The following is a 576,716-nucleotide window of genomic DNA, read 5'->3' on the forward strand; positions in this document are numbered from 1 at the left end:
CTCCGCATCTTCCTTCCACCGTGAATCACGAGACCTTCGTGAATCTCAGACCTTCCTTCCCTCTGAAAGACTCAAGATGGCTTCTTTAGCTGGGTCTCTGCCTCCACCCCCAGGCCGCTGTCCTCAGAGGACAGCAGAGTGAGGAACATGCCAGACCTGACAGAGAACAGAGTACGGAGGTGCTCACTGGCTCGTGACTCATGATTCAACAGAGATGAGTGAGAGGCTGTGGTGGGTGTGGGAGCAGCAAAGGCAGAAAGACAAGGAGAAGGATTAATTGAACCAAGCCAAGCTCAACCTTAAAGATCCTGGTTTGGTTTGTTCCCCAAATAGGGTTGAGCTTACGGCTGGTTCTTACTTGTTAGTAACCAGTCCACCCATCCCTTAAGTCCTTGTTCATTAATCTTCTTAAAGAAAGCAACTTGACTCTGTTGGGTTTACTGGCTGTGTGTCAAAAACCTGTTCTCCCACTACGAGATTCCAGAGGGGAAGTACACATATAGAAACCGTCCGAAAACTTCCACGTCGTAAGAACATCCTTCTCCTGACCCAGCGTCCTGACCTACATACTGGTGAAGAGCCATATGCCTAAACACCAGGAAGCTGCATTTACTTACTCATTCTCTCATTCATTCATTTATTCACTCATTTAAAAATATGTATTGACTGTGATCCAGACATGAACTAGGTATTGTGAACATGAGGAACAGTGAAGAAATCAGGTGTGGTCTCTGCCCTCACAGAATGATGAGGAAGTTAGGCATACGGGTAACTGCAGCTTATTGTAATCGGTGATGTAACAGAGACCCTAAGAGCATGCTCTGGGAATTACCAAAGGGATTAACGATATTTTCACAGAGAAAGTAATACTTGCGGTCTCTTTGAGATCAAGGACGGTGTCCTACTCATCGCTGTGCCCCCTAGGCATAACAAAGGGTTTCGCTGATCAGAGGGTGCTCAGAGACGTGTGCCAAGTCAATAATCAAGATCTCAAAGAATGAGTAAGAGTCACTAGACAAAAAAAAGAGAGAGGAGGCCCAGCAGGGGGAGCGGGCACCATGATGACAAGGCTCACTGTGCTGGCCTCTGCGGGAAGGACAAGGCTCACAGCACGGTGCGGCATTGCTCACAGCCAAAGAGGGGCTGGAAAAGGAAGCTGGGCTCAAACTGGGAAGTGCTCAGTATGCCACACAAAGAAGCTGGAACTTCCTCCTGGGAACAGAGGGTATATTAGTGTGGGCTTGCCATGGTATATCCATGTGGACATACTTTCTCAATTAAAAACATGTGTCTTGGACTTCAGTAAATCAGAAGCTTTTTCTTTTTTTTTTTCCTTTTTTTTTCTTTTTTTCTCTTTTTGTTCTTTTTTTAAGATTCCATTCATTTATTAGAGAGATCTGAGAGAAAGAATGAGCAGGACGAGGGTGGGCAGAGGGGGAGAGGGAGAAGCGGACTCCCCGCTGAGCAGGGAGCCTGACATGGAGCTCGATCCCAGGACCCTAATATCATGACCTGAGCCGAAGGCAGACACTCAACCGATTTAGCCACCCAAACGCCCCTTTTTTTTCCCCCTTAACAGCAAAGACATTCATTTGGTAGGTGTGGCATAGCCCAGCAAGTGAATGCTTAGGGATGTCAACCCAAGTCTAGCCAAGTCTGCCTGATCTCTCTCACCCAGAGGCCCCCTCCACACTGAGGGTCCCAGTCCTCCACCTAACCCTTCAAGTGTATCAGAAGTGTCCCTGCCCACTGGCCTCTGCTGCTCTGAATCAGAGCAGGCAGCAGAGGTAGAGGGCAAGATCCAGAGGAACACACGGACACCCCCAAGCACCAAAAAGATTATAAATGACAAATCAGCATTTGCAAATGCTTCAGCCATTTAAAAAAAAAAAAAAAAAGAAAGACAAGTTTGCTCCGTTTTCTTTTTCTTTTTTTTGTTTTTAGACAACGTGTGTGTGTGTGTGTGTGTGTGTGTGTGTGTGTGTGTGTGTGATTAGCCACCGGGTACAATCTTAGCTCTCCAGCTCACTGTGAGACATCGGTCAAGTCACTTAAAGCCTGTGACTCTCAGTGACATCATCTATGAAGGAGAATAACACACTGACACGGCTACTGTGGGGACTGACAGACAGGAGGTCTCTAAAGCCCCTGCCAAAGGGTCTGGTGCTCAGCATGCACCCCCCACCCCCAGACACCTGTCACCCCTCCTGGGTCCCCACCCCTCTGGGAGAGCAGCACGACTTGCCGGGTTCACGGTGCTCAGTTTTGCCTCCCTCGGAACTTCAGGCTGCAGGTACCCCAAATGGAAAACCTCACTGCTGTCTGCTTTACCAGATAGTGATAATGATGGGTCGTTTCCTAGTGACTAGGGACCGGTAAATCAATAGCCAGGAAATTGATATGCATCAAGTCTGTGCTGTTTAGCTGGCTTCACAGGGCCACTGTGTGCTTCCTCCCTCTCAACCAGCGTCGGCTGCCCCTCCCCCAGCCCCACACTTAGCACCCGCGGCCTGTAGACACTGCACGCCAGTGCCCCGCTATTCCTTACCCTGAGCCCTCACCCAGGAACATCCTTCCTAAATCGCCTCTGCCGTACTGATTCTTAAATTTTTCTTTTTTAAAATTTTATTTATTTGACAGAGAGATCACAAGTAGGCAGAGAGAGAGGGGGAAGCAGGCTCCCTGCTAAGAGGAGAGCCCGATGTGGGTCTCGATCCCAGGACCCTGAGATCATGACCTGATCCAAGGGCAGCCGCTTAATCCACTGAGCCACCCAGGTGCCCTGCCAGACTGATTCCTCAGCGTTCAAGTCTCAGCTCAGGGGCCAGATCCTCTGGGAAGCCCTGCATGAGCTCCTCTATCAGAACGAGCACTGCTTCCCCATGTTCCTTTCAGACCTCGTGCTCACTATCTCATCATATACCCCATCACACCGAAAATCTCTGCTTTTGAATCTGTCACCCCAAAGAGCCTCCAAGACTCTCAAAAACAGGAGCCAGGACTTAGGCTTCGTTTTATCCAGTGTCCCTCACAGAAATGGAGACAAAGTGAGCATAGAGCAGAGTCACTGAACGGAGCTGATGATAAGCATAAAAGGACTCTTGGAACACTGTTTCCGTGAGTACCTGTCAACAAACCTCTGGTTCCAAAGGTGACTCCCCTGCCTCCCCCCGCCGACATAGAACCAAACCTCCCTATGTCATGCCTGTGTATAGTCCTTTCTGCGTGAATCTGGGCTGGCCTTGGGGCTCTCACTGGACGGGCAGAATGCAGAGACAGTACATCTGCCTCACTTCCAAGGCTGGGCCATAAGAAGCCTGGCAAATTCCACCTGGGTTTCTTGCAATACTAGGGCAGTAGTTCTCAGCCCAAGGTGATTTTGCTTCCCAGATGACAGCTGGCAATGTCTGAAGACATTTTCTGGTTGTCACACGTCGGCAGAGGGAAGAGGGGTTGCTACTAGCATCTGACGGACAAGGGGCAGGAATGTTCCTAAACATCCTACATAATGCAGACAACCCCCCACAACAGAATGGCCCAAAATGTTCCTAGTGCCAAGGCTGAGAAGCCCTGCTCTAAGGGAAACCAGATGCCATGTAGGAAGTCCCACCCCTTCAGACTGCTTCGCCAGAAAGAAGTCCCAGTTAGCCAAGTGGCAACACAGAGAGAGACCTGGACAGCCTCTCACTACTCCAGCCATGCAGCTGGATGTTTTAGACATATGCAAACTCCCTGACAGCTGCTCTGATCCTACCAGTTGGGGCAGCAGGAATCCTGTAACGCCCTGTAAATGGGGAGCTGAGGCCATTTTCACTTTACTGGGAACCTTCTCCCTGGGGAAAGGGGGACAGGAAAAGTCAGGCTGCTGCTGTAGTTCACAGCAGTGCCTCGGGGATAGCACTGACCAGGGTGAGAAGGTTCTGCCAGAGAAACGGGAGTGAGCTCAGTAGAAGGGGGAAACCAGTGTTTGTGTCAGGACGCACTGCGGTATCCTTGGCTTCCAAACCACGCTAATTTACCGCCCAATTCAATTCAACTCAGCAAACATTTGTTGAACACCTGCTGGGTGTAGAAACTGAGCTCACTCCCGTTGGAAGATGCAGAGATGAGATGATCGAGTTCCTGCACAAAGGGGTTGATATTTTAGTCAGGGGGACGAACATAGCAACGCAAGCTATCAAACAAAATGACAAAACGAAATCAACACTCAAGCGAGACGCAAACAGATGAAGAGACTGGGGGTTTGCACTACTGTGTAAATGAAGGGACACTCACCCACCCCACCATTTGCCAAGCACCCATTATATTCCAGGCACAATACTGCAACCAAAATCCAGCAGTTGGAGGTTTATGACCCTATGTAAACTCATCATTCACACCTTCAGGACAGTATGGAGTCCTGGTCATTCAGTAAATAAGTAACTGGGAAAAAGCGGGATACACTCCAAAAATTCCCAATTGACAGGTTGATTTCGGTCTGTATAGTGAGACTCTAAATCTGAGCATGACTCACAAATCCCATACTGTCTGCTGTATTTTAAAGATTTAAAAAATTAAAAAATTAAATTAAGAATAGTCATCTTTCTGGGAAAGTTGGGGGTGGAGGGAGCCAGTATTTGAAATTTTTCATTTCTCATCTGTGTCCCTCATCTTCCAAAATGTGTGATTCTCAACAAGATGCTCAAGGCCAGGGGTGCCTGGGTGGCTCAGTGGGTTAAAGCCTCTGTCTTCAGTTCGGGTCATGGTCTCGGGGTCCTGGGATCAAGCCCCGCATCGGGCTCTCTGCTCAGCAGGGAGACGGCTTCCCCCCTCCCCTCTGCCTGCCTCTCTGCCTACTTGTGATCTGTCAAATAAATAAATAAAATTAAAAAAAAAAAAAAAAGATGCTCAAGGCCACATTTTTGAAGTGGAAGACAGGATCCCCTTCAGAAACTTGGTGGGCAATGAAAGGGAGGAGAAGAATGTCAGCGGGGACAGGCTATGTCATCAACGGTGACCAATTCTCATTGGCTAGTAACCACAGCTCTTATTTCCTATTCACCCAGCCTAGCTGACAGAGGCTTCCTCGGACCCCATGTGCCTACTCTCCACAGCAAAGAGACGTGGCCAACTGCACACGGGTCAGACCTGCACACTGGTCGAACCCCGGTCAGACTAGTTACACAGCCAGTTGTGCCAGACTTCAGGCAGACAGAGACACGCAGTCCTACTACAAGCCTTGAAGCAAGGACCATAAATACTTGACAAGCAGCACTAACAGCTATCAGGAGTCATACATTCAGAGGAGACCCTCCCAGAACATCAGTCCTACTGAAAGATTGATGATTCAAAACACTGACTGAATATTAAAACAAACATAGATATATAATGGGCTGATGTTCAAGACATGTATAGATTTTCAAGTTAAAATACAAAATTTGGAAGGGAATTCAGTCTTCTGGATTCTAAAGACAAAACCTCCAAATTCCCCTCAGTCACTATACTTGGCTGTTTTTAGTGGTTCCATTTAAAAACTCAGAAGTAGGGACACCTGGTAGCTCAGTTGGTTAAGCCACTGCCTTCAGCTCAGGTCATGATCCTGGAATTCCGGGACTGAGTCCCACATCAGGCTCCCAGTTCCACGGGGAGTCTGCTTCTCTCTCTGACCTTCTCCCTTCTCATGCTTTCTCTCTCTCAAATAAATAAATAAAATCTTTAAAGATAAAAATAAAAAAATAAAAACTCAGAAGTACTAGCAGAGGATAAGTATTCCACTTGAAGGAAATGGAAGAAATAGATGTTTGAAGCACTCAAGATAGGCAGTGGGTAACATTCTAGATTGCCTGACAATTCAGGCAGAAAGAAAACATAGTAACATCACTCATTTCTGCCAACAGAAAACAAACATCTCCACAGACAGAGGTAGGTGCCTCTGTGGGAGGGCACTAGCTGGGTAATGAAGCCATCTCCAACTGTCCTTTGTGAAAGAATACAAGTGCTATGTGCATCAGCTGCTAACAGCTAAAGAACTCACATCAAAGATGGGCCCGTGAGAGTCAGTTGCTCTCTGCAGATCAGATCTAATTCAGAGGCAGGCTTAGGCATGGTGGGGGTAGAACTCGAAAGATGGAAAATAGCTACACACATGAGTGCTTACAATGTGCACTGTCCTAAGTCACTGTGTAATAGCTAGTTAAATCCTCAGAAACACTCTACGCAGTAGGTGCTATTATCATCCCCATTTTATAGGTAGGGAAACTGAGGCACAAAGACATTAACATGCCAAAAGTCACAGAGCTTAGAAGTGGTGGAACCAGATTCTAACCCAGGCAGTCTGACCTCAAACCCTCACTCTTTCTTACACATCAGGCGATTCTACCTCAACTGATTGACTTTGGCCCACTGGGCATCTTCTGAGTCAGTGAGCTCTGGACAAGCGCTGGAACTTTGCTCCATATTAGGTCACCTTCACGGGAACGGGGTAGACAGGCTGTGCTCTTAGTCACAGCACAGTCAGTGCGCCTTCCTCCTTAATGATCCCAGGGAAGCCCTGCCTCCTCCAAGGATCCTTCTGGACCTGACTCCGCTCCTGCCCCTACCCCAAGCAGTCCAAGTCAGGCCCAGCATAGACCTCCAAGGCCAATGTAGTTTTCTGGAGGGAGATTGATGTTTTCTCCAGCTCACTTCCCAGTGATTGATGGGGACCCCAAAGCTCCCACACATTAAATGAAAGGGATGACCTCAGCATGGAAACATTTAGAGGATATAATACCAGTTACCCACCCTTTCTGTGACAGAACTACCCAAAGTGGACTGAATCGAGCCCTAGGAATGCTCCTCACTTTGAGAAAAGAAGAAGAAGGGGGGGAAAAAAAAGCCCTCTTTTTTAAATTGGAGCTCTTAGAAGAGACTAGCTTTGGATTATTTTTCTTCTTTGTGGGACACACTGACCAAGCGTCTAGAGTGTGCCAGGTGTGTGCTCTACAACGACCCCACTACCATCACCACCACCACCATCATCCCTGCCCCCCAGGAAACGTCCAGAACTATGCCCGAATCTGTGCCTGCCACAAGGAATTTGGGTCTATTCAATCCCAAGCTGACAGTCAGCCCACGGGGTTGAACCAAACTGTAACAGAGAGTGTGGTGGCCGTGGGCGCTGGGTCGGGAACAACCCGGAAGAGCTGTGTCATGCGAGTGTGGGCCTGGCCAGGAGCAGGCAGCGTACCTGTTGGTGCCCTGGAAGGAGCACTGCGTGTGCAAATGGGGAATGTGAGCCAGGAGGATATGCTCCGCGGAGCATGGGTCAGGCCTTGAGAACAGACTGCGGTGAGCGGGAAGGCACACGTGCTGTCTAAAGACGTCCGTTCCCGTGCCACATGGTCTTTCTCGACAAACAAGAGGCAGCCCAAAGCACCCACGTGTGGAGGCAGAACTGGTCTGTGAGCTGCCCACCGGGGACCTCTGTTCCACATGAGGTGCCAACACTGAAGGCTGGGGAGGGCGGGGGGGGCGGCTGGCCGTGGAGCTTCTCCGAAGATAGACTTCCTTATTGCTCCATGAGGAAAAATAATTCGTCTCAAAGGGGTTATCTGGAGAACTCAATAATGGTCAATAACGTTCCTTGTATCCATTCAAGGTTGAGGTCCTGGAAGCTAGTGACTTTTCCACCACTAGCCTACGACATTACCTCCAGCATGTCGTAGGTGACTGCAGAAACTCTGCATGAATGAAACGCATGCCTGCTGTGTGCGCATACCTACTGTGTGCCAAATGTTGCCCTGAATGCCCTACCACAATCTCAGTAAACAGAAAGGGGCCCAGGGTGCGTGGGCAGCTGAGTGGGTTAAAGCCTCTGCCTTAGGCTCAGGTCATGGTTCTCCGGGTCCTGGGATCGAGCCCTGCATTGGGCTCTCTGCTCAGCAGGGAGCCTGCTTCCTCCTCTCTCTCTGCCTGCCTCTCTGCCTGCTTGTGATCTCTCTGTCCAATAAGTAAAATCTTTAAAAGAAAGGAAGAGAGGCAGGGAGGGAGGGGCAGGCCCCAAGGCAATCCTGCCGATCACATCCCCACATCTGCCAAGGGCATTCCTTGTCTCTTTTCCACCACGCATGCGACCAGTTCTTTTCAGACAGGAACTGCTTAAGCGGGCAGTGGGGCTGGGATCACGGCTTACTTTAATCAGCTCTTCTGCCCTTGTACCAACTGCACCGCCAGCCTCACTCTCGTATCCGTTTATTCGCCTCAAATTCCCTGAGCCCTGACTTTGTGCTGTGGCCTGAGCCGGGGGACAAGGAGGCCGTGCCCTCCACCCTGCCCGCCAGGAGCTCACCTTCTAGATACCGCATTTGCAGGACTCTGGACAAGAACACTGCAGCCGACGCCAGGTCTCTAAATCACAGCAGTGTTCTAAGGAGCAGCTGTGGTCTTATTTTTTATTTCCTCAAGCACACCCGTCTCTCCACATTTAGTTGATATGTTCTAAAGAACAGGCTCTGACACCTGGGGGTATGTTTTGCAGAAATGTGTGGACCATATGTATACCTAACATGCAACAGGGCCATGGAGAAATTGGTACAATGCGGCTTGGCACCGGCCAGTTTTTTGGGGTTTTTTTTGTTGTTGTTTTTTTTTAATTCCTTAACATCTTGCCTACAAATTGCATCCTCAAGCACTTCAGAGAGTTGAATAACCCCCAAATGCTTATAGCTTATTTCATTATGCTTTATTTGGGGCTTTAAAGGAGGGGGGACCAGAGAATGTCAGGAACAGTTTAGCAGCATCAGGGCTGATTAGGTTGAAGAGCATTCAAAGAAATGTATTTCTGTCTTCCTTTTGTTACCAGGATCATGTGTTTCGCTGAAAGCAATCTTGTGATTGCCTCACAAGTATGCTTCCTACTCTCTCACGAGGCCGTTAGCCATTGCTTGGCTGCCTTTTATTAATTTTTTAAAAAGAAAAGGGGGCAGGGGGTGAGGGGCAGGACCAGAGAGCACTCTTAGGGCAGCAGCCAGAGGGAAACCGGCCATGTTCTGGGAATAGAGAGATCCAGCTTCTAGGCCCCTCTATGGTTTCTAATGCTGTGTGGGCTCACACCAACCATTGCACTCCTCTGGGCTTTAGTTACCTGCCTTGTCTGAATGCAACAGAAGTGATGATGTCCATCTCTTTGGGACTTTGCTGCTTACAAAGCACTGCTTTATGCACTGTCTCGGGGGCATCAGGTCAGGCAGGCATGGAATCCCGACTCAAACCTGTGAGCTGGGTGGCCTTAGACAACTTAACTAACCTGTCTGAACCTCAGTTTCCTGGTAGAATAGAGAAAGAAACAGAACAGTAGGTGTGAGGCTCAAGTTAAACAGGGGAGCCAAGATTTCTCTTTATTCTATTTTTGTTTTACCACGGTTTATTTAGAAAGTAGTTAATTGTGCGTGAGTCATAATCACATTGTTGATGTGCCTATATTAAATTTATTATCAGACTTAGTAGCTAAATGTTCAACAAATAATAGAAGTAGCAGCACAAACATCTACAGTAGCATTTGCCAGGGTCTGCACTAGGATGTTGACACACAGTTGCCTTTTAACAAGTTATATAAACATTTAGACTCAGCTCTCCCTTGGCCCACCTCTCTCTCCATTACCTTCACTAATATTTCCCCTGGCTGCCCCAAATGCACAAATGCATATGCATGTAAACACAGTGTTAGGCCATGCTACCTTGCATGTTAGAAGCAGGTCTCTTAGAATCCTCTTCTAGTCCAACTGCTTTCTTCAACTCTTCCCATATAGCAACTGCCACTTTGAGTTATGCAAATGTCATACTCATCCTCTTCCTCCCCCTTCCTCTTCCTCCTCCTCCTCCTCATCACCCACGGTATGTATGGCACCCAGTTATTCTGGATCCTCATGACTTTGCGATCTAAAGATGTCTTTCAATAATAACCATAGGTAGGTTCTAACTCAGGTGGTCTGTAACAGGGCACAGTATTCCAAAAAATAGCTAATACTGACACAGTAATTTACAACAACTTTCATATGCATTCACTATCCCACTCGTAACAGCCGTATGTTTTTACAGATAATGGAACAAAGTCAGAGAGATAAAGTGACTTGCTCAGGTCACACGGGGGTAAGGAACAGACTGCAGGTAGGAGCCTCGGTTTTTAGATTCTGTATCTGGTAACTTCCCCTTCTCCGCTCTCCCTCTGGTCATACAGCAAAGGCGCCTGCCCTCGCTCTTGTTCCAACAGCCACCCTCACTTGAGGTGGGCGATCCCGCATGATTAGCACTTTGCTTCCCTTCCTGGGAAAAGTAAGACATGGAAGGAAATGGGATGGTTCTAGCTAGAAGTTTTCTGCGTACCCTTCCCCCTTAATTTTTTTTTTTTTCTCACGACCACTTAAAACAGCTTTTTGGCCTACACCAGCAGAGTGGTCCTAACATTTATACATATGAAAGCTGTCTGCTTCCTACGTGGGTTGTTTTTTTTTTTTTTAAGAGGTGTGTTTCTTTTTAGACCAACTTCTAAAGCTGGGCCCATGGCCATTTACTCTTCGCGGTCAGACACAGGATCCATCCACGTGTCTCACTTTCCACACTCCATAGCCACAGCCTGGGCAAACACGCAAAACCCTTCTCCGTTTTTTGGTTTTTTTCTTTTTTCAATTAAAGATTTTATTTATTTATTTGACAGACAGAGATCACAAGTAGGCAGAGAGGCAGGCGGAGAGAGAGAGAGGAGGAAGCAGGCTCCCTGCTGAGCAGAGAGCCCGATGCAGGGCTCGATCCCAGGACCCTGGGATCATGAACCCAGTGGAAGGCAGAGGCTTTAACCCACGGAGCCACCCAGGCACCCCCCTCCTCCGTTTTTTATATATCACTATCAGGACCGAAAATTGCTATTCGGATCACTGGAATGGGTGTTTTAAGCAATGTTGTATATAGGGAAAGGAAGGATCCAATTTACTGAGCCCATCCCATGTGCCAGCCCCAATAAGAGGTCATCAGTCCTCACAACGGAAGAGAAAGAGACCATTACCCCATTTTTCAGATGAGGGGATTCGCTCAGAGAAGGCCCAGAGTCCCACGGGAAGATGAGCACAAAAATAGAAGCCAGACTTGGGTGAGTCCAAAACCTAAGCTCTGCAACACATGCATGGGCCTGGCTATATGCTTCCCCAAAGGCATCTCCACTTCTAGCTGGTTATCCCGTCGGGTGGAAGGAAGCATTCTGTTTCCCAGTAAAAGCAGTTTAGGTAAGTTAAGAATTGGGAAGGGGAATGAGTGAGGGAAGTCAAGGAAACCACAGGAATCTCACTAGGACAAGCCACAAATACCATGTGGAAGGTACAGGAGGGGTTAAACTGAAGAAGAGAGTGGAGGTCCCCGAAATGGCTTCTCTCCAGCCCCGCCGAGAAGCCCAGTCATCACTCCTATTGCAACTCCTGCTGCTGGGCAGAAGTTGGGGACCGTGGCCAGCAAGCCCCATCCCTTTAGACTTTCCCAGGCTCAGCTCTCCTTCCCACTACCTTGACTGTAAAAGTCATGGCCGTCCTCCTCCCTGCCCAGCCTTCCAAGGGCATGCATCGCAAGATGTTGATTTAGTTGGCCTTTTATAACGTTTTTATCCACAAAGATGCCCTGGAAAGCATCCCGTCTTCCTGTTCCTTGTACCTCCAAGAGATGACCCGGTGATCTCTAACGAAGCTCATGAAAAGATGCATCTCCTGGTAATTCCTCCTCTCGGTTTGTGAAGAGTGTCACTGTTTTACTATGTCTTGCAAAATACCCACACAGTAGTTTCTAAGCAGCAACTCTGTTCCAGGCATGACGTTTCTAGGCACAATTTCATTTCATCCTGTCATTAATGTGCTATTAGGAGTGTTATCCCCCTTCTACAGATAAGATCAGGATGGCCGAGAGAGTGTGTGAATCACCCAAGGTCATGCAGGGAATACAAAGATTCTCCCTTGGGTCTCCCAGATCTAATGGTCTTTCCAGTCGCCCTGTGCCATTCCTGGACTCGGCAGAGAGAAAAAGACTGTATTCAAAGATAGAGCACTGAATCATGCTGCAGAGTTATGTCAATGACAATGATTGTACTGGTCTGGGCCATCTTCCCAGATGGGATTAAATGTACCTAAAAGGGACCATGAGAAACGGCTGTGAGTAGAAGACAGCAAGGGAGTCGGAAGAGGCAGGAAGAGGCGGCTGACCACATAAGAGGTCCAACCCTGAGTGGGAGAGACAGGGAAGAAAGGCAAGAAAAAAGCCTCGTGCAAGCATCTCAGATGCCACTCAGGCCCAGGGGAAGTCTGGCCACACCACAGGGGGGCGCTCCTCGGATTAGCGGCCCACCAGAGAGCACCCCACTGTACAGGACAGGCCTCCTTCGGTATGTCCACCAGGCTCCTCCCGTGCCAAGAGTCACTGTGGGAAGGTTTGGGCGTGACTGCGGGGACAAACTTCAGAGCAGCCCAGGGGCTTGACCGGCCAGGCTCCCCCCCAACCCCGCCACGGTCAGAGAGGGGCACCCTCCAAGCTGCCATGGTCCTTTTGTGTGGACTCGGGTAAAAACATTTAGAACTCTTTTGAAACACTTGTTTTGTTTGCAACCCGAGTTGAACATTTTGCAACTTTTTTTTTTCCTAAATACAAAAATAGCCAATATAATTTTTAAAAAGCCTTTTTAAAGAGACATGGACTCAGCCTAGAAGAAAGTTCAGACATCCTATTTAAGATGAAACTCATTTCTCCCAAGAATACAGAATATAGAGGATAACAGAGTTCTGTGACAGGTGCCTGCTTTCTCATCCTACCAGGCTCAAGCGGAGTATTCATGTTTCTGGTGCACCTGAATGGCCAGTTCACTGGGCAAAATGACAAAGGGTCATAAATGACAGGCAGACCCTAAAGTGATCCCCAGCTCCTGGTGTTCACACTCATGCCTAATCCCCTCCCTGAGCGTGTGCAGGATCTGTGACTTGCTTCTCCCCAATAGAATACAGCAAAGGTGATGTCACTCCCACAATTACACAGCATTACATAAACTCTGTCTCCCCAGAGTCACTCTTGTCCTCCTGAAGAAAAAAGCGGCTGTGCTGTAAAAACTTCCTATGGAAAGGGCCACACGGTAGGGAACTGTAGGCAGCCCATAGAATTAAGGGCCTTGGCTCCTACAGGCCACAAGGAAATTAATTCTGTCAACAACTTGATCTGTTGTTTTTTTTTTTTTAAGATTTTATTTATTTATTTGTCAGAGAGAGAGACAGCAAGCCCAGGCAGACAGAGAGGCAGGCAGAGTCAGAGGGAGAAGCAGGCTCCCCGCAGAGCAAGGAGCCCGATGTGGGACTCAATCCCAGGACACTGGGATCATGATCTGAGCTGAAGGCAGCCGCTTAACCAACTGAGCCACCCAGGCGTCCCAACAACTTGATCTTGAAAGCAAATTCCTCCACAGTTGGGACTCTGGAGGAGAATTCAGCCCATCAACAACCTTGACGGCAGCTTTATGAAACTCTGAACCAGCTAAGCCAGAGCCGGACAGATGAACTATGTAAATTGTGAGAAATAAATGTATGTTTTTTAAGCACTTAGTTTGTGGTAATTTTTTTCATAGCAATACCTAATTAATACAGCCAAAAGCATGCTCTAAGTTGGGCACTGTTCTAGGCACAACTGTGCTATTAGCTTGATGAGAGCATAGGCACAGTTTTAGGTTGGGAGAGTGGGAGTAAACGACTAAACCAACATGATCGTTTGTACAATATAACTTACAAAATATTATAAAAGACTTAAAAACAGACCTCCGGGTGTGTGCAGCTATAGAAGCAATTACTTCTGCCTTAGGAAGCTAGAGAAAGCCTTCTAAATACAACATGTGAACTTGGAAGTAAGTTTTAAAATCATGAAATCATTTCACATTCACAGGAATTTCAACGCTTTAGGTTAAAATGATAGCATCCTTCTTTTTTTTTCCCCCCCCTTTTCTTTTTAATGCCCATTTAAGTTCTACCAAGAGAAATAGCTTCTCCATCATGGAAAAATGGCGTGATTAGGAGTATTTTCATGTTGGACTTTCTCCTGTATACTTCCCTAGCTTAGCAGAAGACACACCTGTGCTTCCTCCCACATAGGATGTGAAAGAATTGCTCGTGCATAAGACCCGGAGGAATAAAACAGCTGTTGACCACGTCACTGGCAGGATTTCCCTCACCCAATCGTCAGTCTCCATGGCGACTGCCAGCCACAGCCTACAAACAGTTGCCTCGATTGCATTACACAGCCCTGCAGAACTCCCACGGAGGGAATTCTTGTTGATCTCCTGGTCACCATGGTTTCAGTTCTCACCATGCTATTAGGTGTTCTCTAAGCATGTGTGTGCATGCGTGTGTATACATTCATGTGTGTAATGGAGCTTAGTGCATCCTGCCTTTGCTCTCGGTGGAAGCCAAAACATGCCTGTGGAGTGACTAGTGTAATCTTTGTGATGAAAATGACAGGGTGATCCTTGCCCCAGTAAAAGGTTTGTGGTTGCTCAGAGGATCAGCCGAAAAATTCCTTCAGACTGACTGATGGCAATGCACTGTGATTGGGTCTCCCTAGAGGAGAGTACATCTGCAGGCATTAAAACTACTTTTTAATTTTGGACTTGTAGAAAATAAGTCACCGCTGATGGGTCATTTTAACTCAGGCTCCAAAGACAGTCAACTTCAGATTGGACGTTAGTGTGCACATTCATGATGCTTGTTCTAAAGGACTAACACCTACTGTCTCAGCGGGGCCGCCCCTAACCCAGACTATCAGAAGTGTGAAAAAAGAGAGACCTCCTTGGAATGATTTTTAAATGCTACATTTGTATTTCTTTTTTTCTTTTTTCAAAGATTTTATTTATTTATTTGACAGACAAGGATCGCAATTAGGCAGAGAGGCAGGCAGAGAGAGAGAGAGAGGAGGAAGCAGGCTCCCTGCCGAGCAGAGAGCCTGATGCGGGACTTGATCCCAGGACCCCAAGATCATGACCTGAGACAAAGGCAGAGGCTTTAACCCACTGAGCCACCCAGGCACCCCTACATTTGTATTTCTACTCTGAAGCTGAGGAAAGTGCACCGTTGTGATATGGGAACCATCAGCACTGCTCAGACTCTAAGGTGAGTGTCAATCACCCTGAAGGTCTTGTGAAAATGCCTTCTGATTCAACAGGTGAGGCGGGAGATTTGCTAGCTCTGCCATGCCCCCAGACAGTGTCGGCGCTGTGGCTCCACGGCCCAGTGCTGCGAGGCTGTCAGGAGTCCTCACTGTCACTGGAGTCCCTGGGATTGTAGTAAGAATTCTCGGCAATGATCTCATATCTGTGACATGCCACACAGCACCTTACATGGAACAGATACTCAATAAATGTTGTTTCTCTCCCCTGCAAAGTGTTTCCACTCTCATGGGGTGGAATCCCCATTTTAAGGATGAGGAAACTGAAGCTTAGGGAGTTGACATAATTTGCCTAAACGTACAGAGGTAATGAGACAGAGGCAGGAATTAAACCTTGGTCTTTTAAGCCCCAGTCTTGTGTTCTTTCCATCACACCATCTTGAGAGCCTACACGTCCATGTTAGGAATGTCACTTAATTGATTCAAGATGAGGACCATCCTATCATATTTTTGAAAGCTAGAAAAACTCTGAAATCAAAACCTGGCACAGACACTCCTCTCAAAAACTCTATAGACCAAGCTCAAAAACATAGAAGCAAAACTCCTAAATAAAATATTATCAAATCAAATCCAGCCGTGCATTTGAAGAATAATACAGAATGACTAAGTACAGTTTATTCCAGGAATGTAGGATAGTTTAATATGAAGAACTCTATTAACATAATTCATCACATCTATAGGTCAAAGGAGAAAAACCATATGATCACTGTAAAAGACGCCAAAAAGACATTTGATAAATTCAACAGTCATTCAAGGTTTAAAAAACAACAACAACAATAACACCTGGGAATTGAAACTTACTTTTTGAACATGAGAAAGGATAACTGTCTGAAGCACCAGCCAGTAACTATTTAACTGGGAAATACTCAGGATAAGATAGAACTGCCAACCCTCACTCCTATTTTTAAACCTTGTTTGAGAAGTTTTAATCAATGCAATAAGACAGGAAAAATAAATAAGAGGCAGAAATAGTTGGAAGGAGAAAATCAGGTTATAATTATTTTCAGATGGTAAGATTTTCCTCCCAGAAAAATTAAGAGAATTTATTTTAGAACCGCTAAACAGAGTTCAGAGGAATCAGCAATAACTAATTAAAAACAAAAGAATTTTTAAAAAGTCTCAATCAAAATAAGGAACCAGAAAAATTAAAATACCAACTAACAAACTTAAGTAGTATTCATTAAACTTCAGAATTTTATAATGAGACATAGACGAAGATTCAAATATGTGGAGAGAAATTCCATATTCCTAAATGGGAAGTCAATTTTTGTAAAGGTGGTAAGCCTTCACATTAATTTGCAAACTTAACGACTTTTTCAATCAAAATTATAATGGTATTCTTGGAACTTGAGAAAGTGAGTTCTAATTCGGCTAGAAAAATAAACACATGGGAACCATCAAGAAAATATTGAAAAAGAAGAATAATGTGGCTAAACTTGCTTTACCAGATTTTAAAATATACTATAAACCTACAATAAATAAAATATTGCTGTACAGGTGCCAGAAGAAAAAGATAGATCAAAGAAGCAGAGTAAAAAGCTCAGAAATGGTTCCAAGTATAACTATACAAGAATTTACTAAATGACAAAGATAGCATTTATGTTCCACGGGATACTTGGCTGAACTAATGGATTAACTATGTAAAAGTAAATTAAGTCACACTTTTACTTACATCAAAGTCCAAAATAAACTACAGTAAGACTCCAGAGTAAATGTTCTTAACTAAATCATAAAAGAAATAGAACTATATATATATATAGATATTTTTTATATACATATATTCCTCTTAAATATAACAACCAAGTCAGAAAACTTAAAGGGAAATATGGTTATACTGAATAATCTGAAAATAAAGAATTTTCATACTATAGAGGGAAAGAAACCAAATGACACAATGCAAAACTTAAAACATATATGATAGGTAAGGAATTAATATCTTCAATACATTAAAGAGACTTTACAACTCAATGATAAAAAGATTACTACATTATAAAAATGGGGAAACTATATGGAGTCCATTTCCAAAAGAAGAAATATAATTGACAAATATATGAACAAACATTCAACTTTACTATTTAATCAAAACCATTCAAATTAAAAGTTTAAGATGGGTTATGCTTCCCATAAAGTTAGCGAGGACTATAACTCACTGAGGGTGTCTGGATCCTGCCACTCTTCTTTACTGCTCAGAACACAAATTGGTCCACACTTTAAGAAAGGCAAAGAGCAATATGTCTCATAAATCCAAAAATATGCGTACTCTTCAACCAAGCAATTCTACCCGTACAGATTCATTACTCCCTTCCCCCACAAAGAAATATAAAATAGACATGTGCCCAAGACTATGTGTAGGAATATATCTTATAATGTTACTTATCATATAAAATAATCAATGCTTTATAATAGGGAATTAAGTCAATTACAGTAAATCTAGTCAATGGACTGTAATAAAGCCATGGATTCTTTAAACCAGTGTACTTAATGTCCTGAAAAAACGTTCAGAATATATTACTAAGGGACAAAGCTAGGTATGGAACAGTACACATTGTTTGACAGCATTTTTATAAAATAGAGAAGCACAGAAAAAATGGAAATATTTACAGTGATTATCTTAAAGTGATCGGATAATAGATGATCTGGTTTTTTGGATTGGTTTTGTTTTGTTTTGTTTTGTTTTGTTTTCCATCCACTTTTCTGTATCTTACTATTTTGGCACATCAAGCACGAGTTGCTTTTGGAATAACCACAAAAACTGAGTGTGCACGCATGTGCGTACTTCAATGAGGCAACTGGGAGCCAGTGTTTAATTCTGAGGAGTGCAGTGACGCAAGCTAAGTGAGGCTTAGGAAAATCTGTTTTCACTGCTGTGAGTGCTTTAGGTCAAAAGACTGAGACTTGAAGAGAAGGAGATGCACGGCTCACTTTGGCCGTCACAGCTGCAGCATAAGATCTGCTGGTCGCAGCCTGGAGATGGGCACCAGGTTGCAAACAGGTGAGACTCAGGAAGAATCTCGGGCGAATCACTAGGCAAGAGTTATAGCAAAATAAAGATGTGGTCAATACAGAGAGAGAGGGTGGAGTGGGTCCGAGGACAAAGGACTGATGATACACATGCGGCCCCAGCAAAGGCAAGGCCACGGATGTAGACACAGCCGTACAAGGTGGGTCCTGGCACGAGGAGGTTCAGCGAAGAAGCTTTGTAGGAAGGAGGTCCAGGGTTCCTCTAAAACACTCCCTCCCATGTGAATAATGTTTTAGCATTCAAAAAAGCTGCTCTCTCATCTGATGCCCACAGGGTACCTGGTATAACAGGCATGACAGTCAGCATCCCTCCACCTGGACAGATGAGCGAACTGACCACGTCTCAAGCAGTGTACCCAGGCCTCTGGGATGTGGCAGAATCAAGACTGAAACTCTGGCCTCTGTCTTTGGATCCATTATTCTTTTAGGTCATGTTATTTTGCTAAAAAGACAGGGAGTAGTTGAGATCACAGAAGCAGATGCATTTGTTAAAAATTAAAAAAAACTTTCTTTTTAAGTGGGAGGTGGACAAAATAGGGCCTTAGAAGTTAGGCCAAAGACAGTATAATTACACAAGTGAATAAGAACGAAAAAGACTTACTTAGGATTCACAATGTAGTAGGATTTATTCGGACTTACAGTGGTGAGAATAGAAACTAGGAATAGATTTCTCCAATTCTTATTTCTGTCAAGATAGTCTAGGTTATAATATGCTAGAAAAATATCCAAGCTCTCGGTGTCTTTTTTTTTTTAAGACTTTATTTATTTATTTGTCAGAGAGAGAGAGAGAGATCACAAGTAGGCAGAGAGGCAGGCAGAGAGAGAGGAGGAAACAGCCTCCCCACCAAGCAGAAAGCCCGATGCAGGGCTCGATCCCAGGACCCTGAGACCATGACCCGAGCCAAAGGCAGAGGCCCAACACACTGAGCTACCCAGGTGCCCCAAGGCTCTCAGTATCTTAAAATAATTATTATTTTTTTTCTCCTGGCTCATAGTAGAAGTTGATCACAGGACGTCAGAAAAGCTCTCGGCTGGACAAAATTACTCAGAGAACCAAACTCAGCAAGAAGCCAGCACCTTCTAGAACACTGGCAGTCACTGCTTTAGAAAGAAGAAAAAGTACCAACAACTAAATGCTTTAGGGAAGTAAAACACATCACTCCCCATCCCAACCCATGGGCCAGAAGTGGCCACGTACCCATCCAGCCACAGGGCCAGGAATCGGGAGAACCACAAAGATGTGATAAGGGGCATTCATGAACACCAGGCCTACAAAACATCTGTGCCCAGCGACAGAAAAGGTGTCTCTATTTATTGAGCTCAAGGGTATCCCAGTGAGGAACTTGACAGATGGATGTAGCCAGAAATGTGCAAATCCATCCAAGAAAGGAATAAACCATTTCTTGATTTCTAATAACAATACTAGTTGGGAAAATCATTTGAAGGAAGGCTGCTTCTCTCAGCTAAATGGGAAAACTAAATAATAATAATAATAATAAATAGTAATAATAAAGTCCTGATTCTTCATCTCCCAGAACAGAAGTGAGAAAGGATATCAGAAGAGAACTGAGGGTCACAACACAAAATCAGTGACTGAGTTGTAAACAGCCATTCAGTCAACATGCATTTTAAAAGTACCTGCTGTGTACAGAGCGTTATCCTAAAACCCTGCTCCTACCCTCAGCTCAGAGCCCTACCTCAGTCCACTCACACACGACAGACCGTTTACTCCTGGATGTTGAGGGACCAGAATTCCTCCTCTTCCCCAGGTGAAACTATTTGGTGCCCCCTGGTAAACTCTCTGACATAGTGGGCTTGGAGTGGCAGCAAGATGCACTCAGAAAATGATTAAATCCAAATCTTGACTCTGTGCAAGGTATTTAACTATGCAAACCAATGATAATAGTAGCTTCCGCTCACCAGGCTGCTGTGATGAGGTGATGTGTGAAAAAGCCTAACACGCAGTAGGTGTTCAATAAATGCTCTTTCCCTTGCTTTAACACAGCATCTCCAAGTGTAGAATATGTGCCACAGGCAAGATTCCAGATGTGCAAAGCGTGTTTATGACCTCAGATTTCATTTTACAAGACTTCTATCTGGACCTTTATAGCAACTTCGATAGAGAAGGTGTTAGACTTTTTTTTTCTCACATAATTTCTTTTGCATATTGTACCTCCTTCAAAGGCCAAATCGTTAGTTATAAAGCAACCCCTTCTAGAGGCTTGCCTCATATCATGTGACAATTAGACAGCTCAAAAACAGAGCTCAAACATAATTCAGCTAGTGAGGAGTTTGAGGGGTTTATCAGTCGACCAAACACCAACACCAGGAAAACTGACAGCCTGTTACTGATGCACAGGCCTGTCCTTTGAGTCAGGTAAGAACAAAAGCGTTTGCCATAAGGACCTAATTTATCATTGGAAAAGATAGCAAATATGTTATTAATGAACGAATAAATCACTCTCAGGCAAGCAATGACTTCATTTTCTCTCGGGGGTACTCAGCATAATATTTTTCCTGCAAAACGTACCCGTAGGCCAGCTCACGAGAGTCTTGGGGGAGAGGCTAGAAGGCATTTCTCTGCAGGCCTCGAGCCCTGCACTGCAAGCAGAGCCGCAGATACCCAGCGTCCCGCAGTACAAAACCCTGTCTGCAGGCAGGGGAGTCCGTCTGCCATAGACTGAGGCTTGTGCCCTGTCCCCCAGAATTCATACACTAAATCCCATCACCCAGCGTGTTGGTACTTGGAGGTGAGGCCTTTGGGAGGCGCTTAGGTCATGAGGGTGGAGCCCTCACGAATGGGATTAGTGCCCTACAGAGACAATCCTTGCCCCTTTCGCCGTGAGGGGACACAGCAAGAAGACAGCCGTCTATGAATCAGGAAGCAGGCTTTCACCAGACCCTGAATCTGCCGGTGTCTTGGTGTTGACTTCCAGCCTCCAGAACTACGAGAAATAACATTTCTGTGGTTGGTAAGCTACCCAGTCTATGGTGTTCTGTTATGGCGGCCTGAGCGGAGTAAGACGCTGCCCATCCTCGTGGGGTATAGCTGGGAAGTCAGGCTCTTCTCTTGGACCTTCGACCGCCTCTAACTGTGAGAAAAACCGTCAAAATACCAGTGACCCCATACCGGGTGGTACTCGGGCTTCCTAGGAAACATGTACCCTGGGGATTGAGCCACGGGCTGCCCAGAGAGCAGAAGCAAGCAAGGAGAGGGAGGCAAGGGAGTGGAGAGAAGGAGAGGAAGGCAGCTGGGACAGGGAGCAGGGGCGCCCCAGGAAGCTGCTCTGAAAGAACCACGAAACTGACACAGGAGTCACAGTGAAACTGCTCCGAGCGCGTGAGGGCAATGGGGTGAAACAGACCACCCTGTAATTCTAACTTGTCTATGGTACTTTGGAAAAATCACTTCGCCTCTTTGAGCCTCTGCCTCCTCGTATGTTAAAGAGGGATACTGTTCATCCATCTCAGAGAGTTGGAATGAAGATTAAATTAGATGGTATACATGAAACCACAAAGCCCGGATAAATGCCAGGCTTCCATTATGATTATGAAAGTTTCACTTGTCCTTTCACTGAGCATTTACTGGCTGCCTTCTCTATGGCAAGACCTACGCTCCGTGCCCGTGACACAAAGACGAACGTCAAAAACAACAAGATCGAAACGCCAGCATCTAGGCGCTCTAAATCTAGAGGGGCAGAAAGACAGAAAATACTGTGGCAATATTACAATGCTAGGATCAGCAAGGTTTTTTTTTTTTTTTATTTTCTGCTAAGACCAAAATGTAAATATTTTAGGCTCTATAGCAACTACTCTGCAACCACAGACAGTATGCAAATGAATAAATGTGGGCCATGTTCCCAAAAATGATGGTAGGAGGCAGGGTCAGAAATGTAAACAGGACTGGATTTTGCAGAGGCTTGGAGGTCAGGCTAAGGACATGGATTTTCTCCGAGGAGGGAGAGGACAAAATAACCATCCCCCGTGGTGTACGGTGGCATCGTCCAAAGTCCTTTCTTCAGGAACTGGAGACAGTGAGGAGGCCCATCAGAAAGGCTCCCATGCCCTCTGACTCTCTCTCTGGGATAGTCTCAATATGCATGTTAAAGGCTCTCAGAGTTCTCTCTCTCTCACTCTCACACCTATTTAATTTTATTAAACTTTTTACATTTGCCCGATCACAAGGCCCTTTTTCCAAAGAACACCTAACATAATCCCCAGGACCCAGTGTTCTCTGATGGATACACTTTGGGAAGCAGTAGTCAGTGGGTGAGAAACAGCCTCCTTAGCAGCTCGTTCACAGCCACTGGCCTCACCATCAGCTGTACCCAAACGCTCTAGACTCAACCGACACGACATCCCTCATTTTCCCTACGAATCTCATGCTATGTCATGCCTCCTTACATTTACACGTTCTGTTCAACATGCGTGGAATGTTCTTATCTTCGCTGTCTTCCTGCTGAAGTAAGCGATCTTAAAATCCAGCTCAAAAATGTCCTCTTCGGTGAAGTGCAGAAAAACACCTCTCCCTGAGCCCATTCTGCCTTAAACAAGACCACATGCATACACACGTATGCACAGGCATGCACACATATACGGACACACAAACACAGGGCACTATTCCCTTCTCCGTATAACTTCACATCTTGTGTTTAATTCTGTTACTGTCCATCTCATATCATATTGTAAGTCTGCGTCTACCTACTTGTGTCCTCTATTAACAAAGACCACTCCAGCGCCTGCTCAGTACTAAATACTATATGGATATGTTTAAAAGGATAAATTCATTCATTCATTCATTCATTCATTCATTCATTTCATCTGTGAGAAAAGCATACTATGCATTCCACCCCTTTTGAGGTCCTAACTCCCCCATTCTCTTGTGGCAAGGCAAAGGCTATTTAATTGGGGGAAAAACCAAGTTAACATAAGAAGTCATTTCTAGGGGCACCTGGGGAGCTCAGTGGGTTAAGCCTCTGTCTTCAGCTCAGGTCATGATCTCAGGGTCCTGGGATCAAACCCCCCATCGGGCTCTCTGCTCAGCAGGGAGCCTGCTTCCCCCTCTCTCTCTCTGCCTGCCTCTCTGCGTACTTGTGATCTCTCTCTCACCATCAAATAAATAAATAAAATCTTAAAAAAAAAAAAAAGTCCTTTCTAGTCTTTGATCCTATGTTGAAAGACACAGGCTTCGTTAATTCGAGGTACTGCACATGCAGCTGCAACATTTTGGTGAACCGACCTCCTCCCCTTCTTGCTCTCAGCATGAGAGAACATCACTGCAAGGGAGTTGAGGGGCACTTAGGTGGCTCATTCAGTTGAGTGTCTGACTCTTGGTTTCAGCTCAGGTCGCGATGTCAGGATTGTGAGATCAAGCCCTGCGTCAGCTCCATGCTCAGCAGGGAGGGGGTGGGGGGTTGCTGTGGGGAGTCTGCTTGAGGGTCCCTCTCTGCCACCCCCACCCCGGTCCCAATCCCTCTTTTTCTCTCTAAAATAAATAAATAATTTTTTTTAAAATTAAAGAAAAAAATAAAAGGGAGTCAGGTGTGTCTCTGCCTTCCCACCATTCAGTACCAAAGTCAGCGTGCGAGAGGGGCAGCGAGATGTAGACCTCACGATGACCAAAACCAGTGCTTCTCCAGCTGGAGTGGGTATCAGAAGCCCCGGAGGACTTGTTAAAACATGGTTGTTAGGCCCCACCCCAATGTGACAATTCAGGAGGTCTTGGGTGGGGCTGATAATCTGCATTTTAACAGTTCCCAGGGGATGATGGTGCTGCTGGTCCAGGAGCCCCCCTCGGAGAACGACTGATCCACGGTTCGCTGACTGCTTCCCAAAGCCATAACCATACTGGCAATGTAGCTGTGCACGCTGCCTGATTGCTCTTCTCGGAGATGGCAACAAGGACCAGAGCTAGATTTGGATCCCAAAGACCAGCTCCGTGAAAAGTGGCAGGTCACAGAACCTCAGAACAACTTAGCTTCTTCCACCCAAAAATGGCAATGACAAGCCCATCGCTGCCTACCCTCACTGGTTTGCTGTGGCAATATGGTGCAGAAATGACCTACACGTCTTTCTATATCCTAGAAAGCCCTCAAGAATCAGAAACTTGATCAGGAAAAAATAAACATATGTGAACGGTACAAAAAAATTTTTTTAGGTGTGTGGGGAGGGGAGGGTAATTCAGAGGAAGAGTTCAAAGATTAGTTTCTCCACATTAATCAAAAAAGTTTTCATACATGAGCATATAGCCATAGCTTTAGTCGCTGAAGTGTTCATCTGTTCCTTTTTATTACTGAGTAGTATTCCAAAGCATAGATGATAGCTGTGCCATGGAATTTGTTAAATCATTCAGTCATTGAACGAAGCAGCATTTTTCTTTTTAAAGACAAGGCTTTACATCTCACGTTTAGGTGTTTAATCCCTTTTGAGTCTATTTTTGTATATGGTGTAAGAAAGTGGTCCAGTTTCATTCTTCTGCATGTTGCTGTCCAGTTTTCACTCACATGTGGAATTTAAGAAACAAAACAAAGGAAAAAAGAGACAAACAATAAAACAGAATCTTAAATCCTGAGAACAAACTGGTGGTTGCCAGAGGGCAGGCAGGTGGGGGAATGGGTGAAACAGACAAGGAGCAGTAAGCGTGCTCAACGTGATGAGCACGGAGGAATGTATGCAACCATGGGATCACACTGTCTACCCAAAACTACTATAACACTGTATGTTAGTTGTCCTGGAATTTAAAATTTTTTAATTTTTAAAAAAGACATAGAAAGTAAGAAAGTTCAAGTGGTATTCAGGAAACAATGAACATTTTTTAACTTATTCTACCTCGTTCCAAAAATTATTTTGGAGACAGGGACCAAAAGTTGATCCACTTGGTTAGAGGAGTTGGTAAACTTGTCTCCTAAAAGACCATACAGTAACTATTTTAAATTTTGTGTACCAGTCTCTATCACAACTATTCAGCTCTGCTGCACCGAAGTATCCGTAGACAGCATGGGAATGAATGGGAATGACTGTTTCAATAAAACTTTACTTTCAAAAAAAAAGAAAAAAAAAAACGGGTCCAGGACTTAATTTGCTGATCCCTATTTAGAATAATAATGGAAGACAGAGTTGAAAAGGCAGGTTCGGATTGTAAAGAGCCCAAAATGCCGATGAGTTTACAATTTGTTTAGTAACCATTCAGAAGTCCCCAGAGCCTTTCTGAGCAGGTATTGGGTGGAGAAAGGAACATTTTAATCATAATCAGAGTGAAATGCTTGGAAGATTAATCTGGAAATGATGGGTAAAATGAATTCATGGTGTGAGCAAAGGAAAATGGGAGGAGAGAAGCTGAATGACTACTGCAATTGTCCAAGCTAAAAAGAAAAAGGTCCTGAATGGGGCAGTTGTAATTGGACATAAGAGGAAAGAATGGAAATAAAATAAACTTTACAGAGTAGAGTTGACAGGTTTTGGAAACTGACTGGATACCATAGCAAAACAGAGAAAGCAAAAAATATCTCCGAGTTTTAAGTACACACTGTGGAATGAAGCAGACCTGAGCTTGACTTGTTTGTGCTAACATTTAGTTGAGCAAATTATGAAATTTCAGTTTTAGTCTCCTCGTCTGTGAAAGGAGTAAGGGCAGTGTCTTCCTCAGAGTGCCGTTGGGCAGGTGGGATGGAATAATACAGGTAAAGCCCTTAGCACCATAACTGGTATTTAGCAAGCATTCATTAAACATCAGTGATCATAACATTGATTCTGCCAGAAAGATCCCTCTCCAATCCCCGCCCCTGTTCTAGTAACAATTTTACTACCTATTCTTTTCACTTTAAATATCAAGAGAACTGCATGATATCCCATCCCGGGAAGCTTCCACGCTTTAACCAATCCACCATTGTCAGACATCTTGTTTGTTTCCAGTATTTTGCTATTTTGTAAATCACTTAGGGTGTTTTCAACTCCAAGGGAAAGAAACTTTAAATCAAACCAATTTTTTTTTTTTTCAACAAAGGAAATTTGCTGGGAGAGAAAGAAGGCTGCTGTGGAGAAAGGAACAAATCTTATCAATTGTCTCCCGCTAATTCTCCCCCCCTGCCTGGGTTATATTACTCTTGGAACATAACAGTCAGGTTTTTTAACTGCAAAAGCTCCAAATGATGGGACTATATCAAAGGCCAGAGGCAAGAAGAACTTCTCTTAGCAAAGCTGTATTTTCTTCCTCTTCTGCATTCAGATGGATCACCTTCAGTTAAGCCTGTCCCTTTCTAGTAGAAGCCGCTGAAGACAGAATTAGACCACCCAGGTTAACATCCCGAGTTGTTCTATCATCCCCCAGTACTGTATCTCTGAAGGCATACACTTCAGATCCTAAGGTATCAACGGTACAAGGTTAAGAAACAGGTTCATGGTGATAGAACAAGAGTTGCCGGGATGCCTGGGTGGCTCAGTGGATTAAGCAGCTGCCTTCGGCTCAGGTCATGATCCCGGGGTCCTGGAATGGAGCTCCACATCGGGGTCCTCACTTGACAGGGAGCCCGCCTCTCTCTCCACCTCTGCCTGCTTGTGTGCTTTCTCTCTCTCTTTCTGACAAATAAATAGAATTAAAAAAAAAAAAAAAAGAACAAGAGTTGCCAACTTCCCAACCTGAAATAAATGACCCATCTTAGCCCAGGACACCTCCCCACTGCTTAGCCACTTACACATTTTAGGTCAATTACTTGTAGTAACAGCCTACTCTTGATACCAAATTATGGGTCAGGAAGGACTGCAAATAACCTTGAGTTGCAAACAACAACAACAATAAAAATAAAAACAAAAGAACTCCACTCAAAATGACTCATGTGCGCATTATTTGACACAGCTAGAATAGTTGAAGGGGGTAACTTCCACGGGTAAACCAGATATTTGTTACAGGCTCATCCTCTCTATTTCTCAGTTCGTCACTTGCCTGTTTATGTCCTGTGCCCGTTTCCATTGCAATATTTGACTTTTTCTTTTGATTTGTAAAAGTCCTTTATAGAATAAGAATTTCAACTCTTTTACATGTTGTGATGAGCACTGGGTGTTCTATGCAACTAATGAATCATGGAACGTTCCATCAAAAATATGATGTACTTTATGCTGGCTAACTGAATGTAATAATTTTTAAAAAAAGAATTTCAACTATTTTTTCTACCATACATGTTGAAAACATTTTCCCACTTCGATAGCTCCTCTTCAACTCTGATATTTTTGATATATGGAAGTTTATACTTTTATTCATATATTATAAAATTTATCAATCTTTTCCTTTGGAGTTCTATATTTAGCTAATTTGCTTAGCAAGCCCTTTCTTCCCTAAGGCTGAATAATCTATTTTCCTCTAAAATATTTATGGTTTAATAACATAAGAAAATTTAAGTTGATTTATTTGAAATTTATTTTGGTGTTAAGTGGTGTTAAGAGATGGGAATTTAACGTTTTTTCCTAAATGGTAGCTAGGTACATCCCCTCTCTTCTCTGGAAATCAGTGTCACTTGTGCTATACACTAAGCTATTGTGTAAAGCTGATTTAGCCTCTTGAGTTCCCATTCCATTTCATTCATATGTCAGCCTACTTAGGGTCACTTTTACTACTACACATGGGCCACTGTTACTATTTTAACTATCATAGCATGATAGTTTTATTATCAGGCATGGAAATTTCCTGCACATATCCCTTCTTTTTTTTTTTTTTAAGATTTTATTTATTTGACAGAGAGAGATCACAAGTAGAAAGAGAGAGAGAGGAGGAAGCAGTCTCCCTGCCTAGCAGAGAGCCCGATGTGGGACTCGATCCCAGGACCCTGAGATCATGACCTGAGCTGAAGGCACAGGCTTAACCCACTGAGCCACCCAGGCAGCCCCATATCTCTTGTTTCTAAGCCTCTTGGTTATTCTGATTTTTTTCTCTCAGATGATCTTTGCACTTGTTTTTGATAGGTTCCCCCCAAAATCCCATTAAAATTTGGTTGGAATGGAAATAAAAGTTGACATTAATTATGGAGAGAACTCGCAGTTTTATAATTTTTATCCTCTGCAACGGGTATTTCCAATATTATATCTGGTGGTTTTTTTCTCATTATATTGACCAGAATTAAATTACCAGGAAAATGTAATATATATTAGTGATAGCAACCATCTTGATATCTTGTTGTTGACTTTAATGGGAATGCTTCAAATATTAGGATGAACCATATGAAAGTGCCATTTTTTAGGCTTTTCTCCCCCACTCCAAAAAAAAAAAAAAAAAAAAAAAAACAATGTCAGCAATTCCCTATCTTTAAATCTATTATTTGGCCATTTCATAAAATATTGGAATTTTGTTTCAAAAAGAACTCATATGATTAAACAAATATTTTTGAATGCTTACGTGTGACAGACATGGAATTAGGCTGTGGATATGTAACCCTAAGCAAGACAAACGCAGTTTCTGCCCTCTTGGAGTTAATATTACCATGGAAAAGCAGAGAGAATTCAGCTAACCAAAAAAGAAAAAAAAAAATTTTTTTTAAATTAACGAACTAATTAAAACAGTAAAAGAGCTCAGAGGAATTATTACGTGCTAGAAGCTGGAGCAGGGGCACAGTTCAGACAGGGCAATCAGGATCAGTCCTTTTCAGGCAGGACACTGAAGCCGAAAGCCAAAGGCTGAGACACAGCCACCCCCGGGACGGGCTCTGAGGCTCACTCCAGCAGACACAGCTAGGAGCAGGCTCTGTAATGAGACGTGGCGGGTGAGCTCTAGAATTCATCGGGAAGCCATACGGCCGGAATGCCACAAAGTGGGTCCCCAAGCCACAGGCCAAGCCTGAGCTGGTGACAACAGGAAGGAAGAGAGTTTTGAATCAGAGGTGGACTGAGATTTAGGCTTGGATGGGGCTTTCAAGACTGCAGGTGACCAGCAAATGACAGGGTCTGTTCCAAGTTGGGACACTGGGTAGGAGAAGGGGTGATGGAGCCCCTTTAGAGGCACTGGTGAGGGAAAAATAAAACCTGAGCGTACACCACTGCCTTCCGCCGTCCTGTAAACCAGTTCCACAGGCTGCAGAGGCAAGGCAAGGACAGACCTGCGGAGGTGGTGACGTTTATTGTGGAAACCAAAAGGAAGCAGTAATGCTTTTTAAGCAAAGACTTGGTTCTCCAAAATCAGAGAAAGCATCACAGGACTAAGACAGAAGGGGAGGCACGGATTTGCCTCTCGGTGGCGGTCACCCATGGCTGGGTCTGCATTATTTGTACACTCTTTAGAATCCTGCAGAACGTGCCAATGAAACAAAATACATTTTCAGAGCTACCTGCAGGCTGGTAAGTGACTGAACAGCTGTCCCACTGGGTGGCTGTCATATTTCAGAAAAGACGAACAAGTTGCATATAAAGCTGGCTACAAGACCAGGGGCAGAGAAAAGCCAGAGCTGGGTTCCAGCCAAGCCTCTAAAGACTAGGGGGAATTGTGCTGGGGAAAGCCCACATGACAGTGGCCATTCTAGCAGGTAGTTAAGGCCTAAGCATAGGATCCAAGAGAGTAAGGCTCAGGAAATGGTGGGAGTCCCAGATGAACATACATATGGTATGCTAGGAAGAGGGAGAATGTGACAGGGGCAGGGGGCACTAGAAAGCCCGGCTGGAGAGGTTGATACCATATGGTGGAAGCGGCATGGAGAGGTCATCACATCCTCGTCCCCAGGAGGCAACTGGACCCCAGGCCAGAAAAAAGGCTCTAGACCTTGCAAGAGGCTTACAGGACCAGGCAGCTCATTTGAACCAGAGTATGAGACAGAGAAAGAGATCTCCAAGGGGCTGGGGCTGTTTCCTCAGGAGATTCCCAACCGATTCCTTTCCTCAAAGGACTCTAAGGGTGGGCCAGTTGCAAGAAGGCAAGTCCATGAGTCTAGCCTGGGAGAAGGTAAGGAAGCAGAGGCACAGCCGGGGCGGGGTCTACTGGGCCTCGCGGGATTTCTTTAGCCTGATGACAGCAGCCCTAAGACCTCACCCCTTTCCCTTTCCATAAGGAGGCTCTCCTCCCCCAGCCTTTCCCTGCTTCTGCCTGGGCATGTTAAAACTCTGACGTGAGTTACTAGCAACGTAACTTGCTACTCGCATGTAACGATGTAACAGAAGAACAAGGAAACACTGTGAGCGTCACACAAGAGACTCAGGACTAATGGGCCACTTGTTGCCACGGTAACAACAATCAAAACAAAGACTCTAGCTTTCCTGCAGCTCTTGTTTAATGATGCTTGTGTTACACAGAGGGTAATCCCACAGTGCATTATAAACAGAGTTGCTAGTATCCAACATCATCTATGACGGAGAAAATAAACTTCTAACTGGACAAAGTACATTTCTCAGGATGTATGCGCAGCTCAGGCCAAAAAAGCAAACAAACAAAAAAACACGGAATCTCCGCTCAGCTTGAAGTCACTTGATGTCCTTTTTTCCTGTCCACCCCAGTTCTTAGAGAGAGATACCTTTATGAACTCCTGAGACACATGATGAATTTGCTTATAAACCCAAATATGCATATCCCTACCCCTATGGGTAAACAGGACAGAACTGTAATGATTACTATGAAATATTCACATTCAGAGTGGATTTAATAAGTTTCTTTTATGTGAGCAGGGCAATATATAATCCAGGCTTATCTCTTTGAACCAGATTGTTCCTTTCTAAATGCCTGATGCAAATGTGAAACACAACCTTCCCTCCCCTTTTCTAGAGACCCTCTCCCCTAGCTGGGAAGCGGGGCTGAGACTCTAGGCCCATTGCTGCCACCTACTGGCTGGGAAGCCAACACACAGCTCCCTGGCCTTGGGTTTCCTAGTTTTTCCAAGGCCTGCCAGCGGAAAATTCATAGTGACGCTGGGATAGAGCACAAGTTCACCATCTCTCTTCTCTGTTTCAAAAACTGTTCCCCTTTCCATTTCCCATCCAGCTCTCATAACAAGAGAGCAATCTGGATAAGAGAAAATAAGCACACAGGGAAGCCAACTTCAGTTTTCTTTTCCACTCTGACTCATCATTTGGGCCAAAGGCCCAACACCAACTTACCCTAGTTCCCACGTCTCATTCCATATTCACATAGAGAGTCTGATAAGTTGCTGATCAGACGATGACTTGACCACCCCACGATCAGGTGTCCGCCCCTGGACCAATCAGCTCTGGCCCCAGGTGAGGATTATCTTGTACCAATATGGCTAGCCAGTCTGAACCCAGGGGCCGTTCCCAGAGAATGGAAGTGAAGTAGGGTTCTCAGAAAACCATTCTTGGGGCACCTGCGTGGCACAGTTGGTTATGCACCCAACTCTTGGTTTCGGCTCAGATCGTGATCTCAGAGTCATGAGACAGAGCCCTGGGTTGGGCTCTGCTCTGCTCAGCGCAGAGCCTGCTTCAGATTCTCTCCTGCTTCCTCTCCCGCTTGTGCTCTTTCTTTCTTTCATAAACAAGTAAGTCTAAAAGAAGAAGAAGAAGAAAGAGAGAGAGAGAGAAAGAAAGAAAAAACGAGAGAGAGAGAGAGAAAAAACCGCATACTTCTGTGGGCTCGGACACAGCTTAACCCTCAGCTGTCACTTTCTTTCACTATGTGTGCAATTCCCAGGACTTTAGCATGGAAATGGTGTCATACAGAGAGCTGTAATCAAGTGTGTCTCCTTGGTGGCTGCACCTTGTTCTGGCTGTGCAACCACAAGCAACCACCCGCAACCACCCAGCCTCTCTCTGACTTCTCCTTCCCCCACCCTAGAAAATGAATCTGTCTTGTGGGATTTTCACAGGGATTAAAAAACAACAACAACAACAACAACAAAAGAAGTGCACATATATAAGCTATTAGTACGGGGCCTGGTACAAAGTCAATGCAAAATCACTATCAGTTGCTATTATCACCATCCTTATCACTACCATCATCATCACCCTAGAGGCAGGAAAGCCATTTCCGAGCTTCAAGTTGAGCACCAGATTTACTCCCAACCAACTTCTGCCTCCCCGTCCTATTTCTTACATCAAAAATATTTCACGGGTCATGAATTGAAATACTTGCTGTTACTACCCAGGATCGGAGTCCTCCCATCTAGCATGGTGAATGGAACAGATGTCAGTTCTGACCAAATCTCACCAGAACCTGGATAGGCCAGAGATGCAGAAGGACATTATCTGAGATGGGGGGAGGGGCAGGGGGAACATGTTCTCCGGCTTTATAACTCCTGGATGCTGGAACAGGATTCCTCAGAATGACGTGAAAGCTAAATAAATCAGCAAAATGGAATTTTCAAGGTAACTTGATCCCGTGCCAATGAGTCTATTTGGGAGGAAAAGATTCCCAAAGAGCAGGAGTGTCTCTTCAACAAACCTTCAAAAAAAAGAAGCTCCTTATTGTGATTTTGTGGGTTTAGATGACATTGCAAAGCAGTATGGGCTGCTCACATCCTCATGATCTTTCTAAAAACCAAATAATTGGGAAAGGAATCGATGGCCAAGGTTACCGGCGCCTTCTTTCTAGTTGCATTTGTGGAAGGAACTTTGCCAGCAGATGCAACTGAGTAACACTTCAAAGGAGTTTATGATCTAAATTAGAGCAAGAGTAAGGGAGGGAAGGATGGAAGACACAAAGGCAAGGCCACTGCCCTGGATCCTGGAGAACTGACTCGCAATACACCAGCTCAGAAACCCCGGGAAGGTAACCCTACCTCTACGTAACTGGGGAGAACTGAATCAGATCAGTGATTGTCAAGCACCTCCACCTAGCCCTGCGGTCCCTCTATAAATTCAGAGGCCACTGCAGGCTTGGTGGGGAAGATATTAAGAAGCCCAAGTAAGGGTGAGCCTCTGGGTCCCACCACTACCACGATGACTCCTTCAGCTAGATAGTCTCTGCCCTTTTGATGATCCAGATAAGATTCTGTTGAGAAAAATCCTTCACGCTGAAGCAAGAAAAGGAACTAGATGATCTCCAAATCCATTCCAGCTCTCACAGGCTGTGGTTCCGAGGAAACAGGATCACTTCAAGAAGAGGCTGGAAGGGAGGGTTAACATGAGATCATGGAGGGCCCTGCACACAGGGCATTTGTGCTTTACCCAGCAGGGAACCACCACAGGGGAATGATAGGACCAGGTGAGTATGAGTGGAGGCAGCACTGAGCTGGGGGGGGGGGCGGGGGGAGTGTTATTCGAACACCATCCAAACAGGAAGCAGCTATCAGTGTTTTATCAGAAAAATAGGAAAGAAAAATGAATGCAAGAGGGGGTAGCATCCTTCACTCACCAGCATCCCTCATCCTGTTTTGGGTTTGTTTGTCTTCCAACTGCATTCCCATCCTCAAAAAGCTGAGTAAACATGACTCCTTTCACTCACAGAAAATGTCTCAGACAGTCGCCTTATACCACATGAGCACAATGACACCAGGGTAACAGGTGTGCCACCTTCAGCTAATTAATAAAGGCCAGAATACTGCTCCACCATCAGATCAAGTCAATGGTTGGCCACCTGTCCAACTTCCCCATGACCCAGATGCCCCCAAGCTCTGAGCTATGCACCTGCACCTCCCTGACCAGCTTTGAAGAGGGACTTCCAGAAGGTCTCTGTCCCAGCAGCTTTCTGGCTCAGCAGACCTGCTCCTGCCATCACCTCCATCAGGGCAGGGAATCCCCACACACAGCCCAGTGGACTTGTTGAAGATGGAAAAGCCACATCCAGGCCTCTGATTTACGATGTGGCACGAACTCAACACTTTCCTCATGTTCTTGAGTCCAACACAAATGAGCAAAAGCAGATATGTAAAACTGGCACTAAGAGACTATGTTGCACCTTTAAAGACATCTCGGCTGTCTGGCAGCCCGGTATGGGGAGCTCATTGAGAAGCAAGACACCACTTCCTTGACTGTGGCTGTGAACCTAGTTCTGGAAAGAGCTGTCAGCCCACACCCCTGGCGCCAGGCTTCTCCTATCACTCCCTGCAGGTGGCCGAGCCCTTGTCAGGGCATGCGTAGGTGCTAGTCCTCTGCTAGGGACACCCTTCCCCCGGATTCTTTTTAGGTGCATTCAAATCATACATACATTCAAATCATTTTTGAGCTAATTCAACAGAGTAATGAGTAGATAACCATGGCTTCTTGCAACCCAGATTCTGTAAATCAACTCTGTTCCAAATATTAGTGGCAAAGTTTTGGGAACCAGAGAATCAAAAGGCAGGATTTTCGATAGTCCTCAAGTCCCACGCATTTTGAATTTGAAGAAACAGACCCAGCGAGCGGAAATACCCTTTCCAAAGTCATGCAAGAATAACCCTACAACCAATGCTAGCAAGTACTGACGCTCGGGGTCTAGGGGCTGCGTCAAGTGTTTCGTGTGCATGAGCACGGTTGATCTCACGATGACCGTATGAGGTTGATGCTGTTACTAGCCTCATTCTACAGATGGGAAAATGACTAATCCAAGTTATATAAGCATGATGATGTCAGATAAAATTCTAGATGGGAGATCCCTGGAGGGGGGGTGGCCAGGGAGGCAGAGAGAAAAGGTACAGTGGAGGATTGTCTCCAGGAATGAGCCAATCACTTCTCCTCTCTGAGCCTCAGTTACTAAATCTACGAATTGAGAACAATTCCCTTAGCCACAAAGCACTATGCAAGTCAAAGAGAAACAGGTGTTTTTATAAAATAAAAAGATTTCTTGTTATTTTCTATTTAAAAGACTATATTCTTAAGTTTAAAAAAATTATAAAAAAAAATACTGGAGGAAAAAAGCATGAAGAAAGTAAACATCATCCATTCCATTGTCCAGAAATTATTAGCATCTTAATGCTAATACCACAAGAAATCTGTTTGTGTTTCTATGCGTATGCATATAATTCCTAATAAATGGGATCATCCTCTTCATGCTGTTTTGTGATCTATTCCTTTCACTCAAGTTCTACTTGGTGAAAAAATCAAGAAAGTTCTATTTTTAGGAGGCCATTCTTCGGAGCTTGGATCAGCTCTGTGGAAAGAACCAGGTGGTTTACTTATCATCCTCTTAATGGCTTAGGAACCTAGTCCTCCGAGGACCAGGAGTGCCTCCTCACTCACCACCTGCAGCGCCCTGTGCCCTGCACACAGGCCGTGTGCCCTGCAACACGCGACAGCTGCAAGCCAGCCTGCTCTGGTCTCCAGGCGAGCCCCCCCAGCACAGTGACAACGTCCAGGGAAGGGAGCACCTGTGTGATCTGCACGGAGGCAATGTGTGTGCTGGCCTTTGAGAAAGGCTGACGCTAGCCCTGGAGACCGTGGATCCAGAGGGCCTGCTTCGGGCCACACTGGAACCAGCGAGGGCAAGCACAGTTGGCACCATCCATCTGTCGCATCTGTGCCAGATGGATGCCCCGTGCCCCAGGGCACAGGGTCAAACCGCGGCGTGCAAAGAGCATACTCTGACAATGGGTGCTAAGCCAGTTCTGTTCTCATGCACAGAGTGCTCGTGGCGCTTCCATTCGTTTCCTCTAAGCAACTTTTAGGAAAATACCCAAGTGATAGGAAGTTGAGCAAAGCTTCAGCCCAAACGCTTTGCTCATGTGCCGCCTAGGAGAACTGGAGGCTCCCAGCCCAGCTTCCTAGGAGGCGGTCTCTGGTGGTCTCTGTATTTAGCCAAAGTTCACTGAATGCCTCTAAAGCCGTTGCAGAGTGAATTCATTCCCTATTGCTGCACAATAAATTACCCCAAAATTTAGTGGCTAAAAACAAGTGTTTCGTATCTCCCAAGTGTCTGAGGGTCAGGAATCTTGAGTGCAGCTTAGCAGGACACTCTCATTCAAGGTTGCTGACAAAGCCAGGGCTGCCCCTGTCTCAAGGTGTAACTGGGCTGGAGAAGCTGCTCTCAAGCTCGCCCACGTGGCTGCTGGTAAGCTTCAGTTCCTTGCCAACCCGCCCTCTCCATTGGGCCGCCTCGTAACACAGCAGCTCACTTGCCCCCCACACCAGGGAAGCTGGGCAGGGGGGGGGGTGGGGTGAGAGAAGGAGAGGCGAAAAGTCCAAAGGGGAGGGGAGAGGAAAGAAGGGTGGATATATTCTTTTTGTAACCCAATCTCAGGAATGACGTCACATCACTTTTGCTGTATTCTCGTCACCAGAAATGAGTCACTAGGTCTAGCCCACACTCAAGGCAAGGGGATTACAGAAAGGCACCAGCCCCCGACCTCTCGCCTGGAACAAGGACAGGACGGCTAGCATCCTGCCGGCCACCCTGGCTGGTGAGGATGAGGGCCACACCCTAGAGATGGTGGATCGGAAAACAGGAAGAAGCCCGAGTCCCCGTGAGTTCACCACATCATCACTGCCTCTCCACTTAAAAGAATAAAACCCTAAGTGTTGAAGTCACGTTCAACTCGAGTTTCCCTCACATGTGGGTGAGTCTAATCTCACCAGAGATAGGTTGCTAGCTCTAACCTCAATTAAGGGTTCGCATTCAGTCCCGCATCTGTACCTTTTACAGATGGAACATCAAAACCCAGAGGTAAAGTGATTCACCCAGCACTACTCAGCTAGAGACTGGCAGGCATGAGACCCACACTCCTGGTCTCCACATTTACCCGAGCCAGTTCTGAGTGTCCCCAAAATTTGTTGAACACTCAGAGCTCTGTTTGGGATATTCCTGGCAGCTGGGAAAGTTCTGATTCCCTCAGGCTATGTATTTGTACCAGAACATTCTCTGCTCTGTTTCTCTGCTTACCAAGTAAACAAGTGAAATAGAAGAGGAAAAATATTTTGGACGAATGGATGAATCGCAGTTCAAAAACTTTTGTCTTACGCGCACTCAAGCCAGTAGCCACGGAAACCCTCATGTCATTTCTCAGCCTCTCTAAGCACCACTCCTTACTTCTGTAGGCACTGAGGTGGTATGATTTTTTCAAAGGACTTTGGTACACATGTCCATAACCTGGAAACGATCATGTTTTCATTACAGAGCTGTCTCAGATGGCTTGGCTCTTTAGAAAGACCCTTCTACCCCACAACATTTTTATGTTGTAGAAGACAGGCTTAATGTCCTTGCCCAGCCACATCCCTTGCTCCAGGAACGCCTATGCTCAGTGCCACTGCAGGACTGGGCCTAAGCCACCACGTACGACCCGTGTGATTCCCATTTCCTGCTTCCATGGTCTCAAGGCAGCTGAGACTCGGCTTGTCACCTGACCCCAGGGAGGCCAATGTAGCAGTTCAGAATCTTTCTCTTGGGAACTTGAAATAAAAAATGCAGAGACTGCCATTAATTGATCAGAGGTGGCTAAATTAAAAGATCATACAATGGGGCACCCGATTAAGCACGTGCCTTTGGCTCAGGTCATGATCTCATGGTCCTGGGATGAGCCCTGCATCAGGCTCCCTGCTCAGTAAGGAGTCTGCTTCTCCCTCTGCCTCCGCCATTCCCTCTGCTTGTGTTCTCTTGCTCTTGCTCTGTCAAATAAATAAATAAAATCTTTTTTAAAAAAGTCATATAGCTTTAGAGCTGGAGGTACCCTTCTTGGCCTTTTACATAATTAGAAGGAAACAGGGGCGCCTGGGTCTCAGTGGGTAAAAGCCTCTGCCTTCAGCTCAGGTCATGATCCCAGGGTCCTGGGATTGAGCTCCACATCAGGCTCTCTGCTCAGCAGCGAGCCTGCTTCCCCTTCTCTCTCTGCCTGCCTCTCTGCCTACTTGTGATCTCTGTCAAATAAATAAATAAAATCTTTAAAAAAAAAAAAAAAAGAAGAAGAAGAAGAAAAAGGAAACAGTCTACAAAGAAGAGTGAGATTGGCTCAGATAGGAAAAAAAAACGGGGGGGGGGGAGGAAGAAAGAAAAGAACTCATGTAGTCCCAGAGAGAGAAAAAGATAGTAGCCACTTCAATTTCTTCTTTTATTGACTTATAAATGACAGATCATAAATTACTTGCAGGTGCATGATATAGTGAGTTTATGTTTTTATACACTATGAAATGATCTCCTTGGTAAGTCTAGTCACCACCTATCCCTTTACTAAGTTATTACAATATTATTATGTACCCTATACTGTACATAATATCCCTGTGGCTTATTTATAACTGGAATTTTGTACTTCTTAAGCCCCTCCACGTATTCTGCTTGTCACTCCATCCCCCTGCCACTGCCAGCAACAATCAGTTTGTTCTCTGAATCTAGTTGCCTGTTTCTGTGCGTTTTGTTTGTTCATTTTTTGTTTTTTAGATTCCCATATAAGTGAAATCATATGGTACTGGTCTTTCTCTGACTTATTTCACTTAGCATAATAACTTATAGGTCCATCTACATTGTCACAAATGACAAGATTTCATTCTTTTTTATGGCTGAGTAATATTCCTGCTTGTGTGTGTGTGTGTGTGTGTGTGTACACGTGTGTATACCTCTTTTACCCATTCTATTGATGGACACTTAGATTGCTTCCATATCTTGGCTACTATAAATAATGCTGCAATGACATAGGGGAACAAGTACCTTTTCAAATTAGTGTTTTTGTTTTCTTTGGACAAATACCCAGAAATGGAATTGCTCGGTCATCTGGTAGATCTGTTTCTAAAATTTTGAGGCGCCTCTACAGTGTTTTCCATAGTGACTGCACTCATTCACACTCCTACCAACAGGGCACAAGCCACCTTAAATGGCTTCCCAGTTCCCGGCTCCAATTTTCACAGGCAAGGCTGTGCTCCGTTCCCGTGTCCTGCCTCGGGATTCATTCAGGACTGAGAATCTGAATTTCTGCTCTCTGCTTGCCACAAAGATGACCCTCGCTTTAGAAATCTTTTCCACCGACATTATCTTGATTGCCCTTCAAGTCCAGGAAGACCAGGAGACCAGGAATGGCGACCCTCACTCTTCTTTTACAGATAGGGAAACTGAGGCCCAAAGAGCGGAGGGAAATGACCCAAGGTCACTCATCCAGCTAGCAGAATCGGAACTCAGGTCTTCTAACTCAAGGTGTGGTGTTTTCCCCGCTGTTTCATGCGATCAAGACTAACAGAAATTCAGAGTGAGGTTGACTGGAACTCCCATAATTCCCTTGGGCACTCCAGGTTTCCAGAAGAGACCAGTAGCTGTGGATCCTCAATGGTGAGAGGAACAAGCCAGATCATGAAGCCCATTTTATTTATTTATTTTTAAAGATTTTATTTATTTATCGGGGTGGGGGGAGAGCGAGCACAGGCAGACAGAGTGGCAGCAGAGGCAGAGGGAGAAGCAGGCTCCCTGCTGAGCAAGGGGCCCAATGTGGGACTCGATCCCAGGATGCTGGGATCATGACCTGAGCCGAAGGCAGCTGCTTAACCAACCGAGCCACCCAGGCGTCCCATGAAGCCCATTTTATTTTAATAATTCTGTTTGACCTCTTGGACTGCAAATTAACCACCTAGAGGATCCAGGCCACTGAATTAGAGAAAAGAGGAAAACAAGCCAGTGTGTTAGAGGTGGGAACGGAGGAGACCGGAGCAAACTGCCGCGTTCGTGACAAACTGGTAAAGGTGTGTGGCTGTTCGGCTCATCAGCTGGGAAGGCAGATCCTCTAGGACGGGATCTTCCCAAGTGTTACGAAAACGTAGACATCAGACTTTTTTTTTTTTTTTTAAGATTTATTTATTTATTTATTTGACAGAGATCACAGGTAGGCAGAGAGGCAGGCAGGGGGCGGGGGGAGAAGCAGGCTCTCTGCTGAGCAGAGAGCCCGATGTGGGCCTCGATCCCAGGACCCTGAGATCATGACCTGAGCCGAAGGCAGAGGCTTTAACCCACTGAGCCACCCAGGCGCCCCAACATCTGACTTTTTATGTTTAATTTCCTAATTGTGAAAACATGCATTAGCCAAACCAATTACACTCATGCTGGCTAGATACAACCCCTGCACTGCCAACGTGCCACCTCTGCTCTAGATTACAAGCCCCTGAGGATGAGACCGTGCATCATTCGTCTGTACATCTCTAATACCAAGCACAGAGGAGGCACTCAGGGGACCTGAATCATAAAATGGCTTAGAGGAAAAGCATGTCATTCTGGTCTCTACTCAGGTGACGCCTCCTCAGAGAGATCTTTTCTCACAACCTCTGGCTATCCCCCAATGTCTATTCTCTACAAAAAAGACCCCTGATTTTTAGCCAGGTGCAGAATAAAGCCTGGAATAAAGAAGACCCTCCTCAGCCTTTCTTGCAGCTCTGTGTGGCCATCTGAGTCTTATCTGACCAACAGAATGAGAACAAAGGTAATGTGCACTACTTCCAGGAAAAAACTCTGAAACCCCGCTCTTTCTCTTTCCGCCTTCCTACTGGAATGCAGATGTGATGGCTGGAGCTGAAGCAGCCACACACCGCCATCATGTGCAAGCCACATATTGAGGATGATGGACCAAGAAGATAAAAAGAGCTAGACTGTTTGATTTTGCATGAGAAAAAAAAATTGTATACTTCTACCTTCTTCCATCTATTGTTTTAGGGATTTTCTAAAAGGACAAATCCTCCCTTTCTTGCCTCTCCTCCTGTTTACTTTAACACTCAATATACCTACCATAATAACACATATTTGTTTGTTTTATTTATTCCTTTTGTTCTGTACTAGATTATAAGCTCCATGAAGGCAGTGGCTTTGTTTTGCTTACAACTGCTTCTCAGTGTGTAGAATCTGACATATGGTAGGTAGGTGCCTAAAAAAATAGTTCTTGAATGTATAAATTTAGTAGATTAGATTAGGTTAAAAGGGAAACTGCATCAAAGGACAGCCTAAACCCAGTTTAAATACCTAATACCAACCTAAACCCCAGTCGCCATCAGCCAAATGTGTTCAATACATCCAACACATTACCCCAAAGGTTTTGGTAAAATGCAAACAAGGGGAAAAACTTCAACCATCCCAAGGACTTGTCCCAAATTTACAAAGATTATGAAAAAGGAGGAAAAAATTCCCTAAACACATTTCCACCTCTGAAGTCAGCACTTTCCCAACAGCTATGCCATTTTGAGTCTGTGACAGCCAGACCTGGGGTCCAGGTGGGGCTCCCGGGCAGAGGCAGTGCGAAGAGAGCCCACGCATCCAGCCCAGCATGGCTGGAGGGAGCCACTCCGGCTCTGGGTTCGAGGCTGGCCTCCTGGATTCTAAAGAACATACATTCTTAATTGTTCAAGCCACATTTCAGGAGTTGCTGCCTCCCTCACAGGAAGATAAGCCTCTTTTCAAACAATGAAGCCACTGCGCAAGGCCTGGCCCAGGCAAGTGAAAGCCCAGAAGATGTGACCCAGACCACCAAGGAAGGTGGCAAGGCCCAAGGCACTGTGTGGCTCCTTCTCAAATCAGTAGCAGTGACTTTCCTAATTAACAGAGCAAGTCTCCAGGGAACTGAGGAATGCCCTCCCCCCGGGCCCCCTTCCAGAAGAGGTAGGAAGCTCAGTTATAAAGACTCCAGAGTCACAACACTAGCTCAGAGGCCCAAGCCTAGAGCAGGCGCACAGAGCCAGGACCTTTCCTGAAAGAATACTTGGGGTAGAGCAAGGGCGCGGGGGGAAAGCAAGATTGTGTGTGCTAAAATGCCACATTATAGACTCAAAATAAACACCTGGCAGAACACCTCCACATCTGGAGCACGTCACAAGACTCAATTACATTTGGCCAGGCCAAGTGCCCCACAGCTGCTACAGAGTAAAGACGGATAATCAAAAACAGCAGGTTGCCATGGCGCAAGATTGGTCGCTGCTGAACAACGTGTGTGTTTGTCTTTGTAGCTGAAGGACTAGGAGTGAGCTCTGTCTTTGAGGCAACAGGAAGGCGATTTCTCAAGACAACCAAATGAGCGGAAATAAAGGATAAAAGGTACGAGCTGATTGAGCACCTCCCCTGTGCCAGGCGCCACGTGTGCATCTTTTTCTGTTCCTCCCCGCCACCATCCCATGAAAACAGGAGCTATTAACCCCTTTGTCCAGACAGAGTGATGGAGACTCAGTCACAAGCCCAGAGTCCCACAGGAGAGCCAAGTGGCCAGGCCAACATTCAGCCTAGATCTGACTCCAGATCCTGTCCTTTTTTCCTCCTACCACCCGATCCCGGTCTAGACCTGTAAATGCAGATGTTGCCGGAAGATGCCTGGGCACGGGGGCGAAGAGAGCCAACAAGCCCACAGACATGGGGAAGGTGCTGGTCCCCAAATCATTTGCTGCAAAAGGGCAATCTTTGAAAACACACACACACTCACACACACAAGTATGTATTATACATTCATCATCTGGTAAAGAAGGGGTCTCAAGGCTTTGTGAAAATCAGCAAATAGTTCTCTGACCGAATTGTGAAGGCTTTAGAAGGTGGGGTATGATTGCGCATTTGTGGGCGGGGGGGGGGGGGGCGGCAGGGCCGTGAAGGGGCTCTGACCTTCAGGACCAAAGCGGATGTCTGGTTGGAGAGAAATAATGCTCCCTACACAGCAGCATGGGCTGAAAGGAATCGCTCTGACTCTGTTCTCTCCAGCTACACCCCATCAGCTTAGGCCTCTGACTGTGACCCTCTTCCGCAGGTTGGATTGGGTCTCCAAAAAGAAACGTCCACATCAAATCCCTGGAACCTGTAAACGTTGCCTTATTTGAGAAAAGGGTCTTCGCAGATACAATTACACTGAGAATCTCGAGATGAGATCACCCTGAATTATCTGGGTGGGCTGAACTCCAATGTCAAGTATGCTTATAAGAAAAAGGCAGAGGGAGACGGAAACACACAGAGAAGGCAGGGAATGCAGTAAGGCGGCCTCGGGGAATGGCAACAGCCACCAGAAGCTGGAAGAGGCAAAGAAGCGAGTGTCCCCTGGAGCCTCTGGGGGAAATACAGCCTGCCAACAACTTGCCTGCAGACCGCTGGCTACAGAGCTGTAGGGGAGTAAGTTTCTATTGCTGTCAGCCACCCAGATGTTTGGTAAGTTGTTACATCAGCCCCAGGAAATTAACAGAACCCTTTTCAAAGTTTCCGCTCTGCCCCAGCAGGACAGGGTGACCACACACGGGCACACAAGCCAGTTCTGGGCACCACCCTAGAGTGTCCACCAGTTTCCTTTTCTCTTGTTGTGCCCCCCTTTATCCGACTTGGGCCTCTGTTGACTGGCAATCATGTCGCTGTGTCCCCCACCACCGTACTGCCAGCCCCCACCAGCAAGGGCCAGTGAATCCTGGCAGAGGCTTTGTCCCTCGATGCTCCCAAAGCTGCCAGCCCTGCTTCGTGCCGCTGCAAATACTTCTTCAACTGACGCTGCCACCTCAGGGAGCGGCGGCTGCCATCCATGGGAAAGCCTTGGGAAAAATCCCCCAACGGCGCCTGATCACCTAGCATCGGCCTCGACAGGATTCCTCCTCCCAAGGGGCAGAGGGGAAACTAATAAATCCAAGGTTAAGCCCTCTTCTTCTAAGATACCTGCAGGTCTTTACAGAAGGAAAAGGGGTCCCGTCCATTAAACCCACACACAGAGTCATCATCCTCTGGTGTCAGAAGGGTGCTGTTTGCTCTTCTGAAATGTTAGCTTCCATAAATGAAGATTAAAGAGAAACTTGTCCCTATGTCCTAAATGAAGCAAAACAGTCTAATTGAATTTCATCTTGAGTCTACAATTTGCACACCAAAGTGAGTAATAAAAAGGGTCAGTGGAGGCCCCCTGTCTTTGCTGGAAGGCAGTGTTGGCCAAGAAAGACCTGGCAGTGAGGAGAACCCCTCACTCTTGGTCCAACCCCATCAGCTCTGGGGCCCAGGACCCTTCAGGCAATGAAGACCCCTACTGCCAAGCATGATATTGCTGGACCATTGAATCTGATGGTGAATTAAGCCTGGGTGATACTCTGTACCAATCTCTGTCTTCAGTGACCCCAAATCTCCATCCCATCCACATCAAGCAAAACCCAAGAGTCAGGCCCAGAGAAAAGAGGTATCCCCCGTGAAAAGACACCATAGCGCTCTAGCTAAAGACTCGACCTCTACCCACTGATGTCAGCCGCTCAGCCAAGACCCTTACTAAGATAACCAGAGCCCTGTGCTGCCCCCCTGCCAACTGGAAGAAGGCCTCTCTCCTACTCCGTGCACCACGTTCTATTGCACTGATTCTCAAGTTACACGCTCTTGGACTTAGCGTCCCAGAATTGTTTTATTTTATTTTAACTGAATTACTGAAATATAACTGATATGCCAAAAACTGCACACTTACTGTATACAATTTGATAGGTTTAGACACATGCATGCACCTGTGATGCCATCACCGTAATCAGGGTCAGAAACATATTCATCATCACCTCTGAAAGTTTCCTTGCATCCCTTTGTGGGTGTGTAGTAAGAATGCTTAACAGGGGATCTACCCTCTTAACCAGTGTTCAAGTGGTACAGTACTGTTAACGCCAGGCACTATGCTATAGAGCAGACCTCTAGAACTTACTCATCTTGCACGGATGAAACTTTATACCCATTGAGCAACAACTCCCCACTGCCTTCTCCCCTCTGCCCCTGGCACCACTCTACCACCCACTCTCTGCTTCTATGACTCCGACTAATGTAGATTCCTCATATAAGCGGAATCACATGGTATCCGTCCTTCTGGAACTGGCTTATTTCATCTAGTATAATGTCCCCTGGGTTTATCCATGTTGTCACAAATAGGAGGGTTTCCTTCTTTTTTAAGGCTGAATAATACTGTAGGCGTTCCCCACATCATTTTTCTTTAATTCTGACCAAAGCCAACTTTAATTTTTTATCTTCACTCTTAAAAGGTCATCTGACAGCCACCAGTTTTCCATTCCTAGTCCTGGTTACTAGCTTAGAAGTCTTAAGGTAACCTCCTCTCATTTACCTAACGTTCAATTTCCATCAGTTTTAATATACACCAGGGTAAACACCATTAGGGACTGCTTTGTGAAATTCAGTATTCTACAGATCCCGTGGCGTCGTGGGATGGAACCAGAAGCCTCCACATTTTCTGTAAACTTCAGTGGACTATGGAGACCAAGACAATTTCGCTTAGGTTAAGCAGGATTTAGTTTTCACTTGTAAGAGAACCTTCTTGTGGTGAGTTTATTCAATTCTCCTAAAAATGGGGGCATTCTTTTAAATTATTCCATCAGATTCAGTGGTTAACACAAATGGAATACTGGATGCAGCCTAAAAAATGTATAGCACATCTTCTTTATATATCTGTCAATGGACACTTGGATGGTTTCCATACCTTGGCTATGATAAATAATGCTGCAGGGAACATGGGAGTGCAGATACCTCTTCGAGATCCAGCTTTCAACACAATATTATTTTATACCTACGAAAACAGGAGAATTATTTTTACACATAGCACTCTCTCATCTCAGAACCAAGACAGGAATGCGCAAGGGCTGATGTTGAAGAGAAATCTGAATGAGAGCCGGGTAAGGGTCACCCCTGCTCTCAAGGGTGCTTGCTCTGGACCAAGCTATGCACCTGATTCCTTCTCCCCTTGGATGAACCTTCCGCAGAAGGCCCCGTGGTAGATGATGAGAACAGATTATGGGGGCATACCCCCCAACTCTCTATCTGGCTTTGAATCTCACAGGTTACTTGCTACATGTGTTCTCAAAAGTCCCACACAGTCTCTACATGAAAACAGGAAACTCATCCTCAATTCTGAGAGCCCTTTTCTTCTGCCTAAAGGTATGAAGAGGAGGTATTTACTAAGCAGCTATTACATGCCATCCATGGCAAAGACGTCATCTCACTTCATCATTACCAGCTGTGCAGGACAGGTTTCATTACTCCAGCTCTACGTGCTTCCACCGTGACCCATTCTCTAACTGGGGACAAGATTGCAAGAGGCCGGAAACAGATCATGAAAAATATTATGGCCAATAAACATTTAGCTGCTGTAACAAGTCCTGGGCAGGGTGTGTCACAGGCTGGAAGTTTTCGTTCTTTCTCAAAACATGAAGTCCACAAATTAGAGGGCACCCTGTCTGGGCCATCACATCAGCATCCGCTTTTCTGGACTCTTTTCTTTAATAAGCAAGCTATTTCTCCTCAGGAGAGAGCTCTTTGAATCCAACACAAAAGCCGAGTCTGGCATGTTCTCTGAGCATTTAAGACTCAGCAATCCAGTGATTGATGGGGTGGGGAGGGGGGCGTGGAGGATGATAACTGAGAACTCACGGGTGTTGAAAGTTTAGCAAGGCTCTGCAGCCAGAACTCAACCAAAATAATAATACTGCTGGTTCTGCGTGTTTGTTTCAAAGTCTGACACAGATCCAGTTAGACCGCAGGGAGTCCGAAGACGCTATCAAACCCGCCGTAAGAACAAGACCAAACCAGGTATGCTACAAAATCATGGTTTTGTAGAAACACATCAGAGAGGCAGTAACATAAAGAAATCCAAATGAATGAAATTCCAGGAAGTGGGAAACTTATCCTGGGGGAGAAGACGGAGACCCACTATAGACAGGGAGGAGGGACCCCGCTGAACGTTAACCAGCTGTTATCGCCTAGGTGTAGAGGGCAGCAGCAGATCAGAATGTCAGGGGTGCCGGTCACAGAGTAAGCCTGATGCCCCCAACCATCCCCTTGCCACAGGCTTTCACTGAGTACATGGGGATGCTTTCTAAAGGCTTGAAGTGTGGCGGAAGAGCTGAGAAAGATCCCCTAAGAAGCACAGAAGACCTGAGGAAAATTCCTCTGAGCCTCTCGAGGACTTTACAAGTGCTCAGCAGTGGTCTTCCAAAAATACGGGGCAGGCAAAACATCTAGGAGTAAATCTAATGAGAAATGCACAATATGGCCACGCTGAAACCTACAAAGCACTGCTTGGGACAACAGAAGCCTTAATTAAATAAGTGAATATCAGGTTCATGGATTCAAAAAGGCAACAGTGTCAGGTGTCCATACCTCCAAGCTGATGCTAAATAAAAAGATAACAATCAATTTTCTAGCTGACAAGTTGGTTCTAAAATGTATATGGAAGGCAAAGCCCTACAATGGCCAACACAACCTTTAAAAAACAAAAGCAAAGCTGGAAGGTTTATACTATGTGATTACAAGGCTCACCAGAAAGCTATTGCAATCAAAATAGCATAGTACTGGTATAAGATAGACAAGTAGATCAACGGAACAAAATAGAGTATCCAGAAATAGACCCACACGTATAGTATCAATGGACTTTTTACCAAGGTACTAGGTCACTTCGATAAGAAAAGTTTTTTTCAACACATGGTGCTGATACACTGGATATCCATGTAGAAAAAATTAATATATAAAGAGCCCTTACAAAGTAACAAAAAAAAAAAACAATTAAAATGAGCAAAAGACTTGAATAAATATTTTACAAAAGCAAATATACAAATGGTCAATAAGCACCAAAAAAAAATAAAACAAAGGCTTAATATCATTAGTTATCAGACTAATCAGACAAGGAGACTTCTACACCCTTCACAAAAACCAACTCAAAATGGATCACAGACCTAAGTACAAAGTGAAAAACGATAAAACTCCTAGGCGGTAATATGGGAGAAAATCTAGATGACCTTGGGCATGGTGACACCATAGACAGGGACGAAGACCAAATACACATTTTTTATTGTAAATCACAGTATCACAGGGGATCTGGGGGATCCCATGAACTCCCCGAAATTTTATGCAGGATCTTGCGTATGTACATGCTTGGGGCAGGGCAGGGAAGAGGGTGTCCTTAGCTTTCATCAGATTTCCAAAGAGGCTTGTAGCCTTTTTTAGTATTAGGTTACAAGCTCTAGCCTCTATACTCTCCCCCGCCCTTGGCAATTCCCCATGATTTCAACTCCTCCTTCCGTTCCAGTGACCCTCATTCTAGTAATTTTGGACAAGTTACTGAACCTCACTAAAGTCTTCACCTTTAAAATGAGAGAAGATGGGGCGCCTGGCTGGCTCAGTCGGTAGAATATGCGACTCTTGATCTCAGGGTCGTGAGTCCAAGCCTGTGCTGGGCAGAGAGCTTAAAGAACAGAGAGAGATAATAAGCTAATAAAATCTATCACACAGGGTTATTGTGAGCATTGAATGCCATCATTCTATAAGCAAACTACATGCACACCTGCTATGTAATAGACCAGGGGTCAGCTGACTTTTTCTGTACGGAGCCAGATAACCCATATTATTCCCTTGAGAAACATTCTTTCTTGCCACTACCACCTACCTCTTTCTACCTCTGACTCCGAAATCCCTCTTCAAGTCTCACTTCCAGCATCTCTGCCTGCCTGAAGGGAAACTTCACTTGAATGTTCTCAGAAATGCATCAAGAATGGAAATAACCATTTCTCTTATCAGCTGAATCATTCTCACTAAACCTAACACCCAGCCTGTTTGCATGCCCCAGACATGTCAGCACTCCCATGCTTTTTTGCTTCTCTGGCAACTCCCCCGGGTTCCCTTTCACCATCTACCTGTCAACCAGCTGTTGAACTCTTACTTATCCTTCAAGACCCCAGGCAAATGTCACCACTTGTCGACCGCATTTCCCAACATTCAGCCCACTACCAGCAGCAGCAGCCGTGGGAGATGGATTGTGCCTTCATGGAATGTGTTATGGTTATTTGAGCACATCTCTGCTCCTCCAACTAGAATGAGAGCTCCTTGGAGGCAATATTTTTTAAGTCAAAATTAAGGCAGAAATTGGGCCAAATTAATGAAAACTTCATACGACAGGGCCAGTATTACAGAGAGGCAGTTGAAGTAAGTCAGGCAAGTTTGGGATCAGATCCTATTTTATTTAAAATTTTATGGGACACCAGCTAAAGATCTGCCTTCAGCTCAGGTCATGATCCCAGGGTCCTGAGATTGAGCCCCTTGTCTGGCTCCCTGCCCAGTGGGGAGTCTGCTTCTCCCTCTACCTGCCACTTCCCCTGCTTGTGCTCTATCTCTCTGACAAATAAATAAAATCATAAAAAATAAAATAAAATAAATCATAAATTTTTTGCATTAATGTTGCTTTTTTAAAAATATTACATTAAAATATTATTTATCTTGATTACTAAGTTTGTTGGTAGCCTTTTAAATTTAAACCAAAGGTAAGTGCCTCACTCCCCTCATCCTTGTCCTGGCCCTAAATTAGTAACCAGCAGCTCTGAGATTGAAATCCAGATTTTTCTGATCCCAAAGCCATTCTTCCAAAAGTCAAAAAGACAAAACAATGTTCAACCTCTCAAGAAGCATCACAGATAGCAACAAGCACATGGGACAAATGACACCGTCCTCCAGGGGCGTGACTGGAAGGGGCTGTGCGCAAGAGGAGTGAGTGGCTAATCTTGCCTGAATACATCAGCAAAGAATCCATGACAGAGGAAAGGCGTGAACTTCAGGGGTTTCCCTGAAAGGGATTACTTTGCTTCTGTGAGAAAACAGCAGCTTCTACAGTAAATTCTGGACAGTTTTTCATCTCTGTACAAACTACATTATGACAGTCTCCCCACTGATTCTCAGTGACACGTGGCAGATGCCCGGAGAGTGGGGGTGGAACGTCTAAGAGGACAGACCAATGAACAGAAGGCAATGGCTGAACACCGCAGCACCCCCCCCACCATCGCCTCACATATGAAAGGAGCACAAAGGCTCCAAGCACTGGGGTGCTGCAGCCTGGTGACATTTGTGGACAGACGACAGGGACAATCTTCCCAACCTCATTCCTGAGAGGCATACTGACAGACTGTCTGACCCCAGGGGCCTCACCTGGGGACTGAGATGCCTGGGCAAGTGCACACATGTGGGCCCAACAACACCGCCTTTCAGCAGTGCACGGAATGTGCCTCCAGACAGTATCAGCTATGAAGAGCCTCCAGTGTCCACTGGGCAGACAGATGGCACTGGCCTGGGAAAAGTCTAGCTCTGTGCCCACAGCAATAAAAATACCATCCCAGCCACAGTGGGCGGGGCTGGAGACACACCAGCGGAGGAGGCGGCACGTGATGAGGGCTGAACAAGACACTACTGTCAGCTCAGACCACAGCCAAGGACAAATGCAGAAGCCAGTACCTCTTCCCGGAAGAAGACAGCCCAGGCCCTGAGAGAGAGTGTGATGTTCCACAGAGTCAATACATGACCTGGACAACTAGCTCCCTTTCCTCATCTATTAAATGGGGGGTAAAATTTCCTACCTCCTAGTTCTAAGAAGCAAAAGAGTTTAGGGATAGGAAGCCCGGCTGGCTCAGTCAGTCAAGTGTCTGCCTTTGACTCAGATCATGATCCCAGGGTCCGGGGATCAAGCCTGATTCTCCTTCTATCCCTCCCCCTGCTCATGCTCCCTTTCTCTCTCTCTCTTTCTCTCTCTCTCTCTCATGCCTTCTCTCTCTCTCTCTCTCTCTCAGATAAATAAATAAAATCTTAAAAAGAAAAAATAAAAGAGTTTAGGGATAAAAATGCTCCCGCCGGTGCTCGGCCCACAGAAAGTATCTAATTAACATTAGTTCTATTCTCAATCTATCTTTCCCATCCATCTACTTATCCCCAGAGTTTCCTTGGAGCTAAAAGTAATGGCTACATGGTAAAATACAGAAAAGGCCACTCGTGCTGCTTCGCAGGGTTCCAAGGCGAGACCCAGCCCCGTCATTTACTGGCTGCTACTTTCTGCAATTGACCAGATCCCCCCGCTCTGTTTCTCCATCCACATAGCAAGGATAATAACAGCGGTGAGCACTGATGGCTCTTGGAAAAGCAAAAAATGTATTCCGAGTTTGCTCGTCCGCTTAATGGTTGGGTCCGCTTCTTTGAGCCTCCAGTGGGCCAGGTGCTGTGTATCCAGAGTTCGTGTGGTGCTGCAACAATTCTCTGAGGGGGAAACTGGGCTCACAGAGGTGAAGTGATGGTCAAAGTACCAAAGTCAGAGGGGACAGAGCAAGATTTGAACCCCGGATGTGTCTGCCTCCGAAGCCTCGGGTTCTTCCGTGACGAGAAAGTGACGAACATGTTGAACGAGGCAGCAAGTTCTGTATTTGTAACAGTAAAAGGCAATCATTTTGAACGCCCTGCCCAGTGAGTCACAGAGGAGATGATATTTGAGCTCCGTCTTTAGAGGAGACGCTGGTGGGGTCTCCAGCCCAGCAAACGTTGGCCTGATCACCGTGCCCATCCCCCAGCCGCCATGTCAGGGGCTAAGGACTCAAGGGCTCACAGCCTCACACTTCTGAGAAAACCACCTGCGCAGACAGAAGCCACTGGGCCTGACAGAGCCTAAGACAGAGCCTCTCCCCCACCCCACAGAAACCAGCAGGAACCCTCAGTCGGTGCCCGACTGCTTCAGCATAGACAGGGCTGGCCCCCTGCTTCATGGGCACTCTTCACGCTCCAGAGCTGCCCCGTGGGATCAGGCTGGGGCGAGGGTTTAGCTGGAAACTCCTCTTGGATTGGCTCCATCCCTGCCTTATGTTGTTACCCTCACCTCCTCACAGGATCTTCCTCTGAGAGCACTTCCTCAGTAAACCACATGCGAAACTACCCCCATCTCAGGCTCTGCTTCAAGGAACCTGACCCAGGACAGTCTTAGGAATGAGGGGCAATGTGTTTTAATGAAGAAAAAAGGAAAGGACATTTCATTAAGAAAAAATGTCTTGGATTAAAAAAAAAAAAATTATAAAGCTCCTGCTTTGTATCAGGCCCAGCAGTCTGCGCCGAAAGAAAATACACAATCAAAAATGCTCCCAGCTTCAAGGGGGAAGTAGGGCTCACAGAGTTCTGTGACAACAGAGGGGTTGTGTGAGGAGGGATGTACTCAGGATTGCACTTGAGGGAGACGCTCCTTGTCTCAGCAGGTCCACGGGAGATTAATCAAAATCGAAGAGGGAGAGACTAGAGGCAGGAACATGGCACGTGAGAATGTGTTATCATCCAAATGACTTAATTAGAGGGAGGACACATATTGGAAAGGAAAACAGTGTAACATTAAGGAAAAAATCAAGTAACTAAAAATGGGAAACACTTATTAGTAATAGTTTTCAAATTTCAATGTAATCTGTTCCTGATGACACTCTAGGGCTCAGGGATATAAATGATTCCAAACCCAATTCCACTGGGAACCCCCCGGGGGCAAGGCCCTGGGCTACATGCTCATCCCGGTCCTGGAGGAACCCACAGCCTGGGGGGCGGGAGACCATGGCACAGCTGCCTCAAGGATCCAAACCTAAGCCAGCCACCACCTTTTTCTTTTAATGTCAGGTCTCCCCTAGCTCCATCTGTAGTATTTCTCACTTAATGGACTCTAATCCAATGTGTCATTGATAAATAATGTAATTTGGGCAAGACCAGGGAGTCCCGGCAATCCAGGGTTTTTGTAAAAGCCGCTGCAGTTTGAAAAAGGACTCCAAGATCAGAGGGACCTGGAATCCAATCCGGGTTCTGCTTCCTGCTGGAGGCAAATCCTTTAACCTCTTTGAGCATCATTTTCTCATCCGAAAACTGAGGATGTTTCTTCCAAAGTATTTGAGAGAATTCAATAGGACAAGAGAAATAAAGCACGTAGTACAGTGCCTGGCTCAAAGCAGATGCTCAGTAAGTGGTCACAAATTTATTACCAAGATTTCAATCCTGCTTCAGTCATTCCAAAATGTGGACAAGGGGAGATACTGATCTCCAGCCAGCTTCCTCCTCAGACCTTTCCTCTCCTGATTTGCCAATCACCGCATCACTTGAAGAGCTACTGTTAAAAACAGACGTTACCATGTGTCATGAGAGCTGCTATGTGGTTTCGGGACAATTATTGGCTCAGGCAGATCAAGTGGCATCTGAAAAATGCATACGAAATATGTATCCTGGCGCAATACTCTGAGAAGCAAACCTTTGTTCTCCCCACCATCTTACTTTCAAAGCAAAGAGGTGACATCTGTCTGTGCTCCACATGCCTGGGATGCCAGAGAGACACAGCCAATGGGTGTACCCCACAACGGAAGGACCCAGCGTCTCGGCTATACCCAAAGGCCCAGAATGTCGGGATACAGGGCAAACACCTACTCAGTCACCGTGCAAGATCTCCTCTAGGCCTGCTGCATGGAAGGACAGAAACCAAGGAGGCCATTACTGCAGTCCCCTACACCCATCAGGATTCTAAGATCGGAAACCTCAGTATCTCTGCTAGTGTAGCTCAAGGAGTTGTGTCTGAAATCTCAGGGCCATGGACCATTCTCCTAAATTCCAGAAGGTCCTCTGGACTCCATTCACTGTCACCCTGTAAAGTAGTGAGCTCCCCACTGAAGGAGGAATGCAAATAGTTCCTAGGATATTACTAAGAATATATGCAATCCTGATAAAAATTCTAATGATACTTTTTACAGAAATAGAATAAGTAATCCTAAAATTTGTATAGAACTAAAAAGACCCTGGGCACCTGGGTGACTCAGCTGGTTAAGCTACTGCCTTCGGCTCAGATCAAGATCCTGGAGTCCCAGGATCAAGTCCCGCATTGGGCTCTCAGCTCTGCAGGGAGTCTGCTTCTCCCTCTGACCTTCTCCCCTCTCATGCTCTCTCTCACTCTCTCTCAAATAAATAAATAAAATCTTAAAAAAAAAAAAAAAAACTAAAAAGGCTCTGAATAGCCAAAGCAATCTTGAAAAGGAGGAACAAAGCTAGAGGCATCATGCTCTCTGACTTTAAAATATTTTATAAAGCGTAATTAAAACAGTATGACACTGACATGGACACATAGATGAATGGAAGAGAACAGAGAGCCCAGAAATAAATCCAAGCATGTATGGTCAACTAATTTATGATAAAGGAGCTAAGAACATACAATGGAGAAAGGACAGTCTCTCCAATAAATGATGTTGGAAAAACTTCACAGTTACATTTTTTTAAAGATTCAATTATTTATTTTAGAGAGAGTGAGTTAAGGGGGAGGGGTAGAGGGAGATGGAGAGAATCCACAAGTAGACTTTCTGCTGAGCAACGGGGCCCAACACAAGGCTGGAGCCCAGAACCCTGAGATCATGACCTGAGCTGAAATCAAGAGCCAGCCACCCAACCAACTGAGCCACCCAGGGTCCCCTGCACAGCTACATTTAAAAGAATGAAACTCAGGGCACATGGGTGGTTCAGTTGGCTAAGCGCCTCAGTCTTGATTTCTGCTCATGTCATGATCTCAGGGTAGTGAGACTGAGTCCATGTCAGGCCACACTCAGCAAGGAGTCTGCTTGAGGGTTCTCTCTCTCCCTCTCCCTCTGCTCTTCCCCCCACTCACTCACTCACTATCTCTTTTTCTCAAATAAATAACATAAATGAAAGAGAAGAGATCACAACTAGCACCAAAGAAATACCAACAGCTATAAGAACATATTATAAGCAACTCTACGCCAGCAAATTAGACAAATCTGGAAGAAATGGATGCATTCTTATAGACTAAAAACTACCAACACTGAACCAAGAAGAAACAGAAAACCTGAACAGACCCATAACCAGTAAGAAAATCTCCCAACAAACAAGAGCCCAGGGCCAGAAGGCTTCCCAGGGGAATTCTACCAAACCAAATATTTAAAGAATATATACCTATTCTCCTGAAACTGTCCCCAAAAAATAGAAATGGAAGGATAACTTCCAAACTCATTTTATGAGGCCAGCATTATCTTGATCCCAAAACCAGACAAAGACCCCATCAAAAAAGGAGAATTGCAGACCAATATCCCTGGTGAACACAGATGCAAAAACTCTCACCAAAATACTAGCCAATAGAATCCAACAGTACATTAAGAGGATTATTCACCATGACCAAGTGGGATTTATTCCTGGGCTGCAAGTTGGTTCAACACCCACAAATCAAAGTGATACAATACATTAATAAAAGAAGGAGCAAGAACCACATGATACTCTCAACAGACGCTAAAAAAGCATTTGACAAAGTATAGCATCCTTTCTTGATCAAAGTGTAGGGATAGAGGACACATACCTCAATATCATCAAAACCATCAATGAAAAACCCACAGTGAATATCATTCTCAATGAGGAAAAGCAGAGAGCTTTTCCCCTAAAGTCAGGAAAACAGCAGGGATGTCCACTATCACCACTGCTATTCAACATAGTACTAGAAGTCCTAGCCTCAGCAATCAGATAACAAAAAGAAATAAAAGCCATCCTAATCAGCAAACAAGTCAAACTCTCACCCTTTGCAGATGATATGATACTTTATGTGCAAAACCCAAAAGACCCCACTCCAAATCTGCTAGAACTTGTAAAGGAATTCAGTAAAGTATCAGGATATAAAATCAATGCAAAGAAATCAGTTGCATTTCTATATACCAACAGAAGAAAGAGAAATTAAGGAGTCAACCCCATTCACAATTACACCCACAACCATAAGATATGTAGGAATAAATCTAACCAAAGAGGCAAAGAATCTGTACTCAGAAAACTACAGAATATCATGAAAGATATTGAGGAAAATGCAAAGAAATGGAAAAATGTTCCATGCTCATGGATTAGAAGAACAAATGTGAAAATGTTTATGCTACCTAGAGCAATCTACACATTTAATGCAATCCCTATCAAAATACCATCAACTTTTTTCAAAGAAATGGAACAAATAATCCTAAAATTTGTATGGAACCAGAAAAGACCCCGAATAGCCAGAGGAATGTTGAGAAAGAAAACCAAAATTGGTGGCATCACAATGCCAGACTTCAAGCTCTATTACAAAGCTGTCATCATCAAGACAGTATGGTACTGACACGAAAACAGACACATAGATCAGTGGAACAGAACAGAGAGCCCAGAAATAGACCCTCAACTCTATGGTCAACTAATCTTTGATGAAGCAGGAAAAAATGTCCAGTGGAAAAAACACAGTCTCTTCAACAAATGGTGTTGGGAAAATTGGATAGCCACATGCAGAAAAATGAACCTGGACCATTTCCTTAACACCACACACAAAAATAGACTACAAATGGATGAAATACCTCAATGTGAGGCAGAAGCCTATCAAAATCCTTGAGAAAAACACAGGCAACAACCTCTTTGACCTCAGCCACAGCAACTTCTTCCTAGACACATCGCCAAAGGCAATGTGAACTACTGGGACTCATCAAGATAAAAGCCTTTTGCACAGCAAGGGAAACAGTCAACAAACCCAAAAGACAACTGAGGGAATGGGAGATTTGCAAACGATGTATCAGATAAAGGACTAGTATCCAAAATCTATAAAGAACTTACCAAACTCAATACCCAAATAACAAATACTCCAATCAAGAAATGGGCAGAAGACAGGAACAGACATTTCTGCAAAGAACACAACCAAATGGCCAACAGACATATGAAAAAGTGCTCAACATCACCCAGCATCAGGGAAATACAAATCAAAGCCACAGTGAGATACCACCTCATGCCAGTCAGAATGGCTAAAATTAACCAGTCAGAAAATGACAGATATTGGAGAGGATGTGGAGAAAGGGGAATACTCCTACACTGTTGGTGGGAATGCAAGCTGGTGCAACCACTCTGGGAAACAGCATGGAGGTTCCTCAAAAAGTTGAAAATAGAGCTACCCTATGACCCAGCAATTGCACTACTCAGTATTTACCCTAAAGATACAAACGTAGTGATCCGAAGGGACACCTGCACGCCAATATTTATAGCAGCAATGTCCACAACAGCCAAACTATGGAAAGAGCCCAGATATCCATCAAGAGATGAATGGATAAAGAAGATGTGGGGTGTGTGTGTATGTGTGTGTGTGTGTATACAAATGAATATTATGCAGCCATCAAAAAACATACAATCTTGCCATTTGCAACAACATGGATGGAACTAGAGGGTAATATGCTAAGTGAAATAATTCAATCAGAGAAAGACAATTACCCTATGCTTTCAATGATATGAGGAATTCAAAAAACAAGACAGAGGATCATAGGGGGAAGGGAGGGAAAAATAGAATAAGACAAAACCAGAAAGGAAGACTAAACAGAAGAGACTCAATCTCAGGAAACAATCTGAGGGTTGCTGGAGTGGAGTGTGGTGGGAGGGACAGGGAGGTTGGGTGCCGGGCATGGGGGAGGGGATGTGCTGTGGTGAGTGCTGTGAACTGTTTAAGACTGAGGAATCAAAGACCCGTACCCCTGAAACCATAATACATTATATGTTAATATAAATAAATAAATAAGGCCATTGGGTATTAATTTTTCCCAACCTTTTGTCAAGTGAGCCCGTCTTCCTGGTTTCCCGTACCCACAATATTCCACTTTGTGATTTTTGTCATATGTACATCATCTGCACTGTTTATGTATTTGGTTAAAATTGCCTCACTTCCTCACTTTTTTCTTCCTTGAAATTGATTTTAAAAGGAAACTTGATAGAATTACCGTGAATGGAAACCGCTATCACTTGCCAGAACAGGAGGCAGCCATAAAAGTAAATACGACAAAAAGAACAATGCTTTTAATTATGTCTGGGAAGTGCTGTCTCTTGAGGACTGGCTGCCTGAGATTGGCTGTTCCTGAAGCACGGAGATTCATAAGTGTCGTTAACAAGAACATCCCAGCACCCACTTGAGACCTTCCCCTGACTCATCAAAAAAGACTGAAAGAAACCTTAAAAGGGAAGAACTTCTCACTACAGAACCTGATGTTAACGTCCTAACCTTATCACCTAAATGATCTCACTATACCTATGGTTTAGGAAACACTTGATCATTTCTAAGGTCTTCTCCCGCACTGATATTTCATTAGGCCCCACTGTAGCGGAAGGGGAATCATAATGAGTGGAAAATATGAGTTACAGACTATTCGGAGAGAAATTACTTTCAACATCTAAACATCTTCAGAACATTTTCCAATTAGAGACCTTGAATATACATTAATAAACAAATAGAAATCATTTGTAATCATTTATTTTCAAATAAACGCTTCTAAATAATTTGGCAATCCCTAAAAAGTCTTTCAACCCCTTAAGTCATTTAAACACTATTCCCCCCAAATCTTGTTTACATTATCAACGTGCTTAATGAAGCGTTTTGTCAGGCCATACGCAAAGATAAATTTAACCAGAGCCTATGTCATCAAATTAACACAACTTCCAAATCAGTAAAGTTCAGACGAATCATGACATCAGGGACATTATTATGAAAACAACATGCAAATGGATGTTTTGGCTGTTTGTTCATTAGAATGAATCTGTTAGATTCACACTGCAAAAGTTTCTTCATAGGACTCTCCAAGGCACTCAGCTCCTTGAAACCATTTAAATGTGATAATATTATTTGGACAGATAGGAAGTAAGAGAGGGGAAAGCACCTCAAATGTCTCTGAATGACCTCAGAACAACTGACATGTTTAGCCTCTGGACTGCAGTTCTTTTCTAAGTATTTGCCTTTTTGCTTTTGCTAATTCTTTAAGTGATCTTGGGCCATGTCCTTTCTCTTTCTGGAATTAATTTCCAATAGTTAAGAAAAAAGAGAGGGGGATATCGGGCCAGAGCAGAAGTCAGCAAACTCTTTCTGTAAATGACCAGATAGTAAATATTTTCGGCTTTCTACACCACATGGTCTCTGTTGCAACTACTCGCTCAGCCTTTGTAGCAAGAAAGCAGCCGCAGGCAATATGTAAACAAGGGAGTAGGGCTGTGTCCCAATGTGACTTTATTTACAAAAACAGGTGGTGGACCAGATTTGGCTCACAGGCCTAGAGCCTGCCTTTCCTAGACGAGAGGACCCCTAACTTCTAGCACTGATATGGCCTTTTCACCTAAAAGGAAGGAAGCTGCCCAAGGCCTCTCATTGGACAGAATCAGAATTGAAACCCAGGTCTCTGAATTCTAAGTTCAACGATCATTCCTCCACAGCAGACCGTCTCCCTAACCAACAAACCTCTTTTTTTTTTTTTTTTTTTAAGATTTTACTTATTTATCTGATAGAGATCACAAGTAGGCAGAGAGAGAGGAGGAAGAAGGTTCCCCGCTGGGCAGAGAGCCAGATGTGGGGCTCGATCCCAGGACCCTGAGATCATGACCTGAGCTGAAGGCAGAGGCTTTAATCCACTGAACCACCCAGGCACCCAACAAACCTCTTGCTCTAAGACAAAGTATTATAGGCCTTCACAGAGAATGGAAGAACTTACCATTTAGGGCATAATTAGTTTAAAATTACTGTAGCAGGAAGTCCTCGGGTTCTACAACGAAGGTGGCATTAACGTCTCCCCAGTCCCCCCAAAACTGATCAGATTGAAAGAGCAAAATTCAAGAAGGTTGTTGGGGGAACAGATATGGATATCCATCAGAGACCCACAGTGAAAAGGAAATACTTCCTCTCTACCCCATGTGCGCGTGGTATTATATGGCTTATAACAAAGCATTTTCATGTCTGTTATCTGACTTCATGTTCACCAGTATCTCTGTGAGACAGGACTCATTGCTCTCTATTTGTGACAAAAAAAAAACCTGAATCCCCACGCTACAGGCACTTAGTAATTGACAGCAGAGCCAGGAGACAACGGTCTATTTGCCAGCCCATTGATACGGCAGGGGACAGGTAGTTAAAATAAGCCATTTTGTCCCAGCCCTCAGGGAGCTCACGGTCCAGTATGCGGGGTGAGAGGCCACAACCAGAAAAAGAAATGATTGACTAAGTCATTACAGACACTGACAGGTGCTAAGAAAACAAACATGGCACAGTCACGCCGATCATAATAGCAGGATCAGGAGTAAAACTCAAGTCCGGTGATTACACAGCCATACCTGGCCTCTCATTACTACTCCAGTGAAATAGCAGAGACCCAGTTCTGTCCTACTACGGGGAAGGCCTCCTGCCCCGCACTGGTCCCTTGGGAGCTGAGATCCCTATGGAGGGGGTCCCAGCTCTACTCAAGGTGGAGGTAGCTGCTACCTAGGCTAGCCAAGGAGGGCGTTCAGTCCTAAAAGCTGCATGCCCTCTCTACCCATCAGGAGTCTCCATCAGGAGCTCCCAGCCACTCCGGTGAGCTAAGCACCTTCCTTGCCCTCCGTCCCCGGGTTCTTTCCCGACTCTACAAAAAAGAACTCCAAAGCTCAGAGAACTGAAATGACCAGCCAGGAAATCACACAAACGGCAGGTGGCAGAGTCCTAAGTCAAACACGAATCAGCTTGATTCAAAATCCGCAATGTCATCACTTCAGGAGACTGCTTCTCCTTAAGAACAGAAGCATTTGGGGTAGTGCATGGCATTCTAGAGACTTCAAGTCTTAATAATAAGGTAGGATAGAATAGGTTAGGGACGGGCAGGGTGGGGTGGAACAGAACAGACAGAACAGAACAGTGTTTTCCCTCAGATAACACAGAAATCAGGCTCACTGACAAGCCGCAGTTGAACACATTCTATCAGTTTTCCTGCTTTCTGCTTTTCTTCCTAAGCTTTAGCTCCATTCACCCACCCCTCAGAGGTGCTCTGAGAACCTCCCTAGAGATGCTTAAACACCTAACTCAATAGCATTTAGCCTCTCAAAAGGAATTCCACTGAGAGCCACCAGTTACTGAATACCTACTATGGCACTATGCAAGGTATTTTCCTAACACTGTCTTCTTTAATCTTCGCAAAACCTCTACCAGGTGGTCAACATCAGCCCTACGGCAGACAAGGAAACTGAGGTCCAGACAATGAGGTTCCCACAGCCATGGAGAAAAGGCCAGAGCAGGGATTGGACCCTGGACTTCACTTCTAAAGCTGTCAGGCCACTTCTCAAGAAATGGAAGTGGGGAAGGGGTGCCTGGGTGGCTCAACGGGTTAAGCCTCTGCCTTGGGCTGAGGTCACGGTCTCAGAGTCCTGGGATGGAGCCCTGCATCGGGCTCTCTGCTCAGCAGGGAGCCTGCTTTCCCCCTCTCTCTGCCTGCCTCTCTGCCTACTTGTGATCTCTCTGTCAAAAAATAAATAAAATTTTTTTTTAAATTAAAAAAAAAAATCAATGTGGGTTGCTTCGCAAGGAGTGAGTGTAACCTGGTCCTTGCCCAGGAGCCCCTCTGGACCAGCATCTGGTGACCCACCTGGGAGAGGTGCACACCAGCGCTATTCCAGATGTGGTCCCCCAACCAGCAGCAGCAGCGTCCCCTGGGGGCTGGTTAGAATTCACATTCTCTGGCCCCACCCAGACCTACTGAGTCAGAAGAGCTGGGGGCAGAGCCTGCGACTTGACATTGGCAAGCTCTTCCACGCGTCCCCATCAAACACTGAGAACTTCTGCTGGATGTGCCATCTCCGTGCCATCCGTGGCGGCCAGTACCATGAGCCAGCCGCAGACTAAAAACATTAGGCCCAGAAAAGGAATGCATCTTCCTCCAAGGACTCAAGTCCCTTGTGGAATGGAGCACTGAACCCAGAAAGTCTCACTGGAAGTTCCGTTCCCACAGCTAGGCACTCACCCATCCTCTGCAGCGAGAAGGAACAGACGCCGACACTAAAACAGGCAAATCAGATGTCCGGCAAAGACAGTCCTGCCTCAGGAAACGCGGGGCCCGATTTCGCTTGCCCTCACTGCTCCCTCAACTCGCTAAGGGAATTCTGTCTCTGGTCAGTTAGTGAATCCAACCCTCCCAACAAACCAGGGCTTGCTTTTCTCTTTGTGGTTCTTAACTGTTCGCTTGCGTGCTTTCTCACAGCGATACTGAAGACAAAAGTACTCTTGTCGGTTTCCATCTTGGCAGTCCTTCTGCTTTTGAGTTTGGGGATTGCCTTGGGACTGATGCTACAAAGCCTGGATTACAGATGCTTGAAGAATATTTATTGACTCCAAGGGGGAGAAAAAGTTGTGAAATAAAGTAGTTCTTTAAACCCAGTTCTACTACTAATAATGTCTTGCCTTGTTTTTCTTAAATCAACCTTATATGTGTGGTCAGAAAATTTCTGACTTTGCTTTCTTCTGGAAACATCTTAACGATGGAAAGCAATGGCCCATAATCTCAGCACACTAACAGAATTAGTTTCATTTTTGCCCATTCCATTTCAGGCCTTGTTTTCATATTCCTATGCAATTTCTCATGGTGGTAATCACACAGTAGAAGTGATACTTCAGGCTTGTGTTTCTCCTGGTTAAAGTTCCAGCATATGTGAGTTTAGGTATGATCTTCAGGAGGATCATTTTACATTTCTGGACAATGGACTCATGAGTTGGCATGCCACCCTGAGTCAAGAAGTATTTAATGGACTCCTACTGTATGCCAGATGTAGCTCCAGGTCCCCAGGAATCTAACAGGGACCAAGATGAGGTCCTTGCTCTCAAGACTGCAATAGCACACAACTCCAGGGGATACCATTTATGTCTCGGTGTATGCGAATGCACAGCCTGTATGGCCCACAGCGGGGTATTGCTTGCTTGGGGCAGATTCCATTAATTCCTTTAGGGGGTCGGTGAATGGGACTAAGGCCAGAAGCAGGCCTAGGGATACACACAGATTCACTGCTTGGTGCTATAGATTACCAGTCTGTTCTCCTAAGGCATTGTACTGATTTTCACTACTCCTGGTAGACAGCGAACATGCTGTTTTCAACAGAAACTCATCAAACACTGAGTGTCAACATTTTTTTTAAAAGCTTGCCAACTAAGTTAGTTCAGAACAGTCCCTGAAGAGAAGCCACAGACTTAAATAGGCTTGCTCCCTGATGATCGTACACTTCCTCCAAGCACGTCCTTTCGTGGGACATTGATATGTTTCAGTGATCTTCCTAGAGCTAAAGGCAGAAGAAGGCTTTCTCACTGGGATTAAGTTTTCCTTATATGCTCACTTGGTCCCTTGTGGTGGACATAAGAAGGAAGGAGAAAGGGTGAACAGCCTCCTCCAACAATCCTGACCATCTCTTCCTCCTCAAGTCTGAGAGGCAGCACACTGCTCCTCGGGAGCTGGCTCTCTCCACTCCCATCACTGGCTCCTCCACAACCTTCTCCAGGCCCTCAGCAGCCTCCACCCCCAGCCCAGACACTTCCTCCTTGGGCAGGTCTTCCCTGACCCCTGACTGAAAGGCAGGACTGGATGTTCCCCTCACCTCGCTCCTTGCCGGATGAGGCTTCAGCTGAAGCCCTTTGCCCTACGTGTAGTGAACTTGACTTTTCACCTGGGTCTTCCCTATCAGACCATGGAGGCCTGGACCTGTCCTTGGCCTCCATGTATCCCCAGCAGTGACATATGCCTAGATCATGATGGACGCTCAGTAGATGTCTACATGGCCCAATGGAGCAGAGGGTCAGAAAGAGGATAAATATTCTGGCAGATTGACAACAAAAGATAAGAAGCCCTGGTCTCAGGGTGCCTGGGTGGCCTCAGTGGGTTAAGCCTCTGCCTTCAGCTAACGTCATGATCTTAGGGTCCTGGGACTGATCCCCACACTGGGACCTCTGCTCAGCAGGGAGCCTGCTTCCCACTCTCTCTCTCTGCCTGCCTCTCTACCTACTTGTGATCTCTCCCTCTCTGTCAAATAAGTAAATAAAATTTAAAAAAAAAAAAAAAGAAGCAGCAGCAGCAGCAGCCATGGTCACCAGTTTGATACTATCCTTGGCAATCTGGCCCTTCAGGAATCCCCAATGAGGTCTAGATTCTGACCTCCCTTTTCTCAGAAGCTCAGGGACATTAGCAATTAGCTAATTTTGTTTATTTTTCCTACATAATCCCAATCACTCTTTTCTTTTTATGTTCAATTATCCTTAATTCAGACTCTGCTATAGCTCACTGATGTTCTTCAAGTTCTCACATTATTCAGCCTCATTTTTTTAAACCCTACCTAAACCCCCATTTCAGGACAGAGAAGCATGTTTCATTGCCCTTGGGCTTCAAAATGAAAGAAATAAAAATAGTCTCATATTCTATAAACACCTTACAGGAATACTTTCTTCTCAAGCCTGAAACCCACCCTGGGCAGCGGGTGATATTATTATCCCTTTCACAAGAAGGACAGTAGGGCTCAGAGAGGTTCAGCTACCTGCCTAAAGTCACACAGCCAGTAAACAGCAGGCAGGACTTAAACCCACACAGGTGTGGGTTCCATCCTCTGTACTCCTGCTGCACTCAACCCCAAATGCCTCACGTGTATCAGAAAATGGAGCTCTTTTCCTAGGCTGGCCATGTGCTTCCATGCGAATACTCAAAACCATTGCTTTCACACGGCACACTGCCCTGCTTAGCAAATAGAAGTAGATGTTGATGCTGTCCCAATGTCACAGGACCATAAAAAGGAGAACCCTGGGCCCCAAAGCCAGACAGGGGAGCCAGAGTCGTTGATGTATTCTTGTGTTGCTCATCAGAACAGCTTGTTCCAAGGCATAATGTCTACTTTGAGAAGCCCGAACATGGCTCCAAGGGCTACGTTGCTACAATACCCATATATCACAGTGACATTCAAATTTATGACATCTCTGTCTGCTCTCCATCACCAGAATCCACAGACCTCGGGTGAGCTGGAGAATGGGGCTTGTGAGCGTGTCCTCTAGATTCGAAAGTGGAACAATGTCAGCGCTGGGAGGGCGTTAGGAAGTACTCAGCCCCATCCTCTCAGTTCACCCATGAAGAAACTAAGACCCAAGGTCCTAGCCCCACCCTGACCCCCGTCTCCCCATCTGGGGGTAGCTGGGACTCACGCCTCCATGAAGGCTCTTCTTCTTCTTCCTTTTTTTTTTTTTTTTTTTAAGATTTTATTTATTTGAGAGAAGGAAAGAAAGAGGATGAGCAGGGGGAGGGGCAGAAGGAGAGGGAGCAGCACACTCCCCACTGAACAGGGAGCCTGACACCGGGCCCCAGCCCAGGCTCTGAGATCACGAGCTGAGTTGAAGGCAGAAGCTTAACTGACTGAGCCACCCAGGTGCCCCCATGAAGACTCTTCCTAACATAACTATCTCTGAGGCTCAAACCCAGCTCTCTGACCCGAAGTTTACTGCTACAGCTCAAGGAACACAGCCGGAGACAATGAACAAAAATGGAACTGGGAATGCTTCTTCTAAAGGCAGGAAAGAGGAGCCACAGCACATTTGGGGCCACGGATGGACATTCTTAGTTGCATAAAAGATAATGGATCAAAACCAGTTTCACTTCCCTTCCCATAAACTGTCCAAACTGTCAGACCAAGACACAAGGTATTGGCTGAGGGTATTACGTGTACATAAAACAAAACGAAGGCTAAACTCTGGGTAGCCAACTAACAAGGCTCATCCCCCAAATGGAGATCAGCAAAAAAAAAAAAAAAAAAAAAAAAAAAAAAAAAAAAAAAAAAAAAAAGAAGGATTCCACATTTTACAAGACAGCACCACTGTCTTAATTTTATGACAGTAATTTGAATAGGAAAGGAATGCAGGAGCAGGCCATTCATCAACTCTTAAATAATAAACATAAAGTTGCAGAAGGTGAACTGCACATACTGCTGGCTTAGAATAGAAAAGATAAAAAAAAAAAAAAAATCAATCATGGAGCTCGCACGCCTCCTAGTGGCAATACGAGGGATTACTACAGGGGAGGATTCCTCTTCATCCACTCAGGGCCATTAAGCCTGTCCAGGATTTGCTCTGACGCGGCCAAGTGGACATCCGTTGAAAGTCTTCCACATATCATGCTCTGGCATATGTGCCTTCATATACCTAGTCTCACTAATGCTCATATTAGGTGACTCTCATTAGAGCCATTTTATAGACAATGAAGCAGCTCAAAGAGCTTAAATCACTTGTCCAGAGTTACCAAGCCAGTAAGGATTCCAACCAAGACCTGGGGAATTCCCGGTGCAGGGCTCCTTCCTCAACATCACACCGAGTACAAAGTGCTGAGGACACAGAGATGATTACCATCCAGCCCCGTGGGGCTCTTTGATCTTACTGTGTTCCCGAATTTTAACTAGGCAGGCCGACTCCTATTAAATAATCAGACGCAGAGTCCTAAGTGCTGTTTGCAGAGAGGCAGGAACTGAGCGAGCACAGGAGGTTGGCTCAGGGCACCCGTCCCCCCCACCCCCGCCCCGGACCCCAGGGCGCCCTGGACAAGGAGCCCAGTGAGCAGGGAGCTGGTGCGTGAGCCCCTCAGCTTCTTCACGCTCACGGCTTCAGAACGGCTTCCCATCAGCCTGGCAACTGGGTAAGAAACAAGGCCCCGGGTTGAGGAACTGCAAAAACAGACATCATTAACCAGCCGCAACCTTCAAACGCTCCAAGTCAAGGCCGAGTCGAAAGAGAGTTAACGAGGCTTCCAATTTGTCTTTTAAGGGGTTTGACATGTCAGGTTAAGGAAGATAGGAACCCTGTGGGAAGGCAGTGCAGAGAAAGTCAGACTATTATTTTGGCTTGTTGATAGGAGTGACAGGTTAAAGAAATGACCATGGCCAAAAAAGACCCAAGCGTCTATTTTTGCAAGGTACCAGAGGGCCGTTTTCCGCCTGGCACCAGCAGCAAACCATCCCACAAGAGAGAAGACCAGTCACGGATTCCTCCAGGTGCCAGCTAACCTTCCGTCACATATATATAACTTATATGGCGGGGCGGGGGGGGGGGAGAATCTTCTTTTGTTGATGTTTATAAATACTGTTCATAGAAATAACGTACTTTGGACACTATTTTGAAAACTGCTTTTTTTAAAACCTGTATTGCAAATAATTTCTCAAATTACTTAAATATTCCTCTCTCTCATTTTCTGATAATTGCCTAGTGCTCCCGTTTGTAGATATAACTAATTTTAAAAGTTATTTTAAAATAGAAAATAAAATTCATGTGGCTTCAAATTTTTATTATAAAAATATTTTGTAAAAATTCCCTAAATAAGGCTCTGCTACATGTTCATTCTCTACATTTACATCTGTGTGTGACTCGTTTTTCCAAGTCATTTAGCCAGTATCTTTTATTCATGTAAGGCAGAGGTTAAGGGTATGAACTTTGGTGTCAGCTCTGGGTTGAAATCCCAACTCTGCAATGTACAAACCAGGGTACTTCCTTCCCTTGTCTGTAATAAACGGGTAATGATAGTGCCTGCCTTCTGTGGCAAGAAGTAAATAACACACGGAGTAGATAGTGTTCAATAAGTGTTACTCAGTTGTACTTTTCCCTATTAATTCAAAACACTACCTTTATCCCACTCTACATCTGTACACATACTTGTCTTTTTCTGAGGTTTCTATTCTGTTCCATTGCTCTGCCTGATTACTCCTGCACCTTTTAATTACTTTATTCTATAAATGGTTTCAGTAAAACTGGGATATGCCTCTCCTTGTTACTCTTATTTATTTTTTTAAAGACTTTATTTATTTACTTGAAAGAGTGAGAGAGAGAGCATGAAGAGGGGAGAGGGTCAGAGGGAGAAGCAGACTCCCCCACGGAGCTGGGAGCCCGATGCAGGACTCCATCCCCGGACTCCAGGATCACGACCTGAGCCAAAAGCAGTTGCTTAACCAACTGAGCCACCCAGGGGCCCTCCTTGTTACTCCTTTTTACATTTCTGAGCTTTTCTCACATTTATTCTCCGAAAATATTTGAGGACCGTATTTGTCAAGGTCAAAAAAAACTTCTAGTTTTTAATCAAAATTTTATTAAAGGGGCACCTGGGTGTCTCAGTCTGCCCTCAGCTCAGGTCATGATCTCAGGGTCCTGGGACCAAGCCCTGTCTGCCTCAGAATGACAGACAGCTCTTCGGGGAGCCTGCTTCTCTCTCTCCCTCTGCCTGCCACTCCCCCTGCTTGTGCTGTGTTGAACAAATGAATAAAACCTTTTTTAAAAATTTTATTAAAGTTATAGTCCTCTTGTTCATCGAAAATCCTCAAACCAAGTCATCAGAGAATATCTCATTTACTCCAGTCTTTCCTGCTTCTCTGGAACATGTCATAGTTTACTCACATAGGCCCTGCATGTTTCTCAAATGTATCCCTTTTCTGAAATCTTTTTTGTATTGCTCTTGTGTTCAGGACCCATGCCATTATGTTTTCTAGCTCTTCCTGCTGGTATTCATTCACTCATGTATGCACTCAGAAATATCCAGGGAACACTCTGTGCCAGGCACTGGATAAAGGGCTTCGAACACATTTGTGAACTAAAGACACACACACACACACTCTGTCTCTCTCATACACACACACCCGCCTGTGGAGCTTACATTCTAGTGGCAGGAAGACAGAAAACAAAACCAAACATGATCGACACAGGTAATGTAATATTTCAAAAGAGGTTAAGTACTATCGGGGGTCGGGGGGAGGCACAGTAAGCAGAATCAAGAGTTTTGGGTAGAGCGCAATTTTAAATTGGGTGGTTAGAGTAGGCCTCACTGATGTATCTTTGAGAAAGGATGCAAAGCAGGTGAGGTAGAGCTGCCCACGCCAGTGCCCTAAACAGAAGCGGCAGCCAGTGCAAAGGCCCTGAGGGTAAGTATGGCCCGCATGGAAGAGCAAGGAAGCCATGTACCAGGAAAGCCAGTGATTTCTGCATAGTGCTTTAAGGACATGACTCAGTACCCACACTGTTAGTGGAATCTTGGAAACGGCAGCATCTGCAAAGACATCCTTGAACCTCGAGAGTCTCGGTTCCTTCAGAGGCACTGCCTTCCACACCTCAATTGAACCTTGTGACTCTGAACCAGGGACCCCTCTCTTTGCCCTCAAATTCAACATTTCTCAGTGTGTGGATGCCATGGGTCTTTGGGGCAGCACAATTCTCCACTGCACTGCAGTACAATTAGAATCCCTGCCCCCTGCCTGTTAATTATGGGCGACACTCTTTGTCATTGTGACAATCAGAGCAACTCCAAACATTTTCCACATACCTCCCAGCTGAGAACCCCACATGGGACTCTCAGGAACCATTATCTTAGGCAAGTCTCGCTATTGGAGTTTTGCCGGCTTATTCGTGGAAAGGCATACTATGTTGGTGACTCAGTGGGGAGCCCTGTGCTTCACATACCTGCCAGATTGGCAGGAAAACTGACATTCTACCCTGAAAAGAAGAACACGTAAAGAAACATGTTTGTTCAACGTAACACAGCTGGTAAGGTATCAACACAGAAGCTCAGATCTTCTGGCTCCTTTTACACATACATACGAGAACTGAACTACCAGCAATCCTAAAATTCACTCAGCTCATTTCAATCTCAATAAATCCTTTTCACATAAAGAGGGAGACAAAGGAGGGGGGGAGAATGGGCCTGATTCTATGTAATTTAACATTAATAATAATACGGCATTAATAATAGCTAATGGTTGGGGCACCTGGGTGGCTCAGTGGGTTAAGCTTCTACCTTCAGCTCAGGTCATGATCTCAGGGTCCTGGGATCAAGGCCTGTATCGGGCTCTCTGCTTGGCAGGGAGCCTGCTTCCCTCTCTCTCTCGGCCTGCTGCTCTGCCTACTTGTGATCTCTCTATCAGATAAATAAACAAAATCATTTAAAAAAAAATAATAGCTAATGTTTATTAAGTGTAAACTGCATTTCCTACTTACACTTTTACAACAGGTATAGTTATGGCCACTCTTAAAACATCGGGAACTAAGCTTAGAAAAGTCACAGAGAGAGAGAGAAAGGCGGGGGTGGGGTTTGATCTCCATAACTTATCTCTCAGCCATGAAACCATGAGGCTACAGCCCAATTATTCACACTTCCTTAAGCTTCCATAGCAGCAATTAGTAGATCGAACAGAATTAACAAACTGGATTACTTTCTAATGGGCTTTCATACTCCAATCCAAAGTCTCTTTTTAGAAAGTCTTCTGGGGGCACTGGTGTGGTTCAGTCAGTTAAGCCTCCAGCTCTTGGTTTCAGTTCAGGCAATGATCTCAGGGCCCTGAGATCAAGCCCCGCTTTGGGCTCTGTGCTTTGCATAGAGTCTGCTTCTCCCTCTCCCTCTGCTTCTCCCTCTCCCTCTGCTTCTCCCCATGTATTCCCTCTCCCTCTCTCTCTCTCTCTCTCTCTCTCAAATAATTAAAATCTTTAAAAATTTTAATTTAAAAAAAATAATAAATAAATAAAAATTTAAAAGTTTTCTGTACAACAAATCAGCCAGTCTAAATGACAGAATCCCAGAGTGGGGTCTAAAAGCTAAATTATCCCCTAATGACCGTTAGGAAAGTGTTTAGTTGAGAGTCAATGGTTGCCTTTTGGTAACTATTAGCATCTAAGTTCTTTTAAAAGCACATCGAACTTAAAGCTTTTTGCATGTCAAGTCACAGAGGTTTCATAGGTGTCCAGTGGGTTCTGACGAACACTGCGGGGGAGCTGTACTAGGAAACAGCGCCATATGCTTTACACATCCCTGGAAACACGGTACACATCTGGATCTTAGCAACCGGGGACGCATTCTTGCCAATAGCCATCACTTTTTGCCAAACTCGCAATATTTGAAAAGATTTTAAACCACTCTGAAAGAGGTCCAAATGTACCTTTTTCCACTAAGCCGCTGAAGACATTTAATAGCTGGAATAAATCATAAAAATAAAATGTTCAAGTGGAAGAGTCAGAGGAGAAATCGCCCAGGAGTTATTAAGAGCCAAAGGGACTAAGAAGATCACTTAGCCCAATCTTACCTCAGACTTATCTGCCAAAGGGAAATTTTTTTTTTAATAACCATGTGATGATTGTTTTTTAAATGATTACACAACTTGGGGCCACTGGGTGGCTCGGTCAGGTAAGCAGCCAACTCTTGGTTTCGGCTCAGGTCATGACCTCAGAGTCGTGAGATCGAGCTTCCACTGGAGCGCCATACTCGAGTCTCCTTGAGATTCTCTCTCTCTGCCCCTCCCCCCACTTCCGCTCGCTCTCTCAAATAAATTAATAAATCTTTTCTTTTTTTTAAAGATTTTATTTATTTATTTGACAGACAGAGATCACAAGTAGGCAGAGAGGCAGGCAGAGAGAGAGAGAGAAGAGTGGCAGGCTCCTCGCTGAGCAGAGAGCCCGAAGCGGGGCTCAATCCCAGGACCCTGGGATCATGACCTGAGCCGAAGGCAGAGGCTTTAACCCACTGAGCCACCCAGGCGCCCCAATAAATAAATCTTTAAATGATTACACAACTTGTTAGCAGCAAAACAGATAGCTTAATATGTTTATCTGTTTGTTCGTGTATTTGTAATTTTATCCCCAAAACACTTCCATGAAAATTAGGATTAAAACAGAAAGATATCGGCTGGTAAAGAGAAGGGAATAAATATGAAAATCCATAGCTAACTGGGCTAACAGAGTTATTATAATAAAATATTACATTTAACCTTCCTTATTTCTACCATCCAAAGCCAAAAAAGGAAAGGTTATCAACTCTTAATGCCTTATGAAGGAAGACTAATTGATTTCCCTTTTTCAGGCAAGATAAGCATTTTCCTGATACTAATTTCTGGAAGGAATTTATCATTTGGCATGTCATGTGAGGGACACTGAATGTCATTCCCAATGATTCTCCTCTGCATTCCCAGGGAGCATCCTCCACACTGATTCTACTGAAAATACACAGATTTCTTCCAGTGGTCATTTCTCATATTGACCATGAATAAAAGTCAAAGGCATGACATTAAACTGTTACTTGGTGACCCTTTTTCCTTGCAGGTGGCTGAGTTATTGCAGTCCAGGTATGCATGGTGATGCTGACCGGTTTTCACCGCTCTGAGGAGAGAGCTTAGAGTATAGGGATGAACCAAAGAAATGTCATTCAAATTTACTTCCTCCAGGCGCGTGGGTGGCTCAGCTGGTTAAGCATCTGCCTTGGGTTCAGGTTGTGGTCCCAGGATTCTGGGATCCAGCCCTGCATTGGCCTTCCTCCTCAGCAGAAAGCCTATTTCTCCTACTCCCCCTGCCTATCACTCCCCCTGCTTATATGCTCTCTCACTCTCTCTCACTGTCAGATAAATAAATAAAATCTTAAAAAAAAAAAAGAAGGAATTACTTTCTCAAACTGCGATAGCCCTGGCCTAGCTCTGGACAAGGACTAGATCAGTTCTCAGTGAAATACACTCCCTACTGAGACCCAAAAGTGTAGCGACTCCTTTGGTGGCTGTGTTTAACAAAACAGAATGGAAAAAGAAAGTGACAAAAGATTCTGAGAACTTCTGACACAGTGGCACTAATATTCAGTAATGGCCCCTAGTCACTCAGATCTCCCCTTCCATAGTCCCCTCGACTCCAGGGTTGGCCATGTAACTTGCTTTGACCAGTGAGATTTGCCCTCAGCCTATCCTATGCAGAAAGCCAGACTAGCTTCCTGGGGAATGAGAGATCACATGGAGTAGAGGAGAGCTTTCCCCGCCGAACAACCAGTTTGCCAGTCACCAGACATGTGAGTGAGGTCAGCCGGTACCATCCAGCTCCCGCCATCTGGTCAGAACAGCTTACTGCAGTCAACAACCAACTCATGAACAATAATAAAACTGTTGTTGTTTTAAGGCGCTAAGTTTTGGGGTGGTATTTATACAGCAATGTGAACTGAAATGGACACCCATTATAAGCAAATTCTGAAGGGAGGAAGAGATATTGGTCATTTTAATTTCTAGACTGAGTGGTCCTATGGCCTCAGTGTATTAGTGAATAATGTCCCCACAACGTGCGGAAATGCTGTACAGAATACAAATGCATTTTCCCACAGAAACTCTGACCTAGATGATGATGGACTTCCTAAGCTGGTCCATAAAGGTATATTTAGCCACTATGAGATATTGTTTAAGAAATACATCAAGGTATAAAAATGTTAAGTAATTACTATAATTAAAGTAGAAGTGCAATTGAATAAGCAAATTTAAAATCTGAATGATGGTGCTTGACAAAAAGAAGTTCATTTTTAGATTTTTTTTTCTTAATTACCTAAGCCAGTGGTTTCTGTGGTAAATGGGATCTTATGTAGCACCCAGTGATCTCCTCTCCTGGTATTTGTCCCACTGTGTAATCTGCTCTCTCTTTAGTGCTGGCTGGACCTAGTGAGTTGCTTCTAATGAGCAAAGTGATAGAATGTCATTTCCATGATAAGGTTGCAAAAGACTGACTCCCATCTTGCTGGAAGTCTACTGACTTCCTCTCTCTTTTGCCTTCTCTCTATTGCCCGCCCAGCTAACACACTTTGATGCAGCAAGCTGTCCCACTGGAAAGGGTCACATGGCAAGGAAATGATAGTGGCCTTCACTAATAGCCATTAAGAACTAACTGAAGCTCTTAACCCAACAGCCTATGAGAGAGCGAATTATGCCAAAAACCATGTGAGTGACCTTAAAAGCAGAGCCTTTCCCAATAGACCAATGGAATGAGATCACAGCCCCAGAAAACACCTTGAGAGCAGCCTTTTGAGAGATCCAAAAGCAGAGGGCCTAGGTAAGCCATACCTGGATTCCTGGCCCCAAAAAAGTATTATATAACAGATGTGTGTTACATTAAGCTGCTAAATTTTGAGGTAATTTGCTACATAGCAAAAGAGTACATATTTTGATCTCTAAATCTGTATGAACATCAAAATCACATGGGGAGTTTTTATGTTTTTTAGTCATATTTAATTTTAAACTGTTTTTTTTTAATTTTACAAGTAAAAACACCCTAAATTATTTAAAATTTGTTCCCTCAAAAATAACTTTCCTCTCCAAAAAAAAAAGCACTCTACCCATTTGAAGCATATCCTTCTACATCTTTTTTATATAAGTACTTATTATGTAATAGTATCATACCATATGTATTATTCATTAACTTGTGCTTTCACATAACCCTATGTCCTAGAGACCTTTTCATGTTGGCCAACTTTGACCTATTACATTTATTTTTTAACTGCCTCAGAGTATTCCATGAAATGAATGAACCATAATTCATTTAATCATTTTCCTACCAAGAAACATTTGTGTTTTTTTACTATAAATGTTTTAGGGCTACCTGGGTGGCTTAGTCAGTTAAGCATCTGACTCTTGATCCCAGCTCAGGTCTTAATCTCGGGGTCATTAGTTCAAGCCCCACATTGGGCTCCACACTGTGTGTGAAGCTTACTTAAAAATAATAATAATGATGCCTTAGTAAATATTCTTGGACATGCCTCTTTGTATATATATCCAAATAAAGGATAAACACATTTTTTACTTCAACAAATAGAAACAAAATGTTCTCCAAAAGGGCTATATCAAATTAGTTATTGATGCAAGATAATAGTGCATATTATACTTTATATATTAATTACCACTAACATAATAGTATATAATAATATAAACTTATCAACTTTACCCATACAATAGATAATATATCTTTGTTATTCTTGCCAATCTGATGAATGAAAAATTTTATTTCATTTTTAATCATGTTTTATTACAATCTAATAACATTGGGGAAAAAGCATGTGGATTTCATTTCCTGCACACAAGTGAATCATGAACATAAGCACTTTCATACATGCCTTCCAGGATGTAGGGATTTTTTAAATTTATGGATAAAATAAAGAGAGATTTTTCTGAGGCAACAGACATGTGTCAGAAGATACAGAAGAAGGAAAAGGGTTATACTTAAAAATGGGTGCAGAAGTAAAGTAAACCAACCAACAAGACAGAAGAAAGACAAATTAAGGAGTTGATCCCATTTATAATTACACCCAAAACCATAAGATACCTGGGAATAAACCTAACTAAAGAGGCAAAGAATCTGTACTCAGAAAACTATAAAGTACTCTTGAAAGAAATAGAGGAAGACACAAAGAAATGGAACAATGTTCCAAGCTCGTGGATTGGAAGAACAAATATTGGGAAAATATCTGTGCTACCTAAAGCAATCTAAATGTTTAATGCAATCCCTATCAAAATACCATTCATTGTTTTCAAAGAAACGAAACAAATAATCTTAAAATTTATATGAAACCAGAAAAGACCTCAAATAGCCAGAGGAATATTGAAAAAGAAAGCCAAAGTTGAAGGCATCACAATTCCGGACTTCAAGCTCTATTACAAAGTGGTCATCATCAAAATAGTATGGTACTGGCACAAAAATAGACACACAGATCAATGGTACAGAATAGAGAGCCCAGAAATAGACCCTCAACTTTATGGTCAACTAATCTTCAACAAAGCAGGAAAGAATATCCAACGGAAAAAAGACAGTCTCTTCAACAAATGGTTTTGGGGAAATTGGACAGCCACATGCAGAAAAATGAACCTGGACCATTTCCTTATACCACACACTAAAATAGACTACAAATGGATGAAAGACCTCAATGTGAGAAAAGTACCCATCAAAACCCTTGAGGAGAACACAGGCAGCAACCTCTTCAACCTCAACTGCAGCAACTTCGTCCTAGAAACATCACCAAAGGCAAGGAGAGCAAGGGCAAAAATGAACTATTGAGACTTTATCAAGATAAAAAGCTTTTGCACAGCAAAGGAAACAGTCAACAAAACCAAAAGACAACTGACAGAATGGGAGAAGATATTTGCAAACGGCATATCAGATAAAGAGCTAGTATCCAAAATCTATAAAGAACTTATCAAACTCAACACCCAAAAAAACAAATAATCCAATCAAGAAATGGGCAGAGGACATGAACAGACATTTCTGCAAAGAAGACATACAGATGGCCAACAGACACATGAAAAAGTGCTCCACATCACTCGGCATCAGGGAAATACAAATCAAAACTACAATCAGATACCACTTCACACCTGACAGAATGGCTAAAATTTACAAGTCAGGAAATGACAGATGCTGGCGAAGATGCAGAGAAAGGAGAACCCTCCTACACTGTTGGTGGGAATGCAAGCTGGTACAGCCACTCTGGAAAACAGCATGGAGATTCCTCAAAAAGTTGAAAATAGGGCTACCCTATGACCCAGCAATCGCACTTCTGGGTATTTACCCTAAAGATACAAATGTAGTGATCTGAAGGGGCACATGCATCTGAACACTTATAGCAGCAATGTCCATAACAGCCAAACTATGGAAGGAACCTAGATGTCCATCAACAGATGACTCGATAAAGAAGATGTGATATATATATAGAGAGAGAGGAATACTATGCAGCCATCAAAAGAAATGAACTCTTGCCATTTGCGATGACATGGATGGAACTAGAGGGTATTATGCTGAGCAAAATAAGTCAATCAGAGAAAGACAATTATCATATGATCTCCCTGATATGAGGAAGTTGAGGGGCAAAGTAGGGGACTTGGAGGGTAGGGAAGGAAAAAATGAAACACGATGGGATCGGGAGGGAGACAAACCATAAGAGACTCTTAATCTCACAAAACAAACTGAAGGTTGCTGGGGGGAGGGGGGCAGGGAGAGGGTGGTGGGGTTATGGACATTGGGGAAGGTATGTGCTATGGTGAGTGCTGTGAAGTGTGTAAACCTGGCAATTTACAGACCTGTACCCCTGGGACTAATAATACATTATCTGTTAATAAAAAAAATTTTTTTAAAGAAGTAAAGTAAACCAGAGACAGCAGGAGAAGAATGACAGTATTTAGCACGGGGTGCAAATGAGGTGAAGAGGCAATGAGAAGTAAAGTGGCTGGATTGATTGGGAGGAAGGTGCTGTTGGCCTGGAAGAGATATTTGTTAACTCAGGTGTTTAAAACTGTGGACTACACAAATGCCTATACTTGTTTCTTGGGCTTGTATGTGTCTGTATCAGTGATCCTTGAATCGATTCCTCTGAAGAAATTACGTGCTCAAAGAAAACCCAGCAAGAGCCTCTCTGTCTTTTGATCATGTGAAGGGAAATGTATACAGTATTTCTAATACCACAGCCGTTCTTCAAAGAACATGCTATTCTCCTCACTTTACAGATGGGGAAAGTGAGGCTTGGAGAGATTAAGTAACTTTGCCCAACTTCACAGTCAGTAACTGGCAGTGCAAAGGCTTGAGCCCAAGCATGTCTGGTACCAACAGCCTCGCTCTTTCCACCAGGCGCTGCTGTCTCCAGTCAGAAGAACTTGGCCCTGACTCTGGTTGGTCATCATTCATTTTGTGATCTTGGGAATACCACTGGGTTTCCTTCTTTTGGAAGAAAGACATAGAATCAGATCATCTATGGGGTTTCTTCCAAGTCTAACATGATTTGACTCATTTACTATCTCCTGGATTACAACATTGAGTTAGGGCCATACAGAGAGAGAGAGACAGGAAGCTTTCATCTGGAGACTAATTTTACACAGTGTGTGTGCCTTTTAGAGACATGGTTCCAGAAAGATATTTCTTATTCCTGAGAGAGAGAGAAATCATAAGTTTGGGAATGGGAATCAGAGCAGCATGGAGGCAGCTCCAGGAGACTGTTCAGAAAGCGTGAAGTTTTGGAAGACTTTGACCCTCAGTGGGATACAACATGGTTCAGTCACGCTTACGGATGAAGAGAAGGGAGAAATGAAAGGACTAATTTTTTCAAAAATCAGATGAAAACTCGATCTACACTTGTTTTGACAAAGCTAGTTTTTCAATTTTTATTTTTATTTATTTTAATTTTTTATCTTATTTATTTTTTTATTTTATTTATTTTTTATTTTATTTATTTTTATTTTTATTTTTAACAGTTTCCTGGAATGAATATGAAATCTCCCCTTAGACAAAGCTGGAAACTGGAAATTAAGGATGAGAAAATGACACCATGTTTAGTGTGACAAAAAAAGAAAGGCACAGATCATCTCTTTTAGTGTGACCTTATTTCTCATTATGAGAACAGAATATATGCATTACAGAAAATTGGAAATGGATAAAAATTAAAGATATAATCCTACCACTTCCTCCTGTATGTGGGCACCCTTCTAGTGCTTTTCCTATACACATATTTTAAAAGCAGAACTGGGAGTCTATCACGCATGCAATGTTTCACTTAGATTTTTTTAAATTCAATACTGTGAAAAGAGCATTTCCTCAAGTCATTAGAAATTCTTCAAAAAAATGGCATTTTTAATGGCCACATGACATTCTGCATTTTGAGTGTGCCATGATTTACTGAACCATTCTTCTGCCAGGGGACAGAAGACAACGTACCTACATGTCTAACAAAGGACAGAAGCCAGAGAACCCTGGCATCTTATGTTCCAGTTACCTATTGCTATGGAACAAACTACCTCAAAACTTATTGACTTAAAACAATGCAACATTTGTATATTTCATGAATCTTCAGTTTGGGCAGGGCATAGGGTGGGAGGTAGCATCAGCTGAGCAGGGCCAACAGCTCACCTCATCGTATCTGAAGGCTCTCTCATTTAATGTCTGGCAACGGAAGCTGCCTGTTACCTGAGACGTTAGCTGGTCCTGTCAGCTCCAGTCCCCACACAGAGCTTCTCCCTGTGGCCGGGGCTCCCTACAACATGGCGGTCTGGGTTCTAAGAGCTTGTATAGCTTTTTCAAACCCAGCCTCAGAAGTCATGCACCATCCCCTCTGGCACATCCCATTAGTTAGAAGTGGGTCTAAAAGGCAACCCAAATTCAAAAGGAGTTTAGGTTCCACCTTTGGAAGGGTAGTGTCAAGTAAAATGCAAACTTGTTATAAAACCACCATACTGAGCACTACCATAAAAGTCTCACACTGGAGTCCTGTCTTAAAGCCACGTTTCCTAGCCCAGGAAGCATGCATTCCTCCCCTTCTCTGCCCGTGCCAGACTTTAGGCTTGAGAGCTGAGGACATCACAGATGGGCCTATGTTGGAATTAACCATGGATGGTTCTTGAATCCGGAGCCAGAAAACAGGAAGGGTCTAGCCTCAGAGGGGTAAGATTCTCCCTCAATGGCCCCATAATAAGCCTACCACCCCGTGAAGCTCTAGGGTTTTAGTTCCTACTCCTCCAGAAGCCTCTTCCAGTCCTACCAAGTTAGGTTCATGGGCCCAACTTCTGGGGCAGCCATGACAGAACTTAAACCATAAGCTCACGAGCGTATTATGCCAAATGAAATAATGAGAAACAACAAGTACCATGTGATTCACTCACACGTGGAATCTAAAAAATAAAACAAGTAAATAAACAGAAAGCAGAATAAGACTTCTAAATACAGAAAACAAACTGATGCTTGCCAGAGGAAGGAAGATAGAAGGATGGGCAAAAGAGGTGAAAGGGAATGAGAGATACAGGCTTCCAGTCATGGAATGAGTAAGTCAAGAAATAAAAGGCACAGCCTAGGGAATATCATCGCTATTACAACAGCACTGTATGGTGACAGAAAGTCCTTACACTTGTGGTGAGCATATCATGACGTACAGAGATGCTGAATCACGACATACACCCAGCATTAATGCAACATTGTGTATCAGCTATACTCATATAAAAAAAAAATTTTTTTAATCAGAAGACACAATAAATTAAAACAAAAAAGACCAAAACAAAACAACAACAACAAAAACAGAAAAAAACATGATCTCATGCATCACACCTTGCGGACACCTCTCTTCACCCAGGCAATGTTCCTTGCGGTCCCAGGGCTCACCACACTAATGGTCGGATTGGTCCTAGCCAGCACTCCCTCCCAGGGCCTGGTGCAGGGACCGTGTCCTTATTCCGCCCCACAAGCAAGCAGGCGGGTAGACTAAGACCCCCCCGAGTCAGAGTGGTATTGAATGGGGAAATGACCGTCACCTTGGACTAGCTACCACTCCCCGCCCCACACCCTTTCCCCAGACATTTCAGGCTTTGGGAGAGGGTCCTAAAGACAGCAGATTCAAGCAGGGGGTGGGACCAGCAGATCTAGTAGAAGGCCACAAACCTGAGGCAGGAGGCGGCTTGTAGGAGTGAGGAGGAAAATAGGCCTGGGGGAATGGGCAGACACAGGCTGAGGGGAAGAGGAACAGGAACATTTTACAGAGAAGCTAAAATCTGACCTGCATCCTGAAGGAGGAGTAGGAAATATCACATCAGAGAATGACCCTTTATGATCCCAGTTTGTTTATGAACTGCCAATCTGCTTTGAGCCATGCTAATAGACTTTGGCCGCACTCATTTTTAAGGTCTCTCCGCCTTGGGACAGGGTAATTGTGAACTACATCTTTAAAATGTAAGCAATGTAACTGGGATTCAAACTTATAAATCCATTTGCCATAGATGATCGTCCCTAGTCAAAAAAGAAAAACATTTCCTCTTAGCAGGTGACATCACAAAACTCTTGATTGCTCTGGAAAGGAGAACCATTCCCCTACACTATCTTTTTGTATCTCTGTTACAAAGAAAGTTTTACCAATAGGTCTCTGATTCTACTAAAGGAAACCGTCAGAATATTATTTTTGGATGATTATATTTTAGATCAACTCCTTCCTCCAGGATCCTGGTGAAGCTTTTTTCTTTGAACCTGGATATCACTCCCCCCCACCCCTTTTTTATTTTCAGTTTCAAGAGTTTAAGACTTCATGGTTTGGATTTCATTCCAAGTTCAGACTTCTCAGAAGCCCGGTGGGATCACAACTTGGCAAAATATATCTCTGTTCCTGAAATTAAGCAACTGTTCTAAACATCTGAGCTTCCACATTGGTGCTGCTGAAAGGGCATTTTCATATCACAAGTGGAGACTTCCTGCTGGGCCGTGGGTGGAGAGGAGAGATGCTCCGCAGGCCCAGCTGAAATCTTTTCATCCCCGGAACCTTTTTCATCCACGCCCCCACCACCCCTCACCTCCTCAGATTTGCTGGGTCTGTCATTTGAGGCTAAGTCATATAGACGAAGTCAAGGTTCACCCAGGGATGCGGACAAGAAAACAAAACAAAACACACATTATTCTTGACAAAATCTTTTCCCAGGTCCTGGATATTGCCTGGCACATAGTCGGCACCTAACATAGTTTATGGAAGGAAGGAAGGGGGGAGGAAAGTAAGAGAAAAGATCAAAGAGAAGGACAGAGGAAGGGAGAGAAGAGAGAGGAAGGAAGAAATGGAAAGGAAAGAGATCCAGGAGTGATTTTGAATAAATACTTATATAGTTACATGCACAGTGTCTTCTAATTCATTGTAAATAGAGTCGGGGACTTACACAGCAGGTGCTGTGCTAAACTTCATCACACACACGAACACCATGAGGCAAGAACCATTATTAACCTGATTTTACAGAAGAGAAAACTAAGGTTACAGAGACTAAGTAACTTGTCCCACAACTAACGAGTGTGGGGCCAGAATTTGGACTTCGATCTGGTAAGAGTCTGACTGACTGACTCCTTTTTACCTTTTCTTTCCTCTGCTGTGCCTCCGAAGGGCCCCAGACAACTTTGTTTCTCTTCTTCTCACTGTTTTAAAGGGTGGTGACCACCTCTGCTCATGGGCACACACAGGTTAGCCTTACTAGTGGTCAGCAAGCCCATGGCACACCGAGCTCCTGCACCAGAACCCAAGGTCCACCGTCTCGCAGTCCACCCACTGACAAGGAGCCAGGCTGGCTTGGGCACGTCACACTGAAGGAGCAGCCAGCCCTCTGGATAGAAGGGAAGTTCTACAAGCGGGAAGAGATATTCCAGGATCTGAAAGGACCCGGTGTGGCTCTAGTGACATGCACAGTAAGATCAGAGGGAGCCAGAGGCCACCATCGTAAAGATTCTACCCAGACTGCACCCGGAGACCACTGAGGAATTTTAAGCAGATGAGCAATATGACGCCACCTGTTTTTAAAACAATACTCTAGCTACTGGGTGGCAATGGACTGGAGCTCAGTAGGAGGCAGTTTATGCCAGAAGTCCAAAGAAAACCCCATGACAGATCGCTCAGCAAGCCTTCTGACCCCTGCTTGGTGCCAAGGACCCCAAAATGAATCAGGCCTGATCCTCGTCCTCTAAGACCCCTGTCTAGCGAGGGAGAGAGACCATGACCAGAGAACTCTGTGCTATAACAGAGGCGGTGGTGGCAGAAAGACCAGAAGTGGGATTCGTGGACACTCTACTGAGGAAGATGGACTTGTTTGAGCTGGGTCTTAAAGAATGCAGACAAGCTCTGCAGGGGAAAGGCATTCCAGGCAGAGGGCACAGCGTGGAGAAAAGTACGGTTGCCTAAAACCGCATACTCCACTTAGGGAACTTGATAAAGTTCCATATAAAGGGTCAGGGTGGGAGTCAGAGGAGAAGCAGTGGGGAGGAGGGGCTAGGGTCCAACACGGGCCCAGAAGGACCTCTTACGTCATCTTGCAGGAACTGATTGTACTTTTTCCTGGGGGAATGGGGAGCCATGGAAAACTACTGATTGCCCTGATGAGAAGGGAGAAACACTGAGGGCCCACTAGAAGGGAAAAACATAAACTATCAATCTCTAATCAAAGTGATCTGCAATCCGCCAGCAATTACAATCCAGTTTGGAACAGCTGCCCTCAGTCCATGGCTTCTCACAAACGCTCAGCTCAGAGCAGTCCTCTCAGTCCTACTAGACGCCCAAGAACCGGGGGCGAGAGACTCCTGCGGGGAAACCACATAGACGCTCTGGCGCCGAGCTGACTCAGAAGAAATCTCCAAGTCCTGTGTTGCTTCTACTTCCTAAGCTCCACCCAGGGTGGCTCTACTGTGTGCAGAGCCCCTCCAGACTTGTCCCCGGCGACCCTCTTCTATGTCCCTGGAGTCGCTCGTTTCCGGCACTCTCCATGCTGTCTCCTAAGCTCAGTGTGATATGGTAAAAAGAACGCAGTTCTGTCCAGGAGACTGATGACCTAGATTCCAAAGTCCCAGTTCCAAACTTCATAACTACCCTCTGTCCCTGGCCTTCAGTTTCCCTGTTTATATTCCCACCTCCCTCAAAGAAAATGGATGAGAATGAGCTTTAGAGAATTTCGAGTACCATGGAAGTAGAAGAAATCCTCCTCTCATGCCAGAAAGTTTGGGTACTGGGTTTTACATCAACTGCCTGATGCGGAGATGTTTTCTTCAGCCCACAGTACGGGTGCTCACTAAGGAGCTCTGCTGTAGAGACTATGGGCTTTTCCAGAAGAACAGTTCTAAAGCATGGGGCTCACCATCATTGCTTTGATGTTTCTCCTTTATTTTATGGTCAAGACCACTTTAAGCCTCATGAGCAGAAGGAATAGACCCAAGTCACTTCCACCAGATCCCTTGAAACTGAAGTGGCTGTCGCTTCTTCTAGTGCCAAGGACACAGCTTTAGAGAGAGAACCCCGCCTTCCTAAGTCAGAGATGGGCCAAAGGCTATTGTGCAAAGGGAGGTCGGTTTCCTTGCAAGAAGGAGACCAGTGCCTGAGTACAAGCAGGCATTGTTTGCCCCTAGGGTCTGGCAAAGTTGAGCCTGAGTGGGCAGAGGAGTGGCCCGACAGCTCTGGCACCGTGGGGGCAGCCTCTGTGGTGGGGAGGGAAGCACGGAGCTGTGTGGGACAGCTGGGCTTACAATGTAGGCATTGTTCCCTCCCTGCGCTACATCTGCTCCTCTGAGGGTGGAGGGCCGGGAAGAACTGAGTTGGGGAGCCTCTGCCAGAGCCCTGGGAGAGAACTGTGCACGGCCCATCTAGAAGGAAAGAGAAATACTGAGTGGGGCCCACCCATAAGCCAACCTGACAAAGGCTAGAGACGCATCAGAAAAGTACTGACTTCCTCTGCTACCGCCCCTCCCCACCCCCGTCTCTTTGATCCTTCCTCTTATTTCGGTCATTTCACACCATGCTGTGATTTGCCTACTGGTGTCATTTTTTTTTTTTTTTTTACTTTTTAGTATCTAAACATTTCTTTTGAACACTTCGGAATATCCCTAAGTATCTGTTAGTATCATATTGCCTGTTATACTGAACTTTAAAATCATAAAACTCGATTCTGGTAAGTTTGCCCTCAAACCTATGTACACCCTTATACCACTGGTGATTTTGCCTCCTGAAAAAGAATTTGGTGATATGCATCGAGAAGAATGAAAATGTCTATCCCCTCTCAACTAACTCATTTGAATATGCTAGGCGCTAATACTCAAACGATATCTCATCAATGCTCATTAAAGTCCTTTAAGGTATGAAACCACATAAATCAAGTTTACAGGTGAGAGAACTGTAGGTCATGGACGTGACGTAATTTGCCCAAGATCACACAGGTAATGGATCAAAGATCAATCCCAGGTCCCTGACTCTAAATTCCGTGTTCCTTCTGGAGCCAGCCTTCCCTCACCACCCAGTAATCCCACTCCAGAGGATTTCTGCTGAGGAATTTTGCAATTTCATTTTAAAATAAAATGTAAAAAATGTTCACTGGGTGGCTCAGTCAGTTGAGCATACAGGACTCTTAATTTCAGCTCAGGTCATGATCTTAGGGTCCTGGGATGGAGCCCCGTGGGAGGCTCCGTCCTCAGCACTGTCTGCTTGAGATTCTCTCTCCCCCTCTCCTTCTGCCCCTCCCCCCACTTGCTCACTCTCTCTCTAAAATAAACAAAGTCTTTTTTTAAAAGTTCACTGAAGGGCACCTGGGTGGCTCAGTTGGTTAAGCAACTGTCTTTGGCTCAGGTCATGATCCTGGAGTCCCGGGATCAAGTCCCATATCAGGCTCCCTGCTCGGCAGGGAGTCTGCTTCTCCCTCTGACCCTCCTCCTTCTCAAGCTCTCTCTCTCATTCTCTCTCTCTCAAATAAATAAAATCTAAAAAAAAAAAAATTTTTTTTCACTGAATTATCAAAAATGACACCAGAAATGGGAAACAATCTAAATATCTAATTACAGTAGAATAATTAAGCAAACCGTTGTAAACCCACTAGAAACACTATCACTCAACCATTAGAAATGACAATTTCATAGATTATAGAAACATGGAAACTTTTTATAACTGAAAAATGTGTATCTCATTTTGCACACTGTGGAGAAGTTTATCTATGTAAATAAGGACAGTCAGAAAGATAAAATGGACAAATCATTTGCAGGAAATAGAATTCCGGGTGTATTTTTTTCTTTACAATGGTTTTTCTAGCTCCATGATGTCTTAACAATAAGTAGGTTTAGGGCGCCTGGGTGGCTCAGTGGGTTGATGCCTCTGCCTTCAGCTCCGGTCATGATCTCAGGGTCCTGGGATAGAGCCCCACATCGAGCTCTCTGCTCAGCAGGGAGCCTGCCTCCTCCTCTCTCTCTGCCTGCTGCTCTGCCTACTTGTGATTTCTCTCAAATAAATAAAATCTTAAAAAAAAAAAATAAGCAGGTTTATAATACCCCTGCTGACTTTTGTCTTTTTTTCTTTTCTTTAGAGAGAGAGAGTGAAGGTGTGAGTGTGGGTGGGGACAGAGGGAGAGAGAGATTCTCAGGCAGAGATTGAACCGAAGAACCTTGTGGTGTGTGAAACAATGACCCTTGAGGCAGTGGTGTGTGAAAGTCAGCTCTTACTGGACCATGAGACCCAACGGTTAAATTCAGAGGAACTTCTTGACTTGTTGTTAAACACAGCTGTTATAAAAAAATAATTAAGTAAAATACTTTAACAGTTAAATAGTTTATATTAAAATTCAGCAGTGGGGATGCCTGGGTGGCTCAGTGGGTTAAGCCTCTGCCTTCAGCTCAGGTCATGATCTCAGGGTCCTGGGATCGAGCCTGCTTCCCACTCTCTCTCTGCCTGCCTCTCTGCCTACTTGTGATCACTGTCTGTGAAATAAACACATAATCTTCACAAAAATGAAATCCAATAGTGAAAATGTCCCCAATTAGCCACTTCCTAGTTACTTTACTACATTGTACTGTCATGTCTGCCAGGGGTCAGCAAATGTTTTCTGCAAGGGGACAAATATTCAGGCCTTGAGGGTCACAGACAGTCTGTCGTATATTGTTTGTCTTTTGAACCACGCTTTTAAAAGTTGGAAACCCTTTGGTGAGTGCTGTGAAGTGTGTAAACCTGGCGATTCACAGACCTGTACCCCTGGGGATAAAAATATATGTTTATAAAAAATAAAAAATTTTTTTAAAAAAGTTGGAAACCAATCTTGGCTCATGGGCTGCACGATTCAGATGCAGCCTCTAGGCCATAACTGGCCAATCACGGACCTACGAGCCTGAGGTGATATACACCTACGTCACTCAGACGGCGAAGATACTATAGAATTGTGGGCTCCTGCACATCTCTGCCCAACTCCATTTTCAGTGCCATCCCATTAGTAGCTTAAAATCAGCTATGGTGAAAGTATTTACACTACGAAAATGGGCCAACGCTGCAAATCAAGGCTTCTCTTCCTGGAAGCTGGTTGTTGAAAGTTTCCCAGCACACGACTGTCCTGAGGTTACTGCGGAAGAGAATCACAGAGAACTGAAGTGCTTTACCAGCTCACCCAGGAGATCCAGACAGAGAAGCCAAAGGTAAAGGGCAAACGCAGTCCGTGGAGTCCGAGGAGGAGCAAGACAGGAATACCCAGCCGGCCGCGTCTGGTCGTGGCTTAATTAACAGGTGGTCTTTTGTGACCAGGCTCAGGATTCAGGCTTCCTTTTCTGGAACTGAGACGTATCCTATTTTTCCCTTCTCTCACTTTGAAAATGCTATTTCTGGCTCTGCCGCTGCCCTGGGTGGTAACAAAGCCGCTGAGGTCTGCCTGGAAGTAGCCAGGGACAGAGACTGTAGCAAGCGTTCACGGCTGTGAGGGAGACGAGCGAATGCCAAAGGGCAAGGCGGTTTTACGCGGGGCAGCCACCTCTGCTGTTCTGGTGTGGACTTGGGGCTTCTCTTAAAATAGAACGATAAATGTGCAGGTCTAGACTACGCAGCAATTTTGGTTTTAGGGAAAGCTGATACCCAGCAGGATGAGGATAAACCCTGAGAAAGCTTGTTTTCGGCAATTTGGGCTCAATTAACCAGGAAAAGTGCCTGGCCGAACACACACACACACACACACACACAAACACACACACACAGAACCAGGAGTACACCTTCAGGGTATTTATGAGATGACCCTCCTACAAATTCCCAGACTATAAGCTCTGCCTTTGGGGAGATGAGGTGAAATCTTGACAGTTCTGGAAGAAGTCACCTCTGTGCCCTATTCCTCTCTCCACGTCCCAGGATAAAGCCACCCTGGGCATTTATAGTGCCTCTCATCCACCTGCTTTGCCTGCCCTTCATGATCATAAGGAAAACTAATGGAAACCAGAAAAAGCAGTATCTTTGCCCAATTCCCAGTTGCCCGAGTCGGATAGTACAAAATGTGGGGAAATGGAAGGAAGGAGAGAGCAAATTCTGGTAGGGGTGGTGCAAGAGATCTTCGCCCACAGGCAGGCCGACACCAAGACTGCGCACCAGATCAAGTACAACGCACGGCACATGCTGTTTGGGAAATCACAGGGATAACCTCTGTCCACCAAGACGGAGACCGCCAAGATGAAATGCAACTTCAGACAAATTCAGGCTGAGATCTAGCCCTCAAAGGCCAAAGAGCTCTCCAGGAGGCTGCCATCACTGATGGGGACAGTGCAGGCCATCAAGGACACCAACGCCAAGCTGGCTGAGCTGGAGGGTGCCCTCCAGTAAGCCAAGTAGGACATGGCACAGCAGCTGCATGAGGACCAGGAGCTCGTGAACATCAGCTGGGCCTGAACATCAAGATCACCACGCACCACACTGACGGAGGGGGAGGAAAGCTGGCTGGAGTCTGGGATCCAGGACCCGAGTCTCCACACCCAGACCATCAGCAGCTACTCTGGTAGACTGAGCTCAGTCGATGGGCATCTCGTGAGCCCCGGCCTCAACTACACTGAGCTTCTTCCAGTCCAGCTTCACCTCTGTGAGGGGCTCCAGCTCCTTCAGCTGCTCAGCTTCTCCAAGGCCATGGTTGTAAAGAAGATTGAGACCGGCAGTAGGAAGCTCGTGTCTGAGTCGTCTGATGTCTCGTCCAAGTAAACAGCCATTGTGGTCCCTCCCAGTCTCTTCTTACCTGTGGCAGCCAGGGAGCTTTTGAGGGAATGTGCAGGGGAGTGGCTGGGAATAGGAGACCCACCTAAGGCTCATTCTGAGCTCTCAGTCTACCCTTGGGGGTAGCCTACTTCCCTGGGGAGCCTCTCTTGCCCATGCCCCCAACTAAAAGTCAATTTCAGTGTCTTTTCCCAAATAAAACTTGAGCTGGTTCTGCCAAAATAAATAAATAAATAGATAGATAGATAGATAGATAGATAAAGGCAGGCTCAAACTCATTAGTCATGAAAGAAAATCAAATTAAAAACCACAGTGAGAGATAGAAAGCCACAGGAGAACACACCTCCTAACCCAACAATGAGAGAAAACCAGACAACCTATAAAATCTTAAGTTTCAAGTTTCCTTGAGCCCATCAGAGTACTGAGATTACAAAGCAAATCAGGAGATCTGAATTCCTATGAATGATAAGCCCTACCACAGAGAGACATTACACAAGAACTGTTTCAACTTTGTCAGAGCCTCTTTGGATGAACAGGGTAAGAAGAAAAGACCCTGCACTATAACAAATTCTTTTTGTTTTTTTTTAAAGATTTTATTTATTTATTTGACAGAGAGAGATCAGAGGCAGAGAGGCAGGCAGAGAGAGAGAGGAGGAAGCAGGCTCCCTGCTGAGCAGAGAGCCCAATGCGGGACTCGATCCCGGAACCCTGAGATCATGACCTGAGCCAAAGGCAGCGGCTTAACCCACTGAGCCACCCAGGCGCCCCGCACTATAACAAATTCTTAAAAGTAAAGTTGAGTTGGCATGAAGTTAAGAATCCACGGGAACCCCATATAGTAGAGAGGTTCATATTCCCAAGCTCTTTTCCATAATCTCTACTAGGTACTCAGGAGAAAGACTGAGGCAGGCAGGACAGCTGAGAGAGCCCTCTTTGGCCTGCAGGCATGCAACCCCATCCATTTTCCAGAACCTTCTCTCTCTCTCTCTCTTTTTTTTTTTTTCCAGATTTTACTTACTTGAAAGAGAGGGACAGCAACAGAGGCAACACAAGCAGGGGAAGTGGAAGGAGGAGAAGCAGGCTCCCCGCTGAGCAGGGAGCCTGATTCGGGGCTCGATCCCAGGACCCTGGGATCATGACCTGAGCTGAAGTCAGATGCTTAACAAATGAGCCACCCAGGTGACCCAGAACCTTCTCTTATATGAAGTCAAAACCTTAAGCCACAAGGGGAATGATAGGCAACCGCAACTCCACCCCAACTCTGGAGGCCCAAGCTGAGATCGTCTGTTTGCAGAAGGGACAGACATAGCCATCTGCCTCTGGGGAAGAAGTAGGAAATCTTCCTATCCCCATGGTAACCCTTGCATTGAATAACAAGCAAGGACCTTCTTCTCCTGGCGGGGAAGAGCAGAAAACCCTCTTGCAACCAGTTCTCAATAAGGAGCTACCACTACACACCTAACCGGAATAACTACAATTAATTAGACTGATGATGCCAAAAACTGGCAAGTTTGCAGAACAACAAGGACTCCCCTATGCTCCTGGGAAGGGTCTAAACTGATGCAACCACTTTAGAGAAGTATCTGTTAGCACCGACCAAAGCTACACACATGTATATCCTATGACCACTTCTAGGTACTAATCTGAGCGAAATGAGTACAGAGGTGAGCAAAAGACATACAAAAGAGATTAATAAAGACATTCATGGCTGATCTACTTGAAACAACCCAAACCATAAACAAGCCAATAATCACCAACAGTACCATGTATAAACTGTATAACTGTGGTTTTTCCCCACACACCAGAATAAATACTACACAGCAAAGATAATGAGCCACTACTACTGGCAACATGAATCAATCTAATCAACATGATGCACAAAAGAAGCCAATTAAAGTGAACCCAAGAATTCATCTATATGAAGTTTAAAAACAGGAAAACCCAATATATGGGATGGAAATCAGACAGCAAGTATCCTTTGGAGGATAGTAAGTGGACAGGAGGGAGTGGGGGTAGGGGGAGGCACTGGGAGTCCTGGCAATGTTTTACTTCTTATTCTAGTTCTGGGTATATGGGCGAGTGCATGTTGTGAAATTTCATTGAGCTGTACCTTTGTGATTTGACCCCTTTTCCATTTGAACATTACATTTCAACTGAAAAGAAAAGTTTAAGGAAAGGTGACTGGTATGAAATGTTGACCAAGTCAGCCCTGCAGAAGTGGCGAGAAAGGAGCCTGAAGGCAGGAGAGGGAAGAGCCAGAGCACGGAAGGGCCCTGAGTTCCAGACCAAAGGGCTGATCCTTCGTTCCACAGGCAAAGGAGGGCCACCAATTGTTTTTTGCTTTGTTGTTTGAGATAACTGTAGAATCATATGCAGTTGTAAGAAACAGTATAGAGGGGGCGCCTGGGTGGCTCAGTGGGTTAAAGCCTCTGCCTTCGGCTCATGATCTCAGGGTCCTGGGATCGAGCCCCGCATCGGGCTCTCCGCTCAGCAGGAAGCCTGCTTCCTCCTCTCTCTCTCTGCCTACTTGTGATCGCTGTCTGTCAAATAAATAAATAAAATCTTAAAAAAAAAAAAGAAACATTACAGAGAAATTCAATATATCCTCCATCCAGTTTCCCCCACTGTAGACATCTTCTAGACCTATAGCCCAGAATCACAATTAATAAAGGGGCACTGATACAATCCATCCGTGTTACTCAACTTTCAGCACGTATGCACCCACTCGTGTGTATGTGTGTTTTGTTCTCGGCAATTGTATCACGTGTGCTTATTCACGTGGCTGCCACCACAGTCCAGAAACAGAGCAGCTCCATCACGAGGCTCTCCACTCATGGTTGCACGAACAGTAATACATATTGACCATGGGATATTGCTCAGCGACGAGAGGGAAAGAACTCTTGTTACACAGAGGAATTGCGCCCCGTGCAAAAGCCCACCTTCAACCAGTTGCAGATGGCGCGGTTCCATTTATAGGGCATTCTTGAAATGACCAAACGACAGAGATGAACAGATGAGTAGCTGCCAGGCAAGGGAGCTGAGGGGTGGGGGTGGCTATAAAAGGGAAGCACTACCAGTTTTTTGAGCCGAGGAGGGACAGGAACAGCCAGGCCAGTGCATCTCGCTCATTCTAAGTGCTTCAGCTCTGACTTTCCAAGACTTTAATCGCCCCCCCCCGCCATTCCACCTCTACCCCTACCCCACTGCCACCCTCAGTCTCTAGCTCTTGCTGATCCAATACCTACTCACTTAGCAGTGGCTTAGGCTTTGATTAAAGGGTCCTGTTGAACACGGGACCTCCCCACTGGCAGCCCAGTCACGTTTCCTGTCCAGGCAGTGCAGGCACTCACCCCTCCACACGGTGACTCCTTTTTGGTTCTCCTGCAGACCTCCGAGAGGAGCTCCGAGTCCCTGCACACGCTTACCGCATTAGCGGTCTTGTGAATTTGGGAGGGTCCTAGGTTCTTTCCCCCTCTTGTTCCTGCTTCTTCCCTGAATATTATTCTATTAAACTTTCAAAAACAAGTATGTTGTTGGGGGGGGCTGGGAGGAGAGGTTAGTCTGACATCACTCTGTTACTTTGACATGAGACCCACAGGATGCCTACGGGCACACGGTAAAATCTGACCTAATCCCGTTACAAAGGAGGATTAAAAAGGCAGAGGATCTCCTAAGCATGAAGAGGCAACTCCCTTCTGCACTAACGAGAGGCACTCTGGGTCCCCGAAGCCAAGTAAGGAGAGAAAGTGCATTTCACAGCCACAAGCAGGGAGAAAATCCACGTACTACCGAAGAGAGAGGCACGCCAGGCCTCAGCAGCAACCAAGCACTAAGACGAACTTGAACTCTGTGAGCCAGGCCCTGCACGCTGGGCTGGGGACGCCTTCCCTGCAGTAAGGAGACAATGCAAGATAGCAGGAGGGAGGGGCTTCTTGGAGGAAGCCCTGTGAGCTGGGTCTAAAGGATGAGTAGCTTGCCAGGTAGGAAGGGGGAGGGGAGGGCGGTATACCAAGTAAAGGGAACAGCATGAGGAAAGGCACAGGCTCGGAGTAGACAGATGAGACTGGAAAGTATGGTGTGCAGAGGAAGTAGGGAACACAGAGACAGGAGAAGTAAGGGGCCGCTGATCAAGAAGGATCAGGAAAGGCATCAGCTTTTAAGTGATGGGTAAGCAGTACAAGTCGTTTTTGTTTTTTTTTTTAATATTTATTTATTTTGGAGAAAGAGAGCATGTAGGGGGAGGAACAGAGAGGGAGAGAGAGAGAGAATCGGAAGCAGGCTCCATACTGAGCAGGGAGCCCAATGCGGACCAATCCCAGGACCCTGACATCGTGACCTGAGGCAACACTTGAGAGTCGACCCCTTCACAGAGCCACGCAGGGGCCCCAACAGTACAAGTTTTGAAAGCAGAGGAATGACTCCGTAGCTTAGCAAGATTACTCAAATGGCCTCACGCAAGCAGGTAAGTGACAGGGCTGAGACTCCCGTCCCAGAGATCAGTGAGGAACCCACCGCTTTCCCCCATCCTCCTCACTAAGACCGAGCCAAAGAGATGATCCAACTTCCCAGGAGGCTTACACGCTGAGGTGCTTTGAGGGCAAGCACTGCCTTCTCTTGCTGGGACAAGACTTTTCAAAACAAGGATCAGGCTTCTGCTGGTTGAAAAAATAAAAGAGCACTGAACGTGGTTGAAGAGGAGGAGGGGCTCCCAGCACAAGCCTGCAAGGTTCAGGCCTTCTCGAACCCATGTGCAAGCCACCAGTGCGCTGCCGGCCACCGCAAGAAAGATCCAGTACGACGTCGAGGCTGGAGCGTCGGGGTGCCCGCACACACCTGGCCAATGAGGGGAGGCTGGCTGATGTGTGCAGGGCAGTGAGCTAAGGCGCCTCCTGGGAAGGAACATACCCTAAGGGTAAGAAACAGCCTGTTTAGCTGTAGGAAACTTAAGGATGGGAACACTCTGAGCTCAGCCAGGTATCTGCCCTTCTCACTCGTCTCTTGACGCAGCCCCCAGTGGGATCGGGTCAGACGTCTCTGTTGAGCAAAAGACTGGAAACGAACATGAAACACTTGGGAGTTCACGCAGCTCTGCCTGGGGACCCTCGCACAGAGTGTAGTTAAAGGAGAGGAGACTGTCCTCCTCCACAGGCTTCTGGCGTCTGAGGACTGGGGTCAGCAGCCAGGGAAGAACTGCGGGAGAAGTCACAGCCGCCTCCAGACGGGCACAGAACGGGGTCCCTGGCTGTGCCCGCCTCACAGCGGCGATGTCCACCACGGCAGGGGTCACACCCAGCAGAGTGCTCCGCGGTGGCACAGCAGGGACACTGAAAGCACTGGATAGGCTCTGAGCTCATCACAAACACACCCCGAGAGCGGCTGGGGGCCTGGACGGAGCCACTGCACAGGCAGTCAGGGATCCAGTGAGGCTAATTTGTGTCCCAGTGTGACGGCATGACAGCCTCACCAAAGCGCTCGTCTGTCAAGTTCGGAATGAGGGTTGTTCATACAAGAGACTATCAGCACTCGCAGGGCTGCCCAGTGGCAACGCAGCATTTAAACTTAACTAGTGGGGGGGGGCCCTGGGTGGTGCAGTCTGCCGGGCGTCCCACCTCAGGCTCTGCGCTCAGCGTGGAGTCTGCTTGAGACCCTCTGCCTCTCCCTCTGCGCCTCCCACCCACGTGTGTGTGCACTCTCTCACGCTCAAACACACACACACACACATCTTTAACACCCAACTAGGCTGGGAAGAAAACAATCTGACACATCTCCTCTGAGCATAACAGCTTTGAGGAACAGACGTGTGTGTAACAACTCCCACATCATTCCTACTGTTCCCAGTTACGCGAGGTGCCTCCCAGGACCTGTCATTTCCCTCCAGCCCCTTCTCAGGAACCAACCCTACCTACATGCAAATGTCCAGGTAACTGGGGATTTTTCAAGCACACGGTCATGATGAAATTCTGGAAATATGAAATGCCAAGACCAGGGCCCTGGACAAGGTAACAGGAAGAACTCTTGTGTAATGGGTTACTACGGTAAAAGGAGCTTGATGGACTTGAGAAAGAAAAAAAAAAATCTAGGGGAATTATTGTAATGTGAGAGATCATACAATCTTTGTGTGAGTTTCTACATCTGAGTTGGGCATGGACCAGGATAACTGCCCTCCTTGGATGTGGTGGACGCTACGTGATCCACAAAATATCCAAAGATTACCCTGCTAAGACTCTGTGCTCCAAGTTACTTTGGAAATGCAAGGGCCCAACTTACGGAGCTGGGGCAGTCGAGATCAAGGTGGTGCTTCCTTTCCAGTCCTGAGCTGGGAGTCATATTACAAACACAGAGCTCAAATATTGCTGTGCTACATCAACAAACTGGTACAAACTGGCCTTCTTTCTGTCCCTTGAACATGCCATGTTCTTCTTGGCTTCTCAATTGTTCTCGTTTTCGGGAATGCTCTGAGCCTAGAGCTTTGCACAACCACCTAGGTAGCATGCGGGTCTCAGCTCAAATGTCACCTCACCAGGGAGTAGGGGTGCCCCCAGAGTGTTGGTAATGCACTATTTCTTGCTCTGAGTGGTAGGTAACTACACATATTCACTCTGCAGAAATGCATCAAGCTGTACACTTAGGATGTGCATACATTTTTGCATGGATGTTACACTTCAGTGACAGTTTACAAAATAAGTCACCTCCTCAGAGAAGCCTCCCTGACCATCCCATGCCCCCCCACCCTCCGCCTCTCATGTTAGCCTTATTGTCTTCATGACACGATAATCATTTCAAATTAACTTGTCTATGTTTCTGTTTACTTATTGATTTTCTGTCTCCTTTTCTAGAACATAAGCAGCAAGAGACAACAGGGACAATATCTGTCTTGTTCCATGCTGTATCCCTATTGTCCAGAACAGTGCCTGGCAAAGAGTACTCAGGAAAGAGTGATACATGAATAAATGGAGACCAACTCTCCCCCAGCCCTGTTGAGAATGAGCTGCACACTTGGAATGTCTGTGAATGAAGCAGAAAGATGTCTCCATCTGGGAGTCACAGAAACCAAGGATTCCCAAGGCCTTTGACACCATAATACATTCTGGTCAGTGAAGGATCACACATTGCTCCTGGTGGAGAAGCCAAGACCCTGCCCTGAAATCCCCGAGTCCTGGGACCCCTTGCAGGCTGTGTGATCTTGGGCTCCCCATGACCACCACTTTGTTTTCTCATACATTTGCTCTTCCATTCATTCATTCATTCATTCAAGGTCTAGGCTGAAGAACATTCACATGTCAGGCATCATGCCAGGTGCTGGAAGCACAATGACGCACTCACACAGATGTGGCGCGTGTCCCTGTGAGGTCCGCAGCATGGAGTGAAGCAGGGCAGTGTGGGAATATCGTGAGTTCCTTTGCTTCAAGAGGGAGGTTCTTCGTGCAGGAAATGAGAGCAGGAAAGTCTCCCCTCTGGTTTCTCACCTGTCTTTCTCCGTCACAGCATATCGCAACCTGGACTAGCCACATTTCACATGCCCAAGAGCCGCACACGGCTCAGGGTCACCTTACTGGTTACCCTGCAGCTCTAGATCCTTCCTACTCCAAGCGCAGCCTGCTAACCAGCTACATCTGTACCAGCCTGGGGGCTCATGAGAAATGTCAGAACTCATTTACCTTTAGATGGTATTAAGAATAGATGGAAACTAAAAGCGACTGGTGTCTAAGAAAAAGGTGTGCTTGTGTGTCTATCAAACAAACAACCAACTAAACAAACAAACAGAAAACAGTGGCGGTCTGCAAGGGAGCATGACTGAATTTTCCAAGGTACTAGTCACATTCTGTTGTGGGTTTATTTGCCCCTCCCCCTTTTTCTTTTTTGAGAGAGAGACAGAGTGAGAGCATGTGAGCAGGAGGGGCAGAGGGGGAGGGAGGAAGAAATTCAGCCGGGAGCCCGACACAGGGCTTAATCCCCCGAGAGCATAACCTGAGCTGAAATCAAGAATTGGATGTTTAACCGACTGAGCCATCCAGGCACCCCTGGTCATGTTCTCTTTCTTAATCAGAGTACGAATTACATGAATAGATTCGATTTGTAAAATTTTGAGCTCTACACTTAGGATTTTTACGTTTTTCCCAATGTAATTATAGGTTAACCAAGAAGTGTTTCAGATCTGCGGCAAACTTGGCTCTATCTCTGTTAGAGTCCTTCGAGGAACACCTCCACTCCTCCTGAGTGCCTCCTGTACTCCCCCATGACTGTCACACTCACAACACTCCTGCCACCAGGTGTGGTGGCTCTTTCCCCAACACCAGTCAGTTCTGTGATACCAGCCTGATGTCCTGTAATTTAACTCACTTCTGACACGGTCTACCCGGCATCAGATCCCACAGATGGAGGGCTCAGCCCCACAAGACTGCCCCCCAACACCACCACTTCAGACACCAAAAGCCAGTCCAGGCTGTGAACTGTACTTCTGACCAACAGGCTGGACATGGAAGGTTCCCACGACCCCTTCCTCAGGTTCACTTATCTGCCAGACCAGCTCATAGAATTCAGGGAAATACTTACCAGTTTATTATATTTATATATATATGGATCAGAGACCACATATTAGAACAAAAGATGCTCCTAGTGTCTTATCATTTAGGAAATTAAAAAGGTTTAATTAATATAGTTTTTTCACTATCATTTCACAGCTACTAATATAAAATACATGACACAGGCTTCTACAAGATGTCCCTAATTGCTGGTATTTTCAGTTGGATAGCACGAAGAGTCCCCTTTGGCTACAAGACTGACCTAATGGAAATGACCTATTTTGCCAATTAACAAATTCAAATTTCTATTTATACTATCATTGTGGAGAACTGCTTACATCCTTATTTAGGTACAAAGTTCCTGATTACAATTCTCAGGATCAAAATAATTTGCTAACCTTGGGTCCTGCTGTAATATACATAATAACAGACACATAAGCAGAGTGCAGAGAAATCAAATATTCTCACTTATTTATGGACACTGATTCTCTCATTCAGAACAAAAACATCTGCAAAAAGTTCATAAGGAATTAGGACTGAATAAATAATATATGTGAGGCCAGTCAATTAACTTGCAAATTGATTCCCACCCGCCCCCCTTGAAAATGGCCACAAGTTTGTCAGATTCTCATCAAAGTTTTAAGACATGAATCAATTAGGCCCATTAATGAAACTCGTTCTACTGAGCGGTGCCCACTCAATTCTATGCATGTTTCCCAGGCCCCTGATTGTGCTTATCTCTGTGCTGGTTATTAAAATAACCAAGATGAATCCAATGCCATAACCCCGCCCTACAGAGCTGCTTACCAAGCAATCCCACCTGCCAAAAGACAATTGAACTTCAAGTAATTAATGGTACGCATGATTAGTATTAACTGAGTTTTAGTAAAACAGCAGGAAGTGACTTCGTTCCTGATTTTTAAAATTTATTTATTTATTTATTTATTTCTACATTTCTCCCTATTTCCACATTCTATTTTCCTGAAATACTTCCAAATGAACTAAAATTAAATGTGTGCTTTTACATTTCCTGTGGAAAACAACTGGAAAAATATTTGGAAATTGCCTAAAATTTCACAAAATCCCACAAAGACTTCCCAAGATTCAAAGAAACTGCTGGAAATTTTTTTTTAAGATTTTATTTATTTACTTGGCAGACAGAAATCACAAGCAGGCAGAGAGGCAGGCAGAGAGAGAGGAAGGGAAGCAGGCTCCCCGCTGTGCAGAGAGCCCGACATGGGACTTAATCCTAGGAACTTAGGATCATGACCTGAGCCAAAGGCAGAGGCTTTAACCCACTGAACCACCCAGTTGCCCAGAAACAGCTGGACACTTTTAAATAAATAAATAAGCATACTTTTCTTCCCCACTAAACAGGAAATGCTTCTACTCTTACCACTTGCTCTGAGTTCATGAATCTCTTCTCCAAATCGGCTAATCATATCACAAATAGTTTCCAGGAAAATACGATAGCTTTGAAAATAACCTCTACCCCCATCTTTCTCAATGGACCTTTTCCCGCAAATGAGGCGAAAATCTCATTGAATAGTGTTTTGAACATATGAGAAGAACTTGATAAGACAGAAGAGATGCTTGCTTTCAAAGCAAGGATGAGGCAAACACAGACTTGAGAGGACCACTTACCAGGTATTAGAGCTTCATTTCCAGATCTTGAGCAGAGGGTGGGAGCCCCTTCCAGGCACAAAGTGAGTAGAACCCACTCCTGACCTCAGGGAGGAACTGTCAGGAAAAGAAAGCAGGGTGCTCCCTCCACAGAGGTTTCTTCCAGGTTCTAAACCCAAAGCCTAAAAGTAACATATATGTGTATTAGGTCAACTTAAAGAGAAAAAGGAGTAGAAAGGAAGCTAGAAAATGTGCCCTTCCTAAAGGATTTTTTTAAAGGTAGTTTAAAATCTAAAATTTTTTTTAAGATTATATCTACTTGAGAGAGAACATGAACAGGGGAGGGGCAGAGGGAGAAGGAGACTCCTCACTGAGCAGGGAGTCCGATGCAGGGCTTGGTCCCAGGACCCTGAGATCATGACCTGAGCCAAAATCAAGAGCCGGACACTTAACCAACTGAGCCACCGAAGTGCCCCTAAAATATAAATTTTTTTTAAGTACTCTATAGAGAAAAGCTTCGTACTCCATATCCAAACTCCCCTGCTTTCTTACCAATAGAACCCAATTTTTTTTAAAGGTGAGTTACTTATTTTAGAGTGAGGGAGAAGTAGAGAGAATCTCAAACAGACTGCCCTCAGCACAGAGCCCTATATGCAGCTCGATCTCATAACCCCGAGATCATGACCTGAGCCAAAATCAAGATTCAGATGCTTAACTGACGGAGCCACCCAGGTGCTCCAGACCTCAATTTTTATTAAGGGCAGAAATGACCCACTTAAAGACTACATTTCCCAGCCTCCCTTGCAGCTCACTGTAGTCATGTGACTATATTTTGGACAAGAGAGAGGTCCTATTAGCAAAGAGGAAAGGAGAGGCTGATGGGAGGAGAACCAAGAGTATCTGCCTCAGTCCCTAGCCTCAGGGAACCTACATATATATAGTGAGGAAGACAGACAGGTGCATAACACAAGTCATGGTGTGTATTACATTCTGTTGTGTACAAAGGGCTATAGGGATCCTAAATGGAAATTACCCATTCATACATTGAGGTTATTTTCCTAGTGTTATATAAGAAAATGGATTTTAGAGCAATGCCTAGTTACCAGCTGTGTGACTTTCAGCAAATGTTTCAGCAAATGTTCTACCTCTCTAAGCCTGGGTTATCTCATATTTGAATAGAAAAATAATGGACATTAGGGAGGGTATGTGCTATGGTGAGTGCTGTGAAATGTGTAAGCCTGATGATTCACAGACCTGTACCCCTCGGGCAAATAATACAGATAATATAAAAAATAATAAATAAATAAATGAAAAATAATTTAAATTTACTAAATTTAAATAAAAGTTTAAAGCATTCAGCATCGTACAAACCCATATGGTAAATAAATCTAAACCTGACACACCTCCTTCCCACCTTTTTCTCATGTTCTCTGAAAACTAAATGCCACTGTGCAGAGCCAAAGAAGTTGAATGCCGATGGGAAAGAAGGATGGGGTCTGATAACCTGTTGATCTGCCTTCATTCACAGGACAATTTCATAAACCATTCACTTTCACGGGAATCTTAGTTTCCGCCCTCTTCACTGAAACCAGATCATTTGGAAAAGTGGGAACTTCTTCACCATTACTAAAATACTCATTTATTGGGGTGCCTAGGTGGCTCAGTGGGTTAAGCCTCTGCCTTTGGCTCAGGTCATGATCTCAGGGTCCTGGGATTGAGCCCCACATTGGGCTCTCTGCTCGGCAGGGAGCCTGCTTCCTCCTCTCTCTCTCTCTCTCTCTCTCTCTCTCTCTCTGCATGCCTCTCTGCCTACTTGTGATATCTCTCTCTCTCTGTGTCAAATAAATAAATAAAATATTTTTTAAAATTAAAAATAAACTCATTTATTAATATGGTGTCACTCATGCCCCCCTAGGATGCTGGAGCTATCTCCTCCCCATCACCATGCCAAACACACCAAGTGGGACCAGAGAGTAGGGAGCAGGGAAGGAGGGAGCTCAAGAGCTTTGCAGTCCATTTCTATGTGTTTAGCAAGCATCCCATACTTAATTGTCTTGGTTTATGAGGAAAACCTGGCCAGAAAAATCATCCGTGATCTTCAGGGAACTTGACAGTGAGGGAATAAAACCAAGTTGTTGGGCTTGGAGTGAAGGGTTTATCTGTAGTTATCTCCCTCCACCCCCCCAATTATAGGCATATTCTCATAGAAAAAACACATAGAGCCTCTCTCCAGTTCTGCCCAGTACAGGATTCAAGAATACAGCAGAGACCAATTAGGCCAACGCCACCCCCCCACCCCCGCCATGGAATATTTCACTCTGACAATTATTTTTTTTTAAGATTTTTATTTATTTATTGAGATAGAGCATGAGCGAGGAGAAATCAGAGGGAGAAGCAGACTCGCCATGGAGCTGGGAGCCCGATGCGGGACTCAATCCCAGGACTCTGGGATCATGACCTGAGCAGAAGGCAGTCGTCCAACCAACTGAGCCACCCACGCATCCCTCACTCTGACAATTATAAATCAACTTTCAACAAGTAATTTCAGGCTACTGTATAACAACTCAAAAACGTCATGGTGCCCCCACCAGCAAGTCAACAACAGTTTTAGCAGCATCACGTTCCTTGCCCCCAAAAGAAGGGTCTATATCCTGTGTCAAGAGTTTATTTCGGTGACTCGGTGATTTTCTTCCATGTTGAGTTGGCAGCCATCTGTCTGCTCCCGTCAGAGCCCCTGCTCTCCCTTCCTGATTCCACACACAACACATCCACTATTCCAACCACAGCATGTTCCAGTGCTCTGCTTCACTTTCTAGGCTTGCTCCTAAGGTTTTATTTGAAAAAATGCTAAAAATCCAAGGCTAAAACTTTTGAGAAGCATTGTTTCTTTACCCTTAATATTAAAAAACAAACAAACAACAACAAAAACAAAACCTGGGGCATCTGGGTGGCTCCATCGTTAAGTGTCTGCCTTCAACTCAGGTCATGATCCTAGGGTTCTGGGATTGAGCCCCATATTGCGCTCCCCGCATAGCAGGAAGCCTGTTTCTCCCTATCCCACTCCCCCTACTTGTGTTCCCTCTCTTGCTCTTTCAAATAAATAAAAACCTTTAAAATATATATATATATTTTAAAATGGATGGTGGGAAAAATTAAAATATTAATACTATTGGTAAGATCACTATGGGACACACAAACTTAATATATTTGAGAAAAATGAGGGCACTTATCAAGGATACTAAAAGCATCAAATCCTTAGTCACAGTGGTACATTTGATAGTTAATTATGTTTTCAACTATGAAAACAATCCTACAAAATCAAAAAGCATGTATGAAATGTTGTTAAGATAGCATCAAAGATTGTGGCCAAAAGACAAGGTATAGGAAGACAGAGTCAAGACCAGAGGTCAAACTCGGGGTCGGACAAGATGGCCAGGCGGCCCTGGAGGTTTATCAAAGAAACCCAGCGGCTGCTGGGAGAACCTGTTTCTGGCATTAAAGCAGAACCAGATGGGAGAAATGCCCCTATTTTCATGTGGTCATTGATGGCCCCCAGGACCCTTAAGGGCAAGACTTTTTTTTTTTTAAGATTTTATTTATTTATGAGAGAGAGAGACAGAGAGAGCAAGAGAGCACACGCAGGGAGGAAAGGGAGAAACAGGCTCCCGGGCTCAATCCCAGGACCCTGGGATCATGATCTAAGCCAAAGGCAGACGCTTAATGAACTGAGCCACCAAGCACACTGAGGGAAGGACTTTTAAACTTTAACTATTCCTTCCAGAAGAATACCCAATGGCAGCCCCTAAAGCACATTTCATGACCAAAATTTGTCATCCTAAAAAATGTGGACAATTTGAGAAAAGTATGTTTACATTTGTTGAAAGAGAAGTGGTCCCCAGCACTGCAGATCTGCTCAGCTCTGCTACTGATCCAGGCTTTGTGAAGTCCCCCCAGTCCAGATGATGCATTAGCAAATGGTGGAGTGCAGCAGTGGAACACCAACGAAGCCCAAGCCACAGAAACATCTAGAGCATAGACTAGGCTATGAGCCATGAATAATATTCGAAATCGATCTGATCATCAAGTGTGCATCACTTCTCCTCCTCTGCCAAGACGTCTTCCTTTTTTGTTTGCAATAAGTGGACACAGTCTTAGAAACATTACAGAATAAAAGCCCAAACAACTTCAGTCCTTTGGTTACTAAATACACATTGGCAGATCTAGATCTTGTCCTGATTCGCTGTTGTAAAGCATGATCAGAGGCCAGAAGTACCATTGGGATTGCTGCGAAACCTTTAAAAGCAGTGGCCCCTCTCTGCTTTTATTCATACCCCCCACATTATGGTTTAAGTATAAAGAACTATGAATGAAGGTGGTTGTCAGGGTTAGCTGCAGGGTTGTGGGTGTTTTCCTTTTTTTTTTTTTTTTTTTTTTTTTTTTTAGGGGAATAGGTAGTTTTATTTTAATTTTATGGGCTCCTTTCCCCCTTTTAATAGCAATCTAATAGCATTTGGTTAAAAGCAGCTAACAAGTTATTTGTACTATGCTCCCTAGCCAAATCTAACTTTATTTAGACACTGTAGATGGACAAGCTTGATGAACCAAAATGGGAACGTTAAGCAAATATCACAGCCCTCACTAATAACATTGTGACTTTGCTGTCAAGTGTACAATCCTTCCTTTAAGAAAAAGCTTATGACCATTTTGTGTGGCTTATCTGGAAATTTCTGTAAATCTTACATTTTAGTAAAAAGTATTTTTTGTTATTCAAAAAAAGATAAGGTATAATATATAATGGGAAATGGGCACACTCTTCAATAAACAGTATTAGAAAAATGGAAAAAAACGTGGACAGCCACATGCAAAAGAATGAAACTGGACCTTTACACTATACACAAAAGTTAACTCAAAATGGATTAAAGACTTGAACATTAGACCTGAAATCACAAAGTTTGTACAAGAAAACATGGCCAGTAAGCTCCTCAACATTAGTCTTGGCAACAATTTTCTTAATCTGACACCAAAAGCAAAAGCAACAAAAGCGAACCTAAGCAAGAAGGACTACATCAAATTACAAAGTTTCTGCACAGCAAAGAAATATCAACAAAATCAAAAGGCAACTACTGAATGGGAAAAAATATTCACAAATCGTATGTGTAAGTTAATATCCAAAATACATAAAGAATTCCTACAACTCAATGGCAAGAAAAAGAAAGAAAAAAAAGAATTCAATTTTTAAAATAGGCCTAGGAGAGATGTCCATTGACAGATGAATGGATATATTCCACACAATGGAATATTACTCAGCGATCAGGAAGGAGGAATACTTACCATTTACATCGACATGGATAGAACTGGAGGGTATTATACTGAGTGAAATAAGTCAGTCAGAGTAAGACAGCTATCAAATGGTTTTACTCATATGTGGAATAAGAGAAACAGTGCAGAGGATCATAGGGGAAGGAGGAAAAGCTGAATGAGAAGACATCAGAGAGGAAGAAAAACCATGAGAGACTCTTAACTATGGAAACAAACTGAGGGTTGCTGGACGGGAGGTGGGTGGGGGGATGGGGATTAAGGAGGGCATGTGATGTGATGAGCACTGGGTGTTGTACACAACTCATGAATTACTGAACTCTACATCTGAAACTAATGATGTACTCTACGTTGGCTAACTGAATTTAAATTAAAAAATAGTCATCGACTCTAAATAGACATTTTCCAAAAGAAGACATATACTTGGCCAACAGGTACAAGAAAAGATGTTCAGCATCACTCATCATCAGGGAAATGCAAATCAAAACACAATGAGGTATCACCTCGCACCTATTAAAACAGCTATTGTTAAAAAAAAAAAAAGAATGAAAGAAAAAGAAAAACAAGAAATATCAAGCATTAGTGAGAAATGTGGAACAAAGGGAAGCCTGTGCACTACTGGTGGGAATGTAAATCAGTGCAGCCACTGTGGGAAACAATATGGAGCTCCCCAACAAATTAAAAATAGAACTACCGTATGATCCAGCAACTCCACTTCTGGCTATTCAACCAAAGAAAACAAAAACACTAACTCAAAAAGCTACACGCATCCTCATGTTCCCTGAAGCATTACTTCAATAGCCAAGATATGCAAACAACCCAAGTATCCATCAATGCATGAATAAAGAAACTGTGTCATGTGTATAGATAGATAGAGACAGATACATAATGGAATATTACTCAGCCATAAAAAAGAGTGAAACCTTCTCATTTGTGACAACATGAATGGACCTTGAGAGCATTGAGCCATGTGAAGTCAGACAGAGGTACTTTATAATCTCACTTTACATGAAATATATTATTTTTAAAAACATAGATACAGAGAACAGATTGGTGGTTGCCAGAGGCAGGGGTTACAGGGTGGGCAAAATAGGTGAAGGTCAAGAGTTACAAACTTCATGGGGAATGTACAGCACAGCGACTATAGTTAATAACCGTGTATTTGAAAGTTGTTAGAACAGTAAATCTTAAAAGTTATTACAAGAAAAAAATTTGCATGCATGGTGATGGATGTTAACTAGACTTACTGTGGGGAGCATCTGCAATATATATAAATATTGAACCGAAATAAAATAGAAGACAAGGAATTACTTAAGACTTTTATTTAGGCTGTTGGGTTTACAGTCCTCACCTTATATAGTTCTATTTTGCAGGTGTTGAACTCTCACATATGCTTTCAGGAATGTGGATACGTACAAAGGTGCTACCTGCAACCTAACGTCTTCCACAGCTGTGGCCAGTCACGTCCTGCACAGTGGAATGCTCCAAGCAAATAGTCAAGCCCACACAGACCCAGGAGGAGGCTGGCCAGGAAGCACCAAAATCAAGCATGGTAGAATTAGAACTTGCAGCGTGGGGGGGGGGGGGGGGGGGTGTGAGGGGTGGCCACAGGTGAAAGTGGAACCCAAGACACAAACTCAGGAAGCCTTGAGGATGGGAAGGAGAGTTAGAAGGCCATGCATGCCAGACTGGCTGTGGGGACTAAGCACCGGGCGGAAGTAGGAAAGCTCCTCACAGAAACTCTGAACAAACCCCAGTGAGCACCCACAAGAGACTCTACTTGTTTGGAAGGAATAGTAATTAGCCAGTACCTGATAATCAAATTTACATTGCTCCAGAGACGCCTTCTTTGACAGAAAAGTGAAATTTGAGCTATGATCTGCACTGTCTGGTCAGGAAATACATAGTCAAGAAAACACAAATGTTCTTTCTGAGCTAATTCTAGAGTAACGCTGTCCAAGAAATACTATGTAAGCCACATGCATAGTTCTAAAATTTTCTAGTAGCCACATTTAAAAGTAAATAGAAACAGAGGAAATTAATTTTAATGTTATTTTAGCTCAATATATCCACAGTATCATCTTTTCAAAATGTAATCAATATAAATATTATTAGTAAGATGTTTCACATTACATTGACCATACTAAGTCTTCAAAATCTAACATTTTTTTAAAGATTTTATTTATTTATTTGACAGAGAGAGATCACAAGTAGGCAGAGAGACAGGCAGAGAGAGAGAGGAGGAAGCAGGTTCCTTGCCAAGCAGAGAGCCCGATGTGGGGCTCGATCCCAGGACCCTGAGATCATGACCTGAGCCAAAGGCAGAGGTTTAACCCACTGAGCCACCCAGGTGCCCTGACATATTTTTTAATACTTACAGCACATCTCAATATGACTGCTGCATTTTCACTGGAAATACTTATCTGTATTTACATCATAAAATTTACAGCTGGATAAATAGATTCACATACCCAAATTGTTTCAAATATACTTACAAGTTTGCGGGTTAACTAAAATTGGGTTTCGGGTTCTAAACCTCAATGTATTAAACAAACTTTAAAGCTCAGTTCCTCAGTAATAGCAGCCACATGTGGCTAGCGGCTCCCATAACGAACAGCACAATTCTAGACAACCGAACTGCATGTCTGGCTATTTTCATCTCAAAACCACCACTGAATGTCTACACAGGAATAGATCATAACATAACAGAAATCGTAATGCTTTGCTTTTGAAGAAGGCTTTGAGATTTATAAGATCCTATATAAAGCCAATGGAATAGGATGGATGGTCTATGGGCTTTGTCAGAAAAAAAACATGTGTGTTCCAATTCCAGCTGTGACACCTCCTATTACATCCTTCACAAGAGTCTGGCACAGCCTCAGCTCCATGTTTGTAGAAGGGGACAGATACAGTATGTCCCATCCAACTCACGGAGCTGACCTGAAGATCAAGGAGGAAGATGAATGGAAAAATGACTGCAAGTTAGAGAGATATTAGTTGTCATTATTACAGTAACTATATGAGGTAGGTATCCACCTTGTTTTTATAAAAAAGAAACATAGTCTCAGGAATGTAATTAAGTAACCCAAAGTCATAGAGCCGGGATATTGCTGAGGAAGGACCCCAAATTACATCTTCTAGCTCTATATCAAATACTTTTTCCACCATTGAGACCACAGACGGCTTATATACAATCTCAACATTTAGTTCCAATCTGAGAATACTTAGAGGTGAAGTAAAGAAATCTGAATCAAGAAATGAGGATACCATACGGCTAAAGATAGTGAGAAAAGCCTAACATGTTCTAAAAAGAAATATGGACCATGACAGGAATGACCAGTTTCATCCCACCAAGTTTTAAAGACTGGTTTACTGAAGTATTTCTTGAGACTGTCAGAAAAACGCCAGAGATTTCTCAAGCGTTTTCAGATATAGGTCGCTCTCTGTCCCTTAAAGAAACATTAACAGCTCCTCAGAAGACGAGTCATTTCTTGAAAAGATACAGAACCTTTCAGGATAGACCAGAATCAAAAAACACTTCTAAGCCTAGCCACACTTCCAAAGACAACTACTGTTTGAAACCTGAGGTTCAAGTAGTAAAAGGACTGCTTCTTTTAACAATGTGAGAATCTCCTTGCTTTAGTTTACTGCGCTGATTTATTTTAAAGTCAAAGGTGATGCTTTATGGGTAAATCTTTCTGTGAAAGTAGAGAATTGTCCAGTTACCAACAAGGTGACTATCTTCTAGAGGCCAGACATTGTATAGGGTCCTGGCAGGGGAGGAAGCAGCACGTGATAAATAATAAACCCCAGTCCCTCCTCCCACAATCCCCAATCTCAGCTGATGTCTGGATTTTAATTCATGCGTAAAGTGAAACACCAGGAGACAACCACCCAACGCTCCCACCACCAAATCTACCATCTTTCCTACAGCTAAACCCATACACACTGCCTTCCTTCCAGTTGCTGAGGATAAAGTCAGAAATAGCAAAGGCAAGACCTCTACCTTAACTTTGCTTTCCAAATCTCATACAAGTGCATCTGACGGCTGGAAGCTGAATTACATCCAGAATTCGAATGATCAGGGAGCCCGGAATCATTTTCCCTCCTATCCCATAGACAATAGAGCAGCAAATTCTGATGATTCCACCTTCAAAACAGATTCTGAATCCTACTACTGCTCACCTCCTCTACCCACAGATATCCCCCTAGTCCAAACCACCATCATCTCCACCCAGACAGCAAGAGCCTCGTAACCGGATCCTGATTCCAACGACACTCCCCTGGAATCTGTTCTCCAAACAGCAGCCAGCATGATTTTAAAAACTAAATCAGATCATTCCATGCCTCTGCCCTCAAGTCTCCAATGGCTTTCCAGAGCCTCTGACACAGCAGGAGAAAGAAAGAAAGAAAGAAAGAGTCATGCTTTCTAGAGGAAATCCAAGAGCAGGAAAAGCATGACATCTACCCTCACTCTTGCCTTCTAAATCTTAGGTAAGTGCAAGTGATTAGTGGAAACTAAATTACATCTAGAAGCCAAATCAAGGCAAGCTGGGATAAATGTAGCCTCTTACTATAGGAAGGCCCTGGAAAAAGAGGTTGGAATATATATGAAGGCCAATCTACCATGTTCCCACAATGTTCATTGCAGCAGCATTTACATGAGCAATGGATAAACAGAAAGCAGACTAAACGCCCAGAAGTAAAAGGCTGGTAAAATAAAGTGGACTACACCCAGCTAATAAAATAACATGCTCATTTTTTTTTAAAGATTTTATTTATTTATTTGAGAGAGAGAGAGAGAGAACACGAGCACGGGGAGGGGCAGAAGGAGCCTGACATGGGACTTGATCCCAGGATGCTGGGATCATGGCTTGAGCCAAAGGCAGACACTTAACCAACTGAGCGACCCAGGTGCCACAAAATGCTTATTTTTGATGGACATTTTATCAATGAAGTGAAAAATCTTATGTCATTTACCAAGATAAAATCCTGTCGAAAAGTAGCACAATCTGATCTCACTTTTGGGGACAACTGGGTAAATTTAAATATGGCCTATATATTATTTTTAATGGCATAGTAATGGGATTTTGATCATATAGGAAAATTTCCTGTTCTTAAGAGATGAATGCCCAAGTGTCATGAACTTTTTAATTAGTTCAAAATAATTCAGAATAAAAGCATATATAGAGAGAGAATTTTAACCATTGCTGAATCTAGGAAAATGACATACAGCACTCATTGTACTACTCATTCTTTTACTTTTCTGTTGGCTCAAAATTTCTCAAAATAAAAATTCAGGGAGAAAACTGCCAGTTTGTAAGGCTGCTCTGAGTTCAGGCTGTTTTCTTTACTCAGGCCACATCTGAAAAAAAATCTGTGCTCTCAGATTGCATGTATACAATGTTGTCATCTCCAGTAACCCAATATGGGTTTAGCCTGCTCTTTCTTCCTGTTCCCATTCTTGTAACATGTTCTGAGAAATTGCAACTGTTCCAGGAAACAATACACACACACACACACACACACACACACGAAAAATAATTAAATCGGTGATGCTAAATACATGGCACATACACCACCAGAACCACCACCACACCAACGGCAGTCATAACTAATCAATCAGGCAGTCATAACTAATCAATCAAGGTACTCTTTCCTACTGGTGAGATAAAATCTTTGCCGTCCATTGATTAAATAGACTACCTCAGCAAAACCTTGCAATACTATGATTTTCATGAGGGTCTCCAGGGCAGCTGTGCAAAAAAACTCAAAACCTGAAAGGGGCAGTGCGGATGAATTACACAGGTGGGGTGAGGATTAAAGGGGGCACGTGTGGTGATGAGCACTGGGTGAGGTATGGAAGTGTTGAAACACTATATTGTACACCTGAAACTAGTATCATACTGTATGTTAACTAACTGGAATTAAAATAAATATTTTTAAAACTACATTAGGTATATTTAAAAAGAATAAAATAAAAACTGAAACCAAACACCTCCATCCACCCACTGCCTCTGATTTCTCAAACCTTGGCAAAGTCTCTGAAAGTTCTCTGGCCTTCAGTTCTCCTGTCTGTAATGAACTTTCCTCACAGGGTTATCAGTGGTTAAAAGGAGACAATGGGGGGGGCACCTGGGTGGCTCAGTGGGTTAAGCCTCTGCCTTCAGCTCAGGTCATGGTCTCAGGGTCCTAGGATCGAGCCCCGCATTGGGCTCTCTGCTGAGCAAGGAGCCTGTTTCCCCCTCTCTCTCTGCCTGCCTCTCTTTCTACTTGTGATCTCTCTGTCAAATAAATAAATGAATAAAATCTTAAAAAAAAAAAAAAGACAATGGACACTGTGTAAATGCCAAGGCATTTACACATCAAGAGTGGCATCATGGGGTGTCTGGGTGGCTCAGTGGTTAAGCTTAAGCAGCTGCCTTCGGCTCAGGTCATGATCCCAGGGTCCTGGGATCCAGCCCCACATCAGGCTCCCTGCTCAGAGGGGAGCCTGCTTCTCCCTCTCCCACTCCCCCTGTTTGTGTTCCCTCTCTCACTCTCTCTCTGTCAAATAAATAAATAAAATCTTAAAAAAGAAAAAAAAAAAAAAAGACTCTGATTCCCTACCTAAAGAAAACTGTAGAAGATTTACTGATACCTAAGAGTAACCCAAAAAAATCATGGTACTCACCAGAGTTTTCACCCAACACCAGAAAAAACGATACCTCCACCGAAAAAATGTTAAAGGGACATCAGGAGACAAAAACAGAACCATGTTCTCCTTGATTTCCAGAGCTGTGCTTCTTTGCAATACCTATTATTTTGCACACTGTATTATCACAATACCTGCTCACAGGGGTATGATAGCCATCTCATGATTCTCATACCCGAAGACAAATTCTTAGTTTCCAACGCCCAGACCTTATCTTCCCCATCTCACCACACAGGAACCCAGCCTTCCACTCGGTCCGGCCCATATCTTTAAAGTCATCCCTGAATCCTTCTTTTTACATCCTGGTTCCAAACCATCAGCAAATCCTACAAGCTCTACTTTCAAAAGTTATTCTGAATCCAACCACTTTTTACCACCATCTGGAGCCTCAATTGCGTCTCCCCTGGATTATACTAATAGCTTCGTAGCAGGTGTTCCTGTTGCTACTCCTGTCGCTCCACAGCCTGTTCCCAGTGCAGCAGCCCAAGTGACTGTGAATCACTTATAAGTCTACTTCTAGGTCACACAGACCCACTCAAGATCCTTTAGTGTCCCTTTTTTTTGGGGGGGGGGGATAAAAGCTGTGCTATACATACACAACGGAGTGCTATTCAGCCATGAGAAAGGAGGTTATCCTGCCTTCACTTTTAACTTAGAATAAAAGCCAATGTCACCTGCATGATCTCCTACAGGATCTAGCCCCTAACCTTGTCAAACCTCCTCTTTCTACCACTTGCACTTGCTTGTCCTCATCAGGCTACACTGGGCTCCTTGCTGTTCTTCAAACAAGCTAAACACTCCTCCAACTCTACAACTTTACACTTGCTGTTTCTTCTGCCTGGAATTCTCTTCTGCTTTTAGGTTTCTGCTCAAATATCCCTTATCTGAAGAGCTTCCCCTAATTGCCTAATATAAATATCAACTCCACTCCCCCTCCCCCCTTCTATTTCCTGAACCCCCTCACTGCCTCCCTTCACTAGAGCTATACCCATGTCACTCAGAGCCACACATCGATTTGCTGGTTCATTGTCCGCCTTCCCCGTCCAGCACGCCAGCCATCCAAGCCTAGAACTCTGCTTGGTCCACTATTGCAGGCACTCAGTATTTTTTCAGGGAATGAATAATTTCCACTCAAGTACTTATAAGAGCTCCTAACATACAATCATTTTATATTTTTTAGAAAGATCTTCCACAGCCCCTTGTAATATTTGGAAACAAATGCTGAAATGGGGAATTGCTGGGTCCCCGCAGTCACCTCCTGATTCCTTTCAGGCCTACATCCCCTCCACCCCCCCTTCTCATCTCTCAACAGGAACACAAGCCCTTCCCACCCTGGGAGCCTTTCCAGGAAGACAGATGGGGGAGGAGGGAGACGGGTCTCTCCTGGACAACTCGAGCTGCGCATCAGGACTTGACTCTGATCCGTGCGGGCACCAGGGCCAGATTCGGGCCGCTCCAGGCCTCTGTTCTGACCGCCAGACAAGAATGTCTGTCTCTGTTCATTTGATTTAAGCTCTGTTTAATTACTAACTTGGTAGTTTCTGTTCTCTGCTTAGCTGCTTGTCAAGTATGTGGCACTTTTGATAATTTAAGGGTTGGAATTTAGTCTATTTTTGTAATTGAACATCAGCCTGGAGCCAGAGTTTCCCTTTTATTCAGGAAGACGAAACAGACAGCACATCAAAAGCGGGCATTCTGTAATTGGGTCTTTTCTGATACATTAAAAGCAGGCCTTTGCAACACTGGTGGTTGGTATCCTCTGGAAATCTCTACTGGGCCTGTAAACATGGAGTCTAGTGCTTTCATATCATTCATTTTTGTCTGTGTCCAGCTTAGTCCAAAAAATTACTCAGCAGTGTGGGGAAGCCACATGGAGAGGTGGCCTCGGGGGTGCCCAGAGAGTATGAGGACTGGGAGCTAGAGCCTGGGCTCCAAGACTGGCCCCACAGCCTCCAAAGTCAATGACTTGAATGCTTACCTAAGGTAATTCAGCGTTCATTTGGGACCTCACAGATACCAGGCACAAGGCTCACACGAGTGAGAACAGGTCTGATGAGAAGACAGACACGGAAAGGGACCATCTCGGTCTATACACTGTTGTAACCAAGGTGTACAGAGAGCATGTAGGAAGCCTAGGGATCAGGGAGTCCGTCTACTTGGAGGGTGCACAGGTATTTTCCAGGATTCAGGAAGCAGGCTCAGAACAGACAGGACAGCCCCTGCAACGGCCTGAGACAGCCTGCACGGCACCGAAAGGGGAAAGTTCAGGCTAGGCTCTGTGTGAAGGCGGTAGTGAGGCTGAGGAGGATGTGGAGCCACAAGACAGGGAGGACAAGATACAGGAGTAAAAAATTTTAAAAAGTAAGGTCGGGCCTATTAGGTTAAGGAAAAAGGTTAGGTTATGGAGAAAGTTGAAGTCACTGGGTAAAATGGGCATGCTAGAAACACGAGCTAACCGTTACTGAGCTCTTCCCAACCACACTGAAAGTGCTTCCCACTTGAATCTATGGGGTTCGGGGACAATCAGCTGCCCAGGATGGTTTAGCTGGAGAAAGGTGAAGAAGGGAATTGGAAGGCAACGTACAGACTCCACAGCCCATCACATGGGCTGCATATAGTGAAGACTTTGCAAATATTAAATGAGCTAACGGATACGAAAGGATTCTGCAAACTGTGAAGCACTGCCCAAACAGAGCCTCTGGTGTTTATTAGTTCTGTTACAGGGATCCCCAAACGGGAGGCCTTGCTTCTTCATCAATATTTGACAGCGCAACCCTGAGCATTTTCTCCCAGCTCAGCCTAACAGGCAAGAAAGGCTGTGAGAAACCAAAATCACTCTAGATGAAAGGAAAGGAAGTCTGGGCTTGCATGAGTCATACTGAGGGATGGGAGAATGATACAATCAAATGAAGCAGCCCTTCTGAAAGCTTGGCCTGTGCTGGCACCTGCTGGTGCCCACAGTGGATATGCCAGCTTCGACAAGGATTTATCCTGTGGAGGGCGAATGCCCCAGGACAGTTAGATGTATGAACCGGGCCCGGGGGGGGGGGTAGGGGATGGGTTGCAGCTAGGCTAAAAGGCACTGGGAGACGTCTTTTCCTTACCTGAAAGGCATCTGTGGGAAAAAACTTCAGCCTGGAATTCACTAATCATAACCACTACTAAGGACCTCCTATGCGCCCACACAGCTCTGAGCACCTCACACACCTTCCCCAAACACTGCCAATCCCACCAGCTAGGCAAGACATCGTTCTCCTTGTTTTAGAAATGCAGATAGCTCCAGGTTACTTGATTTGACCAGAATCACATAACTAACCAGTAAGCGGCAACCCTAATTCAGGATCAAAGTTTAATTTAATCCATACTCTTTACAGCACCAGGTTGCTTCCCAAAAACTTAAGTCCAGAGCCTAATTCTCCCCAGTTGCTCTGTCTGAGATCCTGGCCGTATCACTTCACACAGGGAGTTTGGTTTTGATTGACTGATGGGTTTGTGCCTGCATTAACCCAGAAGTTTAACTTCTTACATTCTCTCCCACTGTTTTTGTAGAGATCCTGGAAAGGGGATGAGGTCAGAAACATAAGGAACACTGGAATGACCTTTAAAATCTGAGGACCTGGAGTGCCTGGGTGGCTCAGTCATTTAAACCTCCAGCTCTTGATTTCGGCTCAAGTCACGATCTCAGGGTCCTAGAGCCGAGCCTCAGGCTCCCCACTCTGGGGAAGAGTCTGCTTCTCTCTCTGCCCCTCTCCCTATGTCCGTCCCCCAATCTCACACACTCTCTGTCTCTCAAAGAAATCAATCTTAAAAACAACAATGACGATGACAACAACAACAAAAAACCCTGAGGATCTGCTACCTCATAAAAATATATGTTTGGACTTCATCGCTCCAAAAAGAAATGAGAACTCCAAGGTGCCCCCTGTAAAGGTTTCCGAATTTATCAAATATGGAAACCTATGCCCCCGGTCATCAGTTAGTTAATGTTCACACCCTGAAAAATTCTCTTCACCTTGAGTGTATCCAATCAAAAACCTAGAAAATTCATTTTCTAGAACTCAGCTAAAACTTCAAGAAAACAAAAATCCTAGGTTAAACCATAGGTTACCAATATTTGACTGTTTTTTGACTTATAAAAAAATTAAAACAGTAAATTGATTTTGGTTTGACAGAATTGAGACAGGTTTTCAAAAGTTCCTCTATCACTGCAAAATGAATGAACAAGCCCATCCTGGGCCAAACATCAGCAGGCAGGCACAAGAACCACCCGGAGAATTTCTAACATGAGGATTCCTGGACCCAACTCCATATTCGGTACCAGAGTTGGGGTGAGATAGTTCGGCAATTTGCCTTTTTTTTTTTTTAATATTTTATTTATTTATTTGACAGACAGAGGTCACAAGTAGGCAGAGAGGCAGGCAGAGAGAAAGGGGGAAGCAGGCTCCCTGTTGAGCAGAGAGCCCGATGCGGGGCTCGATCCCAGGACTCTGGGATCATGACCTGAGCCGAAGGCAGAGGTTTTAACCCACTGAGCCACTCAGGTGCCCCGGGAATTTGCCTTTTTAAAAGGCATTCTGGATATTCCAAGGCAGAGAGATTGCTCTAAAAAACGCTCCCCTGGAAAACTTCTGAACTGGAAGACTGTTCTGTTCCTAACTACTCAGAAGACAGCACAAAAAATGCCATACTTCTCGAAGGGAATCCTTAATCTGCTGCGAAGCAGACAAGAACCTGGTGACAGTTTCAAACCCTTCTTCCACAACTTTCCAGCTTTGAGAAGACTTTGAGGGCCCAACTTTTTTGTTTTAATGATTCCATGTGTGAGGGCTTTTTTTTTTTTTTTTAAGAACACAGAGATTTTTTTTTAAGATTTTATTTATTTATTTGACAGACAGAGATCACAAGTAGGCAGAGAGGCAGGCAGAGAGAGAAGAGGAAGCAGACTCCTTGCTGAGCAGAGAGCCCGATGTGGGACTCGATCCCAGGACCCTGAGATCATGACCTGAGCCGAAGGCAGCGGCTTAACCCACTGAGCCACCCAGGCGCCCCGAGGGTTTTTTTAAAAATATTGTTTATTTTGTTTTGCTGCCTAAAATTAATAATTATTGCAGAGGGCTCTAGACCACTCTTTAAATAGCAGTGTTTGGGTGATGTGCCCAGCCCCCCTCATCCCAGCGACAATCACCGCGGCCGGCGCTACTTGTTGGTTTAGAGACTATTTACGCCCATCTGCCGCATCGCAGATTCAAACCAAAGCCTCCTTATTTCCACTATGTTTGTTTTGCTGCGTAATGGTAACATTTACATGGAAATGGGTCTTTTTTCTCTATCCTATAATTTGGATTGTTTAGTTTTCCTTTTTGGACGTCTTTGATGCTGCTCAAGAGAGAAGTCCGCAGGAATCTGGAGAGAGGAAGGGAGTGGGCGGCAGGGGGCGGAGTAGGCGGCCAAGTTGTTTGCTTCTCTGTCTCCTTGGTCCCCCATCACCACTTTCTAGCTGGACTAAGCTATCTCCTTCCTGTTTCTGCTTTTCTGCCTTCTACAGCCAGGCCGAAATATGTTAGCATTTAGGGCCGGAGCTCCAGCTTTAATGCTGACTTGATAATGGGACCCTGAGCACGTCTCTTTCCTCGCAAGGCCTCCCTCCCGCTGTGAATAGTGAAGGTGTCCAACCAGAAGACCTCGAAATTCAATCACTTTCAGAAGCCCACTGGGCTGTCACTCCTCTGCACTGAGGTCATCAGAAAATAAGCCCTTGACTAGCCATATGACTTTCGGCAAATTATTTAACCCCTCCGGTAGACCATCAAAATGAGTCACACCATTCTTTTCTACTTTCAAGGAAGAAAAAAGTGGATTGTTTATACCCAAGGCATGAAAATAGCAATCAATCCATGTTCCCTCATTTGTCTGAGTTCCAAAGATTATGCCATTACTGCGTAAGACTTTTCAAAGACTTTCCAAAGCTTTTAAATCCTGTATATCCCAAACACGCCCACCACCACCTTGTCACACCCACTAGCTCCAGTGCAACCCTAAAACCTTCTCATTTTAATTTCTTCTCCCCTCTCCCCTTTATTTCTTGCTAGAGGGTTCTGTGAAAAATGTAATTCCCCTTCTAGGCAGGTTTTCTAGGGAAGCGCTTGCACATGTCCGCAGTAAGGCATACAGAAGGATGTTCACTGGAAGCTTGTTTACCATAATGAATAATAAGAAACAAAGATCCATTACCTTAAATAGCATGGTAGGCAACTCATTTAACAGAGTACTATGTTGCTCTTCAAAAGAATGAAGTGCTAATATGGGTAGATGGACAAGATATACTGTTGAATAAAAGAAGCTGCATTAGACTGGTATGCACAGTATAATATCTTTTATGTAAAAAAATAAACTATACATATTCTAATTGTATACATATCCGTGTGTGTGCACACGCACTCTCTCACACACACACTACAAGCATAGAAAATGTTTAAAACAATGTATAAGAAACAGATAACATTGCTTACTTCCAGGGAAGGAGTGGTCAAAGGGACTTTAGGCTATGTGAAATGTTGTTAATATTTTTACACCAAAAAGTCACAGATTATTTAAGAAATTTAAAATTTACTTGAAATAATACAGCCTCTAAGTATATGATAATAGCACAAAGGATGGGGGGAAAGAAAATATCCTGTTGTAAGGCCCTTACACTATACATGAAGTGGTATAATATTATTTGAAGAGGACTTTTATTTTTTTTGGAAGACTATTTTAAAATATGTAAATGAAAGATGACTATTTTAAATCCTGTGAAATGCACAGAAAAAAATATAAAAAGGTTTCACAAGACAAGAGGGAAGAGAAAAGAGAATCATAAAAAATAATTCAAAAGCAAGTTGGCAAAGGTGGCAAAAGGAACAAAGAACAGATGGAACAAATAAAAAACAGTTGGCAAGATGGGAGATTTAAATATAACCATATCAATAATAGCAATGGAAATGGTCTACCTACCTCAATTAAAAGGCAGAGATTGTCAGATTGGATAAAAAAGCAAGACACCATCATATGCTGTGTACAAGAAACTTACCTAACTAAGAAGTTTCAAAGATATAAGAAGATATACCATGAAAAAAAATAAAAATATATACCATGAAAACACTAATCCAAAGAAAGCTGGGGCCCTTTATGAATGAATACCAGACAAAGTAGACTTCAGGAGTATTACCACGTATAACAAGAGTCAATAATAATAAAGGAGATATTTATCAAGATAATAATAAAGGAGACAATTTGCCCACAAGACATAAGAATCCTAAGTGTACATACATCTAACAGTGGAGCTTGAATAATGCATGAAGCAAAAAGTGACAGCTCAGGAGACACACACAACACCAGGACTAGAGTTGGACAAGTCAACAATCCTCCCTCAGGAATAAAAGCAGAAAGAAAATCAGGAAGGACATGGAAGACAAAAAATACTATAAACTAACTTGACCTACTATTTATAGAGAATTCTATCCAACAGCAGAATACATATTATTTCCAAGTACACATGAAAACAGTCACCAAGAGTCACCTTTTATAAAACAGACTTCAGTGAAGTTTAAAATATTGAAATTGTACAAAGTATGTTCTCTCACCATAATGGAATTAAATTAGAAATCAACACAGAAAGGTATTTGAGGAATTCCCCAATATTTGAAAATTGAAAACATACTTCTAAGTAACCCAAAGAAAAAGTCAAATAAATTTAAAAAATAATTCCAATGGAAAATGAAGATGACGTATCAAAATGTATGGACTACAGATAGATCAGTATTTATAGGAAAATTCATAGCATTAAATTTGTATAGGGAAAGTATCCACACAACCACAGTAAACATTCTTAAAACCCAGGAGACTTTCTCTAAGATGTGTGGCAGATACCAACATAGTAACACAGTATGAGAAGGACAAGGATTTTCATGTGTCCAGGGGAAGTGGTGTTGGGAAAGGAGGCAGAGGGGTTATGGTGAGCAGACGAAGCCAATTTTCCAGAAAAAGGCTGAAACTCCAGAGAAGATTGTGCTGAGGTGAGAATGAGTGGAGCCCAAGTACAGATCAAAGAGAACACCAGCTATCAAGAGTCGGCATTTTGAACAAGGTGGAGATAACAAAAGGCCAAATGATCCAGTTTGAGCTTAACCCTAAAAGCCAGAAAAATAATAAAATCAATAAAACGAAAAGCTGTTTCTTTTGGGGGGGGTGGGAAGACAATTGATAAACCTCTAGTGAGACAGATCACAAAAGACACAAATCACCAGCATCAAGAAGGAAAGAAGGCACAGTACCAGATCCACTAATATTAAAAGAAAAATAAGAAAATATTATGAACTATGGCAATAAAGTCAACAAATTGTACGAAATGGACAAATTACTTGAAAAAAAAATAATAAAGCCCCTGACCAACTGCAGCGGATGGTGAAAATTCTAGTGTTTACCTGCCTGAGGCCTCCATGTAGAAAAATCATAATCAGTAAAGATATGGAAGCACTGAACAAAATGGACATTACTGGAGTAAAAACAAAAACAAAAAAATGAATACTAGGAGTAACAAAAGAAGCTAAAAAAAAAAAAAAAAACAACAACCAGAAAGAGATCAGCAATAGAGGTTAAGAACAGAGATTAGTAAAGAGACTATGACATAGTAGGTGAGAGATGATGGTGAGAGATGATGAGGACCCCAATTACCAGGGTGGGAGTAAGAATTGAGAGGAGATGAAAAGTTGAGAACTGTTTAGCAGACAGGTGCTAAATACAGGTGACTGATTAACCATGGGAAGGATGAAGAGGGCGGAGCAGAGAAAGGCTCGCCTGTTTCTGGACCAGGTGCCACCAACTGATACTGGGGCTAGGAAAGCAAGAGCCCTGGGCTGGCAGAGCTAAATTTACAGATGTTAAGTTTGGGGCACCTTTGGGAAATCAAGGTTGGGAATATTAGCAAGCATCTCCATGTATAAATTTGAAGCAAAAGGGAGAAGTTGGTATTGAAATAAAACACTTAATAGGTAGAAACTTCCCCTAAGGAGACTGTAGAAAAAGAAAAGAAACGACTCAAGAGTAGAACCCTGATTAGAAACTCATCTGAAGTTCGGGAAAAGCATTGTGATTTTTGGAGTAAGACAGTTCAGAAGCAAGTACGATTACCTACAAATATGTTTGTCAACAACTTACAATATCAAAAACTTAGAACAAATCTGAATATCAAAGAAAAAACAGAATGGTTAATTAATATGTAATATTAACTAAAAATTATGTTTAGGAAGAGTATACAATAATGTACAGATTGCATATGATAAAATGTTAAATGTTTTCCGACCTTTCAAATATATAGATGTATATATATTATTTAAACACCAAACATACGCATAGTAAAGTCTGGAAAGAAATACATCAAAGTGTTAGTTTTACACGGTTGAGGTGGAGCCTATGAGCGCCACTACTACAAGGTAATCTGTGTCTTGAAAATTTGCTAGATAATACTCATGCAAGAAAACCTGTCCCAAAAAAAAAAAAAAAATAGAAACAAACCGTAGCGTCGGCTCCCGTCCCTGGTGACGACCGTCAGAGCCAGAGGCCCTGTCTAACACAGGGCCCAACACTGAGAGCCCCTCCACCAAAGCAAGGCTGTGATAGCAGCTTACCTGAGTCGTGAAGGCTGCTCCCCCCGCCGTGCTGGGGGCCTCGGGAGTCTGCATGAGCTTCTGCCTCTGCCCCTCGGGGACCGCCTCGTGCCTCCACCATCACGCTGCGCTGATGGCCTTCACCTGCGGGTTTCAGGAACCATGCCCTGGCCTTGCTGCAGGCGCCGCAGCCTTCCAGGCAGTTCTCCAAAAAACAAAGCCCAGCGCAGCCTGGGCACCCTCCGCCGTGTGGCTCCCGGTCCTGCGGGTGGCATGAGATGTTGGCCTCGCCAAGTCCCCGCAGCAGCCGTGGCAAAGCCTCTGGGCCAGCCCCGAACCCTATGCTGAACATAGGTTCTAGGTCCCCTTCCACTTCTCCTTCCACTCCCGCGACAGCCTCACGACGCAGGTGTGTGTAGTGCTCCAGCCCCTGGGACGATGACACGGGGACCCCGGCCCGGGCACTTGCCTAGAGCTGGGCAGACAGGGTGGGGCAGAGCTCAGCGCACAGAGGTCAGTGCTACAGTGATGATGATGAAGATGGCCTCCGCCGAGCTCCAGCAGAGACGGCGGCTGGTGCTTGGGGTCTCTCTGGGCCCTTGGAGGCCGCCCTTGGCCCCCACTGTGAGGTCCTGCAGGGCTGCGGCGAAGGACAGCTAACGAAGCTCCTTAGGCAGGGGTGAGCGAAGGTCCCACCCTAACCTCGTCTCTGGGGGTAAAGCCCCAACTCCTCTTTCTCGACTTAACATCCATCGGAGAAGCGGGGCGGACCACCACCAGAATGCTGGGTTACCCCAGGGCAGGCCCCGCCCCCACGCCGCGGCCCCGCCCAGGCGTGGCCCCGCCCCTCACGTGGCCCCACCTTCAGGCCACAGCCCCGCCCCCAGGAGTTCCTGGAGTTTGGCTCGTGAATTCTCTTGCACCGTTATTACTGACCGTTACCTGGATGGGACACACCAGGCCAGCCGTGATGGAGATAGGGCCCCTCGGGGAAGCTCAGAGACGCTGGACGGTCGTCCAAAGTGACAACACAGGGTAACAAGAGTTGTGATGGTCAAAGTGAGAGCACCGGTCCCTCCTGGGGAGGGTCACGGGATGCCTTCCAGAAGGACCCCTCCTTCACACAACCCTAAGGAAGGAGGAAAGAAAGGTGGGATGCGACGGTTTTGAAGACTGACGATGCAAAGTTCCTATCCGAAGGTGTGTGAGCCACACAGCACATCTGTCGAGGTGGTGGGCGGGGCAGGAGCTGAGGAGGATGAAGGAGGTTTGAGAGTTTTGTATGGCTGGAGAGGAAGCCGACACAAGGACCAAAGAGGGAAACTCGACAAGGGCAGGCAGTTTGGTTTCTCTCTCTGATGTGTCTCAAATGCTTGGAATGATGACTGCGATAGTTTACCCAAACTCTTCTCTGCTTTCAGCGGGTTGTGGGCAAGGCACAGGTGATGGAGGTTTTTTGCAAGCGATCTTCTTGCCCTGAGGGGGGGCAAAGTCACTGAAGCAAGCATCTCATCCTTTGTTCCCAAGTGACTATTTGTAGAAGTCTCTTCCAGCTGGGGCAAAAACCGAGTCTTGCTCATTAGGGTATCACCTAAGTCCCTGGCTGGGAGGGTGACTCTTTGGCTTGGTATATCCCTAATCCTACCTCCCTTCTTCGATGCATTTATGCTGTGGATCTCCTAAGGTCCTCTCATCCTTTGGGGCTGCATTCTTTTTCTGGCTTTTCCTTGGGGCCTGAAGCTTATGGACACAGGGCTTCTGCTGCCCCAGGCTGCCCCAGAACTGGGAATGCTTTGGCCTTAACTATTTCCCTCCATGATAGAATTCCAATTCATTCCTAAACTCATTTCCATGATCATATTCCTAAAGTGGAAACTCAACTTAGAGAAGATACATACCATCCTTCTTTGGTAAGTTCGTTCTCTCTAGAACTTTTCCCCTAGCTGGGGCTAGGCTTTAAAGTGGGGAATTGGTTTTTCTGGGGAATGGCTATCTGCCTTTTGATTGCAGGAGGAGGGCATTAGAGATTGAATAGGTGGAAGGGAAACTGGTGGGAAACAACTATCAAGGAACAGGAGAGGAGCCAGCAGGGACTCATTGTGCAGAGCAGGGGGCCTCAGAAGAGCTGGCTACATTTCTGCTACAGAGTCTGTGAAGGTTTGGGGATTTGTAAGCTCCTACATGCTATGCAATTTCTCTAGTTCACCTTCATATCTCCAGAAGAGTCTGAGGGCTATGGAGTACGGCACAACATTAAGGGGTGCTTACCAACAATAGAGTTGGTAATGTGTCCTTTATTGCTTTAGAAATGATCCCCTCTTCTTTCTCCTCCCAAATCTGGAAATCCACACTTTTGTGATTTGTATCTCCAGGAGCTTCTGGACAGTAGAGTTGAGAAAGAGTGTCTACCTGCATCCACGTTTCTGGTTATAGGATCTCCCCAGAGGAGGAACCTCATAGAATACAAACAAAACAAACAACTCCGGCTCGAAGTCACAGAATGAGAAGGTAGGGAGAAACAAGTCCTCAGCAGACACCTGCCACCAGAAGGTTGATAGGGGCAAGTGTTTTGAGCAGTCAGTGCTTGAGGTTGTTGTAGCATAAGAGGCCAGACAAAAGGGCTCTGAAGCTGAGCCTTCTGGAACAACATTCAGTAAGACTGAAATTGAGACGCACTGAGTCATTATTGCAAAAGTCTGGCAACAGTGGGGTAGAGACAGTTGGTGGAAGGGGCTGACAGGCACATGAGTCCGTGGGATTCATGGAGTGAATGAGGTTTTGGTGAGAAATGAGAGGCTGAAGAGGGTAGCATCACGTGAAGGGGTGGGATCTAATTGGGGAAGAGGGTCTAGTATCTGAATGTGTTCCAGGGGAGAGGAGAAAGGGTACATGATGGGTGTAGAGGACAGTCTGTTAGGATTATAGCTCCAGCGGCAAAAAGGGATCCAGTGCCCCGTGATGAGAATGAATAAGGAGACCCTGGGGGACAAATGGAGGCCAGGAGACCCTGTGGGGAAAATGAGGAAGCTGGTAGTGGGGGTGAAGGAAGGATCCTGAAAGATTGGGTGAGACCAAGGCAAGGAGGACTTCCAGGCAGAGAAGACAAAGCCGTGACGGGAGTGGAGAAAGAGCTGCGTGAGAACGTGGGAGAGCCTCTGCTGGCAATAATAGGGTGAGGGGCGGGAAGAGGGAGTGAGACCCACTGCGAAAGGCAAGACAGACGCAGAAGAAAACAGGCTCTGTGGGAGCAGAGTCAGACACAAGCCAGGAAAGTTGCAAGGGTTGATGGGACTCTGCAGGGTCCTGGGGAAAAAAAGGCTGATTAATATGGGCTCAGCCTGAAGGACAGGTAATGGGTTTTCTGGAAGGTCAGTAAAAGAGTGGAGGACAGAGTTAGAGAGGGCCCAGGTACAGAAGCTGCAGGAACCAAAGGAGACAGTGACAGAGCAGCATCTTCCAAGGCCCCGCTAAGGTCAGAAGGTCCACCTCCCTGAGCAGGTCTCGACCCCACAGTTACTAAAACCAGGAACAGAATAGGAACAAGAGGGTCTGGAGAGAGTGAGGGCACCTAAGGCAAGCTGCCTATACCCATTCCCCCCACACCCTACCTAATACAGGTACCCTCCCCCCACCTTTTCCTAAGTTCATGTAACACAAGTTTGCTTTTACAAAAGACCTCTATGAGTATCTGTTTTTGCTAGCTGAAAGAAATCCAAAGAGGATTTTCACCTTACAGCAGCAAAGGATGGAAAGCAAAAAGTATAGTGAGCCCTTTTTTGGACACCAACCTGTATCACTATCTTACTATATCCAAACACCCTGGTAAGCACCCCACACGTATTCATTCATTTCAGCTCCCAGAGAACACTTGGGTAGTTCCAGATTTCCCCTGCTTTTGGAAAATCTGTGTTATGCAGCCTCGCTTTTAGGAAAGAACTAGTTACTACCTGGTTTTGCTACCCAAAAGACCTCCAAAGAATTTTTGCTTTTACAAAAAAAGGTCAACAGTGACAATAGCGTTGGGTGTTTGTGTTATGGGAGCCTTTACGGAGGCAGCGCGCCCAACTCCTTCCCCAGAACTACACTCAGCCCCTCAGCATCATGCCGTCCACCCTCTGAGCCGTGTCTCTGAGCATGTGTCTGCTCTTGAATTATTCTGTGCCTCCTTTAGCAAGATGTGCCTAAGGTATCAGAAAAGCCTAAGAAGGTTTTCTTTCCTGCAGGGGGTTATTCTGGGAACATCCAAAAGCTTTTCCATAAAAATTAATGGTAATGCTTCTTTGCTTTATGCCTTATTTGGGGGGCAGGGCTTATGAAAATCTTTATAGGAACAAACTACTTTTGGATAGTGGGGAAACCAGCATACCTTTTGTACTTCACCCCAAGTCTTGCTTTCTCATTCTGTGCCCTATGGGTTCCTCCTTCAGTAACAACCCCAAGCTGCACTGGGCCCCCCAAATTACACAGCCCATCCTAGAAAGCAGGGAAACAGAAAAGAAGGGAAGAGGTTAATCACTTTCAGAAAAGGTCCCACGCCACCAAGGCTTCCTTCTGGCAAGCTTCACAAGCTGGTAAAACAACGGATGGAGTTACATGTTGAGAAAGTGAAAATTAGTTTGGCCTGAGAAACTGAAAATCCACCCTTCCATTCATCAAGCAGGGAAAACAGACACAGAACACAGATAAATCCAGCTGCCACGTTAGCAGAAAATTCTATTTCTCCCAGGGAAACACTGTAGCTGTAAAGTGTTCTAAAGACACTCAGTAGCATGACTATTACTTGGTTACTGAGGAATCTTGATGTCTAAAAATCGTAGTTTATCAGAAACTTTACTTTTGAAATAATTTCATTAAGAATGAAATATCCTGCTTTTGCCTACAGGATCTAATTCACTTTGACACAGAGCAGCTGTCTTGATATCCAACCCAGGAACAGATTCAGGATAAGGGTTTGGGTGTACAACATTCCACATCTATCTCAATTTGTAATTTTGAAGAAAAGGAGACTGTGTGCCCCTTTCATCATCCAGACCTAGTATTGCCCCCTTTTTCACACAGTCCTACTCTGCTTTAACTTATCAAAATACTGTTTCACATAAATTTCACTGACATGCCATGCTTTCTCAAAACTGTATCCTAACTTTTCCCTTTCTTGGTGACACCCCCCATGGTTCCTCTGGTGTGTAACCTCCATCACTGCAATGAGCCAATAAACCTGACTTTGTCCACTACAACTTTGCTCCTGTTGTCCTAAATAGGACATTTGGAGGTTCTCTGGATATTTGGTCAAGACCTTTCCTACTAAGCGCTGGCCCCTTGACTCACAAATAATGTGCATATCTGAGACTCCTTGAATCTCAAGACACTGAAGGTATCTCTGTCTTTGATTGTGTGGCTTTAGACTGAATTTAGATTCTGATATTGAAGAACCAAAGATAACAACCAGTTTAATATTTGCTGGAATTTTTGGTTTCTTGATCTGACCTGAGTGTCTGCTGGTGAAATTGGCTTTTAATACCATCTTCTGTTTGTCTATGAGAACTTTCTCTAGTCTTCTCTGGATACGAGAAATTGGCTTTGGGAAAGATCTCTCCACATAGTTGAGCCAGGTGGCTGCTGATTTTTCAGGTCAGCAAATAGAAGCAGTCTAACCTTAGGACTGAAGACTTAAAACACAAGTGATATTTTACCTCTGATAAACAGTCCAAAAATCTCTTGTGGGCTTGTCTGCTAATGAGCTTGTGCTAGCACCTGGCATAACTTCACCAAGGATAAATTAGAACTAGAGTAGCCGCTTGGAGAACTTTGACATGAATAAGACTGTTCATTTGAGAAATGCTGAGGCAAAAAGGGAATAGAAACTCTCTGGAGGAGATTGTATAACTGGTCTAAAAGAAAGATCACTGTGATTAATGTAGATTTCACCTCTGTTTCCATTCTATAGGGATTAATAAACACTGGCTTTTAATTGTATGGCTTGATAAAATTGTCAAGGGCTTGAGTAACGACTTAAACCTGTAATGACTTTCTCTTTTGTGTCTATATATGAAAAAGTTTTTTCTGCATATAAAAGTACTCCCTTCTCCTTATAGAGAGAAGATAAGCTTTTTACATTGATAAATTCCATATTTGTCTAAAGCTACCTTTCACTCAACTTTGTTGTTCTAGCCCTCTGTTTTACCCCTCACTTGGGAAATTCTAAAGATCCAATTTGACACTCAGGAAAAAAAAATCATTGTCATTATTTTGCATACTAGTCAAAAATATGTAAGAAAAAAGAAAATTAAAATGTCAGTAAACTATTTTGCATTATAAAATATAGACAAATGTATTTAAATAATAACCCTCATTACTATAGCTATGAGAGATCAAGCTTCAATATAAAAGCTTTTAAATATGACTTCAAGATTATTTAAATTTTGTTTCATGAATACAAATTTTATAAAGTATATATATTTTTTAAAGACTTTTTTTTAATTTATTTTCAGCATAATAGTATTCATTATTTTTTCACCACACCCAGTGCTCCACGCAATCCGTGCCCTCTATAATACCCACCACATGGTACCCCAACCTCCCTCCCCCCCGCCACTTCAAACCCCTCAGATTGTTTTTCAGAGTCCATAGTCTCTCATGGTTCCCCTCCCCTTCCAATTTCCCCCAACTCCCTTCTCCTCTCTATCTCCCCATGTCCTCCATGCTATTTGTTATGCTCCACAAGTAAGTGAAACCATATGATAATTGACTCTCTCTGCTTGACTTATTTCACTCAGCATAATCTCTTCCAGTCCTGTCCATGTTGATACAAAAGTTGGGTATTCATCCTTCCTGATGGAGGCATAATACTCCATAGTGTATATGGACCACATCTTCCTTATCCATTCGTCCGTTGAAGGACATCTTGGTTCTTTCCACAGTTTGGCAACTTTGGCCACTGCTGCTATAAACATTTTATTTATTTGACAGACAGAGATCACAAGTAGGCAGAGAGGCAGGCAGAGAGAGAGGAAGGGAAGCAGGCTCCCTGTTGAGCAGAGAGCCTGATGCGGGGCTGGATCCCAGGACCCCAGGATCATGACCTGAGCTGAAGGCAGAGGCTTTAACCCACTGAGCCACCCAAGCACACCTACCTTTGTTGTTATATGCTAAGACAAATTATAATTAACACTAAAATTAACTTTATTATATATACATATATATGTATGCCTACATGTACACATAAAGACACATTAATAACCTTTAATTCTATAAATGACAAAAAGATAGCTTCAAGAATATATTCCATATTAATGGATTTATTCACAGAAAAAGGCTTTTAAGCCTCTAACTGCAAATTGTAACACAGACAGTACACAAAAAGATCAGAATTGGGGTTTTCTTTCCATAAAATGACCCAAGTTAGTTTGTGAATCACCAAAATATTCTGTTAACTCTCTGTCCCGTCATTCTCTTGAATAACACAAGTTTCCTTATTTTTTTTTGTTCTAGAGGAGACAGCAAAGAAAGACTCTGTAAGAAGGACCTTACCAGGTACTGTTAACAACTAAACACAACAGTAAACTCGTGCCTCCCGAGTCAAAAGACGTAAGCCACAGGAAACCACCGGGAGGCTGTCCTGAGACCTCAATCGGTGCCATGTGAGGGATGGTTCCAAAACAGACAAGGGCAGGAAGCTGCACCTTCCCGCCAAGACCACTGGGACCAGGCTGGTAACTGCAGGAAGTGCCACCTTCCCTCAAGACCCACCAGACAAGACCGCCAGAGCTACCCAGGAGGGTGCTTTAATCTGCATGTGCTTTTGCTCTTTTTCTCTCCTCTCTGTCAAGTTAAGGTTTAAACGGTTGATGCTTCTTAGCTATTAACCATGATACCTCCAAGGTCTTTCATACTGTTATTCAGTTGTTCGTATTTTACCTCAGTCCCTCCTCAGTTTGAGAGTCCAGGGCCAGGCTGCAACTTACTCACCATTTGGCTACAACATGCGATTACACAGTATGCTGGCTTTGTACTCACCTGCCTTTCGGGGCCATCCAGCTTTCTTTGCTGTCAGTGTCATGGAATTAATCAAATTACTTCCTAGGTGATAAGACTCAACCGAGAAGTGATCTGGGGATTTAAAATAGTTTAACAGGTCAAACAACCAGAATTCTAGAACCTCCTATCACGTCATACATAGAAGGGAATTTGGGGGTCCTAAACAAAAAACGCTCAGAAACCTTTTGTTTAGCTTTCCCTTTTTGTTAGCTTTTCCACGTAAACTTTCACAAAAGGAAAGCCAGTGGTAAGGGTAAAATGAGGGACAAAGAAGTGTTTTGAGAAAATGGGACCCAATGAGAGGAAAAGAGATGGTAAGAGTTCAGAGGGAAGAGGGCCCCCAAAGGGTACTCAAGCAAGGAAGCAACTGAGGTGAATATGCCTCTGGAGAGTCCGCAGAGAATACAGAAGGCAGCGGTATGGAGTCTGCAGACGGTCTAGAACGTGGACATCTGTAGAATCCAGTGAGAAAGTAGAAACCAAAAGTACAGGGACTGAGTGGTCCATTATAGGTCTTCAGAAGGTCCGTGAGCGGCTGAAGGCAGAGATTGATCTAAGCCCCTCAGAGGAATGGTGGGAGCCATAGGGCGGTGAGGCAACAGCATCTTCCACAGACTCCCAAACAGCAGAATGTCAGCTTCCATGGCCGCTATATCACACAACTCACAGTGGGGATCTTGATAAAAGTGCTGCCACAGACTGCCTGTAATTGGGACCTTGTCCAAGTGGCTGCAGAAGACAAGAGGAGTAAGCTAAGGTCAGTGAGCTGGGATGGGGCCTGGCAGAGCTAGAAACACTCTATGTTCCCCCACATCCCAAACTTCACAGTGTTTCCCTCATTCCTCACACCAAGGCTTTCTTTCACATTCCCTTCCCTCCAGGCTTCCGAGCCGACGTCAACCGCAGGCTGCACTAGGCCCTGCCACTGCATAAGTCATTCTAGGAAGGGGGACCCCAGGAAAGAGGAGAGAGAGAGTCCTCTCCTCTGTTCCCCAGGAAAGCTTGTCCTGTGCTCCATCAGATTCTTCCAGATTCTCCAATCTGAGAATCCAAGAACTTGGTTTACTTGTGGTAAAAAGAGGAACAAAGTGATATTTTAGGAGTCTTTGTGGAATGATATCTTGGGGCAGACTCTTGGAAGACTAAGACTCTGAAAGCAGGAAAACTATTACACAAGGTAAAATTGTCCATGACAAGAATGGGAAGTCTCTTCCCAGACATTCTCTCGTGCGATCCTCACAACAACCCTGTGAGGTATGGAGACCAGGTGACACCTCAGAGGAGGAGCCTGAATCTTGTGGAGGTCAGGACCTGGGAGTTCTGCCCCAACACAAAAAGTGGTTTCAATAAATCTTACATGACTGTCCCCCACCCCCACCCCCCACCAAGAGCTCTGTTTTCTAATAGGGACTTGCTCTTGGAACTGCCATCCTCAGAGACTGTGGACCTGGGTCATCACGGAAACGTGAGATTAAGGTTAAACCTTGGGTATCCCACAGCTGACTGGACAAAACCTTGCCTTTTAGCGCTAGTTTTGTTCCTCTTTTTGACTCTGCACTGATCTTAAAAGACTAGAGTGAGTGACTAGGACCAAATTTTCACCCTCTTCTCTCTAGGCTAGCTGCACAATTCATCATTCATTATTCATGGATAACCTGATTTTCTATATTGAATTAGGAGAGCTCTGGGATCCATCCCTGTTACTCACTTTAAAGTGGGTGAAATAATTGCCACTTCTCAAAAATTTCAAGGAGGGTTTTCTATATGTCATGCTCAATTGATTTTTCAGCCTATCCTCTTCAGACGAGAGACACAAATCTCCCAGAACAGCAAGCTCATGTGTACTCCTTCATATAATACTTGACCTTGATGACAGAACTTGGGCTCTAGCATCTGAGTCGAGGCTTTCAAAGGCTGGCAGCATTGTTCTTCCTATCAGCCCTAACACAAAGGGAAACCTTGGCCCAGAAATAGACCTGAGTTGGGAGCATGACTGATGAATAGAGTTGAGGGACTCCGTCCTGCAGGTATCCGCAATTTTCTTAATGATCCAGTCTATGACTGGTGACTCACTGTTGTCAGGGTTGTATTATGGAGCCCTCTACCACACCCAAAAAGAGGGTCTATGAGCTTCGAATATAAACTCTACTTCCCCCTGTAACCCTTGCCCTGTGCCCTTCAGTGAATTCTAGTCTTTCCTGAAAATTTCCATCTCTGGTGGCTCTCTGTAGCAAAATAATTGACCTAGGAAAGTAGGAAGAGGAAAAGGTTCATTGCTGCTGGGTCTGGCCCTAAGGTTCCTTTGCCAAATTGATGTGTCTGTTTTTCCTAAATGTTGGTAAATTTTGACGCCTCTGTAAATAGCAGAGGAACAGAAAAGGAACCCCATACTCAGAGAAAATATAAAATGGGACTAGTGCCCTGAAGCTCATGAGAAGCATCTAAAAGCAATTACTCTGAAGTGCATAGAAGCCTCACCTAACGCTGAGAATATGCACCGTGGCTAGAGTTCTAAGTCCCCGTCATGGAGTTAGGGGACAGTGACACTGTTTTTGAGGTTGGAGAGGGTTCTTAAAGAGGAAGGTGAACCCACAATCCCTCCCCACAGCATCCAGGCTAGTAGATCCCTTCATCCTTCCTGGGGCCTTCTAGATCCTTCTATCCTTCTCTGGGCCTTAGCATTTTCCCAATTCCACCCTTTCTTCATATCCTAGACACACTCATATCTCCTACAATTCAAATACTAGCTGGGTCATTCCCATCGGTCATCTCAGCTTGGATCCCACCAATTATATAGCCTTTGAAAATCCTCAGTTCTTTCAGGAGTTTCTGCTAATTCCTGAGGATTTGAATTCTCAGGATTTTCTGTTTCCACTTCCAGATTCCCACCCAGCATTAATCCAGACATAGGCTACAGCTCTGCCTTCATGAAAGAGTCCACTTCCACATAAAAGCATTAGTGAGCAATGTAGCCTTCACAAAATGATGCTGATGAAGAGGACTGGGCAGACCTCACCCCTGGCAAACAACTGTAAAATCCCCACCTACTGAATTAAGCACTGACTTCTTTCCTTACCTGAAGTAGTCCTAGCCTGGGACACCCAGTCCTTTCTCACCCAAATGATGAAGCTTTGCCAGAACTGACAGCAAAAAAAAAAAAAAAAAAATGTATGAAGGATAGATCCTCAGTTAACATGGCTACTGGGATATTGTTGCCTTTAGGTTCTTTCAGTGAACAGAGGAAGTAAAAATACCTAAACCTTGAGTTGATATTAATATGTCAAATTTAACACAGGATTTTTATTTTTTATATGTATCTCCTTTCTCTCACAATGAAAAAAGTTTGGATCTTAACATGTTCATTTGTTCTTTTTGAATATATAAAATTATATATTTCAAAATTATACCACAAATATTACTTCTAATAATAAAACTATGAAGCTAAGTTTGAAAGTATTTGCAATTCTTTTTTCCTTAGAATATACCTTACCAAGAATGTATACCAGAAGAACATCTTCCAAAGTTACTAGAAATAATTCTTTTCTCTGTGTGGTTATGTAACCAATTTGATAAAGAGTTAAGGTTATTTCCATTTCTTTTCAAGTTAAGGGTTAGCTCTATTTTTCCCTGATAATTTTAGTCTTCAGGAAAAAAACAAAACATTTACATAGTTCAAAAGTCAAAAGTAAATTATCCTTAAGAGAAGTCTCATTTCTAACCCTTTCCTTTGATTTATCAACAAAAACCGAGATGACAGAACCTGGCTTTTATTTCTTTCCTCACGATGCAGAAGGAATGGGAAGAACAGGAAAGAACAGAAAGACTGTGGTTCAAATCCACTACTGTTTGAAGTTGGACATTTACTAGTCTTTTGAGACTTGATTTCTTCATATGAAAATGGAAATATCTATTTCCTAGAAACAACCTACAGATCAAATAACATGTGAAATGCCTTGTCCATAGTAAGTGCTCAAAATATGAGAGCTATTCAATAGAAAAAGATTAATAGGACTTTGAAATTTTAGACCAACTTGTGGTGGTCTAAAGGACACCTTTAGTGCTTTTAAAGACACCTTTGGTGTCTTTAAAGGACACCAAACCAACATGTGGTTTGGTGTCCTTTAAAGATAATTATAACATGGAAATAATAATGTATGCTAATAGTCTGGGACACAGCTCAGAAGATCTAAACAAAAACCTATATTTGAAGAGATATAAAAGTAAACATTTTACAGGGCACGTGGGTGGCTCAGTGGGTTAAAACCTCTGCCTTTGGCTCAGGTCATGATCCCAGGGTTCTGGGATGGAGCCCCGTATCGGGCTCTCTGCTCAGTGGGGAGCCTGCTTCCCCCTCTCTTTCTGCCTACTTGTGACCTCTGTCTGTCAAATAAATAAATAAAATCATTAAAAAAAAAAAGTAAACATTTTACCTATTCGAACCAAAAAAACCTGGACTTGTCTGGGGGCAGTAGTGAGGCAGACTACCAAGAAAAGGCATAAAAAGGAAACTGAGACTATGTTAGGGACTGAACGTTTGTGTCCACTTCAAAATTTATGTCAAAACTTCCCATCACCACCACCACCACCACCACCACCACGTGATAGTATTAGAAGTAGAGCCTTTAGGAGGTGCATAGGATTGGATGAGGTCACCAGGCTACAGCCCTCACTCTAACCCTAACCCTCTTAAGAGTCACAAGAAAGCTTACTTCCGGCGTCTCTTTTCCCCCTGTGAGGACACAACTAGAAACCACCCTCTAGGAACCAGGAAGTAGGCTCTGGCCAGGCACCCAATCTGCTAGCGCCTTGATCTTGGACTTCCTAGCCTCTGGAACGGAGAGAAATAAATGTTGTTGAAGCCATTCAGCCTATGGCATTTGTGTCACTGTGGCCCAAATAGATGATGACTTTTGGAAATAAGAAGAAGGAGCAGAATAAACATCTGTGACAGCACTACAGGGATGTGGGATAAAATCCTTAGAAAATGAAAAACTCAGTTTTTCATTTTTTAGCGCAAAAATGAAACCACTGTCTATGCTGTCTAAACTTTATGCTTATGGTAGAGATTTAGAAAAATTAGACAAGCCAAGAGAACTGATAAAACAATGAAATAAAAGTAGCTAAGTAAAAAAATAAATTCACAAAATCATGAGTTTTTCAAATTTTACTTAGGGATTTAAAGGAGAAAAAAATTTGTTCTAGGAAAAAAAGATACACGTTATTTTAGGATGGAAAGACACTACATTAGAAAGATGTCAGTTTTCCCTAAATCTATAAATCATTACAATTATAATGAAAACAGCAACATGATTTGTAGTGATTTGGGTCAAATATTACTAAAATTAGTATAACAAGAAAACATTGGAGCATGATCCAGAGATATTCTGAAAAATTATAGTAATGAGGGGGACAAGTGTCCCAAAAGTATATTTTAAAAGTTTAAAATAGTTTAATAAAGGGGCACCTGGGTGGCTCAGTGGGTTAAAGCCTCTGCCTTCAGCTCAGGTCATGATCCCAGAGTCCTGGGATGGAATCCCTGGGATCAAGCCCCGCATCAGGCTCTCTGCTTGGCAGGGAGCCTGCTTCCTCTCTCTCCCTCCGCCTGACTCTCTAGCTGCTTATGATCTCTGTCTGTCAAATAAATAAAATCTTTTAAAAAATAAAATAAAAATAAAAGTTTAATAAAGTTACAATACATACAGCAGTATGGTATGGGCACAGAAATATACAGGAATGTGAGCGTGAAAAGTCTATAAATTAACCTGTGTATTGAAATTTTGTATCTTGTAAATTACAAATAACATGTCAAATCAGGGAGAAAAGATGGGATATTCAATAAAAATTGGGGCAACTGCCTGTGTGTTTGGGAGGAAAAGCTGGCTATAACTTGCTCCTTAAATAAGCATTTTTTTTAAAAGATCTTATTTATTTATTTAGAGAGCAAGCGAGCAGGGGGAAGGGAGAGGGAGAGAAAGAGTCTTAAGCAGACTCTGTGCTCAGCTCAGACCCTGACTCTGGGCTTGATCTCACCACCCTGATATGGTGACTGGAGCTGAAATCTAGAGTCGGACACTTAAACTGACTGAGTCGCCCCATATAAGCATATTTTAAAAAAAAAAAGCTTTAGAAGACTATCATCTTGGAGTGTGAGAAGCATTTCTATGCTTTAAAAATACTTTAAAAGTATAACAGCAGAGCATGCTTTTTAAAATAAATTCAGGGGTGCCTGGGTGGCTCAGGGGTGCCTGGGTGGCTCAGGGTTAAACCCTCTGCCTTTGGCTCAGATCATGATCTCAGGGTCCTGGGATCGGGCCCTGCGTCGGGTTCTCTGCTCAGCGGGGAGCCTGCCTCCCCCCTCTCTCTGGCTTCCTCTCTGCCTACTTGTGATCTCTCTTTGTCTCTCTCTGTCAAATAAATAAAATCTTTTAAAAAAATTAATTAAAAAAATAAATAAATTCAAATAACACATAAATGTATAAATCCCAAAGTGTAAGCGTTCTCATCCCTTTACACTTCCATTCTGAGGAAGTGGGCACAGTTAACAATCTGGTGTGTGTGGAAAGACTTTTTTTTTTTTTTTAAGATTTTGCTTTTTTTTTTAAATTTTTTTTAACATATAATATATTATTAGCCCCAGGTGGGAAGGCATTTTAAAGCATAACCTGAAAACCAGAAATCTTATAAAGACTGATTCATGGGCCAAAATAAACAGGTTTAATTTTTCTGTACTAAAGGTAAAAACAGTCAAAACCAAATGACATACTGGAAAAAATCAGAGCTCAAATGATAAGGAATATCCCTATTTTATGCAATGTTCTTACAAGACAATCAGAAGATGATTAATTCAGAACTATAAATGAAAGCTCTTCAACTCATTCATGAAACATAAATTCCAAGAACAATGAGGGTATCTTCCTCTCTTAAGAATGGCAGAGGTAGGGAGAGGGGGGTGGGGTTATGGACATTGGGGAGGGTGTGTGCTTTGGTGAGTGCTGTGAAGTGTGTAAACCAGGCGATTCACAGACCTGTACCCGTGGGGATAAAAATATATGTTCATAAAAAATAAAAAATTTAAAAAATTTTAAAAAAATAAAAGAATGGCAGAGGTAATGAAAATTTAAACCAAAATAATTTTCTGTACCCGTATATTAAAATAATACTGTGGGGGCACCTGGGTGGCTCAGTGGGTTAAAGCCTCTGCCTTCGGCTCAGGTCATGATCCCAGGGTCCTGGGATCGAGCCCCAAATCGGGCTCTCTGCTCGGCAGGGAGCCTGCTTCCTCCTCTCTCTCTGCCTGCCTCTCTGCCTACTTGTGATCTCTCTCTCTGTGTGTCAAATAAATAAATAGATGTCTTTAAAAAAATAAAAAAAAATAATACTGGGACCCGCATATTTTCTATCACCACGTTGAACAGTACTAAGAACAAGCACAATTAATGTAGCCGTCCTTTCCAGGAAATGCTTTACTCCTAGAATACTACAATACAAAACAACTAAAATTATTTACTCATCAGGACTATTACTGACCCAGGCTTGCTGCAAGATCTTTGCTTCCTTGTCCCCACTGATCCGAGGCTACTATAACATTGAAAACTAAACAATCCCAATCAATTTCACAACTGGCAAGCCTAGCCAAATTTGTTCTTTCCTTGGATACTTTTTTTCACAGCCCTAGTCATACTGGCTGCTCCCTACATTTGCTATTTATTTTTTTCCTAATAGAATTCTTTTTACAATTTAATTTTTTTTTTAACTAACATATAATGTATTATTTGTTTCAGGGGTACAAGTCTGTGAATCATCAGGCTTAGACAATTCACAGCACTCACCATAGCGCATACCCTCCCCAATGTCAATCACCCAGCCACCCTCCCCCGAAATCCTCAGTTTATGTCCTGATATTGAGTCTTTTATGGTTCATCTCCCTCCTCAGTCCCATCTTGTTTCATTTTTCCCTCCCTTCCCTCCCACGTGACCCCCCCCCAATGTCCACATATCAGGGAGATCATATGATAATTGTCTTTCTCTGATTGACATATTTTGCTTAGCATAATACCCTCTAGTTCCATCCACATTGTTGCAAATGGCTACATTTGCCATTTCTATATTCTCCGGAGCTCTCTTTTACTTTTCCTATTTGTTAATTACCTTTTACTAGTTAACAATTCTTTATAAAGTTGTTCACATTACTAGTGTGGCTTATGCTCCTAACTAGATGTTAACTCGTGTGTCTACCAACCGTGTGGGTGAGGGCCAATATTTGTTATGTGACCCTAACAAATTATCACCAGTGTAGGAACTTAAAACAACACAATATATTACCTTATATGGCCTGAAGGTCAGGAGTCCAGGGAGATTTCACTAGACTAATCAGGGTGTGATCAGGCTGCATTTCCTTCGGGAGGCTTTAGCTAACTAAGAATGTGTCTCCTGTTCTTGGGGTTGTTGGCAGAATTCAGCTAGCTCCTTGTGGCTGTAGTACTGAGATCTCCATGTCTTTGCTGGCAATCAACTGAGAATCATTCCCAGCATACAGAAGCTACCACATTCCTAGACTTGTGGTCCCCTTCCTCCATCTTCAAAACCAACAATGCGGCGCTCAACTCTTCTTTCTTCTTCTACCTTCTCTCTTTAACCCAGCCAGGAAAGGTTTTCCATATGGATGACTCTTTGATTAGATTGGGCCCACCCAGGTAACCTAGAATAATCTTTCCATCTTTTAGCTGCATCCCATGTAAACCCCTTTTGTCATATAAGGTGACATTCACAGATTCTTAGAATTAGGGTGTGGACATCTTTGGAGGACAGTATTATGCTGCCTAACACAAGGTCTTTTCCAAAAATCTTCAAAAATAGTTGTTAATCTTTCCAATCATTGATTCATCTCCCTAAAAGAACACGAGAGAAACCTGTTGCTCAAATGAAATTACTAGGCATAATGCAGTGAAGGATCAACATATTAACTGTATTGTTATCACATTCAGAATGAACTCTTCTCCCCATCTCAAAACCGATTTTCTTCTAGTGTTTCCTACCTCAGCACCAATACTCTTCCCCTACTGCCTAAGTCAGAAATCTCTATTTATCTCCATAGCCTGATAGCCTGTACTCTTATCTCCTTCCCTATTGCTACTATCTTTGTGCTCATTCCTCTCCTATGAGTTACTTCCAACAAACTCCCGTTTCTACCAGTCTCCCTGTGCCCAGACTTGTTTTCTTAGAATTCATTCATATTGCAACCAGAGGGCTTGAATTACTTAGCTCTTGCTACTATAACAAAATATCATAGACGAGATGACTTAAACAACAGAAATGTCATTCTCAGAGGTCTAGACATTAGAAGCCTGAGGTGCCAGCCTGGTCGGTTTCTAGTGAGGACTCTCTCCCTGGCTTGTAGGCGGCCACCATCTTGCTGGTGTTCGTATGATGGGAAGAGAGGATGAGGGCAAGGTCTCTGGTATCTCTTCTTATAAGGACTCTAATGCCCACCCACATGACCTCACCTAAAACCTAATTATGTTCCAAAGGCCTTATCTCCAAACTGGGGGTTAGGACTTCAAAATGTGAATTTGGGGAAGGGACACAATGCAGTTGATAGCAGAATTTTTTTTCCCCCAAAGCAAATACCTTGCTTAAAATCTTTCTATGGCCCCCCATGCTCTTAGGATACAGCCCAATTACCTTGACTTTCAAGATCCTGCATCATCTCTCCCTACCTACCGCATCTTATACCACTGACTCACATACCCTGGTTAACTGACCATCTCTGCCTTCTAGAATGCGTTGCATGCTTTCTTGCCTGAGGGCCTCTGCTTCTGATACTCCCCTCTGCCTGTATTGGCTTGATCTAGTTCTTTTGCTTTTCCATGGACCCTTCTCCAATAGCCTGGGCAGCTCCTGGTCTGGGTCTGGTGCCCTCCCTAGGTACTCCCATTGTGCCCTGTGTTTCCACTTACCCCACTGCCTGTTATTCTCTGTCATTCCTATTAAGCTAGAAGCTCTGAGAAAGAGGTATTACCTGTTTTGTTAACATTACACTCCTCGTGTCTAGCTCATTACTTCATATGTGGTAGCATACAACACATGTTTGTGTGTGTTTGGATGGATGGATGGATGGATGGATGGATAGGTGGATGGATAAATGTGCTGCATTTGAGGTAACTGTCAGGCATCCAGATAAAGCCACCCAATAGACAGATCCATGGACATGGAGTTCAGGAGAGAATCGGGACTAGAGAAAAGCCAAGTTCAGCCAAGAACATGTCATCAGCTTTCTCTTAGAACGGCGTACTTTGAAAAGTCCTTGAGTTGTCAGTACTGGGCCAGACCCTAGTTTTGAGTGTATTTATCTTTATCCTCTGGGATAATCTTTCTGCCACATCTTAATCCTAGCCCTTTGGTATTCATGATCCTGAATTTATCACTAACTATGAGCTTTTTTCCTAGCTACTTTATTATAACATGACCCTTTGAGGTAGTTACCCTCATTTTACAGGTGTGGAAATAGAGGCCATGAGGGTTACCCTCCTCAGTGATGATCTCAAGTGTTATAATCAGTGTTCTGGATACTATGAATTGGCTCATTCCATTTCCCATCTTCCTTCCGGAGCTGCACTAATCAATACCCTAGCTACCAGGCACACATGACCCTTCAAAATTAAATTTAAATAACTAAACTTAAATAAAATTTTAAATTTACTTCTGCAGTTGCCACATTTCAAGTATTCAATGGCCACATGTGGGAACGGTAGATCTAGAGTGCCTTCCCTTATGGGAGGTCAGAAAGCAAAAACTATACTTCCCACATTCTTTTGCAGGTTCTGGATGCAAAATTTGTTTACCAATTAAATATGCCTCTAGGAGTTTGCTGAGGCAAAAATAAGATAAACATGGGCTACCTGGCTGGCTCAGTCAGTACAGCAGGTGACTTTTGATCTTGGGGTTGTGAATTCAAGCCCCATGCTGCGCATAGAGCTTACTTTACAAAAACAAAAACAACAAAAATTAAACACATCCATGAGGATGTCAAGCTTTTCTGCAGCAGCACATTAGAGTCTGTTTAGCTTTCTACAGGTCAAAGGCAGTTGTGGTGTTGGCATTGGCCTTGCTGGCATTGCCAGCAGGTTTGTGATTCCCACTGCCTTATCTCAGCTCAAACCTACAGTGATAGGTTCTTCAACTCAATAGTTCTTAAGGCTTAAGAGGTGGTAGCTTTCCAAGTGCGTCATTTCTGTAGTGTTCTAGGTTCCTAGAGGTCCAGAACCAGAACCAGTTTCCCCGACACTCATCACTATTCTGGTAAGCAAAATTGGAGCACCTGGGTGGCTCAGTGGGTTAAAGCCTTTGCCTTTGGCTCAGGTCTTGATCCCAGGGTCCTGGGATGGAGTCCCGCATAAAGCTCTCTGCTCCGCAGGGAGCCTGCTTCCCTTCCCCTTTCTCTCTGCCTGCCTCTCTGCCTACTTGTGATCTCTGTCAAATAAATAAATAAAATCTTTAAAAAAAAAAAAAGATTTAATGTATTAAAATCTCTTCCTGCTTAAAATATTCAGAAAAGCTACCAAATTTTGATTGATGACGGAACAAGGCAGACTGACAATACAGCTCTTGTGTTTCCAGATCATTCCTTTGCTTTCCAAACTCCAATACATGCAATCAGTCTTCTAAGCAATTGAACTGGGTAGCTGTGCACTTGATTGTCTTTTGAAATTATTTCCCCATTTCACTCTCCTTTGATATATGACTTAGGCCTTTCCAGATGAAACCTCATCAGTCTCTAAAAATGAAATGTGGTCAACAAGACAACCTAATTCCTTGACCTGACCCAAGCACACCAGTTGACTATAACTGTACTGTGGTAAAATACAAAGAATAGAAAGCGAATTTTTCTAGGTCCACCATGCTGCATGGCATAGATTTTCTTAGATAACAAGCATGTTAATGTAAATTAGTTCAATCAGCTTGCTTTCTTACTTATTCCTTTGTGAAATGAGCCAGACTGAGGAGTTGGGGAATTCGGCTCAAATGCAGGGGAGGCAGCAATTTGTAGGGAAGGAAGGGCAAAAGCATAGGGGAGAGTGGGCATACGGCCCTGGTCACTGGAGAATCGTCATCTCCATCATGATTCTCTTTCCTTGCTCGCTAGCCCCAGAACTCAGACAATAAATTATAAAGGTGTCTGGGAACCAGCCTGGGTATGTGTCACCATGAATCACATTGATTCTATGCAAAAACATGGTCTCGGTTCCAAACAACAGGAACATAAGTGAATGGTCAGACCACTATTATAAATTGGGTACAGCCTGTACCAGCTTCCTGCCAGCCTCTACCTGCATGAAACCACCAAGCCCATTCTACTTATTAACTTAAGACTTTAAAACCACCAAATCATCATGAGCACTTATTTTCAGAAACACATTCTGGCTTATTGGGAGAGGCAGCATGCCACCGAGCCTAGCTCCTGGGCCCTGGAGTCACCATGACCCAAGTTGAAATCATATTCCTGTCATATAGTAACTACATGATCTTGGGCAAGTGACCTGAGTCTGTTTTCTCACATATAAAAAGGGGGGGGACCCCTATTCACAGGATTTTTATGAGAGATTTATATGAGACAGCTGATTTGCTTACATAGGAAAACTGTCAGAAAAGGAAAAGTGATAGATAATAGCTTCCCAGAGAAACCCCACGCCCAGTCCAGTAGTTTTCCAAAAGGGTGGGACTTCTACCAGCTCTGGCCTAGAGTCCTTCCAGTTTTGTTCAAAATATCTCCCATTTCCTATTGTGCTCTCCCCAATGAAGTTAAAGGATAAACGTACACATCCAAAAGATCCCCAAAATAGAGTAGTTTAGAGGAGATTTCTGTCACTAAGGTCTCTGTGGTCCAGGTTGGTGAGTGGTTTCTTCATGTGGCCATTCAGGAACCCAGGTTCCCTCCATCCTACTGCTCTGCCATCACCCATCAAAGGCATCATCCTGGTCTGCATGGACAAGGCTAGATCACAGGCACGTTCATGTTCCAGCTCAAGGGAAGAGAAGAGGGAGCGCAGCAGCAGGACACCGGTTTGTTAAGTTGAAGATGACCCCGGAAGTTGTATGTGACACCTCCGCTCCCACCTCATGGGCCTGAGCTTAGTCACACAGCCACACTTAGGTGCAAGAGAGGCTGGAACGCAGTCTCCAACTGCAACCCATGTCCCTGGCTACAAATCCTATCGAAGAAGTGGAATGTTTTGCTTGACAACTATTATTCTCTGCCACAGCCTTCCTCCTGCTTCTTCAACAACACTTGGCCTGTTCTTGGTCTAGCTGTGAGCCTTTGCCATTTACTAAATCGGGCCTTGCTTAGGGGAAGCTTCCTCGAGGCCCTCGGACCCTCTGGTGAGCTATAATTGGCCATTTGGGCTCTCTAACTCTGATGAAAAGCTGGGGCCCAGAAAGGGAGCCCTGGGAGCTCGGTTGAGGGCGAGGGCTCTTCCCAAAGCACCATCCAGTTGTTTTCTGAAGATCAGACTTTGATGTGAGGGGCCTTTCCCCCAGCAGGGTGTGAGACACTGGCTTGGCTGTTACTGGAGGTGACTCATTCCTGCTCTTTCTACAGAGAGCAAAATGACATTATTTCTGCCAGGAGTGTGCTCCTGTGGCACCCACAGACCAGTCTGTTCCTCTCTGACTCTCAAAGGATTATAAAGTACACAGTGTGAAGGCTTCGATGTGTCGAGCTGCACGTAGCTCAAGGAGATGCTCTCAGGGTGTGGAGAGAGTGCACGGCCAAACACCAGGATCTCACGATGGCCTCAGCTCCTGTACTCGCCAGCCATGTGTCCTTGGCCAAGCTGCTTCCCACCCCTGGGCCTCTGTTTTCTCATCTAAAAGTATTTGAATGGATAAGGAAGATGTGGTCCATATACACTATGGAGTATTATGCCTCCATCAGAAAGGACGAATACCCAACTTTTGTAGCAACATGGACAGGACTGGAAGAGATTATGCTGAGTGAAATCAGTCAAGCAGAGACAGTCAATTATCATATGGTTTCACTTATTTGTGGAGCATAACAAATAGCATGGAGGACTTGGGGAGATAGAGAGGAGAAGGGAGTTGGGGGAAATTGGAAGGGGAGGTGAATCATGAGAGACTATGGACTCTGAAAAACAATCTGAGGGGTTTGAAGTGGCGGGGGGTGGCAGGTTGGGGTAACAGGTGGTGGGTATTAGAGAGGGCACGGATTGCATGGAGCACTGGGTGTGGTGAAAAAAACAATGAATACTGTTATGCTGAAAATAAATTTTAAGAAATTAAAATTAAAAAATATATATATAAAAAGTATTTGACCAGCTCATTTCTAGAGTCTTTGTTCCAAACCCCCAGTCGTCCATGACCTTTTCTTGTCTGTTTCTTATTTGCAACCCCTCAGCAGTAGTTCCTAAGGGAAAAGATACTTCTTTCCTTCTCATTCATTTATCCTCCATCCACTACCTGAAGTGGGGAAAACCCAAGGTCTCCCAAAAGCCTTGCCCTGTGCACTTCCTGGGCACCAGGACCTACGGCTGGCCTTTTGCTGGGGCCAATCCCAGCCAGATGTCAAAGCGATGTTGATATAGTGTTGACTACTGTCCCTACAATCCAAGTCTGCAGAGAGACTCAGGTAGACAGCAGGTGCTGGGAGAAATGAAAAATGTATGCAGCAGTTGAGCAGTATTTTCTCCTAAAGCTGAGATTCTGTGGACACACCCAAGCACAGAGATGTCCTGGGGCATAAACACTTGTTTCACAAGGTAACGTGACGAAAGCCACAGATCTCTGCAAAACCAAACTCATAACTACAGGAAGAACAAAATGTAAATGGGAGCCCCTTTTGCAGGCTCTCACATGGCTGCCCCAAATTCCTAGTTTTCTTCCTTTCCTTAAAAATAAATTCCATTTGAACAGGTAGCATGTTTGGTTGGAGGAAAACTCAAAGGGGCGGGAAGGGTGTAGAGTAAAAAGCAAGTTTTCTTCCCACCATTTCCAGGGACCTCAGCTTTCACCGGAGCTGTCCTTTCCCAGACAGCTCATGTCCATTCACACCTAAACTAAATCCAACAGGTCTCTGAGCCTCACTTTTCTCATCTAAAAAATGAGAATAATGTTCAACACCCCCCCCACCCCTCTTTCTTCTAGGCTATTTGTGCAGACAGAATGTCACAGGGAAGGTGTTGTGTAGCCGAAAACAGCTGCACAGTTGTTACAGATGTTGCTAGTGTCGGTACTACTACCAACAAATAGCAATTCTAACTTAGTGATAGAGAAATAGACAACCTGTATCTAATTTGATTATTCAATAGTTTTAAACAGTGGAAGCTACTAATTGCTTCCTAAGGAAGAAGAGCATGCGATTTGGCAACCTAAGGACCAGGCTGAGGCGAAAGTTCCGACAAAGAGAAGGAACTGAGAAGGTGAGACACGCCAGGCATTCCCCAATAACCAGGAAGAGGGTACCAAGAAGAGCAGAGGGCAAGTATCCACTGGAGACAGGAATCGATACGACCTAGATACTGCCCTGAAGGATGCCCTTGTGGAAACCCCAATCCGCCAGATCCAAACCAATGCCAGGAAGTTCACCGGACACGGCCAGACGGCAGTTTCTAATACTTTTCTTTTTTTTTTTTTTAACTATTTCGCCAGTTTAGGAAAGTAAGACCCAAGCCAATGCCCAGGGGTAATGCCAATGTCCAACTACCTTATGGCTTACACACCCTCAAGTTAGTGCTGAATCCAACCATTTCCCCAAGGCTTGGGTCAGCAGGAAGGTTTCTCCTTGGTTTCAAAAGGGGAAAAAAGAAAAAAAACAACCCACCAGACTGAAAAAATATTCTCCTATCTCTATGTTCCCCTTCGCCAATCTCTGAAGATTCATCTGGTAAATTGCTTTTAATTTATTGAGCCAGAACTTTCAAAACTTAATTTACTTTGGGAACCAGCACATATAACCAGAGATTACAGTGGCTGGAACAATGTCCTTTGAGGTGGAAAGATGGTGGCTGGTTCACACAAAACTTCAAATTCTTGGAGGAGCATTAGAAAACCTGCCAGATGGCCGACACCGAGACTGGTCCCTTACTCCCAATCCCTCTAGGAGGTAGAAGACCTTGAATCACTTGGTCTCTATTTATACACACACAGTTGGTCAATCAAGAAATTTGTCTTAACCCAAAAAGTACACTAGTGATCAAGACATTTCCAGTTGCATATATGGACTTTTTTTACATAAAATTGCCTCAGTTCTCTGATCTATTTGAAATAATCTAAGACTTCATTTTACAAATGTTCCCCTAGTTTAATTAAATTTCTAGTGAGCACATAAAAAATGGTGGCTTCTTTCTCCTGAACACTGGCATTCTCTTCATTTTGTGCAAGTCTGAGACTTGAGTGTGTTTTTAACTTACCTTTGTAATCAAACACAGGCATTAGGAGGAATTCCATATTCAGGAATGGGATGCCACATGTCCTAGTTTGTTCTTGGCCCCGGTGTCTCTATCTTCTGGCTACTTGCTAAGCAAAACTCATTTCAAACCAAGTGCTTCCTTATTCTCCACTGGTATTTCTCCCTCTCACACTTAGTTTCATCTATATTGGCAAAATGAATTCAAGAATTCAGACTGTTGTTACCGGATAATTCAATCAAAACTGTTCTAGTGAGGGGGTGCCTGGGTGGCTCAGTGGGTTGAAGCCTCTGCCTTCAGCTCAGGTCATGATCCCAGGATCCTGGGATCGAGACCCGCATCGGGCTCTCTGCTCAGCAGGGAGCCTGCTTCCTCCTCTCTCTCTGCCTGCCTCTCTGCCTACTTGTGAGCTCTGTCTGTCATATAAATAAATAAAATCTTTAAAAAAAAAAAAAAAGAGTAGATGGTCATTTGGATCTGCCTGGTTGAATATCTAAAAAAAAAAAAAAAAAAACTGTTCTAGTGGGATTGTATTTGTTTATGTCTCTTGGAAGTATAAGTAGGAGCTGACTTTTCCCCTAAATTACCCGGATGCAGCAAGCCCATGACCAGGCGAGTTTTGCTGCAACAATCTGTTTATACTCCTAATACCAACAGTGTTATTATTTACCTCGTTGAGCCTCAGGCTCCTTCTCTCTGTAAAATCAGAATCACAACTCCTACACGGTCAGCTTGTTGATGAGACTAAAGGAGACTATAAATACAAGGACTACTGCCTCCAGCAGGCATTCTGTACATATTTAAAAACACACCCATTTGCACGTTTGTACAACACACACGGTACGTGGATCGGAACACTTACACTGCTCTTTACAATTTATGAAATACATACCCACAGTTTCTCTTCAATCTTCAGAAAAGCACGGGAAGAACAGGTAGCCACCATTTTATAAATGAAAGAGCCAGAGGTTAACTGATGTTAAACGGCTTTCCCAAAACCACATAGCTGGTCTGAGTTGATCTGTGTAACCCTTACCTTTCCATGGCCTCTACGCCGAGACTCCATGCTCCACACAGCTGACTAAGGTACTGGATCTCAAACTTGGTTGCACACTGGAACCAGCTGGAAAACTTAAAAATTAATGCTAACACCCCATCCCACCCACAGAGATTTTGATTTAAAGTATAGCCTTGATATGAGGATACATTTCTTTTCTCAGTTATCTCTTTGTTTTCGATTAAATTTTTTTTATTGTAAATTCATGTGCAGTTGTGAGAAATAATGTAGATCGATCCCGTGTAGCTTTTAGTCAGTTTCCCCCAATAGTGACACCTCACAAGACTGCAGTGTAATAACCGAACCATAAGACTGGCAATTGTGCATCGTCAAGATGCAGAACAGTTTCACCACCACAAGGATGTCTTGAATTTTCCTTTTATAACACAGCCAACTCCCACTACCCAGCTTAACCTCTGGTAATTGCTCATCTATTCTCCGTTTCTGTCATTTTGTCATTTCAAGAATGTTGGATAAATGGAATCACGCAGTCTGTGGCAATTTAGGATTGGCTTTTTTCACTCAGCAAAACTCCCTGAAGACTCATCATCCAAGTAGTTTCATGTTTTAATAGTTCTTTTTTTTTTAATTGCCAAGTGGTACTCAATGGTAAGGTTGTGCCAGTTTACTCAACTGTTGAGAGACATCTGAGTTGTCTCGAGTTTCTGACAATTATGAATAGAGCCGTCGTGCACACTCAGGTACAGGTTTTTGTCGGAAGACAAGTTTTGATGTCTCTGAGATCAATGCCAAAAACAGTGGCTGGGTGGTATGGAAGCTGCATGTTTAGTTTTATAAGAACCTGCCCAAGTATTTTTAGAGTGACTGAACCATTCTACATTCCCATCAGCAATGCACGAGTGATCAAGTTTTTGACACCATTTTTTCTTGAATGCCAATTTGATAGGACGGTGATAATTTTTGTGGTTTTAAAATTTGCATTTATTTCCCTAATGGCTAGTGACTCACCCTAGTGAATATCTTTTCATGTGCTCATCTACCAACGGCATATCATTTTTAGTGAAATGTCTGTTCATGTCTTATGTCCATTTTTTAATTGGATTGTTTGTTTCTAAATGTTCAGTTTTGATAATTCTTTGTATATGCTAGATACTAGTCCTTTGCTGGATGTATGGTTTGCCAATATTTTCACCTGGCCCATAGATTATCTCTTGTTTTATTTTTTAATTAACAGACTATTTTCGTAATTAAATTATTTCTAAACAGGTTTAGATTTACAGAAAAATGAGCAGATAGCACAGAAAGTTTCCACATACCATACCCCCAATCCGCCCATAAAATTGCCCTATTATTACATTTTGCAGTAGTATGGCACATTTCTCATTATTAATGAGCCAATACTGACACATTATTGTTGAAGTCCATAGTTTTTATCACTGAATAACGTTCCACTGTATAGATGTACCACCATTTATCCATTAACCTATTTAAGGACATCTCTGTTCCCTCCAGTTTTGGGCAATTATGAGTAAAGCTGCTGTAAATATCTTGTGTGTAAGTTTTCTGTGGACCTGAATTTTCAGTTCAATTGGGTAAATATCCAGGAGTGTGATTTTTAGATCATATAAGAATATGTTTATCTTGGTTAAAAATACAAAACAAAACAAAACAAAAAACTTCTCAAATGGCTTTTAAAAGTGGATGCACCATTTTGTATCTTTTAGATAGGATTGAATACACTTTCATATGCTTATTTGCCATCTGTATATCTTCTTTGGTGAAGTGTTCATTCAGATCTGTTGCCCATTTTTTAACTGTGTTTTGTTTTCTTATTGCTGTGTGTTGAGTTCTTCCAATACAAATCCTTTATGGGATATGTTTTGCAAATATTTTCTTCCACTCTGAGTCTTGTCTTTTAATTCTCTAAACAGTTTTTTTTCACAGAGCATAAGTTTTTCATTGTAATACAATCTAAGTGATCAACAGTTTCTCTCATGCATTGTGCTAGTGTTATACCTGAAATTCTATCACCAAGCCAAAGGTCACCTAGTTTCCTCCTACATTGTCTTTTAGAAGTTCTGCACGTTTGTGTTCTACATTTAGGTCTATGATCCACTTTGAGTTAAATTTTATGGAGGGTAAAGTCTGTCTAGATCTTTTTTTTTTTTTTTTGCAAAAGGATTTCCAATTGTTCTACCTCTGTTTATTAAAAAGGTTATCCTTTCTCTATTGAATTGCTCATACTCATTCGCCAGCAACTGACTATATATTTGTATGGATCTGTTCTGGAGCTCTCAGTATGGCTTCCATTGATCTATTCGTCTATCCCTCACCAAGACCTCACGGTCCTCATTATCGTAGCTTTACAGTAAGTGTTTGCATCAGATAATGTCAGTCTTCAAACTGCCTTTCTTCTTCCTCCCTGTTGTGGTGGCTATTTGGGGTCTTTTGCTTTTCCATATAAACTTTAGAATCAGTTTGGCAAAATCCACAAATCACTTGCCTCCAAGGGGAGGTAGAAGATTAGCTCCTCACCAGGCCCCATTAGTAGCAGAGGAGGAACAGGCAGGAGGTAACTGCCAGCTAGCCCCACCTCTCACCTCACTGCCGCCGGGTGGGGATGAGGGTACAGCTTCACACTGGATCGCACACACACACTCCCTGACTTGGGAAATCTGACGATGGCCCTCATTTCCATGCGGCAGGGGGTGGGCTGGGAGACCAACTCCTTATTCTTTCAGCCGCCCTGAAACCCAGTCTGTCCGTCTTCTTCCATTTTGTCTGTTTGGCAAACCTTCATCAGAGGACCAATTATACAAACTACATTTTCTTTAGAGATCCTGCAGAGTACTGGAAAGGAAGCACAACAAAAACTCGAGGCAACAGAAAGTAAGGAGTCTAGGAGCAATAAATGCAGCATACCTTTCCCCGGGCACCTTCTCCATGCCAGACCCAAGCCGCCACCAGGACTCAGAGATGGAAAAGGCACAGCCTGTCCTTTCCACCAAGTTGTACACACACACACACACACACACACACACACACACACACACGCCATGGCAGACCTGCAAACTCACAGCACTGCAAAGGGGTTCAGGGAGGAAGCTCCCCACCCCAGTGTGTCAGGGAACATATTCCAGGGGAGCGGACAGGGGGCTGTGCCTTGGAGGAAGACTGGGTCTTAAACAGGTAACCAGAAACGTTATGACCCAAAGGAGCAGCATCTCGAAACCCAGAACCTTCAGCTCGTCCCACGCTTGGCCACAGCTTCTGACTGACTTCGGAACACTGACGCTGTGCTTACTGCGTGCCCTGCACGCTTCCGAGCAGCTTCCTTACCATGAGTGCCTCCTAGAATCACCTGGGGGAACTTCTCGCTTGCAGACCCCGAAGGGCTTTCCCAGGTCTATTGATTCAATCTAGGAGGATGGTCCATGCCAGTTTTGTTATTTATTTTTTGGAACTAGCTCCCTAGACAGTTCTGCGGCCCACCATCTCTGCCCCACCTTCCTGCTTCCCCCCTTAAATGAACTCTCTGTGGGGGGCCGGGGACCCTGATCTGTAACACCTGCTGATTTCTGTGGTAGCCAATACACCCACCAGGTCCAATTCAAGCCACCAACACAAATCAAGAATTTAGTTTGGCTAGCAAAATTCCTGACTAGTCTAACAATGGGCTCTCACAGCCCATCCTAAGAGCTAACCCCTGCATAACCAAGGGCCCACACTCCCTCTCCCCATGGGTTAAGAAATACTGCATTCCAGGAAAATGTAGGACCAAACAAAAAACCCACCTAATGTCAAGTAGAACACCATTAATAGTTTGTATTGTAATAAAGTTCATTGCTGGAGCACCTGGGTGGCTCAGTCCATTAAGTGACTGCCTTAGCCTCAGGTCACGATCTGGGCTAGGGTCCTATCAGTTTCCGTGCTGCTCCCTTTCCCTCAGCCCCTCCCCCTGCTCATGTTCTCTCTCTATCAAATAAGTAAATAAAATCTTTAAAAAAAAGTTAATTGCTTAATAAGCCCATCTTAGGCAGAAAACTCTTAATGCAAACTTGGTAATAACCACTGGGGGAAGAGAGATCAGGCTGCCCAGACAGGCAGTGAGCATGAGAGACCACCCTCTGTGTCCAAAGAGTAGAATTTTACCACGTGAGGTCACTCTAGTACTTGTTGATTTATGCCTCCGGCTATCTCAGGCAAGAGAATTCGCTCCCTCTCTAAAAGATCAGCATTCTTCACTTTCGTACCTCATCATGAAATTCCATCATATATGCTGTTGATCATTACTTTGTATTTGTTGTTCACAATTTGAAAGCAGTTTTTATGACTTCTTTTTTCCCCTTGGTTAAAGAAACTGGTAATTTACAGGAAGGCAGGAAACAAAGGCAAAGGAGGCATTTCAGAATCACAAAACTTCCATTTAGCACAAGACTGATTAACCAAGCAGGTGAATTTGGACCCCTTGGCTCCCTCTCCAGACTCTAATGTCCTCATCTGTGAAATGGGGGAAATAACTTGTAACTTCTACATCACAGGCTGGGAGTAAGTTATCTTGCTCAGTAGTTGCGTTGAGCACTGGGGTTCCAGAAAGCTAAGCTAAGAAAGTCAAAGTTCCTGCTTTTAAGGGGCTCCACCTTTAACCTCAGGGACAAATATGGACACCAGATAATATAGGACACTGGCCAGTAAACACTCTTAGGTTTCTGCGTTTCAGCATTGTGTGTTACCCGACACTCTCTGAAATCTTAAGAAAAGGTCTTCATGTGTGGTAGCCGATTTGAGGGGAAATAAAGTGTTGGTCCTAAAATTTCCATTGTAAGAGCCCTCTCCAACCCCTCCTCCCGCAAACCAGCCTGGAAGAGCACCACTACCGAGAAGGAAACTGAAGCCGAGCGTTCCACGTCCCACGTGCCAGACAGGGCGAGAGCGTCGGTCATGGAAACAGCCTGCCGGTAGAGGGCGCTCCGGGCCCGGGAGCATTCTGAGCTCATTTTCCCATCAGGGCACCCGCGACTGAGTCCTGCGCTCAGGCTGGCCCAGCTTCAGCTTGCTTCCTGGTGACAAACGTTGCTGCAGCAGTTCCAGTTCACACCAGTGGCATGTCAAGCTTCCCAGCGAATGGCCAGTGACTCGGCTGAAGCACCCTGAGTCCCATGCTCACTCCAGCCAGACAGACAGATGGTGGCTCTGATTGGCTTCACCCCTTGGCTCTGGGGAGGAGGTCCGCCCTGGGCCACACGTGATGCCCAGGCAGAAGATGGATGTTATGGGCAAGGGTTGAGGGGGAATCGGAGGCATCAACTACCTGTTCCACCTGGGGCATCGTAGCTAGACCTGGGTGTGACCGCGCATTGGGGGTTGGAGGCAGAGTTCATGAGCAGGTCCACATGCACTCCTCTTCCCTGTAGGAGCACTGCTTTCACGGAGAGTGAGCTCTTCAGCTCTGAGAAATTCACACTCCGAGGCTGACCATTCTGCTCACCCCTCTACCTGCACGCACAGGAGGGGGGCTGTGCTCCCAGGGGCCATTCATTACCGCCCCCTCCCCATCCTGTTTTATCTCACAAGCTTCAGTGGTATATCCTCCCCTACGTGGCATTTCCAAGTCCCCATTCTCTACCTGTCCCACAGGACAGGAGGTCACCCTCACCCACCAGGAGCACCTTGCAAGCTTCAGGCCGCAACCTTCCTGCCCTGCATCTGCTTTCCTTCTTCCAGAATCAGGAAACCTCCGGCCTCCTGCAGCCCCTCTACCATCCTTGTTTGCAGTGTGGAGACATCAACATCTCCTATCACTATAACGTAATCCTACGAGGGAGAGGAGGTAAGCGCACGTTTGGATGGTCATTTTGAGCGGGAAATCACTGACTCGTAGTATTCCGCCAAAATTAAATCTCCTGTTGTGTCTGTGATGGGCTTGGGTAAATTCCTGCCAAGGAGGAAGTGTTTCTACAGCCTCTGCCACACAGAGAGGAGGAGAGCAGTGGGGCAGGGATCGCGGAGAGGGAAGCTGGAGCGCAAGCAATCTAATTTAGCAAATGATGCAGCAGCAGCACCTACAGGTGAAGAGATCAGGGTGGGAGAAACTGGCACAACCTGCAGCATGCAAGCCCCACTGGAAGAATTTGCATTCCAGAAAACATCCAGACACCGTGCTGGCCAAAGGTAATGTGCCTCCTGGCATCATCAACCTGCAGCCCCCAGTCCACAACCACCCTCCCCACAGGAAAGAGCGGAGGTCCCTGACTATCACCATGGTCCTGCCAGCCCCCTTCCCCCAGGGACTCCCACCCTGGGCTAGAGACCCAGTTCCGGGCGCTGGGGAGAGACTAAATGGCCAGCCACTAGGAAATGAAGAATAGGCAGTGACCTCCAGCACGGGCCCGGGACAGATGCAGTCCTGCAGGGTGTGGCAGATCAGGACTCCTAAGAGGCAGCTCAGCACCATCCGATAGCCCATCAGATTCCACAGCTCACGAGTGTTTGATCCCACAGATGCTTGGTCATGGGCTCCATCAGCAGAGGGGAGCTGGAGAAAGAGGAAGCAGCCACCCTCCTCTCGGCAGACAGTCATCCCTGAGCTGAAATCTCACAGGACGCACCAGCTTCTCCCTTAGCCCTGAAGCCACCAAATGGCCACCATGCCCAGCACTTCTCTACTTAGAGCTTTCCAATACTACCTCCACCTTCCCACCCCCAGAAATACGGAGCTCTGGACTCATCTCCTTACCACATGGGTGACCACCATGTGTGATCCTGAGGGAAGGGCCACATTCTGGTCATATTTGCTATTAAGCAGCACTGCTATAGACTGTTTGTCCAAAACCCGGCCCCTGCCAGTCCCCTTGGTCAATTCATATGTTGAAAATCTAGTGCTCAAGGTAAGGGTATGAGGTGGGGCTTTGGAGAAGTGACTGGGTCATAAGGGCAGCCCTCATAAATGGAGTAGTGCCTTCATACAAAGGCCTCAGAGTTCCCTATCCCTTAGGCCAAGTGAGAACACAGCAAGGTGTAGGTAGTCTACAACCCAGAAGAGGGCTTTCACCAGAACCCAGCCATGCTAGCAACCTCAGCTTGGACTCCCAGCCTCCAGAAATAAATTTCTGTTGTTTAGAAGCCACCTGGTCTGTGGTCTTGTGTTAGAGCAGCCCACCCTAAAGCAACCATGATTACCCTTTTAGAAGTAATCATGGCCTGGGCCGGAAGACTTGGGCTCAACGACTGTCATAGGGCCCTCTCTCCTGGTCCTCAGTTTCCCTGTGTTTGTAGCAAGCAGAGAACCACAGGGTTCCCAAAGGGCATTCTGGTTTCCTTTGGCATCCTCTGGATTCAGGGGCTTGGCTTTGCCAGTGCAAACACATCTGCTGTCTGGGCTGGGGTTGGCAGGGGTAGGGCCCCTGATAGGCAGAAATGGCCACTCCCAATCAGAGCACACACAATCGGGACGCACACCCACAGGCTGCACCTTTGGAAAGGGTGGGTTGTGGGGGTGGGGGTTAGTGAGAGCGTCTGGGGAGCTCCAGCAAGCAGCTGTGGGCAGCAGTGAGAAGATGGGTGACCACCAGAGCTAGAAACAGAAGACTGAAGTCTGACACCTGGCTAAGCCTCCCACCCACCACTGAACTAGGGGCCCCAAGCTAGCCCCTTCACTTGAGCCTTGGTCTGCCTCCTGGCCCATGCTCGAGCAAGCAATACGCCTGTCAAGCAGGGTCTTGAACTCGGGGGAGCTAATGGAACACTCCAGGCTCTGAGACGATGTCGCCCTCATGATGGGGGGTGTGGGCATGGGTCGTGAGCCACTGCGCACCGCCCCCCCCCCCAGCCCACCGGGTCAAATTGACCCCGAAGAGCAAAAGGTGCTGAGATCTTTGAGTCTAAATCCCCACCCCCCACCTGCTGCCAGGCGAGAGCAAGAAACGCAGACTAGACCAGAAGCACTGCACTTGAAGTTTTATGAGAAATTCTGTAAATGCGCAGAGTGGCCGGAGGCCGCTTGCCCACCAGGCCCCGCCCGCCGGGACCCCGGCGCTCAGCACTTGCTGTGGACGGCCGCCCCGCCCCGCTCCTCAAACTCTTCCTTGCTGACCCAGAGCTGCTGGAAGGCCTGCAGGGAGGCCAGGATGGAGCCGCCGGTCCACACGGAGGTCTTCCTCTCGGGCGCGGCAGCCACCACGGGGCTGTCTCCGGGGCAGAGGAGGCTCAGCTCCCTCTGGAAGCGCTCGGGGAAGCCATCCAGCATGGTAGAGCCGCCACACAGCAGCACGTTGGCGGCCATCTCCTCCTTGAAGCCCGCCTCCCGGCAGCGGTCCAGGCAGGCGGCCGTGAGCGCGGGGAGGCCGGGATGGTTGCTGCCCACCAGGCTGGGCTTGAAGAGCATCTCGGCGCACTGGAACCGCTCCTGGCCGATGGTGATGAGCTTGCCATCGGGGAGCTCATAGTCCACGCGCATGTCCTCCAGGCACAGGGTGAGCTCCTGCTCGGGCACGAGTGCTGAGTAGCAGCACTTCTTCTTGATGTGCTCGATGATGTGCAGGTGGTCGTCCGTGAACTTGTGGCCAGCCTCGTTGAGCAGCTGCAGCAGGTAGTTGGTGAGGTCACTCCCAGCGTAGTCGGCGCGGCTGGTCAGGCCCGGCAGCACGTCGCCCTCCGAGATGGGCACCACGTGCGAGACGCCGTGCCCGCTCTCCACCACCAGGCCCGAGGTCTTGCCGTAGGAGTAGATGGACAGGAGTGACTGGGATGTCACGTGCATGGCAGGGATGCCGAAGGTCTCGAACATGAGCTCCGCGTACTTCTCCCGGTTGCTGCTGGGGCTGAGCGGGGGGTCAGAGACCAGCACCGCATGCTCCTCAGGGAGGATCTTCATGGCCGTGTGGAAGACGTACTCCCAGATGCTCTGGACGCAGTCCCAGTCCACCACGATGCCGTATTTGAGCGGGTTCATCAGCTTCAGGGGCGCCTCCGTGTTGAGCAGCTCATGGCCCACGTAGGTCTCCTTGCGGGTGTCGCCAGCATCAGCCGCCTCCGAGTAGCGCTTGCCCACGGTGGAGGAGATGAAGTAGGTGGGCCTGGGCTCGCCGGCATAGCCGCACTTACAGTACTGGGAGCCCAGGTCAATGATGAGGGCCTTGATCTTGCGCACCTTCTTGGGCTTCATCTTCAGCGGGGTGACCAGACCTGTGTCCCGGATGCCAGCATCGGAACCTGGCAGTGTTCCTGCCTCTCCGGGATCACCCTGAGCCGTACCCAGGGGCATGGGGCTAGGGCTGCTCCTCGTCGCCATCTTTCTTCTTGGCTCACCTTTCTCACATCCACATCCTAGAGCTCCGTGGGGAGAAATAAGACGGCCCGCCTCCAGCAGTGCCTTGGCAACTCCTCAGGATTGTGATGTCACTGAGGGCCGGTCCATTCTGACAGCCCGGGGAGGGCTTGGCCTCCGCAGGCCCTTGATCTGCCACCCCCACCGCTGTCCACCTAATTTGACTTTGCTCTAAGACATAGCAGGCGTCCAGCAGTTTTAGAAGCCCAGGCACACTGGGGTGTCCGGTTTCCACCCCCTCCCCTTCCACCCCTGCTTCTAATGCCCTGTGCACTGACTGAACACCTTTCCCTTCTCTGCTTCTTGGCTGAGAGGATAATAAATATTTGAGCCCCTACAGTAAGCCAGGCACTGTACCAAGTACCGCACATATGTTACTCCCTAGAATCCTCAGAGGTATAGGGCTGAGCTGAGGACATGAAGGTTCAGAATTCAAATGACTTGCTCAGGAGCAAACAGCTCTTGAAATGTTTGTATTTTTATTCAAATTCATTCAACTGTGTGCACCAGATCTTAGAGCATGAAGGTTCCAACAGTACCCTCATCCCTTCAGCATCTACTGGGGCTGGTGGCAGGTCCAGCCCAGGACAGCTTGCCAGTGACAGACGCCAGAAGCCTGGCCACAGCAGCGTCCCCTCTAGGTGGGAAGGAGACAGAACGGATGCAGACAAGTTTGTAGGTAGAAGTCTACTGGGAGAACAAAGGGGCACGAAGAAGGAGCGATTACTGGAGGGAACGAGTCAGCAGGTTCTAGAGAGAGGTGATCCCAAGTCAACTACCATGTGGGTATTTGACAAGTAGCTAGGAGGAGGGGACAGCATCCCAAGCAAAGAGCACAGCCTGTGCAAAGGCCAGGGTCGGGGGGAGCGGGAAATGTTGGGAACTTCTAGTAGTTAAATGTTTGGAAAAACAGATGAGGCTAGAGAGTTTATGGAGCCAATTAGGGAGGGCCTCTAACACTTGGAGTAAGAGCTTGGGTTAAATGGAGGACAGGTGGGGAACAAATGAAGATTTTAAGCAGGGGGGTGGTCAGATCTGACCGCTGGAAAATCTGGACAAGATCTGTGTTTAGCTGTGATGTAGAGGGGCACGGCCACGGAAGACATTCCTGTAAGACCTGAAGGAGACCTAAGCCAGGCTGGGACGGTGCGGAAGAGAAGGACAGACAGATTCTCCAGGAGTTTAGAAGGTAGAATCTCATCCACTTGGTTGGCTCCCCAACTATCTCCCATTCAACGCAAGTTCTTACTCTAGCATTTAAGGCCTCTCTCATTGCTCCTGTGACACCTCTCACCTCAAACACTGCATTTACATCAGATGACTAGACCAGCTGTGGGGAGTGAGGGAGAGGGAGGGATGAATCCCTCACCTCCGCCAAAGCGAAGAAAGATGGCCTGTCATCCAGAGCAGGCAAAGTCACTAGGTTTCCATAGGGCCCTCCATCCCAAACCGACCTCCTTCAAAAACAAAACAAAACAAAACATCTCCAGGTGATTCGTAAGAAACCCTGTACTTTGGCATCTTCCTTACTAGATTATCTTTCTGCTCTCCCATAGCTGCTAAGATCACAGGGACCCAGTTCACCTTTCTTTCCATAATCAAGGGTAGGTGGTGTCCCAAAAGCCAGAGCAAGGATACCAGCTCAGGGAGAGATGTGTTTCTGGGTCTAATCTTTCCGGTTTTTTCTTCCACTACAGGAGGGCCTCAAAGTTGCTTTCAGGAAGGATCACCTCACGGTTTTCTAGCCTTGGGCCAGAGGAGCACAAGTAGGTGTGATCCCAGAGAAAATATGACCTGAGATACTTTGGGCAACCGAGGGTGCCTCTAACCAGGAGGGATCTCACCAGAGATCCCTGGGAACCCACGAGTACCTCAGATGGTGAGTAACAAGTACAGGGGCTTCTGCATGCCAGGCACTGAAGGTTTGGAGTGCAGTGTGCCACGGGTCTCCATATTCTCCCATCATCAATACCATTAACTGTCTCCTGACCCCCGAGAAGAGAGAAGGAACACGAAGGGAGGACATAGAAGCTAAGGGCAAGGGGGTTCACTTAAGAGAGAGCGTCCAAGCATGCGAAATCCAGAGAGGTGAACTAAAAGGAGTGAAAAGCATCCAGTGACATTAGCCTGAAGGATCTAGCGTAGACCAAGAGTCCCTGCGCTCTTAGGCCTTACAGACAGGAAGGAGCGGGTGTCTTTAAGCCCGCACAGCACCTTTCCCACCCACACTGACAGAAAGAGCCAAAGAGGGGTAAGCCTGGGTGGGGGGAACACAGGCAAGCCAGCCTGGCAGGCTTTAGTGTCTCAGCGAAGTGGGAAGCACAGGTCAAGGGACAGGGTGAATAAAGGCCCCCAAAAGATGTCCCCATCTTTAATCCCTGGAATCTGTGAATGTTATCTTTCATGGCAAAAGGGACTTCACAGGTAGGAGTTAAAGAGTTTGAGATAGGGAGGTTACCCTGCATTATCGCGGTGGCCCTGAACTAATCATCAAGGTCTTAATAAGAGCCGGACAGGAGGATGAGGTCTGAGATAAAACAAAAGAGGCAGAAGTCAGACACGTCTTTGAAGATGAAGGGGCCCCATGCCAAAGAATGTAGGTGGCCTCTAGGGAGCTGGAAAAGGCCAAAGATGATCACCCAGAGCCTTGGGAAGGAACGCAGTCCCACCAATAGCTTGACTATTGCTGAGAATGCAGACTTCTGACCTCCAGAACTGTAGTTAATAAATCTGTGTTTGAAGCCACTAAGTATGTGGTAATTTTTTTTTTAAAGATTTTATCTATTTATTTGACAGACAAAGATCACAAGTAGGCAGAGAGAGAGAGAGAGAGGAGGAAGCAGGTTCCCCGCTGAGCAGAGAGCCTGATGCGGGGCTTGATCCCAGGACCCTGAGATCATGACCTGAGCCGAAGCAGCGGCTTTAACCCACCAAGCCACCCAGGCGCCCCAGTATGTGGTAATTTGTGACAGCGACCACAGGAAAGGAGCAAAGGCTCTTACAGGAATTTATAGGAATCCAGGGAAGTGACAATGCACTAGGTAGCTGCACATCTGTCCGAATTCAAGATGAGGGTTGAGAAGGAAAAATTGGTCACCCTACATGAAATGTTCCTTTGGTTATCACATAAACATTCTTTTGAAGTCAAACGATCCAAGTTGGCCATGCAAACCCCCACTGAACAATAGGCAAGTACAGTTTTTTAGGCAGCCAGGCATAGAGAAATACTTTCCTCTTCTTTCAAAACTCAGTGCTATCTCATCCTCTACCCATCGACCCAAGTAGACACTCTGAGGTGACAGCATGTCTGCCCCCATTAGGCGGTCACAAGACTGGACTCAGTGCTTTTCTTCTCTTACCCCACACAAGGAGCCAAGAGCATGCCCAGTAACCTCCTCAAAGGGGAAAGCCCCCTCTTTGGAGCAACTGACTCTTTCATGAAAAGCGTGGGACCGCATAACAAAAAGCTGGTTTCTGGATGCCCTGACAGTGACGGGTGTCAGCACCACCGTGCCTACCTGCAGAGATGGCATGTGAGATGATGGCCGTGTGTGCTTAGAGACACATTTTGGGTCTCACTGAGGTGTGTCCACACCACACCCCTGGGTTGAAGTCCCAGTCAGGACAGCTTGACCCCCACAGGCTGGATCCCACAGGTGAGCCATGCCCCTAAGAACCTCAGTGTTCTTATCAGTGCAACTCTGTATGGTCTGATTTCATCGCCGACTCAAGGACCCACATGAAGGAGTATGTGTACACATGTGACTAAACATTCTTCTGCAGGCTGTCATAAGGGACAACTGAGACACAAGTGCTTGGCACGGTCACTACAGCAGCAAGCAGTCCTGCCCAGATCTCCATCAGGTAGTGTCAACTGTGTGCAAGTCTCTAGTGCTTTCTGACCTCATGCAGAGTCAGAGCCAAAGTCATAGCAGTGGCCCCAGAGGATGGATGTGGGCTGCTCCCCCTCCCCACCCCCTTCTCCCACCTCACGTACTTCTCCTTGCGGTCCCCACTCAGCCACACAGGGAGTGGGATCCTCTAACTTAGGGGCCAAAAAACATTTTCTGTAAAGGGCCTGATAACCAGCATTGTCAGGGTGGCGGGCTGTGCACTCTTCGTGGCAATGACGTTATAGCATAGAAGCAGGCACAGATAGTACATAAGGTACTATCTGTACATAAATGAGCATCGACCGAACACAGGGGGCCGGCACTAGTTTGCTGGCCCCTCCTCTCATCGGTCACAGGTGCGCCTCCAACATCTGCATCTGCTGCTCCCAATATACACCCGACACACGTGGCACTGTCCGTCCCCTCCTTCTGGTCTTCACTCAAGTGTCACCCTCTCAGGGATCCTTGCCCAAGCCCAGAACGTGGCCACCGTCCCCAAGACCCTTCCCTGCCTTTTCTCTTTTGCCCTTAACCATTTCCCAACAGCTGTTTGTCTTGGCCATTGCCTCTCTGCCCAGCCCCCACTGACTACAGTGTAAAGTCTACAAGAGCAGAGATTGTTGTCTTTTTTTCCTCTACAGCTGCCTTCTATTTCCAGTGTCCTTTCATGTAGCAAGTGCTCAATAAAGAGCTGATTGGCTAAAATCAGGTTTATTACCAAATCTAGAAAAAGGTTAAGTGACCTCTAAGACACCACCCAAATCCACCCTAACATGGGACACAGGTTTCCACTATCTAGAAAGCCCCCGGTCACCAGATTACGTCACAATCAGTGATGTCATTGTTGGGAAAATTCTCAAGTTGCCCTCTGATATAAGCCTTTCAGGCCTTGAGGCCGGTGGGATCGAGGAACTTTCTGAGAGTAAGATGGCTCTTGATAGCATGTGGGCTCCCCAGGCATCAATCATCGGGGATGGGCCTGCCAAGAAAGTGGGTGAACAGGCACCCCTTCAATCACACTTCCTCCAGACTGCCTCCTTAAAAGATGGCCCAGCGAAGCGGGCAGTGTGGGTCCGCTGTAACCATTCAGAGCCAGAAGAACCTGCTAAATCAACGACAGGCAAGGAGAAATCCAAGCTAGTGGTGACCAAAGCAGTGGTCGTGGACCTTGGCACTGGCTCCTGCAAATGTGGCTTTGCCGGGCTGCCGAAGCCCACCCACATCATCTCATCGACAGTGGGCAAGCCCTACATGGAGACCGCCAAAACCGGGGACAATCGCAAGGAGACATTCGTGGGGCGGGACCTCATCAATCCAGGGGTTCGTCTCAAGCTAGTTAATCCTCTGCGGCATGGCATCATCGTGGACTGGGACACAGTGCAGGATATCTGGGAATATCTCTTCCATCAAGAGATGAAGATTGCCCCAGAGGAGCATGCGGTCTTGGTTTCCGATCCACCCCTGAGCCCACACACCAACAGAGAGAAGTACGCTGAAATGCTGTTTGAAACCTTCAGCACTCCTGCAATGCACATCGCCTACCAGTCCCGCCTGTCCATGTACTCCTACGGAAGGACCTCTGGCCTAGTGGTGGAGGTCGGCCACGGCGTGTCCTACGTGGTCCCCATCTACGAGGGTTATCCTTTGCCCAGCATTACTGGACGTCTGGACTATGCAGGCTCTGACCTGACAACCTATTTGATGGGCCTGATGAATAATGCGGGGAAACACTTCACCGAGGACCAGATAGGGATTGTGGAGGACATCAAGAAGAAATGTTGCTTTGTGGCCCTGGACCCCATCGAAGAGAAGAAAATCCCGGCCACCGAGCATACAATTCAGTACGCTCTGCCTGACGGGCAGGTGATAAACCTGGGCCAGGAAAGGTTCCTCTGCGCCGAGATGTTCTTTAAGCCTTCTCTGATCAAGTCCATGCAGCTGGGGCTCCACACCCAGACTGTGTCCTGCCTTCACAAGTGTGACATTGCCCTCAAGCGGGATCTCATGGGCAGCATCCTGCTGTGCGGGGGGGGCACTATGCTCAGCGGCTTCCCCAACCGCCTGCAGAAGGAGCTGAGCAGCATGTGTCCCAATGACAATCCGCAGGTCAACGTGCTGCCCGAAAGAGACACAGCGGTGTGGACAGGCGGCTCCATCCTGGCCTCGCTTCAGGGCTTCCAACCCCTGTGGGTCCACCGCTCTGAGTACGAGGAACACGGGCCTTTCTTCCTCTACAGAAGGTGCTTCTGAACTCCGACCAAGTGTGGCTGCCATGCGTCCGCTCTGCTGGGTGAGCACCCGTCCGACGCATAGGGAGCTACATTCGCACGTTTTCTTCTGTAGTATTAAACGATCCTCGTGTTCCCTCCATAGCGTGTTGTCTGTATTTCCTGACTCAGTAAGAGCAAGTTCATGAATGCAGCAGGTGCCCAACAAAGTTGGAGATGTGGGTGAAACAACAAAGGCACATATTACGTGCCGCTTGCTTGAACATTCTTGGGAAAAACTAGCTCTAACCTTATTCTGTCCCTTTTTGTATCCCGTTTTAAGAACGATCACACTGTTACATCTCAGAAAGGGAGCGTGATCAAGATATAGAGTCAGTGCTTTAGGGCATTTATGCTTAGGGCATATAAAATATTCCTTTTGATCAACAACAGGAAGTCTGCTACAATGGTTCGGTCTCCCACACAGCTGTAGAGCATACTTCATGCTTCATGAAGGCTTGTGAAGAGTGGACTAGGGTGTGTGGTTCTTGTGGTTCCTGTAGGAACACAGGTTCCTGTGTGGTTCCTGTTGGAACTAAGGGAAAGCAATTCCCTTAGTTCCAAAAGGAACTTATGTCTCAATACAGCTCTTACCAAACCATCATGGTGACTGGCTGCTGAAACCTGCATGTAATGAACAAGGTGTATGTGTGTGTGTGAAGGGGCAACTCTTCAGCTGCTCATCACCCACTAGACTGGATTCCCCATCAACCTGTAGGATACACAGCTGGGATTGGGGATGGGCGTGGGATAGAGGTTGGCAGTTCTGGGGCTAATGATGTAGGTTTGCGGGAACCTGCCCTACACTGGTCATTCTATCCCAACTGAGAAGCCAGTAGGAACATTCAGTCCTTCAAGACCAGAGAAGCCCTTCTGGGGCCCTGCATGTTCTGTGGTGGTCTTACAGGGCCACTTTTTAAAATGGAACAGGGATTTTTCAGAACAGTCCCCAGTACAGTGTCTGTCCTGTCTCTCAACCTCAGCATCTGAACACTGGCAGGGAGCAGCATCAAACAGTGGAAAGAAATGGGTTTGAACTTTGATCTGAAACCCTATTTCACTACCACCTAACTGTATGGCTTGAGTCTACTTACCTATAAAATTGAATTCAAAGGCCTACTTCAGGGGTGCCTGGATGGCTCAGTGGTTAAGCCTCTGCCTTCAGCTCGGGTCATGATCTCAGGGTCCTGGGATCAAGTCCCACGTCGGGCTCTCTGCTCAGCAGAGAACCTGCTTCCTCTCTCTCTCTCTCTCTGCCTACTTGTGATCTGTCAAAGGCCTACTTCACACAGCTGATATAAAAAAAAAAAGAGAGAGAGAGATAAACACTGAAATACTAGTATCTGGCCTCTGGGAGGTGATCCTAAGAGCTAGCTAGAATTATCTTGTAGACTCCTCTTATACAGGAACCCTGAAATCTTACCATAGTTCTTTTCTGTTTTTGTTTTTTAAAGATTCATTTATTTATTTTAGAGAGCTAGCATGGGGCGGGGAGGGCAGAGAGGGAGGGAGGGTCTCAAGCAGACTCCACACTGAGCACAGAGCCTGACACGGGCTCAATCTCATGACCCTGAGATCACAACCCAAGCTGAAACCAAGAATGGGATGCTTAACTGATTATGCCACCGAAGTGTCCCTTACCATGGTTTTCAGTCACATGCACACCCAAAGGCACCTAGGCATTCAAGCACTCACAGAAGAGGTCTGGCATCTCTACCATGCCCAGGGAGAAGCCCTACCAAGCTATCTTCCTAGTATCCAGGTTTGCCTAGACTGCCTCGAAAGACCTAACTGCCCAACCCTGCATCCAGGCCTAGTAAACACGGCTGACAGGCACCAGCAAGCTGGAAGAGAGAAGTACGGCCCGACACAGAAGGGCTTCTCAAGTTCCTAGAGTTAAGCAAGGGGGACTAAACCTTACCCGGCAGGATCAGAGGATCACCTAGCAGCTGGGTACACAGGGTGGTATAAGGTCTTAGTAACCTCAGTTTCTGTCCAACATTTCATGAACATTCACTGTTGAGCAGGTTAAAATTTGATTAATTCTAACGTTTGACCTCACTGGCAGGGTGCTAAAGCCTTTGGACCCTTCCTTAGAATAATATGTTAAAATGCATAAAATAAAACACATAGAATTACAGAGAAAACCAATCCTATAGAAACATACTATCTTTAAATCCCTTAAATATCTATGGATCCCAAGTCACGGATCCCCAAAAAGGTGAGCTTTGATGAAGGGGAAGCATGAAAGGGTAGTTCTGGAGGGAAATCCCCAGGCCACAGTAGGTCTAAATGTTCTGCTGCAGTTTAAAATGAAAACATACCAAAAAGAATAAAAGAGAAAAGTACCAATATAAAGCTGAATAGATATGTACCTTTTTCAAAATACCTTTATGGGAGCACCAGGGTGGCACAGTCAGTCAGGCATCTGTCTCTTGCTCAAATCATGATCTCAAGGTCATAAGATTGGACTCCACATTGTTAGAGGGAGGGCAGGGTTCCACACTCAGCACAGAGTCTGCTGGGGTTTCTCTCTCCTGCTCCCTGTGTTCTCTAAAATAAATAAATCCTAAAATGGGGCGCCTGGGTGACTCAGTGGGTTAAAGCCTCTGCCTTCGGCTCAGGTCATGATCTCAGGGTCCTGGGATCAAGCCCCGCATCATGCTCTCTGCTCAGCAGGGAGCCTACTTCCTCCTCTCTCTCTCTCTGCCTGCCTCTCTGCCTACTTGTGATCTCTGTCTGTCAAATAAATAAATAAAACCTTTAAAAATAAATAAATAATTTTTTTTTTAAAAGACAAAAAAACCCCATAACCCATTTCCATGAATTCTCACTTGATCTTTACACAATTCCCCTTGTAGGAAAAAAAAGTCATCCTCGTGAAAGAGAGAGAGGAGGAGATGAACAGTTTTAGTAAGTACATGAAAGTCAGTTTAGTGATTCTCAACTGGGGGCAATTTTGACCCCCAATGAGAGACGTGGCAATGTCTAAAATTGGTTTTGGTTATCAGAACAGGAACGGGGGATATACAGTGCTGGCAGCTAGTGGGTAGAGGGCAGAAATATTGCTAAACATCCTATAATACACAGGAGAGATCTCTACAACAAAGAATGATAACCCAAAATGTTAATAGTGCTAAGGTACACAGTGGTGCTAATGGGTACACAAGGCAATATTCAGTGAAATTAAATGTGCCTGTCCAGGGGTGCCTCCTCACTCTCTCTCTCTCCTACAAATAAATAAAATCTTTTTTTAAAAAAAGTCTCTGTCCAAGGACACTAAGATGGGTGGACCCACGGCCTTGTTCTTTCCTGTATACCAGGAGAACATCTGTTGATGTTAAAACCCTTGGGACTCCAGAGCCAGTGAGATTAATATAGGCATAAGGCAGAAGGGCTTATCAATTCAGTGTCCCCAAATGTCACCATATTAGCTTTGATTGTCTATAGCTTCAGGGATGTTAATGGGTTACCTAGCTTCTAAGATGTTTATTCTCCTCACCTCGGTTACTACTAAATATGGCAGACAAGCAAGGACAGCCAGAAATTCCTAAGGGCTTGTTCAGGTGGTGCTTCCAGTGACACACACATTTATGGGGAAGCACAGGAGGTGAGGAAAAAGCTGATCTCCCTTCCCAAACTTGTAGTAACCTTAAGTAATAAGAATCATTAGTTTTATTTATTTTTGAATACACCCTCTTCAATTATGGCTATGAACAATCCCTAAAAGGTAAACCTGTGTGTGTGTGTGTGTGTGTGTGTGTATAATACATGGAAAATGAATTTAAAAGATGTGGCAGTGCTAAAAAATTACATCAAACTACTCATAAAGACATAACAAAAACATTACCTCCTGCCTCTGTTCTTTTTTAAATGTATACTTAAAATGGGTTGTCAGACACAGTCCTCTGCAAGTTCCCTCTTGATGTCTGCAGCATCGAGCAAAACTGACACCATGGGACCAACAAAACAACTGGAGTTTTTAGCTTACTGCAGCAGGAACTTGCTTTGGGACAGAGTTCAAATCTAGTAGAAGACTTATATATTCTTTTCCAGGACCTTGACAGAGCCTTTCCCCCAAATTAAGCGTTTATCATTTCCAGACATTTCTCTTCTTCCCATACACTGCACTTTCCCCATGGATTCTTCTGTGACCTTGTTTGGAAGGTCTGCTCTAGGCTGCTGCCTCTCGAACAAAATTCCATCTTGCTCACAGGAAATAGCTAGTAATTGATAGGTATTTGTATTCATACAAATTCTTTCTTGATGCTTCAATACATTATCTCAAGGAAATGGAACATCTCAAGGAATAGAACATCTATGAAAAACCACCCTATTATCAACAACACATTTACTTCTATTCCCAATCTATAAGGCATGGGTGCCCTTACCATTATCCATAGCAAGAGCACTAGAATATATTAAAATGCCATATAAGATACTATGTTTACTTACCCAGGCCAAAGAGTAGTCACAAAGCACTTTCAGCCTTTCAGTGTGAGGCCCTTTAATTATAGCAATTCATTATGGGTATAAATCATAAAGTAGATTTCTATAAGGCAGGATATACCTTCTTTTTCTTTCCATTGTTTTTTAAAAAAATTTTCAGACACAGAGAGAAATTGAGTTGTACAAGCAAACACACCTAGACTCTACCATTTACATTTTGCTATTTAGGGAATGACTTTAATTACAATTCTGGGCATATCTCTACTCCGCAGATCAGAGGCAGCATTTCCATTCACGCACAGTCAGGAAGGTCTGGGTCTGGTATTAAAGGCACGGAAGAAATTTTTAACCTTACCCAAGAATCAGCCACAAAACCATTGTCAAAATGAACTGAGCTTTTTCTAGATTAATCCAAAAGAGAAACATTCTCATATTTTTCCAAAGAAAGCAACTAAAACAGGTCAGTGAAGCACCATAAGGAAAAATAAATGAAATGGCCTTGACACGGACAAAAACCTTTTAGTTAATAGCAGCAATTACTTGGAGAAAAAAGGAATAACTCAACAATCGTGCACACCGTTCACCATACTCAACGTGCATGATACTGTTTCCGACATGCTCATGTGCGCCAGCTCTAATACTGCTAAATCCCTCACAGAAAATTCACAGGCAGTAGAAAGAGTCCCTGTGGACATTGCAGTGCTAGGAGCTCAATACAGTTCTAACTGGAAGCACGTGATGTGGTACGAGATTACAAAGTAAACAGCTGTCAGCATAGGAAAGCTTAGAATTTCAAAGGATATATTTAGCTTTTTATTCTGCTTTAGTTCCAGGTGAAGAAGTCATTTAAGTGATTCAATTTCACCAACTGTTGGTAGCACAAATAGCCATGTTGTTTATACATAATGCTCTCCTCCCAGAACATAAAATATTTAAAAAACATTATTTTCTTTTCCTCACACTTTTGAGGTAGGAGCCATGAAACATTATTCCCAATTAACTGAGGCACGAATCAGTTAATTATGTGACTTGCCGAAGGTCCCAAAATGAATGGGACTGGTAGCTGGGAATAAAAGACAGTCTTCTCGGTGCTATAAATACCGGAAACACTCTTGAACAGCACTAAACAAAAGAGCAGTAATTCTTACAAAATGCTGCAATACTGGTTAAAGCGTAAGGTTTTGCTAATTAAAATTATACGCAAAATAAAGCAGAACTGCTTGGTGTCTGGTTAGGTCTGCTGTATGGAGCAGCTCTCCAGGCTGCTAAGGCAGACCGCTATCTTACTCTTCCCAGCTCCTGACGGCCAGGCCCCGAAGAGAAGGGAAAGGAGAACCACCTCTGCTGGGGTCATTCACTCTAGAAGACTCAGTTTCCACTGGGTTTTTCTGTTGATCTTTGGGGGTATAAAAAGCTCAGCATCTAGAAGAAAGGAAAGGAAAACTGTGATAGACACACTTTCTTGCTAGGGGGAGCTGAGGCAGTAACTCTGTGATAATAAAACTAGTGCCTGGGCTTTGCAGCTACAAGATAACCATCAGACCAGAGAAAGCTAAAGCTCCTGTTAGCCTCCAGCCCCCAGTCAGAGCAAACACAGCCTGAAGGCCCTGCCCCAAGAATAGAGATTTCCACTTCCGGCAGGTGAAGGGTAGAAGAAAAGAACGCCCACTGAGTGATTCAAAGAATGTTCTAGATTTTGAATGGGAGGGGATGGTGGTGGTTACAAAATCATATGTAATTAATAAATCTCATCAAATTTTACATTTCACTATCTACAAAACTTTCCTCAATTATAAGAGAAAAAAAATTGTAAGAGAAAAAATGTTATCTGAAAAAGAGTTAATGAACAGAAAAAACTTTTATGATAAAAAAATTCTACACATGATCAATAAAAATGTCCCTACTTTTGGAAAAAAGCAAATGGAGGAGGAGAAGACGGATGGGGTAAAATTGTCACTGTCAACAAAACTCCCAGGCCCTCTTTCTTTTCTTTTCTTTTTGAAGATTATGTTTTTAAATAATCTTGTCACCCAACACCCCAAGATGAAATGACATGGCTCCACCAGGGCCCTCTTTCAGATCTGTGGGAGCAGACATATATACAGGCAGCGGAGATACGAGAAAATACATGTATAAAAAGATGTTCTTTCTCAGCATTACTTGTAATACATTCCAACAAAGTATATCTATATACATGAGCCACACAGACATTAAAAATTATTTTTAAACATATTTAACCAATGTGAGAAAAATGCTCAAGATAGTTTTTAAAAACATGATTTTCATATTATATATACATGTACTAGAAATGATCAAATTTTAATATTCTTTAACACGCTTTTCTGTACAATCCAGATTTTCACCATTAACCTCATCAGTTTTATAATTTCACACACCATTAGTGCTTTCTGCTCCAACAAACAAAAAGTTAGATAGACAAAAAGACCATAGGAAGTTTTCCTTATATATGGACACTGATACTGAAAATTCATTATTAGCAAGGCCCACCAACTTGCGTGAAATGGTGATTAAACTTTAAATGAGATGATCTTATAGAATACCCAGTGCTCATGACATTACGGGGGTATTTAAAAGACTGATGAACCACTGAGCTCTACCTCTGAAACTAATAATATACTACATATTAATTAATTGAATTTAAATAAAAATAAACGAGATGATCTTTTTTTAAACATCTTTTTTTCTTAAAGATTTTATTTTTTTGACAGACAGAGACCACAAATAGGCAGAGAAGCAGGCAGAGAGAGAGAGGGGGAAGCAGGCTCCCTGCTGAGCAGAGAGCCCGATGTGGGGCTCAATCCCAAGACTCTGGCATCATGACCCAAGCTAAAGGCAGAGGCTTAACCCACAGAGAGGGGGAAGCAGGCTCCCTGCTGAGCAGAGAGCCCGATGTGGGGCTCAATCCCAAGACCCTGGCATCATGACCCAAGCTAAAGGCAGAGGCTTAACCCACAGAGAGGGGGAAGCAGGCTCCCTGCTGAGCAGAGAGTCCGATGTGGGGCTCAATCCCAAGACCCTGGCATCATGACCCAAGCTAAAGGCAGAGGCTTAACCCACTTAAGCCACCCAGGCGCCCGATGATCTTTTTTTAAAAAAAAGAAGTTAAGGGGCACCTAGTCAGGTAAATGTCTGCCTTTGGCTCAGGCCATGATCCCAGAATCCTGGGATCGAACCCTGCATCAGGCTCCCTGCTCAGTGGGTGTCTGCTTCTCCCTCTGCCTCTATCCCCTGGCTTGTGCTCTCTCTCAAATAAATAAATAAATAAGTAAATATTTAAGAAGTTATGGAAATATTCTTATTAAAAATTTAGACATAAGCACAATTTTGATATCTACATTGAACTAAGAATACCAAGCACTGACTTTTTAGCAGGAAAGAGCTGTGCGGACAAACTGTTACGACAACAAAACATGACATCCTTCACCTTTCCATGTCTGAATTTCACAGTGTAAGGGTTATTTTTGCAAAAATACTTTGAAGGTCTTATCAATTATTCCAAGGGCTCTTCTTACTCTTTTGTTAGTCGAAATCATTCCCACTTGAAGCAGTTACTTTGTTATCAATGATAACAAGCCCAACTCAGCTATGATGATTCAAGCACTTCTCTTGAAATACTTAAATCCATTTTATAAAACCCTACATTTTTGCAAGACTTACAACAGATCTGCACAATACTGCAATGTAAACATGGAACATGAAACAGAGAGAATGCCTATCAAACCACGGACCCCACTCGCAGGCCGTGTGAGCATACTTAACTCCTCCTTTGGCTAGGGAGGAGCAGTTGCAGAACAGTGCTTGGGACTTTGTCAGTAGTTCATCTGCCTATTTTTAGATTATGAGAACCTCTCTTTCCCTATGCCATCTTGTAACCACAAGGACATTGATAATACTTATGTACTCAGATAATGAGGAGCCTCAAATAGCATCTCTAAAGCTCAGCTGGAAAATGAAAGTGCTCTTCGATAAAGCCACCAGGATACTTGAAGCAAAGGTGTGACTAGACTCCATGTGAAGGTCAGCATCAGGCCAGTAGTGAGGAAAATGGGGCAGAAATCACAGCTGGATTGTGGAGTACAAACTGAGCAATGACCAAGCTGCCTTGGTCCAAGATGTATTCTTAGCATCTCAGAACTAAGTATACGTTGGGGCTGATAGCAAAAGCAGCTTGTCAGCCTTCAGGAAGAAGGGGAGCTAGGAATACAGCAGCTACTGTTCCAATACGTGACATAAGCTGGATAAGAAATAGCTCATTTGTTCCTGGTAGCAACATTAACTGTTCAACTTCAAATTTAGTGTAAACACCCACGGCTACTTCAAATGTCATCAGAAAGCTAGTATAGCACAGTATTTAAAGGAAAAAAAAATTGTGGAAAATCCAAGTTACAGTAGTAAAGACTCCCAATTATTTCAGAACATACCACTAACTTTTGAAAGCTAAGAGGCTGGTATGCTTGATTGATCCACCTAAAGGGTAAATACTCAAGCACCAAATTGATCTGTCAAAAGTTTCTAACTAGGGGCGCCTGGGTAGCTCAGTGGGTTAAGCCTCTGCCTTTGGCTCAGGTCATGGTCTCAGGGTCCTGGGATCGAGCCCCGCATCGGGCTCTCTGTTCAGCAGGGAGCCTGCTTCCCTTCCTCTCTCTCTGCCTGCCTCTCTGCCTACTTGTGATCTCTCTCCCTCTCTCTGTCAAATAAATAAATAAAATCTTTAAAAAAAAAGTTTCTAACTAAATTTAAAAAGAGCCTTTGGGGCTTTAAAATATAAGGGCTACACAATCTAATCAGGAATCATCTCCCCTGCCAACAAATAAAAAATGAAACATTTTCGGTAAACTTAAATAGGAAATGCAAGTAAAATGCTAACATTCTTTGGATTTGCTTTCAAATTATATTGTCAATCCTGAAGATGGTTATGAAAATGCCCCCAAGATGCAGCGCATAACTGCCAAGAACCAAAAATGATGACTTGGGAGAATCCTTAAAATATATATATAAATTGTATTGTTTGGACTCAAACTTCAACTATGGTGTGCCTGTATGGACAAGTGTATGTCAGATGATCTTTTAAAAATTTATACATTTAATGTCATGTTGGGCTCCCCACCCCTCTGGTTCCCAAAACTAGAAGCACTAAGTCAATTTTATTACAGATATACTCATAAAATTCAGGGAAAATTGTTGTCAATACCTGATCTTTCCTGACTCCAATGACTTTCTCGACACAAAGAGAAAGATATTCCTTCTGCCAAATACTGTGACAATTTGAAGAGAAAACAATACTAACCAAGAACAGGAACTGAAGTCTTCTGTTGTTGATAAGAAGCCATGATACTGTTTGCAGTAGAATCAGGACCTAGAACCTAAGTAGAAAACAGATCAGCAAAGATTATTTTACACTTCTGATGACCGCACATACCAAAGGCCAAGTTTCTACCAGCAGTAAATAGCAAGTCATTTCAAATTATCAAGCACAGTAATTCTCTTCTCCTTTGTGGTTTTTACTTTGCCAGGTGTTCCAGTCTCAATTCAGACCTCCAAATCTCCTTTCTTCCAGAAGACAAGGTAATGATCAGGGGAAAATAAAAAAAGGAAAATCTTAAGGAATATAAGCCATACCCTAAGGGGAGGAGTACAAGAGGTTATAGAACACACAGAGCATCAAAATGCCTTCAAAAGATCTGTGGGAATTTTGATATAAAACAAATACGTGGCTCAGTGGGTTAAGCCTCTGCCTTCGGCTCAGGTCATGATCTCAGGGTCCTGGGATCATGCCCCGCATCTGGCTCTGGCTCTCTGCTCAGCAGGGAGCCTGCTTCCCCCTCCCCCTCTGCCTGCGTCTCTGCCTGCTTGTGATCTCTCTCTCTGTCAAATAAATAAAATCTTAAAAAACAAAACAAAACAAAACAAAAAAAAACCCCCAATACGTGCATGTATCAGGGAGTAGAATGCAAACTGTGCACACGTGTTCAAGGTAAAACCAGACTCCTCACAGGAATTCCGTGTTTGTGTAAGGCTCAGGGGGGCACATGCCAGGCCCTCTGCTTTGTCTTCACTTGGCTCAGCGTGCATACCCTTGGGGACACCTTCTCAGCAGCAATGTCCTCCTCAAAGCACTTTCACATGACTCAGGGGAACCTGCACCTGTGCCATTACCATAATTCACCAACCAAAGCAAACTCATGATTTTCTGGTCATTTTCCCCAGAAGACTGTTAAAGTTGGTGTCTCGGAAATTAATATGATCTTCAGCCATCAAAAAGAATGAAATCTTGCCATCTGCAATAACATGGGTAGAGCTAAAGTGTATTATGCTAAGCGAAATAAGTCAGTTAGAGAAAGACAAATACCATATGATCTCACCCATATATAGAATTTAGGAAAGAAAACAGATAAATATATGGGAAGGGAGAAAAGAAAAAAGGAGCAGGTAATAAGCCATAAGAGACTTATGATAAAGAGCAAACTGAGGGTTGATGGAGAGACGGGGGTGGGGGATGGGCTAGATGGGGGATGGGGATTAAAGGGGACACTTGTTATGAGCACTGGGTAAATTATTTAAGTGATGAATCACAAAGTTCTACTCCAGAAGCCAGTACGGCACTGTAGATTAAGTAAAATTTAAATTAAAAAACATTAAAAATTAAAAAACATATAAAAAGTTTTTTTTTTTTTTAAATTACTATGATCTGACTGGAAGAGGGTAGGGGAGAGCATGAAGCAGTAGTATAAATTGCTAAGCTTCAAAACCACTACAGTTTCGAAGATGATCACATTTCTTCTATGAAATACCTATTTTAGTAAATTCAAGTATTTGTAGGGTGCTGATTCTCAACTTTTACTTTCAAGGTATGCTAAATGTGCCCACATCTACCCTCTTATCTAACCTTCAGAACATTCCAGAGAAGCATATAGGGAAGTAGAGCCCCATTTGTAAATGAGGAAATCAAGGCCCCAGTAAAGCTTATGTGTTTCTAATCAAGGAGTTCAAAACCAGTCTCTCTCCAGGCTCCAAACCCTTCTCTGTGGGTTGTGGTCCCAGCCTGTGATGCTGGGACTGGGAACCTGAGAAAACATTCTGCCCTTTGTCAGCTGCCTCGTTATGCTCTGCCCATAGCAGACACCAGAAGAAGAGGACAAGGCTGCTGTTTGCTTTCACTCAATAGTTCTTAACCCTCATAGTAGCCATTCATTTCAGTTTCCTTATTTCTCTACACTTAGAGCCATCGTGCCCCCTCAGAAGTATCAGCACCAGCTAGCTGGCACCCCTTCTCAGAGGGTCAAGAACCGGCGCAGCAGGGACCCCCCTCCACGCTTCTGAACTACAGTAAACCTGAACTCCTCCTTGTTCCCTCTCAGTCACCAACTCAGCGCTCCTTCTCTGTGTTCTCCTTTTGCTTTCTCAGTTGTCCAATACTTGTTCCACCAGTTCCCTATATTAAATTCTTTCTGTTAAAATAATAGCTGTGGTTCTTTTCCTTAAGCGTACCTGACACACCAGCCCTTCTAAATCAAAACAGGAACTCTTAACAACAGGCCTGAGGTGTGAGAGACTGAGCAAAGTTCACACAATAAATAGATGACAAAACATCAGAATTCTCGACAGGACAAAACTGCCTTAAACATGAGCGGCAAAGCTCCTTGTAACAAGAGTAGAAGCAACAAGTCAGATAATCCATAAAACAATAGGGAAAGCAACTGTCTGGTTTACTTTTTTGTTGTTGTTAAAGATTTTATTTATTTGAGAGAAGAGAGAGAGAGAGAGAAACAGCACGTGTGAGTGAAGAAGGGGCAGAGCAGAGGGAGGGAGAGGGTATCACGCAGACCGTGCTTCCATACCATGACTTCCATACCATGACTTCCATACCATGCCTCTGAGATCATGACCTGAGCCGAAATCAAAAGTCAGACGCTTAACTGACAGAGCCACCCAGAGGCCCATGTCTGGGTTACTTTAAAAAAACACCGATATGATCCAAAGTCTGCGCAGGGAGGTGAGAGGCCAACTCTGGCCCTGTCTCCCTCTTTCCCCTACTCTAATCTCCCTGAAGGCTGGGGCAACAGTTGAACTTGCCCATCTTCTCCACAGCAGCTGTTTCACGTGGAAAGGAGAAACAAAAGCAAACTTAACCCTAGGCAAGGCGTACTCAAGTAGAAAATCTTCTTAGTGACAGCATAAAAATAAGCCTAGGATAATGTAACTATGGTATATCACGTTTTTAAGAACAAGGAAAACTCTGGCTTTGACTTTCAAGAGATCGTGTGAACATTAAGAACCTGTGAAATGGCTTTAAAAAATGCACGTTCTGTCTCTGAGGAAAACTTACAGGTGTAGCTGAATTCTGCTGGTGGGTGAGAGTCCAAATTTCTGGAAGTGACCTTTCCATCATCTGGAGGGTATCTTCAAAGGCCTTCTGTAATCCCCTTCCTTGCTCATCAAACTCAAAGAGAAAGAGCACCTTTAAAATATGGTATACTTCCTCTAGAGAGAAGAAATTCGAGAAAGGGGTTAACTTGGGTCCCCAGCTCCATTGCTAGGATCCGTAACACAATTTCTTGCCCAAGCAAAAAAATATTTAATATTACACTGCAGCTGCCATCTCCCACATTTTCCTCTGTCTCCCCAAATGCTGGAGTAATTCATAATTCAACCTGTTTATTACAAAAAGGAAAAGGAACACGCTGGGGCTCTAGCAGGAAAGGGTGTCTTCATAGTCCTTTTCCCCAGCTTCAGTACCAATGTCTCCCAGTGGGGCTGGGCAGGGCCCAGTGGAGGAAGGCTTAGCTTCCCAACTGAGGGTGGGTCAGGAACGTGCCCTGAAATGATACTTCCTGCCAAAAGTCTGTCTTTCCCCAAGTTGGGAAAACTGTATCGTAATTATCTGCCAAACTCTGTGCTATCCATTTACCTTTTGGGGGGCAAGAATCATCAGTATTGAGAACACACCTTTCAATTTTTCAGTGCTCTGTACAATTTCACTGAGGGCCTCCAAAAGGGCCAGATCCTCCAGCGGACTCCCTTCTTTGAGGCTATGCTTCTTCCGCTCTGCTTTGCGGCGATTCTTAGATGATCGCCTGTTAGAAGAAATTGGAAAGATGTTATAAAAGGGGCTCTCTTTGCACTGAACAGATTAAAATAAATGTACCAGTTGGCCACCAACTTTCTGGGAACCCAGAGAGTCAATAGATGGTATGTGTATTTGGGGGAAAATGGTGATGAGGTGTTGGGAGTGACAGCTAAAATAAATTTGGGAACGGCAAGTCTTACAGACAGGAAATAATAAGGAAAACCCTAAAAAGTAGTGTCTGGCCTTGAACTTTTAATTAAAATACAGAGGTTATATTTTTGATAATAAGAGCTGGAACAACAGAACCACCAGCTTAAATTTTCTAATGAAAAACAAATCTAAAGTAAAATTTAAATGAGACATAGACACGGCACATTGAAATTTGGATATAATAAAATATATATGGCACCCGCATCTCTCCTGCTCAGAGGTCTTTAATTATGCCACCTGTCTGGGACTCTCGCCCTGGCTCTGAAAAGCCCAGCTTCTTTTTTTTTTTTTTTAAGATTTTAATTATTTCTTTGAAAGACAAAGATGACAAGTAGGCAGAGAGGGGGGGCAGGCTCCCTGCTGAGCAGAGAGAGCCCAATGCGGGGCTCGATCCCAGGACCCAGGGATTATGACCTGAGCAGAAGGCAGAGGCTTTAACCCACTGAGCCACCCAGGAGCCCCTGAAAAGCCCAGTTTCTAAATGACTCTCTTGCAGTTTCTGATCACCCCATATAACCTCATAAATCTCTATTCTGAATTCCTAAAGCACAATTCAGTTTGTTTATTTATCTATTTTTATTTTTCAGTTCATCTATTTTTTTTTAAAGACCTTATCTATTTGTCAGAGAGACACAGAGAAAACGCGCGTGCGCGTATCCACACACAGCAGGGGGACCAGCAGGTAGAGGGAGAGGGAGAAGCAGTCTCCTTCTGAACAGGGAATCTGATGCAGGGCTCAATCCCAGAACTCTGAGATCATGACCCAAGCTGAAAGCAGACACTTAACCGACTGAGTCACCCAGGCCTCCCATCATGATTCAGTTTAAATATACTATGTCTTGCATTGTTTTATGATTCCCAAGGATGACTATAAGCTCTTATAACCCACATCTCCTTAAAAATTTTGGTAACATCCACTACAACTAGCATATGGGTTTTCTGACTGAATGCTACACTGCATAAGCATGATGACTTATTTTATATTAATAATCTCTCCTAATTCTGACTTTGAACTAAAGATGCCTGATACCGTTTTCCTTTATAAACTTTTAATTTTTTAAGTGCCCACATAATCTGGTCACCTAATATTTGTTAAATGAATGAAATCAGATGTCATAAAAATTGAGTGCCAGCGTAGGGGCCTTGTGGGTACAGACAAACACACGGTCCACAAAGCTGCAGTAGAAAAACATTTCAACACCAAGTCGAATTCCTTAGGTATGCGGGGAAAGCCCCTGCACACCAACTCCCGGCCCTGAGAACTGTCCGGATGAGAAACTGACCTCCGTCCTTGCACTCTGTCCACACACCCAGGGCCGCATCAATGTGCTACGTAAATGTGATACATACGCGGATATCCTGGAGTTGCTGTGGGAATATCTGCTGCTCGTGTCACCGCCACTCATGACACTGCTAGTTTCAGAGAAGAGGTCTGACTCTTGGCCCTGGGGCAGCTCATTATCTAGAAAAGAAGAACCAGATACAGAATGAAAACTCCCCGCTGATGTAGCTTTACCTTCAATAGGGTAAGTGGACTATAGTTCACCAGGGCATAGCTGAGGATGGGTGAAAATTATTAGAAAGTCGATCTCAAAGTGAAATGAGATAATATTAAATACAGTTACTACTACCATACACCAGCACACCAGTACCAAAGTTATTTTTCCTTTTCTTTTCTTTCTGAAAGCAAAGGAACCTTTGGAGGTGAGGATACTCGTTCTGCTCCGCTTGGTGGGGGTGTAGGGCATGTGTGGCAGAGCTCTTCCCATTCATGCTTGGTCCTGCCCCCAGCCCTCCCCAACACACACAAACACAGCCATACACAGTCCCCAAGGGGTTTCACGAAGGACCTAAACATCCCCCAGCACAGTAATCACCGTGCAGGAGGCACAATAATCCACTAAGACAAAGTATGATATGTCCCCACTATGCCCAACTGTCAGTGTCTTCATGTAGACACTCACCCAGATTCACCTGCTGTGCCCGCTCCTTGAGATCTCGAACCACCAATAAACGGTTTTTATGGCGATTGAATGTGGCTGTCTGAGAGTCCAGAAGTGCCATATAATTCTTCTGGGCTGGGGGTGCGGATGGAAAATATTTTGAACAAGATGTTTAAGTAAAAGAGAAAAACACTCAAGTAAGGCAGTGAGGGAGTAAGAATTTAAAAAAAAGAAACAGATTACTAGGTTTTCCAAGCAAGATTTTTTTTTTCCTTAATGAGAATTAACCTACATTGTTTTAGGAGAATGAACTACACATTAAAATTTCAAATTTCAGAGTTGATCAACATCATCCTAGAACATCCTCTATCACTAAATTAGTAATATCACCTGAACAAAAGACTCGGTACCCAAGAGCAGACTAGCAAAGAAAAGGAGTATACAGGAAGCTATTAACAAAAACAGGACAGTGACTGAGATGTTTCTGAAACATAGGTATTAGGCCTATGCAAAACATAGGTATTAGGCCTATACAAATGAGGAGTCAGCATTTTTCTAGAACTCATTAGGGGAGAAAATCCAAACAAGAGACAGCTAGATGGACGGCTGGAGGGTCAGGATGGATGCTTTCAGTAACGTAACTAAGCGAATGCTATGAAAAGAATTCTCCTACGGTGTTAATGAGGATGGGAGAGGGGGGACGCAGGCTGGGTAAGCGTGTGAGCACATGTACACATCAGAAAGGCCTGATCCTACTCACAGGGTGGACTGTGCTAAAAAAGGCAGAGCTTAAAACCAACCCCAACTGCTGGAAATTTCTGTAAGCCAAACTGATGTCTTTCTTTTCCACTTTGCTTTTAAGGAGTCATAGTGATCACCCCAGTGTTCCAGAACTGGTAAAACTCACCTGGTTCAATATATAAATATGTATTCCACTTAGATTTACCAACTGTAAACATTTTCCTTCCTGTTTCTCTCCATACACACATACACAACTTTTATTTTTGTGGAACCTTTTGAGAGTAGGTTGCAGATATGATCCTTCCTTCTTAAACACTTCAGAACATCTCTCTTAAGAATAAGGGCATTGGGGCACCTGGGTGGCTCAGTGGGTTGGGTTGCGCACTTCCGCTTAGGTCATGATCCCAGAGTCCTGGAATCAAGCCCTGCATCGGGCTCTGCTCAGCAAGGAGCCTGCTTCCCCCCTCCTCTCTCTCTGCCTGCCTCTCTGCCGACTTGTGATCTCTCTCTGACAAATAAATAAAATCTTTAAAAAAAAAAAAAAGAATAAGGACAGTATTATGATCTCATTGGTTGTGGGATCAAGCCGTGTTGGACTTCACACTCAGCATGGAGTCTGCTTAAGATTAGAGAATCTATCTTGCTCCGCTCCTCTGCTCCTTTCCCAACTCTCCAATAAATAAATCATTTAAAAAAAAAAAAGGATATTATCTAACATAAGCACAATATGTAAGAAATTGGCCACTAACAGAATACTGTATTATCTAATATCTAGTTCATATTCAAGTTTACCAATTACTCCCAAATATAGATTTTTTAAAAAAGATTTTATTTGACAGAGAGAGAGAAAGAGAGAGAGTGTGTGTGTGTGTGCATGTACACATAAGCATTGGGGGGAGAGGGAGAAGCAGACTCCTTGCTGAGCAGGGAGCCCAAGGTGGGGCTCAATCCCAGGATCCTGAAATCATGACCTGAGCTGAAGGCAGATGCTTAACTGACTAAGCCGCCTAGGCATCCCTACAATTAAAAAGATTCTTAACCGTATCTTATCACATTTTTAACATTCAAGTATTTTACATACTACCATTTGACAGTTAGCATATTTACAAATTCTAATCAGAATTAAGTGTTACACCCAGTGGAAAACTCTGATCAACTCTATGATTAAAGGATGTAATAACAGGCAGTATCCTTCTCTCGCGCTTCCCCACCTCTACAATTCCAAATGTAGAATTCCGAGATGCAACCCTTACCTTCTAAAATGGAAGGCTTTATGTTGGTTTCTATTATATCTGGTCTGTTATATTTGTAAACCTAAAAGGAAAAAGACAGTAGGTTTAGGCAGGAAAATGCCATGTCACTGTAGAGGTAAGACATCTGGAAGGAAATGGATGACTTTCGGAGGTCACCAGGTTATTTTCAAGCTACAAGGTAGCTAATGAGCATTTAAGTCATTTCGGTAAAAACCAGTAATATTTCACATTTAAAAAAACTAATTCCAAACATTAAGAATCAATTCTTTAAATGGTTTTAAAAATACTGCTTATCCTTAGAGCAGGAACCGAAACTATTTTGACTTAATTTTGCTAGCCTCCGAAGACAAGGGATTCCAGCTGACCTTTCTACCCTGCACTCTCACTCTGCTAAGCACCTAACACAGGGAGGATTTTAAAGGTTTTCCTACCAGTCTCAGAGCTTCTTCCCAGGCAGCTCCTTCTAGTAATAAGAGCACAGCTTCTTCATAATCCTGACCGGAAACAGCAAGGCAGATAACAGGTGAACGGGGCAAGCGTGTCAGATGCCACCATGATAAATGGTGCCACCGCCTACGGAGTGGCCTTCTTTGCCCGCCAGCCCCCCTCTTATGGTCCCAGTTCCTAGAATCAGGTCTGGCCTCCAGTCCCTACTCAGTAAACAGTGATGCAAAAGACAATGGGTGGTGGGTAAAGATAGATTCTGGAAATAACCACAGAACACATGGCATCATCTCCCTATGTCCCTGAGCATTGAAACCACCAGTGAGGTCTTGAGAGAAATGCCCACCGCCCCAGCTATACTACCCTGTTCAATTTGACAGGTTTAAGGCTTTTAAACTTTTCTTTCTGCTTTTCGTTTTCTTTTTCCCCCCTCCAATTTTTATTTTGAAACACTTCAAACCTCCAGGAAACTGAAAGATGAGTGCAATAAACATGAGTGTAATAAACACCTGCATATCCTAAGTCTTCAAACATTTTTGATGCTTGTGGCCTTACCAGTAAAAATTTTTGAGCATGTACTACAGTATGTAATTACTTAATGTACACATAAGGCATATAAAACAAAGCATTTCTATAGGTACCAATCGTGTTTATCTTTTTGCTACTGAAGTACAGTTGACATACAATGTTAGCGGTTTCAGGCTTACGACACAGCAATCTGACAGTTCTACACATTACTCCGCGCTCCCCATGGTGAGTACAGTCCCATCCGTCACCACACACCGTGATTCCAATATTACTGACTATGCTCCCCAAGCTGTACTTCTCATCTCCGTGACTTATTTACTTTATAACTAGAAGTTTGTGAAACTGGAAGTAAGTGAAACAAAACACATTTTATGTTTTTTAAAGGGGATGCAGAGAGCTGAAACCAAGAATCAGACACTTAACCAACTATGCCACCCAGGTGCCCCTGGATTTCACCATTTTAAAATGTGTTTTGTGGGTTGCCTGAGTGGCTCAGTCGGTTAAGTGTCTGACTTTTGGTTTCCACTCAGGTCATGATCTCAGGGTTGTGAGATCGAGCCCAACATCAGGCTCTGCATCCAGCATGGAAACTGCTTAAGATTCACTCTTTTTCAGGGTGCCTGGGTGGCTCAATTGGTTGAGCCTCTGCCTTCGGCTCAGGTCGTGATCTCAGGGTCCTGGGATCGAGCCCTGCATTGGGCTCTCTGCTCAGTGGGGAGCCTGCTTCCCGCCCTCCCTACCTGCCTCTCTGCCTACTTGTGATCTCTGTCAAATAAATAAATAAAATCTTTAAAAAAAAAAAAAAAAAAGATTCTCTCTTTCTCTCCCTCTATACCTCCCTGCTACTTTTTCTCTCTCTCTCCCCACCCTCTCAAATAAATAAATAAATCTTTAAAAAAAAAAGTGAGATACATAAAAAACTGACTGGGTTTCCTCCAGTAGTCATGGTGATTAAAAAAGGTGGGGATGGGTATGCATTAGATTAAAAGAGATTTAAGAGACGAAGATACAAAATGCAATACATGACCCTAAATTGGAACCTACTTTGGATCATCCTACTATAAATTATAAATAATTTGGAACCACTGAGGGAACTAGAATTTTAATTTTTACATAAATTAAAGTGTATGTACCTGGAAAGATGAAGACCATAAACACTTAAAGAAAATTTATAAAGACCACAGTATAACTTCGTTTTGGTTAACCATGCGAGAGAGACAGAGAAAGAGAGAGGGAGAGCGCGCACGCGTGTGTGTGTGTGTGTGTGTTGTGCGCACACGCATACGAAGAGCACTACGGGAAGAATTAGAAAATGGAAGGGATGACTAGGAAAGTCTTGAGTGGTAGGAATGACATGCTTTGTTTTCTTATTACTTCCAGCATTTTAAAGAATCTACAAATATATACATACTACTTTAAATTATTTTTAATTAAAAATATTAAATAGAAGTAAGCATTTTCTTCCCAGGCCCTAGTGCATATGCCCCACTAACAGGCCCATACCATAGGTCCACGAAGGGACATAGCAGGGTATGTGCTATTTGACCCACAGAGAAAGAAAGAGGGTGTGGGGGGGGGGATGGCTGTTCTACCAAAATGACAATCACATGACATACAAGGACTCTGAAGTGTATAATTTGTGGCATTTACTGTGTTCACAATACTGTGTGACCACCAACCTTTTCAAATTCACCTGATTAAAAAAACACCCCCATTTCCCACTCCATTCCTCCCCTGGTAACCTCTGATGTTCCCTTTCTTCGGGTTTGCCTACTCAGGACATATTATACAACAGAAATCATACAACAGGGGCGCCTGGGTGGCTCAGTGGTTTAAGCCTCTGCCTTCGGCTCAGGTCATGATCTCAGGGTCCTGGGATCGAGCCCCACATCAGGCTCTCTGCTCAGCAGGGAGCCTGCTTCCTCCTCTCTCTGTCTGCCTCTCTGACTACTTGTGATCTCTATCAAATAAATAAATAAAAATCTTTAATAAAAAAAAAAAGAAATCATACAACAGGTGACATTCTGTTTGGCTTTTTTCACTTAGCATAATGTCTTCAAGATTTATCCAAATTGTATTATGTATCAGTTCTCTGTTCCATTTTTTAAAATTAATTTTTCTGATTATAGTATAATGCACATAACATAAAATTTATCATTTTAACCATTTTTTTTTATGTCGAGTGGCATTAAGTAAATTCAAATTGTTGAGAAACCATCACCACCATCGTCTCCGGGACATTTTTCACGTTACAAAATTAACTCTCTACCTGTGAAACAGTAACTTCCTATGTTCCTCTCCCTCAATCTCTGCAACCACCTTTCTACTTCCTGTCTCTATGATTCTGACCACTCTAGGTACCTCATAGAAGCAGAATCCTGCCATACTAGTCCTTTTACATCTGGTTTATTTCACTTAGCACAATGTTTTCAAGGTTTATTCAAATTAAAGCATCCATCAGTTTTACATTCCATTTTATGACTTCATTTATTCATTTGAGACAGAGAGAGTAAAAGAAGGGAGAAAGGCAGAGAGAGAGGGAGAAGCAGACTCCCCACTGAGCAGGAAGCCCAATGCAGGGCTCAATCCCAGGACCCCGGGATCATGACCCGAGCCAATGACAGACGCTTAACTGACTGAGCCACCCAGGTGCCCCGTATGTTGAACTTTTTAAGGAACCATCAAACCATTTCCCATAGGGGCTGTGCCATTTTACATTTCCAGCAGCAATGTATGAGTGTTCCTATTTCTCCACATCCTTGCCAAGTTTTCATTTTTTTTTCTTTTTTTTTTTTCTAAATATTTTATTTATTTATTTGACAGACAGAGATCACAAGCAGGCAGAGAGGCAGGCAGAGAGAAAGGAGGAAGCAGTCTCCCTGCCGCAGAGCTGAAGGCAGAGGCTTAAACCCACTGAGCCACACTGGTGCCCCAAGTTTTCTTTTTTTTTTTTTATTAAAGCTATTCTAGGGCACCTGGGTGGCTCAGTTAAGCATCTGCCTTCGGCTCAGGTCACAATCCCAGGGTCCTGGGATCGAGGCCTGCACTGGGCTCTCTTCTCTGAGGGAAGCCTGCTTCTCCCTCACCCACTCCCCCTGCTTGTATTCCCTCTCTTGCTATCTCTTGCTGTGTCAAATAAATCAAACCCATAAATAAATAACTAAATAAATAAAACTATTCTACTGGGTACTGTAGTTTTGATTTGCATTTCCTTAATGAACAATGAAGCTAAACAACTTTTCATGTGCTATTGGTTATTTGTATGTTTTCTTTAGAGAAATAGCTATTTAATTCTTTTGACCATTTTAAAAATGGGTTGTTTTGTCTTGTTGTTAAGTTATAAAATTTCTCGACATTTTCTGGATATAGTCAGTAAGCTATAAACCAGTACCACTCATGGACAAATACAAAAATCCTTTAGAAAATTTTAGCAAACCCATCAATTATGAAAAAGGATAATACATTATGACCAAGATAGGTTTAACCTAAGGACTGCAAGATTGGTTTAATATTCAGAAATCAATGCATTTCATCCTAGCACTGGTCTAAAATGAAATACATTAGTTTGAAAAATGCATTTGACAAAATTCAATATCTCTTCTTGATAAAAAATCTGGGCACCTAGAAGGGAATTTCCTCAACATAAGAGCGCAAGGATTGGTAACTTCTTTTCAGTAACAGGCTAGATAGCAAATATTTTAGGCTTTGTAGTCAGACCATCTTTGTCACAGCTCCTCAACTCTGAGGTTATAGATATAAAAACAGCCACAGAAAATATGTAAACAAGTAAGTGTGGCCATGTTTCAATAAAACTGTATAAAAACAGGTGGCTAGCTAGATTCCTAGACTAGTTTGCCAACCCCAATAGCACTACCAAGTTCTCACATCTATTAAAAAAACAATAGCATGGGGTATCTGGGTGGCTCAGTTGGTTAAGAATCTGCCTTCAGCTCAGGTCATGGTCCCAGGGTCCTGGGATCGAGCCCCACTGAGCAGGGAGCCTGTTCTCTCTCTCTCCTCCCTGCTCAGATCCTTGCTCTCTCTCTGTCTCTCTCAAATAAATATGTAAAATCTTAAAAAATAAAAATAAAATAAAAATAAAAAAGCAAACATCACATTTTTAATGATGAAAGACTGAATTTCCACCCTAATACCAGGAAAAAGGCAAGGATGTCCACCAACCCTTACCACTTCTATTCAACACAATACTGGAAGTCCGAGCTAATACAGTAAGGCTAGAAAAAAATATGAAGGCATACCAATTGAAAAGATATAAAACAGTCTTTAGTCAAAGAAACCATGCTCATTAATATAGAAAATCCTAGAGAATTTACCTCCAACAATCCTAGAACTACTAAGTAAGTTCAGCAAGATTGTAGGATATAAGGCCAATTTAAAAACAAAACAAGGGGCGCCTGGGTGGCTCAGTGGGTTAAGCCGCTGCCTTCGGCTCAGGTCATGATCTCAGGGTCCTGGGATCGAGTCCCACGTCGGGCTCTCTGCTCAGCAGGGAGCCTGCTTCCCCCTCTCTCTCTCTCTCTCTCTCTCTCTCTGCCAGTCTCTCTACCTACCTGTGATCTCTCTCTGTCAAATAAATAAATAAAATATTTTTAAAAAAATAAAATAAAAATAAAAACAAAACAAAATTCATTTCTATTTACTAGCAACAAAAAAATTGGGATGTGGAAAAAAAAATACTAGTCAAATACTAGTCAGAATTACTGTAAAACTCTTCTCCTTTGCCATACCGTATCACCACATCACTAAAGCTTCTTTATCGAATTTCCTTACACTTACTACATCGTGGCAGGCTTCCAACAAAAAATTACACAAAGAACAAAAACCCTTTGAAAAGCTAGAACAAGCACCAGAATAAGACTAACACGTGCAGGAATACTGAAATTACAAGCTCAAGAATTTAAAATAAGTATGATTACACCTGAAACTAATATCCTACCATATGTGAATTATGTTTCAATTAGAAAAAGAAAAAAAAAGAGGTATGATTAATATGCTCAAAGCTCTAATGGAAACAGCAGACAACATGCTAGAACAGATGGGTAATGCAAGCAAAGAGATGGAAACTCTAAGAAAGAATCAAAAAGAAATGTTAGAAAACAAAAGCATTATGTGAGCAAAAGAAGCCAGACTCAGAAACCACATACCAGATGGTTCCATTTATAAAAAATCCTAGAAAAAGCAAAACTGTAGTGACAAAAAGGACGTCAGTGGTTGGTAAGAGCTGAGAGTAGAAGGAGAAGACTCATTGCAAAGGGGATGTGGGGAACATTTTGGGGTGTTACAAATGTTCTATGAGCATGGTTGTAGCAGCATTTGTCAAAACTCATCCAACTGTTCATTTAAAATTGTTAATTGTATTATAAGTAAAGTATACCCAATTAAAAATATACAAATTATGAACATATAAATTAAATATATATATGAATTAATCTTCATTTGTATAGAAAAAAAGGATGGTGGCCTCTTCTCCATTTAATTAACCATCTTAGATGATGTATCGTTCTACCCTAGCCTTGTTACTGTGCATTATTTTATTCACTGATGTTTTTGGTTCAATCACCCAGTGTAATTTCTTGCTTGTAATTTTAGTGATCTTCTTTCACTCACCCTGGTTACATCGAAGACATTCAAGTATTTTAAAAGCACAGTTATGTTATACAAATGTGCCTCCTAGTAACAACTGTGAAAAACACTCTCTAATCAAAGGCTAAAACTCTAGAAGGCAGTAATCCCTGGTGTCAACTGTGTATTTATATCCTATTAGTCTGTGGCAGGTGTCGATGCATAGTTTTTGTTGTTGTTGTTTTTTTGATGATTTATTTATTTTAAAGGGAGAACAAGTGGGGAAGGGGTAGAGGGAGAGAGAAAATCTCAAGCAGACTCCCCACTGAGCATGGAGCCGACGCAGGGCTCAATCGCACAACCCTGAGCCAATGACCTGAGCTGAAATCGAGTCGGACACCCAACCGACTGAGTTACCCAGAAGCCCCATTTCAGTGCATAGCTTTATTTTCATAATAAACTCTACAATTCTGTCCAGAGCTGGTAAAGGTACTCGTCTTTATAATCTGCTGGAAAATTGGAATGTATCAAGCTGCCTGAGTAAAAGGCCCTTCTAACAGGGAGAATGATTCTAAAAGCCAAAAAAAATCTGAAATCTAATCCCTTTAAGAATGGTCCTTTCTCACTGTTTCTACCTCACAAGTTAATACAAAAAGCACAACTCCCTTGAGATTTAATTTAGTACTTTCTACCAAGGTCAAACCACTAGTGCCTATTGTGGTAGAGTTCTTTGGTATTCTACCTTACAGAACTTATTGTTTACAGAACTAATTATTTAGAAATAAGTTAAATTTAGATGTGTAAGTCAGGTCAGCAAGAGAGAAGATCTGCAGAGCTAATACTGTCTCAGGACTTCCGAATTACCCCAAGTTCTTCTTAATTTTCATGATCAGTTACGTACAACTGGGAAGACCTTGTTTGTTGACTGGGTGGCTGAGGGAGGAAATGAGGTTACCTGGGCATACTGTTCCAAGACTGTGGCTGCGTCACTGTGCTTCCTCTGCTCAACCAGCTTTCCTGCAAAGATAATAAACATTTGACCATAGCTGGCTTGCTAACAACAGGATTACCAAAACACTCAAGCTGAAATGGCTTTGGGGGTTTTGTTTTGTTTTGTTTTTTTAAGATTTATTTGTTTATTTGAGAGAGAGAGAGAGAGAGAAAAAGAAAGCGAGCACCCATGTGGCCACACAAGTGGGAGAAGCAGAAGGGGAGAGAGAGAATCTCAAACTAACTCCAGGCCAAGCACAGAGCCTGACACGGGGCTCCATCTCACGACCCTGACACCACAACCTGAGCCCAAACCAAGAGTCGGGTCCCCAAGTGACTATACCACCCAGACACCCCTGGAGGTACTTTTTAAATAAAAACAGACCCCTACAAACTGGAGATTGAGCTCTTGTGTACGTTCAAGCAGAATGGCTTTAAAACAGCATTTTCCAAAGTGTTCCCTAAGACTGTTCTGTAGGATAATAAAAGGCAAAACCAAAAAACCATTCTTGGGTCCATGTAAGTTTGTGAAACAGTGGGCATAACAATGCTCAACAGATTCCTTTGCTGAAATGTTTCATTAATATATCTTCATTACGCATCAAACTATATACTTTGTGAATTTCTATCAGGAAACAGGAATACTACGGAGTTCTCTTAAATGGCAGTTACAATCTAAATTTAGCACGGAATGTGAAAACCATGTACGGTCAAAATTTGCCAAGAGAACAGGCTTATAAAGGCACACACAGGACCTAGCATCTCCAGCTCATCCATTTCTTCCTCAAAATGGAAGAGGCTGCTGTTCTCCGGTTGAGCACTAAGATGAAGGTACTTGGCTTAGGGGTCATGCAGCATCTTTAGATCCTGGAATCACTCAGCAAGCTGAAATAATCCTGCTTCGAGAAACACGGAACCTGAAGCTGACGACAGCCAGCAGACTCCTGTCTCCCATCTTACGCAATCTCCAGCGCATTGTCTCCCTGACAAAAACAGGTAGTATCACCTCCACAATCTCAACAGCTACCTTTCTTTTCCTATATAAACTGCCCAAGTTAAAGTGCACATGAAGTGACTCTGCCTTATACCATTTCTCAACAATCTCTGACCACCACCTTTCCTACCACTTTTGCTAAGCACCGGGGAGAACTGGGTGTGCACCATACGGCATGACAAACAGCAAGCTAAGAGAGATAGAGAGTGTATGACAAGATAATAGGCCCTAAGAACAGAGCTGGAAGATATAACCTACCAGAACATAAGTTGCTAAAGCAGAAGTAACAATGGAGCCAGAATAAATACCTAAAAGGCCTAACACAGGGAATTCTCAGAAACTGAAGAGTTCACCATGGAAATGAAGAGGGCTTACAGAAGAGCATACAGACCTAATAACCAGAAAATACCAGACAAAGAAAAGTGATAACCTCACACATTTTTATGACCCATATAAAAAGGAAGAATGCAAAGGGCTAAGGAGGACACGTACATACATCTCACAGGGTTTAACTGGGAATTTTTTTCAGGACTGCATTTTTGGGGAAACCATAACAATATTTTTAAAACTCTTAAAGAGCAAGGGGAGAATATACCAAGCATACCTGAGAAGGCAGGGCACCTATTCACCTCTTCTCCCAAGCAGTCCTTTAGCTCTCCTCCCTCTTAAGGAATCAGACTCTGACACAGGCCCACCTCTGGTTCAGACAATCCCTCGACCTAACACAACACAGGTAAACTGCCTTTGCTTTCAGAACGCTTATACCTCTGGCCTTTTCTTTCACCTCGTTTCTCATAAATGCTATTACGATTCCCAACTATCTACTGTCTATACCTGAATGGCCCCATCCCAAAACTCATGTTTACCTTCTCACAGGGCACATGGCCGCACAGCGACTCTGTACTATGATGTAAGTTTGGCCAAATGAGATGGAAGACAAGTAACAGTGTAACTTCAAGGTCATTTCTAACTTCAAGTGTTCTCCTAAGCCTCTAGCTTCTTCCCCTTCCTAAGGCCTGGAATATGGGTATGGAGAAAATCCAGCTACAACCATCTGCTTGAGATGACAGAGCCACATAACAGAAGGACTTCTCAGTCCTTATGTGAAAGACAGAAGCTTTCATTACCATGCCACTGTATTTGGGGACTCTCACTGTAGCAGTGTAACCTTTACTTTAAACGACTCTAAATTATCCAGCTAATTTTTATTAGTTAATATGAGACTATCTCAAGGTATGCTATCCTAAATTTACTTGCAAAATTGCCAAAGAAAGGAAAAAACAAAAACACTTTAGGGAGAGCTCTCCTTTGACAGAACCTAAAAAACCACGTTTACCTGCCAGAGTTCTGCCGAGGCCAGCCAGCTGGTCTTTGGTCAAGTTAAGCTGGGCTGCCATGCAGAGAGCTTGTTGCCAGCTGCCACTCGCCAGAAAGGCATCGAGAGCTTTCTCATGAGCACCGCAGCGGGCAAACACAAGCCCTGCCGGCTCATAGAGGCGCTCCTGTGTCAGGTGTTGCCCGTAAGCAATGCTGATATCCTGTAGCGAGAAGAGAAGGGAGGCTTGGTGAGGAAAGGCAACAGTCACTTCTTAGCCTCCAGTGTAGGCTGTCTCAGTCACTACATTTAAAAGTCTCTCGAATTACTTAGAAATACCCTGTGGTTAATCAGTGAATTCCATCAGCCTTCCATTCAAAACCTTACTGAGGATGTGCCCTGTACTCACACAACAAATAATTACTGAGTACTATTCAGGGCACTGGGAATCACAGAGCAACGCAAAAAATAAAAACAAACAGTTAAAACCCAAACAGTAACAAGAACCACCACCAAGTTCCTGCTCTTGTGGCAACACTTATAAACACAACATGACCTGGGGCATAGTGATAAAGGGACAGGGAGCGACGGGAGTGCTACTTCCGAGGGCTGTGAGGAGAAGAGCCATGTGAAGGGGCACAGGAGGGTAATCCAGGCCGAGAGCTGCAGAAAGCACCATGGCCACCTGGCAGAAATGTGTACAGAACACACGACAGAACAACAAGAAGGCTGGTGTGAGTGGAGAAGGGAGTGCGCGGGAGGGAGGAAGAGACAGAGAAAATGAGAGCAAAGAGGCCGCCACTGTCTAAATTCTCTGTCCCCAGGCTCAAGGTCAGGCAGGGCCACAGAGAGGAATACAAGACAAAGCCCCTGCCTTTAAGCAGCCCAGGGCCTGTGGGGAAAACAACTGAGTGCAGCAGCAGTTGGTTACGTGCCGCCTCTGAGCTGAGAAGGTGATCTGGGAGCTCAGTGAGGCATCTTGCCCAGGAAGTTTTCTGGCAGAGGACACCCGAGAGTTCAAAGACAAGTGGGGCTAAAGCAAGGGGCAAGGAGAAGCCTATTAGAGGCAGCTGGTGCTAAGGAAGCAGGCAGGAGCCAGAACACAGACACGGAGAACTGCGGAGGGCGGGGAGGGTGGCAGTGATGAGTCGTGGTTACGGCACAGGCTCCGGGGCCAGAGAGCCTCGGCTCCACATCCCAGGCTTCACACATGAGCTCCCAAGGCAAGCTGTTTCCTCATCTGTTTACCTGATCAGGTTGTCATAAGAATCACAGAATATACTAAGCAAATACCTGGCATATTAAAAAAACTACACAGATGTCTGTTTAAACAAATAACCAAACTGGATCCCTTTCTCCTAAACGACAAGAGAAAGATCTACACACTTCAGGACGATCAGTCACTTGACAGCAAGGCTGGGCTAGAGCAAGGGGTGGGAGGGAAGCAGGGAACCCCAGGCAGAAGCTGCCACGGTATTCATAATGAGGAATGGCGGACAACGCCTAGCTTTCCAGCCTGGACACTTCCTTCAGAACAGGAGCAGGTCAGGGCCATTCTCCCAGATAAGAGCTCAGGACGAGGTGACTTCATCTGACGATAAACCGTGAGGTCAAGAACGGCATTACGGACTCAGGGTCCTTACCCCTAACCAGCACAAAGTCAGAAGAGCCTCATTTTGGCACCACTCACCTTGTACTGTTGAGAGTCTGACGGATAGAACTTCAGAGCTTCCTTATACAAGTTTTTATCTTTTATTAAGTTTAAGCATTCTGGGAAGTACTCGGATCCTGAGGAATAAGATTCATACATACACAAGTTTAAGACTTTGGAAGTGTAATGGATTTCATTTTTACCAGTGTTCCCTACATGAAATCAACAAGGGACTTTTTTAAGACCCACAGAGTCAGAGTGTCAGAATCCAGGAATTGTAATTTTAGCAAAGCACCCCAGCAGACAAGAGGTATGAGAAGCACAGGCTGAGATCAGAGTTCCATGTAAAAGGATGCTTTATACACCATCGCTGATAAATGACTGTCCAACCTTCCATTTGCTCAACCTCCTTCACCATAATCAGTCGGGGAGCTCATCAACCATTCAGACACTGGAGTCCCAGCCCATCCCAGCTCAAGCAGATTCTCCAAAGCAGCTGAATAATACCCAGGCAATTTCTTATCCCCATCTTAGCTCTTGGAGAGAACCACACCTGCTGAAGTCAGAAACTCCGGCATGGGACAAGGATGGGGTGAGGCGGAAAAACAGGCACTATGCTCATCCTATTCTGTCGCTGTGATGTACACCTGCGTCCTTCTGGGAACAGCCAGTGCACATGGCCACTCACTCCAGACAAGCTACGTTTCCCTCGAGTGTTGGCAAATAAGGCAAGAAGCACATTATCACACAATTTTCATTCTGAGATACTGAAATGAACTTAGGAGGTGATCATCCTTAACCCAAAAAGGATCTGCTCTATTTTGTTTTAGTTGGGGAGCTCCTCCAGTTCATTAAAAGCCACTTGCTTTGTCTTTAGCTTTTCAGATCATCTGATAAAAGAAAGTGCACATATCTGCTAAAATTTTTAGGAGTGGAAACTGAAATCAGTCTATGTCTAAACTAACACTTTAATTTATACCCTGCCTAGTTCCAAAGATGAATGCAGAAATAAACATACTAATTCTCACACTTACCACATTTACTGAGGTGGCCAATGGCTTTTTCATAGCGTTTCAGGTATTTATCGATGGTGAACCGCTGATAATTAGTTTCCATTTTCTTAAGTGTATTAAGAAATGGAAGATATTCTTTGGGATCCTAAAACAAATAACAAAAAACAAAAAACACCAATAGGAGATCTTTCTTGCTTATGAATACATGTACTTATAACAATGCAAATAAGTTATAACAATCAATAAACCCAAAGATACATAATTTTTTATATACATACCATATTAGTGTATTAATTACATATTGTATAAATATACAAAATGAAACAACATTTAACAAGTTTTGGCAAAAATGCTTTAACGTCTAGGTGTTGTTTTCATTGAGAATGATGATGACGATCTGTGCAATCTCACGAAACCACTTATTTCAGAGGCTAACAAGGAAGACAAGGTCATTCTAGAAGATACTCAACAAATGTACCCAAGTTTCTCCAGAAGTGCAAGACACTGTGCTTGAAGCTGTTTGCATGACATTGCATGTCCTTCCTCTGCAAGTCTTTTCCAAAAGATTTTACTAATTCTTGAGAGAGAGAGAGAACACACGTGTGCGTGAGCACATGTATGTGCAGGGGGCAAGGCGAGAGGGAGAGAGAGAAACCCAAGCAGACTCTGTGCTGAGGGCGGATCCTGACCCAGAGCTCAATCCCAGGACCCTGAGATCATATCCTGAGCTGGAATCAAGAGTCGGATAATTACCAAAAAAAAAAAAAAAAGAGTCAGATAATTAAACGCTGAGCCACCCAGGTGTCCCTCCCTCCAGCAAGTTTTAAAACAAAGGTAAAATTGTAGTGAGTTGAAGATAAAACTCTAAGGGGGCGCCTGAGTGGCTGAGTGGTAGTTAAAGCCTCTGCCTTCAGCTCAGGTCATGATCTCAGGGTCCTGGGATCAAACCCCTGCATCGGGCTCTCTGCTCAGCAGGGAGCCTGATTCCCCCCTCTCTCTGCCTGCCTCTCGGCCTACTTGTGATCTCTCTGTCAAATAAATTAAAAAAAAAAAAAAATCTTAAAAAAAAAAAAAGATAAAACTCTAAGGCCCTACCAACCAAGATTTTATCAGCACTGATTGTCCGCAGTTCTGTGCCATGCTCCAGAAACCGTTTTCTTTCTAAAGAACAGATGCTCCCTGTTCTTAATGCAATTTCACTGGACAAACAGGATAAGTACTTAAGAACAATCTAGGAAAAAAAAAGAAAACCCAAAAGAAAAAATAATAAAGTACTCAGGCATTTAATATAGAGAACTACAGGCCAAAGTGTCCAAACAATATACATTTAGTAAGAATTCGCTAATAACCAAGCTTGCTTACTCTCAGGAGACCCACCACCTAGCGGAGCTAGAATGATACACAGGGATGGGCGCTGGTGCAGTGGAAGCACAAATGTGGCCCACCTCCTTCAGTCCCTGCATGGCAAGGAGGCAGGGAGGCAAGAACGGAGACAAGGAGAATTAGCCTGGTGAATGGAGAGGGAAAGAGTGGTGAAGGGAAGCGGAAGTAATGCTACCTGCTGCGGTGTGTGGTGTGCGGTGGCAGGGGCGGCAAAAGCACTGCCTCCCCTCTACAGGCTGAGAAAAAGGAACATCAAGAGAAGAGCACAGATGGATACACAGAGACCAGATCCTGGGGGAGAGGGTTAAGCAATATGATGGCTTCTGAACTTTATCCTAGGGCCAATGGAGAGCCCATGAAGGATTTGAAGGAAAAGAATGAAGGATCACCATTTGGCTTTTGGAAAGATCACTCTGGCAAGATCAAGGAGAGGGATGACAGGATGAAGCAGAAGCTGAAGACCCAGACCAGACTAGGGGCACTCAAACTCTCTTAATGCAGCATGCTACAGTGGGACAAGAGGCCCCAAACCTTCCTATCCTCTGTGTTCCCGCTTTCCAGCCACATAACAAGAACCGGATGGGAACACAAATCATCTGCAGTGTTTCTTTTACAAGAGGCAAGTTCGTTCACACATATGTCCATAATCTTAAAAATAACCAAGTAACTTTATTTCACTCGTTCCACCTGGCATTCGAAACACTTTGATCAACCCTGAACTGTGACAGAGAATGGGGCTTGGAAGCAGGTGCCCTGGGAGCCCCCAGCTCCGCCCCCAGGCCTGTACTCGCTGTGTTCGCGTCAGCAAGATCCTGCGCCGCCAGAGGCAGGGCTGCTTTCTGCCACGACCGCAGAACTGAGAACTGAAAGGTGGCTAACGCAGTAACTGCACCTACCTTCTGTGACTTCTCAGCTACCATGAGGACCAAATCAAAGTTGTAGGTCCCAAGAGAATGATCATATAAGTCATTGACGTCTACCAGAAGCAGCAAATACTTCAGGGCTTCCTCGGCACTCACGGCGTCGGGAACAGGTGGAGCGCTGGCTGTCAGCATACAGGAAAACAAAACACAACAAAGCCATTTGGGGAAAAAAGCCCACATTTCTAACAACATAACCAAAAAGACAAAGTAACTGATTTTCTTGACAGAATTGGATATTACAGGACTTCTCCTTCTGTACAGTTTTATAGGCAGGTGCTGTGAAAAACAGACACAGGTCTTCAAATGGCAACCCACAAGCCCCGTACTAAATGTGTGATGCGGTGCTGACCATGGTCCGTGAGCTCCCCAGAAGCCGGGAAGCCTGGTGCCACCCTGTGAATGGGACTCTTACCTTGAAGCTCGTGGACCTTCTGTAGCACAATCTCCAGCTCTGGGGTTGTTTTCTTTACATGAGAGGTGAGTATGGACAGGCAGTACCTGAGGTGGGAAGTGAAGAACCCCAGAATGAGGATGAACGGCGGAGTCAGGACATCAGTACATCTCATGACTCAGCAGATCCCGGCTAGTGGGAGGCACGTACTTGTGGGGGTTTATGCTCTCCATGGCTGCTCTCAGAGCGTCACAGACAATGTCTACTTTTTTCCCATCGGGATCCTTGGACAGCTGGACAGTGCTGGCAACTGGCGGAGGATACATGGTCTTTGTAACATCTTCTTCCCTGAGAACAAGTTCTTAAGAGGTCACTACCTGAACACGTGTCCCAGCTACCAAAGGACGGACATCTACCCAGGCAGGTCAAGGAGGGAATAAAAATGACTTTTGTCGAACAGTTTATCAAATTCACATAAGGTGAAAATGAAGAAACAAACTGAAAAAAGAAACATTTTTATACAAGACTCGTACAGTGATGTTATAGATGTTTTATTCACATTAGCCCCGAACTGTGTACAGACAAGAGGCCCCCTCCAGGAAACAAATAAACAAACTGTAGCATATCTGCACCAGGGCACAGGACTGAGAGCTAAACATAAAGGAACTAGTGATACCAGTCAAAACATGGGTGAATCTCAAAGTGCTATGCTGAGAGAGCAGCCTAAATTACACAGAGTAAGAGTAAATACTATATGCTTCCACTTAAAAGTTCTTCAACAGGCAAAACTGATCTACAGTGAAAAACTCCCAGCAGTGGTTGCCTAGTGGGTGGGGACAGGACGGACTGACACGAGGTTTGGTGAACTTTCTGAGGTGAAGGAAATGTTCTCTATCTTCATGGACATCTATCTACATGGAAGTACACACTGGTCAGAACTCACTGAACACTGCATTTATGATTTATGCATTTTACCACACATGAATCTGACCCACAGAGAATGTACTCTAGTCAGTGTTCTACGAAGTGAAATACTGAGACATAAAACAGACTGAAGGCTACAATTAACTTAAAATTTGCATTAAAAAAGATGAATAATGGATGGATAGATGGTACCTTGTGACAAAGCAAATACAGGAAAATATGAACTAGAGAGTCTAAATGGTGGTACAGGATGCTAACTGGACAACTTTTATGTTTAAAAAAAATTTTTTAAGGGACACCTGGGTGGCTCAGTGGGTTAAGCCTCTGCCTTCAGCTTAGGTCATGATCTCAGGGTCCTGGAATCAAGCCCCACATCGGGCTCTCTGTTCAGTGGGGAGCCTGCTTCCTCCCCTCTCTCTCTCTGCCTGCCTCACTGCCTACTTGTGATCTCTGTTTGTCAAATAAATAAATTTTTAAAAAATCTTAAAAAAAAGTTGTTTTTTTTTTTAAATTGGAAAAAAAGTCATCTCAGAGAAACATACCATTTGATTTCATTTTTTTCTTTTTAAGATTTTAATTATTGGGGCGCCTGGGTGGCCTCTACCTTCTGCTCAGGTCATGGTCTCAGGGTCTTGGGATAGAGCCCCGCATTGGGCTCTCTGCTAAGCAGGGAGCCTACTTCCCCCTTTCTCTCTGCCTGCCTCTCTGCCTACTTGTGATCTCTCTTTCTCTCTCTGTCAAATAAATACATAAAATCTTAAAAAAAAAAAAAAAGATTTTATGTATTTATTTGACAGAGAGACACACAGAAAGAGAGGGAACACAAGCAGCGGCGAGTGGGAGAGGGAGAAGCAGGACTCCTGCCGAGCGGGGAGCCTCATTCAGAGCTTGATCCCAGAACCCTGGGATCATGACCTGAGCCAAAGGCAAATGCTCAGTGACTGAGCCACACGGGTGGCCCTGATTTCAACTTCATAAGACAAACAGTCTTATATGTACACCAAAAAACAGTCAATTATAATTCTAAATGACATATTTTCAAGTCTTAGTTTTAAATAGGCTGATTTAAAAAAGAAGGGAAAAGGGCAAGAATCTATTACAGGTAGCATCTGAGAGGTACAGTGATAAAAAAATTACCAAACACAAAGTTAATTTTTCTCCTCTAGCTATCTGTTTGATTTCCTAAACTAGATAAATTATGGATAGGTTTCATGAGTTATTCAAAATACTTACTTCAATTCTGTGAAAAACAAATTAATATGATTTACAGAGTCAATCTGTCTTATGAAGGTTTCCACATTTTCAAGAAACACCTACCCAACAACAAAAAAAAAGGATAAAAAATTTTAGTTCCAATCACACAGGATCGTCTTAGGTAAGCTAGAGTTAATATCAGACCTAGAAAGTTACCTTAGGGTTGTGGTCATGAATCAGATTGAGATTAATTCTTAGTTTCCTCATACATTCAAATGCTTCTTTAAACATAAGTCTTTGAAGAGACAGAGAGAATGGACAGAAAGGTCATTTTACAAAAACTAAACTCCCTAGATCCAACACCGTTAATATGATATAAACCAGTTGTAATTAGAATATAGTCCAAATGCCAAACAACTACTACTGGATTTCTACTTCCAACTCAAAAACGAAAAATCAGTTACCAGATTTGCTTGCCTTCGTTTAACAGACGGGACTTTTGCACCATGGCAGTCTGAGCACTATATCTCCACATACACACGACAGAAGATCCACCACAGAACTTAGGTTAAAGATCATTCTCATACAAAGTTTCCCCCAAATAAAGTGAAAATGGATCATTTCCTTCACAACAGTGGCTCAGGCATTCTTGGGTCACAGGCTCCTCTGTACATCTGCCAAAAGCCTTAGGCCTTCTGCCCAAATAAATCCACACAGACATAGTCTGGTGCAATTTCCCTAGATTCACAGAACATCTAAAACCCATATGGATCCCCTCAGGCTAGGAAACTGTATCTTATATGATGCATTTCATGATTCTTTCTACTAGGAATATTTATCAGATTATGTAACATACACATCAAGTGTAGGAGGAAAAAAAGCCTCTGAGAATCTGACTGAAGACATACATAATACAAGTCTTCCAGGCTTCTACGTTTTAAAAACTTCAATAGAATACTTACTATCTTCACATATAAGTCATAACAACAAGCAAACTAGTCATATACATGGTTCTTACTTGTCCAGCCACTTCCGAATCTGAGATAAAACCAGAGCTCGATGATGAACAACTTCTAAGTTTCCCCTTGGCATCTTAAATAGATCAGAACAATAATGTTTTTAATTAAATAGAAAAAATTTAAACACCCAGGATACACAACTTCACCTAACTCAACTCTTCATAATGAAGGGAACTACCACAATCCTGTAAGCACATGAGCACACTTTCAGCAGAATCTGGTTATGCACAGTATTTATTTTGACTTCCAGAGAAGCTTCCCTTCTAGCCTCGCTGGGCACAGCCTGTATAAGCACTCCTTTGTATAAAACTAATGGAGAATCTAGTAAGGAATGGCTTATAATAAATTGTTACAGGGGCACCTGGGTGGCTCAGTGGGTTAAAGCCTCTGCCTTCGGCTTAGGTCATGATCCCAGCATTCTGGGATCGAGCCCCGCATCGGGCTTTCTGCTTAGCAGGGAGCCTGCTTCCTCCTCTCTCTCTCCCTGCCTCTCTGCCTACTTGTGATCTGTCAAATAAATAAATAGATAAATAAATAAAATCTCTTAAATAAATACATAAATTGTTACAAATGATAAGAGGACCTAAAATACAATCTGCAAGAATTGTTTCATATTGACAGCCTAATGACGATCAGAAACACAGCCTGAAAAATCAGCTTACCTGTAATATAAGCTTTGTGTCCTGGGGCACAACAGTGACAATACGTGAACCCCTCTCCACCTTCCGCAGAGACTCCCCTTTAGACAGATGGCTGCTGCTCAGACCTGCATGTAATGCTAAAGACAGTACTGGCTAAGCCGTAAGAATCACAGTGATGACAAGCCACTGTCCATTAACTGCGTTTGAAACTTTGAAATTTGAAATACATGGTCCAAAATAGGAGAAAGCAGGAATGCCTTGGTGGTTCAGTCGGTTAAGGGTCTGCTTTCAGCTCAGGTCAGGATCCCAGGGTCCTAGCATCGACCTCTGGAACAGGTTACCTGCTCAGTGGGGAGTCTGCTTCTCCTCCTCCTTCTTCCCCCTCCCCTTTGCTTGTGATCTCTCTCTCTCTCAAATAAAGAGAATCTTTAAAAAAGAAAGAACAAAACTAAAAACTTCAAAACAAACAAACAAACAAAAAAAAACAAGCCCACAAAAACAAAATAGAAGAAAGCAATTAACCACCATACCCCTTTGCTCTCCCACTCAACCTTGAGACCTGTAGCCTTTCTGACAAACAATCTCAATCCTGGAACCTGCCCTCTCTCACAGAGCCCTTATGCATATTCACACATGTAGCGTCTCCACTGATTCAGGCAAGCAGGAGGATGCAGTTTCTCTAGTTCTTAGTACTATCAGTTCACTGTGATCACATCAATGAGAGAATCCCAGTTTCCAAGTTGGAAGCAAAGACAGGAAGTAGAGTTTTCTAGAATAAGAAACACACACACACACACACACACACACACACACACACACAGAGTGGGGAGGGGACACATGGAATTAAAGGTAAAACGGACAGTTTCCTATAAACCACAAGATGGAGTCTTTCAGACCTATAATGGAGGGTGGTCACAGTGAGCAAAGGAAGATCACAAAGTTGTTAGAGCCAGTTTGTATCTGCATGGTAACCCAGGTAAAATACTGCATTAGTTATATAATCCTGAAAAAGTTTTGTTTAATTTCACAATGCCTCAGGAATGCCTCAGGAAGGACCTCCTTCTCTGGAAGTTCTTTGCTGACTCATGCAGAATACTGAACTGATTATGTGTTGAGATTAGGAACTAAGTACATGAATTCTAAAGGTTTTCTTTCTTTTTCTTTTTTTAGAAGATTTTATTCACTTGTGTGACAGAGAAAGAACACTAGCAGGGGGAGCAGGAGAGGGAAAAGCAGGCTCCCCTGAGCTGGGAACTGGATGCGTGTCTCCATCGGAGGACCCCGGGATCATGACCTGAGCTGAAGGCTGACACTTAACTGAGCCATCCAGGTGTCCCTAAAGGTTTTCTCACAGTCTAGAACTCTATGATAAAAAGCCAAAGTAAGTGATGAACTTTAAAGTCATCAAGATTTCAAAGCACAAAAGATAATAGAAGAGGGACTATTTTCTACTATACACACTGAACACTTACCGTTAACTGAAGCATCTCTCAAGCAAAAACACTGGCAGGTATGGGAATGTGTTGTCAACAACAAGAATTCACCATACACTGCAAATGATGTGATATTTGAAGCAACCTACAAGAAGGCAAAGGGAAAAGTTAGCTTTGTTACTTGGAGTCAATACTGAAAAGGATCCTACATCAAACCAAGCCTTGTTACCTCTGTGTCATTGATGAAAAAGCGACACCTATCACTCAGACCAAGGACACATTCCTGCAAAGAAATAAAACCGAAATTACAAACAACTCTAACCAAACTAGTTAAACCTAATTTTTCTATCCCTTAATTCTATTGCCCTGTGGTTTCATACCTAAGTCCATGTCAAGACTGAATAAAAAAGACACCCATCCTCATGGCTACCATCTTCTCAGCAGCCACCAAACCCCTCAACCCTCCTCTACCAGACCCTGTTCCTTTCCTTCATTCTCCTATCAGAGGGCATCGTCATATCTACACTGATAGATTACAAATTCCAGAAGAGCAGGGATTAGTCAGCTGTTTTGTTCTACAACTGCTGTATCCTACCACCCACCACAATTATAGACATTCCAACATCTGATGAATGGCAAACTCCTGAATACTATTTTTGATATTACATTTCTGCTGTCCCCAAATGGTAAATAACACTAACTCTGATGATCTGTACAAGGGGGCTAAAAGTCTGCCAATCACATTCTCCTATCTCTTATAAGTTATTCCTTTTAGGAAAGGAATCAACTGGCCACTACATACATGTCAGACAATCTCTTAATTCCATTTCATAGATGAATAAGCTGAGGTTCAGAAATTTTCCACTGTTGCCCTTAGAGGCAACAGTGCTCCCTTAGGAGCCCCAGATCTACCTCCAAAGCCCATATTCTTTTATAATGCCGGCAGTCCCTGGACCACTGCTCTAAGTGGTCGTTTTCTGCCCTGTGTTCACTTGCCTCTCCTCCAATCATGGCCAATTCAGTCTGTGTGCATGGATAAGGAAACTGAACAGGAAATCCACCGGAGTTCTTCCATGGCTCCACAGCCAGAGAGGGTGACTCTGCAGGATTGGCAGATGAAGTTTACACAAAGCGGCTATGCTCACTATGAAACTGTTACATCAATACTTGCTGAAACACTTAACATGCAATTTGGATCACTTTCCAAATATATTTTGGAAACTCATTAGAACACTCTCGTCCATTACAGAATACACCTCCAATTCTACACTACAGCTTAGGGTTTTCCAGGACAGTTAAAAGACCTAACCATCAACGTAGCCCTGATAAGAAACTCACAAGTACACATTCTCAAGAATTAAACATTTAAGTAAATCATAAACACGCTTTCCTAACATTCTGATACTCACCCCAAAAGTACTTAAGTATCTGGCCACCAGCCAGCTGCAATGCTACTGACTTGGTCTTGGAATTGCAACACAGACTGATGATGATTCCATCCACTGTCACAGATGAACTGATGAAAGCAAAAAAATAAAAAATTTTTTTAAAAAAGCAGGAATCAGAGTGTGAACAGACCACTTTTCTCAAAAGTAGTAGTATCCCACCGATTTTGCAGAAACAGGAAAAGAAATAAACAATTTCCCTTTGGCCTGCACTGCCTATTTCAATACAAGATAGATATAATACATACACACAAATGCACGTATATACACATTGATAGATACACATTACTTTGGCCAGCAGAAAGCCAAAGTAATGACCTGTCACACAATGCCAAGACCTGTTTTCCACAATGCCAAGAAGCTAGATGTCTCTGCTGTGAGGTCATCACTCCCATGCCAGCAGCAACTTAATATAACTTATGACAACCTACTGCCTTCATTAGATATGCATGGTATCATTTCTGTCTCCTTAAAATGTATACTGCGGTAAATAAAGCTGTAAGTCTATAGGAAAACGAGCATACTCAATATCTCTTATTGCTATCATATTCATTCATGGAAACTGGTGGGTCTTCATTAATCAGAAGAGGAGAATCTGTTCCTGTCATATTTTTTCCTGTGTCAATGAACAGAGAGCAGACATGTTTAATAGACGTGGAAGAAGTAGCAATAAAAGCAAATGTTGCCAATCTTAACATTTATTCAAAGAATTTTTAGCCAATATACAAAAAAACTCAAAATGTCTCAAATTTCGTGAGGATAAATGATCTGAAAATAGGTTAAGAGGACAGACTCCAGAGCCAAACGGCTGGGACTGGATCGAGGCTCTACCTACATGATATCAGGCCAGTTACTGAACTGCTCTGTGCCTCAGTGGTTTCAGCTATAAAACAAGGACGCTAATAATACACAATTCCAAGAGGTAGCATGAGAAAGAAGTGAGTTACCACAGCAAAAGCACTGAAGAGTTTCTTTTACAAAACTTAAGCTAGAATAAATATAAGGCATTAAAAGCTATAAGCTCAAACGAGGGACTTTATAGTCCCTAAAGATATTAATATTTTATAAGAACAAAATACTATTTTTGAGATACAAAAGTCAAAGTAGCAGAAATATATATATAAATATATATATACATACATATATATATATTTTAAAGATTTTATTTATTTATCTGACAGACAGAGATCACAAGCAAGCAGAGAGGCAGTCGCAGAGAGTGGGGGAGGGGAAACAGACTCCCTGCTAAGCAGGAAGACTGATGCGGGGCTCGATCCCAGGACCCTGAGACCATGACCTGAGCCGAAGGCAGAGGCCCCAACCCACTGAGCCACCCAGGCACCCCAGCAGAAATATATTTTAAGTAACTTCTCATTTCCTTTACAGCAAATGAAATGATCTAGTTTTTCTTTCTACAAGCTGATGATAAAGAATTTCAAATTTGGAGAAGCAGAAATGTGTTCAACTTAGGTATTTCTATTATAAATTGCTCTACCTTTTATTATTTTTTAATTAAGCTTTTATTTTAATTCTAGTGTAGGTAACAGTGTTGCCTTACTTTCAGGTGTATAACAGAGCGATTCAACACTTCCAGACATCTGCCAGGGCTCATCACAGTAAGTATACTCCTTAATCCCCATCACCTGTGTCACCCATCCCTTCCACCCCATCCGCTCTGTTTTTTAAATTTAAAAAATTTTTATTTTTTCAAGACTTTATTCTTTCGACAGAAAGAGATACAGTGAGAGAGAAAACACAAGCATGGGGAATTGGAGAGGGAGAAGCAGGCTTCCCCCAGAGGAGGGAGCCCAACGTGGGGCTCGATCCCAGGACCGAAGGCAGACGCCCAATGACTGAGGCCCGCCCCCGGCTGCTCGCAATCTGCTTTTTTAAATTAAGCTCCTGGTTATCGGAGTTGTTGCATATAGCTAGAAAAATTTTCTGTACCCGTCCGGATATTCACAAAAAGCTTTGTAAAAACAGGAAGTACTATGTGTCAAAGAACAGGAGTTAACGAATACACTAGAATATGTTTTATGTACACAATGAAGAAACGTTCCTAAATTTTGCAGCAAGGGTTTTCATGGAAAACTGAAATCTAACTAGGAAACCCTTAATTACAAATGAGTGTGAAGATTAATATCAGCTTGTTTCAAGAGCGAAGTTTTGACAGGGGAAGCCTAAGGATTCTTGGAGATGTCCAGGCCGTGCCACCTACCGCTCAATGAGGCTTGAGTTACATGAAACAGCCTCACTCGTTACCTGAAACCTGTGACAAACATGCAGTGTGAAACCGAGGGCCAGGGAGCAATAAATTTTAGCAAAGAGAAAGAGAGATGACTTTCTAGCAGTACATGTAGTCAAGTGCCTGAGAGAACACAGAGAAGCCAGAAGCAGCATTCAGAAGTCACCATACCCACTGCAGTGCATGTACACAGACCTTATCATTGATCTTAGTAACTAACCAGGGTAACCACAGTAGCTAATTCTCTTGGGCTAACAGTTACCTGCTGGAGTGTAGTATATGCTGAATTAAAAATTTTAACACATCTTATAAATGTTTCGACCCATTTACTGGTATCTGTCCTGTGGTCCAGCACCCCTGGGTGCATTTTCAGGTTTGTATTGTGACATGACTCAAAACTACACTTAACCGTCTTGCTAAGTGTGTTTAACAAGGAAGCAGTTGCCCTCAACCTTGTTTGCTAGAAGTCAAAAGAGTCCTCCACCCAGCAAAGACAAAAGCATAACTACACCGAATGCAGGAGCACATGGAATGCAGGAGCACACGGAATGCAGGGAAGTGTCGCCATACCTGATACTGAGTTGTCCGTGGTCGTCATCCATCTCGGAAGGGGCCACAGTCAGATGGTGAATGACAGACTGTACGCCGGACGGACTATGGCTTACAGCCAGGAAAACGTCTTCTTGAATCCAGGTGAGAAGGCTGAGCTTCAGAGGGTTTCCTTCTTGATCTTCACCATTCTCAAACTGAATTCTGTTTTAAATATTGAAGAATATCTAAATGAACTTAGTGATAATATGAATAAAGCTCTAATATCACTGAGATTTTCCTAAACGATTTTTAGATTTAGATTTTCCTAAAATGATTTTCCTAAACGAAGAATGAACCACCGTGTACAGAGTCAATTCCTAATTATTTAGAGGGACAAAACCTGCAGTAATGCCAGAATGTTTTTCTTTTTTTTTTTTAATTTATTTGACAGACAGAGATCACAAGTAGACAGAGAAGCAGGCAGAGAGAGAGGAGAGAAGCAGGCTCCCCGCGGAGCAGAGAGCCCAATGTGGGGCTCGATCCCAGGACCCTGGGATCATGACCTGAGCCGAAGGCAGAGGGTTTAACCTGCTGAGCCACCCAGGTGCCCCCAGAATGTTTTTCTATTTATTTTCGTTTCCTATGTTCTGAGATCTTCAGGTTTGAAGAGAACACCTCAAGAAACTGACTACACAAGAAAATCACTTGCCCCAGGCCTTACGTAACAAACCCCAGAGGTTTTCCACTGTCGCCACTTACCAGCATTCAAACCAGGCTCCAGCAGATGTGTAGGTCTCAGCAGAGTGGGCTATTTTTAAGCATCTCATGTCATAATGACTAATTAGCTTCAGAAACGGATCTCTGGCCTCTAATACCTGCCTCCTGTAGCGTTAATATCTCAGGGGACAGCAGATTTTTGCCAACTCAGGGGAACCCCTAATGTCTACTTCTCCAGCCTTAAAGCCTAAGTGACAAATCCTCAGCATGCACTAAAGAAGCTGGGTCACTACCCTGATCTTCCTACTCAATCAGCTCTCCCTGGTCTCAGTCCCTCCACTGCGTTCCTCCCCACATAGGGGCATTCCCATCTCTGGTTCCCTCCATCATGGCCAGTGCTCCCAGGGCATTTCTGCCAGTCCTAAACTCATCTTTTCTTCAAAGATCAAGATAAGTATTCATGTCCTTCACGAAATCTCCTAAATGACCAGGAACTATCCTCTCAATTTTTTAAAAATCAAATTATATTCTAAATTGCCTTACACTTCCTAGTTTGCCTTAAGTCTGTCCTCCAGTGGGTTCAGTTCTGTGGAATGAAATAACCCACATAAATGTTCTTTGAAAACGACTAAGCATTATACAGACAGCCCCCAAATCACAGGTTGAAAATTTATACACATTCATTACCCATACTGCATATATTTAAGAAACATATTACTTATGAAATTCAGTTAGTTTATTGTCCCTATTAATTTATAAATAAAGTAATTTATTTACAGTGATTACAAACATAGGCTTATCAAGTAGAATTAAGTCTTGGATTCTCACAGAAGTTGTATTATAATTAACAATTAGCTTCAGGGTCATTTTACAATACTTACAGTGCACCGGAGGTACTCATTTATACCTAACCATTTATAATACTGTTTTAATGAGAAAATGCAGTCTGATTTCCAACCTGGGAAACTCAACATGCAGCAACCCAAAGTTCTGGAGTGTGGGAAGACCGAATTCGGTCAACCTTACGTGAACAACGCAGACCCCCTCATGTACATAAGTCAATGCGGCTTGTTACCATCCTCATCTCCGCCTTTCCCACACAGAGAACCAAGGGCTACTGGAAAAAATGGGTTCTAAGCCAGCTACCATCTTGGCTCCATTGCCACCCATCAGCACGTGGCATTCAAATCTATAGATAACTGACTTCCCCAGCGGACTCAAACACCAGGACCCAGGCATTGTATCTACTTCTTGTTCCACTCAGCAACAGGCGTGGAATAGTAACAGCTACTCCCAGAGGTCCAAATTAATTGCAAACAACGTACTTGTATCTCTTTTCCAGATGAGGTGTTCTAAGAGAAACTTTAAATCCATTTCCACCCACAGCTCCCAGCTTCACTGTAGAATCCACACTTGGACTATCACCTAAAACACAAGAACAGTTACTATCACAGTAAACTACACACATTTTCCCTGATGCTAAAAGTATTGAATTCTGCATTTAATAGGTTCTAGAAGGTAATCCACTTTAGATATAGAGAGATCAGAAACAACCACATCACAACCTCTTTCTTAAATCTCTGTCTGCCTTTCAGACTGAAAATTCAGGACCATTTGAAAACAAGGCTGTCAGTATCATGTGCCAGTATAATTTACAACATAATCATAGAACTCAAAATAAAAACACCTTTCCACTTCTCCTGGACATCAGGAAAGCAACTAGCAACTGACAGAAATGGGATGGTGGAAGGACAACTGGATTAAAAGCTACAACACGTAAGCCGAGATCCTTGTCCGTTCTTGTTCGAGCAAAGTGCAAACACCCTGGCATTCTCTTCCCTCCTCTATGTAACAGAAAAACACCAGCTCTGATGCTGCTCCTAGGAAGGCTGTGAGATCAACTAGAAATATGTGCAAAGGCAATGAGAACCGTAAACCATGTTAAAGACACATAAGATACTATGCTACTTCCAGGGTGAAAGTTATTCTTAAATCATTGACTCTTTAAGTTCAACAAACAAAAGGAAGTGCTCTTATAAACCAGAGTGGGGTTAGCCTCCCCCACCCACCAAAAATCCCACAAGTCAATTATATATCAATATCAATTATATATCAATCAATTATATACCTCCATATATATTATCATAATCATGATATTAATTACAAACGTCAAAGTTTTTAGAAACACTGGAGCTAAGGCAACACCACACTGTAATTTGATTTTGTGCAAGAGGGACTTGGCTCAGAACGTCTTAGTAACAATTTTTGAACATACCACATTTATAAACAGAAATCTGGTTACTGGCGTCCAGGATTGCAAGGTCGTTACTCTTCTGGGGGTGTGCAGAGAACACGACCTGATTCACAGGGTGTGGGAGCAGCAGTTGGTATGTGCACATGGGAGGTGGAACCACACTCTGTCGGAAGACTGTCACCAATACCCTGTCTGTGTATGAGAGGAGAGATTAGATACATGGATGTTTAATTTGTAAAATGGAGCATGTGACAGCACAGTACCACTAAGAATGGGGGTAGAAAACATACAGCAATTCCTAAAAATCTTTGCTTTTTTTTTTTAATATAAATAAGCTTAAACACAATATACAGGGAAAATTATGTATCAGGGCTCTGTATCTGACTACTGTCACCTCCAGTCCAGTTGGACTCCTCTGGAGTTGGAGTCCAACTCTTATGAAAAAGGGGAAGAAGGCCAGGGTTCCAGCTTGAAACTGAGGCCAGAAACCAAGCCAGACTGAACCAAGGGTACGATTCTCTTGAAAATCGTTAAACGACTCCCTATGTATGTTTTTAGTAATAAGACATATCTGATTAAACCCTCTGGACAAAACACAGAATTATAAAATCTATATTAGGACTACTACACAGAACAAAATTAGCACACCCAGGCACATTACAATCTTAGAAACAAAGTTTTTCTTTATGTTAGCAGCAGTAAGTAAACTGTCTTTTCAGGTGAAATTGCCCCAATTTCCTCCCCCTCAGCAAACAAAATCCTCACACTAGACAGTTGTCTGTGACTTGAACATACTGTACAGATTATATAGTTAATAAGTATTATGTCAAAAAGCAACCCAAATCGGGGGGTGCAAGGGTCAATGTAAACCTGTGTCAGGGCACAAAGGTAAGGCCAGCACGCCCAATGTCACAGGACCACTGCTGTCTTTCTCCACACCTGGGGTCAAATTTTCAATGTCTTCAAAGAGCAGACAAGTAAATTCGTGAAGACTACAGATGGGGGTGGGCAGCAGCAGGGGTGACGAAGGACTATGGTTCTCAGAAGAGTACATGCCCCCTCTAAGGGCATCCCTATTCAATCAAAACAAAACCCGAAGTAAAAATAAACCAAACCACCAAAGCACCACACACATCAAAATTCCCCAATTTTAGTCAAACCACCACATCTGCAGGCACAGGCTCATGGACACACTTCCCAGCTCCTTACTTCCATCAATGACAGCGACATTTGCCATGTCACTAGAATTGTCTCCCGAGCTCCGGTCAGTCGTCCAGTGCCAGTCGTAGCAGAGGTAACGCCAGCCCTGACACAGAACGTGCAGCCGGGACGGGGTCACCGGGTCCCACATCAGAGACACGAGCTTGCTCTTCCCGCAGGTGCTGAAGGGCAGACTCTGCTTGAGATACCAGTGATAGTTCCCCACAGTCCAGAGCTGCACTGCAACGGGAAACGCAAGGACGGCCATCAAATGTCAGACAACCAGACTTCCCATCACCTCCCGGACAGGGGATGGGGGGATATTGTTTCTTTTTCAAATGACCCCTCCTGCTCAGCATCTTCATCCAAATAATACTGTCAACAATAATAGTCAAGAAGTAGTTTTCCATGGGGATGAACGAAGGCCAGAAGCACATATGTTCAGGTTATCTCTACTTTCAAACTTTAGGATCACGAGGACAGAAAGTTACTAGGATGACAGTGCTTTAGTGAGTTGGTTTTTTTTTTTTTTTTAAAGATTTTATTTATTTATTTGACAGACAGAGATCACAAGTAGGCAGAGAGGCAGGCAGAGAGAGAGAGAGAGAGAGAGAGAGAGAGAGAAGCAGGCTTCCTGAGGAGCAGGGAGCCCGATGCAGGGCTCGATCCCAGGACCCTGAAATGATGACCCGAGCCGAAGGCAGCAGCCCAAACCACTGAGCCACCCAGGCGCCCCGTGAGTTGTTTTTTCATACAGATTTATACAGAAGAAAATCAGGCAAGTAGATTAAAAGTATTAAAACACTCAATCTGAGAGCTCGAGTTTAGTATCTCTCTGCTGTATTAGGCTGATTCTTTTCCCCCAGGTGCTTTCCCTACAGTTATGCCCCAGGTGATCTGTTATTAAGCATGACTCAGCTCTCAGAGAATAATCACTACTTATCCTTTATCAGCAGCTGTGCCTTCCAACATCTTTTAAAAGAGTAAGACCTAATGCTGGGGTAGGGAGGAGATGGGAGAGATACTGGTCAAAGAGCACAAACTCTTGAGTTCAAGTTCCGGGATGCTGATGAACAGCACGCTGACTACAGGTAACAGCCTGTACGGTACACCTGAAAGCTGCTGTGAGACTACGTCTTAAATATTCTCACCATGTTAACCAAACTGGGAATTACGTGAAGTGAAGGATGTTAACCAACTTCACTGTGGTAAACACGTTGCAACATATACATGTATCACATCGTCCCAGTGTGCATCTTAAGCTTACACAGTACTGGGGCTCAATAAAGCTGGGGGGAAAAGACCTAATCATGTCGAAACCAATCTTTAAACACTTCTACCAAGCTGTAAGTTGCTGTTAGACCATATACTCCTGTTCTGTGAGGACAAAGGGGCTGTTCCTATGCCACACTTTTATCCCGAACATACCACACTGCCAGCCCCTGCCACCCGGCCTAATCAGTGGTCCGCAACTCTGGCTGCATGTTATCACTAACTTGGGAGCTTTTTTATTTTTTTAATTAAGCATTGACGAATAGTCCCCATTCTAACACACTGAATCCAACTCTGAGATGAGGCCTGGATGGCATTTTCTTCCTAAAGGTACAGCCAGCATTGAGAAGGGCTGTGCCATGAATGAATAAATCACTTCTAGACAACATCTCAGTTCTAATGACTAAAAAGTTTGAAAGCCACTTAAAGAATAAGCAACTAAAAAGATTTATGAACAAAAATATTCAGTGTGTTGCTGTTGACAGGAAAAATTACAAAACTTCAAGTGCCTAACAGCATGAGATTTAATAAGATGTGGCACAAATGAGTATTACAGCAATTTAAAGTGATGCCCATGGGTACTTGAAATGGAAACGTTTGTGACATTATAAATCTACATGTATCATATACATAACTGAGATCAGAGCTATATTGTTTCATACACATAAAATCTGGAAGACAAGAAAATTTTAATAGTGCTCATTACTGAGCAATAGAATTATGGAGAAACTTGTTTCTTCTCATCCTTACTTTCTGATACTTTCATATACTACACAGACACTGAAAAATACTTATCTACAATCTGATCTACAATAAAAAGGTAGAGAGACGGTTCTTTCTTGTAGCTAATGCCATTTCTCTTTCACTGCTACAGCTTTTCCAGCACTTCACCTTCCTGCAGCAACACCATCCATGCAGAGGAAGCACTGATGGCTTGTGACAGTTGGTTTCATTTGTCGACTTGGCTAGGCTATGATGCCCAGCTATTTAAACAAACACTAGTCAAGATAGTGCTGGAAGGTTATTTGGTAGATGTGATTACCTTTCACAATCAACTTTAAACACAAAAGAGTATCCCTCAGAACGTGGGTCTCATAGAAAGTTTATGGTCTTAAGAGCAAAAACTGAGGTTTCCCAGAAAAGGAATTCCTCAAGACTGTATCACAGAACCTGCCTGAGCTCCAGACCATAGGTCAGTCCTTACAGACTTAAGACTCAAGACGGCAACATCAACTCTTCACTGAATTTCCAACCTGCCAGCCTGCCCTGAGTCTATTTGTCTAGAGAACCCTGACTGATACGTGACTAAGATCGATAAACAATCAAAACTAAACGACTCCCTCATTTCCACCTATCTATCCCCTCAGTTACCTCTGATTCTACTACAGAACAAAGGGCAAGGGAGAAAAGCAACTCCACAGCCTACTACTTTCAACCACATTTTATGCAGTGCAAGGCTCAGATACTAGCGCTGTCTCACCATAGGTTTGTAGCGTGCACTTTTCTTCCCTTTGAAGGTCTTCCAGCCAAACTGCAAGCACAGTGGAATCTGCATTCCAGAGCAGGCCATTTACCTAGTAGGAAAAAAAAAGACGTGTCGCTGGCTTTTAACTATGTATATATTTCAAAATCCTTATCAGAGCTGAATTCCCTGCTCTCACAAGCCAAATAATCCTACTACTTGAGCTGATGCCAGACTATAAATTATGAATTTAATAAAGCAAATCTAGGTAATATGTCATTATGTGTAGGAGATGTTAAAAAAATGCAATATTCTTAAAAATTTAAGACTTAGCCAAATGCAAGTTGACATTTTTAGACAGCAAGTTGGCATTTTTAGACATTTTTAGAAATCTGAACATGAACTAGGAATTAATAGTAAGGAATTATTACTAATACTGTAAGGTGTGATAATGGACCTACCTGCTAGAAATGAATATTAAAGATACAATTTCTAAAATTAAAACCCCAGGAAGTAAAAACGTGTGCGTTTAGGTTAGAAAGCAGTGACTGCGTGAAAATGCTACAAAACGTTGGCATCTTTTGAAAGTGAGTACAAAGGACATGGGCGTTCATTAAATTCTTCTCTCAACTTTAACTTCAATTTTTAATTTACTTGCAACATAATTTTAGATATTTATGTTCATATAATTAAAGCTCACCACTTGGTGTTTCTGTGACCCTAATGGGACACAAGTCATTTAAGGTTTAAATGTTATTAATGAAAAGTACCTACCACTGGAAGCACCATGCTTTTGTTCAAATATGAGATTTTCTATTTCTATCTGTGTTTTACCTAGGGTACAAAAGAATGCCATTTCTTCTTTGTCAAAGGTCCTTAAAAAAAAAACTCTCTTTCAAAAAAGATTCAATTATAAGAAACCACTATTTTTATCGCTGTCTACTCTGGAGCTTCTCTTTACACATCCATTCAGATAAAAGCCTCTATAGCTGTGGGAAGTCCTCTCAATTTGAAACAACTCAGGCACTTACCTTAACCTCATCTTTGAGGAAAGGAAGCGTAAAATGTCCATGAAGAAGGCCATTTTTCTCAAAGAACACAATATCCTGCTGATTGGGTTTCTCTTGGGTAGATGCAATCAAACTACCTGAGGGCCTTAAAGCAAACCCCGAGCGTTAGGACATCTGAAAGCACAGCCCGTGGGCTAAGAGCAAGAGGAAAGTCAGAGAAATGATTTTTCCAACAAAAAATTTCGACCCAAGGAAGGTTTAAACTGCACGTCTCTTGCCAAGCACTTCAGCCTGCCCAGAGGAGAGATGCCTCTTCCGAATCTGCACAAAGGTTCCATTTACCCACAAAGACTTACAAATTTAGACTGCACCAGTGTGACTTCTAAAAAGGAAAACAATAAATTTCTAAAACTACTCCAAATATAATGTCTTATAAAAACATAATGTAGCTCTCCTTCAAGCCTATGACTTCAGCAACCATTCCAGGCTCAGGTGCTTCATAAGAATTCTCAATCGACTTAAAATATCCCAATCACCTCATCTTGTTCATATTTGTCTCTACAGTTTTAATTTAAATCCCTCTCTTTGCTCCATCATTCAATCGTCATTCAAACACTGGTAGGAAACATGACATCTAAAACCCAGAGACCTAGGGGTTTGGCATGTAACAGATGCTACTGAAAAGGAAACATTTCTTCGGACTTTACTCAGGGCAGCTGCAGAGACCGGACAGGAGGTAAACTGAGCCTGAATCCAGCCTGCATTTTCCTTGGCAAGCAGAACCCTCCAGTGAAAGAGCTTGTGGGCTGTGCAGAGAAGAGACCCCTTTTCCCAGTTTTCACCAGAGCTCCACTGCCCCATAGAGCTTTGTAGACTATGACTTCCCTTCTAAGCACCACTCTCTGCGATACACAGTGGCTTCATACAGGCCTGCCCTATAAGTTGTCAAATGTGCGGGCCTTGGAATGACATCTGTGAAGAAGCTCTGAATCCATTACTCAAATTGAATTCAAAATGAAGAAAAATGAAAACGAAAAAGATATGGGCTTATGGACAAATGAGAAGTTAATATCCTTCTGAGTTACTTTAACACCTGTACTCAACAGGTACCACTATCCCTACCAGTAGTTCCAAGATCCTCTCAGAGGAAGAAGTTAACAAAGTTTCTTCTCCAACTCACTTCCAAGCCAGAGCTGGTCCCAGTCCTGCCACAGGCTCACTGGTCGACTGCAAAGCAAATTCTCGGTTCCAAACTCTGACCTTCCGAGCTCCTGGGCAGCAGGCAGGGTCAAAATAAACAAACTTAGAATGTTGTCAAGTCAGAACTATTCAAACATCTCATTAATGAAAACCACCAAGTAGATTAATCTGGTTAAGAATTTATACCCAACAGGTAGGAGGCTGGACCAGATGACTTCAAAGAATTCTTCTAGTTCTTAGCTCTAAATGCATTTAATATCTAAAGCAGCACCTTGTATGTATAATTTTAGAAAGCAAAAGGAAGAGGGGCGCCTGGGTGTCTCAGTGGGTTGGGGCCTCTGCCTTTGGCTTGGGTCGCGCTCCCAAGGTCCTGGGATCAAGCTCCCGTGGGGCTCCCTGCTCAGCGGGGAGCCTGCTTCACCACCCCAACACCTGCCTACTTATAATCTCTGTCAAATAAATAAATAAAATCTTTAAGGAAAAAAAAAAGAAAGTGAAAGGAAAAATCCTCCTTGAACTTCATTAATTTTTTTTTTCTTTAACTGCAATTTATTTCCATACCTGTCTCTGGGCAAACAACACTCACAGCAAAAAACTGGCCGTCACCACGCCACGTCACTTGTGGTCTATGGTCATCCCAGGGCAAAGCCGACTCGTACTAAAGAGGTGAAGGAGCACAAATGTTACTGGAGGACTTAAATGGCCCAGAATCAAACAAGCCCCAGGCTATTAAAGTTACATCTTTTACATGAGGTTTCAGCTATCTAGAAAACCAACTTCACAGAATCCTCAAGAAGCCTTCTAGAAGGTCTCTTAGGCCCAGAAATCATCAAGAAAAGAGAACAAAACAAAATCTGTCTTTAGGCATAAAAAAAAAAAAAAGTGGCCTCCAAGCACAGCAACATAGGAAAAGAGCTGCACATCTGGATATTAAATAAAATGAGCTCAGGAATCTGCCAGGTATCTAGGATAAGGAAATAAAATGTTTCATTTATCTAAATCTAAGAGGGTAGACTTCTGGTTCTTTGATGACTGTGTAAGCTTCACAATAGTACAGAGACGAGTTAAGAAGATGAGAGGAAGGCAGGCAGGGAAAACCTGAGGCAGTAAAACCAGTAGCAATGGGCGAAAACACAGAAGAACTCTATGTTCCACAGTATGGAAAGAAGAATGGTCTCAATCCTGCATCTCAATCCTAAAGGCCGTGAAGAGAGAGACTCCCCATTCCAGTAACAGGGTGCAGCAGAATGGTACCAGTGCCACACTCTACACAGGAGGGAGTACACAGGCCATCGAATAAGACCTAATCTCAATGACATTGCCCTACGGCGGAGAACACAAACTCCTCTAGCGAAGGGTTAAGAGATGACAGATGAGAACTCATTATGGATGGACAATGTAAATGACAGGCAGTGTATTACTGATCCACCTGCCCCACGGAGCTCATGGAAACGTCTACATGTAACATAAATGATATGCTTCCATTTGCTCAGCCCAAATCTTGTGATCATTCTCAATTTTTCTCTCTCACCCCACATTTAACCCATTATCACTAACTCCTATAGTTCTACCTTCAAAAGGTATTCATAAAAAAGGAAAACAAAGAATTTCATCCAAAGGGAAAAAAAGTCATACAAAGTATCTAATATATATATGTAGGAAAAAAGTGTGAAAACACCCATGTAAATGATCAACAGCGAATGAAAGGCAGCAGCTCTTTCTGGAAAGGAAAGAAAGAGTAAGAGGAAAAGATACACAAAATGTTTCATTTCTATCTGTGATGATATATTTTTTAAACTGAGAATTGGTTATAATTAATCTCTATACAGAGAAGAAATTACAAAGCAACTTGGCAAGAAAAAAGGTCTTTCTAGAATGACTCTTTCCCTGAGGGCTCAAAACAGTTTCAGTTTTACTAAAGCACAAGAGCTCTGTCCATTATCAGCCTATAAGAGGACACCCAGAGTTTCTGGTAGATAGCAAAACTTCTCTATTTGTTCCAGTCAAGGCTCTGTATCCATAGAACCAATCTTACCATTTGCACCTGAAAGGCCGCTTGCCGGCCTTCCGATCCGTGGAACTGCGTCTCCTTCCTGCCCCATCCAACAGTGATAAACTTGCCTACGGAACAATGGACAGAGAACAGGCAAGACAACCAATAAGTTAAATGAAAAAAAGCAGTTTCACTGCTATTCTTTATTAAGTTAGGCATTGGAAATTATTTGAGTCCTCTCGGACCTCTCAATACATTGACCAGCACTCAATATTTGAAAAACCAATATTCCATATTATACACAGCAATGATTTTTGAAGAATTTGAAATGGTCTTATTTGGGAAAGCACTTTACTGCCATCTTATATATTCTGAATTCCCTTGATAACAGTCAACAAATATGGGCAACATATTTTTTACTATGCAAGTAAAAAGAATGAAAATGAAGAATTACAAGACACGTCCATAGATAAGAACATTAAACTCAAGACGAGAGTTGGGAATAAAATTCTGATTATAAGCATTCAATCAACTAAATGTATCCCATCTCCCTATCGGTGGTGGAAGGAACTTTAGATTACAGAGTTCACTCCTCACACAGACACAGACTGTGGAAGTGGCCAAAATTAGAACACAGGTTATTTGCCGTCTAGCCTGAGGTTCTCTTTAAATCGTAGTCTTTCTCTCGCATAAAATATGAAATCAGAGATGCTAAAATAATGCAGCCCCCTGCTCCTGGAGGAGGATCAGGCATCTACTGGCAACAGTACTACCAAGATGTCTCTAAAAGCATCAGCCAGATCCAAAACCCAATACTTCCCTCCTGTCACTGCTTCTGATGAAGCAGGGCTATTTTTATAGTTTCTATATATTATGGGTCAGCATGACATTTCCTGTCTGCTTTGCATGGGCACATGTGAGTACTATAATACCTCAAAGTGTACCTTGCAACTGTCTATGAGCAGCAATACCTACCCCAGTGCACACCCTTGTGCTTCTGAAACCTTCCAGAGATCTCTCTTCCAAAGAGATGTAAAGGACCAAGGAATGAAGCAAGACGACTGTCCCAATGGGAGTAGACAGTATGCGATGGGGTTATAGCAGGGATCAGCAAACTACAGCCTATGTCTACATTTACAAATAAAGTTTTAATGGGGACATGTGGGCAGCTCAGTTGGTTAAGCATCTGCTTTTGGCTTAGGTCACGATACTGGGGTCTTGAGATCGAGCCCCACACGGGGCTCCCTGCTCAGCGAGGAGTCTGCTTCTCCCTCTCCCTCTGCCACTCCCCCTGCTCGTGCGCATGCTCTATCAAATAAATAAAACTGCATCTAAAGAAAAACAACAAAGTTTTATTGGAACACAGAGGTGCTCATTCCTTTATGTGTTGTCTACAATTGCTTTCACACTACAATAGTAGAGGTGAGTAACCTCAAGAGAGGCTAAGTGGCCTGCGAAGCTGAAAATAACTCCTATCCAACCCTTCCCAGAACAAGTTTGTCGACCCCTAGGTTAGAGGAAAAATACCTACTCACAACTCCACAGACTGATTTTTTTTGTACTGACATATATATATCTAAGACCTAAGACTCTAACTTGGATACCTTCTCCCTTGACTTACACTCCTCTATTAGGCTTCTTCTGAAAAAGTTAGTGGGATTAGCCAGGCCCAGTGCACTTCCCCATCCAAAGATATGCTGGTTACTTCTATCATCAAAACAGATGCCCAGGAATTCCACCAGGGATCCTGGACTCTTCCAGTACCATACCTGCTCCTACCAATTTCACCTCCTCCCAAGACTGGGAGGTTCCCTCCCTGCCACTGACTCCCAATCCATGGGTCTGGCCTATCCTGAGCTCCAGCTCCTTGTATCTTCGTACTCCACATGGTGATCCCATTGGGCCCTTAAACAAAACCCAGAACAGAACTCACCACCTCTCGCTTAGAGCCCAGCACTTCCCTACATTCCCTCTTAGTTGCTGCCATCTTTATTCCCATCACCTGACTTCTGACTAGAGTCCCACTAACTCTTTCTTCCTCACCTTACACACCCAAGCCCATTTATTTCACTTTTTAAACTGCTATTTCTCAAACTGGCTAGAATGGCAGGGGAACCATGCATACATAGTGCAAAGACATTTCTCAGATAATTCCAAAAATGTATGCCCCTTTCTGAGAACAAAATCTTTCCTGAATTCACTCCTCCTTTTAGCCCCACACCCAACTTATCTGGATTCCTGTACCTCTCCTATCTGATCACCCTTCCTCCAGCCTCTGCCCTCTCCACTAATCAACCAATCTTGCACCATCAAAACCTTTAATGGTTGATCATCTGTATATCCAAATTCCCTACCAAACTTAATCAAAATCTATCCTGTTTACTTCAAGCCACACTCATGTCCTGCCAGCAGCAATACAGAAGTACTCCCAGCTGCCTCAACAAGCCGTGACTCACTGAGGAAGCATATGTGCCTTGAAATGGACTAACCCATTGCTTAGACCATTCCTCTCCACCCTCAACTCTCACCAACCCAAAACGACTTCGGCCCGGCCAAGACTCAGTTCACTCCAGCCTGGTCTGGGAGGTCTTCCCTCCCCACTGCTCCCTCCCTCCCCTCATGCTACCCTAATACCTACACATCACGCTATTATGGGACTCCTCAAAGGAAGACCTGAATTATCCACAGCACCAAACACACTGCTGTGTTCATAGCACCTACTCAAAAATCATTTCTGAGTAAACTGTTTTTGAATGAATAAATGAGTAACAATTTTGTAAATGATTTCTCAGAGTTGGCAGAACAAGAAGGCATGAGGTCAGGAATCAACAAAAGTAAAATCACTTCTCCCCTCATCCCGCCATCTATCCGGTGTCCTCATGTTGGTCAGGGCTTCTTACATACGATAAACCCCTGCCCCCTTCTCCCCTTTCAATAGTACCACAGATTCGGGGCGCCTGGGTGGCTCAGTGGGTTAAGCCGCTGCCTTCGGCTCAGGTCATGATCTCAGGGTCCTGGGATCGAGTCCCGCTTCGGGCTCTCTGCTCAGCAGGGAGCTTGCTTCCCTCTCTCTCTACCTGCCTCTCCATCTACTTGTGATCTCTCTCTGTCAAATAAATAAATAAAATCTTTAAAAAAAAAAAAATAGTACCACAGATTCAAGGCCCAAATCACCCCAGCTACATATAAGCAAGATAACAATCTGCTGGTTCCCAAGAAAATGTAGAGTCAGGTCTAATCAGCAAGAACTAAAAATCAGCCTTCTATCCAACTTCTCTTGTTTTTGCCCCAAAACTGTACCCCAGAAATGCTCTCTTTATTTTAGCTAGCACAGTTCCTTTCATTGAAGTCCCAGCCTAAGCCTGTCCTGAGCACTGGGCAACAACTATGCAGGCACCATGAAGCAGATTTCTGTTCCCCAGGTCACTGGCAAAGTGAACTCTCAGACTCAGAGAGGCACCAGCCTCTTACAGTCTGGAACAGGCTAAAGGAATGGGCTTCTCAGACATTTAACACACAAGGCCTCATGTTTCATAATTTTGGGGATTTACGATGTGGCTATTAATGTACAAGAAAATGGGGGCGGCTGGGTGGCTCAGTAGGTTAAGCCTCTGCCTTCGGCCCAGGTCATGATCCCAGGGTCCTGGGATGGAGCCCTGCATCGGGCTCTCTGCTCAGCAGGGAGCCTGCTTCCTCCTCTCTCTCTCTGCCTGCTTCTCTGCCTACTTGTAATCTCTGTCAAATAAAATAATAAATTAAAAAAATATTTTAAATAAAAAAATGTACAAGAAAATGATCAAACCTGAGAGGAACTTCAGATCACAAAATGTTTCGAACAAAGTTATACTCACTTTCACCAAAATCATCCTGGTGGATCTGCTGTTCCATGATTGGTTCAAAGTCTTTTGTCATCATAATTAGGGTCTGTTGACCTTGGATAGGCACAAACAAGAATGATTTTGTTTTCATGTAACAAATTCGGCATTTTGTAAGTAACTACAACACTGGAAGTTATAGAACTGGAGTGGAGGAGTTTAGAGTCAGAATAGGGAAGATATAATTCGTTCTAAATATTTTGACTCTCACTTGAAAAAAGAAAAAAAAGGGGCACCTGGATGGTTCAGTGGGTTAAAACCTCTGCCTTCGGCTCCAGTCATGATCCCAGGGTCCTGGGATCGAGCCCCGCATTGGGCTCTCTGCTTAGCAGGGAGCCTGCTTACGTTCCTCTCTCTGCCTGCCCCTCTGCCTACTTGTGGTCTCTGTCTGTCAAATAAATAAATAAAATCTTAAAAAAAAAAAAAAAGAAAGAAAAAAGAAAAAAAAAATCTTTGACCAGCTAAGTTAGTTGGTGCTTATTCTCAGACATTTTTGTATGGAGAGCTAAAATAAAAGTCTACCTAGGCTTCCTCTATTAACTTCAACACTTCACCAAGGTATCTCTTCCAACACACACCTCATCAGAGGGGTCCCAGCTTACAGAAACTCATCTGGAATGAAAAGCCTTAAAGGAAAAACAGTAATTTTTAAGAGCTCATGAGAGCTCCTAAAAGAGCTGTAAAAGCAGTCTTTAGAATAGGTTTATAGCGACTCTTCCTCTTGGGCAGGTTAAATATTGTTAACATTTTTAGCTACAACTGTGGAGCTTGTAGATTCTCCAACTTCTACAGCTTTGTTTCCCATTTCCAAAAACTGAAAAAGTAATATGAAATAACTTCTTAAAACAATGTATTAAGAGGTGAAACTTAAGTCAAAAAGAACACATTCTCTCTAGATTACAATGCTGGTATCACTGTTCCAAGTTTTTTTTAATAAACCCTGCAAAACATAAGCCTCTAAGATATTAGGAGTCATGTTTTATAAAAGTCACAGTGAGAGACAGTGACAAGCCTACCTGTAGCAAGAAGCACCAGCTCTTGGTCAGGACTCCAACTCATGACAGAGATACCACTGGCCACACTCCCAACACATTCCAGCTGCATCAGCAGACAAAAGAGAGTTTTTGAAATATAGCCAAAGCCATGCCAACAACTTTTTGTAAAGAAATACATCACGGAAAGGCTCTAATTTGCAAAATGCTTAAATGTAATACTTAAGCATTAGCTCCAGTTTTTTTAAGCTTCTACAGAAAACACACAACTTGTGTGAGGATGCGCAAGAGTTCCTCCTCACTGGACTGCTCCACTTACCTGGCACGTGCTGAGATTGCAGAGTATGACATCTCCGGAGGCTGTGGCCACGCACACAGACTCCTGATCCAGCAAGTCCTGAACACCAACAATGCAGCCACTTCCATCGTCTGGAAGAAAGCCTTCAGCCACTAAAGAAATTTCATTTTTCACCTTTCACCAAAACGAATACATAAGTAAATTAGGCCAGTCTATTTGCAAGAACATTTTCAAAAAAAATTAATGCTTCCTTCCTAATATAAAAGCTTTCAATTTTTTTCTAGATTAAAATCCAAACTTTCATTTCAGAAATAGCGCAACACTACTATCTTTAATAAAAAAAAAAAAAAATAGCTAATCAGACCTTTTTGCTAAGTAAGCACTAAACAAAAGCAAGAAGCATGGTCTCAAAAAAAAAAAAAAAAAAGCCCAATAAAACATGAAGATGGAATTGGGAGGGAGACAAAACATAAGTGACTCTTAATCTCACAAAACAAACTGAGGGTTGCTGGGGAGAGAGGGGTTGGAAGAAGGGGGTGGGATTATGGACACTGGGGAGGGTATGTGCTTTGGTGAGTGCTGTGAAGTGTGTAAACCTGGTGATTCACAGACCTGTACCCCTGGGGATAAAAATATATGTTTATAAAAAATAAAAAATTAAAAAAACAAAAAAAAACATGAAGTTAAAAACTATAGTTTTCTGGGGCACCTGGGTGGCTCAGTGGGTTAAAGTCTCTGCCTTCGGCTCAGGTCATGGTCTCAGGGTCCTGGGATCGAGCCCCAAATCGGGCTCTCTGCTCAGCGGGGAGCCTGCTTCCTCCTCTCTCTCTGCCTGCCTCTCTGACTACTTGTGATCTCTATCAAATAAATTTTAAAAATCTTTTAAAAAAAACCAAAAAACTACGGTTTTCTAAAATTTCTGTAGTATGGGATAAAAGAATTAAGGATGTAATCACCTAAAATACATTAGTAGCAAAATATATAATTAAAGGAAGATCTCAGCATCAACTCAAAGATTTTTTAAGTATGTCTATAGATATATACACACATGTACATATATATGCATACATGTAAATGTAGGTATATACACACACATATGTACATACACTATACACTCAGAATCCAGCAGTGAAGATTCTGATTTAGTTGGCACAGGATGGAGGGTGAAACACAATTTTAAAAATTTCTACAATTTTCATCAATCGGAGAAAGGCAACTATCATATGATCTTCCTGATATGAGAAAGTGGAGATGCAACATGGGGGGTTAAGAGGGTAGGAGAAGAATGAATGAAACAAGATGGGATTGGGAGGGAGACAAACCATAAGTGACTCTTAATCTCACAAAACAAACTGAGGGTTGCTGGGGGGAGGGGGTTTGGGAGAGGGGGGTGGGATTATGGACACTGGGGAGGGTATGTGCTATGGTGAGTGCTGTGAAGTGTGTAAACCTAGCGATTCACAGACGTGTACCCCTGGGGATAAAAATATATTATATGTTTATAAAAAATAAAAAATAAAAATAAATTCAAAAGAAGAGCAGAACCTAAAAGCAAGAACAGAACCTAAAGGCAAGCCAATGTTCAATACAATGTTCAATACAAAAAAAAAAAAAAAGACAAGCCAATGGTCAATACAAAACGAACAAATTTTTAGTACTTATTGTAACCAATTTCATTTACCTAGTGATGCTTTAACTATATACTTGTGCAATATTCTGAAGTCAAGTCAATATTTTTGATAAATAATACTTGGTAAGGTTAAATCAGTCAATATCCTACTATGAACATTTTCTTGATTTTTTCATTTTTGTTTTTGTTTTAGTATATACTGAAAAGAATCCTAAACATAATGGTCAGAGACTGGAATTCAAGAATGTATCAGGCATCTTCCAACTGTGTAAATTTGGCTATCACTTAACATCTCTGAATCTCTCAATGTTGAGCAAGTACAAAACTTTGTTGTTACACATTCACACTTCTTCACAGGATTACTGTGATGGACCGGTATCATTTTGGAACTTTGTGTAAAATTGTATAAAGAGAATTGTATTAGTTTGGTGATCTGGAATCTTTGGTTTTGGCACAGGCACCTGTAATTGCTAATGGCAAACCATAGTAAAAATAAAATTTTTAAAAAGTTTTAAAATAATAAAGGAATAGAAAACAAAACAAAAAAAAAAACCTCTACAATTTTCATTTGCTCTCCCTGTTGAGATTCACTGTTACTTACATGATGGAAAAGTAAAAAGCAGGGCACCCAAACAAAATACAAACTCAGGATCTTGTCAACTTACATTTCAAACAGATGCAGAGTTAAGGGTAGGTTACTATTTAAGTAATATCTAATATGACACCAATATAAAGCAAAGGGAATGTTCGTTTAGGAGAATATGAATTCAGTAAGATTTAAACTAAAGACTATCTAGGGGAAGGTTTGGAAAAAATTAAGTTGAGGGTCCTGCAAGCGTTAGCATTCTCCATCACTAACTTACTTCTCTTGTGACAGGGTCTACTTCTATCAGTCCAATGTCTGAGCCAATGAGCACCGTCCTCTGTTCAGTTCGGAGAGAGAAGCACTGAGGTTTCCCCGGAGCCTGAATATCCCTGAACTCCAGGGTCCGAAATAACTTTAGATTTCTCATGATGAAGCAATTCCTGAAAGAAAAGAACAAATACCTCTTGATGAAGGATTACTGAGAGAAAGGAAAAGCTTACTAGTGATAGATGACACTCAGAGAAGCAAAATGGTTCAGGGGCAGGGATGTGGTAGTGAGAATAGCCAAGGAAAAAAAGAAACAGACCTAATCTGAACCCACAAAGGGATGCGTGCTAGCAACCTCACCAACTCAGGGTGTTCATCTATGCTCTACAAACTGAGGCTCTGAAATCTACTTTACGTTCCTACTTTATGGGAGAGGAAAGATCCTCAACTTCACAATTTTTTCTTCAAAAAGATTTAACATCAGTTATTTCTCAGCAAAGTTGAAAAGATCCAATAAATAGGAAAACATTTCATTTTTGCATGTAAAAATATCTTTATAACCTGATTTATAAATCATAATATATATGTATACATATATATATGTATGTATACTGTCAGTTAAAGAAAATCTAGAATAAAATGGCTTTAATATCACCAAATAAATTCATAAACTGGCTTTATATGTTCATTTAAAATATAATGCTGAGGGGCGCCTGGGTGGCTCAGTGGGTTAAAGCCTCTGCCTTTGGCTCAGGTCATGATCCCAGGGTCCTGGGATCGAGCCCTGCATCGGGCTTGCTCAGCTGGGAGCCTGCTCCCTTCTCTCTCTCTGCCTGCTTTTGATCTCTATCTGTCAAATGAATAAATAAGATCTTTTTAAAAAAGAAAATTAAATAAAAAATAATGCTGAAATTAAAGACAGAAATAAAAGTATTTATTATTCTCAGGGAGAAAATAAAGACACTATGAAATTATAGCAGTTTACTTCAAAATGACGACCAACATCTAAAGAGCCTGATCACTTGATAAAACTACTTCATACTTCACATAATTCTGCTTTCCTGGCCTAGTTTTTGCCAGTATAATAGAAAAGGTGAAAAAGGATGATAAATAGGAAACCTACTTTGGTCTGGCCAAATCAGACTTGCTTTAATGCACAATGTTAGCTAAGAGGAAAAAAAAAAATTAATGTTAACACGCTGGGTATTTGCACTCAGATCCCTTTAAAGTTTATAATTATAAGTCCCTAACTTACGGTAGGCGTGGCAAATATATAGAACAGAATGGCCCTATTATTACCTTCATCCAAGGTGAATTCTCTCATCTTGCATTTCATACATATGACGGTGTAAGAATATAATGAGTTAAGCCTTCTCCTACCACTGCACATAATTTTAAGTGTAATATAAAATAAGTTACATCTAATGTACGTTAAGAGGGAGGCAAGATGATACATGGTGGGAGTAAAGAAGAAAATCAAGACCAACAATGGTTTTGTAAGCTTTGGTGACACTCACATTCAAGAACTTCTGGAAACTGTCTGAACTGTATTACACCATGCAGGTTTTTAATTTAGACCTAATTCTATGTAGAAAACTTGGGTTTTTAAAGAAATTTAAAATCACCTTTCATCTTTAAATATACACATGACCAGTGACACAGATCTGAAAGGATGGGCAGATTCACGATGAGAGACTGACTGCTGGTTAGACATGAATAAGCGAGTAACAAAAGAGCAAGAAAAGAGAACAGACAGGCAACTGGGATCCAATGTGTAGAGTCTCCTGTCTTCATGCTAGTTTCCCATCTAATAATAACCATGCTATTACTGTTCCCATTATCAGATCATCAAAATGTCTTCATACCCCTTGCTGTGAACTTGGATTCCATTTACCAACAATCTGTGGAGCCCTGAGGTCCAAGGGCCCCATGGTAAGAATTTGGAGGATAAAGACAGAAGGAACTGAGGACTTTCTTTTTCCTGTTATCTTGCTGTACGTGTCACTGTCATCCCAGCAATGGGCCTTCATTCTTGAAGGGGTCTGTGGTCCCAGTTCCTAGTACTCCCAGGATGAAGCTCATCAACCTCACCCCCAATAGATACGAGCACTAACCAGGCAGTCTTTCTCTAGACACTGAAATCCAGAACGCGGGACTCCTCCTCTGAATTCCACAGTCATCAACACCAGAAGTCTGAGTCCCAGACTTAATAGTGCCTCTCCTCCCACAGTCATCAACACCAGAAGTCTGAGTCCCAGACTTAATAGTGCCTCTCCTCCAAGATTAAGTCATGATAACTCCATCTTCCCTTGTTTCAAATCCCAAACCTTAAGCTAAGTGCTGTGGCTACTTCCATCAGTTTACCCTTGACACTACTTCACTGCTCCCTTTCTTTTATTTCTCTAAGAGCAACTTAACTAATTCTTCATATAAAATTCTGTTGAAATTTTGTGTGATCCCTACTTTCCTGATTGGACCCTGACTAACCGAAACAGCAAACAACTGGAGTTCTCAAGTCACAGAGCCCCCAAAATCACTAACAAAGGCGAGCTCATCATTCATTCCCCCCATCCCAACCCTTCTAAGTTCAAAAGGAACTTCTCTAACTTTTCACACCTACATCCTTATTCCCTTATCTTTTCAAGTCTAGGGAATTCATATCCTCCACCCTCCCCCAGGACATTATTAGTACCCTTTCTTTTCATTCTGCAGTGCCCAACTCTCTCACCTTCCATTACTCTATTCCCAGCCCTTAATTGTGCCATAGATCTCTTCATAACACAGATCAAGTCTGTATCCTCTCTGAAATTTCTGGCAACTCCTCCACCCTGCTCCTCTGTTCTCTCAGCTCTTGGCCAATTATCATGCCCACGACTACAGGTACAGCTCACAGATATACTGATTAGATCTACATGTCTAGCCCCAACCCTTCCCAAAGTGAACAATAAACCGACATTCTCAACCTCCTATTATTATCTCAAGGGTGTCTCACCAGCACATCAAATACCACTTGGAAAACGAAGTACTGCGATTCTCTATTCATTTGAGTTTCTATTTGAGGACATGGCATTTCTTCTACTCTTCCTGCCCCCCAAGATGCAAACGGTCTTTCCCTTCTTTTTGCTCACATTTCATATTAAACTATTCATTTACTGGTTAGTTCCCTGGTTGTCAATATGCATTTTCAATCCTTTGCAACGTCTCATCGATCCTACGGCCCGGTTTGTAGGCCCCATGAAACATCTACGGAGCACTTGGTGAGTGCTAGGATCTGAAGACAAGTCACTGCCTACATGGAGGTCTCCTACACCCGAGAGAGGGCCATAGAGATGGAGAAGCAAAGCAGGCATCTCCACGAAAAAAAGTCGTAGACGCGAGCAGCAGCGCGGAACTCTCATCCAATCCACTAATAGCAGCCTGTTCCGCGGTACTGGCCACTCCGGCAAAGAATTCAGAGGCTGGGTAAATGTGCAGCCAGGGGAGCAACACGTCGTCCCCTGCATGCAGCGCAGAGCCCCGGCAGAGAGCAGTTGGCATGTCTGCAGAAAGAGAACTTAAGGTTCAAGGGCAGAAGCAGTCACGCCGCACTCCACTCCGGGGCCTCCTCCAGCAGGCAGAGGCTGCACGTTCAAGGGTTCCCTTAGGACATTCCGAGCACACGCCCGATTCCGTGCCCTCCACCCCGAGGGAGTCGTTCGAGCGGTCACCTGCGACGAGCTCCGAGGACCCGCAGACAGCGGTGCGTCCACCCTCGCCTCACCCGCCACGCAGAGCGGGCCTTCCAGAGCCCGCGCGAGGCTGCACACACGCCTCTCTCCGTTCGCGACTCTCCAGCTTTTAGGACACGCACGGGGCCACCCTGTAGCTCGACCACGGGGAGTAGTGGCCGAAGCTGGGCTGAGGGGCAGTCCGCGAGACTGTTCAGATCCCGGGAACCAGGTGGAACACGCTCCCAGCGGCGCGGGAGTGACGTCACGAGGCGCAGGGGGCGTGGCCGGCCTTCTCCAGAGCCCCGGCAAGTAAAAGGTGGGGAGCGGCGTGGCCACTCCGCTCCTGTCCCTCCAGTCTCCCGCCAAGCCTATAGTATTCGATAACCGCAATGACGTCGGACTCCGAAACCCAGTGCTAAAAAGCTCCGGTGGCGGAGTCCACGGGACAAGGAGCAGCGCGCGTGCGCACTCCGCGGGCCGCGCGCCGGAAGTACGCCTTCCTCCCGGGCCTGCTCGGAGGAAGTGCTGGGGTACCATAGGGCGGGGTAGGGGCATCCGCGGTCGCCATGGCCACCGAGCCCGCGGCCGCGGAAGGTACTGTGCCGTCGCTCGTGGATCGTTACTTCACTCGCTGGTACAAAGCCGGTAAGTGGAGAATGATGTCGGCTTCTGCTCGGCCGCGTTGACCTGATGCTGTAGGGACAGCGATGACAGATCATGAGTCACGCGCGTTTTCCCGGCGCTTCCTCCACTTGTCAGAAGGAATTGGCTGCCTCTGTTCCCTTCTAGGCGGAGGCAATGGCAGTTGCAAAGCCGTGGAGGCCTGCCGTACAGCCGGGTGCACTCAGGGGCTGGCGTCGCAGTGCGAGTTCAAGGATGGGTCGCTTGCGGGAAGATAGTCCTAAGACGAGGCACCACCCCCAGGAAGGTGGATTGCAATCGCCCTGAGTGCCTGCAAGGATTTGACGGGTTCAGTCCTCGAAACTGTGCTACAGGCAGAGACGGAGAGGAGAACTGGGTTAGAATGGAGGCATTTAGAAAGCAGAATTTAACAGTATGGATAGAATCGTATACTTGTCACTTGGAAGTAGAAAACCGTGTTGTCCTGCTTTGTGTACCCAGTAAATATCAGTGGTGGGAGCATCGTTGAGGACCCTTCTCTAACCCCTACTTGCCCCCTCTCATTCAGGGGTAATAGGTGTACTTATCTTTTAAAATATTTTGGCACACAATGTTTTAGCCAAATTTAGGGTGACTAGCCGTCCGGGTTTGTTGAAAACTGAGGTATTTCCTAGAATCTGAGACTTTCAGAGCCAACATCAAGACAGTCCTGGGTCAACCGGAAGAGTTGGTCACTCTAAAATTGACCCACAAAACATATGCTGCTGTATTATATAAAGAATGCATTGCGAATGGCACTTTTTCTAATAGAAATAGTGAGTTTACTCATTTTTTTAAAGTGAGGATGAAGAAAGAGCAAAGAATAAATAATCATCTAATATTGAATGACGGATTTCATCTGGGCCAGATCTCTTTAAATACCTTACAAAAAAGGAAGCCTTTATATATTTTTTTATGTATATGTTTTTAAGTAATGAAAGAATACCAATGATTAGCGTGTGTTCAGTCTCCATAATTATCTCTACAAACCAAAGAAAATACCACACAGTCGCAGTAAATATTGACCCAACAACCAACAGACTCGTTCATTCATTCTAGATGTCAAAGGCAAACCCTGTGAGGACCACTGTATACTACAGCACTCCAACCGGTAAGCAAATTGGGAATTTAAAAAATTTTTTTTTTAATTTCTGGTTTCATAGCCTCCTATTGTCTTGGATTAAACAAATACATACTAAATGACTATCTTCCATTGTGTTGAAATGGCATTTATTACAGGAGTTTGGCTGACAAAAGTGAGTCTTTCAGTGCAACAAACTTGATTACCCAAACATCCAAATAGAGAACCACACCGTCAGTCAGCCCCTAGCAGAAGTAACCAGCCTGTGCCTAACCACGGAGAATTGCCAGGGATCACAGAAGGGAGTAGGGTAGAGGCACAGGTAGTATCCCAGACATACAGGGATGCCTTACTTCTCTCTCTTCTACCTCAGTTCTGCGTAAAGACTTCTAGTGCTCTTCCTTTTTCTGGGAAGGATATTCAGTCTCATTTTCTCTTTTATTATTGCATTCCCTTCTGCAGTTAAGCTCCAGCAGTAGCCAGAGGAAAATGCGGCAAAATGATAGTTTAACTAAACATTTAAATGTCAGTTCATGTATTCTCGTACCAGTAGGAGTCCTGTGTGGTATGCGGAAGAATTGTACCAATAACACAGCCTCACGTTTTTGATCCTTATAGAATATGTGTCATCACATTGGCAGAATCTCATCCAGTTCTTCAAAGTGGAAAGACAATTAAAAGCATCTCCTATCAAATCAGTACCAACTGTAGCCGACTTCAGAACAAGGTCTCTGGGAAATTTAAACGGGTATGTTCCCGTCTTTCTCTACTTAAACCTTCAGTGTCTTAGGAATGATAGATCTAGTCAGTCTTACAATCCAGTGACATATGCTCAGCATACTTCTCTGACAGTTTGATGTGCTGATTTTTTTAAAAAGATCTGTTTCTTTTAGAGAGAGACCACAAGCAGGAGGGGCAGAGGGAGAGAGAGAAAAATCTCAGGCAGACTCCGTGCTAAGCGCAGAGCCTGATGGGGCTTGATCTCATCATGACCCTGAGATCACAACCTGAGCTGAAACCAAGAGTTGGACACTTAACTGACTGTGCCACTCAGGCACCTCTGATGTGATTTTAAGAATACTTTAACCCTGAGGGCCCCTGGGTGACTCAGTAGGTTAAGCATCTGCCTTCGGTTCAGGTCCTGATCCTGGGGTGCTAGGATTGAGTCCCATTTCAGGTTCCAAGCTCAGCAGAGAACCTGCTTCTCCCTCTCCCTGCTACTCATGTTCTCTCTCTCTCTCTCTCAAATAAATAAATAAATAAAATCTTAAAAAAAAGAAAAACCTAAAGAAATTCTTAGACCAAAAAATGAGGTATTTCAAGAGGTTCAGGATTTGTCATCTTTTCAGTTTTGTACCACCATTCCTATCATTCCCGGGGTGGAGGAAGAGGAAGGCAAGCTTTTGAAAGGACAACTTTGATACCAATATAACAAGATACTTTGTCTCTTCTATTAAACCAGTATCCTGAGTTCTATAAAATTTAGGTGACCAACTCTTCTTTACCATGTATTTTCAAATGTAAATTAAAAAAAAAATACATCCTCAGGTAGTGAAAAAAAAATCCATCTGAAAAAAATACAATATTTAATCCTTACCATTTTCCATTCTTTAATTGTTTCCAATTTGATACATACCTAGCCACACCCTGTACCTCCACATGGTGCTGCATAGTACAGGATATTATTGCTACGCTCTACAACCTTCAGCAGGATGGACACATTTTATTAGAGGATCACACCAAAGACAGTTCAGTAACATACTGAAGAATCCCCACATACTCACTGGATAAGGTTTCAGTGGATGATGTAGGTCCTTCATTTTCTGACGTGATACTAAGAGTTTCTGCTAATTACCCACACTAATATAGGCGACCCTTGTTTATTCTCCCCTTTGTAGGTTTGAAATTCCCCTAATAATATACCTTGCAATTAATTTTTCCTTGCTCAGGAAACACATGGACTTAGAAAAGCATGAGCCTTTCTTTTATTTATTTATTTGACAGAGAGAGAAATCACAAGTAAGCAGAGAGGCAGGCAGAGAGAGAGGGAGAAGCAGGCTGCCCGCTGAACAGAGAGCCTGATGTGGGGCTCGATCCCAGGACGCTGAGATCATGACCTGAGCCGAAGGCAGAGGCTTAACACACTGAGCCACCCAGGCACCCCAGCATGAGCCTTTCTTAAAAGGTAAAGTCTCTAGGAGTACCTGGGTGCCTCAGTAGGTTGAGCATCCATCCCAGTCTTGCTTTTGGCTCAGGTCATAATCTCAGGGTTGTGAGACCAAGCCCTGCAATGGACTAGTGCTGAGCATGGAGCCTGCTTGAGATCCTCTCTCTCTCTCTCTCTCTCTTTTTGTCCTACCCACACCCTTCCATTCCTCCCCACAAACCCAGCTTCTCTCTCTTAAAAAAAAAAGTCTACAAACTACAAGTATAACAGTGTTTGTGAAGTTCCTGTGATAAATCTTTCTCCAAAATAGTATCACTGTTGTTACTACTGAAAAATAGAGAAGAACCTGCATATGAAACTCACTACAGATAGCTTTTGATTCTCAGCACTGCCAATCATTTATTCTCCCAAAAAAAAAGGGTCAAAACACTTCTGCTCTTTTAACGTAAACCCAGTGATACATACACCCTTTGGGACAAATCCCCAGCCCCTCCTCCCAAAAGTGAGGAGTTACACTGAACTATTTTGAAATGAAGTACCCATATGCAGACGACTTAAGCTACTGTGGTAGCATTTGTATGCTGTGTAATGTTTTGAGTACAGAGGACGCCTGGGTGGCTCAGTCGGTTGAGCATCTGACTCTTGGTTTCGCTCAGGTCATGATCTCACGGTCTTGGGATCAGGCCCCATGTCTGGCTCTGCGAAGAGCTTGGAGTCTGCTTGTCCTTCTCCTTCCTCGCCTTCTGCTACTCTTCCCACCCCCACCCCACTCACAAGTTCTCTCTCAAATGAATAAATAAAAATGAATAAATAAAATCTTTTTTATAAAAGAGAGGAAAAAATAATATTTTGAGTGGTAAAGAGTTCATAGAGAATAGCATCGTGACCTCAAATACCCATGTTAACTATAGGAAAATTTCCGGGGAAAAAAGTGAGCAACAGACATGCATGAATCGGTTTCCCGTGGTATTTGTCAGAACCTCACCAAGTACATGGACATAAGGGAGTACATGAAACAGTCATGCCATAGCGTTCAAACAGAGGAGTGTTAAAATGTAGTATTTGCTTCTGGATTATAAGGATAATGGGTAAACCATTCTTGTTTGCTATTTAAAACTTCCTGTATTTTCCTAATTGTCCTCAAAGTGCCTTCTTTTTAATTAGAAAAATACCACTGCTTCAAAAAGTGTTAGTGATTGAACCTGATAAAGAAGTTCCTTTATCTAGTAAGTTCTAATATAAAAATATTATGAATCGTAATGAAAGTAAATTTGTATACTATTCTTTCATACTGTCATGTTGAATCTCCTATTACTGCTTATTAATAGATTTTCCTACATTTCTGAAATCTTTATATCTGGCCATATGTAGCTTTCTCATTTAACGTTGATAAAATATATTCTTAATCTTTAATTAAACTACCTGTTATACATCTTAGTCTGCTCTTCCCCCCTGAGCCTTTGATGGCACCTGGCCCATAGTAGGCACTTAACGTAAATGTTTGAATAAGTGGTTTTTCTGTACTTAAGTCATTTTTATTGAAAACACCAGTTCCAGGAACTGGTGTTCTCTTACCACACCAAGGCCTGCCTCTCAAAGGAAAGTGAATATATGCATCACTTAATTACTTCTTCCCTTTCATTATTAGGGGGCACAGTTTCTAACAGAGCTTGCACCTCTGTGTAAGATTTACTGCTCTGATGGAGAAGAATACACCGTTTCTAGGTGAGTTACTTCTTAATCACAATTTAGGAGAAAGAAAGAGGTAGTATTTTTCTTAACAACTTTTTTTTTTAATAGCTGTGTTAGAGGACGGTTGATGGAAGTGAATGAAAACATTCTCCATAAGCCATCTATTCTTCAAGAGAAGGTAAAGGAGGCAGAAGAGAGTATGACCCCATGCACGTACTCTTTATCTGACTTGACACTTTTGACAGTACTAAATATTCTACTTCCTCCCCAGCCATCCACCGAAGGCTACATTGCGGTTGTGTTGCCCAAATTTGAAGAAAGTAAAAGCATAACGGAAGGGTTACTGACACAGAAACAGTATGAAGAGGTTCTGGTGAAGCGCACGAATGCCCCGACAGCCACATCATGAGGACTGCCGCGCGGAACGAGTACCACGGCCCGCTTCCCCCGCCCTGCCTCCGCGATCCCTGCGCTAGAGAAGAACCAGCACAAGGGACGCGGGCGTCACGCCCGCCATCCGCAGAGAGCCCGGATGGTCCCGCTTCACCTAGTTTCCCCTCTTCGTCTTGCATAACAAGACTTGGTTCCCATTTTGTACTCGCCCCCCAGATCCTCCCTGCCCACATACCCACTCTGTTCTTTTGCTTTTCTAAAACTGGCAAGCAAAGGATGTTTTTGATTAAAAACAAAGCACTTTGAGGAAATTTGGACAAGACAGAAAAGTTTTAAGTAGCAAAGTAAAAATAATTTACCCATCATCCTGTAATCCATTGGTAAATATTACATTTTGACGTGCTTCGGTTTGAATGTTACGGCACGGTTATCGTTTTTTGCCTCAATTATCCCTTAGTTTGAAGTTAAAAAAAAAAAAAAATCAGGTCTTTTTTTACCCAGTCTGCTTCCGAGTGATGCTACCAAAAAGGCCAGTGCCACTTCTGCTGCCCCAGCTCTTGTCCCCTTAAGTCGCAGGGGAGAGGCAGAGGATACTTGCCCGCTCCTTGTGCGGTTCAGATGGCCTTTCTCTCTGAAATGAAGTCCAGGGTAACACTGTGGCTTCTTAAATCAGGGAAACCGGAAAAGGCTTTGAAAACTACAAAGGGCTTTCCCAGCATGGAAGTATTCTGATGGGGTGTAAGGCTGCTAATTACAGCATATACAGTGTAGCCGCTCAGCCTCAACACTCTTGCTATGGGGCAGCCAGCCCAGAAGTTAAGGACAAATCGCCATCATCCAAAGATATAGATGCCTTTGAATGGAACAAAAACTTTCATGTCATCTAAACTGAAAACGGAACTGATTTATAAGATTGTCTACTCATTTACACTGAATTTCAAATAAAAGGGCTTTTTTAAATTGTTATTTTTTTCCGTAAAGGCTGCAACACGTGTACATTTAAATATCTGTGTAAATAAAGCAGAAGATGTAATTTAATACAGAAGAAATAACTTTACCTGTACATTCCTTTGGTTCTCTATCCTCTTATGCTGTTGAAGTCATAAGGCATTCCTTCCCTTCCCCACTTAAATAAGAGAATATTCTCATTTCAGGTATTTAAAAGTATTTTGTAAATAAAATCCAAAAGTTATTTGTGACTCAAAAAAACTTCTTGTAACTTGAATGCCAGTGTGACAGTCCCTTAAATACACCCACAAGACATAATACAGGCAGTAGCTCCACAGACACCTACACTGATGAGCTGTGAGCTGGAAACAAGCACAAACCAGCACATCCCCATTTTGTGTAGCGTAACGATTCCTGAAGACCTCAGAAAACCAAGATGTTAAAGATACTAAAAGAAATAGAAATACCACATTCTCCCATATTCCTACTGTGTGATTTTAAAGAATATTTTGGTTTCCAGGAATAAAAGTCAGACGATAATTTTTTTTTTTTTTTAAAGACTTTATTTACAAAGACCGAAAGCAAGAGAGATCACAGAGGCAGAGGGAGAAACAGACTCACCACCAAGCAGAGAGCCTGATGTGGGGCGTGATCCCAGGACACTGGGATCATGACCTGAGCCAAAGGCACACACTTAACCAACTGAGCCACCCAGGCGCCCATGCCTGGTAATTTTTATAAAAGAAGTATTTTGTAAAAGTCATTAGGCCAAGTGTATCCCATTTTCTCATGAAGGCTTACAGTAGGTTCAAGTTTCCTTCAATAAAATATTGACTAGTTAATTGGTAGTACTGTGGTTCTTCAGGATCTTGTGAATATTGATTTGATAGCAAATCATACCAATCCTCAGACAACCTTCTGTAACTGCTGCCATTTGGCAACTGACATGTTCTATCAGATTTTAAAACGAATTTCACAGTTTGGGGATACAAGCACTAGCAAGAGCTCAAAACAAAGTTACACTATTTAAGGGCAAAACATACAAACCAGATTCTTCAATAAAACCCCCAGCCCAAAACAAAACAAACAAACAAACAAAAAACACCCAAGAAAACCTTTAAACCCTAAAATTAAAAAGATGAGAAATGTTTGTTTTATAACAAACATTCCCAAGGCACATATACAAAATGCACAATTATTCAGCATTATTTTAAACATCTTAGTTCCATTGTTGTCTCCTATCTTCCATTCTATCAGTCACTATAGAGAAGGTTGGGCTTAGGATTCCAGCTAACAATCAAGGCCAGCCAGCTACAGAAGAAGAAGTGAAAGCCATCTCCCAGTGAGTTCCTGGAGGAACGCCACCTGGAGTGAGCTCCACCACCCTGCTGAGATACTTGCAGCACAACAGAAAACGTGTGCTCTGAAATGCTTGTTAGAGAACAAACGTGTGCTTCTAGCACGGGGGATCTGTGACAGGACAGCAAAGAGGCCAGTCACAGTGGTGGACAGAGGAACTGAAGAAGAGCCCACAGATTTAAGGAAAGCCCTGTGTTCACCCAGACAACTATATATTTTCTGCTGAAAATCAGTCTAGATGATAAGCTTAAATAAGAGGAGAAAAGAGGAAATTAAGGTATTTATGCCAAAGGTGAGCACATATTCAAAATAGCTTCTTTGGATTAAACTGTCATTAAGACAGGATATTTGGTTTTTCAAAAACATCATTAATGGTAATGTCCCACTGAAAATTCACACTGCAATTAGGAATATAGCATCTATCAAGGCATTTATTAGTTGTCAAAAAGCATCACATCAGTTTCATGATCAGAAAATAAAGCAAGATATTTCATAATTGTTTTCCTTATAAAACTGTTGAATTTTTTAAAATATAAAGGATCATTTGCTTTCTAAAAATACCAGCTTTGCCGCATGCTGTTCAAGAGATCTGACCCCAGAAGCTTCTCAAGTTTTACCATCCATGGAGTCCTTATTTGTAACTGAGACCCAGCTGTTATTTTCCATCTGAAGCTGGAAAGAGTTAAGACAATTAGTTTCTACTTTACTTTCAAAATAAGAATTATAATATTAAATAGTAACTATTTCTTTTGCATTTTTCTGGAAACTAGTTTTTAAAATGTGATTTTCAGACAGAAAAACTATCTTACCTTCTTTAGCAGTTTATAGCAGAGTGAGAGAAGTTGGACCAAAATAGCCATCATGGATCTTGTCTTTGTAATACACTTATCAACCTATAATGACAGAAAGCAAGCAAATCAAATTCTACAATGTGTACTTCAAAAGACTGTATCTTTGATTTTATTTTAAGCTGATAAGATTTCTTCATTGTAGAAAGTTAAATGGATCTCAGAAGGCATATGGATTAGGGCACATGAGCTGACTTGAGGCCCCTGAACACAAGTACAGGGCCTGCAGCCCAGGTCTCCTACCCACTTCACAGAACCCCAGGAAGAAGGGATGGAAAATCAGCCTGTTCTATTTTGAGCTGTTTAGGCATTTCTTAAAACACTCCAAATAGTGGTAGCAAACCCCCTACTCTGCAACTTCTGGCACTCTGCTTTGTGGGGACAAGCTAAATTCCCTAAGACAATGGGAGCCCCTACTCTAAGGAATCTGTGCCCTAGTTAGACAGGTGACAACATCAGGATTTAAGGATAGCTGCTCAATGTTGTGGAATAAATCATATCCAAAAAGCTGATTTATTTGGTGAACCTACTGCTCCCTGGGGTCAGTTACAATTACAGATGATAAGTGATCCTTGCAATCAAGGCATGAAAAAATGGAAGTAGACTGCCTATCTGTGGGTAATAAGACTCTGAAGAAAAATGGGCTAGAAGCAAACCTGAGAAGGGTGAAAGTTTAAGTTTCTCAAATGTTTCCCTGAATAACCCACTCTTTCTTTTACCTTTAGAAACACTTGATTTTGCAAAGGTGTCTTAGTTACTGTTTGGAGCTGGTGGCATAAAGGAATTAGCTTGTTTATTTCCAGGAGAAGCATAAGCTTGTCATCGTCTTTCAGCTGAAATATAATTTAGAAGTTACAACTCAAACACCATCTTTTAAACCTCAAATACCCTTATAACTTAATAATATAGCCCGCAAGTAGGTATTCATGACATCACCACCAAGACTAAGTAAGCAGGTAGACTAGCATAATACCTGTTTTGAGAAAACTTGTACACTTGAAGCAAGCTTTAAGCCCTCTTCAGCAAAAACCTAGTGGGAAAGAAAAGTATCACTACTTAGATGTAGGTCTTACAGATAGTTCATAAGAAATATACTCATGGCTAATTGTTATAATGAATTTTAAAAGTAAAACTTAAACATAAAAGGTTTGACATGGAACTCCTGAAGCTTTTCTTCTACCCAGGAAACACAAATGCTTAATTGTATTCAGAAGACTTCTCAGGCCTGATGCAGAATCAGTGCCTAGCGAGGCTCCTCCGACACCTGGAAACCTCCAGTTAAACTCTGGAAGGTCATATAGACCAATGATACTTAACTATACAAATGAACCATACGAATTATGTCTTGGCTTCTGGGAGGATCTGGAGCTCATCTTATAATACTCCAGCTATAAAGGATGATGAATTGTAGAACATGAGGTCCAAAGGGCTAGGACTTTCCTACTTCCACTCAAATTTGTCACCCACACACATCCCTTAACCAGCCATCTGAGAGGACCAATTTAGATCGGTTCTTGAGTATTCACCATGCATTTTACAATTTAGTGAGGAGAACAGGATGATGGCAAAGAACAGTGAAAAATAAGGTTCGACAGATAAGACAGGAATATTTAGGATGATTATTTTTAAATGGTAACAGAATGTTTCAGAGTAAGAGACACCAGGGGAATAAAGGGTAGGAGTCTTAACTTTAGATGGCAGCCATCAAAAAGTAGAGAGTGGCAAGTGTGAGGGTGGTTTGTGGAGAAGACTAAAGCGCCTTGGTAATGAATCAGATAAAGAACATGAAGGAGGAGGCAGTACTTTGAGCGTTAACCTTAACACTCTATCCAACAGCCTTAACACTTTGCTGTCATTGAATGAACTGATCTCCAGGTCAAATAATCCTTTGTTCCCTTCCTTATCCTTTAAAAGGGAGATCAGTGAGTTTTACAGATAGATTCTAACCAAACAGAATGACTCACTTACCCATAAGTTCCTCAGCATCTCACATTACCACTTTCTGTTGACATCTCTCCCATTCTGGCCCACAGACCCTGCGGGGGCAAGATCCTGTCTATCTCCTGGACTCTCCTGGTCTTACAACCATCCGAAAGCTGAGGGCTCCCCAGTCTCCCCATTCGTGAACCATCCTGACACCGGCCTTTTACATACTACTTGAGCAAAACAAACCGCTTGATTTCCACCCACTAAATCTGGTGTTCTCCCTCCGTGTTCCCTAGTGCAGTAAATGGCACAATCATCACCCTGCTGGTCACGCCAAAAACCTTTGAAAACTGTCCTGCCACCACTCCTCCAACCCGTCAATGGGCTCTCCCTCATACCTGAGGGAAAAAGTCAAAGTTGTTCCCATGGCTACAGAGATGTCATACCTTACCACTTTCCTCCTGGCTCTTTCCATTCCAGTAAGAGAATTTGCCTCCTTTTCTTCAGACCCCTCCAGCCTACCCCAACATCTCAGGGCCTCGGCACTTGCTCTGTTTACCTAAAATATTCTACCCCCAGACATCCAACTTACTCTCTCATTCATTAATGTTTCTAGTCAAATTTGACCCCCTTCAAGTGGTCTTTTCTTGCCACCCTTCTATCACCTCTCTCTTTATCTTTCTTGATTTTATCTCTAAATGCTTATATATGGCTATTACCTACTTAACTTTCTCCTGCCTACCTCCTCCCACTAGAATGTAAGCTCCAGGCCAACACTGGCTTTGTTCTGTTCTCTTTTCTCCACGGAGATCTTCCCTCAGGATCTGACACAGGGTGGAAGCTCAATAAATACTTGATGAGCGCTTCATGTTCATCATAGACTATTCAGCAGACACTGGTTTAATGAATAAACTCCCACAGGAGGAAGGTCACTAGTGGATCTTTGCAGTTCAATATCCCCTGTGGTGTGGTATGACTTCAAATGGATATGAGCCAAATGGAACACAGTGAATCCAGAATTTATTCCATCTGTTTCAAAGGGAATTGCTCATTTATAGTTGACTTTATAAAAAAAATATTTTCTATAAGTCTTCTGACTCTGATGATAATCATCCACCTAAGGTAAAATCCCTTTACTGAAGAGGCTCTGGTAGCAGCGCATGGGAATGCCAAAGGAAACTATTAAAGGTAAGAAAGTGACAGAAATGACACATTTCTAATAGGAGAATGCCCATGGTTCTAGAAAAGCAAACAAAATAACATGAGAATTAGAGAAAGTAATCTTGCAACCCACTCGCCAATTGAAAGCCTCTAACTGAGGGAGAAGAATTCAAGATGGGCCTACATGGAGTTCCATTAGATACGCTGGTGCATGGGGTGGGGATGAGTGTGTCTGCCCCTCCCTGAATGCCTTATATCAGCAGGAATATGGAAGGGAAGAAGGAAACTGTGCCAAGTACCCTCCAACTGCCTCAAGCCTATGACAGATCCTTTTCCATGTGCTGTCCTCATTTGCTCAATATCATTCATCCAATCCAATAATGAAGAGGCCAAAAAGCCTTCCTGGAATTCAGGAAAGTATCCAGGATACTGCATCTGCTGACAGGATATTTCCACCTACTTGGAAAACCTGTAACTTACTGCACCTATTGACGGTCAACAAAGTCCATTCTGTTTTATCCTTATAATATTTGAATTTTATACAAGATATTCCAAAAAAACTTCATGAAATGCTACTGCAAGCCCTCTGCTTTTTCACTTTTCTCTAAACATGTGTGTGCAGAGGTAAGCATACAAACATGATATGGTAAATCATTTAGAAAATCTGTTATTACCCACTTTACATCCAGAATTAAATTAATAGCATAGAATGGAAATAAAACATACCTCTAGTTGATGAATTAAATCCTGGGAAGTTTTCAGTGGCCCTTCTCCTCTGAAATAAAATGAATTATTAAGGAGGTCTAAGAAAAAGTTACTGTCTGATAACTGGTTTCATAACATAAAAGTTCAAGAGTATTTTGTGTATTAATAGATCCCAAGTTTTGAAGAGTAATATTGAATAGACTAATAATATTGTGACTTTATTCTTTTTTTTTTTAAAGACTTTATTTATTTATTTGACAGACAGAGACCACAAGTAGGCAGAGAGACAAGCAGAGAAAGAGGGGGAAGCAGACTCCCCACTAAACAGAAAGCCTGATGCGGGGCTCAATCCCAGGACCCTGGATCATGACCGGAGCTGAAGGCAGAGGCTTAAACCACTGAGCCACCCAGGTGCCCCTATGACTTTATTACTTCTTAGGGCACTTTAATTTTTTCAGGGAACATAATATAAGTTGATTTTATAATGTAAATAAATTTAAAATTGGCAATATTTAAGTCTTATTTTTCCTTTTTAACTTTCTCATTTTGCTTCACAAATTAAATACATGAGATCTGACAATATGTCTTAAACAAACGGCCTTTGTTACATAATGTTGAGAGAATCAGACCAAAGCTCAAAAAATTCTCATTTTTAATTCTAAAACTTTGACAAGGCTTATCATTTAAGTTTCAGCACAGAGTCTATAAAATAGTCATAATATTTGTGCTACCACTCTCATCAGAAGATTAGGGAACATCAGATTGAAAACTACCAAGAACCATGACCCCTACAAACAAAAAGCAAACCACAGCAAAAAGAACAGCAGAATGCATTAAGAAGAGCAGTAAACGACGCGTGAATCAGAAGAAATCTGGTAACAACCAATTCTGCCCTCAACATCTGTGACCTGTACAAATTTTCTGTTCTTTGATAAACCCCTGTAATCATCAAATGAAATTATGGAACAGAAGCCACTTAAAGATCTATAAGGCTCTAGTAAGTCTGAAATTGTTTTAAGCTATAAGGCACTAGTCTTAAATATGTAAATTATTAAGAAATTGGGATGCCTGGCAGGCTCAGTTGGTAGAGCACGTAACTCTTGATCTCGGGTCGTAAGTTTGAGCCCCTTACTGGGTGTAGAGAGTACTTAAAAGTAAAACCTTTAAAATTATCAAGAAATATGAATTATCACCTACAAATTACTAAGAAATTATATACATTGTTAAGACAACCTTAAACAACAGCCTGAGGAAAAGCTATAAAATTGCCCAGGAAAACTGTAAAACTGGATATTGTGAAGGCTAACAGGTGGGTCTCAGAAACAAGAGGTGCCCAGGTCATGATCTCACGGGTCATGGGATTAAGCCTCACATTAGGCTCCCCACTGAACAGGGAATCTGCTTGAGATTCTTTCCTTCTGCCCCTCCCCCTGCTCACACACATTCTCTCTCTCTCAAATAAATAAATCCTTAAAAAATATTTTTAAAAAGATGGGGCACCTGGGTGGCTCAGTGGGTTGAGCCACTGCCTTTGGCTCAGGTCATGATCCTGGAGTCCTGGGATGGAGTCCCACATCGGGCTCTCTGCTCAGCGGGGGGCCTGCTTCCCTCTCTCTCTCTGTCTGCCTCTCTGCCTATTTGTGATCTCTCTCTGTCAAATAAATAAATAAAATCTTTAAAAAATATTTTAAAAAAGAAACAAGCAACTAGGCGAGGCTGGCAAATCCCAAGTATTAAGGGAAAACAGAAAAAAATGTAAGGGAAAAACAAAGGCTGACAGTGTGGGTAGAAAACAAAGCCAGCCTGAGATTTTACCACAGATCTACCACCCACATGTGTCAAAACGGCACAAAGTGTTACCCATTCCAGAAAATCCATTCTTTTCCCTGAACTGAGCATTTCTGTCTAATAACTATGTCCGGTAACAAGTCCCATTCCACAGAGCTTTAGTTATTCCTACCCCTCACAATGCAGCCTCTCTTGCTTCCTAGTCTCTACGGGATGCATGTCATCCCTTACCAGAATCCACTATCCTGACCCTCAAACAAAAAATGCTGACCATATCACCCTGGAGTATTCTGAAACAAGAAACAAGAAATAAAAGAAGCAGCTAAAAAGTTAAACAGAAAATTCTACTAATGAATCCTCTGTTCAGGAAGATTTTATATACTGAATTACATTTATTTAGTGATAATGATATTCCTCCAGTTTTCATCAGTCAAAACAAATTTTTGGTTTTAAAGATCTGACTTTTATCACTGGGCGATAACTAGCATGATGGCAGCCAAAGGTCAAGATCTGTTATTTCAGCTAACCTGTGAGCATTTGGTGTAAGTAAACGAAGGAGTTCCATTTCACTTTCTTCTGCAAATGTCACTCATCAGATTTTAAAAAGACAGGAACTAAGAAAAAAGGTGTTATCAAGACTCAATCCCAGGAGAAGCTTGCGGAGAAAAACAATTAAGCACAAAGGAAGGAAACCACCGAAGAGGAAAGGTCACCGATGCTGGAAAGTATGGTCAAGTATTAACAGATGACTGCTGAGCAGAGGCCAAATCATTCAGCTCCTACCACTTCTCCTGCGCTCTCCAGGAGAATTCTGTATCTTGAAAAGGCAGAGTGCCGCGAGAGGGAAATGCATCTCCTCCCTCACTCCTACCCTTCCTTCTGGGCCGAGACATCTTCACCAGCAACTTCCCTCACTTCTCTCAGCTCTCCCTCTTGTTTCTTCCCAGAGAAGAGTGTGGACATTTATTTAGCTTTTCAGTCTTTCTGGTGACTTTGCGAAAATAAATTGGATGTGGTAGGCCTTTCCTTTTTCTTTCTTCTCTTGGAAATAAAGCTGCCTTTAAGGAGGCACCTCCTCTGTCAGGTATTTTAAGAGATGCATTCTGTCCCTGTAGAGGAAGATTTCTGAATTCTGGAGATCACTTTTAAAAACCTACTTGCTGGGCGCCTGGGTGGCTCAGTGGGTTAAGCCGCTGCCTTCGGCTCAGGTCATGATCTCAGGGTCCTGGGATCGAGTCCCGCATCGGGCTCTCTGCTCAGCGGAGAGCCTGCTTCCCTCTCTCTCTCTCTCTCTGCCTGCCTCTCCATCTACTTGTGATTTCTCTCTGTCAAATAAATAAATAAAATCTTAAAAAAAAAAAAAAAAACCTACTTGCTAGTGGATATAAACTACATTATCCAATAATAGCTTTATCACTATAAACATTACAGTGCCTATTCTTTTGCTTATTTTTTCATTTTCTTCAGAACTTGGGTAGGGAAAAGGGTGCTATTTATTGAACCCCAATGCCCACAGAGTTGTGGAGGTCCTATCTGTTGGGTCCCCAATGTTGGGTCCCCCAATGTTGGGTCGCCCAATGTTGGGTCCCCCAATGTTGGGTCGCCCAATAATGGGTCCATGGTCAAAGGAGCAAGACTGATACAAAGCAAAGGTCAAGCAAAGTTTTATTTCCGCCAAGCACCAAGAATCAAACAAACCATTCGGGCCACGCCTCTTACAGAGAGGGCAACCCCTCCCTGCCTCACAGACTAACTTTTATAGAGCAAAGACCATGTGGTTGAGCCTGGCCACACACAGGTGGCCAATGAGATTGCAACACACAGAGAAAGCTGCACAGTCATGCTAGGTCACACACGGGTGGCCAACTGAGTTACAATTCACCCCATAGTAGCTATTTGAACTAGCCTATCACCTTGGTCAGAATTGGCGCCCAAAAGGTGGGGCCCACACTCCTTGGTAGCTAGGGAGACAGTATGCTCGATCTACTGATTGGATGTCTCCACCTGACCCAACTCATCCCTGCATTCGGGCCGTTATCTCCACCTGACCTGACCCACCCTTATATTTGGGTTTTGTTCCCTGGGACTTGTTTCCCCGGACTTGCTTTTAAGTAAGTTCCCCTGGGAGGGGGGGGTAGGGTCAATTTTAAGTTTTACTGCATAAACAACAAAATGGCTGCTCTGGCTAAATAGGCCCTTACACTATCTAGTTCAACTGAGCTTAAGACTCCAGATGAGGGGCGCCTGGATGGTTCGGTTGGTTGGGTGACTGACTCCTGGCTTCAGCTCAGGTCATAAGATCGAGCACCACCGCAGACAGGCTCTGCTCTCAGAGGGGAATTTGCAGCAGACTCGCTCTCACTCTGCCCCTCCCCCTGTTAACAAGGGCATGTTCTCTCTCTCTCTCTCTTTCTCTAAAACTAAAGAAATAAGTCTTTAAAAAACAAATGAGGGGCGCCTGGGTGGCTCAGTGGGTTAAGCCTCTGCCTTTGGCTCGGGTGGTGATTTCAGGGTCCTGGGATCAAGTCCCCAACAGGCTCTTTGCTCAGCGGGGAGCCTGCTTCTTCCTCTCTCTCTCTCTGCCTACTTGTGATCTCTCTCTGTCAAATAAATAAATAAAATCTTTTTTTAAAAATGAAAGAAAAAAAGACTCCACATGAAACAGATTACATTGCAAAATACTGAAATAACTTATAGGTGTGAACCACTGCTGAGAATATTTTCAAAATCAAAAGGTGTAGGAGTAGAGCCATAGCATTAGAGATATCAAGTATTTTTCAGGTTTCCAATAATAAAAAAGACAAATTTCAGAAAATTAGTGAAAAGTCTGAAGTTATTCCTTGAAAAAATTCTAGAACAGATTATTGAGCAGATAACTGATAAATGTTTAGCAACATGGAATTACTATGCCTTAAATATACATTGTAATAGAAGATTGTAGAATGTGATCAACATGGACCTCGATGAGGCATTTGGTAAGAGTCTTATAATGTGGTCAAGACAGAGAACATAGGTTGTATAGTTTACTACTAAGTTACTAAGTTTACTAAGTTAGGAAAATTCTCTGCTATATAATGAATACTGATTCATGGAGATCTGGCACCCTGTTAAAGCTGTAGTCCTCATGGTTCTATTCTTTGATCTGTATTATCTAATCAATTATTATCTAATAATTATCTAATTATCTAATATATATAATATTATCTAATAATGTATTATCTAATCAATCTGTATTATCTAATCAATTATAAATCACTTGCATAAAGGGTTAAAAGGCATGTTATTCTAAACTTACTGATGCTGGCTGGAAGAGAGAATGATACACAGAATGACAAAAATCAGAATGCAAAATTATTTCAAAATTAGGAAAAGAACAGGACACAACCTGGTTATTTTCTAAATCTAAATCCTATTTATATAAATGTCTTCTTGTTGCATTCACTTAATTATCATAAGAACTTAGTTTTTTTTACAGACTATTTGAAATTGACTCTAACCTATTAACGATTAAAATGAGTTTTCCCGGGGCACCTGGGTGGCTCAGTGGATTGAGCCGCTGCCTTTGGCTCGGGTCATGGTCTCAGGGTCCTGGAATCGAGCCCCGCATCGGGCTCTCTGCTCAGCAGGGAGCCTGCTTCCCTCTCTTTCTCTGCCTGCCTCTCTGCCTACTTGTGATCTCTGTCTGTCAAATAAATAAATAAAATCTTAAAAAAATAAAATAAAATAAAATGAGCCTTCCCTTGCATTGACTATTATGAAACTGATTTAAAAGAATCAAAGTGTAACTATATTTACCTGGTAAATAAATACACAGAATAGGCCATACTGGACATGGTTCGCCCATTTTGAACAATCTCATTTTCCTGATCCCCCCATTTCTTGATCTCACAGTTGGCATCAGAGGTAAGCAAACCCAGCTTAAGTCCAAGCTTTGCTATCTTGGCTTGCTCCTGTAAAACACACATTTTAATCACCACAATATTGTCATTATTGATGTAAAAGAAGATTAGAAGTAAGACTGTTAAAGGAAAAAGGTCTTACCTCTGAGTCAGGCTTGTCTGGTTTTAATGATTTCAGGTTTGCGTTATTCTTCTATGACAATGAAAAGATTAAGACATCTTAAAAAGCATTACGGTTAATTGTGAGGAAATACAATAGTGATAGAAAATGAAGCAAATTGCCTGTAATAAAATTTTAATTTAAACATTTTCAGAACATACTTAAACTATGTTAAATTAAGTTGAAACAACCAACTATTTGCAAATACTCTTCTAGCATGTAAGTTGAGCTTTGAACAGGTTAAGTAGTTAGAAACCCAGGACCAGGGAAAGCAGATCATGTACCAGAAGGACTTAAAGACTTCTGCAGTCTTCTCAGAGTCCAGTTATTACACTTCCAAACATTCCTGGTCCCTCTATTGAGTTATTTTTATGAAATGTCATAAAATTAGCCACTACATGTAGTTTTCCACATGTTCCTACTGTTAAGACTCTGGAGCTCAATTCCTTTAACCAATTTCCCCGTTGAGGGCTAAATTTCAGCACTCTAGTGTCACTGACATCCCCGTTCCTGATCCTCTACCCCAGGCTGGATAGGAAATTATACTTAGAATATAGCACTTCATATGTGAGTCAACATATTTGATGGGCCCCTATTTCTGAAAGAGCAAGTTTGTTTGTGTGTAAGCTATATAGAACACAGAATATGGTTCCTCTAGGAGAGGCGAAAACATTGCTGTTTGGTTACAAGGCTAGCCCATAGATGCCTATTTCCATGAACAACAGTGGGGCATCTGCCTTTGGCTCAGGTCATGATCTCGGGGTTCTGGGATCAAGCCCTTCATTGGGCTCCCTGCTCAGCAGGGAGACTGCTTCTCTCTCTCCCTCTGCCTCTCCCCCTTCTTGTGTGCTTTCTCTGTCAAATAAATAAAATCTTAAAAAAAAAATAGACACCACTACCAATAGCAATGTTTCTTTGAGAAATATATGCAAAAGCTCTCAGAAGATGGCAGCCCAGGTTGGCCATTCCCCTCAATATAAAGTCTGGTGGGAGCTCCCCTAATTGGGGCAGGAATTCCAGAATGGTTGGGCTAGTGAACATGAAGGGGCAGGAGGCTAGTAGCATATGTGTATCTCCTTGTTTTTTGTTTCCCTTATTATTACCACAACTTGATACTTCTGACCAGCTGTTCTTTCCCCAGTTCCACTGCAGAACAGAAGAGCCTCAACTCTTCTCAACTCTAAATGAGCAAATATAAACTTATGGTTTATATTTATAAACTTATAAACCATAAGTTTATATTTGTTCATTTAACAAAGCCCTTTTGTGATTTTCTAATGCTGCTTACTAGAGAAGAAATAGGACAGACAATGAATGTGGGGAAACTCTAAAGCCACACACATGTACAAGAACAAGCTGCCCCTTATGTTCACGGGAAAACACAGATGATCCATGATTTCTCTGGCCCCTCCTTGTACAGAGAGTCACATCATCTGTATCTTTTTCCTTTGTCTGGTAGACTAGAAAGCAATTGATAAAGCAATTAAGACATAAGCTTTGAGGTTTTGAGGGTTTACTTCTTTTTAAAAAGATTTTATTTATTTATGTGACAGACAGAGATCACAAGCAGGCGTGGCGGGGCAGGGGAGCAGGCTCCCCGCTGAGCAGAGAGCCCAATGTGGGGCTCGATCCCAGGACCCTGAGATCATGACTTGAGCCAAAAGGCAGAGGCTTTAACCCACTGAGCCACCCAGGCACCCCTTGAGGGTTTATTTTATTATAGAACTTCACACCCACCCTGTCTTATTATTTTTTAATTCAGTTATGTTTTCATTATTTTTACTTTTACAAATGATTATTATTAAAGTATGTAATGAAGACTGAAAGGGAACAGTCTGAAAAAGTACAGAGGCCATCTTCATACATGTCACCAAGCTGGCCATCTAGTGGATACTATTTTAGAATGCAGTCTGATGCATCAGTTTCAGTCTCAAATTTATAATTTGAGTTCAAAACATTCCAGAATGTACAAAACTCTTCTACTTACCATTGGCTTTGGAAGTGACAGGTAGCCATACTTCTCTCCTACAAATAACACATACAACTTAAAACAAATTTTCTATTAGAGTATTTTCTATTATTCACGTTTAATCTTCTTAATATTATTAAATAGGAATGTTAGTATATTAGTTTTGGTAATTTAGTCTATTAATTACGTGTGTTTCAGAAACAAAATTGTAATTTGGTGAACACGAAGGTTGTCAACAGTTGTATCTCTAAGGTACCTGGTTGGAGAATGTCTCCCTCCCCCGGATGTAACGGCAGAAAGGCAAAGTATCTCAGTGCTATTTACTTATATTTACAACAGCTTCATTCCTAGTGAAATCTTTTACAGCAGCTGCCTCTGATGAAACCAGATTCTTCTTTTATCCATACTGGTTATTAGTGCTTGTTTCCTTTTCTGTGACTATCAAACCAAAGCATTTACAGCTAAATTCTTAAAATATTCTTCCTGTCAAAGAGAGCAACTCGAGTATACAAGATAGGAGGATGAAGCAAACCAAACAGCAGTCTCTCAGCTGTGGGTCAGCCCCCGCAGGAAGCACAGGAACTGAGAAAAGAAGGAAGGAGGCATGTGATGTGCAACCCTGTGCGTTCACATTTCAAACTTCTGGATCATGGATGAACTCAGGTTACAATGGACGGTAGATTGTTTTTAAAGCCTAGTTTGTGACTAGAGGAAAGAACTCACAGGAAGATTGAACGGTAATTGCTTGTTGACTTCAAGGAATGGGAGTTTGTTCAGCTGTAATATACCAGGTAGAACCATATGAAATTGCTGATATTCAGCCACTTTTGAAATATAAAAAGAGCAATTTCATACCGTTTCACCTAATGAAAGTAAATACTGTGTAAGAACACTAAGTCATATACTTTCTTACAGAACGACTGTTCCATGAACAGAGTGAGCCTGTTCACAAATATTTAAGTTTTCGCCTACAGCTGTGCTGCTAAATATGGAATCCACCAGCCATGGTGACTGTTGAGCAACTGAAACATGACCAGCCTGAATTGTGATGTGCTGCTGTAAGTATGAAGTACATACTGGATTTTGAAGATTTCATATAAAGGGGAAAAAAATGGAAAAGACCTCATTAATAATTTTTAAGTATTGATTATAAACAGATACATTGGGTTAAGTAAAAAACATTGAAATGAATGTCACCTATTTCTTTTTAAGTTTCTCTTGTGTCTCCTAGGAAACTTTAAACTACATATGTGGCTCACCTTCATTTCTGTGAAACAGCGCTGATCTAGAAAATGAATTGTCATTACAGGTCAGCCATTGGTACTCGGGAATAGCTTTATGGTTCAAATCATTTCTTTGTAATGTCAGAATTGTAAGTTACTTTTATTAATGATTTTCTGTTCTCAGAATTGTGAGAGAGAAAAAAACAATTTAAAGACATTATTTCCGGGGTGCCTGGATGGCTCTGTGGGTGGAAACTTCTGCCTTTGGCTCAGGTCATGATCCTGGGATCCTGGGATTGAGCCCCACATCGGGCTCTCTGCTCAGCGGGGAGCCTGTTTCCTCCTCTCTCTCTGCCTGTCTCTATGCCTACTTGTGATCTCCGTCTGTCAAATAAATAAATAAAATCTTTAAAAAAAATACATTATTTCCATAACTTGTCTCCTAGCCCTGATATAAAAAGTGCCTGATTTAGCAGTGAAAGATTAACAGAAGACTTTAAGTCATTTAAAACCTCAAAATTGATCATATATCTTAAATCAAAGTCCAAATGCTGCCCATCATATCCCTAAAAAGTGGTCTTAATAAGCTGCAAAAAGGAGCATAATCATTACTTAAGCATAATTAGCTTAGGCGTGGGCAATCTTGTATTATCTACCCTTGTGATCCTCCATAGTGCCTATGACCCTGAAATGCTCACGTTTAGTCTCCTAGAGAAAAAACAAAAAACAAAACAAAACAAAACAAAAAAACACCTATCTTAGTACCTCTTACTTCTCTGAGAAACAACACAGTTAAAGAAACCAGAAGGCAGGGAGAAATAAATGCAATGAAAAAAGGGGCCTTTACATAATCTGGTTTGCTAGCATCACCACCACCAGTTAATCAATGGCACTCCAGTCCCCAAGACTGTCTTACACATACTTTGCTGTGTTCCCTATTCCCACAATTTAGTTCAACTCACAATGATTTGCATATTTGAGGATAATGGCAAAACTCACCATTCTTCAGGATAGCTTTTCCCCAAATGCTATGCAGGTAAGGTTATTCCTCTTTCCCCCAATTCCAATTTAAGCTAAGTTTAATAATCATTTTTTAAAAGTTGATAAAAATACCAAAAATCATTAATCTGAATCATTTTATACTTAATTTTATACCTGTTTTTTCCAGACAAGCTTAATTATTATCATTGATTCTAAGAGCAAATACATTAACTCAGTTATGTTTAGCTCTTATATCAAATTCAAGAAGTAGCATTAACAAACAATTCCTACCTCTGATGAAAACACATTATAAACATTAGAAGTAACTGGAAAAACAGGAATTTTAATGGGGAAAACAGAGTCGATATTTGAATTATAAAACCTGTTTTCAAAGCACTATTTTCACTGTTATAATTTTAGTACTCCCCAAATCCTTTGTTTAATACTCCCTAAATCAACACCACAATTGCACCATCTTTACTGCTCACCTTACCCCTCCAGATAAACCAAGTTCAGGGTTAAACTCAAGAGCCCCTCTCATCTGATGAGGGTACCAAAATGATCTCTTATGAAAACCTGAGAAATGCTGCTGTCATTTTCACTATCCAGAGCTCTTCTGCATCTCTATGAACTAAAGCTAATTTCCCAAGGACAAAAAAGTCTCACTATTTCACTAAAGATGTGCCATATAATTCCCTATTAGAAGTTCCCACAATTAGCTTTTTTGATTCTGGAAGGAGCTCCGCATGGCATGATCAGAAAGATCATGTCCTAGACCCACTGAAAATGAATCACTAACTATTGAAGGATAGGTGATTGGGAGCTAACTACAGGAGCAGGCCTGGGGTATTCTAATCCAAACCCAGTTGTCATCCTCAAACTCTCCCTTACCTCTACACTCAATCACCAAATCCTACCAATATGACCTGCAAAATTCTTCTTCAGTCAGTCCTTTTTTCTCCATTTCTACGATCGTCATCTCATCATCTCTTGTCTGGATAGGTCATTCCCTTGTTTTGAACTCCATGTTCATATTTATATGAACTCTTATTTAACTCATATTTATCCACAAGCATGTTCCTCCTTCTATGCCTCCCCTTTCCGCAAACAGCACCTTATACATCCAGTCTGCCAAGTGATAAGTTAGGCACAGAGCTATGGAACACAGCCACTGGGTAATCTCTGTATACTGAAGCCTAGTCATACTAATTCTAAGATGGTTCAAACAGAGCAAGAGAAATTCAGCCTCTTTGAAGTACAATTTCCAAGCTGTTAGAGGAGGCTTCTTTCAACACTTAGTTATCTAAAATAATCTCAAATTCTAAGCTCTATGACTACATATTCACCATTAAGGGAAAGTGGAGTCTTTCTGATCTGGTCCTTTCTAATATAAAGACCGTAGCTTCCCAGGAGGGTTTGGTAAGAAGGCAGAAATAGATGAAGAGAGAAAGCAGAAAGACAAGTAGTGATTTTTGAGTTCTCAAAACAATCCCAGGAGGCCCTATTGTGAAATTTGCATGTCTCAGGGTAAGAGGGACAATGACCTAGCTCTGAGTCCCTTTCTCATTGCTTACCATGTTATTTGCTTTAATTGGTTGGTTAAACTATTCTTGCAAACATATTTGATAATTCTTCTAGTAATGAGAGTCAAGATACTCAGAGCAGAACAAAGGTAGCTAGAATACAGCAAAGGCTTTTCAATAATAGCTGTAACATGAGTTATAACAGTAGCAGAGAGAAATCAGGATCTGAAGAATACACTGTGTCCTTTGTATGGAAAGTAGTGGACAGGTGCAAGGTAATAGGCAGGCTTGTCGTAATAATTGTACAGAACAGGAAAAACAACACTGTGACACTGGACTCAAGCCAATCAATAATTGCTCACCCAGAGCTGAACATCTTTGTCAGAAAAGCTATTCTTATGAGCTTACTGATAAAGGTCAGGACAAAGAAAGGAAGTACAAGAAATCAACCACCTCCATCTCAGTTAACTCCACTTAAGGATCCTTCTGAACAGCAAGATTCTTCTCCAGTTCAACAATGGATGTGTCATTGATGGAGGCAACAGCTCCCCACCTACGAAGCCCTAAAGAAGCCCTGATTTTTTTGAGGATATGTTACCTAAACCCAAAGAGGAGACCATTTTAATAACATCCAGCTTGAGAGTAAAAGAAACCAGAGACCATGTGGCCCAAACATAAGTACAGGGTTTTCCTGTTTCAGTTCTCATCTATCTGTAGTGGGTGCTCGTGCTGAGAAAGATGGGGAAGTCACTTTCTTCATTTCCTAAACACATCCTACAGTCAAATGACCTTCTTCAGACATGAATCAACATTATCACTCTACCTTTTAATATATGAAAACTGCCTCACATGAAAATCCACATGCTTATACTTTATAAAAGCATCAAAAGGATTAGCCATTTAGACTAGCTATCACAGAAAACTTTAAATGTAAAAGCATGGTAAACATTTATTATACTTCACAAATTTGCATATACTTATAAAGTCTATCTAATTTCTTGATTTTAAAAAGCAAATCAGCAATTATCCTAAATAGGTATTTTTTAAAATATGAAATGTTTAGATGTTCAAGTCAACAAAAATAAATGTGTAATTTGATGTTATTGTGGCTTTAAGGACATTTTATTAAAAAAAAAAAGCATGCTTGATGCTAATAGAAGCCATTCAAAGGGGGAAAATACATGAAAACACATAAATATAAATAAGAGGACACACAATACAATGGAAAATAAACAAAAGTCCCTGTTATTAAAATAAAGAATAAAAATGATGTCTTCCTATACATTGTATAGTGCTATTCTACATGTTGTAGAAATACCAATGAACTTACCCATCACAGGAAATTTTCCAAGATTATGTAGTCATCAAGAAAGAGATTCCATCCAAGTGGAAGGAAAGCAATTCAAAAATCAAATAACTACATTCATTTCATTAGTAGAATTAGTAGAAGTTAGTAGAATTAAATCAGAGAATAATTCTATTACAGAAGAGCTTTTGTACTAAAACAAAAGAACAATTAAGATAAAATATAGAATGACTGAATTTCAATAGGAAAACTAGAATATTAATATTAATTCAAAGACATCTACTATACTGTTGTACAATAAATCATACTGCTTACATACTACAATAAAGAAGGACACACAACATTTTCACAATTTCTCTGTGGAAGATATGTTACTATAAAAATAACCCACTGGGTTATTATAATTCATTTTGCAACTGAGGTCTGACATTAAAACTAATAGAGCTAATTAAAATATTACTATATCTAAATATGTGGACCATTTCTCACCTCGTCTTCCTTCAAACACGTCATTAATTTCTCTTAGCAGTGTTGACATGTCACCAATTTGGGATTCCCAAGCTTCACAAAATACGTCTAGATTTTCTTTAGCAATTTTACTAGATGGATGCAATGTCAATGTTTCAGCAGCAGAAATTATCTAATGAAATACAACAAACACAGGTATCCATTTCAAAATCTTAGCTCTCAACATTATATTGGAGACCAAACTTAAATCTGTACTGTCCAACTCAACAAACAACGATGAAGTGCCTTCCACACCTAAGCCCCATGTTGGCCAACATGGAGATACATGGAACAAAACTTTTTTTTTTAATGTGATCCACAAATAAACAGCATGCATCATCATATACAAATCTTTATTCAGGGAGCAGTGGTCTTTATTTCAGGAAAAGTGTTTCAACAGTTATTTCCACAGCAGAATTCAAAGAGTTATAGTCAGGCTGGAAAGAGTATAGTGCGCACTGTCGCACAAGAGACAGGGCCATGGCTGTGGCAGCAGGGGCCACAGTGTAATGGCGCTGGTGGAGGTAGGAGGCGTGGGAGTGGTAGGAGTAGTGACAGTGGTAGGCTGCTAGTAGTACTGGCACTGGCAGGAGTGGTAACATACACACATACCCGCGAGTACACGGCAGATACCTTCTAGAGATAGTGTCTTAGAGGTCTGATGTACATTAGTATTAATCTTCGGAAACACACAAAATATATTATTCCCATTACACAGCTAGAGAAACCAAGGCTCCAGTACACAAGTAACTGATACATGGCTCTTCATTCACCTACTCTGTGTCAGGCACTGTACCCATGTTCCAGGAGCTGGGGACGTGGTTGAATGAAACAGACATTTTCATTCAAGATGCCTGTCTCCGTGAAGCTCACATTAAACTGGGGGGAGACACGGGACGCCTGGGTGGCTCAGTTGGTTAAGCAGCTGCCTTCGGCTCAGGTCATGATCCCAGCGTCCTGGAATCAAGTCCCACCTCGGGCTCCCTGCTCAGCAGGGAGCCTGCTTCTCCCTCTGCCTCTGCCTGCCACTCTGTCTGCCTGTGCTCACTCTCTCTGACAAATAAATAAATAAAATCTTAAAAAAAATAACAAAAACTGGGGGGAGACAGATAAATAACATACAAGTAAATGATCAGATACTGTAAATTATGTATAAAAATCCAGGGTAAGGAGGAGAGAGGATGTTAGGCGGTCACGGAAAAGGTGGCATGTGAAGGCAGAGAACTGAAGGAGGCTGGGGGTGGGGAGACAAAGGAACCCTAAGGTGAGTTGTTTGGGATGAGGCGGGGCACCTCTAGCATGTCAAGGATCAGCCAATAGGCCAGGGAGACTGAACCGACAGGAAAAAAAAAGGAAGGTCATCGGAGGCCATGGGATGCGGAACATACACAGTTAGGACTGGACTGGACTGTGAGAGAGGAAGTCACCGGAGGGCTTTCAGAAGACTGATATGGTCCCCGTCACCCTATTTTTAAGGGAATTAGAACTACATGCTCCAACCGCGTGGGCACAGTCACATGAGCACAGGACTTGACAAGCAGGTGGCAGCTTCATGAGCAAAACAAGGTTCCCCATGTTCAGGGAAGGCGGGCACATGGGCTCACCAGAAAACCATGGGCTACATTTCAGGGTGACTCCCCTCTTGACCAGAAGCCACTGTATGGTGTACAAACTGCTCTGCTGTGTCCTAGATAGGACTGAACATGCTAAAGGAAATATAAGGAGGACACAGCTCAAGTAGAGATGTCCAGAAATAAATACAAATTATCCCAGAGGCACGCTCTATTTCCTTAAATGATCCCTTTGCGAAGCAGATGGGAAGGACTAGGAGTAAAAGCTAAGGCTGTGGGAACAAAAACGCTTCTCAGGTTACGGAAGTTGCCAACAGGCTCTATCACCATCCTGGGGAAGAAAGTGTGGTTATTCCTAATATCCCTGTCACATTAAAAACAGTAAGCAGAGAATCACAGCCACATAGCAAGCACGGCTTCAGAATAGCAAGAGCTGAATGCCTAGGCAGCGGAGTCCAACTCTTTAATTCAGATGAAATATATTGAAAGCCAAGACAAACAGGATGAACCTCAAGTAGAGATGTAAATATTAAAGCCTTGGTTTCTCCTAATAAGCAGAGATCCTCTGGTTATAATAAAATGTTCAGCAGATGATCATTGCTAAGGATCACTAGTATACTTCCTCCTTCCGTGATAAGCCTTTGACACTGTTCTCTACAGGAAAGCACACATCCCTCCAACATTCCACATGCTTCTGCTGGAGGACACAGGCCACCACCACTCTATGGTGTTGCTGTTCTCAACTCTAAATCCAAGGGCTCTACTAGTAATGGAGTTAGGAGTATCATCCTTTGGCACGACAGATAAGAACACCTAGTAAATTGTATTTTGGAGCTTAGACCTAAAAAAGAAAGAAGCCCCTCGCTTTTCTCTTTAGATTAATTTGACAGGGATAGTACTAAATGGGATATCAATTTTTTAAAGGTTCTGGAAAATTATAAGGACAAAGTAGTATTTCAGAAAATTCAGAAAAAAATCTAATTCTTCCAAAGAAGCTCAAGAACTTTCATTTCTACATATTCCCATGTAGTCATTTTCTATTTTTTTTTTTAAGATTTTTTTATTTTTAGAGAGCAAGAGGGAGCATGAGCAGGAGGGGCAGAAGGAGAAGAAGAGAGAGAATCCCCAATATGGGGCTTGATCTCACGAACCTGAGATCATGACCTGAGCCAAAACCAAGAGTTGGATACTCAACTGAATGAGCCACCCAAGCATCCCTCATTTTCTTATCTATGTACATTTTACATAGTATCAATTGTAGTAAGTATACAATCTGTATCCTGCTTTTATCATCTAACATTTTAACAATATATTTTTCAATGTTGCTAATTCTAGTTATCATTATCATGCTAAGGTCATAATGTACTATTTATCTAACTTAAGAGAACTATTTTGGTTCCAACTGAATCTTATTATAAGTAATGAGGGAACAAATATTGCTTTAGTTTCTGTTTGTCTAATTTTCCCTATGTCCTTGGGAATCCTAGGTCAAAACACATAAATATTTTTATGGCTTGGTCCATAACAGTAACTTTTTTTTAATTAAAGATTTTATTTTTGGGGGGACTCCTGCTCAGTCAGTTAAGCGTCTGCCTTTAGCTCGGGTCATGATCCCAGGGCCCTGCGATTGAGGTCTGCATCTGGCTCCCTGCTCAGCAAGAAGCCTGCTTCTCCCTCTGTCTGCTGCTCCTGCTGCTTATGCTCTCTCTCTGACAAATAAATAAATCTTTAAAAAAAAATTTTATTTTTTTGTTTTTATTTATTTATTTGAGAGAGAGAGAGAGCATGAGTCAGGGAGACGGGCAGAAGGAGAGGGAGAAGCAGACTCCCCACTGAATAGGAAGCCCAAAGTGGGGTTCAATCCCAGAACCCTGAGATCATGACCTGAGCCGAAGGCAAACACTTAATTCACTGAGCCAGCCAGGTGCCTCTAAGATTTTATTTAAGTAATCTCTATACCCAATGCAGGGCCGGAAATCACAACCCCAAGACCAAGAGTGCACACTCATACTCCACTGCCTAAGCCAGCCAGACGCCCCGGTAAATTACTTTTCAAATATGTCATTACAACTTTCACTGCCAACAGATTCATTGAAAATAAATATAAACCAGGAGATCAATTAAATGGGTCAATCTCCAGTTTCGCAGATGAGCAGCATCAGTGTGAACGACAGCTATGTTCTGGCACACTATCCATGACAATGCCATTTCCTTCATTACTCTCAGGAGAATTGACCTCGAGTTATGCAGAACCACGTACATCTTCCTTCCACACAATTTGCTATGATACTCAGACAAGACATAATAAAAAGAAATGATCTGCTATTGACCATACATACCTGTTGGCCAGTCACCTGAAATGTTTCCTCTGCATGTATACAGGTTATTTCAAGAGGTTCTGTCCCAGATATATGCCGTAACAATCGACAGACCTATGAGACAACATTTGAACTGAGGGTATAATACTTAAGACTGGAGTTAACAGTACTGTTTGGTATACTTGAGAGTTGCTAAGAGAGTAGGTCTTACAAGTTCCCATCACAAGGAAAAACGATTTTCTGTGACTATATGAGGGCGATGGATGTTAAACCAAATTTACTGTGGTGATCATTTCAAAATATATATATATATGAGATCATTATGTGTATACCTTAAACTTACAGGATGTTATATGTCAATTATACCTTTAAAAAACTATTTTAAAAAACATAATCATCAAATCTGTTTTAAAGATTTTATTTATTTATTTGACAGCCAGAGATCACAAGTAGGCAGAGAGGTAGGCAGAGAGAGAGGAAGAGGAGCAAGCTTCCCGCTGAGTGGAAAGCCTGATGTAGGGCTCGATCCCAGGACCCTGGAATCAAGACCTGAGCTGAAGGCAGAGGCTTTAACACACTGAGCCATCCAGGTGCCCCACCAAATCTATTTTAGAACAGAGATGTATCTACAGTCATTTTAAGAATGCTCCCTAGCAGTTTTCATGTGTAAACAAGTAACGGAGAGGAAGCTAGTCCACTTAGTCTAAGGACTCCTCTAACTGCTAGTCTTTGCGATTTGGTGAGCCAGGCACAGCAGGTAACATGGAGACAGCTCTGTGGTTCCTATCTGTGCATTTACATACATGTTGGCTATATACCTCATACGCACAAGTTATACACAAGTTAAGTATATATTTTTTTACTAAGAGATATCTGGTGTTTTCAGTAAGTGGCAGGCTTAGAATATCAATTAATAACTGAAATTACAGCAAAAGTGACAGGTGAAATCCCAGTAACACCCAGAAAGGTCTGGGCAGAACAGAAGAGGTTCAGAGGAGGAACACTGGGCTGAATGTCTTTTCTCTGTCCATCCACATCCACTTTCCTTCCTTCCCAAACTGCTTTATGCCCTGGGACACTGACATTTGTGGTCTCCAGCTCCGTGGGGGCAATGGGAAGGACCAGCAACAGACCAGCAGGAATGCAGAGCCACGGCCTTTATTCTCATGCTCTTTCCCTGCAGGGTTGCCTTGGGCTGTCTCTGTGTCTAGTCCTGAAATCAGAACCTCTCACGGTGGCTTTCTGAAAGACTCTGTGACCTTCCAGTTTCCAGTAACCACTCCTTCTCCCTATGAATTTGGGCCTATCAGCAGTACCAGCTCTATCACTAACCCCAATTACTGCACTCCCACAGTTCCCCTCACACCCTGGCTATTCAGTTGTAAACAGCTCTTCTATTAAAGGCTCTTTAAATTATTCTAATTCAAGTGTGCCATCTCTTTCATGCTGAGACCCCCACAGATTCAAATAGAAACAAGGTCATACAATGTGTCTGCACTGCTCTACTCCAAAGCCTAACCTCTCTGAGAGAATAAGGACAAGAAGATTAATAAGTGCATCTGCGGGTTCCAGCATTTTCTGTTGTTTTGTTTTAGAGGTCAGACTGGTGTTAAGACAGATAAATATTATATCTTAAGATTCCAAAGGAGACAGAGAAAATGCTCATATAAGTTACCCAAAAAAACATATTTGAGTTACTACCCCTAATACAGCTATCATGAAACCACAATTTCTTTAACAAACGAACCGATTACTCACCTCGACAAGCTGCTCTTTCTGTTCAGAGAGTTTACACGCATATTCAGCCAAGCCTTCTAAATTTCCTTCTACTCCAGTAAGTTTTAATGCTTTTAGTACCACATGATCGGCATGGTATTTTAACAGATCTGCTGCCAGCTGGGTTGCTGTCCTATGGAGCTGCAGATGTGGGGGGTGAAGGGTAATGAAAGAAAGACAACAAACAATCTGGTTTTGTCATCAAGTACCTCACAATCCCTTTAAAAACGAAAAAGGAGCAACCTCAATGCGTCCGCACTTGGTGCACTGAAAGGAAAGTGTGCAGCAGAAGCTGCGCAGCACAGGGGAGCCTGTCAGTTCTCCCAGGGTGGGAGAGACATGGACATCTTTGAGTTTCCTCCTGTGCGTAGAACTGTTGTCTGCAGAAGACGAGCTGCTCGGCTGCTGTGGCGTGGCGGGGCCCTTTTTATCCTGCTATTCACCAACTCTTGGCCACGCAGCTGCTCTCTTACTTAAAAAATGCTCCCTTTGGGGCACCTGGGTGGCTCCGTGGTTAAAGCCTCTGCCTTCGGCTCAGGTCATGATCCCAGGGTCCTGGGATCGAGCCTCACATCGGGCGCTCTGCTCAGCAGGGAGCCTGCCTCCTCTTCCTCTCTCTCTGCCTGCCTCTCTGCCTACTTGTGATCCGTCTGTCAAATAAATAAAAATCTTAAAAAAAAAAAATGCTCCCACTACTCTAGAGGTTAGTAGGCAACACACCAGTATTAAGAGGACGGTATTCAGATACTAGGAGGAAAGGCAAATGGCAGTTCATGATCAGTAAGATTCTTCAATAGACTTTTGAAAAGGTCTTGATGTGAGAGTCAATCTGTTAGGGATTCAACAGAATTTTATGAGATACCCAGATCATGGAAGACACTGTACTAGAGGCTGGACATACAGACAAGTAGGACACACTCCCTTCCCTCAGGGGGTTATAGCCCATCTGTAGTTGCTGTCTAGAACTTTACTCCCCAACTCTTGGGTCACAGGATAAATGACAGACAAACCCCGAGGCTATATTTGACTTGGGATGGATCTTAATCACAGCCTACTCTCCGCAGATATCTTTGGGTACTATTAAGTCCAAAATCTTCGTTTCATCCTGCTTTTTGTTTAAAAAAAAAAAAAATGATAAGGCAGGTTATTCTGGGGTTCTCCAGGAAGAGATCATTTTTAATACCACTGTCCTAATGAAAATCTGACTTGAAGGAAGCCTATTGAATGAAGTGATTTTTTTTTTCCTGGAAATAATCCAATGTCAATTCAAATTACAGGACCTTCTAAAAAATTGACAATAGAGTAGTCTGCGTTCACGCAATCAAGTGAGAATAATTACAGTCAGAGACAAAGACATGAAAATGTACTTTCCTTTGGAAACTAAATGCCACATAAGAATTTTAAGAAAATTTATTTAACCATCAGGGCCTTAGAGAATATCTAATGCCAGCCCTTTATTTTACAGACTATGAAAGAGGTCCTTAGAGACTGAGTGACTTGCCCACAGTCACGTAAATCTGAGTGGTTCTAGAGACAACTTACTACCACGCCTAAGGGAGGAAGGATGAATAAGCTCGAAGTTCCGCTCTGGGCAAAGAACTGACCACCCGGCTTTACAGACACTGTCTGCCTTAATCCTTATACAAATTCATTCTAGGCTGATGTTGTTGCACCCATGTCGGAGGTTAGGAAAATGAAGCTGGTGGAAAGCCGCTCAGTCTATTATCAAAGGATTTTCTCCTCATACTGATAGTCAAATTTTAACAATAATTTAGTTAAAGTTGAATAGGCTGGAAAAAATGGATAGGCTTTTTTTTTTTTTAAACCAAAGAAAACCATAACATCCTTCTATGTTTAATAAGATGTTAAAACGAAGGTTTCAGTAGAGGTCCATACTAAGTAAGATGTGAAACAAATCATCATGTATATAATTTATAAAAGAAAACCAAAACCCAATTCCATTCTCTTGAACCCCTGACTGCAAAAATATAAAAGAATAAAGGAATTAGAGATAAGGAAGCTCTGTCTGGACTGCTGACAGGTGTGTTCTGAGCATTACCTCCAGGCACACCCCAGGGTAGAAGGAGCAGGGTGGCCGGGAGTTGCAGTGAGGGGCTCTGATGAACACACTCAATCACCCAGGAGAGACAAAGTCAGCTTAACCAGACCCCAAAGCATTCTGTAAGGGCACCAATTCCAAAGAACTTTCCACCTCCCCCCCTCTTCTCTTTTGGCCTTGAGCCACACTGGCAAAGATCAAGAACTGAAGCTAAGGGCAAGGGGTGGGGGGGCAGAAAGCTGTGAAAAGAGACCAGAGACCACACCTTTCCCAAAAGCCCTCGGTGCGGCTGGGGGCTGGGGAACAGGGATAAGTCCTTAATTGAAGGACTATCAAAATAGCAATTTATACATTGGAGAACTCATTCTAATTTTGGAACTGAGATTTTGTTTCATCACCTAAAGCATGGACTGGCAAACTTACTCTGTAAGGGGCTGCACAGGAAATATTTTAGGGTTTCCAGGCTGCACAGTGTCTACTGCAACTACCCAACTCTGCTGTTGTGAAAAAACAGCAGACAATATGTAAGCACATGGGCAGGACTATGTCTCCCAAAACTTGACTTAAAACAGACAGCCTGGCTGTAGTTGGCAAACATCTGACTTACAGTGACTTTCAATTGCTTTAGAGTGATCAAATGAGTCAGAGATGGCCCAGTTTGGCAGGAAGCAGGGAAATCTCAACCAAAAAAATATTCTTAAAAATCAATTACATTAAGGTTATACTTTATATGCAGCAAAACGTACCAAAGGTACAGTGTGATGAGTTTTGACATCTGTATCTATGTAACCATCACCACAATCAATATTCCATACATTTGCTTTATCCCCCAAAGTTCTCCCATGCCTCCTAGTAAATATCCCCCAACTTCTGATCCCAGGCAGCCACTGATTTGGTTTCCATCACTATACATTAGTTTTGCCTTTTCTAGAATTTCCTCTAAATGGAATTACATATATACACATCCACTCACACACAAACACACACTCGTTGGTGTCTGACCTCTTTCAGTGTTACGTTTTAGTGATTTATCCACATGATTACCTGTATCCATATTGTTTCTCTTCATTGCTGAATAATACTTGTTATAGTCATACCAAAATTAATTCATCGATTCCTCTGTGGATGGAAACTTAGACTATTTCTAGTTTGGGGCTATCATAAATAAAGGTGTTATGAACATCTACATACAAGCTTTGAGAAGGATGGCACGAAAAAAACAGTGGCTTTAAAATGGAAAACCATCTTCTAGACACACAGACATAGTAATACTAATGCACTTCATACATACTATGTCACATGAAAATTAGCAAAGGTTTAAAAGGGGCTAAATTTCAAACTATACTTACTTCTTTCTTGAGTTCATTGAGACTGTGACTGATTTTCAATACAGCAAGTTCTAGTTCTTCAGCAATACTTTTTGTTTTCTTGTTTTGCTAAAAATTAAAAAATATACATATATATAGTTACCTCATCTTTTTAATCTGGCAATTCCTATTTTATTTAACTACAAATTATAATAAATGTTTAATATCATTCTGTGAATTATAAAAGTAGGTTTTAAAAATTCACCTATTTATGGTTAGAATGGAAAATAGAATTTTAACTCTCTAGTTATATTTTCCCATTCTAACTATAATAAGATAAATTTTTAAAATCTCATTTCTTTAAAAAATTTATCATGTCTAAAATGAATCTATTTTATCTTCTGCCCAGAATGCTCATCTCTTTGCTTTTAATGGAGTTAAAAATTAAAATCCTATTTACCTTTAACTCTCTATATAAATGTCTCCTTCTCAGAAAGGCCTTTTCAGATCACATAAACTAGGCCCTCTTCTTACCCATTCTAATCTTTCTCTAAGTAATCTAGTTTGCAATTACATACTTACTCTTTTAATTTTTTCTGTTTAAACTTGATCTTCCCCACTAGGCTCTGGTAAGCTCCAGGAAGGCTGGGATCACATTTATTTTGGTCACTCATGAATACACAATACCTGACACAGCAAATGGAAGGTAGTAGGTACTCCGTTCTTTGAACAGATAAATCTAAGTCAAATGTCACTATCTTCAAGCAGTCTTCTTGATTCATCTCCCTAAATATAAATTTGCTCTCCTTCAAATCGCCACAACACACAGTCTGTACCTCTGTTAGGACACCTACAAAACTTTCTGTACTTGTCTGACCCCTTCCCACACTTTTCTCCATTGCAAAATTCTTGCAGGCGAAGAATTTATCTTGTTCACCTTTAGATTTCTGGTGCCTGGCATATAAAACGTACTCAGTAACAACAAAAATGAATGAACGAACAATAATACATCTGGCATGCCAACTCAGAGATCTGAGCGCTTGTGAAATATGAGAAAGGTGCTAACTGCAAATTTAAGTTTTGACAGACTCGGACAGAGAGCATTTCCTCTTTATGTTGACTTCTTCTGTTGATGCTTGGGGTTAAAATTTAACACTGAAACAATCCATGCTTCAGGTTAGATATCACATAGATATTTCGAAGTAATCACAAAATGTTGTTTTTAGCCCTGACAACTCTCTACTCTAGGTTAATTTCCCATTGGTATGACCATTTGCTCTGTTGCAGTTCCAAGGAATAGGAGAAAAATCTTGATTTATATCTACTCTACCTTCATAAACCAATCTCTTTACACAAAAGTCAACTGCTCCTTCATTTGCTGTTCTCAGCCACATTCACCCCTCGGTCTTTACTGCCAAAGCTTTTATTCATAGGTGCCAGATTTGTTCCATCTATGCTTATGTTGTAAATCACATTAAATACTCTTTTTTACATAACCTAGGTCAAAGAAATAAATAAACCCTGTGGGAGCGAGAGTCTCAAGCCTCTATCTCTCCATTATGTAACCATTCTCTACAAGAGTCTGGATACAAGCTCTCTGTGCTATCCCACTCTGTCCGTCCTTTTTTTTTTTTTAAGGATTTTTTTTTTAATTTATTTGACAGAGAGAGATCACAAGTAGACAGAGAGAGACAAGCAGGCAGAGAGAGAGAGAGAAGCAGGCTCCCTACTGAGCAGAGAGCCTGATGCGGGACTCGATCCCAGGACCCTGAGATCATGACCTGAGCCGAAGGCAGAGGCTTAACCCACTGAGCCACCCAGGTGCCCTTTTTTATTTTTTAAGTAAATTCTATGCCACATATGGGGTTCGAACTCATGACACCAAGATCAAGAGTCGCATGCTCTCCCATAAGCCAGTCAGGTGCCCCCAGCTCTGCCCATCTTTACCATTCCTGCCCACATAACCTCCCAGGCTGTATACATGCCAGTCTATTTTGAATGGCTGCTCAAAATCTTACACCAGGAATCAGTACAAGTGTGGAACATCTTCTACCTGCTTGCTGGATCTATCCTTGTCTTCACTGCGTCTAGACTTCAAAAGGTTGTCTAAACTGTTGTGTCCGTAGGGGCGCCTGGGCGGCTCAGTTGGTTAAGTGTTTGACTCTTGATTCGCGCTCAGGTCATGATCTCAGGGTTGTGAGATCGAGCCCCACCTCAAGCTCCCTACTGGGTTTGGAGCCAACTTAAGATTCTCTCTCTCCCTATCTCTACCCACCCACCCTTCTCTCCTTCTCTAAAAATAAATAAATAATATAATAAATTGTGTGTGTAAATGCAGTGTCCTCAGAGTTAAGCACTGTACACGTGTAAATGGCTCTGCCAATAAGACTCAGGGGACAAGAACCTCTAGGTCAGAAGCATTTGGGGGAGGAATTTTCCAGAGGTGAGTTTGCTGGACAAGTGGAGATGACGGGATGAACTCGTGGTAGTGACGGTGGTACAGAATCCAGGATAGCAAGCCAGGTGAGAAACTGAGAAACGACAGGTCTAGAAATGTCAAGTACCATGAGCGCAGGACAGGAAAGATGCTCTGGGCCAAGAGGGAGGGAGAAAAGGGATAAGACATCCTGCCCCACTCCAGACCTCCTTCATACTCCTGGTGATTATGCTAGCTTCCACGGTTCTCAGAGATTTAGGGAAGAGCTACCCTGTAGGGTTTACTCTGACAAAAAGGGCTCTTACACTCTGAATCCACATGGACAGTAACTGCTGCAGGTCCAGTCTCGCCTGAGTTGACAGTTCCAAGATGCGTTCCCTGCGCTCGTGGCTGGTGTAGGCAGAATCAGTGAAGTCCTCGGTGCGCTCCAAGATGACTTCCAGAGTCGCAAAAAGACTCTCTTTCGACTGAAAATAAAGATTCTCCCGAAGAGCTTCAATATTCATCTGAGAATGAAAAGGATATCCATCTCCATGAGTCAATATTCCCACCTAACCAAACACGCTGTAACTTCTAGCAGTGCCCAGAGAGACGCTAGCAATTTCCTTCCCTGTCTGAGGGCTTGGGGGAAATACAGCCTCCAGCGATGACTCTGTTCTCCAGGACACATTGCTCAGGAGCCACCACCGGCCACGCAGAGATTCACTGCAACAGCTGCCAACACAACACTCCTATGAAATCAGTAAATACTGAGGCAGAAAAGCATGATCATGTAGCAACCGGCAGGAAAAATGAACCCGCCCGCAGGTAGAGAATCTGCATCTGTGAAATGCTGAGGCAAAGTCCTGAAAGACTTGTTACACCCAAATCTGAACTTGTGCTGAGCCCAGGGGCCAGGGTGTGGAGGATGTGGGTATGGGAAGGGCTGGGAAAGGCACCAGTTTTCCCTTCCTTAATTCAGCAAAACTCTCCAAGTCCCGAATTGATCTCCCAACATTTTGTTGTACACCGGACAGCACCTCTCTACCAGCATCATCTTTCTGAAATGCAAAGCTTCTGCTAGTGCTACCTCCCTTTAAGTAACTCCTCACCACCTATACAATTAAGCTCAAATTTCTACCGCATAACACCAAATCGTCTAGGGTCTTGATTTTATAGATCTTCCTGACAGTATGTCTCACCACCTCCCAAGTTCCCAAACAACCTGTCACTTCAGCCATCCTGTGCTCAGAGTTGCCCACACATGTGACAGACATGTGTTCTCTGGCACGTCTCTCTCTCAGGGGTCTAACTGACACTATGACACTACAGCTATATCTAACCTCCAGCCTGTGAGGTGTTGTAAAAATACCTTGGGCCAAGAGGCAATCAGTGGTGATGACCAGGACTGGCTCACACTGAATGTGAGGATAAGAATAGTTTACAGCACAGATTGCATGGAGCACTGGGTGTGGTGAAAAAATAATGATACTGTTATGCTGAAAATAAATAAATGAAAAAAAAAAAAGAAAATTCAAAAAAAAAAAAATAGCTTACAGCAACTGCCTTTGGTTTAGGTCAGGATCCTGGGATCCCAGGATAGAGTCCTGCATCAGGCTCCCTGTTCGGCAGGGAGTCTACTTCTCCCTCTGACCTTATCCCTTCTCATGCTCTCTCTCAAATTAAGGGGAAAAAAAAGGTAAGGGGTGCCTGGGTGGCTCAGTTATCAAGCACCTGCCTTTGGCTCAGATCATGGTCCGAGAGTCCTGAGATCGAGCCCCACACTGGGCTCCATGCTCAACAGGGGACCTGCTTCTCCCCCTCACACTCCCCCCATTCCTGTTCTCTCTCTTGTTGCGTCTCTATCAAATAAATAAACAAAATCTTTTTTTAAAAAAGTTAAAAAAGAAAAAAGAATAGCTTACATTTGTTTAGCACTTTAAAGTCCTTTCACAAACATAGACTCAAGTTAATCCTCGCATCTGACCCATTTTCACAGGACCCATGAAAATACCAAGATTTGGGAGGGTCAAGAGGCCACAGCGGGGCCTGCTTCCCCTTCTTCTCTTGGCCCAAGGTGTAACAGTAACCACCCCATTCAAGGTAGACAGCAATTTTTTTTTTTAAGATTTATTTATTTATTTATTTGACAGAGAGAGAGATCACAAGTAGGCATAGAGGCAGGCAGAGAGAGAGAGAGGAGGAAGCAGGCTCCCTGCTGAGCAGAGTGCATGATGTGGAACTCAATCCCAGGACCCTGAGATCATGACCTGAGCCGCAGGTAGCGGCCCAACCCACTGAGCCACCTAGGTTCCCAGACAGCATTTTTTTTAAAGATAGGAAAGAACATGGATAAAAGTCAGGTATGGAACTGACAAGGAACATCTGAGAATTTAGAATTGAAACAATTACAATATAAAAATCAGTCATGTTGACCACACACCATTTATGTTAAGGTTTTTGGTTCTCCCCTTTGAAAGAGCATACACATGCTTTTAAACAGCAACTGAGTAATTTTTTCAAAAGCCATTCATTTATACGGTTTCCTAAAATTTGTCCATACATTCCCAGTACAGATATCCAGTTTCCATCTACAGATCATACTCTCCACCAGTAATAATGGTTAAGATGCCAACAAGATGCCCAGTGACAGGGAGACAGAGTCTCTATTCCTCATAGCTCTGTCCTCCAGAACACCCGATGCTGAAGGATCAGCAGCCAGAGCGTCCAGAGCAGCTGGCAGCAGCTACAGGCGCAGCACTGCCCGAGTTAACCTGGAACCCAACTTGGCACCAGAAAGCAACAGACTTGGCTCTAGGCCTATTCGTTTCCCTAATTGTCCTTTAACCCTTGAGAAAACATCTCCCCCCTCAGCCTTTATTAAAAAAAACAGATTAGAAAAATAATCTCTAAAATCCCTTAGGTAATAAAAACTCTCAAAACAATGACTGGTCTTTGTAGCTTCTTTCCCCTCAGGAAGAGATGTAGGGCAGGGCCGGCTGCGACAAGCAAACCCACAGGCACAAACTGCAAGGTCATGGACTTTGGGATTAGCGAGTCCGGGTTCTAAAGAAGGGTTTCACCGGGGACTACACCTTTCCTCCTCAGAAACACAGTGATAAGAGTACCCACCTAACAGGGAAGTTAATGATTAAATTAGATACTATTCATGAAGACAATGACCCCTAAAAATAACTGGCCTTTCCATGACTTTGTTTCACCCCATATTCCAACCTAAGGAGGAGTTAAAAAGATGGAAGGGATGTTATCCTCGCTGCAGCCCTGGCCTATTAGATGACTTCCAAGGGCCCTATTTTTCCCAGTTGTTAAATGAGAGGTTGTACAAAATGACTCCCTACGGTCCTCCTCAGTCAGACCCTGCTCTGACCCAGAGAGCACCTTCCCCAGCTCTCTGACTTCCCATGAGAAGCTCTGCCCAAAAATGGTGGGGATTCTGTGTCAGACTGCCTGGGTTCAAATCCTGGCTCTGGCACTTCCTTGCTGGCAAATTACTTAATCTCTATTTCTCAGTCTCCTCAACAGAAGAGCAGCAATAAAATTTTATAGGTACACACATGTAAAGCATTCAGAACAGGGTTGGCACAGAGTAAATGCTCAACAGTACACATTAGCATGAATTAGTGTTCATTCTAGGTTTGTTTGTGTTTTTCTAAGATTTTATTTATTTATTTGACAGACAGAGATCACAAGTGGGCAGAGAGGCAGGCAGAGAGAGAGGGGGAAGCAGGCTCCCCACTGAGCAGAGAGCCCGATGCAGGGCTCAATCCCAGAACCCTGGGATCATGACCTGAGCCGAAGGCAGAGGCTTAACCCACTGAGCCATCCAGGCATCCCCATTCTAGGTTTTAATTAACATTAACACTATTACTATTACAAGAGTCTCCAAGTCTCCACCGTGGAGCTCAGGGAAGAGCAGGGATTCCAAAAGAAATGATTTGCTGTCTGTCATCAGCCTCGGAAAGCTCAGCACTGCTGATTGGGCAGGGAACACCTTTCTGTACAGAGGACAGGAGGCTCCCGAAGCATGCAGTGACACAGGGCCGGGGGAGCTACTATAACCCCAGCCCAACGATCTCCATACAGACGACGCTAAACCAAATGCTACCGAATACTAAGTTTACACAGAGTGGCACTGTCTTGAAGAAAAGTATCTGCTTTTGTGAAGCATCTGTTCTAAAAGATTACACCAACACATGCATACTACATCTAGAGCTGTTCCTCTGATACGGAAAGAAAAAAATATATCTTCTCCCCATTCTTACCTTGAATTCTTTAATTCCAGTAAAAATACTGACAGATGAAATGTCAGTCTCTCCACCTGGTTTGCAGTCAGTCACGATTTCTATCACCTTATCTAACGCCACTTTCATTCGGTTAAATACTCCTTCTTTGTTTTTGTGGGCTGATTCGCAGTTGGGATGCCTGAGACATGTCTTCAAAACAATTGAGAATGTTTATTTTCAGACTGGGCCCATACCATAATACACAAAATCTGACAGAGAACTTGTCATGCTAATAAAAATGATTCTTTACCAAAATCTCCCGGGTCCCTGGCTCACCCAGCTGCTTCTCCTCACTAAAAGTGGAAGCAGGATGAGTAAAAAGCGATAGCAAGGTTAAGTGAAAAAGGCAGAGTGCAAAACTGTATCTTTATGCTTCAATAAGATTACTTAAAATGGGGGGGGGGGGGACTATCTTCATCATGATTAAAACTATTTTTAAATGTTGCCTTCCAGGTGTGAAAACTAAAAAAGAGCGGGAACACATGACCACATGTTCTATGGCAGCGGACATATCTTTGACTTTGGAAAATGGTGTGAATGAAAGCTGCTCAGGGGCCTGGACGTGATCAGAGCCTTGCCAGCCCAGGGTAAACACCATGAGCCGAAACCACGACTCTAAACAAGCGGCTCCTGAGCGGCGGACGACTCTCCTCTCGGACTGCACCGCGTCGCTGGCCAGATGCGGTGCGGAGTCACCAGCACTTGACTGACGACTTCGCTAAAAGTAGCAAAAGCAATCAGAGGTGCGGATTTACACACTATACAAATTAAAGGCTGGATTACTACTCCACTGTTACTTAACAGATTCTAAGTCTCCTCGCTGTGTCGGGAGTACACGTGCGGGCTCCCCGATGACACCGGCACCCCTGCAGGCAGGGACCCTGCGTCACACGCCCTGACTTGGCACCTCCATGCCACCCTCCGCAGTGGGGGCGCTCAGGCAGCAGGGACTCGCGGACTGACTGCTGTCTGCAGGGCGGGCAGGAGTTGGCCCTCTTGCTGAAAGGTAACTGGGATTTGACTGCAGTAGCCTATGTTCCAATGTGTAACTGTAATCTCTTTAAAAAATGTAAAACATAAATTGGAGGCGTATAAGCGGGTAAAACAAAAGCGCCCCTACCTTTGAGGCTGTGAGAAGCATCATTGTACACTTTTCAAGAACTGCCCTGGCTGCTGCCATTTTTGCCTTTTTCTTCTCGTCTTTCAGATCCTAAAAATGAAATAAAGCCACTGAGCCGTCTAGGATCCTGTAAATAACTTCTTGAAAATTCATTTATGCAACAAGAATCAATTGAGTAACATTGTTTAAAAAGTGACAAAGTAAAAAAAAAAAAAAACAGGATAAAGTTTTATAAAATGCCAGCGCTTTGATCTAAATCCATCAACACAGTGTATGGAAAGAAACAGGTGCCCTTACTGAGGGCGGAGAGCCAGGACCTGAGACGGAGCAGGGGGGTGATGCCTGGCACCCCGCACTCTGGTGGCCTACACACTGACGATCTCGTGCCCACACCAAAATCCTTCCCTCCTGACCGGAAACAACCTTCTTATTCTTTACTCCATTAAGAGCGACCTATTTATCAAGCATTTGTACGCTATTATTTCCTTTAATTAGATATTTAGATGTCAACACTTTCAGAGACCATGTCTGGTTAAACTTAACCAATATGCTGTTCTAAAATTTTTTTTTTAAGATTTTATTTATTTATTTTATTTATTTATTTGAGAGAGAGAGCACAAGCAGGGGGAGTGGGAGAGAAAGACGGAGGCTTCCCCAAGAGCTGGGAGCCTGATGTGGGGCTTGATCCCAGAACCCTAGGATCATGACCTGAGTCGAAGGCAGGGCCTTAATGACTGAGCCACCCAGGCGCCCTGCTCTGAAATAGTCTTAAGATGTTTTCGGGTCTCTCATTTTCTCCAACTGGATTATGAAGTCTGAAGCAGGCGCCGTGCTTTGAATTTTTTCTTTTAGTTTCTCTTCATAGAGCCCTTGATAGGATGTATGCTATTACAGAAAGTACCTAAGTGCTGTGATCAAATCTAGAACTAAACACTCTTATAATAATTTGGTCACAGCCATCTAAATCAGAGGTCAGCAGCCATTTTCAACAAAAGGCCAGATAACAAAGTTTTCAGGTTTTCTGGGACAGAGAGTCTGCAACAACTAGTTCAGCCACTGCAGTGTGAAAGCCACACTGAGACAGTCCGTAAACAAGCTAACATGCCTGTGTCCCAATAAAACCTAACTACAGACACTGAAATTTGAATTACACAAGATTTTCACCAGTCGCATTAGTCAGTCTTCCCATTTGTGGGTTGTAGGCCATGCATAACACCATCTATTATACAGTAATAACAAATGAACGAAAAAAATCTGTTAGAGGGCTAGTCAACAGGACAAAAAGAGGTGTTCATAAAACCAGGCGAATACCCATCTTCCAATTCCAGCCACAACCAGGAAAGTTCATGGCCAACATGATAGTCTATAGGACTGTTCCAAAAATCTGAAGAGGTCCCTTATTACATATCTAACTTGCTGACAAGATCAACTCATGCATGAATACCACAACAAAGAAAAGTCAATGCTAGATACAATACGGTCTTCTGCCTCCCTAAATTTAGGAGCTTATAGTCTAAATTGAGGAAAAGACCTATGAAGAACTAATATCACACTGTAGGTTAAAAACTATAGGCTCCAAGATCAGACACAACGAAGTTCAATCTGTTAGGTGAGTGACCTTGGGAAAGTTTATTATCCTCACAGGTTCTATCTCCTTAGCTGTGAAACAGTAATAACAACACCTGCCTTATAGGAATGTTTTCAAAATTAATGAGATGTTGTGTATTAAGTACCTAACGCATAGCTAATGCAAATAAATAAGAGCTTGACTTATTATTATTGATTCTAATGGAGAAAACTGATGGAAATAGATAAAAGCAGAATATGTAACAAATTACAAAAACAGATATACAATAAAATACTAACAGAATATATAATTATGATGACTCAACTTATTTGTTTGAGCCCTCATAGAAGAGTCAAATATATTTTCCTAAAATAGGAAGTATTAGATCTGAGCTCTGAAGGCAAACATGACCTCTCCTAGTGTGTGTGGTGAGAACATATTTAACTGGTAAATGTATGTAAAAAAAAAAAAAAAGTCATGTAAAGTTACTTACATCATCCTAGCTCCTTTATGAAAGGTTTTTAACACCAAGATTATAAATTTAATAAGCAAATAAACCAACCCAGAAGATCACAAAGACCACACCTCCATCTAAATGACAAAGTATATGTGTATTTGAAAATGTTTAAATGTGGTAAACACATACGTTTTGTCTATCTCCAGTTAGATGTGCAAACTCCACCATTTCATTTCCAAATTGACTGAATATTTGGACAAACTCTTGAAAGCTATTCACTTTCTCTAGTCTTTCCATAGTTGCAAGAACCTGCAAAACAGAGAGTAATTGATTGTCAGGTGTAGATATGAAAGAGACTGAGATGTCAAGGAAAAAGGAGACACTGAATTCTAGGAGAGAGCTGAGAAGGAGTCGTCAGAGGGGAAGACAGGGAAGGAGGAGCCCAGAGAAGTAGAAGCACATCCGAAGGTTAGAATCATCTAGGGAACAATTTGTTTTTACGGTGGGGAGAATTGAGCTTACTTGAAAATTAAAAGGAGAAAGAGTACAAGAAACTACTCGAGATACAAGAGAAGAGATCATTTATGTAGCAAAGTCTGGAGAAGGTGGACATGTGCAGGACAGAGGTAATCCAATCTTCAGAGAACTAGGAAGACAGGGGGCATAAAGGTATTACAGGGAAGCCATAAGGTTCAGTGAACCAGAACTGGGGGAACCTTATTCTTCCCAAGAAAGTAGACGGAAGGTCACCTGCACAGGGAGGAGTGGAAAGGAAGGTGTGTCGCTTCGAGAGCAGGAAAACAGTTCGGATCAGTCAGGAATTGTCTGTGTTGAATAAATTAATTGCCAAGAGGCTCTGGGCAGCCAGGGGTAAAACAAACAAACAAACAAACAACTTCAGAAACCTATAGTAGAGCCAAGAGACAATGTTAGGTGTTTTCTTGATACTAAAAGTAAAGTGAACAGATGTGAAACATATTTTCAAATATTTTTCTCTAAAATAATAATACTGGATTAGCTCTTGTCAGACCAAGATAGGTAAAGAAAACACAGATATCCTGTGTTTACTTTTGAAAATGAGGATATGATGGCTGGTAAGCCACCCTGGCAGCTCAGGAAATCCAGGCGACCAGCACAGATAAGGCAGATTGCTACCACTGAGCAGAAATTCTGTCTTTTAAAGAGAGAGGGCTTTTTCCTATAACTCCAGCACTGCCCGATCCACTTCTCCAATTTCTTTTTCACTTGAAAATCACTCTCTTTAGTTGACTCAGTGCTCATCAGGTAGTGCTGTCCTCAAACTCCAATGAGACAATCCCTTCCCTGGCAAACTGTTTTCCTCCTTGCCTAGGGAATTATCCAGGGCAAGAAGTGACTCTCCATGCCCTGGCCTCCCCGGATGATGGGGGAGCACGACCATTAGCTCAGTGACTGGAAGACTTCTTCTAGACTGGGAGAGTTTAAATTTATTCAGCAAGCTTTATGATTATTCATAATCTCTAGGGATGCTGCAACAGAAATTCCGTAGATTTCCGTGGAAAACTGTGGTTTCAGATGATTGAATTTTTTTCTTAAGCTTACAAATTATTATCCTCTGAGTCTGAAAAAAAAAAGGTACTGAGGAATTTGGTATTTTTATCAACCAGGTTTTTACTACATACATTGTCATAGTTCTTGGCTTTTCTTCCCAAATCTGTGCACATGAAAAGCTTTCACGAATAAGCTTCAACAAGTAGATAACGATTTTCTGGGAAGAAATACTATTTACATCTAAATGTACAGACCCAGTGCATATATTGTTTAGGAATTACAGGTGCAAAAGAAACACCACTTTTAAACTACACTTTTAAACTGGAGGCATAAATAATTGAAACTGACAAGTATTGCCAAATTCCCTGTAATTAACCTAATAAACACTTTTGAACAACCCCAAAAGACATAACACAGAAACACAGAAAGACGAGTACCTTATTTCGTGATGTTATTATCTGCTTAATGACTACTCGGTCTGCCAGCAACAGCACTTTTGTCACTGAAGAAAGAAGTAATCTTGCAGCCTTTATAACTCCTGTCTTATCTGTAAAAATCATGATCTGGCCGTCAGATTCTGGATGATTCAAGCTGCTTATATCTGTAAGCGCCGCAATTGTTTCTCCTAACAAGAAAGGAAAGGGTAAAAAGTTAAACTGGGAATAAGATGCACTTAAATTAAAATGCAGGGTTTTCTCTATTTTTTGTTTTTGTTTTTGTTTTGTTTCTATATTGTATGTATTATTCTGCAAAGGGGGTTTTCTCTATTCTTGAACGGAATGTGCTCCAGTGGAATGTGCTCCATAGACACTTGACTTTAGGGTCTCATTTCAGGAAGAAGAAACAGCTTCTCCTTAATGAGCACAGGATTATCGTAGGAGGTTCTCTAATGACAAAACAATGGCACATTCTTAAGAACTTGGAGAAATGTGTTGCCTTCACCAAGTCTGCAAAATATTTTAACTTTTCTTCTAGCGATACAGCAAACTATATGATCTAAACTAAAAAAGCCTTCTCTGTAAGACCAAATAAGAGAAATCCTAAGACCCAATAACCAAAGAAGAACCAAAAGCAGGGCAGTAAGCAGTTGCCAAGACTTTGGCCAGGGGTGAAGGGATAGAAATGTACCGGACGGGGGTGGCAGTCACTGCCCATCTCCATAGCCTGAAGAGGCTCAGGCTTTTATGAACACCCATGGAAAGAAGACCAAGCGTTGGGTCCTTGGGAGGCATTCTTAGTAATAAGGGGGCATAGAAAAACCATCCATAGGCAAAGGGATATGCAAGTTTATCTGTTGAGCAGCCCGGGCTCTGAGTGGGAAAACAACAAATGTATCTTTCCTGAGAACTCAAGACACTTGCTAACCCTGAGGCTTACTCTTTGAACTTATACTTCTTATGATGCCCAGCATAAATTGTTCTACCAAATGAACGTCCAACCCCTCTAGAAAAAGTCTCTTCTTCACTATCAAAATGCTTTGATTTCTGGAATAGCAATTATCCATCAATAAAATAATATAATACAAATATTTGTTCTCCTTAAAAATGAAGCCTGTCTGTAGTTTCTTCCAAACTATACTGTTTAATTTAACAAGATTAAAAAAAATAAATTTCCATCATCTTGCAATGTTCAAGGTAATTGTTTATATCTTATATAAACCTCAATGCACAAAGGATTCATTTTCTCACAAAACCCCCCTTGTCAATATTATTATATCAATATATAATATTGTATATATACATATATATGTATATATGTATATGTGTGTGTGTACCCGATAACGTATCAGCCCATAAACTAAGGATCTTGAGTACAAGTACCTGAATTTTAATGGACAGGTCACAGGGTATGACATAAAGAAGTCAAGATTTAGGATCAATCTGGAAAAGGGAAAGACTCAAAGTCAGGGTACTACTCGGGCAGAATTTCAATTGTGGGTATGAAGCAGTGAGGATCTTACAAGAAGGCAGCTATAGGAATACAAAAAAGATGATTTGGGAGATACCAGGTAAAGAAAATATAAAATTGGCACCTGAGCAATGATAGGAAAAAGAGATGAAAAAAATGACTTCAAGTTTGTGAACTTGAATCACTTTAAAAATCAGAAGAGCATAGAAAGGGTGATGATAAATTTACTTCCAGGTGACAAGAATTTGAACAACACAGGAAAACTCAAAAACAAGCCTGTAAATATGGACTGGTTACATATCGTGACCATAACTGAAACTCTACTAATAGAGGAAGTCTGTGGCAGCCAGCATCCAAGATCACTCCCCGTGATGCCCACCTTCTGGAATTTACTACATCCTTGTGTTGTCTCTTCCCATATCATACAAGGATTGGTATGGCAGAAGTGATAGTATGTTACCTCCAAGACAGGTTTCTAAAGACACTAAGGTAGCCATCTTGGTTGCTCCCTCTGTCTCTCAGGGAAGCCAGCTACCACCTTGTAAGCAGCCATCCCTACAAAGAGGCATAGATAGGGAGAAACTCGGGCCTCTGCCCAAAAGCCAACAAAGAAGTGAAGCTGGCCAAAAACCAACAGAGGGAACTGGAAAGCAGATCCTGCAGTCCAGTCAACCTTCAGATAACCACAGGCCAAACAGACACCTTGAGTGTAACCTTGTGAGATACTGACCCAGACCCCACTAGCTAAGCCACTCCCTTATTTCTGATCCTCAGAAACTAGGTGTGGTAATAAATGTTTGTGGTTTTAAGTTGCTAGGTTTGGGTTAATTTGTTACACAGCAATAGATTACTAATACAGTTTATATCACAAAATATACAGAGGAAAAAAGGGTTAGAGTTAAACCTTCTTGAACACAGAAATGGGCAGGAGAAAAAGTATCAGTGTGCAATAGCTTTGAGGATAAAAATATTTCCTCTCGACCTCTGGAAAATATTACTTTTCCTACAGCTTTCAATCCTTAAAGATGCTACATAAGAGCCTGAACATATGGCATTATGTAACTTCTCTTTTTTCTGACTAAACCCAGGCATTAAATTCCTAACTACGTGGGATGATAACATTTGGTTAGTTCTACTAACATGGTCAAATTCTTCCGTAACATAAAATTGTTCAAAGTGTAGACTGCTCAGAAATTAGCTCCCTAAAAAAGTCACAAAGCTGTCCTTTTAGCTTCGTGGTTGCCATTTTTAACTTGTGTATGTAATTAGATTGTTGTGCCTTAATGTGAAAACCTGAAGTCAGTCAATATATTGCAAATATTTATTGCACTCCCATAAAAAATATGGGACTAAGTAGACAAGTAAAAATGCTGAAGGGAGACACAAATTGGGTGGAGTCAAACATTACAAACTTCTAGTTACCAAATAAGTCATGGGAATGTAATATATAGCTTGGCAACCATAGTTTAATACTCTATTACATGTTTTTTTAAAAAATTGCATTTTTAAAAAAGAAAATCTTAAAAATTCTTACTAAACACACAAAATTTTTAACTGTGTATGATGACAGATGTTAACTAGACTTACTATGGTGATCATTTCACAATATAGTTGACCATTCAACAATGTGAGGTTGAAAGCTGTGGGTCCACTTATATGCAGATTTTTTTCAATAAACAAGGCTACTACTACAAATGTATTTCCTCTTCCTTATAATTTTCTTTTTTTTTTAAGATTTTATTTATTTATTTGACAGACAGAGATCACAAGTAGGCAGAGAGGCAGGCAGAGAGAGAGGAGGAAGCAGGCTCCCTGCTGAGCAGAGAGCCCGATGCGGGGGTCGATCCCAGGACCCTGAGACCATGACCTGAGCCAAAGGCAGAGGCTTTAACCCACTGAGCCACCCAGGTGCCCCCCTTATAATTTTCTTAATAACATTTTCTTTTCTCTAGCTTACTTGGTTATAAGAATATATTATGTAATATGTACAACATACAAATTATCGGATAATCAACTGTTTGTAATTGTAAGACTTCTGGTTCAACAGTAAGCTATGAGGAGTTAAGTTTTGGGGGAGCCAAAAGTTATACATGGATTTTCAAGTATACAGGGGTTGGTGTCCCTAACTTCTTTGTAGTTCAAGGGTCAACTGTATATCCAAATAGAAAAATCACTGTTTGTTGTACACTTGAAACTAACATAACATTATAAGTCAATTACACCTCTATTTAACAAAATGTAAAAACACAATGAAAGAACTCAACAGAGGAGGAGCCCCTGGCTGGCTCAATCAATGGAGAGTGTGAGTCTTGATCTCAGAGTTGTAAGTTCGAACCCCATGTTGTGTATAGAGATTACTTAAAAATAAAATCTTTAAGAAAAAAAGAAAAACCTCACCAGAGGAAAGAAAAGTAAAACACAAAAACAAAAACAAAACTATAATGATAACTAATACTTATTGAATACTTTCTATGTGCCAAATGCATACATGCATTGTATCAAAACACTTCTATAAACACTAACAGGACCCCCATCTTATTGATGAGAAAACTGAAGTTTAAAACCCTTTAATAGCTTGCCCAATATCACACTGCTATCAAGAGAAGAGTTGAGACTGAAATCTGGGCAGTCTAACTCCGAAGTCCTAGTTCTTTATTACTACTTTATATTATTTCCCTCAAATAAATATTAAATTGTCCAAAGGAGACAGTAATAAACTATGGGCTGAGCGGGCTAGAAACATTATTCAAGTTAAGCCTGAGATTTGTACATGTTAAGAGAAAATAAGGTTTCCATACTACACAACTCCAGGAGGCGCCGTTCTCATTCTCTTACCAGAGTGACAAAAGAGGTAGCTCTCAAGAGGGGGAAGGGCACTTCAAAAAGAGACAACAGGTGGAGTCCATGACAACAGATGGCTTCCAAGTACCACAGTCTACAGGAGTGTGGGTCGGTGGACCACATCCTCTTTTCTCACCCTATACTGAGCACAGTGACAGCCTACAAAGCCCATAAGGTGAGTAGGACTCAGCTTGCCCTTTCATTCAAAAACCCCTACTCTTGCCTTAATTAAGGGCTGCTATAAAAAAAAAAAAACAACAGTAATATGTAGAACATCTCTACATTTTCTGTTGAATTGTCCATTGCATTATGTAATGTCTGTTGTATAAGCGCCCACACGATAATTTAGTGCCAGGAAAGAAGCTGCTCTCCACTTGACAAGCTGGTTTGTTTCCTTTCAACAAATGATGAGAATTATATAACCCTTTCTTTCCCACATTTGTGTCTTGCCTTCCAGGAAGTACAAAGATAAATTTCTTGCTTAATTAGAGTAACAATGTTGGTCGAAGTTTCCGACTTTGATATTTATTTTCATCACCCACTGTAATGGATTTAGTAAACATGTATCTTTTATTGTAAGCTACTTTAAATCCTCTTTACAACGAAGGCAAAATATAAATTATGAATAGAATAAAACCATCCTTCCTTCCCCACTTGAAATCTATTCACTAGCACAGTGAATGGCTACAGACTCAAGAGTCAACTCAGAATTCTCCCTGCTTTTAACCAATAATGAAGTCTATCTATTTAACCACCTTAATGAATATTTCATGTACTCTCCCTGTTCTTTATTATCCCTAAGGCATTGCCTTGACTTAGCCTGGTTTATTAAACAAAACTCCATATTCATCTCCCTGCCTTTATCCTCAACTCTCTCTACTTGACCCTTGTTTGTTCATTCCTTCTATCCTACCAAGAAAGATTTCTAACACAAAACTATGTCTCTTATCTGGCTGAAAATTCCTCAATCTGTCATCTATAGCGTAATACCTGAAGTCACTCATATAACATATAGGACCACGTATGATCTGGTTGGCCCCTCCATATTTCCTTGGCCTTATTTCACTTAGGATGATCCTCCAAACACACCTGCTCCTCCCTCAGGGTTGCCCATCTCAGTAAATGGCCACCATTTCCCTAGCTGTTCATACTTCAAACCTTGGAGTTATCCATGACTCTTCTTTCTATTGCATCCCACATCCAAACTACCAGCAAATTGTACTAGCTCTACCTTGATTTAAAAAAAAAAACAAAAAACAAAGCCAAATGCAATCTGACTTTTTACCACCTCAAACGCAATGACCTTATCTAAGTGGCCACCATTCATCACCTGAACCCCTGCAACAGCCTTCTAATTGGTCTCTGATTTCAACCTCATGCCTCCTAATATCTACTCCTCATATAGGAACCACCAGTGACTTTTTTAAAATATGAGATTATGTCACCAACCTGCATAAAGCCTTCCATTAGGCTTTGATACTTAGAACACAGCCCTGTCTTTGCCCTTCTAGAAGGCCATACCTGTTCTCACTCTTCTCCTTGCCAGAAATGCCATTCTTCCAGATAGTCTTTCATGTAGCTGGGACCCTCAATGGAGCAGACTCTGCTCCCATGCTACTTCCTTAGAGCGGCTTCCTGACCCCCTACCTCAATGATTCTCAACTGGGGGCCATTTTGACCCCATGAAGGACATTTGGCAATGTCTGGAAACATTTTTGATGTCACAGTGGGGAAAGCGGGGAATCTAATAGCGTCTAACAGGCAGAAGCCAGGGATTCTGATAAACACTTTATAAAGCACAGGCCATCCCCACCCCCAACAAACTATTAGCAACAAGTAACTATCTGGTCCCAAATGTCAACAGCATAAAAACTGGGACAATTTGACCTCTCTAAAATATACCTCCATTGATCTCTTAACCCATACTTGCTTGAGTTTTTCATGAATAACTATTATATATCTATTCATTTGTTTCTGGTCTCCCTTACTAGAATGCAAGCTCTATGAGGGCAGACATTTGACTGATACGTACACAGCTATATCCCTATGGCCTAGAAGAAAGCCTGGCATACAGCCAGTACTCACCAAATCTTTACTGAAAGAACAAATGGATAAATTATACGTCAACAAAGGTGAACTGTTTGTATCCATCAAAACACCCCAGGTTGTCTCAGGCTTTTGTGCCACCAGCTATAGAAAACTGTGGGCCATTACAAAATTTGAAGACGCTATGATTTGTCTGCTATGAATACAGGAATATGCTAATTTTTTAAAAGATTTTATGTAGTGTCTATACCTAATGTGGGGCTCAAACATACAATCCCGAACATGCTAATTTTTATTTCCATTTTCTACACAATGGCAATTAACTAATATGCTCCTCGAGGCCAAAGTCCATGCCTCACATTCTCTTATATCTCTGGCATTTCAATGGTTAATGGCAAGAATGGAAGATACTACCCTACCCAATGAAAGAATTCAATGTGTCAGATTTAGGATTTGAGCCAAGAGAAGTTCAATATTCCTGGAAGCTAATCCAGGCCTTTAATGTTGTAAGAATCTGTAATCACAGGCCTAAGACAGGTACCCACCTTTACTCAAAATAAGACAGTAATTTGTCATCATATCCAAAGCAATAAAACTGGTATAAATAGGCATTAACATCAATATCACATACCTGCTTGTTTAGCTTCAATGCAGGCAATATTTATTTCTTCTTTCAAATCCCAGTTTTCATTGGCTATAGCTTCCCCGACTTTCACAAATCTTCCGACTGCCAAGTTGACCGCTTGTCCTACACGCTGAATTGCTTGCAGAGTTTTATCAGACTTTTTGGTATTATCTTTATGATTAATAAGGGTGGTAATCTAAAAATAAAAGATGAAAGCAACCTGATTAAAATTTACCTCAGCATCTTTTAAAGCTGTATCACAAAGGCTAAGAAAATTAAGCCCAGTATACTAGACTAGGCCCAGCATATAGCAACAGTCTTTGGTCTAACAGACTAAATTCACAACTTTAATGCTTCAACAGAGACAACCAGCAAAGCATCATCCTGCATCCCTCCTCAGGACAATGTTTTTTGTTTGTTTGTTTGTTTGTTTGTTTTAGATTTTATTTATTTATTTAACAGACAGAGATCACAAGTATGCAGAGAGGCAGACAGAGAGAGAGGAAAGGAAGCAGGCTCTCTGCTGGGCAGAGAGCCCGATGTGGGGCTCGATCCCAGGACCCTGGGATCATGACCTGAGCCGAAGGCAGAGGCCTTAACCCACTGAGCCACCCAGGTGCCCCTGTTTGTTTGTTTTTAGGACAATGTTTCTATTAACATCAATTCCAAGTTTACCCAATGACAGTTCCCTAGAACACATAGTTTCAGAAGCCCTCTAGATATTTCAACAAATTTAAAGACCAGGAGAAAAGTAGGAAAGGAGGGATCATTACATTAAAACAAAACAACAAAAAGCCTACAGAAAACCAAAGCATTTCTTAGTTCTTACTGTGTACTACAGATCTAGTTTCCTCTAACATGGCTTGAGCTGCTGTAAGAGTAGAGACAGCACCGTATTCCCTTTGCATTCCACTCCATGGCCTAGCACAGTGTATAGGTTGTACAAAACGGTATGTGTGCCATACATGCTTACTGAATTAGCCAGGCATTTTAAAATGACCATTGTAATCTATGTGTTATACTTCTCTAAGTGTTGTTGTAGACCCAAAGTAAATTAAATGCCAAGATTTTTAACACTTGATTCCAGGCCTTGAAACAGAACATAAAAGGTGACAAGTTAAGATTGTTGAAACAAGGGACGCCTGGGTGGCTCAGTTGATTAAGCAGCTGCCTTCGGCTCAGGTCATGATCCCAGTGTCCTGGGATCGAGTCCCGCATCGGGCTCCTTGCTCGGCAGGGAGCCTGCTTCTCCCTCTGCCTCTGCCTGCCATTCTGTCTGCCTGTGCTCGTTCTCTCCCCCTCTCTCTCTGATAAATAAATTTTAAAAATCCTAAAAAAAAAAAAAAAAGATTGTTGAAACAAGGGGTGCCTGGGTGGCTCAGCTGGTTAAGCGACTACCTTTGGCTTGGGTCAGGATCCTGGAGTCCTGGGATCGAGTCCCGCATCGGACTCCCTACATAGCGGGGAGTCTGCTTCTCCCACTGATCTCTCTCTCTCTCTCAAATAAATAAATAAAATCATTAAGAAAAAAAAAAGATTGTTGAAACAAATACAGATCTTCAAAATGTCCCAGAGAATTAGTACATGAACAATACTGACATAGAAAAATATTTAAAGACTGTTACATGAAAAACACAGATCCTAAATAGTACATGTCCACTGAATATAACTATGAAATGATTTATGTACATGCATTAACAAAGACCAGAACAGAGAATTAAGATAAGAAGAAAGGAATGGTTCTTTGAGCAACTACCATGTGCCAGGCACTTTATATGTTACAGTATTACTAATTTAGAATCAGGAAGGCCTGGGTTTGAGCCTGGCTCTGCCACTACTAGCTAAATGCCCTTAGGGAAATTTAATGATCTCTCCAAATGTCCTCATCTGTAATATTATTATTAATTTTTAAAATATTTCCTAGATGCCAGGTCCTGAAGATGTACCAGTGAACAAGACTAACACAATCCTGTCCTACTCAGTTTACAGTCTATCAGGATAACAATAATGCAGTCATATAAAATATATTTGTTACCCACCTATCATATGCCAAGTAAAACTTTAGGCAATGAAGAGAAAGCAAGCAAGAAAGGCCCAAACTCTCATTCAAGTGGGAGACAGGGGAGGAATGACAGTCAAGCAAATAGGTAAACAGGAAAATTAATGTAAATGCTATGCAAAATATTAAAATAGGAGGATATGATAGAAAGTATTTGTGTAGGTATGTCAGATGAGTTGATCTTCCTTCTATGAGGAAATGCTATTTTTTTTTAAAGATTTTATTTATTTATTTGACAGCGAGAGATCACAAGTAGGCAGAGAGGCAGGCAGAGAGAGAGGAAGGGAAGGAAGCAGGCTCCCTGCCGAGCAGAGAGCCCGATGCGGGACTCGATCCCAGGACCCTGAGACTCACTTCTAATGAGTGAAGTGGAAGCAATGGTGTACTTCTGAGAACAGGTCATTCTGAGAATAGGTCATAAAACACATTGTAACTTCCATCTCTGCCCCCTCCTCAATCTCAGATCAATCACTCTGGGAGAAAACCAGCTATCATATCTTGGAGGACACTCAAGCAACTCTATGGAGAGACCCACAAGGGAATAAACTGAGGCTTCCGGCCAAAAGATAGTAAAGAACTGAAGACTCCTGCCTACAGCAATTAGAGTGAATATGGGAACAAACTCTCCAGCCTCAGTCGAACCTTCAGATTACTGTGCATCCAGTCAACATCTTGATTTTAATCTCAAAAAGGCCTGAATCCAGAACTACAAGATAAGCCATCCCAGAATTCTTGACCCACAGAAACTATGAGATGATAAATGTTTACTGCTTTAAGGCACTAAATCTGGGGTGATTTATTATGTATCAATAGATAACTGATCAATGTTTTGGCATCTCGGAACTGGGGCAATGCTGTAACAAAAACCAAAATGTGGAAGTGGCTTTGACATCAGGCCTTGGAAGCTGAATGGACTTTGAGGAGTTAGTAAAAGCTAGAGAGTGCTGAATAAACTTTGTAGAAGTATGGTGACCACTGAGAAGCTATGGGTGAAGGCTTTAAAGGGAAGTGAGAAAAATCTTATTGGGAACTCAAGAAAAGACGATCTTTGGTATGTAGTGACAGAAACTCACCCCCAGGAATGTGTAAATTAGAGAATACACCTAATGAACTGGGTGATCCAGCTAAGGAGATTTCTAGACATATTTTGAAGATGCTACTTGGTTTCTTGCTTAAAATGTAAAATATAAGATGTGAGACAGAAGCTAAAGGAAACACTGTGAAATAAAAAAGAAGCCAGGCCTTCTGGATTTAAAAATTCCCAGCTTCACCAGGAGGCCAATGATGCTAAATTAAGAATGGCTTCCAAGCAAAAACAAAATCTAGGGCACTGTCGGGAAAGCAAGGTCTAAAGCTGAAGCTAAGAGTGTGACTATAAAGTTGTACGTTAGGATCTCAGGAAGATTCAAGGTGGTGCTCCAGAGATCCATTCACTTAAACAACAGGTCTCCTGAGACGTTTTAGAGGTACTGTCCTGAGGAGCCCCAGCAGAAGCCCGGGTTAGAGCAGGGCTTATCATAAAGAGACTTGCGGGTATGGTTTGCCTAATTGAGCGAGCCCAATAAGATCCACAGGAGACCCACAAAACTTTAAAGATAATTATGTCAGGAGGAATGCTACCATCTTGGACTGAAGGAGATCGATCAGTATGAAATGAAGAGAGGCTTCCACAGGCAGTGTGCAGGCCAGGAAACTGTGCAGCTACAAACATGGGCTACCTCTCATGAGCGAGGATGGCTCCAAGGGCCGTGCTAAGAGCCATGAAGAACATCCCCACACCTCAGGTCTTCGTCGTACTACTAACCTGTGTCTGGGTGGGTTTCAGAACCTGTGAACCAGTGACTCCTATTCCTCTGTTTCCCATTTTCAAACAGAAGTATATGACAGTTATGCCATGCCAATTTTCCTGTTTGCTTTGTTTTGTTTTGTTTTGTTTGGGGTGGAGGGGTTGTTTTAACAAAAATGTCCGTAATGATTATTCTCTGCCTGTCCTACCACTAGAAGTTGTGTGTTTGGGAACAAATTATTTGTCGCTTTAGTTCACAAGTTTTCAGATCAAATGAAACTATACTCAAGGAACTAGACCTAAGGAACTACACATACAAAAAGCCTCACCGAATCAGAATTAGATGGCAAAATCTTGAATTTCCAGCGGATACTGTAGAGGGATGAGATGTTTAGGAGGACTGGGGTGGAGGCTGTTTGCAAACGGGAAGAGGTAAACGATTTGTGACCATAGTGTGAAGTGTGGTGATATTAAAATATGTCCACAAATTCTTTGCTATTCCTCCTTCAAGAGGTGGAGCCTAACTCCCCTGTCCTTGAGTGTGGGCTGAACTGAGTGAATCACTTCTAACTCATAAAGCAGAAGTGACAGTGCGTTCCTTTGGAGGGCAGGTCACAAACACACACTGGTTTCCATCCTTCCCTCTAGGAGATTATTCCCCCTACGGGGAAGCCAGTTACCATGTCACGAAGACACTTGACCAGCCTGATGCAGTCTGACATGACAAAGAACTGAGTGAGGCCTCTGGCCGACAGCTAGCCAGTCGTGCCTTCTGCTTACAGACATGTGAGCAGTCTAAAACCAGGCAGGTGCATCACTCACAAATTCCTGACACAAAGAATCTAAGATAATAGATGTTTGTTGTTTTTAAACCATTAAGTAGCAGTAAATAACTAATAATAACTAATACAATCTCAATTTTTTTTTTTTTTTAAAGAATACTCTCTTCTGGGGGAAGAGTGGATTGAAAAAGTGGCAAAAGTAGGAGGGAGACCAGTTAGGAAAGCATCGCAGTAGTCCAGGTAAAAGATGATGGCAGCTTGGGGCACGTGGATGGCTCAATGAGTTAAATGTCTGACTCTTGGTTTTGGCTGAATTCATGATTTCAGAGTCAGAAGATCAGGCCCTGCGTTGGACTTCATGCTCAGTGTGCAGTTGGCTTGAGATCCTCTTCCTACTGCTCACACTGTCACTCTCTCTCTCTCTCAGATCAGTAAATCAATAAAATCTTTTCTAAAAAATGCCAGCTTAGGGTGCCTGGGTGGCTCAGTTGGTTAAGCAGTCTGCCTTTGGCTCAGGTCACAATCCTGGAGTCCTGGGATCAAGTCCCGCATTGGGCTCACTGCTCTTCTCCCTCTCCCACTCCCGCTGCTTGTGCTCTCTCTCTCTCTCAATCTCTCTCTCTCTCTCTGTCAAATAAATAAAATCTTAAAAAAATTTTTTTTAATGCTGGCTTGAAATAAGGCAGCAATAGTCAAGAGAATGGAAAACAGATAAACTGGATTGCCTGATGGATTAGATTGGTATCGTCTAAGATGAACCTTCAATGCATGGTAGAAGAAACAGGGTGCATCGGCATAACACTAACATCTCTGCGTGGCAGGCACAAAAAAAGTGTTTTTGAACAAACAATGTAATTTAATCCTCACAGTAAGCTTAGCATGTAGGTACTACTTTATTCCCTTTTTACAAAGAAAGCAATAGACATTAAAAGATGCTTATTTAAGGTCTCATAGCTATTACAAGGTGAAGCCAAGATTCACAGTCAGACAATTTGACTCTGAGACCATACTTTATTTTTACTGATATATAACTTACATATGACACTGTGCAAGATTAAGGTGTACAGCGTGATGATCTGCTGCACACATACACTGCAAATGATTCCACAATCAACTACAAATGATGACCAAAAATAGGTAACACTTCTATCACCTCACATAATCTTTCTTTTTGGTGGTCATAAGAACATTTAAGATCTAGTCTTTTTTTTTTTTAAGATTTTATTTTTATTTATTTGACAAAGAGAGATATCACAAGTAGGCAGAGAGGCAGGCGGCGGGTGTGGGGGGCAGACTCCCCGCAGAGCAGGAAGCCCAATGCGGGGCTCGATCCCAGCACCCTGAGATAATGCCCTGAGAGGCAGAGGCTTTACCCACTGAGCCACTCAGGCGCTCCTAAGATCTATTCTTTCAGCAACTTTTAAGTATATAATATGGAGTTGTTAACATACAGTCACCATGCTGTACATCAGATCCCTAGAACTTAGTCATCTTAAAACTGGAAATTTGCACCCTTTGACCAACATCTCCTCTTTTCCCCTCACAACCTGGTAGCCCCTCACAACCACCACTGGACTGTTTCTATGGGTTTGTCTTTTGAAGATCCACATATAAGTGAGATTTGGTATTCGCCTTCTCTGATTTATTTTACTTAGCATAATGCCTTCAAGGTCCATCTGTGTTGTAGCAAATGGCAAAATTTCCTTCTTTCTCATGACTAATATTCCATTGTATATTTATACCACATCTTCTCCATCTATTTATCAATAGAAGGCCACTGAGGTTGTTTCCATATCTTGGCTATTGTGAATAATACTGCAATGAATATGAGAGTGCAAATATCTCTTCAAGATCCTGATTTCATTTCCTTAGGATATATACCCAAAAGTGGGATTACTGAGTCATATGACAGTCCTATTTTTTTCTGTGGAGCCTTCATGCTGTTTTCCATAGTGGCTGAGCCTATTTACATTCCCATCAACAATGACAAGGCTTCCCTTCTCCAAATCCTCAACAACACTTGTTTTCATTTCTTTTTAATAACATCCAATTCTAAGAAGGTTGTGTGGCATCTCATTGTGGTTTTGGCCTAATTTCCTTGATGATTAGTGATGCTGAGCATATTTTCGTAAATGTAGTAACCATTTGTATGTCTTCTTTCAAAAAAAGTCTGTTCAGGGGCACCTGGGTGGCACAGTTGGTTAAACATCTGACTCCTGCTTTTGGCTCAGGTCGTGATCTCAGGGTATGAGTTCAAGCCCTGTGTGAGGCAGTGCAGAGTCTGCTTAAGACTTTCTCTCCCTCTCTCTCTGCCCCCCACCCTGTTCCCACTCTAACAAAATGTTCAGATTTTATTAGTTTTTAGATTTTTAAATGTACAGATAAAATTGGACTACCTTTCATTCCCTTCACACCCTTCCCTGAGGCAGGGTTTGAAGTGAATCCAATAACTATCAGATAAATAGTATACTGTATCTTTCTGGATTTGGTTTCTTTGTTGTTAAATTTTATCAATTTGAGATCTACATTGATATATATAGATCTGATCTACATTGATATATGTAGATCTAATGTATTTATTTCATATCAATCAGTCACAATTTATTTATTCATTGCCCTACTAACAGGCATTTTGGTTGCTTTGAGTTTTTGTTCTTAAAAGCAGTTCTGCAATAAACAAGCAAAAAAATGTTCAGTTCCTCTGCCCATTTTTAAGTGAGATTTTCTTCACTTATGGTATAAGCCATATATATATATATATATATATTTTAAAAGCTAACCTCTTATCAGATAGATGGTTTGCAAATATTTTATTCCATTCCGTAGGCTGTCTTTTCACTTTGTGGATTTCTCCTTTTGGCGTGCAGAAGCTTTTTGGTTTGATGTAGTCCCACGTGCTTATTTTTCCTTCTGTTACTTGTATTCTTGTTGTCATATCCAAAAATCACTGCCAAGACCAATGTCAAGATTTTTCTCTTGTCTTCCAGGAGTTTTACAGTTTCAAGTCTTACATTTAAGTCATTGATCCATTTCCAGTTAATTTTGTGAGTGGTGTAAGATACGGGTCCACTTTCATTCTTTTGCATGCAATGATCCAGTTTTTCCACCACTTATTGAAGAAACTATCCTTTCCCCATTAGTTATTCTTGGCTTCCTTCTCAAATACTATTTTACCATATACGTATGGGTTTATCTCCGGCCTTTCAATTCTGTTTCATTGGACTACATGTCTGTTTTTATGTTGGTGCCATACTGTTTCATTACTACAGCTCTGTAATATAATTTGAAATCAGGAAGTGTGTTGCCTCTAGATTTGTTCTCCTTTCCCAGGGCTGTTTTAGTTAGTTGGGAATCTTTTGCACTTCTGTACAAATTTTAGGATTGTTTTTCTATTTCTGTAGGGGAAAAAAATGCTTTTGGAATTATGATAGAGATTGCACGAAATCTACAGATGGCTGTAGGTGTTATGGACATTTAAAAAATGTTAGTTCTTGGGGCACCTGGGTGGCTCAGTGGGTTAAAGCCTCCACCTTCCACGCAGGTCATGATCCCAGGGTCCTGGGATTAAGCCCCACATAGGGCTCTCTGCTCAGCAGGGAGCCTGCTTCCCCTAAACCACTCCCTGACTCTCTGCCTACTTGTGATCTCTGTCAAATAAATAAATAAAATCTTTATAAAAAACATATTAGTTATTCAGATCCATGAACATGGGCTATCATTCCATTTATTTGTGTCTTCAATTTCTTTTACCAAAGTCTTAACAGTTTTCAGTGTACAGATCTTTCATCTCCTTGATCAAATATATTTTTAAGTATTGTTTCTGATGCTGTGGTAAAAGGGATTATTTTATTTCTTTTTCAAGTATTTTGTTGTTAGCTTATGGAAACACAACTGATTTCTGCATGTTTACTTTTTTTTTTCTGGCAACTTTACTGAATTTTTTTATTGTGTGTGTGTGTGTCAAGTCCTTAGGAGTCTTTGATCCTTCCTCACACCAGAGAGACCCTAAGGAACCTTTTGTATGTACCACCTGAAGAACAGAGCACTTAATCACCATTGACTATTGCAAACAACTAAGACACTCTGGAGTGAAAAGGAGTTTAAGTTGTGTTTATTACCAAAAGCTTTAAATTTTCAATTGTATAGAGAAGATCAGCAATTAGACTAAGATGCCAACTATAGTTAGTTCTGAATCACACGTTTTGTTTCATTACAAGCATCCTCCCCAGCGTTTAATTACATGTAGCCGTCTTCCTTTTACTAGAAGCATCCTGAAAAATGTTTAATCCAATACAGGTACACATTTGAAACTGACATATACAGGAGCCAAATCAATTTACAAAATTCCGTATTAAAAGGTCAGTTTATATCCTTACATTATTCTCAAACTTTTTAAAAGGAAAGTTCAAAAAGTTATACATGTTGATTACTTTTAAAAAATGGGAAATGGGGTCTCTGGGTGGCTCAGTCAGTTATGTTTCTACCTTTGGCTCAGGTAAAGATCCCAGGGTCCTAGGATCGAGCCCCACATTGGGCTCCCTGCTCAGTGGGGAGCCAGCTTCTCCCTCTCCCTCTGCTGCTTCCCCTGCTTGTGCTCTCTCACTCTGTCAGATAAATAAATAAAATCTTTTAAAAAGGGAGGGGGATATAGAAAGACTAAAGAAATAAAAATTACTTATCATCACACTATCCCAGGAGCATTTTGCCATAATTTTTGCTCAGTCCTGTTTTATACAAACCTAAACACACAGTTTTACAAAACTGAGATCAAACTTGAATTTTTTTGTCATGTGAAAAATAAGACTAGATAGCATTTAACACTCAACAAATATTAATGAATTTAATGCCTATATCTCTAAGAGGCATATACTATTATTACCCTCATCTTACAGATAAAGACCTGAACTTTAAAAAGGTAAAGAATTTGCCCAATGTCACAAAGGCAGTAAGCTGCCAACGCTGTTAGTAACCACACTGCTTCTTTCCTCCCGGGATTATGCTAAAGATCAGGGAAAAGACAGTTGGTGAGAGTGTCTTGTAAATTATAAGTGCCACATAAAATTTTAGCATTATTCTACAAAAATAGGAGGCATATAGGATGCCTGGGTGGCTCAGTTGGTTAAGCAGCTGCCTTCGGCTCAGGTCATGATCCCAGCGTCCTGCGATCGAGTCCCACATCGGGCTCCTTGCGCCGCAGAGAGCCTGCTTCTCCCTCTGCCTCTGCCTGCCACTCTGCCTGTGCTCGCTCTCGCTCGCTCTCTCTCTCTGACAAATAAATAAATAAAATCTTTTAAAAAAAAAATAGGAGGCATATTAAATTGGGAGTCACGACCCAAAGATGCCCTGACCCCAGAGTCTAGAATATGCCTGAAAGAACTGGGAAAAAAGAGGGCAGAAAGGCATCCCATGGGGAAGAAAGAGCATCTGATACACTGAAGAATTCGGCTGTGGAATACAAGAATAAGAACTAGGGCTTATCTGATACCTTCTAACAAAGGGTATCAAGAAGTACCAATCTCCAGCAAAGTATATCCTAGCGGTTAAGAGCATGAACTCTGGCTTATTTTGCCTGGGTTTGAATTCTGGCTCTGTCATGTGACAATGTGGCAAGTCATCTAATCTTTCTGTAACTCCATATTCTCAAATATGTAAAAACAGGAATAATAATAGTACCCATTTCACAAGTTCATTGTGGAGAGTACATCAGTAAATTAAATAAAGTATTTAGAATAGTGTCTGGCATATAGTAAACATTACATAATTGCTAGATATTACAGTTTACATTTCTAGAATCTCTCTTCTCTCCTCATGTTTGTGATGTTATTCTTATTTTCTAGAATAACTCATAGTAATCTCTTCGTTGAAATAGATTTTCTTAGTTTACTTATTTTGTGGGGAAGCAAGACAACTAGTAAAGACCAGGAAGAAAAAAAATGGTAGTAGCCCAGATAAAAGAACAATGGCTTAATAATAATTTAAAAAAAAAAAAAAAAGGGGGAGTCAGCCTACAGAGAAATTTGTCTCTGGACTTAACTCATTAGCGAGTTCTCAAAATAATTACATATAAAAATTTGAGGTGCCTGGCTGACTCAGTCAGTAAAGCAAGTGGCTCTTGATCTCAGGGTTGTGAGTTCAAGGCCCACGCTGGGCAAGGAGCCTTTAAAAAAAAAAAAAAGGCTAATCAGCTATAGAAACCATCCATGGTTTGAATGGAAGTGTGGAAGTATGGATAAAAACACCAAATTATGGCAGTTGCTTTAAAAGAATCAGAAAAAAAGGGGCTCTTTCACTTACTTTATGTGTTTTATGTTTGCAGGTAAAAAAACCACATAAATTCTCATAAACAAATCAGCAAAGAGGGCCCCATACATTCTCTATTCATCTTCAATTAATGAGACAAGGATCCTGAAAAGCCTACAGGACAGGACAGAGAGAAACGGAAAGACAAGGTGAGCTACCTTAGAAACGTGAAGGGTCTGTACAACGGTGAATGCAGTAAATCTATCACAGACAGGAAAAGACTAGTGGGTGGTAGAATAACATTCCACACCAGGGTGGAGTATGTGGCAGACATCCCTTTTCCCTTCCTTGGATAAAACCGTTTTAAGACTGGGAGTGGGGATTTTGACAGGAAGAATAAAATGATTATTACTTTTTCTTTTTTTTTTTTTTAAGCTGGGCTTTAAAAAGAGCCCAGCTTTAAAAAATTTTTTTTTTCTTTCTTTATTTATTTGAGAGCAAGTGAGCATAAAGAGGTGTGTGTGGGGTGGGGGACAGAGAGAGAAGCAGACTCTCCACTGAGCAGGGAGCCCAAGACAGGACTCAGTCCCAGGTCCCTGGCAGACACTTAACTGACTGAGCCACCCCGGCGCCCCAAGAACAATATGATTATTAAAGAACGTACAGGATTTGTGCTTGGGACCTAACCCAGGGCTTTTTTTTTTTTTTTTTTTTAAAGATTTTATTTATTTATTTGACAGAGAGAGATCACAAATAGGCAGAGAGGCAGGCAGAGAGAGAAAGAGGAGGAAGCAGGCTCCCTGCTGAGCAGAGAGCCTGATGCGGGACTCGATCCCAGGACCCTGAGATCATGACCTGAGCTGAAGGCAGCGGCGTAACCCACTGAGCCACCCAGGCGCCCTAACCCAGGGCTTTTAAACAACTCTCTGAGTTAGAAAATATGTAACAAATGAGTATACATAATATACATATGCAAGCATAAAGAAATGGAAGCCATATGCAGCCAGCACCAAGCTTAAGAGAACATTACCATTACCTCTGATAATCCAAATGCCTTTTGGGCCCCTTTCCACATCACCCACCTCACTCTCCCCAGAAGAAACCACTGTCCTGATTTTCTGCTCATCACTTCTTTATTACTGTACAAATGTTATAACCCTAAATAATGGTTTCATTTTGCCTGCTTTTGAGCCTTTGATTTTGTTTCACTCAACATTATATTTTTGAGATTCAACCATACTGATAATTATAGCTGTGGTTCATTCATTTCACTGCTGCCCAGTATCTCACGGTACGAACATAACACAATTTATTTAAACATCCTACTGTTAAAAGACATTTAGGTAGATTTAGGTAGTTTCCAGTTTGGGGCCATTAGAAGCAAAAAAATAAATAAATAAAATAAAATCAACATTTCAATTTATGTCCCTAACACACATGCAGGACTTTCTCTAGAGGGTATGGATTTTGGAGTAGACTTGCTGGGCCATGGGTAATACCACATTCAAGTTTAGATGACATCCAACTGTTTTCCAAAGTGGTTTACTGTTGCCATTCCCACAGGCTCCACATTTTTCACCATTACTTGTTCTCATTGTGGTTTTAATTTGTGCTCCCCTGATTTCTGATAAAATTGAACATCTTTTACATTTCTTTTTGTCATCTGTTTCCTCTTCCATGAGATGACTATTTGTACCAATCTTTAATAGGTAATTTTAAAATTTTTGATTCACTGCCATCCTTTATTTATTCTGGATACTACCAATCATCTATTGGTGATCTGTGTTGCACTCATATTCTCCCATTTCATGGCTTATCCTTTCAATTTTGGTAAACAGATGTTCTTCATTCTGACGGAGTCAGATTTATACAATCTTTGTTCAGAATTTTTACTTCTGGTATATTAAAAAATCACTTCCCACCATGAGGTGATGAAAATATTGTCCAGTTGTGGGGTTTTTTTTTCCTAAAAGTGTTATACGTTTTTCATTTTCATACTGATGTCCTTAATCTCTCTGGAATTGATTTTTACATATCGTGTGGGACAGGCTTCCAATTTCATGTGTTACTATTAGATAACAATTGTTTTAGCCCCATTTTTAAAAGTTTTTCCTTTCCCCACTAACCAGCAGTGCCAATTCTGTGATTTATCAAGTTTCCATATATGGGTGGATCTGTTTCTAGGTTCTCTGTTCCCATTCACTGGTCTATTACCTTAATTATGATTGTTTTATAAGGCCTTGAACTCTTCCCACTTTGTTTCTCTTCTGGCTATTCTTGGCTCCTTGCTCCTTCATATAATTATATGAAATTATAACCACTTTTTATCAAATTCTATTAAAAAATCCTGTTGAAGTTCTCACTGGAAGTGTATTAAATTTATAGACTAATAGGAAAAATTGATAAGTCAATCTAGTCATAAACACAGTACTTCACTCCATTTTTCTAGATCTACTGTGGCTTTCAATAAATTTTTTAAATTCTTGGGCTGCCTGGCTGGCTCAGTGTGTGGAGCATGTGACTCGTGATCTCGGGGGATTTGAGTCTGAGCCCCAAGTAGGGTATAGAGATTACTTAAAAATAAAAATCTTTAAAAAACATAAAAATTAAAAAAAAAATTGGGGCACCTGGGTGGCTCAGTTGGTTGAATGACTGCCTTCAGGTGAGGTCATGATCCTGGAGTCGCAGGACTGAGTCCTACGTCAGGCTCCCTGCTCAGCAAGAGGTCTGCTTCTCCCTCTGACCTTCCCCCGTCATGCTCACTCTCTCTCATTTTCTCTCTCTCTCTCTCTCTAAAATAAATAAATAAATAAAATCTTTTAAAATTAAAAAAAATTCTTTTCACAAAGTTTGGCATCTCTTTTGCTATGTATATACTCCTAAGAACCTCATTTTTGCTGTCATTTTTATTCTAAATGGTGGGGGTTTTTTTAGAATCACCTTTTTTTTTTTTTTAAGATTTTATTTATTTATTTGTCAGAGAGAGAGGGAGAAAGAGCGAGTACAGGCAGACAGAATGGCAGGCAGAGGCAGAGGGAGAAGCAGGCTCCCTGCCGAGCAAGGAGCCCAATGCGGGACTCCATCCCAGGACGCTGGGATCATGACCTGAGCCGAAGGCAGCTGCCTAACCAACTGAGCCACCCAGGCGTCCCAAGAATCACCTTTTTTTTTTAACTAATGTAGAAAAATGCAGTTGACTTTAGTATCCTCCATTCAGTGAATTTACTAAACCTCCTAGTTTTTATGATTTATCTGTAGGCTCTTGAAAGTTTTTATTTTCCTTCTCTCTTTACACCTTTCACTTCTCATCTCATCACGCTGGTTAGGATTTCCAGTACAGTGTTGAGTAAAAGCTGCAACAGCACACATCCCTCCTATTTCTGGTTTTAAAGGAAATGTTTTGTATTGTTTTGTTTAAGCTTTATTTATTGGAGAGAGAGCAGGAGCACAAGAGAGCATGGGGCAGAGGGAAAGAGAGAGTGAAGTTCAAGCCGACTCCCTGCTGAATATGGCCCAACTTGGGGCTTGATCCCAAGACCCCCAAGACCTCGACCTGAGCCAAAATCAAGAGTCAGACGCCTAACACACTGAGCTACCCAGGCACCTGGTTTTCTGCAGATATTCTTTATCAGGTTAGGAAGTTTTCTTCTATTACTACTTCGCTAGGTGTTTTTATCATGGTTATAATTTGGACTTAATTGAGCATCTACTGATAAGAACATGTATCTTTTGCAATATGTGAATGCAGAAAATAATACACATTTGTCTCATACTAACTCAATCATGCATTCCTAGAATAAGGCCAGTAACCCAGAACTTTTTACCTGTAAAGTCAGAAGAGGTTAGATGATATCTGCTTAAAACTCACTAAATTTTATGATGTTAGTCTTACTTGCTCACCTCAAGGCCCGGTCTCCTCTACAGCATCGTTCCTGACTCATCCATGCATTCTCTGAGCTCTTAGAGCATTTACTATTGATATTATTCATTTGATACTTGGCATGTGTTAATTTTTATATGTCCTGTCTCCCAACTGGACTACAAGTTCCTCAAGGAGCACTATTAAGTACACAATAAATGCTTACTTAAAATATTCTTGTGGATAAAATAATGAAACATGAATTGGATAATAATGCAGCATCCTTAAAAAATGAGACTTCTAGACATGAAATTTCTAGAACGCTGAAGTTTTAATCAGCTAACAGTCACTGAAACATAACAATTACTCTGAATTATACTCCACACTGTCCTGCTTTGTTAACAGTATTCCGGCCATGCTTTACTCATTTCTTGATTTTAAGCAAAGTCAACTGTTATTTGTTGAGTACAGTCAATCATTAGGAATGTCAGTTATGGTGCTGTGCTAAAGATACAGCTGTGGATACATAACATGTGGGATGCAGAACCTCAGCTATGACCTTGAATGATTCTTTAATAAGAAAGAAAAAAGAAAAACCAAAACTGGCATTTTTTTCCCCTTTAGCACTGACCTCTAGTTAACTCTCAGCAGCAATTTACACAATTCACAGATTCACACATTTCCTCCTCCACTCCACCCTCTTTTATCCCGGCATTACACAATGCAGAGCTGTAGGACTGATCCATTTTTAGCAGTGATACTGTGAAAAGTTACCATTTCTCCAGATTACAAGTACTTTCCACCTTGTTTTTCCATTGTGGACTCCCTTCTCTGTACCTACCACCAGCTGACCTCATCACTGCTTCTAATCTCTAGAGAGAACACAGCATATGGTGTAACTAGGGGCACAGAATCTGGAACCAGGATGCCTGGGTTCAAACGCCAATTTGACATTTACAGTTCCAAGTCCCGGGATAAGTTACTTAAACTTACTATTCCTCAGTTTCCTCTTCCATATAATGAGAATAGACACATACCTACCTCATAAGATTGTTACGAAAATTAAAGGAGTTAATATTTATAAAGTGCTTAAACCATGGCCTAACATATAGTAAGCAACACACGTATTGTTAAATACATGGATAAAAATACTGTCAAGTATTTCTCATTTTTGGTTGTGGTTGTATTGTTGGTAGTGGTGGCATTCTTTTGCGGAGAGGAGGACAGTGCGGACGTTACTAACTGATCCTGGCGCTCCTTCTCTCTGGTCAGTGCCTCCATCAGACATGGAAGGGAAGAGGGGGGAGGTGTGTCAGGTGTACTCATTCACTGTTCTGTTAGCCAAGCTAAAGTGAGCACAGGTGTTTGTTTTTTTTTTTTAAAGGGGGGGCGTTTTATTTAATCAGCATAACAGGAATCTAGGGACATGTGTGACTGCTATTTTCAAATATTTGCAGGGCTGGGAAGGAGAAGAGACAGCATTTAACATTCTATGGAACAGCTACAGGCTCCCCATCACTGAACATGTTTAAGCAGGAGACTGGTGACCAGGTGTAAAGATGCTGTAAGAAAGAATTTTTTAATTTAGAGTCAGATAACCTTTAAGATTCCTTCTACCTCTAAAGTCTTGGCAATACCCGCGTTGAGTCATCAAGACATTACAATCTAGTTGTGAGTCACACATCGCCAACGCTCTCCTAAAGGCACAGAATTCTCCCTTCCTCACAGCGCTTGGCACACTACAACAGATCGAGGTGAGGAATGCTAGCCCGCAGGCTGCGTATAACTCGACTTACAGCAACAAAAACTTCTCTGAAACTCAGCGCGTCAATTAGCTGATTCCAGACTTCTGTTACGACCAACAAATACAATAAAGCATACATCCCAGACGGGATTTGGCAGAAAGATGCGTGTCCGGATTAACGATCAGACAGTGCTTCGCTGCACTCTTCCCAAGCCAGACAAAAGCGGCCCGAAGGGAGCCGCAGGTTAAGGGGCAGGGGCAGGCAGGGGGTGAACTGGCGCCCAGCGAGCCGACGCGCGCAGAGGACAGGGACAAAGGCCTCGGGGAGAGCACGCTGGACCTGGAGGCCGGCAGGAATGCCCCAGCCGGAGCGGCCAGCAGTCGGGGTGTGGACTGGGGCTGCAAACGTGTGGGCCACCGCAGGGTCCTCTCTGCCTCGGGGAAGCCCGTGCGGGGCCCGCCGCCGGAGCCACAGCCCAAGGCGGGTCGCGCGGGTCAGGCCGGGCGGCGCACCTGCCTGCCGGGCTCTCGGGTCCGCACCGGGGCTCCCCGCCCCTCCGCCTCCCCTGCCGCGCAGCCCCCTCGGCCTCGCCGCCGGATTTCGGATGGACCAGACCAAACGCCGAAGCCGCAGCCGCAGCCAAGGCCGGTCCCCGAGCTTCAGACCCGCGGCCCGACCCGACGCCGCAGTCCTGCCGCGGAATGGGGGGCAGCGGCGGCCTCCCGCCGGGCCGACACGACCCGACCCCGGGCCGTGCGAGCGGCCGCCGCCATCGCGGGCCGCGGCCGGGGGAGACGAGGGGCCGCGCCGGGAGCCACTTTACCTGAGAGACCAGCGGGAGCAGCGTCTGCTCCACAGAACGAGTTTTGATCTCCAGTCCCGAGTCGAAGGCGAAGCCGGACGGGCCGGCGCCGCTGACGCCGGCCGGGCCAGAAGAGGCGGCCATGGCCCTCGGCCCGTCGCGCAACCGGGACGCCGCGCCACTGCGGGCCTGCCGCCCGCCAGCCAGCACGCCCGCGGCGGCGGCAATGCACCCGCGCCGCCCGAGGCCCCGCCCCCGACCGGGCCACGCCCCCGGGGCAGCCACGCCCCCACGCGCTCGGGTCTAGGGTCGGTCCTGCAGCCCCGCTAGGTCTGTATCGCTCCAACTCCCCCGCCCGGAGGGATCAAACCAGGCACCTGCGGGCATCCCGCGGCTATGTGGCCTCCTACTGGAGCAAGGACAACTATCCCTAGCAGCCCTTTTCGTCCTCCTGGTAGGTGACTCGTCTTAACTCTGAATTCCCACGATGATTTCTAGAAGCTGAGCTAACTGGTGGAGCAGAACCAGTCAAGCCTGTAGGGAAGGGTCTTTTATCGAGGCAGGAATTTTACCGGTAAAGCTTCTTTCTGGAGCTTTCCAGAAGGTCCCACATCCTCCAGGCTCCCCTTCTGACCCTCTTTCTCACAATTCGGGCTGGGTTGAAAATGAAACATTTCATAATGCAGCCGTAAGGAGTACCTGTGTATTTGGCAAGGGGGCAGTGATTTGGGTATCTTTCAGGCTACTGTTCAAAATTACTCTTCAAAAGGAAATTAACTAGGGCATAGGGAAAAGCTTCACCTACTGTTCAACACTCTTACATTTAAAAACTTTTTTTGGCGCCTGGGTGGCTCAGTGGGTTAAGCTTCTGCCTTTGGCTAAGGTCATGATCCAGAGCCCTGGAATCGAGCCCGGCGTCGGGCTCTCTGCTCAGCAGGGAGCCTACTTCCCTCACTCTCTGCCTGCCTCTCTGCCTACTTGTGATCTCTCTCTCTCTGTCAAATTAATAAATTTTTAAAAAACTTTTTTTTCCTTAAGTAGGCTCCACACCCCGCGTGGAGCCCAAGGGGTGGCTTGAACTCATGACCCTAAGATCAAGAATTGAGCTGAAATCAAGAGTCAGTTTCCTGAAACTACTTTTCAGAATTACCACTGAGCAGGGCCTAACACAGAGCAGTTTCCTGAAGGCGGTTTATTGAATGAAAAGATCATTAGTACTTCTGCCTAAACTCACTTAAAGGAATCAGGGAGCCCGAACATGATCAGATGGGAGGGAGAGCTGAACACCCCTTTGCCCCTGGAGTCCCAGAAGCAAAGCCAAAAGGAGGTTGTCAGAAACCCCTGTGAGGGGGTCCTCAGCTTAGGCAATAGACTGAGAAGCATGGAGAAATAGTCGTGAACTAACACATCTGCCAGGAGGCAACCCACAGAATACAAAAGAATCTGAGGCTGGTGAGTCCACCCTTTGATTTTTACCAGGATTATTTTTCCACCCACGTCAGATTGAAGAGCGGAGTATCATGAACTCCAGGGTTCAGAGGCTCTTTCCCAAGCACTGCTGAAATGTGCTTCACGGTCCTCCCACTTAGGGGTTCAGCTCCGTCTGCCAGGGCTGCACAGATATCTTTGCTTTGAAGATAGCCATAATGTGGACCTGTTTTCCTCATTCAAAATGTGCAGTTCCTTTAACCAACTTTCTCTTCCTTGGTTTCTTATTCCCCAGCCACTTACCTTACCACTTTCTTGTCTACCACAAGGCCACCTTCCCCAATGAACCGAAGGCTCCCGCCTCAGCTTTGGACCTTTTCACCTTTTTCAGGAGCCCATATCCATTCTCCAGACATATATTCTCTTATGTAAGCAGCCCACATTACATAAAAACTCAGTGTGGGCACTGGTGCCAAAGGAAAAGAGATAAGGCCTAGGAGACAGATGGATGTATTCGTGAAAGTCTCACCCCAAGGAAGATCAAATTTCTCCACAGAAACGAGACTAAGTTTTCCACCTGATTGATTCAACACTAGTAATTTTATTTCAAAATATAAATATTTCACATTTTCAAAGAGGTTACATTAGAAGTTCATCAAAGCAAGTTAAAGCTAAGAAGTAGCATCTGTGTGAGAATAAAGAATATGAGCTGTCATATATGAACCAACTTTTTTGCTTTCAAACCATCTCTATTTTGCCTGAGAATGCAGAGGATATCTTTTCCAAAAGTTACATCAGCATTTACAACTATATATCCAAGCTTGGTTTCCGAATCAAATGGTATTTGAAATATACTCCAGTCACCCAAACAAATGGCACTGCGAAAGACCGGAGAAGGGTTTTCTTTGGGACAGCTATAATGAGTTAGACCTTCTAGGTCACTGCAATAAAAAAGAAATAGGCTTTGGGAATAAGCCAAAATGATGTTACTTTAAGATTTATTTCCACACCTTTCATTGTTAAGATATAAAGCCAGAAGAAAAATAAGAAACCAGGTATGGAGTGAAGAACTCTGGACTTGGAGTCAGAAGTTCTGCCACTGAATTCTGGCTCCTTCATTTTGTGGTATGAACTTAAGGGAAAAATCACAAAAAAGCCTTTCTGAGCCTCCAGTGCCTCATTCAATAATACTTAACGCCTGCCTGTCTCACAGGGTTGTTACGAAAGCAGTCTGAAAACTATAAAGTGACATACAAAAGCATTATTAAAATGTAATATCAACATATCACCACTGTATTTGCACATTACTAGATCCTTGAAAAACTTGCAAAACTAAGCACAAATACTGATTTTACACACCATAGGTGGAAAAGAATCTCTATACTTTACGTATAGCTCTGAATGGCAAATAGGTTTTCTTTGAGATTTGTTATAGTTTATGTGGTAATATGGTTACCATTCAGAATTTCCATTAATGATGTCTCCCAAAAGAGCTGTAAACTTACTGGAGAGCCATATTTCCCAAAGGACCAGTAGTCCTTGGTGAAGCTCTGCTAAAAGGATTGGGGTGGGGGGGAGGGCGGGGTGGTTTCAGGTCAAATAAGTGTAGTAAACAATTTGTCCCCTCATAAATTCACAATATATAACAGCACACTAAAAACTCTTAGAAGTCCTACAGAAAGGAAACAAACACAGCATTCCTCAATTTTAGCTGACTATGGCACACTTCTGTCTCTTACAACATCTAATAACATCTCTTGGAACTACCGCTATAAGGAACATATCTTTCCAAAAGTTGCTCAACTATTAGGGAAAGGGAAGAGATGCAGAACAGTGGGCTAAGGGGGGGGGGGGCAAAACTGTATTCTATTCAGAATCCTGTTACTGACTCTGTGTGTTAGAAAAGCCACTTCAACCTATGGATTTGTTTTCTCCCCTAGAAAACAATAGGATTGCCTAATTATACACGGCCCATTCTGGCGCAGAGTTTCTATGACTAGTAGACAGATTGTCTTGATTTATAATTCTCTTTATTATTTATAAACTATCAAAAAAATATAACTGCCCAGTGCTTTCAGTTAGCACATTTTTTTGCAGGTCCTTAATAAATCAGTGAAATGAATATATTTTGATGGCAAATGTGTAAGGACAAAAACTAATAAAAAAAAAAATTTACTCTCAGCTAGAACTAACATTTGGAAGTATATTACCAGAAGCTATCTCCAGTATGAAATGCCTAGTATAATACTCTGATAAGGGTCTTAGAAGACCCCTACAGGAAACTGCCAATCAGGACTAGAGTATGGGAAGTTCTGAAAGGGTTTTTCCTATAAACCCTGAGGTTGAGAGCCCTGGATAGCTCACCTACAATTTTTTTTTTTTCCTCTCTCTAATCGTTCATGGCCTGAATTTCTGAGTATTTCTTGCCCAGTAGTGACATATCCTGAAGTACTAGATACAATCAGTATGGGAAGTAAGTCACAATGGGGATTTAAGACCAAGGTTAGCCAGAGGACCTCACCTGCAAGCCTTTTAGCAGCCCTTTAACTGTAATAAACAGCTGCCGTTTCCAAAGACTCTCAGTTTGTTTGAATACAGCGTGTCTTCAGAACACTTCTTGGGTAATCCTCTCCTTGTCAAGAGTCAATCTACACCAGTCTCACAGGTCACAAGAAAATTCTACCAGCTAACTACCTCTAATGGAAGAGAGTGTTAGGAATCCTCACAAGTTTAAACACAAATAAAGACTTGTATCTCAGGCAGTGTGACAGATCACTTCCAGGAGCAGACAATGTGAAAGAAATTTTGGAACTGAAGAAGGATTTACAGGACATGGAGTTTATACTAAAAATGGTACACCGTATTCTCAGAAGAGAGAGGAGCACATCTGTGTGGAGACTAATCTTTTCCCATTCCCCCATTCGGTTTACAACTGAAATAATGAATATGAACTTAAAACTAACCTTTAATAAAGCTATAAAAATATAAGACCTTGGGATAGGCTTTCTGTATCCATTTTTACTGAAGCTACTTCATCCATTCACTGTCTTTTCCTAGGGGAACATTCTTTCTGGGACAAATCCTGAGAATCTGGGGGCAAGCCACTGTGAGACCTGAGTTTGAAACTCCTCACTTTTCATACTACGTGAGCTCTGTGACCTGTGAAAATTCCATAAAGCCTCTTCACTGTCTGAGGGCATAGGTTTCTCTGGTCGAGGGCTCCTCCCCTAGCTGGCTGGCCTTCAGAGTCCTTCTGAAGTTGCTGGAACATCAGGGCAGTTCCAGTCTCCTGATGAGGACCGTGTACAGGACTGATTTTTTAGGTGATATTATATCACTGCCCATTCTGGGAGCTGCAAACTATTCTCTTAGGGCTCCTAAGTTCTTAAGAACATGGTATTTATACTAATAATTATGACCAAAAACAGCCATACATTAGCTGGAGTTTAGTTTTTTGCAGTATCACTTTATACAGCTAAAAACACTTTGGAGGAACATAATTTGTATATGCACACTAAACTCACTGTGTTTAATACTTGCCTCTTATGAATATGTACCAATTATAGTTATAAACTTACCAGTATACAATTAACAAAAACAAACCTGATTCCTTTTTTAACCCTTTCACTACAAAATTCATAGTTTTAGCAAGCACATGATCTGGCTAAGATTTATGGTGGGAGAAGGCATTCCCAGGAGCTGTCCTCTGTACAGCAGTTGGCATGGAAACCAGAGAGGCCAACTCTCAGTGAATGTGTTTCTGAACGAATGACTCAACAACTGTCTAAAGAAAAAAAGGAGTTGGTTAGTGGCCAAATGAACACTTGGTGTAATATTAGGTTATAATTGTAGAGGGATGGTAAAAACAAGAGATCTGCATGTAGTCTACTGTATAAACAGTCAAAACCCTCATGGTAGCCTCTTTCCTATAGGGAGTTAATTTCTTGAGTGATACCAGGATGAATTTAAGCTAATTACCACTAACAGTGCTTCTCAGGGAGAAGATGATTTAGGAAAAAAATGATTTCTACTCTTAAATGCTTTCCAAAGGGAAGTCTTTGACATTCAGTAACACTTTCTCCTCTATATTCCCCTGGGGATGGAGAAAGAGCCCGATGATCGTTTCCTACAGTGGTAAGGGCACCACGCGAAGAGCTGGGTTCCCGTCCCAGCCTGTCATTAACTGTAGGACAAGCACTGGGAAGACTGCAGAAGGTATGGGAAGAAATGCGACAACAGGGCAGAGTTTGCAGATTACAAAGTCAGAAAGATTTGAGGTAAAAGACTTACTGAACATTTCTGAACCTTAAGCTTCCCACCTGTATGAAAGTGTTATAAAAAACATAACACTGTGTGAAAGCTGCCGGGAAGTGACTGGGAAAGAATGTGTGCAACCTGACTTTGTAACGCGCAAAGCACTGTGCTGGTCATTGTGATGTGTGGGAGACTTAACAAGTCCTCCTTCAACAGGCCTTCATCTGGAGTCTCATGTGCAAGGCACTGTGCTAAGTGATGGAAAAATACTACCTAAATGTAACATTCTACTGCTAATAAGTAACTAACTGGCAGAATTCCAAATAAGTACACACGGATATATTTAACAACTCCGAGAACTGCTACTCCTGAGATTTTTCGCTTAAAGCATTTGGAAAAACTGAACCCCAACATGAATTGTCATATTGTTACCATTAACAGCAGCTTAGTAAGTATTCTACTTCAAAGTGGTCAACCAAGTTTTAAGAATCTGGCAATAGTATAATGGCAGATGGAGGGAGGCGAAAGGGAGGAAGAGCTTGTTTTTCTCTGTCTCCTGGGGTTGCAACACACACCTCGCTGACTTTCAAATAAGCCACCCGGCCTTACACTTTACAGAGGGAAGTAGGTAGAAGGGTAGAAGACTCCCTTTTCCTGCTCAAGCAACTACATATTCAAAAGTGAAAAACCCTCTTCATTAAAAAGTGACGGTCATAAAAATGTTTAAGAACAGATTTCTTAAACCAGGAGAAAATTACACTGTGAATATTTTTAACAGCAGGTAGTTCAGGACTCTTAAAATACCTTTATAAATACATATTATAATAATATAGATAACCAAAGTGGGAAATTTCGAGCCAAGTTACCAGTGTATAAACTGAAATTTTTTCAAGCCATCTTAGCAACAGGTAAGTGAGCAAACCACAATTCTGAGTTCTAAAGCTGTGCTTTAAAAGGCAAAGCAACCCACAGCAAGTTCTCTCTTGTCCAGGCATTCTGTATGGAAGGCCAGGAGGGTTCTGCTGCTTTCCTGGGCTCTGCTTGCTAGGCACAGATGAAAGGACAGAAGGCCACAGCTGAGCTGTGAGAAACTGAACCTCCTACAGAAATCGCTGTGGTGCAAACCATGTCAGTCTACTGAAGATTTCGCATCATCAGAAATATCATGGAAAGTCCTGTAAGAAGAAAAGAAAGAAGGATTAGTTCTGCTTTTGGAATAGGGTGGGGGGGGGTGGATAAAGCCAAAGAAACACTTTAAAAAAAGAAAAGCAAAACAGTGTCCAACCAATAATGAATTGCCAAGTAACAACATTTTATTTTGATAACCTGAGAGCTATGACAAGGTTATATAGTCACTATAGATTGCTAATACTTTCACCAAGTATTGTTTCAAAGTCTGCTATGTGTTTCTCAGTCTTCAGTAATAAGAACTCCATTTTTTTTTTTTTTTTTTTTTGGCTGAGTCCACTGTCTCCCATCCAAGATGATCTCCCCAGATTCCCCTGAAACCATGTATGACCGACCATGTGACTAAGTAGTATCTGGTCTGGGTGGAGGGGGTCCGCTGCATATCTGAGGGTCCTACCTTAGCACTGTAACAGCTCGTCTTTGCTACATCACTCACATGCCCGAGCTATGACGATGTGACCCAGTCTGGTCTGTATCCTTGGTGGCCAGGTCAGAGTTTACTGAGGATGAGTTCAAGATCCCATCTTACACGAAAAGACCTCAGAACAAGCTGGATGAGCAGAATGTAGGGAGCTGTGCATGAATGTTTGTGGAACAGTCACATGAGCCCTAGACTTCCTACTTCTGGCTTCTTTTGCCCGAGAAATAAACCTCTAGCTTTGGAGGTTATTTTGAGTTCTATTTTTATTTTGAGTTCTGTTGTTATTTTGAGTTCTGTTGAGGGTGGTATTTTTTTAGTTTGGGGGTGCTTTTTTCTGTTTATATACAGTCAAATGTCTCTTAAATGATAAAAAAAGACAAAGCACACATATATTACCCTTTCCGACAGAAGTTACTTTGCTCCTTTACAGCAATATCCCCAACTAGGAACTCGGAAAAATAGTTAAGCTTAAAATGTTGGCATTTTTCAAAACAAGTCTAAGGTCTTCAAGTTATATTAACTTGTAGCCACATCACTACACTATGTGGTATCTTCTTAAATTTTTTTTTAATCAGTCAATGAAAGCCTATTTTATTTTCATACCTATAACCAAGTGTTGATTACTGTACACAATGACTCAACTTTTTCATTAGAAACAGACCTAAAGTGGAATATAAGGAATATACTCCAGAAATTCAGAAAATAACTCAGCTGTAGATACAAAAGGGGACAAAAAGTTGTCATTAACTACAAATCACCTAAAACTTCATAAAGCAAATAATCTGCCAGGTGCAATTCCACACTCACACCACCTGTCTTCCCCCCCTTCTGCCTTATTCCTTTGTCTTCTCAATTTCCGCATCACACTATGAGGTGGGCTAGCTGGGTGGAACCGAGGTAAATGAAAGACTAACCCTTTAGCCCAATGTCAGGAGTACTTCAGAATCAAGAGGGCACAGGTAGAAAGTTACAGAAAAGAGATTACATTCAAGAACACTGTGTTATCTCAAGGCTGCCTCCCTGGTGGGGGTCCTCTAGCCTCTGGACCAATAAAGCCCACCTCCAACCAGCACAGCTCTACCTCCAAAGGATTAGCTCTGAAGAATGGATGAGCTTCCTGGCTATGGCTGTGAAAGGGCATATGTGTGGTATGGCCAAACCCACCATGTTGAACATACGCTGATAGGAGAAAGAATTGGAATGAATTTTGTTTCTTTAAATAATTTTACATTCTGAAAGAAATCCCCCAAAATGAAGACATATTATATACTCCCAGGTTTTATCTGTGTTACTACCTATCTGTATATCAAATCAGGGTTTCTCAAGGGCAGTACCCTCGACATTTTTGTGCATGGTAAGATGTTTAGCAGTACCTCTAGCTCTAACTGGTGGAGTTGTGACAACCAGAATGTCTCTAGACGTTGCCAAATATATTCTGAAGGGAGCAAAACTCCTACCCACCCCCACCCAGAACCATTGCCCTAGGTGTCTATTTATTTATGTATCTATTTTTCACACTCTCACCTAAATTTATGTTCTTCAATTTGTGTACAGGAAAAGTTGGCTAACAGCTGTGGGAGCCCTGGAAAATCTTTAAAACCAATAACCCAAAACTGACCTATACTAAAAAGCATTTCCCAATATACAATAGGTTTCAAATCCATCCTCTGACATCTTTTCACATTTCTAGGATACCTGAAAGTTTGAATCTCTATTCAGTTCTTCTAAATTATGAATGAAAATTTCTGCCTCGGGGCAAAGATGCATGAAATGAGATTAAGACTGCGGTTGGCCTGGTGACTGCTTTCTGTTGACAAGTAAACTTAGCCGTCACCTTGAAATTCATACCTACTATTCAATTCTGCCCCCAGGCCAAGAAAGTCTCTAAAAGCACCCAAGAAAAAGGAAAACAAAGTGAAGCACACTGAGAAAATAGTTACTAACGATTTTCCAACTCAACATTCTACCTTCTCTAGATGTTTACAGCGGCAATGGCTGGATGCAGGAGTGCGCGCGTGTGTGCATGTGTAGAAGCCTACAGAGGTTAACACTGACCTTTTTTTTGGTTTTTTAAGATTTTCACTTATTTATTTTAGAGAAAGTGACTGTATACGCCAGGGGTGGTATGAGGGAGATGGAGAGAATGCTGAAGCAGACTCCCCGCCGGGGAGTTGAGCCCACACGGGGCTCAACCCCAGCACCCTGAGATCATGACCCAAGCTGAGTCAAAATAAGAGTCAGCTGTTCAACCAACTGAGCCACCCTGGCGCCCCAGAAGTAACCTGATCTTAAACAAATGTCTATCTCCTGGAAAACAAACTCCCTAACCTAGTGATACAGAGATAATTGATTTCTGTCCTCATGGAGAAGCACTGAGCTCAGTAATCAGCAGGGCTCATAAATTCTGACCTCTCTAGAACAGGAAGAAACAAAGGGATAATACTGCATTGATAATGTTTCTAGAAACAGTGAATGTCCTACCTTAGTCATCTAAATACAGTGTTCTTTTCCAAACCATAAGGATTATTAGATGCTAAGAATGACAGTGGTAGGATTTCCTTTTTTTTTTTCTTTTTAAGATTTTATTTATTTATTTGTCAGAGACGGAGAGAGAGCGAACGAGCACAGGCAGACAGAAAGGCAGGGAGAGGCAGAAGCAGGCTCCCTGTCAAGCAAGGAGCCTGATGTGGGACTCGATCCCAGGACGCTGGAATCATGACCTGAGCCGAAGGCAGCCGCTTAACCAGCTGAGCCACCCAAGCATGCCAGTGGTAGGATTTCTGATTTAAGAGCAAGGAAAGCAGAACAGGGCCACATGCGGTTCGAGGGACAGAGATTGCTATTAACATTTTACAGTTCCTCTAATGGCAATGGGGAATGTGCAGTGTGATTTCTCATTTATAATCAATCCCAACTCCTTGAATTCTGAATCTTCCTCCCCAAAAGTTTTTGGTAAGATTTTTAAAAATTCGTTTATGCAAACGTTTACACTTTTTCTGATTTAACAGCTCAAGAGCTATTGATTCCTTGCCTCCTAGAGATACAGAATAAACTTTGGACATTTAAAAATAAAAAGCTTTATCTGAGTAATTTAACACAGCTGGCTTGGCATAAGCTGAGTGTGTATTTCCGAACCCTCACCTCGCACACAGGTGCACAATCTTGTGACAGAGCACATGTCATCACCATTAGGCACATCGCTTCCTTTCTGACAAACCTGGAATACAGCTCTAAGGCTGGGGCTTACTATGTCCCATCCTCTTTTGTTAGCCTCAAGGTGATATTGCAAAAATCTTTTTATCTGAACTGTTCTTGGTTTCACTTGTCTATTAATTCCTCAAATATTTACTGAGCATTTTGTATGTGCCAGATACCATGCTAGTAATGGTAAAAGAGTAGTAAACAGATGAGACCTAGTTCCTACTTCCAGAAAGCTTACCAACTACTGGGAAGGATGATTAATTAAAACTACACAGTTATAATGGATATTAAGCTCCAATAAGGTAAGTGTGGCGCAGGAGTCCACAGGGTAGGCACATCTCATCTAGCCCTGAGAGTTCCGGCAATGCTTCTCAGAAGAAGAGACCTTTGAGGACAGGCCACAGTATCAGCCTTCCCTGGAAACGGGTGTGGTATTCTTTATAAAAAGGGAAAACATGTGCAAAGATGACAATGACTTCAGGGAACTAAAACAAGTTCAATATGGCTAGAAAATAAAACACAAGGCAGGCAGGCAGCAGAGAGAGAGAAAAAGAGAGGTAGTCTGCAGATGTAGACAGAAAGCAGGCTTGAAGTCTGATGGGCAACTTAAACTTCTACCGCCAGCTCCCACTCCTCCCTCATCAGTCCACTGGCATGGTGCAGAGTGTACTCCAGCTGAAATTCTGAAGGTTAATGTTAAGGCCTGCAGCAGTGGTGAGGTGTGTTGGAGAACACCTTCCTATCTCATTTTGCAAAAACAAAGAAGAAAAACAACTTCTTGCTCTATAAAGCTGAATGCCAAAACCTTAAGTTAATTACTAAACAATTTCTTTTGTAACAAAACACTCACTTTTGGTTTAACTTTGGGTATTAAGTTACAAAAGATATTCAAAGTCTGGTTAAAAGAGTGCTTCTTAAAAACAGAAGTGAGCTCCTGATAACTCCTCCGAGTGAAAGATCAAGCAGAGTTTCTAAAGGACCACATTCCAGTTGTCACTCTCGGCACTGTCAAGATGTGACAGAGGGCAGGGGAGAACCTTAATGCACAGAACATTCCTGGAGGAGTTCCTAGGATATGCTGCTACTTGCTTCTTGCAGGTTTTGCTGACTTTTAATATTCAGAGACTGCTGCTCAATTTTTGGGAGGAGTAAAATTAAGTACATCAAATCAAGTCTGAATATCCTGTCCAAAAGTCAAGAAAGATACATGACTGGAAGAGAGTCTCTGCCCTTCCTCAACCTCCCAGACAACCCCAGCATTGAAAGAGAACAGAGGAAGTGATACACTTGGGTTACTGAATCAAGGCCAAAATAGTTGGGAGCCTTATGCTGTGCTGTGTCCATGACAATCACCCCCCATCAAATACTGCACATAACACCATCAACAGTGGTAATCAGAGAAGGGGGTCCTTCATTTTTTCCTGAAGACAGTAGTTCATAGCAACAGTCTTGCAAATGTGCACTTGTAGCTACCAGTGCCTGCACCTGCAGACACAAGGTACGGGTGCCTCCTGAAATGCAACCACGCACCTTCGGCTATCACACTGCAACAAGCCCGGTGTGTCTGAGGCCAAGCAAAAGCCCATATGGGAGCAGCTCAGACAGCAAGAGGAAATGTTTCAGGATTAGATCATGTAGAGTCTTGCCAACCACGTCAAATATTTTGATCTTCCTCCTAAAGCCAAGGGGAAGCCGTTTTTGGTAAGCCGGCATCACGATCAGATATGCTTGCATTTTGAAGAGAACATGTCAGCGGCAGTGCAGAGAAGGGACAAGAGAACTGTATAAGCGGAGGGTGGGAGACTAGTTAGAAGACTAAGATGACCACAGCAGCCCAGGTGAGAAATGTGGCAGCTAGACCCAGCTCAGACTGGGGGCGGGACACTGTGGAGATTCAGAGGAAGAGAGCTGAGGCAAAATGGACAGCACTTGGTGAGGACAGGGAACAAGGTGGGGAGAGTAGTAAGGATGACCACGGACTGGCCCATGGAAGCGGAGCCGAACAGTCCCTGAGTGTTACAGCAGAACGGCTGCCCTTGTGGAAGGGAAGGGGATAGCTCAAAAAGGGAAAGAAAGATCGTTAGTTGAATCGTACCGGCTCTCCTGCTTTTTAGCTGTGTGGCTATACAGGGGCAAGGGAGCCTCTCTAAGCTTTGGTTCCCTCATCTATAAAACATGGAAACCTCCAGGTCCTAACCTGCATGCAAACACTGGACAGATCAAATAAAATAACACAAGTGAAGTGCTATCACAGAAATTCATCCTATAAATGTCACCGAGGTTGTCTTTGTTTAGACTTTTCACTGAAGGATGAGCTACTGAACACGTGCTTCCTTCAGGCCCTCTCAAAACCCCACTGAAACGCCAGTGAAAGTATTTTTTTGAAGGCATTAACTTACTTGAAAAGGAGGGCAGGGAGAATGTGAGAGGTAAGAGCCATAAAATTCTAGAAGGTGGAAGGCAGATGGGACAATTGCTCTGACCCAGCATACCCTAAAAAAGCTGATCCTAGGCCAGTGTGGAAAATGCCAGGAAACCATTTGATTCCTTCAGCGAAATCGCCATGAGGGCTCAGGAACTGGCGACAGCGAACTCTGGAAGTGGGTAAGGCTGGGGCTCAATGCAGAAGGGCTGCTTTGAAGTCTACTTAAAAAGCAGTCCAACATCCTTGCCTGCCTCCCCCGGGCCAGAAGTCAGAAATCGGCTCTCTAGCTGGCCTTGCAGAAGCCGACATCCATGGTACTAAACTGCCTATGGAGGGGACCACCTCCAGGAGCTGCCAGCCTCAATTCCACTACTGTAGGCCAGAATCCTGCCAATCAAAGGCAGGCTTAGAACCCAACCCTCAGAGGAAACCCCAGCTCCAGCTGACACCCTGGCTGCAGTCTTGTCAGACCCTAAGCAGAAGTTCCAACTAAACTATGCCCGGACTCCCGGCCCACAGAAACTTGGATAGAATAAATGCATGTTTGTTTTTTTAAGATTTTATTTATTTATTTGACAGACAGAGACCACAAGTAGACAGAGAGGCAGGCAGAGAGAGGGGGGAAGCAGGCTCCCTGCTGAGCAGAAAACCTGATGCAGAGCTCGATGCCAGGACCCTGGGATCACGACCTGAGCCAAAGGCAGAGAGGCTTTAACCCACTGAGCCACCCAGGTGCCCCAAATGCATGTTGCTTTAAAGCCATTAAGTCAGTGGTAATTTGTTATACATCACTGAAAACTAGTAACTACCTAAATGCTAAAAGGTAGATTTTATTTTTTTTTTAAAGGTAGATTTTATTTATATAAATAACACCTTGATCAACCAGACTGGGGGAAAAAAAAGTGATAAAAAGGGAAATCTGTGTGGAGGATTTGGAAAATAAAGTTGAAGAAGTTACCCAGAAAATGGAGGCAAAAAGTCAGGAATGGAAAAACTTTAGAGATAAGAAAACGAGATTACCCATGTATGAAACTCAACATCAAGCTAAGTTTCTAAAAGGATGAGAAGGAAATCATAAATGAAATAATACAAGAAAAATTTTAGAACTGCAGAACATAAGCTTCCAGTTTTAAAGGTCTTTTCAAATACCCTTTGGGACAACAAGAAAACAAAGAAGATCCTATAGGTTTTCAAACAATTAAATTACAAAGAATTGGGAATCAGAACGGCTTCAGACATTTAACAAGCACAGAAGACAGAAGACAATAAAGAAATAAAGAAAGTCTAAAGGCAAAAATTTTTGAACATAAAATTCTCCACCTGGGGAGCACCTGAGTGGCTCAGTGGGTTAAAGCCTCTGCCTTCAGCTCGGGTGTGGTCCCAGAGTCCTGGGATGGAGCCCCGCATCGGGCTCTCTGCTCAGGGGAGAGCCCACTTCCCTTCCTCTCTCTCTGCCTGCCTCTCTGCCTATTTGTGATCTCTGTCCGTCTAATAAATAAATAAAAATCTTAAAAAAAAAAAAAATCCTCCACCCGGGGCACCTGAGTGGCTCAGTCAATAAGCATCTGCCTTCGGCTCAGGTAATGATCCCGGGGTTCTGGGATGAAGACCTTGCTCAGGAGGGAGTCTGCCTCTCCCTCTGTCCCTTCTCCTGCTCATGTGCTCGTGCAATCTCTCTAATAAATAAATAAAATCTTAAAAAAAATTTATCTACCCAGGAAAGCTAATGATTAAGTATGACTTTAGGAAAAGCCTCTTCAGATATGCATCATCCCCCCAAAATTTACTCCCCATGCATTCTTTCCCAAAAATCTATAGGAGGTTGTGCCCCAACAAAAAGGAAGTAAATCGAGAAAGAAAATGATTTGGGGAATGATAAAGGAAGTGAGAATTCCAACACAGGGGAGAGCTGAGGAAATGACAGCTGAACAGCAGGCAAAAGGGCAGCCAGTGTCCACTGAAGCAGATCAGAAGACTCCAGAAGAGACTTCAGCAGGAAGACAGACCATGTAGTACACCTGATACAGCCCGGCATACTGAGCAGGAGGAGATGTGAACACCTGGTACACAGCTTAAGGCTAATTACAGGGACTCGCAAAACAAAACCAACATATCACAGCATCTTTATAACTCAAAGGAAAGTAAAAAAGTTGTATAAAGTAAGGAAATACAGATAGAATATACAAGAAGGCTCAAATAGGAATATAATTTACAGAGTCATAATAATTTAAGTGCCAGTAATCTAACCAATATCACAGTTTAACACTGGCAGGTGGAGGGACGCATGGGTGGCTCAGTTGGTTAAGTGTCTGCCTTCGGCTCAGGTCATGATCCCGGGGTCCTAGGATGGAGTCCCGCATCGGGCTCCTGCTCCATGGAGAGCCTGTTTCTCCCTCTCCCTCTGCCTGCAGCTCCCCTTGCTTGTATGCTTTCTCTCTCTCTCTATGTGTCAAATAAATAAAAATCTTCAAAAAATTTTAAGAAAATAAAAAACAGTGGGAGGTGGGTAGTAAAAGAGCTAATTTCTCACCTTCCAACTGGGAAGTAAATAGATAATGCCTATACATTAAAAAAATCAAGAAATAAACATGTTATTTCAAGAAATGGAGGTAAAAATGAAATTAGAATCAAAAAGTGGTTCCTTTCAGGGGCACCTGGGTGGCTCCATTGGTTAAGCATCTGCCCTTGGCTCAGGTCATGATCCCAGGATCTTGGGATCAATGCCGTGTCAGGCTCCACACTAAGCAGGGAGTCTGCTTCTCCCTCTGTTCCTCGCCCCCCTCATGCCCTCTCTCTCAAAAAAAAAAAAAAAACTTAAAAACTTTTAAAAAGTGGTTCCTCTCAGAGCAGAAAAGGAGAGACAAGGGGAAAACAAAGGATAGCTTTCACAGTAAGTTTTGTAGAAATTTTTGACTTTTAGAACTACATGCTTACATAACTTTTAAGGAAAAAAAAAGATGAAGTCTATAAAAGCCAATTTTCTTTTGCTTTCTTGTATGGATCCCCAAAGAATAGGGTACCCAGTTAGCAAGTGCTCTTTACTGCTTTCAAGTAACTGTTCACTGGTTTCTCAGGTACCCGCATACTTGCCTCTAAGAGGCAAAGGCAGGGACGCCTGGGTGGCTCAGTTGGTTGGACGACTGCCTTCGGCTCAGGTCATGATCCTGGAGGTCCCGGATCGAGTCCCGCATCGGACTCCCAGCTCCATGGGGAGTCTGCTTCTCTCTCTGACCTTCTCCTCATTCATGCTCTCTCTCACTGTCTCTCTCTCAAGTAAATAAATAAAATCTTTAAAAAAAAAAAAAAATAAGAGGCAAAGGCAGAAATCATAGGGTCACCACCTTCAAAATGGTGAAGCTTTTGTTAAAACTACCTAAGTGCTTCTCCTTTTATTCCTTTTAAGGAAATAGATTTTTCCCTGCCATCAAGTTAAGTGCCTTTCATTAGCTAAAATGGCCCTTGAACCAACTGAGTCTAAGAATCAACTGAGTCTAACTCGGAAACTATATTTGACCTTTCAGAGTTAAAGGGCCATGTCTTTCTTCACAAAGCACAACACTTACACAAAATAAGCGGAACCATGTTTCTAAAGAATTTTAAAGAAAAACATAAAATAGTCTCAGTAAATATATTTTCAGAATCAACTCATTAATGACTTCTTGGTCACACTAGAAGACCCAACGGGAGGAAAAAGTTCTCCAGTGGAGACTAATAAGGACAATGTAGAATAGTCTCTGAAAAGTTGAAATTCTTTATTCTCAGACTTCTTACTTTTTCATTCTTAACAGTCCATATTACCTTTCTGTTGTTAACATAAATTTTGTTTAACAAGTAGTTTCCACTGAAGTTAAACCTGATGTATACCCAGCCATTCCACTTCTTGGCATACACTCTTTTAAGTACTCCTGTCCACCAGAAGACATGTACTACAAGAAACTGGCCAGTAGGGGGCGCCCAGGTGGCTCAGTCTGTTAAGCATTGGCCTCTGGCGTGGGTCATGATCCCACTGGGATCAAGTCCTGCATCAGACCCCCTGCTCAGTGGTAAGTCTGCTTCCCTCTCTGCCCTGGCCTCTGCTTAGGCGCGCCCTCTCTCGCACGCGCACAAATAATAAAATTTTAAAAAACAAAAACAAAAACTGGCAAGTACACAAATGTCCATCATCACTGTGGTTATCCTCATGCGCTGGAATACTAGGCAGCACAAAAAAAGGATGACTGGTACATGCAACAGTGTGGCTGGAGGCCACAGACACAATGTTGAGCAGAAGAGACCTGACTCAGGAGTAGTTAATATACAAGATTCCTATTAAGCAAAGTTCAAAGATAGGCAGATTATTAGCAGAGAAGGGTCTGACTGAGAAGGTGTATGGGGAAGCCTTCTAGAGAAATGGAAACACTCTATACCTTAATAAGGTGATGCTTGCATGGGTATATGCATTGAAAAAACCCATCCAGTTGCATATTTAAGATGTGCATCTCAGCCCCATGGAAGATAAACCTCAATAAAATAGCTCTATAAAAATATGTTTATAAAAAATAAAAAGTTATATAAAAAAATAGCTCTATAAAATTTTGACACAATCAGAAAAATTTTTACTTATAATTCATATTACACTGTAATTTATTTTATGAACTGTTGGTGACCAACAGCTGACAGCAATTATGAACTATATGTCTGTACTTGCAAAATAACAAGTTATAACTCAATACTGGTATACTCAAAAATTTTTCCCCAACTTCTTATTTTGAAAAAGTATAAACTTACCAAAAAACCGAAAGACTTGTACAATTAACAACCATATGTCATTTATCTAGATTCACCAATTGTTAGTATGTTGCTATTAGTCACGCTTCTCTATCAGTTTTGGCTCAACTATTTGAAAATACGTTGCAGACATCTTGACACATTACCTCTAAAGAATATTCTGCTATACAACCAAGGTTTTCAGTATCATGCTAGGAAACTTAACACTGATATAAAAATACTATTTAATACATAACCATATTCAGATTTCTCCAACTGTTCCATAAATTCTCCCCACACTTAATCCAGGACCGCCCACTCATTCCTGCATTGCATTTGATTGTCCTACTTCCAGACTCCACCTTTAATCTGGTACACCATGTCCCCAAGTGTGTTTTTTTTTTTTAATGTTTTACTTATTTTTGGTCTTTCATGACATGAACAATTCTGTCCCAATTTAGTTTTTAAATGTTCCTGGTATCTGAAACCCAAATGTCTACAAACGAATGGTTTCTGTTTACTTGGAGTCTTCTATAGTCTTCAAAGGAGACCGTGCACTGAAATACCTATATCCTGACACACCGTTCACGTAAAAAAATAAACCATGGGACAGTTCAATTTCACACACACAATTCATGGTGTTCTGCTTTAACTCACCGCTGAGTCTGGGCAGGCCACGGGGTCTGGTTTGGCGTGGGCACTGAATTCGTGGGACTCACTAGCATGGCACTATAGATATTGGAAGCAACCACGAGTATGCAGAGAAGTATGGGCCCAATGATTGCTCCTTCCAGGCCTAAGTAGTACGCCCCGCCAGCCACTGCCAAGCCTGTCAAGTAAGGATGCCCACCTCTGGAAGAAAGAGCATACAGATTAGCTCATGGCTTTTCATAAACGTAAGCCTTGGAGTAAATCTGAAACACATCTCTAGCACAGTGTTCATTCCTAACACACCAGGCCTTTGACTGCATGACCAGTTTTCTTTAGATTATCTCTGTGCAGATAACTGAACATTGGTTGTACTAACATTGAGATGTGACACATCTATGTACCTATGTAACACATACAACATCTGCCTTTTTATTAGGTCCAGCAACGGAGGGACTGAAGTCCAACTGTAAACAGATATCCTACACCCGTTTCATGCCTGCCTGACCTAAGTTAGTCTTGGCTGAGGACTGGTTACGTAAGTCACATGTTCAGTTTACTTCCACTGAGAATAATTAAAGGGGCACAATTTAGTGTGTAATTCAAATAATTATGCTTTTTATAAGGCACTACAATAATATTCAAGTTATTGATAGGTTAGACTTGTGGCAATATCCTTAAATAGTTTTTAAACAAGGGTAATGATAAAGGGCATCCTGAGGAAACTATCCCTCACAAAGCCCGAGATTTCTATCTCAGAGGAGAGTCGTAATTGCCCTCCAGCTTATCACAGGATCATTGACGTAACCGAATACAGTAAGAGGTTACAGCCGCTGGGCACAGTGATAACAGTAACAAATGACCACTAAGAGGGACTGGGAAAGAAGGTATGTTCTAGTTCTAGTTTTCAAACACAGGTGATTGGAACAATTTACTGAGGGGTAAATAACTCTGGAATAATGTTCTGTACTATGTTAAAGTTCAATAAGTAGATTTAAGGTGAGGCAGCCTTTAGGAAACCAATACCTTATATTCATAATCCATCTTCATTCCCCTCAAAAAAAAATCAATTTAGGGCAGTATTCCACATATGTATTATGCTATGTAAGTAAGCTTTTTCCCTAAATAATACACTTTAAAAAATTTCTACCAAAAATGCTTAAAGCTTAAAAAAAGAAAGTATGGAAGCTTTTAAATAAAGTCTTCATTTATTAAAAAAATCTAACAATTGACACGAAATCTTTCGTTTCCTAATGCTGGTTAAACAAGGTAGTATTTTATTATTAAGATAAAATCACATAAATCTTAAATTCTAGCTAGAAACATTAATAAAAAATTTAAAGTTTAGACAAATGAGAACATTTAATGATAAAGTCATATAACTACTCTATGTAAATTTCAACTGTTAAGCACGAATTAACCATGTCCTGATGTGTTCCTTTTGTCTTTAAATTTCTCTCTCAAGTTTTAGAGGTAACAATTTCCCTAAGGCTTGTGCATGGAGTTGCTTATTTCTTATTGCTCTGGAAATTTGGGGCTTCAGAGTAGTTTATATCATTCATTTTCTACTTCAACTTACTAGAGAGAAAACAAGGTGGGATATCATTTGTCCCTGTAAATTTTCAGTTAACTTAAGGGGACACTTTCTATGAACTGAGCTCTTGTCTAAACTTATTGTGATGGTGAGTTTTACTTAAAAAAATTTAATATATTAACTATTATGACAGTTTCAGTAGGCATATTCTGAATTTGAGTAAACTGATGAAAACTCAGCATCTGGTTTATATCCTAGATTCTAATAAGTAATGTGAATCTGGATATGTGACCAAGTAAGAATTGGCTTGATTTACTCAATGCAATTTCTAAGAGATACCAAAATCTATAAAAACAGGTATTTATTTATTGTATTACATGGCCAAAGCTTGGATTCTGTCTTAAATTTAACCTGTACCCATCCTAGAACCATACTAAATATCTTAAGTAACAAGAGCTTTGCTTATTGGACATTATTAACTTTATGAGATTTGGTTTCACATGGAAAATCTCAGACCTACAACTTAGTGTTTCTCTCCAAAAGCAAAGAAGTTCTAAAAATAACCACTTACTCATTACTGTACTTAAAACGTTTTATGTACATCTAATAATATTTCTTTCCTAACTTAAAATATCATTAAAACAGAATATTATCCACAATTTTGTGTTAACAGGGTCTCAATATATGTCTAAGTATTGTAAATACTTAGACAACAAAATCGCAAACAGTATTAACTATATTACATTAAAATCTGATTGTATCAGTGGGATCATAGGGACTACCTCACTGAAAAATCCTACCGTCTGTCCCTTTTCCCGTCCCCAAAAGGGAAAACAAAACAAAACAACCCTTCTTTAACAAGGCCACATAAATCCCTGGATATGACTCACCAGCAACTTGAGAAGTTCTGTGGATACTTACCCTGATATATCCGAATAGATGGCAGTATCTACAAAGTATGTTGGCAAGAGATGAAAAACCAACAGTAAGATGGCTTTGCACCCTAAGCCTTGTGTAAGCCACAGGTCTAGAACTGCAGGTACTGCTGCCCAGTATGTCCCCAGAAATGGCACTGCTCCTAGGATTGCTGCTAATGCTAAGATTAAAAGAAAAGCAACTTGACATCACCATTAAAATGATAACAAAACAGCAGAACCTAAGTACTAGCTCCTCCTACTTAAACAATTACACCAAAACAAGTTAAACAAATACAAACTCAAATTTCAAGTGCATGATAATGCCCCATTTAACTGAATTTGCTAGTTAAATTAAGGTTTGATATCTATCTCAAAAGCTGATGCTGAAAAATATGTGTCTACTTCATCAATCTCGTAAGCAACAAAACTCTATAATGTCCCACAGTTGTTATTTTGAATCGATGGTTAGTTAATATACAGTCCTACAATACTACAGTAAAGCACTGGTCAAAATTTGTACTGAGTCCAAAGCCAAATTAGAAATTAGTTTCTCAACCGCAGAGATGAATGTATATTCTTCATCTTGTTTCTTTCTAACAAAAATAAAATGTAATTTAAACAAAAATAAAAACAAAACCCTGGATGAAAGACCTTATATCAGGCAGCTGTGGATTCTAGCTCTGGTCCTACCACTAGCCAGATATGTGATCTTGGCAAACGTCTGGTTTCTCATCTCTACAGCAGGAATCCCCCTGATGTGCCTGCCTCACAAGGTCGTTATGAAACAACCACCATGTGCTCTCAGGCTGCTTGCACGTCACAGAGGGGCTTAGAGGACAGTGAAGTAGGAAAGATTAAGAATGAATTTGGAAATGTAAAAGAAGAAAGGGAGTGTGGACAAAAGGGGAAGAAATGGTGGTAGAGGGTAAATGTGGAAGGCAGATATATTTGGGAAGACAAGCAGCCACAGTACTAACAGAAGGCAAAGTGGAAGGAGAGGAGCAGAGATAATGTAGGGGAAAAAAGTAAAGGGTGGCTCTGAACCACCCTGGTGCTGACAGAATGAGGGTATTATCAGAACAGATCCTAAGGGGTATGGAGACAGCTTATGTGCCGTTGGATACATTCGTCTTGCCTGAGGGACAGTATCCTTCATGGTACAAAGCTATTTGGCCAACTCATTGCTCCCTGCCAATCAGTTCAATTCACACATTCACTGAGTGCCAAGTATGTACTAGGTGTTGTGCTAAGTGCTAGCACATTCACTCATTTAATAAAGACTTCTCACTGCTTTCTAAGTGCTGGGATCACTCCAGCTCCTGGGAATAACAGCATCAATACACATTACAAGTCATACTTCTGCTCCTATTCTAGACTAGATTAGATCTCAAAATTTAGTATTTTAAGCTTGAGGAAGATGGCATTTCCCCATGTACAGAAAATGGCTTTTCCTTAAACAGAGGACAATGGAAGTTTTGATTCTATTGTTACCTGATGGTATGAAGACAATATTGATGCCAAATATGGTATGAGTCAGCCATGTGTACAGTCCATAGAAGCCAGCCATTTTGAGGGAAGCATCAAACACCCCTCTAGAATGCCCAAAGATAAAAGGGAAAGTAAATAAACACAGCACCATATTGTGATTAGAAAAATCAGTATGTTCTGGCCTCTGACTTCATGTTTACTAAATTTCTCTGGTGAAAAAAATATCTGAAATATAACGCCTTAAAACAGCCTATTCACTGAGGTAATTCATCAACTTTCCCCTTACAAAGCACATATTTCACCGCCAAAATAAATGGAAAAAAAATTAGGCATGACTATCTTATTTCTGAGAACACAAATTAAATTTTGAGAAATATAGGCTGTGGCCAGCCCTCCCCTTTGGGAAGAACAAGTGCAGGATAATGTAACTTGTACTTCGTGGGTCTTCTCTTATTAACAAAATTTTCCCACGTTCTTTCAACTCTACACCCAAGCCTGCCAAGAAACTTTTACAAATGCTATCAGAAAATGCAGGTCATTGGATGAGAATTTATGGGGGTAAAAAAAAAGTCTTCACTACCTCCCAAGTAAAATCAGAGAGGAAAATAACAAAAGGGATAAAAACAGATGCATGTAGTTGGTAATTAACAGGAATGAAGTACATGAAAATATGCAATGTCAGCTGCTTCAGCTTTGGTTTTCAGTTGGAATATTAAGGCACTCTTGGTCAGGAGGAGAAATTAGGAACTGCTTAGAGAGAGCACAAAAGCAGCAAAGTTATCCCAAAGGAAATGCAGGATTCTGTGGGGCACAGGGGAAGCATGGGCATATACTCAAGAGAGAAGGAAAAGCTGTCATTAAAAAATTACAGGCTGTGGCAGCAAAGGGGACACTGGACACATAAAAGGAAATATTGAGCTTTTCCAAAGCATCCCAAGAGATAGACCGTAAGAGCAAAGTCAAGCTCCAGAACCTAGAGATTGGGTCATTTACTAGAATCCTGACACATGGCCTTAGTGACAAAGGGCTCCCCAAACTGTCAAACCTCTTTTGTCATGCTGACCAGCAGCTTGCACTCAAGAATGGAGAGCTGCCACGTGACCTCGGACAATAAAGACACAGATTAAAGTGGTATCAAAAAGGCTGAAAGGAAGGGAGAGAACCCGGAGGAAACAGAAAATACCCGAAGAGCGAATGAACGGAGGAGATAAGGGAGAAGGAAAAGTAGCCCAGCTCCAGGTTTTCAACGTGAGGGGGAAAGAAGAGCAGTGTTTCAAGGGCACGGAAAAGCCCTGAATGAGAGGACGTGGAAGAAAAAGGAGTATGTTTAGTTTGGGCAATGGTAAGAAATAAGGACAGTGAAAATACCCTGGAGGTAGCTGGAAGCAAAAGACAAAGTTGATGGAGAACTTGGGACAAGAGCTTTGAGATGTGACAGAAGAGATTAATCACAGGAAAGGATAAGATACCCTCAGGGACAAGCCCACAGAAAATGGGGCAATGGGCTGTGTTCCCACGGGGAACCTAAGGACAGAGATACATGAGCCAAAGAGATAATGAAATCATACCTGCAGTTGGGAGACAATCACTAGAGTGTAGTATTCTCAGAGACCAAAAGAGAAAGAAGCTTTTGAGAAAGAGGAGATGATATTAAGGTCAAATACCCCAGGGAGATTAATAGGAATAAGGTCTTAAAAAAAAAAAAAAAGAAGAAGAAGTAGTACAGGGGGCCCTGGGTGGCTCAGTGGGTTAACCATCTGCCTTCGGCTCAGGTCATGATCTCAGGGTCCTGATGTCCCACATCGGGCTTCCTGCTCTCAGGGATCCTGCTTCTCCCTCTTCTCCCCGCTCATGCTCTCTCGCTGTCCCTTCTCTCTCTCTCTCAAATAAACAAAATCCTTAAAAAAATTAAAAATTTTAAGAAGCTACAGAATTTGACCAGAAGTGGGGACCTCAATGAGAAAAGATATAGATGTTTTCACCAACCTGATGTTATTCAAAAGGTTTTACCAACCTGTTATTTAAAAATTTTTATACCAAAACGAAGTTAGTATCAAAGATGCAACGAAATATCTCAACTGAATCACTCCTTTGGGTGGCAAGTAGGCAAAACTCAACCCAGAAAGGACCTCTGGTAGAAACAGCACATAGTCTTCCTTCCTCTGCCTCTGGGAATACTGACTGTTGATAACGTTCTCATTAAGGCAACTTTCAAGTAATTCTCTGAACCCTAAATGTATTAGATACTGTTCGCAGTTACTGAACATGTTCATGTAACCCAATGAGGGATGCAAAGGTGATGTACTCCCCTCAGTCGTACTGTTTATGACCTGATACACAAGCTTTCTATAAAACAGAAAGACAAATCCCCTAATAATTAACCAGGAGACAGAACGTTTTTTTAACTCCATCAGATTCCTAGCCATTTTTTCCTCCTTTTTATTGGCTTTACTGAACTATAATTTATAAACAGTCTAAAACTCACCTTTAGGTGTATTGATTCAATAGGTTTTGGCAAACATATACAGCTGCAGAACCACCGTGATAGCCAAGATGTAGAACATCTCTGTCACCTGAAAATGTTCCCTCATGCCCTGGAATAGTCTACCCCTCCCTGAACCCTGATCTCTGACACCTACTAGGTATGCTCTCTGTCACTAAGGTTTTGCCTTTTCCAGAATTTCATATGAACAGAAGAACCATACATTATGTAGTTTAAAAAAAAAAAAAGTGGTAAAACATACATACTAAGAAATTTGCCATTTAACCATTTTTAACTGGACAGTTCGGTAGTGTCGAGGACATTCACATCATCATACAGCTTCTGTATTTGTTTCTTCGACCTACGCCCGTATTTTGAGACTCGCTCACATTACCATCAGCAGCCTGTTTCTCATTAATTGCTGAGTAGTATTCCATTATTTGGATATGCCACAACTGGTTTATCCAATCACCAGCTGATGGCCATTTGGGCTATTTCCGGTTGGGGGCTACTGTGAATAATGTTGCTCTGAACATTCGAGCACAGGTCTTTGCATGGACATACGCTTTCACTGCTTTCCAGTTTATGTACCTAGAAATGGAAATGCTGGGTCATGTGATATGTTTTAATTCTGTAAGAAACACTCGCAATTTCTCTGATCTCTTCAATTCAAAGAAAGTGTAGAGTCCGTGGATGATCAGTCAGAAGTCATTGCCTGCTCTATTATACCACATCTCTTCAAGGGGAAAGGCTAAATTTCATACTTCTGGTCTTATAAGGGTGAGTACTGGCAGAAATAGCAACTCAACCTCAAGAAAAACTAAATGGCAATGCATCCAAAAGTCCTCCTAACTGACCCAGTGCATGCTGGGTACCCAATAAACAGTAGTTATTACCAGAGCTATTGTACTTACATTTCCTAAGAACAGTATATTTCATTGATGCTCAGAGGATTCTGATGAAGACTCTAGAAAGTTGTAGCACAAAAGCTTAGTGTCCAAATTGAGAAGGTCAGTTCAAGAGACACTATCATTTGCTAAGGACCTCTATGGCAGGCTGAATAACAGCCCCACAAAAGTATCCACATCCTAATGCCCAGGCCCTGGGAATGTGTTACCCTATATGGCAAATGGGACTTTGCAGATGGGATTAAGCTAAGCACTGTGAGATTAGGAGGATTATCCTAGATTACTGGTGAGGCCCCATGTAATCACAGAAGTCCTTATAAGAAGAAGGTGACTCTGATATAAGACAGTGGTGATGGAGGTACAAATTGTGAATATATTAAAACCACTGAACTGTACACTTTAAAATGATTAAAATGGTGAATTTCATCTCAATAAAAACAATTTATAAAAAGAGGGAAGCAGGAGAGTCAGAGCTAGAGGAGACATGAGGACAAAAGCAGAGGCCAGAGAGAAAGAGACATTTGAAAATGCTACACTGCTGGCTTTGAACATGGAGAGAGGACCATGAGCCAAGGAATGCAGGCAGCCTCCAGAAACTGGAAAGGGCAAGGAAACAGATTCTCCCTTAAAGCTTCCAGAAAGAACACAGCCCTGTTGACACCCTGTATTCTAGGACTTCTGACCTCCAGAACTGTCAGATAAAAAAAGCTCTGTGTGGTTTAAGCCACGAAGCTTATGGCCATGTTCTAGCTACAATCAAAAATGAACACAACCCACTACCTGCCAAGCACTGAGCTACATGCTTTGCCTATGTGGTTCCACTGACTGCTTGTGGGATCCTCTCATTCATCTAGAGAAGAGAGTCTTGGTCAAAGATCAGATAAATCTGTTAAACTGAAAGTGCATATCCACTTTTCTTTAAAAAAGGGGAAAAAAAGAAAAAAGAAGAGAAGAAAGCTCAAAATGAGTGCAGGGGCCTAGGGGAATGGAGCTGAGCTATTTTCAGTTAAAAGGCAAGAAAACTCTTCTGGATATTGTTGGATGTGGGTACTAGATCGCTCTGGTATTTTAACTCCCAATCAAGGCACCCAACTCACTAAAGGTCAAGATGTTGGATAAAGATTTTTGGTATTCTTTTGGTATTTTTGGTATTCAGATTCCTATTAAGTATTACTAAGATATTCACCTGCAGGCCAAACATATACCCGATGGTCCTCAAAGTCAAGACATCACCAAGAGAAGCCTGAGGAGCTGTATGACATCTGGTTCTGGTCACAGCCATCATTCTATAGTGACTATTCTAGCTGACCACTTCCAAGAGGAATGGGGCTCAGTACACCCATGCTGAGACAAACTGGGGCCCTATTCACCCTATTAGAGTGAAATGTTCTGGAAGACTTACATGAAGATGGGGGAAAGGAACAACAAGAGGTGTGACAAGGCACACACAGTGCCTACAGTGTGTGCACCCACATCCTACTAGCACAACTCTATGGCAAGCTCTGTGACCCACTGCGGCACCAGGGGGCTGGGCTTTTACTGAACTGGGTGCCTAGGCGGGGAGCTAGTAGAACAGACTGAAGCAGTACAGATCCAGTAATTTCAAGAGGGGTTCGTACTGCCTTTTTACTTAGAAGAATTCAGGCCTTCATTTTGAGCCTTTTTTTTTTTTTTTTTTTGCCTTTGTTTAAAAAAAAACAAAAAAAAAAACCTGAACACTCTCAGTTTAAAACATTCTCTTGCTATCTGACCCGAGGTCTCTTTTCTGGATGAATGAGGGGACCCAAGAGGAAATCAATGAAATAAACTATGCAAAGCATATAACTAACTCAGTGTTCGGTGCCCAGCGGGTGCTCAGAAATGTCAGGTAGAGGATGGATGAAAGAAGGGACAGGACTGGAGCCATGGGCCCAGAAGTTAGGAGACTCCGAGAGCTAATAAATGAGACGAAAGGAGTGGTAGTGAGAAAGGCAACAGTCAAGAATGCAGTAATACATGAGGAATGTTAATGAAGGCAAACAGGATGTGGATTCTGCAGCAAGAATACAGAAATCAGAGTCACACAAGACCTGAAAGAGCTCTGGTTCTGTCACCAGCTGCTCTGGAATCCCAGTTCTGTCACTGGTTAGTGGCCTGATCTCCAAAACTGTAACGCTTCCCTGAGGTTCACTTTGCTTCACCGTAAAACAGAGGTAACAGAGACAAGCATTCACTTCCTAATGTTACTATGAAGATTAATGATGCGACTAAAGTGATAAGCTTAGTGACTGGTGCACAGGAGGCAGGCACTTAAGTTTGTGCTATTAGAGAATTGTGTCATTATTACCAATTAGCATTTTAGTAAGGTTAAAAACAATGCACATAGTAACTTTCTTTTTTTTCCTTGCAGTTTTTGGAGGTATTCCAATTTTTGCTGTGTGCCAAAGAGATATGGGATATGGCAAAGCTGGGAGTAGAAGAAGCATACAACAAAGTCTTAGATTAATTATTTTAAATTGTAAGGTGCTGGTGAAGCTGCATGAACAAAACCCCAAAATACAGTGTATATAATGACTGATCTCTCAGGTTCTTTGGAACCTAAAATTCAGGGACTGCTAGGAATTGTTCATTCCTATAACCAAATACAACTTTATCTGGCACATAACTAATGGCATGCTCAATACAGTTTGAATGGGTTGCCAGAAATCACTAGTTTAATCAAAGAGTATTTGTTCTTATAATCACACCAATGATAGATCATTTTCCCATTTCATTCACTCATTGATATCAACCCATTCATCAACACTTTTTTGGATACTCAAAATTCAGTGAGCATTTTCCTATCTTGTCATCAAAGAAACTAAGATACACTTCATCCAATCTCTTGCAAAAATCACAAAAGTAGACTTGAGGCATTTTTTAAGGGTGGTTACATTTGATTTGTGCTGCACGAACGCATGGTGCCATTGCAAGTTACTCCTCCCTTTATAACTGTTCACAACCTAATGATCAAGGAGAGGGAGAAGCAGGACTCGATCCCACGACCAGGGGAACATGACCCAAGCCGAAAGTGTCCCTCAAATTAATAAATAAATCTTAAAAAAAAAAAAAAATGCCTGGGGTACCTGGGTGGCTCAGTCAGCTAACTATCTGCCTTCAGCCCAGGTCATCACGATCCCAGAGTCCTGAGATCTAGCCCCACATAGGACTCCCTGCTCAGCAGGGAGTCTGCTTCTCTCTCTGCCCCTCCCCCTGCTTGTGCTCTCTTTAATAAATAAATACTTTTTTAAAATCTTTTTTAAAAAATGCCTGGCTAGGTTAGGATTTAATGCTTAACCAGCTTTTTCCTTACCCTTTACAAACTGAACTCTAAGATGACACTTAACTCTTTTATAAGCTAGCTAATATCTCAGCTCTCTCATTTCTGACCAAAAGGGTGTTCTTGTGGGGAGAGATGGCAAAGAAGCTTGAAAAAGCGGGGGCGGGGGGGGGGGTGTTGTTACTTTTCTAAATAAGTGAAAACTGGCCAGACAACCCATGATTTGATCAGATGACCTGGATTAATGGAATGAGATTGAAGCAAGGAGGGGTTTGGGGAGAATGATAAGCCACAGTCAAGAAGCTCTACGCCCTGTGAGAACACCAGGCTCCAGACCATAGACAGGCAGACTGCACGTGTCTAAGGAAAAAGAAAAGAGCCCCAAATCAAATTTCATCTATTCCCAATACTTTCTTACACTGGTTCTCCCTTCTTTTCTTTCTAAAGATCAGACAGAAAGACTATCAGATTATTATTCCCTCAGGAAACAGCCATGAGCATGACCTTACCAGTGTTCTACACTCACTGCAATATACTGTCCCTCCGAGAAGGCTAGGTAGTAGACAGGGCAGGCCAGCTTCCAGAAACACAGCAGATAAAATTACCAATTGGGTAAAGGTATCTTCACTACTACCTAACCTCTCTTGAAAAGTTACATCTCCTTCCATTTCCTGGTTCATCTTCCCCAAAGACCCAGCTCTATGGTGAAATGTACAGAAACCCAGATGACACTGGATTTCCCCATTGCAGAGGGGAATGGTCACGCAGCACGAGCAGACCTAGCACGCTGCTGAGGAGCACAGAGAGGCTGCTTCTGTGGAAGCCTTCCGTCCCCACTGGAAAAACAGTGAGTCATTCTCACACACTGAAGCATAAAACAGTGACATCACATTCAATCAACTGGAGTCTTTGGCAGTAGAAATATTAATTCAATATTTTTATACATTAAGACATGATTTTGTGTCTTTGACAGTGCCCAATGATCATGGATGCTCACTCTAGTGCTAACTAAAAAACTAACAAGGGGCTGTTTCAATCATATAGACAAATAGCAAACATTTGTACCTTAATACTAATTATAAGGCTATTAAAATTAATTTAACAACTTTTAGAGCAGCACAATGGGAAACTAAATACAAGCCAAATAAAGGTTTAAGATTATTAAACTGATCTATAATTGAGTAGTTTAAAAAGGCATTATTTTTATTGAGTGGGTTATTATTTAAGAACCTCAGTTAATCTGACTTTCCCAAGTATGCTTTTTCTCTATTCCACTGTTCGGAGAGTTATCTCTTCAAATAAATGAAAATATATTTTCTTACAGCTTTAAACTCTTCCTTATACATTTTTAATTTAAACAGATGCTTATAACCTTAAATTCATGAGAATTTCTTTCCAATGAATATTTAATTCGTTCAAAGTCAAAAATGGAAATACTGATTTACTGAATGAGCGACAGTGATTTTTTTTAATCCAAATACTTTTAATTCTCCAGAGTTGGGGGGCAAAGGTGAGAAGCACATTCACGTTCCAGAAAAAAAAAAAAAAGGAAAAGAAAAAAGAGATCTCACAGCACATACATTCTCCCATCCAATTCATAAGTAGGACTCCCACCCACTGGCACTGAAAAGCTGTATTCCCACAAGCAAGAGCCATACCCGTGTGCATGCACTCATGTGAAAATATCACACACACTAAATTGCACGGAGGCCGTGACAACATGCAACTTAGTAATGTGCAATATCTCCACCAGAGCAGGCAGAATGGGAGCATCAGGGGAGAAGGGTGTGATGCAAACATTCAGGATACAACATGCTCTCCAGGGACGAGAATGGTTTGGGGATAAGGGATACATGCCACTAACATAAAAATTCATGAAATGAAAACCCAAATGAATACACAAACATATCCAATTTAGAAAAAACATTTACTTATTCAGAACTGAAAATCGTAACTGAGATTCAAAAATTGAACAGGACGGTGATCATAAAATAGCCACATATTTCAGAAGGCAAAGCTTCAGGAGCCAAGACACTTTGGCTGCCTGGCCATGCAGTTAACCCCCAATTTTAATTCCACTTTCAACTTATTGATGGGTCATATAAAACGAGTTGAATGATTTTCACTTGACCGCAACAGTAACGATGACTAATGGCTCATGTTTATGGAGGCTGATCACAGGTTAAATTGCACTCTCAGGACTTTATAATAACATTTTCATAATCATGTGTATAATATTTTTCCTCTTAAAATCTTTGTCCATGAAGAAACATTCCATCTTGAACACAATCCTTCAGAATGAAAAATCTGACAAGTGCTTGAGAACTAGAGCTCATTGTTATCTTACATACATGAGAAGGTTTTTCAGAGATATCTGTGTAAAACCTGTCCGTTTTAGGTCTTGAATTTGACCCAGTAAAGAAAGAGACAAAAAGCACTTGGACCGCTAAAAATTATCTTGAGTTAAAATCTTTAATTTACATAACTGTGGTTACACATTTTGATCCAGACAAGTCATCTGGTCTGTACTGTATTTCTCAGTTTTGACAACTGTTAAGATTATAGTTCTGGTACTAAGGGTTTAGACATCTTCTTATATCAAAAATATGACAAAAATGAATGGTTTTGATACCAGTATCCTTTGGAACCAAGACATAGCCTATGCTATAGTGCATAATTAGTGTGTACAATCCCAAGAAGATAAGGCAAATCTAATTTGTGAAAAGGCACATATGTATTTCCTCTCCCTATAGATGACCATACTGGTTCTAACCTCAAATTTCCTTGATGAGCCAAAGACCTGAATTTCTAGCTGCCAGCCTCATGTGTCCATTTGAATACTCCCAACACTGCCACAAATTAAACTGTAATCTTCTGCCCCAACCAGGTCCTCCTGGAAGAAGGCACCATGGTATACCAGACGGATATGTGCTTACTTGCTTGCTGGCTTTTTAAAAAAAAATGTATTTTTAAGTAAACTCTATATTCAACGGTGGGGCGCAAACTCACAATACCAAAATCAAGAGTCACATGTTCCACCAACCGAGCCAGCCAGGTGCCTAGAATATGTCCTTTCAATCAGCTGGACCTAGGTACAAATCACAGCTCTGCTTACCAATTCCAAGCAATCATGACATTAAATAACTAAGTTTGAAACAAAGGAGCTGGCATATTTGCTATAAAAACAAAATGGTTCACTCTAAGAAAGCAGAACAAGAGAAAATCCAAGAACCATGATTTGAAAACAGAAAAGCTTTTGTGAGAGTAAGAGTCAGTATTAATAAAGGTTATTTCAGGAAAAGGAAGTAACTCTCTTGAGGTTCTTAATGGGACAAGATAGATATTTTTCTGTAAGGCTTAGCTTTAGTCACATTGAATAAAGGATTCTGCCAACCTTTGACATGGTTGATTCAATAGTTTCAGCCTATTGGGAAATAGGTTATTTTTCTTTTTGGTTGAGTTATTTACATAAACTTCTCTGAGTCAGATAAGGTCATTTAGGTAAACTGACATGAATTTATTACTAGGGTTTTCAACATTTGATTTACTCAATAAAGATGATACCCAATGACCATATACGCTAGAGCCAACAGGTGTCCTCCCTGAAGACAGCTTCACCCTGAAAACTGTTATATTAGATAATAAACTCCAAAACTTGGAATTTTTACATAGAGGGCCCCACATGGATATCCAAGAGCACCACAGAGGATAAGGGCATTTTTAAAAATTCTATCTGATGGCCAATAAAGGAAGCAAGACATTGATGAAGACTTTACCCAGGCCTTGCTAGTAGGAAAAAGAAAGATAACCCAGCAAATTTTCTAGAGAGAATGTACTTTAGCAACATGCATGCTATTTGAATGTAACTGAGGGTTTTCCAGAGACAAAGTGGTATCCTCAACCAGTTGTTAAATGAACACAATGAAGAAATAAGCCAAGATCAGTCAGACAGAATTATCAGGTCAAATCAAGATTTCTATAAAAGACTAGTTGCAAGCAATGCTATTTCTTAAAAGTAAGTGGAAAAATAAATGCCAGCCAAAGATTCACTATTCAAGATAAGTTTAAGACCATTTAGCAAGCAACTTACTAGAAAAAGAAGCTTTGATGGATAACATGGGGATTTAATTTAGACAACTATTCGTAAGCAGTAAAAATACAGTAGAATACGGGCGCCTGGGTGGCTCAGTGGGTTAAGCCGCTGCCTTCGGCTCAGGTCACGATCTCAGGGTCCTGGGATTGAGTCCCATATCGGGCTCTCTGCTCAGCAGGGAGCCTGCTTCCCTCTCTCTCTCTCTGCCTGCCTCTCTCTCCATCTACTTGTGATCTCTCTCTGTCAAATAAATAAATAAAATCTTAAAAAAAAAAAAATACAGTAGAATCCTAATGAGCTAAAAGCAATGAGAGACAAGGGTGGGGAAGGAGCTGAGATAGGCCTGGGCTGCAAGGGCCTTTCCCTATCCAAAATGACAAAGATGAAAGGCAGGGTTGTGGGGGGTGGGGGTGGGGATAGCCAATGACTTGGGAAGAGCATATGAAGAAAAAAAGGTAAAGAATATCTCATTCAGAAGCCAAGCTTGCACAACAGGACAGAAGTTTCTGGCCAGAACTTGTGAGATACACACATAGCCTGTGACTTGAAAATAACCAGAAACTTTGATTTTCCAGTATCCGATCTACCCTCATGCAAAGGGACAGCCTGGCTACAGAGGAAGAGAGGAAGAAACAGAAAGACCGTCTGCTGCCCTTGCCTGGGCACAGCTGCAGGGCCTGAGAACAGGAAGGTGCCCGGAGAAGGGGAGGTGTATGTGTGTGACAGAGGGGCTCTCCCCAGCAAGTGACATGAAGACAGGAGCTGCAGCTAGAGCAGAAGCCTACAGCGGGGGAAAGCCGTAACTCACAGCACTGACAGCAGGAAACTGAAATTGAATTTTTTTCCTATCAACACTGGCATTGCTCACATTACTCTCTCAAAAGAAAAATATCTGAAAATACCAGGTCCGCCAACCGATTTAATAACACCGAATGTTATCTGAAAGGCTCGCGACAGAAAATAGGCTTCTCACAGACAGCAGTTTCTGATGGAAAGAAGAAGAGCATACATCTTCTCCCTACCTGATAGCTTCTTCCACAGACTGGCCAATAATATTAGAAGAAGGACCTGGCTGAGAGAGTGGTGTCAGGCTTATCACCCACTTCACTGGCTTGTAGTACTCATCGCTGGAACTTAATAGATAAAATAGTGTGGTCAGGAAAATTATCTGCAAAACAAAGGATAGTATCTCCTAAAAAATCACATTTGGAACTTACAGGAAGGAAGCGTAAATGGAACCACAATGTGCTTTACTGTGGAAGGAGAGGTATCACGCGCTTATCTACCTGTACATACCAGAGACAGCACGAAATTGAGAAGGGCGGTCCCACTGTAGAAGAGGATGGTCAGCAGCGTCGTGACAGTGGTGAAAAGCAGGCTCACGTTCCGGCTCATGACCATCCACAGAGACTCTAAGATCTGATGGAGACGGAAAGCCAAACATCAGGACGAATCCTCCAGAAAGAAGGTTCTACAGCTCTGGGCTGTGCTTTTTACTACAAGCATGTGAGTATCAGAAACTGAAAATAACTGAAAAGAAAAAATCATCTGAAAGCATGTGAACATTGAATAGTAAGGAAAATGGTTGGGAAATATGATATGGTGAACCTATCTCCAAATCATATTAGGTAGCCATTAAAGATAGCTCTATTATAACACAGAAAAACATTTTCCAATATACTGCAAGGTTATTTAAAAAGCAGAAAATAAAAACTTTATATGTATCATGATACATATAACTCTGTAAAAATGATATTTATAGGAAAAATACCTACAGGAAAATATTCCAGAATGCAACCTGTATAGGATCACAAGTGCAGACCATGAAAATTCTAGTATTTGTCTTATTAGCTGCCTCCCCCTGCCTTGCCACCTCCAACTTAGATTCACCTACAAACACAAAAGCATCACATGGATGATTTCCCTAAAATCATAATAAAAGAAATGATCAGATAGGTCAAGGACAGAACTCTGCAGCTGAAAATCTTTCTTCAGATAGATGATGACCCTTATATCAAGACTTAATAGTGTTCATTTAATCCATCACCTGCAAATTCACTAGAACCAGTTATTAAAAGTTATTAATACCTACTAAATATTACTAAAAGAAGATGTACAATATTAATGGCACGCCTGTATGTTTTCATTTCCTATCGCCTCATAAACTTAAATTCCCTCATGATAACATCTGTTCCCTGTGACAGAAGCAAAACAGATGATATGATCTTTATTGTAAAGAGAGACAAACCAAAGCTCAGAGATTTTTTAAAACTTGCCCAAGGGCCTTGGAGCTAGTAAGTGGAACTAGAGCTGGGACCAGAAATCTAATGTCTGATTTTATTTTGGTGTGCCCTTTCCAAAACAGCAGTTCTGCTTTTTGTCATATGTGCAAATTATACCATCTGTTCTATGAAAGGCCTACCCATTCCTTTCCTATCTCAAATGTACCATTTATAAAGGCATATTTTATTGTCTCTGGTGGTTCTTGCAAAGCTCAGCTCAGTCTTCATGGAAGAGCTTTTGCAGGCTGATTTCATTTACAATAACTCCTTACAGAAAATCTTGAAAATTCTTTGCAGTGCTTACAAAAATATGCATGACTGACCATTTGACCTTGTGGGATAAAGAATGAATGAATAACACCACTGATTACAAGAAACAAATCAACAATGCCCTTACTTGTGATTTTTACATGCATTCTTTTGGGGGCTTCTGTCATTTTGGAATTTTTATCAAAAAAATTTTAAATACTTTCTGGGTCACACTGATAGGAAATACTCTGTGGTGATTCTTAAAAAATTAGCTGAATACATTAATTGTAGACTGCCAGTTCTCCAACAACAATCAAGTAACCTTTCTGTGTACCCAAGGGGATTAAGCAGAAAGGCTCAGAATGTGAAAGCTGTTGTCTATTACAAGTATGAAGGCAGGAATAAAAAATTTGATCAAGGGTTGACCTCGACACCTTAAGATTTTTTTCTGATGAAATAGGTAGTAATATTAAGAATGTGATTGTTTGGGATGCCTGGGTGGCTCAGTTGGTTGAGCAGCTGCCTTCGGCTCAGGTCATGATCCCAACGTCCTGGGATAGAGTCCCACATCGGGCTCCTTGCTCGGCGAGGAGCCTGCTTCTCCCTCTGCCTCTGCCTGCCATTCTGTCTGCCTGTGCTTGCTCTCTCTCCCTCTCTCTCTCTGACAAATAAATAAAAAAAATCTTTAAAAAAAAAAAAGAATGTTATTGTTTTATACTCTGTAAGAATGTGTGCTGATAATTTGGATGATGTACAAAAATCAGTGAACCAGTATTCTAAATGACCAGTGCATATCACAAAAACATGCAAGAGTAAAACGCTGATTTCTAACAAGACAGATCAATAGGCTTTAATATAATACAGTGCAAAAAATTTACTGATATGGTTTCAAATTCCACACTGCAACTAACCTTTAAGAAATACCATTTGTTGAGTTTTGGTGTAGTATGAAAGAAGAACCACAATTATCTGAAAAGGCTATTAAAAGACTCTCCTCTTTTCCAACTACATATCCGTATGAGGCTAGATTTTGTTCATATATTTCAATCAAAACAATATATTCCGACTGACTGAATATAGAAGCAAGTGTGAGAATCCAGACATTAAACAGATTTGCAAAAATATAAAAGAAAGCCACCCTTCTCACTAAATTATTTTTTGTTTTAGAGATGCCCGGTGTCTCAATCAGGTAAGTATCTGCCTTCGGCTCAGGTCGTGATTCTAGGGTCCCAGGATTGAGGCCTGTATCAGGCTCCTTGCTTAGTGGGGAGCCTGATTCTCCCTCTGCCTGATGCTCCCTGCTTGTGCTCTCTCTCTCTATGACAAATAAATAAATAAAATCTTTAAAAAAAACTATTTTGGGGGGCACCTGGGTGGCTCAGTGGGTTGGGTCCTCTGCCTTTCGCTTAAGTCGTGATCCCAGGTCCTGGGATCGAGCCCCGCATTGGGCTCTCTGCTCAGCGGGGAGCCTGCTTCCTCCTCTCTCTCTGCCTGCTTCTCTGCCTACTTGTGATCTCCATCTGTCACATAAATAAATAAAATCTTTTTAAAAAATAAATAATAAATATCTGAGAGAATACATATATTAAAAAATTATTTTTTGTTTTGGAAAAAGGTTGCTTTCCAGATGTAAGAAATGTGTTACATTAATATGTAATGTTATTTTTAGTGAATTAATATATATTTTTAAAGTTCTCAGTTTTAACTGCTGATACAATAATAATCAACAGAACCCACAAAAACAAATACTCTGGAATCTTCAGACCAAAAAGTTTCATGGCCATCGGACTAGAGGAAACAGGGAGGGGACTATCAAAACCATAAAGTCTTAGAACTGAAGGACATGAATTTCTAGATTTAATTCCAAACTGCGACAGCTATATTAAGTGCATGGGAGGAAGGGCAAGTGTGAGCGCAGGGACGGGGGCAGGCGGGGGGCAGAACCAAAGGAGTTATAAGAAAACCCCAAAAGTGGTATAAGAAAGCATGGGAGCATGGGGAGATTTCAAAATCACATCTTCATCTTCATCTTCCATATCAGGAAGCCAAAATATAATACCAAAATTGTAAAACCAAGAAAGATCAACAGGTTATTTTGGAAATTTAGAGGTAAATATCCAAAGAAAGCTAAAAGAATTGACAGCTGTTTCTAGAAAATGAGACTGAAATGGGGAAGCACAAAGCAGGTTAATGTTATTTTTTGCTAAAAAAAAAATATTTTTGACTCTCCACTATCATTATCTATTAGTTTAATAAAAATTAAATTAAAAAAAATCTAGCATTGCAGGGCACTGGCTAGCTTGGGTGGTACTGTCTGACTCCCGACCTCAGGGTTTTGAGTCTGAGCCCTGCTTTGGTGGTAGAGCTTACTTAAAAATTAAAAAAAAAAAAAAAAAAAAAAAAAAAAAAAATCTAGCATTGCAAACTTCAACTTTTGTTAGGCTGATGAAAGTCATGAGTCTATTCACAAGAAAACTCCTCTCAGTGAAAAGCCACATGCCAAGACATGTTTACAAAACACGCTGTGGGACCAAGAGTGGTCCCTTGCTGCCTTTGACCCCTTGGCACACAAGGCAGAGGCGGGTGGTACGTAGCAGGTGGTACTGGCTGAAGAACATCCAGTCTCTCTAATGTAAAGGGAACCATATCACCATCTACCAAAGACCCTGCCCACCAAAAGGCCGTTTTCTCTCCAGCGTTCCATCCTGGGGACTTTCTAGTCAGCCTAAGAGGACGGGGTACTTGTATCTCAGAATGAGAGTCTACAACACTGCACACTCGCTTCCTGACTCAGCACTGCCCAGTGACTCTTCAGCCACCAGGGAACTACTTACCCTGAGGCCTATGGCCTGTGGACATCCTTCTAGTGCATTTAGAACTCTCAAAATTGTAAATGTCATGGCATTAAAAACAGGGTAACCAGGGACGCCTGGGTGGCTCAGTTGGTTGGACGACTGCCTTCGGCTCAGGTCATGATCCTGGATTCCCGGGATCGAGTCCCGCATCAGGCTCCCAGCTCCATGGGGATTCTGCTTCTCTCTCTGACCTTCTCCTCACTCATGCTCTCTCTCACTGTCTCTCTCTCAAATAAATAAATAAAATATTAAAAAAAAAAAAACAAAAAAAAAAAACAGGGTAACCAAAGGCTTCTGAGGGTGTGGGGAAAACTGGAAGTTAGAATTTCTATTTTTATTTCTAAGTCCAGTTAAACTAAAAATACTACTTCTTACCGAAAGAAATGTCTCAATGTTCTCGTGAACAAAGGAAGCGATATCCTGCCAGTCCAGGATGTCTCCCAGCCAGCTATTCTGACGACTTATATGCATCTTCTGTCCTTTGTGCCTTCCAGAGTGCGTTACGTTCTACGGAACAAAATGGTTCAGATGTGACATCTCCATCTTCGGCCAAAACAGGAAAAGTATAAATACCCCATTTCGGTTTAGATCCACTTGGGCACTTTAATAGTTACTAAAGGGTGAAAAATTTTGCATTATTTAAGAAATCAACTAAGAACTCCACCTAAAGACCTGAACTGTATTTTTCTGTTTACCTTCTCAGTACTATGTGTTAGCCTAGCTCAAATGGTCTCTTCCTAAATACAGCTGTGAACACACTTTATCCCTCAATTTGTACCACTGTACACCAACACGGCATTTACTCTCTTTTTTCTTTTCAACCCTCTACCTTTTTGGGGGGTCTACCACTTTGCTTTTTTCCTCCTTTCCTCATCTCCCTTATCAGTCTTCCACACAAGATAAAAACAGCAAGAGGAGAGAACATACAGGACACCTAAAACTAATACAATGTTATATGTCAATTATATCTCAACAAAGCAGGGAAAGATGAAGAAGAAACAAGAACAGGGAGCAAACCAAACTCTATATGGAAGACAATTACAATGACAAGAACGCAGGAATAATTAAATTTGGAAGAGATATGAATAAACAAAGGGACTAGTGAGGTTAACATTTAGAAACCGAAGTAGTTTCTTAATATTTTGTTTGCATTCTGACACTTTTGCTAACAGTACGTGATACTACTCTTCATTATGCAATGAAGACTTCAGGTCCTAGTAAAAGACATAAAGAAAGGAATATATCTGCCTGCTTATAAATCTATGCTTTTAAAACACTGACCTTCCTGGACTATAAAATGAAGCTTTTTAAAGGAGGTGAGGGATAGAAAATGCTGTTTGTAACCAGAAGCCCCAGAATTAGCAGAGGAAAAAGACACCTTTCCAATCGACCGGTTCTTCAGCAAATAACTGTATAATAGTTACAAATTCTACAACCAGTTTTAACCTCCACTCTGAAACTCAGAAAAACAAACACTGTTCCCTCAATTCGTCCCAGGGGAAGAGTAAAAACTGGTCACTGAGCAACAAATTCAAATTTGAAATTGAGCTTTCCTCCCTTCCACCCCAAGTGAAGAAGTCGATCTATACATGCTCCTCTCCTTACTGCCAACCCTGTGAAAACTGACCACCAACTTGTCTGGTTCTCTACCTCCTTCCCCACTGGACAGTCATCTCCCACAGCCCTGCTCCTGGAGGCCCACAGGCCCTGCCAACCCCGTGTACGGCATGACCCCACACAACCAGCTGCTCTCAAAACCAGCATTTTTATGTTTAGTGGAAAATGGTATTATTTTCCATCATAATTTCTGAAGTAAGGGTATATCAGCACAAGTAACAGGTAAAGGTGATTAAAAATCGAGTTCTCCAAACTTTCAGATCTATTCTATGTACCTCCTTTAAGGAAAAAAAAAGTCTAGACCTGTACTATCTCAACCAGTAGCCACTAATCACATGTGGCTATTAGCACTTAAAATGGAACTAGTCCAAAAACTGGAGAGTCCAAAAACGGCATTAGTATAAAACATACACCAAGTTTCCAAGGCTTGTAAGAAAAAAAAAAGGATATAAAATATCTCATTAAGATTTTTTTCTACTTGTTTGCATAGTGAAATGATAATATATTGGGGGTATGCTGGGGTAAGTGAAATACTAAAATTAATTTCACCTGTTTACTTTTCATGTTTTAAGTGGCCATTAGAAAAATTAACATTATATACATGGTTTACACGTTGCAGTTCTACACAATGAGATAAGATGCTGTTGATGATAATGAACACAGGATGAAAAACACGATGTCACAGGGACTGCTGGGCTCTGCATGCCAATAAACCATCAATTCAAGGGGACTTTCAGTGACCTGAAGTTTGGGAACTTTAACTTAAGAATTTCAATAAATAACATCCTAATGTTAATATCTACCTAATTAACATCTATCTAGTCAATGAGTCTGTAAAATAAAAGGACTTTATAGTTTGCGACTGAAATCCTCTAATAAAATAACTTACCTTTACAAACCAAGAATGATACAATCTGTCCCAAAGTTCTAGTACTTGCTTTTCAATTACAGCAGTATTGTTCACCTTATCTCCCAGAATTTTATGAAGCTGGAAGAGATACAGATATGATCTGATTTAATATTTCAGACAAAAATCCAGTAAAATTAATTCATGCTAGGTCTTTACATTTGTTCCAAATCAAACTAAAATGTTCCAGAGTATTTAATGGCCTCTAGTCACCTTATGATCTTTTCTTAAACTCTACTCTTCAATATTCCTAGCGAATTTCCTTGCCTTTCTTGCCTTTTTGCTTCTCTCTATTTTTGGGTATCTGAGGGGGTTACTTCAGGTTGTTAGAGAACGGTACATATGAAGCCATGATCACTGACTTAGCAAGTCTTATCTGCTCAGAGAAAAGTCTGTTGGATGTGGCTCAAATGTTCATCTATTACACAGAAAGCTCATGTTACATTTAGCACCAGTGTAAGAATTACCACAGAACTAGGAGTGCCTGGGTGGCTCAGTGGGTTAAGTCTCTGCCTTCGTCTCAAGTCATGATCTCAGGGTCCTGGGATCGAGCCCCACATCGGGCTCTCTGCTCAGCAGGGAGCCTGCTTTCTGCCCCTGCCCCCTGACTCCCTCTCTGCCTACTTGTAATCTCTCTCTGTCAAATAAATAAACAAAATCTTTAAAAAAAAAAAATTACCACAGAACTTTAAGTAAAATTTTAGGACCATAGCTATAAACACAAATATTTCCTATAGTTTGCTGAGAGACATCAGGTCTCAGAGTTATGACTAATTAGACTGGTGGTATTTCTGGGAATCAAGTACAGTGAGACAAGATAACTTTGAGGACAATTATTCATTATAAAACCCCATGTTTTGTTATTAAAACCACAACATAACAGTAAAAAATTTATTTATTTATTTAAGAGAGAGAGAGTGAGAAAGAAAGGGAGAGAGAATTTTAAGCAGGTTCCATGCCCCATGCAGTGACTCACAGGGGCTCAGTCCCATGACCCTGAGATCACGACTGGAGCCAACCAGGTGCCTCAAAGGCATTTTTTAAAAGATAAATACTAATTTGTAGTCTCACTTTCTTAGCATAACTGTTTCTACTTTTCCATATCTTCTGCAACTTTCTGCCCATTTATAGATATAATTTAGAATTCTTCATCACTAACCTTCATCTTCATTTTTAATGGTTCCATTTTAGTTCATAAGTTTTTCTTTTTTTTAAGATTTTTTATTTTTAAGTAATCTCTACACCCAACTTGGGGGTTTCAACTCCCAATCCCAAGATCAAGAGTCGCACGCTCTACCAAATAAGCGAGCCAGGCACCCTAGTTCATTAAGTTTGGGTATTATTTTACCCGATAAAGGAATACAGAAATGATTTCCAATTTTTAATGTCACAAGTATCACTGCATTGAACATCCTTGCACACAATTTTTTTCTTATTACTAATAGTAAGATAAATGTTCAAGAATCAGAGGAAAGAGGCACTTTACTAAAGGCTCCTACTATGCATTGCTGAACGGTCTTCTATAGGGATTGTACCAGTTAATATTTTCCAATATCGTATGAATAAACCAATTCTTCCAAAGCCTTATGGACAGATAAGCTATTAGGTAATTTAATTGGTGTAAAACTAGAGCCAATTATTTTTACTTTTCTTCTTCAGCTACAAGAGTGACCATTCCTCCATGTTGGTTTTCAATGTGTATTTTCTTTTGTGTGTCCTATCCACACCTTTTGCTCTCTTGACACTGTCCTTACAGATATCTGAACCAGTTTTTAGACATATTGGATGCAAAAATATCTGCCCAAGGTTTTCCTTTATATTTTACTTATTCAAAAACCAAACACAAATGAGTGAATATAATAAAAACCATTTACCTTTGCATAGCATTTTACAATTTACAAATGACTTTCCCTTACACTATGTGATCTTTACAAAACCCCCAAGAGTTAGGAAGAAAAAAGTTTTTATCACCTTTGTTCTTTCAAGATGAGTTAGCAAATTTAGAAAGGACCCATGACAGGCCCAAGGTTAGGCAGCTAACTGGCAGAGGCAGGATTTAAAACTCTAATACTCTTGCAACTACAGTATCTAAAACCTATGAACAAAGAACGCCTAACACAGCAAACCGCCCAAAATATAAGTCACAATTACCCCAGTCTAATTTCCTTTAATTACTTGAAAGTTGTCTTTTAAGTAGCATGACAGTCAGATACTCACAGACCTCCTACTACCAACTCTTTCTGCCATTGTCTGCTCAGTTTCTGAGATCCTTCTTTTTTTTTTTTTTTTTTTTAAGATTTTATTTATTTATCAGAGAGAGAGAAGGGGAGAGAGCAAGCACAGGCAGACAGAATGGCAGGCAGAGGCAGAGGGAGAAGCAGGCTCCCTGCCGAGCAAGGAGCCCGATGTGGGACTCGATCCCAGGACGCCAGGATCATGACCTGAGCCGAAGGCAGCTGCTTAACCAACTGAGCCACCCAGGCGTCCCCTGAGATCCTTCTTGAACCAGAAAAGCCCCTAGTCTAGGCGCTGGCACAGTGGCCTTCGCTGAAATAAAGCACTAGCTCAAACTCAGATCCCCTTTATCACAGCACGACAGTGAGTAACTCTACAACTCCACGACTTTGAAGGCAGGATTCAGCATCATTTGAAACTTGTGATGCTGCCAACCACAGCAGAACATCACAGACCTAGAACACCATCTTGTTTTAATGTTACAGTATATAGCACAAGCCATAAGGAAGACAAGGCGAGAGAGCATGGGGCCTGATGGCAACAGCACTGCTATCAGAGGACTCACCAGAGCACAGATATTATTAGTGGTGTAGGAGATGCTCTTTGCATATGGAAGACGATGAAGCACTAACTAGGAGTAGGCAGGATGCCATCTGAGAGCTGTGCTCACTTATGGCGAATAACCTCCTCTATAACATGGGGATGGGGAATCAATGGGCAATTCTCTGTTCTCATCTTGCTTGGAACCTTGACAGCATTTGCCACACCTGACCAAGTCTTTCTTGAAGTATCTTCTCTCAGCCTCTACGACAGACACGGGTGGTTCCTCCCACAGGCTACTCCTCCTCAATCTTCTCTGTTGGCTTGCTTCTGGGACCTTCAAAAGCGTAAGTGCTCCAGAAATCTATCTTTGGTCCTCTTCTGTCTGTCTCCTTTGGCCATGTTATAGTATCAACTGTGTCCCTCCTAAATTCTTACATTGAGATCCTGACCCCCCAGTGCCTCAGAATGTAACTGTACTTGGAGACAAGGTCTTTAAAGAAGTAACTAAGTTAAAAGGAGGCCATCAGGGTGGGCCATAATCCAGTATGACTGGTGTCCTTATAAAAAGAGATTAGGAGACAGACACACACAGACAGAAGACCATGTGAAAAAGACACAGTCATTAGCTGAGGAGAGATGCCTCAAAAGAAATCAATCCCACAACACCTTGCTTGATCTTGGACTTCCAGACTGTAGAACCATAAGACAGTAAATTTCTGTTGTCTGAGCACCCAGCCTGTGGTACTTTGTTATGGCAGCCCTACCAAACGAACACAGCTCATCTCTCCTGCTGGGTAGAGTGACAGATACTATCTGACAACATTCGAACTTCCACCTACAGCCCAGACCATCTCCCCGGAGCCCCATCTATGTACATTCAGTGGCCTTTTCTGATGCTTTGACTTAGATATCTGCTAGGGTTCTCTAACGTAACACACCCCAAACAGAACTACAGCTCCATTTCTCTGTAATCCTGCCTCTCCCCGGTCCCACCCCCACCACCTCGGGAAGTGGCAGAGTGGCACAGTGGTTACCCTTCCAGGTGGGCTAACCAAAAACTTCCTTCCTTTTCACTCCGTATCCAATCCATGAATAATTTCTGTCAGATCCACCTCAAAAGTATATACCAATGTGACCACTTCTCTCATTTCCCACCTCTACCATCCTAGTCCAAGTCATCAACATCTCCCCTGGACTACTGGAATAATATTCTTTTAGCCAGACCCCTGCCTTCTCCATTCCTGCCCATCACTCCCAATAAAGAGGCCAGAATGAGCTTTCAATATCCTAAATCAGGTCATGTCCCTTTCTGCTTTAAATCCATATATATCTTTGTAGCTAAAATAAAATCCCAACTTCTTTTCATCCCCCTATGGCTCATCCTGTCACTACAACCCCCATTCCAGCCACGTTGGCCTTCTTTCTTTCCTTCAACCAAGACTGATGCTACCTCAGAGCCTTGGAATTTTCTATGCCCTCAACTTGAAACATTCCTTTCCCAGTCTTGGTGAAAGCATTACCTTCTCAGAGACATTCTCTGGCATTCTAGCTAAGGCATTGCTCTGAGTCACTTTACATTACCTGGTCACAACACTTCTAGAACAAATATGGTTACTTCTTGACATGTTTCATGTCTGTCTCCTCCTCCTCTCAGAATAAGTTCCAGGAGGGTGGCAACTCTTTCTGGTCTACTGCTTTTCCCCAGAACTTAGAACAGTGCCTGGCACATTTGTGGATTGGCTGTCACTTCCTTCATTCTAGGCATGGGAGAAGGGACAGTGAAAACCCATTCAGGACTAATTTTCCTACTGTCTCAGGGCAGCACCTCTAGGTATAAATTTTGGAAAGAACATTATTAAGCAGAAAGGTTAGCTCAAGCAAGGATGTCCAATGAAGAAAGTAAACTAGATTTGAGTAAGAGCAAAGTAGCAAATCTGGGTACTATAAGGCATGGAGGATATAAGAGATAAGGCTGAAAAGGCAGACTGGGGCAGGTAGACAGAAACTTCTCTGTTCATACCTACACATACCCTAAAAAACTCTACCTTTTCTGAGTATGACCTCTTATTCTAGCTTTATCCCTTTTTATACTTTAGCTCTTGGGACCCAATTCTCTCATGATTGTTTTTTAAAGATTTTTATTTATTTATTTATTTGACAGAGAGAGATCACAGTAGGCAGAGAGGCAGGCAGAGAGAGAAGGAAGGGAAGCAGGGCCCCTGCTGAGCAGAGAGCCCGACGCGGGACTCGATCCCAGGACCCCGGGATCATGACCCGAGCCGAAGGCAGAGGCTTTAAGCCACTAAGCCACCCAGGCGTCCCAAGCATCCAATTCTTGATCTTGGCTCCAGTAATGATCTCAGGGTTGTGGGCTCAAGCCCCACACTGGGCTCCCCACTCCAGCAAGAAGCCTGGGTGGGATTCTCTCTCTCCCCCTCGCCTTTTCCCTCTGTCACTCTCCGTCCCTTTTCCCTTCCCCCTCCCCACTCTGAGCTTGCTCTCTCTAAAATTCTAAAATAAATAAAGGAATCTTAGTATAACATTTCAACTTCTACAATTTCAATGGTTTTTAGGGTTTTTTCTTTTTTAAGATTTTATTTATTTATTTGACAGAGAGGGAGAAGGAGAGGGTGCGAGCACAAGCAGGAGGAGTGGCATGTAGAGGGAGAAGCAGGCTCCAGCTGAGCAGGGAGCCCATTGTGGGACTTGATCCTAGGACCCTGGGATCATGACCTGAGCCGAAGGCAGACCCTTAACCAACTGAGCCACCCAGGAGCCTCAATGGTTCTTTTTAAAAAACAACTTTATTGAGATCATTCACACACCTTATAATTCACCCACTTCTGTGTACAATTCAATAGTTTCTTGTAGTATATTCAGAGCTATGTGACCATCACCAATACCTATTTTGGAACATTTTCATTACCCCAAAAAGAACCTCCATACTCCTTAGCAATCACTCCCTAATTTCACTAAATCTCCCCTACCCTTGGAAACCATTACTCTATTCTCTTTTTCTGTAGATATACCTCTTCTGGACATTTCATATAAATGGAATCATACGTATCTACTTTGACTGCTTCTTTTGCTCAGCATAACGTTTTCAAGGTTCATCCACATGGTAGAATGTATCAGTGCTTCCTTCCCTTTTATGGCCAAATAATACTCCACCATTTAGATATACCTCATTTTGCTTATCCATTCATCAGTCAATGGATAGTCAATGATTGGTTTTAGATATTATCCCCCTGCCTTCCAAATCAGGATGATGAATATGTTACAACCTTTGTTAGCAAGACCCATCTCTCTTCAACTGTCTTTCCTTTCAAGGCTTGGGTAAAAGGTTTCAAACATAACTTCTAAGTAATCTGAAAGTTATTTCTATAAAATCTTAGACACATTTCTCCAGCTCTTCCCAAATAGGTTAAGAATTCCAGAACTCAAATAGAAAAACCAAAAAAACTAAATGTTCTGCTTTCAGCAGAGTAAGTCAGCCAATACGGTTCTAGAAGTCTAAAATGCTTTTGCAATGGCTGACTGGATCTTCTATGATAGTTAGGAGAGCTATACCCATAAACTTATCTTTTAAAGACTTCCATGTGGCATTCGATTAGGTCACCTGCCATGGACTCAAGAAAATCAGTTACACAGATCTTTCTTTTAACTTTTTACTCAACCACAATTCCATTCTTAGGTTAGATTACTATACACATGTATACACTGTAATTTTTAAGATAACTTTCTTTTTGAGACTTTTGTTATTAAATTTTATTTGACACAGAGAGGGAGATCACAAGTAGGCAGAGAGAGGGAGGGAAGCAGCCTCCTCTCTGAGCAGAGAGCCCAATGCGGGTCTTGATCCCAGGACCCTGAGATGACGACCTGAGCCGAAGGCAGAAGCTTAACCCACTGAGCCACCCAGGCACCCCTGTTATTGAATTTTAAACAAGGAATCATATACCAATACTTTTTTCCTGAACATACATCTCACTGCAACAAATGTTGTTAATCCGTAGATGTTCCTAACTACTTCAATATACTAAAATTCCAAATTACCTTCTTTCCCATAGGTAATATTGTGGGGGGAGGGTAATCCCACATTTGTATCACAGAAACGGACCCTTACCTGCAGTAATTGTGCCTTATCCTCTATCCTTCATTTCCTTCCACAAAGCTTCAGACAAGCTAATCTCCTCAAGCACACTTCCACCTCCATATCTTGGCTCACATGAACACTCCTATTGAAAACCTATCATTCAGTCCTTCATGGTTTATCTCAAGTGCCACAGCAAAACACCTAGCCCAGTTCCAGTGGTGCTCTTCCAGCGGCTACAGCAGAAACAACCAAGGGATTTACAAGCAGTCTTCAGTTTGAAATCAAGCTCTGCCATTCACTACATGACCACTGGAAATTTACTTAGCCTTGCTAAGCCTGTTTCTTCCTCTGCAAAATGGGCCAAACAATTTAGACTACTGCAAATTTCTTAGAAAGATTAAATGAAACAAACTGGAAACTGCCAACGACAGTCACCAGCAGATAGTAATATTTAATATTTGCTAACAACCATTTCTTTCTCCACAAAGTCTTATTTGACCACCCAATCTTAATGATCATTCTGTCCTAGAGCACAAATAATGAGTATCTACCTTGAGCAAGAAGCAAAGGACCAACCTCTCTGTTCAGGCTACTAGCACCGTTAAATACAATCTTCCAGAAAGTTTACTTTCATTGTATGTTTCTTGTTGACCTGTAGATTTAAGCATATTTCAAAAACAGAAATTGTTCTAAAGAGAATTTCCATTTACACTTCATCAAAGGGAGGCCCCTACCAATGAAGACCTTGCAGAGAGAGGCTCTTCTCTTACCTTGTGTGTTATCCATTCTCTTCCATACTGGTACACATTGTTAGCTGCAGAATTGAGGGCTCTTTGGACTACTTGCGCCTCAGGAAGCCAACTAATTTAAAATAAAAGAAAGAAAAAATTAAAACTAATACATTTTTAGTGGACTATGTCAATAGTCCATGTATTTAAACAATCAGTAACTGACAAATTACTAATCAGTCATCACACAAGGATACAAATGAATCCCATTCAGGAATCCTTGACTAACACTTAATTCTACCAATTGAGAGACTGTTCAAGCTCTCCTTAGCTTTTAGACCCACTTTCCCCACAACCTCCCTTTCATTCTGCTCTGCCTGGTTTCTCTGCCCATACACATCCTGGATCATCTGCCTTATTCAGCACCAGCCTTATTCCAGCATCAGAACCGCTCGGAAATGTGTTAGACATGCAAACTCTTGGGCCCAGGTCCAGACCTACTGAAAAAGAAACAGGGCTGGGGCCCAGCAACCAGGACTCTAATGAGCTCTGAAAGTGATTCTCATACACGTTGATCTAAGAACTGAGTAAAAAACTGAGAAAGAAAAAACTTCTCTTCATGCCATGAGAGACGGCCTTCCCACTATCCTGTTAAGCAGGCTGTATCATCTGCCTTAATCAATAACACGTTTCATTATGCCTAGTGCTTTCCGAAGGAGAAATATCTTCATGTATTCTTTATTAAGATCTTATTTATTTATTTGAGATAAAGAGAGAAAGCACTCACACAAGAAGGGGGAAGGGCAGAGGGAGAGGGAGAAGCAGACTCCATGCTGAGTAGGGAGTCCTGACACAGGACTTGATCCCAGGATCCCGAGATCATGACCTGAGCCAAAGGCAGACCCTTAGCCAACTGAGCCATCCAAGCACCCCTCATACATTCTTTAAATTGTACCTCAGAGGGTTGTACACTACAGATGTTGACATTCACAAACTGAATAGTCCTGATTTCAACTATCCACGAGTGATACCCAAAGGCCAAGGCAAGCAGTAACTAAAAACTTTCCTGAGGCCTAACTATGACACACACTACAAAGCTGGCTTATGGGAAAGAGTCAAGTCAAATACACAACGTTCTCGACTTACAGCGGTTTTATATCCTTGTAGTACTTTATATAGTAAATTGGAAGTGATAGCTAGCTTGCGTGTGTATTTGTGTAAGAGAGAGAGAAAGATGGTCCTAAAGAGAAAGCCAACTGCCACTAACAAAATGTAATGATACCTTTGGTCTTTTCAACCAAAGAAAAAGACATTTTTTAAAGAATTTTAAAGCACATCTGTTTAATTATAACCATTAATGCAATATCTACCTCAATAATTTCATTTCAATAATAAAAAATGATGGTATTATGATGGTTTAAAGCTGGTTCAATCGTAGTTTTAGAGGCTTACTTATCAAGAGTGAAAATAGAAGACTATTTAAAAATAGCTAAAAAGGTAACGTGTCATAGTGCTTAATGTTTCTGTAACTGTTGGTAAGGCTTACATCTAAGTTTGATGCAGAATTCTTAATGGCACTGAAATAGCTCTGATTTCAAGCTTAACAACTTGGTATATACTGATTCTAGGAGTCTGGAAGAGACTGATTATGGGTACCACTCCTTGTCTTCAGTTGTGACTGCGCAATATCAGCAAGTGCGCTTTGTATCTTTTCCAGAAGCATGTCCCCTAGATAAACAACATCCTCCAGACATTCTGGATACATTAGAAAGTGCAACTTCAAATTGGTAAGGTTTCAATCTTTAATATTAACCAGTTCTTCCTATACTCCAAATAAAGTATTTCTGAAACATATGGCAAATTCTCAAATATTTCTCAGCAAGTTAAGACAAAACTTTAGAGATGATTACAAATGTAATAATCTAAGTATGAAGATATGAACAGGAAATTGAGATCTTTAAATAGAGGTGGGATTTGGGAAAAATTAAGTAGCTTTTAAATTATTCTAGTTCATCAGTGCTTTGAAGGAACTGCTGAATATTTTCAATTATCTGGTATGACATTTTATGGGGAAAATTATAACCTCGAGTGTTAAAGTATGAGAATTCACATTAGTATTTGAATAGATCTTTAATGACTAACAAGTGCCTACTAGGCCTGATAAATTACAGAGACGCCTGGGTGGCTCAGCCAGTTAAGTGTCTGTCTTCAGCTCAGGTCATGATCCTGGGGTCCTGGGATGGAGTCCTGTATTGGTTCCTTGCTCAGTGGGAAGCCTGCTTCTCCCTCTGCCTGCCATTACCCCTGCTTGTGCTCTCCCTCTCTCTAACCAATAAATAAGTAAAATCTTTAAAAAACAACAACAACAACAACAAAAATAAAACAAAACAACAAAAAAAAAACTTTACAGAAACAGGTGGCTGGATTTCACCCTGAGCCATAGATTGCCAACCTTGCCTCCAAAATGATACAATGTGAGAGCCCTCGGATGACTCAGTCCGTTAAGCATTTGACTCGGTTTCAGCTCAGGTCATGATTTCAGGGTAGTGAAATCAAGCCCCGCATTGGGCTCCACACTCAGCTGCTAATCTGCTTGGGATTCTCTCCCTATCTCCCTCTACCCCTCTTCTAGCGCAGCTCTTTCTCTAAAATAAATAAATCTTAAAAAAAAAAAAAAAAAAAAAAAGATACAAGGTGGAAGCACTGTTAACTCTGCCACTGGGGGATTATCTCAATTTGCTTAACTTTTGATCCTGATTTCCTATGTATGAAATGGGGACAGTCTCTCCAATTACCTCAGTCACTGTGAGGAACACAGGACACACGGTAGGTGAAAGTGCTTTGCAAATCATAAACATATTATAAACTGTAAATCTCATTTCAAATATAAAGGCATTGACCATAAACTGTTCCCAAAATCTTATGTACATCTCTCTCCCACCATCCCCCAAAACATGACATTGTTATGCAAAAATGTCAACATTCATCAAATCTCTCTTCCCAATTAGCTGCATCAATGAAGATCATTTTGTGAAAACAGATACTAAACCTAGGGCATCCATTTCTATTTTTGCCAAAATAACATTCTTACTTTGCCCACTCAGGGTGATTTGCTAGAGTCTCATTAATTAAATTGCTTGTGACTTCAATCATGTGTACACTCTCTTGATGCACCTGTGTTACGGATAGGAGAGAAAAGAATCTCAATAAAAAATAAGCCCAATTTAACATTTATTTTTCTACACTGTTATTGGAACAATGATTTTGAGTCAAATAATTATACACTTAGTTCCAATTAATTTAGAAACTTGTACGGAACAGCTGTTATACATAATGTCCTATGACCCTCATTATGGAAAATAAAAAGTACACACTAGCTCTCTGATTTCAAGCTTAACAACTTCAGGAAAAATTGCATAAAAAGATACATTCAAATATTTATACCCATACACAAGACAAATAGGTAAATATATTCAGTTCACACACATTATGTGTCTACAGTATACATAAGCTTTATCAACACTGCATGAGCTTATACAATTATGACGCAGTGTGAGACATCAAACAAAGAATTTAGTAAAGTTTCAGAGTAAAACAAAACAAAACAAAACAAAAAACCAGCTGAAACTGCATCTCAGAATTTACCTTGCTAAATAACAAACAAAATGAGGAGGACAGAGGTACCTGGGTGGCTCAGTCAGTTAAGTGACAGACTCTTGATTTTGGCTCAGGTCATGATCTTAGGGTTGGGAGGTCAAGCCCTGTGTCGGGATCCCCACTCAGCGTGGAGTCTGCTTGAGATTCTTTCTCACCCTCTGCCCTTCCTACTCTCCCCCTTTCTAAATTAAAAACAGAGACAGAGAGAAGGATAAAAAGAAACAAGCTAGTGCCAGAGAACATGCTCTATATTTTACTATTTTTTAAAAGATTTATTGGAGGGGCACCTGGGTGACTCAGTGGGTTAAAACCTCTGCTTTTGGCTTGGGTCATGATCTCAGGGTCCTGGGAACAAGCCCCGCATCAGACTCTCTCCTCGGCAGGAAGCCTGCTTCCTCCTCTCTCTGCCTGCCTCTCTGCCTACTCTGTCTGTCAAATAAATAAATAAAATCTTTAAAAAAAAAAAAGTTTATTGGAGAAAGAGAGAATGAGCAGGGGAAGGGACAGACGGAGCAGGCAACTTCCCACAGAGCAGGGAGCCGATTTGGGCCTTACTTCCCGAGATCATGACCTGGGCTGAAGGCAGCCACTTAATGGACTGAGCCACCCAGGTGGCCCTATATTTACTATTTTTAAATGAGGCATATTGAGCATATGGTTTGTCTAGCTATTCCATGTTTACTCGAAAGAACATGATTCTGCTGTTGTTACTTCACATTGGCTGATATTTCAAGATTTTTATATTCTTACTAATTTGCATCTACTTATTCTCTCAATTACTGCAAGAGGAGTATTACTGAATCCCTAACTAAAATCACTGATTTGTCTATTTCTCCTTTTAATTCTGAATATTTTGCTTCATGTATTTTAGAGCTCTATTGTTAAGAACATACACACTTAAAATCGGTATATCCTACTGCAGTATTACCCCATCATTATGGAAAGACCTCATTTCTTATTGGTCTTCAGTAATATTTAAGTACATTATCTGATATTAATATAATATATAACTCTTATGTTTACAGTTTGCGTGGTATATCTTTTTTTTCATCCTTTCATTATCAGTCTTTTTATGGATTGAATTTCAAGGGTAAACCACTTATAGATACCATAGAACTTGCTACTTTATATCCAGACTGAAAATCTCTGCCATTTGATTATTTAATTACTTCATATTTAATATATCCACTGACATGACTGGATTTAGGTCTGCCATTTTCCTATCTGCTTTCTGTTTCATCCCTATTCTTATTCTTTCACTGCCTTCTGTGTAAAGCAATTCTATTTTTAGTATAGCATTTTAGTTTCTCTAAAATTTAATGGTTGCTATTCATCTCAAGCCAACCACATCTTTATCATAAACCACCTCAAGTTATACTGACTTACTTCCAATTAAATATAAGAACTTCATACCAGTATAATTCTGTTTCCAAGTCATCTTTTTGTGCTATGGTTACACATATAGTTCATGTATGTGTATTATGAACTCTGCAATACAGTGTTTTTTACTCTTCTTTAAATAGTCCTGTTGTTTAAATAAACTGACAAGGGGGGAGGAATGTAATTTTTATATATATCCACATGTTTACCAAGTGCTTTTCATTCTTCCCTTTGGATATAAGTTATTTCTGGAGTCATTTCTGTTCAGTCTGAAGGAATTCCTTTAGCATTCCTTATACTCTGGGTCTGCTATTAACTAATTCTCAGTTTTGGTTATCTAGAAATACTTTTATTTTGCTTTTACTTTCAAAAAATAGTTTCAGAGGAACGCCTGGATGGCTCAGTCAGTTAAGTGTCTGCCTTCCGCTCAGGTCATGAACCCAGCGTCTTGGGATCAAGTCCCACCTCAGGCTCCCTGTTCTCTCACTCTCATGTGTGCATGCTCTAATAAATAAATAAAATCTTTAAAAAAAATAGTTTCAGTAAATATAAAATTCTTGGCTGACTAGTTGTTTTCTTCCTAAGGCTAAATATGTCATTCCAATGTCATGTGGTGTTCACTGTTTATTATGAGAAGTCAGTTATTACTTGTTTTATTATTCTCCTGCATATGATGTGTAATTTTTCTCTTGCTTCCTTCAAGATTTTTTTTTTATCTTTTTGGCCTCCAGTAGTTGAACTATGATGGGTGTCTAGGTTTTGTTTTATATGTATTTATTCCACTCAGCATTTGTTGAGCTTCTTGGCTATTTTATTGCTCTTCACAAAACTTGACAAGTTTTTGACCATTATTTCTTCAAATATTTTTTTTCCACTCTTCTCTTTCTCCTTTCACTTTCTGGAAGGCCAATTATATATCTGTTAGAATCTTTGCTATCATCTTACAAATCTTTGAGTCTCTCCTCATCCACTATCTTAAAAATATTTTGTTCGTAAGATTGGAAACCTTCTATTGATCTTTCTTCAAATTCATTCTTTTCCCCTCCCCAGATACCAAATCTGCTGTTGAGCCTATCTAGTAAATTTTTCCTGTTATTGCTCTTTTCAGCTCTAGGATTTCTAGTTAGTTCCGTTTTATAGTCTCCATTTCTCTGTTGAGCATCTGCATTTATTTATACATTATTAGCATACTTTCCTTTAGTTTTTTAACATATTTATGATAGCTGCTAAATCCAACATCAGCACTACTTAAGTATCCATTTCTTTGACTGCTTTTTCTCCCCTCCAAGTCACACTTACCTGTTTCTTTTATGTCTAGTAATTTCTGGTTAAAAAAATTTTTTAAAAAAATGTGTTGTAGCAACTCTGGATTTTGTTTTGTTCTTCTGAGAACTGCTGCTTGTTTCAGTAAGCGATTAACTTTCTGTAGTGAAGCTGCAAATCTGCCTTCCCTGTCACTGATGTTTCTGCTCAGTGTTGTTTTTTTTTTTTTTTTTTTAAGATTTTATTTATTTACTTGAGAGAGAGACAGTGAGAGAGAGCATGAGCGAGGAGAAGGTCAGAGAGCGAAGCAGACTCCCCATGAGCTGGGAGCCCGATGTGGGACTCGATCCCGGGACTCCGGGATCATGACCTGAGCTGAAGGCAGTCGTCCAACCAACTGAGCCACCCAGGCGTCCCTCTGCTCAGTGTTTTTTATTTTATTATTATTTTTTAAAGCCTAAAGCCTTCCCCTGAGCCTGCATAGTTTAGCAGTCAGCAAATGATTTTGGCAAAAATCATGCTCACAATAGGAATCTTCATGATCTGTAGCCTAAGATGTGTGAGTTGAGAAATGCAATCAAAGGCACAACCAATCTGCAAATTCTCCAAGCTTTCAAAGTGCACAGAGCTCCATGGAGTCTCCCAGATACCAGTTTAGGATGTATGGTTTATTAATCTTCTTATAATTAAGCCTTTCATGGTTCTCTTGCTTCCAGAATCTCTCCCTTTAATTTATAGCTGCTCTCTTGCCAGCCCCAAACCAAGTCTCCTACCTCCCACAGGAAAAGCTGCAGGTTTCTGTTGCCCAAGCTAGGCAGAATGAGTAAAACTCCAAACACGAAAGTCACAAACTACCTGTTTAACCAGCTTCAGTAACAGGTTTTCCTGAGGAAATACTCCTCAGACTGTTGCCTAACCAGCTTCAGTAACAGTTTTTCCTGTTGATGGTTTTCCAACAGTTTCCTGCTGATGGTTTTCCAATGCCCTCATACAGTGCTTTTAATAATTTTTTAAGATTGTATTTATTTGAGAGAAAGACAGAAAGCGCATGAGCAGGGGGAGGGGCAGGGAGAAAGGAAGAAGCAGACCCCCTGCTCAGCAGGGAGCCCAACACAGGGCTCAATCCCAGAACTCTAGGATCATGAACTGAGTTGTCAGACATTTAACTGACTGAGCCACCCAGGCTTCCCAGTATTTTTAATAATTTTATGCTGTTTTGCTCTTGCTTTCTGTGGGAAGGAATTATCTGACATCCTTGCCCTGTTATTACCCAAAGATGAAGCCTAAAAGGAATTCTGACAGACTGGATGTGGATAACAAAAAGGAAAGAACGTAGTCAAGGATGACTCAGAAGCTTTTCATCTAAGCAAGTAGAATGGAGTGGTCATTTACGCCAAAATACTTACTTTCAGGAGGAGAACACACAAGCAAGGGAAGAGCTGAAATTCAGTTTTTGATATGTTATATTTGAGATGGCTATTAGACATTCAAGTGGAGATACTTTCATGGTGTTAGAGAATCCCATTATTGGCTGGGAGAATAAACTAGATAACCAATAAGTTTCCTTCAAAAGCTCAGTTTGTGTAAGTCCTAGACCACAAAAAAGTAGTTCAGTAATACATGTTATCCAAGTTCAGGAAAGCAAAAGCTCATTGAAGCATGGGTTGAGAAAAAAAAAAAAAAAGGATATGAAAAATGAATAGAATTGACATGAGCAGGGGAGCCTGGGTGGCTCAGTCAGTTAAGTGTCTGCTTTGGGCTCAGGTTATGATCCTGGGGTCCTGGGATCGAGCCGCATGTTGGGCTCCCTACTCTTCAGGGAGTCTGCTTCTTCCTCCCCCTGTTCTTGTGTTCTTGCTTGCTCTTTCTCTCTCTCCTTCTCAAATAAATAAATAAAATCTTAAAAAAAAAAAAAAAAGAATTGACAAGAGCAGTCAAGAAGACCCTCTGCCAAGAAGCACAGAAAGGAAAGTGAAATGGAAGAGCAGGAGAGAAGAAAAAGAAAAATGGAAGCTCATAGTGTTATAAGGTTTCTCTAAGAACTACAATAGAAGGTAAGAATGTATAATGGCAGGTTTAGGCAAAATATAGCAAAAACAAAACAAGGTCTCTAAACAAGTCTATACAGTTTATATAAGTGACTATACATGATCAGTATCCAGAGAACAGATAAGAATTACATAGAAACTGAAACAGAGATATGGAGAGAGCAAGTTATTACGAGCTGAGACTGAGGACATAGTGAGCCTAAAAATAACTAAGAACAGGACTTCCAAGTGGAGATTCATATAGCAAGAAACAATGCAATCCCTCAGTAAATTCTGCATATCAGATTATCTACTGATAACATATCTCTACAGCACTATATGAAAATTTTTCATATCCATGATTTCACATAAACTTCACATTTCCTGGAAAGTAACATATCAAAACCTAGGATGACAAATTCAGGGGACTTCAGATAAAGATTAAGATAAATAAGAATTTATTTTAAAAGTCAAGAAGATACATCACTATAGAGAAAATTCTAGCTGCACTTTAGAGAAATTTTTTTTTTAAACAAAGAAGGGTGTTAAAACCTGAATGTTTGTATCCTCCCAAAATTCTTATGTTCAAATCCAAATCTCCAATATGATGGTTAAGAGACAGGGCCTTAGGAAGTAATTAGTTCACTAGGATGGAAGCCCTCATTACGGTATCAGTGTTGTTATAAGAAGAGACACAAGAGAGGTGACCTTTCTCTCCCCCATGTGAGGGTACAAGAAGAAAACGGTCACTTCTAAACCAGACAGAGTACCTTTTACCAAGAACTTGACTGTGATGGCACCTTGATCTGAGACTCCCCAACTTCAGAACTGTGACAGATAAATGTTTTTTGTTTAAGCTTCCCAGTGTATACTATTCTATTACAGCAGTCCAAACTAAGAAGAGAAAAAACTGGAAGTGTATGCTAGAAGGACCTAGAAATTGAGATATAAAGGTTCTATGGTATATTAGAGAAAGACCAATGGGACAAGAAGGGAAGGAGCTAATCAAGAAATTCTGAGCTAGTAAACAAGGAACTAACTAGATTAGGACTCATGAGACCAGATCACAGTTCTCCCATTTAAAAGAAGCCATTTATTCTTCTCTATCTGTGATCATTTCTTCTGTGATCACTTTTGAGGAGTTTGCTAAAAACAAAATAAAAATGCACATAAAAAAAAAGTAGACAAATTCATGGATAACTAATAATGCAAAAATCTAAATAATTTGTTATACATATTTATAAGCAAAGAAAGCTTTCCAGCTTCTGCCAGCTTCTTGTACATACTACAGTTTTTTAAGTAGGCTCCACTCCCAGTATGGAGCCCAGTTTTGGGCTTGAACTCATAACCCTGAGATCAAGACCTGAGGTTATACCAAGAGTCAGATTTCTAACCAACTAAGCCACCCATGCACCCCTGAATATTAAAATTCCAACAAGAGTTTATTAATGGCAATAGTAACTGTCATACTCTACCTTTGCAGTCAGGAGTAGAGCTAATAGAAGAGTTCCTATCACTAACAAAAATATGATGAAAATGCTTATTATTTTGTCTAACATCTTCTCCAACCAGATGATCATCTGCATAGAAAGGAAAAAGAGAATTACTCATCTTCTGAGCATAACTTAATAAAAATGCATATATATCCAAATATTATTAAGACAAAATAGAATATTCAGCATTGCAAATCAAACTACGGCATAATGATTAAAGCAGCGAAAGCTGTAAGCAAGTTCAGAAAATTAACTAATAGCATTAATTACTATTGTTATATAAAAAGTTTATTATTGTCCTATCTAAGAAAGGCAGTCAATTTGAACATATTTATGTTTGAATTCTCACACAATGGCATATTTACATTTCAAGTTGTAATTTATAATCTGGTAAATATTCAAAACGAAATAAAATATTTAAACGAAGTAATGATAGTACATTAGCTGACCTCAATCTCCTGGAATTTTACTATCAATTAGCAAATACATAGCTTTAGAAAAAGTATGCCTTACAAAATAGGTATTCCCTAAATTATACAAATAAAATAGGAGCAAATTAAAATAGGAATTACATTCAAAATATTTTTTCCCTTTGATGCCACTAAGGTTACAAAAACAGTAATAATAAGAATCTAAGGTTAAGGTAACGATAATATCAATTTCAGAATACAACCCTGCGGGGGCAGGGGGGAGGTCAGCAGGTAGATGCACAATTAGAAGGGATACAAAATGGGCTTTAATTATACAGGGAATGTTTTATCAAGCTGGAGGACAAACTCACTGATGTTCTTTAAATCTTTTTATATATGAAATATTTCATAACAAAATACTTTTTAAAATCTGACATTCTACTTGAAATATCCATTCTTTTTAAAACATAAGCTCTAGGACAAATTGACTGTAAATAAAAAATAATCACTACTATAATGGTTATTCCTTAATCAATAAATTCCTTAATCAATTCCTTAATCAATAAAATTACAGCTCTCCCTAAATGCTATATTTTGAGTATAACTTCTCTCATCTTTCACAATCACACATAACCTTACATTTTAAAAAAATTTTGTTTTCAGAATATATAATAATTATGACAGATTTCTACAATTCCTCCCATGCAAAGCTACCATGTAACATTTCAAAAATAAAATCAATTAGACTGATGACTACTGAAACACCACATTGCACTCCTCAACCCCTGCATAAGCTACAGCATTGCTGAATAAGTTAGTCTTAATTTAAATCTGAATTATGCCTCCAGTGAGTTAAGCACACAAGAGCAAAGAATGGTGGTTAAAAACAAAACAGGACTTCTAAAATATTTTCCATTCCGTGCTGTAAGCTTGCATCCCCTTATCTTTCATGAAAGATACTATCACTAAGAGATCAACGCTGCAGTGAACTCAAAGATAAAAAGTTCATCTTTTATCTGGACAATTATAGCTTCAAACAGAAGAGTTAATTTTCAGTGCATGCCACCAAAGCATCAAAGACAATACAGAGATTAAAAAAAATAGTATCAAGTTTCTAAGATATGGAAGGTCAGATGTCATATTTTGAATGTACGTTCTAAAATCAATTGAAACTTTCCAGTTGCACAATCAGAAACCAACTCTTAAATAGTTCTTAAGACAGTTTCCTGAGTAAAGAGCTACTATTCTTCTTCTTTGTAGTTCCCAAGCCTGACAGTGCGTGGCACATGGTAAAAGCTCAAATATATATTTGAACAGGCAAACATAAATAACTTCAGAATTAAGACCAGATTTGTATTCACAAATTATAATTTCTAAAAATAACTTGGGAGCGCCAATTTTCTAAAAAATGTCTATTCTGAAATATGTTTTTAAAATGTAAATAATGATTTAGAAAATGTATCTAAATTTAAGTGGGGGTATTTCTAACATATAAAACATGGAATTCACAAACACATTATGTATATCAATATTACAAAATCAAACTTTATGTTTCAAAACCAGGGTAGAATTTTCCTATCAGAAGCCATATACCTAAGGGTTAGAAAAAATCCACACTAAGCGATAAGGAGATAAGATAAAAACCTGTATTCAGGGCTAACAGTAAGGGTTAAAGGTTTCATTCAAAATTTAAAACAAATTGAACTATTTAAGATGCTCAATATATAAACTAAAAAGATGGGGAGGGGGATCCAGTGCCATTATCTCTGGTTAAGTTACAGTGAAAAAACAGGACAAAAATGGAGACAGATAAAGAGAGAAGAGTGGGAAAGAGAGATGGAGGAGGAGTTACCAAAGAATAAAGGGAGGTTTTCTTGTTGCTGTTGTTGTTTTAAAGATCAAAACAAGAGAAAAAAGTGTGTGGCTGGGGAAACTGGTACACAGAACAGAGGACAAATCAATAAAGAGGAAATAACAAAAGTGGACAGAAAACTTAGATGGAGGAAAAGAACCCCCAGAAAAAGGTGAACGGAAGAAGACTCTCGAGGAAACAGAAACTCAGACATAGAAAGAGAAACACAGGGGCACCTGGGTGGCTCAGTCAGTGAAGCATCTGCCTTTAGCTCGGGTCATGATCCCGGGGTGTTAGGATTGAGCTCCACATCAGGCTCCTTGCTCAGCAGGAGAGAGTCCGCTTCTCCCTCTGCCCCTGCTCGTGCTCTCTCTGTCGCTCACTCTCTCTCTAATGAATGAAATCTTTAAGAAAAAAAAAGGAAAGAGAGAGAGAGACGTGGACAGAAGAAGCAATAGAGACGCAGAAGGGAATGGAGGAGAGAATTCCTAAAGATATGCCAAAGGCACTGTCCCAGGATACAAAGCTGTGTTCAGCTTTGGGCAGCAGAATCCACACCACCTACCATCACTGCCATCAGCTGTCATTACCACCTGCCCAGAGAAGTCACACTGTCCCTGGGGATCTCCCCAGCCTTCCTTGCTCTGAGAAATTATTTTAGTTATTAAACTCTATTTTCTTAAAGGGGAAGGGGAGTAATTTTAAAATGACATTCTGAATGTTTCCAGCGTGAAGGAAGGGCATGCATTTATTTTTTTTCAAAATTTAGAGAGGTCAGTAAATGTATGGTTATACTGCAAGACGTTGAAACTTCTAAATTGGCTTTGTGTATAGGAAGCTACTAAGAAAGTTATCATTCCACTACTGAGTTTTCTATTCATTATTCTGGGTCTGTGGGCTTTCTTTTGTTTTATTTCTTTTAAGGCAAATTCTAGTTGAGTCTTAGTGCAAATAAACAACACTTAAAAATAAAACAAGCCTTGAGAAATAGGTTGTCTCAATTAACCACAAATATGTTTTCTCTCACCCTCCCTTCCCTTGAATTAGTTTCCTAGTTCACTCCACTTGAAGCTGAAACACCAAATACCCAATGCTGCAAATTTTCTAACCTTGGATGTAATGTAATAAAATAGACCTCAACTTATTTATGTGCTTTCCTGGAATGTACAGTCCCAGAACTTACAGCAGTCACTCCCGCTCTCCACCGATGCTTTACCTATACTATACGGAATCATCAAAAAAAGGAAACCTTCACTTGATCTCTTAGGAATCTTTTAAACCTGAGTCACAACTGGTTAGCTAAGAAATAGCTCTTAAATTAGGTGTTCTAACTCAGGCAGTCACCGAAGGTTAAATCAAATTGCACCTAATGACTTTAGCTCTCCTTTCTCTCATCCCTTGAGGACAATTTCATGTCAACATACACAAGTTGGAGAAGTGTATAAAACCACCTACTTTGATCAAAATAAGAAAATGTGACTTTTGTTTGCAGCACTATTATTTGCCAAGGATTGAACTCATTTACTCGTGTTAGTTTTGCAGGGAATGGAAGTATAGACAACAGCATGTACGTTGGTAGGAGCAGGGCAGTGGCCAATAAGTGTATGTATATATGTATTTTACACACTGTTTATTTTCAATCCAAAGTTCAGAGTTTAAGGCAAGTCAAGTCACCCCTTTCTACTTCTTCAAAAGAAAGAAGAAAACCTTAATCTCTATACTAAAAGTCACCTTGGTCAATTTCTATGAAGTACCACATTCATTTTAAGGTCTTCTATGATATCTCCACTGAAAATTTAAGGTTTTGTTGTATCTAAACATGATACACATAAATGTCATCTCTTGCTATCTGTCTCAGGGATTTGATGAATCTACATCTACAGTTACTATATATAGGCTACATGTCACAAGTACAATACCCCTAATTTATCTGGATTAGCCTTTATTGAAGTTATTAAAAATGTACCTATTTCATGCAAATCATGCGAAGCATTCACTATACATACAACATCATACCTTGGGAAATACATGAAATTAAAGGTCACAGGACATGACCACAATCTTTTTTAAGTTAAAAATGAAATTCTAGAAGAGTAGCTATTTAAAAAAAAAGACACTATATAAAATTACCAGCCAAGTGAATCCAGTATTTCACAGATCTTTTTCAAAAATTCCTGTGTCATTTATAAAATAAGTAGCAATAAAAAGTTATATTTCCGGGGTGCCTGGGTGGTTCAGTTGGTTAAGCATCTGCCTTTGGCTCAGGTCTTGTTCTCTGGGTCCTGGGATCCAGCCCTGCATCTGGTTTCCTGCTCAAAAGGGAGACTGCTTCTCCCTCTCTCTCTCTCTCTCTGCCCTTTCCCCCCACTCATTCTCTCTCTCTTTCTCTCAAATGAATAAATAAATAAAATCTATTACAAAAAAGTTCTTGTTCCTTTTCGATAAGTATGTGCTCTCACACATCAAAGAAGACTAGAGTAGGGCCACATTACAGAGCTGAAAAAAAATGGCAATCTCTCACTGTAGACAAAAGGACTGTAAGACAGAACTTCTGACACACACCTGGGCAAGGACATAGTAACCATTTATCCTAAATAAATAGATTTGGGTGTTTAGAAAATTGTACTGTGATAGTACCAATGATTCACGACCTTCCATAGCTTATTAATTTGAACTTTAAAAGCCAAAACTAATTTTGACATATGGACAGAAACAGAAAGAAAATGGAGAGACAGGGGGAAGTTACAGAATTCAGTAATAAAACCCAACATCCATGTGTTCATTTACCTTCTTATTTAGCCAGTGCCAGAGCTTGAGGGTAGGGGGTAAGGTAAGAAAGAGAAGATAAGAACAGTGGAATATCATTAGAGAATGCAATAATAGTATGGAAAGAAAAGAAAGTCACTGAGAGTATGAGGAGGAGATAATCCCAGACCAAAAATCAAAACAAAACAAAAACTGGGAAAATAACTGTAATGCATTAACAAAGTTTTAAAATCAACTGTATATAGTATTCATTTAAGATATACAATAACTAAAATAACCACAAACTTTTTTGGCAATTCTACAATTAAAAATACATGCTTGTCTGCTTAAGTAGTCACACCAAATTCCAAAGATCAGAATAATAATTAAAATTCTTTCTCATTTCAGGTACCAAAAGGATTTTGTGTCCCTTTATAAATTAATTCATGTTCAAATACTATGTGTTCATTGAACTTTGTGGCTGTAGCTTTATAGTACAGGTCATTTCACATTTTTTAAACAGTAAAACACTTCCATGCTCATCTGGAACAGTGAACACTTGGCCAAAGAGCAGACGGAAGCAAAATTCTGTTAATATTTGGTGTATCTCCTTCCATCTCAATTTTTGAAGCACTTATCTTTCTACTTTATGTAACATCCTTTCTTTCATACAAACGTTACCTCATCAAAACACCTCACAATATTTAACACTATATAACACTAGTTAGTGGACACATGATGTAAAAATCGCTAAACACAGGATTGAAGGCATTATTAGTGATATAAAAAATATAAAAACTAAAAAGCTTAATTTTATCTTTGCAGAGTTTTTACTAAAAGTATACCCAGTGCACGTTTAAAACTATACTTCAATCAATCTCCTGTAGAGGTATAGTTTCAAAAACACTAGTCTCATCAATTGAAATTTAAAAGAAACATGAAAAATAGATTTACTGCCCAAAGCAGCAACCCATATGTATTATTATACTAGATAAAACATAATTATGGCATCGATTATTACTAGACAAATATTCAGTTTGCAGTAGTCACTTATTCTGATATGTTTTATTATTATAGCCAAAAATGATAGTTTTATTTATTTTACTGTCCCTCTTAAGAACAAGTTGGCATACAAATTTGAATAAAAAATGACAATTTTACAAGGCTACTCCATCACAAACACTTTTGATACCTGCAGAACTTCAACTGACACAATTCTAGAGTTGTCCTAAGTGAAGGGTTCCAAATACAAATATGTGGGACTCTGAAAACAAGAGTTAGTGTCCATCCCTTCTGATAGTGGTAAGGCTGTCAGAAGTTAACTGAAATGAGTCATCCTCTTTAAACAATCTGCAGGATTAATCTGCTCTAGTAAAACAAAACTTCACCCCAATACCAGGAAGATATGATAAATATGTTAAAATCTGTGGGAAATCTTAGACTTTTTCATATTTAAAAAAATTGAAAAAAGAATACAAATAGGCAAATCACAAAATAAAAATATAAATACCCAATAAGCAAACTCATTTTTTTAATTTCAAACTAAAACACCACTCATACTTCTTTTTATGAAACTGAAAAATACTTTTTTGTTATAATATCTAGTATTGGCAAGAGCTCAGAAAATGGGCACTGCCTTATGTTATACTGATGGAAACTAAAACTGGCAAACTTTCTGGAGACAGAAAGGCAATACGTAAGAAAACATATCCCCGTGGGGAGCCTGGGTGGCTCAGTCAGTTAAACTTGCGACTCTTGGGGCACCTGGGTGGCTCAGTGGCTCAGTCATTAAGCGTCTGCCTTTGGCTCAGGTCATGATCTCAGAGTCCTGGGATAGAGCTCCACAACAGGCTCCCTGCTCAGAGGGGAATCTGCTTCTCCTTCTGTCCCTGGCCCTCCCCGCTCTCCTCTGCTCATGCTCGCACACACACACACACTCTCTCTCTCTCCCTCTCTCAAAATCAAACAAACAAACTTCTGACTCCCGGTTTCGGCTCAGGTTAAGATCTTATGTTTATGGAATCAAAACTCACATTGGGCTCTGTGCTCAGTGTGGAGTTTGCTTCAAATTCTCTCTCCCTCTCCATTTCCCTCTCCCTCTCTCTCTCTCTCAAATAAATAAAATCCTAAAAAAAAAAAAAAAAACAATGTATCCCCCTGCATCTCTGCTCCCCAAGGAGATATTACCATGGCTTTAAAAGATTTCTTTCCTGGGGCACCTGGGTGGCTCAGTGGGTTAAGCTGCTGCCTTCAGCTCAAGTCATGATCCCTGATCGAGCCCCACACTGGGCTCTCTGCTCAGCAGGGAGCCTGCTTTCCTTCCTCTCTCTGCCTGCCTCTCTGCCTACTTGTGATCTTTGTCTGTCAAATAAATAAATAAAATCTTTTAAAAAATAAATAAATAAATAAAAATAAAAGATTTCTTTCCTTCCATCTTACGTGAACTCCAGTTCTTCATCCCACTCCTATCTATGCTGGTTTCACCTGACAGTATTTCTCAACCTGAAGTCATGGATGGACCTGCTCAGGGAAACAGTCCGTAGGCTCCGTGAGGAAGTCCGGCTCACACAGCACAGTACCCACAAAGACCTCGATTCAGTCTCGCCTGTCTCTCCTGCCTCGAGTCTGCATATATCCCACTGTGACTGCTTCCTTGGTGCTCCCTAAGAAGTCACGCTGTGGCAGTCGTTCCCTTTGCACTGCTCCATCCGCCTATTCCTCCTGCCCTGTCACCTAAGAAACTCCTACTTGTGCCTTGAAATTTCCTCTGGCATCACCTCTTCTGCAAAACCTCCCCTCTCCCACTGCCTTGCCAACAGCCAGTCCCCTCTTGCTCAGTATTGCCACTGTATTCTGTACATCCTGTCCTCCACAAATTAAAACCACTGCTAACACACAGAGCCACTATGAATCGGGCTCTGATCTAGGAACTGTATGTCTATTAACTCATTTAACCCCCACAGCCGTTCTCCGAGGTGCATGCTATTATGTTTATTGTATTGATAAGGAAAACAAGGCATAGAAAAGTTAAGAAATTCATCCAAGATCACAGAGCTAGTAGGTAGCAGAAGTGGGATTTCAACCAGTTTGAAATTGGGGTTCATGTTCTTAACCACTGTGTCTAAATTTTAATGGACTGCTGTCTCTCCATTAAACAGAGCTCCTGCATCTACTTTTCTGTGAGTCAGTGGATTTTCCTGAGGACTTAGCCCATTATCTGACATGTGAGAATTACTCCAAAAATACTGCACTGAGGTGGCATTACCTGACAATGTAATTTTAGGCAAGTCACTTAGCCCCTTTAGATTTCAATGAGGGAGCTGAGCACGTGTTCCATGACATCCTTATCTACCATTTTTAAGAGGGAAAACTACTTATACAATACTGATTTAAACTAAGTCTATCCTATCCTTACAGAAGCCATAGTTCTAAACTTTAAGTATCATCACAGATACAGACATTAAATGTGTTATTGACAATCATAGTATGAACACCAAATACCATGACATGGAATGAATATATATATATATTCCATTAAAACAGACCAAGTGCTTATAATATAATACCTTGCTATCAACTTTTAACAAGAATTTTCCAAGCCCAACAACTGGCCACGGGGCGAGAGCCTCTTGCCTCTCCCTGAGGAAGCGCTCCACAGCCTGCCACCACACCAGGCAGCGTTTCTCCAGGAAGTCCACAACTCCAAAGTGAATAACGAGCTTTTTGAGGATCCAGACTAGAAGGAAGGAAGACATAGAAAACCAAAACATAGATTACAAAGTCAGAACTTGAAAGGGCCCTTTAATTTCATGTGACCTTTCTAAAACAGCAAAGCTAATATTAAAAAAAAATCAATTAAGGGGGCACCTGGGTGGCTCAGTCAGTTAAGCATCTCCCTTCAGTTCAGGTCATGATCTTGGGGTCCTGGGATCAAGCCCCCGCATTGGGTTCCCTGCTCAGCAGGGAGTCTGCTTCTCCCTCTCACTCTCCCTCTTGTGCTCTCTCTCTCAAATCAATAAATAAAATATTTTTTAAAAATCCATTTAAAAAAAAAGGCAAGGGGAAAGATGAAAAGTTCATGGCATTCCAGACTGTCAGAATTAGGACAAATAACTTTCCACACAACCCCACCTGCCCATATATTGCCTCTGCTGTCAAGTCCAGAATCCCCGCAGGAGCCAGGGATTATTTCACAGCATGTATAAACGTAAGACACTCTGATCATAAAGATATCAGGGACTACAATCCTGGCCCCTCACACCTTACCCTTCCAGGCTGAAGAATCTTAACCCCTGACATGTCCCAATTTCCCTGGCTATTATAGATGCTATTGCCAAATGCTATTCTTCTCCTTGGATGTTTAACAACGTTAGTGCCCAGAAAAATATCAGGAATTCCATCTGTATCATGATTTTATACCTCTGGTATTCCTATTTCTCTACTTGATGCTACTCTGTACGTATGAATCTGCTAGCAGGCTTCAGTAGAGAAGCAGAGTAGAGACAAGCAGGGTTGTTACAAATAGTCCCTGAGGCTACGCAGGGTATAGCTTCCGCAGAGACCACTCATGGAGAACATGTTGTACCCTCCGCACTGGGTAGCAAGGTCGTCCTGCAAGCAGGGGGTGAGCTTCCTATTAAAAGCCAACTATGAAGGCAGTGGGGCCAGATGGAAGTGCTACTTAACTGTGGGGCTGCCTTGAAGTCTGGACTCTGGATAACTGATCCCAACTACTATAATTTACCAAATTCCAGGAATTTCTGTGTCCTTAGCCCTAGCCATGCAATCTAAGGGTTCACAGTTTACTCTTTTGAACCATGAGTTCAGTATTACATACCAGTTCAACAATTCCATCATTAACTTTTCTAAATCTCTGGGGAGGTCCCAGGAAAGCTCTTATGGTCTCTAGAACAACCCCAGGGAAATTACAGGCTGTAGAAAATGTTCTCGGGGCCACCTGTTCAAAGCCCGCTCTCCCAAAGCCATGTCAAATTGTTATGATGGCCTGAAAGTTAAGAAATGACTAGGATGAATGTTAACTCCTGCTAACAATTTTTTTTTAATTTAAAGATTTTTATTTATTTATTCAACAGACAGAGATCACAAGTAGGCAGAGAGAGCCAAAGGCAGAGGCTTAACCCACTGAGCCACCCAGGTGTCCCAACTCCTGCTAACAAATTTTAAGGGGGTTCCAATAGTACCCGACACAATTTGGCAGCATAAAATAAATCATTTGGCAAAATCAAAAACATATGGAACAATCCAGAAAGAGCAATTTAAACTATTTCACTAAGCAGTTCTATGAATTCCTTAACAGAAAGCATGGATCTGGTATATACTCTGGTATATACTTCATTACAATTGTATCTTGCTCCAACTGCCAAAGAGAAGTTCTGTTTGAGGATGCAAGATGCAGATACAAACTTGGACCTCATATTCTATGCTCCCTAACGACAGGCACTATACAGTGTTCTGGGCCTAACAAATCTATTTAAAAAAAATTTTTTTTTTACAAAGGTTAACTATTTCATTAACTGTCCAAATTAATACAAATAATAAGTTTTAAAATTAAGGATCTAGAAGGTAAATGGTCCAATGAATTAAGATTTTTAAACAGGCTTCCAAAAAGGAACTTACGTCTATTTTTTTATATTTATTTATTTGTCAGAGATAGCGTGCAAGCAGGGGGAGTGCAAGCAGAGGAAGAGGTTGAAATAGACTCCTTGCTGAGCAGAGTCCAACATGGGACTCGATCCCAGAACCCTGGGATCATGACCTGAGTCGAAGGCAGACATTTAACAAACTGAGCCACCCAGGCACCCAAAAGGAAATTATGTTTAAATCAACAGTGAAAAGCTTTGATAAACAGTGAAAAGCTTTAAATCAACAGCTAAAAGCTTTGACTGGGGCACCTGGGTGGCTCAGTGAGTTAAGCCTCTGCCTTTGGCTTGGGTCATGATCTCAGGGTTCTGGGATCGAGCCCCGCATCGGGCTCTCTGCTCAGCAGGGAGCCTGCTTCCCTTCCTCTCTCTCTCTCTCCGCCTACTTGTGATCTCTGTCTGTCAAATAAATAAATAAATAAAATTTTTTTAAAAAAAGGACTAATCAAATTTAGAAGGTATCTGGATGGCAGGTCTGGAGCATCAACTGGGGACTTAATAAACTTGGCAAAGAGGGGGAACCCGGGTGGCTCAAGTCCTGACCTCAAGGTCCTGGAATGAAGCCCCACATCAGGGTCCCTGCTCAGCAGGGAGTCTGCTTCTCCCTGTCCCTCCCCTCTGCTCCTGCTCGCACGCATGTGTGCTCTCTCTCAAATAAATAAAATCTTTTTTTAAAAGTACATAAATAAATAAATTTCGCAAAGGTTCTGACTGCAGTAAGAGGTTAAGCCCAAACAATCAGGAAAGTATGACATAAAAAACTCTTCTAAATTCACCTGAATTACTTACTTTTCCAGGCTTAGAAGACAGCTTTAAATATACAATTTAAATATACATTGTTTTATCTTAAAAGAGAGTAATATTACCTCAAATATAAAAATCCAAAATCGAAAGAAAAAGAAGTCTTCCAAGACCAGACCGTAAGGGGCCAATTACCTGCAATCGGCACCGGCAGCAGCTGTACGATCCACAGGTTCAGCCAGAGCTGGACTCCAATAATGGCCCACAAGAGGGACACGAAGTAGATGTCGCTGGTTTTCTTCTTCCTGACAAATGTTCCCATTTCAGGCCTCTGTCTGCCCAGAGTGGGTGAAGGGGTGGAAGGTGCAGGAGAGGAAGATAATGCTGGAGGGGGCTCTCCTCCGTCCATGGTTTCTGAAAGGGGGTTGGGAGAGCACCACCATATTAGCCCACAAGAGTCAGGAGTTCTACGAAGCAATTCGCTAGGCTGCTCTACTGTGAGCCTTCAAAATGGACTCTGATGGTATGATCACAAAAAGAGACAAAGGTCTGATGTATGTTTGCAGAGGCACTGAAAAATGTATGGAGAATTATACAACTGTATTTAAATCTGCAGAAATAAAGTTTGTTGGTGGGTAGGGTTGGGTATGGTGATTTTTTTACTTTTTACCATATACATTTCACACTGTTCAAAGTTTTATGACAAATAAAAATCTATGACAAAATAGCTGAGAATTATAATTTGCCCATGAAAACTCCTCAAACTGTACAAAGCAACCAATATTAAGTTACAGAATTCCTAGACCTAAAAATGTCTCCTCTTTTAATATGATTTTATATGTGTATATATATATATATATATATATATGATAAAGCCAAGACAAAACACGGCTTTTCAATGTCATTGCACCTAAAATGGAGCCAACTGTTCTTAAAAAAAAAAAAAAAAAGAATCTAATTTGAAAACTTCATGCTGGTAGGAGTGGCAGATTCCTAGAAGAATAATCATCCCCTCTTCGTTCTGAAAACATGATTCAATGTGAAATAAAAACGTGTTTTCCTACCACCCTAAATGACTTTTTCTTAGCTGATCCCTCCTTTCAAGTCTTTTCTCAAGTAAGTTCTTTAGGAAGAGCTCACCAAAAATATTCCTTAACTGCAAATCCCCTGGAACTAAGAGACCGCTTGGCACAGAGATGGCCATTCCGTTCTTGAACTCTGTGTGAGTACAGTGTGACTTTAAAGCTGATGTAAATCTGCCAGCTGGATCTTGTAGAAGCACGGTATCCAGAACAACCAAACAGGCCCATTTTAGGGCAAACAGTTAATATATTAACAGCATGAGGCATGCAAAGCAAACTTTGAGAAGAAAACCAAGAAATGCCAGAGAAATGGAGGACTGTAAGAGAGAAAAGGAAGACCAAAAGAAAAAGTTGGGTCAACAACAAAAGCAATGTAAAGAGAGCAAAACAGAGCAGTGGAGAAGAACTGACAGCTATAGAAGTAGAAAACAAGGAAAGGAGGAAGTGCAAAAAAATATGGAAAAGGTATATGGGGCACCAAGAAAAAGAAAATAAAATGAAAGGAAAGTGAGAATAACAGAAGAAAAATGAGAAAAGCATTTTTTTTTAAGAAAGGGAAAAGATAAAGATTCAAGGTAAGAAACATAAAAAGGTAAATAATTAAAAGTATGAAAAAAGTGATTATGGGAGAACAAAGATGAGAGGAGGAAAAGTGTAAAAGTAGAAATCAGAGGAAACTGAAGGACCAGTAAATCACATTCTGTGATGCTCATGTCCTTTAAGCTTATCCTTTATAAAGCGTATTTCATTTTCCCAAATGATTCTGAAAATATTCCTTCAAAAGGTCAGTCACCTGCAGGCTGGGCGGAGGGCGGGTCATCAGGGCTGGATTCGTACCCTGTAATGGAGATGGCCAAGGTCGCTAGAGTAGAAGCAGCCATGGAAATAACCTGCCCTGGTAACTCTGCTCCTGGAAAACAAGCAAGTATTCTTACAACTTTTTAAAGCAAAGTGGGAAACAACTTTTGCAAACTGAAACACAGTACCAAGATTTCAAAAGCAATGAAACAGAACAGTTATTAACTGATCCAGGGACAGGGGTTCCTCACCAAGGGAGAATGCTTAACAATCAACAGGGAAGTCTACTAAAAATCTGGTCCCCGGACACTGCATGTCAGTCTCCCTTGGGAACTCACACTGGTACACGCAGCTGAGGGTGGACACCTAAATGTGGAGTCCTCCTTTTTTACTTTTTAACTTCACGAGTTAATGTGAACGCATGTCTCTGTTAAAACACATTGCCACACCAAGTCTGGGAGCTTCCCGAATGCAGACTGTCTTACTTTCTTTTGCGTTACTAGCTCTCAGTACCGTATGGAACAGCTAACGCTCGGTGCCCTCAATAAGAACATTCCATGAATAAATAGGCAAACATATGGGTACTATGCAAAACCATAAAGCTCGATAAAGTAATTATTCAGCACAGGCAAAATCCACCACTGAGAGTCTAAAATATATTACTCTGTTTCATGTTATATGTCCCCATGTTAAGTTCCTAAAAGGTAGTACACCAAGCTTAATCATTTGCACTAAACTCAAAAAAAACCATTTACTGGGGCGCCTGGGTGGCTTAGCCATTAAAAGCCTGTCTTCAGCTCAGGTCATGATCCCGTGGTCCTGGAATCAAGGCCCACATCAGGTCCCCTGCTCAGTGGGGAGCCTGCTTCTCCCTCTCCCTCCAGTGCTCCCCCTGCTTGTGCTCTCTTGCTTTCTCTATCAAATAAATAAATAAAATCCTTAAAAAAAACATTTAGTGGCCAGTGAGGTCTGTCTGTAATGGTCTAATCTGCTATGGCAGACAACACAGACTAGCACACACAATACCAGGTTCTAGCATGCTTTCCTCCTCCAAGAGACTGGAAAGCTAGACTATATTCCTTAAACTCCGTTGCAGCTAAGGTCCCACGTATAAGGCAGTTTCTACACACCAGTCCAAGACATAGAAGACCATAGTGGGACTCACAGTAATTTGGATACTCGGGTGTCAAACAGTCATGGAGATATATGGTATTTCTGCAGGAAGTTACTTAGCAGAAGTTCTAAAAGTTCTGCTGGCTGATCTCTAACTTTGTGGCAGCTGTGGCTTCTCTGCTCAAATAGTCCTTTGGTGTCATGGAGTAGTTTTCCCAGTTGCACTGCTTCTGCCTGTGTCAGACCTAAGCTTAATTGTCTGGACTTCCCAAAAAGTCTATATGCTAACCAATATCTCTTTCTACACAGACTAGCTAGTGTGGATTCTACTGTCCATAACTAAGAACATTAACACTCATAGAGATGGGACCTCACTTTTGGTAGACCAATATACAATGCAACAACATAGAATGCTGCCAATGAAAATAGCCCTGACCACTCAGAAAGCCAATGAATTTCAGCTCCAATGAATTCCACCTACTCAGCAAATCCAAGGCTGGCCATCTCCCAGAGACAAGCAGGCCGGGTCCTGAAATGGCTCACCAGTAGACTGAAACATCAGGATCAAGGGCATTTATCTTGCTCAACCATATCCTATTCTTCTTCTACTAAATACCTAACAGAGGTTTACTTTTAGGCAATCCAAGAGAACGTCAAACTCATGATCTGGGAAGAGAAGAGTTGGGACCTATTCTTCTAGCCTAAGTATGAAAGGTGTTTCTTTCACGCCACTAAGGAAACAGGATGAGAGGAAAAGACATTGCCTCTCATGTCTCACATGTTATTACTCACTGTATTGAATGCTATGGATAAAGACATAGACCATGCCCCCATGGAGTCTAGTGGAAGAGATGGATACAAATTAAAGAACCACATGGGAAAAAAATTCTTACCATACTTAGGGAATAATTTGTTAATTCACCTTTAAAAGGGGGGGGCACCTGGCTGGCTCACTTGATAGAGCATGTGTGCTACTCTTGGTCTCAGGGTTTTAAGTTTGAGCCCCACACTGGGTGCACAGATTACTTAAAAATAAAAAACTTAAAAAAAAAAAAAAAGAACCACACAAATGTGAATGTGTATACAAACTATGGTGACTGCTGTAAAGGAAACATACTAGCTATTTCATGAACTCCTAACACAAAAAAATCTGACTTAGTCTGAAGAATCAGGAACAGCTTCTCTTTAAGAAATGAAAAAGAAGCTGAGAATCAGACAACAAAAAGAAATAAAAGGCAACCAAATTGGCAAAGAAGAAGTCAACTCTTCGCAGATGACATGATTCTCTATGTAGAAAACCCAAAAGACTCCACCAAAAAACTGCTAGAACTGATACAGGAATTTAGCAAAGTCGCAGGATATAAAATCAATGCACAGAAGTTAGTCGCATTTCTATACACTAACAATGAGGCAGAAGAAAGAGAATTCAAGGAACTGATCCCATTTACAATCGCACCAAAAACCATTAGATACTTGGGAATACACCTAACTAAAGATGAAAAGGATCTGAACTCTGTATAGAATACTCATGAAAGAAACTGAGGAAGATACAAGAATGGAAAAATATTCCATGCCCATGGATTGGAAGAACAAATACTGTTAAAATGTCTATGCTACCCAGAGCAATCTACACATTCAATGCAATCCCTATCAAAATACCATAAACTTTTTCACAGAGCTAGAATGAATAATCCTAAAATTTGTATGGAACCGGAAAAGACCCTGGATAGCCAAAGGAATGTTGAAAAAGAAAACCAAGGGGTGCCTGGGTGGCTCAGTGGGTTAAAGCCTCTGCCTTCGGCTCAGGTCATGATCCCAAGGTCCTGGGATCGAGCCCCACATCGGGCTCTCTGCTTGCCAGGGAGCCTGTTTCCTCCTCTCTCTCTCTCTGCCTGCCTCTCTGCCTACTTGTGATCTCTGTCTGTCAGATAAATAAATAAAAATCTTAAAAAAAAAAAGAAAAAGAAAACCAAAGCTGGTGGCATCACAATTCCAGACTTCAAGCTATATTACAAAGCTGTAATCATCAAGAAGGTATTGTACTGGCAAAAAACAGACACAGAGATCAACAGAACAGAATATAGAACCCAGAAATGGACCCTCAACTCTGTGGTCAACTGATCTTTGACAAAGCAAGAAAGAATATTCAATGGAAAAAAGTCTCTTCAACAAATGGTGTGGGAGAACTGGACAGCCACATGCAGAAAAATGTAAATGGACCATTCTCTTGTACCATATGCAAAAATATACTCAAAATGGATGAAAGACCTCAATGTGAGATAGGAATCCATCAAAATCCTAGAGGAGAACATGAGCAGCAACCTCTCTAACATCTGCTATAGCAACTTCTTACTAGATTCATCTCCAGAAGCAAGGGGAACAAAAGCAAAAATGAACTATTGGGACTTGACATCAAGACAAAAAGCTTTTGCACAGCAAAGGAAAGAGTCCACAAGACTTAAAGGCAACCTATGGAATGGGAGAAGATGTTTGCAAATGTCTTATCAGATAAAGAGCTAGTATCCAAAATCTATGAAGAACTTACACCCCAAAGAAAATAATCCAGTCAAGAAATGGGCAGAAGACATGGACATTTCTCCAAAGAAGACATAAAAATAGCCAACAGACACATGAAAAAATGCTCCATATCACTCGGCATCAGAAAAATACAAATCAAAACCACAAAACCACCTGTCAGAATGGCTAAAATTAACAACTCAGGAAAGGACAGATATTGGAGAGGATGCAGAGAAAGGGGAACCCTCCTACACTTTTGGTGGGAATGCAAACTGATGCAGTCACTCTGGAAGGCATTATGGAGATTCCTCAAAAGTTAAAAATCAAACTACCCCACGAAGCCGCAACTGCACTATTAGGTATTTACCCAAAGGATACAAACATAGTGATCCAAAGGGGCACATGCACCCCAATGTTTACAGCAGCAATGTCCACAATAGCCAAACTATGGAAAGAACCTAGATGTCCATCGACAGATGAATGGATAAAGAGGCGGTACACACACACACACACTCAGCCATCAAAAAGAATGAAATCTTACCATCTGCAATGACGTGGATAGAACTAGAGGGTATTATGCTAAGCAAAATGAGTCAGAAAAAGACAAATATATGATTTCACTTATATATGGAATTTAAGAAACAAAACAGATGAACATAGGGGGAAGGGAAGGAAAAATAAGATGAAAACAGCAAGGGAGACAAACCATAAGAGACTCTTCACTATAGGAAACACACTGAGGCTTGCTGGAGGGAGATGGGTGGGTGGGGAGGTATACGGGTGATGGGCATTAAGGAGAGCACTCAATGGAATGAGCATTGGATGTTAGAAACAAATGATGAATCACTAAAACCTATCCCTGAAACTATAATACCCTATGTTAATTAAATTGAATTTAAATTAAAATAACATAAAATGCCAAAAAGAGAAAAGAAAATGAAGCTGCTATACCAAGGAAGAGAAGGCATTCATCAAAAGAATGTCAAGAGTAACATTTGGGACAGCAGGAAGTGAGTAGGAAGGCTGTTAAGTGAAGACACTAGCATGATAAAGATAGTGTAAGAAGGTCAGTGTGTCTGGAACACAGCTAGCAGGAATCTGGTATCGAATAAACCAGGCTGGACATCGAGAGCTAGATGATGCAAGTCACGGAAGACCATGGTAAGTACTTCAGGCTTTATTCTAAAAGGAGCAGGGAAGGAGTGAAGAATTTTAAACAGGATAGTATTTCTACTGAAACGTCACTGAGATCATTGTAGCTTTACTTGCAATTGTAAGAAATGACACAGAGAGATCTATCTATGCTTTTCACAGTTTCCCCCAGTGTTCCCCTGCAACACTGAGGCACAGTTCTGTGCTCGGGATTATCAGCATGGACACAAGATAAGCACGGCAAGGATCTCTCATGTTGCCCTTCAGAAGCACACCCAGCCTCCCAGTTTGCAAATAAATGAACAGTTTTGAGATACAGAAAGATCGTGCTTGCTGTCTGGTCAAGAGCAGATTGGAGGGGACCAAGAATGGGTACAGGGAGAGAAGTGACGGCAGTACTGCAGGCAAGACAAGACGACAGCACGGTCTGCAGCAGCTGGCAGGGGAGATGTCAGCAAAGTGGCTGCATTTATGCGGCACCTGGGTGGCTCAGTGGATTAAGGCTTCTGCCTTCAGCTCGGGTCCTGGTCCCAGGGTCCTGGGATGGAGCCCCACATGGGGCTCTCTGCTCAGTGGGGAACCTGCTTTCCCCTTTGTCTCTCTCTGCCTGCCTCTCTGCCTACTTGTGATCTCAAATAAATAAAAATCTTAAAAGAAAAAAAAAAAAGTGGCTGCATTTAAGAGGCAGGGAGTAGTCAAAGTGGACCAGACCCGATGATGAACCCATAAATGAAATGAAAGATGAAGGATCAAAGGTGAGCCCCAAGTTTCCAGATTAAGGTTGTAAAGAGAACCACGAGGGAATACCATGACAACAATGACAGAGGGGAAACAGAGGAAGATTTGGACAGATTAACGTGCTTCTTTAGACTTCCAGACAGAATTTTCAAAAACAAACTGATTACACCAGAGATAAGACAGGACTTGGCTTTCTGCGCACCCAAGAGAGGTTTCTCGGGCTCCACTAGAGAGCAGAGGATGGAAATGCCTGATGACTGATGGCCTGGGACAGCAGAGCAGAAGCAGAAAAAGACTTCCGGTCAGAATTCAAACGAAGCGTTCTCCCTGATGTAAGATTAAAGACTAGTCGAGTGTCCTAAATTACTAAGCCCACCTCTTCACAAGCAATTTAATCAAGTAGTGACTCATCTTTGAGAGATTCTGAAAAATGAGTCCCTTGTAGTAAGTCGTTCAATGTTACAGCTCCTCAACAATGGATTTTCGGTTTGGCTGCAGTTTGACGTATTTCTCAACTCCCACTAAGTCCTCATTCACCAAACAGGTGACTACGCTGCACGCTGACATAAGAGCCTGAGACCCAAGTCCCAAACTCGGTTTGATATTTAGATTATTAGTTATGAGTCAGTAAGTGAGGAGCTAATGTAAAAACAGGCATAGCATATTTGAGGAGCACAGAAGATGGAAACCTAATCCATGCTTGGGAGGTCAGGGAGGGGCCTCCAAGTGCCTGACATGAATGGTAAAAGATACCACCCTTATAACCCATTTCAATATGTTATCCAGATTTTAAAAAGACACAGGAAGTCAATCTTGGAGGGGATGAGAGAGGCTGGTGTCTCAGAGGTAGGTGGAGAAAAGATTTTCTAAGACTAATAAAAAAGCAGATGTAGCAGAATGTCCTTTTCAAAGGACTCTAAGAAGCCCAAGAAGGCCAGGACAAAGGCTGCAATGAGAAGAGGGAAGCGACACAAGGACGCAGAGGGAGATCGGAGCATCTCACATTTACTAGGCCCCCAGGCAGTACCACCTGTGCAACCTAGTGGCTGCAGAGCACAGGTGAGGAAACCAGACTGTCCAGGTTCAAATCCCTGGTCTATTCCTTACTAGCTTGATGACCATGGGTAAGTCACTCAAAATCCTCATGTATGAAATGGGGCTTATATAAATTCCTATTTCATGTGACAGTTAAGTGAAACAATACATATGAAGTAATCAGAACAATGCCTGGTGTGAAGGGCTTGCTCAAAAAATGTTGGCTATTGCAAAACTACTGGTTTTGGTAGTATTGTAAGGGCCTACTTAGCCAGAGGGAGCCATTTTGTGTTTATGCAGTGAACTTAGATTGACCCTGATCCTCCCAGAGGAACTTAATTGCAAAGCCCAGATACTAGGGTGGGTCAAGCCAGCTAGAGACATCCAATCAGTGGGGCGCACATATATCTAATAGGGTAAATTGAAATTCAATTGGCCACCCGTGTGTGACCTAGCATGACTGTGCAGTTTTCTCTGTGTGTTGCAATCTCATTGACCACCTGTGTAGAGCCAGGCTCAACCACCTTTATAAAAGTTAGTCTGTGCGGCTGGGAGGGGTCGCCTCTTTGTAAGAGAAGGCCCTGACTGGTCAGTGTGATTCTCGATGCTTGGTGCGAAATAAAGCTTTGCTTAACCTTTACTTTGTATCAGTCTCGTTCCTTTGATCACAGACCCAACAGTATAAACTATGAGAAAAGCCACTAGTACCCCTACAGTATTTGTCGTGCCTATCATCCCCTTTCTATTTCGTTTTTCAGCCATTTTCCTAGATCTTAGGCCCTTAGCATACATTTCAAGATCTCCCCACAGAGTTATGTGAAATATCTTGCATCCAGTAGGCACTGACAGACTTGAGGAAAAGTTAAGACCAATTAATTAAACCTTCACAATTATCACTTAAAGACTCTCCAATTTGCTGACGTCACTAAAATAATGCAGTCAATACTCAATGAATCATAGCTATATCAATGAAAACTATGCAATATCATCCTCGCTGATGCACAAGTAATTAGATAAATTTTTAGAGTGCCTGAAACTTCGCAAAGGAATGAAGAGTAGCACACGGGGGAAATGCAGAGTGTCTGAAGATTATGGATGTAAGATTGGACAACTGTTCTTATTCATCAAACTGGCACTTCAATCATTTCTGCCTTAGTGATATCCTCCCACACTTCAAAAACCCCAAAGGTTCTGGCATAAACGATGAGTAAACACACAAGAATGCCAGGACAGAGAACCTAGGCAAAGTCATGGTACTAGAAAAGAAGCCCCAGCTAAAAACAGACACACAGACAAGGGCACATAATCTTGGGACCTAAGAACCATAAACAAAAAAAGGAAGAGCATCCAAGGGTTCAAGTATCCGTCTACCCAGGACAGGGCCAGGATCAGGCAGAGGCCCAAATAACAGCGATCTACACAAGGCCAAACAAGCAGGCCACTAACATTAGCAGCCTAGCACTAGGGGACAGAAACACATGGTCTGGACGTAAGACACTGATCACATGTTCACACAGTATCTGTTAATACGGCCAGCGCAACAATGGGCACAATAATGTTTCTAATACCCGGAGGATGATGTATTTCGAGAACAGTCTAAATGAGGAGATACTCGATCTCCTTAGTGATAGTGGCAGATAGTGATAGTGGCAGATACCAGAAATACATCCAAGGATACTTACTGGAAGGGGCTCTACCACATACCAAGTAAAATCTCCCCAGCATGCAAAGCTCCCTTTGAAGAAGGCTTCTGTTTCCATCACTAATGTGGAAAATATGCCTCTTCAAGGACTTCTAGTATCACTTCATCTACTACGGTCAGTAGCGAAGGCTTGGATATGGACCAGTAGCAGTTTCTCTAGGCCTATTTAACTGACTGGTGTCAGACGGGACAGTAACAGATGAGCAATAAGAAACTCAGATTGTTCCTTTTCTTTTTCCAGTTTGGGTTCAACTGGACCAAACCTGTTCACTCATGTTACATGTTATCCCAAATGATTAAGGCAACTACTAAGCCTTCCCTGCCAAGGAATTTCTGATCACTTATAAACAATCCCCAGCATCTGGAGGAACGGACCCAGTCGTACTTGCCCATACTTGTCAGACTGGGTGACCAGGTAGTACAAGTACATAGGGTGCTTGTTTGCCTAGCTTTTGAAAAAGCACTTCTAAGTGTAAATTAACTCAGAGTAAATGGCTTTCTGAGTCTCCATTTCTTCATCTGTAAAATAAGTACCAATCCCATGGGATTATTAAGAAAATTATGTAAGATAACGTGTAAAGAGCCCAGCGGGGCTTCACTTATGGTGCAATTATTAACAATGCGAGTGTTCTTTCCTCACAAGCCAAAGGCATACCCTGAAGTTGGACTCCAGGTTTCTACCAATTGAGAAATGATCCAGGAGGCAGAGAAGCTAGTTTCTGAACTTGTGGTAGGCTAACAGGGCCCTCAGGTAAGACTGAGGAGCTCATGACTATAACTGAGTACAAGAGAGATCAGCAGTCACTCCCTTTTCAGAATGACTGACACTTGTTCAAAGAGCCTGGTGAAGGGGAAGAACACCAGGCTTAGGGTCAAGGACCCTCAGTTTTAAATATTAGTTCTAGGAGAGCCGAGGTGGCTCAGTCGTTAAGTGTCTGCCTTCGGCTCAGGTCATGATCTCAGGGTCCTGGGATAGAGTCCCGTGTTGGGCTCTCTGCTCAGCAGGAAGCCTGCTTCCCTCTATCTCTCTCTCTCTCTGCCTGCCTTTCCATCTACTTGTGATCTCTGTCAAATAAATAAATAAAATCCTAAAAAGATAAGAAAAGAAAAGAAATCTGTAAAAGGACTCTAGATCAAGAATAATTGGGGCAGGGGTGCCTGGGTGGCTCAGTAGGTTGAGCCTCTGCCTTCGGCTCGGGTCATGCTCTCAGTGTCCTGGGATCGAGCCCCACATCGGGCTCTCTGCTCAGCAGGGAGCCTGCTTCCCTCTCTCTTTCTCTCTCTGCCTGCCTCTCTACCTACTTGTGATCTCTGTCAAATAAATAAATAAAATCTTTAAAAAAAGAATAATTGGGGCAGCTGGACAACTCAGTCGTTAAGCATCTGCCTTTGGCTCAGGTCATGATCTCAGGGTCCTGGGATCGAGACCTGGATTGGTCTCCCTGCTCGGCGGGGAGCCTGCTTCTCCTTCTCCCAATCCCCCTGCTTGTGTTCCCTCCCTTGCTGTCTCTCTCTCTCTATCAAATCAATCAATCAATCAATCTAAAAAAAAAAAAAAGAATAATCTATTCTGGGGGCACCTGGTGGCTCAGTCAGTTCAGCGCCCAAGTCTTGGTTTCGGCTCAGGGGATTTGATCTCATGGTTTTGGGATCTGGCCCCAGGTTGGGCTCCAAAGCTCAGTGAGGAGTCTGCTTGAGAGTCTCTCTCCCTCTCCCTCTGCCCCTCCCTGCACTCACTCTATCTCTCACGCTAATAAATAAATCTTGAAAAAAAATTCTGAAATAGACTGGAATCAGAGTAAACAAAACAAAACAAAACAAAACCAACATTTTCAAATCTGTTCTCAACATGTGTTCTGTGTCTCTGTGATTTCCTTCCCTGTAATAGTCTAGAATACAAATACCAGAAATCTGGCTGGCGTGCCAGCACAGCACTATGCTGGGTTTATCACTGAAAATAATAATCAAACATGAAAAATAATAATGGTAAGAATCAAACATGGCCTTTTTTCTCCCACAGCTCAAAAACTTGGTCTTAGAATCCCGCTGCACAGCTCCCTAAGCTGCCATCACCAGCTGACTAGAATTTTTTCTTAAGACTTATTTGAGAGAGAGAGAGAAAGAGAAAACAAGCAAGGCAGGGAGGGGCACAGGGAAAGGGTGAGAAAAACTATCAGACTCTGCGCTCAGCAAAAAGCCAACACAGAATTCAATCTCACAACCATGAGATCATGACCTGAGCCAAACCAAGAGTCAGAGGCTTAACCGACTGTGCCATCCAGGAGCCCCATAGCAGACTATAATTTACACCCAAGAAATCCATTTTAACCTACACCATTCATATTCTTGTAGCAACATATTCACTAAGTTCTGGACAAAAGTAGTCAAGATGAGAACACTGTCCTTTAGAAATTAAACACTGAACTACCATAAGATCCAGCAATTCCACTTCAGTGTATTTATACAAAGAAAACAAAAACAGTAACTGGAAAAGATTTCTATAGCCCCATGTACATTATAGCATTATTTAACAATCGCCAAGATATGGAGACAACCTAAGTGTCCATCAATGGATGAATGGATAAAGAAAATGTGGTATGTGTACACAATGGAATAAGAAGAAGAAGAAGAAATCTTGCCATTTGTAACAGGATGGATGGACCTGGCATTATGCTAAGTGAAATAACTCAGAGAAAGACAAATACCATATGCTCTCACTTGTATGTGGAAACTTACACACACACACACACAAATGCACACCAAGCTCACAGATACGGAGAACAGATGGGTGACTGCCAGTGCTGGTGGTAAGAGACAGAAAAAAATGGGTGAAGGGGATTAAAAGGTACAAACTCATTATAAAATAAGTCATAGAGATGTCACGTACAGCATGGTGTCTAGAGCAAGCAAATAATACTGTATTGCATATTTGACAGTTGCCAAGAGAGTAGATCTTAAAAGTTCTCATCGCAAGAAAAAAAATACTTTTTTGTAACTACATAAGGTGAGGGATGTTAACTAGGTTTCTTACAATCACTTTTCAATGTGCTGTTCAAACATCAAACCCTTGTTGACACCTGAAACCGATTTAGTAATATATGTCAAATATATCTCCGAAGTAAGGAAGGAAGGGACTTTCCAGATAAAGAAAAAAAGAAAACCATCCTGGGATGAAGGGTGAGGGATACGCTGAGTTATCTGAATCATCACTATTAGCAGAAAAGGGGTGGCAGGGAGAGGAGATAAAGGTACCAAGAGGAACCAGTGGTGACCACTAAGCTTTCGACAACAGCTGTGAAAACAGGAAGTTCACATCTACTGGTCTGATACAGAACCACAGAGTCTAACAGATTGTGACCCGGAAGATAGGCCAAGCGAAGAAAACCGAGAGAGAGAGCAAAATAAAATCTTCCCTATTTTCCATTGTCAGAGAGATAAGGTTTCCAAACAAAATAAAAACCAAAGAGCAACTTAATTAAAAAACAAAAACAAAAACTATGAGGTAGCTGTACCAAACACCTTGCGACTAACACACAATGAATAGGCTAAGAGTACTGCTGTAGAAGAATGCTGGTCACAGAAAGATGGTCGTGACACAGAGTTTAATGAACCGTCGTTCACAGTGGGATGCCTGGGTGGCTCAGTTGGTTAAGCGGCTGCCGTCGGCTCAGGTCATGATCCCAGCGTCCTGGGATCCAGTCCCACATCGGGCTCCTTGCTCCGCAGGGAATCTGCTTCTCTCTCTGTCTCTGCCTGCCATTCTGTCTGTGTGTGCTTGCTCTTCGCTCTCTCTCTGACAAATAAATAAGTTATAAATAAATAAATAAATAATAAAATGTCAATCACAAAGGAGAACCTTCACCATAAGCCAGTTTTCCTGGGTTTTAAAGTCTGAAGGCATAGGAGTTAAGGCATTAGTTAACATTGAGGAGGAGAGTGAGATTTTGAATGATTTTTATTTTCTTTTTGCTTGTTTCTCCAAGTTAATGACAACAAAATACCAGGGAAATTAATTTTTTTGAAAAATGTGCTGCAAGTAGTAATTTGCTTTTATTTTATGTATAACCCTCAGAAAGAAGGAACATATGTCGGTTGCTGTGGAAACCATGTGCTGGTCAGATCGACCCTCCAGTCACAGCTACTTCCACAGGGATGGATAAGGAGAGGTCCAGTCTGATGATCTGAGGACCATTAATATCTGGCCACCCCATACCCCACCTTACAACTCATTAGAAACCTGTATTTTTAATAAACTGTTTCTGGATATAAATCACTTGCAACCAGGATATTTAAAAATACTCCTTAAGAGAAAATAGTGTATTCAGCTTTTACTGAAAGTTCCAGCCAGAGCAGCCAGGCCAAAAAAGAAAACATCTGAATAAGAAAGAAGTAAAACTATCTTTTTTCACAGATGACATGATCTTATATATGCATGATCCTACAGAAGCCATAAAAAAATATTAAAGCTTATGAATAAATTCAGCAAAGCTGCAGGACCCAAGATCTACCTTGAATTTGGCAATGGTGTTTTTAGATAGGACACCAAAAGCACAAGCAACAAAAAAACTGGAAAACTCATAAAGATGTGGAAATTAAACAATGCAATTCTTATTAACCAATGTGTCAAAGAAGAAATCAAAAAGGAAATCAAAGAGTATCTTGACCCCAAGAAAATGGAAACACAACAAATGAAATTTATGGGATGGAAAAGCAGTTCTAAGAGGACAATTTAGAGTGGTAAGTGCCTACATTAAGAAAAAAGATCTTGGGTACCTGGGTGGCTCAGTAGGTTAAGCACCTGCCTTTAGCTCAGGTCATGGTCCTAGGGTTGTGGGATCAAGTCCTGAATCAGGTTCCTTGATCAGCGGGGAGACTGCTTCTCCCTCTCTTCCTGCCCCTCCCCCTGCTCGTGTTCTCTCTGTCTCTGTCTGTCTCTCTCTCTCAAATAAATAAAATCTTTAAAAATAAAGAAAGAGAAAACATTTCAAATAGATAACCTAATTTCATGGCGAGCTGCTTAATGGATACAGGTTTTCCTATTAAAATGTCCTAAAACTAGACAGAAGTAGTGGTTGCACAACAATGTAAATGTACTAAATCCACATTTAGAAAGCTAATCGTTAATTTTATATGAATTAACCTTTTTTTTTTTTTTAAAGATTTTATGTATTTGACAGAGAGAGAGAAATCACAAGTAGGTTGAGAGGCAGGTGGGGCAGGGGGAGCAGGCTCCCTGCTGAGCAGAGAGCCCGATGTGGGGCTCGATCCCAGGACCCTGAGATCATGACCTGAGCTGAAGACAGAGGCTTAACCCACTGAACCATCCAGGCGCCCCTGAATTATACCTTTCAAAAATGAAAGAAAGGGGGGAGGAGTCAGATACAGTCTTAAAACCTAAAATATTTTATATGTTTATTTTCTCTTCAGAAAATACCACAAATTTTAAAACAGATTTAAAGCACTTTCATCACTTCATGTTTTTTTCAATAAAGCTACTTTTTCAAATACTTCTTAAAGTAATATTAATAGAATGCCCCATTTCTTACCAGAAGACTCTTTTCCATTCTGTCTCTCATAGAGGGTGCCCACAGACATCAGGAAAACAATAACCAGGAACACTGGAATTCTCCATGAGCCAGCCAGGGATGCTGAAAATTTATTAAGAGTTAACATTTTTAGTTAAATAAAAATCTAGCACTTGTCTTTAGAAGACTCAATCTATTCTAAGCAATAGTATCTGAAGGTAGAAGTTAGACTAGGGAAAAAAAAATAAAGACCAGTAGACTGACAGAACAATTTGGCATAGATGTCATTAACAAAATTATTTCACAGGGAATAAAATTTTTTTGAAGGTCATAAGACAGATTAAACCTCCGTTCAGGACTCCTCTCAGTTAAATCCAGCCCTGCTCTGAGGCCCCTGGTCTAAAGGATTGGGTATGTGCCAGCCTACCCTGAATGGGCTTCTATTGCCTGAGGAATCAGGTCTGTTCTAAGGCACACCAGTGTTGAGGACAAACCTGAACTCAAGCTTTTTGTTTAACTCCAAAATGACCTGCATCAGGCACAGAACCTAAAGTCATGGGGCCTGACTTCATTTCCTAAAAATACCACTGGGGGTGAACTCCCATCTCTCAAGAAAGGATGAAATGGCCCAGAAGACCACTACAAAAAGCTTCAGTGTATCCTCAATGTAGAGGGCAAAAATGCTAACCTTTTTGGACCCTACGTATAGGCATTTGTGTTTCCCTGAGTTGATCTAGAACCTCCTGGACTGCTGGTCTCCCTCCGTTGCCTTCCCCAAATTCAAAATGAATCACGCTGGACTCATCAGGGGATCTTGCTAAAATACAACATCCTCCTTTAGGGTTCCAAATCAGCAAAGCTTCTCAGAAAGTAATGTTTTGTTCCACATCAGACTCTAAACAAAGAACTACCTTCAATCAACCCCGATTTTTAACCAGCAGCTCTAAAAACTACTTTAGATAGGCTAATTACTGCTCTAGATAACTGAATTTTGTTTTTATTTATGAGAACCTAATGCTTCCATAAGCTTAAGACCTGGAGACAAAAGAGTCCCTGAAAAAACATCACTCTACAATATCCTAGCAGGTACCCTGCTAACAATAAAGAGTCCCAAGTAACAGGGAACTCATCATTTTGAGCAGCTAACACTGATCATCGTGACACTGAACAGATTTGTCTCCCTGAAGCTACTCATTGCTCTGACACCTCCCCCTCCTGGTTACAGAGCTCTGTTTAAACCGCTCTTTCACAGGACAGTCCTTCAAATACCTGCAACAGGCTTCCATATTTTATCTCCTCCTTCCCTCCACCCATAGAGCCCAGTCCCCTTCTCTCATCCTGAGTAAATACCTCTGGTTCCCATAACTGCTGCTCACACACTTGACTGCTTAGCCATATCCTCCTCAAGTTTGACTCTCAGAAGTGGCCATCATGGTGCAAGGGTGCCCTATTTTTTAAGATACATTTATTTTTAAAGGACCTTTTGAAAACGAAGATTCTATATAATTAAAAGACAGACATGTTAAAGCATAACATTCGTATTAAAGATGAAAGAAGGATTAAAGCACATTTTCTAAAGATCATTTTAAAGAATGTTAAATGCAACAAGTAACACTACACAAAAAATTCACGTCAGTTCACAGGATCAGCCTCTGCTGATCTTACGCTAGACTTTCTTAGAAAAAGGGACCCACCTAAATGAAAAAGCAATATAATCCAGACAGGAATTGAAACTGCTCTCAAGTAGCGTTCAGTGCTTGCATTCCACTTGAATGAAACAGTCAACACATAGCCAACTACCAACGTCCAGATCTTAAATGAAATATAGACACAGTTGTAAATATATATACATGAAAATAAACATATAATCATACAAAAATCTGCAAACATCTATACATCTATGAGAGCTGTGGATACAGCACAGATAAGATGAAGGTGGTCGTGCTAAATACATATATAGACTTTCTTCTTTGTGTAGATAAATCAAGATTTGAAATAAACAAGCATTTGAAATCCAGCATATGTAGCAATGTTGTTGTTGTTGTTGTTGTTGTTGTTGTTATTATTTGACAGAGAGAGACACAGAGAGAGGGGGAACACAAGCAGGGGGAGAGGGAGAAAAAGGCTTCCGGCCAAGCAGGAAGCCTGATGTGGGCCTCGATCCCAGGACTCTGGGATCATGACCTGAGCCGAAGGCAGATGCTTAATGACTGAGCTACCTAGGTATCCATGTAGCAATATTATTTAAAGAGTCTCACAGTGCCTGGTTGGCTCAGTCAGTGGAGTGTGTGACTCTTGATCCCAGGGTTGTGAGTTTGAGCCCCACATTGGGTGCACAGATGACTTAAAAATAAAAATCTTAAAAAGAGGGGCGCCTGGGTGGCTCAGTGGGTTAAAGCCTCTGCCTTCGGTTCAGGTCATGATCAAGCCCCACATCCGGCTCTCTGCTCAGCAGGAAGCCTGCTTCCCTTCCTCTCTCTCTGCCTGCCTCTCTGCCTACTTGTGATCTCTGTCAAATAAATAAACAAAACTCTTAAAAAAAATAAAAAGACAGTCTTAACAACAAAAAAATACGATATAGTTTTAAGATATGTTGAAGTTCAAAAGCTATCGTATACATAAAGATGCTTAAGATAAAAATATTCGTTTTTAAGCTATGGACTAAAAGCGAGAGCTTAACATGATGGAATTCCTCAAGTTTCTCTATACATTAACATTTAAAAAGAACAACAAAAAAGAAAGCTTCCCTAGGGCGCCTGGATGGGGCAATCTGTCAAAGACTCTTGGTTTTGGCTCAGGTCAAGATCTCAGGGTCCGGGGATGGCGCTCCACGCTCAGCATTCAGTCTGCTTGACATTCTCTCTCTCCTACTCCCCCTCCCACTCATGCTCACTCTGTTTTTCTCTCAAATAAATAAATTAATCTTAAAAAAAGGGAGAAAGAAAGAAAGTTTCCCAAAAGAATCAGGTTAAAAGATTCCATCACATCCTATGAACTATGCTTATTAACTGTGAAAATAATTTTCTTAAAAAGCTAGGAAGAAGGGAGCCTGGGTGGCTCAGTGGGTTAAGCCGCTGCCTTCGGCTCAGGTCATGATCTCAGGGTGCTGAGATCAAGTCCCACATTGGGTTCTCTGCTCAGCGGGGAGCCTGCTTCCCTCTCTCTCTCTCTGTCTGCCTCTCTGCCTACTTGTGATCTCTACCTGTCAAATAAATAAATAAATAAAATCTTAAAAAAAAAAAAAAAAGGCTAGGAAGAAGACAGCCATGTGAAGTGTGACCCCTGAAATAATCTAGGTAACAGATGGCTAACCGTAGTTGAGCTGCATGCACAGCTCAAGAAGTGTAGCTAAAAGAAAAAAATTACCAGAGGAAGAAACTGCAAGAGCTGAGGACAAAGGAACCACCAGGGTCCATTCCTCAGTTTTCCCTCCACTAAACCAAGGGATCTAGCTCTAAAGAAATACCTACAAGAGCCTACACAGAAACTCTCTACTAACATTTACGAAAGATGGAAGGAATACATAACCCACAACGATGTGAGCACCAAGAACCTACTAAAAGAACCTGAGGGTACCTGGGTGGTGCAGTTCATTAAACGTTTAATTCTTGGCTTCCGATCAGGACCTAATCTCAGGGTCTGAAGATCAAGCCCCACGTCTGGCACCACACTCAGTGTGGAATCTACTTGAGATTCTCTCTCCCTTTCCCTCTGCCCCTCCCGCTCATGCACACACTTTCTCTCAAAATAATTAAGTCTTTAAAAAAAAATAAGATAAAATGACCTGAATCTTGGGGGGGGGGGCAAATTAAAAACAAACAAACAAAAAACACCCCACAACTTTAAATCAGAGAATGAAGAAAAAGAACTAATTACTACAAAAGAGGGGGAAAACCAAAACTATCTCCTACTTTATTTGGGTCATATCAATCAATAAAATAGTCTTTTGGTCTTAAAACGTTCACAGCTTCTGACCTGAGACTTCAGTTTTGGAACTTTACTAAATAAGAATAAATTCTGCAAAAGCCTTTATAACATAAAGAAGTCCATCACAGTGTCGTTTAGAATAGTGAAAAGTGGATAATCTAGTAAGTTCCACAGCTGGGAAGTGAGTAAGGAGGATTTACTCAATGAAATGTATGCAGCCACTAAAATTGGGTTTTGTAAACAAAACTATATAGTTAGAAACACTCCTAAGATATTCTTAAAGAAAAAGCAAAATACAAAAATCGCATACATCTGACGTGATTGCATCTACTGTGTGGTGGGAAGTAAAGGAAATGTACTAAGAAGTTCGTAGTTATATTTTCTTTTCTTTTTTTAAAATATTTTATTTATTTATTTGACAGACAGAGATCACAAGTAGGCAGAGAGGCAGGCAGAGAGAGAGGGAAGCAGGCACCGCGCTGAGCAGAGAGCCAGACGCAGGGCTCCATCCCAGGACCCTGGGATCATGACCTGAGCCGAAGGCAGAGGCTTTAACCCACTGAGCCACCCAGGCACCCCAGTAGTTATATTTTCATGGTGGTTTTACTTTTTTGTGTATTTTCCTAAGAGCCTTTAATGAGCACTAATTATCTTATCATGGAAAGGATATTAAAATATTCTTCAAGCAACTCCAGTAGATGAAATATCAAGAGATCTTAAGCCCCAGTTAATATGAGCACCTGGGAAATGAGACCACAGCTGCTTCAAAATAGTTCAAGCCTGCAGAACCACACAAATTTAATCTGGTAATTCAGAGAATCTGAGGTAGGGCTGTAGAGCTCAGACCAAAATCTGAGTATAATAATAATACATTTATATAATACTTACTAGGGACCAGACTCTGTTCTAATGCTTTATATATATATATCAACTCATTAAATCCTCATAACCCCTCAAAATCAGTTTTATTACCATCCTCATTTTACAGAGGAAAGAAACTGAGACTTTGGGGGCATGACATCCTCAAGGTAACACAGCTAAAAAGTGACAGAGCCAGGATTAGAACCCAGGAATCTGGATCCAGAGTCTGATTTCTTAACAGTGAGTCTGATTTCTTAACAGAAGGGTATGTGCTAAAAAATTAAAGATGAACAGCTGCTCCAGTATTCACAAGCAAAAATAAAAAATAAAAAAGTCTGTTTTGGTGACTACAAATTGCTGAAATAAAAAATGATCCTCAGTAAACTTTTTCGTTTTCAATGGTTATATCACACACTGGTTATCAGCCCACCCCATGAAACATTTAGTCAGTAATTCAGGTTAGAGACTAGAAGGCTTATTAAGTGAACTGCCAGGTTACACAAAACTGGGAACACTCAATAAAAACTGAGATAACTGCAATGATTCAAAATGATATTTTGAAGCTAGAAAAGGGCTAATTAAAATAAGATTAAATTTAATAGAAAGATCCAAAAGTTTGCTCTTAGGTTCAAAACTCAACTGCACAAGTATTGAACAGAAAAAGGACAGCTAAGCTACTTTCCAGTTCAGTGAGTCAGCAGTATAAATGGTGCGAGTGCCTCTTAATAACTCTCATATCAGGAGAAATGACTGTTTCAATGACTTTTGCACTACTGAACCACAGCAATAAAATTCAGAATGGGAAAGGAAAGAGAAATCACAACATAGGAGATACACATATACATGGGGGAGAAAAAATTGCTTAGCTTAGAAAAGAGAAGGAAATATCAAGATTTGATAACTATCTTCAAATAGCTAGGAGACTGTCTTCTGGGAGACACATTCACCTTAATCGCCCATGGTCCTGAGCAGGAGAAATATGTGGGAATTAGGAAGCAGCACATTTCAGCTCAATATGAGGATAAATTTTTCTAACAAACTATAGCTGTCTAAAAATGGAGTATTTTATTTGAGCAAAAGCTGTCAGGGATGACAAAGCAGGAGAGTCTGCTCTCCGTGCGACGCTGACCTAAAGGATCACAAAAGGCTTATCTTTTCAAACTTTAAGCCTATGATGTTTTAAAACTGATCTCCAATAAGTTTCTGATTCTTACCTTGACTCATAAGGAATCAGTATCACCTACAGGGAGAGAAAAGACTTCATATTTCAGATTTTTTAAGGAAAAAGCATGGTCTAAAGAGAAGCACATATTTTCCCCTAGTAAACCTAAAACTCATGGATAACCTCATTTCAGTTTAAAATAACCACTTACTAAGGGCGCCTGGGTGGCTCAGTCGGTTACAGGCCCGACTCTTGATTTCGACTCAGTTGTGATCTCAGGGTCATCGGGCTCTGCAGTAGGTGTACAGACTGCTTAAGATTTCCTCCCTCTGCCCCTCCCCCACTGCTGCTCACATTCTTTCAAAAAAATAAATAAAAATAAAAAATAAAATAACAACTTATTAAATACACTCCCCAATTCCACTTCCAAACTTGGTTTACAGAAGCACTACAGACTGTGCACAGAGATATGAAAATGTTCACTATGGCAGCATAAAATATTAAAAAATTAGTAACAACCTAAATGTCATTTTATAAGGGACTCTTTAAATAATGGTACCTCAAAAAACTGGAATAATTATTCAGACTTTCAGAGGCGTGATGAATATCTACACTCAATGACACAGCATAAATGCATACATGTGTAAATTTACAATAGTGAAAATACACTTGCCAAAATATTTAAAAATATTATCTCTGGATGGTTGGATTTCTGTAGATAATTTGCTTATTTCTGTTTTTCCTCAAGTGCTGAATTTTCTAAGATTATTATCTTCATAAATAGCAAATTTTTTTAACTTAAAAAAAACTCTCTTGGCCTATGGATTTTTTCTTTCAATATTCTAAAGTGTCTCCTCAGAAAAGATGCACAGAATATTATTAATTCAAAAAGCATGACCATTTGTAAGCACCAGAGATTTTTCACTAAGCCATATTAAACAAATTATCAATGTTTAAAATTTTTTTATCAGATTATCCTAATACAAATTCTGAGCTATAATAATCTGATAGGGACAATTCCTAAAACACCTGGAAAAAATTTTTTTATACTATAGTACTATTAAAAAGAAAGAATTTTATCTAGAAGTGCTAACAAGGAAAGAGGTTCTCTAATACAATGATAAAGAGCAAGATGCAAACATATAAATATGTTACCAATTTTTGTTTGGTAAAACAAAACCCTACACTTTGTATGTTCACATAAGCATACAAATAAATTTAGAAGGCTATTCATCAAACAGTAACAGTAACATCTACACAGTGGGAATGGTGGCAAAGAAAAGAAATTATTCACTTTACCATATAGACTTCTATGCTGCTTAAATTGATTCTTATGTAACAAACATGTTTTACTTGAACCAATTTTTGAAACTGCTAAATATTCTTTAAAACAACTTTACCAAAAATAAAGATTTGTACTTTCAAATTTCATACATAATTTCTAGGATGGATTCCTACAAGTGTGTCTTTAAGAGTTTTTTTAGCCTCTGAGCAAACCTGTTCAAGTATAAATTTATGTTTAGCCTCTGAGCAAACCTGTTCAAGTATAAATTTTCCTCCAGCCATAGATCAATGAACCACAAATTATAAATAAGAGGTCATACTTCCTCAAATTTGTTCTTTAAAACAATGTATCCTTCTCAAATACACATTCAATACTCATTTTAAAGCACCCATGTGCGCTAGATACCATATAAGATGCCCCCTAAAAACTGGAGGCATTTATTTAGCACTACAAGCAAGCTAATAAACAATCCAATTTCCTTTCATCTGGCTAATTAACACGCTTTACTGATTAATTAAAATATTAAATGCATTAGTAGACTTTGCCTTTGAGATTGCTGTATTTATCATCATGTGGGAATTAACCAAAAAAGCAACTTGGCTTGTTGCTGTTGCAGGTTTTTGTGAAACAGCTTCCCAAGTCTTACCGAGAGAAGAAAAGCACAGAGAACGATCCAAACTGCACAAACGTACAAGTCTCAAACCCTGGTAGCTTCAGGTACTTCGGCCTCCTTTAAATCAGCTTTATTCTAATTTGAAAACTGTACTCTTTTATGGTGTGGCAACTTAGAGTCAAGAACCTTTTCTAATCAGGGGCGCCTGGGTGGCTCAGTTGGTTGAGCTTCTGCCTTCAGCTCCGGTCACGATCCCAGGGTCCTGGGATAGAGACCTGCATCGGGCTCCCTGCTCAGCGGGAAGCCTGCTTCTCCCTCTCCCACTCCCCCTGCTTGTGTTCCTCTCTCGCTATGTCTATCTCTGTCAAATAAATAAATAAAATCTTAAAAAAAAAAAAAAAAAAGAGGAAGAACCTTTTATAATCAAAGTCTTTGAAAAAGAACCTAAGCACTGGAAACTTTCCTCCTCACGGATACCAGGCGAGCGAAAACACACCTAGAAGAGGTTCAGAAGTGGGATGGAGGGGGCCTGGCTGGCTGACAGATGTGCACTTGCTAAGAGCCTTTTGAGCAACAATGACAAACACTTCGGAACCACACGAGGAACCTTAGAAATCATCCGAGCCAAACCCACACTTCACCAACTAGAGTTTAGTAGCTCAGAGAAGAGCCCTAGTCAATCCAAGGTCACAAAACAAGTTACAGACAGAGCTCGGTTTAGAATTTATAGTCTCAGGGCGCCTGGCTGGCTTAGTCAGAAGGGCAAGCGACTCTTTGATCTCAGTTCAAGCCCTATGTTGAGCAGAGAGATTACTTACAAAATAAATTAAATAAATAGAATTTACAGTCTTCTCGCCTTTCTTCATACTTCTATATAAAGTAACATGGAAACAGTGGCATCGGGAACCATGGAGAAATCAAATCCATCACTACTGCAAAAACTGTACATGGTCTCCAAATATTCTAACATGTCTGCACTAAGGAGAGGAACATCAAAACACTCCCAGCAAAGGGGTGGGGGAGGGGTGGGTATTAGCTTTTTTTCAGTTTTATCTTGACAACTCCACATCATGGGAAGGTGCCAAGGGCCCCAAGGGCTGTGTCACATGTCAGCATGGTGCAACAGGTGATTTTTTTTTTTTAAGTGTTTAGAAACCACTTACTAAGTCCATGCAAAATTCTAACATCTGAAACCGTTTAAAAGAGCTACTCATACCATAAATGACTAGTCTGTACTCGTAAGCAGGACAGAGTGTTAGGAGACTGAAGAAACCACAAGAGTGAGGTGAAAAGGAACTGAATTAGAAGAATAAGCAAAAAAGGAAAATACAGCTACTGAAGCCACTACAAAGGAAAACTATTTCCAAACCACTTGGAAATAGCTGAACAGATACAAGGATAAAAGAATAGATGACCAAGGTCACTAGATGACTAGAATCCAAGGGCCTTTGGGGAAACATCCGTGGTTAGTCCGGTCCTGATATTCTTTTATGTTTCTTTCCCCAAATAATTAAAATCAATTTTTATTTTAGAAAGTTAAATTAAAACATTTAAACACAATGTAGCAGGGGAAACCTTTTAAAAATTCTTACCAAAGGTTACTCAGAGAATTCCGATCACAAAAGGACTTACTAATAGGTCTGCTGAAGAGCTTTTACTGACAGAATAAACAGATCAATCTCTAAGTCAATTGCTGAACCAACAAAATTCCTCCCTCCTCCATAGGACAATTGTGAGAATAAAGCAACACCCATGAAAGCACCTAATCCGGCACCTGGCATATGATAGATTCTCAAAAGTTGGACCTTAAACGTATGAACTGTGGCTCTACAAAACGTAGATTTGCTTATATGTGACTTTTCTCCCTGCCCTTCTCATCTACGTCCCTCTTCGGCAGCAGGCTCAAATTTACAAGTTGTCTAGAAAACATGGACTCTTTTTCAATGCCAGCCCGCTCTGCTTGGGCTCAGAGAACCACAGCGACGGTGAACTATGAGATAGAAAAGTTACAGAGTGGGCCCCCTGCCCAGTCACCCGACATTCCTCCACTTTGTGTCAAGCTTTAATCAGCCTTTTTGGCTAAGAGCTGAGGACTTCCTGTCTCTGTTTCCCAAGTACACCTCACCCCATCCAACCACTCATGCCTAAGTGCTGGTTCAAGAAACCACAACTGCGGGGCACCTGCGTGGCTCAGTGGGTTAAAGCCTCTGCCTTTGGCTCAGGTCATGATCCCAGGGTCCTGGGATTGAGCCCCACATCGGGCTCTCTGCTCAGCGAGGAGCCTGCTTCCTCCTCTCTCTCTGCTCTCTGCCTGCCTCTCAGCCTACCTGTAATCTCTGCCTGTCAAATAAATAAATAAAATCTTAAAAAAAAAAAAAGAAGAAGAAACCACAACTGCAAGCCTCATTTCTCTCAAACTCAGATCAACCTAAGGGACCTTCTCATTCAATTTAACCCCCTCTACCACTCCCACTCACTCCTAGTTAACCCATACAGTTTCTGTTATAATGGTTCTGTTTTCCCCACCCCACTTCTCCCATGCCCCATCACTGCAGTCAAACTGCTGTTTCAAGCCTTTTAAAAATCTTAATTAACTTGACTACCCTAACCCCCATTCCCTGCCACAAAATCAATATTGGCCCTTACTTCTCTTCCACTCATCCTCAACCCAGATTAGAGTAGTTAAGTAAAATACAAAAATGAGGGTTTCTCCTCTGTAAAGAGATACACAAAATGACATACACGCAGCTACAGGCACTTCCCCACTGGTACTTAACTTCCTCATCTCTTTTCACTGAGGGTAACTAGAAGAAATGCCCCCACTTTCCATTGATCCTGAAGTATGAAATTACACTATTCACACATTAGACCTTTTATTTTCCAATTTGCTACAGTTTGGTGGATACCCTGTTTGGCCTCGCCTAAAATAATTTCACTAAATTGCAGTATCAACAGTAAAAATGTCAGCAGAGACCTTACATGTGTCTGCCTCTGACAAGACTGAATTTCTTGGATAGAAATCAAGTCACTGTATTTATATTTCTTTCTTTTTTTTTTTTAAAGATCGTACTTATTTGACAGAGAGAGATCAGAAGTAGGCAGAGAAGCAGGCAGAGAGAGAGAGAGGCAAGCAGAGAGACAGAGAGAGAGGGAAGCAGGCTCCCTGTTGAGCAGAGAGCCCAATGCAGGGCTCAATCCCAGGACCTTGAGATCATGACCTGAGCCGAGGGCAGAGGCTTAACCCACTGAGCCACCCAGGTGCCCCTGTATTTATATTTCTTAACAGCATTCAGTATTCTGCTTTATATGAGCCATTCAATCAACTGAACTGTGCAACAAGGTAAAGGAGAAATAGCACTGAAGGTACAACAGGGCAAAGGAGACATGGCGTACTCCACAAAAGCAAAGCATGACTTTCTTCACACTGTGTGACCTCGGGAACAACCACATTCTCTGTGCCTTAGAAGCCTCTCCTGAAGAGTGGCAGGCATCTGGCAGTAAAAAGTGTATAAACTCCGGGATCTCTCCCATCGGACAATCCAGCAAGCCCTGTGAGTTCAAGTTCATTCCACATCCCTCCTTCCTACTACAATTGAAAAAGCCCAGGCCACTTAGAGGCCAAATCTTGTCTATCTGAGGACAGGCTGCATCCCAAAAGTATGGACGAGGGGTTCCCCACTACCTTGCTGGCCCATGACATGTGTGTGTGTGTGTGTGTGTGTGTGTGTGTGTGTCTTCTCCAGGAGAACATGTTCACATACAATTATATGCACCTTGACGACAAAGCCTGCATCTTATTCCTTTAAAACCTCTACACAGGAGTGCCTGAGTGGCTTAGTCCTTAAGTGTCTGCCTTTGGCTCAGGTCATAGTCCCAGGGTCCTGGGATCGAGCCCTGCATCAGGCTCCCTGCTCAACGGGAAGCCTGCTTCTCCCTCTCCCACTCGCTCTGCTTATGTTCCCTCTCTCACTGTGTCTGTCTGTCAAATAAATAAAATCTTAAAAAAAAAAAAAAACAGCCTACACAAAGCCTAGTATCCATCAACATGTTCAATCACCTTTTGATGGAAACTGAGAGGTGGCCCTGATAGAACAAGGGAATACAGGAGTTCTGGGATCAAGCATCATTCTACAAATAACCTTGGTAAGTCAAAACCCTGTTAGACAAAGGGGAATTATTTTGCAACTCGATGTCAAGGCACACTGAACACTGACAAAAGCGAATAAAATTATTCTTAAAGGGTATTGTTTATTGACAAATTAGCCTTATTGACAAAATAGCCAAATTAGTTTGACAAATGTGCATTAAACAGCCACCTGTTTTTAACAGGCCTCAGTTAAACAGCTGGGTATTAATTGGTCTACAATCTAGTCTGAGTTAGGAAGTATGCCCCTAGATTATCTTCAAAATCCCTTCCAATTCTAAAGCTCCCTAGTTTTCTAAGAAAATAAGCTCAGAGTGATCCAAGAATCACAAATGTGCCACTCCTTCACCCAGCCTGCGTAAGTAATCCAGGCGGGAGGCGAGGTACTGTGGTACAGCTTTCCCTCCGCAGGTGGTTCCCAAGAAGTAGACTGTGGCGTGAAGTAGGCCTGGGGCCTCTCATCTGAACTCAGAAACTGCACAGGCCTTTGAAGAATGCTTTGTTTTAGGACTTGAGCAACTGGAGTCACGCCCTCTTCCTTGTCCCTAACTAGCCCTGGCCTGCCTGGGGAAAAAAAAAAAAAAAAAAAAAAAAGGTCACCTGTCCCATCTGCAGAATGTCAAGCTGGACTAGGATCCGTTAGGTCCCTTCCCGCTGCCATCCAGAAAAGTCCCCTGTGAGAACTGAAGATGACCGGGGCCACCACCACCCTGCCCCTTCTCTGGCCAGGGGTAAATTCAAGTCCACCTGCCCATGCTCAAAACTCAAACCTGCAAAGCCGCACTGCGATTCCCCCCACCTGGGGACACGTCCCCAGGAGAGGGTCTATTAAGATGGGGCCGGGGGGACAGGGAGGCTGCTGCGAGCCACACCCGCTCTCTCTTTGGAAGGAAGCGGGCCGAGGTCTTCAGCAGCACGGGAAGGAGGGCGGAGGCTCTGCAGGGTCCCCGCGCTGGTGAGGAGGTGCTGCAGGACCGCACCGCCGGGACTCAGGGGTGTGTAGCGCGGGCCGCCGCGCGCCCGCCGGGCCCACGGACGGAGGCCGGGCCGCCGCTCACTCACCCACAGGCTGCTGAAGTAGTCCAGCCCGCGGCAGATGAGCGCGCCGACGTGCGCCAGCAGCACCTGCACGCCCAGGTAGCTGCCGAGGCTGTAGAGGCCGTAGAGCAGCGGGCCGCCCGCGCCCAGCAGCAGCAGCAGGCGGCGGCGGCGCAGCGCCTGCTCGCCCAGGGCCTCGACGCCGTAGTCGGCGAAGCAGAGCGGCAGCAGCAGCGCGGCCAGCACGATGGGCGTGTGCGCGCGGTGCAGGCGCTGCAGCCAGTGGCGGCCCAGGCGCGTCAGCGAGCTCTTGAAGGGGTGCAAGAAGGTGCCGCACAGCACGGCCCACAGCAGCGGCCGCAGGAAGGCCTCCAGGATGAAGTAGACGAGCACGGCGGCGCCGCAACACAGGCACACGAACAGCACGGCCCCCGTGTTGTAGAAGGCCTGCTTGATGGGCTTGTCGAAGCGCAGCGCCAGCGCCGGCGTCCTCGGCGTCTCCCCGCAGCAGCCGCCGCCGCCTCCCGGGCCCACCGCGCGCGGGACCCGCAGCACCCGGCCCGGGGAGCCCCGGGGACTGGGCGCTTCGGCAGGGCCGCTGCCGTCAGCCATGGTGGCTCCGCTGCCGCCGCCAAGAGGCGGTACTGGGAAGCCGAGCGGGAGGCACCGGGGAGAGGCAAGGCGCGCCGCGCGCAGCATTATGGACGTTGTAGTTTCTAGCTGGGCACTCAGCGCCTACAAGACCCTTAAAGAACTACAACTCCCAGAAAGTCTGGAAAGAGTTCTTTCGCCCCCGGGTGCCTTCGCCTATTGGTCCCTGCAGATGCAGGTAACAGGTTTCTAGGCTCAACATCTTCCAGGAATGTGGTGCAAAAATGTCGCTTCACCCATTGGTTAAAGTCAACTTTTCAGGAGGCGGAATTTCCAAAGAGGCACTATATTCGCAGATCGAAATTCTAGGCTGTACTTTAGAATCCCCGGGGTGGCGAGGATGGGCCGGGGGCTGGGGGGTAGTACTTAAGAAAGACGGATCCCCACATTCAGTTCTCTTGATTTATTTAAGCAAAGTGTTTGCTCCCGTGCAGTACTTAAATAACGATTACCATACCGCAGACTCTGTTCCAACGTCCTCATTCACTGAATCCTTTGAACAACCCTCCAGTTATTATCCCCACTTTACAAAAAAGAAAACTGAGGCACAGAGAAGTTAAGTACTTTGCCAAGGGCACACAGCTACTGAGTAGCAAAGGCATAATTCAAGCGCGGAATCTGACTCCTAAGTCTGTTGTCTTACCTGTTGTACTAATTGGTCTGACTAGTGATCTCTGGCATGTTATTTAAAGCTCCCCAGTGCACTATGAAGTACAGCTACTGTTGACATTGGGGGCAGATGTCATGTGAGCGAATCTAAACTCCTAAAAGAGCTCGAGATCAGATTCTCAAACTGCTGTTTCTTTTTGAGACCCGGGGTCAGATTAGTTAAGCCCCCAATCCTGATTTCCCATCTGTCACGTGAATACGATAATAATAGAAGCTCTTGTCTCAGGAGAGAAAAAGAGAAATCTCTAGGGCAATGCAAGGTTCTTTTTTATGTTAGAAAGATCCTGGGATCCAGCCCTACTACTCACACCCCAACCAACATTTTTATTAAAAGAGAAAGAAAGAAAGAGCGGGAGGGAGGGAGGGAGGAAGAGGAAGAAGGGAAGGGAGGAAGGAAGGAAAGAAGGAAGGAGAGAGAGAAACAAAAAAAGAAAAGAAAGAAAAGAAAATGAAAGGAAAAGAAAGGAGTGGAGTAAGTCTGAGATTCTCTCCCTCTCTGTCTGCCCCTCCCCCGGCTCGTGCAATGCTCTCTCAACCTCTTTCACTCTCTCTCTCTCAAACAAATAAATCTTTAAAAAGAGAAGAAAAAAGCAAGCAGGCAAGCTTTACTGAGTACTCAATATGTGACTGATTTGAAACCCTGCAGTTTGCACATTTTCTGTTTTCAGTAAGTTTTCCTATAAATTTAAACATAATTTGTTTCTTTTCAAGTAGACAGACAATACCATTATTCACCGTTTTCAGATGAAGAAACTGTTGCTTACTAAGACTTGGAGACAAGGGGAGTCAGGAGATAAAGTAAAAGAAAAAATAATTCCTTTCTATCTCATTTTTTTTAGGTTTCAGGTCCCAGCTCTTGTTCTTCTAGTGATCTTTGCACTTTGACTCTGTAAATATATTGCTTCAGTTGTCTTACATTTTTGCTTTGCTTCTTTACTTTGTCCAGGGCTGCTGAGATTATATTACAATCGTGGTCATGTTTGTTTTTAGTGCCCATTTTAGTGCCCATTTTAGTGCCCCAAGCTCCTATTTATATCACAACAAGGTCTCAGCCTCTTCCCCAAAAAGTCCTCAGTAATGAGTAGAGAATCCCAAAGAGGGTGCCTGACATATATCCAGCGACAGGAGTCAACCACCAACCACCCTGTGTCCTTCCTGCTGCCCAAGCAGCTCACTGCTTCCTGTATCTGTCACAGGATTGCCAGTGTGTGTGTCACTATTCCCAGATCCTGGATACTCCCGAACTTCTAATCCTCAGCGTGCCAAAGAGCTGGGCTCCACTCAGAGAGGAGGAAGAATTCCTCCTCCCTGACTTGCCTACCCTGTGTCCCTTTGTGACCCAAGCCCTTCACCAGGCCACTTGTGTTCAATTTATTATGACTCTCCTCATGAGAGTTCCTTCCGTGTCTGGTCTTCTGTCCGCTAGTCACAGGGTCTCAGAACCTATCAAGACCCAGTATCCCAGGTCTTCCTCCAACCAAAGACTCAACTCTCTCCCTCTAGTTACAAATAAAGAAAAACAAAATGAAACCAAAAGAAAAAGTCCCAACAGCTCCATTTTACATAACAAAAGGCTTTACAAACAGAAACTGACTTAGGTATGCATTGGGCACTGGGGGTGAGGGGGAAGTTAGGGGTGGTTGGCACAGCAGTGAGGTTGCCTAAACTCTGTTAGGGTCCCAGCTCAGCAAACCAAAAACTCCCTGTCATGGTGTTCTGCTTCCAAGCCTCAGCAAAAGGCAAAATTGCGGGGCGCCTGGGTGGCTCAGTGGGTTGAGCCGCTGCCTTCGGCTCGGGTCGTGATCTCAGAGTCCTGGGATCGAGTCCCGCATCCGGCTCTCTGCTCAGCAGGGAGCCTGCTTCTCTCTCTCTGTCTGCCTCTCCATCTACTTGTGATTTCTCTGTCAAATAAATAAATAAAATCTTTAAAAAAAAAAAAAGGCAAAATTGCTGAACATTTCAAAACTGTTCTAATGGCCAAAGCAATCGAATTGACAGGTCTCCAATAGAATTTCTAGTCAAGAATGGAATTCTACAGAAATGATGACAGATGCACTGGAAACAAACTAGACTAATGTTGATATGGCCTATCTTAAGGTTCCCACAGAATTTTGTTCCCCACGCTATGATTGTACTTACCACACTGTGGCCAAGGTCAGTGGTTTACATGGGTTTGCTTCATCTCTGTTTCCCCAGCACCAGACATAGCATATGAGTTTTGTAGTATAGAGTAGAAGCTCAGTGTTTGCTGAGCAAGTGGATGAATGAGTGGTAGCCTTTCAAAAAGCCTGTTTGTGCTTCCTGCACGAAATGTTACTGAAACACTGAATGCCTGGTAGAGGCATTCTTGAGGTTGAGAGCAGAGCAAATTAAAATACTAGCTGTAGGTCCCACAAACTACATTTGAGAAGAGTACACACAGTCCATTCAATTCTCTAGCTGACAGGACATGGGCCTCTAGGCTTCTCCTCCAAAACGTGAGACTACTTGAGCTTTCTTTGTTTACCTCACATAGCAGCTCACTCCAGCCACCTCAGGCAAGAAGGGCCTCCATGGACAGCCAGGACACAGTACAGGTGAAATGGGCTCAGGAGGGGACCAAGCTGACCCTGGGACCACAGTGCCATTGGCCTTCCTGGTGTGTGAACCCATCAATTCTCTAATCATTGAAGCCAGTTTCACTCGGGTTTTACATTTCTGGCAACAGAAAGCTTTCTGGCAGATAAAATGATAACACCTACATCATTGGTTGCTGTGAGGATTTTCTAAGAGTATCTAAAGCAGCAGCATGTGCCTGGGATATGGTGAGAACCTGATAGGGGCTCTCGGGGTGACACAGTGACTGTCCTGAAGCCACAGAGGCAGTTCTAAACAACAGTTAACGTTCACAGACCACCTCCCCCACCCACCCCGGCCCACTTCCTGAAGGTATGAAGATAAAGCCCCAGGGATAAAGCAAATACAGGCAGAAGAGGATTCTCCCAGGCATTGTATCTTGGAGTTCTCCAAGTGTCTTTACACACAGTTATTGAGCTGTGCTAAGCCCCTGCTTTGTACAAAATCTGGTGCTGACAATAGAGTGTATATAAACCAACAAAGGAAAGAAAAGAGAAAAACCAAAAAGCAGGCTTTTATCTATAGGGAACAGATGGTTACCAAGTGGGGGAATGAGGAAAGTGGTAAAAGAGATTAAGAGGAGACTCCTTGATGAGCACTGAGTAATGTACAGAATTGTTGACTCACTGTATTGTACACCTGAAAGTAATTTTTTTTAAAGATTTTATTTATTTGTCAGAGAGAGCGAGTGAGAGCACAGGCAGACAGAGTGGCAGGCAGGGTCAGAGGGAGAAGCAGGCTCCCTGCGGAGCAAGGAGCCCGATGTGGGACTCGATCCCAGGGCGCTGGGATCATGACCTGAGCTGAAGACAGCTGCTTAACCAACTGAGCCACCAAGGCGTCCCACACCTGAAAGTAATTTAACACTGTATGGTAACTATGGTGGAATTAAAATAAAAAAAAATAAAACAAAACAAAAACCATGGAGTGTGTATGCCAGGTATAAAGTGATACATATGTACAGTGAAGGAGGAGAGATCATGGGAAAAGTAATCAAACAGGTATTGCAATTCCAAAGAGGAGTTACCTTTTTGCTAAGTTCAAGGCAGACATTGCTAATCAACCACTGATCTCTTTCTCCCTCTGCCTAGACATAGCCTCAAAATCCTCAGCAGAACTTTCTAGGGAACCACTATCAACTGAACAAAGTAGGCACACAAGATGAAACTTATTTGCCTTTCCTACTATAACTAATCATGGGTGTCTGATACTAGATAAAAATGGCAGACTAAAAAGGTAGATGCCTGGTGTAGAAGAAGAGTTTAGGAAGTTAATTAGTGTATGTGTCAGAAAATAGAAATTAAAAAAAAAAAATCTCAATGGCTAAAGGACAAATATTGCAAATAAGTCTGCTACCATCAGGCCTTGCCTGACTCCCTAACTTCTCCCCTTCCCTCTTCTTTTCCCATGCTGGGACACAGGACATCACTGACAGTGTGGGTCCTGCCAGTTCACTGAGTGGAGTGTAGCCTTTCCTGCCTCTAGGTTCCTTACCTTCTGGTCTGTGACATCCAGCTTCCGCGAACCTACATGCCATGTCAACAGATAATTTTACTAGTTAATGAAATGATTAGTGAAAAGATTATCAAATTTGGTTCAGTCGACTTAACTGAGACCCATGTACCCAGGAGAGAGCCAGTGAATAAGCAGCAGCTTGGGTAGTCCTTTTGGGAAAACACACACACACACACACACACTTTTTTTTTTTTTTTTTTAAAGTCTGCAACCAGTGGGTCACCTGGGTGGCTCAAGTTGGCTAAGCATCTGCATTCAGCTCAGGTCATGATCTCGAGGTCCTGGGATTGAGCTGAGCCCTGCATCAGGCTCTCTGCTCAGTGGGGAGTCTGTTTCTCCCTCTCCCTCTGCTCTTCCCCCACCCCTGCTTGTGCTTACTCTCTCAAATAAAAAAAAATAAATAAATAAAATATCTATTTATTTATTTATTTGACAGACAGAGATCACAAGTAGGCAGAGAGGCAGGCAGAGAGGGGGAAGCAGGCTCCCCGCAGAACAGAGAGCCTGATGCGGGGCTCTATTCCAGGACCCTGGGATCATGACCTGAGCCGAAGACAGAGGCTTTAACCCACTGAGCCACCCGGGTGCCCCAAAAAATAAATAAAATCTTAAAAAAAAAAAAAAGTCTGGGACACCTGGGTGGCTCAGTCAGTTTGGTGTTTGCCTTCTGCTCAGGTTGTGATCTCAGGGTTCTGGGATCGATCCCACACCAGGCTCCCTGGCCGGTGGAGAGTCTGCTCATGCTCTCTCTCTCAAATAAATAAATATAATCTTAAAAAAAAAAAAAGTCTGTAACCAAGATAGCTCCATTCAGGAAAATGGGTGAATTTTGTGATTAACAAATCTGTGCTGAAAGCCAGAGTGCCTATCCAGAAAGTAGGTGGTCTTCAGTGTCCTTTGTTGATAGCTGTTGATAGCTATCTTCCCAGGAGATATTTACATTTTATCTGGAATGGCTGAGTTTGAGAATTACAGATCAGAATTTAGAATTCTTTCCTTGGCTCTACTCCCAACAATATACTCGAACAAAGACTGAGGCCACCCAATGTATAAACACCCACACTTCTGGGTAAGTCAGAGTAAACCACGCTTCTGAAAACCAGAAGATGCTGAATGCATTTCAGATTGGCCGGACTAATCCTTCTTTATTTAGAAATAAACTATTTGTGTTTGAGAATCAAGTCTTGCTGGGTTTGAATCCCAAGTATCACCTGTTTGTATGTTCTTGGTCACACGGTGAGGTCACTGGCACCTCTGTGTGGTCTCTGCTACCATCTCTGCCCTCCTGCTCCATTCAGTTCTCTCTCTTGCAGGCAGTGTGACCTTTCTCAAATACAATGGAATCCCTTCAAAACCTCTTTACCCCATGGAGGAGTCCAAGCTCTTTACTCTGGCTTCCTGTGTGATGGGCCCACACTCACCCCCAGCTCTCCGCATCCCTGCCTTGTCCTTTATCCTCCGATACTGTGGTGGAAAGAAAACTGGTCCTGTCCCAACCTATCAGGTGTGTTACCTTAGGCAGTAAAAGGCACTCGGCACTTGAAAGATTTTGAGATAAGATATTATTCTGGGTCAAAGGGGTGGGGCCTAAATGTAATCTTAAATATTTTCATCAGAGGGAGGGGGAGAGATTAGGCTACAGAAAAGCAGCAGCAATCTGACCAAGGATGCAGAGAAATTGGAGTGGTGGGGCCAGAGGCCAAGGAATGCCCAGAAGTACCAGGCAAGAAAGGGTCCTCTCCCCTGGAATTCCCAGAAGAAATCAGCCCCGCCATCATCTTGATTTTAGCGCCCTAAAATTCAGTTCGAACTTCTGGCCTCCATAATAGAAACAGAATCCAGTTCTGTCGTTTTAAGCCACTACATGTATGATAATTTGTAATATTTGGTATATTTGGTAATAAAACCTTGTCAAATGGCGGTGGTCCCGGACACATCCTACTGGCTTTTCTTCTGGGGCTGCTCTCCTCTTTCGTGGAGATGCATCTCCTTGCCTTTTGCCTGATTTACTCCTACCCCTTCTTTAAGATTCAGCTTCAGGACCACTGTCTGCTCTCCTGGCTGCCCCAGGTGGGTGGGAAGGTCCCTCCTCCACGCTGGCACCACCCCTGGGGTAATTCCTTACCACCGCAGTCACCAAAACGTCTAATCATGGTGTTTATGTGTCTGCTTCCACAGCAGGCTGTGAGCCCCTGAAGGGCGGAAGTCAAAAGCTGTTCTCCCTTGAGTCCCCTTTGTGTGGGGTCTAGCACAGAAACTGGCTCATAAGAATCTGCAGGAAACGCTGAATGAAAAGAACAGTCCCTTGCACTTGGGACTGAGCCCTAAGAAAATTCCAACTCAACCATCAGCCGGATTCAGGTCTGACAGCTGAGCTATCCACTGAGAATCCTGCAAAATAAATGCCACAGGGAACACTTAGAATACCAAGAAATAACCAAATATTTGTTTTCTTGTGGGCAGGGGTGGGGTGAGGATTAGGGCCTATAATGTAGAATGTGGTAATGCCTGATTCTTTCCTGACATTCCTTGAGCTTCTCAATCTGGGCCCCGGTGGCACTGACAGCTCACCTGCCCTATTCAGCAAGTCTCATACTTCCCTCATGATTCGTGAGGCTGTACTACTAAACTCTAACTATTCTTAATATATAATAATTTAGCTCCCGGTAATGCTCATAACTGAAATTATGCTACTATCTCATTAATACAGTATACTTTAAATGGGATTACAGACCTTTAAATGGGATTACAGACCTTTACTATTTGATAAAGGTATTAAGCTGAAGCTATAGGTACAATTTCATTTTACAAACTGTTTCTCTACAAGGACTTTTATCTGACTACTGCAACATGACTTTCCTCTTTATCAGACAAGACAGGCTATCATCTTCTCCAAGCTCTATAAATTCAGGGAGACTTTGCTAATGAAAGCATGTAAAACAACAACAACAAAAAAAACAAACAAAAATGGACCAGAGCAAAGCAGTAAGGAATTATAAACTAACTTTAATTGTACCAACAGGAAGAAGAATTTCAAACCATGTTGAGAATTTATACTTTAAAGTTTATATCTAGTTAACATATTCTAATTGTAACATAATTCTCTAAACATAAAAGGATTTGTGATGGCAAATGGACAGAACAATCATTTAGGTAGCATCTAGGAATATTGCTACAATTATTTTACATAAATAGAAATCCATGTCTTTATTAGTAAGGTATCATATCTTAGAGTAAAAATTCACAGAGGACAGGCTTATAAATATACATAAGTCTCAAAATCAATTGCAGTTGAACATTAGGTACACAATTATTATAAAACAAATATAACCCATCAGTGTCTATGTAAAGGCATCGTTTTTACAAAATAGTATTTTGTAGACAGTCTCAAAAAAGTATATTAATACTCCTGGAGCCAGATTGTTCCAGCATATCAACGTGTCTGTGGGAATAAGGCATGTGGAGAAGCTGCATTTGCTCATCCAGGTGGCCGGGACATTGCACGTGATGAAGTGGAACCAGACTCTTGTGACCCAGGTGGACGCAGCAGCCACCGCTGAGAGTCCACCCTAGAGCATCACTTACCCTCCAGAAGGATGGAACTCAACAGCTATTTGCCTAACAGCAAGCATCAGTCCATTTTAAGAGAAAAATCTCAAAGAGCTTGATGATTCACTTCAATGTTCAGTCTGCAGACATACTTAAAATCGCACTAGCATAGCCACTATTTTTGCGAAAACAGCAGGTTGTTTTACAATCAGGTTGTTGATTAAATATGAAAACAGGGAAGTCCAACTTGAAATAACTAAATATCCAGATAAGGAATCTAAATACAAAATATGTATAGCTTCTATCAACATGCCATTTAGTTAACGTCAGCCTTAGTTTCTTAACTAAAAATATAGCCAAGTCAAACTCAACAATGATACTTTGTACATTCTTAACAACTCATTATCTGGTTGAGTGGAGGAGGGAAGGCTTCCTAAAGGAATCCTTTCTACAAACGAAATTCCTATAAACTCAAAGGTAGTTTTGCCTGTAATAGGCACAAAGATGTATCTCTTACGGTTTAGAGGATTCAAGAGATCAGGAACAGGAACAATCCTGACAAAGACCTTCACGTGGGTATGGCATGTGTCTACAGGCATTTATGTACAAACACACGCAGACCTCGTCATGTATGTACAAACATATATATATACACACACACACACTGAGAATAATCAACTGTCCGCGAAACATAACCAGTTGTTTAGAGAACAAAGATATACACTACAATTATATACAACCAACTATACACATCTCAGCATCTAGCCTAGGGAAGGGATTCTCAAACATTTTCCCACTAGGATACACAAGCAAGGTGCCATAATCACGTGTGTAAAACTCTCCCTTGGGCATAACAGATTTAGATAATGCTTAAAAAGGAATCTACAGGGAAGTGAATTACTAGGAAACACTGAAATCCCCACCATGAAGAGAAGTTCAGCAGTGAAAGTCCTTCATGATTGCCACAGCTTAAAGAAATTAAAAGTGCTGCTTACCCAGTTTTGGATTTACTGCAGCAGAACCGAGCAGCTGAAACAGAGACCGCAGAGCCTAAAACTCTCTCCCATCTGGCCCTTTACCGAAAAGGTTTGCAGACCTCAGCCTAGGCCTGAGAATGACACACAACCTCTGTGGTAACATCTTGGAAGCACAAAATCCAGAATATAGACAGGAAACTTAATTACAGCAGTTGTAGTAAGAACCATCTGGGATGAAAAATCCATCCCTGAGCTGTCAAATCTTTCTGGTGTCCTTAATGACAAAAGCCAGCTTAAGATCATTAAATACGGCTCCTGCATTTTGTCTGAAATCATGGTTATAAATTCAGCTTTGTGACCACAGCGGAGCAATGAGAGGACATTGGGTTCCAAATGAGAAGACCTGGGGCTTTCGGCAAATCACTTCTAAAAAGTAACTAAGACAAATACATTCTTCCATTATTATCCAATCTGTGTATTTAAAAAAAAAAAACTATTAAAAGTACTAAAATGGCTGATAAAGAGTCTAGATGTTTTTTATAAGAAAGAAAAATGTACCTCTTTCCCTAAACAGAACTCTAAAAGTCCTCTTATTTTATTGTAAATCAGTAAAGGGGAGAAAAGCATCTAATTTGAGTGTGCTTAGTGGGTTCCATTTAATAAACAACTTAATGAGTGTGCGTAAGGACATGAATGTGCAGGAATTCCTCTCACCTATGTGGGCATCAGCTGCCCCTTTGTAAAAGAAGTGCGTAGATTCAACGGCCAGCATTGGTCATCTGTGCCAAATGACTAGCCTCAGTTTCTTCATCTGTAAAATTGGTTTAATAACAGAATCTACTTCCTGTGGGGATTATGAGGATTAAATGGATAAATCCACATAAAGGGCTTAGAACAGCACTCAATACATTTAGCTGTTATTATGGTTCTACTTGGGCATTTTATTAAATGTGTGTATATATATATATATATATATATATATATATATATACACACACACACATATGTACGTATGTATGTGTGTGTGTGTGTGTATGGGTTAGGCATCTCCCCTGTTACAAGTACTATGTTGGAAAATGGGAATACAGAGATAGAACAGAAATTTATTCTCATATTAGGTAAGAATAAATGAAGTTGAAATCTGCAGAATTCTAATTTCAGTGTGCCTGCAAACTAATGATCTTCCGAAATGACAGTCAAATGCTGTTGTGCAGACCTGGCTTGTCAATTCTTATTTGCGAACAATAATTATTGTTCAAAATACCAATTAAGGTTCACTGCAGGGCACAATGGCACCAACTTTCTATCTGTGTTTTGAAAGTTCAGGGTTTGCTCAAGAAATGGCTTATGGTTGGATCACAGGAGGAAGAAAATAAAAATGTTGGCCCTTCTGGCTTCGTGGATGAAATACAAGCTTCTGAACCAAAGCGACTTGCCATGGAAGTACAGTTTTATTTGCTTTTTCTGTCCAACAAGTGTTTGCCGAGTGCCAACAGCGTAGCGGTGTCTGTTACAACTCACGGTTGTCGTGGTCCCTGCATCGGGGAACTGGCAAGGCAGGGCAAGCAAGCGACTGCAGTAAAGTGTGATGGACAGCAGGATGGGGAAGCCCAGTGTGATGTGGGAGCACGTGGTGGGGAACTACACCTGTCGAGTCCAGGGGACTGGAGGAAGAAATACTAAAGCTGTGACCTGAAAGATAGGCAGGAATTCAGCAAGCACAGGAAGTAGGAGACTTCTGGGCACAGGCGACACCATGAGAGGGGAACTGAGAGCAGCTGTGTTGCATGGATGAAGCAAGTGAGGAGTGGTGGCAAGAGATGACTTTGGGGGTAATCAAAATGGACTGCGTGTTACCCTAATGGCAATGAGAAGTCAGAGAAAGTTCTAAGCATGCATATGCAAGACTGGTTATCAAAGTGGAAGCAATTCATGAAATATTAGCTTGACCTGAAATGCAAAAGAGGGAAAGTCAGTTAGGGTAGTCCTTCCCTGCCTGCTCCAGAGGTTGGCCCATCTCTCTTTCGTCTTAACCTGTGTGTAGCTAAAATACTATATACATCAGAGAGTAAAGTAGAAAAATATTTGCCTTCTTATTTACAAAGTGGGTGCCTGCACATGCTCTATCCTCACTACTGAACAAGCACAATAGCTTAGAAGGTGTGCAATGGCCACTCTCAGTGTGGACCCGAGGGCTCCATTCCAAGGCGATGGCAGTGAGGTGGAGCCACAGACTTGAACTAGATGACCTGAGTTTGAATCCTACCCAGCTCTTCTGCTCACCGAATGTCATTTAACCTCTCCCCATCTGCAATGAGGATTCTTTCTCTGACATCACTTGGTAGACTGTATGTCACAAAATCTCAATATTTTCCTTATTTTTATACAGTTCCACAATTTGAAAGGTACCCCTCTCTCCAAGCGGACTTTCACCCTGATGGTGAATTCCAAGGACTGCATTAGAAATCAGTCTCCAGTCTTGTTTAATCACAAAATCCACAAATCCAGCTGTAAAGCAACAAGCAGGGGGACAAGCCAGAGGACTGCAAAACTCGTCAGTAGAAATCCATCAGCTACTCAACGATACCATAGACTCTTCTCCTCTGAACAGACATTTGCAACAAAGGAACATTTGAGTTCCTTTGAAAAAAGGGAATGCATTAAGTCAAGGCATTAGGATAACTTCTGCTGACTGCTGGTCCAGTCTATACGTCTGAACACGCTGAACAGAAACTCTAGGTGAATTCACTCTAGGAGTCATCTCCCATTTTCTGATTTAAAAAAGAAATGTCATCTTTAAAAAGTTTCTATTCCAAATCTCCACAATCTCCAAAAATGTTAATTTATTTTCAAAATGCCTTAAACTTTTATTAGGATGATTTGTATATTATAATACATATTTAACCATACTCAGTAGATGTTGACTCTGACAACAGAATTAGCTGTAACCATACATGAACTGTTTAATTTATAAAATACAGTGATAGAAGAGTCTAAATTCTAACCACTAAGAATGCCCTTATTTTTTTTTTAATCATTAATAGAGTTTTACATCTCCAGGAACACTCACAGTTCTGTTTCTAACCTTTCCAAACAGCAATAAAAAAATATTTTCTCATAACTACTCACTGACGGAGAAGACATTTCCAGTAAGTACAGACCATTTTCTTATCATTGTAAAATTTTCCCATTCTCCCCATCAGCTGTGTAAATATCCAAACGTATTATGGAAATTTGAAACTTCTCCCGACTAAGGGCCACCCAGTAAAGTTCTCTTTAGTAATGCTCCAAGTAACTCTCCTGAGCTGTAGTTGGAAGAATAAAGGTCGTTTAGAATCCGTGTGCTGAGCTCTTTCTCTACCTTATTATGTGTTATCTGACCAAGTAGCCAAGGCCACATGGCACACAGGTCACCAAAAAAGGCAGCTTCCTCAACTTCAAAGCCGATTCAGTAAGATGGCCCTAACAATTTTCATCAAGCCAACTCAGAGATGTTATGAAGCTCAAATAAAAAAACACATGTGAAAGTGCTTAGAAAAAATTGTAAGTACTTTCCAAAAGTATGGGATCAATATTAAACAATCCTCTTTGATTAGAAAAGCAGCTTGCTCTTTCTTCCAAAAAACTGAAATCATAGGAGTCTTTTTTTTTTAAATAAGAAAAGCTAAAATGATACTGCATATTCTTTAAAAATATATTTATACTAAAGACTTTCTAATCTATTTAATATGTTGGCTTTGCAGCTGTAGTTAAGGGGTTCCCATCAATAAGTAGAAGGTCAGGGCAACAATGAGAAGCAAACAAAACGGAGAGGAGAAGGTTTGATAGGCAGCTGATGGCATAAAAATGTCTTCATACTTGTAAATACTGACAACACGTTCTGAAGTCGGTGGTGAGTCTATGTCGTGTCGGGTGATAGAGCCTTTAAGGAAGAAAGAGGAAGGGGTCAGTAAAAAAAGAAAAGAAAGAAAGAAAAGAGATTTAAAATGACATATGCAAACAACAGAAAGACCAGACAAGTCTTTAGCATTGAATCCATAAGCCAGGATTATAAAGATCTGGAATCAGGTATTAGAGCTATCAAAGAATTCTTTGCAACTGTACCTAAATAGGAATAGAAGGAACATCGAAATTACCTAAATTTGCCCCCTAAAGACTGGTTCTCATGGATGCAGACACCCACTACCAGAAGAACATTACGGATCTCTCCACTTCACCCCACATTGTTGGTTCTTCATATCATATGAACGCCCACTTTCAAGGTCTCTAATGAGTTTCATCTCACTAATTCCAAACGGAAAACTATGTTGATTTCAGAAAGCAAGAGCTACAATTTCTCCCCCTCAAATGTACCTTTCCTCTATGGGTCATCAACCACTCCTGATCACGCTCTCCTTCTAGATGGAGGTCTCTGTCCCTGTCTGTGGGTAATGAAGTGGTGGTCGGCCCAGGCTGAACCAGAGAGTGTGCAGGTGTGCGGTGCACACATCTGTATGGCTGAGAGGCAGAGGGAGGTAGCAGGAGAATTAAGACACCAAACAAGTGTTTGGACAATAGACTTTTTTTTTTTAACCTGATGAGACATGTAAAGAGGGAAAGGCTGTGTACATGGGATGCTTAAAAAGCTGAAGTTGATTCAAAGTGCCTGACCTCCTGAATAAGCCACATGGAAATTGGGTTAGGGGGACTATAGGAGTGTGAGTTCAGTGCAAAGGTCTCCTTGGAAAGAGGGCTCAGAGTGAGTGTTCTTTAAAGTCCTATCTGCTAAGGAAGCCCTACCAAACTGGACATGTTAATTCCCTGCTCCAACCTCTGTGCTGGCTCCTGTTAGCACAAGTCAAACTCAGGTTGGTAGAGATTTTTCTTTCAACAGACACAAACACATGCCCCTCTCCTATCTAACCTAACCTCCCTCACTGGTCATGTACATGGACTCCTAGTCTTATCCATAGAGCTCCACTTCCCTTAAGGGAAACCTAATCCCACATCCCCTTTAAGCTTAAACTATAGTCCCTTTAAGAAACTTTAAGAGAACAGATAGGGGGCGCCTGGGTGGCTCAGCGGGTTAAAGCCTCGGCCTTTGGCTCAGGTCCTGATCCAGGGTCCCAGAATCAAGCCCCACATCAGGCTCTCTGATCAGCAGGGAGCCTGCTTCCCTTCCTCTCTCTGTCTCTGCCTGCCTCTATGCCTACTTTTGATCTCTATCTGTCAAATAAATAAATAAAATCTTAAAAAAAAAAAAAAGATTCAACAGAACACCCTGCACTTTAAAAAAAAAAACAAAAACGAGATCGGTTAGGATTTGATCAATAGAGAGGGATTGAATCAGTAACGGGTGCACGAGCCTGTATATGGGGTAGGAATAGGCTGCTCTGTTTGGGGACAATGAGAACACCTAGAGTCCTGGAGGGCTGATTAGGCAAAGTGGGACAGACTTGAGGAGGGTCTGGAATGTTAGGCTTGTTATTCCATTTATGTCAGACGATGACTTTCCCAAGTACGGCATTCCCCAATTTGTAAAGGAACTTCAAATACTCGTTTTCATTTCATGCTTACAACGATCCTTTGAAGTTGGTATTCTCATCATCTCCATTTTAAACACCAAGAAATTGGGAATTAAGAATTTAGATGAGAGCTGGGTATAGCAACCAATGGGGAAAACACACACTCAATTCTAAAAGTTTTAGGCTCCAAATCTCATGATTTTAAATAGGTTCATTTCTCCAGCCTGAGATATAATTTATTTCTGTGAGTACTGAAAAGTACTCAGAGATTTAACTGCAGATCCATTGTTGGGATCCTGGGAAATAAGCAAAATGGAAAGATGTCAGAAATCTGGAGGCCAACAAATGTTTTCCAATTAGAAATGGGCAAAAAAAAAAAAAAAAAAAAAATGGGGGCGCCTGGATGGCTTAGTCCATTCAGCATCTGCCGTCAGCTCAGGTCATGATCTCGGGGTCCTGGGATGGAGTCCCAGATAGGACTCCCTGCTCAGCAGAGAGTCTGCTTCTCTCTCTCCCTCTGAGCCTTCCCCTTGCTTGGGTTCTCACCCGCTCATGCGCTCTCTCTCTCTCTCTCTCCAAATGAAAAAAAAAGAAAAAGAAATAGGCAAAGAAGGTATAAAATCTCCAGACCAATCAATGGAAACTCCTACAAGGACCATGAACAACTCACTTCCATTCTTAGGCCGTTAGGCTTGATCAGCCAAGAGGAATGCTGTGTAACTTGATTTTGGCAACCTCCCAAAGGTCTCATGATATCCTTGGGTCTTTGTGGGGGATCTGCTGAAGAGCCTTGCCACTCAAAGTGAGGTCCCAATGATGCAGCATTCACTGGGAAGCTGGTTAGAAATGCAGTGTCTCAGGTTCCGCCCCAGACCTACTGAAACTGCATTTGAATATTGCCAGGTAATTCCTGTACATGTTAAAATTTGAGGAGATGGGCTAAATTATACGATAATTTGGTAGATTTGTGACTACCAGAATAGTCATAAAGTGAACACTAATGGGATGGTTGGTGTCAGTCTCTACAGAAGTCTCCAGATGTCCTTTCCTGTTCAATATTTTTTATATTTATTTTTATTTTTTTTTAAGATTTTATTTATTTATTTGAGAGAGAGAGAGAGAAAGCACAAGCAGGGGGAGCAGCAGGCAGAGGGAGAGGGAGAAGCAGGCTTCAGCTGAGCAAGGAGCCCAGTGCGGAGCTCAATCCCAGGAACCTGGGAACATGACCAGAACCGAAGGCAGATGTTTCACCAACTGAACCACCCAAGCGCCCCTTATTTATTTATTTTCAATATTTTTTATTCTTAGCGTATAAGCGCTAAGAATACTCACTGACTTTGGAGTCAGACCTAGGACTGAATTTTAGTTCTTCCATTCATTGGTTGTATAGCCTTGAGCAAGTTCCTGAAACTCTCTAAAATGAGGAAGGTAATACCTATACCGCTTAAGGATGTGGTGAGGAGTAAATGAGAATGTTGTGAGAATTTAATACAACGCGCACCCCCACATTAACAGACCCGTGATCCATTCCATTAAGCACAGCGCTCGTCATAGACTGTCTTGTACTGTGCCAGCTGTGTACACGTAATTACTTGTCCATTTGTATGTCCATGTGTGTAACAAGTCCATTACAACTTCCTAAAAGCAGGATCCTTTCTCCTTTTTCTTTTACTCTCTCCAAAGGGCTTCTCACTCTCTTGTCCAATAAATAATGAATGCCAGCAAGGCAGTGTCTGGAGTTTAATCCAGATGCCAAAATGTAAGCTTACCCTGAATGGCTGGACCCCAGGCAAACAGATAATACCAACTCAAATGCAGATCGACAATTGTCTCGTCTCTGGGAACGTTCACGGGGCGTTTAAATCTGCAGGTGACCCGATTGTTCTCAAAGACTCCTTCTTCATCTCTGGCAGGATTTCTCTGGATCTCCTTGGCCCACTGGCCAACATTATAGAAATGCTGTATGCGGACCCTGCCATTGTCATCGTGGACACAGGCCATGACGTCATCACCACCCTGCATGGAAACGATAAAGGAAGGAGTCAAAGGTGCGTCTTTTACAAACTTCTCTGCTAGAAAGAAATTTCACTCAGATATCTCTGCCTCATTATCTCTGTAATTTGAAATCTCACCTCCCCAAATTATTTTTATTAAAAAAGCTTTAACCAGGGTGCCTGGGTGGCACAGTGGGTTAAGCCGCTGCCTTTGGCTCAGGGTCCCGCATTGGGCTCTCTGCTCAGTGGGGAGCCTGCTTCCTCCTCTTTCTCTGCCTGCCTCTCCACCTACTTGTGATCTCTCTGTCAAATAAATAAATACAGCGATTTAGTCCTCCTGCTGAAGATGCACACCGAACCTAATCATGAAGAAACAAACCCAACTGAGAGTCATTCTACAAAAAATCATTACAAAAAGTATTCCAAGACATACTTGTGATCTTCAAAGGAGCCAATGTCATGAAAGACCACACACACACATGCACACAAACGCGCACACACACACACACACACACACACACGGTAAAGAAACAATTTCAATAAAAAAGACAAAGCATTCATGACAACTAGTAATATTCCTAGACAGAATCCCAAATCATAAAATAAGAATGTCTATAAAAGGTAGTTTTATATGGGCAACACCAGAAAATGGGCACGATGTTTGATCATCCTATCATGTTAATGTTAAACTTCCTGACTTTAACGAATAGATTGACTCTCCAAAGCTTCCAGGAAATAATAAAAATAATAGCAAGTAACAGGAGCAGCATCAGGGGAGAGAAATAAAGCACATGTGGCAAAACGTCATCATTTGTGGAAAAAAAAAGTTCTGGACGTGGACAGCGGTGATGGTTGCACATGTGAACATAGTTAATGTCACTGAGGTGTACATTTTTAAATGGTTAAAATGATAGATTTTACATTTATGTACATTTACTCCGTAGGGGGTCCTGATAATGAGAAAAGCTAGGAATGTGTGAGGGCAGGGGTATATGGGGTATATGGGGTATGAGGGGCAGAAAATTTTCTGTGCCTTTCTTCAATTTTGCTGTGAACCCAAAACTGCTCTAAAAATAGTCTCATTAAAAAAAAAAAAACCTATAATGTACCATTTCAAAAAAAGTTTAAGGTTATTAAAAAGAGGTTCCATTTTGCTTTTCCCTTACATCAGGTTTTGAAAAAAAATTTCATCTGTGCTTGGAATAAAAGGAGAAGAAAAGAGAGACTTACCTGTTAAAGGCCTTCAGATAGCAAAATGTCAAACATAGGGGCACCTGGGTGGCACAGTCGGTTAAGCCACCAACTCTTGGTTTTGGCTCAGGTCATGACCTCAGGGGCCTGGGATCAAGCCCTGAGTCAGGGTCTGTGCGCAGCAGGGAGTCTGCCTGAGGATTCTCACTCTCTCTCACCCCTCCCCACTCATGCTCTCTCAAATAAATATATCTTTTTCAAAAAATGTCAAACATAAAATTCGAATGCCCCTTACTCAACCTCCCTCCTAGGAGTAACCTAATCTGTTTTTTTGTTTTTTTTTTTAAGATTTTATTTATTTATTTTACAGACAGAGATCACAAGTAGGCAGAGAGGCAGGCAGAGAGAGGAGAAAACAGGCTCCCCGCTGAGCAGAGAGCCCGATGCGGGGCTCGATCCCAGGACCCTGAGATCATGACTCGAGCAGAAGGCAGAGGCTTAACCCACTGAACCACCCAGGGGCCCCTGAGCACCTTAATCTTAACAGCTGCACCATGAACACAAATGCATCTAGGACAGGAAATAGTCATTTGCATTGCAAGCCAGCTTCTGGGATGGCACACACCTGCTGTTTCTCTCACTGACCCTAAAGTAGGAGACGAGACATGCAGATTCATATCCATGCAGTCTTACCAGGTAGGCCCACTGTCTTACTGCCAGTACTGGCTTTGGTAGAAGCTCATTGTTCTGGTGACCTTTCCAAGAGCAAATCCCCCAGAGCTCTAACTGCTTAGCCTGATCCCCCAGTCTCTACTTAATACCCACTTACAACCTCTCCCAGATCCACCAGTGAACACTGTCAGCACTACCTTCAAAGCATATCCCAAATCTGAGCACTTCTCGCCACGCCCACTGCTGTAAGCTGATCTGAGCCGGCCTCCTCTCCTTATGGGAACCTCAGGGCAGGCCAGAGGAAGAGAGGGAGGCTCCTCATGGTGGAGCAGCAGCCTGTGCAAGTGTACAGGGGCCCGCATCAGGCTCTCTGCTCAGCGGGGAGCCTGCTTCCCCCCCAGCCCCTCTCTCTCTGCCTGCCACTCTGCCTACTTGTGATCTCTGTCTGTCAAATAAATAAATAAAATCTTAAAAAAAGGAAAAAAGTGCAGGGGCCCAAGAAAGTCTGGCTGTCTGGGAAGCACCCTGGCACAGTGAGATGGCAAATGATGGTATCACACAGGGAAGAGGGAAGAAGACAGCTGAGACACAGAGAGAAGCAGAGGTAAGAGATGGACAGCTGCCTGGGGTCCACATGCTCCGCCTGGTCCTGCTCTGGGTTCCTGGTCTCTCTGAGGTCCAGAGGTGTACTGTGGAAGACTGAATTGTTGCGTTCGAGTCTTCATTCCCCAGTAGTACTATTACATACCTGCCCCTTCACAGGGCCTCTTGGGCAGGACAGTGAACTTCCCAATCCTTTCATTCTGGGCTTGGCTGTATTACTCACTTTGGGCAATGAAATGTTAGCAGATGTGACATGAACAAGGGTTTGAAATAGGCTTGGAGGTCTCTTGCCCTTCTGTCTCTGCCATGAGAATGACATGCCTTGGTAGTTCCAGAATGATGACAGAAAACCCAAATCCAACTCAGGTGCTGGGGTCAAGCCCAGCTGAACCCTAACCAAGGGCCACACACGTAAACAAGAAATAAATGCTTCTAAACCACGTGGTTTGGAGGCTCTTCTTGCAGCATTACTGCCCAAATAACTAACAAATGCAGGTACCACACGATAACTCATATTTCTGTAACCAGCCCTTCCTTTTCTTTTTAAGCTAGCTTGAATTTTTTTTTTTCACTTGCAATCAGAGAGCCATAACCAATATAATTGGTATACTGCTTTTATCAATTTATTTCCCTTGCTTTGAAAAAGAAAATCAAATGTTGGAGATGCACATATTTCACCATGGCACGGTGGCTGAGAGAAACCATGCCTGTTCTCCAAAATCTAAAGTAGCACAGAGAACTAAGGGGGAAAAAATCATCTTTAATCTTGATTTGCGTCTTACCATTTTCTTGTCTGAAGAGAATCCAACTGCCACCCAACCATCTGTGTCAGCACTCAGCTCAAATTCCACATCGGCCCCTATCATCCGGTAGCTGAGGAAGTAGTCACAGGTCTCTGCGTTACAGCCCGGCTTGCCGTATCTATAGGATAGAACAAAACAGAGCACCGCTGCTTCATCTTCTTACTTGCAAAACATTAAGAAGGCAACAATGTATCAGGCAGAGTGAAGCAAGATTACCAAATGAATGAGATCCTTTCTACTAGGAATCTGAAAACCAGTTTCACTTGGGAGAGATCTTGGAAAATATCTGCTCCTTTTTACCTACATAGAAGCTGAGGACCAGAGATGGGAAGGGGCTGGCTTGCATAGTGAGTCAGTAGCTGCAAGAGAACTTGAACCTGGGCATCCACTCCCAGCCAGAGTTCTCAACATTATATTAGAGTTTCTCAGATATTCGTTAGGACTGAGTTCTTTCTGAATCCCTTTCAGGGGAAGAAATTCTCAGAGTTAATAAACTGTCTTTGTGAATTAAATATATACCAGTTCTTTTTCACTTACAAGTTTTCATAAACTAAATTAACAAAAACTTACAGATTAAATATAAATCAAACTACAGACCCAGGAACGTGTAAATTCTGAGCATTCAGGTAATGGATGGTGTAGTCTTACTGAAGGTAGATTTTGCTTACCTACACAGGCCATATCTCACTATACCGCGCAGGGTCTCTTGGTTAAACACGTTCTTTACTACTATACATGATTCTACTTTCCTCCGCTTTTATCTGTTTGAATGGCTGCAAAACACTCATACATAGGGGCACCTGGGTGGCTCAGTGGTTTAGGCCTCTGCCTTTGGCTCGGGTCATGATCCCAGGGTCCTGGGATCGAGCCCCACATCGGGCTCTCTGCTCAGCGGGGAGCCTGCTTCCTCCTCTCTCTCTCTGCCTGCCTCTCTGCCTATTTGTGACCTCTGTCTTTCAAATAAATAAATAAAATCTTAAAAAAAAAAAAACCACTCATACATACCTCAAATGAATACCTCATTTGGTATTCCCTGAGCATGAATGCCTCATTTATTTATAAAATCTGCCTTGGCTCTATCGGGCTATCGTACAATTACAAATCAGGACACCAGAGTACTGAGCAGTATAAACTGGTTATCCACATAATCCGATTATGCATACATTCATCATTTTAAGGGGCATGATTGCAATGGAAACACAAATTTAAATTTTCATCCAGGGGACTTGTGGATCCTTTAAGAATCAGAAAGCCCCAGTGAGAGGGACATTGCTTCATGCCATTTTCAGAAGAACAGAAAACTGTAGCAATGGGTGGGACAAGGGAAACTCGGGCGGAAGGTACCTGAAGGAACAGGGCACAAGGCTGCCAAGTACTGACTGAGAAGGGAGGCAAGGAACATGCCAGCAGGCTGGCAGGGACCCTGAATGTCTGGGAAGAGATGTGAGCTGAGGACATTGTAGAAGAGGGTGAAAATGTTGAATGGTTGTAAAGAAAGTTAGAGGATTGAATGGGCCAGAAAACGAACCACCCCAAAGACAGCAGGTACCAAAATTCCTTCCCTTCTAGAAAACGTCCCCCAGTCACCAGAGTTAACATTGCTGGCCCGTTTCCTCAATAATAGTATTATACGGATTCTTAAAAATTCCTTAGAGGGGTGTCTGGGTGGCTCAGTCAGTCAAGCATATGATTTTGGCTCAGGTTATGATCTCAGAGTCCTGGGATCGAGCCCCACGGCAGACTCCTTGACCAGCGGTGAATCTGCTTCTCCCTCTTCCTCTGCCCCTCCACCTGCTTGTGCCCTCTCTCTCTCTGTCTCTCAAAAATAAATAAATAAAATCTTTAAAGAAAATTCCTTAGAAATACCCTTGTAATCCAAAGAGAAATCAAAACCCCTTTATTTAATTTTTTTCTCCTTAGACCTTGAGCACTGAGCAAAAGAAAAAAAATTCAGAACTTTCAGTGCAATGGGCATCACAACCTTTACTCAAGGACAATTTAGTTTAGGAAATAACAGTTTCAAAGAGGAGGTGGCTTTTCCAACAAAGTGGGGCTGTCTGGACGGGAGGCTCACCATCTATATCAGTGTTTGCTAGTTCTGGGCCATCATGTCTTGATAGAGCATGACTAGTAATCACGTGGGGACTCCCTAAACCTGACAAACCAAACTCACTACAATCATCAGTGCTCATGATGAGAGAGTATCATCCAGATACCCCTAAGTCATGACTATTTGAAAAGAAATTTGGTCTCAGACGTATCTATCATGGTCTGTCCCACTCACAGCCCTGCTACTAAGACACAGCCCACATCACGTGATTCTTTTTCATACAGCCAACTGATCAGGAGTAGACACCTGGGCCAACGGCAGTATGGTCATATATGAAAAACCAGAGAAGGACATTCCAGTGCCAAAGAGCCTTTGAGAGCTTGTGGCCTCTAAGATTGGAGACTGGGGTGGCCATTGGAAGCAGGCCACACCCCTTCAGACACTCTGAGGGGGCTGTAGGCCCTTGATTAGAGCAAGTTGTACACATCGGAAATACTACCTCGAGAAGTAAATCAGTGCCTTAGCCTTAAAGTTATCCAACTTGCAGATCTACCAACCTAAAGCATCCCTTAGTTTTTCCACAGTCATCCACTTTGATTTTGGCAAATGGATCCACAGGAGGAGCAGTAGGGAAAGGGTAACCTAGACGGTGAGAATAAACAATGGTTAGAAAATCCAGTGACAGCTTTTCCAAGGAGAAATTTTTCTTTTCAGTATTTGACTATTTTCTATCACGTGTGTCTAGAAACGTTTAGGTCCTCAGAAAAGGGCTTCATGTAAGCCTAATCACCCTCTTGAGGAGGGGAGGGTGTAGGGCACATGTCTTTGAGCCAGTCTTACATGTGAACTGAGCATTATGTGGCCTTTCCCTCATTATACAGGCAGGGAACATGAGGCAGAGAGGTGGCCTAATTTCATAAAACCATGGGCTCGCCACCATCCCTGGGAGTGTGAACATCACAGTGTTCATACAATAGCCATGCTCTAAAAGGAAAAAAAGTCAACAATGAAATATTTGTATATTTGATAGTAGAGGTTTTCCATTTATACCTATACAGGATAATAGGATTTCCCCCTTTCTCTGAACTCCCATCTCTCACGAAGTTTATAGGACATTTTCCTGGCTCACTAAATTCTTCAAACACATTGTTTCTAACAACTGAGTCTCTTTCTCGTAAGATCGTTTAACGTCCTAATGCATTCAACCACACACTGAAGGGTAGGCCTGCACTATGCTTTCGGTCTGTGACAGCAAGATTTCTTCTCCTCAGCTATTAACTCCATGCATATGGGAACCACATGGGGTCATCTTGGGCTCTCTGTCCAGCATAGTGCTTGGCACTGGATTACATGATTGTCAAATGAATAAATAAAATCACCCACAGCTACTAGGCAATGTAAATAAATATAAGGGATCCTGCCCAGGAGCTGTGAGCAGAAGGAGCTGTACTGGGGTCCTGAGGAGAGGCCCATTATAGCCTTTCAAGTTGGGAGAGAGTTAGGGAAAGTACAAGCCTCCCAGGTATTTTGGAAACAAGGTTTCCAGGGCCTTGAGGACCTTTCCAGCTTTGTTAGGAAAAGGTCATTTATTACTGTTCAGTAAAAACTCAGTCATAAGACCCTTCAGATGTATTATCAGTGGGTCATATGCTTAGGGGATGATTGCCAATATATACATTTGTGGGCAGAGATAAAGGAAGTTTCCAAAGGAATTTTTATATGTCAAAGTAGACTACAGGATCCTAGGGGTTGGGCTAAGAGTACCTTTGCCCTTAGTAAGGTACTAAAGAAACTTAAGTAAAGAAACAAGTAACTGGGGCACCTGGGTAGCTCAGTGGGTTAAGCCACTGCCTTTGGCTCAGGTCATGATCTCAGGGTCCTGGGATCGAGTCCCACATTGGGCTCTCTGCTCGGCAGGGAGCCCGCTTCCTCCTCTTTCTCTGCCTGCCTCTCTGCCTGCCTCTCTGCCTACTTGTGATCTCTCTCTGTCAAATAAATAAATAAAATCTTTAAAAAAAAAGAAAAGAAAAGAAACAAGTAACTTAAGGAAACTTTAATTTTTCTTTTGCCTTTGCTTCCCATATCACACTAGATTGTACTTTTAAAAAGAGCCGCTAAGCCACACTTTCCTGGCACACATCTGTACACTTTGGACAGTTCATTTCTACTACCCTAGATCTTGATCACACGCTAAAATACAGCACTAGTAGCTTTTTGCCATCTTTAAGTAGGGAGCCCGACATGGCAGTGGATCCCAGGACGCTGGGATCATGACCCGAGCTGAAGACAAATGCTTAACCCACTGAGCCACCCAGGGCACCATAAATAAATTTTTAAAAAATTCTGTAGGTAACTGAAACAGACAGTCTCTTACAATGCTGCTTCTCAGTTTCCCCATCTTCTTCTGATATCTTTACCACTTCCTAGCACCTAGAACACATACACTGGCATACAGCAGATTTCCATCTCAATAAATGCCAGTTATTATTACTATTGGGTTACTATTACTATTAACTTTTGTAAACTGGACTGAGAACTAATAACTGTTGGGTAAGATAATCTCTAGAAGAACGGGTTTCTAAGCTCTAAATACAAGCAAGCTTTGGAACAAAACTCATTTATTAACAAACCAAACTACCTTTTAGTGTTAGCAAATGGCTTCTTAGGGGTTTTCTAGTGCTAATTTCCTATTCTCTTTTACAATTCTAAAACTTGGAGTGAGAACTTGTTTTGCCAAATGCTTTTGGGGCATATCTTTTTCTCTGGTTTTGTAAGATGTTGTATAATCAAGAATTTGACTGGTTTTTGTCCATGGTCCCTGGGTGAGAGGCTTGGAATTTACCAGCGCGACTGTCTTTGTTACTCATGAGCCCCTTGGGCTCACACTGGATTTTATGCTAAGAGATGAGAGGGCTCGGGAAGGGGATGGCCCCCAGAAAAACCAACCATGACTAGAGGTTTGGGACTGTCAGCCAGCCCCTGGGGACTATATTTAATTATGTAGTCAGTGATTAAATCAGTAATGCCTATATAATGAGACCCCAATAACAACTCCGGACACAAGCTCAATCCCGCTTCCTGGTTGGTGAACAAACTAATACTAGGGAGGGTGACAAGGTCTGATTCCATGAGGAGAGGATATAGGAACTCTCATTTGGGGGATCCCCAGACTTCCCTCATGTGTGTCTTCACCAGCTGTTCCTGAATTATATCCTTTATAGGAAGTACAGGGCCTTCCTGAACTCTGTGAAATAATCAAGTGAATATTACAGAACCTGAGGGGGGCTGAGGGTAGCCCCAGGATTCACAGCCAGTTCATCTACAGTGAGAGCGGTCGTGTTATGGACCACCCCCCTTTGGTGTGTGGGGTCCGCGCTAGCTCTGGGTTATTAGCACCAGAAATTAATTTCACTCTACTAATTGGGGTTGGCAGAATAATATTAAATGCAGCAACATTACCATTTCCCCCCTGAATTTAAATGATCTATTTGGCACAAATTTAGTTTGGCCCATGTGCCAGTATTTAAGCTGTCGTCCGTGAGCTACAACCCAGCCTTCTATCGCCAACTCTATGATGGGCTGAGCACTCCACAAACCACATTTCTCCTTTGCCAACTGGCTAGGCTCTGCCAAAAGGAAACATTGGACAAAGGTTAGGAGGCAGGAAGAAGGGAAGACCATTCCTTCCTGATGGGGTTTTAGAATACAGGTGAGGTTCTGTGGGGTGGAGTCCAGATCCAGTGACCAAGGAAGAATTCCTGAGACATCTTAGGTGCAAAATAGTGGTTTATTAAAGTGCGGGGACAGGACCTGTGGGCAGGAAGAGCTGCTGCCCCGGGGTCGTGAAGGGCGGCTGATTATACACTATGGGATTGGGGGTAGTAAGGCAAAAGGGGTTTCAAAAGGATTTTCGTATGTTAAAGACAACTCACAGGATACCAGGAGCCTTGCCGTTTTTCACGTTAAGGTTGTTTTTCCCTCTATGAAGGTTGTTTCTCCCAACTATGTTCATAGTTGGGAAGTTCCTGGAGGAACATTACACTCTCCCCACTTCAAGTATCTGTCAAGATTATAAACATTTAACTGTGTCTACATTTCCTTCTGGAAGCGAGGTTATTCAGAGAAATGCTTTGTTCTTCTAGATTCCTAAGACATTTGTAAACTGAGGGAGACTCATGTCTTACAGGATTGTGATCTCTACAGATGAACTGTTTTCCCTATAGGGCAGCCAGGAGTGCCTGAGTGCCAGGAATGTCCATGTATGCCATGGCGGGGGGGGGGGCAGCTTCTGCTTTGTCCTCAGCTTGCCTTTTGTTCCCTCATCATTTCCAACTGGATTGCTGCCCACCACTCCACTCCTCAGTGATCCTGCTTCATCCTTGCTGTGGCAAGTTGGTTCCAGCTTCCAGCTTGCTTTCTAGACTCTCCTAACCAGCCTGTCATGCCCTCAAAGGAACCGGCAGCAGCTGGGCAGAGAGCACCATTCTCAGAGGATGGGCTGCAGTTTGGGGGGCTTTGAGGGGGTCTCTTGGCTGAGCTTCTAGATTCTCACTGCCTCAAGCCCTTCTCTGTGCCCTGACACATCCCACCACCCAGTCCCAGGGGCACTAGCTGCTTCCAACCATTCCTATCTCTGTGCCCCGTTTTGCTTCTCCAGTCCCCCAGCACCTACTTAGCTCCTGGGGCTGGTCATCCTCTTTAGGAACAACAACAAAAAAGCTTAGAACTGGTTTCTGTCTTTCTGATCAGATCTTGATGGATAGAGACTGAATGGATTAATCCTTAAATACCAACACAATGGATTTGCAGGCTGTACCTTATCATCCATTCTCTTGGTAACGAGCGAGAGAGTGTCGTTCAACAGGGTTTTTGACAGGCTTTGTACAACTGGACTGGCACATTATCTTGATGGCACAATTTTGATTTTTAAGTCTGTAGGTGCAGCAAATGAAACCGATGACATTTGTTGGCTTGGCCTGGGACAGTCCTAACAGTCTATGCAAAGCCCATCTTCTATTTCCCCCTAATCCGTTCCTAAGCCCACTTTCCTCCTGGTCTAGAGTATTTCCTATGTAACCTTCTGCAAAGCCTGCACGTTTTAACAGAATGAGCACTCTGACGCATACATCTTAGAAAAGCAGTATTTTACTGTGCTATACTGAAAGGGGGGTTGGGAGGTAAACGTCTCATCTGTTCCTGCTCCTCAGAGATCAGGGAACTCTGCCTGCCGAGGGTGAGGTCCCGCCTTACTGCAAAAACCCTTTCATGTTCCCAAAAACAACATCCTGAAAGTCTTGCATGATTCCCTTATAAAATAATCACCAAAGTGCCTTTAGCAGAACCTGGATCTACCGTGGAGGCTCCACGCCCAATTTTTTACCGAGCTACCAACACCACCGTGCCACACTGCCCACAGAAGGCGAGGCCCTGACCATTCCAGGCCATGTAGGAGATATCCAGAAGCACCCAAGCAGAGCAGACTAGCAAGGGCCCACCCTGACTCACCAGTCACCATCCCTATGTTGATTTTTATAAGCGTGTGCTCTTGAAAAGTGGGAGCCTTATGCATGCTTTCAATCTGCATAAGCGATACTGTGTGGTACAGCTTCTCCTACTTATTACTTTCCTTTGGAAATCTATCCCTATATATAAACGTGAGACCTGTTATTATTCCTGACTGAAGAGCATTTTCAGATATGCATATAACCAGATTTTTTTGAAATAACCTCTCAGGGTGCCTGGGTGGCTCAGCAGGTTAAAGCCTCTGCCTTCGGCTCAGGTCATGATCCCAGGGTCCTGGGATCAAGCCCCGCATAGGGCTCTCTGCTCAGCAAGGAGCCTGCCACTCTGCCTACTTGTGATCTCTGCCTGTCAAATAAATAAATAAAATATTTAAAAAAGAAAAAAAAGAAAAGGAAATAACCTCTCAATTGCCTTAATGTTTGAAGTACCTTCAATGTTTGATTCATCAAAAAAATTTTTTTAATAATGATGAGAAGAACTGCCTTACATAGGCTTCTTATGGACATATTATGCAAGAGGTTTTTGTTTTGTTTCAGTAAACCCCAGAGAGCTAGAGCTAGGTCACACCATTCATTCCAGGAGGCTCGGTGAGGTCAGAGGGGAAGGGTCTATCATCCCACCCCCAGAGCCCGAGGTTCCAATTTTCCCTCCAGTCTTGCCTGTACCTGATAGTATCCCACATTCTCAGTATTTTAATTTGTATTTCCCCAAATACTAGTGCAGCTAAATATCTCGTATCTGTATTAGGCACTTGGGTTTCCTTTTCTATGGTGTGTATACAAACAATCGTTGAACTTTTTTTTTAAACTTGGTTTTTGGTCTTTCTCACGGGAGTTTATGCACATTTCTGATACTAATTCACTGTTGGTTCACTGTTGGTTTCACACGCTACATTTCTCCCCCCTTCTGGTCTACTCCTCATCTTGCCTTTTTTCTCGGATATCCTTCCTTGGAAAACAAAATCTTTAAATGTGATGATGTTGGGGAGATCATTTTTCTTCCTTTGTTTTGTGTTTTTAGAGTCTGGTCCCAGAGATAAATCTGCATTCCAAGGACCTGAAGATCTTTCCCTGCACGTTTATTTATTAACGTTTCACATCTAGACTGGACCCATTTGGAATTTATTTTTTTTAATACAATGTGAAGAAAACAGCTCTATTTTTCTCACTACATTGACTCAATTTTTCTCACTGCCATTTACTCAAATAACTTATCTTTTCCCTAGCAATTTATGAGAACAACTCAATAATTTACTGGTTCTCAGAGGAACATAGGTCTATTTCTGGACTCTCTGCTTTGTTCTCTGGTTTATTTAGTGGTTCCTGAGCCAGGATCAGTGTATGAATTGCCAGGCTTTGTAACATATCTCAGCAATTCACAGAACTTGGTTCTTCCATGCAAAGGATGGATACTAATTTGTCAAGTTCTCTCCCCAAATACTGCTGGGCTCCTGTATGGAACTGTGGTAAATGAACAGATGAATGGGGAGGGGGGAGAGCTGACATCTTTGTAATGCCAAGTCACCCCTTCCAAGATCGTGATATATTTCCCATTTATTCATAGTTTTCATATCACTTAATAGTTAAAAAATGGTTTCTCCACACAGGACCAGGGCATTCTTTAGTAGGCAAAATTTGGAAATATATACAGATTTTTGTTGCTATTTTAGATATCTTGTTTTGACATCATCTAGCTTATTTTTCACTAAAAAAGAAGAGAGCTTTTGGTTTACTTATGTCGATCTTGTCTATGGTAACTATAAGGCATTCACCTGATTATGGATCTATTGATTCTTTCCAATTTGCTATGTAAATATTCCTCTCAAGAGGGCTAGAAAAACATATATTCATACAAAGACTTGTACAGAGATGTTCATGGCAGCATTATTCATAATAGCCAAAAATGGGAAATAACCCAAATATCCATCAATTGCTGACTATCTGTGGTTTCCTTTCTTGTCTAATTCCCAGATACTCTCTGTTCCTTTTCTGAAATCCCTTGAGCCTGCTTTGCCATCCTCCGCTGGGTGGTTAATGGCTTCTGGTTTGCTATTTATTGCTTCTAATTGACTGCTTGGCTCACAGCCCTCAGGTATTAATTTAGTCTTGATTCCTTGAAGTTTTAACCAGCAGCTGTCTGTTCAAATCTGAGAACAACTGCACCAGCCTCTTTCTCTTTCTAAACTACCTGAATCGTTGCTTCTGCTTATCAGGGTCATAGAATGAAGTACACAGGTCGAGGAGATTTAGAGAATGTAAAATATAGAAAGCTCCACACAAGCTTTTGCCTTGGCACTCCACCAGGTAGAAAACAGCAGTTCCCCACTAACTGCCTACGCCATTGATTCCAAGCCCCTTTCCTCAAGTCTGCCCACAAATACAGCCCATTCAGCCCATGCCACTGTATTTCAGAGTACAGATCAACAGGGACCCTCTATTCCAAAGAGCTGGACACCCTGTACCATCTTATCCATAAAGGGAATGAACAAATCTACGTAGTTCCCTGCTACTTTCTAGCTGTGTGGCTTTCGCTAAGATTTTTCCGTGGGACAGTTTTCTGCACTGACTTAGTGGCAGGGGATGGGGAGAAAGAGACAATCAGGAAGGTTCCCTGAAAGAGGTGTTAGGAATGTACGGATGAGTTGTATAGGCTTAAAGAGTGGGAATCCCTAAGAATTCTGAAATCTAGCATAGTTAAGTGGTGCCTGGGTGGGTTAGTCAGTCGGGTGTTCATCTCTTGATTTGGGCTCAGGTCATGATCTCAGGGTCACGAGATGGAGCCCTGCAATGGGCTCCTTGCTGGGCGTGGAAACTGCTTACTGAATCTCTCTCTCTCCCTCCGCCCCTCCCCCCCACCCTGCACATTCTCTCCAAATAGCATAATTAAACCAAAACATAAAATAAATTTTTAAAAATGAACGTGTTTAGGGGGTACTTAAAGATACCAAATTAGCCAGGTTTCAGCTCTGGTTTTAGAGGTCTTGGGCTATCAGGACACTGGAGAAATGGTTTCTAGACAGGGTGGGTGATGGTCAGTGGGCTTTCCAGTGAATTTTCCAGTGGGCTTTTCAGTGAATTCTCCATCTCCATTAGTCTAATTCCCTTTTTTGGATTTACATACTACCAGGCCATCTTTTCATTGGAAATTCAGTTAGTTGGCTACTTTGAATCTGAAAAGAGGGTCCCCTGCATAGAAGAAACATTTATTCTAATCACTAGGAAAAGACAACCTCATTTGTACTGGTAGAAAGAGTAATTCTTTCTACCTGGGTGGCTCAGTCAGTCAAGGGTCTGCCTTCAGCTCAGGTCATGATCCCAGGGTCCTAGGATGGAGCCCTACATTGGGCTCCCTGCTCAGCAAGGAGGCTGTTTCTCTCTCTGCCTGCCATACCCCCTGCTTGTACTCCCTTTCTCCATCAAATAAATAAAAATACAGTCTTAAAAAGAAGAAGAAAGAGTAGTTTAAAGGCACTATTTCTACCTCTTCGCTTGCCACTTCCTTCAAAATTAATCTGGGTCCCTCCTTCTCCATTGAATTTATCTCAAGAAAATTCACCTCTCATCTCCTGAATCCATCAACTATTTCAAGCCGTCACACTATTGGGCCTCACCAAGGCTTTGGACACTACACCCTGACGTCCCCTTTCCCTTCACTTTCTGGGTTAGAACATCCACCTGGGACATTTGCCTGGTCCGCTTCTCTCGCTCTGCCAGTACCCTTTAAGGCATTGTCATTGACTATTTCTAAGGATCTGGAGAAAATCTCTATTGAAGATCCATAGGGCTAAAACCCAGGCCCAGGGTTATCTAGTGGAGGTGCTGCCCCTGAGAAGCTCAAACCTCCCCACTAGCACCCACCAGCTGGATGTAGGATCTGCACTTGAAGATAGTGAAAGTGCTGGAGAGAAGAGATTTGCGAAGGGGAGGAGTAAGAGAGGACTGTAAAAGGAAGTTGGTCCAAAGAGAACATTCCAGATAAACGAGCTGAGGCTTCCTCCACTGAGCAGGCTGGAACTATCATGGATTTCTGGGGGTCAGAGTTGAGCCTCAGGCTGCCTGTGCAGGACCGGTGAGAAGGGTAAGCAGACAAACCAGGGATTTGTACACACCTTGCCTGCCCTTTTGCCCTGTGGGGTCACCTCACCTAAATGTCCTCCCTCTTCTGGCTCATCAAAGGCTTTCATACTTCCTAGCTCAACTCTATAAAGCCTTCCTTATGGCTGCAGCCACCAGACGTCCATGTTCATAAAACCATCTGGACTCTACAACTAACTTCATTCTCTCTGTATATACCAAGGGACATAGAGCATCTGACCTTGATCTCCTCTGTTAGGGACATGTGCCCAATGAGAATATGAGCTCTCAGGTGCCGTGTGGGAGTCACCTGGCAGCATGCTGGGCTGACTACGAACAGAATAAATATGTATTAGATACTTTCAGAAACAGATGGGCTTTGAAATGTTTGATCATTTCCAGAGTGATACCGCTGCTTCTGCTTCTCCCTCTCCTCCCCCTCCCCCGTCCCTCCTCCTACCCAACCACATGGCTGCCTGGCTAGAAGACTACATTCCCCAGCCTCTCTTGCAGCTAGGTCATGTCACTATGTTCTTGCCAAAGGAATACGAAGAGCAGTGACCTGTGCAACCAGCCTAAAAGGTAATGGTCTGTCTTACATTTCCTCTTTCCTCAAGCTTGAACAAGGACATTCAAGCAACCTATCTTCCACCACACCGATGAGGATGACACTTTACTGGATGGTGGAACAGAGCTGTCCCGACCTCGTGGAACAGAGCTGTGCCAACTGCCCAGACCGGTCAGATTCATGTGAGAAAAAAATAAAGTGCTTTATTTAAGCCACTATAGGTAGGGGTGTCTGTTTCAGCACTTGAACCTCTACCCAATTAATATATTCCCCCAAATCCAACCTTTCCATTTCAATACAATAATTCCAATTCTTTAAAAAACTGGACATATTGCCTCTCAGCTAAAAGGCTACCTTTCCCAGTCTCCTTTGCATTTACATGTGGCCACGTTGTGGCCAATGAAGTATAATTGTTCTATGGGACTTCTGAGTAATCTCCTTATAAAATAGTTAGTGACCTACTTCCCACTTTCTCTTTCCCACTGTCTGGACTGTGAGTGTAGTGGCTGGAGATCAAGCAGCCATTTTGGACTATGAGGTTTCAGGCTAAGATTTGTGAAGAAGCAGAAGGCCAGGATCCAAGGTCTCTGATGAGGATGGAACCTCCAATACCAGCCCAGACTGCCTACTTTTAGATTTCTTTACATGACAGAGAAACTTCTATCTTATTTAAGCTATTAATGTGTGCTTGTTGTATGTAGCTAAAACGAATCCTTCATAACAAATATACACAGCCTCCTATCAGTTGCAAGAATAGTTCAACCCCAATTTAATTCTTGCATATTCCTCTTAGCATAAAAATAGGAAAATCATTACTTTCCAAACTGGAGAAGAGGCCAGTTTCTATTCCTTCTACACAGAATCAGCTTGGCTTTTGTGCTCACTAAAGCAACTCCACAGGGAGGTCTGGAGCTGAAAAACCCCTAGTCTCTGGCCCAGCAGCCCCCAACAATGGTGGCTCACAGCGGGGAACCCTAACACGTGTGCTAACAGAAAAGAACTGGGATGGAAGTCGGGACAGAAATAGGCCCGAGCTAGAATGGCACGGCAGTCAGCAGGAACAGAACGCTGAGAGGTTGGGGCGCTAGTCTCTGCAAATTTAGGTCAATACAGTCAGGGAGAAAATAAGACAACATCACTTTAAATTGTGATTTCTAATTCCCACCAGCTCCCCTGATCTCACACACCCCAGGCCAGATGGAGGCCTCCTCCCCTACCACCCGTTACCCCAACCCCGGACAGGGAGAGTGGAGGCCCGAGCCAAGAACTGGGGGAGCCCAGGCTCAGCCCCACCTGTCCTCAGCCTCTCAGGGCTCGGCTGACCACCTCATTCTCCTGGCCTCAGTCTCCCTACCTGTAAAGCGGGCGGCGGGTGGAAGGCGCTGACAACTCTCCGGGTGCCTCCTGCAGGCCGGCGGGGGTCTGAGCAGGGCGCTCCCGATTCCAGTCCCGCAGTGCCAGGGCTACATCCATCGGTCTCCTTACCAAACCGCCCCTCCGGCCGCCTCGGTCCCCCACCCCCACCCCCACCCCGCGTCTCCCTCCCGCAGCCCCTCGCCCTCTCGCAGTCTCACCCTCCTCGGACAGGTAGCGCAGGTCGTAGAACTCCCCGGCGAAGGTGCCATAGGAGGAGTCGTGGCGCGGCACCGACTCGTCGGCGCCCGTGTCCCCCCGCCCGCGGCCCCGGGGTCCCCGGCCCCCGGGGCCCGCGCCGTCGTCTGCGGGGCTGGCGGCGCAAGTGGTGGGCCCCGCCAGCAGCAGCAAGAGCAGCGGCACCCAGGCCCCCGGGCGCTGCCGGGGCGGTCGTGCCATCGCTGCGCACCGATCCCGCAGCCAGGCCGTTCGGGGCCGTAGCGGGGGCGCCGCGGGCGCCGGACGAGCACTGCGCCGCTACGGCTACCGCCGCCGTCAGCACGCGCCCGCCCCCGCCCGCAGCCCGCGCGGCCGCGCAGCCGCCGGTGCCCGCCGCCGCGCGCCTCGCTCTGCGCATCCTCCAGCCGGCGCGATGCGTCCCCTTCCTCCTAGCATCCTCTCCTCGCGGCTCGGACTCTCTGCTAGCGGTTTCCCTTCCTCCGTCCTTAATTCCAGTCTCCCCATCCGCTCCCTCCCTCCCTCCACTAGTCCCTCCCCTACCACAAACAGACGTGGCCCTTCTAGACCCTTGCTTCCGTGTGGTCCGCGGACCTGCTGCATGGCATCCCCAGGAAGCTCGCTGGCATCACCAATCCCAGGCCTCACTGCAGACCCACGAATCGGGATATGCATATCACCAACATCCCCAGGAGACCTCAGTGCACATCCAGTTTAAGAAATGCTCCCTGGAGGGCGTACCTTGGACACACCTTGCCAGAATTGCTGCCTCCCCCATTATTTTGTTCCAGCACTTTTTGTTTTATATAAAGCGCTCATTGTACCCATAACTTATTGGGATGATCACAGAGGTGAATTGAAAGAGCAGGTTCCCGCACCCTAGATAGGTAAACTGAGATGCTTAGAGCCAGAGCGGAAAATAGAACCCAACTCTTGGGCTGGATTCAGTCCTTCCCAGACTTGAACTGTGTAATCAGCAGACACTGCTGGTGACCTTGCATAACCTAACCCCTTCAAAACGAGGCAGCTGGTTTACCCCGTTTCCGTGCAGCAGGCAGCACAGACCTTGGCAGACCACACCATGCCTGATGACCCCCCGGAATGCTCCACTTTCTCAAATCCATTCCTGCAGCTTGCAATTCACTTGTTGCTTGTTTACTCAGCCATTTATCCGCACCACGCACTTAGGAGAGGCTGGGTCCTGGAGTTCTTTTGGTGGTTTTGGAGTGATAACTGCTAAACTGTTTTCTGTTAGAAAACAGGGACATAATTTCTTTCACGCATTGCAGACCCAGCATTTTAACGTTTTTCTATTTATTTTTATTTCACTGCATAAAAAAGGAAATACTTAGGGAGGCAAAAAAGCACAGAGGTTCCAAATGCAGGCCTAGAAGTCAGACTGGGTGGAGTGGTTATATGAGTAACCTCTGTCAAGGCAAGGAAGGCTCTGTAAGATGCAGACATGAGGCTCGAAAGGGTTTGACACTACAGATGGCATGAATGAATATGCGTAAGATTACGAAATACAAATATTCAAAAAGAAACTCGCGACCACAACCTTTTTTGACGGTGGGAGATGGAAGATGGAATTGAAGTTGTAAAAAGTGCTATGTGACCCAGAGGTCAGGGGTTTGCCTTTGTGTATCAGCTGACGCCAATGGTGAATTGTCCAAATGAAGTTTAACCATATTTAGTTTGACGGGTAAATCAGGTGTAATTCGTGAAAAGCTTGGGCTTTACTAGGTTTCCTATTACGCCAGTAGTTATGAGAAGTGGATCTGATTTATTGTTTGAAAACAGGTAAGATGAACTATAATTGCTTAAGAAAATCAAAACGGAGACTTCTTCCCCCAAAAAACAGAACTTTGCAATGCATTACATTTTAAAATATAAAAAAGTCAATCAAAATTCTGCTAACATGTAATTCTTTGGAAAAAAAAAGAAAAACTCATTCTTAAAAATTGCAAAGATATGGTGAGCTATAAATGGACCAACATTTAGCAAAAATCAATGAATCAAAAAAGCAAGCATTGGACTTCTGGTTTCAATACTGAGGGTTTGGTTTTAGAATACAAGCTGTTATCTTTTATTTTCTTTTTTATTCCCTTCATTTTAATTACTATAATTAATGGTGATGGTGCCAGATAGAAGGCGAATGAAAACCAGGTCATTCTTTCAGTAAATTGGTCTGATAAAACCATGTGGGCTTTTTTTTTGGTAGGGGATGTTGGTGGTGGTGGTGTTGGAGGTGGGTTTACAACCACAGCCTACAAGGAGGCTTGCAGGTAATCTACGGATTTCCACTATTCAGAACCTGGGGTCCATGGACTCAAAGGGGACCAGAAATGGGCTTCAAGGGTGGTGTGAGGACTCTTGTGAAAGTGCTGAAACAAGTGATGAATGGATATTTTTTCTAGGGAGAATCCCCATAGCTGTCATCAATCATCATTCAATCTGTGTGCCTCCTGAGGGCCTGAAACTATTCTGGTTCTCAATTCCCTACTGACCGTGGCTCTTCCTTTCATGAGGTTCTCTCCCATTCACTTAAATTACCCTTTGGGATTTTATTCTTTGTGTTTTCTTTTTAGATTTTATCTTTAAACAATCTCTACATCCAATATGGGGCTTGAACTCACAATCCCAAGATCTAGAGTCGAATGCTCCACCAACAGAGCCTGCCAGGCCCCCCCCCCCTCTGTGTTTTCTTATAAGATTTGAGCCCTGGAGGGAGACATGTTCCCACTCTCAGCACATATTCCTCTCTGTTACATCCCGGGTTTTGCAGAGACCCTCTGCTCCCCAGTAATGTTAATTCACTGAGCAACCAATCAATACTGTGGTTTTCTGTATAGTGCACATTTTCTGGGGGAGCATTTTTCCTGAACATTCAGAGACTGCTGGCTGAACAAGAGCCATCTATTCAAACAAGAACTTGGAGATGCACTTGAGTTTAATTTCATTTTCATTTTTAAAAGAAAGACAGCACCTTTATTTTCTCTTCTCATCAAAACCATTTCTCTAACTTGTTTTTCTGTTACAAAAACTCCCCTTAAGGGCGCCTGGGTGGCTCAGTGGGTTAAAGCCTCTGCCTTCAGCTCAGATCAGGATCTCAGGGTGCTGGGATCAAGCCCCACATCGGGCTCTCTGCTTGGCGCGGAGCCTGCTTCCTCCTCTCTCTCTGCCTGCCTGACTACTTGTGATCTTTGTCCAATAAATAAATAAAATCTTAAAAAAGAAAAAAACCTCCCATAAATCACTGCTACATTACAGTATCTGACCTGTAACAGGTATACCCATTCTTCTGTCTAGTATATGTGATTTTTTTTAAACTTTTGGTTGCCATATGACCTCACTACATTCCAACTCCGTTATATACCCAAGAGAGTTGAAAACATGTTCATACAGAAACTTGTACATGAATGTTTATATTATTCATAATAGCCAAAAAGTGAAAGCAACCCAAATGTCAATCAATTGATGAACAGATAAAGAACATGTGGTAATAGCCATACAATGGTGTGTATTATTCACTCATTAAAGGAATGAAGTGTTGATACATGCTACAGCATGGACGAGGCTTGGAAACATTGTGGTAAGTGAAATAAGCCCGCCCCCAATGACCACATACTATATGATCCCATTTATATGAAATATCCAGAATAGGCAAATCCATAGACAGAAATCCAGAGACAGAAAGTAAATTAGTGGTTGCTAGGAGGTAGGGAGAGGGGAGAATTGGTAGTGGCTGTAGATAGGGAGTTTCTTTTTGTAACGATGGAGATGTTCTGGAATTAGAGAGTGGTGATGTTTGCATACCATTGGAAACATTAAAAAAAAAAACTGCACACTATAACATGGTTGAAATGGTGAATTTCAAGTTTTTAAAAAACTGAGGTGGTGAAAGAAAGATAAAGATCTCAAAATATTCCTGCATTCTTCCGAGAATACAACATTTAGGGTACGTTCAGAGGGGGTCTTCTGAATGCTTTAGGATCTAGTTTCTAAACTCTTCAAACATAAGAATCTTCTCTGCAGGGCGCCTGGGTGGCTCAGTCAGTTAAATGTCTGCCTTCAGCTCAGGTCATGATCCCAGAGTCCTGAGATCGAGCCCCGCATCGGGCTCCATGCTCATCGGGAAGCCTGCTTCTCCCTCTCCCTCTCCCACTGCTTGTGTTCCTTCTCTCATTGTGTCTCTCTCTGTCAAATAAATAAAATCTTAAAGAAAAAAGAATCTTCTCTGCATCTGCGATCCACAAACTCTGTGAACTGCAGGACTCCCAGGCCCCCTGTGTACCCTCCCTCCGTGCCCACCAGGAGTCTATGGTCCAGGATTCAGCTCTTGTTCTGGCAGGATTATGTCACTAAGGGGAGCCCCCCCGCCCACCCCAGTCATAAAGTATGTGTTGTGTGACCGTACGGTGCTGTTGTTTTGTATTAAGTATGTAAAAAAGGTTAAGCAATTCTGTCAGTTTATTTTTTGTCCCTATGAACCACGCAACATGATGTCATCGCCTCAGCTCACCATGCCGAGCACCCGTCGTACATTTAAGTAGGCAAATAACCAGGACAACTGCTGAAACAATGGAATCCTCTTGATTTTACTGGTTAGAGCTGAGCTGCCAAAGGTACTGGGTTTTCATACACAGTAACAGCCAACTTGTTGGGATCAGACTTCCAGTGACATTAACTTCTGAACATCGGTGAACCCAGGGGGATGTGGGGGAAAAAAGCAGGAGGCTCGGAGCCTCCTGGCAACAGCGTCCCAAGAGCCCATGCACCCCTCCTCGGAAGCAAAGCACATCCGACACGTGTCACACTTGGTTCCCCGGCTTCTCCAGGAAAACTTCCGCCCTGGAGGTTTCTGTCCGAGAGAGGGAGGTGACGAGCAGAGGACTCAGAAAGCAGGTTAGGAGGAGGGTGCCGCATTGGCAAGGCGTTACAACCCCAGACACAGATAGCTCCCCCGTCTTGTACAGGAACACATTTTGGATCGTGTGCACGAGATAAAGAACAGATAAAGCTGTTTTAAAAGTAGAGCCCGGGGTCATACAGTATGGGAGTAAAAAGTCCCAGACACCACAAATGTCCCAGATGGCTTCACCAATAGAGCAGAAAGCAGTAAAATTCATCAGTGAGAAGAGCACAATAGTCTGTGAAAGGCAAAGCCAAGCCCTATGTATTCTGATAGCTCCTGATGACATCACCGCACCACACCAAGGTACAAAAGGGACTGATGTTGATAATGATGACCGTGACTCATCAAGAAAAGGTTAAATACTCTCCAGGATACTCTTTACTAAGGCAGGGAAGTGCGTAACGCATTTTAGAAAGATTTCCCTCAAAAAATATTAAAATTTTAAAGATCCAGCACTTAAAGGGTTAATCCTCTGTTATCTGAATATTTGCGTACATACCTCATTTTACAACAATGCTAGTAAATGAGGCATTACATTTTTTTTTAATAATCATTAGTATCAAATTATTGGCACCATTCAGTTTTAAGGATAGGGACAGGAGAGCAAACTATACAATACAACATAAAAATACAGTTCTGGTACAAATATACGAGAGCAAATCCACTTAACAAGTGGTCATAAGAAGTGGATGGACATTCTACACACAAGGAAATACAGCTAGGAAATCATCACATGGAAAAGTGCTCAGCCTTGCTAGCAATTAACAAAATAAAACAACCTTTCAAGAACAACTATACACACCTATTAAACTAGCAAAAATAAATTAAAATGGCAAAACCCAATACTGGCAGAACTATCGGTAAGTAGAAATGCTTATACATTGCTGGTGGCATCATAAATCGTAGAGGGATTCAAGCATTCAGAGGGAACAGGGGAGTTGAACTAATGACCTGTAAGGTCCTTCCAACCCAGAGATTGGATCTTTCTAGAAAGCAATCTGGCAATATGAAATAAGAGCTATAAAATATTTCATGCTCTTTGACCTTGTAATCCCTCTTTGGACATATTCCCAAGGGAAGAATCCAAAAGAAGGAGCATTTTTTTTTTTTACAAAGACATTCATAGCAGCACTATTTATAAGAGTGAAAAATTGGATAGAACTCAAATATCTAGTAATAGGGAGGAGTGAGGTTAACCATGTTACATGGATATACAGACATTTAAATTGGTGAGAGCAGGATCTGTGTTGAAAAGGGAAGATATGTGTGAGGTGGAAAAGTCCAACCAAAGAGTATGTACACACTGTTCACAGCTATGAAAAAAATGTGTGCATGTTCATTGAGAGCTCGGGAGACAACTTAGAGGGCTAGTCTGTGGGGAGGGGATGCCTTTATTCCTGCAAAGTTGTTCAAGTGCATAATAAAAATTTAAAAACACATTTCTTGAAACTATATAAAAAGAGAACAAAGTGTCATCTGGTCAAGTTTCTATCAACAGGACAAGAATTAATCAACTTTAGAAATGAATTTCTTTTATGGAACGCCCAAATGAATCTTGATATTGAATCATCTTACCCTTGTTAGGATTTTTAGACAATTTTAAGCTATAATTTCCTACTTTGGGTTCAATGAAAAATTCTGTCTATCCCAAATAATATCATATCCAACAAATCCACAATTTAAATTGTATTTCAGATTTCACCGAAGTACTTCAATCCTGGTGATTGCAGCTTTCTTGTTTTAGTTCATCGGTTCGTGTCGGAATAAAAATGAACATTAAGGACTTTATAAGATCTGTATAATTACCAGTGTAAATGAAAAAACCAGCAGTAAAGAATTATTCTCTCATTAAAAATGACTCTTTAACAAACAGTCAAAGCTTGGTGCAAGTTTCAATCATACAAAATCATGGTTGAGACTGATAGCAAAGGATTCTATGCCACATTGACTCCTGTGCTTATTAATATAGACACACAGGTAGTCCTCAGAGGGAATCCCATCTCCCCATCTTTCTTCTCCTAGGCTTCCCAAATCCTGTCCCAACTATATTGAGTAGCAGAAAAACTCTAATACTCAGGAGAAAGAAAATAACTTCTCCCATAAAAGTCAAGCCAGAAGTTGGCTTCAACCAACCACAGTCTGAGACCTGGGCGAACAGAGCACACATCTGTGTGCTGTGCTGAAGTGAGCACACAAAGCCCGAAGAAAGAAAACGGACAGAAGGCACCATGCCATCCTCCAGGCCACAAGGGGAGAATTTCACAGTTCGGTCATCAACAGTCTTTTCATCATTTTCTCTCTCTCCAGTTCCTGCCGGAGCGTCTCTGCACTGAAGAAGAGTAGGTGACAAAATAATGAGATTCCACTAAACAGTGACAAGAACAGTGTCATCTCCCCCATCTTCTTTCTTGACCTTGGCTTTTGACTTTCCCTCTCAGGCTCCTTAAGGACCCCCGATATTTGCAAGCATATTAATGACCTGAAATTGTCTGACTTCCTACTGGGTTCCCCCACCAGATTGAGAGTTCCTCAGGGCACTGCTCTCCAGTGGACTGACCGTATATGTCATTCATCTCTGAACCCCAGAGCCAAGCCTAGGACCTGGTACACAGCAGCCTCAGTAAAGGTCTTCTGAATGAGCGGGAAGATGTCCAAAGGTTAGATGTCTTTCAATCATACTTCAAATCGGATTCAAATGCACTTTCTCCCAGAGTCCTCTCTCCCCCATATTTTAATAAGCAAATTGCATGAAATAAAATTGGCTGCTTTGAGGGGTTGCCTCTGATTTCTTGACCCTCAGGCCCCATTGCTTGACTACGGGATCCGTCTCCACTGTTTACATGCACACACACACATACACACATGCGGGCGCACACACACGCAAAGTATACATCTACAGGACAAACAAAGTTTTTAAATAATCTCATACAGGGTAGACATCATTCTCTACGGTGACCAACAAGTACAATCTGGCCCCAAGCTCCAACTTCATGGGGCTCTTGTCCTGTCTCATCCTGCTCTGGCTACGCTGGCCAGAGCCTTAACCATTAACCATTCCTGGCACGCTCCGTCTCAGAGGTCTTAGCACTGGCCGTTCCCCTGATGAATATCCTCTTCCTGCAAACACCTGCAGCTTGCTCTCTCCCTGCCTGCAGGTCTCTGCTTACAAGCCACCTGAATGAGGTCATCCCAGCATGCCCAGTGCCCTTCTCAGTTTCATTTTCCTCTTTAGCTTGTTACCCCCTACCCTCCTTCTCTCTCTCTCTCCTCTCTCTCACACACACACATACACAAACACACACACACACACACATTCACATGCATTTATTTAATGTCTGTCTCCTCTCCCCCAACACTAAATTATAGACTGCATAAAGGTAGGATTTCTGTTTTATTTACTGTACATCCCGAGGGCCTAGAATATTCTCTAGCCTTTGTAGACACTTCTGTAAATATGTACAGAATAAATGAATGAAAGAATAAATAAACAGATGTCACAGACCCAGCGAAACTAGAGCTTGTGCGTGCTTTCCCTATCACCGGAGCTCCCTGCGGGTACCTGCTGACCTCACTCACCTGGCTGCCAGAGAAACGGGCTTCCGGGTGGTATAGATGGTCTGCACTGTGGAGATGGTCTCTGTCAAAGGCCTCAGGGTCACTGCCGGAATCAGTGGGGAAGACTGGCCAGGACAGCACGGTAATTTACTGTCTCTAAAGTCCGCCTGGAGAGGAAACAGAAAAGAAGAAATCAATCTCAATTTGGGTTCCATTTTCACACTGTCAGTGACTCCCTATGCCTTACCATACAGTTCCTGTTTTTTTTTTTTTAACATAGCTAAATTACCACTTATTAAATGATTTTATTTTGTGCCAGACACTGTGCTAAGCACTTTACATATATTACCTCTTGACAATCCTTAAGGCAGAGGTCATATTTCATCACATTTGACACCATCCATTGTAAGATCCACCGCTTTTGCATGAGCCACAGAGAAAGAAAAATGTGGCCATTCAAACTTTGTCACACCTACTCATGTAATGAATGTTCTGATTTCAGAGATTTATTTGCTTTTTTAAATTTATTTGACAGAGAGAGTGCCCAAGTAGGCAGAGTGGTAGGCAGAGGGAGAGAGAGAAACAGGCTCCCCGCTGAGCAGGAAGCCCAGTGCAGGGCTGGATCCCAGGATCCTGGGATCATGACCTGAGCCGAAGGCAGATGCTTAACCGGTTTCAGAGATTTAAAAAGTGGAAAAAAAAATGGGTATCGTAGAGCTGATTTTATGAAAAAGAAAAGTAAGGCCCAGAGAGGTTAATTAATTTTGTCAAGGTCACACAGTAAGTATTAAGAAGCAGCACTGAGGACCAGGATCAGCTGACCCCATAACTGGTGTTTTTCACTACTATCCCAGTGCTTCCCAAAGTATGGTCCCCAGCCTGCCAGCAACCGTATTATCTCGAAACTTGGTAAAACTGCTGCCCTCAAGCCACTCTTGCCCACTTCTTAAAAGTCTTAGTGTGGTTTCTGACATTGGCTTCCTGCTCCATCTTGGCCCCCAGCTTTTCAGGAAGGGCTTCCCTGGGTGTCTCACAGCACTGCCAGAGCTGGGCAGGAGGCCAGAGTGCCCGCAGTGGGCCAGCTGAGGGAAGCGGAGCAGGCGCTTCTGGCGGGGGGAGCTGTGCCCAGGGAAACCACAGGGGCAGGATGAGCGCAGTGGAATAGCACTTAACAGCCCCGCCCAGCGCCTGTGTCTCTGCCGTCTGGTTGTCCCAAGACAGGTGTTGGAAGCTGCTCATGACCTTAGAAATATATCATTCGAGGAACCTGCTTTTTGCCTCTGCTTAGACTGCTAGACTCCTTCCTAGCTCTGCTCAACCTCTGAAAACTACACCAGCCACTGCTCCCTCCTTCTCTGTCCAAGCCACTAAAACCGCCTCAGGCAGTGACCACCACCCAGCTCAGAGACTGCACTGTTGGTTACCCAGAGGAGCCCCCTCCCCAGCCCACCTCACACATCCTCCAGACCGGCCAGGAAGCCTCCGGAAGGAACCCTGGGGATCACTCGGTTCTAGGAATTACAAACTCTGACCCCCAAGAGGAGGAGGGTGATCCCAGACTCCCCACTTCTGCTCCCTGCAGCCGCTTGGACAGGGAGTTCTGCGGAAGCTTTCATTGAAAGGAAAGACTTGCCGCTGGAAAGAAGCCATCGGACTCGCTCATTTTGCAGATGAGGAAACTATAGCATTTAAAAGTTTAATATTCTGACATTCTGCAGAGCTTAAAGCAGCTGCCCCATACACAAAGGGAGGTGGGGACATGAAGTAGGTTGCCATGACTCCCTGCTGTCATTAATGACACCCCCCTGTCTCTCTGGCCCTTGAGAAACAGCCACCATCCTTGACCCTTCTGGGACATTCTGTGGTTGGCCAAGTTCTGCCAACTTCTTGTTCCCTTTTGATCCCTGCCTTCACCGGATACCAGGCAGTCCCTATTCCTATTTCCATTCAGATAAAAGGGGACTGGGGCCAGGAGCGGCGAAGCGACAGCTAAGATTACATCATCACCAAGATGGAGACCCGCCCCAAAAGGACTGCCGACAGGAACCTCAACAAAGACATGTACACACACTCTCATGACAGTGTGACTCACGACAGCCAGGACGTAGAGACAACGCCAATACCCACCAGTGAATGAACGGACCAACGGACTGGACTAGTAGCCCCCATAAAAAGAATGAAGCTCTGATCCCTCCTACCATGTACAAGAGCCTCAAACACATGATGTTCGGTGAGAGAAGCCAGGCACAAACGGACATAAAGTCTACGACCCCATTTATCCGAAATATCGACACTAGGGAAATCCACAGAGACAGAAGGCAGATTGGTGGGTGCCCAGGGCTGGAGGGGTGGGGAAGGGGAGTGATTACTGATGGGAACAAGGTTTCCTTTTGGGGTGATAAAAGTGTTTTGGAACCAGAGACCGTAGCTGGATAGCACCAAATGTACCAAAAGTCACTTTAGAATGATGCGTTTTATCTTACGTGATGCTCTCCTCCGTAAAATAAAGTCACAAAAAGGTAGAGACCCCCAAACCCCAAGTCCTTCCCAACCTCACAGAGTTCCTTCATAGGATTAAAAGAAGCTATCAGGGTGCCGGAGTGGCTCAGTCAGTTGAGTGTCTGACCTCTTGATGTCGACTTAGGTCATGATCTTAGGGTTCTGGGACGAGCCCTGTGTCAGGCTCCAGGCTCAGTGTGGAAGTGGGGAGTCTGCTTGAGATTCTCCCCCTCCCTCTGCCCCTCCCCCACCTCTCACTCTCTCAAAATAAATAAATCTTTTTTTAAAAGATCTTATTTATTTATTTGACAGAGACACAGTGAGAGAGGGAAAACCAGTAGGGGGAGTGGGAGAGGGAGAAGCAGGTTTCCCGCTGAGCAGGGAGCCTGATGTGGGGCTCGATCCCAGGACCCTGGGATCATGACCTGAGCTGAAGGCAGATGCTCAATGACTGAGCCACCCAGGCACCCAAACTTTTCTTTCTTTCCTTTTTTTTTTTTAGATTTTGTTTATTTGATAGAACACAAGCAGGGAGAGTGGGAAAGGGAGAAACAGACACCCTGCTGAGCAGGGAGCCCGACACAGGGCTCCATCCCAGGATGCTGGGATCGTGACTTGTGCCAAAGGCAGACACCCAACCAACTGAGCCACCCAGGCGCCCCGAAAATAAATGAATCTTTAAAAAAAAAAAAAAAAAAGAAAGAAGAAGCAGCTGCTGACATTGTCGTCTGGCATGCCACAGAAAAGCATGTCACATGGGAGCAACATCTTAAAACACAGACCTGTTTTCTGAATCTACTTACAGTGAACTGTGGCCCTGAATTGAAAACATCGGGAAATGGGGTCACTGGATCAGCCGGGAATGTTTTTATCTTCAAAAAAGAGAAAGATAAGAGGGTTACTTTCAGATTAGAAAACAGAGGTTTGAAATCTTTGGCACTTTTAACACCGAAGTGATAGGTTCAGGGGAAACACATGCAGAGCCCTCATTGTTTGCAGGGAAACGTATAGACAGTCCCTGCGGCCCCTTGGCCAGTGGTCGTGTCTGCGCCCAGGGACCCAGCAGTGAGGACAGGCTGCAGTCTCATGTTTGTAGGGCACGCCATGCTCACCCGGCCCGGAACTCCTTTTCCTGGAGGCTGTGTGGGCCTCCTAGGCATGCTGGGCCCTATGCATGGCCTGATCCATACAAGGCCACGATCAGGGTGTGTAGTGAGACAGGCCAGAGCTGCCTCGGTGGCTGCTGTTGGCTTCCCCATGGCTGGGGGGGGGCATGCCCTAGAGGCTGCTGACAGGTCACATCCTGGGACACGGTCTACGACGGTGGACGGAGTACCAGGAGGCGGCTTGCACTAATTAGGCCACAAACTGCTTCCTGTCTCTTCCCCTCAGTTGTTGGACTCCCTGTAAATCGTCGGCCACAGAGGAGAACCTTGGGCCAGGCTCTGTAAGCATGTAAGCATCCCGCCACCATGGCCTTGGGGACACAGGGCACTGTGATCAGACGGGCCCAGTGCTAGGGCGGCTGCTGCCCAGGGCTGGTCTGAAGGAGTGTGAGCGAATGACCTGATCAGCTAGTGGTGGAGGGCCGAAAGGAGACTTTGCTTCTGTTTCTTTCTCTTTGGTCAATTTGTCTTTGTCCCCATAGAGGCCTTGGGGAATGTGGAGTGTGCTTTTGTCTTTATAGCAGCCTAGAGGACTGCCAGCAGGCCCAGGAGCATAAGGACTCTGCTACTAGCTTTGCCTGCAGCCCCCAGGGCGCAGAAACGGCCCTCCCACCCGCTGGGGAATGCACTCTCGCCACCTGCCACCAGAGGGCGGCAGCCCGGACACTGAGGCCACAGCAGACCCTGGGTAGGGGGCAGTCTCTCCCAGGGACTTGTCTATGGACCCTGGAGTAGTTATCTGATGCTCTGGACTCACTCTAAACGGGGGTGGGGGGTGGGGGGGGGTGGTTGCGCTAAGGTAGGGGTGAGCGAGAGCATATCAGAACAGACCCAAATCTGGCTTTTCGGAATGGGTGGAGTAGTTCTCAACCAATCTGAGAAGGACAGTGTCTCTACAATGTGCACGGAGATTCCCAGCCCACGCCTGCTCCCCTTCCCCAAACTCTCTTTAAACATCTCTGAATCCCCAGAATGGGCCCCTGAATGCCGTGTGGCAGCTCAGACTGCTGCTGGCGGCTGCCTGCCACACAGTGGGAGGACCCAGGGGAAGCCTGTGGTGCCTTCTCCTCGCGGGGCCTAACAGTTCAGCGTGTGTGCCGAGACCAAGAGCAAAGTGAAAAGTCACAGTCAGACCACCATGAAGTAAAAGGGAAAAGCGGTTTATTACTGCTATTAAAGAAAGGTGAACATTGGCAGCTTCCATGAATTATCCTGTATTTTCTCTAAATAAGACAAAAATCTATCCCCAAAATTACACTCTGCGTTGCTCGGCGGTGGCAAAGCATGGTCAGTCTTCTGCTGCTGCCCCTGGGTGTAACCGCTTTTGAAAGGGAGCAAAGCTGAAGTCACAATCTTGTACCCAGCAGGGTCTAGCCTAAGAAAATAAAATACCCGCCACAAAAGCCATGTGTCCCCTTGAATAGTGACACGCGGGAAACCAAGCACGCATCCTGCTGGAAGAATGTGTCCATCAATGGGAGACCACGCACTGGATGGAAGGCAAACAGTCATATACAATGTGGTGATGAGAACAAGATAGAAACAATCCAACACTCAGCGAAGAGAGGAAAAACGAGAGACGATACGGACACTGTGATTTCGCTCTGTAAAGTTATAAATGAATACAAATAAGTATTAGAAGGAAACATGTAAAAATGAAAAAAAAAACATCGTGCTAGGTTGGGATTATGGGTGACGCCTTTCAGGCTGTTATGTAACACTCATCCTGTTATCTGGAAACGTAGCAGGAAGAGACAAGGGGAAAAAGTTTTTATTTTCCATAGAAACGCAACTAAGCTTTTTTTTTTTTTTTCTTTCTGGGAAAAGCATCTATGCTCATCAAAGCTTTAGGAAAACAAAACAAAACAAAACAAAGCAAAAACTCTTCCTGGTTCTTGAGAGCTGGAGACACAGGGCAGGACAGCAGCCGGTGTGTCCTCATTTGGCCAAACTGTGTATCCATCCTGGGGTCAGAGCACCTGTCAGTCAGGCCCTTCCAGAAGGTCGAGCGCTCACGCACACCAGCGGGGTGGCCGCCTGGTGGCTCCTGCCCGCCTCGCCTCGCCTCTCCTGGCCAGGCCCCTCTCCCTGCCAGGGTACCTACCAGCCTCGTTTTGATTGGAGGGTGCATGCAAACTCCAGTGGTCTCTTCCTTCATGGGGGGAGAGAGTGGAGGAGAACAGCGAGAGTGGGCACAGTGGGGGGCGCTGGCGGGCTCTGCCTGCTCACGAGGAGAGGAGAGAAGGGGAGGAGGCAGAGGAGAGAGGGGGAGGAGGCAGAGGAGAGAAGGGAGGGGGAGGAGAGAAAGATAGCACAGTGCAAGAAGGATCTGTCAACTCCAGACTGCGCTGGAGCCAGCCTCGCCCGCGCCTGCTTCCAGCCTCTGGCCAGCTGGCTTCGAGGCCCCCCTCCCCCCTCCTCTCCCACCTTCTCTCCTCCTCTCTGGCTCTCATCTGTCTTCTCCACTATCTGAGCAGAATAACCCATCGGAACCCCATTCCGGGGTTGGCAGGGCAGGGAGACTCCTGACCGACTGCGAGGGCCTGGCCGGGGGCTTCCTGAAGCATCGGCCAGGCCCCGCCAGAAAGACAGCCGTGATGAGTGAGTGACGCCGGCCGTGGGGGCCTTAGGAAGCCTTGAGCGTGCTGGCCTTGCACACCTGGTGGCCTCCTGCACTCTGCTAAATAAGGGACCGTCGGGGTGTACGGGCGAGCAGGTGTCCCACAGATCCAGGAAAGACGGATCTCAGCAGGCAGGAACACGGACTTGTGGATTTCATCTGCTGCGGCTTTTTGTTATCTGTGTTAGAGAACATACCGGCCCTGCCCCCCCCGTCCCCCCATCCCCCTGGCCCAGGCCATGACAACACGGGTTGTCGCCGAGGGACCCTGTTGCTTTAGCTGGAAGATATCAAGCATTGTGAGAAAATGGCTTGGGGTACTGGGTTCCCCACCCCAGTCTTACAGAGCGCCATGCACCAGAGGAGGGCCGGCAGCTCCGACTGCTGATGCTGAGCGGGAAGAGGGAAGGCTCTGGGGCTAGGGGAGGGGCCGCCGACAGGGTTGGTGTGGGTTGCCAGGAGGGACCATTCACTCCAGAGAGTAAATACATGCCTCTTTTTGAGTTCAAGAGAGCTTCCTTAGGTAGTTGGTAACATCCTGCCATAATGAAGGAAGCAGAGCCCCTGGGGAAGTTTCACGACAACATGATCCAGAACACTGCGGGCACTTTCCTGTCTCGCGACCGATCTGACGCCGATCTCCTTACAATTGCGCGGTCCTGGACCAGTCCCAAAGGGGTTTTACAACCGGAATCTCCAACATTCTTGGTGACCGCCTTGCTTTACTACTCAGATTTGGAGATGCTGAGAAATGGCATCTGCAAAGCCTAAATCTGCAGCCATCCTTCAGAAACAGGGGCGTCCGCATCAACCACCCGCCGTCAAGTTTCAGCACACGGCTGAGGCTCCCTCCACTGCTCTCTCCTGTCCTCAGGCTGAACCCTGCCCTCTGGGAGGTGGCACTGGACACCTGACTGAAGCGGGCTCCAGCCTGTCCCCCCGGCCCTTGCTTTTCAACACTCCCCCGGCCAGAACCAATCGCACCAGGGACCCCAGGCCACGGGGCCTTAGCCTCTGCAGATAAGCGGGCACTCCCGTGGGCTTTTTGAAGAAAATAAAAGCTGGCATAGATGACCAGCAAACACGGACATACAGCCTAGATACCAGATTGTGTACCAGCCGCTAGTGTCTTAGCTGAAGGTTATGATGAATGACTTCAGGCTTTGTCTAGCATTGGACTTTTATGGTAAAGAAATGTCGATCCATCCCACAAGCATGTACGACTCTTCTAAATATGCATCTGTTAGTAAATGAACAGGAAATAAGAGAACACGTGTAATAGGATACTATTTTGAAATACCGTTTTTTTTTTTTTTTCTCCCGGCATTTCCTCTCCTCCTTGGCTTTTTTCCACATTCAGGCAGCTAGGTTCTTCTAAACTACTTGGCTTTTGAGGTTTAAAATCTGACTCCTTGGGGAACAGAAAGATTTTTGGCATAGACAAATGAAGATGGAAATGTGAAAGGCTTCTTCATCATCCAGACAAGAAAAGAGGTTGCCAGTGTGAGGGCTGGAGAGAAAAGTCAGAGGGAAAGTGAGGAGGGGTAGACATTAGGAAGTGCTGAGCAGAGAGGCGCCAGCGGATCGACATTCTCCTTCCAGCCGGTCAGGCTTCCACCCGCCCAAAAGGGGCATGAGGGAAGCAGGCAGTGCCCCAGATGTATCAGCAAAGAGATGACATCACAGACTAAAGAGACTGCCTTCCATCTTCCTGTGCCCTGGGGAAGACGGATGAATCCCCAGGAAAGTGGAAGAGGCACCCCGATTTCACTGGGGATCAAGCTTCAGCCCTCCTGAGAGAATGAGGTTCAAAAATAAAAACCAAGTTATTGAGCTAGACAGAAAACCAGTTCTTCTGACACTCGAGCCAGAGACTGTTTTTTTGTCCTACACAACCTTCGACTGGCCAGGCCAGTCTCCTTCCTGGCACATGAACTCTAGACTAACAGTCCCCAGCCCAGAACAGACATGGGGTCCTACGTGCCTCTGCTCTGCTGCTGGCTGAGTGGTTCATGCAGTCTGGGGATTGGGGAAGGACACGCCCTAAAGACAAGGCATCAGGAACACAGAAGGCATAGGTGTTTGTGGTGCATGTCACCTGGGGAGGGAAGCTGGCAGGACAGACCTGGAGGACAGACTTGATTGATGTGTCAATGTCCCCTCCTTCCATTCTGTTAACACCAACACCCCATGCATGAGCGCAGACTCACCTTCCAAAAGAGAATACCAAAAGGACAGTGGGTGCTCTTGTCCCTCCCTCACTTGCCCTATCGCTTCCCCTTATCCCCTCTTTCTGTCCCGCCTCTTCCATCTTGGCAAGAATCTCCAGTCTGGTGGGCAGGTCCTCGATGTGGCTCCTGGGACGGGCAAGCCACAAGTTGCACAGGTTGTAGAGCTCCTACAGCTAGGCTGAGCTACATAGTAAAAGAGCTGGGGATGGGAGAAGAAAAGATATGGAAAAAGGAGGAAAAAGTGGTGTAAGAGTGACCCTGGAAAGAATGTTTTTTTTTGGAGAGTTTGAGGATGAAAATCCTTGGAGTCATGCAGGGTGCAAGAAAATTAAGAAGGAAGCAAAATAGGACCTGAGAAGTGTTACCAAGGAGGTGCTAATTTAATCTTGAATGCTTTTTGAGAGCTGTCAGTTAAAGACGGAAATGTTATTATTCTCATTTGTTTGGACTGCGCTTCTTCAAAAACCACCCTATGCAGAGAAGGGATCATCTGAGTGGGAGTCATAAGGGTTAAACTAGTGTTACTGCTTTGGCGGGACATTGTTGAATGAAGGTAGGAGAATCTGGTCCCAACCCTCTCTCTGCTGTCCTTCTAGCTCTGGCCCAAGGAACCAGTGGTCCTGTGGCTGTAGGAGTCTCATTGAGCCCCAGACCCTAAATCCAGTCTCTCTTCCACTGTCCTCTGGGGCAGAGACACCGCCCCCCTCCCCAACAAGAAGAGAGAGGACTGTTGCCTGTATTTCCAGGATGCTGGGCAGAGCAGATGGAGGAGACGGAGGGAAGAGGACCAAATAAGAGAAGCAGACTGCTGGAGCCCCCCTTCCTCTTGAGGACACTTCAGCTTCAGTGAAGACGGGATTCTGGAGTGAAGGAGGGTCAAAGCCAGTGATGTCAAGGAAAGTCCCAAATGGAGCAGGCTCTCATCAAAGTATGAGCCCTCCAGCATACCTTCTGTATGAACGTGTGCCGTGAACATGCACTCACACCTCAAATCCACACAAGCAAGACTAAGGATGTTCCATCCTGAAAACACGTGTTCGCTGCAGACTTGAGCTGTGAAGTAGACAGCTGTGTCCCGGTGCGGTATAAGGACCTCAGCTGGCCCATGCCCGGGCAGTGCAGCAGCCTGGGCCCTGTTTCAGAGCTCAGTGAGAGCAGCCCAGAGATGAAAGGGCGGTATCCTCAGAGAGGGAATGAGCTCCCTGTGGCCAGAGGTGTACAAGCGGAGGCCAGACCGTCATTTGGTAGGCACTGGGGACCTCTGGGTCCCTGGCAGATGTGGCTTCCTTTCTAATCTCAGACACTTACTTTCAAAGAAAAGATAAAGATAGGACCATTAAATCTACCAGCTGAGCCGGCAACATGGTGGTTTTTAAGGGAATCCCATCATTCTTGTCAGAGCCATGAAATATTTTTTGGCAAACTAACCCAAGTTTTTCAGATCTGCCAGAATCTTTAATAAACACTCAGTATTTTGCTCATGCTGTACCCTCTGCATCAAATGCTTTAGTCCACTTCCTCCATCTGGCAAACTCTTACTCATACTTCAAAACCCTAGTGCTATGAAGCCTTCTCTTTCTCAGGGGCCCCAGACAGGTTTAGGCACTGGGTCCCACAACAGTAGCAGTTTCTATAGACTCTCAAATGGCATTAATTTCGGTATGCTTCAGCAGTCTGGAAGTTTCTCAAGAGCCTAACTCAGGAGAGATCTTCCCCCACTGTCTTCTATTCCTGCCCAGCAGGTTTTCTTCATGTGAGCCTTACAACTTAGCTTTCTCCCCCTTCTGCCTTCATGGGCCCTCAGGTTGGTTCTCAGGTCCCTTTGGGGTTTGCTGCCCTCCAGCTAGACTGATGTCCTCTGATTGGGGCCCTAGCTTCCAGCCCCCACATGTGGCCCTCCTAGGGAATAAGGCCCCAGCTGGGATACTTAGTTGGGATACCGATGTAGCAACAGGCCCAGGCTGCTTAACTTGCTATCCTGTCCTCCACACCCCTTGTTCTGCTTTCTCAGTCTGAGTGCTTTAAACACAGCCCTCTTTCTAGACCTTGCTTTTCTTCAAAGCAGCAAATTTCTGAAATCCAGATGCCAGATTCAACCCAATTTGATGATGGAAAGGACACCAGAGAAGGAACTAGAACACATGGGCTTGGAACAGCTCTGTCCCTATGTGATTACCCCACTCTGGGACTCAGTTTCCTCATCTGTGCAAAAGGATGGCGAGGGGATAAAGAAAGGCCCTGCTTCTGGCTTGCCCTCTCTTGGCAGCCTGTCTAACAAGAAGGCCATCAAGAACTTGGCTGCATTTTCTCCAGCAGGGGAGGGAACAGCCCCGCAGGTTCCCGGAGCAGGCTGTCTCACCCACTGTCAGGTCTCAGCTGTTTATCCAAACGTGCTGACCTAAAGCTCTCAGACCGTACCACGTCTCCAGATGAGAAATACAAATCACAAATGATCGCCATGTACCAGCTGAAGCAGGGACAATGACCAGTCCTAAAGGCTAGATAGAGTTTTATCTCATTCGTGTCCCCACGCCCTGCCCCTTGAAAGCCTTCCAGAGACCCTTCTTATCCACTTCCTGCTCCTCCGGTGAGCCCGTCCTGAATGACTCCCACTTGGGGCTTCTCCCCAGCACCTTCTATGCGACTGTCCTGCCAAGCCTGTCCTTTATCAACCCGGCTCCCCTCCAGCCTCTAGCTGCCCTGCCCGCTCCCGGAGCCTCACTCGAGGCCAGGCGTGCACTAAGCTCTCAGGAGGGAGTTTTTGACCTGGTGCACATTTTGACTCACACTCTACACTCATGGGCCATGGTTTACGCTCAAGTACACTTGGGTATCTGGCCGAGCCCAGCCAAAGGCACATGCAAGTCTGCCTGCGTCATCTACTACTGTTCATAATATCTCACACACGTTTAGGGTGCTTCTACATTCTTCAAGGGCTCTGTCTCATGGGATCATTAGAATACTCTGAGGCAGACATGGCAAATGATGCATCTTTGATCCCACGACAAGGTTCCTGAGAAGGGTGTGCAGAGAGTGGAGCCAGGTCTGGCTTGCACAATTCCCGGGGCAGTGCTCTCTCCCCTAAAAGGGTTTCCCACCTGCAGGAGTCCCGCGAGGACCACCACCATCCCTAAGGGGAGACCTAGAGGCAGGGGATGGAGAATGGCAGGGAGGCATGAGGGGCCTGGAAAGCTGGGCTGAGGCCTTGAGCCAGTGCTTCAGACCAGAGCACTTTGCTGGAAGCGGCAGCAGAAGATGCCCCATGGGTGGGTGGGTGGGGGCATGCGGGGAGCAGCCCAGGAAGCCGAGAAGCCAAGACCAAGGAGCCCTACACGCTTGGGAAGCAGCAGACAGGCGGGGTGGGACCCCTGCAACCGCCCTCAGGGGGGAAGGGGGCACTGCCTCCCTGGAGGGCTCTGGGAGGTAAAGGGACCCATGTGCCTGAACCCCCAAAGAAGGCTGATCCCTGAGCCTCCAGGCCGTGAGCAGGACAAGAGGAAGAGCCTTCCCAACAGCGATGCCCACCTCTGTCCATCCGTCCCACCGCCAAGATGTTTCTAGGGTCTGTGGCTTTTCTGGTTTTAGCAAAATGGGAAGTTTACCAGAGGAGTAGCTTCCGTGAAGTCCATCAGGAGATCGCCTGGCTCCAAGGTAAAGGCACCTCCTCGGTCAGAGGGACTCTGGGAAGGCAGACGGAAATACTCCTGGTTAGTGCCAGCTCCGGGCGGACCAGGGACTGTCACTGGAAGTCACAGACTTTCCTCCCTCCCCTCGCCCTCCCTTCTATCATGGAGCCCATGACTGTGCCAGTCCCCCACATGAGTCACTAGCCCCACAGTGGGCATATTCGAGAAGTCAAACCCCAAATGTCTTCTGAAACTTTAATGGGCAGAAAGAGTGTGTAGGTTAGAGAACTACCTTTTGAAAAGGTGCAAACAACTTCTTTTAAGTGCTTTGAGTGCTCTCTGGTCTTTTGGGGGGCGGGAGGAATTGCTTCAAAGAGTCCTTTGACTATACTGAGAGCAAAGCCCCCTTCGTGGATCAAGAGGATCAAGGCCTCAAGGGGCTAAACTCAGGAGCGGAGGGGGCGCCTGGCTCTCTCAGCCGGTCGAGCATGCGGTCCTTGATCTCCAGGTCAGGAGTTCAAGCCCTATGTGTGGCACAGAGTTTACTTTAAAAACATTTTTTTTTTTTTTTGGTCATCTGCGTAATAATGAGGAAGCTCTTCATGGTGGGAGGGAGGTATCTCTGAAACCATGTTCAGCTTTGGGGAAAACATTTTTTTTCCCACTTGCTCTGGGTTCTCAGCGGCATGGAAGGCCTAGAGGTCCTTTATGGGGGAAAAAAAAAATAAGCTCCATCATCAGCTTGTCACCAGCAGGGCCCCAAGGAGAGAGATGGCCAGGAGAGGGAGCCCTGTGGCCTCTGGTAGGATGCCACCCACATCCCCACTGAATTCTCCTCTGTTTCATACATTTTGGCGGGGGCGGAGGGGGGTGGTTTTAACCGTGGCAAAGAACAGGTGATAGGAACCTGTGTCCACACTTGTAACAAAGCAGTATGAGGGACTCTGCACAGGACAGGGGAACCTGGCTCAAGTCACCAGATGGTGATTGACAGGAAAGCACGGAGCCTTAGTCTGGGCCAGTCAGTGGCTGAGGGGTCTCTGGCTTGAGCAGGATCTCCTGTTGAGAACCACAAAGGGGTTCCCAAAGATCCTGGGAAGGCAGCTGGCATATGCCTGGCTACGGTCAAGCAGGATGTGGCCTGGCCCACCGTCACCTAGAGGCTCCCAAGAATCATGACCTTATTGCTCCACCGGACAGGGTGCTGGCCCACAGGCTGGGCAGGGAAGCGGACTTTATTCCCATTTGCAGGTGAAGGAAGCAGGCTTGGAGAAACAAAGCCTGTGGAGTAACTGTTCAAGCGGCCGTAAGACATGTAGAAGGAGCAGCTGGGAACAGAGTCTGGGGTCTGGGCTTGCCTTCGGGACCCCCACCCCCACACACACCCTTTCCTCAGTGGTGTCCACACACCAGGGAGCCTTTGACTTGACATCTACTAGTAGAGCAATAGGTCTGACTGCATCTGGACCACTCACTGTATAGAATGACCACAGCTTAGTGTCACTCAGAAAAAAACCAAGAGAAATGTCTTGAGTAAGGCCCTTATCCTAGCCCATTCACATAGCTAGCAACATCCGGAAATTGTAAACTGACAAAATAATATTTTCCACTTTCAAGCTATACCTGTGGGCCATCCAACATAAGGAATGGGATGGGGACACATCTACGTTTTTACTCTTCCAAGATTTCCATTACTGGGTGGGGGAGGAACAACGTGTCTTGTTTTCTGTATTTATGTGCACTATAGATTAAGTAGGGATGATATTCTAAAACCGAATTGCCCTCAAACATCTCTTCCATTTCTCTTAAAGTACACTGCACTGCACAAGATCTTTATTATACCAATTGCATCTCATAAACAGGTCATCTTTCAGGAAGAGTTACATAAAAACCCAGCCCCGGGGGCTGTTTCCCCTGCTTTACAAGTGCACAGATGATTGAGCCAAGTTTAAATGCACGCGGGATGCCATGTGCTCAATTTATACTGAATTCCTAGCAAGCGCAGCTACTCCTCGGGGCCCTCGCCCATACCTTGGCCCCTGGGGACAGCTGGCCCTTGCTTTCTGAATTCTGAGGTGAGCTGAGTTTGTGGCCCTTGGGGGACACCAGTGGCACGGAGACTTGTGTGGTGGCCGCGGTGGTGTTTGTGGCTGTGGCGGTGGGCGCTCCTACTGCCTCGGCCAGGTCAGGAGGGAGGTCGTCTTCATCACTGTGGTTACTAAAAGCACATGAAGCTCTGCTCATTACAACAATAAACAGGCTGTGGGGAGTGGAGGGAGGGCCGGGAGGGGGATGGGGGAGCTCCCCAAACAGATGTCTGCCAGATGTCCAGCTTCCAGGATCCAAAACTGTGACATTTTTGCCAAAGCCAATTTGAGCTGGATGTTCTGTCATTTATTTGCCAAGGGATTTAAATTTTTTTTTCTTTATTATGGAAAGATATACATATATACATATACATGTATCGTTTTATCCATTGGTCAGTGTATAATTCAGTGACATTAAAGATGCATTCAGGACACCCAAAACATTTTCATCACCCCTGACAGCAACTTTGTATCCACTGAACAGTAACTCCCAATGCCCTCTCCCTGCAGCTCCTGGTAACAGCTGTGTTGCTTTCTGTCTGGATGAATCTGACTATTCTAAGTATCTCACAGAAGTGGAATCATACTATATATGTCCTGTATCTGGTTTATCTCACTTACCATAATGTTTCCAAGGTCCGTCCCCGTGGTAGCATATGTCAAAATTTCATTTCTTTTTAATGCTGGATAATATTCCTTGCATTGATAGACCATATTTTCTTTATCTATGTACCCCCTGATGTACTAATGTGTTTGAGACCCTGCTTTCAACGCTTTTGGATTGGGATTCCACTGGAAGTGGGATTGCTGGGTCATATGGTAGTCCCGTGCTTAATTTTATGAGGAGCCACCAAACCAAGGGAGTGGGGCCTCTCTTACGAGGGTGAATACAAGCCATTTGAGAACCGAATGCCTTGGGTAAAAAGCACAATGGCACCTTCCGTGGCCTAACAGCTACTGTCCCATTGGTGTGATAAACTAGTTAGAGGGGAGGAGCTGAGCACATGTGTTTGGGGTCTCATAGCTCTGGTCTTAGAACCTCTCTGGCAGAACAGGATGATGCAGGCAGAAAAGTACATGAGACAGGAAGTCGCCATGATGGAGGAGGAGTCCAGGCTGACATTCTGGGTTTGTTTCCAGGGCTTGCATGTATGGGAAAGGTTTGGCCTCCCACAAAGTATGTCAAGGCAGGAAGACCTTTTAATCTGGTCCCAAGTGGTCCAGGACAGAACAACGCCATCAATTACCCGCTCTGAGTATGAATACTATCTTCTCAAACTTGCAGAAATTAAGACAAGTCCCCGACCCCCTGACGCCAACCGGACTGCTGCCTGTGCAGCACGGGGCTAACTAACCCTGCAGGCCTGGGGGCTATAACTCGGCACGTGCCACAGGAACCGCAGGCCACTGATGAGCTTCTGGGAGAACCTCGGGGCCCTGGGGATAACCTGCCTAATAAGGGTGTCCCTGCATACCTGACCTTGGGCCATGCCACACAGTGGGTGCTAGCAATATGACTTACAGTGAAGACCTACTCTTGTATCCTAGAGCTTAGGGCCACACTATAACAGTTTGACCTTGGGCTCAGGGATGGTTATTGGAGACCCCCAGTAATAACCCTGGGCGCCAAGGCTCGGGTGAGTTCCCCTGCTTGGGAGTGAGACACTGCCCACGTGACTCCTCTAGGACAAGAGAAGCAGAAGCTCATGCCCAGTCTTCTTCAACTCCACTCTATGTGCCTTTTCCTTTGCTGATTTTAGTCTGGATCCTTCCACTGGAATATGCTATAACCATGAAGATGACAGCTTTTCTGAGTTTTTCAAGTCCTTCTAGTGGCTGACCAAACTTGAGGGTGATCTTAGGGACCCTGATACAGTTTTCCTAAGGGGGTTGCAAGTGGAACTCCCAGAAGTAATGTTACTTTCAACATAACTGTTAGAAGTAATGGCTGAGCGAGGGTGTAGATGAAAGGTCCACAGCCAGTGGGCACCAGGGTGGCCTGAGCAGGGTCCCTCCCAGGGCCGTGGCTTCGTGGGAAACGTGGCCATGGTACACAAAATGAGGTGAGGGTGAAACTCAGAGAGGAGGGTCCTGAGAGATTCTGGAAACTTCTGTATACGGAGAAGCCTCAAAAGGAAGATTTAGGACTTATTCTTAGTTAGGGGACAGGTGAGGCTGGAATGAGTAGGTGGGAAGACCAGTAAGACGCCACATAGGTGGATCCATGCTGAGGGAGTTAATCCACTCAGTAACACACACATTAGCCCATTTAATCTGTACAACAGCCCTGCCTTATGCTCTCCACTCTTCAGAGAAGCAGACGTTATTGGGTGGCGGGTTGTGACAGGACTTTCTCAAGGTCACATAGCTAGTTAAGTGGAAGAGTGGGGTTAAAATTCTTTTCTGCCTCATTAAAAAAGAAAATTATAACCTTAAAAGCACAGTTATTTAGTTTAACATTATAGGCCATTAAAAAACACACACACACACATAGTTCATCTTTCACAGCAGGAAGTCAACTGACCGCTGCCTAGAATTGAAAAAGACTCCAAATTCTTGATGGTTTTTATAACCTTTTGTCCTAACTTAGATCTTGTGGCAAAAAGATATTGTGCTTAACTACATTACATCTTTCAGTTCAACCTCCGTTTCTGAGGTAAATTCATGTTAAATTCATGAAACATCATTTAGCAAGTACAATTTTATGTGTAGCAGGATTCTTTTCTTTGAGATGATTTCTTTTCATTTTAACACTACATGAAAAATGTCTACAGCAAGAGTCGTTCGATGTGAACTTAGGTTATTTTTGATGGCACGATTCTAGGAAATTGGTTATCTTTTCTCTTCAGACTGAGGATATTTTTCTCTCCAGAATATTTTTAGGTTTTTATACAATGTTTAAATAAATAGTAAAGTTACATTTCTAGAAGAAAATACAGCAGCTCATCATTTTCTAAACACATTGGCTGGTATCAGTAGAGGACACTCTTTCCTGCCTGAACTCTACACGGCGTCTGCTTCTTTCTCTTCTCTGCATACAACAGCCATACATTTCTTCCCTACGTCATTACTTCCAGGACACAACATGGCGGATGTTTTTGTGCATATCCTTAAAAGCATCAGCTTGAAAACTCGTTCAGAGCATTTGAACATCATGATGCTCTTGGTGGGGAACCCTAAAATCCAATTCTACATCATGCTGACCTAGGAACCCGGAATACCCTAACAGCCAAAAGGGCTGTGTGTGTGTGTTTCAAAAACAGTAATGCAGAAATATTTTTTAAAAGGGAAATCTGAGTTTTTTCCATCTGTATTCCTTGACACCGTGTTTATTAACTTACCAATATCTATGACTGGAAGTGAGTCGTGACTGGTGTCAACAATTGAGGAACTATTTTTATGAGGCAAAAACGTAAAGCCAGGAAAAATCTCATCTCTTAATTTTGCTATGATTACTAATGGGGAAAATGCCTCTATTCTTTGATTTTTGAAGCAAAATACTTCGGGGCCGCTTAAGAAATACATAGGTGACGTTGGAGGTTTGAAAAGGGCTTGCTTGAAAGAGCCACTGCAGTGAGTTAAATTTTCTTTCCTTCCTGGCCACATATTAGTCATTGTTTCCAACATGATTACATATCCCAAATAGGTGATAATAACATTCGGAGTTTCAAAATGGAAAAAGAAAGTCTAATCCTGACAGCTTTATCCTCCGGGGAGCAGATTTTTTCATGGTTTAATTTGTCCCCCAGAAACCATTAGGACTATTAATTATTTGAATCACTCATTTTGGCTTTCCTAGGAAATACAGCTGCTCTAACCGTCCAGCGTTTCTATTAAGGCTAATGAAGTGGGAGGTGGTTGCCTTTTCCTTTTTCCCAGGTGCAGGCTCGAGATGGCTGTTTGAAAAGTGCATCCACAGTCACCCTCTCTAGCCCGCACTTTGCATTTAGGGTATCCTCTAAACTTGACCTTTTCTCAAAGGCCTTCAGGTCGTCAAGAAGAAAGGAAAGGGAGCTTCATCCACTGGCCAAGTCCCTTGCTATGGGCTGGGAAGGCATTTTGGCACATCGACCCTCACCAAATTCCTCAGGGCTAGGTATGATCTCACCCATTTCATAAACAAGGAAAGAGAAGCTGAAAAAGTAAAGTAATTTTCCCAAGAGTTTAGAGCAGTAAACTATTAGCCAGGACTCTGACAGAAGCCTTTCTGACTTGAGAGCTGCATGCTTTCCTCAGCATCCAAAGATCCCCCTGCAGCCCTCTGGCCAATTACACACTCAGGCATGGTGCCACCGCCAAGGTCAAGAAATGGGAACTACCACTGTGATTAGCACTAAATGTGATTACTAAAATACTACTACTCTTAAGATACCAGTCTTTGGATTATAATTATTTGCAATCTGTCTCTCCCCCCAATAAACCGTGACTCCTCAGATGAGAACTGGCAAATTCATTTTGTTCTTCCTAGAATTGCTTAAGACAACTCTGTGTATATGGTAGGCAAGAACATTTTTATTAAGCTGAACCAAACTGGACAGGCCCTGGTGGTTCTGGGATACTTTGGGATAGGACTCCTCCCACAGGTCTCACCCAGCTCAGACCATGCTACCATTTCACAATTACGCCATGGAGGCAGCTTTTGCTATGGCTCCTGGGGATTCCCCATCCTGGTATCTATGCCCCTGTGTAATCCCTGACTTCTGAGTGTGGGCTGGCCCTCCTGACTTGTTTCTAAAGAACGGAATATGGCAAAAGTGATGGGATGTTACTTGTGATTAGGTCACAAAAGGCTGTGATTTTTGCCTTGTGAGAGTTCTCCCTGGCTGCTCTTGTGTGCCTTCTCTGATGGAGAAAGCTAGAGAGGTCTACGTGACTAGAAATGAGGGCAACCTCCAGACAACAGCCAACAAGAATCAAATCCTGTTTCTGACCTGCAAGAATGAGCCTTCAGATGAGACCACAGCCCTCGCCCACACCTTGAATGCAAACTTGTCAGAGAGCCTGACACAGATGATCCAACTGAGCCTATGCCTGGACTTCTGACCCACACAAACCACGAGGAAATAAATGCGAACTGTTTAAAGCCATGAATTTTAGACTAACTTGTTACGCAGCAATCGATAATCAATACATATGCCAACTATGTAATGCTTTCAGGGAGAGAAGTCAAGTCCCATTATGACCTAAATTGGAAACAAACTGTATTTTGGGGGATGGCTCTTTGGAAATGGTGTGAGAGGCTAAAAGCATTTACAACTGAACATTTAGCATCAACTTTGTGATTATCATTTTAAAAACTCGCAGTACAGAACTCACAAACTGTATTGTCTTGTTAACTTCCTCACTCGGGGAGGCTTGATTTCCGGCTTTTCTAATACTGGCTGGGTAGTTTCCACACGTATAGGAATAGGACTTCTAGAGACAGAGCAAAAAAAACAGAATATCACCAACAGGAAAGTTTATGGTCTAGTTTTGGCTGTAAGAATTGCTTTCTCAGTTAATTTAAACCCTTAATAACATTGATAGTAAACATATCCATTTTTCCTCCTGTCCACTCTACTTATTAAATATGATTTTTAAATATATCATAGAAAGTCCAAAAAAGAAACCCAAAATCATAGGGAAGAAAATATAGCAAGTACGAACTGAATATAATTGGGGTACCACATAAAGCTTTCTGCCCAAAACACCTACCTCCAGGGTTTGGTTCATTACTAGGTTTTGCCAATAAAATGAGCAGAGAGAAACCCGTGGATAACCCATTTTTACTTCCAAGTAATCTGGTAGTTATGCTATTTTAAATATAGCACAGGATATATTTTTAACAGATAAACAGAGTATTTAATGTGAAAAATGCATAATCGGAAGGCCTTTAAGACTTGTTCTAAAATATTTTAATTTTGTGTATATGTGAAATGTTAAAAATTGTTTCACTTCTATATTTCCTCAAGAAAATATGCCAGATAACCAATGGGCCCTACTCAAAACAGAGATTTTAAGAAAAAGCTTTCACACATTTTTGTAGTGGTTATGACTAATTTCATTTTACAAAATTCAGAAATTACCTTCTGGGACATAAGGGCATCAAAAGAAGTTGGGGTCCTCAGCAAGGAACCTCTACCAAACCAATGAACCATTCCGAGCCCCCATTTTCTCCTCTATTTAGTGTCTAATACGGTGCCAGGCATGTGGCCAGTGCCTAATCAATGTTTGTTGAATAAACATGTGAATGAATGAGCAAATAAAGAAACTGGAGTCAGCACAGTCTAGATTCATGATTTCTTCAAGCTGGGACCCTGGTGTCAACTGAACACAGTCCCTGGAAGGACTCATACTCAACCAGGAAGCACACAACTTCACTTTGGGCGGAATGGTTGGCATCTGGAAAGCTTCGTGGAGGAGTTTACACTTAACCAGATGGAGGGAAGACTTCCAAGGTGAAGACAGAGTAGAGAGCTACAGAAAGCAAGGCACTGGAACCGCCAACCAGTGAGGTCCCAGCAGACGAGGAGGAGATGGCCACTAGAGCAGAAAGCAGGGGCCAGGTCACGAGGGGCCTCAGACTCAGGAATTTACACTGAAGGCCACGTTGTCATTAAAGGTTTGAGGCAAGGGAATGGCACAGTCAGATTTGCTTGTTGGAAAAACCCTTAGAGGAAGAAGTTACTAGTGAAGACAGGCTGGCCGGGAGCACTTCAAAGACCGTAGCAGAAAGTAACCAAGCAGACAGACGGTGCGGGCTTGCAGTAGACTAGGATTCAGGTCAGGAAGAAAGAGGATAGATGTGGGGGAAGATATGAATTAGCAGGGTATGGTGATCAGTTTTATGAGGAGACGAAGAGGAGAAAGTCGAGGACTCCCAGACATCAGATCTGGATGATGGGTAGGTAATAATGCCATTAACCAAGACAGAAAAATAGGTGAATGTTAGTGGGATAGGATGGGAAGAGATGAATTAAGGTTTTGCAGAGTCCAGGAGATAGCTGGGTCTGTGCTCTGCACTAAGACAACGTTATACCAAGAACATGGATTGGGATTCGAAGGTGACATCCAAAAATATGAGTTTTCTTTTTTAACATCAAGTATTCCCCAGAGCAATATTTCCTGGATCATCTGGAGTACTTGTTGAAATTCTGGTTCCTGTCCAGCCCTCCCCACCTCCAAGGATTGAGAGGTCTGGAGAAGGACCTGGGTGGCCTGTGTGCATGTTTTTTGTTTGTTTTGTTTTGTTTTGTTTTAAAGATTGATTTATTTATTTGTGTGCATGGTAGGGAGGGGCAAGGGGAGAGGGAGAGAGAGAATCTTAAGCTAACTCCCCACTAAGCGCGGAACCCGACAGGGCTCGATCTCACAACCCAAGCCAAAACCAGGAGTCTGACACATAACCAACATAGCCACCCAGGCACCCCTAAAAGTCTGTGTTTTTAATGAGAGACTGATGCAATGACGCTTGGACCCATTTTAGGAAAGTCTACCCTGGGGATACCCACCAGTATTAGACCACCAAGGAGGCTATGGGACTGCCATGATTTATAGGTTGTTACTTACTTGGGCTGAGAGAGGAAGGGTGTCTGCTCTCTGGGAGGTGAGAGGAGGAGGGTTTCCCTCTGGGTTTAAAGTGGTAATGGCCCAGAAGCTTTAAAGAGCATGCATGGGTCTAGCCCTATAAGGAACTCCGTATAAAGAGTACATCAACGGCCAAAGGAAGAGTGATAAACTGAGCTGGGGCAGAGAGCCAGAGCCCAGTCCTACAGGGTCTCTCCCAGGCTCTGCTGAGAAGTCTGGGCTCCACCGGGAGAGCAAAGGCGTCTTTACAGGACATCAAGCAGGGGAACGACAAGGTCTTATCTATACACTTGTGAAGCACCTCAGAGCGATTTCTTTGTTAGTGCAGCAGTTAGAAATAATAAAACCGAGACTAAGCAGCATTTCTGAGATTTAAACGGAGTTGTTTTCAGCCAGTCTCTTTCTATCTCTTCATACTGACATTCTTTCCAATTTTCTTTTCTCCGCTCTGATTTTATTAACAAATGAGTGATGTTAATCATCACTGGTGAGTGATGTTTCGAGGATAACGTTGATGATACAGAGCATTGTTTCCCCATTCAAACAAGAAGCAACAGACCTTACATTAGCATCCTGAAGACTGGATTTCTTATTGATATTTACGAACGTTGATTCCTCTTTTCCAACCTGTTGAACAAAACAGGCCGGTTAGTCAAACCTGAATTATCTCGGTGAGCAAAAAATGTTTTCAAGTCTCCAGCATTCAAAGGATTACAGAAATGCGAAGGTAGCTCAGAGAGGTGGTTCACGAAGTACTCAGTCAATAACAAATTTTCTCCGGTGTTTATAGAAGAAAAAAAATGTTTTCATGAGTCATTCCCCATCAGGGGGATTTAACACTTAATCATTCAAATGTAATCAATGCCTGCATTCATACTTTTATTGAGCACCTGCTGTGTGCCAGCTCATACTTGAAAAAGAAAGAGAGAGTGTGGGAAAAGTCAAACCCACAGTTTAACCCCCCAGCTGCCATTGCTGATCAGGAATCATAATAAGCTCTCGGCTCACCTATCACTTATGGCTTACAATGGAATTTAGAATCTGTCTTTTCATATCAGTGTAACAAGCCGAGGAGGAATTACATCATATGATTTTGCTAGAAGCCTTGTCCTCCTCCCTCTGGTGAATCCCACAAAGAACGGCGGGGGAGGGAGACACACACACTCAGCCAGGGAGGCCAGCCGAATGGACACCAGAGGTCAGGGCAGCAGCCTGTGGCTTTCAACCCCTCGACAACCTACAGAGCTGGCGCTTGCACTTCCCCAGGGAATAACCGGACACCAGTTCGTAACTCTTGGGGTTAAAATCCCTGTTCACGTGACAGGTGTGGTTCCTGTCTCCTGGCTGGACCCTGCCGGACACGGTATCTCAGGCCTAGAGTGTCTCTTCTCCTGTATGGAGGGAAGGAAATCCTGTGATGCGTCATCAAAGGAATGTCCCAGCTGCACCGACCTGGGCACTCACTCGGGATGCGTTCTCCAGCTGGGCTTTCAAAATGTTACACTTCACGTGGTCGGCGACGGGGGAAGGCAGAAGCGGGGTCTGAAGGGTCTTCTCGGATACTTTTTTCTCTTCAGCCTGTGACAAACCCAAAACACATGCAACTGACTGTCAACAAAGAGGAAAGGAAACAGCGACGTGAACCTTCCCCATCAATCGGAACACAGTCGAAAACACACACGCCAGTGCAACCCCCAGCTTCTTGTCCGCGGGCTCCTGCATTTAGTGTTTGCAAAGGATTCACAAGCACAGCCTCGCCTCCTCAGCCTCCTCGCGTGAAGCAGGGAGAGGAAGTACTCTCCCTGTACAGGGGTGAGGGGTCGTACGAGAAGATGGGCTGAAGGGTCAGAAAGAAGCGGCTCTTCCAGCTAGGGGCACGTCTGGGACCGAAGCTTCGAGTTTCCCATCCCCTAGTGCAGTGCTGTTTCCCCCCATAACGGCCTCCTCTTATACAGATTCAATCCTGTGACTTGCTGGGGAAAGAGTGAAAAATGGGCTTTGGGATTTTTTACAACAAATCTTGCTGAAATTTCTGACTCTCCAGAAACTTGTATCTATTTCACCTCATTGCGGAGGGTCTCAGATGTCAGTATTTGGTACCCTTTCTTCACTGTTTTGTCATCTTCTAGGTACTCACTAAACATGTACCTAAAATTTATTTTTAAAGATTTTATTTTTAAGTAATCTCTACACCAGCGTGGGGCTCGAACCCCAAACCCTGAGATCAAGAATCCCACGCTCCAAGAACTGAGCCAGCCAGGCACCCTAACAGATACCTATCATTTCTGTGATCCAGTTAGAGTGGATAGCCCGGGGACGGCCCATTTTCAGTTGTGTCCTACACAACAGTATCTTTGAAATCATAGGCTTCGTGGCTATTTTTTGTAATAGACATTACGATAATTACATAACTATGAAGAAATACTCATTGATCTGTACAACCAGAAATCATCTCTGATGATACACACACCACTCTTCGAATAAAGTCTTAATGTGAGCCCTGCCTAGGGCAGTCACTGCATATCCCAGTGTAAACGTGGTACTGGGCCCACAGCAGGTGCTCCATAAACACATACTAAAGAAGATGGTAATGATAAATGGCTATTATTAAAAGAGATGTGTTTAATAAGAAAGGTATAAGACCCTACGATTGCTAAAAGTCAATTTAGTGATCGTAGGCCTTGCAGCGGCGTGTCAGGTACAACGCACAGGGTGAAAACAAAATGTTCTCAAGTCCCCAAATGAACCCCATTTGTTAATTCAAAAGTCCAATTGAGCACCTTGGTATGTGTAGCAGGAGTGTTATGAAAGTGCTAGAGGAAGCAGAGGGTAATTGGCGGGTTGACATCATTTAATAAAGGAAAGAGAGCACAGAATGCAGTTTCCCAGCGGGACTTCCAAATGCATCAAGGAGCCCTTGGTGGAATGAGTAGAAGGAGGCAATTTCATGGAACAGCAAGATAAGCAGGGCCAGAAGACCTGGGTTTTAATCTCCGCTCTTTCCCTGGCCAGCACCATAGAACAGAAATGATGACGATGGTGACGATGGAAAGAGAGACAGTCCCAGTCGCTCACATTTACTGAGAGCTTGTTGTGGGCCAGCTGCTGACAAAGCACTTATCACTGGCTCCTCTCGTGGAGCCGGCCCCTCTGAAGGGAGAGACTACCACCATCCCCATTTTATAGGTGAGAAAAACAAAGCAGAGATATGGCAAGTCTCTCTCTCTCTATATATAATATATTATAATGTTTATATTATATAATATATAATAATATAATATATTGAATATGTAATATGTAATAGATAATGACTGGAATCATTACCAATCAGAATGGAGTGCTGGCATGGAAGGCATGGAATGCCCCCCCCCAAAACAGGTAAGTAACTCATATATTTTGAAAGATGAGCTTGATAGTAGGGCTCTCGGATAATTTATCTTGGGTTTGTAAAGCCTGCCACGCGAAGATAATTGTTTTACACCAGCATGGGTGTTTTCACTGGTGTGTGGAGAGTTAATTTTGTAATTAGATTTCATTTTCTGCAATGATATGCTGGAATGTAAGAATTAAATTTGTTCCAAAGCCCACTTGAGGTTTTTGACAATTGCTTAAGGGGATATAGTTATACTGACAGTAATGACCGAAGATTAAAAAAAAAAAAAAGAAAAAAATGCTGCTAAAATAAGAAAAGAATGAGAATTCAGCATTAATTTTTTTCCCCCTTCAAATTTGGTTCCTTTATCTGCCTCTTTTGGATATAAAATCAAAGCTGGCTTGTTCTTATTCTACCAGATGAAGCAGGAGCTGCCAGCCAGCTCTCTGAATGGACTCAGGTGAAGACCAATATAAATTTTGGAAAATCCAACTATCGTTCTATGAATAGGTTTGCATCAAAGGCATCTCTAGGAGATAAACGTCCAGATTACACCAAGTCCACCATTCCAGCCTGAAGGATGGTTACAAGAACACCGTGTTTCTCTCTTTTGCATGACCACACTTCGTGTTTTGCATCCAGTTTGAATGGTGAAAAGATGCCTGATCATTCAATATTGAAATACAGATTTTACAACATACAAATGACAGTCATGCCTTGAGAGGATTACAGTTGGAAACAGTCCATCTGTTTGGGGGAAGTCATTTGGGGATAAAGAATGGATTGGATGCATTTTTTAATTGTTTATAACATTGTTTACACATTTGAAATCTAGTGAGATTTAAATCCCTGTGATCATTTCGGGTGCAACTTTGGACCTGAGCCATGAAACTGTCTTCTCACCACCAAATCGAGAATAGGAAGTTATCCAAATCTTCGAAGACTCAGAGGATTCTCGAACCTTGAGACTGGAAAAATCCCTGAAAGCAGGGAAGCCACTGGTTGCCAAGTGTAGGGTCACGACACGTTGTGGGGTCCATGGCACGGAATGTGTGATTAAGGATAAAGAAGTAACACACTTTGCTTCTATGTTTGGACAAACCCAAGGTTATCTGATATCACTTTAGCCCACTTGCTCCCTGATGCATTTCTTCAAGGGGAAGGGAAAAAAAGGGGCTCCAGGGAAATGCTCAGTAACACACCGTTGTCTCAGATATACCTTAACCTGGAGCAAGCCAGTCCTGCTGTCGGTTCACCAACAACTACGGGTTTCACAGAGCTTGTGAGCCTTCTGAGGCTTGCTATCTACTGTAGCTCCTTGCAAAATACGTTTGGATTCTGCCAAACTCTAGGTAAGCTTCTTTAAACCATATATTGTGTGGATTGCAGAAAATAAGTTGGAAAACGAAGAGACTAAGAGAAAGAAGACCACGCAGGGGGCATGTGATATACTGGGTATCTATAGGCCTGCCTGCTAAGCACTTGTTGATTGAGTCGATGTCGGTGCTCTCCTGCAGGAGGGATTCTCTCCAGCTGGCCATCAGGGAGGGTGGTATGGGAGAAAAAGCAGGCGAGCGGGCCCTTGATGTTGTCAAAGGGACTTGAGGCTGAGGGGTATAAGGGGTATGCAAGGTATGCAAGGAAATGAGAAATCCTGGAAGTCTAGTGTAGGCTGGAGGGCTGGCTCTATTATAGTGGAGGAATAATAGCCCAGTGCGGGTAAGGAGGAAGCTTCCTAGGCCAGATCTTCCAAATTCTTCCCATTCCCTTCTATAAAGGGGGCGAGGCTAAGCATCGGAATGGAAGAAATGATTCGTGAGGGAAAAAGACTATTGCTTTGGGGATTTTAAAAATTAAAATAGGTATAAAATGCTGGTTCCCAACTAGGGGGTGACTGTGCCCCTTAGGGGATACTTGTAGCCATGTCTAGAGATGAAGTTGGTTGTTGCACCTGGATGGGGGTGCTCCTGGGACTAGCGGGTGAAACCCAGGGATGTTGTCACGCATCCAACAACACACACAACCGACAGCTCCTCCACGACACTCACAGCCCAGAATGTCTGTCGTGCTGAAGTCGAGAAACTCTGGTGTGCAAAACAGAGCGGCACGCTGGAGCGCAGAGGGCACTGGGCCCAAAGTCAGGGGCCCTGGGACTCAGCCCCTGCTGTGCAACCGCGAGAAAGTCATTTCCCTTCCTCTGGGCTCAGATGGTAAGAAAGTCTGAGCTAAATGGTAGTTTGAATCCAGCTGGGACATTCTATAGTTCTAAGATAAAATTTGGCTTCCATAAGGCTGCTCATTTGGGTAGAAGAACGGATCTAACTAACCAAAGGAGAGTTTTGCTGTGGCCCTTTCCCTCTCTCTCTCCTGCCTTCAGTCCCTCCCTTTTTTCCATCAGAAAACAAGTACTGAACTTCTACTATGTGCTAGGACCTGTCAGATGCTCTGGACTGAATTGTGTTCCCGGCCACCACCCTAGAATTCATAGGTTGGAGCCCTACTCCACAGGATGGCATTTGGAGACGGGGTCCTTGGGAAGTGAAGAGATTTAGACGAGGTCATGGGATGAGGCCCTCATGATCAAATTAATGGCTTCAAAGGAAGAGAGGGGCTCAGTTGGTAGAGTATTCGAGTCTTGATCTCAGGGTTGCAAGTTTGAGCCCTATATCCGGTATAGAGATTACTTACAAATAAAATCTTAAAAAGTAGAAGAAGAAAAGGAGGAGGAGAAAGAGAGAGACTGAGCTCTCTCGGCAGGTGCAGATACAATGAGAAGGCAATCATCTGCAAGTCAGGAAGAGAGCCCTTACCAGGGAACCAAACTGGCTGACACTTTGATCTTGGCCTTCCCAGCTTCCAGAACAGGGACAAATAAATATCTATTGTTTAAGCCACTCTGTCTACAGTATTTTGTTACAGCAGCCGGAATAGACCCATGTGGATGGGTAAACATGGCAAGAGGCAAATTTGGACACCTCCTCATTGAGCTTTAGATCTAGAAGGAGGGAGAGATTCCTAACAGAGCCTGCCTGTTCGCCTCGGCACCGAGAGAAACTCCCCGTGCTGTCATTCAGCCGAAAAGAACGCAAGTACATTTCTGCTCTGAAGAGACTTCAGCAGAAATGCCAGGAACAAATGAATAGAAATCCCTCCAAGACCAAGGCATATAATCTAGGAGGCAGGCCAGGGGAATAACCAGAGGTTTGCCGCCAGCCGGCGGTCCGGGCCCATCACCCAGCCCTGGTCCTCGGCACCTTGTTTATGTTGATGTGCAGAGCAGGCCAGGGTCCGGGGGCCTTCACGGTCTCCAGTTCCAGCTTCTTTAGATGGGCGGCAGCTTCGCTGAACAGGGCAGGCGGTCCTGGACTCAGTTCTACAAGTGGTGGGGGTGGGGCAGGGGGAGGAAGAATAAGGAAAGGTGGAATGGACAGAGAGAGAGAGCTGTGATAAAAGATGCTTACCAGAGCCTGATCTGCAGCACCCTTCTGTTTGCCTCCACTGCCCAACCCCCCCACCTCGCCTTAAATCCCTGGACTATGCTCCAGCTGGTGGGCTGTGAGAATACTTAAGATCAAGGCTTCTAACTCCCCTAGGTAGGAGCTGGAAGGCCTTGGGCAAGTCACTCTATCTCTCTGAGCTTCTGAGCCATTTTAAAATGAAAATAAAACTACTTACCCTGCAGGGTTGCTGTAGAGATTAGGGGAGGTCATTTACATACAAATGCATTATTAACGGCAGAACACTATGCAAATTAGAAAGTTGACTACTTGGGCTCACAGGCACACGAAGGTGCCCTTGAAAACCAAATGCATTGATTTTAATTTCTGTACTATTTTGGATTAGTTGGCCATCACCCCTTCCACTGGCTTGTGTTTATCCATTAATACAGTGAAATATTCATTAATTATTAAGTATTCATCACATATGAAAGCTTAAACCAAGTTATCGTTTGCAATTGAGATCGGGCAGCTGGAATAAAAACATAAATGAGGCACAATTCTAGGCTAGTGGAGGAGACAGAGACACGTGTAGATACGAACGACAGAAACTTGTGCAGATGGTAAAAGTTAATTGCTAAAGAGGCAAAAGGGAAGGCACTCCAAAGCCAGGAATCAGAAAGGTGTGTTAGAGAAAAGTTCCGCCAACAACATCTGAGCAGGCTCCTGAAGAAATGAGTTCTGCATTCCAGGCAGAGGGAACAGCAGGTGCGAAGGATAGCACTAGGAACGCAGCTCAGCCATTGGTGAAAGAAGTTTCATGTGGGGCGCCTGGGTGGCTCAGTGGGTTAAGCCGCTGCCTTCGGCTCAGGTCATGATCTCAGGGTCCTGGGATCGAGTCCCGCATCGGGCTTTCTGCTCAGCAGGGAGCCTGCTTCCCTTCCTCTCTCTCTGCCTGCTTGCAATCTCTCTGTCAAGTAAATAGATAAAATCTTAAAAAAAAAAAAAAAGAAGAAGAAGTTTCATGTGGCCAGAGTGTAGTGAAGAATCGGGGGAGACTGAAGACCTCGGCAGTGGCTAGGCTGGGAAGGTCTGCGTGTGGCCATGCTTAGAAGTGTGGGCTTTATCTCAGGTCAGTGAAACGCCACTGAAAGTCTCAAGGCATTTGTTCAGAGCTGTGGGGAGACGTCTCACTTCAGCAGCTATAAGATGAAGACTGTATGAGAGCAGGTATCCCTTAGGGGGCTGTTAGAGTTATCTGGATACAAAAGGATGAGACACGGTTCTACAAGGGCAGTGTGGATAGTGACAAGGGGATAGAGTTCAGATTCATCAATGCCCCGTGAATGATGAATTTCCATTGCCGACTCAGCCAACCCAGAATTGTTCCCTGTGGTCTACGGCGAAAGGCTCATCAGCTCATCCTTTCACTGCTGCACAGACTCATGAAATGTCAGGGCTGGAAGATTCCTTGGCCATGCACTAGACACCTTCTACCCCTTTTCATAGACGAGAAAGCTGAAGGTCCAAGAGGGAACACGGGTCAAGAGCAAAGACCAGAATCAAAGTGTCTTGACTCCTTCCTCCAGCTCAGGGCTTTCCCACCTCATATGTGAGAGAACCGGCTCCCCCCTCTGGTCTGTCACAGATTAATTATTTGGTAAAGCGTAATAAAAGGGAGTTTCTTAAAAAAAAAAAAAAAACAAATAATAGACCTACAAAATCCAAACCTATTTCTTACTGGTTTTAATGGATGTAAAATCACTCTGGTCTATTGCTAAAAATGTTTCTAAGTGCCTGTTCTCCCTTTCCATCGCTTCTTATGCCAGAATCTGAAACAGGGGACACTGGTCCTCCCTAACATCACTTTGCTCTCAGACGAGGGATGCCAGAAATGGGACAGAATAGGTTTTCCTGTAATTCGGAAACGCAGAGATTCTAGCCTCCTGGCTCCCCTCCTCTTTCTATTACTTGAGCCAGTAGAAGTAGGAACTGCTGGGAATGAGGCAGAGAGAGAACAGCTACGTTGACATCCAGCCGGAGTTTCCTGATAAACTGTAATCTCTCAGCGGCTCCTGATGAAATGAACGAGGCGCTTGTCCTCTCCTGCCCCGACCTGGCAACCCCGCACTGCCTTTCCTGTCTTTCCGTGCTACCCAGAAAGAGTCTGTTTTGAGGATCTGGGGAAGCCATCCATACCCTGCAGCATCCCTCCCTCTCACCCTGCCCTTTGCAACCCTACTTACTTGTTAGGGATTTACTGCTGGAGTTTGGAGACCTGGAAGGCCCCTCCTTGTTCTCCAGAGTCAGCGAGAGGCCATAGTTCGGGTGGTGCTGGTGCTGGTGCTGGTGGTGATGGTGATGGTGCCTGGCTGAGGCTCGGCTGGGTCCCCCGTTCTCCTCGACGCCGAAAGGCAGCCGGTCCGAGCTGCTGAGCCCTGGGGAAGGGAGCGGGTAGCTGTGGAGGGTGTCAAAGTCAGGATTTAGAAAAGTCAAGGGTCTTGATATTCCTGTGTGTACTTTTAAAAGATGTTCTGACCATTAAAAACCAAGAGACATTGGTTCAACAAGCATCTGTGGGGTCACTGCAAAACAGGACACAGAGGCTTCACGGCGTTCAGAGAAAAAGCGGAGAGGGGAAATCTGTATTTATCAGAGACCCGAAACCGGAAGGAATTCTTACTCTGAAGTTAAACAACTTTCGTTCAAGAAAAGACATCCCTTAAATGCGAGGAGGAAATCAAAAGCGATACTAGCAAATAATTTGCTCGCCATGCCACGACAAGATTGTGACCAGAGGGATGCTTGGAGTCCCTTTCTCTTCTTCTCAATCACCGCACCACACAGGAGACACTTGCTAAGGTGACTGCTGTGACACCTGTAATTTCAATTGTTCTCTCTGTCTTTATTAAAACTGCCCTTCTGGAAGCCCATGCCATCTCCTGTTTAGAATCCGAACTGCAGTTCTTGCCTATACTGTCTCCTCCAGCCCACTGTCCCCAGAGCAGCAGCGGGGGGGAAGCTCCTGTCCCCTCTGGCCGCCTCCGGCAGACTCCGCTTCCCTGGGGTCGGTCTTGCATCATGTACGTGTGTGTAAGGATGTGGAATAAGGTGTGACTTTGGCTAACTTTGGGTCACAGCCCAGCCTCACCTCTCCCAACAGGAAATATAACCCAGGGTATCCCGCTCCCCCAGGCAGCCAGTAATGGGGCAACAAAAAGTGTTGCTGAAGTTGAAGGTGAAACGCCCGGGTTCCAGCCTTAGTTCTTCCCCAGCCCGTGCGGGAAGCTTGGACCGTTGCTCTGGGCTTTGGTTTCCTCCTCTGCAACACCAGCGGGGTCAGGTGATCCTGGGCGCATTTCTAGGTCTGAAAATCGCCCTTTCTCCCAGCTACTTATCTAGCACTTGCTTTCTCCCAGGTTGTGTGCTAGCTATTTTACATAAAACATTCCATTTTGTAGATACATAGAACTTTGCTTCTTTGCTCGGTCCACAGTAGGTACTCCATACATATTTGATGATAGGAAGGAAGCGCGGGCGGGAGGGAAGTCAGAAGGACTGACGAAGCTGTGGATCTGGGATTTGAGAACAGCTACGTGGACTCCAAAGCCCGCTGGCATTATTTTCCTGTCTCTCATAGATGCTGAAAACAACATCTGTCCTAAGGAGGCACAGAGACTCGGGGCTCAGAAGAGAGAAAATTCCTAGGAGGACTGGAGGGGCTGCCCAATTGGGGGCTCACCTTGAATTACCTTGAATGCGAGAATGAACACCCAAGGGGAAAGATGCCTTATAGCAGAGATCTGGTGTATGTTTAGGGCTGGAGGTGGAGTTGGAAAGCTTTGAGTAAGACCTTCTGACGAATGGCAAATAGTCACCATCTCCTATGCCAGCTCCAAGTGATTCTCACCCTTCGCTTGGAAAGCAAGATTGAGAAGAATTCTGAGGTTGTGCCCAGCTCAGGAGGAAAGAGTGTTGTGATTGATTAGTGATGTCTGCCATGGACTTGGACTAGAGCACTGGTGTCATGTACTCGTCTTTCCAAGTTTAAAAGTGTGTGATTTTTTATTTCAAGGAAACCCAGACTGAGAAGTTAAACAGGGAAATAAATATATATGCAGGGAGTGATAAATTGCATTTAATAACATGTCGAATAAAATATGCATGTGTGATTTTCCTTTCACAGCTACTTGTGGGGAAGACGGAGCAAGACAAACCGGAAGAGAAACAGACGAGGGTCAGAGAAGCTGCTCGAATCTTGTCAGGTGAGGGTCTCTAGAAGAGCAAAGGTTTCTAAGCAGGAGTGGGAGGGCCTGGGGACTCTCTCAGCTCATGCACATGAAGGGATCACCATCCCAGAGATCGTAATTCATGGAGTTTTATAGGGTTGTGGGTCTGTTAAGGAAACCACCGCTCATGGCCTCACGGACCCTTCCCCGCAGAAGTCTAGGAGGGGCTGTTCGTATCGACTATGATGTAAATGGCATCCATGAGAATTGTGAATCTGCCCTCTTCCCAGGCACCTCAGAGAAGGTCAAGTCGACCAGAGGGTCCAGCAGCACCCAGCAGCCCCAAAGCCTTGGGACCATTAGTTAAAGTCCAGGAAATGAGACCAGCTCTGTGTTCATGGTCAACAGAGACGGACGTTCATGAGCTTCTGGCGTTCTGGAAACAAGGTCACAAGTCCTGGTTTGCAGAGGGTGATGGAGAAGGGCTATGTAGGCTTCCGCCTCTGCTTCCACAGGCTGGCAGCTGAGAAGGACTCTGGTGTAGAAGGAGAGGGTTGCCAGTGTGCCCAGCACTGTGCTAAGCATTTCAGGTTCAACTTTTGCAGTTATCCTGCAAGAAAGCTGCCGATGCCTTGGATTACACTGGGGCTTAGAGGAGGGGAGAAAGTGCCCTGTTAGTAAACATCAGTGAAAAATCGAACCTGATCTAATTTCTTCTCTTCGTTTTTTTCAGGGGAAGCCCCCACTCCCATTCTACTTCCGACTCTAGAGAAGTGAGTGCTCTATTAGCAAGGGCTATGTCATACAGGACTTTTTTGTCTATATTAGGGGTGGGCATAGCTCTGCAGACATGGGGAGGGTGGGGGACTCTTAGGGCCCTGCCTAATCCTACCAGAGCCTCTCTCCTCTGTGACCCTGGGTCCCCAGCCTGCTCAATCAAACTGTATTGCATACTGAATAATGGGATATTTAAAATATTATAATAATATCAATAACATCTGTTATTATGGTATTATAGTAATTAGGATTATAGTTATGTATTTCTTTTTTTTTTTTAAGATTTTATTTATTTGACAGAGATACAGTGAGAGAGGGAACACCAGCAGGGGGCGTGGGAGAGGGAGAAGCGGGCCTCCTGGTGAGCAGGGAGCCCGATGAGGGTCCCCATCTCAGAACCCTGGGATCATGACCTGAGCCAAAGGCAGATGTGCAACAACTGGGCCACCCAGGCACCCCAGTAATTAGTATCATATTAATAATGTTACTATGTCATTCTTCATTAAATATTATAACTGGTATAAAATGGAATAATTATTCTGAATAATCCTGCCAGAACTGTGACCAGGGCAGGGCAGGAACTGGGGAGGGTCTTGAGCTGGAACAGAGAACTCAACAGGGCTTTCTCTCAAGAATGAGGCCAGGAATGGTGAGGGTGCTCTCAGAAGCCAACTGTCCTGTACAGTCTACAGCTCAGCCAAGTTCTGGGTGACAAGGGCTTCTGGGGACAGTTCTGGGGAGCTAATCCTAGATAAGAAATCACAGAAAATGGAGACCCTCTATTTGGTGGTTTTAAACTCCCAGACAAATATTAAAATCATCAGGGGAACTCCCACATACCACTGGTGGGAATGCAGAATGGTACAGCTGCTTTGGGAAAACACCTGGCAGTTCCACAAAAAAGTTAAACACAGAGTTACCGCACAACCCAGCAATTCCACGCCTGGGGATATATATGCCCAAGAAAAATGAAAATATGTCCACACAAAAACCTGTCCATGAATATTCGTAGCGGCATTAATCGTAATGGCCAAAAATGTAGAAACAACCCAAATGTCCATCAACTGATGAATGGATAAATAAAAGTGGTGTAGCCATAGAGTGAAATAATATTCAGCCATGAATTGGAACGAAATATTAATCCATGCTAGGACATAAAAGAACCTTGAAAAACGTCACTGTGAATGAAAAAGCCAGACACAAAACGCCTCGTGTTGCATGATTCCGTCTATGTGAAATGTTCAGAATAGGCAAGACCACAGAGACAGAAAGTAGATTCGTGGTTTCCTAGGACTGGGGAGGATCAGAGGAGACAGCAAGACAAAAGACCCTGCTAATGATACAGGGTCTCTTCAGGGGCGTTGGAACGGTTCTAAAGTTAGATTGTAGCAATGGCTGTACAACTTTGTGAAAATGCTAAAAATCATGGAACTGTACAGTTTAAATTGGTGAATTGTACGATACTAACTTGTATCTTTATAAAATTGTTTTTTAAAAAAATCACCAGGGAAGATTTTGAAAAATATCCATGCCTAGCCCCTACCCCAGGCCAATGACATCATCATCGAGCTCGAAGTCCAGTGGGCAGCCAGCACTGAGCCCCACTGCCCTAGTCCGACCTCTTCACTTTGCACGTGGGGAAGTGGGGCTCGCTGGGGGAATGAGGTGACCGGGTCACACCGTGGGTAACTGGCTGAGCCTGGGACACAATCCAGGACTACTGCCTCTCTGCTTGCTGCCCATCTGCTTCATCTTCCCATCTGTCTTGGCTTCTATTTCAGGCAGCAAATGCACTCATCGGGAAAATCCTAAGACCTCCTCAGAACCGCACTGCCTGAGACATCCTTGTGTACACATCTTGCCTTCCCAGCGACACAGTGAGCTCTGTAGGAACAGAGACGGTCATGTCACATGTGTTCATACTCTCCCCTGTGCTAAGGACACAGCAGGTATTCAACTAATACTGGTCAGATTGAAAAGAAAATTAGATATCAATGCACTCAATAAATATTTAAGTGCCAACTCCTGTGCCCGGCCTGGTGGTAGGCAGGGGAGTGCAAAGACAAGTGAGAGGTTGTCCTTGCCCTCCAGGAGCCCACTGCTGAGTAACAAGTCCAAGGCCGTGTGACAGGTGCTTTCATGAGGCTTAAGCGAGGAGGGGCAGAGCCTGGGGAAGAGCCAACAGGGAAGAAGAGCTTATGTGCATATTGTAAGGGGAAGTTCTCATTTTTCTTTTCTGAAAAGGGGAGGCAGTTGTCCCAACATCACCAAGGGAGTAATGCATCCTTGTCCCACTAACTTGAAATGCCACCTTCTGCATGTGCCAGTCACTTTCCCGAAAGCTCTCAGATCCCTGCTCTGCTCTGCCCTGACCTGCTGTGTTTCCAAGGAAATACATTTCTCAGGCTCCCAGCCCTCTGGCTTTTATGTAGGCTTGGCTGGTGGGAGGCACTGGCAGAGCCTGGAAGGTGGGAAAAGGAGAGAAGTCAAGGTGTTTCTTCCCCATCTCTTTCTGCCTCAGGTGATGTTTCCAGCAGAAGCTGTGAGTTCTCTGTGGCCCCAGGCCCTGGGTGTTGAACTGTCGCCTCCCTCAGTCCCTCCAGCTCTAGTTCTCGTGTTGCTATCTCTGGCTTGTCTCCCTGTCCAGCTTAGCTTCCTAGTTCTTCATCTCTTGTGTAACCAATTCCCCACATGAAATTCCCTCTGTAAGATATGCCTCGTGCACTCTCCATGCTCCTGACTGTCCGGGATTGATGTACAACATCCACCATGGGTGCTGCTAGGTAGTTTCCCCGTAAACACCTTTGCCATGTGCATCTCCACTGCAAGAAGTCCAGCCCTGTTATCACCACGTATCTAATCGACTGTAAGAGAATTCTTCTGTAAAATATAAAACAACTGGCTTACAGTTCGGTTTCATTTCTCCATTGGCAAAGTTCCCATTTTTCTATCATATTAATCTCAGCTGGCGCTCATCATGGTCTGTACGGTGATGAGTAGATGGTGTGGATGATAACTACGTATATCAGCTATATCAGCTTGATAGAAAACGTGGTGATAAAACTTACTGGGAGTGTGAAAGAAGACCCTGTAAGAGCCAGACGGCACACTCTACTAGGCCAGAAAACAATGCACCAGTTGCAATTGTCATTAAGAAAGCTCAGTTACAAACACACTTATAGCCTTAGCATTCCTTCCACTCTTCCCATGGAACTTGGGAACATCTAGCGACAGTCAAGGGACAACGTGCCAAGAACAAACAACAGTGTAGAAAGCTTTTAGGAAACAATACAAAGCTCAGCTGCAAATTCGGGTCCTAGCACTTGGAAACGGATACCTCTGTTAGCCAAGGCAGAAATCGTGGGGACAAAAGTAAAAGCGCAATGCTAAGATCGATCAGTGCCCCCCAGATACATGTATGTAATACTATGAACAGTAGACCTTGAAAAAGAGCACATAGGTACAACGTACAAAATAAAATCAGTTATTTGTGCAGTGTTGCTATGACTCTAGGCTATACATTTTTGATGAATTCAAATATTTTTTTATTTTGCAATAAAGTGTTTAGAATTTTGTCATTCCACTTTTTTGTTATTCAATTTTTCATGTTCCACAATGTCTTTTTAAGTGAATGTCCCCCTTTTATTTATCAGGATTTTCTTTTAGGGCAAAATTACTTTACAGCCAAGTCGTTATGCAAAGAAAATGTTTGCAGCAAAAATGCTTGTCAGAGATGCTTATGGTGAAAATACGGGACGTGTATTTATGTGTGTTTCTGGATTTTTCCTATTTTTATTGACCTTCTTCTCTGTTACTCAACCAGCACCAGATTGTCTTAATTTGTGTATGTGTGTGTGTATTTTTTTTTTTTTTAAATATCTGACAGGACAAATCCTGTTCCCTTTCCCACACCGTTGTTTTTTTATTTTTTCCTTGACTATTGTTTTGTTATGTACTTACTCTTTCAGATTATTTTACAACTCCAGTTACTACCAAAAAAAAAAAAAATCCCATTGGAATTCTGATTTGGAGCATTAAATATTATGGATTTAAGAGAGTTTATTCTTAAGGAATAGGGAATAGGGTACTTTTCATCCTTTATTCAGATCTTTTAAATGTCCATCAGTTAGAATATTTTACTTTTCCACAAAGGTAAGCAACATATATTATTAATTTAATTCCTAGGTGAATTCCAATTTTGTCACAATTGAAAATAGGATTTCATGTATTATTATATTTCCTCTAATTTTATGCTACTAGATACACAAAATTATGGACTTTACAATATTTCTGACTCTGGCCACTTTGCTTACTTCTCTGATGAACTGTAATTCATTTGTATTTTTCATAATCACATAAATTTTGTTTCTTCTTTTCTGGTATTTATTGCTTATTCTGTTTTCTTGGCTTATTGCTTTGGTAAGGCTTGCAAAATGGTGTTGAATATTAACAGTTATTCTTATTCCTGAAGTGTGTACATTTCCCAGTGTTTCAACATTAAAGTCTGGTGTCTGACAAATTCTACTTAACCAGGGTAGACACGGTCCTTTTACCCAGTTTACTAAGTCTTGGAACATTAGCACTCCTTATTCTGAGTGAATCCATGCTATTCCTAAGTGAACATTACTTCCTAAATGAAGTGCTTAAAAAAGATTCTTTTTTGATACCACGATCAAACTTATCAGTCCGGTTTTTAAAAACACAATTTTCAAGAACCTGTATGACATCTCCCTGTCCATTCTGGCATTTCCCCAAGACTCCGTAGTTCTTCAAAGCATAGTGATGCTGACTCAGCAATGACATAACAAATTCTCTCCTTATTCCCTGTGGCCATTTTTCTACGCCTGAAGGCTTGAACTAATTTCCTGACTGTTCTCTCATCTCGGACTTCAGTTTCCTTCTCTTCATTCTTTTCACCCTCAGCAGTTAGCAGTTTGCCTGGTTTCCTTATCAAAAAGGAGAAAAGCAAAACAGAAGTTGAGGAGTGTTTCTTCTGTCCTGTTAATCTCATATACCATCTTCAGGAATGACTATTGGAGATTACTTAAAAATAAAATCTTGGGGCGCCTGGGTGGCTCAGTGGGTTAAGCCGCTGCCTTCGGCTCAGGCCATGATCCCAGGGTCCTGGGATCGAGTCCCGCATCGGGCTCTCTGCTCAGCAGGGAGCCTGCTTCCTCCTCTCTCTCTCTCTCTGCCTGCCTGTCTGCCTGCTTGTGATCTCTCTCTATCAAATAAATAAATAAAATCTTTTAAAAAAAAATAAAATCTTAAAAAAAAAGAATGGCTGTCCTTAAACTGTTCATCTTTGTTCTAACTAAACCATCCATCTATGAAACTTTAAAAGTCCTTTTAGAAAAAGGTCTATACCCCTTCATTCTTTTATATGTTCCACCTTCCTTCTATTTAAAATACTGTTATAGGGGTGACTGGATGGCTCGTGGGTTAAAGCCTCTGCCTTCTGCTTGGGTCATGATCCCAGGATCCTAGGATCGAGTCCTGCATCAGGCTCTCTGTTTGGTGGGGAGCCTGCTTCCCTGTCTCTCTCTGTCTACTTGTTATCTCCGTCTATCAAATAAATAAAATCTTGAAAAAAATAAGATAAAATACTGTTTTAAATTGTGGCTCCCTAAAAACCTTTCTCTTTCAGATGATCGATGATATATATTCACAGTCAATATGAAAAATATTCCCCTTTTAGACCCATCTTCTCTTTGGCATGAAGGATGAAACCGTGAGCTCCTCTCATTTTGTATTAACAATTGCAAGACAGGGACACCTGGATGGCTCAGTGGTTAAGCCTCTGCCTTCGGCTCAGGTCATGATCCCAGGGTCCTGGGATCCAGCCCCGCATCGGGCTCTCTGCTTAGCTGGGAGCCTGCTCCCCTGTCCTCTCTCTCTGCCTGCCTCTCTGCCTGCTTGTGATAAATAAAATAAATAAATAAACAAATAAAAATAAATAAATAAATAAAATAAATAAAATTTAAAAAAATAATAAATAAATAAATAAATAAGATCTTAAAAAAAAAAACAACCAAAACCAATTTCAAGACATGAGTCATTTTTTTCCCTAGGGTCTCCCCACTCACACATCTCAACCTAGTTTTCCTTGCTGACCAGAATTAATAACAGTAACATGGGCAGTGTTTCTTCTACCTTCCAAACAACTAAGTAATCAGGCAGGAAGGCCAAGAAATCAACAGATGTTCTGCTTTTAATGAAATGCCAATATCTGGATGGCCAAGAAATCCCCCATCCACACTGTGCTAGCTGAAAGTCTCTCCTAGGAAAACAGAGCAAGTATTCTCTATCTGAAGTTCTCCAGCACCACGTCTCGATCGCTCACCGCACGTATGCACACTGCCTGGACTCAAAGTTACTCTGTTATCTGTTCATGACACCTGGCTTAACTCCACAGCAGGGCTCCTGAGGCAGGACCAGCTTCTAGGTAGCCCGCACAGCACACAAGCTCTCTAAACACTCTAGACGAGCCTGGTCGGGGCCAACTGGCTCCTGTTTTGCTTTTAGCCTGGGTGGGGACAAGTCCATGTTCCTAATCAAAGCGAAAGCATCAGGGAGATATCGACGAATATCCCGGCAGAGCTTCCCAGCAAATGGACTTTGGATGGGTTACGGCTCAAATGGTTTTATCTGCTTACCCCAGTGTGCTATACAAATATGTCATTTTCTACTTGTGCCAAGGACAAGAAGAAGTTTCCACTAGTCCATATCCTGTCCATCAGCCTGAACTGTGGCTCTCCAATTAGGGCTCTTAGCAGAATCTCCTCAATTACCATGTTTTTACAGCAGATGGTGTCAGCCAGAATCAGACTTCCTGGCTGAACACTGGTGCATTAATCACGCTCTCTAAATACTCACAGAGGAAAAAACTCAAAAGCTAACATTTTTGGTTGCCCAGCCCTGTGCTGTCTATTAACATATTCAATCTTCTAACAAACGTTTGAAGAAGGGACAGTTATTATTATCCGTATTTTGCAGGTAAGGAAATGGTAACAGAGAGGATACTTAACTTTCTCAAAGTCACACAGCTAGTAAATGGCAGAGCTAGGATTTGAACTCAGGCAACCTGACTCGAGAGCCCAGTGCTCTCTTTAGCGCTGAGAGACTGCCTTGCCAGTGGATAAAAGGAGCATAACAATGACATTAAAAGAACACTGGCAGGCACTTAGCTTTGATTTTGTTAGGGCTTAGCTATGTGACCTCAGGTAACCTATTTCACTTATCTGGGCCCCAGACACTGCATTTTTGGCCAAACAGTCATTATGTATTTATATGCCAGGAACTACGGCTCAATGAAATAATTTGATTTGTGCCATGTCCGACCGAGAGATGAGAGAAGGTGCATTTACTCATCATGGTTTCCAGGATATTTGTCACTTACATCAATTTTAATTTAGTAGAGACTGAACAGAGTGGGTCATTAGACAAACATATTGCTACAAGTTCTTATTACATTCAGTGCAAGCAAGCGCACCATTTGGCCGTAAGAAGAGAGTATATTTGAAAGACTGCATCTTTTTCATAATGGGTTTGAGAAGAAAATTGTTATCAACATCTCAGAAATGGGACACATTAGGAATGTTAGGTCTGTTTAAATAGGGATCATTTCTTATAGTAACTTAGTGGTTTTATTTATTTTTTTTTAAGTGACTAGAGAGAAAAGATGAACCGACCTCATTTTCCTCTTGTCCAAAAAGGTCAAATTATACATATACATATATATATATGGCATGGTTTAGATTCCTTTATACAAACTAATGGACAGATGGGAATTTTCTCAATTTGTATTTCTTTCAAGCCATCTTCTAAGCAATCAACCTGGAACTAATTCTAGTGTTAGCTCAGGTGCTGTCTGAGTCTGTAAGATTGGTAGCTGTTGTTTTGACTAGTTTATTAACTGCCTACAGCCAAAGGCAGCATCGTCTTCAACATCAATTCCCGGTGCCTATGATGGTACTTGGCACAGCGTAGAAACACAGTAAATATTTGCTGAATAAATGTTGTAGTGCATTAAAGTTTAATTCTCCTTAGGTAATTTATCAAGTGTCTATTCATAAAAGCTTCACGTTGGTCAGGAGCTCCTCGGTGTCCCTAACACTAAACAGCCTCTGTAAAACTGTAGAACATTCCACATCTTAAGGAGCGATGAGAGGCTCTTCATGTCTCCTGGTGGCTGCATCTGTCCTGTGAGAGAGAGAGTAGTGGGGTATGTGTCCCCATCTTTGAATCTGGAACTTTCCTTCGGTGAAAGTGGTATCAAATGGTTTTACCAAAATGCTATAGTGGGTAGGCAGACCTTGATAGATTTTTTGCTAAAAATCCATTTTAATCTAACGTGATTCCTACTAAGTTTATAATGTCTTTCTGATTATTTGAGGCATGGAGAAGCTGTGAGAAGGGCTTTAGAAAAACTTTGTGGAGAAATCTAGGATTTTAACAATTCCGGATCAATTTCAGGATCTGAGCCCAAGGAATAAATATTTCATGAGTGCATTTTTGCACAGAGGCTCATGACTAAGAGTTTATTCAATCTCTTTCCTGCCTTAAAAAAAAATACTGACACAAATATAGTTGTTTTCTCTTAAAGCATTCACTTGTAATAAATCTAACAGTGCCTTCCCTTCTCGGTTTCCTAGGGACTATTTTTGGGGGGGGCTCTCATTTTTGCATTCTGGGGTCCACTTTTTGCTTTCAATGAAGATTTTCTTTGATCAGGTGGGTAGTGACATTAACAGACTTAACAGACTTACCCCTCACCACTTCTTTAAGTGTATCCCCAAACAGTATCATCTGGGAGGCCTCATGGAGCAGCAAGACAAAAAAAAAAAAAAAAAAAAAATCATTGCCACAAACACGCAGCTACGAGCTGTGCAGGATAACGTCTAAGGAGCCCGTCTTTGCACCATGAAAGAGCCATGGCCGGCTTGGGCATGAGCTGAGTGTTATTTTTTCCACTTGGCAGACAGCATCCAACTCATCAGAATGAATGAAATTAAACTATTATTCATTCCAGAATGAAGTTCACGCTAGATGAAGAAAATGCACGCTCTGTTAAGGGCAGGTTTTTAGACGTTCTAATTGCACAAGACAGCAGCGGGAGCGGGAGCGGAACACTGGGTATGTGTTCCTGAGGTGATACAGAGGAGGATTCATCTATTTCGGTTTTTGTGTTTTAAAATCTCCCCAAGTGATCCCTTCTCCGTTCCACAATTCTTGTAGGTTTTCAGAAGCTTCTCCTGTAAACATCCTTGGTTAGTCTCTGAAGCTATACACTGGACCTAATATTAAGGGCCCGTTTAATTGCCTTGTATATAGATACAGCCTCCATTATTCAGCTGCGGGATGAAGCTGGCTTAGCCGTTAGCATAGCAACAGCTCTTGCTTTTCAGGTTTCTGCTGCAGAAAGTGGCTGTTGAAGCCATTCACAATTCAGGAGGGGATGATTAGGTAGGTTCTGTGGTCTTCTTACAACACGAGCCTACAGGGATGTTCCTCTAATTATTCTCACCCTGCTTAGCGGACTGCCCGCACTACAGCAGTTGGGGTGTTTTAAATTCTGCAGCCTTTCCAGCAATAAAACCGCTGGCAAGTCTTGGGATACAGTGGGATTTTAGACCTGCTCAATTAGGACTTTAATTGTGACTGCAAGTAATCCCTTGCTTCCGCAGCCAATGCATCAGGGAAATTCACAAAGTCTGAGTGAGTATTTAAGAAGTTGGAGTGGAGGGGCGCCCGGGTGGCTCAGTGGGTTAAAGCCTCTGCCTTTGGCTCAGGTCATGATCCCAGGGTCCTGGGATAGAGCCCCGCATCAGGCTCTCTGCTCAGCAGGGAGCCTGTTTCTTCCCCTCCCCTCTCTGCCTGCCTGTCTGCCTACTTGTGAACTCTGTCTGTCAAATAAATAAAAATAAAAATATTAAAAAAAAAAAAAGAAGTTGGAGTGGAAAGTTCTCCACAAACTCCTCAACAAGAACGGAAAGATGGGTGTTAGAAATCAAGTCCTTTACCCTGGCTATTTTCATGCTGTCCGGATTCTTTCTTCTGATCTCCAGGGCACTGTATCATGCTGATTGTTATCTGAGTTTCTGGAAATCTGCTTTCAAAAAATGTCTGGTAAATATCAACTCTTTCCATCCTTCCCTTGCTCTGCTATTAAAAAGGCTATGATGACACGATTAATTTTACTTCATTAGTCTGGTCTTTAATAAAGAGCATGGCGTAAGAGCAGAGCTTCCAGATGGTTCAGGGGAAACATTTAACAAATGGCATTCAACAAGATGAAAAGGTAGGCAACCTTGCTTCTAGAGAAATACAATTAAAATGGACATACTGATTTTTACTCATCAACGGTTTAAAAGAACTAGTTAAGGCTATGCGCTTGCTCCCTGTGGAATGGGAGGCCTGTCAAATCGCTGGTGAGCCGGGAGGCCTGGGGGAGATACATGTAATCAAGTAGAATATCTTTAGAGTGAAACTTCCTTAGGCAATGTCCAAATTAAATATGCACGTACCTCTTTAGCCAGCGCCCCTGTTCCCAGGGAGCTTCTCTACAGATGGATTTACTCAGGTGCATAAACGGAACGTACAATGACAGCAGAAAAACTGTAATTTTAGAGATTTGGGGCAGCCTAAAGGACCGTCATGTATGACTGGTTAAATACGCATACTTGTTTATACGTGGAATAGCTCCTGGATTGGCACAACGAAACACTAACAATGTTTGCCTCTGGGGAGAACTGCGGACCTAGGGAATAAGGTGGAGAGGAAAAATAACTTTTAGGAATTTTCTTCTGAAAAAAAAATTTTTTTTTAAAGATTTATTTATTTGTCAGAGAGAGAGCGAGCGAGAGCGAGCACAGGCAGACAGAGTGGAAGGCAGAGTCAGAGGGAGAAGCAGGCTCCCTGCGGAGCAAGGAGCCCGACGTGGGACTCGATCCCAGGACGCCGGGATCATGACCTGAGCCGAAGGCAGCTGCTCAACCAACTGAGCCACCCAGGCGTCCCTCTTCTGAATTTGTAACCACCATATTACCTACTAAAATAAGTGAAAAAGCACAGCAGCTCCCTTTATTACTGACTTTCTACTTAGCCTCCTAATTGTTAAACGTCTCCTCTGCTTTGTGGAAGATGAAGTCCTAAGCTAGACAAGTTGGGAAGAGAGCGGATGCTGTTTCAATTCTCCCAACTTCTCGATCTCCACTGTACCCGCAGAATGAATTCTCAGTGGTCTCACCAGTTCCTTCTTTCGCCAGTTTTGCCGTCAGCAGATGGGAAAGGACTGTCCACATGCCGCCTGGATAGTTACTTCCTAGTATTCTCAGACAGAAATATCATCTTTCTTTCTTTTTATTCTGTCTCAAAAGATCCCCACGGTGTTTCTGCTCTTGGCTTGTTCGAGTTTCAGAGATGTGTCTTATGTATTGTGCTAACCCTCCTCTAACTGATCTTCCTCCTGGAGCCAAGCACCTCTTTCCATTGCTAAACTTAGACCATACCTCCCAAGCCAGCAGCCTTTAACACAGATCATTCCTTGGGGGAGACTGAATTTCTTTGACCCGTCTCTCACCACATGGACTGCTAAGGCCTTAAATCTCAAAACCACCAAAAACTGCTGCCAGCCACCACCAAACATGGTGCAAAACACCTTCCATGGATAATATCCCAATTCTGTTTGGGGACACCAAAAAGGAGGCACAGAGAAGAAACCCGACAAAGGTCCCATGGCTGGGAAGTGGCAAAGCTGGGATTCAGAGCGTGGAGGACACCAGAGCATTCACACATCACCTCGCGGGAAAACTGCAGGGCTCCTGCCCCCAACGAAATCACCACTCCACACCGGGCCTGCAGTCTGTCTCTCATCAGTGGGCAGCATCCTGCCATTTTGCTTCTGCTTCTTCCCCATGATGGGTTCGAATCTCAGCATGGGTCCCTACGCTGGTGTGTCCAGGCCACCTTCTTCACCAGTGGATCTAGTTCTCTAGACCCTTGCTTCCAGTGGGAGAGCAGAACAATGACAGATTCAGTTTGACAGACTTGGGAGAAGGAACTCAGGGCGAAATTAAAGCCATATAAAGAAACCCTAGAATTTTCACGTTCTTCTACCTCACTGTGAACCTAAGCAAGTGCAAAACTATGCTGAGTAGCCATCTCTAGCTCCTTCTTATGATGTATCTGTTTACTTTTTGATAGCATGGCTACTTAAAAAAAAAAAGGAACTGGCATCTAAATGAGTTCAAATTGAACCATAAGATGAAAGCAAACCAGATAGGAAGCTGTGCTCTTCTAAGGGGAGGTCCTACACTTGTCCATCACGGACTCACATGGAGACTTCAGATGAAGTTTCCTTAGGTCTCACCATCCACCACTTAAATAGAGCCTAGCACTTTCTATTTTTAGTAAGCTGTCCAAGCAATTCTTTGGCTCCCTAATTCTGGGGAAGTTGGCCAATTTGCAGAATTATTTAAGATTTCTTTTGCAGAGGCTCAGCTGAATGTCAATTTCACATTAGTTTCACCTTTTAGATACTCCTGGGGCCTCTTAAAAATGTGCTACTTTTCATGTGCAAAGGGACGCTTAATAGCAGTTTGTGTTTCCCTCTCTTTGCCCCATTATGCCTTGCCTGGCATTTGCTGGTTGCCTCCTGGAGGGAAACAGCAGAGGCAAATCATCCTTAAGCCTATTTAAGGTATTTACCTGGTCCTTTTGGAAGATTCAGTCTAGTCAGGGAATTGACTTAGAGCTGAGTTTGGGAAATATTGATCCAAAGGATCAATATGGCTGCTCAGGGAGTTTTTTGATGAGCTCAGATCTTAAAGGACTAGTTAAAAGCTGGAAAGTCAAGGGCAACAAAAAGGATCTATTATTAGTTGTGTTCAGACCAGGACCCAGGAGGCTAGAGTCACTGATCTGGAAGGATGGTGCCATATTAACAGGCAAGGAGAAAAAAAAAAGCAGTACTCCCATACTGTCCTTATTCCTTCATCTCTGCTGTTAAGGAGAACCCTTTCCAGTGGAAATGGTAGACCAAGAAATGAAACAGGCAAGTGGGTTTTGAAGGCCAAGATAATCACCGGGCACGATTTCAAGTCTTTCAGTCCACATGAATTACATCAATCTGACCATCCTGTCAGCTCACTGTTCAATATTCTGAGTGAGTCACGGAAAAATAAAAGAGATGATCCAAGACTGGTAAATACCCGAATTTCAAAAATGCAAAAAGTTAATTCCGTTAATTATGGAGTCTCAAGCTTGACGGTGCAGGCAGTTAATAACTCCAGAAGAAATGACTGGTTCAGGAGCTCTGGGGACAGACGCAGTGGATTGCCTCCAGCAGAGTGGTTCACTAAGAAGAAAATAATGTTCAATCTCTGCTCCTTTGGAAAGGGGTTATTGAGCAAATGCAGGTTCTAGATTGCAGGAGGAGTCATGGTAAGGTGTTAGGGGTTAAGAGACCCCTGGGAAGGGAACAGGGTCACTAGACCACTGGTGTGTAGAGACATGGATGTTGATGGTGGGGAGTGGCTTTCTAGTTAGTAACCAGATCTCAGGGTAGTGAACTCCTCAACATAATCTAGTACTAGTCTCATGGATACAGAGAAATCAACAGGGTCCCAGATGGTGAGATGGTCATTGGTGAGAAGCGTCAAACCCAGGGGCCGAGAACATGGGCTGGGAGTCAGACCTGCACGTGTGACAATGGGCAAGCTTCTCGCTCAACCCGAAGCCCGAGCTTCCAAATGAGAGCAAAGAGGACACTGTGCATCACACAGAGTGGCCCGGAAGATCAAGTGAAGTGACCGGCACAGTGCTGGGCGCATACATCTAGCTGACAGTCCCTGCATGTTCCTGAGGATCCCTGTCAACCTACCAGGGTTTCCAGTGCATCTCCAGCATCATCTGCCCCGTAGCAACCACACGTGTCATGATGCCAGTGCTTCGGAAGAGAACACCGCAGACACACTGGGTCATATTCCAATGACGAAGCTGAAGCCAGAGCACAGCTGATGGTCAGCATCCTACCCAAATGCGACGCCCTGGGCTAGGTACAGCTGTTCAGATACCTTTGGACCAGCTCAGAGATGACATGCTGACTGTTATCTAGCTAGACAGTTTTTTTTTCTTTTAAGATTTTATTTATTCGTTGGACACAGAGAGAGAGCACAAGCAGGGGGAGCTGCAGAGGGAGACGGAGAAGCAGATTCCCCACTGTGCAGGGAGCCTGATGCAGGGCTCGATCTCAGGACCCTGAGAGCATGACCCAAGCCAAAGGCTGATGCTTAACCAACTGAGACACCCAAGCGCCCCTGGTTAGACATTTCTGTTAGAATGAATGTGGAATAATTCATTTGCTGAACAGACATTCATTGAGCACCTGCCATCTATCAGGCACCGGGGAACAGGCAAACATGGGACAAAAGCTCACACTTAAAGAATGTACAGTCTCCAGGATGATGAACAAAAGAGGCATTTTTAATGTAAAGTAGTGAATGCAACAATGATATAGCAGGGCTGAGGGGCAGGCATAGAGCAGAACACAGAAACTAATCCACTCTGCAGAGGTGGGGTGGTAGGAGTCCTGGGGAGAAGACGTGTCTGAGCAGAGGCATCTAAGGGGTGAGCAGGAGTTGGGCAAGGGAGATGGGAGTGAGAGTGTTCTCAGCAGAAGGGACAGTATTTGCAAAGCACAGATGGGAGCAACAGCATGCCAGGGACGACCAGAAGCTTGGTGGTGTAGAAATTTAAACAGGAGGGTAAGAAATGGGGCAAAATGAGCTAGAGCAATAGAATGGAAGCAGATAGCAAAGGAATTCCATACAGAAGGCCTCGAGCCTCACCCTACGGTGCTGGAGAACTCTGGCAGAGGCCCATCATTGGAATGACTGTGAGGACAAGAAGCTTGGCAGGATCCTGGAGTCAAGGAGACCAGGAAGAGCAGCTCTGATGCACAGAGAAGATGCTGCTGCAAAGTCAGAGTGGGACATATCAGAAGCTGAGCTGCCCTGGGGACTGCCTGGATATGGGTGGCAAAGGGGCAAGAAAAGAGCCATGGATGGAGGACGTATACGTTCTTCTTGCAGGTAGAGGAGAATCAGTTAGTATCTTCTTCTTTCTCCAGTAAAAGATGATGAATTTGACTCTGACATGAGTTTGACGTGTATACGGGTTGAAATGTCAGTGTTAAAAAACTCATAGATAGGAGTAATCTGGGTTAGCAATAATGACTCCGGAGTCCACAGCCATACAATGGTGCCAGCAGGAGACGCAGGATCGACTGCGATGGCGAGAAAGGCAGTGGGCAGAGGAAGGACCCCTGGAAAACACCAACACTTAACAGGAAGACAGAACAATGAGGCCGTTACAAAGACCGAGGAAAAAGCCAAAGAGCTAGAAAACCAGAGAGCGCAGCAACCAAGGGCGTAGAGTCTCAAGAAGCCACGAGTGACTGATCACTACTGCCAAATGTAGTAGGGAAAGGCCCGCTAAGCTGAGGGATGAAAAGTGTACATGCCATTTAGCTAGGAGGTCATCAGTAAGCATCCCGGTTCAACTTCTTGGTTGTAGACAACTGAATCCACTCAAGTTGTTTTAAGCAGAAAGGCATTTATTAGAGGGTCTCCGTGTATACACAATTTCCGGGGGGCCATAGACACACGTTTGGGTGTCTTTCCACCAGGAGTAGCAGCGGCAGCCAGGACAAACACGCACCGTCATCACAGGACGGTAATAGGGGAAACCCACTCCGCCACCACTTTGCTCAGCTCAGCGCCTGTGACCGGCGTCTAGAACCTTCACCACAGATGCACCACATGAAGAAATGCTTCAACCACTGTGCCTACCAGAGCCACCCCTTCCGAGAGCAGCTTCACTCTGAGATGAACTCGCTCCACGTCACCTAACTGAACGCTCACATTCAAGCTTCCAAAAGCTCCCTGTCCCGTCATCTACAACGTCCGCAAAGGATACTTCCGTGCAACATAAAATGAAGATGGAGTCCAAAAAAGCAAGAATAATCTTTATTCCTTGGAAACACATTTGTAAAAATGTATCAGTAAGATTAAAGGATTCGGAACACATTTATTTGTAGGCAGCACAAACACTGAGGATCAAAACATCTGCTAAGACAGAACAGACCTGTGAACAGGTATCTTTGGGAGAGTTTGTAGGTGACTGGCTGTACTGTGCAGGGCACGTAGCTGAGTCCCTCCCTCTGTACACATTTTTTGTGGTAACCGAGAATAGACCCAGATTTTAGCAATAAGGTATCTCAGAGATGTCAATACATTTTTTAAAAAGGCTTAAAACGGGCCAAATTACAATTACACATAAGGAAATGTCGTTTAAGAATTGTTTTCACAAATATGCTGGTGGGAAAGATCTCAGGTCTATTCAGAGAAAAAAAAAATGTTTGACTTTGTGGCTTAAAAAGAGGGGCAATAAATATTTTGGTACAAGTTCTTCCCGCAAAGAAAACACATTGATCAGCTGGATCTACAAAGTGACAGCGCAACATCCCCATCCTTTGAGAGGACGTTTTGGCACAACGCCATTAGAATCCTATACACTCAAATTTGAGCCATAAATAGATCTTGGATTGCGTGTTGCTTTTTAAAAGACTGAAGTCCAGGGTAAAAACTGAGCCTCAAGTTCTATAAATTCTGACAGTGTGTATTCATAATTATGTCTTCTGAAATCACACAAGCTAGCAGCACCAATCAATAATTTAAAAAATTATTCTCGTACTAGAGCAGCAAGTTCTATCAAAACGGACGCTACGCAATTTGTGATTCGTAAAACTGCTAGGATTCAAAGTGGCGAACCTGCTTTAAATAGGAAATTCAGAGCCTCCCCATATGCACGTCCCACCTAACCCAGTAACACGCTTCATTCAGCTTCTGAAAGGGTAAAGCCTCTGTTAGAGAAGGGAATTCTGCAGTTTTCCTCTGAGAAATTCCATTGGAATGTCAGATCCTCAGACCGAAAATACTAACTTTGCATAGATCACAGAATTGTAGAGGAGCTTGGTGATCATTGAGTCCAACCCACTCTTTCCGGAGGGGGCAAAAGAGGCCAACAGAAGAGCAGGGCTTGTCTGCCCTCTCACAGTGGCCGGGGCTGGGCCCCAGCGGCCTCCTGGTCACCTCAGGACTGTGCGGTGCTCTCCACAGAGCTATCTTCCCATATTCTTCTGGTGTTATTCGGTCCCGTTCATTAAATAACAAAGAAATATCAAGTACAGAGCAATACGATACACACAGACCTTTAATCCAATTTTAAAATCAGAATATTAAAGTGATTCCTGAGCCTTTAACTACCTTCATTTTATTGAGAATGCAGTCAACAGTTGGGACTAGTTGTTAGGACAGTTAGGACTAGTGATTGTGGCTGTTTGCAAATATTTACACGGACGCCGGGAATATCTCTCAGAACATTTCCACAAGGACACTTGTGCAAACACATCTATGTGATGCCAAGACACTTTTCATGGGGTGTAAGGACACTATGATGGTGAAGGGAGGGGAGATGCTTCAGTCTCTCAAAGTGCAGTCATGAGTTTATCTCGATACACCATACTTTGCATTCCTCCTAAGTTCTTCTGGTTCTGGTCGTGGACATAATCGAAATGGCTGCCACCTCCACTGGCCGATGTTTCCCAGTGCGGCGGCCTGTCATCCTGAAAGCATGGCCTGTTTTGTTGGCAGGGTGAATGACTTGCGGGAGGGATGGAAGAAAATGCAGAAATGTGAGTGAAATAACACACGCATGAGGGAGGTGGGCAGGAGAAACCATGAGCCGTGTTAATGGGGATGGCTTACGAATGGACACGAATGGATTTTCTAAGGTATTTTTAAAATTCAGAAAACACAGGATGTTACCTATCAACATCCAAGTCAAGAGAAGTCCGTTCCACGGCCATACCATCATTTCTCAAAAGGCACCCTGGTGAGCAAGTCAGTCTGGGGAAAGTTAGGTGACAAGGTGTCCTTGACCAGGCACCTCTCAGGGCTGTGAGCACATTGCTAAGGGGAGCTGTGGGCCCAGGAACTCTTTTCCTGGGGTAAGTATGTCAGGCTTCTCGAACTCCAGAGAGCCTGATAAGACACGGAGTGCTGGGCACTACCCCCAGACACTGATCCAGCAGGGCCGGGGTGGGGCAAAGAGTGAGCATCAGCAAGCTCGCAGGAGAGGCCAGTACCGCCTGGAGAGGACCTGGTCATGGCCTCCCACAGAATCCCCACTGCCAACTGCTGGGCAAGGTCATGCCTCAGAAGGAAACGAATGTGGTAAAATAGGTACTAAAAAGTCTAAAATTCTCTAAAAATAAGGTTAATAAAAATAGCATTTCTAGAAATCTCTTCTGTTTTCTTATGTCTGGGAAAAGAAACTGTCTTTAGCAATACAGAAACATTGAGAGTTATTACTCCACCGGGCTGACTAGCTTTAAAAAGTTACCCGAGTATCGAGTGTTGTCGATAAAATTGCACTGTGGTCCTCCTCCAAGGTCTCCCAAAGTGGCAAGAACCATCAAGAACTAATTGCTCTCCTTTGCCATGCTCCACATGGATTTATTTTCATCCCTCCATTCTCTTCATACCTTCTCAAGCAGTGAGGCTAGCAACCTCACCCAGCAGTAACTTTATGCAAACTGAATTCACCAACGGAAAGAGCTTCACACATAAACACCAATTAAGACTGATCTAAAATTCAAATCTGAAAAGGAACGTTTGCCTTTACAAAGCTGGCATCAAAACACTCTCCAGCCTAATGAAAAACCCAGCAAGGCAGGTGCCAGTTTCCTTGGAAAGGATTGTGATGTAGGTTAGGGCAGAGGTAAGCAAACAGCCCGCAGGCTAGATCCCACTGGCCGCCTGTTTTTGTAAATAAGTTTTATCGGAATGCAGCCATGCCCATTCACTTTTGGGTTGTCTCTGGCTGCTTTCGAGCTACAAGGCAGAGGTGAGTGGTTGTGACAGAGACAACAAAACTGAAAATACGGGTTATCTGGCTCAGAACTAAGTTTGCGGACCCTTGGGTTTAGAAAAAAGATCTGTCACGAAACAAAAACAAAAACAAAACAAAAACACTCAAACAACCCCTCCACCTACTCCACCCCTGAAAAATATTCTCTTCAAAAAACCCTCAACAAAAATCCCCAAGCTTGACTCATATTTTTAGTAATGGAATTCTTGGGACAGCAAAATGTTACTTAGAAATTTTAAATAACATTTCTAACACAAAACCAAACCAAAAATATCTGAGGTTAGAATGCCTTAAAAAAAAAAACAACAAAAAAAACCACAAACAAACAAACAAAAAAAAGAAAAACAAAAAACCACCAAAAAAACAAAACCCGATTCGTTTTTATTTCAAAAAGCGTAACTGGTAAATCCACACTCATTACTGGCTTCCTTTGCTTGGCAAATTATTAATCTCTGTCTTGACACAGCAACTCTTAACAGCTGTTTCTGATGCAGACTTTCGATTCATAAGTAGGGAGGATGCGAGTTTTTTGAGACAAAGGGAGAACTTTCGAGAAAGCACAGCTCTGTGAGCACTTACCTTACATTTGGAGAGTGAGGGTGCCACCGAGGCTGGCTGGGGTGGATAGTGGGATGGTACTGAGGCTAGAAATGAAATACCAAACTCGATTATTCGATGACCTTTTGATTTCAATGGCCTTCATTTACTTTCTCTTTTACTGGCATCCAGCTGAGGGGGCCCAGGGCTGTGAATGGAAAGGCTCAGGAAACCCTGGCTAGGAGGTGGCTTCCCAGGATGATCACATTTCCCCCGAAACAAAGGATGGGGGGCTGGGGAAGGCATCTGCCCGGAAAGGGTCCCTTAGAGCGTCCAGGACAGGCACTATCCATGTCCCTCAAGGGAACAGATGGAAGACACCCAAGATGTGGGGAGAATGGTAAGTGCAGAGACAATTTCTCTCATTGCCGAGAATGACAACAACCATGCGTAACAGTGACATCTGCAAACGCAAGAGAACTGGACGGGGACACCAAGGCAACAGGACTACGGCCGGTCACTTTCTGCCTTGTGTAAGCAGCAAGAATAACTTTTTATTTATTTATTTTTAAAAGACTTTTATCTATTTACCTGACAGAGAGAGATCACAAGAAGGCAGAGAGGCAGGCAGAGAGAGAGAGAGAGAGGGAAGCAGGCTCCCCGGCGAGCAGAGAGCCCGATGCAGGGCTCGATCCCAGGACCCCGGGACCATGACCCGAGCCAAAGGCAGAGGCTTAACCCACCAAGCCACCCAGGTGCCCAAGAATAACTTTTTAAAATACAATCCAAAACCCAGTACCAACCCTCACCCCTCACCCGGTCGCCACAGCAAACTCCAAACCACCCAAAGCACTTATTATCCTGAAAAAATGGAAGGGAGGGAGGGAAGGAATTCGTCCACTCTAAGATGGGAAAATAGATCCAGACTGGTGACTCACAAAGGGACAGAGGTGAAGACAAGGCGGCCTGGCTGGGCAGCGGGGCGGTCTGTCCACCTCCGGCCTGTAGAAGGCGGCGGCCCCACGCACGGCCGGAAGCCACGGGGACTTTTCAAGGCTAGACTTTCCGTGGGCCACATTAGACCCTCCTGACTTTTAAGTTACTGTTGTCTTGCCACTATTATTCTTCAAATTATTTCTTCCCTTCTTCTCCTTCCCGTGCTGTTTTGGTTAGTAAGCACAAACCTGTTCTGTACTGTGGAAAGTTCTCAGTAATTCTGTTCATTTTGTTTTCAGAAACCAAACCACTTATTATCCCTGCCTAATTCTGCCTTCTAGTGGCCTTTCTCCTTCAAAGGCACTGGTCAATGAGTGAAGGGGGCAGACAGCCCCCCAAAAAAGACATGCTAGAGGATAAAGGACGTGGGGAAAAGATCTCAGGAGCCGAATCTGAAAGCAGCCCTCTCTCGGGAAACAGAGACTTAAGGAGTTCAGATGGTCTGCCCAAAGCTGGAAGGCTTTGAGTGTTTTGATCACACAGCCAGGCTCCAAAGGAGGTTCCACCAGTTGGATCTTCAACAGAAGGGATAATCTCGAAAAGAAACGGACCTCGCATTCTAGTGCTTGTCTTCAAACACAGTCAAATCAGACTCATCAGAGCCAGGTGGGTACTTCAGCCATAAAGACGTGGAAGGATATTCCAAAACCTTCCTTTGTCTCCTTTGGTAATTTATTCACACTCTAAAGCTGTCAAGGAGCATTTTTTAATGTTAACCCAGATGGCTCCCACCAGGGCAGTTCTGTCCCCCTGGGGACAATTGGAAATATATATGTGCACTTCTGCTTGTCACGATGATGACAGGATTACCTTCAGCTAACCGGGAGAAAGAGGGAAGCTAAACACCCTGTAAGTCTCAGGACAGTCCCACAATGAAGAACGGTCCCTCCTGAAACGCCAACAGTGTCTTTATCAAAACCACAGCAATCCAATCTTCATGGCAGCTGGCTGAGCTCACAGGAAGAGGGCCGCTGCAAGCCCACTGTCCTGAAAACCCTTCTCAGCACTCAGACGCTGACCCACCAGCCTGCTTCTCAGGACGTTCTCTTCCTGGTCATTTCACTCCCAAATCGTGACAGAGCAATACAGAACCTCTGAGACTGGCAAGGGGGTAGAAGACCAGGGGTTGCCACAGATGTTATGAGAACGTCTAGGTAACAGTTTTTGTGCCTGGAATTCAATGAACAACTGTTTCCAAGTTTACTCTGGGCAGGCAAGGCTTTGCTTTGTTTTCATTTTTTTTTGGTGCCTTCAAGCCGGGACCACCCATCCACAGCTCTTCCCTTCCCCCACAGCCAGCCCCTTGCACCTGAAAATCCCTCCGGACCAAAAAGCCAACCTGTGACTGAGAAGATTCAAGGGCCTAAAGAAGGCAATGAGATCGGGAAGTCTGGCTGTTCCCCTACCAGGTTCAAACCACTTTCTACATGCTATTCCCCAAAGTCAGAAGTCATGTCCAAGTTCTGCAGGTCGGGAAGACGATTTCACAGAAGATCACAGCAGAAGATGATATCACAAAATTCTTCTGAAATGTACTTTGAAGACCTTGTCCAGATCACATACATTGGGATCCCACCCCCTTTTAAGGAATTAATATCTACAGTAACAAAAGATCAAGAAAGATGCTAACTAGATAATGTTCCCAGGTGAGCCCCTGATGGGAGTAGCTTCTCACTCAGGACGTTCAAAACCAGACTGGTGTCAGAAGAGTAAGTGCCCTTGGACAGAAACCACCCAACACAAGAAAAATGGCCCCAAACGAGGAGGTCATAGGACACAGATGCTGCCCCTAGCACGAACCTAGTGAGGGAGGAGTGGGGAGGAAGCAAATGTAGAAGAGCAGGTTGGAGCCAGGTTTAGAAAGCCATGTATAGCCAGCAAGAGCCACCCCCAGGCATGGGTGGGTGGGCAGGCAGGGGTGTGGGGGCCCTGCTTGGCTACCCGGTAGAAGAGCAGAACCACTAGCCAGGGAAACCTCTCTGTACTCCTTCTGCAGGCTCAACAGGCCTGCCACACTGTTCTACAAAGAAGGTTCTAGAAACCAATGCTCAATACTGTTCAAAAAACAGGTAGGGAGGGAAGTGCGAGGCAGTTTTTTTTTTAATGGGGGAGGGGTTGTTCAATAGTCAAATGATTTACGGAAACAATAGCTTAAAAAAAAGTCTTTTTTTGCAGAATTTCTCTGTACCTTTGACACCCAAATGGGCCCTGTAAGATCCAAGAAGGGGAATGAAGGACATACCATCTCCCAAACATGTGACTAAGACATCCTTTCCCGGATGCACATCTCAAGAGACTCATGTTCCTGAGGCCGAGAACACACTGACAAAACACGGCCTCGCTTGAGTGCCCCTAAGAGGTTGTATCTGACCACCCAGAAACTTGAACATATGTCCCTGCTGTTCGCTAGCTGAAAATGTTAAGAAAAAAGAGGGCCAGCTGAAATGACCAAGAGGGACCAGGGTTCATGGAAGAAAGGTCTCTTCTTACTGTTTTCTCGAAAAACAAAACCAACCCCCCTCCCACCCGCCAACCAAAAAAATGTTTTCTTATTGTTTCTTCAAAATTTGGCTATAAGCATAATGACTGCTTGAATGCAGAAGATTTTGAAACTTCAAGTATTAATGAAAATCTTCAAAAGCGGTGTCTTACCTGATAATTATGGACTTCGGGATTTGTTTTAGAGCTAAAGAAAAGAAGGGAAAACTGTAATGTAACAGGTTGTAAAGCGGCATTATCTGTGATTTATTTAACGGTCATTCACAAATCTAACACTGTTAGGAACTTTCCTGAACACCATTCCTTCTTCGGTTTATAATAGCTGTTTAAATGAGGCAACCAAACAGCAATTTCTTCTTGTCACTTTTTTTTTTTTTTTAATGATTTCATTTATTCATCCGACAGAGAGAGATCACAAGTAGGTGGAGAGGCAGGCAGAGAGAGAGAGAGAGAGGAGAAAGCAGGCTCCCTGCTGAGCAGAGAGCCCGATGTGGGGCTCGATCCCAGGACCCTGAGATCATGACCTGAGCCGAAGGCAGAGGCTCAACCCACTGGGCCACCCAGGCGCCCCCTTTTTGTCACTTTTGAGCTCACAGAAACACAAAGGCAATATTCCAGAATGCTGCTCGTGATGTCCTGTTTCGGTGACATCACCAAATTTTAGCTCCCAGCCCAGGTCTGCACTGGCATTGCTGGTTGGCCATCCGAAGCGTTTTCCAACCGCAGGAAGAGCTCCGCCGCCCATAAGCTCCGACCACAGTGGGTCCCACTATCAACGGGGCTGTGATAGGGCCACCGCTCTGGAACACTCGTTCCATAAAAGGCTCTGCACTGGGACCTTCCCATCTGTTACTATTTAACCCACACGACAAGGCTATGAGGTCAACAACCGGTACCACCTCTTCTTACAGATAAAGGGAAGGTTGCCTAACAGAGGAGTGAGGAAACCTGCTCAGGGCCAGCCAGCTAGTCCGTGGCAGGGCCAGGGCTGGAAGGGACAGCTGCTCCAGCCCAAAGCCCATGTGCTTTCCACAAAGCCAAGTGGGCTCCCTGAGGGTCTGAGAAAAGGTTCTGGGCTCCTGATGCATGAGTCTAGTTTGATGGACTCTGACATATAACTATTTTGGTTAAAAAAAACCCCAAAACCAAAAAAACACGTATATCTGTATCTCTCTCTGTATGTCATATACTGGCGGAGAAGGCTGGCTTCACATAAAACACAGCCAACATGTTTTGTCCGCAAGGTTGGCTGCTGCCAGGAAAACCACGAGTGGCACCATCGCTGGGCCACAGTGCCAGGGTGGTGTACCTGAAATCAAGTGTTTATTGCTTCTCCAACAATGAGAGAAACAGTTCATTGTTATGAGTCTAGCTTGGGGTCTAAATGGCTCTGTGTTCCAGTTTTGCGAGAGGACGGGTGCATAGAGCCAGGCTACGGGCCAGGTTCACCTCCAGCCAGATCTCACCAGGAAGGGTAAGTGTTCGGCAAGGTGCTATTTTTCTGGTATCACCTCTGCAGCCCGGAGCACAATTTCATCCCTGGCTCCCACAGCAATCTTACTCACCCCGGGATCCCACAGGCTCTGAGGAGCAATTGAACAGCTGCAAACAGTGGTCATTAGCTCATTTGTTCCTAAAGGGTATATTTACTGTGTGTGTGTGTGTGTGTTTTCTTTTCTAGTGGACATTTTTTTTTAGTTTGTTTTGGTTCCCAATATATACATAATTTCCACTAGATGCTAAAAGGAAAAACATAATTTTATTAGGGAAAAACAAAACAATCACTTCCCTAGGAAGCAAAGAAAAGACATGTCATAACTTGGAAGCCCTTGAGAATTCAAAGACACGCTGACAGGTGCAGAAAGGTATAGCGACTCTGGGCAGGCTGTCTGCCTCGGGGATTCTAGTGACGGGGGTGCTGGCGGGCCTGTAAGGAAGCCATGAAGAGACCCTGCAACCTCCTCCTTCCCTCAGGGGGGTGGGCAGGGTGTGATGCCCAGCGGTTCAACAGGAACCTGGAGATCCTTCTCTAGGTGCTGAGACATGAACCCAGACCCAAGAGTCAGCTGCTTGTCCCCCACCTGCGGGCAGAGCTTCAAATCAGAGACAGAAGGCCAAGTTCCCAGCTGTGTGATACGGGGCTGGTCGTGTTCTCTAGCACCCTGGGGCCCTGCCAGATGTCTTGGGGCTGCTTGGTGGGGAGGGGGCAGATGAACAGGCAGACACCGGCCCCCTCCTCCCTGCCTGGCTTCACCCAGAGCAGCTCTACTTTTGTTTGCACTTGACGCTGGGCTCCCAGGTCAGCATTCTTTCAGGGGGCGGACAGCAGAGGCTAAGAAAGTGCAGACCAACACTGATCTAGCTCAACCTCCTTGTTTTCCATGGAAAAAAAAAAAAAAAAAGGTGGCCCAGGAGGAAGGCCGAAGGTCCCAGAGCTGGATGAAAGCAAGGCTGCGGGACGAGGCGGGAGACCTCCTGGTCCCATGGCCTGCATCCTCATCACCCACCAGGGCCTGGGTTCCCACTTCCCTCCCCAACCAGGCCATGCCAGGCCCAGCCCCCTCTCCGGAACACCTGCCATAGTCAAGCTGTGCTCATCTCCAAAATCTCCCCAGCAGCCTGAGCCCTGTGCCTGGCAACACCCAGGAGCTAATGAAACTGGGCTCCCAGTGGCTGGAGCTTGGACACCAGGCCCAAACAATTACAGCCTGTGACTCTCAGTCAGAGCCCACATGTGCAAACAGCTGTTTCTGAGATCGAACAAGAGGTCCATGCAAGGTGGGATGGGGCTTCTCACCTGGGCCACACACCAGAATCACCTAGGAGCTTAAAAAACCAGATGCCTCGGTCCCCCTCTCCCTGATGGATGCCATTAGCCTGGGGAGTGGCCGGGCAGAGGGGAGCTTTCAAGGCTCACCGGGAGATCCCATGTACAGCAAGGATCAAGAGCCTCCATGCTGGGGAAGGGGTCGGCAAATCCCACCCCAAGGGCCAAGCCTGGCCCACCTGCATTTATGAGGAAAGTTTTATTGGAACACAGCTGTGCTCTTTCATTTACACGCCATCTACGGCGGCTTGTGTGTGCCAGCGACAGAGCTGAGCCATCGTGAAAGAGACAGCATGGCCTCCAAGGTCCGCGGTGTTTACTCTCTGGCTCTTTACAGGAAAAGCTGCTCACACCTGGGCTGGGGTTTCCGCCTTGTATTCTTCGGTCCCCATGACATTCGATAAAGGTGTTTAGTAAAGGGCTTCTGTGTTGTACGTCTGTAAAGCCTGTGCGTCACTGAGCAGATCCCACCTGCGCTCTCGTGAAGCTTTTGCTTAAGGGCGCGGCCTTTCTTCCCGTCCCTGCGTGCAGTGCCCTCCGCACAGGTGCGCTGCACACCTTCCTCTCACCTTTATCGCCCACCGCTGTCATAAGCCAAGCCCAGAGCTATGCAAACAAAGCAGCTGTGTTTAAAAAATCAAAACAAAACAAAACCCTGTCTTGGAACATTCTATTGTGTACTTACTGAAAACCAGGAGGATGGTATAGCCGGGCAGAAAAAAATAGGGGAAAGATCATCAGGTGACTCACTCTGGGGTTTAACCGTGCTAAGGAAAACGTCAACATTGCAAATAAAGACAATGATTAGAAGAGCCGGACCCCAGAGTCTGGGGGGAACTTACCAGAACTGAGCTGCTATCACCGGGTTGGTTGCTTTAAAGGAAAAACAAAAAGGTGTGTCATCTCAGAGAGCGGGGTCACCGTTTACCAAGCAAGGACAAGGACCAGGGGGGACAGTTCTGGGATTTCAGAGGGGTCCTGATCCCAGGAGGCAAAATCTTCACCTTGGCGACTTCTCCTTTCTGGAGGAAAAGTCTCCTTTCCCCTGGGCCAAGCCCTCCAATTCACCCAGGGCTTGCTGAGCACGTTCCCAGGGCCCGGTGCTCTCAGATGCAGAGATCAGAGACGGTTCTCACTGTCAAGGAGCTCACAGTCTTGACACAGAGACAGAGGTGCACAGAGTCAAAGACAGCAAAAGGGGATGAGGAAGGTTGGACTACGAGCCTGACTGCACTGGGAAGCTCAGGACAGACTGGCTGGAGCAGGCATGCGCATCTGCGGAAGGGACCGCGGACAGAGTTAGCGCCTTTATCTGGACTCCACTTGCTTTTGAAAGGATGCAGCGTGGAAAATCATTGAAAGCTTCACAGAGATGCCAGAACTCCGGCTGGAGAGAACACCAGTAAAACAAGAGGGAAAAGAGGGCAGAGACTGGGAAGGAAAGTAGAGGAGAATCAGAGAACCTGTGGTCTGGAAGAGCCCCAAAGCCACCCACGGGGTCAAAGGTCAAGTCAAAGGCAACTTCCTCCCTCTGCAGTGGCTATGCCAGGGGTTTTTCCCTTTCTGTCTGCACATGCCTCCAGGGCCTGGGAGCTCAGCACAGTCTTGAGATGGCTCTATCTTTGGATAACACCATAAGGAAGTTCATTCTTTTTTTGGAGTAGTTTTGGACAACGTTGACCCAGTGGACTGAAGCAGGCATAAGCCTTGACAGGGAGGCAACACACCCCTTCTCCTCTCTTCAATGCATCACTTGTCACTCCCAATTCCTGCAGTCAGTCACCTTCAACCATTGTCACCCTTCTCCGGGGACACCCCCCTATCCTCTCACTCTCTGGTCCTTCTTGAAGGTGAGGTCCCATTTCCTGGGCTCTGGACATTCTGTCTTTACTAAAGCAGCCAAGAATGACTTTAGAGAGCTTCTGGCTACCATGGTATTGCACCATTGGTTCAAAAAGGCAGGAAACAGTGGGGAACACAAGGTTAGATTCCAGAACAGGGGTTAAGTATAGATGCGGGTCCCACAAAGGCTCGCTAAGTCCTGAGTTATATGAGAAAAACCTACGGAATGGCCACTAGGAGTAAGTGATATATATATGCAGGAGAGGGCCTGGGGGGTTGGAGTACAGAGGCCATGCCATGGAAGAGCCCACAATTCAATGCTAAACTAAGTGTCCTGAAGGGAGGAATAATTAAGCACAGAAGGAGAGCTAGGAGGTGGGATGTGGAGGCCCGATTTAAACAAGCTGCTTGCTCACTCACTGACTGGTCCCGTATCAGTCTCCCATCCAAGTACTAACCAGGCCCGACCCGACCCTGCTTAGCTTCCGAGATCAGACGAGATTGGGCGCGTTCAGGGTGCTATGGCCGTAGACTGGTCCCGTATCGGGCATCCGTCCTGAGACAGTCGTGAGGCCACAGTAGTAATGGACAGCTAAGGCTCAGGGAGTTCTGGCGAGAGGGGGAGGGGCAGGCTAAATTCAAGGGCAGGATGTGTTCGGATGCACTATGAGACCTGAGTCGGAGATTTAAAGTTCTGGATCTGCTCTTACATGTGGACAGAATTCTGGTTAGCGTGAGACTAACGTCCCCATTTGAAATTGTGAGATGGAGGAGAGAAGGGACTGTTTTCCCTCCAAGACCGAGGATCATCTTTCATGGGCAAGAAACGTGGTAACCTATGATATTCCTAAGGTCCCGGGCTCAGCAGAAGCAAAGAGGTACAAGGAAAGAAGTAAGAAAAAGAGGGACAAGAAAATGAACACATCTAATGGGAAAAACTAAAGACAGTGGACAGGAAAAGTGACCTGATGCCCCTCCAGAGAATCCTTCCCATTGGGATTTTGTCAAAAGCTTCAGAATGACAGAGCAGAACGGCAGATAGTTCCTTTAAGAATGGCTTTACCAAGCTCTTTGGGGCTTAACCCACTCAACTTTAAGGTAAAATTCCAGGCAGAATGAACAACACCCCACCTTTGAACGTTGAATGTCTCCGGGATGGATAGCGTTTACTAGGCTTCCGCTCGAAGGTGCTGGTTCTTCGTAACCTGGAGCCATGTGTGGCTTGATACTCTGTCCGCCCGCTGGAAGGTAAATATTTCATTGCATATATCAGAATATCAGTACATTATGCATATTTGGAAGCACACTTCTATTTTCAAGAGCTCCAATGTAAATTTCAACTTATCGTGAACTCCTTTGGTGAAGACACGTACTAAATTTAGCCTTGCATTTGGAAATAAAATCTCTGCCAAACGCAGGCTGTATTATAGGGGCAGATATTTCCACCGAAAGACAAAAGCCTGCAATTTAGGTACCAGCCCCTTGACTCCATAGACAGAGCAGGTCCAAGTACTCGGAACATCCGACTGAGAGAGAACAATGATCCACAAATAACCTTTCACAACACATTACGCAGACATTTACCTCCTCTAAAACGCCGTAATCAATGACCACTTAAGTCAACCTTGGCCCTCCTTACTCTGCCAAGGGAAACAGGACTTCTTTCACCAAGGCCTTCTGGGTTTCAAGCACCGTGTGGCCTCGCTGCTGTTTCCAGGACGTGCGCTGTTTCTATCTGAGCGGCTGTATCCCAGTCACGCTCGGCTGAGGATTTCTCACACAGAAGGGGTCACTTGTCTCCTACTCAGAGTGCCTCCAAGGGCCATCCTTGTCTCCGACCTTCCCTTCCTTTCTCAGTTCTCTTCAAGGAGCAGAAGGAGCCTGGTCTGGCCAAATCCTGGGGGAGTTTCCTCCCAGGATGGAAAAACCCACCTTGGCAGCCAGCCCAACAGCCACTTCCTTGCACAGTACATAAATCTGAGATGAGCACATTTTTTGGCATATTCAAGAGTTCAAGGACATGCCTTGTGTGGGTAGAGGTTATGAAACCAGGTGAAGTTTTAGAGTGTATAACAGTGGTTCTCAGATCTGTAAACGAGCCTTGGAAACCAACCTTGGGGAGGTCATTTAAAATGCACATTCCCAGGCCTTACTCATGAACGCGTATGTGCGCACACCCCATCAATTCTGATTACAAGGGTCTCGGATGAGTTCATAAATCCTCATTTTTAATAAGTCCCCAAGGAATGTTTATGTTATTTGAAAGACACGGTCTTACATTCATAAGTAAAAATACGGGGAAAATGAAATTCTTCATGTTTTTGGGGTCTTTTCAGATTCAGATATTTACTGAGCCCATCCTGGGTCACTTGCACACATGTGGACATCTGCTCTCATTCTAATCATCACCAAATTTCTTAATTTATTTAATTTAAATAATAATTTAATTCAAATATTTATTTAATATTAGTCTTGGGGTGCTGGAGTGGCTTGGTCAGTTGAGCATCCAACTCTTGATTTCGGCTCAGGCCATGATCCCATTGGTCATGAGATGGAGCTGCTCTTGGGGGTGCCCTCTCTCTATCCCTCCCTAGTTAGCACCACAAGTGCTCTCCCACCCAAATTACTTTTTAAAAAAATTCATTTAATAATACTCTTAATGGCCACATGTGGCTAGTGTCTACTGCACATTTCCAGCTACATGTCAGCAAATAACAATTTTGGTATTTGCCCCATTTTATCCATGAGAACATGGAGGCTTAAAGAACTTCACGGAGGCAACTGTCTGTGGCTCAGGTCATGATGCTGGGGTCCTGGGATGGATCAAGTCCTGCACTGGGCTGCCTGCTCAGCCGGGAGTTAGCTTCGCCCTCTGCCCACCCCCCACCCCCAACCCCATGCTCTCTGTCTCATTCTCTCTCTTTCAAATAAATACATAAAAACTTAAAAAGAGTTCAGGGACGGAAGGTCAGATCTCAAGAAAGAAGCAGGGATGTCCGACTCAAGCCTTCGGACACACACCCACACTTGGCTCCATTCAGGAGACACGCCCCAGGCCCCTCCTTCGGAAGGGTGTGTCCAGGCGGCGGAGGCCGGTGCCCACCTGAATCTGAAGCGGGACCCCAGCCGGATGAAGTCTGATCTGTTGGATTTGCTGTTCCCGGGCGTGCGCAGGCGGAAGAAGGAGTGATGCTCCACGGCGCATTTCCAGAGGTGCTTGCAGGTCCGGGCGCTGTCCAGCCGGAACACGAACGTGTGCTCCTGCTCCCGGCCCTGCGAGGCGAAGCACACGGTGCCGCGATCGGTGCGCGCCCGTGACCTCAGCCGGGCAGGGTCTGCGGCGAGGGCGGAGGACCACGGGCAAGCCTTACCTGGTCATCGTCCTCCACCACCACCAGCGTCAATTTGCTCTTTTTAAAATCCATTTTGGTAATTTTAGGCCTGGTCAGAGAGAAAACATTTTAAAAGCACAATCGGCAGGAAGGCGATCTACACAAACAGCAGTTTCCTTTCTACGTTTTTTAAGCTTTGATTTGCTCAAGAAATCATTCATTCATTCAAGTGATTTATTTACCCAGAACTCTCACGGCCACTGCCAAACACCCGCGTAGGCGAGAGTACGGTGTGTTTTTAAAGCACGTCTGGGTGTTGCCAATATCCCTCAATGATCATCCACAGAGAATTCCACCACAAAATAGGAAAAGACATTTTTAAGATTAGACAAAACTAAATTACCAAAAGAATAAGCCTATTTTGTTAGCTCCTTCAAAGATTAATATGCCTGTCGGGGTCAGTCCAAGAGAATATTCACAGCCATCTCTTCCCTACAAATAAACGAAGTGACAATCGGTACAGGGTTCTAACAGGTCGTCACAGAGCAGAATGCAAAACAGTTTCCTCGCCACATTACTTTGCCGGCACACTGTTCACACGTGGCCCAGTCGCAGCGCACCCCAAGAGACCCCCAGACTTAACCCACACAGTTCTTACCCTGACAACGTGCATGTCTACCCCATACATTTCCAGCCACTTCGCTTTATTCAGATAGGACAGCTCCGCCTGGGCAGGGCTCTTTCCCCTTAGAAAAACCAACGGAAACACATGTAAACTGTGGCTCGTAACCCCCCCGACGGGATTCTGAGGGGCACAGCCACACTGGGATGCTTGGCAGCAATTAGAAGAACAAGGGACACCAATCCGGGTGAACAGGAAAAGGCCTCCATGGACAGACTGCTCTCTGACTAGAAAGAGGGCAGATAGCAGCGCTTATAATGTGAGCACGGAAGGCGACGATTTTTGTGCATGGACGTGGCTGTGTCCACGCCAGGTAAAAAGGCCAGAGAGCTGCACCACTGGCTACAGAGAGGACAGTGGGGGGGCGGGGGGGGACGCGCACATGTGGGGCGTGACACCGCGATGCCACAGCCACACCTTCCTCTGCCGTTCTGACCTGGTATGAGAGTGGGCTAGCATCACCTTCCAGTTTCAAAAAAAAGGTCATGAGGCCCCTTTGAAGGACGGAAGGATAGGAGGAAACTAGGCTCCATTTCTAAGTCCACGACTGACTCAGAGGAGGCGGAGTCTGGGAAGGTGGGCTGGGAGGGCAGAAAGGCATGAAACTGTCTGCTAGGGAGACCCCAGGGAGAAGGAGGGAAGAGAAGGCTGGATCTAGCTGTGGCATCGCATGTCCTGAAATATAACGCTCTACAACACGTGGTCTCAAATACAGGCCACAGACAGAGACCCAGGTGTGGAGGAAGACTCGGAGACCGAGCCTCCTTGCTCCCTCTAGGAGGCCAGGTGAGCAGCGGGGTCCCCCGCTGGAACAAGCCAGTCGGGACCAGGCTCTATAATTCAGAGAGCAGCGGGAGTGTGGTTCTGTCCTGCCTGTGTATCTCACTATCTCAGGAAAGACAGGTGTCGTGGTGGGGGAGGGGGCTTTGGAAACATGGGACTGAGAGCCACGGGCGAGAAGTGGAAAGCTGGAGCTACAGTTTTATAGTCTTCAACCAGAGCAACTGTGCTGCCACATCCGAGTCCGACGCACACTTATAGATCACGAAAGAAACGCACGAGAATGCGAGATGGTACCTGCACTCTTTCCATCTCTGGAAGATATCAAATTCCATCGCTTCTGTCTGATTTGGAATGAACCGAAACTCAGACACAAGCTCTGGTGTGTGTTCTGGAAGCTCGCACTCCCCCAGCTCCGCTGCGAGGTTCATAAAAGGGGAAAAAAAAAAACAAAACAGGAGACAGTGAATGCTTTCGGTGATTGCTGCAACCAGGTCCAGAGGCAGTTTGCACAATTGTAATAAAGCATAGGTACCCCCATGTGGAGGACCCCCCTTCTTTCAGGAGGGCTGAACTCCCACCTGGTGCCCAAACGTACATCCAGAATCCCCAAGAATCATCCTCGTGCCTCCCCCACTGGTCAAAACACCATTATCTCAGTTATGACTGTGTGTGTGTCTCTCTCTCTCTCTCGCCTGCTTCTCCTACCCAAGGAGGCCCAGATTATGTTTCCCCCGTGAGGTGGTAGAGCCCAAATCTGCAATAAAAGGCAACTGCAGGGAACGAGGACCTGCTCGGAAACATCCATTTCGGCAGGCTCTCGCGAAGGGTGGGTCCGAGCAGCACTCCCGAGCCTGCAGTGCTGGAGAGGACCAATCAAGCATTCAGTACATGTAGAATCTGGGGGAAAATAAGCCGGGAGAGAGAGGGGAGGAGGGCGGAGGGGAGGAGGAAGGGAGGGGGTGACAAGGCTGCAGGAGCAACTGCGGCAAGTCAGCCAGAACCAGCGCAGACGGGGAACAGCCACGTGAGCAGTCCCAACAGAGAGCCCGGGGCGCCCTGCACACTAGTTGCTCTCGCCAAGTACCCCACAGGATGGAGGGCCTGAGGACACAGGGGGCCCCAGGCCTCCAAGACAGGAATGAGAAGATCCACTCTCCCCAGCCTGGACCCCACCCCTGCAGCTCAGGGGGCGGACCCCAGGATGGAAAGGAATCTTCCAGAGGTTTCTCTAACATCCCGCTACTATGCACAGGGTCCGTATCACCCGGGAGTTTGCTTCTAATGCCCAGTCTCAGGCTCCAGTCCAGAACTACTGATGTCAAAGCTGCCTTTTCACCAGAAGCCCAGGTGATGGGCTCACAGGTTACTTTGGAAAGCACGGATCTGCACCCCTGGCCTTTGAACTTGCATGTGCGTCAGGATCACGCAGAGGGCTCGCTTAAACAAACATTGTTTTTTAAAAGATTTTTATTTATTTATTTGACAGACAGAGATCCCAAGCAGGCAGAGAGAGAGAGGGAGAAGCAGGCTCCCTGCTGAGCAGAGAGCCCGAAGCGGGGCTCGATCTCAGGACCCTGAGATCATGACCTGAGCCAAAGGCAGAGGCTTTAACCCACTGAGCCACCCAGGTACCCCTAAAACACACATTGTTGAAACCCATCTGCCAAGATTCTGATACCATAGGGCTGGATGAAGCCTGAGAATGTGCATTTCTAGCAAGTTCCCAGGTTATGCCGATGCAGCTGACCAGGGCACACACCTTGAGAAGCCCGGCTCAACACAACAGATCCCACCAACTGAGGAGTCAGCACACAGCCAGACCGTCTGAACCCCTCCAGTCACAGCCCTCACTAAGTCCCCAGCAGCCTTTCCATCCCGAGAGCCCACTTTTCCGGAGGGACCCAATGGGCTTGCACAAGGGCTGAGCCTTTTCTGTCCACACAGACGCAGGAATACCACGCTCAGAGGGGACGTGGGAGGGCTGGATGGGACGCTGCCTGACACGGGGAGGGGACCTGGTGAACGTCTCCTCACCCTCATTTGCGGCTCTGGGCGGAGAGCCCCCTAAAATCACCAGGGTGGGCTGGGGCAGGGTGTGCAGCTACTCGGTACCTCAAGCAAAGTCACAAATGAGGATTCTGCTCTGGAAATAACGCACCCAGCGAAGGGGAGGGCTGGGCTCCCCAGGCCAACACTGACCTCTGACCAAGTGCTCACCCTGAAACTAGGGGGCTGGTGAGGCTAGCGGGGCAGTGTGGGCAGAGCTCCCCTTCCTATGAACCACGCTTTCCCTGCACCCACGGGCCGAAGGGGGGCAACAGAACCCTGGGTTGAGTGACGTCTCAGCGACACCACTGACATCATCAAGCACAGCAGGAAGAAGCCAGACAATGGTAAGGTTTTCCTGAGACCGGGCAAGGGGGCCCGGGTCCCTCCTCACTGTTGCTGGGCGAGAACCAGGAGGAGTGACGCCTAGTACACGTACGCTGAGACAGCACGCCCGCCTTCTGAGAATCTGCCGGCCAAATGACACTCACTGTCTGTGAGCTCTGCAGCCAGGGTCCTGGTGGGGTGGGGGTGAGTGGGGTAGGGTGGAAACAGCTCAGACACAGAAGGGCCCGAATCCGTCCTTTACCGTCCACTATATCTGTGCCACCCGGGCAAGCCACTTAACTGCTCGCCACTTCTGATGCCCCGCCTGTAAAATTGGGAACTGCTGCAAGGGCAAAAGAAGATCAGGGGACGCACAGCCGACGACGGCCCAATGCCCCCACTCTTTCTTTCTGCCTGAATTCACTTTCTTTCTTTTTTTTTTTTTTTTAAGCTTTTATTTATTTATTTGTCAGAGAGAGAGAAAGGGAGAACACAAGCAGGGAGAGTGGCTGAGAGAGAGAGAGAGAGAGAGAGAGAGAGAGAGAAGTAGGCTCCCTGCTGAGCAAGGAGCCCGATGCGGGACTTGATCCCAGGACCCTGAGATCATGACCTGAGCTGAACGCAGATGCTTAACTGACTGAGCCATTCAGATGTCCCAGTAACTTTCAAATCTACCGTCAACTTGGTCCCCAAAAGAGCGTAGCCTTCACTCAGGGCCACTGCGTCTGCCCCTCCAGAACACCATCCATTCGAGGACAACCACAGCAAGACATGTCTGCAAGGCTCAAGCAAGGGAGGAAAACACACCCTCCATTTTATGCAAAGCCAGACAAGCTCCAGTAACCTTGATGACCTGAGGCAGACTGGCTCCACAGGGTCGAACTGGAAAGCAGGCTGTGGCACCTCCCAATGGGATGTGGGGAAAAGAGGCCTCAGAGGGACAACGTAACAAGACCTCCCCGACTTGTGTGTCTAAGCCTTCAGCCTTCTTCATTCATATGGGAAACAATGACTGTATCTTAAATGACACTCGGTTGTGGTTCCAACTCAAATGGGTCATCTCCCCGAGAAAGGCTCACAGACAGCGACCTCATTCACGCCTGCCCCAGCTCTGAAGTGCAGCAAGTGGTCCTACCAAAGCTGGACTTTGGGAGTGTGACGATGACTTCATCCCACGGCAGGAAGTGAGGGAGAGTGGAGGGGAGGGGAAGATGAGAATGTATGTGCCTGGCACGCTCATGGTTCTGGACCCATGAATGATGGCCCCGGGTCGGACAGGGATGTGACTTCGTCCCGTTAACCACACTCTGACATCTACTGCTGAGCCACCAACTCTGACGGCAGAAACTCCTGAAGATTCAGAAACTCTAGCGTGGATACTACTTGGCCAACTGGTGATATTATACCTGGCCAGAATGGAGAGCAGATTGCCATGTCCCCCAAGCACTCACCATAATGACTGCTATATCAGGAAACGTGGACATGAAGCACGCAGCATTGTATTTAGCACAGACATTCACAGAGGATAATATTGTCATCTCTACCATCCGTGCTTTCAGACCTCAGGGGCAAGCTCCCCCTTCAGCCACAGTCTTTGAAGGGCCTCTCCCACTCCATTTGATTCCTTCTATATTTATTGAGCACCTGCTATATGCGAGCCCCCATTAGAAAATAAGAATTAAAGTGACTAAGGAATAGTATTATCAGGTAAGGAGAGTATCCTGCAGTCATTAAACACCATCTTTACGGCAAAAAATGTACACTAAAAATACCAAGTAGAAAGTCATACAAAAAATTATATATGACTTATCAGAATTACACTGTAAAAACTGCACCCGGCTTATAGACACTCTTGATTATCTGTGGATGGCAGGATGATAGGTTCCTTCCTTCCTTCTATATGTCTATTGTGCTGCTGTCCTGATATTCTATCATAGATGTGTACTGATTTTATAATTTGAAGATGTAGATCAATTCTAAAAATTGGCAAATACAAAAGCTGGAAGCCAAATCTTATGATGGTATTCAAAATTAATTAGTAATACGCATAAATACATCATAATTAATTATCCCATAGAAGCCGATAAACACACTGGTAAATGAATCCACAACATATGTCTATCTGATATACTGATAAAACTCCTTATGTGCAGTTACATGTTCGTATCCTCTTAATTAATGTTGGAGACCTTAGCAAGGGTTTTTTATGCATTTTAAACTAAAATCCACCAGTGCCTAATATGGAACAGCCAACGTTGACAACCATGCAGGCAAACCTACCATCTAATGGCCCACCTCTAAGCAAATGACACCTTGTCAATGCTTCTGGCCTGACCTCTCTGCTGCAGCCAGATGTGAACACTCAAGAAGCTACTGGGGATCCCCCTGGCACCTCTCAGCCAAGAGGCCCTTCACAGGAGCCAACTGTTCTAACCATTCACTGTTCCCCATCACCTGCCACAGATTTCATGACCAGGTCCTTCTCCTGCACCAATAATGTTTTTTGGGGGGTGTGTGTGCGCATGCGTGCGTGTGTCCCCTACCCTGGTCAGTTTCCTTTTATTACAGCAACACCTTCTTACGGCAGCCGCAGCCCTGGCCTTGCTCCAGTCCTTCCTCCCCATCACAGACGGTGTGCTCTTTTAAACGCACACCCGACCAGGCCTGCCTCCCTCTTAAGAGCCTTCAGGGCCCTGCTGCTGACAGCATGAAAGTCATGCTGTCTAAACAGGGTTCAAGTCTGTCCACTTCTCCGGGTTCTTAAACTTCGACCCTCTGACACCACGCGACCGCTGATGCCTCTCTGCACTTCCCTACTCTGTGTCTTGATTCCTTTGTGCACCCTCATCCACTCATCCCCAGGAAGGGCCTTCACCTCCTAAGCCCCCTGCAGCAACTATGCTACCTCTCTGTGGTTCTGCCATGTCCTCACGGGACCGCAAGCTACTTGGAGATGGAGGCCGTACTGTATCCAATTATACCCCAAAGCAGAGAACTGAGCCTGGTACACGGGATCATCAATCGCTGAAACAAGAGCGTAACATTAAAATGCTAATTACCACCAAAGAAGAATGTACCTTGTAGACAGAGAGCAGCTAATTCCACAGCCGTTTCATAGGGGCATTTCAATCTTGGTGGGAAAAAGAGAGAGAGAGAGGGGAAATTAATTCTGTATATGAACTTTAATACTCGTAAACCATACAAAATATCATTAAAGTCATTTTTCAAAAGGTAGTGATATTTAGATAATGATTTTTCCCAGCGGCTTCTATTTTTGCTGCCCACATTAAACAATGCAAACAAGCTGACTTCCGCTATTTCCAAAGTTGGTCTCACCATCTAGCAAAAGCACCCAACCCTGGTATAGTCTCTATCCACCCTGCGGGCAATTTTACTGGATTTGGCAAGGATGGGGGACGTATGGGAAATGAAATGAACAGCCTTCCCTTGCCTTGTGATTCTGAAACTTACTTGATCTAGTACATGCGCCTTTTCAAGCTGTCTTACGTCTTTCTTGAAACCAGGTCATAATGTTAAAAATAAGCAGACAGACACACTATCTAACATTGCCAGGACAGCTGGGCACACTCAAGCGTTCTCGTAAGTAGAAGGGAGGCAGACCCACGGAGGGGAATTACTACACCTCCAATCACTGATCTCATTCACACTTCAAATTACAAACTGAGTCAGAAAAATAATAATGACATCCATTGGTACAGCACTTCATAGTTCTCAAAGCCTTTCACATGTATGGCCAAATGCGGTCAATGCACAGAGTTTATAAGCCCCAAAGACGGGTGCTCCCAGGGCTCCCCCACCCCCCACTTTAGAGATGAGGAACTGAGTGTTCACGTGTCTTGCTCAAGGCCACCCAACTGGAAGGAGGCAGTGCTAGGGACCAAGGCACCACTGTGTAAATCAGGTAAATCAGGCCAAAGTACACGGAAACTACAAAGTACCATAAAAATGCAAGATGTCGCCATTAATATTTTTCCAAGTGGAAGACAATTACTAAAGATAAGAGGCCTTTCTTAGGAGGAGCACAGTATGCAGAGAGGGAGAGAGATAGAAATACACACACACTCGTAATACACACACCAAAGATTTGTAGTGCATGACTGAAAAAGGCAAATGTATACACTGTACAATCTACTTGTTCCATGGTATATATCGCCATCAAGGTTTCTATAGCGTATGTTCGATGCAGAGCCTGCAAATTCGGACATCACTTTTCCAATTTCCTTCTGAGTGTATTCAAAATCAAGACAGGCTCTTTTGAGCATCAGGGATCCCTTTTAGAGATTCAGTACGGCCTTCATTTTCCGTGGAATAGAATATGGTCAGTATGTATGTAGAGAAGGGACACAACTGTAAGGGCTAGGACATTGGAATTTCCCATCCTTAAAATGAATGCTGCAGGCGAGACCAACCACATGGGTACCAAACCCCCTTGCGCTCACCAATCATTGTCGCCAGAGGCCTGGTATTGAAAAACCATTTTTAAGAGGGGAACAGGAAATGAGGCGAGATGTCGAGACCTCCCATCAGAGTCAGAACATAACCCGCTTCGTTGCTTAAATGCAGATGGTGATGAATGAGACTTCTGACTGCCCAAACGCTTGTAAGTGTATACATACTAATAACGTATCTTGCTTGCAAATACGACCAAAGCCATTATGAATGGGACAGGGATGTGATCAGGGAGAGAATTATTCCCAAATGCACATCACTTAAGATAGTAAATGCTCTTGGAAATGCTTCAAGCCATAGAGTAATCATTTAAAACAAGATGACAATGACAGTGATACAAGTATTAGACTCACTTTACAATGCCTGGTGTACTTTTTTTGAATTTTGAAAAGGGAACAAGGGTAGAAGAGTTAAAACAACAACAACATCAACAGTGATTTAGAAATATACTACGATCTATCCTGCATGAAGAGGGAGAACAAAAACATACTTACTTTCCTGAAAGAATGTCATGCCTGAGTTGTAAAACAAACAGGTACCTGATAAACATACACAAAAGTCAACAGAGGGTCCCTCTTTCCCAGCCGTTTCCAATCCCCAACTGCCCATCACAGATACCACCCCCGGCACAGCCCACAATTCCGCATTGTAAAAAGGAGTCCAAATCAAATGAGAACTTTTGGTGGAAGCATCTCCTCTTGAGTCTCCAGGTAAGGCCTCCCAGAACCTAGCTAGGCAGGTGAGCGCATGTATAGGATTTGCAAGATACTCAGAGGATGGAACATGGAACACAGCACAGTCCAGTGACGGCCTGGGCAGCCCCGGCGGTGCTCGAGAAGAGGAGAGCTCACACACAGGCATGCGGCGTGTCCAATCAGACAGACAGGGCGGAGTTGCCGGCCGTGGCCCTCAGCCAGTCCCACCAGCACATTCTGGAAAGGGTGCAGCTCCTTGTATCAGAAAGTTTACAGCTGCCAGTAGTTAGCAACTGCTTGAGGCTTTTTTCCTGATGCAGGTTAACTGCAGACTCTGTCTTTCAAAAATAATCTCGTGTACACACACACCCACACACACACACACACACCCCAAAAATCCCGGATCTGGGCTGCAGGGGGTTATGGGGTAATGAGAAATGCGGAGAGGAAAGCAGCAAATAACACAAGTGGAGTTCACCTAAGTAAAAAAAAAAAAAAAATTAAGTGTCTTGGCTTAACTAAGTGGTTTTTTTTTTAAACCAGCAGGATGTGGGCATCAGAACCACTTATAGTGCTTTGTAAAAGCCAAAGCTACCCACGCTCCGCCCCATACCTATGGAATCAGTCTTACATGCAAGAGTGGTCCCCAGGAATCTGATTTGTTCAAAAGCATCCTAGGTGTTTCTGATTCACACAACCCTGGTTAAGAATCACCGGCTTTGATGATGGCTAGAAGCAGCATGTTTCGTAAAGGACTCTGAAGAGGAACTCGAGAATAATTTGTTTGAACTTGGAAAACAATGCAGACGGTCACTCTCTGTTGGAATGGATCTAGGAGCATGTGGGTGACCCAGAAATCAAAGGATGGGGGAGCTGAAGGTTCTAGTACATTCCAGAATGTTCCTGCTTCCGACAGCTGCTTTGCCACCACTGAGCTGAGTACTTACATCAAAGAGAACACAGGGCTGACATGGCCAGAACTTCCAATTTCTACAGGAAAACCTAGCTACGGAAGGCCAGTAGGCCTCTCCAGGGTGGAGAATGAGGACAAGCAGTCTTTAAAAGTATTCCTTGGGGGGGGGTCATCTTCAGGCTAATGGCCACCACCATGAGCTGACATGTCACCGCTACGTCAATCACACAAATGACAAAGAGGGATATCTAAAGCAGCGGAAGGCTGGGTAGAGAGTCTCGCTGCCAGAAGGGTAAGTGGAGGGAAATTCTGTACTTAAAATGTTTTTAAAGTCTCTTTTGCTTCAACACTGTTTCTGAAGTCTAAGAGACAGGCATAGGCGGGCACAGCTCAAAAGAAATCCAGCGGGGCTGAAAGATAACATGAAGGGGTTCCAACAACTTTGATATTGGAGCAATCGAGGGAACACTGTGCAGCCCCTTAAAAAAATAAGATGGCAATCTGGGACTAAGAAATGCTCTTCCAACACCTGGTTTTCCCTTGGTAAGGCTACCAAAAGGGAAGCCTTTTTGTACCTAGACGAAAAAAAAGTGCCCTTGAACGACTCACCAGTTTACGCACAGCCCAACAAAACAGAAACATGGTAAGAAAATAAAATCTTTAAATTCTGATTTGTTAAGAAAAAGTTCAAATTAAGCAAAGGGCAGATTTTCCACAGATGACAGAGACAAGCACAGGAAGAGTACAAACAACTCTTACTCAGAACTGAAAGCCAGCAGACAGAAGAGGAGGCAGATCCACAACATAGGGAGCCCGTAAGTTGCAAGGCAAGCGCTACGGGAAAGAGGGAAACCTTGTCCTACATGTTGTCCTACCTTGTAAACTCTTCACGAAGGTTGTTTGGTTCCGAAGAGTAATATTTAACTCGAAAGTGCAAAGCATAAGAAGGTCCAACTGAACACACGGAGATGGAAGGTTGAAGATGTTGTCCCCCAGTTTTGAAGATCAGAGAATGGACAAAAGGAAAAACACGTTAAATCTAGTCATACACTCACACTTACACCGGGGAGGACGCAATAGGGCACGGAATGCTAGTGAGTTCTTTTCAATCCTCTAGTCTGGAAAACTAAAATGTGCTTTCGCGTTGACAAGGACGGCGCAGCTAGTAACTCCTTCTGGAATAAAACCCTAACCGTCTAGATGAATTTCTAAGTGCTGACATTTTACTTTCCCCCAATTGCCAAGATATTCCAAACGGATACTAGCTTCTTACAAAGTACGAAGTGGGCTAAAGGAAAGGGACACATACACATCAAGGGTTGTGTAACCTAAAAATACAGTGAGGACACCGGAAAGTACTACATGTTTTAAAATGACCCACGCATACACAACCCTGAAGACAAGGGCTTGCCACACCTGTTAAATCGGAGAGCTGGTCCGGACTGTCGGAATGCCAGCATTCCCATCCTCTGAGTCCACTTTTATCACTCGTTAGCGAATGAATGTAATAGGCATAAAGTCATGCTTCTGAAGAGCATATTAATCAGTTCTCATTGGCAAGGGTGCCCGATTTCAAAGGAGAGTGTAGTCTGTTTTTTAATATCTACCAAAAACCCTTATCCAAATTTTAAACTCTAACATTTGGCCAGCCTTAAGAAATGAGAAATCGTCCACTTAAAACAGAATCTATTTTAAAACGTTCCCAAGTCCTGAGGAAAACACAATACCTCAAAACATTGGCAAAGAAGTTTTACTCTAAATTCTGCTTACTTACTTTTCATCTGCTTTTTTATGGGTTTGGAATGATCCAGCCAGTGCTGAAAGAGAGAAAAGGTTTCTTTAGGAACAGTTCATCAGCTGGACAACACAGCCCGCATTTACCCTCCTCTACCAACTTCAGTCATTCTACCCATGAAACCAGGGATCAGACCAGATCAGGGTTCTCAGCCTGGGGATCAGCAAGCTGTGTGGGATGGTATTAAAAGAAAAGAAAAAAAAAATCCATGCTTAGGTACAATACATTTTTTCAAGCGAGCGCTAACTTTTCAAAGAGGCGCCTAAAAGAACTTTTAACTAATTGATCCGTGGAGGCCCTTTCTGGTCAGTGGAGTGTCGACCGGCTTTTCCTTCTAAATTTCTCAAGATATACTCCATTTTCTCCCAAGTCACCATCAGCCTAGGAAAGACTACCAGCCACACTGCCGGGAGCCTCTGACCACACACGGGTCTTGAAGCTCTGTCAGTGCAAATGTTAAAATTAGAAAACCCAAATTCATGACCCCTTTATTCTTTTGCCTGGAAAAGGACCCCCAAGGAAGCTGGGAAGACAGGCGGAGATTTATTTGCTGGAGATAATTTTGCTCTGGTCAACGAGGACATTTCAACTTCCCGTCATTTTCACCAGAAAGAACACTTGCGTCCCAGCCACCCCTGCAAGTCCTAAAACCATTTCCCTCGTATGCAAATTCCTCTATCATGTCTAAGTGGTTGATACTACACTGTCCTGAGGAGCCTCAGCAGCTTAACTCCCAGGGAAAACAGTACTTAGTTAGGACCCTTACTCTGGAAGCCCCTCCAAGCGATCCCAAGCCCTGGAGGGCAGGGACGGTGCGCTTTTAATCCTTCTTCTCCTGTCTCCTGCCAGGCACAGGCCCCTATTAGATTCTTGAGAAATAAATACAAGATTAATTTTTTTTTTTTTTTTTTTTTTTGGTAAAGGAGGCAAAGAGGAATTGGCCACGCACTGAAACGTGCCCGTGAGGGTAATCTGGAATGACCCAGCCAGAGGCGGGGGGTCTCTCCCCGGCTGCTGGGAACCAGAGGCAGGTTAGGGGCTGTAGACCGGTGTCAGGAACAATCTCAGCTCCGCACATTCTAACCACGAGGAAGGATGGGACTGAGGGAGTGCGGCGTACTCTACCCCTCACCATGGAGCTCATTAAGACTGTGTGGGAGGAGGGGAACGAGGAAACACTAGAGCAAATAACAGATGACTTAGAACACAATCAGCTGTGAGCAGTGCGAGGGGAGGGCGTGGGCTTCTGCCATCTCCACCCTCCGGCTCAGCAACCATGTGATGAGGGAAGATCCGCGCGGCAGGACGCGGCAAGCGCAGGCTGCTTGCTCTCCTGTTAATAGCCATGAGTTGGAAATGACCTAAATGTCTATCGACAAAGGATCCAAAAAAAATGGCTCGTCCTTGTGGTGAAACACTATTCAGTCTTTCAAACGGATGTGGGCCTCTTTATCCACGTGGCAAGAGACCCACAGCTCAACACCTGATGAAAAGGAAAAAAAAAAACCCAGGATCCCGTTGATATAAAATTATTATTTTCTATCAAGATATGTCCAGAAGGATTTATAGACGTGGATGTGGGGCTGTGGGTGCGGTTTACTTTTTTTCTTTTCTGCACAATTTTTTACTTTTTATGAGAATACGATCTTCAAGGCGTGAGCCAGACTGTCACTCTCATTGTTCATTCCATGGTTTGCTTAGCAGGCAGGTTTTGAAGATCAGTTTGCCCCGTCAGAATGCCGTGTCACTGCTGTCCTCAACCAAGCAGAAAACCTCGGACCTTAGCCTCTGGGAGGAGGACAAATCCAGACCTGATAAACGTCTATTTACTTTCCTGCCAAAGTGTCACACCAATGGCGATGACTAAACTCCTTCCCCTCACTTTGAAATGAATGTACTATTACCATGCAAAGGAAGTTCTCCCCACAACCAGCCTTCTAATCTTAGACCCAGAGGCTCAGAGCTTCAAGGGGTTTGTCCCATTTCTTCCCTTTGAGTCCCCTTCTATCTGGAATAGAACCCGTTTAGCCCCCTGTTCCCTCCCTCTGCGGTCAAACTATGATCTCGATCCAAGTCGGACCTGTGTTGTTCCCGTGGCGATGGATTTCAACCCTGGTTGTGCATTGCAGTCCCGACTACCCAAGTCCCACCCAAGATCCATTAAACAGAGTCTCAGAGCATTACTATTTTTTAAAGGCTCCCATGTGCCCATTAAATATTTAGTGCTGAAGTCTTCCCACATCCTCCTCTGACCCAGGAACATAGCCTACCGATCTTGGGGATCTTGACACATCCACAACCTCTTCTGAAAATCGTGGTCTATGCTTTGTGAAATCTCAAGCAATTTCGGGGTTTGTTGGCCAGATGTCTGTGGTTGGTGTTAACTGACAGTTCACGGCTAGTGCTCCTCCTGGACAGCAGCCTACTTCTTCCTCTGGCCATGGTGGGTAAGGAGCTCCCTGATCCGTGTGGGGCGGCTGGCCTCCATCCTTCCTGCCCAGCCACGGGGCCCTGCCCGAAGCAGGACATACCAGAATGGAGACCTGTGAGAAGTCTTTGGCCCACTAAATTGGGAAAGTCATCAGAAACAGTTTCATTTTAAAAGCTCCTTGGCCCTATCGGGAGGATTCAGATCAGGTTTGCTTGCCTGCATCAGAAGCAATAAGAAATCCAGCCATAATCCTAGAATAAGAGATGATAAAACCTATCTTGTATCCAACCAGTTCAAAATGACCTGAATTTCTACTTAGCTACAAGGAGGTGACCAGACTCTGATTACTTGTGTTCTATCCCAGAAGACCACCTCATGATGAACACCCGGGCACTACGGCCCATCGTGGCCTTTGGTAAATCATATCCTTGCACTGTCCTTGCACAGAGGCCTGCATTGAGCCGCAGTGGGACCAGTCTCAGATGTTCAGCTAAAGATAGCCACACCGCCTGTCGGCAAAGGCCAAGGCGAATGGCTCCAGCCCTCTTAAGAGACCATGAAACCAGTCACTGGGGATAGAAGAGGGCATTTCTAAGTTCATAGGGCATGACATTTAACTCAAACCCTCTAACAGGTGTTAGAAAGGTGGTTTCTGATCTGAACATCTCATCCAAGTCAATCTGGCAAAACCCTTTCCGTAAATCAAGATGGCAAAGCCCATCTGTCCTGACAGTACATCAATTCTAGAACCATGATGTGGAGAAGGCTGGTTGTAGAACTGAGCTGTCCGAAATCTGGGGGCCGAAAAGGTCTAAAACCCGCCTGAACACCCCCTGAGGCCTCGCCATCACGTGTGAGTGCCGCGGCTCATCGCTGGCTGCCCAGGACCTGTAGAGTTTCTTCGCTTACAGAGGGTGTCTAGTTCGCGTTTAAATCGGAGCTGGAAGGAATGTGGAGAGATAATCACATCCAAGGGATGAAAAGAGAAAGAAGGGAAAGGACACTTTTGGCGCTTACTGTGTGTGATGGGATTTATAATAAGAAATATATATTTGGTCTTGGTTTCTGGCACAGAGCTCTTAAAACCCTTGGAATTTTCTACACTGTAAGAGCAATAAAGGTGTCCTGACAGTCGTAACAAAGCCCTTTCAACCCCACCTGAGTTTATGTCAATTGAGGCGACTTTCAGAAAGCACCTGAGGATAGGGGCTCGTAGCCAGGGGAACTAACCTGTGACTAAGCTTACTTCTGACCCCTGGGGACCGGGAGGAGGAAGAGTGGGGGCCGGGAGATTGAATCACTCACCAATGCCAATGAGTTAATCAATCCCGCCCTTGTAGCAAAGCCTCCGCAAAAACTTAAAAGGCGATGTGGTGAGCTTCCGGTCTGGTGAACACACAGAGATCTGGAGAGAGTGCCTTCCCCACCCACGGAGGGATCGCTCCTTCTCATCCACAGGAAGCCCCATAACCTCACATCTACCAGCTATGCGAGATTTCCTTAGGGACTCATCTAAATCAACTTTAGAGACCCCTCTATCAATAGCTTTCCAGCTAGCATCAATATTTGCACGTGGGCAGGAAAACCCTCGCTCTGCCAGCCTTCAGACTCAGGCTGCCGGGAGGCCGGTGGCATTTCTTGAGCTGTTTCCCACTCCTCTGGACTAAAATAGAAGGAGGCAGAAGATGAGAGTTCGAGTCCCAGCTCTGCCGCCCACTCAGTGTGTGGCCATGGGCAGGCCCCGTGGGACTGTTTCCTCACCTGGGCACTGAGCTGTGCTCGAACACGAGGTCTGAAGAATTGGCTCAGTGGCCATGGAAACTGTGACGAGCCACCGAAGCGGAAGGCTTGCCTGTCCCTCACAGCAATAGCATCCCGACAACACCTCCTTCCAGGCGCACCTGAGACAGCTGGAAGGCTCAGCAGTGTCCGCATAAGGGGCACGTGTGACGGCCCTCCAAGCGATCGTTAGAGCAAAGCTGCAAACATCCCTTCAACGCTGACCCTCTCGGCAGCCACCAAATCTGTGTCAACCTCACCTCGCAGCCCTGGGCCTCTTATTACCCATCCGCCCAATTCTAGGCTGCAAAAACCAGAGGAAAACATCCCACGAGTCTAGAGACAAAGGTCCAAATCACCTGTTCTGGGTCCCTTGCTGCAAAGCATGCCACCAATAAAATGTCCCTTTTTCGCGTTGGGAGGGGCTTACAATGGCCACACTGGCCATCTAGAGTGCTCTACCTGCATGACCCGAAGGAGGCTCCTGCTTGGTGGGGCTATTATTACCAGTGCCACAAATCCCTGTACCCCTCTTCCCTCTGATGTCTCGCTCAGCTCATCACGGATATTCAGGCGGTCTTCCTCCGGGCTCCCAGAGTGAAAACACACACCCCTGTATTCCACTGGTGGGTAGTGCATCTCCCCCACCAGAATGCGGCAGGCCTGAACAGGGTCCTGATTACTTCTGTGCCACAAAGACAGACAGCGAAGAAGCTCCAAGGCAAAGTCTGCTGAATGGCCACTGCCTAACCGTTTCCTTCGTGCGGGCGCACGCACATGGATGTGTGTGGCTGAGATGCTACCATGTATAATGGAACCAGTAGAGCCCACTGGAAAGGGCTGGCCTTTGGAATGAAACCAGGTTTTGCATCCTGCCTCTGTCCCTCACTTTGACCTTTACAAGGTTCCTAGTGAGCCTCAGCTTCATCGTCTATAAAATGGGTCTGCTCTATAGCTAGTTTTCCAGATGATGAAGTTTAAAGAATTATTTGCAATGCCTTTAGGTTGATGCCTGGCTCAGAGCTCACCAGAGTGGGAACTCAGGAAACAGCAGCTATCTGATCAGTCTGTAAGAAAGCTGGGTGGGTGGAGGCCAGAGCCTCCTCCCGTAGAAGAAAGCTCTCCTCTATAAAAATAGAGCCCTTACCCCTGCTTTGAGCTGTGCAAAGGTGAGATCTACAGAATGGGCTGCTGCCTGCCTTGATACGGAAAAGGAAAACAGGAGGCCCCAGCCTCAACTGCTAAAAATAGGCAATGCCAACAGACTTTGACCTTGCTTCAGGGCTGGGCAGCACACTCTGGTAACCAGGCTTGGCTCTTTGCAGGGAGCTGGGGACAGACGCTGGGTATGCAGTGAGCTGTGCCAAATCCCGCCACTGCCAGCCCTCTGGGATCTGCATGCAGGGGTGGGGTGGGGATGCCATTTCTCATGGGAGCCCCTCAAGGCCATAAGCTAAATGGCCAAGCAGACTGTTCCCTGCCTGGCCCCCATCTATTACACCGGCCATCAATTGCTTCATATGTCCCAGGCGCCCGCAAAATAAATGACTTCGGAACAGTCCCAGAGGGATCACCTAAATCGCTAATGTTTCTCCCATAGGCAAGGTGGCCTTGCAGGTCCTAGCTAGCCTAAGTGCGTCACCTCCGGTGGTGACTTCCGGTCCTCCTTCAGCTTGCCTCGTTAGAACGGAGACCCACAGCTATGTTAGACTTCAAAAGCCTTCCTCCTAACTCATGAGCCCCTCAACGTCCCTGCCCCTACGACACACTCATTACTGCCTCTACTTGACGGTTAGGAAAACAGGCTCGCAAGTCTAATGTACTGAGAAGAGCACTTAGCCATGAGATCGTAAAACCTGGGTTTGAGTCTGAGCTGTGCTACTCAACCGAGGGCCCTGCCGGAGCCTGAGGCTTTCATTTCACCATCAAGAAGACAGAAACAATCGACAAATGGCTGTGAAGGTCCCTTCTGGGGCTGAAGACTGAGGCTATGGGTGGTATGCCTGGTCAACAAGAGTCACGAGGGAGAAACAGTCTTAAGTGTCAGGACTGAAGCAGAAAGGTTTGTTTATATACACAGATAACGAGCCCCAGGCCAGAGGAGCCAACTGCTACAGAAGGCAAAACAGCTCAAAGGTTTCCAGAGAGCAGGAGAAGCCCGGGACGTCCGGACATGCTGCGCAAAGGAAGAGCTGTCGTTTGAGACGGTCTTGAAGGACAGCCAGAAGGTTACACGGGGTGAGAAAGGGCACGCGAGGAGGGGAACCCACGAGCGCAGGGATACAGAGGAGTGCAGGCCTCACCAGAACCCAGCCAGTCAGGAGCCCAGCCTAGAAGTCAGACTAATGAGAAGGGATCTACTGCACATCCTTGGACCCTCAAAGTCAGGGAGATGAGGACCCTGCGCTTGCTTTGTGGGGGAAGAAAAGCACGTCGCGCTCAGAGCTGGAAGCTGGAAAGACATGAGAGCCTGTAGAGTCTGAGCGTCTGCAGGTATCTGGCCTTGGAAGGACGCCTGGATCCTGCCGAGCCTGAGCCAGGGCGCTGGCCGACGGGAACGCCTGGCAGCCCAGTGAGCAGAGGCACAGGGCTCGATCTTTCGTAACAGAGTCCCATCCTTGGCTTTCTGGGAATCCGAGTGGCTGAAGAGGGGCCACCTAGAGAGGAGGACACGGCACCAGGACAGCAGGAACATGGCTCTAATGGCAGAAACGAGGACACGAGACGCCATGTTGGGCAGACACACCTGCCACCCCTTTAGAACACGAGAACTGGAGGAGCTCTCAGGAACAGGTCTGGGAACCCCATTTACGGATGAAAAAAAACTGAGGACAAGGGAGAAAATGTGGCTCATCGAAAGCCCCCAGTTGAGTCACAGCAGAGCCAGGAACAAGGTCTAGGTCAGACTCACAGTCCAATCTTCTGAAGCCCAAAATACCACATGCATGAAGACACACAGAAGGCAGAACACAGAAGCGTTTCCGGGAAGTGGAGAGCTGACGGGTGTCAGACGATGGGAGAGCTGGAGGCACCGGAGACATTGAGAAGCACTCGAAGTGTGGCACTCGGGAAGCAACTGGAAATGGAACTGCGATGCCGGTCTAGGGGGTAACGACTAGAGGAACACGCACGTTTCCGTAAAACCAAACAGTAAAAAGGAGAGGCAGAGAGAAAGAGAAACTCTGAGGTGCAGGGTAAGAAAACGCAGAGGGTTTTACCTAAATGACTTCAGTCTTCTCAGCAAGAAGCGAGCCCAAGTGCACGAACAGAGTCGCTGCAGGAAGAACTGGACTGCAGGGCTGTGCTCAGGATTCCGAAGGGGAACCAGGGAAACCGAGTCCAAGAGGGGCTAACAAGGCTCCAGGAGTAGCTCAGAGGCTTTGACTTTGCTGCATCTGTGATCTGTGACCTGTGCTGGTGCCAGAAGGCACAGCCCGTGACTCTCCAGCAACGCCTGCCAGCCTGGGAGAGGTAGCAGAGGAGACAGATGGGCCTGTGTGTGGAGAGGAGGCTAACGGGACAGTGACGGGGGCAGAAGCATCAAAAGGCAAGTGAGGACATAGGAGGCGAGACGGCTGAGGCTCCACCAGGCCAAGAGAGGAGAACGAGGCAGGAGGTGATCGTTAAGGTCCAAGGCCAGGTGCAGAGGAACTGGAAAGATGGAACCAAGGAAGTTACCATGGAATGGGATAGAATGCCAACTCTTGGAGCGATCGGGTGGTGATGGACCCAAGTGAATGTGGGCGAGGTTTGCCCAAGTGAAGTTTCAGTGCGAGGAAACACTGTCCAGGGTATTTAGAAGGATGGGCAACTTGAATTCCCAGGTTGCCCAGTGAAAAAGAAAGGCTGAGACCACCTGGGAGGTCAGAAGGCAGGGCACGCATGGCCCAACCTGGAAGATAGCAGAACTGGGCAGGAGGCAGAAAGAGGAAGGCTGGTGTGCCCCTGAGCAGGGTCCCACTGGGCGGGGATGAATCTCCAGTTGGGACATGGAGAAGGAATCCGGACCACTAACTCAAGGTGGCAGCTGGAATGCTTGAGGCAACAGTCACGGAGGTAAGGGGATGGGCTGTCAGCAGACAAGAAGTCCTGAGAGGTGTCTGGTGGGAAGAGAGCGGGCGTCTGCCCAGAAGGTATGCAGCCCGGAGGATGAACAAAGTCTGGCCTCCGTGGCATCGTCTTGGGACTCCGCATCACACAGACATTCTCAGGTGGACCCAACTTCTAGGCAGCAATTTTGAGAATCTCAGCCTTAACTGTCCCATATGACCCACCAGGGAGTATCTGAGGAAGTGTCTTTAGGGAGAAAGGCTTAGCCACAGATGCTCAGACATCTCCTATCAGGGAACCCACCCTTTCCTACAGTCTAAAACAGCACCACCCCTTACTCAGTCTGTCTCTCCCCTTACTCTGCTTTATTTTTCTGAACACTTACCACCATCTGTCATATACATGCTCACTGCTTTATCTACGGTACTTAAAATAGGGCTCAGTGCATAACTGATACTCAGTAAATTTTCTTATTAACGTATAATGTATTATTTGCTTCAGGGGTACAGGTCTGTGATTCATCAGTCTCGCACACTTCACAGCACTCACCGTAGCACATACCCTCCCCAATGTCCATCACGCAGCCACCCCATCCCTCCCCCCGCTCCCCTCCAGCAACCCCCAGTTTGTTTCCTGAGATTAAGAATCTCTTGTGGTTTGTCTCCCTTCCGATCCCACCTTGTTTCATTTTTTCCCTCCCTACCCCCCCGACAACCTCCTGCCCTGCCTCTCAAATACTCCTCATAATATTTTTTTTTTTTTACTCAATTAACATACAGGGTGGTAATACTTTCGGGCAGACAGTATAACGATTCAACAATTCCATACGTTTCTCAGTGCTAACCAAGATACATACAGTCTTAATCCCTTTTATTTTACCCATCCCCCCACCCACCTCAAAAAACACGTTTTGATTGTGAAATAAATTGCCTTTGAAACCCAATGTTAGATTTCATGGGGGCAGGAGACTCTGAAGTCATTCATGCTTTTGAAAAGAGCAGAGCTGAGCCCCATCAGGTTCACTCCCTCTGGCACCCCCGCCGTGGACGGTTCTGTCTCAGGCAAAGCAAGGGAAGTCCTTCTGACCTAACACAACCTCCTGGAGCCTGCAAGCTCGTTCTCAGGCAGTGCCAAGACCTGCCCCGAGCGGGCGTCTGCACCCACTACGCCCAGCTGGGATCACATTCAGTGTGTCCACGGCACCCGCGCCCGGCACCTGCGCCCTCCACCCGGCAAGAGGCCACAGATGACGCTGCCATCTCTGTGCTGGTTAAAAATAAAACATCACTAATAGAATTCCTAGGTATGTCATCCACTTTCTACCAACTCCAGAGATTTGCCCAAGTCGCATCCCTATGCTTGGAAATGTTTCCCGAATGCATTCCCTGCACAACAGGAATGCTTCTTTCTCTCTTCCTCTCCTGGTTATTGGCCATCCCAAGGCAGCACGTGGAGGAGTGGCATGGGGTGCCATCACCGCCACCCCAATGCTCGCTACGGCAGCAAGGTCATGGTTTAACTCCTATGTTTCCCTCTACCAGTCTCCAGCAACTTTGGATCTGCAATTAGCATGGAAAGTCAACCTGTTCTGAAATGGATCAAAAGAGTACTTACAGTAACCTGGGAAGAGTCGAGGAACTGGAGGCCGAAGTAATCTGTTTCCACGAGGTCCAAGTGGTACACGATCTGATCGAACAGATCCTGGCCTTTGGCATGTTTCTGGAAGACAATCGGGTAGATGAAAATTGGGGATGTGACTGCTGGATAAGAACAAAACGTTTTAAAAAGAAACAAACCCCCAAACCACTTTTGTCTCTACACTGCATACATGTATACGTCCCAGTATACATACTTTTTAAAAAATTTAATTATTTTGGGGGGCACCCGGGTGGCTCAGTCAGTTAAGCATCCACCTTCAGCTCAGGTCACAATCCCAGAGTCCTGGGTTCGAGGTCCTGAATCGGGCTCCCTGCTCAGCGGGAGAGTCTGTTTCTCCCTCTGCTTCTGCTTGTTCTCTCTCTCACTGTCTCTCTCTCTGTCTCACTTTCTCGCTGACTCAAATAAAATCTTTTAAGGAAATTTAATTATTTTTATTATAATAAAGACTCATCATTAAATCTAATCACTCATTATGAAAACGAAACAAAACACCAAAAAACAACTTCACAGGATGAATAGCGAACCAACATCTTATTATAAAAACTTGTAAACAGAGGGAAGAGATGAGGCCCTGATCTGGCCGTTAGCTGCAGCACTGGGTCATCAAAGAGCAATTGATGGGACATTCAAACATCAAATCCAAACGGATCAAAGACCTAAACGCAAGAGCTAAAAATATAAAATTCTCAAAACAGAGGCACACATCTTCATGACCTTGGATTAAGCAATGACTTCTTAGATACAACATCAAAAGCACAAGCAACAAAAAATCCCAACAAAAACAGAGGTGCCTGGCTGGCCAAGTCACCAGAGCATGCGACTCTTGATCTCGGGGTCATGAATCCGAGCCCCATGCTGGGTGTGGGACAGAGACACACAACTCTATGAATATATATAAGCCACCGAATTATACACCTCAGATAGGTGAGTTATGGTATGCCCACCTCAATAAAGGTATTAAAAATAGCAGAGAGGCAGAATTTCTCTTACAGTAGGACGCCAACAACGAAATGAAGAAGGAATAACAACTGCACTTTCACAGTTTTGTGACTTCTAACGAATGGTAGGTGCTAAGCCTCAGCGGCTACTGACATCACAACAGAAGACAACTCCATCGCGTACCCCCGATGAAGAACACCCTCCCCCAAAATGGTTGCTCCTCACCTTTGTCTCTCTGCAGGCAAACAACAACAACAACAAACCAAGCCTGGGCTGATTCAACCACTAGATCCAACAGCCAACTGCAGGAAATGCAGAGGAATGTTCTGAACTCCATGGGGCTGCAACCAGCAAGATCCAACCTGTGGGAAATTCTAGAAACTCCTCGGGACAAACCACGCAGCTTCTTCAACCAACAGAAGAGATGGAGGGGCACCGTGAGGTTAAAAAAGATTTAAAAGACACCTTTAAAAAAAATGCAAAACGGAACTGCAATGTGTAGGGACACACACTTGGGTGTTAAGACTTGAAGACAGAATCAAGAAGTGGTTACAATGGAGTCAGGGGAGTTGTTGCTTTCGGGGGCCCAGAGGGGATGTGCTGGGGAAAGAGCCCACGGCAGACTTCCCGCTGGCTGACAGGGTCCCAGCTCCTGACGTGGGTATTGGTACAACGGTGTCCGCCTTCCCGTAGCTTGTGAAACTATACCTTTGTTTTATTTGTACGTCTGCATTTCTGCATTTCTGTTATATAAAACAGCACTCAAAAAAAGCCAAAAAAACCCCAAAAAAACAAAAAAACAACCCAACTCAAAATTATAGCACTGGATTACAACTTTCGGACTCCTTCCTTCCTGGAAACACTCATTATGGGCAACAATTCAACAAGAGCAGAAGGATCCACGCCCAGGGATGTTCTCTGTACCATTATCTACTGGAGCAGGAAGGGTGGGGGTGGGGCAGGAAGAAGAAACAACCGGAACTCCAACCACAGGGACACAGAGCTGGGCCCTTCAACACTTGGGAATACTCCTGGGCTGTCAGGATAAATCTAAAGATGAGACAGGAATCAGGAAAATTCTTATGTTGATATTAAGTAAACAGGCCACAAAGGAACAAGAAGTTCTGTGTGATTCCAACTACGTAAAAATCTGCCTATGCTATAAGGACAGCTTGATAAAAATGGCCTGCGAAACCTCAAAGAGCTATGTTGGGATGGAGAAACTACAGATGATTTTCTTCCCAAATGTTCTTTAACACTGATCTTTTGGTAGTTCTTAGACAACAAATAACATTTAAAAAAAAAAAAAACTACCACTCTGGCACTCTTCCTCCAGATGTATTCTCCCCTTATTATCCGGTACTACTGGTCTACCCAACAACACCTATTACCATGGCACCAGTGCCTCATTAGTGGGTTTCCTAGTGGGACAGAACTAGTCAGCACCAGCTTTAGCAGCAGGATGTGGCAGACAGAACTGGGCTGGCAGGAAGCAAGAGATCTATGCTCTAGTCCCAGATGCATTAACTGTGACCTTAAGCGATTCACAATTTCCCCAAATCCATATGTCCATCCTGGACGTCTCCCTCAGCGACAAATCAGGCACAGCGCCCTGAATGGACAGGGTTGCTCGAACTCAGCTGACCCCAAATCCCGCCCACCCCCACCTGGGTCTCCCTATTTTGGTTCCGGGCTTACCATCCAGGTACATCATTCTAACGTGCACAGAGGAGGAACTGAAAGCACACAGATCCACACATGGAAAACAAGGGCAGCTGGCCCAAGCTTCTCTCTAGGTCATTCCAAATCTTAGGTTTCTGATATCTTTCTAAAATGGCTCTGATCTAGAAGGAGCTCAAGGGGGAGGTCGAGGAAAGGACCCTTCCAGAGTCCACTGGTCCCGCTGCCATACCAGCCCGGCTGCAGTCCCGGCAGATCCTGGCTCAGCTGGACCCGGAGGTGCCAGACACAGCAGGGCCTGGTGGACGGGAAGCACCATGTTTACTGACTCACCTCTAAACACCTTCCCCCACTCACCCCCCCCTGCCCCTTACGCTCTTCGGTCTCCTCCTCTGGAAGAGAGAATTCCCAGTGGCCCTTTCCAGCTCTAAAAAGAATCTGGTGAGATTATGAAGGCTGGGAGAGAGGGGGCCTCAAAACAGAGGTCCCAGGGAGTGAAAGGTCAGACAAAGCCAGGAGGGTCCAGGGCACACCCCCTGAACGCACCGCCACCTCTCGCTCCTCCCAGCCCACAGCGTGTCTACTCAAAAACCGAGAAGGGTCCAGGTACCTCCCCTGTCCTGCCAGCCCGGACACGCCCCCTGGGGCAGCCCCCAGAAGCCCACAGACTGTCATCTCAGGCTTCGCCCAAACAGCCCCTCTTCACTACCCACCCCTCCCCCTACCCAGCGTGGCAAGTGCCCCTCCTGTGTTCCCATAAGCAAGCGCGTGTCCCTATTACACAGGCACTTATCACCCTACACCGCAGTCACCTTTGTTCCTGTCTTACTCCGACCTGAGGCTAAGGGCAGGGACCAACTGTGTTCATCTCCCCTTCCCTCCAACCCCAAAGCATGCCCCAAAGCACGTCCCTGGCCGGCACACGGCAGGTGCCCCATAGACATGTTTGCTGCCTGGCTGGCGCGCTGGCTCTGCTGGTTGGGGGGCGGGGGGCATGGGGTCTGGCACCGAGAGCACATCTTCTGGATGGACCATGCTAAAGTGCGGACAGCAGACGGATACTTCACCAGTGGCAGGCCTAAATGAGGATGCACTCGTTAAAATCTTTTCACATTAAGTCTTCCAGGAACAAGTGCCTAGGGAACCGTGCTGCACTTCCAAGGCCATTTACCTAAACACGATTTTGTGGCTGCTACGTGAAGTGCTGTCTAGTGGTTACAGTGAGAGACCCATTAACGTGACAAGACTGGAGGCCGCTCCTTGTTGCCTCCCTGCCTTGACGTCTCCTCAGCTGTGATGAATCCACTCATTCATTCAACAGATATTGTCCTCATGGGATACCAGCCACTATTCCGGGGCTTGGGGTACACTGGGGTCACCGAGTCTGGAAGACTCAAGAGCTACGGGAAGCCGTCAATGAATAAGTCATCCTTGGGGAGCAACGGCACCCAAAATGGCATGACCCCTGAGCCACAGTAGCAGGACCTCTCATCCCCCGGCCTTCTGAAGCTGACTGTACTGAGCGTAAAACCCTAACTCAGTCCGGATCACTCTTCTGGAATTCAGCGACGCTTCTACCTCAAGACGCATATGGCAGGCTGTCCCCGAACAGGGCAGGGCAGAAGCTCTGCCCTTGGGTTCTGGCTTCCCTCCTCCCGCCTCAACACATCACTTCGCACAAGGACCCGCAACAGTGGTTCTGAGTCAGTATGTCTCTCTGAGCAACAACTTCGGATCAGAAAGGAGCTTTAAAAAAAAAAAAAATCACCAAGTTCATTAACACCCTGTGCAAATCAAGAGTACAAAGGTACCAGCTGAAGGCCGGGCAGGGCAGCCAGCCAGCAGGGAACGGTACGGACACCCTGCTCTCTCTATCAGCTGGTCAGGGCTTCCAGGGCCGTGTATTTATGGGTTCCCGGCCATCCTCCTGGTAAGGAGGACTCCTGGACAGCTGATGTCTTAACTGTCTCCCCCAGTAAAGGAACCATCCTGACCCTCTTAGATAAGAGGCAACTAGCAGTGTCTCACCGCAGACTGACCTGCGCAGTGTAACAGGCCAACTGTGGTCCTGAACAAGGACAGAAGCCAATGCATCTGAACCCCACGCCGGGCACCCCCAGGTCAGAAAGGAGGAGAGACGCTGTGGGCCGGGTAACTGGATATGCTCTGGCTGGGAACTAACATGGATAAGCAGGATATCCGGGCAGTGCAAGAGTTAGGAGCCGTGTCCTTGCAGGCACACGAGGCTCTCTGTCTATCCGCTCCACCTCCGCCAGACGGCACGGCCCTCTGCACCCACCCTCAGAAAGGCTCTCTCTCCCCTTCCCCCATCACGGCTCAGTGACATCTACTTGTACCCGCACCACAGCGAGCGCCCCTGCTAAAACCCATCTTCCCCGTGTTCACCAGAATGGAGTTCACACAACACAGCCCTCACCTCAGTCCCTCTTCTGCACAAAATCCGTGCATCCGAGGATGGATGGCAGGCTCCCCCGCCCAACACTTATCTCCCCAGGCCCCACATGTACCCTGGGCTCCAGTCAAATATACCCTCCGACGACAACACCCACCCAACATACGCAGCAGGTCCCCCCGAAAGGCGTTGCCTGTGTCATCCCTTTGCCCAGGTGCCCACCTCCTACGTCCGTCCCTAGTCCCAACCCCGCTGGCAGCAAGCCAAGCCCCACAGCCACGATGAAGCGACAGTGGTCATTATGAAATGTCTCCCTGGCTCACCCCCGCTTCTCGACCATCTGATATTCTGAAGCTCAGCAAACACACGCTGATGAGGACAGATGAAGGGGACCCTCAGTCCCCACAACAGTCTCCAAACCCCTGGCTTTTTGGAAGCCCGATCTTCCCAGCCCATCGCCACTGGGAGTTCTCTACAACCAACTGGGATCGGGGTCTGCAGAACCCTGGACCTACCATCTTGCCTTCCAGACGCCCTGTCTGCTCCAACGCACTGGTGTTCTGGAAGCCATACCACCCTGGGCTATGCCTTATACATACACAAATCAATCTCAAGTTTGGGATTTTTACATATGGGCTAAAAAATAACCCAAATAATTGTGGTGATCATTTCTAAACCTAAATGCAAGCTTTTACATCCATTCAGACACATGTTATCTTATTTAAATTGACCCATGACATAGCCTGTTAAGGACATTATGAGTCCTGGGCTATTACCCCACGTATCAGATACTGATCTCTGTTTTACGACATGCGGGAACTGTAATGCAGGCAGGGGTGGGGAGTGAGGGCGGAGGGGTGGAGGTGGCAAGTGGGGATGCCTTCTTGAGCTGTACAGTACCAAAGGTGCCATCTGATGGTGGCCTCAACCCAGTTATTAACATACACAGTGTGACCCTGGTGGGGTCATGCCCTGAGACTCTTAGAAGCCAAACATGTTGGGTTAGAATCCAGTTGTACTACTTTTCTAGTAATTTGACCGTCATCTTAGGTAACCGCATGAGTCTCAGCTTCATCTGAAAAATGGGATGCTCCCACCTATAAACCTTGCTGAGTCATTATATTAATAAGCAAAAGCAAGAGGGGCACCTGGCTGGCTCGGTTGGTAGAGTGTGCAACTCTTCATCTCAGGGTTGTGGGTTCAAGCCCCACATCGGGTGTGGAACTTATTGAAAAATAAATAAAGTAAAACGAAATAAAAAATAAGAAAACAAGAAAGCATATGAGCACGTCCAGTAAACTGCTGTGCCCTATCCACACAAAGGAATTATTATTACCTTCCTTCAAACTTCGTTTCTCTCACTTGTCCACAGGAATGACATGATGTGCTTTTTGCCAAATACTTAACAAAACTCAAAGTTCAGGGAGTCCATGATAACAGTTTAGTAATTCCCTTTGAAGAAAAGCAGAGACTAGTCCCAGTTTTGGGGATTTCTATAAACCCATGTTGGTCCCTGGAAATCAATACCTTCCTTTCCAGGTTCGTAAAGGCCCCGAGTTTATGCAGCTCTCCGAAGTCCGTCTGGTCTCCGGTCGCTTGTAGCCAGCAGTTCCCAGAAGGCGCCTGCCTCAGGGCCTGTTTCAACTGTTTCTCCGAAGTGCTAATCTCATAATTAGTTACCAGCTCTGGGCCCCCCATCCAGACAACTTTATAATTTGATAATTTTCTATATTCTTAGTAGAACTAGCTATTTTACACAGACACACGGAGACACACACACACAGCCCAGGCATCTCTGTCCCCATTGTCATCAATATACTAAGTCATTAAGAACAAATAGAAACTGTTTACTCCAGGATATGTGAAATTACCAACTATCTGAATTTACCAAATAAATACCTGAAATTACAAAAAAAATTTATTACCTTGAATTTCCTTGTGAGAAATACCATCTCAGCCCTCAGCAAAACTTGGGGACTCGTAACATATCCACCATCTGTAGGATTTAAAGCCAGACTGTCCAGCTTATAAATTCCAACCTCTAATTGAAGACGGCTTCAGGTTTACCAGCGTTCCAAGACCCCATTTTTGCAGAGAGGAAAACTGAGCCTCAGAGAGGTTACATGACCAAGTTCATATTGCCTATAAGTGGTAGAACTAAAATCAGGATCCAGCCTTTCTGATTTTTTTTAGGATAGAGTTCTTTCTACCTCACTCCATTGCTTCTCTATTCAACTCATGTGCCTCTGTGGCTCTGAGCACACAGAACGTGTCCTGCAAACAGGAAATATTTCTTAAGGGGCACCTGGGTGGGTCCGTGGGTTACACGGCTGCCTTCAGCGCAAGTCATGTGTCAGCGTCCTGGGATCGAGCCCCATGTCAGACTCCGTACTCAGGAGTAGGGAGGTTCTCCCTTTCCCTCTGCTTCTCTCACTCACTCTCTTCTTTCAAATGAATAAAATCTTAAAAAAAAAAAAAATTTTTTTTTTCTTAAGCCCAATTCAACACACAAATACCGAGAGCCTACTTCAAGCATGGTCTGGGCTAAAAGGCCACGCAGTCCAACACAAACAGATCTCGTGGTGGGGAGGTAATTACTAATTTGTTTGGAGGGCAGGCAAGTTGTGGCAGAAGGGACAGCAGATGATTTGCTCACAAACTAACACAGAAGCCAAGACACTGTGCTGAGGGGGACATCAACAGTCTGGGCAGCTCCTGGAAATTCGATTCTGGTAAAACAGAGCACAATGATATTAATTTCCTGACATGCCTGGCTAACAATCTCCTAGAAATCAGAGGAAGCAACAAAAACAACTGCTCTTAATTTCTAATCAACAGGGAAGTGAGAACGATCTCGGAAGAAAGTGACTGCTATTTTGGTGCATGACTCAGTGAACAGAGACCCTACCGACCACCTGCACTGAGAACCAGGGTCCTTTCCAGGGTGGGAAAGGGGCTCTTAAATATGCTGCACGAGGACGGCGTGGGCAGATTTTAGGTCTCACCATTCCACTGCAGAATACCGCCATATTGGCTTCAAGTAATGGAGAGATCAATTTACAACACAGACTGTGTGGTGCATTATTGATTAACTATTGCTCAGCCACTGTTCCTGGTGGATAAATCCCGTCTTTGGGTCAAGCAACAGAAATTCAATGCACTCATTTGTTCCCTTAATGCCACAGCCCTCAGAGGGCTGCTGCTGGAATTAAATGATCCCCCTGGCCATGATCCTATGAACCTTCTTTCAATCAGTGTGGAATAGCCAACATCTAATGACCTCTGTCTCCCTATAGCTCCTTCCAAACATGCACAAGAGATTCAACAGTTAGTTTAAGGGATGGTTTTCCTTTTATTCCTTACAATGCTGAATGAAGTCCAAGACACCTAAAACTACTTGATGCTGGCTGTCTGAAAACTGGTTTCGACCCACACTTCCAATGTTACGCCCAGGTGGCTCAGTTGGTTGGGCGTCCAACTCTTGGTTTCGACCCAGATCCTGATCACGTGGGTTTGAGCCTTCTGTTGGGCTCTGCACTCAGTAAGGAGTCTGCTTAAAGATTCTCTCCCTCTGGGGCACCTGGGTGGTTCAGTGGGTAAAGCCTCTGCTTTCGACTCAGATCATGATCCCAGGGTCCTGGGATTAAGCCCCACACTGGGCTCTCTGCTCAGCAGGGAGCTTGCTTCCCCCTCTCTGTCTCTGCTCTCTACCTATTTGTGGTTTCTGTCTGTCAAATAAGTAAATAAAATCTTAAAAAAGAAAAAAAAAAAGATTCTCTCCTTCTGCCCCTCCCTCTCACTCTCTTTCTCTCTCACACTCTCTCTTTCAAGTAAATAAAATAAATCTTCAAATGTTATGCTTGAAACTATAGTAAGAAACATCAGAGAAAGCATGTGTTGAATACTCTTCAGTTTGGGGTGACATATCTAACAGGCCAATTGCAATATGCTATTCCTACCAACAGGGACATTAACAGAGCATCAGAGAGCCTCCCTAACACAAAGATTCACTGGACAAATTGCTCTTAAAAGTTCTAGGTTGGGGAGGCCTCTCCTTATCACCTTCCTTATTAGGCCAGGTGAGTCATGTAATCTGTCACTGTGCTCTCTGCCCAAATGAGTCCACTGAAATCTCTAGTGAATGGAAACAGTGGACAGGAGACTGCTTTGAATGACCTGAATGGGCAGGGGCTTTCCACCCCAGGGGCCTTTTTCTTTCATCAGAAGACAATCAAGTACACGGGGGACTCAAAATTTCGCAGGTGGCAAGTACCTAAGGTGTTAAGTTTGTGTGTGTGTGTGTGTGTCTGTGTGTGTGTGCATGTGCATGCCCATGTGTTATAAAATTTTTGTTTATTTATTTAAAAGAGAGACGCACAGAGCTGGCGGGAGAGGCAGAGAGAGAGGGAGAGGGAGAATCTCAAGTAGACTCTGAGCTGACCATGGAGCTCCATTTCATGACTCTGAGCCAAAACCAAGAGTCGGATCCTCAACTGACGGAGCCACCCAGGCGCCCCAGTGTGTTTTATTTTTTAACTGTGGTGCTTACAAACATGGCAACAAGATCTTTTCTCTCTCTCTCTCTCTTTTTTAAGATCTTTGTTCTTTTCCCTTGCATCTGGAAGAATCTGGCATTGCCTCAGCCAAATAGAATATGGTGTGAGTAATGTTTTGTCATTTCCAAGGTGAGGTGCCCATTCTCTTGGGATGCTTCTCTACGGGTAAAGCCAGCCATCATGTAAAAAGCCCAACTGCCCTAAGACTGCCAGGCTGAAGAGGCCACAGGCAGGTATTGCCATTAACTGTCCCAGCGGGGTCCAACCACTGCAGACCTCCCTGCCAAAGCACCAAGGGAGCACAGTCATCTCTGGCCCTCCACACCAGCCCATCTTCCAAAGGAATACTCCTGGTGACCCTGGTCAATGCCAGGAGCAGCAGAACAATCTCCCAGCTGAGCCCCACTCACATCCTTGACCGAGAGGATCCTGGTTGTAGTTTTAAGTCACTGAGCCTAAGTGGAGGAGTTTGTTATCCAACAACAGATAACCAGAATGAAAACCATACACATACACAGATACAGCAGGTGTTCGTGGCATATGTATGTGTACATAAATCTTTGTGTAACTTTAAAAAACGTTTCTTTGGAAATCCCTACACTGTAATGCTAGCTTAGGGTATCACCTGCTTGGAGATAAGGAAGTAGAATAAACATACTCATTCTAGGAGGGGGGGAAAAGGAATAAACAAACCAAAATACTATTCTTGAAAGGCCACTAATTCTCCTAAGGAGAAATATTAAAATCAAGAGTTGGAATATTACTCTACGCTCACCGACTACTTATTAAGAACTCAATAAATTGCACCAGAAAGGGGTATCTGGGTGGCTCAGTTGGTTAAGTGATTGCCTGCAGTTCAGGTCACGATCCCAGGGTCCTGGGATCGAGCCCCGCATCAGGTTCCCTGCTCAGTAGGGAGCCTGCTTCTCCCTCTCCCTCTGCTGCTCTGCCTGCTTGTGCTCCCTCGCTCTCTCTGTCAAATAAATAAATAAATAAAATCTTTAAACAAAAACAAAAATAAAATAAAACAAAATGAATAAAATACTCCAGGTAAACAGTTACTAAACGGGTACTGTGCACCTGAGAGTTGCATCATACTATTCTCTGTACTTCATGTGCTCGAGAAGTCCCATAATAAACACTTCAAGCTCACAAACGGCAAAGGAGTTAGGGTTTGGAGTTTGTCAACACAGTCTGGCCTGAACCCTGCCTTTGGGAATCCAAGCCAGTGGTTGGGACCAGTCTATGTCCTTTACGGGATGCAAAAAGGGGAAACAGATCCAAGCAGTGAACAACTGATTTTCTTCCACGACCCTAGAGCAAAATCCAAGAAATCCAAGACTTCTGTCGGGATGCAGCTCAGACCTACCTGTGGCTCTTAAGTCCCATTTCATCCCTGCCCCTGGTCCTTGGTGGAGCCCATAAAGGGGGTGTGCTACTGTACTCCGTGCCCAACTTCACCGACACCAATAACATTCTTTTACAGTGAGAAAATACGTGCAGCAACAAAAGCTAAATCTTTTAAGCGTGGGACAACAAAGTTAAACATTCTACCCTATCTTATTTCATGGCATCAGTGATTTTTATTCCTTAGAATGTTTCTGAGGGATACAGGATTGATTTTTATCCTTGAACTTAAAAAAAACCGCCATCAACTGTGACCAAGCAGATTAAAAACATTTGATAGGGAACAGAACACGCTCCCTGGTGGGCATCCTTAGATAGCCACGGTGAGCAGGCCTTGGTAAGGAGCCCTACTCAACAGCCAAGTTCCCAAGGAGGAACACAGGAATGTTCTAGGAATCAGCACGTTCAAGTCCCTCATTTTACAGGTGGGTGAAATGAGGCAGGTCACGCTGCCAGCCAGCCAGCGCAACATCAGGAGGAGAACGTGAACCTTCTGACCCGGGGACCGACAGAACTGTCAACTGTCTTTCCTTGGTCCATCTTGAGACAACTGTATTATGGATGTTATCGCAACAGGAAAAAGAACAGGCGAGCCTTGCGTCTCTGAAAGGTTAAGAACCAAATATGCAACACTGAAAAACCAGAAGCCTCAGTGTTAAAAACTCCTTAACTATAAAAAGTGCCTGGTTTAGGGAAATATTTTTGGCTTTTTTAAATGGTGGTTCAGGAAAAAAAAAAAAAAAACCCATAGGAGAAAGGAAAAAGAAAATGAAACGAATTTGTGCCTGACTAAACAGTAACACGCAATTAAAATGATGGATGTCTTTGTGCCAGAGGTTGAGTTTGAAACAAGCTGCTGGAAGAAGGGCAGCCCTGAAAATGAATTGCCAAATTACTTTCTGCAGCCAGATTGCAGATTCCCCCGCCATGCAATTCGGAAAGCAAATAACCCCACATAAATAAATATGCCATGAATTCCCAGGGAAACCAGCCAAGAAACATGAAGAGAACAAACTTTGGGTGGAGGACTGCTCCCATCCAACCAGCGGTTTAGGAGCGCGACTCGATTTCCAAAAGAAGGCCACCTCACCCACAAAGCTTCCCTGAACACCCCAGTCCTGTCACCACTGTTTCCCTTCTCTCTGCGGAACCCTCCAGGGGCTTCCAGATGTCACAGCCCACCCCGTGATGCAGTGGCTGAAGGCCCCAGCTCTAGGGTCCGCATGCAGGGCGGCGGGGGGAGGAGGAGGGAAGAGGGAACCGCTCAGTCCCAGCTCTATTTCTCCACTCGGGCTGAGTTTAGGGCCAGGGAATTTCTTACCTGGTAAAAATGTTTAAGTTCCAAATGAAATGAAATGAAATGAAGAATTTAACAGGCCTTAGCCCCAGAGTGAGCCCGTCAGACAGCCCCCTTGATGGAGGTGGCCTCTTTCTCCCTAGCATGCCCGTTCACAGGACGCGAGCTCTATGGAGATCAAGTAAAAGGGGGGTGGGTCATGGGCTGAACTGTGTCCCTCCAAATTTCATACATTGAAGCCCTAGCCCCCCGGTGCCTCAGAATGGGGCTGTATTTGAGGACAAAGTCTTTTAAAGAGGTTCAAATGAGTTCATTAGGGTAGGCCCTACTCTGATCTGACTGGTATTCTTAGAGAAAGATGAGGTCACATACAAGGACAATGGGAATGGCCATGCGAGGGGGGAGACGGCAAGGAGCCAGCCAGCCACCAGCCCAGAAGAGACAGAGGCCTCCAGGGAGGCCAACTCTGCCAGCACCTTGATCTCGAACTTGCAGAACCAGAGAAAAGAAACATCTGTGCTTTAGGCCACTCCGTCTAAGGCATTTTGTTACCACAGCCTGAGCTGACAGGGGGAGGCCCACGGTTTCAGGTTGGAACCAGGTGTGAACCTGGGCTCCACCATTCGCAAGCAGCATAAGCCCAGCTAAGCCCTCTAGCCTTTTGGGGTCTTTTTCCTACTTGTACGATGGAGACGACACAAGCACCCGGGGATATGTGGAGAAGATGGAAACATGCAGTGGGCCCGGGCAGAGCCGGAGCTGTGCTCAGGACCGCAGACTCTCAGCCCCAGGAACCTCCCCCCACACACAGCCTTCTGGGGACCCAGAGCCTTCGCTGGGGGGCCCCTGCTTGAGTCACAGCAGCCATGGAGCCCAACTTCCTCGGGTGCCACCCAGACCTGGTATTCTAAAATCACGGGCGGTGAACCCAACTAGGAAATTTGCCTACAGTTGAAAACTTTTAGTGATCACACCAACTGCTAAGGCACAGAATTTTCAGGCTTTTTACTTGGCTCTGTGTGCGTGAACAAGTTTCAAAAAAAAGTTCATGAGTGGAAAAGCGCATAAGACTTTTAACCCTGTCTATGGTGAGCTTGGCAGTTAGAGACACAGAACTGTAACTGAGGCACAGCAACCACCCATGTGAGGCAAGGGCACACAAATCACATTTTTTTCTAGCTGGCCTTCGATTTTTCCTCTCTCTCCCTCTCTTTTTGGTGACTCAGTATTCTTACAAAAAAAAAAAAAAATCCTGCAAGAAGAAAGCAGAGAATGACACATTCAGATGGAGGAAAGGAGGTGTGATGCTTACAGCCTGTAGGTTTGGATTTGTAAGGATGGCATTAACACGATTATTTCCCTGAGGTATGTGGTTTGTGGTTAGTGTGAACTATTGTAAGAATCTTGACTGTGGTGGTTCACCACCCAGAAAGTTAGCCTTTCATATCCATTAACTAAGAAAAAAATTTTCCAATCATCTATGGGCTTTTTTTTTAAAGATTTTATTTATATATTTGACAGACAGAGCTCACAAGAAGGCAGAGAGAGAGGAGGAAGCAGGCTCCCCGAGAAGTGGAGAGCCCGATGCGGGGCTCGATCCCAGGACCCCGGGATCATGACCTGAGCTGAAGGCAGAGACTTTAACCCACTGAGCCACCCAGGCGCCCCTGGTTTGTTTTTTTTTTTTAAGAGAGAGCAGGAGCACGTGTGTGCACACACACTCGAGCAGGGGGAGGGGCAGAGGCAGAGGGAAGGGGAGAGAGAGAAGCTCAAGCAGATTCCCCACTGAGCGCGGACCTGAAGTGGGCTCGATCTCAGGACCCTGAGATAATGACCTGAGCTGAAATCAGGAGTCAGATGCTTAACCAACGGCACTATCCAGGTGCCCCACCAATCATATATGTATTTTTAAAAGCAACAACAGAATGCCAAGAAAGGTACAAGCACTAACTAGTATTATTGTGCAATGTTACTTTAAAATAGAATACACAGGGTGCCTGGTTGGCTCAGTGGGTTAAGCCTCTGCCTTCGGCTCAGGTCATGATCTCAGGGTCCTGGGATTGAGTTCTGCATTGGGCTCTCTGCTCAGCAGGGAGTCCGCTTCCTTCTCTCTCTTCCTGCCTCTCTGCCTACTTGTGATCTCTCTCTCTGTCAAAATAAATAAATAAAATCTTTTAAAAATTTAAAATAAAATAGAATACACAAATAGGAAATGATTGACAGACCTCGATACCTGGGTACAAACAAGTACCTTCTTTAACTGCTGTGCATTGGTCATAAGCCTATCCCAACTATCCCCAGTTCAAGCAGAACTAATTCACCTGCAATGTCTTAACACACAAGATCCCAGCACCTCAGGACTTCAAATCCATGCCCAAAGGTATTTCTATAAGACTGACACTGAAGCAGGCATTGACACGCCCCTCCCCCACCACCACAACACTCATACCTTCTAGGAGACCAACAGAATGTGAATGGAGGAGGAAACTCTGTGTGGGTTTACTCAGGTACCACCCCCACACCAGCCGCCTTGACGGATTCCTGCTGGAGGTACGCAGAACCAGGAATGGGAGTGGTGCACCCACGGGGCCAGGCCGGCCCACGACTGAAGCAGGCCATGATGAATGGTGGGGGGGCTGGGAGCACAGGCAGTCACCACACAGATCTGGCCAACTGCCACTCTGGGAATCCAGATCTTCATCTTTTTTTTTTTTTTTTTTTTTTTTTAATCTACAAATTTGAATTTTATCATGTGAGAAGTGGTGATTTTGTAAAGCCTTGCCTTAACCTCTAGGTTTTTTTTTTAAAAAAGATTTGATTTATTTATTTGACAGAAAGAGAGAGAGAGAGAGAGATCACAAGTAGGCAGAGAGGCAGGCGGCGGGGGGGGGGGGGTGGTGGGCGGGGAGCAGGCTCCCTGCTGAGCAGAGAGGCTGGATCTCGGGGACCCTGGGATCATGACCTGAGCCAAAGACAGAGGCTTAACCCACGGAGCCACCCAGACGCCCTCCTCTAGTTTACTTTTTAATGAAAGGGTGACATACACAAACAAAGTAGGAAATTACTGGACTCCCAGAAGCCCCCGCATGCCTCTTTCCCATTTTTACCCCTTTCTTCCATCCTACAGGTACCACAGAGTTGTTCTGCCTGCTTCGAAGTTCATATAAACGGAATCACACAGCATGTACTAGCTTACAGCTGCCTAGGAATGTGGGGACACCTCCAATTCACAGACCTTGTATCTCTGAACAAAGGCACGCAGGTGGCACTTTACCACCCTAAGCTAAAGAGAAATGAAACTCAAGTCAATTAACAGCAGAGAATGACTTGGAATCACGGTGGCCCCAAGGAGCCAGAGAGTCCAAGATAAGAGGAAACCGTCCTGGGTGGAGTGGGTGGAGTGCGATGGTCAAAGTCCCACAAAAGGGGAGGGTCAGTTCCCGGATCAAAGGAATAACAAAAGGACAGGGACAAAAAAAAAAAATAGGGGTGGTGGCAGGTGCCAGTGGGAGAAAGCCAGAGTTCAAGATTCATGGCCACCAGCAAGACAGAAAGCAAGGAAACTGGAGAGAGCAGCATAGCCAGGCCTGGCTGGGACCAACCCCAGTGCCCAGAGAGCATGCATGTCCCTCAGGAGACCAGACTTCTCTGGAAGGAGGATTCACTGGATTCCTGAAAGGAGGAATCAACAAAGAAAACCTGGTCCCCTCTTTCTTTAGAAAACCTGTTAATACGGACAATTTCAAACAAACGCAAAACAGGACAGCATATTAAACACCTGCCACTCAGCTTTAACAATTACCAACATTCTGCATCCTCATTACTCCACTAATTTTTTTTAATCTTTTAAATTTTTTATCTTTTTTGGCTGGTGGTAATAAATTTCCTTAACATATCTGCACAGTTTCACTTTGACGGGTGGAAACATCTGTATAACCCCCGACCCTGGTACCATTCAGCCCGTTCCTGTCACCCCATAAAGTTCCCGGGCAAACCCAGCGGCCCCCAGAAGCAACGGCTCTTCTGATTTAGTTTCTCCACAGACTAGCTTTGCGAGCTCTAGAACAGCATATATGTGGAATCATATGGGGGGAGGGGGAGTACTCTTTTGTGGAAGGTTTATTTCACTTAGCATAATGCATGGGAATACAAAAAGAGGAGGCTTAAAATTCAGTTCGGGCCAAACCATATAGACACGTCTTCATCGCCTTCTCACGCCATCTTATGTGGATAGCTAGAAGATAAACAACTGAGACTAAAAATAACCCACACTGGGATTCAGAGCCATGATTTTTCAATGGAATACTCAAGTCCTGCTTTTCCCCTGGGTCCAATGTGCCAGATATGAGTTTCTGCACATTTTAGTGCCAACTATCTCAGAGCTCTGACCGATGAGGGCTGACTTGCAACATGTTCTACACAAAGCAAGGTGTATCACTATTTTTCTGCCGGTTTCCTGCCCTGGTTCTTCAGCAAGAAAAATGGGAGGAAAGCATGGAAAAGCTGTAGAATTCTCAGTGAATGCAAAAGACCGATCTTCTCACTAAACAGGCAGCTGCTTAAAAAAAAGATGTATCTTTGACTCTGTCTTGTATCCACCTAGCCCCCTGGCCTGGCTGTGGCACTCAATAAATGCCCATCTCTTCATTATTTGCTCTTCCTTGAAAATATGCACCCTGCCCAGATGTGGACAGCAACAGAGCAGAATGGCCAAGAATTTAGGGTGCCTTCCTTTTGTCATTTGTAAAACAGTGATAGGAACATCAGCCCCTATGCTCAGGGACTGTCTGAGCTGAAAACCCCACGTAAAATCAGCGCCTGGCAGAGAACAAGCATCCAGAGATCTACAGACATCAGCACCTGCCCCTCTGTCCCAGCCTCCTAGCTGGCCCTGTCAGACATGGACTGCATTCCAAGCCCCAACCAGACTCTTCCCCAGGAGTCTGACCTGCTGGCCCCTCACACTTGCCTCAACTAAAACACAGCCAGTAGTGAATCTGGGCTTTGTGGCACCTTAAAACTTACACCATCTGGAGGACCTTTTAAAGAAAGAAAACAAACAAAAAATCTTACTTTTGCAAACTGTATGAAAGCAAAGACCAAGCCGACATGGTACTAGGGTCCCTCTCTACTGCTTTTCTCCCCTCAGGATTCTCTACCTCCCCAAACTGCCAAGCACAAAACATGGGGGTCCCATCTCAGCTTCTCCCTCAATCCCACTCCTAAATCCAGCCACCAAATCCACTGCATTCCAGGTCCTCCAACTCCACCGCACCTGCCTCTCCTGCCCATGTCCAGCATCACCCTGATTCAGACCCACAATGCCAGTGACAGCCTCTAAGTCTGTCCATCCACCTCCAACCACCCTGCAGAGACAAAGTCCACGTGTCCAGGGGTGCTAGTCTCTCTTCCCGTCTCCTCTGCTTCTCCTCTTCAGACACATCCCCCTCCCGCCCTCCTGCGTGGGGTCGTCTGTCCACCCGGACTGCCAATCTTCTGTCACTCAATGTCACAATCAGTGCAATGGTCACCTCCCCTGAAGCTTCGCATCCCCAGGGGAAATCCATCTCTACTTCCAAGGAATCCCTCCCTACACGATTTCACCTGTCCAGCTGTGATGGTGCCCGGTCATTCTGCCTGGTAGTATGGTTATCTGAGAAGCACAATGAGGTGGCAGGGAGTTCCAAAGAGTCAAAAGAACAAATGTACCTTTCTGGGTTGGTCTACCCCCTCGGCCAAATGGGACTGAGAACACCTGCTCTGCTGGCCTACAAGTTTTTTGTTTTTTTTTAAAGATTTTATTTATTTGATAGAGAGAGATCAAAAGTAGGCAGAGAGGCAGGCAGAGACAGAGCGGAAGGCGGCTCCCTGCTGAGCAGAGAGCCTGATGCGGGGCTCGATCCTAGGACCCTGAGATCATGACCTGAGCGGAAGGCAGAGGCTTAACCCACTGAGCCACCCAGACACCCCTGGCCTACAAGTTTTAAATGAGATGAAGACCGGGAACACACATGAAGATCCAACATGCTCAGCTGGGCTCAGAACCTGCGGCCAACCTCAGCCCTATCATGAGCCGAAAGTCCCCTATAACATGCCTTCTCATAGCACAGCCATTGTGGATCCTTCTACACAAGGGCTCAGGGGCTCTCTTGGCTGCAAAGATAAGATTTCTCCCGCCCGTGACAAGGACCATCTCTCTCCAAGCCTTTCTTCACATATAAGCCGTAGTACAGTGTAAAGACTGAGAACATGTTTTACCAGAATTCTTTTTTAAGTATACACAGTATGATCACATTTTTGTTGAAAAAAACTTTTTTTTTTTTTTTGCCAACGCTTAGAGAAAAAGGGACAGGGTTATACACAAAATGTCAAAGCGGTACTCTTGGTAGAGGTATTTTATGATTTGTACTCTGTACTTTCTTTAATCGGTAATCCCTAAACTAATTCTAATTCTAAACTAATTCTAAATTAAACAAGTATTGCTTTTATTTTTAAAAAGTGCAGAACTGGGGTGCCTGGGTGGCTCAGTTGGTTAAACCTCTGCCTTCAGCTCAGGTCATGATCCCAGGGTCCTGGGACTGAGCTCCGCATTGGGCTCCCTGCTCAGCAGGGAGTCTGCATCTCCCTCTCACCTTCCCCCCACTCATTCTCTCTTTCTCTCAAATAAATAAAACCTTTAAAAAAAAAAAGAATAAAAAAGTAAAAAGTGAAGAACTGGTATAACAAGGTAGCATTACTTTTTAATAAAAACATTTCCTCATTATTTTTTCCCTTATCTTCTTCCTATTCAAGCAACTAGGCTGTTCTGATCTCACTGCCTTCAGGAAAGGTATAGTCTAAAACTGAAAATGAGGATTTAAAAAAAACGATGAAGAGCCTGGATCCTGGAGCCGGACTTCTTGGGTGTACCACATTCTAGTGGCAAGAACCTGGAGTTGGTATTCGTCTGTATTGCACCTGGTTCCTTGTCTATATAATAGGGCAATAGTCACCCTGTAAATTTTTTGTGAGAATTAACTGAGTAAGTATACAGGAAGCATTCAGAACTATGTCTAGCATACAGTAGACACTACAGGGAGTTTTATAAAAATCTTTTAGGTGGGATCCTTTTCACTTTTTAGCTCTTGAGACTCATCCTGCAACATTTCAGTGATCCTGGAATGCCAGTTGGATTCTGATGCTAGATACACAATCCTCAGACTCAACCTCTGACATCTAAAAAAAATCTCTAACAAAACTGATCCACTCCAATTAAACCAAGAACTTTTAACTGTAGAATCCAACTTGGAAGTTCTGTTCTGCAGTCTCCTGAGAGGTACCTCTCCTGGTTTCTGCTCCTGGAGCTGCATCATGTATGTTATCCTGATGCCATAGATTAATCCTCTCCTGATGTTGCAATTTTGCCCTTCAATTTCTACTTCACACACAGAGTTTACACTTCTAATTTCTCAAGGTCAAGGTCAACAGCAGGCAGAGCAGAGACCAGTAGGACAATGAGGAAGCCAAGAGCACTTATGTGCTGTGTGTGCTCTTGCATGTTGCTTAACCCCTCTGAGCCTCAATCTCTTCATCTGCATAATGAGGATGCTCATAGGAAGCACCTAGCTAATATAGTTGTGAGGAGCCAATGAATTAAGCCATGTAAAGTGCTTCCATTAATGTTAATGGTCAATGTTCTCTGGAAACATTATGCCAAGGGAAAGACACCAGACACAAGAGGCCAAATATTCTGTATGATTCTGTTTATATGAAATATCCACAGCTGGCAAATCCACAGAGACAGAAAACAGATCAGTGGTTGCCAGGGGCAGGGAGAATGGCGAATGACTGCTTAGCGGGTACAGGGTTTCCTTGTGAGGTCACGACAATGTTCTGGAGCTAGGCAGTGATGATGGGAACCTGACGCCTTGAGTGTACTAAATGTCACTAATGATCGAATTTTTAATGTATACTCTACCAAAAGAAAATCATTTGCCAAAAAAAAAAAAAAAGTCAATAATGTTTCCTATTATTCTAATTACTACATGGACAACTACTCCAGTAGGAAACCTACTGGTTCCCCTGCAAGGCAGAAGTGGCCCTCGAGCTCTCTCAGGCAGGAGAGGGAAGACTCTGTAGGAGGGAAGAAGGTGTTCGGCACAAGCCTCACAGACCTGAGAGCCTCTGAGATGCACCCTGAGAGATGGCCGGACTCTTCTGGGGCCAGAACTGATCAGCGAGAAGGGGAAGAGCCCATCAGAGGCGTGCAGGTAAGAAGTCAAGCAAGCATGGGGAACGGAGGTGGGGGGACCCAGAGGACCGGCGGGGTGCAGCCCAGGGGCAGACCTGCGGTAAAGTGGACGTGGGGCCTGAGAAGGATTTCAGGTCTGGTTTGGACGTTTACTAGCTGTGGGATTGGGCAAAAATGCTCCTGCTGAGCTTTCTGTAAAGGGAGAATGCGCGTCATTGTCTCAGAAAGGTGCTATTGGGATTAAATATGGCACCAAATGTAAAACACTACATGATCGTAAGGGGTGTGATGCCGTGGAATGCTGGTTCTCAAACTTGGCGTACCGCGGAATCCCCAAGAATCTTAAAAAACCCTGAAATGACCGGGTCTCTGGTGGCGGTAGGCCGGCTGTAGACCGGTACCCCGGGAAAGCCAGGGGGCAAAGCAATGATGTGCTGAAGGCTGGAACACAAGGCAAAACGGCCCCCCAGGGTACAGATGATGAAGGAGCCTGAAACCCCAAGCTGGGGCCATGAGGAGGGGGGAGGGGCCGTCCTGAATCCTGGAGTTGGGCTACCACGGCAAGGCTGAAGGTGTTCGTCCTCCTTTTTATGAGGGACAGCAGGTGTGCAGGGCGCCCCGCAGAGCTTCTAAGGAGGGTCCACAGTTTTAACCACTTCATCCTCCCCGCACTGGGCCTTGAACACACTAGATGATCCCGAATTTTTGTTGCTGTTTTTCACAAAGAAATGAGATAACACAGGTCTTGTCAGTTAAGGCACTGCGGCTCTCTGGACAAGTCACATGCGTGGAAGAGCTCTTCCCCTGAAGTGAGTTGATAAAATACATGGCGGGTTCCAATCAGGTACACACAATCCTCTTTCTTTTAGAAGACAGCATGTAATTTTTTCATTTTTTTCTTTACGGGTCTCAGAGGAACGATCCACCTCAGCTTCGAGGGCAAAGCAACAGACTTTTGGACTTCCAAGCAAAATAAATCCTACAGAGAACCCTGATGATGTATCCTGAACAAATACTTTCGACCTTGGCCTCCCTGCTCTCTCATTACAATATCCTGGCATCCGGACCTCCCTGTCTCAGCTTTCACCCTGGAGAACCCCGTGGGACCTGCCGCCGCCAGCTTGCGGGAATGAATGGGGGCCAGTTCCAAGCCAGTCTGAGCCCTTCCCTGGACTCTGACCGGCCACCCTCGTGGCCATCCTCACAGCTCGCTGTCACTCAGTACACACGGCAACCGACTGAGTAGGCGGCTTAGACCTCGGGGCCTCGGGTCCGGCAAGCAGGAGCAATAAAAGGACTACGGCCAGTGAAATGCTGTGTATCAGGCTGCCAGCGTGCTCTGCAGGTTAATAACTAACCCTCATAAGCCTTTTACAGTTTCCTGGGTCTTTCCTGGATGAAGCCCACGTCCATTTCATGGCCAGGCCAGAGGGCAGGCAGTGTTTCTGCAGGGCCCGGGGAGAACAGGGGCTGGCGTGCAGGAGAAGTAGAGGAATCTCAGAGAAGCCGAGAGGCCTGCTGACTGTCAGTCGGCCACGGAGAGGGGAAGCAGCCGGGAGGGCTGCGTGCAGGCAACCGCTCTTATTACACACTAATTACTGCTCATTTGCCACAGGTGAGCAGCAGCGGGCTACAAGGAGCAGCAGTGAATGTTCCAACGCACACAGGGAAGACCTGCCATCCCAGAACGCAGCTCTGGGCCATGTGGCTTCCAAGGGCTCCATTAGGGGCATAACCCAGTGGTTCCCGCTGCCCCACCATCTGCCCTGTCTCCCTTCTTGGAAGAGTTCGTTGATTCTGCTCCCTAAGATGTCCGCTGCTACCTCCGGCCAGGAGATGGGAAGGGCTCACTGGGGGCCTCCCAGAAAATGGAAGGGTTCCCAAATAGGAGTGACCTAGAGAAAGGAAGAATCCAAGGTCAAGGGAGACATTCAAAACCAGTGTCAAGAGAAGTACCGGGTGGCTCAGTCGGTTAAGCATCCAACGCAATTCTGGCTTAGGACGTGATCTCAGGGTCATGAAATTGAGCCCTATATCGGGGCTGCATGCCCTACTTAGGATTCTCTCTCCCTCTTTTGCCTCTCCCTCCCCCGCACTCTCAAAAAAAAAAAAAAAGTAAAGGAGCTAATGACGAAAGAGGGTGTTAAACACAGAAAAAAAAGAAAAAGACATTCTTTCATCAAATATACTGGAAACTTTCCAGAGATGAGGAATCTGGACCTTTTCGAAGAAGAAACATAGAAACATCTTATGAAAAATAGAGGATGCGTGGGGTCACTGGCAGGGCTTGAGCAAGGAGTAGGAATCTTGAATAGATAATTTCAAGCCTCCGTGCTTTTGCATATGCTGATCTGGCCACCAGGAAGGCTGTTCTCCCATTTGTCTTCAGAGCCCAACTCTCTGGGATTTTCTGGTTGCCCATTTGTCCCACTCAGTCCCCTTACCTTAGACCTTTTTTTGAGCTTAAAGTTCTCTATGGCACTCTTTACACCAGGTGTAATAACTTGTCTCCACCCAAGCTTCTTCAGGACAAAGAGCCTTCTTACTGTTCTGTATGCCCAGAGTCAGATGCGTCAAATAATGCCAGTTCCCTGTACCAAGAGCACTTGAGAGTAACCAGATATTGAGGATGCCATCGACAAAATCCAGAAAGTGAGAAATTATTATAGGACAAACTGGCAAATAAATGACCCCCAAAAAGGCGGGGGGAGGTGAAAACGCTAGATTGAGACCTTTAAATTGTTGGGTAGGGAAAATGGAGAGATGTCAGTCAAAAAAACACAAACTTTCAGTTAGAAGACGAACAAGTTCTGGGAATCTCACATACAGCAATGGTGACTATAGTTAATTATAATGTACAATATGCTCGAAATTTGCTAAAAGTGGATTTCAGAAACTCACTAAGATACACATGACTATAACTGGTGAAACAACAGTCACGTCCATTAGCTCGATGCACAGTAACAGCTTTTACTATTTATACCTCTATCAAATCACCAAGCTTTACACTCCAAACGTATATGATTTTTATTTGCCAATTATACCTCAACAAGCTAGGGAAAAAATATTTTGAAAACAATTTTTAAAAAGCTCTAGATAAAATATCAACCAAACGCAATGAAAGAACCTTGCTGACAGCCAAACAGGACAATCTGAACACTGACTAAATATCTTCCGATAACCATTTTCTAGGTGTTTTGTTGGTATAGTGAATCTATTTATAAACATAACCTTCATCTTTTAGAGTTGTACACTGAAGTGCAAGTTTGAAATAACATGTTTGGAGTTTGTCTTAAAATCATCGGGAAAGGGGGCGCCTGGGTAGCTCAGTCGAGTAAGTGTCTGCCTTTGGCTCTGGTCATGATCCCAGGGTCCTGGGATCAAGTCCCATGTTGGGCTCCCTGCTGAGCTGGGAGCCTGCTTCTCCCTCTCCCTCTGCTGCTCCCCCTGCTGTGCTATCTCTCTGTTAAATAAAATCTTTTAAAAAAAAATCACTGGGAAGGGACGAGGTGAAGATACCGATGGCCATTAGTGTGGCCATCTTGATAGATGAAGCCTGATGATGGGTACTTGGGGTTCATTATGTGGTTCATACATGGGGTTCTCTCTACTTCTGCATATGCTTAGAAATTTCGATAATAAAAACTGAAAAAAATAGGCAGCACTGAAGTGCAATCTAGATACCTACAATTCCTCACCAAAACCCACCAGCGGCAACTGACTCTAAAATTCACGCATAGCAAAACTGAAGTCGAAACATTAATTCCCCATTTAGGAAGGAAAGGCCTGTGTGGGAACTCAGAGAGAAGTGTTCTCGCTTCCATGAAGGTTACCTCAGAAGAAGGCAACACATGGGAGACAATCTCATAAAGACTAGGAGGGAAAAAGCTGAACACAACAGGAGAAACAGGACGACTAAAAAAAACAGGCAAAAATCAAGAACAGAGTCTTCGAAGAGGAAATATGGTTATGGTTCACAAACACAAGCAGATACACTCAATCTCATTACTGACTGAACAGTGAAGACCACGGTGACTTTCCTCGAACTCCCACTAGACTAATAAAATAAAACAAAAAAAGCTGCACAGTGCCAAGTGTGGAAGAATGGATTCACAGACGCTTTTATATGCTGCTGGGACTCTGGGAAAACGATTTCGCGTGATCTTACAAGGCCCTGTGCACCGCCCTCCCAGCCAGTCCACTCCTGACTGGATACCCAGGAGAGACGTTTGCTTGCATATTCGCACCAGGAGACTCATTCCAGGAGGTTCAAAGCAGCATTTTTTCCCAACAGCCCCAAACTGGAAACATCCCAAATGTCCACCAGCAAAGGACAGATTTCAGGAGATTCATGCAATGGAATTCTAGAGGAATAACAACTAGGGTGAGCTCATCAATATGGACAAATCTCACGAACATGGTATTGAAAAAAAATCAATTTTTATAAAGTTTACAAGGACACAAAACAATATATCATGTGGATAAACATACAGATGCAGTAAACCTATAACATAGAAAAGGAAAGGACGAGAGACATTGTATCAGAGGAGTGGAAGGGCGGAAAGTGTGGTCAAGAGGAGCATCGGGGCTTTAACCGTATTAGTCATGTTTTTTTATTATTTGGTTTGTTTGTTTTTAAAGATTTTATTTACTTATTTGAGAGAGAGCAAAAGAGAGCACGAGCAGGGGGAGGCACAGAGGGAGAGGGAGAAGCAAACTCACCACTAGGCAAGGTGGGAGTTGGGGGTTGAGGCTCAATCCCAAGACCCTGGGATCATGACCCGAGCCAGAGGCAGATGCTTAATCCTGATGTCTTTGTTTTTAAGTTCAGTGGTGGGTACACAGGCGTTCATGGTATTATTTTTCTTTAAACTATTCATGGTGCACTCTCTTGTATTTATATTTGCAGCTCCAAAAATTGGAAGACCGACAACCTGCCCACATGGAGTAATTCAGACAAGCGTGTCGGGGGGAGACAAAGAGCAGATAGCCCGGGACGATGACCAGCACAGAGCAGAAGAGTCTCAGGGGAGAGAACGCCAGAATAGAACCATGAGCGGAGGGCTGGGGACATTTGAGTCTCTGATAGCAGTACCACTCGTGAACAGGCAGGACTGAGCTAGGAAGGCCTAGACCTGCACAGAAGTCCATAACCTGGATGATGGGTAAACGAGATGCAGGGCCCGCCTGCACTGGACTACTACTCAGCCTGAAAAAGGAAGGGCACTCTGACACATGCTACGGCACGGATGCCCCTTGTCATCCCAGATGCTATGCTGGGAGAGCAGTCAGGCGCAAAGGGATAAATCCTGCATAACTCCATTTATAGAAGATAACTGGAGTAGTCAGATTCGTAGAGACAGGAAGTAGGGGGGTGGCTGCCAGGGGCTGCAGGGAGGGGACGGACCATTATCCTTTAACGGGCACAGAGTTCCAGCGTGGAAAGATGACTGGAGATGAACGGTGGTGACAGCCGCACAGCTATGTCAATGCGTTCTGTGCCACCGAACTGGATGTTTAAAAATGGCTAAAACGGTAAATTTTATGTTACTTACACTTTATCACAATTAAAAAAAAAAAAAAAAACGTAATTCAAAGAGGTTGTTGCTGACCAAGCACGGAGGTGGGCGAAAGGAAAAGCACTATCACGCCGACCTCAACCTGACTGAGCTGAGGTCAGGTACGACAGGGACGACAACAAATGGAAAAGAAACGGGCATGGAGGAGACACGACAGGGCTGAGGGAGGCCGGCGCCGCAGGCCCCCATGGAACCAGGCGGTCCAACCCAGCTGCGAGCTGGGCTGGCAGCCGGGACAGTCCTGCATTCGAGACCGAGCTCCGTGCTGGGAAACAAGGAAGCTCCAGATAATCTCACAGGGGGCAGAGCACCTTGGGGACTGTGCCTTCTAGTCCTTAGCTTCCACAAGGAAACGCTGGGCACTCGGCCAGCTATGACTTTAGGGGAAAGACCCGGAGAAATGACAGACGGGACCTGGGGCCAAAGATGCTGAAAGGCGAAGACAGCAGGTTTTCCTGCATGAAATTCTGACCTGTCAAATCACAAAGGCGCTCCCAGGAACACACGTTTCAAGCAGGGAGGCCGAGTGTGCCCAGCATGGCTGGCGGAAGAGCACTAGAAAACGAGTCAGAAATCCTAGATGCAATTGAGACTCTACCACACTCATTACCTGAGTGGCCCAAGGCGACATGCTAGCTGAGACCACGTGTAAACAGGATAATAACACCTTCCCGCACAGCAGCAATTAGGCGAGTGACACAGATTCTGCAAGCCTAAGGGGTAGGGTTGCCTATCAGAGAAGATACCAGGTGCTTTGCATATCAGCCGTCAACCCCAAGACAGGGAGAGACAAGGATTAATCACGTCACATCACACACACACAGACTGCAGGGAGAATGCAGTCTGGAGTCGTCACAGAAGAGGGCACCAAATGATGAGGGGTTTGTCACGAAGGCTGGGATGCGAGAAAAAAAAATCGACACCGGGTTTATGCGCACGTATATGAAAGCACAGGGACGGAAGCTGGGCAGGATCGGAATATGCAGAATGCTTTTCTGTGTGAGAAGTTCAGTGTTGTTCTATGAAGCACTTTTTCAAGATGTAGGCTACTTCTGACCTCAGTGTTGAAAATTTACGGCCATCAAACCAGACTGTCCTCTGGGCGGAAGTGTATTCAATGAGCGTGCCTGAAAGCTGCAACTCCGGGGCCGGGAGGTGGGGGGGCACCTGGCTGGCTTGGGCGGAGAGTGTATGACTCTTGGTCTTGAGGTCGTGAGTTCAAGCTCCACACCTGGGGTAGAAGTTACTTAAATAAATAAATAAATGTTTTTTTAACGATTAAAAAAGCATTTAATCTGATTTCTGGAAACCCCAATTGGCCTGTAAAGGAGGCTCAGAGGTCCCCATCCACCTCAGGAGCCCTGGGACAGTCTCAGAACCCACCCCCAGCAAGGCCTGCTCCTGCTGTCAGAGAGACTTTCCAGACCTTGAATCTCTCCTGACAGTCTGAGCTTCCAGCTGGAGTCTACCTTCACTAGCTATGTGACGTGGCCAAGTGTTAGAACCTGTCTCCTGAGCCCTGATTCCCCCCTCTACAAATCAGGGATAACAGCCATTACACCATCCAAGTTTTTGTGAGAATTTAACAAGCCAATCCCTTAAACACTTAGCACAGACCAAGCACACAGCAAATGCTCAGTAAGCCTCAGCTCTGATTAGCTAAAGACACACATCTGTGCTTTCAAGGTTCCTCACTCGCTCCTTTAAGATTTAGGGACTCAGCCAGAGCTCTACAATCCTCCTCTACTCCAAGGAGCCCAGAGCCCAGGAAATGGAGTTTTCTGGTTCCAACGTCCACGCATTTACACTTGCTGTTTCCTCTGCCTTGACACCTTCTGACCAAATCTGCATGAACTCCCTCCTGTGCATCCTCTGGGACAACCTGATGTCACTTTGGGCATCAAACCATCGCCAGCCCCACTCCACAGATCGGCTGCTCACCCTCCGCCCTCCTTCAGGTGGAGCTACCAGTTACGTATTCACCCGGTTTCCCCTTTGAGATCAGAATGATCTCATCCCTCGCGGATCCCTCCCAAGGCTCCGTGCAGTGTAAGTGCTCAAGGAGCCCTTGCTGACTGTTTACTACGGGTACACAGAAACATTCTGGGAAACGATGAAAAATAAACCAGAAATAAAAATCGAGCAGGACTAGTGAGATCAAACCCTACTCTAGAGAGAAGCCAGAGGCTGCAGAAGGCGACTGGGGGCATCAGGGCAGAGGGGGCACACCTGGGACGCTGCAGGCTTCCCGCCCATCTCTGCCAGATCGGCTCCTGCTGGTAGCTAAGCACCGGCATCCCTAGCCGGTGAGAGGACAGTGACCACCCAAAGCAGGTGTTCAGAACACAAGCCCCCAGATGTGAGAGAATTCTGCGGCTCCATCAGCAGGGCCTCAAACCTGGCAGAAAGCAGAGCTGATGGTGGAGCGAGGCTCTCCAAGGATGGGGAGGCTGCTTCTCACTCAGGCAGGGGCAGTAGAGAGGTGGAGAGCTCAGAGGGCAACCAGCCCTGGGGGCTCCCACCCCGGCTGAGGGTCCCTGGGAACATAAAGGGGGGCCAAGAGCCTCTACCCTCAAGGGACACAAACTCAGGGCCCGTGATCCCTATTCAATAGTGCCGAAGAGGTGGACTTTCAATCAACCCACGCAAATTCATCATTTTGAGTACATATTTATACCTAAATATAAAAAGAAAAAAAAAAACCACACATGGATATACACCACAGTTTTAACTGGTTATCTCTGATGAAATTTTAGATGTTTCCACTTCTCTGCATTTATTTTCTAGTCTTTCTGCTTTAAGCATGTTCTAATGTGAAATGAAAGTAGGGGGCGAAGACACACACCAATATGAAAAAAAAGGAAAAATTTAAAAATCCAGCAAGATGAATCTGCCTGCCCCCAGCTGCACAGGCCAGAGAAGGACACCCGAGTGCCCACAGAATCAGGTGCCCGCTGAAGGGAGCGCTCCAGGCAGAGTGGAGGAGGCCGGGCACAGGGACCCAGGCAGTGGACAAGGAGGAACACCTATTTTGAGGACAAATTGTGGGTGGAGGATTTCTGTGATTACTGAGTGGATTTTTTTTAAGTCCCTAGGCAAGAATTTAAGGGAAAGTACCCCCCCAACCCCCACTGAGACACATATATACACACACACACATACACACGCTTTTGCTATTTCAGAATTAAACAGACCTGTGCCTTCATCCCTGAGGTGCACTAGGGACAGAATTCAGTGAGATTATGCACGTGAAAGTGCTTAGCAAGTTAATATTTGTTCGGTCCTGGACCAGCGTAGGGTCACATTACTGGCATGGGAAACGCTGAGATCAGAATGATCTCAGACGCCCCCCTCCTCCATATTAACACTGACAGTCCAGCAAGTGTGAAACCACAGTGTGACAGAGGTCACGTCTGTATCCCACTTGGGAAGGATGTTCACCTCTCCTCTTCTCTGACTGCCCCCGCTCCCACTAGCCCTCCTTTAACAAAGTTATTTTTGCAAATACATAAACTGAGACCCAGGTAGGGGTCTGAGGTACCCCATGGCCTCATTCACAGGCTGACACTGGGGGTCAGCACGGGAGGACCACCTTGAGCCAACACCTTCCCGCAGGGGCAGGAAAAAGTAAGCCACCCAGAGGCCCAGGATGAGGCAAAGTGTCACAGAAGTCAGAACCCTGGGAGAGGGTGGAAATGAGGAGCTGCCTTCCTCCATTTTCTGGGGTGTCCTCAAGGGTCCCCCATTTCGCCTACACCTGAGGGTGAACACCTCCCCGCCTCCACACCAGACCCCATGAGGCCTCTGCCCTCCCCTCCACCCACACTCAACGGACTCCCCCTGCCCACCACTCTGCCCGGTCCTGCAGGCCAGGCCCTTGTCAGCCCTCACCTGGGCCACTGCAACAGCACAACTGCCCCAGCCTCACTCCACCGGGACAAAAATGGGCTCCCTAAAGCTCAGGGCTGACACGGCCAACCCCCCGGGCTCAGAGATGACCATGGCGCTAGCGTGCCTACAGTAGTTTTTTGGTTTTGTTTTTGTTTTTTTTAAAGATTTTATTTATTTATTTGACAGAGAGAGACACAGTGAGAGAGGGAACATAAGAAGGGGGAGCAGGAGAGGGAGAAGCAGGCTCCCTGCTCAGCAGGGAGGCTGATGTGGGGCTCGACCCCAGGACCCTGGGATCATGACCTGAGCTAAAGGTAGATGCTTAACGACTGAGCCACCCAGGTGTCCCCCACAGTAGTTCTTAATGCACAGCACGGCTGCCCTCTGCTCCCCGTTCTACCGCCGGTGCTTTTCACAGGGTGTGAAGGGACCCTGGCCACCAGAATCGCCTGGGATAGTTGTGAGAAGTCCAGCTTCCTGAACCACTCAGTCAGAAATGCTGGGGGTGAACCCTGGGAATTTTAACTGGAGAGAAAAAGAAAGTACACTGCAGTTAGGGAACCATTTTGCTGGGGTTTCCCATTGTTGGGGAAAATGGGTCCTCCTCCCAATAGCCAGGAACATATCCCACCCCCTTTCCACAGTCCTGGGTCAGGACTAGGGGGGCGGTCTTTCTACCACTGATCCTACACTCACCTCCAAAGCTAGGCACTCGGGGTTCGCATAGTAACCCATTCCGACTCTTCATTGAGTGACTGAAGGGAAGTCGAAGTCAGTCTCCATGCACAGGCCTCGGTTTCCCATACGCGCAAAGGATGGGGTGTGTGTTCTCTAGGGTCCCTTTCAACTCCGAAATAAGGCATACGATCTTGATGTTCTATCACGTGGACTCCGCTGAATCAGAGATTCTAGCTCTAAAACTGTAATAATTTTGCATCTAAGGTGGGGGGTGGGGGTGAGGATATCCTTTCTGCATCTGAAGTGAAACAGGTCTGCTAAGCCTCTGCCTTCCACTAAGGTCTTGATGTCAGGTCCTGGGACTGGCCCCACACCTCACTCCCTGCTCAGCCAAGAGTCTGCATCTCCCTCCGCCCGCCTCCCCCCCCCCACCCCTGTGCTCTCTCTCTCCTCCTCTCACATAAATAAATAAAGTCTTAGAAAAAAAAAAAAAATAGAGTGAAACTTTCATAAAAGCATCTCTCACATCCCATACAACTTCTGATTTCCACAAAGAGATATTTAGCCTTCCTGCCGCAGCTTTTTGGGGTTTTTCAGGTCCATCACTAGACATGCTTCCAAACCCTTTCCATAGGCCAGAGAGGAGGGGTGGGAGGTGTGTGAGGTCAAAAGCGACCAGGGGCCTGCTGTGTGCTGAAGCTTTGTACGCTGTTCACATAATCCTGCCAACATCCTCATTTGAAAGACCAGGAAATCGATGCTCAGAGGGCCTGAGCAGCCCAAGGTTGCACAGCTGGCCCAGCAAGACTTCAGCTGGGCTCTTCCAAAGCTCTCCCTGCTTGCACCCACCACAGCGAATGGATGCTGAGTTCCAGATTCGGTGAAAGCGACCACGCCAATCGCACCACTCCAGACCCAAGAGCCGTGCCCTCTAAGGCATGGCGGGAGTGCTAACCAGCCAGTCGCACACACATCCTCACAGCTTTCCACCCAGAGCTGCTGGAAGACTGTGCACGCAGGGAAGGGGGGAGACGGGGCTGAGCAACAGCCGCACGAGCAAAAGCAGCAAAAGCGATGCCAGGGATTTAGTCAACAGAGAACTAATATGAGTCAACAGCGGGTGCCGCTGCCAAGCACACTAATGGGATCTTCAGCTGCATTAATAGAAGGCAAGTGTCTGGGGCAGGCCGAGGGAGTCCTGCCCCGCGCGGACCAGACCACACCTGAGGGCCGAGCAGGGCCAGGCAGCTCTTAGGAGAGGGAGGCAGCGCCTTCCCAAGCAGGGCCAGGTTTTCTGACAAAGAAGAGTGGCTCAGGGGTTTTCTGACAAAGAAGAGTGGCTCAGGGTGCCTCTCTGGGCTGCAGGGCGAGCCAGGGACTCCCCTGGAAGTGAGGTTTGCACAGCAAGCCCATTTCAGGTATAGAGGAATTTTTTTTGGGGCGCCTGGGTGGCTCAGTTGGTTGGACGACTGCCTTCGGCTCGGGTCATGATCCCGGAGTCCCGGGATCGAGTCCCGCATCGGGCTCCCAGCTCCATGGGGAGTCTGCTTCTCCCTCTGACCTTCTCCTCTCTCATGTTCTCTCTCACTCATTCTCTCTCAAATAAATAAATAAAATCTTTAAAAAAAAAAAAAAAACAAAAAAAAACAAGCAGGCATGCTAGGGGCTGCAGCCCAGACAAGGGGGTTTGGAGGCCCTGTTGGGGGACTGCTGAAGAGGATCACAGGTGCTTCTTCCTTTATTACAAATATATAACCACAGGCCACGGATTAGCCCAGGAGTGGACTTGACATAAGCAGTATTCTAAAAATGCACAAGGGACGCGGATTTGAGGTCCTACCACAGCAAGAGTCAAAGTCTCTGGGAAGGCCCCGTAACCCGCCCATCCCCCAGCACCCTATCTGGGTGAGCCGGTCCCCATCCCGTCACATCACAGAGCACCACTTAGAATAAAACGTCGTGTTTCCACCTGTGCTTCCCGGGAGCCTCTGGGCCCCCCTTGGTTCGCCTTTGCACACAGCACCGTTGGTTCGCCTTTGCACACAGCACCGTGCGTGGCCCAGCGTGGTCACACCAAAGGTGCTTCTGGGGTCAAATCAACTGCAGAACCTGTGTCCAGATCAGGACGAATCAAACGGCTGATGACAATGCATCACCCCTGTTCCAGTACAGAGCAAAGGAATCCTTGAAGCTAACACCACCACAAGGTCTCAATGACAAAGGAGCCATAGTCAGCCTGGCAAGTGCACGGGGTGCCCATGGAAGTGACAGGGGGACAGAAAATCCAGCTTAGGGTATGGCAGCCAACGGTGAATCCTATCTGTGTGACAGGGAGCAGGGCAACACCAGGGCCCAGGAATCGGTGAAAACCAGGAAAGCAGAACAGGGGGACCATGGCAAGTGGGGCTACATGCCCAACAGGACAGCACAAAACGTGAGCCCTGGGAAATGCGTCTTAGGAAGGAGCACGCGGGCGATGGATCCATCCACAAATTCACTGGGAGCCTGGCGCTAACCTTGTACTGGGGGAATTAATTACAACAGCTAAAACTCTGATCTGGGAAGACTAGTGCAGGAGATTGTGTGATGCAGTTCTAATATCTAATAAATCTTTAAATTGATGAGCCGTGCCCACTGGTGGTTTTTCTTGATCATTCCTCCCTGAGGGCTCACATGACAAAAGCCTGCATTTTGTCTTTGGACAGGTGGCTATACATAGGCGTGCGTCTGTATAAATAATATTTGGGGTTCGCTCTGTCACGTCTTAAAAGCATCAAGAAATCTGCCACCATTAAGAAAACCCAGGGAAACCTTTTGTCAAGCAACCTCTCGTAAGGCGGAGAAACCTTTCCGGATGTAAAATATCCCCCCTCCCCCACACTCAGTGTGGGCCCCATCCCAACCTGTTCGCTGGGGTACCTGTCTGGGTTGACCCACCACGTATGCATTTGGTTCAGTCTGCATTTTTCATCTGAGAAACCCCAATTAAGCCTGTCGCACAAACCTGACAGAAGCAATACATTTTATAAACGAATCATCCCTGGAGAATAGACAAGAAAATCCTCTAGGAGCTCCGTCAAAGTTCTCAGGGAAAGCATTCCTCTCCCCGATCCGAGATGCAAAATACGCCACATCCTCTCCCCACACCAGCTGCCGGGCTCTCCAATCCTCCAGGCTCCCGGGGCCTCCCCTCCCAGCTGAAGACGAGCTGGAGAGCTGGAGAGCCTCAGTCGTGGGGAGGAGTAACATTTTAATGCTATTTTAAAGACAACAGCTCTAAGCACAGGAACATTGGCTCCTTTTCCCTGAATAAAAAGGCCCCACAAGGGTATTATCATAACAAAACGATATTCTATGGAGAGCACTAGGAGGCACAAAAATAAAATTGCCATAAATTGAAACTGTCTCAAAATTACACCTAAGGCTGCATTAAAGTCCAGGCCAAGCAGCATCGGATTTTCCCATCTAAAAGCCACACAGGTTCCTAGTTCCCTCCTACTTTCCTTGGGAAGCCTAAAGAATTTCCCACACCCGGGAAGGCCTACATGTTTCCTTTGGAAGTCTGGGTATGTTCTTTTTTCCGCGTGAACCCCTCGGAATGATCGGTGACATTCATCTAAAAGCTCCACCGGCGCTGTGTCCTCAGTCACACCCAAAGATTCCCAAAGGCACCGTCTGCCGCAGCGCCGGGTGCCCAGTAGGCGCCCATTAATGTGCGGATTTGATTTGATCACATCTGGCCCCTTCGGGCTAGAAAGCTGGACGCCCTGGCGGGGACAACAGCGCCAGCCTAGCTCACTGCTGGAGGGGGGCGGGGTGCAACCACCTGTGGGCGGGTGGCCCCGCACCGCGCCACCGCCCGGGGCGGGGGGGGGGGAGGTGTTCCTCGGCCGCCCCACGCACTTTGCCCGGGGTGCTGGTGGGGGGCAGTCCCGCACACCAGGCCCAGTGGACGTCCTAGAGCCGACTCCCAGCGCCCCAGCAAAGGGCTCCGCCGGTGCAAAGTTGGCCGGATCCAAGAGTCGACTATAGAGTTAGCTCCCAAGTCCCCCAAATCCCTGAGAAGCGGAAGGCTGTTAAGGGCTCTGCGATTAGGATGGGGCAGGGGTGGGGGACATCGAGGGGCTCGGGAGAGAATTGGCCCCCTAGATTCCCTCCCAAACTTGGGGCACCTGCTGGGCAGCAGGAGAAGGGGCTTCTCCTCCCTGCCGTCTCGACAAGGCCTGGTGGCGACTTTGTGGGGGCAAGCAGGCCACCGCGGGGCAGTCTTGCATTGCTTTGAGATTTTTCTAACCAATAACCCAGCACCAAGAAGGCCCCCCTGGAACCTGGGGGACGGAAGGGGAACACTGGTCACCCGCGCCAGGGGGCGGGGACTCGGGAAGAGGGGACGGGGCGAGCGGGGGAGGGAGTGAGGCCCTAGGGACGAGGTGGGAGCCAGAGAAGGCGCGACCCAGCAGCGCAATGTCCCAAGACGGGGACACGGGGCCACCGAAAGGGCTCCAGAAGAGACCGGGACGGAGTGGCTCGAGAGGGAAGCAGGGAGAGGGAGTGCTCGCAGGAGAAGGGGGAAGGGATCCCCGGAGAGGTGCAAGAGGGGCACCCGGAGAGGTGCAAGAGGGGCACCCAGAGAGGAACACTGGGGGAGGGGAGCTGTCCGAAGGGGTGCCAGTGCCCCGGACCCGGCCCGTCACTTACCGGCAGGTCCACGCTCACTTCGGTCCCGTCGAGCAGGAAGACGCGGCAGTACAGGGTGGCCTTGGCAGCGCCGGCGGCGGAGATGTGCACGGCCGCGCCGCCGGTGAGCAGGGGCCCGCCGCCGGCCGGGAACACGCTGCCCCCCGGCGCGGCGGGCAGCGTCGAGGAGGCGGCGGCAGCGGCCGGGCCCCCCCGCGGCCCCCCGTCGCGCTCGTCCCCCAGCCCCGCGGCCCCGCGCCCCGCCGCGCCCCGCGCGTAGCGCTGCATGGAGCGGCGGCCAAAGGTCCGGCGCAGGAACCGCAGCATCCTGGCTGGGGGCGCCCCCTGCCTCCGCCCCCTGCGCCGCCGCCGCTGCGCCGCCGCCTGGGAGCGCCCCGCGACGCCGTCAGTGCCCGCGGCCGCCTGCGCCGCCTCCCAACGCCTGCGGCTCGGGGCTCGCTCCCGCCGAGGCCGAGGCCGCGCTCCGGCTGCCTGCGGGGCGCGCCGGCCCGGCCAGCGCCGGCCGCGAGTGGCCGCGGGCGGGAGGGCGCGCTCGGGGCGGCCCCGGGGCCGTCCCGCCGCCGCCGCCGCCGCCGCCGCCGCGCGCTCTCCCGGGCCGGCGGCCCGAGCTTGCTGCTGAGGGGCCGCTCCCGACGGCCGGGCGCGGGCGGCCCCGGAGCTGCGGGGGGCGCGGGGCGCGGGCTGCGGGCTGCTCCCGCGCCGCGCGCCGGCCGAGGGCCAGCCGAGCAGGGCGCCTGCGTGCTCCCGGCGCGCTCGCTCCCACTCGCCGCGCCGCGCCCGGGGCCGGAGGAGGCCCCGCCGAGCGCTGGCTCCTGAGGCGCCTTTTCCTGCGCCCGCAGCCCCCGCCTCCCACCTGGGAGGCTGCACCTCCAGCCGCCGCCGCCGCCGCCGCCGGGACTGCAGCACGCCCTCCTCCCTCGGGGCTGCGCCGGGTAATTGCAAACCGGGGCTATGCTGCCCCCTGCCGGCCCGAGCGCCCCCTGCTGCTGTAGGTGTGCTCACGTGTGTACACGTAGGTGAGCACACACGTGTTTCCGGCGCCCTGAGCCCCGCAGCCCCGCAGCCGCCCGAGGGTCCCCCCTTGCCTAGTGAGGAAACCGGGGCTGCCTGCCCTGCGGGAAGCCTTGTCCCGGAGGCCCGAGAGGGAGGGAGAGATTAGCGTTCAGGGAAGGCCCGACTGAGCCCTCAGTTTCCCCTTTTGGAAAAGGCGAGGGGAACACTAGGTGATCTACAGTGTCCCTGATAAATTAAGTTCTGTCCATTTAAGATCTCAGAGCTGGAAGGGCTCTTTAGGCCCTTCCAGTCCAATGGACTCCTTCCAAGTAAGGAAACTGAGGCTGGGCATGGAGTGGGGAGTACTTTTCCAACCGAGTCCACAAGAAAAGTAAATACCTTCTCTCAAGAAGCTTGTGTCCAGTATTGATGCAGAGGTCTGCACAAATAACTAGCCATAACTGGAAAGGCCGGTTTAGGTCAGAGGCAGAGAGAAGTGTTTATAAACAATGCCCCTCAGGTATAGGAGCTCAAGCTCTGCTTGGGGGAGAAGTGGATCGTCTGGTGTTGCTGGAAAGAATGTTGGGGAAGACCAGGTTGAAAGGAGGGCAGGCCTCTCCAGAACAATAACACTGCCTTTTTTTAAAAAAAAAGTATTTATTTATTTATTTTTGTGTGCCTGACACTGTGCTAAGTAAGCCCTTTGCATTCATCATCCCACTTAATCCTGGGAATAACTTGGTTCTACAGCCGGTCTTAGCCCCATTGTACAGAGGAGGGAATTGAAGCTTAGGGTGCTTAAGAGACTTGCTCCAGATTTCATGGTTTACAGGGGCTCATTTGCAGGACTTCAGAGCTCCTAACCACTGCCAGGCTGAGGCATGCGGCAGGACTGGCAAACAGTGAAGGTTCCTGAGAGGTCTGGAAGGAGGCAGTGGCCACAGCAAAAGGGACAGAAAAAGAGGGAGGGTTGAATTCAGGCAGCATTCTGAAAATGGACATTGATTGAGGATCAGATGATGTCTTAGGTCATTTCATGGGTGATATTTTCATTAATCCTGGCTCTAGCCCTTCCGGGCAGTTCTGTTTATCCCTGTGTCTTGGATGGAGTTTGGGGCTTAGAGGAGTAAGATCCTTGCCTGAGGTCTCAGAGCTCCCGGCCAGCAACCGCCAGTGCCTTGACTTGTTCAGTAGTGTTCTCTGTACGTTCTCTAGGGCTCTACCACATGACACTGTCCTGTGAGGGGGCATCTGCAAACAGCCTTCAGGTACATACTCTGCTCCCCTTCCCCCAAGACTCCACTTAATAGAATACCATCAGCAAGCTGGTGTTCAGAAGTAGCCCGTGTGCTTACTGGTTTCTAAGGACAGCTCATTTCCCGCTGGGTAGCCCAGAAGTACTATAGTAGACTGAGTAATGGCTCCCCAAAGATGTCCACATCCTGATCCACTTTACAGATATAATTAAATTAAGGAGTTTGAGGTGGGGAGATGATCTTGGATGAGCCAGGTAGGCCCAATCTAATCGCAAGGGTCCTTACAAAAGGGAGGCAGGAGGGTCAGCCTTACAGTGATGTGATGTTGGCAGCAGAAGTCAAAGTGATGGGTCCAGGGGCCTGGGAATGCAGGAAAAGGAAGGACCAGATAATCTAGATATTCCAAAAGAAATGCAGTCTTTGATTTTAGCTTGTAAAAATCCATCTCAAACTCTGGCTTCCTGAATTTTACAAGAGTACATCTGTACTATTTCAAGGCACTAGGTTCACGGTAATTTATTTCAGCAGCAATAGGCAACAAATACAAGGGCAATATCACGTCCTAGCAGATCCAGTGCATTTACAGTTTTCAAAGCCACGCCTCCATAGGGAGCGTCCTTCAAGTTGTGATTATTAGTTCTCCTCATCTCACCAGACACCAACTTCTGGAAGGACACGGCTTTTTCTTACTCATTGTCTCCCCACCTAGCACCTAAATTGCTGTCTGGTAAGTAGTGGCTGCTCAAACAAACAAACAAACAAACAAAACCATTTGTTGAATGAATTTGGGATCTCATTTCATTGTTCTATCACCCTATGGCGGCGTAGGAATTGCTCTTGCCTTTTAGAGACGGGGAGAATGAACACCAGAGTACAGCCTGAACTCACATTCCCGCCTCCCGACTGCAGATCCCACGTGCCACCTGCTACCGACAGCACTGCGTCATTGAGAATTCTGTGGGGCTGCCACGTGGCTTTAGGGTTACCCCCATCTCCTTTGTATCAGCGCCGTCACCCACTGGATCTCATTCAGTCCTTGTCAGTAGAGTGATTCAAGCACTCTTTTCTCTACCACACTGAGCAGAAACAGAGGCTCAGGCCTTCCTTTGATTAAATTCCATGTCACTCAAGTTTCAACCTGAGAATGTCAACATTTGATGAGGCAGTTTGCATTTTGTCTGCTCACGGTGCTACGGATCTCAAAACAGCGATAGCTCTTGCTTCATCTTTGCCTTTTGGACCTAGAAGTCTCTGTCCCTGTTAGCTGAGGTCTATAACCAGCCCTTCCAAAATGTTCATTGCCATTTCTCAGCCCTCCTCTGTGTTCAGCACGAACAGGCTGGAAATGCACACGTATCCTGTTTGCCAACCTATCAGTCTTGGAGGAGCCCTTCTGTCCTCAGACCATTATGCAGAAGCCCCCGTGTTTTCCCTTGCATTTCTGTCTAGAACCATATCGGGCTGAAGTTCCCCAGAAACGGTGGACACTCAATGCCAGGTCCTTTCCTTGGTTATCACTAGTAGCTTGACTTCCTCAGTTTCCTGGGCAGTATTGGGAGTCTGGTCTCTAGAGTTACCTCCTTGCCTTGTCCTCATTAAAAGTCAGCTCCCACTTCTTCACCCACCTCCTCAGGTCCACGAGAACTCCCCACAGTCCTTGCCATCTCTACTCCACACACCCCGAGTCATCCGCAAACCTTGGAGAGTTCCTCATGCACTCCCTCCCTCCAGAGTAGTTTTACATGTTAATTAAACAGCCCTTAGCCCTGTCTCTAAGGAACTCCTTTCACAAATGTGCCATTTATCCCTATCCTTTGTTTCCTGGCTCCTTTCCTAGACTCAATAAAATTGTGCCCTCATTCCATCAGACTCTTTTCTTCATAGAACAAGATTACACTCCAGTATATGTTCCCATTGACTCCCCTGTAAAGTTTTCCCTCCATAGGCATTCACTGAGACCTTCCTACGTACCACAAAGCCTTCCCTACCCTTTCTAGTGTTTGATAAATGCTTCATCTTTCTGGTATTGTTCCATACTAATGATGGCTAGCATTAATTACAGACTGTGTAGTGGGCAGCTGCTGTGGTTTCTGCCAGCCTACACCTGACTGGTTTGGGTTACTCTGCAAATTACTCTACCTGCACTCAGAGTCCTAATGGTCTAGGTGAAGCTGACCCCATCCCCTGCCTCAGGTTCGGCACCTGATCAGGCTTGGCTAATCAGAGCACTGCATTTCCCAGACGCCTGTTACTGGCTCAGAAATGGGCAGTGACCTAAGTCAGGCCAATGGAGGTCAGTCCGGGACCTCTTGTTGAGATTGTTGGGAACCAGCAGTTTTATGTCTAGACAAGCTTGCTGCTTGCCGTGGGCCCACCTTGACACCACATGGGGAAACCCTGAGGATGATAACCATGCAAAAAAAAAAGCAGAGCCAAGAGATGGAGAGACATCAATTTCTAGTGTCTATTTGATTTTTGACAACCTGGATCCAGCCATGCCTGAAGCTACCCCTGGAATTTATAATTTAAGTAGTGACTCAGATTAGAATGATGATTTTCCAGATCCCAGATCTTTCCTTTTCTTTATTTGCTCTCTTTCCAATGTATAAGCATTGTTTTGTTGGTTTTGTCTTGTTTTGTTTTTATTCATTTGAGAGAGATACAGAGACAGAGAAGGCACAAGCAGGGGGAGAGGCAGAGGGAGAGGGAGAAGCAGACACCCCGCTGAGCTGGGAGTCTGACATGGAGCTCCATCCCAGGACCTGGAGATCATGACTTGAACCAAAGGCAGACGCTTAACCATCTGAGCCACCCAGGCCCCCCATAAGCATTGTTTTGAATAGACATTCACTTTGTTCATACTTTAAAAGATGACTTCAAGCAAATAATTAGCAAGGCAATGCTTATCACTGAATTGTTAAGAAATTCATGGCAAGGTGCGCCTGGGTGGCTCAGTGGGTTAAGCTTCTGCCTTTGGCTTAGGTCATGATCTCAGGGTCGTGGAATCGAGCCCAGCATGGGGCTCTCTGCTTGGCGGGAAGCCTGCTTCCACCCCCCCTCTGCCTACTTGTGATCTCTCTCTCTGTCAAATACATAAATAAAAACCTTTTTTTTTTTTTTAAATAAATGGTGAGTTAACAAATCATCTAAATTTTTAGATATAGGAATGGCAATGACCAAAGGACTCGGTGACTCCAACTGAGTCTCTAACTCATATTTTTAGCCAATCCTTTCCCTGCTCCGGATCATATTCCCAACTTCCTCCTCAACATTGAATCCCTAGATCTCCATTCCAAATATCTACTATCCAGCCCTCTGTCTAGACTCAAAAGATAACATCTGGAGAGAAATCAGAGTGTCCCCCACTTGCTTGATACCAACCCTAGCATGGGTTTCTTGTTCCTAGAGGCTATGCATCCCGCTTTGGGGAAACCCTGTGGCTCTGATGTGACAGTCCTAATATTCCGACCACAGATGCGTATAGCAGGAAGCGGACATTTTTATAGAGTTTGTCCACTCTGCTGCTTTTTGGTCCCCCCCCCCAATAGTACCCCTCTTCCTGGACATTCCTAAAAAGTTTGCCTTTCCCTCACTGAGGAGCAGACATCACCCCTACCCCATCACCAGCAGCTGGGTTCCTCTGCCTAGACCCTGCTCCACTCCTGCTGGGAGAGTGTACTTTGAAATAATGACCCCTTTGGCTAGGTCCCAGACTGCTGGCATTAACCTTTCCATGCCCAGCCAAGGCACAAGATGATAGCTCTGATCCTCTTTGCCATCAGGTTAAAAAGAAAGAAAGAAAAAGAAAACCCATCTTTTGTCAAGTCAGTTCAAACCAAGCTAAGTTGTTTGTGGAAAGCCCTTTAGCGGCTGGGTTGCTGGTAGAGGCAGCTGTTTTTGAAATCCTGCTACAGCTTGGAACACAATGTGGAAGCAGTATTCCAGTAAGCGAGGCTTCTGTGACTCACCTGGGTTAACATCGTCCAACCAAGGAACCACAGACACAAAAGGAACCCTCCCCACTCCCTCCTTCGCCGTGGTCAACTTCAAGCCCTCGTTCAAGGCAAGGAAAGAGAGAATATGCAGAAAGAGGAGCGAGTGGGTAGAGTAAGATGTCTAGCAGTGAAGGTTTAAGAGGAATGAGGTCTGTGAGGGCCCTCTGAAATGGGCTAGCTGGGGACAAGCTGTGACCTTGGTGACCTTGTAACCAGCTCTGTGGTGGAAGCCGTGAATGGACTGTATGGTTTAAGAGAAAATGACAGTAGGGACACGGAGATGGTAGATCCAGACCACTCGTTTTTGAAAGCTTAGCATCCAAAGAGGCAGCGAGTATCAAAGAAAGAACAGGGCACTTCTGCTGGAGTCTTGTCCGAGACTCACTTTTTGCATCTGTAAAATGGGCAAGTAGGACCAATACTACAGCCTGAAAGAGGGTCTTGGGGGAAGGAATAAATGGCATTTTGTGAAGCTGAACGGAGGGAGGCGCTGAGCGGAGCTGCAAAGTGACAAACGCTTATCAGAGGCCCCCTGCTTTTCATTCCCAAGGGAATCACAAAAAGGATACTATTTCTCTGTGCTGTGCAGAGGTTTTATGGTTTATTAAGGGCTGTCACAGACATGACCGCATTTAATGACTCTAAGACATTCCTGGCTGTGAGGTGTTCTTATGCCGGGTTGACAGCTGAGGAAACAGGAGCGCAGAGAAGAGGTGGGACCTGCCCGAGGCCACCGAGCTGGTGAGCCGGGGGCCCGCCAGGACTGGAAGCCCAGGATCCCACAGCTTTCTGGCTGGGCTTCCTGCCCTCCCTCCCGGGGCCCTCTCCAAAAGGCAACCCACCCCTGCCCGCAGCCATGCCAGCTCCCGCCCTCACTGACTCACTGGGAGGGGGCCCTGCGCTTCTGTGCTCCCCAGAGCCAGCTTCTGACCTCCGAGACGCCACCCTCTTTATCATGCCTTCATCCCCCCCCCCCCCCCCGCTCCCTTTTGATGAAGCTATGAGAACTAAAGGCAGGGATTTTGATGACATTAAGATGGAAGCCACCTCGGGCCTGCCCTGCCCTGCCACTCCCCCGAGCCGGGGAGATTCCCAGGGGAAACAGGCAGCAAGGGCATTGGTGGTGGAGACAAGCCGGGCTTTGTTTGGGTTTTGCTGGGTTTGCCCAGCACCCAGGAGCCCTCTGATAAAGCGGAGATGGAGCCCAGGGCCTAGCCTGAAGGACTAAGACATACACACACACACACACACACACACACACACACACGCACACAGTCTCTCTCTTTCTCTCTCTCTCCCTCTAACCGCCCCATCCCCACCCCACCCCATGTTCGTGGGATGTTTTCTCCCAGCCAGTAACCAACTCCAGATGCACAGGCAGCACAGTAAGTGTGGGCGGAAGGAAGAGAGGAGACATTCCTGCGTCTTTTTTTTATGCCCCGTGACCCCACACACAAGTCAGCTTGACCTAACCGTCGCCCTGGAGCTTGACCAGTCAGATTAGGATTCCCTCTTCTTCAGGCGGGGAGCAAAGCGGGGGGCCAAGGAGACCTTCCTGGTGTGGGGAACAGCGCTGGGCCTTTCTCAGCCAATGAGAGCCGTCCAAGCTAGAAAGGTCCAGCCCTCCTCCTCCCTCATCCCGTGACCTTCATACCCTGCCAGACCACTTTCCACAGCTACTACCTGATCTCCTGGACCACTACATCTCTCCCCTGCGATCTCTCCCTCTCCAACCCACCCTTTACCCAGCGCTCGAGCCGTGGACCATGGACGATTCTGGAAAGGAAATGGGCCACGCCCTTCCCCTATTTATAATCTCTCAGCAAGGCTGATGACAAGGGACGCTGGTAAAAATGACAGTCCCAGGAGTGTGGAAGGGGGCCTGGGGCCATCTATGTTTGATATCTGGACAAACTCCGCATACTTATTTTTAGCTGGACTCTATTTGCTGGGGAGATGGAACAGGTTTTACACCAGACTCTCCCTCACGTTTGCAGGCCTGTCTTTCAGTAGCTCCCCATTACCTACCGGGGAGCGGGGGGGGGGGGGGGGGGAGGCCTTCTTAGTCTGGCCCTGCCTGCTGCCACAGCCCACCGTCACTTCACTCCCCTCCCCCATTCTGAATTCTAAATGATTATCTTTCTTCAGGTACCCAAAGCACCTTTTAACCCTTTATATGCAAATCCATCCCTCTCCGGATACATTCTCCCACCTTCGCACCTGCAAACTCTTATTCACCCTTCAGAACCTAGATGGGGCCCTGAGGTAAGGTCTCTCTGACCCTCTCTAGACAGGCCTGGTTGTCTCCCTCTCTGTCATCTTAGGGCACCATCTACATGGATATCTCCCTCTGCCACACAAATGGGGCCGCTTCTCTGTGCTGAGAGACCAGTTACAGATGATGGCGGCGTGGGTGAGCGTGCAGAAAGAAAGAATTGAGAGATGAAAAAGGCATTTACCCAATATAATAGGGCAAGGGATGGAGGCTACTGGGGCAAGGGAGGCAGGTGCCAGGCGGCTCCTAGGTTTGGGGCTGCCGCGTCCTCTTCCCTCCCAGATTAAGATCTCCTTGAAGGGGAAGCATGTCTTGTTTACCTGTTCATCCTCTGCCCCCGTGAGCACCCCGCTGTGGGAATTCCAACAGAACAGGGTAGGCTTGAGCCTGCTGGGAAACCAGGATCCATGAGACCAGCCAGGATCCAGGCATGAGGAAGAGGCGGGGTACCTGGTGAGTGGTCCTGGACATGTGTTCAAGAACATTCACAGCAAGTTACTTCGGTGGTTGGATCCCTGCCCCAAATCTGCTTTCCAGCTGCTCTAGGGGGACCAGTGCCAACTACCATGGTTGTGGTTCGAGAAACGAACTTTGAGACCCAATCTTACCCCTGCCCACCGTCCTGACTTAAGTGACTTCTTCTCCCCAGGCCTTTTTGTCCTGATGGTGTGCTCACTCCTGCTCTTTCTCTATTTCTCTGCATCTCTCTCTCTCTCTGTGTGTCTTTCTCTCTGTCTCTCTCCCTGTCTGTCTGTCTGTCTCTCTCTCTCTCTCTCTCTCTCACACACACACACACACACACACAGAGGCTGGCACACAATGACCAGGTCCCCAAGCCGCACAATCCAGGAGTATGGGTCAGAGGTTCTTTCAAATCCTTGCTGTGTGACCTTGGGCACAGAGTCGGAGCCCTCACTCCATGGTCTCTCCTCTGTTTACAGGGCATAATAGTAGTGTTGGCCTCACAGGTCTGGGGTGAGGAATAAAGGGAATAAAGGGCAGGAAGGGCCAACTATGCCTGGTTAAGGACCCAGTACATGTGACTTGTTCTTGTTAGCATTTCTGTTCCTGTAATTATTGATCATTTTATATCCATTAAAAAAAAATAGAAACCTTCTGGGCCAGAGCCCGGCTGTCCAGGCAGGCGGCCCAGGGGAGGATGGGGCCCTCCCAGCCTTGGACATTGGAGTGGGAGTGAAGTCTGTGGCCTGGGGGTTGGCAAGGCTGTGCAAGGACTGGAGAGACGAGAGAGGCGCGAGGAAGAGAGAGAATCTGAGGAGAAATGGAGCCAGAAAGAGAGAGAGGGAGAGGGAGAGGGAGAAAGCTGCCGCGGTGGCCAGGGAAGCAGCTCCCGGGGAACAGAAACCCTGCAAACCGGTCTGGGCAGTCCCTGAGCCAGGCTCGGTCTGCTGGTGTGGCTGCATCCAGAAGGAGCAGCCTGTGGTAGGGCTGCCCTAGGGCCATGCCTGAGGCCTACTCGCCACCCCCTGGGAGGCAGGTCAGGGGCTCTCCCAGCCTGGCTGATGACAGCCTTTCTGGGTCCGGGAGAGAAAGACTGCTTTAAAGAAAACTGGGGCACACACTGTACTACAGAACAGCCATACCGCTTGAAATCTGACAGCTGGATTTCAGACTCTGCGCCAGCCAGGGCGCCAAGACCATTCAAGTAGGGAAGCCAGTGATTTCAGTAAATCGGGCTGCGACGAAAACTGGATATCTACGTGCAAAAGAATGAAAGTGGACCCTTATGTTACACCATATGCAAAAATTAACTCAAAGTGGACCAAAGACCTAAACCTAAAAACCCAAACAATGAATGTCTGACAAAGGTAGTTTTCAGGGCGCCTGGGTGGCTCAGTCGGTTCAGTGTGTGACTCTTGATTTTGGCTCAGGTCATGATCTCAGGGTCATAAGATCGAGCCCCGAGAGGGGGTTCTCCTTTTAGCGGGGAGTCGGCTTGAGGATTCTCTCCATCTCCTTCTGCCCCATCACCGTTTGTGAAGGGGCAGAAGAAGATGGAGAGAATCCTACACACACACACACTCTCTCTCTCTCTCAAAATAAACAAATCTTTAAAAAGAAACATATTGTCTGTGTTCCATCACTGTGTATTGGTGGCTGAAGTGGAGTGACTAAGGGATGCCATGTTTTTGCCCCACTGCGTCAGCCTGCTGACTTTCATGTGGGTATAACCTCTAGGCCAGGGCAGGGCTTCTCAAAATACCTCCTCCAGGACACCATTCCTTCAGCATACTTCAGCACACTAGGATCATTATGGCAGGCAAAATAGGTGTGGAAAAGGTGCCTCATACATTCTTCTCTTGGAATTTCACCAAACATTTGTTAAAGGAGTGATAAAAGCCCTGAGAAGTCCTGCAGTTAAGAAACTGGTTTAGGATGCCTGGGTGGCTCAGTGGGTTGAGCCGCTGCGTTCGGCTCAGGTCATGATCTCAGGGTCCTGGGATCGAGTCCTGCGTCAGGCTCCCTGCTGAGCAGAGAGCCTGCTTCCCTCTCTCTCTCCCTCTCTGCCTGCCTCTCTGCCTACTTGTGATCTCTGTCTGTCAAATCAATAAATAAAATCTTTAAAAAAAAAAAAAAAAGAAAAGAAACTGGTTTAATTTTCTTTAATCCAGTTGTCTTATCTTTATAAAGACATGGTTCCTCAATGAGTCTGTGTGCCAGTTGTCGAGCGCAAAACACCCCTGGAAAGCGCAATAGGGATTTCACGACAATGGAAAGAGATTGCTTTTCTGATGGAGGCTGGGGTGGGGGTGGGGAGGTGGACTTTAGGATGCTGCCACTGGAAATATTCAAAGCTGTGTTGTACTTTGGAAAATAGAAAAGGGAGCAAAGGAGAAAAAGGACAAAAATAGTAGGAGCAGGGGGTGTCTAAATGACGTTACTTTTGGAAACTCAGAAGAGAAAACACAGTAAACATACCAATGGGAAACATTATCTTAATGATTATCTTAATTGTAATCAAAGATAATGCAAATTAAAGCAGACTTCAGGCACTTTCAGACATTTCCTAAAGAAATACAGGGGATTAGGAGGAAAATGCAAAATAATAGTCCCAGTGCTGGCAAGGTTGTGGTGAAACTGACATGCTCAGTTAATCAATGACACCGCGAAGTTACACAACCGGTTGGGGAGGCAATCTGTAGCGAGAACCACAAAGATCTGTATCTCTTTGACTATTAACCCCACTACTAGCAATCTATCCTAAGGAAATATTAAACTGAAAGCTTTCCACTGAATTGCTCCCAACAATAGCAAAATACTGGCTGTGTCTTATGTTAAAGTTTCAAATGGGAAGTGTGAGGTTGGGTAGAAGCGTCCTATCGGAGGAGACTGAGTACCTATGGAATTAAAGCAAACTGGGTATCAGTGCATTCGAGTCTCCTGAGGAATTTTTAAAAACACAGATTCTGAACACTTTATGCGAAATCAGTCTCTGGCCGAGAGCTTGCTCCCTGAGCCACTACATTTGGCTTCTCCCCTCTCAACCCCCACCTGCCATTTCTGTTTCCAGTTTAGAGTGCAGAGAGAGGGAATCTACATGGAGGACATCCTTCTGTGCCAGGTCCCTGGCCGGCCAATGCAGTTGGCTCCTCTGGGGTCAATGCCCAGCCCTGATCCAACCAGCTGTAGGTGGTTGACCAGACTAGTACAAAACACAGTCCCCTATATCTACCTGCCTCTCTTTTCTCAGCAGGGCTTATGCATGGGACAATTTGCCTGGATTGCAAAGGCTATCATGAAAACATCTGTGGCTCTTGGAGGCGGGGGAGGGGTGCAAGGAGCTGATTACATAACTCCAAATTTCCAGTTGATAAGAAATCTTCAGATTGGGTCACAATAGAAAATCTCAGCAAGCGAGCCTGCCTTTCTGGACCAAGTGCTTTGACAGCAAGAAATAAACATTCTATAGCCATTTAGTAAACAACCACTGAGACAATTAGCAAACATAACCTCCAGTAGCATGGACTTTTGCCTCCTACAAATTTCGGAAAGGTTGCTTTCACTCATGTCAGGGTTTCAAAGTAGCACTTTCCCAAATTATTTTAGCAAATTAGCAGTTTGGAATATCACGCTCAGCTTCAGCAATCCTTGCCAACTGCATCCCGCTCCGAGAAAGCCATGCTCAGTCTTTTCCAAGCAGATAGTGTAATGTTGCCTCTTGCTGAAGTTTGGCCAGTGGGATAGGGTTAACTGAGGAGAGGCCTTGGCAATGGAGCTGCCAGAGAGTGATGATCAAGGAGACGCTGGCGGGCAGAGAAGCAAAGAAAAAGAGAAGTCCAAGAGGACTGAAGCTGCCCTCCCTCCCTTGGCTTCTTGAGGTCAGAGAACTTCATGCTGTTCTGTCTAATATGACAGCCACCAGGCACTTGTGGCTCTTTACATTCAGTGAAACAAAAGGAAAAATTCAGTTCCTTAAGGGTCCTGGTCCCATTCGAGGGCTCAAGTGCTTCCTCAGTCCTGTGGCTGCCATGTTAGTGCAGACATACACCATTTCCATTACTGCAGAAAGTTCTATTGGGTATGGGTGTAGAGTGAGCTGTGTTCTCTTCCCGCTACCCCACTGCCGAATGTTGGTCACTCTGTGCCCACTCTGTGGGTACAGATATCACAAAGCCGGTTTGGAAATCTCTTAATGGTGTAACATTTGTGTCTGGAGAGCCAATGAGCTAAAACCACGTGATCAAGTCCCCCGCCCCCCAACCGCCCCAGGAGGGATGCCCAGCCCGGTGAAGTCAGGGGTCCCAGGCTTCTTGGATGGAGAGCTCCGGAGGTTTTCTCTCACTTTGTAGGGAAGGAAGGTCAATGGGTTCCTCCTTATCCTTCTTTCCTAGCAACACAGTCTAGCTGTCATTTCAATGAGGTAGTGATTCGTTTTTGTGTCCCTATGAGGGACAGGAGCCTTAAATGGGGAGATCAGTCCAGGATTCAAATGTTATGAAGGTATGGAGAAGACTTAGAACATTGTCACTTAAAAATAAACCAAATCAGGGGCGCCTGGGTGGCTCAGTGTGTTAAAGCCTCTGTCTTCGGCTCAGGTCATGATCTCCGCGTCCTGGGATCAAGCCCTGCATCAGGTTCTCTGCTCAGCAGGGAGCCTGCTTCCCTCTCTCTCTCTCTCTGCCTGCCTCTCTGCCTACTTGTGATCTCTGTCTGTCAAATAAATAAATAAAATCTTTATTTAAAAAAAAAAGTGCACTTAAAAAAATAATAATAAAAAAAATAAACCAAACCAAACTTTCCGTTGCCACCTGGTCAACTACCAGTAAGTACCAGGCTGTCCTGGGAGGTCTTATGGGGGGATCATGTTAACGAGTGGCCTCATCCATCAGGGGAAGCCTCAGGAGAGAGTTCCACTCAGCGGAGCTAAGCCCCCACTCTCAAGTTCACTGCTGGGAAGATTACAGGCCTGTGCCATAGACATGCCTGAGGCCTCCCTTCTAGCCAGGTTTCCTCTTATTCTGCTCCCACTTCTGCAGACACAGCCCAGCGGTTCCCCTGCAGAGGCGCCAGGCCTGGGACATTGGCTTGCTAGATGCTGCAGCCAACCCCTGCCTCTCCCTCACCCCCCAACCACCGCCTTTTAAAAAATTTTGTTTATTTATCTGAAAGAGAGAAAGCACAAGCAGTGGAGGGGAGGGCCAGAGGGAGAGGCAGAGGGAGGATCCTCAAGCAGTCTCTCTGCTGAGCCAGGAGCCCCATGGAGGGCTGGATCCCAGGACCCCAAGTTTACAACCTGAGCCAAAGCCAGACGCTTAACTGACTGAGCCGTCCAGGTGCCCCACTGCAGGCCCCTTCTGCTTAACAGCCCTAAGCTGTTAAGAGGGACCGCTCCCTCTTTTCTGCATTCCCAGCCTGCACGAACCTCAGAACGGGCTGAGCGGAGGCCGTCTGATTTGTCTGGAGCAATCCAGCCAGCCCCATTGCAAAACACACTGATGATATCCACCCAGGTTTCTCATCTGAAAGGTTTGAATTTTTTCCAAGAGAAGACTTAATAGATTAATTAGACCTTTGCCCCTCAGGGATTTGGCAAACAAACAATGATGCGTTTATACCAATAATAGATATAAAGAACTGGTGTTTTATCATCAAAATTAGCCAACCCGGGTTTAATAGGAGGGGGCAACAGGGAGTTAAAGTATGCATGGGGTTGGCGGGGTGGGGTTGGAGGGTACAACGATAGGCATGTAGGTGAATTTACTGCATTCTAACCCCCAAGCCCTTCAGGTAAACTGTGGCAGAGTATCATCTAAAGGCTTTGTATACTGTGCCTCGAAGTGAGCCCCTATTTCTTAATCTCAGGGAAGCATACTCCTTCCCTGGATGGCCAAACAGATCTTGTTTCTGAGAGTTGCAGCCCTCTCTAGCATTTGAATACATTAATCATTTTTATAAAATTCATTTGTTTTTGACATCTTAAGTCTCCAGTAATTTTTTTTTAATTTTTTAAGATTCTATTTATTCATTTATTTGAGAGAGAGAGAGCTCAAGCAAGCAGAGAGAGAGGAGGAAGCAGGCTCCCCGCCGAGCAGAGAGCCTGATGCAAGGCTCGATCCCAGGACCCTGAGATCACGACGTGAGTCCAAGGCAGAAGCTCTAACCCACTGAGCCACCCCGGCGCCCCTCCAGTAATTTTTTAAAAGATTTTATTTATTTATTTGAGAGGCAGAGTGAGCAGTGGGGCAGGGGAGGGAGGGGAGTAGCAGACTCTGTGCTGAGCATGAGTCCGTTGTGGGACTGGGTCTCAGGACCCTGAAATCATGATGTGAGCCCAAGTCGAGACCAATACTCAACTGACTGAGCCACCCGGGCATGTTTTTTTAATAATAATTTTCAGGTAGGTGTTTCCTGGAACTAAGTGGAACATCAAAATTATCAGATGAACTTTCCTGCAATTGAAAAATAACTTGTTGGGGCACCTGGGTGGCTCAGTGGGTTAAAGCCTCTGCGTTCAGCCCAGGTCAGGATCTCAGGGTCCTGGAATGGAGCCCCACATCAGGCTCTCTGCTCAGCAGGGATCCTGCTTCCTCCTCTCTCTCTGCCTGCCTCTATGTCTACTTGTATTCTCTGTCTGTCAAATAAATAAATAAAATCTTTAAAAATAAAAAAAAAGTAAAATAACTTGTTAAATGTTTTTGTCTGGTTATTTAAATAATAGAAAGAAGGAAAGAAAGAAAGGTGAGAAAGGGGGGAAGAAGGGAGGGAGGAAGGAAACAGAAGAAAAGAAAAGAAAGCATTTAAGAAAGGAAGGGAGGGAGGGAAAGAAAATTCAAGCAGCAAGAGGTCCAGCCTATATATGGGTTCAACATTCCTTACCATGTGGTAACCAATATGAAAAAATCTCCTAAAGTTTATAGGAAATGAGAGTTTTCTTTTCTTTTTTTTTTTTTTTGTAAAGATTTTTATTTATTATTTGACAGAGACAGAGATCACAAGCAGGCAGAGAGGCAGGCAGAGAGAGAGAGGAGGAAGCAGGCTCCCCGCCGAGCAGAGATGATGCGCGGGGCTCGATCCTAGGACCCTGAGATCATGACCCGAGCCCAAGGGAAGGCAGAGGCTTTAACCCACGGAGCCACCCAGGCGCCCCGGAAATGAGAGTTTTCTAATGAGAAGAAAATCGTATTATAGTCTTTGGCGCATTTTCCTCGGGGATCCACGAAGCAGCAGCAGAAGGCTTCAAGGCCGTTCCAGTATGGCCCGATTACCTGGACAGCCTCCTCTGCATCCATTCCCCCCCCAACCCCCCACCACTCCTTCAGGGTCTCCTGCACTGCCTCCAGCTCTTTGCCCACACTGTTCCCTGTGTGTGTGGCGTCCTCCTGCACCCAGCCCTGTTTTCTGACAGCTTTGCATACTCTCTCTTACTGTTTAACATGCAGGCAGTAAGTGGGCACTGTCAAAGTACAAACCAGATACACTAGCAAAATAGGAGACACACAGCAGAGTGAACCTGTTCTGCGGGTTCCAATTTCTCCAGGAAGCCCGGCTTCCCTGAGTCCTCAACTGCTGGATCCTGGATCAACCAGCTCCCCTCCCCCACCCCCCCTTCCTTGCTCCCTCCCCCCACACACAAGGGGGGGGAGGGGGCGGCAGGGTGGAGTGGGGTGGGGGGGAAGCCCTGCTGGGTTTGTGGGCACCATTCCTGAGCTTAGGCCAAAGCACTTCTGCAGACAGCTCTCAGAGTCTCTGAAGTGGCTGCTTTACCCTCCCTGCGGATTCGCACCCCAGACACCTCCTTCCACAGGTCTTGCCTGATCCCTGGAAACACACAGCAGAAGTTCTGGGTTCCTGGAGCCCTGCCTGCCCCAAGGCTACCTCCCCCCAGAGCCACTTCAGAAGGAGGCCACAGACTT

The 576,716-nt window shown here is 44.0% G+C and overlaps 8 protein-coding genes, 1 long non-coding RNA gene and 1 pseudogene across 21 annotated transcripts; 4 read left to right on the plus strand and 6 right to left on the minus strand.

The window, feature by feature from the left end:
• Nucleotides 1-101,311: 101,311 nt before the first annotated feature.
• Nucleotides 101,312-107,455, plus strand: LOC101676387 (annotated as a pseudogene).
• A 13,029-nt stretch (nucleotides 107,456-120,484) lies between these two features.
• LOC101686624 lies at nucleotides 120,485-130,984 on the plus strand. The gene is made up of 3 exons (XR_199106.3): nucleotides 120,485-120,737; nucleotides 121,910-122,045; nucleotides 127,026-130,984. It is a non-coding gene; the product is annotated as an uncharacterized LOC101686624 (long non-coding RNA).
• A 21,970-nt stretch (nucleotides 130,985-152,954) lies between these two features.
• On the minus strand, nucleotides 152,955-157,074 carry ACTL7B (actin like 7B). The gene has a single exon (XM_004747760.3). It carries the CDS (start codon nucleotides 154,297-154,299, stop codon nucleotides 153,046-153,048), a length of 1,254 nt encoding a protein of 417 aa, XP_004747817.1. The 5' UTR covers nucleotides 154,300-157,074; the 3' UTR covers nucleotides 152,955-153,045.
• Nucleotides 157,075-158,937: 1,863 nt separating this feature from the next.
• ACTL7A (actin like 7A) lies at nucleotides 158,938-160,592 on the plus strand. Its single transcript, XM_004747761.3, has one exon. The coding sequence runs from the start codon at nucleotides 159,156-159,158 to the stop codon at nucleotides 160,476-160,478; it is 1,323 nt and encodes a 440-aa protein (XP_004747818.1). The 5' UTR covers nucleotides 158,938-159,155; the 3' UTR covers nucleotides 160,479-160,592.
• A 5,136-nt stretch (nucleotides 160,593-165,728) lies between these two features.
• ELP1 (elongator acetyltransferase complex subunit 1) lies at nucleotides 165,729-225,603 on the minus strand. Of its 3 annotated transcripts, none has more exons than XM_004747763.3 (37): nucleotides 225,290-225,603; nucleotides 221,593-221,755; nucleotides 219,121-219,273; nucleotides 218,826-218,907; nucleotides 217,786-217,866; nucleotides 213,977-214,062; nucleotides 212,503-212,599; nucleotides 211,922-212,012; nucleotides 210,763-210,886; nucleotides 209,750-209,843; nucleotides 207,007-207,237; nucleotides 205,819-205,989; nucleotides 204,869-204,968; nucleotides 202,866-203,048; nucleotides 200,015-200,121; nucleotides 199,602-199,705; nucleotides 198,835-198,888; nucleotides 198,645-198,750; nucleotides 197,194-197,309; nucleotides 196,531-196,604; nucleotides 195,729-195,807; nucleotides 195,552-195,631; nucleotides 193,605-193,742; nucleotides 193,416-193,501; nucleotides 192,977-193,125; nucleotides 190,719-190,842; nucleotides 189,724-189,821; nucleotides 188,055-188,256; nucleotides 185,690-185,751; nucleotides 178,611-178,673; nucleotides 178,180-178,240; nucleotides 176,207-176,320; nucleotides 175,593-175,704; nucleotides 173,912-174,039; nucleotides 173,292-173,446; nucleotides 170,253-170,328; nucleotides 165,729-166,366 (listed from the first exon to the last, which is right to left on the minus strand). In XM_004747763.3, exons 2-37 carry the CDS (start codon nucleotides 221,740-221,742, stop codon nucleotides 166,299-166,301), a joined length of 3,999 nt encoding a protein of 1,332 aa, XP_004747820.1. In that variant the 5' UTR covers nucleotides 221,743-221,755; nucleotides 225,290-225,603; the 3' UTR covers nucleotides 165,729-166,298. The 3 variants fall into 3 exon arrangements, with proteins under 3 accessions (XP_004747820.1, XP_044937599.1, XP_044937600.1); XM_045081664.1 differs by lacking the exon at nucleotides 225,290-225,603 and adding an exon at nucleotides 222,706-222,726; XM_045081665.1 differs by lacking the exons at nucleotides 178,611-178,673; nucleotides 225,290-225,603 and adding an exon at nucleotides 222,706-222,727.
• A 184-nt stretch (nucleotides 225,604-225,787) lies between these two features.
• Nucleotides 225,788-233,075, plus strand: ABITRAM (actin binding transcription modulator). The gene is made up of 6 exons (XM_004747764.3): nucleotides 225,788-225,937; nucleotides 227,012-227,063; nucleotides 227,652-227,781; nucleotides 230,849-230,925; nucleotides 231,001-231,070; nucleotides 231,164-233,075. The coding sequence occupies exons 1-6, from the start codon at nucleotides 225,859-225,861 to the stop codon at nucleotides 231,299-231,301; spliced, it is 546 nt and encodes a 181-aa protein (XP_004747821.1). The 5' UTR covers nucleotides 225,788-225,858; the 3' UTR covers nucleotides 231,302-233,075.
• Nucleotides 233,076-234,005: 930 nt separating this feature from the next.
• Nucleotides 234,006-296,952, minus strand: CTNNAL1 (catenin alpha like 1). 2 transcript variants are annotated; one of them, XM_045081667.1, is made up of 19 exons: nucleotides 296,728-296,952; nucleotides 279,440-279,629; nucleotides 272,451-272,638; nucleotides 270,673-270,792; nucleotides 268,460-268,549; nucleotides 267,319-267,489; nucleotides 263,362-263,562; nucleotides 260,662-260,748; nucleotides 257,236-257,394; nucleotides 255,499-255,591; nucleotides 251,571-251,721; nucleotides 246,067-246,104; nucleotides 244,062-244,109; nucleotides 243,816-243,970; nucleotides 238,254-238,302; nucleotides 235,414-235,470; nucleotides 235,160-235,273; nucleotides 234,402-234,485; nucleotides 234,006-234,264 (listed from the first exon to the last, which is right to left on the minus strand). In XM_045081667.1, exons 1-19 carry the CDS (start codon nucleotides 296,848-296,850, stop codon nucleotides 234,199-234,201), a joined length of 2,184 nt encoding a protein of 727 aa, XP_044937602.1. In that variant the 5' UTR covers nucleotides 296,851-296,952; the 3' UTR covers nucleotides 234,006-234,198. The 2 variants fall into 2 exon arrangements, with proteins under 2 accessions (XP_044937602.1, XP_044937601.1); XM_045081666.1 differs by having other exon boundaries at nucleotides 244,062-244,112; nucleotides 296,728-296,951.
• A 1,763-nt stretch (nucleotides 296,953-298,715) lies between these two features.
• Nucleotides 298,716-395,833, minus strand: TMEM245 (transmembrane protein 245). Of its 3 annotated transcripts, XM_004747765.3 has the most exons (18): nucleotides 395,194-395,833; nucleotides 383,834-383,951; nucleotides 382,161-382,262; nucleotides 368,353-368,469; nucleotides 366,673-366,891; nucleotides 363,643-363,812; nucleotides 360,119-360,142; nucleotides 355,052-355,156; nucleotides 348,341-348,423; nucleotides 345,292-345,382; nucleotides 337,630-337,728; nucleotides 335,499-335,630; nucleotides 331,034-331,156; nucleotides 330,760-330,905; nucleotides 318,960-319,060; nucleotides 317,473-317,647; nucleotides 315,027-315,221; nucleotides 298,716-303,563 (listed from the first exon to the last, which is right to left on the minus strand). In XM_004747765.3, the coding sequence occupies exons 1-18, from the start codon at nucleotides 395,779-395,781 to the stop codon at nucleotides 303,518-303,520; spliced, it is 2,634 nt and encodes an 877-aa protein (XP_004747822.1). In that variant the 5' UTR covers nucleotides 395,782-395,833; the 3' UTR covers nucleotides 298,716-303,517. The 3 variants fall into 3 exon arrangements, with proteins under 3 accessions (XP_004747822.1, XP_004747823.1, XP_012909293.1); XM_004747766.3 differs by lacking the exon at nucleotides 360,119-360,142; XM_013053839.2 differs by lacking the exons at nucleotides 315,027-315,221; nucleotides 317,473-317,647; nucleotides 318,960-319,060.
• Nucleotides 395,834-403,606: 7,773 nt separating this feature from the next.
• On the minus strand, nucleotides 403,607-430,132 carry FRRS1L (ferric chelate reductase 1 like). 2 transcript variants are annotated; one of them, XM_045081670.1, is made up of 5 exons: nucleotides 429,702-430,055; nucleotides 418,521-418,605; nucleotides 415,893-416,031; nucleotides 412,420-412,666; nucleotides 403,607-409,068 (listed from the first exon to the last, which is right to left on the minus strand). In XM_045081670.1, the coding sequence occupies exons 1-5, from the start codon at nucleotides 429,937-429,939 to the stop codon at nucleotides 408,896-408,898; spliced, it is 882 nt and encodes a 293-aa protein (XP_044937605.1). In that variant the 5' UTR covers nucleotides 429,940-430,055; the 3' UTR covers nucleotides 403,607-408,895. The 2 variants fall into 2 exon arrangements, with proteins under 2 accessions (XP_044937605.1, XP_044937604.1); XM_045081669.1 differs by lacking the exon at nucleotides 418,521-418,605 and having other exon boundaries at nucleotides 429,702-430,132.
• Nucleotides 430,133-436,767: 6,635 nt separating this feature from the next.
• Nucleotides 436,768-560,739, minus strand: EPB41L4B (erythrocyte membrane protein band 4.1 like 4B). 7 transcript variants are annotated; one of them, XM_045081672.1, is made up of 26 exons: nucleotides 559,823-560,739; nucleotides 524,410-524,514; nucleotides 514,515-514,557; nucleotides 513,616-513,694; nucleotides 511,627-511,671; nucleotides 509,740-509,792; nucleotides 504,584-504,704; nucleotides 503,483-503,570; nucleotides 503,228-503,316; nucleotides 502,864-502,933; nucleotides 502,596-502,765; nucleotides 500,624-500,733; nucleotides 498,493-498,523; nucleotides 494,977-495,010; nucleotides 491,371-491,435; nucleotides 469,039-469,250; nucleotides 466,610-466,728; nucleotides 461,447-461,560; nucleotides 460,542-460,609; nucleotides 457,733-457,831; nucleotides 452,361-452,547; nucleotides 450,306-450,383; nucleotides 443,957-444,073; nucleotides 441,490-441,558; nucleotides 438,209-438,354; nucleotides 436,768-436,961 (listed from the first exon to the last, which is right to left on the minus strand). In XM_045081672.1, exons 1-26 carry the CDS (start codon nucleotides 560,126-560,128, stop codon nucleotides 436,892-436,894), a joined length of 2,688 nt encoding a protein of 895 aa, XP_044937607.1. In that variant the 5' UTR covers nucleotides 560,129-560,739; the 3' UTR covers nucleotides 436,768-436,891. The 7 variants fall into 7 exon arrangements, with proteins under 7 accessions (XP_044937607.1, XP_012909150.2, XP_044937606.1 ...); XM_013053696.2 differs by having other exon boundaries at nucleotides 461,435-461,560; XM_045081671.1 differs by having other exon boundaries at nucleotides 452,361-452,538; nucleotides 461,435-461,560; nucleotides 559,823-560,738.
• Between the last annotated feature and the right edge of the window lie 15,977 nt (nucleotides 560,740-576,716).

This window comes from Mustela putorius, unplaced genomic scaffold (genome assembly GCF_011764305.1).
Source record: "Mustela putorius furo isolate JIRA1106 unplaced genomic scaffold, ASM1176430v1.1 tig00000580_pilon_pilon_pilon, whole genome shotgun sequence".
Classification (NCBI taxonomy): domain Eukaryota; kingdom Metazoa; phylum Chordata; class Mammalia; order Carnivora; family Mustelidae; genus Mustela; species Mustela putorius.

Bases quoted from the DNA above. Each gene is read 5' to 3' on its own strand.
- ACTL7B (XM_004747760.3), bottom strand. From the start codon at position 154,299: ATGGCGACGAGGAGCAGCCCTAGCCCCATGCCCCTGGGTACGGCTCAG.
- ACTL7A (XM_004747761.3), top strand. From the start codon at position 159,156: ATGGCTCTTGATAGCATGTGGGCTCCCCAGGCATCAATCATCGGGGAT.
- ELP1 (XM_004747763.3), bottom strand. From the start codon at position 221,742: ATGAGAAATCTAAAGTTATTTCGGACCCTGGAGTTCAGGGATATTCAG. The intron at 185,752-188,054 runs GTAAACGTGGTT...TTATCTTTGCAG, and splicing joins CCTCGGCAGAACTCTGGCAG to GAAAGCTGGTTGAGCAGAGG. The intron at 170,329-173,291 runs GTAAGTTTTCCT...TTTTCTACTTAG, and splicing joins AGCAGAATTCAGCTACACCT to GTTCTAGGTCCTGATTCTAC.
- ABITRAM (XM_004747764.3), top strand. From the start codon at position 225,859: ATGGCCACCGAGCCCGCGGCCGCGGAAGGTACTGTGCCGTCGCTCGTG. The intron at 225,938-227,011 runs GTAAGTGGAGAA...CATTCATTCTAG, and splicing joins CACTCGCTGGTACAAAGCCG to ATGTCAAAGGCAAACCCTGT. The intron at 230,926-231,000 runs GTGAGTTACTTC...TTTTTTTAATAG, and splicing joins GAAGAATACACCGTTTCTAG to CTGTGTTAGAGGACGGTTGA.
- CTNNAL1 (XM_045081666.1), bottom strand. From the start codon at position 296,850: ATGGCCGCCTCTTCTGGCCCGGCCGGCGTCAGCGGCGCCGGCCCGTCC. The intron at 279,630-296,727 runs GTAAAGTGGCTC...TTTTATTTTTAG, and splicing joins TGCTCCCGCTGGTCTCTCAG to ATTACCACCCTTATTAATCA. The intron at 244,113-246,066 runs GTAAGTAGAAGA...TCATTGTCATAG, and splicing joins TGTCACTTCCAAAGCCAATG to AAGAATAACGCAAACCTGAA.
- TMEM245 (XM_004747765.3), bottom strand. From the start codon at position 395,781: ATGGCTGACGGCAGCGGCCCTGCCGAAGCGCCCAGTCCCCGGGGCTCC. The intron at 368,470-382,160 runs GTAAGAAATGGG...CTTGTTTTCCAG, and splicing joins GAATGGAAAAGAGTCTTCTG to GAGCAGAGTTACCAGGGCAG. The intron at 331,157-335,498 runs GTAAGAAGTAGT...CGTCTCCATCAG, and splicing joins ACATTGAGACATTTCTTTCG to ATCTTAGAGTCTCTGTGGAT.
- FRRS1L (XM_045081669.1), bottom strand. From the start codon at position 430,117: ATGCGCAGAGCGAGGCGCGCGGCGGCGGGCACCGGCGGCTGCGCGGCC. The intron at 416,032-429,701 runs GTGAGACTGCGA...TCTATCCTATAG, and splicing joins GCGCTACCTGTCCGAGGAGG to ATACGGCAAGCCGGGCTGTA. The intron at 412,667-415,892 runs GTAAGACGCAAA...GTTTCCATGCAG, and splicing joins TCTCTTCAGACAAGAAAATG to GGTGGTGATGACGTCATGGC.
- EPB41L4B (XM_013053696.2), bottom strand. From the start codon at position 560,128: ATGCTGCGGTTCCTGCGCCGGACCTTTGGCCGCCGCTCCATGCAGCGC. The intron at 513,695-514,514 runs GTAAGTAAGCAG...CCGTGTGTTCAG, and splicing joins CATAAAAAAGCAGATGAAAA to TTGGACCTTCTTATGCTTTG. The intron at 438,355-441,489 runs GTAAGTAGATTC...TTTCCTCTCCAG, and splicing joins ATTCAGGGCCACAGTTCACT to GCGGACTTTAGAGACAGTAA.